At 39.7% G+C, this 576716-nt stretch overlaps 4 protein-coding genes and 1 non-coding gene across 10 annotated transcripts in view; 3 read left to right on the forward strand and 2 right to left on the reverse strand.

Moving 5' to 3' along the window:
* LOC122694165 (hedgehog interacting protein) overlaps positions 1 to 82809 on the forward strand; it is a 105134-nt gene extending 22325 nt beyond the window's left edge. The window contains exons 5-13 of the mRNA XM_043902521.1: positions 43965 to 44116; positions 44495 to 44668; positions 45231 to 45374; positions 50880 to 51001; positions 53721 to 53844; positions 55152 to 55282; positions 58838 to 58919; positions 78280 to 78428; positions 81953 to 82809. Coding sequence (XP_043758456.1) covers positions 43965 to 44116; positions 44495 to 44668; positions 45231 to 45374; positions 50880 to 51001; positions 53721 to 53844; positions 55152 to 55282; positions 58838 to 58919; positions 78280 to 78428; positions 81953 to 82146 — 1272 coding nt within the window. The 3' untranslated portion in view covers positions 82147 to 82809. The remainder of the gene's footprint in view (positions 1 to 43964; positions 44117 to 44494; positions 44669 to 45230; positions 45375 to 50879; positions 51002 to 53720; positions 53845 to 55151; positions 55283 to 58837; positions 58920 to 78279; positions 78429 to 81952) is intronic.
* Positions 82810 to 120627: 37818 nt separating this feature from the next.
* ANAPC10 (anaphase promoting complex subunit 10) lies at positions 120628 to 332602 on the reverse strand. 5 transcript variants are annotated; one of them, XM_043902528.1, is made up of 5 exons: positions 332339 to 332460; positions 330803 to 330929; positions 308369 to 308459; positions 298179 to 298299; positions 120628 to 120758 (listed from the first exon to the last, which is right to left on the reverse strand). In XM_043902528.1, the coding sequence occupies exons 2-5, from the start codon at positions 330915 to 330917 to the stop codon at positions 120642 to 120644; spliced, it is 444 nt and encodes a 147-aa protein (XP_043758463.1). In that variant the 5' UTR covers positions 330918 to 330929; positions 332339 to 332460; the 3' UTR covers positions 120628 to 120641. The 5 variants fall into 5 exon arrangements, with proteins under 5 accessions (XP_043758463.1, XP_043758465.1, XP_043758461.1 ...); XM_043902530.1 differs by lacking the exon at positions 120628 to 120758 and adding an exon at positions 214604 to 214833 and having other exon boundaries at positions 332339 to 332457; XM_043902526.1 differs by lacking the exon at positions 120628 to 120758 and adding an exon at positions 254864 to 255275 and having other exon boundaries at positions 332339 to 332602.
* LOC122695811 lies at positions 329139 to 329245 on the forward strand. The gene has a single exon (XR_006341562.1). It is a non-coding gene; the product is annotated as a U6 spliceosomal RNA (small nuclear RNA).
* On the forward strand, positions 332543 to 362245 carry ABCE1 (ATP binding cassette subfamily E member 1). The gene is made up of 18 exons (XM_043902525.1): positions 332543 to 332683; positions 338657 to 338790; positions 341254 to 341339; positions 343692 to 343789; positions 344807 to 344924; positions 345293 to 345430; positions 345593 to 345662; positions 345873 to 345969; positions 346829 to 346918; positions 351528 to 351649; positions 354303 to 354524; positions 355476 to 355535; positions 355635 to 355693; positions 357120 to 357230; positions 357315 to 357457; positions 357569 to 357691; positions 359193 to 359304; positions 360803 to 362245. Exons 2-18 carry the CDS (start codon positions 338688 to 338690, stop codon positions 360848 to 360850), a joined length of 1800 nt encoding a protein of 599 aa, XP_043758460.1. The 5' UTR covers positions 332543 to 332683; positions 338657 to 338687; the 3' UTR covers positions 360851 to 362245.
* A 5692-nt stretch (positions 362246 to 367937) lies between these two features.
* OTUD4 (OTU deubiquitinase 4) lies at positions 367938 to 407503 on the reverse strand. 2 transcript variants are annotated; one of them, XM_043902522.1, is made up of 21 exons: positions 407219 to 407503; positions 402977 to 403060; positions 400507 to 400557; positions 395618 to 395664; positions 395009 to 395081; positions 393444 to 393525; positions 391475 to 391607; positions 388083 to 388140; positions 387721 to 387838; positions 387557 to 387621; positions 384449 to 384543; positions 383304 to 383404; positions 383014 to 383200; positions 378012 to 378174; positions 375985 to 376108; positions 375632 to 375687; positions 374843 to 374923; positions 373844 to 373982; positions 373032 to 373292; positions 371980 to 372020; positions 367938 to 370610 (listed from the first exon to the last, which is right to left on the reverse strand). In XM_043902522.1, the coding sequence occupies exons 1-21, from the start codon at positions 407375 to 407377 to the stop codon at positions 369399 to 369401; spliced, it is 3330 nt and encodes a 1109-aa protein (XP_043758457.1). In that variant the 5' UTR covers positions 407378 to 407503; the 3' UTR covers positions 367938 to 369398. The 2 variants fall into 2 exon arrangements, with proteins under 2 accessions (XP_043758457.1, XP_043758459.1); XM_043902524.1 differs by lacking the exon at positions 407219 to 407503 and adding an exon at positions 406995 to 407013.
* Between the last annotated feature and the right edge of the window lie 169213 nt (positions 407504 to 576716).

Raw genomic sequence — 576716 nt, forward strand, 5'->3', positions numbered from 1 at the left:
AATTAATCTTATGTCTGAATCCGTAGTCAGAACTTCTGGATATACTAGACCCAGCCTCATCTATTTGAAGTTCTTGGGGATGATAGACCACTGGTTCTTAAGAATGACTGCACAGTAGAGATGACTGGGAACGTTAGAACATTCTACTGCCCAAATTAAATCAGAATATCTGGAGTTGGAACTCAGTTGGTACCCTTGTAGAGATTTAACAGGTGATTTCATCATGGGGCCCATTTGAAAAGCACTGGTCTAGACTGAGCCAAACCCCTGGATCAGTTGAATAAGGAATGAGACACGTTTTCTCTGCCCACCTATGGCCAAGTCATATTTCTGAAGTAACCACTGGGAGCAAATGGTTGGACACTAGTTGGCATTGTTGTATGCACACATGTGCGTGCGCATGCTCAGTCACTTCAATCATGTCCGGCTCTTTGTGCCCCTATGGACTGTAGCCCGCCAGGCTGCTCTGTCCATGGGATTCTTCATGCAAGAATACCAGAGTGGGTTGCCAGGCCCTCCTCCAGGGTATCTTCCCTAACTAGGGATCGAATCCGTGTCTCCTGCTTCTCAGGCGATTCTTTACTGCTGAACCCCTAGGGAAGCCCCCATTGTCCTGTACCTTCTGTCACTTATTTGACCTTCACATATTATTTGTCCACTTTGAGTGAGAAGATTAGTTAACTCTGGCAGCATGTGAGACTCTTGATAGAAAGTCTTAGAAAATGACATTAATTTTTTTCAACAATTCCTTTGAGTTGGACAGTCGCTTAACCTATTACATTTTCCTGTTTTTGTTCCACTGGGAATTTGGTATTCAGCTAGTTGGCAAAAAATGTTCTCATTCCTTTTCATAAAATGTAATTTGCTATTTATATCCGAAAACCCTTGTTAAAATAATGACAGGGACACTGGAAGTTACTCTAGTCTTATCTAATCAAACTTGCCCTGACCACCAAGGATCAGCCTTAGCCTTGTGTGTATGCAGTAGTTAAGACAAGCCTGCACCTGTTACCTACAGGGTGCCCCCCAACCCAGGTAGACTAACACATACCATTCTCTGCACCGCCCCGCCCCCACCCCAGTTCTCAGGGGTGGTCAGAGGACCAAGAGGCTCACCCAAACATCATGCAGTAGACGGAGCTAAAGACTTGTTGATCACTGAAAGAAGTATGCCTGGGCTCCTGTCCTTCCCTATCTACTCAGATCCTCATTTCAAAAGAGCTTTTCAAAGCAGTCCTTTTACCAAGAGAGGAGAGGACATGTGGTTGAAAGCTGCTGATTGTCTGGGTGACTGAACCCATTGACATTGGGTCTCTTGAGAGACAGTGGCCCAGGTGCCTGGGAGCCACAGGGGCATTGTGGAGGAAGAGGTAGGGTGCGCTGGGGCAAGGCCTGGCCAGGCAGCCTCTGATCTCACATGCTTGTAAGTCACACGCATGATCATGAGCAGCGAGGGTTTAGTGAAATCCCTTGCGCATCAGCCCATTGGGATGGATGTCCTACTTCTCCAAAGTTGGTCAGAGACCCTTCCTTTCACCTTTTCCTCTGTCTTTATCTGGCGATCTTATGGGAGCACATGCAATGCTAGGGTTTTTTTTCTGAGTGAAATGAGTCAGAGCATCAATGAGAAGCAGTTTACTGTTCAAAACTGGTATCAGAAACATATTGTGAATACACATGCACACTCATGCACACGCACACATATATGGCGCTGACTGGGTCGCCTGTCGAATGCTTCCTCAGTAAAATTAGAGCTCTGCTTTTAAGCATGTTTTAGGTTGAAAGAAAGTGTCTGTTTAGTTGAAAGAAAGCAGCAAAATATATTTAATATATTTGATAAATATTACAATAGAAGAGTTGCCATTCTGGAATTTTTTGTAGAAGTGATATTTTTAAAGTTTTTGACCTATCAAACTACTGGATTAGGAATTACTGAATTCCATCTAAAAGAGAATTGAGATCGTGGTAGAAATAAATTCATTCTAAAAGTGATAGGAAGTTCACTGAAGAGTCTTCCCTCAGATATAAATTTATAAATACCTTCTTTTGGGGATAATTCTGGTTCCAAACCATTAAAATGTAGATCTTCAAGTAAAAATTTTTACTACCATAATTTTTTTATATCAAGATAGTAATGATATGGTATTAAACCCAACTATCTTTATTTTACTGAGTGTTACTGATCCTGCATCAAAATGCCCTGCACTCTGTGATAAATGTTTTCAATTTTTAAATGTCTAATCTCATTTTAAGTCTATTATGAATGTCCAACAGAGAAGTCTTTTTTTTTTTTATTCCCTGGTCATGTGAAATAATCTCAATGTAATTTCCTGTTTGGTTAAGTTAATTTCATTTCTGGTGTTCTTACTTTTTTATCTTGGCATTCGCAATTCTATTTAAGATATTTGAATAAATATAAATGGTTATAGATATGGTGTGTGCCAGTGTTAACTGGTTTAATCTATAAAGTTCTCTCCAGCATGCATCATATTTTTTTACTGAAGTCGAAACTTAAGGGTCCAGGGTACCTCCAGCTAAGCAGAGAAAGAGGTGCCTTCTCCTACATTTTAGGTCCCATAATTCAGGGCTGAGGTGAGGAAAGCTTTTACATGAATGTCTTTGTATTTATCTAAGATTTGAAGGGCAAAGGAAACAGAGCCCATCAATCTCAAAGGTCCAGTGGTAATCATTTAAAACAAGTGAGAAGCCAAGAAATCTGAACCATCGAGAAGGTCACTGCTATCTTTCAAAAGCATCGCTCTGTATGTGGCAGCCACCAGCTCTCTGTATCTGACTGGAAGATAAAAGAGGACTGTTGGTAGTATCAGTTGGCATGACTTTCCAGTGGCTCTGTCATCTAATGAAAACGAAATCACAAGCATCCCAAAACTTTCCCAGTATTATAGTCTTCAAGCTGGCCATGTTTTTAGCAAGGATGTGTGTGCGTGTGCTAAGTCGCTTCAGTCGTGTCTGACTTTTTGCATACCCTATGAACTGTAGTCTGGCAGGCTCCTCTGTCCATGGGATTCTCCAGGCAAGGATACTAGCCTGGGTTGCCACGCACTCCTCCAGGGGATATTCCTGACCCAGGGATCGAACCCGCATCTCTTACATCTCCTGCGTTGGCAAGCGGGTTCTTTACCACTAATGCCACCTGGGAAGCCCACTTTAGTCTTATGTTTTACTAATCGTAACCGCTATTCTTTTAAGCACTTACTCCGCTAAGCCATTACATAGAGTACCTCTGTAATCCTGGTAACCCCTTGAGGCAGGGATGATTATCCCATTTCAGAGACGAGGATATTGAGGCCCAGAAGTTAAACAAACTGCCCGTGAGAACACTGCTAGCCAGTAGCAGAACCGAATATTCCAGGCAGTTGTTGGCCGCCACGCTCTCAACCATGGTGCTCTGCTCCTCTGTGCTTTTGATCAGCAGCCACTGCATAGAGGGAAAGGCTGGGGAGCACATTTAAGAAGCAGAGGTGGAGGACAGGTGGTGGAGACGTGCGCGGTGCTGCATAACAGCAGGGAGGCTGAGGGCCTGGGTCTGATGGCAAGCGTGCAGACTTGGGTGCTGGTCACTGCGTTCATACCATGTGCTGGCGGTTTGACTCTGGGCATGTTGTTTAACCTCTAGGCTTGGTTTCTTTACCTGTAGAATAGGCATGCTAAAAGGTCGCACCTACCTCTTTACGTGCTCAATCTCACATGACTCTGAAGTATCAGTACTTTGTAAGCATTCACTGTTACCGGCATCTACTAATAGGAAACCATTATACTTTTATATTAACTATTATACTCACATGAAAAGAAGAGTAAGGAAAAGGTGCCTAGCCCTCAGAATGACTCAGAAGCTCCAGTGGCCACAGTTAACTATATTCTGTGGTGTCTTACAGTCCCCCTTAGTGTGGGATTGGATGGCACTTGATGGAAATTCTATGACAGTGTTTGCAGCAAAATTACAGAGCACTCCTATGGAAAGAGTTATATTGTGTGTTTTCTTCCATTCAAAAAGATAAACCCAGAATGTTATTGAAATGTATAACTAGAGGGAAAAAAAGTCTTCATTTTTACATCATCACCTTCTGGCATTAGGTATGAGGCCTTGCTACCTACCTCATTATGCAAAAACTCCCAGGTCTGGGGTTCCTCAGAGCACGTGCCTAATGATGATTAAGCACAAAGCAGCTGAGCCCTGAGTATGGCAGCAAGCTTTCATCAGCATTTCCCTGCTTTCAGAGGAGGTTTTCTCAACCTGGATATTACAGTAATGTAAGTCTTTTTGTGTGTTTACTTTGGAACGTGGTTTGTGTCACTCTGCCATAGAGTTAATAAATTGCAGGATTTGCAAAGGAAATATACTGAGACTGAAAACTAAGAAGGCACATATTTTTGCCCACCAGATTTAGAATCTCAGGATTTGGTAGGGGAGTAGTTGGGCAAAGTTGCTCTGAAATTAACATGTAATGTCATGATACAAAGACTGTATTACTCAACAAAATATTTTTCTAAGAGAGACAGATGGGTAAAATATGAGGTCAGTGAAGAGGAAGTTTTCATAATTGAACAACGCAACAAACATTTGTTAATTTATCACAAAATGTGCTGAAGGTCAGGTGCAAGAATATATAAATGGAATAACCACAGCTACCTCCTTGTCACATCCCAGGCCCATCTCAGGTCACATCTGAGGGAGGCCCTTGTCCTATCTCATCAACTCAATATTTTATAGAAAGCTTCCTAAATCTGTAAGCATGTTTGCTCTTTGATTTGTGTCTTTCTACCTAAGACCAATTTGGGGAGTTTGTTTATGTAGCACTTGGCTTTTAACAGACTTCTTTCATCTTTACATTTATATACTAAATATGTAGAGAGATCTATTTATATAATATGTAACATTTATATACAGTAAATATTTTAATCAATGACTATAATTCATTTTAATGTATTTGTTTATATTAATCACCAATTGAGATTTAGTTTAATGGTTTTTTTAAAAAAATCTGAAAATCTGCAATTATGTTGAATTATCATACTATCAAAGTGGCCAAAACTAAGGACATTTTGAAAACTGGGTCACTGCCTAGAAATTAAAGTCACCTTTGGAGATGCTATTTATTGAGCCCATTGTGTAATGTGTTACAATGAGAGAAACTTGAGAGAATCTTTTTCTAAATCATGTCATTTTCTACCCCAGCTTGACTTTGTGATACTAGATGACAATACATACGGTCACAGTGGATTGTGAGAATTATCATCCGAAAGGAGGTAAAATTTGACTCCTTTTTCTTGTGAATTTTCATTTTACTCTTTCTAGGCATGCTGTATACAACTAATTTTAAATTCTTCCGTTCACTCATTTAAAAATGTTGTGCAATTCCACAGGCCTAAACTGCAAATCGCAGAAAATCTGTAAAAGATTATTATTTGTTTAAGACAAAAAAGAATGTGCTAGCTACCCTATCATACATATATGTGGTAGCACAAGAAGAGAAAAGGAGAACATCAATGAATTTGATCTAATTCCATGATTGCTTGTAGTTGAAATTATATTTAGCCTGCTTATAAAGAACCCAATAAATTGAGGCTAATATAAAAATAAAACATGATGACAAAGGATCTTGAAGGTTTACATATGGCCACAGAATTCGTGAGGAAAAATGTTCCTTACAAATAATTCAAATATTGAATATTCTGTCTTTCTCTTTAAGAGTAACTAAATTCTCTTTTTTTTTTAAGAAAATTCTAATAAGCTGTTCCTAAACCAGTCTCTTATCCTAAAGTACCTTTGATCCAAAAGGATCTCGCGTTTGAATAAAATGACATCTGTCCTCAGGCTATTTCCCTTAGCCAACCCTTTGAAACTGTTCCGAAGAATTCCTTAAGATAAGACTGTGTACGTGGAGTGAAGGGAAGTTGCTTAAGGTTTTAAAAAATGAGAAAAGTGCTAACCCTTAAGAGGATAAAAAGATAGCTGGATTTAATTCCCATTAAATTCTTAGCCTTTCTGTGAAAGATGTGGGAATGAGATTTTCACAGTGCAAACATCTTTGTGGGTAACACACCTGCTCAAGAAAAGGGAAACAAAACTTGAACCGACTCCTTCCACACACAGGTCACCAAACATCTGTCATAAGTTATCAATTACTAGCCAAGACGGGGCTCACGCCTGTGACCTGAGGTTGCAAAAGCTCATTCTGTCTCTTACCCAGTCTGTGGTTTTACCCTGTACCACTCTTAAAGCTTCTGTTTAAATCTCCAGGGGTTTGGACAATCAGGTTGACCCCATGACATTAATAATGTATTTACGCCCAGGGTTTCCACACACACCACCCTGGGGCTGATCTTCGTTAGGATTTTGTGACTTGCAGCAATGTATTAATAGCTAGCTCCAGAAAAGATTTACCCAATAGTTGGCATAGTTCCTTAATTGCTTAAGTTCCTTAATTGCAACCTAAAGACAATGTCTCCTTGTCCAAGGAAGGTTGTGTGTGTGTGTGTGTATTTTACGATTTTGACTTTGATTAAATGTCAGTACATATAAAACTTCTGCATAAAAGGAAAGAAACAGAACAAAGAAAGAAAAACAACCAAAAAAAAAGTCTTATGGGCATGACTAAGTAGGCACACTTCTTCCTTTATAAGTAATTATTAAAACTTTGGGTGACAGCATCAAATTGTTGACGTCTTTGATTCCTGCTTTGTCACTGGGGATTCTCCAGGCAAGAATACTGGAGTGGGTTGCCCTTTCCTTCTCCACGGAATCTTCCCAACCCAGGGATCGAACCTGCATCTCTTCCATCTTCTTCATTGGCAGGCAGATTCTTTACCACTGAGTCACCTACGGAGCCCCAGTGGGTGTATGACTGGGAGCAATCTGCTTAACCTTCTGGCATCTCTCCATTCCCATCTTTGAAATCAGAGGACGAGGCTAAATAATACCATAGATCTTTCTAGCTCTAAAAGTCAGTGAAATAGAAAGCAGTGCAAGTCTCCAACACTTTCCAAGAAAATGACGGTAAAGAAAAGCAGTCAGCATGACTCGGGCATTGGGAAGTCCATCCTTGCCCAGGCTCAGAGAGCATGGGGTTTACTCTTTATTCTGATTTTTGCCTTTGTACTGATACAGAAACACAAGTAGTGTCTCCCAAATTGCAGAGCCTGTTGGACACCCTACCATGTTGATGAATAGTTGCACTCTCCTTCATAAGGTCACCATCATTCCAGTTAAATTTTTAAAAGCTGCATAACTCAGCGTGAAGTGAGACTTTGGGTTTCAGTTAACGAAAGTATAATGTCTTTAATGTGTAGGGATGAGAGGGGCTAAGTTTGCAAACCTGGGTTCCATGGTAAAGATAAACCATGACCTTGAATCGGGCAGTTGGTGTGCTGGGGAGGACAGAGTGGAACTGAGTGATGGAAGAGGAGAGTAATCAGATAAGATTGCACAGCATCCGTGTGGTGTTGGCGGGGTGGAAGATGTGCCTCAGATAATCGAGCGTCTTACATGTTCTCCTAAGGTCTTTGACTTTTACTGTGAATGAAAGGCGGGATCACTGGAGGATTCTGGACAGGAGAGTGACAGAGTCTGACCCAAGCTGTGATAGCAGCCATGTAGAGATGGCCGGCGAGGTGGGGCAGGAGTAGAAGGAGGTCATAGGGAAGACTGACTCCTGGTACCAGTGCTGCTCTGAGCGCTTGGTGCCGGCAAGGTCATTGACCACTTGAGCCTCAAATTTTCCTTTGTAACATGAGAGGATCAATAATCACTGAGGGTCCTTTCATTTCCAACTTTCAGTGCATCAACGCTGGGGAGAATATTTAGAAATTTACCCAATTAAATGTAAGTATTTTTACACATGGTGTTTACTGAATGTATACATTCTTTCTCACAGTTTTAAAGTGTGGATTTTTAAAAACTCAGTACAGTAACAGCATGGGACATTTAATTGGTTCCAGTGAAAAGTTGCAAGTTACAGGAAACTATCAACTGTGGCAATATGAAGAAGAGGGCTCATTCTATATCAGTCGTAAATGATAATTCACAAAAATGGTAACCACAGCTTAGAGACTATTTGTGTTTGCACACACATATTCCTCCTTGGGAAAGATGCATATTTAAATAGAGGAAGGGAGTCAGGTGATTATTTTTTAAAAGGATAATTATAATTGGATTGTAGAATGTAACAGGCCAAATTGAGGTATTTTTAAGTCAGAAAGTGAAAGTTGCTCAGTCGTGTCCAACTCTTTGAGACTGCATGGACTGTACAGTCCTTGGAATTCTCTAGGCCAGAATATTGGAGTGGGTAGCATTTCCCTTCTCCAGGGGATCTTCCCAACCAAGGCATCAAACCCAGGTCTCCCACATTGCAAGCAGATTCTTTACCAGCTGAACCACAAGGGAAGCCCAAGAATACTGGAGTGGGTAGCCGATCCCTACTCCAGCAGATCTTCCCAACCCAGGGATCAAACCTGCATTGCAGGTGGATTCTTTACCAACTGAGCTATCAGGGAAACCCATTCTTAAGTCAGAGAAGATTAAAATAATGATGGAATACAAAAAACTATGGCCTTCTAATAGGGAGTATATGCCAGTGTTGTATGGAATTTCTAACTATTCAAATTGTAAAATAATGACCTAAAGCATAAAATAAAGAAATGATTACCTTACTTCTAAATTACCTGTAATTCACTCTCCAAAGTAGAATATTCACAGACATCTTCAGTGAGTTTCTTCTCTCTTTTTACCAGTGGAACCTCATTTAACTAATCAGTCTTTGTTGCTGTAAATTAAGCTGGCAGAAAAAAAAAAAGAAAGAAAAAACTGTCTCTTTTTCTTTCTGCATGTAAATCTACAAAAGTGAATTTGACAGTGCTTAGAGGGCTTTCCCTGGTGGCTCAGAGTCTAAAGAATCTGCCTGCAAGGCAGGAAACCTGAGTTTGATCCCTGGGGTGGGAAGATCTCCTTGAGAAGGGAATGGCTACCCATTCCAGTATTCTTGCCTGGAGAATCCCATGCACAGAGGAGCCTGGCAGTCCATGGGGTCACACAGAGTCTGAGCAACTAGCACTTACTTACTTCCTTAGAGTAGATTAGATGTGAAAAATTGAAGAGAAGAGAGTAGGCTTGATCATTTTGCTTGCACATGTCAGGATTCAGTGCTCTGTGTTTCCTTGAGGGAAATCCCACTGCGCCAATTAACCTAACATATTCCAAAACAATTCTCTGTTTGGAAAGAATAATTTTCATTGTGGGTGTTCCTTGAAATTGTATGCCTCATCCCCTGTTATTACTGAGATGTGTGCTGGGCGATTCAAAGTACCAGCTTCATTTCCACGCACTGTATAGATTAGAACGGTATCCCACACACAGAGTCAGATAATCTGTTTTAATTTTGTGCAAGGCATACATATTTTACCCTTTCGTAATTTTTTTTTAATGTGGAAAAGCCTTCTCTACCTAATATTAAACCAAATATTTCATGTCAAAATTATCAAAAGCACTCAAAGCAGGAGATTTGTTTTAATCAGGAAATAGCTCTTTCTTGCAAAAATTTTGAAATAAGTCAACTTTCCTGGCTTGGTTTCCACAGCATCTTCATTTTTCTTTGAAACGATATGAATTCGTTTTTCCTCCAGTGTGAGACAAAACTGGACTAGAGGACGTTGAAAAAGAATTAACTGACCTGCTAAATGCATTCTCCATTTTATTAGGCTGTGTTGTCTATTTGGATTTCTGGGGTATTTGTTTTAAACCTCATAAATCAATTAACCATATTCATTCTAAGATTTAATTTGGTGAATAGAATATATGTGCTTTTCATCAGGGCACACATCTTTTTTGAGTCTGAAACCACCACACACAAAGGATTTAATTCTGACAGACATTTGTTCTCAGCATAAATACTTTGGGGCCAATAGTTGTCCCCACTTAATCATGCTTCTTAAAAGTGAATTCCAGAAGACTCGAGGCCCCAAATGACCCCTGGTAAGGTGAGTTGTCAGTAAATTACTTTTATGATGTGCCCTAGGGAAGCAAGTCTGCTAGGAACTTGGTAGGGAGCTGGCCCCCTCTTGCCTGTAGGGGGATGACCTTTAACTTTATCTAACCTTTGCATTTCTAATTCTGAATTTCTGGGAGGCATTTAGTCACGTTGTTGAGTATGATAGTAAAAGGGAGACCTCTCCTGTGCCCATAAGATAGTGTTAACCACACATTTGTTGCTTAACTCCCCAGTGAAGCATGCCACTAAGCTTTTTTATGTCTGTTAATTTACTTTTAAATACCAAACATTTAATGAGTTGAGATATATATGAGTTCAAAATGGATTCATAGTTAAATTATGACTGTCCTGGGTGACACTGGGGGAACACTGTAGAAAAGTTAGTCCCTATGATTTTGCTAATTTGAATATATTATGGCACTTGAAAATTTATACGAGCCATTAAAGATGAATGAACATATTGCATCAGAATACATTTTTTTCACAAAATATTTAGTTATTGAAAACAAATCTTGTCAGTTTCTGTGTTGTCTCCATTATGAGAAAGCTTTTATTGAACTTTGAGGGGATAATTACATCAAAAATTATTGAATGTAGGAATTTAGACTCAGTTTTGGATAATATATATATATATATATATCTCCTTATTTGGCTTTTTTAAACTGAAAATGCTGGAAAGTAATGCTCTTTTACAGGATATAAAATATAAAATGATCATTAATTTCTTGTTAATGATCAGGGCATAAGTTAGGTTGACCCAGATGTCTAAGTTTTAGTTCTATGAATGTCTAATTTTTCTTTTCCCATTAGTTTTAGATGACATTGAAGGGGCCAGTATTTTTAACTCTTTCTTGAAGAAAAGTAATTTTACTGCTCAATTTTATTGTTTATAAGTGTATTATATATACATATAAGTATGTATGTCTATATTAATATATACACCCATATATAATAGAATCCTGTGTGGCTGAATGAAATATTGCTAAAGATAAGCTTTCCCTCCAAAATTACACACCTAATTTTTAATCAGACAATGTTTAGGTATGTAAATTCATAGACTAAATGTAGAATATTTCTATAATCTCTCTGATTTATATGTCGGATTGTAACATAAGCAAAGCCAAGTGGTCTAAGCTTTGCCTGTGGTATCAGCCCTTTGAGGAGTCCAGCAGTATGCAGTTGTAGAAGCAATTAGTGTAACTTCAGTAGTTTTTTAGTGGGGAAGGAAAGAGATCAGCAAATTCTTTCCTGTAAACCAAAGGTTCTGGCTCAAGAGCATATATAAACAAGATGTAAGTTTTAAATATAGTTTAATGCCACCCAGGAGAAAAACTCAGTGGTAAAGAAGTTGTCAACAGACAAAGAGCAATCTTTAAATGCTAAAGAAAATATTAAATTGCTGACAATACGTTAGAAACACGGAGACAATAGCTTCCAAAAACTTCAGCAGCGAAAGTCGTCTTCCTCCCACCCCACCCCACCCCTGTGGTTTCTCTTTATATGTGGGAGGCGTAGCAACAGCAGAGTAACAATCAAGCAGGATGTGGACATAACTTGTTGATAACCCTAAGAGGAGTTTATCAGAGAAAATGGCCATCAAACTTACAAATTGGAAACGAATTTGGAAGCAATAGTTAGAATACAGTAAACGACACTGACTCGCACGATCTTAGACGGTTTGTTTTAATCCTACCAAAGCATTTGTTTGTCATCCTGTATGCTCCTACTGAGCTATGTCCAAGTGGTTTCTTCTTTGTGTGTGTGTGTTCGTTTTTTCCTTCTGTCAAAAATTCTCCATGCAAGTATCTGGATGGTTTCAACCATAACAGCCTGCTCTGCTTTATTATTGCTATTCAATTACCATTGAACCTAGACCAGGAGACACACTCACATGTGTTAGGTACTGAGCAGAGATGCCCATCTTGGGAGTCATTTCTGGACCCCAACCCAAAAGACAGGACCGAGAGTGTGGCAGATAGTTGCCCAAAGGCAAATCAGAGTGCTCTGACCAAACCATCAGAGTGTTCTGGTGGTGGGCAGGAAAAGCAACAGAGATCTGAGAAACTCAGATGCTACATGCTACAACCCGAAGTAGGAAATGACAATCCACTCCAGTATTCTTGCCTGAAAAATTCCATGGACTGAGGAGGCACGCACGTGTATAACCAAAGTCTGGGCCAAGTCTGGGAGATCCCAGGGGAAGGAACAGGGAACTCCATCCCTCTGAGGACTATGGCGCCTCACATGCAGAATGACTCTTAGAGGGAATGGGAAGGAAAGAGGGATGCACCTTTCATACAGGAAGCATCATGAAAGGATTGCGATGGGGCTGGACATGTAAATTGAGGCCAGAGACAATCCCCGGACACAGTTAGGGATTCTGAGTTTCTTCCCAGAGTAGACAGCAAGACAGTTCCAGCCACTCCCCGGTGATAAAGCAGGCTCCCGTATAACCAGCTGCCTTCTTGCTGCTGTGGCTGCCATCTTTCCCCTTGTAGGGCATCTCAGAGCTTCTCATTGTCTAGGGGGCAAGGCAGCTTAAGATCTGAATCTCAGAAGAATTGAAAAATGAATCCAGAGGGAGAAAGAAGACCCTAGGGGAAACAAACTCAGTTCAAAGGGGCTTCATCAAATGGTCTTAATCAAAGCATAGCCACACCCTGACCCCTCACCTCACCCCATCCACCCCTGGCTTCACTTTCCTCCATGCTAGCTTCATTCTTCGCCAGGTTTCTGCGTCAGTTCCAGGCTCCCATCCTACCAGTTTAGCAAATCCAGGGGAACAAGAGCTGCTTGCCCTTAAGAGTTCCAACAGAAGTGCCCTAAATGATGTTCCTGTCTCAGGCCCCCCATCCACCCGGGGCCAGTCACGTGCTACCGTGATTGGCCTGCCTTGGGTCGAGTCCTCTCCCCTGGACCAGGGGCAGAGATCAGCAAAGGCTAGAGCACTACCGTCTAAGTGTGGGAGAGATTTCCCTCCAAAGGGAAATCAGAGCGTTGTTAGCAGGGGAGGCAGGAGTGGATTCTGGGCAGCCGAAAGAACATATGTACACTCCTCTTTGGACGAAGAAGGCTACTCTGAATCAGAGAGTCCAGGCTCTGAATATTCAATCCTGACTGCCTTCCTTCCCGTGCTTCAGATTACCGGGTTTTCCTCTGGGTCATGTGGCAGGGACATTCAAAGGTTGTAAAGCAGCCCAACTGGAGCTTTCCATGGGTACAATATGCCTAATTGGGCAGTATTTTCTTATCGTTCCCATAGTTCTAGTTTCTTACTTTTGCTTACGTTTATTTTTAAGACATGGAAATCAATATACCTTGATTTGATGCTTGTTGTACCAATAAATGATTCATCAGGAAGCATTACTAAATCACTAGAAACAATGGGGTCAGAAAGACTGACTTAATAGCTTAAATTGCAGATAATGTCCTGTCTCCAAAACAAGGTAGCTGAGGCCCAGTAAGAAATAATCTACACAAGCCACAGTCCTGTCCTTATTTTGAAAGGCTTTCAAGAAATTTCTATTTCAGTCTCATCTGTTAATCATATTTATTAGTGAGTCACTATAGAGTTTGCCTCCAAGAATTCCAGGAGTGTGTAGAGAACTGCCTTCAAAATGCTTGAATACAGAATATGAAACATTAGATGATTTTGCATTTTTGCAGTGTGTTATTTTGGAATATTTTTACACCACATGTCTCTAAAGTTCACGTTTTCTTTCTAATGATGTTGAGCTCATTTTGTGCAACTGAATTAATTTTGGTAAACAAGGATGACATATTTTAATTTCTCTTTTTAATCATGATGATATGACTAATGTGCTGTAGACTACTTAATGAGTAATACTGTCATTTTTTCATACTTTTTTGAATATTTTCATGACTGTTAGTATGCCTTTGCTAGATATTTAATAAGCATGTTAAAATCTGTTCTTGTTTACTCACTTAAATGAAAGCAAAAGAAAGTTTGAAAAGCACAAATTCTGACTACCTAAGAATGTGTGTACTTTTATCTCTAACATTAGGAAAACCTGTAGTTATTTGTGTTTTTATTGAAAGCCTTTATCACATTTACACATGTTCTTCAAATTAATGCAAACTACATGCAATAAGCATTCAAAAATTAAAAGTTCATTTCTTTTTAATGAAAAAACTCCAGTTCATGTAGGAATAGTGCAATATTACGTAAGTAAATGACAGACTTTCTTTTTCATTCTCTCTGTCTAAATACATGCCTGTGTGCTCACTATCTCTAACTAAAATAGTTAACTTGTTTTCCTTGGTGTCTATTATACTGTTGCCTGTAGTATCCATTTTTTTCAAAAGCAGTGTTTCACTTGCTCATGGAGAAAGTTGCAGTGACTCAACTCTGCTTTATTTCATCACACTGACCCCTTGTTAGACTTTTTGTTCCGCCACTGGATAATGTCAAATGATAAGAAGGTGTTTTTCTTTGAAACTGACTTTTCATCCATGGAAGCTCAAGTAGGATCCAGCTAGAGGACTCTTAACCAAAGATGATAATAAAGCTACTTACTGTTTGATCCAGAAGGTGACCAGGTTGTGGAATTCCTCTAATCAGCTCAGAGGAATAATCTGTTTTCCGAAGTTCTCTGTGTAGGGACTTCTTGAATGTCTTCCCTGTGTTTTATGGATCTGCAAAAATAACATGTCTCTGCTCCACACAGGGGAGATGGCTGTCTGTGTGCCATCCACCCATTCATTGACCGACTCATTCATCGAGCTAATGTGTATTGGTTTCTATTTGAGCCAGAGGACCTGGGGAAAGTTCAGAAGTTGTGTCTCTGTATGTTGATAGAATACAATGAATTGATTGTAAACATGCAGATAGAGATTTGTAATGTTAGAAGAAAGAGTAAATGACAGCCTTTGGATTTGCATTCCAGGATGACTTTGAAGCAGGTTCAAATATCTCCCCACTTAACTTGTTCACTTATTTCATATGAGAATGTCTCACTATTTCAATATTGACCTGAAAAATACTAAAACGCATAAAATTTTTATCTGTAACCGGAAATGAGGACTTCTTATTAATTGAATATTTTATTGACGTATAGTTAATTTACAGTGTTATGTTAGTTTCTTAACTGAATATTTTGAATAATGATTTAAAAAATATATGTTGAAAATTACCATGTTCAAAGAATATACATAAGCATAGCACAAAAAACATGTAAATAATGCCAAGCACCATTTATTTTTAGATGCAAAATATGAAATATTGTAGATTTCAAGTCATCATTAGAAATATATCAGGCTTATCATCCCTCATCACCCTCTACATGAAACTAGATAAGTTTCACAATTCAGAAATTTCCAGATTTATACTAAGTCAGTATTAGTCAAGTATTACATTTTATCTAACATCCCTGGTGGGATCTGAGATAGCACTGGTAAAAAATACATTAATGTATATGCAGAAAAAATCTGAATGTTCAAAGGAGTGGAATAAAGAGAGAGTATAAACTTCTTCCCAACAGTTCAGATCTAGTTTTTCTGGCAAATAAATTTTACACTAAGCTTATAAAAAAGCTAGGAGAGGAGAAGTCCCAGACCCCTTAGATCACACCACTGTGCTTAGCATCTCATTTGTCTGGTAGTGAGTTCGACAGAGCTGGGAAAGCAAAAATAAGCAGAAATGTCTTCTAAGGTTCCAAAAAAATAGCTGTTACTGAGTGCCATGCGCTGCAGTCATAAAACCATAAAACTTAGCCGTCGAAGGAAGCTTTGGATTCGTTCAGTCCAGCTCTTCCATTCCACGGTTGAGGAACCAAGAGACTGGAGAAACAAAATCATTGCTTTGAGGTTGGTTAGCCTCATGGAGCTACCCTGGCACTGAATTTTACATAAAGTTAATTTTCAGTTGTTAACAGAGCTGATGTTTTGCTGTCAGTTCCCCGAACGTTCACGTTTCTGAGTGACAGGGAACAGTGGATTAGAAATACGGAGGGCGCACAGGGCACCCTAGAGGCTGATTTACCAAGAAGGGGAAATTGAGAGCAGGGCAGGAGAGCAGGACCTTTGCAGGACAGAAAAGACTTTTGTTGCTGTTTAGTTGCTAAGTCACGTCCGGCTGTTGCGACCCCATGGACTAGCCCACCAGGCTTCTCTGTCCATGGGATTTTCCAGGCAAGAATGCTGGAGTGGGTGGCTATTTCCTTCCCTAGAAATGACTTCATATACTCCCTGAAGGCTGGACTTCTTGTCAGGGTGACAATACCTGTATCTTTTTCAGGTGTTCTGTTAGCAGAAACACAGTGTTTCTCTGTGAACACAAAGGGAAGTTCTACGTGGCACTCCTTGTTGTCAACCTATTCACCTTGGATTAGACTTACCTCTTTTGAAACATCCCTCAGTATTAAAGTATAAAAAGAGAACTGTATTCTCTTCTCAATGATATTGGCTTCATCGGTAGTCCTGTGGTTAAGACTCCACGCTTCCACTGCAGGAGGTGCAGGTTCGATCCCTGGTCAGGGAAGTTCTGCATGCGGTGGAATTGTGGGCCAACAAAAGAAAAAAGTCAATGATATTTGAATTAAATGGAATTTTGTGAGGGAAGAGAGATGTGGAAAGGCAGCATTAGTGTTGTTGATAATTAGAGTTATCTTGAGGAAAACAATCTCAATATGCAAAAACAAAACATCATTTTTTTAAACGATAACGCTAAGATAATAAGAAAATATTACAATTGCATTTCTGAAAGGAAGGATGTGTGAAATATTTTTTTAAAGGTTATCAATCAAATTTTTACCAGCTTGATTTTTGTTAAAATTCTGGTATCTCTGAGAAAGCTGACTCTTATCCTTACCATTCTTTTAGATTTAGTGGGAACAAATTTCAGCTCTTTAAATGCACATTTTGGTAGTGAGAAAACTTGAGAATATTTGGGTTCAGAGAAGAAGGAATAGATAGTTTTAGAGAGAGAAAATGAAAGGCAGAACCTGAGAGAGTTTAAGACACTGAAAACAAATCTCTGGTCTTGTAATATGGCCCACATTAGAGTAGTAACTTCCAGAATCAAGTGCCATTGTCAGATTGTAGGATTTTATGTTCCTGTCCAAGAATTTTGAAATACTTGGACTATTGATAGGCAATCCAATATTTCTCACTAACTTTTTAAAATAAAGAACCTTGGATCAAATGGAACAGAGATAAAGTATTTTCTCAATCTTGATCCTCACTGTAAGTGATGAGAACAAGTGCTAGTCACCTTATTCTTCATTTTTGTAGAAGAAATAAAGAATAAATAAGGATGATATATTTACAAGGCATTTAAGTGTAAAAATTGACCCATGGTTCAAAAACTGGAGCTAATTACATCCTTTTCTTCTTGTTTTATTAATGTAAAACAACTAACAAAAGACCACTCTGGTTATAATGATTTGTTTTTGGAAATTGAATTTTAAGATTATGGGGATTTCTCTGGCAACCCAGAGGTTAAGACTCCACCTCCTAGTGCAGAGGGCATAGGTTCAATCCCTGGTGGGGAAGGTCTCACATACCTCTGGGAACAGCCAAAAATTTTTTAAAAAAGAAGTATTATACCTAAATAATTGAATTTAAAGCATGTAAAAAAATTATTCGAACTACTTCTGCATATTTGGATATTATATAGGTGGTGAGCCAGAGTAAAGTATTCTTAAGACACACTATGTGGTAATAACTTAAATTGGAGGTTGGCAAACTACAGAGCAAATCTGGCCCTCTGCCTGTTTTTACAAATAAAGTTTTATGGGACCACAGCCAAACCATTTCTTTACATATTATCCATGGCTACCTTTGTGCTACAACAACAGATGAATAATTGCCATAAAGATATAGCCCTCAAAGGTTTAAATATTTACTATCTGACCATTAAGAAAAAGTTGGCTGACCCCAGATTTAGGAGGTCAATTAATTATTCTCAATATACTCCTCTGTTAGAAGTTCAGTCGCTTTTAATCTTTGAAGACACTAGACTCATTTACACAACGATGTTTTGACAAAACGAGGGATATCTTGAAAAAGTTAGCATGTTTCTCTAAATGCACTGTGTGTGTTGTTTTTTTTAATTTGACCATGCCTGTGGGAGTTCCTCCAGCAGGGATCAAACCTGTGGCCCCTGTATTGGAAGCACAGAGTCTTGACCACTGGGCCACCAAGGAAGTCCCTCCTCTGAATGCACATTTTAGTCTTATCTCAAATTTTAATTTTTGAGATTTTTTTTTTCTGATTTGAATTTAAAATTAATTTATAGTCAAATTTTATGTACGATAACATATGTACAAATTTACGTAACTGGCACCAGAATCATGATACAGAACAGTTCCATCAACCCCCAAAAACCCTCCTCATTCTATCTCCCTGAATGCACATCCTCCCCCGCCCCCGCTACTGCCCCTCGATCCTGTCACTCACTGATCTGTTTCCAACAGTGTGACTTTGCTTTTTTGAAATGTTATAACATCCAATACATAACTTTTGGAAATTTCTTCTTTGATTCATCCAAGTTGTTGCAAAATTTAATACTCATAGAATCCTATTTTTTTTTTTTGTAGTTTATATTTCCAGGGTTTTGAATTTGTTTTTAGACATCATTACAACAAGCTATTTTTGACAGTTCTGTATTTTAGAACTATTGGGGGGAAAAGTAGTCTAGGTGCTTTTAATTGCATTCTGTAGCTTTTCTACTCTAAATGACTTAGGCAGAATTTCCATTAGACTGTGGCACACCCCGGTCTGGTGTATATACCTCAAATCCCAACCTATGGTCTTGACTCCCTGAATATACTGCTTTCTACCATTGACAGTGTAACCCTGCCTATACAGGCACACCTCATTTTATATACTTCACTTTATTGTGCTTCTCAGACACTGCATGTTTTACATATTGAAGGTTTGTGGCACCCCTGCTTGGAACAGGTCTCTCAGCCCCATTTTTCCAACAGATCGGCTCACTTCATCTTCTGTCACATTTGGTAATTCTCAAAATGTTTCCCACCTTTTCATTATGATTATATATGTTATAGAGATCTGTGATCAGTGATCTTTGATGTGACTGCTCTGCTCACTGAAGGTTCAGATGATGGTTAGCATTCTTTAGCAGTAAAATATTTTAACATTAAGGTATGTACCTTATTTTTTTAGACAGAATGCTATTGCATACTTAATAGACTCCAGTGGTTTAGATGGTAATCTGCCTGTAATGTGGGAGACCCAGGTTCAATCCCTGGGTCAGGAAGATCCCCTGGAGAAGGGAATGGCTACCCATTCCAGTATCCGTGTCTGGAGAATTTCATGGACAGAGGAGCCTGGTGGGTTACAGTCCAAGGGGGTTGCAAAGAGTCAGACACAACTGAGTGACTAACACTTTCACTTTTTTCATAGTGTAAACATACCTTTTACATGCACTGGGAAACCAAAAAAATTGTGTAACTGGCTTTCTTGTGATTTTTGCTTTATTGTGGTGGTCTGGAATCAAACCTGCAATTGCCTCAAGGTATGCCTGGATATGACTGCAGCCTTCTGCTCTGTCCAGAATAGACCGAGAACACTGTTCATGCGTTACATCCCTCACTGCAGCGGTAACCACGTTACACTGGCATATTTTCTCCTGAGAGACAGGGACTATACTAACGTCATTTTCCCACATGCCAGACTTTAGCACCATTTGTGGTACAAAGCTGGTATTTTCCTCGAAAAGTATACTTTCAAAATTTCCTCCTCTGTACATGCTCCATATTTGAAGTATGTATTAAATTAAGCATGACCATTTACTGTATCATTCAAGCTGGGATACCTTTGTAAGTGAAAAGAGAGTTTTATTAGAACATAGACCAGAACTATGTCCAGGCTATATGGTTGCCCTAAGTTTTATAAATTTTAAAACTACCAAATCTCCTTAATTATACTATGTCTGATCATTAGCTGACTCATTATCATAAAATAGACATTAAAATGACCTTGATGATGACAACAAAATAACTAAAAAAATATTTGAAAAATTGAGGGAATTTCAGTTAACTTGAACTTGTTATTTTGTGCCTGATATAAGCAACATGACTACCAAGCCTTCTTCCTTTTCACTCCTGCTTTCATAGTAGCTTCTCTTCCTTTCAATCATTAAGAAAAGCAGATAGCTGTCACTGTAGACAATGGCCAACAAAAGAAGAGAAAAAAAGAAGTAATCCATGGAGAAACAGACGTAGAGAATAAACTTATGGACACTGGGAGAGGGGAGGAGAGGGTGAGCTGTATGGAGAGTAACATGAAAACTTACATCACCATGTGTAAAATAGACAGCCAATGGGAATTTGCTGTGTGGCTCAGGAAACTCAAACAGGGGCTCTGTATCAACCTAGAGGGGTGGGATGGGAGGGAGAGGGAAGGGAGCTTCAAAAGGGAGGGGATGTATGTACACCTATGGCTGATTCATGTGGAGGTTTGACAGAAAACAGCAAAATTCTGTAAAGCAATTATCCTTCAATTAAAAAATAAAAACATTAAAAACAAATCCAGGAGTAAGAAGGGGGCTGATCAAGAATTGTGTCCAGGATTTGGAAGCAGTATCTTGCACAAGCCATTTTGATTCACTTTTATTCCTTTTTAATCACTTTTTTTAAAGAGCATAGTGGAGCATGCATTGATTTTACAATAAGCTTCACTTATACAGTAACATTTGAGCGCATGGTAAATTATGCAGTTCACTATATTAAGCCAGGACTTTCCAGTCCACCCATGTTTCCAGTAAAGTTCTGCCTGACCTCTGTATAAAAGACCACCTTTACTAGGTAACTTATTTTTGCTGCCCTCTTGGGTGGTCGAGTGAGGCAGATTTCCCTGGTGAACAGCATACAACCTTCTTTTTTGCCAACTGAACATTACACTGGGATGTGGCTTGGAGGAACAGTTTCTCAATACTATAAACAACGGTTTTCTTGGAACAGCTTGTTGCTGAAGCATAAAGAGAGGTTACTCTTGGTTTCGCCTTCGGTAGCATATGAATTGGTTAAGGAATAAGTGTGGCTAAGCCACCAAATTACAGCAGCTGTAATATAATTAAGTTCGGTATCCTCCCTGGAGGCTCTGAGAAGTGCTATTATGACACTGGGCTTAAAGAAAAGGAATTTTTCTAGAGCCAGGAAATGAGTCTTTGGGGAAATGCTGTGAAGTCGAAAAGAAAAGAACCAGTAGGAACACCATAAAACTTATTCAAGGAAAAGGGCCGACTAAGATACAGTATTTTGTTATCTTGTGAATCTGAGTATATTAAGTCATTATCTTTCAAAAGAGTAGTGTTTGGGGGGATTAAAGAGGCTATCAGAATTAGGATGGGGAAAGAAATGGAGGATTAAAGATGTGCTTGAAATGTTGAAAACAAAGAGAAAATAGAAAATGTTCCTAAAAGTAATTATCAGGGAGACTTTTGCTCCCTGCTTATCCATCTTAAATTGTATTCAGAAATAAATTTTTAATAATAACTTGAACTGTTAAGGTAATGACTTCGTATAGACTATTAAAAGGTTATTAAAGATATGAATGACTTTCTGAGTGGAAAGAAGGGGACAAAGAAATGGGAGTTGAAGCTATTTGGCTATTTACTGGCTCACCCTAAGGCCATGGCACTTCAGCAAAGCAGCATGCATTAGTTGTCGGAACTTCGCAGGAAGACCTTAGTCTGGCCTCAACACAAGGCACCAGGGCAAAAAGTTTCTCAGAAAATGTATGAAAGCATAAATACTGAAGAGAAAGATACTTAGCCTAGATTTCTTTCCAAATCATTCCTGTTCATAGCATCACTCTTTATCTCTTAGGCTCCATGGCTGATTGGCTTAAGAGAAGCGACCACATCTTCAGGACAAGGGTGATTTATTCTTTGGTAATATACCACAGCATTGTCACTCTATGGATTGTTATATCCAGCCAGTCCTCTTATCATTCATTGATTTTGACTGAATAATGTAGCAGGCAATCCTGCTTGGGTCTGTCTTGTCTAGCATCAGCCATCCATGCAGTAAGTCCTTGGATATCCTAATAATATTCTCTTCATGTGTCCTGCCCAGGAAAGCCATGTTGCAGTAAAGATAGCTTTCATCCAAGTAGAGTGCTTTGGAGTGGAGGAGAGGGGCTGCCACTCACCTTAAACTATGACCCCACAAGTCCCCACTTCAGTCATGTCTGACCCTGAAACCCTATGGATGGACTATAGCATGCCAGACTCCTCTGTCCGTGGAATTCTTCAAGAATACTGGAGAAGGCAAGAATCCTGGAGTGGGTTGCCATGCCCTTCTCCAAGGCATCTTTCCAACCCAGGGATTGAACTCGCGTCTCTTACATCTCCTGTATTGGCAGGCGGGTTCTTTACCGCTAGTGCCACCTGGGAAGCCCTGGTCAAACAAATCAAGGGACTGAATGTGTTATCTGGAAAACCTATTTCTTATGCAACCCATTTTTTACCTAGCTTTGGTTTAGAGTGAGCTTCCTCTGTGGCCCAGCTGGTAAAGAATCTGCCTGCAGTGTGGGAGACCTGGGTTTAATCCCTGGGTTGTGAAGATCCCATGAAGAAGGGAAAGGCTACCCACTCCAGTATTCTGGCCATGGGGTCGCAAAGAGTCGGATACGACTGAAAAACTTTCACTTTCACTTGGTTTAGAGTAGACATTAATGCATTGACTATAAACTGGTATAAACTTAATGCTTAATTTCTGCCAACCTCAAGGAGGATATTTCAGTCTCCTACAAGTAGGAAATGTATTAAATATGCTTAAGAATCAGTGAGCTATACATGGGCAAGGGGAAGCCACCATCCTCCAATTCTTTGGTTCCAGATGTGCAATAGTCCTAGATTAAACTGATGCTTTGAGGTCTTCCCTCTTCACACAATGCATTACCGCCCCTCCACAGTACTATAAAAATCATTTGATCTAGTGAGTGCTTTTGGTGTTCCAGAAGTGCCTAATAGCTTTTTGGAGTCTTTTTGCTAATGGCCTATAGTCCACTTCAGCATTATCAAAGTTAAATTTGATACCTTACACTCTATTGACATACACCTTTTAGTTTAACAGAGAAAGGGATGTACCATTTTGAAGTTTCATTCTATTTCAGAGACTTTTTAAGATATACCCACTTTAATTCTGGCATTATTAATAGTCCTACAATTTGGATATTCTTATTCCTATTTTATTGATAAAAAATTATTTTATGGATAAAAAACTCACATTCAGAAAAGTTAAGTAATGTTAAGTAATAACAAACAGTTATTTCTATTAACTGGAAGAACTGAGATTTAAATTCCTGTCTGTCTAACTCTAGTAATTGTACATTGAAAGTGAAAGTGAAGTTGCTCAGTCGTGTCCAACTGTTTGAGACCCCATGGACAGTAGCCTGCCAGGCTCCTCCATCCATGGGATTTTCCAGGCAAGAGTACTGGAGTGGACTGCCATTTCCTTCTCCAGGGGATCTTTTCAACCCAAGGAATTGTACAATAACCATCCAAAAACCAACCAGTGAATATTTGAAGACATTTTGCTCCAGAATCAGCACTGATTTCCAACTCTGCTCTCTCTAATGAGCATTCCATAATAAACTAACCCAAAGCTAAACTCAGATCGTGTTTCTGCTTCCCCCAGCCTCTGTTCCCAAGTATGGGTCAACCCTGGAACAGCTTGTTGAAGCAGAAAAAGGAGCTAAGCTTGATTTGGCCTGGAACAGTATGATTATGAAGGAAGTGAAATGTGGCTTGCTAAAAGAGCCCCAGTTTGATATTGGTTGACAGAATGTCCTTCTGTAGAATTCATTGGAGGGGTGTTATTTTTGTTTGTTTGTTTGTTTGTTTTTTGAAGCCCCATGTAGCCAACAGATGAAAATGCATTATTCTTGCAAATCTTGGGGAAAAGGCACACCTGTGGTGAGATAAGGCTTTCCTTATCTTAGATGAATAGGAAGTTTGATTTTTCTTCCAAAACAAATTGGGAAGTCTAAATACTAGAACCTGTCGAGCAGGGTTATGCCCCTCTGACATATTTCAAGAAACCTGAGGATCCTTTGTTCTTTTGTTTTTCCAAGTCCATTTCACACTGTGAAGGACGCATGTCATGGAGAGTATGTTCAATGTCAAAGAGACTGTGTCAGGCCCAGAGATATGAATTGACTCTGCCAAATGAGAGAAATGAGGAAATGCATTATCTAAGAAGTTATATGCACGCGTGGAAGAATTGAGAACTGTTTCTTGTATATACAAAACTTCTCAATTCTCCTGTGTCTCCTATTTTGTGTAAGTCATCCTGACTTGAAAATTGGATGTGGTTAAAGGCCGTAGATATTTTATGGGTTTAAAGTAAAGGCACCAAAAACTACAAATGTCACTGGCGCACTTATTTCTCCAAGTTTGGTGGGTTACAAATGTCATCTAGGGCCCATGCCATACCGGTAGGCAGATATCATTTGGGAGCTGCTTTTAGATATTTAAACCATTTCAATGACAGATAAATATCTTCCAAAGAGTTAGGGTCACAAAAATTTCTTTTTAAAAGGGTTTGTATAACTTGGACTAGATCATACAGTTGGCTCAGTCCCTAGCATTTAAGCTATTCCTGCACATGTGCAATTCACAAAGATAGTTTGACTTCAAAGGGCTTTTATTAATGTATTTTATTTCATCTAGAAGGTGTTCTTTATAACAAACAGGAAACCTCACTAAATATAACTCAAAGTTTAAGCAATGGAAAGGCACATAGATGATGTCGTACATTATAAATATTTTTTGTACTTGCTAGTTTATTTCTAAGGAAATTATGAGAATGACATCATAATGATGACTGATTTTTATTAGTGTTTTTGCTCTGAAGTTCTAAAGCTCTAGACCAGTAGTTATAAAGAAAAACAAATTGTCTAGTGTTATCCCTTAATACTTTACCTGATGTTTTCTAGTGACATTAATCCTAGGAAGTAATTCTAGGACCACTATATTATCATCAGCTCTCTTTTACACATTCATCATGAAAAACAACTAGATAGGAAAGCACACAATTTCTTAAGCTCTTAATGGCAAATAATTACCTTGTATTTTTGTCTGAACTAGTGCTTTGATTAGTGTACAAGTCAAAGAACAATTTTAGAGTAATATTTTATAGACCATTACTTGTTGCAATCAGAAAAAGCTTTTTCATAACCATCCAATGTAAATTATAGTAATATGCTCCTTTCTTTTACTAATTCCAAGTGGAAGTTGTTAAGTTTCTATTTTTCCTGAAGCTTTACTCTAGTACTTTTTCTACATAGATCCTTTTAAATTTTTGATAAATTGAGCCTTAGAAGCGCATGGGGCAAAGATATATATAATATGTGAAATTGAGCTAAAAGTCTTTTACTCATGCAACCAACTCATTGGACTTTGTGCTGGGATACAGTCAAAAATAATCAGACTTGATTTCTATTCAAGATTCTTCTTGATGGGTAGGGAAGTGGTGAAAAGAGAAAGTGTTAGTCACTCAGTCATGTCTGACTCTTTGTGACTCCATGGACTGTAGCCCACCAGGCTCCTCTGTCCATGGGGTTCTCCAGGCAAGAATACTGGAGTGGATTGCCATTCCCTTCTCCAGGGGATCTTCCCAACCCGGGGATCGAACTTGGGTCTCACATACTGCGGGCAGATTCTTAAACATCTGAGCCAGGTAGAGCCGTAGATGCAATGAATACAACATAATAACAAAGTGATATGGTGTCATAGCAATTTGTAGAAAGTACTAGGAAGAAAAGAGACAGGCATTCTTTGGAATCAGAGAAGACTGCAGAAGAGCTGGAGCTGGGTCTTAAAAGATCAGTAAGTTCTTTCCCAGCAACTAGATGGGGATGGTCTTACAAGCAGAGGAAATAGCCAAGTGCAAAGTCAGCAGGATGTGAAAACATAGGGAGCGTCCAGCTACATGGCAGAAGCTGAAGCTGAAAAAAGAGGCTAGGGCTATCTGTTGAAGGGTCCTGTGTTCGCTGTCAGATCCCTTGAACTTACTTTTCAGGTAATGACAGAAAGTTTTGTTATTGTTTCAAGGAAGCAAAGTTAAATGATCAGATGAGCTTTTGACAAGCTTGTGTATAGGAAGCAGAGTTCTTTAGTTGCTAAGTGGTGTCTAACTCTCTTGCGACCCCATGGACTGTAGCCTGCCAGTCTTCTCTGTCCATGGAATTTCCCAGACAAGATTGGGTTGCCATTTCCTTCTCTAGGGTATCTTCCTGACCCAGGAATCGAACCCAAGTGTCCTGCATTGGCAGATGGGTTCTTTACCACTGAGTCACCCAGGAAGCCCAGGAAGTGGAGGAAGACTCTTCTTATTAGACACAGTCATTAGAAACAAAAATCTCTCATAGCCGAAGAGAAAAAACAAGGTGTCCTTTATCCTGTCCATGGTTTTCTTACCTCTGTTTAGATTTATATCAGGAAATTAATTGATTCAAAGGAAATTTAGCTTGATTTGTGTTTTCACCAGCTCAACAGCAAGGGGTGGATGCCAAAGTCACTCTAGCATCAGTAAGGGCAGTTTTGTCTTAGGCTAGTCCCATCTTCTACACTTCTTCTAGGATCATGTGTGGCATTATACAAAATAATGCTCCTTGTATATTTGAGAGTTCTCCAGACAATCTCACATGTATCTGCGATAGTTTTCTATCACACAATGAAAAGATTACCAGCTTGAAAAAAAGAAATGACGTCCCTTATCATTTTTACAGTGATAAAATGTAGGTTTTGGATACCTGGATTTCTGATAGTCACATCAACATGGCCTTACATCTTGGCTATAAGTGTCAGGGAAAAAACCTTAGAAGTTTTTATATTATGCATATTAATTTTGATTGTTATTTTCGTATTTCCTGATTCCCACCACCTAAACTTATAGGTGTAACATAAAAGGAAGTATGTTTTGTATCTGGAGGTATTTAAGAAAGAGTAGAACAAGGCACGGAGAAGACAATGGCACCCACTCTAGTACTCTTGCCTGGAAAATCCCATGGACGGAGGAGCCTGGTGGGCTGTAGTCCATGGGGTCGCACAGAGTCGGACACGACTGAGTGACTTCACTTTCACTTTTCACTTTCATGCATTGGAGGAGGAAATGGCAACCCACTCCAGTGTTCTTGCCTGGAGAATCCCAGGGACAGGGGGGCCTGCTGGGCTGCCGTCTATGGGGTCACACAGAGTCGGACACGACTGAAGCGACTTAGCAGCAGCAGCAGAACAAGGCAGTTTGTGGATATTGCTGATATTTGTGTCCATAATTCATCTGATAAACTGCTGCTTCTGGAAATTTGGTTTTTTAACATATGATGATTCTTGCAGTATCTGTGTAGTTTTTGCTAATGTGTTCGTGTTTATATTTTTATACTCACACATTATATATAAATACAAAAATAAGTATGTATATTTAGATTTCCCATAAAAAATGACCTTTTAAAATTGATTCTTTTATTTGATTTCACACAATTACAAACATACAGTAAAACAAGCAGATTTGCTGCAAATGCCACACACAAGAAAACCAAATGCCATCAGCATTGCCCTTTCTGGGTCCTCACCCTGAGAGTCACTTTGTCATGCATGCCATCAAATGAGAAATGAACATTTTATACAACTATAGTTTTTCACTTGAAACCATCAAGACAGAAAAGGTATGTCAAAATGAAAAAAAAATTATAAATTTCTTTTAAGATAATTTGAAACATTTCAGAGTGGCATTTTGGTTTGAGGTTATAGTTCTGTCAAAATAATTGATGAATGAATAAATGATTATTCATCCCAGGATATAATCCTGAATGCTCAATCCTTTCTTACACTTAAGTACACATCCTTGTTGTCTACTGTCAGGTACGTGAGCTACTCTACAAGCCCATCCCTCTGCCCTCCACCATGAGGAAGAAAAGAAAGCTGATTAGTGAGCAGCTAATATGGACCAGTTGTGTGTTAGTAACTTAAAATTTTTACTGTGTATTTTTCATTAAAAAAGAAACCTAATGAAGTAAAAGTTATAAGTCATTTTTTTAAAAACCTTAATGTTCAACTGTGTTAAATTACTGCTGCAAAGTCAAATAGCCTGTAAATCCCTAAGCCAGGATTCAAACCCAGCTCTCATATTAACGACCCACATTTTAATTCTCTCTATTCATCTATGCCCTCAAATCCCTCAAATTCTCTGTAATCAGAGAGCAAGAATGGGAGAGTATGTGTACTTCTGTGCTTTTTCCTTACATTTGTCCTTTCCCAAAGAATAATACTCAATATTAAAGTGTCTCTCTGGGAGATGCAATTCTTTCTTTCTTTGGAATTTTCTTCCCCTTCATTGTCTGGCTCCTGGAGTCTCAACTTCAGTGTTTGTCTTCAGGGGCGCCTTCCCTGATCCCCTAGTCTAAATTGGATTCCCCGTGATATGCATTCCCATAACACCCTATTCTTTTCTTTTTAGTCCCTTCTAGTATTTAATTATGCATTTGTTTGTATGCTTACTTGTCTAAGCCTCTTTCCCCAACTAGAATACAATAGCCCAGCCATGGTGCATAGTAACAATGCCTGACTTCCGTTGAACACCAGCCCTGGGTCAGGGTCCACGCTATGCTCTTTTCATTATCTACCTCCCAACAACCTTTGAGATAGGAAAGGTTCCTGTTTGAAAGGTGATTCAACATCAGTTCTAATGAGATGGATGAAACTGGAGCCCATTATACAGAGTGAAGTAAGCCAGAAAGATAAAGAACATTATAGCATACTAACACATATATATGGAATTTAGAAAGATGGTAATGATAACCCTATATGCAAAACAGAAAAAGAGACACAGATGTACAGAACAGACTTTTGGACTCTGTGGGAGAAGGCGAGGGTGGGATGTTTCAAGAGAACAGCATGTATATTATCTAGGGTGAAACAGATCACCAGCCCAGGTGGGATGCATGAGACAAGTGCTCGGGCCTGGTGCACTGGGAAGACCCAGAGGAATCGGGTGGAGAGGGAGGTGGGAGGGGGGATCGGGATGGGGAATACATGTAACTCCATGGCTGATTCATGTCAATGTATGACAAAAACCCACTGCAATGTTGTGAAGTAATTAGCCTCCAACTAATAAAAATAAAGGAAAAAAAATAATAATAATAAAATAAGAAAGAAAAGAAAAAAAAAAAGAAAGGTGATTCAACAAAGACAAGAGATGCTAAGTCACTTTCTCCTGTCAAAAAGCTAACAAGTTGCAAATCTAGACAGTCTAAAGCTCTGAGCCCATCCTCCTGACACCGATGAATAGGAATTTGATGCCTAATGACCTGGGAGCAACTGGCTCACAATATTTGCCCCCGTGATGACTGAATGGAGTGCTGGAATCTGAGAGCAGATCTGTGCAGTGAGTAAGGATAAATGGGGACCGCGTTATAAATGATGAGGAGGTGGGGGCTGGTCGGAAAGTGCAGCCTTTATGAACACTTCCTTTGCCCTATGATGGAGAATCGGGAACTTGTCTCTGCATGGTAATTCTATGAATGAAAATGGGATGGTGACTGCCGTCAGTTCTGTCCCCATTGCTACAAATGTTGAATTATAAACATATTAGAAAACTCTGGTCCTGTCCTTCCCTGCTGGGCTCTTCCCTCAGTTCACTAAGGACACAATCTCAGGCAATATGAATGTCAGAAGTTTCCTCAAATTCTGCCTTTTGGTCCAAAAGGAATAGTTTCTTTTACACTGAAAACTGTCCTACTGGTGAAACTTCACATGGAAAAGGTGAGGCACTGAACACTGTCCTCCTTAAAATAAATTTTCATGTATTTGAAGCAAGTTATGTGTACTCAGATTGTTTTCTTTTTCGAACTTAAGAAATCCAAGCACTCCTTATAGTCTTTCTTCATAAATCCTATTCTGATTTTATCATTACTTGCATATCTTTAATCTGGACTTCATATTTTCAGATACGTATAATGCACAGTCCCCACATTTATTCTGTCTTAATGCCATAGTATCATACTTTCCTAATTATAGAAAACATGGAGTGGCAAATTTTGCGTTTTAAACTGTTATATAATTTAATATTCAAGGTGCATTTTTCCAGAAATAATATATGTTAATTACTATCATTCAGAATTAGTATAGGCATGTATATATTAAATTTCAAAATTGTCGCTTAATTTGGATATCTGAGGCATAGCTTATGTTTGTTTACTAAATGCTGATTTGTAACTAATGTTATTTTGGAGTAAGAATGATTTTTTTAATGTAAAAATGAAGATTTGGATTGATCACTTTTTAGTGTTGCTGTATTGTTAGAATTCTACATTTGATCATTTTGTAAAATAGTGATTAATGAAAATAGAATTTCATTTTGCTATCTTCGTAAACTTCAAGTTTAATTGACATCTAAATCTTGTAAATGCAAACTCTTCTTAGAAAATAATTTCAAAAGTACCATAACTTTTATATGACCTTGAAGTTGAAGCAATCTGTTGCATAACTTTTCAAGAGAAGTCACATAGAGAAAACTTCATATTTTTTAAAATTTATTAGTGTTCCTTGGTGGTCTAAACTGTTGGGGTTTTTTTCAAGATTTGTTTTGAAAGCAGTAATCTTACTTAATTGTTCAATGTTTGTTCTCATATAAGTCAATTAGAGTTCTTCTTTAGAGTAACAGTAGGAAATATATAATGGCAAAGAGCAGTGAAACATGACTAGGAAACTCAAGTATCCTAGTGTTGTATTTCTATATAATGATGTGAAGATAATGCTTTTAGCTGCATGACCACCATATTAGCCACACGTCATAAAAACAAACTTTATAATAGCAAGAGGTCAAATTCACTTAATATTTTGTACCCTTAGCTAGAGTGAAGCATTAATACTTAATATTGTGATTCTTTTCTTTGTTTCATTGAAAAGACCTTGAATCTTCCATTTTCTGACAGGAGGAAAAAGATTTTTCAAATAAAAAGGTATAAAGCCGAGGAAAATATCAAGGAAACTTGCTTTATACCCTTGGATTTAATGTTTAAAATAAAATGGTCAGATTTTATGCCACAAAAATTTTAGCTTTAAAGATGGTAAATGAAATCATATGAGTCTACTTTATTTCTTTAGCTTTCAATATAAAAATTTAATATTTCTAATAATTTCATTAAAATTTTTACTTTTATTATAAAAGTTAATAATCCTGAATTCTGTTAGACCTTTATTAATAAATTATGAAAAATTACTTTTCTTTGTGATAGACCAAGACATTCTAAGAGATTTCCAAGCTGCCAAACAATAAAACAGCATTTCTTACCCATTAAATAAAATACTCTTGTGGTTTGAAAGCGTTAAAGGTATTTTCTAAATCATCTTCCAAAGGAATTAGTTGCTCTTCTAACAAGGTTTGCAGAATATTTATCAATTTAATAATTTTTAGAAAATATTTACACTTTAAGAATGATCCTAAAAAAAGAAAAAGAATGATCATGAAAAGGAAATATTTGAGAGAGTAAGGGAAATAAAAATTGAAACTCCCCATCATAAACAAATATTTCCTTTATTCCATAGCATCATCTAATCTTTGGGGAGATGTATATGTTAATGGATGCACATACTCTCACACACTGAGTAATTTAAAATTCTTTCTTAGTTCATAACTGGATATTCAAATTTGAATCGAAATTTTAGTGTCTTTTAAAGATTTATTTAAATATATGTTATGTTAGTCAATACTGCTCTGAGGTAATTTTCCCAGCTGTTTGCCAATACCAAGAATGCATATTTTTCTATCATAAATCTGGGAAGTACGTTTTTACATAGAGTTTGTTTTTAGGGGGGAGAAAATATTGTTACTTGTCATGTATATTATTAGTAAACACATATGTTGGGGTTAATTTTTTAACCATTTTTTAACCGTTTCTCCCATTCTTCTTTGTTTACTATAGAAATCACTTTAACTTTAGAGAATACTATATATATATATATATAGTGTTTGTATATATATATTTAACTGAGTGTATATATATATTTAACTGAGTGTATATGTGTGTGTGTATATATATATATATATATATATATATTTAACTGAAAAAAAAATCCTGCAATAGCAATAGCCAGGTATGTATGTTTCAATGCTAGGATAAAAATTCAGATTACCTCAAGTTTTGCAAATCATTCATTAATAAGCCACTGGTAACACATGCCATCTACATGTTCTGAAGAAATATAGACGGATCTTTATCAAAACTGTGGTAAGCCTGGTGCTAAATATAAGTATCAGTGTGCCTTTCCATGCCTGCAATTTTTTGAAGTCCAAAAGTTCTTCGGATGGTAGCCGGCAAGATAATACTTCCACTACATAATTTAAATGCATTCCTCATCTGATTCAAATGTAGGGCTACACATTCTCTGCTTCAAAATCACATTCCCTTCCAAAATCTTAGTGTTTTGTGGATTGATTCAGTTTGAGGATGGCTCTTACCTCACTGTCCATTGTAATAGCTATATCTTCCATTCAAATTGCACTTTGGAATTTATAAAAATGATGTTTCATTCATTGTCTTCTTTGATTATCTGAGCAACTTTATGAGAAGGAGGAGAGATCTTTGCCAAGGAGTTTTAATTTGCCTTTCTTGCCCATTAAATAACCAAATAAGTTCCTTAAAAGGATTGTTGAGATTTCTACTCTATTTTTTGGCTGTGGACTAGTTTTTTGTTTTACTTTGTTTTTTGGCTGCACCAGGCCGCGTGTTGATTCTTAGTTCCTCAAGCAAGGATTGGAAGCAAGGAGTCTTAGCCACTGGACCAGAGTAGTTTTTATGTATTGTTTCACCTAAAAATATCATCTTTAATTAATGCTTCACTTAGTATTTTGAACCCCTGTTCAATTTACAAAATGATTTGGGTACTTCTCTTTGAAAGGAACAAGTTTGATAAAACTGTAAAGCAGGGGATGAAAGATAAGAGCAGAGTACTAGTGAAGAGAAAGAATGTTATTAACTGAGTCTTGAAGAAGAATAGAAATGTTCTGCAGTGGTGGTCCTGGGTTTGCCAGAGCTAACTGTGCTCACCTCTTCATACACCAGTCAGAGACATCAAGTTACCAGTTTTAAATGGGCCATGGTGAGAGTATTTACACCACAGAAATATACACAAATTCAGGATTTTTTTCTTCCAGATAGTCAGTTTATCAGTGCATTGCCCTAAAGCCTAAGTTAAACCTTTGTTTTCAAATAACTGATATATAAGCTTCATTTCATTCTCCTGCAGAGCTTTGTAAACTTAAGTAAGACTGTTTCAATACTACCGCAGTCCATGAACAGTGGATGCTAATGAGGGAATACAATCTATTTTGTGTTTGTTTCTGTCTTCATTTAGGGAATATTTGGTGAGGTGGTGGAACATAACAGTTTACATTATTTCTCCTCCAGCCGGGTAATCTCTCTTTTGCCTCTTGTAGTTGTACATTTGGGCCAAGTTACTCAAATCCTCTATGTCTCTGTGTCTCTATCCATAAAGTAAAGACAATAATAAAATAGTATTAAACTTTAGAGTTTTTATAAAGTTTTAATAAGATAATGCTTACAAATTACTTAGCATGGTCTCTGGCGCACAGTGTTCAGTGCATGCTACCGTTCATGACAAGGCTTCCGCTGTAAGACACTTGGTCTTACTTTGTAAGACACTAGAAATACCAAGATGAGGCCCCTGCCTTTAAGAACCTTGCAGTCTAGTGGAGAATTGGTCTAGTTCCTAGTTTACATATCTGATATTTTGCTATGTCCAAAAATGTAGCTGTCCAATGTTTTACTCATTTTCAGTTCAATCTAGAAATGTGTCTTTTTAATTTTTATTTATCTATTTGAAGTGAAGTTGGTTCACAATATTATGTTAGTTTCATGTATACAGAAAGTGATTCAGTTATATATTAATATATATATTATATATTTGAATATCCTATGTTATACATGAAATGTGTACTTTTAAAAATCTAAGGCCCAACAAGTATTAAGCCCATAGGTTATAATAGAAGAGTTTAATGTATTTACAGTCTTTTCTGATGATCATTTTTATTCATTTTGTTTGTTTTTGGTTTTGTTCTGGCCACACCTCTCTGCTTGTGAGATCTTAGTTCTCTACCAGGTATGAACCTGGGGCCCCGGCAGTGAAAAGTGCAGAGTTCTAACCACTGGACAAGTAGGGAATTCCCTATTCATTTTTAATTCCATGAATGTCCTTGTGGTTTTTGTCAAAACTTCTGTCAATTTATTTTTGGGTACCCTAAACATATAACATAGGAACTTTTTCTAAAAGTGTTGCCAATATCTCTATACATTTCCTTCTTCAAAAAAGTGTTTAATGCTAGGATTCTGTTTTTAAAGAGTTTATACTTTTTGTAGCTTTAGTATTTTGTCATTATTTCAAATAGATGTTCCACACAATTTAGTTTTATTGAAGCATTCTTTTTTTCTTTTAGAGAAGACATTTCAGAGAACTGAACTCTGGAGTATGACAGATGTTATTATTAATAGTACTTGACACATTTTGAGCTCAATAGTACTTAGTATCCAAGCCATTCCCTGACACCATATTGGATTCCTTGAGCAGCATATATTAAAGTTTCTGCAGCAACTAACTGCTGCCTGGATAGCATAAAAGGAACAAGTCAATCCACTCTAATGTGCCATCCTGTACCAGATATCACAGTTCAGATGGAAAGTTGGTTCCATTCACAATTTAACATTTAAAATAAACTTAGAAAGCTTAAAATAAAGTATAAAATATATCATGTACCCTCAGATGTAAATTATTGTGATCATGACAGTTTTTACCTCTATAAATGAATATGTGTATACTTTCTTCCCCATAGGCATAAGATGTCAAAAGAATATTAGTACATGGAATAAGAAGCAGCTGGAAAGCTGTAAATTCTAGAAAATAATCACTTCTGGTATCTTGCCTCCATGCAGGTCATCACTTAAACCCAGTGTGGCTGATTTATTTTGTTTATGCTTGAAAAGAGTAGGGAAGAGAATCATGGAAGAGGGTGCTGTGACTTTGAGGTAGCTAGTCTCCATCTCAAACATCTTTTGTCTTCTCATTTGTGCTTTTCTCGTCTGTTTTTGCATTTGCTACCACCAGAAGGTAAAACGTACAACCCTAAACGTACATTTGATGTGGCCTAATTGCTCCATACCAGAAATTATACACCCCATAAAACACTTCCTAAAAGCTCTGACTTACTGGGGTATCTCCTAGCAGTTCTCCAACTTCATATGAAGCAGGACAGACCTCTTTGTCAGAGTGTGGTCTAGGTGAGCATGGGTCCTGCCAGCATTTGAAAACTGTAAATACTTTTTTAAAGCACTGGAACAGAGGGTAAATACAATTAAGCATAGCAGAGGCCTTAAGGAGATAAGACAGTGCCACGAAGAGCATTCATTATCAGGAAACTCGGAGTAAGTTACAGACAAACTTATTTAAAAGAAAAGCCAAATCTGGAAAAATTGAGGAAATTTTAAAGAAAAGGGGAGAATTAGTACTATAAGTGATAGGTCCTCAGTATATTGTGGTTTCATGCTCAGAGAACAGTGAAAGTAAGAAAAGCCAGAAGAGTGAGTAATAAAATGGCACAAGATATTCCAAAAAAAAAAAAAAAAAGGTCCATTTCCAAAATAAAATTTGTTTAACAGGAAGACTACCAAATCATTCCAAGTATAATTTAAACTTCTTCGATAGAGTTGACCATGAACTCCTTCCTAGAAAGAGGATACAAGGTATAGAGCAGCGGTCCCCAACCTTCTGGGTACCAGGGACTGGTTTCGTGGAAGACAGTTTTTCCTTGGACAGGGTGGGTGGATGGTTTCTGGATAATTCAAGTTCATTACATTTATTGTGCACTTTATTTCTATTTCTATTACATCAGCTCCACCTCAGATCATCAGGCATTAGATCCCAGAGCTAAAGAACCTCTCAGGTTTTTTCTGGAATGTTTTCTGAGACCAAATGACAAAGTGGTTTTTTTTGGTCTGGTGGGGGGCGTGGTTTTCTCACATCAACCAGTCCTCCAGCACTCACTGGGTGTTCAACAATTCAGTTCATTTCTGACACTAACTATCCAGAGTTCACCCAGGCCCCGCAGACTAAGGGTTCAATCCTACAAGACTGCCTCCCCTACAGACACCAGCTATAAATGGGTCCCCACACTACCCACATTTCTGCCCAGCTAACTACATATTCAGGGGTTCCCATGAGCAACTCACAGAACTCAGGAAGTTGCCTTACTTACTATAACAGGTTTGTTGGGCTTTCCCAGTGGCTCAGATGGTAAAGAATCTGCCTGCAGTGTGGGAGGCCTGAGTTTGATCCCTGGGTTGGGAAGATCCCCTGGAGCAGGAAATGGCAACCCATTCCAGTATTCTAGCTTGGAGAATTCCATGAACAGAGGAGCCTGGCGGGCTATATATAAGACCATGGAGTCGCAAACAGTCAGACACGACTGAGCAACTAATACTTTCACTTTTCACCACAGGTTTGTTATAAAAGCTATAACTCAGGAGCATTTAGTTACAAGGGAGTGTAGGACAAGGTATAGAAGTTAGGGGGACATAGAGCTCCCATGCCTTCTCCAGGGGCACCACCCTCTAGTGCCTCAAATGTTGACCCACCTGGGAGCTCTCCAGACTCCTCCACTTAAGGTTTTAGGGAGGCTTCACTGATTGATGAAGTCATGACCATTGGTGACTGAACTCAACTTCCAGTCCCTCTCCCCTCCCTGGAGGTTGGTGGGTGGGACTGAAACTTCTAACCCCCCAATTACATCTTTTGGCTCCTCTGGCTACCAGTCTCCATCCTGAAGCTATCTATTGTTGTGATTGTTGTTTAGTTGTTCAGTTGTGTCTGACTCTTTGCAACCCCATGGACTGTAGCCTTCCCGGCTCCTCTGTCCATGAGATTTCCCAGGCAAGAATACTGGAGTGGGTTGCCATTTCCTTCTCCAGAGGATTTTCCTGACCCCAGGGATCAAACCCGCATCTCCTGCATTACAGGTGGATTCTTTACTACTGAGCCACCAGGGAAGCCCTGAACCTATGGGGGATAGGGGAAATACCAAAAGTCACTTTGTTAGCATAAACTCAGGTAAGGCTAATGAAGAACAAAAGACGCTCCTATCACTCAGGAAATTCCAATGGTTTTAAGAGCTCTGTGTCAAGAAACAGGGCCAAAAATCAAGTACATTCTTCATTATATTATACAACAGCCCACATCATTCTGTGCTATAACATCATGCAGCCCCTCCCATAAGCCCTCTGGGTTCTTCAGGAGATTGACTCCTCTTCTGAGACCAAATTAGACTTTTGGAACTGTTGAAGAGCAATGCTTCTCATCTTTTCCAGGAGTTGTGGAGAAATGAATACAGTGCTTTTCAAAACTTATGAACAAGCCAACATAAAGTTTTAATGAGATTGAAGTCCTCTAGTGCTTGGAAATGGTTTTTGCCTACATTAATTTTACCTTCTTAGCATCCTGTGATTAACACAGGAGTTCTGCTCTTGACTGAGTTCATCTGTGCCCACATATAGGTGGTCTCCACTTTCTCCTCCTCCATTCTGAAAAGTGCTTTCACTTCACTTTGAAGGGTGTTGGTTGTTCTTGTGACACTGGCTGGCCGTGACAGTGCTCTCCTGAGGTCACTGCTGTGGTTTCTGTTCAGTCCCTAAGTCACGTCTTTGTGAACCTGTGAACTGCAGCATGCCAGGCTTCCCTGCCTCTCGCTATCTCCCGGAGATTGCCCAAGTTCATGTCCATTGAATTGGTATGCTATCTAGCCATCTCATTCTCTGTCATCCCTTTGTCCTCCTGCCTTCAGTCTTTCCCTCCATCAGGGTCTTTCCCAATGAGTTGGGTCTTCACATCAAGTGGTCCAAGTACTGGAGTTTCAGTTTCAACATCAGTCCTTCCAATGAGTATTCAGGGTTGATTTCTTTTATGATCCACTGGTTTGATCTTATTGTCCAAGGGACTCTCAAGAGTCTTATCCAGCACCAGGCATCTTCTCCTTGGATATTTCCTTGTGAATGTATGGGTGAGTTTCGTTCATCCTCTCCTTCAGAGCACAGCCAAGATGGCTCAAGTCATCAGTGCTTTCGATCCTTTTAAAAAAACAGATTAAAATAGTGTAGTACACAGAAAATGCCCTTCCCCAAAAGATATTAGTGAGTGCAAGTCGCTCAGTTATGTCTGACTCTTTGCAACCCCATGGACTGTAGCCCGCCAGGTTCCTCTGTCCATTGAATTCTCCAGGCAAGAATACTAGATTGGGTAGCCATTCCCTTCTTCAGGAGATCTTCCCAGACCAGGAATCAAACCTGGGGCTCCGGCATTGCAAGCCATTTCTTTATCATCTGAGCCACTGGGGAAGCTCCCCCTGCCAAAACTTCCTCATCCTAATTGGCAAATGGGAATTGAGGTTGCAATGGAATTAAGATTATACTGAATTATCCGCGTGGGTTCAGTGTCATCACAAATCCTTAAAAGTAGAGAGGGCACAGAGAAGGTCAGAGTGGGAGCGATGAGAATTCAACCCTGCTATTATTGACTTTGAAGATGGAAGGAAGGCAGCAGCATCCAAGGAATGCCAGGGGCTTCTAGAAGTTGGAACAAGAAATGACTTCTCCTCTAAGAGCTTCTAGAAAGGACCATGGTTCTGAAAACACAATTCTTTAGCTCAGTGAGATCTGTGTTGGATTCTAACTTACTAATTTTAAGATAATCTAATTGTATTGTTTTGAGCCACTAAGTTTATGCTGATTTTTTACAGCAGTAACAGAAACCTGGTATTGTATTTGAATGAACGATTCTCAAATAAACCTGCTTGTCATTTCTTAATAGCAAAAGGCTCCAATCTAAGAAGCACAGGCTTAAAAAAAAATAAGCAGCAGCAGCACAGGCTTGTACGGGGAGGGGCTCACATTGGTCTCCAAGTTCTCTTGTTCCTTTCCTGATAATGTGCCATTAAAACATAGACATTAAGACAATTAATAAAGGTAATGTGTGACTTGCCTTTTAATAAAAGTATATATTTTATAGAGAATTTTAAGTGCCACCAGTCTGTTCTTATGTTAATTCCTAGAAACTCCTTCATTACTAAGAGAACAAAAGTTCTACCAGAGGTCTTCATTCATACGTGTTTTTCTGGGTAACAGATGTAAGATAAATTTAGAAGATGGTTTTACTATTTGCAGACACTCTGCCTAATCTTCATGTAATTTATCTGTCATAAAACCAAGGTTTTTTTCTTTTTTTTACCACATTTTAGAGTGGAGAAAGCTCATTGAAAATATGCTAATTAAACTTTGTGTCAGAAGTTACCCAGAATAGGTATTTACTCTCTTTAATGCTTGGTTTGCAGCCATGCATATTTATAATAGTGAAGCATTAACTGCCCTGCATCTCAAATTAGCATCATAAAGAAGAAGTTATAGGGGAAATAACAACTGAAAACTTTGTTACCTGCTTCCTTGGATAAGCACCTGGAAGACAGGAATTGGTTCTTATTGATTATCTCACCCCTGGTGCCAAGTATAATGCCTAACACGCAGTAGATATTCAATAAATATTTGCTGAGTGAGTGTTAAATGCGCTTTTTGTTCTACAAGACAGTAACAGGGAGTGCCTTATTTACTTGACACTTCCTTGCTTTCTCTATACCATAGGGCTGTTCTATAGATCACTGAACGTGAAGCCAGTCACTTGCCAGAGGGCCACTAAGCGAACTGCAAAATTGAGAAATGATGCTCCCAGCTCAGCGCAGCCCAGCCCTGTTTCCTAAAACACACAAGTCAGTTGCCAGACAGAAAATATTAAGGCCAGTTTTAAAGCAGGCAGAAATCAGAAAAAATTTAGAAAAAAACTTTAGCCACATTGAAATATGAAAACATTGGAATGTTTTCTTTAAAATACCATAATGAAAGGCCATGCCCCACAATTTCTATTAAAAAAGTAAAACATACTTCCTGTTAGAATCATCTCATGAGTCCCTCTCTTTTTCAACAGCTGCTTCCTCTTCTTCAAAGAGGAATATTTGTAGTCCTTTGGTTAGAACTGTGGTGTGTTCACCAGGGAAGAGTTTATCTCAAAACTGTAGGACTAGATCTCATCTTGTACTTACATGAAAGTCATCAATACCCTTTGTTTATGGGCTTTGTCTCTTTTCTGCTGACCCCGTGAAATTGTTCCTGAGAGCTGGACGATGATTACAATGGTGGTTAACTACTTAACAAAAGTTCCTAAAGAAGGTTTTATGATGCACTCTGAAACATGGGTTGATCTCAAGGTTTCAAAGTGTATTATTTTCAAATCATGGACATTATTTTCAAATCATGCAAGTGCCTGATTTTGGTGCTTGGTGAAAGGCTGTCCAGAAGTTGATGTGGTATTGAGAGGCCTGAGCACGGGGAAGAAAGGGGCTCATGGTAACCTGTAATGATATTCTGTTGAAGCTTCCATCGGTGAACTTGAAAAAAAAAGAAAAAAAGCATTATCCAAATAGAGGAAACTCTTAAGTGTTGTTGTAAACTACTTTTTGCCTGTTTGGTTCAGGCAGTGGAGGTCACTCCCAGCAGCAGATACACAAAGCATTTGGTTTGAGTAATAAAGTACAAAGTATAATGTGAATATTTGGACACATTACTCTTTCTCACATCACTCAGGGTAAACATTTTGGACATTAGGTTAACAGTTTTCACAAGTATGATGTCAGAAGTCAGTGTCATTGGAAAGGTGTGGCTCCCTGCACCGCGGAGCTTCCGCTTGCCATCTAGGACTATGTTTGTCTCCCTTTTAAGACAACTTTGGTTGAACTAATTAATCACTAGAGGTTCATTTGCCCCAGATGCTCAGCAGAAACAGTGCAATAATTTGATATTTCTGAGAGGAGTGCTTGGTTTTTCATCCCATAAAACTACACATAATGAAGGGAAAGAATGGGAAAGAGTAAGAAGATGGTAACATTGACATAAGGGCTTTCTGATGAGCCTGCGAGAGCTGGGCCGTTTTTTCGATCCTGGCGCCAGGGGTCAACACTCAGACTCTCAGGTGGCAATGCGCTGATGAACCTTCTGGCAACCACAGAAGGTCTGGAAGCCTCAAAAATCTCATGGTGGTTCTGGCATTATAGTCTCTGACCCTGGTCCAAAGTTAAAACTTCGTGCCCAGTCGACATACTTCTCCATTCTTATGATTTGTAACATACTTTAAATGGACAGCATACCTCTGCAGGCTAATTCAAGCTAAATGTGAGCCTACCAATACTTTAAAATACCGACAGGAGTCAAATATCCTTCCTTCCCAATGTTTGAATTGTGGTATATGATATAATTTAAAAAGCTAGTTTTGAGAGACACCCTAGGTTGTTTACACAGTATATTAAATTTTTTCATCACTATAATTATGAAAGTGAATATTTCTCTGAAATGACTTGAGTCATTAGTCCTGTTTCTAAACCACCCAGAACACTACTTTTCACCTGGAAATTGACTTTAGAAAAGTGAAATCATGTGTAACTATTGTGTGTGTGCTAAATAGCTTCAGTTGTGTCCAACTCCATGCGACCTATGGACTGTAGCCCGCCAGGCTCCTCTGCCCATGGCATTCTCCAGGCAAGAATACTGGAGTGGGTTGCCATGCCCTCCTCCAGGGATCTTCCTGACCCAGGGATCAAACCTGCATCTCTTATGTTTCCTGCATTGGCAGGAGAGTTCTTTACCACCAGTACCACCTAAACAAATGTAAATCCTATAACCTGAAAAATTCAGGACATTTTTGAAATGACTTTCTTGATTTATTTACTTGTCATTCAGATGTCTCATTCTGTTTTCATATTTGGCCCTTTAATAAAAATCAGTGATGCCCACCCCCCCCCAACTCCAAATTCATTCGTGAGATACGTCAATCTCTAAGGTAAACAACCGTCTTCTATCACTTGTGGATTTATTTAAATCTCTCTTTCCATCTATCTCTCTACCGTGCATGAATTCTACACCTAATTCCCAAAAAGCAACCAGCAGTTTTAAACCATGTTGCTAGCCAGCTCAAATTGTCTTTCAGATGATTTGATTAAAGACTACAAAAGAACTACATTCAACAAAATCTTCTTCTAGTGGAACGCAAACATTTGTGAAGTGGGCATGCAGTACTTAACCTGCATTCACAGCTTTAGAGGGGGATGTATCCGGAAGAGGAATTAATTACAAACTAAATCCCACCCCTAGGCCTCCTTCTACAGCCGTAAGGGAGGTTTAGATGTGCACTGGTTTTTCTATAATCAAATATTAGTTACACATCCCTGTTTTCAATGTCTCATAAGAAAGGCAAGAGCTATCTGTTTAATAAAGATGTAAGAAGAAAGATGAGTCAATATTAAAATCATCATAATAAGATAATCCAAAAAAATTAAAGACTTACCCTTCAGTGAGATAGTTCTCATTGTTAAAATTAATCATATTGTGATATGCAAATGAAGAGGCTGGCCTTTTGAATAATAACTTAGTAGTTCTGGGATATTTGCACCCACTTTATTACTTACACACACTTAAAGTTTGGATGTTTCTGCTTTGGATGGCATACATATGAAAGCAGTTTTTCTCTAATCCAGGAAATAAACAATGTTTCTTAAAAGTAAACTTTTATGCCTAGAACTTAAATTCACAAGTCCATGTAGCATACAAACTGCACACACCATCATACATTTCTAGTAACACAAGCTCTTCTGGGGAACAAAGGCAGGAGAATGATGGAGCATAACCCAGTGAAGAAATTGCAGTATTAGATTTTTTTGCTCCTCTGACACTAGTCTAAGGAGTAGCTTGCAGCTTTTCACCCTAAGAGATGTGCTGTTTAATGAAATAGCATGGATAAGGTGATGTCCTAAGGGCAGTTTTGGTCACATTTTTTGCCATTGTACATAACTCAGCAGACTACAGACGAAGTGCTCACTAGCTTACCAGGATGTGAACTTGAAGTATCTGATCTTGATAATTTTAGATACTTTGATTTCATTATAGAAATTCCTAGACTACTTGTGGGATAAAACAAATGCTAAGACCATATTGAGTTTCATCAAGCTGAATTAGCAGAAAATAAAGATAAAATGCCTTTCTATTTAAGCACACGATGATGTTTTAATTGTTACAGCATTTGGCATGCCTAATGTATACAATTCTTGACATACATATAATAACAAAAGAAAGTTGTTTGGGATTTTTCTTTTATTTCCTAGTGTCCCCTTTCCTCTCTAGGATTTTTCCCACCCCCACCCTAGCCCTGGCTTTTAGCTCTCCTCTCATTTCTCCATCTTTCTATAAAGAAAAAACTCAAGGCAGCAAAAGGATCTATGTAAAAATACCTCATTTCTAGGCCAAGGCTGCTTATTACCTAGCTATGACGAACAGACCACCATGGTTGTGACAACTGATGTAGATGCCTCCAGGGTAAAACAAAGGTTTACATATTACACAAGCAATTTAACTGTTTTCTAAATAGATTGCCAAGACAGTGGGAGTTGGCAGCCCGCACTGTGTTTTAGGTTTGGGAGACTTGGATTAGAAGTGACTGCTGATTATGAACCTTTTTATTTGTCTTCTGTGAACTACAAGCAGCCTAGTAACCCAGCAGAGAATTCTTCACAGCACTTCAACTTGTCTTCCTGGCTTCCCCAGATTACATACACAAATCACTTCACAAAAGTGGTGTAAGTGTCTTGTGCGTAGATAACCACACAAGACAACTGTCTTGTTTCTAACCTTTAAAGAGTTCTGCAAAGTGAAATGTTTTATAATCTTTTTTGTGTGCAGTAGGCAACGAAGGAAAGAAAAGAGTTTGGACAAAGGTTATCCAGGAAGAAGAAAGGGACTCTTTTGGGGGTTCCAGTCGAAACACAATAAAGAACATAATTAACTTCACAATTCTTTGTGTTTTTCATTTGACTGCAGGGAGGAGATGAAAGAGGACTGCTAAGCCTTGCATTCCATCCCAATTACAAGAAAAATGGAAAGCTATATGTGTCTTATACCACCAACCAAGAACGGTGGGCTATGGGGCCTCATGATCATATTCTTAGAGTTGTGGAATACACAGTATCCAGGTATCATTTAAAAAATGGTTGCTGTTATTTTTCTCACTGTGTCTTTGTAATTTTTTGTTTAGAAGTTACAAATAATTTACCATCAGGTGGCAGTAATTAAACCTCAGTCTCCATCTGGCTGAACATCCCGATTGTGTCTTTAAGGAAAATTGTGAAAAATGGTAGCTTTGGCATTTTCCACAATTCTCTTCCCTCTCAAATGCCACTTGGGAAACCTAGAAACTAACGTAATTTTTCAGCAATTTTTATACACATACCTTCAGTATGTTTACTTATTTACATACCACGTGTGTGCTTCCCTATTGGTATCCTATTTGCTTTCTCTGGGTTCACCTGACGAATTTCACAATCATGATTTCTTTCGTCCCCACCACGTAGGAAAAACCCCCATCAAGTTGATCTACGAACGGCCAGAGTATTTCTTGAAGTTGCCGAACTTCATAGAAAGCACCTGGGAGGACAGCTGCTCTTCGGTCCTGACGGCTTTCTATACATCATCCTCGGTGATGGGATGATCACGTTGGATGATATGGAAGAAATGGATGGATTAAGGTAAAAAACAAAACAGAAAAGCAGGTGCCCCTTGATGGTAAAGTGTTTTAAGTGAATTAAAAACTGAATTAGATCACCTTGGTTAAATTATTTAACTGTTATTATCAGCATCTGCTTTTATAACATGAAGGGAATCCAATAAATCTGCTGATGTGGTAGTTTTGGAAGTCGCTCTTCTGAGATGTCCTCACACCAGTTCCTCCCATGGGGGTTCTACAACAGCTACCTTCCACACTATCTAATGGACTGACGTCGTTCAGTGGAACTTCTCAGGGGATGTTAAACACGTGGATTGGGGAAAAAAAAAAAACATTTTAGAGGCTGGATGCCAAACGCAGCACCCCACCGATGCCACAGCCTTCCGTCACCCTCGAGCTGTCTGTGTCTCGGTGCTGGTCTGAAACAAAACAGTCTCTGGTTTCATTTGGAACGTTAATAATTTTTTCTCAAATGAGGGGAGGTGGTTTTTATTTTATTTTTTTAGCCATAGAGTAACCTTCCTGCATTTAGTGTAGGTGAAATGCGTAACAGAAAACCCTTACGCTGTCCTCTGATTCCTCAGCGACTTCACAGGTTCCGTGCTCCGGCTGGACGTGGATACTGACATGTGCCACGTGCCTTATTCCATACCCAGGAGCAACCCGCACTTCAACAGCACCAACCAGCCCCCAGAAGTGTTTGCCCACGGCCTCCATGATCCAGGCAGGTGAGAATCCAAGCCTCTTCTCTCTCCTGCCTTACCGCAGAGCAGGGATTCACAAAGTGGGGAAAGGAGAGTTTCCAGGCACAGAGCAGCCGAGAGTCTCATCCAACACTGTGCCGCTAAAATCACACTGCTTCCTTGTCACCCAGCATTTTGTTCTCTTTCTTCTATTAACGTGTGAAGCAGATTGAGAAGGCAGATTAGACAAGACAAAGGGCAAATTCACAGAGAAAAATCACCTTAACATTTTGGACAGTTCTTATTAGATAAACACTGTGGGCTAGTGTCATGATTAAGACTTCAAACTGAACACTTCAGACAAACAATAAACCTTTGTCTCTGTTGTTGTTCAGTCGCTAAGTTGTATCTGACTCTTTGCAACCCCATAGACTGTAGCCCGCCAGGCTCCTTTGTCCATGGGGCTTCTTCCTGCAAGAATACTGGAGTGGGTTGCCATGCCCTCCTCCAGGGGATCTTCCCAACCCAGGGATTGAACCCAGGTCTTAAACACTTCTAAATGTTAATTTCCTTATACAGTAAGTAAGGATGGTAATATCCACCTTGCAAGGATGCTGTACTGATTAAATACAAATCTGTAAGTGAAGCACTAGCGTATCTGACACAATTGATAGATTTTAAATAAATTATGGTTCTTATTATCATAGCTTCACTTAATATAAGATGACTCAGGCATTTGGAAGGAGTTGAGCTAAATGTTAACCTTTTTACTTGAAAAAAATTATAAATATTAAAGGAATTCAGATTGACTGTTTGCTACAGTGAATCATAAAGAAACGACCACTAACTAGAGGGACCTCCCTGTCAGTCTAGTGGTTAGGACTCCATACTTCCAGTGTGGGGGACGTGGGTTCAATCCCTGATTGGGGAACTAAGATCTCATATGCCATTCAGTGCCACCCCCCACCAAAAAAAGAAGTATGTAGAGTGAGAAATTTGGGATACACTTGAAAAATGCAAGGAAGTATAATTCTGTATAGCAGTTCTATGATGAAGGCTTCATTCAGTCTGTGGTCTGTTACTCATACTAAGGGATATCTGGCCACATTTATTCATTTACTAGTTAAGTTATTATTGCTATTTAATGTTTATTGAGTGTTCATTATGTGCAAGGTGAGTATTTCTCGAACTTTTTCTTTTTATAATCCCTCCTGCCCTTCATCTCCCCTCCATCAAAGCCCAAGTCTACAGTTCATTTCCTTTTTGGCATCTCAGCAGATCTTAAAATCTGGGCGACAGGGAATACTTAAGGTGGGCTCAGGATGTGGAGGAAACCGTCACATTCCATTCCTGGAGCTCAGAAGGCACAGATGCCACCACCGAGCAGCAGTTTGAAGTCGGAGCAGCCTGAGTCACCGCAATCCCACCGGACCCTTCATGCACCCCTCCCGGGGAGTCCCGCCCCTCCGTGTAAAAACACAGGGCGGAGTGCTCCCCAGACCTTACACGTGGCAGAGTGCCTGTGCTGTGGAGTCGTACATCCTCCGGCGGTAGAGGGCTGAACAATCTGCCTCCCTCTGAAAGTATTTCAAGCAGAAGAGGATTTAATAAAGCAGAAAGGAAACTGAAATCCAAAATTATTGGCTACAGAGCAAAGCTGACTTTTATTAAGCACCTTGGTGCAGAGCAGCAGACCAAGACCCTTGTGCTTATCCTCTTACTGGTAACTGTCAGCCAGCACTTTTAGGTAGCTGGCATCAGGTACCTCCTTCCCTCTTTTTAATAGACATTTTAATTTTTAGGTTAGTTTGAAGTTCACAGCAAAATTCAACAGAAAGCAAGGAGATTTCCCATACAACCCCTACATAAGCATTGACTCCCCCACTGTCAACATGCCCCACCCAAGTGGTCATTTGTTACAACTGAGAAATCTACACTGACACATCATTACCACCCAAACACTGTAATTTACATTAAAGAATCTCTCTGCAATGCAGGAGACCCAGATTCAATCCCTGGGTCAGGAAGATCCCCTGGAGAAAGAAATGGCAACCTACTCCAGTGTTCTTGCCTGAAGAATTCCACGGACAGAGGAGCCTGGTGGGCTAGAGTCCATGGGGTCGCAAAGAGACAGGACTAAGCGACTAACACTTTCACTTCACTTAGTGTTGTACATCCTGTGGGTTGGATACATGTTTAATGATGTGAGTATAGTATCATATGGGCTTCTCAGGTGGCTCAGAGGTAAGGAATCCATCTGCAATGCAGGAAACGTGGGTTAAAATCACTGGGTCAAAAAGATCCCCTGGAAAAGGAAATGGCAACCCATTCCAGTATTCTTGCCTGGAGAATTCCATGGACACTGGAGCCTGGCAGGCTACAGTCCATGGAATCACAAAGAACTGAACACAACTTAGCAACTAAACAACAATAATAGTATCATATAGAGAAGTTTCACTGTCAGGGCTTTTTTTATATAAGAAACTAAAAAAGGTTGGAGAAGATTCTTGAGAGTCCGTTGGACTGTAAGGAGATCCAACCAGTCCATCCTAAAGGAAGTCAGTCCTGAATATTTATTGAAAGGACTGATGCTGAAGCTGAAACTCCAATACTTTGGCCACCTGATATGAAGAACTGACTCATTTGAAAAGACCCTGATGCTGGGAAAGATTAAAGGCAGGAGGAGAAGAGGACGACAGAGGATGAGATGGTTGGATGGCATCACCAACGTGATGAACATGAGTTTGAGTAGGCTCCCGGAGTTGGTGATGGACAGGGAAGCCTGGCATGCTGCAGTCCATGGGGTCACAAAGAGTGGGACATGACTGAGTGACTGAACTGAACTGAAAAAAGGTTAAAAGGGCCAAGTGGACCTTATGAATTTGGTACTCAGCCAGAGCTAGACCTCATGGCCTCCAGAGGCTTCACTTTTGGGAGACCTCACCTTTTCCTCCAGATTTCCTCTTTCTTGTTAGAAACAGGTCAAACTTTTTTCTTGGTCAGAGTTTCTCCATCTTCAAAAGAAAAGCAATACAGGAAAAATTTGAAACCCTATATGGACTTGGTTCCACCTTAAGTCACTGCAGGTCTGTGTCATGATCCCTGCCAATCATTGTATTCCAGGAATCATTGAATTAATGAGGACAAGAAAGGGACTCTGGCTACAGAACAGCTACCCACCTTTGGCAGATCAGGCTTATAGTTTCTCTAATATGAATGAGATCATCTGGCCCCAACAGGTTTTATTTCATTGTTGTTGTTTAAATAATTGCTGCTTATGAATCTTATGTCACTCATGTCCCAGACCCTACTCTCAGATTTTTTAAAAATTTAATTTATTTTAAAATTCCCAATGATTTTGTTTTTGTCATGAATGTATTTTGTTAGCCTAAAGCAGTGATTCCCAATGGGATGATTTTGCCATCAGTGGACATTTGGCAGTGTCTAGAAGCATTTTGGTTTCCACAAATTAGAAGGAGTAGGTCATGCTACTGACACATAATGGGTGGAGGCCAGAGATGCTGCTAAATAGCCTACAATGCTCAGAACAGCCCCCTTTTCCTCTCAGAAAAAGAGACATATCTGGTACCAAATGTCAGTAATGCCAAGCTTAAGAAATCTGAAAACAGTGCAGGTCTGTTTTCCAAATTTGTGGAAATTTCAAAAATATTATTCAATTTCATTCTTCCCTCAACCCACACTCCCCATACCTAGTCACTCATTGGCTGAAACATTGAACAAATATTGAGCCCTCCTTATATTCCTGGATTTGAACTAAGGAACAGAAATAACAGTGATAAAGAGATTGAAAATTGTTCCTTTCCTCATAGAGTTTACAGTCAGTGGCTTAAGTCACAGAAATATTCTGGCCATAGATTGGGGGTGAACATGAAGTCAGAGTCCACGTGAAGGACTTTAGTGGTTGTGAAGGCCAGCTTTATTTTATTCCTTAAACTGGAGTGCATGCTCCCCTTTGTGAGGGCAGCCCACACTTTAGAATGTACTTATTCTATGTAAGAAACACAAGGGATTTCTCTTGTGGTCCAATGGTTAAGACTGCCTTTCAATGCAATGGATGCAAGTTCAATCCCTGGTCAGGGAGCTAAGATTCCCAAATGCCTCATAGCTAAAAAGCAAGAAAATAAAACAGAAGCAGTATTATAGAAAATTCAATAAAGACATTTTAAAAATGGTCCACATTTTTAAAAAAATCTTTAAAAAAAAGAAACACAAAATTAATACTGTAACTAATACACACCTTCCTTGTCTTACAATGGGGTTAAGTTACAGTGAAACCATTGCAAGTTGAAAATACTATAAGTGGAAAAGGCACTTAATGGTCCTCATCTACCAAACGTCATAGCTTAGTCTAGTTCACTTTAAACATGCTCACAATACTTACGTTAGTATACAGTTAGACAAAATCTTTTAACATAGAGCCTATTTGATTGAATGTGTGTCTGTGCTAGACTTCCCTGGTGGCTCAGATGGTAAAGCGTCTGCCTACAATGCAGGAGACCTGGGTTCGATCCCTGGGTCGGGAAGATCCCCTGGAGAAGGAAATGGCAACCCACTCCAGTACTCTTGCCTGGAAAATCCCATGGACGGAGGAGCCTGGTAGGCTACAGTCCATGGGGTCGCAAGGAGTCGGACACAACTGAGCGACTTCACTTTCTGTGTTAGTCGCTCAGTAGTATCTGACTCTTTGTGACGCTACGGACTTGTAGCCTGCCAGGCTCCTCTGTCCATGGGATTTCTCAGGCAAGAGTACTGGAATGGGTAGCCATTTCCTTCTCCAGGGGATCTTCCTGACCCAGGGATTGAACCTGGGTCTCCTTCATTGCCAGCCAATTCGTTACCATCTGAGCCACCAGGGAAGCCATTATGTTGAATGCTTATGTTTTCATGAGGTATTTATCAAATATCAAATATTTCAATATTTATCAAATGTTATACTGAAAGTGGAAAGCAGGATGGTTGTAGGGATACAGAGTGGTTGTCTATGCATTGTTGATTCCTCTAGTGATGGCGCGAGTTGCTGGGAACTATAGTTGCCTCTGCCCAGCATCACAAGAGAGTATTGTACCACATGTCATTAGTCTGGGAGAAGATCAAAACTTGAAGTACAGTTTCTCCTCACCATGTAACACTTCCACAGCATCATAATGCTGGATCATCACAACTCAGGGACCACGTATCCTGTAGCATGGATTGCAGGTGTGAGTTGATGGTACCACTGTTCCTACTCTTGTACGTTACCCAGGTATCATATCCGTGCTTTCCCGTAACAACAGACTAGCACATGTTTTAAGTCAGCGTACAGGTTCATAATGGAGGGAGGTACCAAAAGAAATTAAGAAATACACTCCAGAGCTCATTAAACTTCAGCAGAGTAAACAAACAGGATGTTTCCTTCGGCGGTTTCTAGAGATTCCAAATTAAATCCTCCCTAGGATCCTTGCCAGCCCACAAAGGGTTCCCGTGTCAGGCATCTCTGAGTTTGGAAGATACCCTGGTAGGAATTCATGAGTGTCCCCACTTTTGTTGCAGATGCGCTGTGGATCGACACCCCACTGATATAAACATCAATTTAACAATACTTTGTTCAGACTCCAATGGAAAGAACAGATCATCGGCCAGAATCCTACAGATCATAAAGGGGAAAGATTATGGTAAGTAGAGCATAATTTGTTGATTTGGGCTTTCATTTGGGCTTTGTTTTATTTTAGTGTATTAATTGAAGAGAAAAGGATTTCTGCAAAATAAGCATTTAGGAAAGCATCAGAACACTGGCCTAACAGTGGTAACAGAATCAGTTGCTGGCTTCTTAAAGGTCCAGTGATTCTTACAAGCCCTAGGGGCTCCATTTGGGTAATTACCCTCCCCGTGGATTGAATGCTGCTCTGTAGGTCCAAAAAATTTAATGGACCTTCAAAAGTTAGCAGTTTATATTTTGCTCATCTGAGAATCAAGATGAATACCTTCTATTTATTTAATATATAAGAGAGAACTTGTCCTAACATCTTATATACAGTGGAAAAAAATAAGTGTTAAGGGTAAGAAATTTCTCAATACCCAACATGCTAGTCTCAGCAATTAGGAAAATTATGTGTTTCAAATAAGAATGTATTTTTTAAAGGTGTTTATTTTAGAGAAAACAAAGTAATAGACTTATAAAAACATGTTATTTACCCAAGTCATGAAGATGGAATGTTTAGATCTTATTTTTAATGACATGATTACTAGAGTATTTGAGATACATATTAAAATATAAAGTTATTATTTTTCCACACTTTTGTATTTACTTATTTTGGAGGAAACAGTATATCAAATATGATTATGATTCAGGGAACATAGTAGATGAAGATTATTGAATTGATTACTTCTTCTATTCATTCAATACAGATATTTATTTAGTACCAGGAATGAAGCAGCTGTGCTGGTTCATGTAGTATTCAGTTATTTTACTTTATTTTTTTTCAGGTATTCGTGTATGTGTGTGTACATCTTATAAAAGCCAAACCAAAGAATAATGTGGTTAGAAAAAAAAATCTAATGAGTCACTAGCCTGTGGGAATTTTAGCTATATTTGTAGATTAAACTAAATTCTACAATCACATTAATTTGGGTTCAGCTGAAACTGATTACAATATGGATGATCCTACATTTATATATTAAAAACACAGCTGCAGAATTCTTTTACTATTTATATATATCAAATTTTATTTGTCAATTATTCCTCAATAAATCAGAAAAAAAAACCCCACAAATAACCACATCCACAGCATTTACTACATGCCAGGGCCTGTAATAAGTACTTGACAAACTTCACTCATTTCATTTACAGAGAAATCCTGGAAGTCCTCTTACTGTTCACACTGTACAGATGAGAAAGCTGAGACGCAGAAAGGTTACTGGTCACACCACGAAAGTGACAGGATCTGGATTTGAACCTAGGTAGCCTGATTCCAGAGCTCATGACCTTAGACATTCAGCTTTGCTGCCTCTCAGTACCCTGGGAGAGAATTAAATTAAATTCACTTAAAATTTAATTGTTCTACTTTTTATAATATCATGTTCACCATCATCAGGCACCCTCGGTGGCTCAGCGGTCAAGAATCAGCCTGCAGTGCAGGAGATGCAAGAGACTTGGGATCGATCCCTGAGTCAGGAAGATCCCCTAAGAAGGAAATGGCAACCCACTCCAGTATTCTTGCCAGGAAAATCCCATGGACAGAGGAGCCTGGAGGGCTATAGTCTATGGAGTTGCAAAGAGTTGGACATGACTGACTGAGCACACATTCACCTATTCACCATAATCACATGGGAAGCGGAAGGACTTTAGAATTTTTGTCTTTCCACACAAGCTTTTGCCTAAAGACTTCCTGTTGATAGTGACTTATTTAAGGATGTAATAAGTAATTTTCAGATTAATTTCCATCTGGCTTTGTATCTTTTTCATTGTAATTGGCATCTTTATTTTTGAGAACATAATAACATGCATGGAAAGATTGAGATACATGACTATTCACATGTAATTCTGAAGGAATGACTGAAATAGACTTTGTTAACCACATGACCCTGTAAACAAAAACTCTTAAAACATTTTAAATGAAGATATTACTTGACTAAGTGACAGTGTTTTGAAATATGCAACAAATGTGGTTTTGAAGACCTTTTATGTACCATGATTTTCATTAAAGTGTAAACTTAAACATTTTCTAGAATTTGACAGAGGTTTGACTCAGTTTAGGAGGTATACACAGTATTTCTACAAAAAACTCAATATTAAAAAAATTAAGTATTATTTGTTTAAGTATTTTAGTTCTAAAGTCCACAATTTCTAAAATGTTCAGAGATACTGTCATTGAAAATTTGCTATGTATTGGAAGTTATAATAACAATAAGCATTTGCAGAGCATTTTTGTTTCATTCTGCTATGCATGGAAGCCCTGTACATTTTATAATATTAAAGCAAAAGGGTTAATTATTTTCGCTGAAGATCTATAGCAAGAATCCATCTCATGCATCATGGAACACATTTCAGAGTTAAAGTAAATTACTCTAGTAATTGTGGCATGGCCTACATTGTGCGTGCATGCGTGCAAAGTGGCTTCAGTCATGTCCGACCCTTTGTGACCCCATGAACTGTATGTAGCCCGCCAGGCTCCTCTGTCCATGGGATTCTCCAGGCAAGAATACTGGAGTGGGTTGCCATGCCCTCCACCAAGGAATCTTTCTGATGCAGGGATTGAACCTGCATCTCTTATGTCTCCTGTATTGGCAAGGTTGTTACCACTAGCGCCACCTGGGAAGCCCCCTGGCCTACATTAGTTTTCCTTTATAAAAATATGTTTCATTTAATCTAATGTTATGTCTATTTATTTCCAGAAAGTGAGCCATCACTTTTAGAATTCAAGCCATTCAGTAATGGTCCTTTGGTTGGTGGATTTGTTTACCGAGGCTGCCAGTCAGAAAGACTCTATGGAAGCTACGTGTTTGCAGATCGTAATGGGTAGGCTTCATGACACCACTGTTTGATAGATGGAATGACATATCCAAATCATCAAAAAATATTCAAATGCATGTCACCCTTTGGAGGTCGAGCGTGTAAAAACTATTGTTAAAACTATTGTATTAAAAACTATGGTTTATTAATATTTATTTTGTTTCAATCCTCCCAGTTAGTCTTTCTCTTCTTTTTTTCTTTTGGCTGTGTTAGGTCTTCCTTGCTGCACAAGGGCTTTCTCTCCTTGCAGTGAGCTGGGGCTACTCTCTTGTTACCATGCACAGCCTTCTCATTGTGGTAGCTTCTCTTGTTGCAGCTCATGGGCTCTAGAGCCTGGACTTCAATAGTTGCAGCTCACAGACTTTGTTGCTCTGCAGCATGTGGAATATCCCTGGACCAGGGACTGAACCCGTGTCCCCTCCATTGGCAGGTGGATTCTTAACCACTGGACCATGAAGGAAGTCCTGTTATTTACTTTTAGTTCCACCATGTATGGTGGGGGGAATTAAAGAATTTCCTAAAAGATGCTTTTGAAACAGACTTGATCAAATTCATAAAATAGTTTTTAAGAGCAGAGAAGTCTTCAGATGGACATTTCATATTATTTAGGCTCTTTCCTTCATCCTTAACATAAATTTACCATGATCATGAGTAAATTGAAAAAAATGTAGTTTTACATGAGTTAAGTAAATATTTTAAAAATTATTGGAAGGCTAAGAATTTTGTTTGTTTTTTTTTTTTTTTTTGCCAGACTCTCAGGACTTTTGGCAACAGACCTTAATTTCTCTCTATTGATAGGAATACTGCAAAATTAAATTTTAGCCTAAAGCTTAGAGGTCACATTATCAATAATTATAAGAAACTCTGTAATGAAGCCCAAAATAAGGATCTTGTTTCCCAAGTCACTGTCATTCAGGCATATGACAGAGCTGATATGCTTGGTGACTAAAAGGAAATAGAAAAGTGAACTGACCCTGTGTTCTTCCCCTGTCCCTCTCTCTGATTAAGAGCGCAGCATGATGTCTAGTCCTGGACAGGAGGTATCATTCTCCAGATGAAGGGGAGGGTATTTCTCATACTCAGGTACTTTTAGTACCCACCCCCTCCAAACAAAATGTCATCTTTAAGTACTTTTTCCTCACATGGGAATTTCAGAGTATTCACACACATTCTGGGCAATATTATTTTTCCCTTTAGAAGCCAGGTCCGTGGCACAAGAATTATTTATTACAAGCTTTATTTTAAACATGTCATTGTGTCTTTTAGGCAAAAGCACATTTTCATCATAGGTTTCTGGTATGTTTTTCTTGTAGGAATTTCTTAACCCTCCAGCAAAGTCCTGTGAGCAAGCAATGGCAAGAAAAACCACTCTGTCTTGGCAATGGTGGTTCCTGTAGAGGTTACTTTTCAGGTCACATTTTGGGATTTGGAGAAGACGAATTAGGTACTGTACAAACTATTTCTGTTAAGTTCCATTCTCAATCTTTGCCCAAGAGGCTCTGTTCTACTCTGAAAAACAAGCAAAATAATCTCAACCTCCATTTGTTGGAAATGTAACCTCCAGCAAAGATGACCAGTTCAGTATTCTCTTCCAATAAACTTTCTCTGGGGGGTCTTTAAATCTTATTTCTACTCCAGAAACATGAAAGAAACAAAGCAGGAAGATGGGAGTTGGAAACAAAAGAGAATTTTTGAATCTTAGAGAGAGAGAGAGAATTTCAAATGGCTACTGATATTTTTGAAGCAGTTAAGTCATTTGTTTACATTCTCTGTTTGAAAACCTTTCCACTTATCCATGTCTCTTAGAATAAATTTAAGATAGGTTGCAATCTGAATCTCACTTTATTTCCTAATTTTTTATTTTTTTGCCCATCAAGGCATGAAATTTGTTGGAAATAATCTGAGATTATAGATCTGCTTCCCAACAGAATGAAAATTATCTTCTCCTTGATAATCTTCAGGATAACATACAATTTATTTGTTGATATATTATCCAAAATGTATATGCAGTTTAAAAAGCAAAAAGAGGTTGATAATTGGAATGTTACCAAAGAATTAAATGCTACCAGTTTTAAATTTCAGAGATAAATGTAGCTATCATAATGATTCCCTTTAAAGAATGATATCCAAACAAACTATGGCTACCATGCTTCCTTAGCCTTGGACATGAATTTCTAGGTATTAAGAAAGAAGAGTTGTGTTTTCATCTAAATCATAATTATTTACTCTAAATGTTCAGATTTGCTTTTCCTCCACCAAACAGAGAATTCCTCAGAAATACCTCCATGCCATTCACTTTGGTTGCCAAGGAACTCAAACTAGATTCCTGCAGCACAAAGCACCGATTCCAGAGCTGCAGGAATATGGGGATCCAAGAAGAGTAGCCCAGTCTGTCTCTTCCTTGTTTTAGCATTGCAAGCATCTTGCATTTAAGTCTGCCTTGAAATTCTTCTACCCCATTCAAATGAACCAGAAATATAGCCTTTCTCACTTCAGTCTTCTGTAGTGTAATTTAAACGTCATTGGCAAACTCGGATTTTAAAGTATAAATTAGGATCAAATTGTTTGTGACAGAGTTAGAGAAAGTATTTAGAATCATCTTGATGAATTGTTTTGGTTTCCCCAGACCTTACTGCCAATAACTCACCATCATGTATCCTACCACCGTCACCCCACCGTGGTTAAAATGTCCAAATATCTGTCCATACTTAATACAATGTTGGGAGGAGAACCAGAAATGAGGCATACACAGTTCTTACTGTCCAAAACCAAAACTATCTTGTATATTTCATAATTTAGAGTAAATATACTTTCACTCTTCAATGTAAACTCTTTGGTTTTTAATTAAGAGTCCTATAATAAAGTGAGTTAGATTTTTTTTACTGAGTTTTTTCTGGATGTGTGTGTGTGTGTGTGTGTGTGTGTGTGTTTAACCATAAAATCAGAATGGGTTTGTTTTAAGGATTAAATGGTAAACTATATAAAGTAGTTGATGAAACAAATATGAATTTTTTACTTACATTCCTTAATTTTTTAATGCCATTTTTTCTGTTGTGTCATGCCTTTATTATAAGTCCCATAATATCCTTTCCAGAAGTGAGAAAGCAGTAGGGTGTGCTTAATACACAATAACAGAGTAAAATAGAGAAATATAGACTACATCAAAGACTATTTCATGAATGAGAAACAAATATAAATTTTAAAATCTCATAAGGATATAATCATAAAAACAACTTCTAATTCCCTATTCATATGATCAGTTCTATGTATTGAATTATATGGAAGGAATGGTCATAAATGAGAGTGGTTCTCTCCTGAGGAGAGAGTTGGCACAGTGTACTAGGAATTGGGACAAGGGTACTTTTAAATAACACAATAAGGGGGCTTCCCAAGTGGTCCAGTGGTTAAGACTTCGCCTTCCAGTGCAGGGGGTCCCATCCCTGGTCAGGGAGCCAAGACCCCACATGCCTCAAAGCCAAAAAAGCCAAAACAGAAAACAGAAGCAATATGGTAACAAATTTAATAAAGACTTTAAAAATGGTCCAAATCAAAAAGATCTATTAAAATAAATAAATAGTACAGTCAAGAAATATGACATAAGCACAGATGAAAGAGGGAAAATGCACCTGGTGGTGATCTACTGACAGACAGGACCTGGACAGATGCTCAGACAGGAGGAGCCAAGGACAGCGGGGGCCTAGAACAGGATGCTGGGCCAGGACCTTGCCTCTCGTTTCCAAAGTCAGGAGGCCAGTGAGGCTAAAAACTTTGCAGATGGCATCAGAGCAATAGGTGGGGCACATGGTCATAGACCACTGTCAGGACTTAGCCTTGGCTTGGAGAGAGAGTAGCAGCCATTGGAGGGAAATTAGAAGTCATTGGAGGGTGTTGATCCAGAAGAGTGTAATCAAATTTATACATTCTGCTGCTGCTGCTAAGTCACTTCAGTCGTGTCCGACTCTGTGTGATCCCATAGACGACAGCCCACCAGGCTCCCCCGTCCCTGGGATTCTCCAGGCAAGAACACTGGAGTGGATTGCCATTTCCTTCTCCAATGCAGGAAAGTGAAAAGCGAGAGTGAAGTCGCTCAGTTATGTCCGACTCTTAGCGACCCCATGGACTGCAGCCCACCAGGCTCCTCCGTCCATGGGATTTTCCAGGCAGGAACACTGGAGTGGGTGCCATCACCTTCTCTGATTTATACACTCTAGTTTGCCTTTTAAGGAATCTCTGCCTCTGATACACTGAGAGTGAACGTAGAGGAATAAGCGTAAGAGCAGGGCGATCAGTTAGGAGGCTGTGGCCACCATCCGGGTGAGAGACCATCCTCTGCTCATACCAGAGCAATGGGGAGACGTGGGAAGAAGTGACTGGAGTCCGGATGCACTGAGGGTGGACTTAGGAAGCTCTCATAATCTTCAGGCAAGTGATCTGAGGATGTACGAGTATATAATATATATGTACTGTGAGTGCTTAGTTGCTCAGTCATGTCCAACTCTTTTGCCACACCATGGACTGTAGCCCGCCAGGCCCCTCTGTCCATGGGATTCTCCAGGCAAGAATACTGGAGTGGGCTGCCATGCCTCCTCCAGGAAATCTTTCCAACCCAGGGATTGAACCCACATCTCCTGTGTCTCCTGCATTGGCAGGCGGATTCTTTACCATGGGCGCCACCTGGGAAGCCCAATATACACATACACATGGGGCTTCCCAAATGGTAAAGAACCAGTGATTAAAAAAAAATCCACCTGCCAATGCAGTAGACATAGGAGACTTGAATTTGATCCCTGGGTGAGGAAGATCCCCTGGAGGAGGACATCACAACCTGCTCTAGTATTCTTGCTGAGATAATCCCATTGTCAGAGGAGTCTAGTGGGCTACAGTACATGAGGTCGCAAAGAGTCAGACACGACTTAGCAACAGAGCATGCACACGCAGTCAATAGAAGGTGAAGCCTTACAATACTGTGAACTAACTTACTGCATTTCTCTCTCCATAGGTGAAGTTTACATTCTATCAAGTAGTAAAAGTATGACCCAGACTCACAATGGAAAACTCTACAAAATTATCGATCCCAAAAGGTGAGCTTTTTAAAAAATATTCTATTAAGTCAAGTAATATTCTCTAAGTTATTCCAGTGCATTCAAATTAGTGATGGAATTGCAATTAGCACTCAAAGATGAACATTTCTGCCCTGTCCATCTGCTGAGTGCTCTCCTGAGAGACCCTCAACTCGTCTCTAAAACTTAGACTTGAATACCCTGACCTTCAAAAGCATTACTTTGATCTTGTACATAGCCATAGCATCCTTATAGTCAGCAGAGAGCCGCTCTCTACAGAGTCAGCTGGCTACAGTCCATGGGGTTGCAAAGAGTTGGACACAACTGAGCAACTGAGCATTCAAACACCAGGAAAGTTTTTTTGGCAAATTCAACATCGAAGCCTCGTTTCACAGCTATCTGGAAGCTCACAGCTTCTGTGACCAAACAGATGAAAACCACGGAAGCATTCTGTTATTGACTTCAGCAAAAGGAAGATGTGAATGTTTTCATCCTTTAGAGAATCTAATTATCCCTCCCCTGCTACCCGCTACCCACCTAACCCAACTTCAACACACACTCAACTTTCAAATTACCTTGGGTCATCATGAGTCAGTTGTTAAATTCATGGATAAAATCAGAACTCTCAGAAGCCACTAAAATTACATTCTGTGAAATAGGTTTTAGGTTGTAAGTTTAGAAACAATTATTGCAGGACTTCAGTATACTCACATATATGACCACTGTGAAACCAGTTGTGATCGCACTCTAGCTTCACAGTGCTATGAATTTTTAATCCTTTTTTTTTCAAACTTTTTACTGAAGCATGTATTCAGAAAAGGCCCCAAATCATAAGCATACAGTATGACAGTTTTTCATAAGTGACATACGATGTACCCAGCACCCAAAAGAAGGGATGGAAGGGTACAGGCGGCCTGAAGACCCCTCATTTCTATTTCCAGTTACCTCCCCTGCCAAGTGCAATCATCCTGTGACCTCTAACAGCATAGGTTAGCTTCTCCCATTTTTGAACTTCCCAGGTGGCACAATGGTAAAGAATCCACCTGCCAATGCAGGTGACTCAGGTTCGATCTCACATGGGTGGGCATGATCCCCTGGTGGAGGAAATGGCAACCCACTCCAGTAATCTTGCCTAGGAAATCCTATGGACAGAGGAACCTGGTAGGCTACAGTCCACGGCGTCTCACAGAGTTGGATATGACTACGTGACTGAGCACATTTTTGAGCTTTTTATAAGTGGAATCGTATAAAATGTACTCAGTTGTTTCTGGTTTCTTTTGCCCAACATTATCTGTGAGATTTGTCTATATTATTCTCAAGGATGCTTAAAACACCACTCTGTGGGTGAATTTCTAATTCTTTCTATGCTAAGTTAACCTCATGAGCCCATGTGCAAATTGAAATCCCCAAATTTCAAGTCTCTTTTAGGAAAAAAAAATTCCAATAATCCAAAAAGTTTACTAAAAGCATTCATTTAATTCCCCTTTAAAAATATTTGTAGGTTATAAATTGTATATGTTTTTCTGAAAAAAATCACTGACTAACAAATGGAGATTCTTGTCCTTTTTCCATCCCAGAAAGCATTCATTGCCTTTCCTGAGAAAAATATAGGTTGACATTGGTGTTGCAGAACAAAAAAGAATAATCAATGCTAAATGGTCTGTGATAGAGGACATCATATATACCCATCTGTCACACAGCGATGATGATAGTTTTCCTTCTCTATTTAGCAGTGTGCATTTTCTTTCACAATAAGAGAAGTACCCATCTACACGCGGTAAGGGTTCTTTTCCTCCTTGAGTGTCCTTCAAGAGAAGCAAAGTAATGAATAAAAAAAAATCAGAAATCAGACACCTTGGTGATTATTGAAGTTGGCGATATTAAGAACAAAAATCAATCCAATGTTAATTCATAAACTAGCAGCCTTCTAATGGTTCAGAATGCGGTCTAGGGTTTCACTCAGATCTAATGCCATTAGTTTTGAAATAGCCATTGTTATTCCATTATGTTTGTCAAAGTTGATACGCTTTTGCAAGCTTTCTGCTGTATTATTCATTCTTGCTCCTCACAGAAAGGTTTCTCTCTTCCTATGGATTGTTTAGTCTGTTGGTGGTGAGTGGAGGTGAATTTTACACCTTCAGTCCATTATTAGTGTCTAATTACCAGGGGCCGTGAGGGGCCTTGGCTCTGCGATCTTGGGGCCTCCTCTCTAGGGTGGTCTCAGAGTGACATACCTCACAGGCCTGACTTTTCACTATGGTGCCTGTTTCTGGTGAGTCCTGTCACGTGTGGGGCCAGGGTTAAGAGGTGTGTTTGGTTTTGAGGAGGTGGGGGGGATTAACAGAGTCCCAGAGACACCGTCCTTGTACACAGGCCTAGGCATACATTTCAAAATTAAACTGACTGTAAGAAAACAAATGTTTTCATAAACATTTGTTGGGAGCCACATGCTGTTTCGATTTGGATGCCAAGGTTTATTATTATAGTAGTTCTCCCGACACGAGTGGAAGTTCTGTATAAGCAGACACTTTAGTATATGTGAATGGGGCTATTTTGGAAACACGAGCAAATTACTAGCCTCACAGTGTTAATAGGATGTCTGCTTCAGGGCACAACTGCTTTTCTAAAATGCTTAAGGGAGAATTTGAAGAAAGAGCCTCATCAACCCCCCAAAAAACAATAATAATAATAATCCACAGACATTTCTTGTTACAACAAATATCTCATTCCAATTAAAATCTTAGATTAACTGTATTCTTGTGCAGGAACCCCAGACTTGTTCGAATCATGTTTTCAGAATAAATTTCAAATATCAGTTGACTCATGGCTCTAAAAGAGGAGAACTATAAATCATAGAAATCTTATATTCTGTATTGTGTCATAGAAGTTCCATTCTCACACACCATAAGATTTATGTTTTCTCTTTTTTTTCCTGCACACACAAACACACACACCCCCCAAAATGAAGCTTGTAGACATAGAAGGTGGGATGCATTGAGAGAGTAGCACTGACGTATCTACACCACCGTGTGTCAGACAGACAGCTAGTGGGAAGCTGCTCTGGGAGCCTGCCGTGGCCCGGGGAGTCGGCTCATGCTCTGTCGTGCTCTCGAAGGGTGGGAGGGGAGGGAGGCTCCGCTGGGAGGGGTATGTGAATACGTGTAGCTAGTCACGTTTGTTGTACTGCAGAAGCCAAATACAACATTGTAAAGCCATTTTCCTCCAAGTAAAAATAATTTTTAAAGAAGATGAGGGAATTTATAAATCATATGCAATATTCTTGGGTCATCTGGACAAGATCAGATGAGGTCCCAGCATTACCACCTCCATCTGTAAGGACAGTTTGGTCTCAGGCTATATGTTATTTGAGTGCTCAGTCGCTCAGCCATGTCTGACTCTGTGACCCCCTGGACTGTAGCCCACCAGGCTCCTCTGTCCATGGAATTCTCCAGGCAAGAATACTGGAGTGGATTGCCATGTTCTCCTCCAAGGGATCTTCTCGACCCAGGGATCAAACCCGGGTCTTCCACATCTCCTGAATCGCAGGCACATTCTTTACCCACTGAGTGACCTGGGAAGCCCCCAGCCTATATGTTACTTAATTATTGACATAAATGTAAAATCCTTTACAGTGGGCATCCTTCTCAGAAAGGATGGTTTGATAACCTATTATAAAAAATACAAATGCCATTGTAATCAAAGGAAACTTCCATGAGAATACAACCAGCTTTCTCTACAGCTTAACTAGGACACAGGAGATTTTAAGGGAAAAGCAGAAAAGGGATGAACATTGCCTCCATCTTAGCATGGGGATACCTTCAGAGGTGGGAAAGTCAAGTCTCATGGCGGAGTTAGGATTGAATCAATGCCAATCTCCCAGTTTACTGGCCCACCTCACTAGGTCCCCTAAAGCTTTGAGTATTGAGTTCTGCGTGCCCTGGTCTGGGACTCCTTCAGCCAGCATGTCAGTGCATAGAGCACAGGAACTGGGCCATCATTTTAGTTTCATTTAGTAGTGCCACCTGAGGCCGGTTAAGATGAGGAAGTTGATCCTGGCAGGCCCCGTAGTCAGATGGTCTTGTCTCTGAGTCCTGGAATGTGGGTGTTGCATTATGCCACCACACGGTGCTCCTCTGCCTGTCTATCAAGGGCAGGTGAGCATTTTGCTTCTGCCTCATTTCTGCAGAGTGCTGTGAAGACAATAATGGATTTAAAGCCTATGCTATTCTTTTTAGTACCCTTGGTGTTCATTCCATGCACTCAAGAATTATTTTCAGGTGATTGATCTCACAACTTTTGAGGTTGTTTTAGTGCCAAAATTGGGGTCAAGATGTCCACGGAGTTTTAAAGAACTCTGTAGTAGTAGTAATGTCAGTCACTCAGTCATATCTGACTCTTTGCAACTCATGGACTTAGCCCACCAGGATCCTCTGTCCATGGGATTCTCCAGGCAAGCATACTGGAGTGGGTTGCCATTCCCTTCTCCAGGGGATTTTCCTGACAAAGGTATCGAACCCAGGTCTCCTGCATTATAGGCATGTTCTTTACTGTCTGAGTCTCCAGGGAAAGAACTCTGAGTCTAGTTTTCAGTTGTTCAAGTCATGTCTTAGAGGCTTATTCTTTGTTAAATTTTTTCAGAATCACATAAGTGCTCCTGAGGAGTGGAAATGAAAGGATTCTAATGGAGTTGTGAACTTACCAAGCTTCATTTTTATAGGATGCAAATTTTTTCACACTATTGAAAAAGATTCTTTAATTTTTGTTTCAGATAAACTGAAACTAAAGTCCCTTTTTTTGACCTGGAAATATTTCCAGGGTTATTTCTTCAGGAATTTGTAAAAAAAAATCATTCTTAAACATACTGAATTAATTACCATGTACCCAGTCTTTCTCTATTTTAACAGGTTGCTTATCTGTTATACCCACTCAAATCACACAACCCATTCCCTTAAGAGGTCTATAAATTAACAATGCAAATTCCCAGCTTCAGAGGTTATTTTATAGAAACATCCTATCTCCAGACTCCTGTATGACCAATATAAAAAACCGCCCTCATGCCTAAACCAGGGTGTCTATGTATTTATGGTTTTACTGTTCATATACCAGCTGCTAAAAGAAAAACTATGACTTTTAATCTTATCTTGAAATCACTCCTAATTCACCTAAACCCTTTCTGTTTAAGGACTGTTGCTGCTAGTAACAACAGTTTGCAATGTTCTTCTGTTTACGTATGTGTTATTTGGAAGTCTGGAAACTAATAAATATGATGGTATTAATATTAAACAAAAAACAAAATTGCTCTTCTTTCTCCTCCCCACTATGCCCCCCCTCACTTTTCTTTGTTTATTTTTTCCTTAATATCTTCATCCTACTCCTTAGTATGCTGGATGCTGAAGAGTGCTTTTTTTTTTCCACACAGGAAAAAAATCACTTCATGAGAGGAAATTGGTTCTGTTTATCCTTCGCATATGTCTCGGAGCTGGCAGGCAGCTCTGCCATCCTAAAGAAAGCCATGCATAATGGAGAGGGTTTAGCCCAATAAGCCAGTCTAGTCCCAATTCATCAGTCAGAGTTTTATGCAAGTGGCCTCCCTAGGTTGATAAATCCCCACAGTGCCTGTTGACCCAGCTGCCAAGTCCTCTTGCTGCAGGCGGTGTTTTCATGGCCACCCTGACAGTAACACAAACTGTTTAGCAGCTCCATTGACCTTTCAGCTATTAACAGGGACACAGGCTCGACCAGGGACTAGTTTTCAAACATGACAGAATTTCTTAACACTAGAGGTCATGAACAAGTATATGCCTTATAAAAATCCATTCAGCGTGGTGGATTTGAAGTCAAAAAGACAAGGGAAGCATGGTCCACATTTTTGCTATGGTTTTTCTACATTTCCAATCACCAAAAATGGCATACACTTATATGTGCCTGCTTACTTTTTATTCTTAATATGCCATAGCATATGTTGTGGTGCACAATATTTTTAGCTAACACATCCTTCCTAAATTGCCAGAAGTATCTGAAAATTTAAAGATATATTACAAAAGAATGGGATAAGATAAACTTTTAATGAATGGATGAGAATGCATACATAATGTATGGTAATGGTCTAAGGATAACTGGAATTTTATTCATTCTTTACCAAGACTTGTTGTATGTGTATATATGTACACAGACATACTTAAAGACACTCAAATAGTCCATACAAGTCTATGTAATGCCATCACCTATTTCAAGATACATACAAAATATTATATCATAATTTATTAAAAATTTTTATTGAAATGATCCTGTTATTTTTAAAGCCTATACTATAAGATTTCTTATATTTAGATCCTATTTTCTGAAGATGTGACATGTGACCACAGTATTCAAGGGAATTTTCTGCTTTATATTAATTACATAGTCTTCCTTAAACTATCAATTTTTAATGCTGATATATCAGTTCCTAGATTAATTGTACAGATTGCTATGAAAACTTGATTGAATTGCCACTTACAAGTGGCATTTGTTAAAAAGGCAGAAAATGGAGAATATGAATAACTAAAAATATATTCTTCAAAAAGAATTTGTTGAGTCAAAAACTTTTAAAAGCATTTCTTTTTAATTGTTTATTTTTTTAATAATTTATTTTTTATCAAAGGATAATTAAAACCATTTCTTTTCAGTTTCCATGTTTCTTCCCTGCCTGGGACAATGGTGGAGATCTGTTATTATCAGACCTTCTGAATATCATACTTTTATTGTAAGACAGTATATCATCAGATATTGCAGTTCTTGAGATAAAGACAGATTTAATCTTGCATGGAACAGCCACATAAATTTGTAAAAAATGCTTTCTAGAGGAAGATGCACTTTCTAAAGAGACATATTGTACCCTAGCATCACTTTTTTTAACTAATTCACTTTACTTGATTAAAAAAACTGTTGCCTAAATGCCTCATTTTATCAATATTGACAAATGAATTGAAAGGTATAACATTAAAATTTAGAAATTTGTCATCCTGGTAGTCTTCAAAGAGAATTTAAGCTGACATTTTTGTGCTATTTTAAAGGATAGAAACTTGTTTCAAATCTTACTTCCCATTTAAAACATTGGTCACCAATGTTTCTTATTTAGTGTCTAACATTTTTATCATTTATGGCTTGTAAGTTGTTTTTAAGTTAAAAAAATTGATTTTGGACAAATTCTGAACAGAATTTGGTTCCTTCTTTATATTAGGATGCAATTGCATTGACTTTTTATTGAATCCTAATTTTTCAGTTTTTATTTTCTATCCTATCAGAGTAAGTCTAGTTATACGAGATTAAATCATGAGATTTAATCAGTCTGCAGGTATCTTTGGCTTGTCTCCTGTGTGCAAGGTATTGTGAAAGTGAAGTGAAGGTGAAAGTTGCTCAGTCCTGTCCGACTCTTTGTGACCCCATGATCTACACAGTCCATGGGATTCTCCAGGCCAGAATACTGGAGTGGGAAGCCTTTCCCTTCTCCAGGGGATCTTCCCAACCCAGGGATCAAACCTAGGTCTCCCGCATTGCAGGCAGATTCTTTACCAGCTAAGCCACCAGGGAAGCCCAAGAATATACTGGAGTGGGTAGCCTCCATTATGTGTTATGGTGGGAGAATATACATGAGAATTTAGTCCTTTTCTCTAAGGGGCTTATTTTTATCTTAAATCAAGAGATTGCACACATTGTCTAAAACATTAGCAATGTTCTCAGAGATAAATATTGCCACTCTGGAACAACAAAATTATGTCAAAACATGGTATATTATAAATTGCCAAAATTAATGGTCCAGAAGGCAATATGTACCAAGGTGGGTAAAACTCACTGTAATTTGGCTTCCTGGTCCAGTCTGTCCTGCTATGCTGTGATTTTCCTTCAGACTAATTAACTCACCTATAAAAGAAAAGGATGGTTGCATAACATGGAAATTATGTAGCTTTCCAAGCAACTAAAGCCAGAATGACAAGAGGAACAAGGCCTCAGCCTGACTTGTGTAGGCAGAAGGAGCCTTCCCAGTTGAGTTAAAACAAGAAAGAAGTATGGCCCGGAGTTCCCCCAGCCAACCCCAGGAGCCATTGCATGGCCCTTTGCAGGTCTCACTTCCTCCTGAGATCAGAGCGTCAGTTCTGTGGTTTTTGGTTTTATGTGTGTGTGGTTTTTTTAATTAATTTTTTTGGAGTATGCTGCTACTTCAGTCATGTCCAACTCTATGTGACCCTGAGGACTGCAGCCTGCCAAGCTCCTCTGTCCATGGGATTCTCTAGGCAAGAGTACTGGAGTGGGTTGCCATGCCCTCCTCCAGATCTTCCCAACCCAGAGATCAAACCCAGGTCTCCTGCATTGCAGACAAATTCTTTACCACTGAGCCACCAGGGAAGCAGTTGCTTTATAATGTTGTGTTAGCTTCTACCATACATCAAAGTGAGTCAGCCATACATACATATGTATTATCCCTGCCACTTGGACTTCCTTCCCACACAGGTCACCACAGTGCATTAAGTAGGGTTTCTGTGCTACTCACCAGCTTCTTATTAGTTCTCTATTTTCTACTTGCATGCTCAGTCACTCAGTTGTATCTGACTCTCTGTGACCCCCATGGACAGCGGCCCACCAGGCTCCTCTGTCCGTGGGGTTTTTCAGGCAAGAAGACTGAACAGTGTGGGTTGCCATTTCCTCCTCCAGGGGATCTTCCCAACCCAGGGATTGAACCCATGTCTCCCGAGTCTCCTGCGTTGGCAGGTGGATTCTTTACCACTGAGCCACCTGGGAAGCCCCTATCTATTTTATGCATAGTATCAATAGTGTGTGTGTGTGTGTGTGTGTGTGTGTGTGTGTATGTGTGTGAATCCCAGTCTCCCAATTCCTCCCACCCCTCTCCTTTCCCCTTTGGTATCCATATATTTGTTCTCTACATCTGTGTCTCTATTTATGCTTTGCAAATAATATCATGTACACCATTTTCTAGATTCCACATTTATGCATTAATATACGATATTTTGTGTGCTTCTGATCTCCCCCGAGTGACTCTCTCCTCCACCTGCAGGTGATCTCCGATATCCCTAGCATACCCTCTCCAAGGCACCACATTTTACTCTTCTTAGTGCTTTAGATACAGAGTTGCATAGATCTTGAAGAGTCCGCCCCAGCTCTATTTTTTCCTATAAACCTTATTTTTATTACACAATGCAAGATTTTTCAGGAACAAGTCCACTGAGTTAAAGTGAAATGCCTATTTTTCTAATAATTATAGTAGACCAGTTTCTGAATTAAGGACATAACAAAAACAGTACAAGAAACACCTAAGGCAATTTAATAAAATTGGACTTTGTTTCTCTGTAAAAGCAAACAACCTTATCTAGTTTCATTAGTCATTTCTCCTAGGTTTTCCTTTCAAGGAAATATATACCTTTTCATTTCCTAATTTTACCCTGGAAATATATGCATTGCGTTAAGCTGATAAAGTTGAATGAAGGCAATTCACACACCCTTTTAGATACTTGTGTATCTTGGTGGTGGTGTTTGGATAGGGAGGTTAATAAAGGGCCTGAAATACAGTGCCTAGCTCACTTTGTTCCTCAAGAGGACCAGTTGAGTAAAAATCTATGCTAGAAAAGAATTCCAGATCATCTTGAATTAGGCTGTATGAAAATTATTTCATATTTTCATCCATGTTCTAATCTTCTAAACTTGGGAGTAACAAGGTCAGCCCTATCTCATGAGGATAAAGTTGAATATGAAATTACTGGAAGGTGTAAGTGGCTTTGGTATCTACTTTTATTCTGGTAACATCTTTAACCATAGAACAAAACTGAGCAGGTATTTGTGAATGTTCTAATAATCTCATTAACACTACCACACAACTGCACTCTTTTCACATGCTAGCAAAGTAATGCTCAACATCCTTCAAGCTAGGCTTCAACAGTGTGTGAACTGAGAACTTCCAGATGCACAAGCTGGACTTAGAAAAGGCAGAGGAACTAGAGATCAAATTGCCACATCTGTGGGATCATAGAAAAAGCTAGAGAATTCCAGAAAAACATCTACTTCTGCTTCAGTGACTATGCTAAAGCCTTTGACAGTGTAGATCACAACAAACTGTGGAAAATTCTTAAAAAGATGGGAATACCAGACCACCTCACCTGCCTCCTGCAAAACCTGCATGCAGGTCAAGAAGCCACAGTTAGAACTGGAGATGAAACAACAGACTGGTTCAGAATTGGGAAAGGAGTACGCCAAGGCTGTATATTGTCACCCTGCTTATTTAACTTATATTCAGAGTACATCATGTGAAATGCCGGGCTGGATGAAGCACAAGCTGGAATCAAGATTGCTGGGAGAAATATCAATAACCTCAGATATGCAGATGATACTACACTTACAGCAGAAAGTGAAGAAGAACTAAAGAGCCTCTTGATGAAAGTGAAAGAGGAGAGTGAAAAAGTTGGCTTAAAACTCAACATTCAGAAAACTAAGATCATGGACTTCATGGCAAATAGATGGGGAAGCAATGGAAACAGTGAGAGACTTTATTTTGGAGGGCTCCAAAATCACTGCAGCCATGAAATTAAACATGCTTGCTCCTTGGAAGAAAAGCTATGACCAACCTAGACAGCATATTAAAAAGCAGAGACAGTACTTTGTCAACAAAGGTCCATCTAGTCAAAGCTATGATTTTTCCAGTAGTCATGTATGGATGTGAGAGTTGGACTATAAAGAAAACTGAAGAATTGATGCTTTTGAACTGTGGTATTGGAGAAGACTCTTGAGAGTCCCTTGGATTGCAGGGAGATCCAACCAGTCCATCCTAAAGGAAAACAGTCCTGAATATTCATTGGAAGGACTGATGCTGAAGCTAAAACTCCAATACTTTGGCTACCTGATGCAAAGAACTGACTCATTTGAAAAGACCCTGATGCTGGGAAAGATTGAAGGCAAGAGGAGAAGGGGACAACAGAGGATGAGTTAGTTGGATCATATCACCGACTCTATGGACATGAGTTTGAGTAAGCTCTGGGAGTTGGTAATGGACAGGATGGCCTGGCGTGCTACAATCCATGGGGTCGCAAGGAGTTGGAGACACTGAGCGACTGAACTGAGCTGATGTATGGATGTGAGAGCTGGACAATAAAAAAGGCTGAGTGCTGAAGAATTGAGGCCTTCGAACCATGGTGCTGGAGAAGACTCTTGAGAGTCCCTTGGACAGCAAGGAGAGCAAACCAGTTAATCCTAAAGGGAATCAACCCTGAATATTCATTGGAAGGACTGATGCTGAAGCTGAAGCTCCAATCCTTTGGCCACCTGATGCGAAGATCCAACTCATTGGAAAAGACCCTGATGCTGGGAAAGACTGAAGGCAGGAGGCGAAGGGGACAACAGAGGATGAGATGGTTGAATGGCATCACTGATTCAATAGATATGAGTTTAAGCAAAGGTGAAGACAGAGAGCTGGTGAAGGACAGGGAAGACTGGGGTGCTGCAGTCCATGGGGCTGCAAAGAGTCAGACACGACTGAGTAACTGAACAACAATAGCATTAGGCAGTCCAACAAATATTGCTATATTAATGCATATATATGGAATCTAGAAAAATGGTATGGATGATCTTATCTGCAAAGCAGAAATAGCGACACAGACATAGATAACAAATGTGTGGACACTATGGGGGAACAAATGTATGGACACACAATGGACACTCCTTTGTCTGAGCAATCATGCAGTCAGCATTTAAGCCACAGACCTTAAAACAAAGTCAACCTTGGCCCCAGAGAAAAGAGCCCAAACCTAGCCCCACTGTTCAGTGCCTTTCAGAACAGAAAAATGCAGTGGTTTGAGAAATAAGCTAGAGCATTGGTTTTCCCATTCTAAATTTGAATTCTAGAAATATACAGTACAAGTTAATAATGTTTAATATGATCAATAATGTATATAACTTCAGAAGTATTCTTGAATTTGTTTTCTTTTCCTTCTTTCCAATATCAGGGTTACTGAGGACATACATAAAAAGATTTTTCTAAGTGGCCTACATGTGATATAATATCAAAGAAGGCATTCCTTAAGAATGAAAGCAAGTAGCTCTTAAAACATTCAATTTTTTTATAGATCTCAAATGGTACTTGAAAAATATTGTTAGGAAATGTGTGCTGCCATCTACATAGCCATGAAGTCCTGTGAAACCAGTTTTGCATGATTACACAGAAACAGATTCCATAGTCTCTGTTCTCTGACCTGGAATAGGATTATATTATGCACATATAAGATTCCTCACAGCCAAATTGAATTTGTACGGTGTATTATCATTTTAACAGGTGCTACAAAATGGTTATATGTAGCCTGAATCCAAACTTCTACTCCTCACGGGTAAACTGACACTGAAAAGAGAAATGTCCACATGAGCAAGAAAAATTTAGTGACTACCCAAACTAAAAAAAAATCATCCAGACTCAAAATAAACAAAAATTCCTTTGTATGTTGACCTTGGAGAAAGACCCTAAAATGAGTATTTAAAAGATGACAGTACTAATACACTAGTGCTCACTCCTATACCTCAAGCTATACAAATGGGAAAATAGTAAAAATCTCACCAATCATGAGAAATTTTCCATTTTCTTAATTTTTTGAGGCAAAAGTGCTGGGTCATGATTTTAGAACCAATGAGTGTTTATGGGTTATCACCTATGTATCCAAATGCTTCCAGAGTGAGGAGACCCATTAAGCCATCAAATCTGGTGGTGCAGGAAGGCTGCCTCCTTGTGCAGAGGTCTTATTCCATCTAGTCATAAGATTCCAGAATATTCCATCCTGGAAGCTCCTGGCCACATTAATTCATGGCCCCATTAATCACCACTGGCTGGGAATGGCCCTAAATTAGAAAAGCCACTCTGTAACTTGGCTATGCACATGAGTCTCTTGACAGACTTTGTGAAGTGCAGACGCTGATTCTATATGTCTGGGGAGGGGCCTGAGAGTCGACGTTCCTGACAAACTCCCAGGTGGTGCTGGGGCTGCTCTTCTGTGTCACACTGAGTAATGAGGATTCAGACTTAACCGTTTTTCCTACCTCATGAGAACTGGGAAAAAACATGAAAGGAAAATAGTTTTGCCAAAAACAAAACAAAACAAAAAAGGGAGCTGCCATTAACGGAAATAGAGAAGATCTACCCTCCTTGTAGGAGGATCAGGATTGTGTGCATGCCAAGTCACTTCAGTCATGTCTGACTCTTTGCAACCCTATCAATTGTAGCCTTCTAGGCTCCTCTGTCCGTGGGATTCTCCAGGCAAGAATACTGGAGTGGGTTGCCATGCCCTCCTCCAGGGGATCTTCCCGACCCAGGAATCGAACCTGAATCTCTTATGTCACCTGCATTGGCAGGTGGGTTCTTTACCACCAACACCACCTGGGAAGTCTGAGGGTTAAGACTGAGGTGTGGATATCAGAAGCTCAGTTTGGACTATATAAATAATGCTGAAGTCACACATACTACAATTCTCCAATTGCAAATAGTAGAGCAGAAATATTTTCTCTATTCCTTCTTAAAATTTCTGTTAAAATCCTTTTATTATTCCCCATTTTATAATTTTTTGGGTTCAGTGGTAAAGAACCCTCCTACCAATTCAGAAGATACAGGTTTGATCTCTAGATCAGGAAGATCCCTGGAGAAGGAATGGCAACCTACTCCAGTATTCTTGCCTGGGAAATCCCATGGACAGAGGAGTCTGGCGGGCTACAGTCCATGGAGTCACAAAGAGTCAGACACGACTGAGCGACTAAACAACAATTGTATAATTTAATTTTCTACTTTCTATAATAGAGATGACTAATTGTCAAAAAAAAAAAAGGAAAATAGTTTTGCAAAGGTTATAGTTATAAGGGATCACTTTTCCATGTGTCCCAACATGACTATGGATAAAGGAATAAGGGAATTCCCTGGTGGTCTAGTGATTAGGACTCTGCTCTCTCACTGTGTAGGGCCTGAGTTTGATTCACGGTCAGGGAACTAAGATTCCACAAGAAAAAAAAAAAGAGTAAGACAGTTCTTACATCACCTGCTCAATCACCTCAAGCAGAACATTTTCTAAGAGATGCTGAAGAATGAGCACGTCTTCTGAAACTTACAATGATTCAGAATCTTATAAAAAGAATATTACTCATGATCAATGTACTTTGTTTTACAATGACATGAATTTAAAATCTGAACCCCTTACAAAAGTTTCAGAATGAACACTTTACTTTTTATAAAAGACACAATAGATCGGTCTCTGCAGCACTCACTCTGAAGATCAGGCCTGCTAAGACAGAATTTACCCCTGTGCGTCCATACAGATGGATAGAGACTTCCCATTTATCGAGTCAGTCACTTATTAAATTAAAGATCATAAAATTAAAATCATTCTTTAACCCACTACACAGAGACAGTCACCGTTGGCCTTAGCTATTCACAAAAAGTCATCATGGTATGATGTATGTTATAAATTACTCGGGTTTCTCAATTTTCTCCTTTATTTCCTAAAAGTATCTAAAGCTTTGTACTACTACACAAAATGAATCAAAGTAGATTTCTAAGAAAATTTCTTACATTTCTGAAAACAATGCTTTATACATTAGGAAGTGTTGGGTAGTTTTCTGCACTAACCCTCTAGTGTTTCATTATTTGTCATGTGTAAAGGGATTAGGAAATGTGTTTTTCTAATTAGGAAATTAAATTAAATTTCTGAGAATTATGGAGAATAACTGTCAACAAATAGACACCATATATTCTTTATTAAAAACCTAAATATCCTCTTAGGCCGGTTTTCTGTTTTGAAAACTTTATCTCAGACTTCATTCAGTAGACATAAGGTCTAAAAGTTTAAAAAAGAATTGTTTAAAAGGAGAATACTATTTAAGCAATTCTTATTAGGCCTATATTAAAATGCCCAAATTTCTGGTGCAATAAAAATTAAGAATGACAAATGTGATAACAGGTATATACTCTAGATTTGTGTTTGGATCCCTAGGTGTGTATATGTAACAATTTTGAAATACAAGAAGGTCTATCTCAAGGTGACAACAATAATAAAGTTCACATTTACTTCTTCTATTCCCTTTTCTTAATTCTTATTTATTCCATGTAAAGGAAACTTACTTCTTTCAATGGAAAGAAGAAATGTCCCTAGAACAAAAAGTGTGTGTGGAGAAAAGAAATGGTTGAGCCCTCCAACAATCTTTGTCAGGCTTTGCCAAATATGTTTTGATTGTGTTGAATGAATTTTGATGTGTTGACTTAATTCCCAATTGGAGGAGAAAATAATCATATCTCTTTATGTCTTGCTTACTTCTTAGCCTGTTGTTTATTTATTACAATTATAATTAGTGTAAAAATGCTTTATTTAAAATAAATGAATTTAATTGTGCCTTGGAAGAATTTTGTAAGACTTGAGTTAATTTAGGCCACAGAAAGAAATACAGTGTTTTTAGTTTTATGTTTATGATATAAAAGTTTAATCATTTTTAATGATTAATCAATTTTAATTTAATCAATTTTAATCATATCCCTCCCCTAAATTATCTGTTCTCAACAGCATTTTAAAGAACCAAACACTCTTTTAAAATTACACTCATTTCATTCATTCAGAAGATTTTTAATAAGCATCTTGCATGTGCTATGCACTCTTCTGGGTCCTAAAAAGACACAGAGAAGAGAGGAAATTATTTGCCTTCATGGAATTTATATTCTAGATTTGAAAAAGTTTCTACTGTACGCATTTAGTTCAATAAACATATTGAAATTCCATGGTATTTTCCTACCTCCTAGGACTATAGGTAATTGAGGAGATAAAATACTTTGGTAGCTTAAATATCATCTTTCTATAATATCCCTCAATCCTAAATTAATTGCACTCTCGTCTGTATTCCTGATAACTTTATATGCCCCTCTATCATAACAAAGATCCTACTGCCTTATACTTTTGTGTTTGCCTGTCTGTCTTCCCCACAATGGTCTCCATGAGGATCAGGATACTGTTTTATTTTTGTCTTCTCCCCATGAAGAGTATAGTACCTGGCAGTCAATGGCTAGACTTGAAGAGGATTGAATATACAGATTTTGCCCTCAGAAAACTTTTATTTCAATGGGGAAGGGAAAGAAGAAATAGGAATCCTCATTCCTTAAGGAAAGTGAGGTCCAATAAGTGATGGGCTATGTTTCATGTACATTTTCATGTTCAAGGGTTCCCAATAGAATAATAGTTTAAAAGGAGGGTGGGGGCAGATTTTAACATGCTAAGTGAGGAATGTGAGTTGTCAACTTCATAAAAGAATACAGTTATTTTTGTAGGTAATTAAATAGAAATTTAAGGGAATCATGTTTATATATGACAGCCACACAGTCTTATATAAACTAAACAGGCCCAAGCATGAAGCAATCGCATCTACAGATAGATAAGCATTTGCTCTATCTTAGGCAAAATTTAAAAAAAAAATTAGAATTCCCTCCATAATCTGAGTTTACACACATTTGAATGTTTGGTGAAAATCAAACTGTCTAATTGGAGGATCAGCCGGGAAACAAGGATCAGATATCCTGCCCCGAAAAACCATACTTCTGCAGTGAATCCGTTTTCATCAGACTGCCTTATCTGTTCCCAGTGCACATGACTCAGTGATCCTATACTTTGCTTCAAACACGCAACATCTTCTGGTTGTAGTTGTCTGATTGAAGTCACCTACATTCTTGATCACATGGTGTCTTCTCTTTAGATTCATCTGCTCAGGTGTAAACCATATCATCAAGTAGCATGTGAACTATGTGATTGCACATTTTCCATTGCATGTAACATGTAATATATTTCTGATATACTCTACTTCTGCGTCTTTTTTCTTGAATGAATTGGAAAGAGCATGAACAAGTTAGTAATAATTGAAGTGAAAATGAAAGTCGCTCAGTCATGTACAACTCTTTGTGACCCCATGGACTATATAGTCCATGGAATTCTCCAGGCCAGAATAGTGGAGTGGGTAGCCTTTCCCTTCTCCAGGGGATCGTCCCAACCCAGGAATCAAACCCAGGTCTCCCACATTGCAGGTGGATTCTTTACCCGTTGAGTCACAGTGGAAACCCAAGAATACTGGAGTGGGTAGCCTAAATAGAAATGGATAAATAGAATCTCAGTTAGCAGGAAAATGTGAACAATACCTGTTGACTAGTAAATGTGGTGATCTGTAATTCAGAAGAACATCGTGACTTCTGAGAAACTGCTCTTCTGATGGTCAAAAGGCCACCATAGTATCTCAAACAAAATAAGAATTTTATGTGAGGGAAAAATTGAGCAGACTTGGGCTATTCAAAATAAGAAGGCGAAGATAATTCCCTCACTTTCCTTGGCCATTTAAGGTGATATTCCACCATATCACCCTCTGCCCTTACTCCCAGAAAGACTTCCTTGGGGCAGGGGGTGGTGGGGAGAGACAAGGAAAATATTTGATAGTGTGTTCTGAGTGAAAATGTAGAATGTCTCAAGTACCTTCACATAAACTGGACCATTTCTAGATTTAAATAAGAGGTTGAGTCAATTTAAGGGAGTTTTCTGAATTGTCACAATAGTTGCAAAAATCAGTAATTTATTTTTAAAACTTTTATTTTATATTGGAGTATGGTTGATCAACAATGTTGTGTTAGTTTCAGGTGTACGGCAAAGGGATTCAGTTATACATATATACGTATCCTTTTTTGAATTCTTTTCTCATTTAGAATATTGCAGAATATTGAGCAGAATTCCCTATGCTATCCATTAGGTTTGTATTAGTTATCTGTTTTATATATAGCAGTGTGTACATGTTCATCCCAAACAATCCTTTCAACAGAGAGTGGGTTTTAATTGGAGAGAGGAGCTAAAGAAGTCACTGGATATTTTAAATATGGTTTTGAGTCATTGTAGAAACAGTCTCAGATCAGACCTCAAATTATTATCACAGTTCACGTTGCCACAGGGCATAACAAGATAACCTGTCTCAAAAAAACTGAGGCTGCGGGGCCTAATTATTTGCTTCTCTCAGAAAGCTGTATCATTTACCTCTATGGTGGTCCTGACCCATAATTATCACCTTCTTTGTTATGGTACTTAAGGACTCCAACTGACTTGGCCTTCTTCACGGTGGTGATTTGACTGGTGATGAAGCATTTGTTTACATTCCTTCCCTGAAAAGAGCTTTCTCGCCACACTGAGGCGCAGGTAGCAGTGACTGATAGCAAAGGGCCATTGCATATTTTTTCTCAAAGATGAGGTAATGAGCAGTTGGGATCATGCTTCTAGCCTGAACCACCTTGAAAGATAACCTCTCATTCAAAAACATGAAGACGTATGACAATTTTCTGTAGGCAGCTTGGTCCTTCTCTAAATGACTGCAGTTGTCGAGCAGTTAAAACAAGGTCTGTGACTTTTTAAGTGACAGATAAGATACTTTTGTTTGCTACTGTTAGCATTCTTTTTCTTCATAGCAGCATAAAATAAAGTTATAAAAATATGTATGTACATATATACACACACATATATAAAAATCTCTCTACATAGATCATTTATTGCATAGACAGTTTAAACTTTGAGTCCAGAAACACACATGTATTATTTATGTCCTTTCAAAACCAGTCATTCTGGAAAAAAGTATCTCAAAAGAAACATGAAAATGAAATAAAAAGTAATTTCAAAGCTATTTAGGCTACAAGCACTCATTTTAATGACTGCCTTCAGCCCCCTCATATTGCGAAATATACCTATTTTTTCTATTCCTAAAACCTTTTGGAGTCCTGGAAAAAAAAAAAACAACTTTAAAATATCCATACGTCTTCATTGTTAAATTTGTAATTGCTAGGAATTCTTAGATGCCAAAAAATTGTGTGTGTGCTTAGTCGCTTCAGTCATGTCCCACTCTTGGTGACCCCATGCACTGTAGCCCACCAGGCTCCTCTGTCCATGGAATTCTCCAGGCAAGAATGCTGGAGTGGGTTGTCATTTCCTTCTCGAGGGGATCATCCCCACCCAGGGATCAATCCCGCATCTCTCACGTCTCCTGCACTGCAGGCAGATTCTCTACCGCTGAGCCAGCAGGGAAGCCCCACCAAAATATTGGTGTAATGTAATTACATTTTTAATCAATGAATCTTGATCATGATAAAGTTTCTTAACCATGTTTAATGTGCTCCCTTTGGTTCAAAACTGGTTATTTTGTTTCCTCACGGGTATACGTCTTCTTAGAAAGTTGTTGACCTTTCTGTCTGAGTGACTTAAAAGAAAATTTTCCATAGAAAGGAAGAGACATGCTTTGTAAGCTATAAAATTGCTCGATTTTATCCCAGTGCTGATTTTCACCCAAAATGCGCTTTTGATTTTGTCTCTTGATGCAGACCTCTGATGCCTGAGGAATGCAGGGCCGTGGTCCAGCCCTCCCAGACCCTGACATCCGAGTGCTCCCGGCTCTGTCGGAATGGCTACTGCACCCCTACGGGAACGTGCTGCTGCAGTCCCGGCTGGGAAGGGGACTTCTGCAGAGTCGGTTAGTATTTCTGTTGTCCCTGGGAAAGAGAAGGCATGGGACAGCCTCTAGGAACTCAAGACCTTAACATTAGTTATTTCTTCTAGAAGGATCTAATGTTCAAAGCTGTAGCCATTTACTGAAAAATAGAGTGACCATATGATCCAACAAGCCACTTCTAAGTATTTATCCAAAGTAAGTGAAAAAGGGCTTCAAAGAGATATTTATATTTGCATACCCATGTTTATAGCAGCATTATTCACAGTAGCCAAAATATGGAAACAATGTAAGTGACTCAATGGATAAAGATGTGACACACACACATACACACACACACACACACACACACACGTGACTATTATTCAGCAATGTAGGAAATCTTGCCATTTTTGACAACATGGATAGACTTTGAGTACAGTATGTTAAGTGAAAAAGCCAGAGAGTAGATAAATACTACATGATATCACTTATATATGGAATTTGGTTTTTTTTAAGTCAAACTCATAAAAACAGAAAAGTGGTTGCCTGGGGCTAGAGGTGGGGGAAATAGTGAAAGGCTGATAAAAGGGTATGAACTTTCAGCTATAAGATGAAAAGGGGAAATTCCCCAGAGGTCTGGTGGTTAGGACTCCAAGCTTGCTGGGTGCTCACGTTCGATCTCTGCTCAAGGAGCTAAGATCCCACAAACTGAGAGGTACAGTCCCCCTCACAGAAAAAGATGAATAGGATAAAATTGTAGCCATTTACAATAATAGTAATGCTCAGCTTGTTTCTGAATTTATACATGAAGACTTTGCCATTTTCCTAACGTAAACAATTCGTTTATATAGGTTAGTTATAAAGATAATTGAGTTCTTTCACAAAATCAAAAGTGAAAACAGCCCAACTAGGTCATCCTTGTGGGCTTTGAGTCCCAGATTAGAGATTTCAAACCTGCAGACTCATTGGAAAAGACCCTGATGCTGGGAAAGATTGAAGACAGGAGGATAAGCGGGTGACAGGATGAGGTGGTTGGATGGCATCATCGACTCCAGGGACGTGAGTCTGAGCAAACTCCTGGAGGTTAGTGAAGGACCAGGAAGCCTTGTGAGCTACAGTCCGTGGGGTCGCAAAGAGTCGGACACAACCGAGCGACCGAACAACAGCAGCAGTGACCTGGTGTGTGCAAAGGCCCTTTCTGAGTGCCAGAATTTTTCAAACACTCCATATAGGCCCTCCCTTGATTTTGTTGCTTGCTTCCTTGATGCAGTGCCCTAAAATAGGGGTTTTCAGTTGGTGTTTTTATAGGAAAGGGGAAGATACAGTTACCTAGAGTCATCTTATGAGATTTTCTTCATTCTTTTTGCCACTCCCTTGTCGACCGTCAGCTAGGTGTGCAGCTGCTCAGAGAGCAAAGGAGTTTCATTCCAGGGTTATTCTATCCTTTAACTTGTGACTTCCACAAATAGACGCAGTTGTGTTTAAATTCTACCTGTTGTGAAGACAGTTAGATTAATTTAGATACCTAGAGTTTAAGATGGGTATGTTGAAAGAACGTTTTCAATAACCAGCATATTCGTGTTATTTACAAAAGATTTCAAACATTAAAGTCTCTCTTGCTGACAAAATTCTAAGTCCCATGTTAATATTTAAAAGTATCCATCATTCATAAAGGCCATCTCTCTTTATTCTAAACATGTATTTGTTTCAAAATACTATAGCCATACACTGTTTATATATTGTCAAAATAAAGTAGACAATATTTAAAGTCTCATAGACAGTATCCATTTTAAGCTTCAGTTCCTTCAGCACTAATAATATTATGTGACTGATTGATACCATGGTTACATATCTAGGAAAAAGGTATCATAATTGAAACAACAGAAATAAAATAGTTACATTATTTAAAACAAATATTCATATTCTATATTTTTTCGTTAGTTGGCTAAAAAATGAGGATCAGTGTTTAAATGCAATAATATTCTAATTCCTGATGATATCTCTTCCCCCTGCTTCCTCTGATGCTTGATAATATCTTTTCTCTCGACTTGTTTTACCTGGTGTCCATTCTGTCTTATTCCTTACTTATATTTTGCTTATATTTGACTCTTAGGTCACCTCCAGTCATTGGATAAGAAAAATTTTTTGAGTGCCTGCTAGTAACAGAATGTTAAGCTGAGGGTAAACATAATTTTGAATATAGGTGGCTTCATATATACCATAATAGATATATGATAATAATATATGATATAAATGAAAATTTATATTTTCATAAAGTATTTTCTCATCTTTTCCCTAAATCAGTTTAGATACTTTGAATATATGAGATTAAACCAGAAACATTTTATTAAAGTATTTTTTTTTGTTATTTTTGACCCAACCAAGAACTTTATTCATATACTCACATAGTTTGCTCATCTCCCACAAATTTAAAAGACTATTGTTGTTTATTTTCTCCATGTTGTTTCTTTCCCATATACGAGCCACAGACCCCTGGATTGTTATTAATGCATTGGAAAAGGTTAAAAGAACTGTCACTGAGAAGTATAAGGATATGTATTCAAGGAATTTGATTCTATCTACAGTGGCTGCACACCCCAGATTCATCCTATCAGTAAGAGACTAAGTTATAGGCTCAATTTTATGTCTCCACCTCATTTTAACAGTACATCTTTACATTCCCTACCTATATTGTAGTGGTAAACATTCTTTTCTGAGGCAGTCCTGTGCTATAAAGTACCCTGAAACGGATTGCTGAAAAGATCTTTCACTGGTCAACCTCACTGACTCCCCCCAAGAAAGGGCTTCAAGGTGCAATCAGAAATGAGACATATGCTGTGCACCCCCTGGGAACAAGGAAAGGGAAGAATCCAAGGGAATCCACATAATGGATCCTCCCTCCAACCAAAATAAAAAACGAACCATTTCTGGCTGTTAGACTGTTGATATTCCAGCCTCTGGGTCTTCCTCTCTGGCCATGCCCTTCCCACCGTGAGGTCCTAGCCAGGAGGAATGGAAACCAGAGGTACTTGGAAGACTTTCTGTTGGAGATGCCCTAGGGAAACAGAAGTTTTAAAGAACTGAAATTCGACGTTACTGTTCAGTCACTAAGTCATGTCCAACTCTTTGTAACCCCATGGCCTGCAGCGCACCAGGCTTTACTGTCTCCCGGAGCTTGCTCAAACTCATGTCCATTGAGTCGGTGATGCCATCCAACCATCTCGTCCTCTGTTGCTCCCTTCTCCTCCTGCCTTCAATCTTTCCCAGCATCAGGGTCCTCGTTTTACATAAAGTCAATTCTATAATGGATTGAAATTGTTTCCCATGATCTGGGTGATCTGCTTCTCTAGAAATATCTCCCACTGTCTGCTGCATTCTGGCCCCCAAATAACTGGAAGTCCAAAATCTTCTTTCTTTGTATTTATTAGCTTTGGGATCATTTTGGGACTGCTCTTCTCCTCTTTCCCTCCCTTCTTTACTCATCAAGTATTTACTGGCCTCATATTCAGTGCCGTTTCTGACCTACAGAATGGAACGTAATTTTATTGCTCTTCTTCTTCTTCCAGCGAAATGTGAGCCAGCGTGTTGCCACGGTGGTGTCTGTGTTAGACCCAACAAGTGCCTCTGTAAAAAAGGATATCTTGGTCCTCAATGTGAACAAGTGGACAGAAACCTCCGCAGAGTGACCAGGGCAGGTATTCTTGATCAGATCATTGACATGACATCTTATTTGCTGGATCTAACAAGTTACATTGTATAGTTTCTGGGACTGTTTGACTATTCCTTTCCAGTGGGCATTTATTTTTTTATCCTGTCATTAAAAAGAACAACTGTTATCTTGCTACACACTCCTGTGATTTCATTTTCTTTGATTAATTTAAAAGTCATTTCCAGAAATGTGCAGGTCTTGTGTGTATATTGGCATGTTTGTTCACATATGCACATATACACACACACTCAAAAACCTTATGCGTGTGGTTGCATAATAGATGGGTTTTAAAAGTATGTATTTCCTTGTGTGGAGTAATTTCCCTGGAAATTCCATTGTAAATTGGTAACGGCATTTTTATGTCACCGGAAGAGATGATTTGACTTCCCAGGAATTTTCTGTCTGTAATCACTGAAGTCTACTTCAATGGAGTTTTAAAACATTACTGTGCAATCTGATGGATTGAATTTTAAAAGGCCATATTTTTATATTAATATTAAAGGACTATAATATGAGAGAATGTTTCAGCCCTGATTAATTTCTAAGTGGGCAACGGTATAAAATTATAATCTGCATTTTTATCAGTGTATCCGATTATAGAATGTTAACGCACTTACCTTTTTATTGGCAGAGAAATCTGGTTACTCTAGCTTAATTTGAAGATAGTTTTCAAGTGTTTTCTAATTAAATCATAACAGCATATTCTAAAACCAATCTTCCTAAAAGGTCTGCTATTATTGTATAGTTTATTTAACAATAGGCACTGGGTTTGTGTTACATATTTATATTTTTTATTTTATTTTTATAATATAGACATCACCTAGATGAAACACCTTTACCCTGTCCTGTAAAATACTAAAGTTACATTTTTCACCAACTTAATTGGAAAGAAGGGGAGTGAGAAAGCAAACAGTCTTTAATGTGCTGTGGATCTAATCTAGCAATGTATCCTTGTGCCAACATGTAATCATTAACGACGGATGAAAAAGCAAGAAAACAGCCACTCATTATAAAATTCCAGCATTAAACATTCGTAAAATGCTTTTCACCATAGCAAGCCCATCAGAGTATATGTGATTAGAATGTTGTGGGTTTCACACTGAGTCGAACCTCACTGGAAAAAGAGTTCACTCGTTTTGAACAAATCTTGCCTATGTAAGCTGTCACATGTACGAATTTTTAATATGCTCATTCTTGCCAAATATGACTTTTAATGTGTACATTCCTTCAGAACTCAATGAAAATCCTCTCTGGTTCATGTATGAATAAATTTCCTGTAAACATTCTTTTGGGTTTTTCAAGAAAAGACATGTTCTAACTTAAACTGCAGAAACTCAGGTAGACTCTTCTCTTCGTGGTTTTTGAAGTCAGCCTGCCATGTTTGGATTATAAAGAGTTATCAGGGCATTTTGCACCACTGAAGGAACATCGACTCGATGTGTGGGCCCCCACTTTCGGTTGCCCTTCTTTAACATCTGTCCCTCCAGAGTCTAAATTGTAGAGCAGGACAGATTATACAACACAGATAGACTTCCCAAACCTACTCCTTACCTTTAAGAACAGGAGCGTCAATTTAAAAAATAAACAAAATCTTGCAACTCATATTTGTTGATTGTTGGAAAGCGAGAGATTTGCAGTGAAAGCACAGTGAGAAACGACCACGTAGAAAGTTTGGTTAAGTACCCTGTTCTTGTCTGCCATATATGATTGCTTAAGTTTCAAGTGACCTCATGCCCAATGGAAATGGGTTGACAAGTCTTGGTTCAGTGCTTAGTGAACAATAGCCTGCATTAAAAAGTGCATGCATAATTTTGCACAATTTAGGTTTCAATGGACAGTCTATTCAAAGAAGTCTCAGGATTAAATGAGCATGGAGACCAAATTGCCCTCTTACCCCAGAAAAGGGGTGGTCCCTTCTAGTCACACGAACACTTCATTGGCCCAACAGTGTGACAAATCTTGCAGTGAACCCTGCCGTAGCCCGCATCTGTAGGTTAATAGCAGTCTTTTGTCCCTGTGGCTTTCTCTTCATAGCCCTTTTACTGAATTCCATCACAGAAAGTTTTACAATTAAAAAAAAAAATGTCCTGACAACCATTTTTGTAAATGGACCCTACCATCTCCTCATCTCTTATTCAACGTGGGTGACATTCACAAAATGTGAGCTTCTTGTGAGGGAGCCAGCTGTCTAAATCTGTCAAATCGTGCAGTTTTATTACACATTCTCCTGTTCATAGTTTCACTGAAAACAATAAGGATACTGCCGTATATTCAGCCAAATTTAAAAAAAAAAAAACAGCATTTTTTCTGACATCTTGAATCTTTCCATCTTTTCCAAAAGAATCTTTATAAAAGAAAAGATGTTCCATTGTCATTAGTTCTCCTACTTAAAAATACCTAGATTAAATTGACCAGACCCAGCTTTTTTTTAGATAGTTCTTTCCCAAGTGAAAGAGTTTCAAATGACTTAGAAAAACATATGTACCCCAGGTATCATTGCCTTTTCTACAGGGAGTCGTTAGAATAAAAGATCAAAATTTTCTAAAAAGAAAACAGATCCACTGACATTAAACCCCAGCAAAGACAGTCATTGGAATCATTTCTTTCTGTTCTTAGGAAAGAAGTAAATAGCAGAGAGATTAATACCTACATATTTTAAACTAAGTGATCATTTCAAAAAAAACTTTTGACCTTTCCTTTCAAGTACATTTTAAATACATATGTGACTGAGAATGATCTTAAATAATTCATGATGAGAGGAAAGTAGGAATCGGTTAAAAAGTATGAGCTAGGGAAAAAGAATTGTTTCATCACATGAATGGCAATATCTATTCAGTAAAAAAGCACATAATCGAAATGAAAGAAAATGTCCTCTGTACGAATATAGATGTGGGAGATAAAGATACAGTAAACATAGACGTGTAAATTATTATTCCTTTTTTCCATTCTAGAGCTTAAGCTTTGGGGATCAATTTAATGTAAAATGCTATGATGGTAGTTATAAAGAGTTGGGGCAAAATATTTTCTGCCACTGCTTCTAACAAACTCTTGTTCTGGTTGATAGAAATTTGTTTTCTTGCTAGTTATTTGAGGTAATAAGAAGACAACTGAATTGACACATCATTAAAGTACAAAGAAGGGAAGATTTAAGAAACTTGAATAATGATAAAAAGGGCTTCCATCTATACCTTTCTTTTTGGAATTTCCCTTCAATATGACTATTGTAAAATATACCTTTTATTTTATCACAAAGAATACTCAGAAATTTTCTCAGATTAATGGACTATCTCATAAAGAAGAGCAAAGAAACCTACACATACAACCTAAATAGAAAGCTATTCTCCTTTTCATTTATATATTTAAGAGTAAGCACTTCTCTATTTATTTATTTGAAAATAATTACATAATAATGTACTAACAATTTTTAACAATTTTGTAATATTGTTTTTATCTCCAAATCATAAATTAAAAAGAAATCTCCTAGGTTTAGGATCTTAGGTTAGATGCTGCATCTAGGGTCTTTCAAAGTACACATTAATTTAAATTGCATTAGTTTCTTTTAGTTTTGAAACATAAAAACTAAGCCTAAATTTTTAAGAGGAAAAATAAGGTATATTATAGGCATTTATATTTGGCTGCTCAATAAATTAGTTTCTGAGCATCTCTATAGAATGTTACCTGTGATATCTTTCTCTCTCTCTCTTTCTCTATCTTTTTTCTTCCCCCACCCCATACATCCCTTCTCTTATTAACCTCTCTCTTCTCTGCTTCTATTGGTTTTGACTAAACAGAGATGTCCTCAGGACACTAATGAAGATGTCCTAGAGCAGGTTGCTATTGATTTTGCCAGTTATGATCTTTATTTTCCTGAAAAATTCCTCTCCTAGTACATTTGTTCAAACTCTAAATCATAAAGAACAGTAGACAAATTATGAACAGACTAGACTGACCTATTGCAATCATTGAAAGAAGTGACAGAAAGTGTACATGACTCCCAGCCTAGATGTCCCAGCTCAGCTGGGGTTCCATCTTGGATGCTAGAAATAATGTCCCCAGTCCAACAGTGTGAGTTAACAATAAGAAAAGTTAGCAGCTATTTCCTTTTCAAACAACAACCATCTCTATGGATGGTTGAATAATCTTAAGTAGGACTATTCCAAATCTATGAGGGAAAAATTAAATAGTCCCTCAGTGGAGACTTCAGAATCTTTTTACCCCACCCTTGGAATGAAACGTGAACTTGCAGAGAACTCAGACCAAAGTTCCATGCCTTGAAAATGTGCCCATTTCTTTAATACCTCCAAGAAGTTAGTGGGCCTGTTACTGTGACTATAGACAACACCTCTAGAAAGTTTCTCATTAGAATATCCTAAAGAAATATATTCTATCTTACCTTCTTTCTCTTTATCACACAAACACAAATTAGTCATACCTTTTATAATTAATATGATGCAGAGAAGGTGAGAAACCTAATAATAGAAGCATTTGATATTAAAAATATTAAAAACATGACCATAAAACCTGCTGGACATTAATCCTAACCAGTTGCAACACTTCTTCCTCTTAATATGCACTCATAAGTTTTGAAAATGGTCTTAAAATTAACTGTTTTGGGGAGCACAGTGTACTCAGGTGGGCATGAGAAAGTGTTGTGCCATTTTCTTCTCAGTCATAGTGATTATTTCCCTAGTGACTATGAAGAGATTTACTTATCAGATTAGCTCTTTTGATTCATTAAATGTGAACCCAAGATGCACCCAAAAGAAAGATACATTCTTTCTTTTGTATAGGTCATCTACAAGTTGATTGATAGCAATAAAAAATAATGATCCCTTGTGTTAACATAAAGCGTAAGCTTAAAACTTGTCACTGCTTTTAACAACAACAAAAAAATGATGTCAGCTCAACATGAGTTCTAAGGTTCATCTCATGTATATCACAAAGTCAGACATCGCATTTTGGTCAGGATTTTTTTGCATATGTAGATTTTATATTACTTATACACAAGCAAATTAATATAAATGCTTGGTCAGTTCTTTAAATTGACTATAATCTTTCAAGTTAAAAATTTTTAACTTAAAAAAAGTTTTAACACAAGATTAAAAAAAACCAGAACATTAACAGGGATGGGAAATTCATAATGGCTAAATAGAAAATAAGCTTTGTCTTCACAGTTAGAAACTAACTCTTGTACATTGCCCTCTGCACTAAAAAATAACTAGCCAAGAGTTTCCATTCACATGAACAATGTGTGATCAGATTTGGTATAGTCTATGTCCAAAAGTGTGTTGGGTATTCTTCACCTTATATTCTTAAAATCAGAAACATGATTTTCATAAAATAAATTAGGAGTTTATGTATAGTAGAACCTAATACTATTAACACATTAATACATTCTATTCCTAATACTATTATTGGGAAATCAAACTGACAACCTTATATCAGGTATTTCCCACATCTCATTCAATTCATAGGACATTTTTGGACTTGCATTTCACCAAGAACTATGGAGTAAGAAGATAAATGATACTGAGCTTCTATGAGACTTTTGGAGTTCATTCGTTAGGACATGCTAAAGAAGTCTATTTAAAAGAAACCCAGCTAATTAAAATTAAAAAATTTTTCAAATCATTATAATTAATAAGCATAAAAGAAATTGGTAAAGAAACCATGTCTTTCCTGGCTTTATCTGTGGTTAATTTTGTCCAGTTTTAAAGAATGGTTAACTTTATCTTTTAACTTTAGCATGGCTAAAGTGTTCTCAGTTTTGGTTTTCCTAGCAGTTCATTTTCCTTTAGATTTTTGACAATTAGGGCAATTTGTCTATAACCTTAATCACAGAAGATACTTTGCTTGGATTTCTGTTAATAAGAGGCAGAAGACTGTGGGAACAAGTAACAAAAGCAGGTACACATTTAAGAAAGCAAGTTAATATATGTACTAGATGTTTTCTATAAATGTTCTTTGGAAGAATAACACGCAAAGTCATCAGCTTAGATAATCCTTCTATATTTGCATTAATTTGACTTACTTTACCAAGTTATTATAATATTAGTTCTTTTTTATTGATCTTCTGTTATTCAGCCATCCATCCATTCATTAATTTAACAAAGATTTATTGAAGTGCCCAGCACGATTTATGTACTATAGAAAAGGCAAGGATGTTTATAATGGGAGATTGTGAGCCCAATGGGTGCGTTTGAAGCAGAAGACAGTAATCGCACCCAACTGCTCTAATTTAGTTCGACATCAAAATCCAGCAGTAATAGTACAGATGGCCTAAAATACATCTGTGTGTATCTGTATGTGTGCACACACCCATGTATATATATTTATCTATCTGTACAAACACTACATATGTATACACACTATCTATGTAATATATAATATATGTATAATGCATATAAATTCTAACAAGTGTATTTGTGTTATCTTTAAAATAGAACAATTGTATCTTGAAGTGATAAATGCAGAGAATTGGTTTTTATTGTTGATCTGTGGATTTAATGATTTTTAGGTGAAAAGGATGTTTAAGTGTATAATTTCTTTTCTTAATTTAATATATTTATGTAAATGCATGCCTGAAATTTGGTTAGACTGGCTGTGTTTTGTGTCCTTTAACATGATCAAATGTATTAAACTTTATCTTATGATCTAATGTACATGTGCGATTTTAAAATTATTTTTTATTTGAGAATTTTTTAAAGCTTTTCTTAAATATCCATATTAACTATATAAACTAATTTTTAAATATCCTATACTCAAACTACTTGTTCAAACTATTCTTGCCTTTTTTCACTTTTCATGTTCTATTTTCAAAATTTTACTCCCCAAAATATACGGCAATGTTAAGGGTCAATTTCATTGGGTGTAAATATTGACTTAAATTTACAAGTTGTAAATGACTTAGATCCGATTCTTTCAAAGAAGTAAAAAATTAATAAGTGAAGAATGCAAAAGAGCAGTCAAGAGTCCTGAGAGAAAGAAGCACATAGAAGAAGAGAGACATGGAAAAAAGGCAATTGCAGATACCGTAAAACCTCGTTGACCTGCCCATTTGGTTTCCAGTTCATTGTATCAAGAGTATTTGCACAAGGTCAGCTATGCTATTTTGAACATGAATTTTAAATCTGCCAGTATTCTTTAGAAGAGCAAAATGCTTTCATCTCGATCTCCTTTCTTCCTGAACAAATACTTCCCTGACTGGCAGGTAAAGCTGTTTCCCTAGAAGAGAAGATTGTTCTGAGAAGAAAATGTGTCACAGGTGCTTATTCACAGAGTCCTGGAACTCAGGTTACTCTCCAGAAGTGTTAAGTTAGGCAAAGAAACTCCATGAAAAGCATCCCTTAGCTCATTCCTCAGTGGCCCATGCATGCTAAGTCACTTTGATTGTGTCCAACTCTTTGTGACCCCATGGACTGTAGCCCTCCAGGCTCCTCTGTCCATGGGATTTCCCAGGCAAGAATACTGGAGTGGGTTGCCATGCCCTTCTCCAGGGGATCTTCCCAACCCAGAGTTTAAACCTCCATCTCTATGTCTCCTGCATTGGCAGGCGGTTCTTTACCACTAACTCCACCTGGGAAGCCCCCTCAATGGCCCAGGAAGCACAGAAGGTCTCTTTCCCTCACCACTGCCCTTCCAGTTCTGAGACTCTGTCCCTGAGATTTAGCCCTTAATCACAATCTGTTTTCTGCATGTGCCTCGTCTCTCCAATCAGATTATAAATCTCCCAAGAATATATCTTCTACTTAGAATCCCTGACAGACCTAGAGTAGCTCCTGCCTACTTGCCATAAGGAAAATAATAATAATAGGTATATAACAGCCTAAAGATGGAAGTGGTTCTTTTCCTGACGCTAACCATCTCTCTGGGTTTCTTCATATCCCTTGATTGCCTTCTCCTCTGCCATCAACAGTGTCACCAATCCCCTGCATTAAATTCCCTTTGTCATAAATACTAGAAGCAGCTTCTGTTTTCCTTTTTTAGACCCTGATCCAGTGGTGAAGCCTTCATGCTACCAATGCAGGGGACCCAGGTTTGCACTTCCCTGGTCAGGGAACTAAGATCCCACATGTTGTGCAACATGGCCAAAAGATGGAAAATAAATACACAAATGATAACATATGTTAGTAAGAGTGACTTAGACACAGATGAGAAAAGAGATTACAGGAGGCATTACAAAGGAACACGACGAGATCTCCTTTAAGAGAATACCTTAAGAAACCATTGCCTAGAATCCCAACATGATCACAGCAACATATAGTCAGAGGGATCCTACCTTCAAGGTAAGGGATCCTTACTTACTGCCTAAGTAATTGCAGGGTTATATATGGAAATGGAAAAGGCCATTATTCCCCCAGTTGTCACAAAGAGATCTCATAGCTCACCTTTGTACTGTTAAACCTATCAGCTTGCAATTTGTCCAGGAGTTAGACAGCTAATATAAGAGAGTTCTCTGAACTTGCTTCTTTACGTTCATGTTTTTTTTCTTTTTTTGAATTTCATTTTAGACTAATGTATTAATTCCAATGGAAGTACAACTTAAAATAGCAATTACACGATCTCATCAGAAAAAAATACATTTTTTTCCCCTATTTGAAGGTCTGAAGTGTCTCTCTGGAGATTAAATTCTACCAGCATTTAAAGAAATGAAAGGATCAAAGGAAGAAAAATAATTTAGATACGATATTTTCATAATTTGATTTATGCTTGATTTCTCGATGATAGTTTCTATGATTAAAACAAACAATTTAAAAGGGGGAAAGTTGGGGGCTGGGAGAGGGGGAGAGAAGCCTGAGTAGCACTTGACTGTAAAACTCACTCTTCTTGGGATTATGCCCACATCAGAAACTGCTTGAGCTCACTTTTGTAATTTAATAAGACGTCATCAGATCCCTTTGACATATTTATAGCCTTATAATTAAAATTACTTGATGCAAAATCCATGTGCTTCATGTAAAGCAATTTAGATTATCAGAGACACTCTGTTCTGTGATCTACAGCTTCCAAAAGCCAGGTGTGCTGGCAGGAATTCTCTGCTTCGGCTGTGAGATGGGGTTCCCAGGTTTGTATTTCCAACTAATCAGCCCAGTGATACTGGGTCAGTCACTCACTGCCCTGGGACTCAGTTTCCTTATGTGTAAAATGAGAGACAAGTTCCTTCCAGCTCTAACAGGTGTTGTTATTAGACGTTCCTACTCGCAGGATCCATGTGAATTGCAGATTAGAAATTGTGTATCTTAGATAGTTTATTAACTACTCCGTTGCATTTTGTGGCAGCTAAATGGCTAGAAAAGACACTCAGTTTTCTCCCAGTCTTCCAGCCACCTCTCCTACCCTCTATGGTTCTCTGTTGCTTTCGCTGGGTTCTCCAAATCACTTTTCCTGTTCCTCCCATCCTGGTATGATTTATTCTTGAATAATCCTTTCATGTCTCCTGCAGCTCTCTCTTCTCATTTCTAAAGCACTCTCTGATCTGTTTTCCAGGTGGCGCTAGTGATAAAGAACCCTCCTGCCAATGCAGGAGATGCAGGAGACCCAGGTTCAATCCCTGGGTTGGGAAGAGCCCCTGGAGAAGGGAATGGCAAACCACTCCAGTATTGTTGCCTGAAGAATCCCATGGACTGAGAAATCTGGCGGGCTACAGTCCATGGGGTCACAAAGAGTCAGACACGACTGATTGACTAACATACACACTGATCTGTGGCCATCGTTTTCTTCTTACTGAAGAAACCCACTGTCACAAGGAGGCTGCCACTCCTTCCAGGGCCCTTGATAAGTAGTTTTGCTCCTGTTAGAAACGTAATGGTCTGTTCCATGAACTGTGTTCCCGAGAGGACTGCTGTAGGCACCCTACCTGACTGACAGATACCATATTCTGAGCAGATACAACAGTGTAAATGCCTGAGACATCATGTAAAAAGGTGGACAAGTCATGGTACAGAAAAAAGAGGAACCATTTAGTGTCCACTAGGGTTGCCCTTGCAAATTTGTGACTTAATCACCCAAAGTTTTTATTGTCTCTTAAATCTAGAGACTAGAAGTCTGAGATCAATGTACTAGCAGAGTTGGTTCCTCAGAGAGGGCTGGGAGGGAAGGTTCTGTTTCCTCTCCTCGGCTTGTAGACACCATGGGTCTTATACAAATTTCCCCCTATTTTTTTTTATAAGAACACAAGTCCTATTGGATTAGGACTCACCCTAATGACCCCATTTTAACTCGATTACCTCTGTAAAGGCCCTAACTTCAAATAAGAACACATTCTAAAGTATAGGAGCTTAGGACTCCAGCATAGGCATTTTGAAAGGAGACATGATTCAGTCTGTAACACCTTGCCCCAGAAATGGCATCAGATGTACCGATGTCTCATCTTCAGTGTCTAAAGCAGTGTTTCTCAAACTTTAGTGTGCCTCTAGTTTTCTGGGGACTTTGCTAAAACACAGGGCCTGGGGGTGCCTGAGATTCTGTACCGCTAACAACCTCCCAAGTGATGCTGGTTCCTGGACCACATTTTGAAGCACAAGGATCTAGAGGATGGTTTCAAGGACAGAATGTGCTCAGTCGCTCAGTCATCTCCGACTTCTAACTGCCCCATGAGCTGTAGCCCGCCAGGCTCCTCTGTCCATGGGATTCACCAGGCAAGAATACTAGAGCGGGTTACCATTTCCTTCTCCAAGGATAGAATAGTAATAATGCAAAAACTTGGTGGGAAAATGGCTTTCTGTCACCAAAACGGAAAGTCATACGTCTTATACCTTCATTCCAGGCTTGAGCTGAGTTGAGTAGAATATACACAACAACACAGGGTAGACGTTTGTACCTGGCAGTCAGGTATCCCCGTCATGCCAGACGTGTCCTTGTTGCTGTTGTTACTACAGCCAGTGTGATTTTCAGCAATAGTATCATAATGACACAAACAAGCGCAATGTTTTTATGTACTTTGCAATTCATCAATCTGTTCAAAATAAATTGGCTTGTAAAAGCAATAGGCACCATAAATAAAGTATATGCTCGTTTTAAGCTCTGTAAATTGTGCCAAGATGGTATGCAGTCATAACAAAACTGTGGAAGATTTCTGTCAAGAGAAAACATTTAAAAAGGAAAATATCACTGTGAGCAGATAGATTTAAATGAAGATATAACCACTGACAAAATAGAAAACGAATTCTATGTTGTGTTGAATTTTCATAGCTGAAGTTTCATACCTTTATCTTAAAGCCAAGATGTAATCATATTGCTTAGAGTTGCAAACATGTCTAGCATTCTGTCCCAAATACCTTGGATGTAACTTTTAATGCTGTTTGCTAATGAATAATATCGCCTGATTCAGACATTTATGTAATTTGACAGCAAGGCTCCTCAATGGAACTTCCTATGCTAGAAATGTACTATATCTGCACTGTCCAATATGGTAGTCGTGAGCTATATTTGGCCCTCGAGTACTTGCAATGGGGCTGGTGTGAATGTTTAATTTTATTTGTTGCTGTTCAGTCGCTAAGATGTGTCCAACTCTTTGGGATCCCATGAACTGCAGCACGCCAGGCTCCCCTGTCCTTCACTATCTCCCAGAGTTTGCTCAAACTCATGTCCATTGAGTTGGTGATGCTATCAAACCATCTCATCCTCTGCCACCCCCTTTTGCCTTCAATCTTGCCCAGCATCAGGGTCTTCATTTTAATTAAATTTAAATTTCAGTTGCCAGTGTAAAAGTAAGGTGTCCTTTTATATTGGCTACTTTAAAAACCAGAGCTAAAGGCAATTCAGAGAGTTCAGTTAAAACATTTCACTGATGTGTTTGTGTGATTATCCTTTATACATAATTCACACTGAAATGTTTCACATTCTGTTTAGCTTTGTTCTGTTTTGACCCTGTAGCTTATTCCAAATAGTACACTGTATATACTCTTTGCTCTGAAATTTTTTACATTGGCCTTTGACCAAAACCAATAAAGCTCTTAACTCTAGGTATAGTTTTATAGTACAGTCAAAATCAATCTCATGCATATGTGTAAACTACCCTCTGTGATTGTGTGTATGCACATGTCTGAGTGTAAACAAGTGAAGCAGTGAGATTTCCCTGGTGATCAAGTGGTTAAAACTCTGTGCTTTCATGGCAGGGGCCACAGGTTCGATCCCTAGTCTGGGAACTAAGATCCTGCATGCTGCGTGGTACAGCCCAAAAAAATTTTTTAATGAAAAAAAGTGAAGAAGTAGCACTAGACAGATAGAATTTTTGGTGGAGAGAGGTGCTGGCTGACACTTGTCATGCGCCAAACTGTCCTCTGTATGAGAGGAGGTACAATCAGAGGAACTGGGGGGCATACAGGACCACCGTGTGCCTTAATGTTTAATTCTAGAAAATTCTCCTGGAAGAGAATAAGAAACAATATTTGGAGAGAGAAAATCAAATCCATCAAGCTAATCTATAAGATTCAGCTCTGACAATTTGACCGCATGCAACAAGATATCACCAGGAAGGATAAGCCACAAGGTACAACCAATGGGAATGCCAGAGGTCCGAAGAGAGAGGGACCCTCTCTTCTCTACTTCTCCCTAAGTAGAAGGGGACACAAAAGGCAGAAATTAGCAGTGATTCAGCTGTATTAAGTGGATGTAGGAGGAGGGGCAGGTAAGATAATAATGTCTAACACAACACAGTGCTGTGTTCCAGGTGCCTATTTCAAAGTATTGTCCCAAACTCTGAAGAGTCCAAGATTTCTCTTTTTTTTTAATTTCGGTTTCATATTGGAGTGTAGTTGATGAACAATGTGTGTTCGTTTCACTCTACTTAGTGAAGTAGACAAGTCAGCCTGCCACAACGTCTCAGAAACCAGCAGAAGACAGGAGACCCCTGAGTCAGAGACAAAGAGCAGTTTATTACTCATAGAAATAGCCATGATCATAACTAGTTCTTCAAGCCCCAGTGCTCACACAGGGTTACACAGAATGATTCTTGCTCATGTAGAAGAAGGTTGAGTTTCAGAAGAGGAACTTTGCACTTAGGGCAACCAAATCTTTCAAAATAGCAGACAAACACACCTGATCTTTGTATGAGAGGGAGAAGCTACATCTATTTCCCAAAGGCTGTTTACTATACAAGCATCTTTGATAAGATAGTTTAGAACATTCTGCTAGGACAGCAGAGATCAAACCAGTCAATCCTAAAGGAAATCAACCCTGAATATTCATTGGAAGGACTGATACTAAAGCTCCAATACTTCAGCCATTTGATGCGAAGCGGTGACTCATTGGAAAAGACCCTGATGCTGGGAAAGACTGAGGGCAGGAGGAAAAGGGGGTGAAAGACGATGAGATGGTTGGATGGCCTCATCGACTCAAAACTCTGGGAGATAGTGAAGGACAGGGAAGCTTGGCATGCCGCCGTCCATGCGGTCACAAAGAGTCTGACACAACTTAGTGACTGAACTACAACAAAACAACAAAATTCTGCTTATCAGAGGTGCAGAAACACACAAAGCCCATGGAGAATTGTCACCCAGTGAGCACTTAACATATATTGACTCATTAACCTTCTCAACCATGTGAGGTAGGTACTGTTATACCATATTACAAAAGAAATGGAAACCTACAGAGTTCTCACAGCTTTGCATGGTAGAGTAAGGATTTGAACCCAACAACAGCTCTGGAGCAGCAGGGTCCAACAGAAAGGTTATGTGAGCCACATGCATCATTGAAAATGTTCTAGTGGCCACATTAAAAAAGTGAAAAGAAACAGGTGAAATAATTTTAGCAATGTATTTTATGTAATTCCATATACCCAGAATATGATCATTTCAACATGTAACTGGTACATGAATTGTTGTTGTTGTTTATTAATGAAATGTTAATAAATGCATTCCTTTTTTTATATAGAGCCCTTGAAAACCAGTGTGTGTGCTACACTTTTGGCACATCTTCATTCAGACACAGAATTTTTTAATCTTTTTTCTATTTTTACTGGAAGAATAGTTAATTTACAACATTGTGTTAGCTTAATGTGTACAGTAAAATCATTTAGTTTGTGGCTCAGACAGTAAAGAATCTGCCTGACATGCAGGAGAACCAAATTCAATCCCTGGGTTGGGAAGATTCCCTGGAGAAGGGAATGGCAACCCACTCCAGTATTTTTGCCTGGGAAATCCCATGGACAGAGGAGTCTTGTGGTTTACAGTCATGGGGTCGCAAAGAGTCAGGCTAAGTGACTAATACTCATATAGACATTTTATATATATATAGACCCAAAATTTTTAATGAAAAACTTGACAATTGAAAAAGTAGAGTCACACCCCCAAGCTGTTCCAAACATACTTTAAAGCTTCCCAAAAATCAACTATCAGAGTTTAAAGGTCAACTAGCTAGAATTAAACATATTAAACACTCATTTTTTCCATCACAACAGCCACATTTCAAGGGCTCTTAATCATCTCTAGCCTGTGGCTTCTGTTTTGGACAGAATAACTTTAAAGCCTGTGCAATAACCTTTGGGCTCTCCTGCCTCACAAAAAAGTGCATTAAAAACGTACAGAATTTTTCTTAACTCCTTGCTCTTCTATTTTAATGGTTTAAAGGGCTCACCACTGGTTACCGTGATGCCTGACCTGAAGGGCTGTTGAGAAGAGTGAGGAGAAGGCAGTGCAGGGCGTGGGGTCAGAGCTCAGGCTCATGGTCAGAAGGACCTTTTTTGCCTGATGCCTGCTCCATCACTTCGTGTCACTTCCCAGTGGTGTGAGCATAAATGTATTTCCCCACTTCCCGAACCCCAGTTTCTTCATCTTTAATTTTTTTTCTTTGGCTGCATGGCATGTGGGATCTTAATTCCCTGATCAGGAATTGAACCCATGCTGCTTGTATTGCAACACAGAATGTTAACCACTGGACCACCAGGGTAGTCCTCCAATTTCTTTATCTTTAAAGTACTTCAATAATAATACCTCTAAGGATTCAAAGACGCCCTTCATGTAAATGCCCTGGCACGATGCTTGGCACATAGCTCATGCTAAATAAGTGTCGGTTACTGTTTGGTAACTGGACTAAATTTCATACAAGAGATAAAAAAGAAAAAAAAAGGTTTAATTGTGCATCATGTCAAGATGCCCATTTGCTTCCTGGAGAGAGGCCCTGCTCACTTAGCCATGCAGCCCAATGTCCCCCTCTAGTGCCCAAAACCTTGAACAGCAGGCATCACCAACCGGAACCACCAGAACCTCCAAAAGAACGCGCTCAATTGTCCAACCTCAGATGCTGTGTCTAATGAGTAACCTGTCTTTCAGGCCAGTGCTTCTCAAACCTTAATGTCCTTTCTTACCAGGTGTCTGGGGAATCTTGGGAAAATCAATTTATGATTCACTAAGTATGCAGTGGAACCCGATAGTGCATTGCTAATCAGCGCCCAGGTCATTCCAATGTTGCCTCCTCTCAGAACCCTCTCCAAGTAGCAAACTTTTAGGAAATTTTATTTATCTTTCCAACTCCTTCCAAAAGGGACCTCAAATCATTAGACTAAGGAATTACAGGATTAAGTTAAATGTTGCCTTCTTTTCCTAGTGGACATGAGTAAGAGGGAAAGCCCTAAGTGGATATTGAAGTTGAAACACACATAAATTTGAAGGATGGCCTCAAAGAGAGCAACAGCATTCTTTCAGGAAGAACCTCGGCCACAGACTATGGGGCAGATGGGCCAAGACAGTCATTCTTATATCCCTTTGACCTCAGAATGTAACTCAAGGTCATGTGCTAGTCTAACTGGACATCTATGAATCAACGATGACTATGTAAATTAATCAGGCTTTCCAGGTGGCACTCATGCTAAAGAAATCACCAGCCAATGCAGGAGATGCAAGAGACATGGGTTCAGTCCCTGAGTTGGGGAGATCCTCTGGAGGAGGGCATAAAATCCCACTCCAGTACTCATGCCTGGAGAATCCCATGGACAGAGGAGCCTGGTCCTAGGGTTGCAAAGAATTGGACATGATTTAGTGACTCAGCATGTAAATTAATCGGCATTCATAGTTCAAGGACCAAGATAATTTGGACTGGATAATGACACAGTGGTGGGGTTGCAGGACCAGCGGTGAAAACTGAGTCCGAATCTCAGAAGTCACTGACCAGTGTTCTTTCCAGTGCCACCTTCAACAGACACTAGAAGGCTCATTTGCAAGAAATCATCATCTCTATGTAGATCATATTTGATAAAATGGACATAAGGATAACAATAACTACCACAGTTTTGCAAACATCAAATGAGATAACACAGTGAAGGTGCTATGTTTGAAAATGGTGCTTCAAGGATGCAAAATCAATTTAATGGCAGTCTGACAGACCAAACTGACCAGTTATCTCTTTGGCATAACAGACCATGTCATTGTTTCAGTAGTAAACAAAAGGCGGAAAGAGGACTTGGAGTTTATTGCAATTTGCCTACCCAGATTTCTTTTCTTTTTTTTTTTTTCTAATGTAAACCATTTTAAAGTCAACTGAACTTGTTACAATATTGCTTCTGTTTTAGGTTTTGGTTTTTTGGCTGCCAGGTCAGGGATCTCAACTCGCCAACCAGGGATCAAACCTCATCCCCTACATCGGAAGGCAAAGTCTTAACCACCGTAGTGCCAGAAAAGTCTTGTCTATCCTTTAAAAAAAAAAAAACTGATTAAGATTACAATGATCTAATCACTCCAGATTTCTAGGGTTGCCTCCCACAACGTGACTACCAAGTTAATAATAATATTTATTTTCATCTTATTTTCAAACATTTATTTCTGATGATGAGTTTAATACACTACAATGAAAGCATGCTTTGTTGGTAAGTTTGCTCATTATCTAGCTGGACTCACTACGTTACCAACTTTGGTAAAAAGAAAGTCCACAGGGTTTTTCAAAGGCATGCTGAATATCCAACACAACAATTGTGGAGGGTCTATGCATTTCCCTCTTAATGCAAATGTAACATCATTCTGGACATGAACTCGTATTTTTTACCTACTTTCCACCCCTACCTCAGCATGGATGCATGTGAAGACTGGCCTCTACACTCCTTTGTTTCTTTTTCTTTTCTTTTTTTTAAATTAATTGTTATTGGAGAATAGTTGCTTTACAATGTTGTGTTGGTTTCTGTTATACAGCAAAGTGAATCAGTTGTACATATAACCCCTCATTTTTGGATTTCCTTCTCATCTAGGTCACCACACAGCAGTGAGTAGAGTTCCCTGAGCTATACAGTAGGTGCTCATTAGTGATCTATTTTATCCATTGTAGTGTATACATGTCATTAGTTATCTGTTTTATCCATTGTTGTGTATACAGGTCAATCCCAATCTCCCAATCCATGCGTTTGTTCTCTATGTCTATGTCTCTAGTTCTGCTTTGCAAATAAGATCATCTATACCATCTCTCTAGATTCAACATGTATGCCTCAATATATATTTGCTTTTCTCTTTATGACTTACTTCATATATTCCCTTGTTCCATTGTGAGAAATGATTATCTCTTAGAATTTTGTTTTAAAGTAGTGTTTCACCTCTGCTTGTTTTCACTTAGGAACTCATAGTGATTTATTTTCCCTAATGAATTCTCTCTACAAAATTAGATTTCAAAAAAGATTCATATCAATGTGCCATACTGACTACAAGTATAGAGGGAGAAAGGGAAGTTTGATTACCAAGTTTGAGAAAAAACAAAACAAACCCACCTCTACATTTCTCTAATGAGAGAAAAGTCAAAGAATGAAAATGGAGGGAAGGAGGAGGGACAAACTCTTTAGGACCAGAAGACACTATATATCCAGGCTAGTGTTGTAAGTGATCGAGGATAACTTATAACAATCCACCAGTCTACTGATAAATAATTACTGAAGGCTAGCCCACAACCTGTTGGGAACACAGGAAACATTAGAATGTCCGTGTCTTTCCATTGAGAACCAAATAGCACTGGAGAAATGTCAGTTTAAGAGGAAAAGGGGGTAGGGGAGATGTCTTACTACCACTGTGTAGTCATTACTACATCCTTTAGAAAGTGGGTGAGTCAAAGGGGAAAGACCCTTTCACAAAGGTTATGTTTTAGTTTTGTGAAAGAATTGAGTTGACCCATCCATTTATCCTGACATTTGGGCATTCATTCAACATTCAGCTAAACAATGAATGCACACCCACTTTGGGCCAGTGGTCCGAGAATAACCAAACCCCATAGAAAAGAGGGTGCCAATCTCTGAGATCAAGGGGACATGGACCATCGCAGGAAGCGTGGAAACTGGTGATTGGGGTTGTGGATGTACTGTCTCTTGATAACACTAGATTTTGGGTTCCACTGGATGCAGAAGCCTATTATTTTGATTGATATCATACACAAAGGGAATGGTGGCCTGTGGAGAGGAGGCCTTGGAACCAAGGCAACTGGAGTAATGAGCATGAACTGGGGTTAGCTAGTGGCTTTAAGTCACCCCAGGGTTCTCCAATGAAAACCAAATTCTTTAGGAGTCCCTCCAGGACCTTGCATAACTGTCTCTTGCCTGCATCTCCAACCTTATTTTTCATTTGGCTTCCATAACAAAGATCAGTCCTTTCCCCCCTTAATATTTTGGTGTTTTCTTCTGCCTGAGATGCCCTTTTCCAAACTCTTCACCTCTCCCTCCTGAGATGGGATTTCTATTCCTCCTCCACCTCATTTAAAGTAGCTCCCATTCCCAGTTACTCTGTATGCCCTCAACCTGTTCATTTCCTTCTTTAACTGGTCTGTGTATCAATGCGTGTGTGCATGCTAAGTCACTTTAGTCATATCTGACTGTTTGCAACCCTATAGACTGTAGCCCCGCAGCCTCCTCTGTCCATGGGATTCTCTAGGCAAGAATACTAGAGTAGATTGCCATGCCCTCCTCCGGGGGGGTCTTCCTGACCCAGGGATTGAACCCGCATCTCTTTCATCTCCTGCATTGGCAGGCAGGTTCTTTACCACGAGTGCCATCTGGGAAGCCCGTGTATCAATGACTATGCAACAAATCCCTCCAAACTTAGTGGTTTAAAGCAAAAGCAATCATTCTCTGATATCTCGAAGTTTCTTTAGGACAGGAATCGGGGAGAGGCTTGGTTGGGTATCTTCTGCTTGGACGTTCTCACGACCTTGCCCTCGGGGGTGACTGGAGCTGCTCCCACAGGCATAGCTGGATAACACTCTCCTCGCTGCGCTCTTGAGGCCTCTCTGTGGAGGTCAGTCTTAGCTTTTTCACAGCGTGTTGGCCCAGGGTAGTCAAACTGCTTACATGAGGGCTGGAAATTTGGTTTCCATTGGAAATAAAAGCGGAGTGACCTCAAGAGACAAGTACATCCAAACTCCAGTCACCAGTTTCTGCTCATACTGCTGTGGCCCCCATCTCCTTCATCTCAGAGACTGGTACCCTAAAATTCTCTCCCACCCACCTGGAGATTCTCTGCAGGGATTCCTGAACACTCTCAACCTCGCATTCTGCTTTTATTATCTTCACACCCATTCCCCCTACAAGGTGTTTCATTTCATATTTCCTGTAGACCCTACCACTGGGTATATATACTTGTTGAATGAATGACTTGCCAGAACAAACGCATGAAAGATGCACCAATTATTTGAGAAGACAGATCTGCCCATTTAGTAAACTGTAATCTGCTCACTGTCTCCTTCACTGGATAGCTTGGTGGGTTCTTGTGGGTAAAATCCTTTGTGGCCAGGACCATCAATTCATCTGCCCTGATTTCTGAGGTTTGTAGGATCTGTTTTTTCCAAACAGTATTTGAAATTCTAAAGACAACTCCTGGCCTTTCAGCTCTTGTGAGCAGAGAAGAGAGGTGGGTGGGATGAGTTGGGGGCAGGGTGGACCGGGTGGTCGACTGGTTCTTATCATAACTGTTTAGTTTCATTTACATTTTTCTCTGGGTTGCTCAGGTCCGGGGCAGTGTTATTTGATGTTGAACACCTGCCTTCACACAGGGAGAGCTATGGCTGGCCCTACTGAGAGAGCCGTTGACATTTCTGCTCTATAGAATTGTACGAGGGAGCTGAAAGGTGAACACCCAAGAGCTCCCGTCTGTTCAGGGGGCTCTTACTCACAAGAAGTCACCCCACAGGTGATTTCAGAAGTATAGACTCTCTCCTGGGATTTTGGTTCCTGTGACAAAAGCAAGCTTGTCTGTGTAGTAAAGTCATTTGAATTTGTTCATTGGCCATTTTTATAGGTCCCAATTCATTCTTTGATGAGATGTGAGTGAGAGATGAGTTTTCTTTTTATTGTGCTAAGCTGATTCTCCTGCAGTCCTTGGTTATAGTCAATCAGAGCTGTATTCAAATGGAAAGTTATTTCACTCAGAGAGCTTTCCACCTGAGAATTAAGAACAATTTATAGGTTACTGGATAGTCACGTACAGGGAGCTTGAGAGTGGTGCTTCTCAAACTTTCACTTCCATATTAATTACCTGAAAGGGAAAGTGTTAGTCACTCAGTCGTGTCTGACTCTGTGACTCTGTGGACCATGGCCCACCAGGCTCCTCTGCCCATGGCATTCTCCAGGCAAGAATACTGGAATGGGTTGCCATTCCCTGCTCCAGGGGATCTTCCCAATACAGAGATTGAACCCTTGTCTCCTGCATTGCAGGCAGATTCTTTACTGTCTGAGCCATCGGGGGAATACCATTAATTACCAATTCATTATCTGCATTATGAAATGCAGATTTAAATACAAAAGGTCTGGAGTGGGGCCTGAGACTCTGCATTTCTAACAAGCTTCCGAGTGATGTCAACGTCCTGGTTCAGGACCACACACGGTACAGTCTAGTTTAGACTTCCGCTTCTACAAGCCTGTACCCTTAGCTTAGTGGTTCCCAAAGCATGACCCCAGACCAACAGCAGCCAGAATCACCTGGGAACTTGTGAAAAAGGCAAATTCTCAGCTCCCACCTCAGACCTACCAGATCAGACATTTCCCTGGTGGTGCTCAGCACTAAATGTCTTCATTTCCTCCAGGAAATTCATCCCGAAGTCTGAGAAGGAAGACAGTCTCAAGATTCACTCAGGTGAACTAAGGAATTTTAGCCACTGTCTCCAAATCTAGATCTCAGAATCCACAAGTCTCGAGTTCATACGTCTGATGTATTTAACACAAATTAGAGTTTAGAGTTTAAACTCATTTCCAAATTGAGATGATGAGTTGAATTGAAATGATGATGAGGAGTTTCTCTCTCATCATCAAATTTCAACTACCATATAAAAATCATCAGCTTTTTTTTTTTCACATTTAAAAAGATGAATCCCCTCAACCTTCATTTAAAGATCTTCTGGTTCAATAATATGATCTTTGGACAAGTTCAGAATCCTGAATGTTAAGCTCTTAATACCCTGGTGTGGACCCCAGGCCAAGGAGCACTGGAGTTCCTAAAGTCTAGGCACATCTTTGGCCTTCCCTGGTGGCTCAGATGGTAAAGAATTGCCTGCAATGCAGGAGACCCAGGTTCAGTCCCTGGGTCGGGAAGATCCCCTGGAGGAGGGCATGGCAACCAACACCAGTAGTCCTCCCTGGAGAATCCCCATGGCCCGAGGAGCCTGGCGGGCTACAGTCCATGGGGCTTCAGAGAGTCGGACATGACTGAGCGACTAAGCACAGCATAGCATAGGCATGTCTTTGAACATTTCTAATGGCCTTGGGGTTATCCCCGAAGGGAGATGGATGGATAACTCAGTGATACCTCAGGCTGAAAAAGGGTGGACTTGAGTTGTTTCCTCTATTTGGATGGAGTCAGTCAAGTGGAGAACCTCCTTCCTAAAATGATTGGCAACAGCAACTGGCTGGTAGGAATTAGACTACCTTCCCAGCATAGGCTAGAAAAATCTCTCTGACCTCAGACCTCGAGGTAATATTTCCAGAGCTGCCAGGACTCTGTTAACTGTCTATCACCTCTGACAGGGCACAAGGGCAACTTGCCCCCCAGGTCACCAGAGAAGGTAGAACCTGGAGCCTGTCCAGGCCACAAAGCCCCATCCAGGACGCCTGGGAATCAGGCCTACAGCCTTCGTTACCTACCCTGGTTTCAACTTTCACAACTGGGACCACTTTGCAATTTCAGTTTTAAGAGTAATCTTGGGGAGAAATACATAAACCCCTGACTAATACCTTCTCGACTATAACTACACTGGTATAAGAATGTACGGCAATTGAATAAAGCTGACTAATGATATGTTGGCCTCCTCCAGCCCTTTTCATCTGAAGACCTCAAAGCACTACCCACATGACCTCACTAATCCTTAAAATAACTTCTGAAAAATATATGAGAAATATTATTATCTCCGTGTCTCAGGAGGGAAAAAGAGACCGTCGGTGAATTACCCAGGTCTAGAGCTCGTAACTAGGCTCAAGGCTAAGAGCTGGTAGAGAGATTTGGGGCAAGGAAGGGCCCAGGAAGAAAGGGGGTGGAATATGGCCCTCCAGAGAGAAAACGACATCGGTTGTAACGGAAGCAACGTGAGTCACAGAACCAATGGAATTACTGGGAAACAGAAAGGGGAGTTGACTTGGGGAATTTTTGTTCTCATTGGTTTGTTTCAGAATACATATTTTTTCTATCTGCATGCTTTGCTTGCGTCTTTTCTCGGGTCAGTGTAGGTTTGGTGGGGAGGGGGTCGAAGGGAGGTCATCGTTTTATCTCTCTGTCCACGTTACTTAAGTTCATCTTCTGAAGTTCTGCCCAGAGGTCAGTGGCTAAGCTTCCACTTTAGACACTGATCCTTGGTTTCCTGATGGTTCCCTTGACTCCAAATTCTTTTTCCCAATACTGTTTTTGTAATCCACATTCTATTTATGCAACAATTGAAAAATTTTCCCGAAGGGGTCATTGAGAATATTATCAAAAGTACCTTAGATTTCCTGAACTGATAAGCAAATGTTTAAAATTTTTTAGAATGGTGCGACTACCTTTCTTTTTCTTTCTTTCTTTCTTTCTTTCTTCCTCTCTCTCTCCCTCACTGCCCTGCCGCCACCTCTCTCTTTCTTTTTTCCTATTTTAAAATGTCAAAGGCTTCCTGACATGTTTTGGCCATGGAAATGGAACATATTTTCTCATTAGGTTAATTAATGGCTCTGCTTGGGTGGCATAATTTGGTGTAAGTTTCCTTTTAGAATTCTGTCATAACTAAAAAGGATCTTATTTTTGTTATGTTTTGTGGTGTCTTTAAATTTTTATGACTTCTACTTTGTTTAGTCTGTGTGTAATCCTTCTTTTGAAACCTAATGTCCTAGAAAATTTACAGTTTTCTCTCAAAACTGGCACTTTTTACATTTTACGGTGAGTCCCGTTTCTTTGGTGCTCACTAGGACTTCATTTAAGTCCTTAAGGTGTAATTCGCAGCTCAGGGAATTTATGATTACATCGTCAAAGTAAACTCCCCGAGTGCAATATATTAAAGCTGACAAGACGCTGTTCATTAATCTTTGAAATATAGCCAGGTGTGATGTAGTGAGGGGAGCCTTCCAACTCAGAACAGCTGAAGAACTCGGAGCTGGCCCCCACGGGAGAGGAGGATTCCTTCCTTCTCGCTGCCAAGGCCGCCCGGGTGGGGACCGAGAGGGCCAAACGCCCTTCCTTCGCCGGCTGTGGTGTTCCCTGTCTCTGCTGGTGCTCCTCCAGCTCCACGGCTTCTCACCTCCTCATGCGTTTGTTCATTCAGCAAATATTTATGGAGAGCCTCCTTTGGGTCAGGCACCAGTGGGGCCTGGAAAGCCTGTAGTAACCAAGACAGAAACAATCCCTCACTTCATGGGGCCTATAGTTTGAGGGTCTAGCCATAAGCAAAGGTCTCAAGACGCCTTTCCTCAATGCCACCAAAGCCAGCTGAAGTGAACTACATTGCCTGAATGGCCAACACGTCTTCTCAGCCCCCGATACGGCCTTAATGCTGAGCAGCTCTCGGTGTGTGTGAGAGAGATTGCAGTCCAGCCCGATGAGTGTTGTGACAGAGGTTTGCAAACTGACACTATCGTGGAAGAATAGCCAAAGCCACCCTGGGGAATCAGTGACTGGTCAGGAAAGCAGCCTCTACACAGACATAGAAGGCAGACTTGTGGTTGCCAAAGGGGAGGCGGACAGAGAGAAGTGGAGGGGGAGTTTGGGGTCGGCGGAGGCAAGCTGTTATATATGGGATAACAACAGGGTCCTACCGTGGAGTGCAGGGAATTATGTTCAATATCCTGTGATAAGCCATAATGGAAAAAGGATGCGTGTATATGTATATATATACACATATATATACTGCTGCTGCTGCTGCTAAGTCGCTTCAGTCGTGTCCGTCCGACTCTGTGCGACCCCATAGATGGCAGCCCACCAGGCTCCCCCGTCCCTGGGATTCTCCAGACAAGAACACGGGAGTGGGTTGCCATTTCCTTCTCCAATGCTAAGTTACGTGCTAAGTTACTTCCGTCGTGTCTGACTCTATGCGACCCTATGGACAGCAGCCCACCAGGCTCCTCTGTCCACAGGATTCTCTAGGCAAGAATACTGGAGTGAGTTGCCATTTCCTTCTCCCATATATATATATATATATATATATAACTGAATCATTTTGCTGTAGAGCAGAAATTAGTACATTACTTCAACAACACAACTATACATCAATAAAATAATTTTTTTTTTAAAAAAGCAGAGTCTAACTAATTACTGTGCAATACCACCTCTAGAACAAGAGGGAAAATCCAGATCAAAGGCAATACCTCTAAAAGGCACTCTGGGGTCTTCCCCAGACCCTTCTGTTCACCTCTGTAAAACATGGTGGTGCCATGTGGGACTCTGGATTGGATTCTGAAACAGAAAAAGAACACAAGTGGATTTCCAGGCTTAGAATTACATTCAAGAAGTGTTGGCTTTAAAAAAGAGAGTCAGAGAGAGAGAAAGAGAGGAGTTGGCTTAAAGGGAAAAGAGTGGGGGAGGGATAAATTAGGAATTTGGTTAACATATACACACTGCTATATATAAAATAGATCAACAACAAGGACTATACTGTGTATAGCACAGTAAACTTTACTCCATATTTTGTAATAACCTCTAAGGGAAAAGAATCTGTAGAAGGGTAGATATCTGTATCAGTATAACTGAATCACTTTGCTGTACCCCTGCAACTAACAAACTGTTATAACTCAACTATACTTGAATAAAAATTAAACCAAAAAAGTATTAATACTCTTTTTTTAAAAAAAGAGTTGGCTTATGGCATCCAATAATGGATTCCAGACTTGTGACATTGTCCGATAGTTACACAATAAGTGCAGGACACACTCCCATTTAAATCTTTTCAGGGAGAATTTTTCATTTCAGAATAGAAGCAGGGTGATGAAAGCTCTAATTTTTTTAGCTAGTTGCATGCTTGAAAAGATAATGGTTTAGTAAACCAAGTGTAAACCTTCAGAAAGACTGTTGGCTGCAAGAAGGGACTTCTTCAAAGAGCAGAGTGAGTCTTGCGACAATCAAAGGGTGCCTTGTTTAAGATGAAAAATTTCTCCGCATCCGGAGAAATTGATCACAGAATTAGAATATTAGTGCTGGGAGGATTCCTAGAGATCTTTAATATAATTTTATCACATTAAAAATGAGGAAAACAGGCCTAGGAGCTTGTGCCTTGTCCAAGCCTTTAATGAGTGAGCCGAGCCCAAACCATTCACCAGATGCCAGGTCCGCTGTCTGCTCGTCTATTCCACACTAGAGCATCATCCTGGGGCCCAAGCTCTGGGGCTTTTACTGTGAATCCTCAAAAAGTTTGCTCTGTGTTCCTTTGTTTAAATGAAATAATGTGTGCCAAAAGCCACTGATAAGCTGGGATGTACCACACACATGTCATTTGTAACTGATGCTTTTGTTAGTGTCATTATTAGCTACAATAGACTTCTTGTTCAATCGCTAAGACACGTCCAACTCTGCAACTCCATGGACTGCAGCATGCCAAGTTCCCCTGTCCTTTACTCTCTCCCGGAGTTTGCTCAAATTCATGTCCATTGAGTCTGTGATGCTATGCTACCTAACCACCTAATGCTCTGTTGCCTCCTTCTTTTGCCTTCAATCTTTTCCAGCATCAGGTCTTTTCCAATGAGTCAGATCTTCACACCAGGTGACTACAGGTTTGGAGCTTCAGCATCAGTCCTTCCAATATTCCAATGAATATTCAGGGTTGATTTCCTTTAGGATTGACTGGTTTGATCCCCTTGCAGTCAAAGGGAGACTGCACACGTGCAAATTCTACAAATTCTGTGCTAGAAAGAAAAGTAGTTTTTGAACGCTGACAATCATCTCCTGCTCCATCCCTTCTGATGCCCCTGCTTTCCCATGGGGTCCTCTGGTTCTCTTTAACAATCTGCTTTTAAAAATTCCATTCCACCTTTTGCATTTTCATTTTCTCTTTCTAAAATATATATAAGCTGACAAGGAGGACTCACCGGAGAACAGAACCCAGGTTTCTAGAAAGGCTCTGCAAATAGGAAGTAAAACCACATCACACCATTCATCTGCCAAAAGTAATAAAGCCAGCCAGCCTCAGCGCCCTCTCAACTTCATCAGCAACTAACGCTCATTTCTCCCTTTCCTTGCAAAGGAAAAGGGGGAAAAAAATGCCAGGCAAAGAATGCCAGGCAAATCAAACCATGGGAAAAATAACACCTTCAAACTCAGGGCAAAATTCTCCTTTCCAGTTCTTGCTGCCGATGCGCCATCCGGTATGCTTGGCCGGCTGTGCTGCTCTTGGAACAAGATGCGGAACACAGGTTAGGGAGCAGATTTTGGCCAGAGACTGGTTGTTAATTTTTAATTCATAGTTGTAAAGCCTGAGAAATCTCACTATGATTTCGTTTCATATAGCAATCAAAACAAGTCCATATAAGAGATTGTTCCTCACACAGCTTTAAGAAATACTCCTTCTGATTTTCCCCAAATTATATGAACTTTTTGCTCCTTAAAATCAGTGAGTGTGCTGATCATTAATGAGTAGAATAAGTGAGAAACTCAAGGTATGATGTTCCAATATTTGCCCCAAACAGAAACTGTTGTGGGGATTCCAGTCTGGGAAGGCCATTCTTTTTCCAACTCGAATTCACCTGACTCTGCTCTTTCAAATCACTTAGAAGACCTCTTGAAGTATAGTAAAAGAGCCCAGCTTCTTAATATTGGCTTCCATCTTTCCAGTTCACCAAGAGCAGCAACTGAGAGAAAAACAAACGTTTATAATCAAACACCCTTTCTGAAATGAAGGGCTTTGGGATAAAAGTCTAATATTCTGGATTTTAATCCTTTCTCTGCCATGAACTCACCATGTGACCTCTCTAGGTTCCCAATCCCTTCTGGGCCCATCACTGTCCTGCTTTACTAACAGGGATACTTTCTTCCAGCTCTAATATTCTTGCTTTATTATCCCTGAAATTAGGTTTCTATCACACAGGCATCAATATCATCACAAATGTCTGACACATGGGTAGAGAAAAGCCGTGCTTATATCCCTAGAGATGGGTTTAATGAGGGAAAACCAAAGTTCCAAGAACAGGGAGAAAAACTCTTCCTGATAAGGATACTTCTCATGTTTCGATCCATTTCCCAGTCACCAAATAACTGTTGCTTTCTGTATTCAGTGTCTCTTCCAGGAGAGAGTGAAAATCAGCAGAAAACTCTGCATCCAGGGAAATTTTTTCTACAGTGATTAAACAGCAACCAAGAAGGTAACATTTTGGAGTCACTGCATCATGGATAATCCTTTTTTTATTATTTTTTTCTTTTTTTAAATTAATTGTTATTGGATTATAATTGCCTTCGAACATTGTATCGTTACTGCCGTATAGCAGACTGATTCAGCCACACATGTCCACACATCCCCTCTCTTTTGGACTTCTGCCCATCCAGGTCACCGCAGAGCGCTGAGTCAAGTTCCTGGCGCGATACAGCAGGTTCTCATTCGTTGTCTATGTTATACATGGTGCCAAGAGTGTACGCGTCAATCCCAATCTCCCAATTCATCCCATCTTCTCTTCCCCCTTGGTGTAATCCTTGTTTTAAAAGAGGGTCTATCACGAATCGTTGAAGGAAGGCGCTGACGTGCACCGAGGCACCCTCTGCATCAGAATGAGTGCTCCCTAGGTAGAGTCGGTGGACTCACTCATCACAGCACGAAGAGAAACGGCACTACCCCATCTCACAGAGGTGGGACACTAAGGCACAGAGTATAACCACTTGTCCAAGGTCATTTATATGTAATAGAGGCTGGAACAGAAATTTAAATCAGACGTATGTAATTATAAAGCCTTTTCTCTACAACAGAGGAGCTTGTTTGCCCAGTACTATGCCACTTAAAAAGACTAGCTTACAAGGACCTCATGTACAGCACAGGGAACTATATTTAATATCTTGTTACAACCTATAATAGAAAAGAATCTGAAAAAAATACATTTATATCCAAATATATAATTGTTTTGTTGTAAACCTGAAACACTGTAAATCAACTATACTTCAATTTTTTTTTTTTAATTAAAATTTAGGGACTTCCCTGGTAGTCCAGCGGTTAAGAATTTCACTTCCAATGCAAGGGATGCAGGTTCAATCCCTGGTCGGGGATGTAAGATTCTACATGCCTCATGGCCAAAAAAAAAAACAACCATAAAATAGAAGCAGCATTGTAACAAACTCAATAAAGACTTTAAAGAAGTGGGTCATATCAAAAACTATTTCAAAAACTTTTTTTTAATTTAAAAATTTTTAATTTTTAAAAAAGAAAAATAAAAAAGATTAACTTAATAATGGTATCTAAGTTAAGCTTCCTTTTTTAGGAGACAAACTGCATACAGAGTCATGTTATTATAATGGTTTATTTAAACCATTAGGCACTAATTCTTAGATTTGATGAGTACTCACATAAATTCAAAATAAAAAAGAGTATTTTATATTTCACAAGCATGAAAACCAATGTGTGATCGATCACCCTTGTGAAAGATCCAACCAGTGTTTCAAAAGCCGCTCAATGGTTCTTTTCAGGTTATCTCCCCACCTCACCCTGGTTTCAACCCTGAGTCTCAAGGGGCAAAGGAGCAGAAAGGAGAAGTTAGGCTGGCAGGGTAGTAGGTTGAAGGCATGCCCTGTAGCATGGGGCATCACCTGAGTGAACAATCAAAGAACCACCCCTGAGAGCTCTGTTTTCAGCCGTGAGAGGCATTTTGAAGTTCACTGGTTGGAGTAAATTCCCCAAACATCCTTCATCCCATTCCCCTTCCAAGTGCGTGTGTGCTGAGTTGCTTCAGCCGTGTCCGATTCGTTGTGACCCTACGGATTGTAGCCCACCAGGCTCCTCTGTCCACAGGATTCTCCAGGCAAGAACACTGGAGTGGGTTGCCATGCCCTCCTCCAGGGAATCTTCCCAATCCAGGGATCGAATCTACCTCTCTTAGGTCTCCTGCACAGGCAGGCAAGTTCTTTATCACTAGCACCACCTGGGAAGCCCTCCCCTCCCATACACATATTCTATTTATTTACTTCTCACCACGGGCCATATCTGACAAAACCTGTTAGGGTGACCTGGCAGGACGAGCTCCAGGTGTCCTGCCCCGAGGGACTGGGAGAGTTCAGGTTTTAACTCAGGACAGCCTCACTATTTACTCCTCTGTACTCCTCTGCACCCATCATTCACCCTGACAGGCACAGCTCACACCTCTGGCTGTCTTCACGGGAGGAGTTTATAAATAAGGGCACCTGTCTGTGAAAGCCAGACATTCATAGGTGCACCAAGGAGACAACAGATTACATGTTTGCAGAGTTTTTGTGCCTAAACTCTCCCAACAGCTGGATCTGCACTATGGAGGCTTTTGTGAGGTGTTGTGTTGCAAGAGAAAGAGAGAAACAGGTTCCTTATCTTTGCATTAGAAACACATCTGCAAACCTGTCACATTCTCCAGCAAGCAAACCAAAGGTAAACATTGAATAGTACTTGGAACTCTACCCCTTTTCTGTTAAGTGAGGTTAAAACATGTTGGTAAAATGAAAATTTGGGCTGTAACTAGATTCTTCCCCAAACACAAAAGGAGGCTGTAATTTCAAGAATTTTTCAGCTTGGATTTAATCATGAATATTAAGTATTGGTACCCAAGTGCCGGAGTAACAAGCTAAAGACCACCCATCAGCTTAATTCCGAAGGCTTATTTCATGTAACTCAAGCTCCAGTTATCTGAGAATGAGTGATGTTATTTGCAACTGCCCATAACAAAAGCCAAAGGGTTTATAGCAACTTGACCTTTTCATTTTTTGCTGGTTTATTTTTCAGATAGCTGGGAAAATATTTTCTACTTGTATTTGATGACATGATTTCTAAAGCATGTTGACTAATTTCTTAATTAGCCAGGATCGCCCCAAATGCCACTTACATTGAACCGTGGACTCAAAAGGCCCTTATTCAGTGATAAAAATTAAAACAAAATATAATTTGAACCCAATATTCCATAAGATCTTAATTCATAGAAACAATGGACTTTCCCTCACAATCATAGTGTTTGCCACATCCCAATATTATTCCTTGTATTTCTTTTCATGCATTTTTGTTCGATTCAGGCTCAATCACTCCAACCTTCTTCCATCAGCCCCAGCACTGCATCCTCCTCCCTTGCATGTTAGATGGAATTGAAAGACTCTATCCTCTGTCATTTCCAAGTCCATTTCCATCCCCCTTTCTTCCCCAAATCGAGAAACCCCAGGTGGTTCAGCCGATGATCTGTGACCAAATCACTTCTGCAATTGAGACATGATGTCAAAACCAAAAACATGTTCTTTTTTAAAATTTCATATTTATTTATTCTTCGCTGTGCTGGGTCTTTACTGCTGCACCAGTTTTTCCCTAGTTGCGGTGAGCAAGGACTGCTCTCCAGTGTGCGGGCTTTTCACTGTGATGGATTGTCTCGTTACAGAGCATGGGTTCTAGGGTGGTGGGCTCAGGAGTGGTGGTTCCCGGGGTCTAGAGCACAGGCTCAATAGTTAGGATGCACAGGCTTAGCTGGTCTGCAGCATGTGGGACCTTCTCCAATAAGGGATTGGACCCATGTCTCCTGCATTGGCAGGTGAATTCTTTACCACAGAGCCACCACGGAGGCCCCCCAAACACATTCTTAATGCATTGTCTGCCTGGAAAAATAAACTCCATCACAGGGAGAAGTGTAGAGTAAGGTGGTCACAGAAACCCAGAGGCATAATCCAGTTAAACTCCTTGACCTGCCTCAAATACTGTCAATTCTAATTTCTCTGTTTCAAGAGAACTTTCTGGGACATGTCTGCAACATTGCTTTAAAGTCCTTCCACTTAGTGGAGGAAGTAAATAAACTAGACCTCAAGTAACCTGCTAGATGGAGCAATCTTGGGAAAAAGTAACTCCTCTATCAATAAGACTTCCTTTGGGGGAAAAAAAAAATCATACTGGGTTAGCCTTAGACCTGATTTTAATAAAGTGCCAAGATGCACCAAAATGGGTCATTTTACTCCTTCCTGTTCAAATGCATGACATTCAAGACAAGAAAGACTTGAGTTCAAGCCCTCAGAATTTGGATGAAATCCACAAAATAGCTTATGGTAATCGCTCTGTTAATCTGCTTTGGCTGACAGTTTTCAAAATGGATTCCACAGAGCTAAGAAATAAACCAAATCCATTCCAGCTTTCCCTGGTAGAGGGCACTCATCTAGGCACTTAATCCTGCGAAAGCTCAGCAGGACAGCTCTTTATAAAAGGGATTTCTTTAGTTGGCTAAGGGAAAATATCCTGTCTGAACAGGAAGGTAGATCATTAGTGGCTGGACCTCCCAGATAGCCCCTAAATTTCTGAGAAAATTTCCTGATGAGTCATGCTGAGAAGAAACTCTCCAGAAAGGCTTTGAGCAAAGTACCATTCTCAAGTAAGATCTACAATGCGTGCTTGGCTCCAACGATAGCAGCTGATGTGTTATGACAGCAATCAATTCCTCAGTGACTTGAAGGAGTGAACTTGGTCCTTTGCCTACCTGATTGAGGAAACATGAGCGTCTGCAATGAATAAGATTAGAGATAGTGTGTGAACAGTGATAAGAGAACAGACTCTGTATGATTTCAAAACCTTTAGACCATGAAATTTTGCACCATGTTTTGTGTCCCTAGATATATTTCAGTGCTTCCTAGTTTATAGTCTATGGGAACTGGAATAGAATTTGTATCCTACTGTTGTGTAAAAATTATATAAATCTTAATACAATTGGTTGAATTGGTTCATGGTGTTTTTCAGGTCTACTCTATCCTTCTACTTTTCTATTCATTCTGTTAATTACTGAGAGTTTGATAGTGGAATTCCAACTAAAAACCTTAATTTGTCTCCTTAAAAAATAATTGAAATATATAGTGAAACTTTATTCTATATTTTCCAAGTGTCCTGTAAATGCATTATCACACTTGCATGATTTAAAAAATTAAAATAAATAAAAGAATCAGAGAGAACTAGAATCCTAGAATACCACTATCATCCCAAAAAATAAAATAAAAAAGAAATCGTGTATGAATACTGCACACTACAAATGGACGTGTTTCTATGATGTAAGGCCACTGAATACCCTCTTCACATGCCAAGGCCTACTTTGGATTCTACTTTGTCCATGATTAAATGCAAATGCTATTAGGAAAATGTCCACTATTCTTTCTAAAAGTCCAGAACTATTCAGAGGGAAAAAAACATTTGCTTCTGGTAAGAAAATTGTGACCCCAGACTCCATTACTTTGTATCTTCAATTCCATCTCCTAACTCTAGGATAAATAATTTCCAGGCCAGCACTTGTGGATAAATGATCTACCAGCGAAAAATTGTGAGGTTTAAATTAATATGTATAAAACACTTTGAAAGGAATTATGAAAGTCAATCCTACCACTCAATATTCAAGAATTATGTTCTGTGCCTTTATCCAAGCTTTCCATTATTTGTTCAGTTTTTTAAGCAAATACCATTGTTTACAGATCCAGATTTGATTTCACAAAGAATTTATTTCATAATTTAAACTGAAGTGCTTTTCATAGTTTAATTATTAGTATTGCTACATTCAGGAAAGGCTTTTTCGTCATTCTTATAGAAGATTTTTTTTTTCAGTTTTAAAAATGAGAGCTTTTAAAACTGGTTTAAAATAAAATAACTACAGTGTTTCCAAAGAACATGAAATATTTTTGTAATAAAGAGTTATTATTGTTTTATCATTTTATCAGTCATTTCTAATGATTTTATAGCCACTCAAATGGTTACACAGTCTTCTTCCTGAAAGAAATAAATGAGAAACCATAAGCAAACGTAAGACCTGCCCTACAAGAAATACTAAAGAGAATTCACTAAAGTGAAATTAAAGGACACTAGACAGTGACTAAAATCTATATGAGAAAAAATAGGTGCCAGTAAAGGTAACAACATTCTTCAGTTGCTAAGTCCTGTCCAACTGTTTACTACCCCAGGAACTGCAGTATGCCAGACTTCCCTGTCCTTCACCATCTCCCGAAGTTTGTTCAAACTCATGTCCATTGAATTGATGATGTCATCCAACCATCTCATCCTTTGCCACCCTCTTCTCCTCCTGCCCTCAGTCTTTCCCAGCATCAGGGTCTTTTTCAATGAGTAGGTTTTTTGCTTCATGTGAACAAAGTAATGGAGCTTCAGTATCAGTCCTTCCAAAGAAATTTAGGGTTGATTTCCTTTAGGATTGACTGGTTTGATCTCCTAACTGTCCAAGGGACTCTCAAGAGTCTTCTCCAGCTCCACAGCTCGAAAGTATCAACTCTTTGGTGCTCAGCCTTCTTTATGGTCCAACTTTCACATCCATGCAAAATTACTAGAAAAATCATAGCTTTGACTATATGGACCTTTGTTGGTAAAGTGATGGCTCTGCTTTTTAATATGCTGTCTAGCTTTGTCATGGGCTTCCCTGGTGGCTCAGAAGTTAAAGAATCTGCCTGCAATGCAGGAGACCTGGGTTCAGTCCCTGGGATGGGAAGATCCTCTGGAGGAGGGCATGGCAACCCACTCCAGTATTCTGGCCTGGAGAATCCCATGGACAAAGGAGCCTGGTGGGCTGCAGTCCATGGGGTTGCAAAGAGTTGGGCATGACCAGGTGACTAAACACAGCACAGCTTTGTCATAACTTTCCTTCCAAGGATCAGGCGTCTTCTAATTCCATGGCTGCAGTCACTGTCCACAGTGATTTTGGAGACCAAGAAAATAAAAGTCTGTCACTATTTCCATTGTTTCCCTAACTATTTGTCATGAAGTGATGGGAGTGGATGCCATAATCTTAGTTTTTTGAATGTTGAGTGTTAAGCCAATTTTTTCACTCTCCTCTTTCATCCTCATCAAGAAGAGGCAGTGGCCAAAGGTAACAACATAGGTAAAAATAAAAGATGGATTAAATAAAATTCTGTTTATAACTTGCTTTTTTCCTCCTATCTGATTCAAAAGACAACTGCACCTAATAATAGCACACAAAAATACATGTTTTGGTGCCCTGGAAATACTGAAGGGAGACAGACAATTCAACAATGGTTGGGGACTCCAATACTTAACTTACAATAAAAGATGGAACAACTAAATAAAAGGTCAACAACTAAGTCAAAGACCAATATAGCATTATAAACCAATCACACCTAGCAGAGATCTATAGAACACTCCACCCAACAACAAAATAATGCACATTTTCCTCAGTCATACATGAAGCATTCTCCAAGTGAGATCACATGTTAGGACATAAAATAAGTATTAATAAATTTAAAAGACTTTAATTCATATGAAGTATATTCTCTGATCACAACAGAATGAAAGAGGAAATCAATAACAGCAGAAAATTGGAAAAATTCCCAAGTATGTGAAAATTAAACAACACATTATTTAAAAAACAAAGTTTCAAGGAAGAAATCATGGGGAAATTAGAAAATACTTTGAGATGAATGCATCTAAAACACAACCTACCAAAACTTATGGAAGTACTTAAAGCAGTTGTTAGAGGAAAGTTTATAGCTATAAATGCCTATGTAAGAAAAAAGAAAGATCTCAAATCAATAACCTATCCTTGCACATTTAGAGGAAAAAACTAAATGAGAAGGAAGTTTCCCGTTTGATGAAATTAACAAGCTGATCCTAAAGTTCATATGGAAATCTGAGAAACTCAAAATAGCCAAAATAATCTTACAAAAAAACAAAGCTGAAAGATTTATGCTTCCCAATTTCAAATTTATTTTAAAGCCACAGTAATTAAGACTTTGTAGTGCTTGCATAAAGACAGACATGTAGATCAACCATATGGAATTGAAAATCCAAAAATAAACCTATACATCTATGATCAGTTGATTTAGAAAAGGGTACCAAGACCATTCAATAAGGAAAAGAATAGTCTTTCAACAAATGGTACCCAGATTATAATTCTTACAATTAAACAATAAAAGATAAATAACCTCATTAGAAATTTAACAAAGGATTTGAATAGATACTTCTCCAAAGAAAACAGCACATGAAAAGATGCTCAATAATCATTACTCATCAGAGAAATGCAAATAAAAACCACAAGATATCACTTTATAACCACTAGGATGACTATAACAAAAGAGGGATAATAGCAAATATTGATGAGGATGTGGAGAATTCAAACCCTCAAACATTGCTAGTGGGTGTTTAAATTGATGCAGCTTCTGTGAATTTTAGTTTGGCACTTCCTCAAAATGTTCAACAAAGAGCTAACGGGACCCAGCAATTTTACTCTTAGATATATGGGTTTAAGAGCAATACCTCTGAGGTCTGTTCTGTACCCTATCCCAGGACTCTCCTGTGGGAATGAGCCCCAGGTGCCTACAATGGTAGCCTGCTTCCTAACCCAAGTTTTCTGTTTCACTTCTATGTGCTGTGCTATGCTTAGTTGCTCTGTCATGTCCAACTCTTTGTGACCCCATGAACTGTAGCCCACCAGGCTCCTCTGTCCATGGGGATTCTCCAGGCCAGAATATTGGAGGAGTGCCCTCCTCCAGGGGATCTTCCCAACCCAGGGATTGAACCCAGGTCTCCTGCATTGCAGACAGATTCTTTACTGACTGAGCTACCAGGGAAGCCCTTCACTTCTATACTCCCCTATAGTTTATCCAGAAAAATACATCAAGCTGTCATGGGTGTATTAGTTTGCTAGGGCTGTCATAATGAACTACCTACCAACTGGATTGCTTAAACAATGAAAATGTATTCTCTCCCCAGTCCTGAAGGCTGGCAGTCTACGATCAAGGTGTTGGCAGCATTGGTTTTTTCTGAGGTCCTGCTCCTTGGCTTGCAGCCAGCCATCTCTCTGTATATCTTCACATGATTGTCCCTCTGTGTTCCAATCTCCTCTTCTTATAAGGACACCAGTCATGTTGTATTGTTTAGTCACCTCAGTCGTGTCCAACTTTTTGCTACCCCATGGACTGTAGCCCACCAGGCTCCTCCGTCCATGGGGATTCTCTAGGCAAGAATACTGGAGTGGGTTACCATTTCCTTCTCCAGGGGATCTTCCTGACCCAGGGATCAAACCACATTTCCTGCATTGCAGGCAGATTCTTTACTACTGAGCCACCTGCAAGCCCCATATTGTATTAGGGCCCACCTTTCATGGCCTCATTTGAACTTAATTACTTCTTTAAATGTCTTATTCCAAATAAATCACATGGTACTGGGAGTTACAAATTTGGGGTGGATGAAGTCAATCCATAACAATGGTTGGTTGTGTATTGTGTCATTCTTGTCTTCGGAGGCAAAAATGCCTTCCAAATAGACTTTCCTGCCTTTCTCCTCTCCAAAGATTAGTAAATATAACAGGGACTACAAAAGGCATCTGTCTGAAATTCAAGGCTCAGAGTTACAGAGTGGGCCAAACTTCCTCTCCCAAAAGAACTAAGCGAAAGGGCTTGCTAACAAAGAATGAAAACACTGCAGCAGGAAGAAATCTGTGAGCTTCCTGAGAAACATGGCCAGGTTCTTGACAAACAAGCCTACGGCAATCCTAACAGAGAAGGGTGTTTTGTCCTACTTTCAAGTCTCCACAAGCAATACCAGCCAGCAACTCTGGTGGTCTTCACCTCATCGTCCCTGGAGACTTGATATGACATTCACTGTGTAACTGAAGATTGCACTACCCAGTCATCCCTCCGTGACTCCAATGAGGAGACCGAGGTCCACTGGAAAATGCTAGGCTCTCTTCATTCTTCAGATGGACAGGGAGAACTGTGAACTTGCGTGATCAGAGACTGTGATGATAGCATGATTTATGACCAGTGCGGCTGAAGTGGTTATTATGCACTGTTGTGCTATAAAAACACACAGAGAAATACACATAGGCCACTTCACAAGCCAGTGTCATCTGAGCCATTGGGTGATACTGTGATCTAGGACTCAAGGAGATATTCCATCGAGGAGATGAGTGGAATGCAGTGTTCAAAGAGGCAATGAAATTTGCTTATTTCTGCCTGACAGATGACCTGTTAGCTCCAGAGACAGCCTCCATTCAGCTCTGCGCCTTTTGTGTCCTGCCACAGTAGTACCATCTTTCCTTATCACAGGAATTTACTGCTCTTCTGGCTTCCTTCCTATGCAGATTTCACAACAGAAAGCGTGTGGAGATACAGAGAGAGATTTCTGGGTCAGGAAGCCAAGCCAACTTTGTTCGCTTCCTGGTCATAGCCACAGGGACTTTTTTTTTTTTTTAATAGAACTTTCTCTAGTCTCCAGATCCTTCCAGATTCATGGCAATCTGGGTCTTGTTTTCTCTTCACCAGATGAACTTTTAGTTGTTGCCTTTTTTCAATCAATTTCCAGATGTTGTTGCATATTCTTTTTATTTTCAGCACAGTTTATCCTTTCCTGAACTTCTGCACAATTCCCTTCCATACTACATTCCCCCCCAGCTCCTCCAGCCCCTTCAGAAGAATTCCAGAAAGCTGCTGCCAATTACACCAAAATTTAGTTGGCTCTTCCATGCCCCAGTTAAGGATGCCTCTGCCCTGAAGATGAAAGAGATGATGGGTCTGCAGGAGAAGCCCCTTCTCCTGAATGAGCTCCCAGCTGATAGGGAGATGCTGCTGAGGTCCATGTCCATGATTATATAAAAGTCTCTATAGACAGGAAGAATGTTCACTGGGGCCCTGATGTCCAAACCGCAGTTTGTTTTAGAACTTTTTTTTTAATACTCTCTTTGTGCAAATATCAAACCAGCAAGCCAGAAATGTTTTTTAAATTATCACTGAACAACATAAAAATTGTAAAGAGGTCTTGCCTTTCTGTCATACTTCTTGCATTTGGCATGATTTGGAAATGAGATCTTCCACATAAATTAATTTTTTTAGACAATTGAAGCAGATCTTTAAGCCCCAAATCATTGCAAATCTTAACCATTTTTACAGAAATTTTTCTAGACTGAATTACATTTTGGAGTATGCTGATCATAAACTAATGTTTCCCAAATGATTCAAGGTCAAGGTTATACATATTAGCAGCCATGCCCTAAGTTTTATGAGCTGTTGGTCTGCTTGCCTTTACCAGGGTTCTCAAATCAGCGTTGTTGACACTGTGACTGGATGATCCTTTGTTGTGGGCGTATGGCTCGTGCACGTAGGATGTTTAGCAGCATCTCTGGCCTCTCCCTCCCAGATGCCAGTACCACTCCGTTAAGGACAAAAATGTGCACCATTATCAAATATTTTCAGCATTGTTCTGGAGGCCCTACTCAAGTGCAATTGGAAAGAAAGGGAAGGAAAATGTATGAGGATTGGAAAAGAAGAAAAATGTTCTACCTTTATTTACAGAAAACACGACTATATACATGGAAATCAAAAAGGAATCTGCAAACTATGAGAATTAATAATCGAATTTAAAGTACCACTAAAAACAAAATTGATATACAAAAATTAATTGTGTTTTTTGGGACCTAACCTTGGTAAGTGAAATTTTTAAAAACACATTTTTGTACAAATTTTATTCAAAAATCAAATAACTAGAAATGAATCTATCAAAAGATGTATATGACCACTATGCTAAGAACTGCAAAATATTAAAGAGAAATTAGAATCTAAATAAATTAAGAGACACACCATGTCAGTAGATTGGCAGAATTCAAGATCATTAATATTTTAATTCTTTCCAAATTTATCTAAAGATTCAATAAAAGCCAAAACCAAACCCAAGCAAGGATCTTTCTTTTTCTTTTCTCTCTTTCTCTTTTTTTTTTTTGGAAATTAACAAATGAATCTAAAATTTACATGGAAATTTAAAGGACTTGGGGGACTTCCCTGGTGGCCCAGTGGCTAAGATTCTGAATGTAAGGAGAGGGGTCCCACTTCATTATTCTTCAAGGCAAGCAAATTTAAACGATGATGAGAGACATCAAATCTCCAGCAAAATGGCAAAATTGAAAAGACTAATAAACCAAGAGTTAACAAGAATGTGGAAAAACTGCATTGGTGGTGGAAGTATAAATTGGTGAAACTTCTTTAAAAAACTGTTTGGCAGTATCTCCTAAAAATTTACCCAATGCATGACCCAGAGATCATACTTCCAAGTGTATACCCAAAATAAATAAAAACATATGTTATTTAAAAGATATGAATAAGAATGCTCAAAGCAGCTTTATTCATAACAGGCAAAACTAGAAATAACAAAAATGTCCATCAACAAGACAGTGAATAAGTAACATAGTATAGCCATATAATGGAATACTACACAACAATACAAAGAAAAAAAAACTACTGCAGTGATATGCTCAAAAACATTTAACAACTGGCTCCTTAAGAAGGAAAAAAGTCCTGATTGGTAGTGTTTTCTAACTTTTATGGAATAAATACTTCCAATATAGCCAGTTTCATGTTATCAGCATGAAGTCATAAAATACAAAATTGGAAAGTCAGGCACACAATTGCAAGCTGAAATGAGTCAGCTTCAGCACAACACTCTTTTTTTTTTTTCATTTATTTTTATTAGTTGGAGGCTAATTACTTCACAACATTTCAGTGGGTTTTGTCATACATTGACATGAATCAGCCATGGAGTTACACGTGTTCCCCATCCCGATCCCCCCTCCCACCTCCCTCTCCACCCGATTCCTCTGGGTCTTCCCAGTGCACCAGGCCCGAGCACTTGTCTCATGCATCCCACCTGGGCTGGTGATCTGTTTCCCTATAGATAACATACATGCTGTTCTCTCGAAACATCCCACCCTCGCCTTCTCCCACAGAGTCCAAAAGTCTGTTCTGTACATCTGTGTCTTACGCAAAACAGAAAAAGAGCACAACACTCTTTACTGACACATGTAACAACAATGACAAATCCCTCAGAGGCTATGTTGAGTGAAATAAGCCAAAAACAAAAGACTGCATAATAATTACCTTCTTATTAATCAAAAGAACAAGCAAAATTATTTGATGGTGATAAAAGTCAGAAGAGATCACAAGAGGGAATTGGTATTGACATGGAAGGAACATGAAACTTCTTTTTGGGATGCTAGAAATAATCTATCTCTTAATTTATCTAATGATTAAGATAGATGTACAGACAGATAACTAAGGTAGGTAGGTAGGTTGATAGATGTAAAAATCCATCAAGTTGTAAACTTAAAATCAGTGAGTTTTGCTCACTTTATATATTTCATACATCCATTAAAACAAAATGCTGTGAATTCCCTGGTGGTCCAGTGGTTAGGATTCCATGCCTCTGCTGCAGGGGGTACAGGTTCGATCCCTGGTCAGGGAACCAGGATCCTGCAAGTCGCGTGGTGGGGCAAGAAAAAAACAAAACAGGATACCCATGGCTGCTGTGCTGTGCTTAGTCGCTTAGTCCGTGTTCAAATCTTTGGGACCCCATTATCTGTAGCCCACCAGGCTCCTCTGTCCATGGGGATGCTCCAGGCAAGAATCCTGGAGTGGGTTGCCATGCCCTCCTCCAGGGCAATCTTCCCAACCCAGGGTCTCTTGAATTGTAGGCAGATTCTTTACCAGCTGAGCTACCAGGGAAGCCCTACCCAGGGGTAAACATGGCCATTTGAGCACACATATTTTTTTTTTTTTTGGTTCATTTTGAAATATGGTTAAAGCTTGATATATGGCAACAATCCACAAGAATGGCGAGAATAGGAAAGGACACTATAACATATCTGAAGCTAGAAAGCCACTGGACACGAATAAGTGTCTCAAGAAGACTAACTCCTAAGCTACCTGTAGAGAAAAGCCAATCCCAATCTAGTGTTCACCACAGAATCTCCAAGAAGTCTGTGAGTTACTGCAGAAGTTACCACTGAAAACAGAAGCAGGGGGATGGTCCTAATCTAAGGAAGGTTTGTTGATACATTCCAAGGAGTAAAAACAGATAAAATATACAAATTCAGGAATCAGAATGTCCTCCAAGTTTTTATAAGCAACACTGGAATCTAGTGGACAATTGAGAAATGTTTTATTTTTAATTATCGAGGAAAGGATTTAAAACCTAGGCATATGTATCCAAAGAAACTATCAATAAAGTGTGAAGGCAGAAGAAGAGAACATTTTAGACATGCAAGGTCTCATAAATCTATCTCCCACAGATCCTTTCTCAGGAAGTTATTAGAGGCTATATTCCACCAAACTGAAGGAGTGCATGAAGAAAGAGTAATACATAGGATTCTGAAAACAGGAAATTCAGGCCAAACGGAATTTTAAACTGATGGTGCTGGGGATCCTAGAATGACCTTTCTTCAGTAACAGAGGACAACGTGTCCACATTAGAAGATATAAAAGGATTGAAATTCCTTCAAAAATGTGAAATTTTACCATAAGTACCTGTTATGTCTGAGCATCAGCAGATCTCAGTTGGCAGGGTTTGAAGCTGGACATATACCTAGAAAACTAAGCAAATAATCCTCCATGCCCCCAAAAAGAAAGTTGTTAACTCCAGGAACATAAGACACAAGTAGTTGTCTGTCATAGGTTATTTTGTAGCTTTTATCAATTCATAAAGACAATAGCAATAAATACTGCTCTCAACAAAATAAATATACAACTATTCTGAGAAGTATGCTGAGGATACAAAGTATGCATATATGTTTAACACAGGGAAAAGATAGTCAAAGCCTCATTTTCCCTTAAGGAAGATGAATAGTCAGGCCTACAACTGAGGATTAAGAGGTAGCAGAGGTAGACTAAACTCAGCTGTGTCTGACTCTTGGGACCCCTGGACTGTAGCCCACCAGGCTCCTCTGTCCATGGGATTGCCCAGGCAAGAATACTGGAGTGGGTTGCCGTTTCCTTCTCCAGGCGATCTTCCAGACCCCGGGATCAATCCCAGGTCTCCGGCATTGCAGGCAGACACTTTAACCTCTGAGCCACCTGATCAGTTGGCTAAGAATTCGCCTGTACTGCAGGAGACCTGGGTTCGATCCCTGGGTTGGGAAGATCCTCTGGAGAAGGGATAGGCTACCCACTCCAGTATTCTTGGACTTCCCTTGTGGCTCAGCTGGTAAAGAATCTGCCTGCAATGCGGGAGACCTGGGTTCAGTCCCTGAGTTCGGAAGATCCCCTGGAGAAGGGACAGGCTACCCACTCCAGTACTCTGGCCTAGAGAACTCCACAGACTGTATAGTCCATGGGTCGCAAAGAGTTGGACACGACTGAGCAACTTTCACTTGGGCTTCCCTGATAGCTCAGTTGGTAAAGAATATACACAATGGAACACCACTAAACCGTAAAAAAGAATGAAATTTTGTCATTTGTAGCAACATGGATGGACTTGAAGGGCATTATGCTAAGTGAAATAAGTCAGACAGAGAATGATATTGTATGATATTGCTTATCTGTGGGACCTGATAAATACAATAAAGTTAGTGAATATAACAAAAAAGAAGGAGACTCACAGATACAGAAACTAAACTACTGGCTATCAGTGGGGACGGGGGTGGGTGGGAGCAATATAGGGGTAGGGGAGTGGGAGGCATGAACTGTTGGGTGTAAGATATGCTCAGGGATGTATTACACAATGCAAGGAATATAGCTAATATTCTGTAGTAACTATAAATGGATTATAACCTTTAAAAATTGCATTAAAATATATTAAAAAAAAACACTAAAGTGAGAGGTAGCAGATCCATGGTTGCCAGGTCACAGGAGGTGAAGGAAGGCAAGGGAGTAGGATTCCAATGGCACACAAGGACATTCTGGAATTCAGTAACGATGGATGGGTTCATTATTTTGATTGTGGTGATAGTTTCATAGGTGTATACATATGCAAAAATATAAAATTATCCATTTTAAATCTGTGCAACTTACAGTATTAATTATACCTCAACAAAGCTGTTTTTAAAAGCACCAAGTTCATGAAAGACAGTGAAAGACTAAAGAACTGTCACAGTTTGGAAGAGAATAGGAACATGTGACAACCAAATACATTGTGAGATCTTGTGTTGGATCCTGAAACACAACACAAAAAAGAACATCAATGGAAAACACTGGTAATATTCACGTAATATATTTATGTGAATTTTTTTATTTGATTTAATTTTTATTATTTTATTATTTATTTTATTATTTAATTTAATTTAATTTAATTTTTTAATTTAATATTTAATTAACACTGCTCTACCAATGTTAGTGTATTAGTTTTGATAATTGTACTATGACTGTATATGTTAACATTAAGGGAAGCTGGGTGAAAGTATATGGGAACTCTAACTTTACAACACATTTTTAAACCTAAGATTATTTAAAAATAAAAATATTTTTTTAAAATCGAATATATGGAGTAATTACCAATTAAAGTAATTCTTTTACTACAAAATTAAAGAACTACTGAACTGGAAAATGTGGCTGAAGAATCATAGCCCACAGTAAAAAAATAAAAGTTTTTTTTAATGAAAAAAATTTGAATGACAAGAATAGATACAAAAGTACCAACATTTGTTTAGACATAAGAGGTGTGGGTTTAATCCCTGGGTCAGGAAGATCCCCTGGAGGAGGGCATGGCAACCCAATCCAGTATTCTTGCCTGGAGAATCCCATGGACAGAGGAGCCTGCGGGCTACAGTCCATTGGGTCCCAGTGTCAGACCCGACTGAAGCAACCAAGCATGAATGCACTTTCAGATAGACTAGAAAGATTATTGTTGTTGTCGTTGTAATTATTGTTTAGTTGCTAGGTTGTGTCCAACTCTCTTGCAACCCCATGACTGTAACCAGCCAGGCTCCTCTGTCCATGGAATTCTCCAAGCAAGAATACTGAAGTAGGTTGTCACACCTTTCTCCAGGGAATCTTCCCAACCCAGGGATCAAACCCGTGTATCCTGCATTTGCAAGCGGATTCTTTACCACTGAGCCACCAGGGAAGCCCCAGAAACATTATAGGACAAGCAATAAATAAAGTAATAATAACAAAATTTTCTCAGAACTTAAGAACATCATGCTTCCTCAAAAAAAAAAAAAAGAAAGAAAGAAAAAAAAAAAAACCAGACTGCCAAGCAGAAAAAAAAAAAAAAAAACATTTTAAAATCTATACTTTGAGTACAGGCACTGAAAAGCTAGAATATCAAGGATAAAGAGAAAATCCTAAAAGCTACCAGAAACATGGATCATCTAAAATGCAAGGAGAATCAGATTTATATCCAAAATCTTGAGAGTAACATAGAGACTACTTTTTATTTATTTATTTATTTATTTTTAACTTCATCAGTATCTTTTAATGAGAATGAAATAACAGTTTGAGAGTAAATAAATGGCCCTTTTTGGTTGCTATTGAAAAGTTATAGGACAAATGGATTGTGGGACTCAACCTAGGTGACTGCTTTTTAATGAAGTGTTATTTTTATATATCTAAAGAGAAATAATTTTGAACATAAAATACTATATCCATACAAACTATTATTCAATAGTAATGAAAAAAATAAAAATATGATCGAATATATATAGATCGTAATGTATACCAGCTGCAATGTTGCACAAGTACATGTAAGTGACTTTCCTCAGAGTCATTAAGTACACAGCCTGTGCAGTGTGTATGGTAACTCTGATCCAATATCCTCGTTGGAAGAGACCTAAATTCAAGGGTGACCACTAGAAGAATAGGACATTTTCTAGACTTAAAAGTAAAATTATGAAACAAAAAAAATTCAACTCCTTCAAAAGAATGAAATTCTCCTGATAATCAGTGAGTGGGGGCTCCAAAGAAATGCTCAGAGTTCTAATGTAAAGAAAGACAACACGTTTTCTCTGTACGTCTGAATTTTAGTGGAATTAAAGTTTTTGACTCTGCAAAAAAAAAAATATATATATATGGTTAATAAAAAGCAAAAATATCATGGAAGGGCTAACAGAATTACCCTCCCACTGAAAATAATAAGGAAACTGGACAAAATACATAAAGTAACTCTGTTCAGACATTGGGCAGTGGGCAGCATTAGCCTGTGATCTTTGGAAAGAGGGAAGCAAGCAAGATAAGTCCTAGGATCTTCTTGGCTTTCTGCTAGGTGACAGTGTCTAGGGAGTTCAAGGAAGTGATTACACACACCCCAGGATCTTCAGTATCTTCACAGGGTTAAGGGGAACAGAGATTACAGTTCATGGAAGTCCAGGTGACTAGAATTTATGGAACAAAATACCAGAGCTGAGGAAACTGAAGAGATCATTTTAAAGATCTGCAAAGGAGTTCTCTGGAGTGTTTGGCAGAGTACCAATCTCCATATCCATGGAATAAAACTCCTTGAGGCTGAAAGTAGGAAAGAAGTGGGCTGAAGCATTCCCAGGATGCGGCTAGGAACAGCTCAATACTCAGAGCAAAAAAACTTCATAATATGAAGAGCATTTAGTAGAGACCTCAGAAAGACCAGACTTTATACTAGGGCTAAATTAGCACTAGAGTGAAGACCATTCTAAACTTACCCTAGCAAAGCTCAAAGAATCAAGAGGAATGAAGTGCACTGCATAGTTTCACCACTTGCTAGAACAATGCACAATACTCGCTAAAGGAAGACAGCAAAATTAGGAGCTCAACAGTGTAGGATTTAGTGTCCAGAATCCATTAAGGAAATAATCAGACATACACAGCGGCATGAAAATGTCACTGTATGTCCAGGAGAAAAATCCATAGACAAAAATAGAAAAAGAACTGATGAACATGACACAATTGTCAGACACTTGACTTTATTTAATAATAATAATTAGTATTATTATTACTATCATTTTGGTTTGTGGGATCTTAGTTCCCATTTTTAAGAAATATTTTTAAAAACCTGAAAAAGATCCATTCCAAATTGAAAGTGTTGATCAGAGGATCTTAGTTTTCTTCATAATGTCTTAAGTTTTTTAAAAGGAGACTGTACTCATGTAATACTTATGTAATCAAAATATTTTTAAAATGTAAGTAGGACACACACATAGAAGGAAAAGGTTATATATCAGTAGAACAAAAGAAAAAGATTAGTATCCATAATAAAATCTTAACTTGGTAGTAGCTGCACCTACCAAGGGGACGATCTATTTTAAGTACACATAATCACATGTGTGATTGGCTTCCCAGGTGGTGCTAGTGGTAAAGAACCTGCCTACCAATGCAGGTTAGAAGAAAGAGACACGGGTTCGATCCCTGAGTCGTGAAGATCCCCTGGAGGAGGGCATAGCAACCCACTCCAGGATTCTTGCCTGGAGAATCCCATGGACAGAGGAGCCTGGCAGGCTATAGTCCATGGGGTCGCACAGAATCAGACACAACTGAAGCAACTTAGCATGCACACACAATCTGTGCTATAAAAGATGAGGTTACGTGAAAGCACAACATTATAAAAATTATTTTTTGAAATGGCAGAGATTTCTGTAGCTGTATTGAGTACGTAGAGGGGAACAACTGTCTTCAGGAGACCAGACACCTGTAAACAATAGGGATCTACAGCAGTTTTTGTTATCTTTCTGTCTTTTGTTGCTCAGAAGAAAATGACTGAGAGGAACACTGCCTACATGAAGTACTTACTATAGGCCAGGAACTATGCAAAAATAAGACTATGCGTGGAGATCTGGAACAGATAATTTGTTCCCAAATAAAAAGCAGACAGAGAAGACACAGTGGAAGCAGAGAGAAACCAGTAAAGCTGGAAAAAGAGAGAAGTCACAAGGGGGCCCATTTAACCCTAATTTCTGTGGTTTTCCTGATGAAGATGTGGTGCTAATGGTTTCAGAGTTAATCAGAGAACCATGTGTCTTAAATCTTGGCTCTAAGCCAGATGAAAAAAGACATCCCACTTAAGTGGTGTTTTAGGGGCACAAAGGCTGAAAAAAAAAAAAAAAGATTTGCATAGTAATGATTCTATCTTCGCTTTAAAGCTCCATGGCATTTTTAGAGCCCCTAACAACCGCCAAATCAGGAATTCAAACCACACCCTGGGAAGGCTGGGCTTCCTTTTGTTAAAAAGAAAAACTGTGAATCTCTGAGGTCAGTTACCCAGGCAGCGAAAATCAAAAAAGTCCTGACTCCTTTCTAACCACTGGATTATCTGCCCTGTGGACCCACACCCACCTACAACACTGCTGAAAGTACCATGACTAAGATCCATGTCTTTCTCTGGGTACTGTTTCTACAGAAAGCTTCTGATGTCTTTTGCCTCATATTTCACAAAACAGAGAAAAAGCCAAGTGTGAAGAAGAATTTGATTTTTGGCATCCCATTTAGAAGGTTGTACTTAGATCCTCAACCCACGTAAGGCTTATTGTTGAACCAACACCATAAAGAGAATATAGCTTCAGCTTCTATGAAAGACTGTATTATAACCAAAGCACTGATTTGATGAATAAATAATTATAATAGCTAATTATTATTAAACTCCTACTATGCACCAAGCACATTACTAAAAATTTTACATGTAAAACTCATAAGGTCTTGACAATAATTTTATAAAGTTGGTACTTTTTTACCGCCATTTTACAGATGGGAAAGTTGAGGAACAAACTGGTTATATAAATTCTCCAAAGTCAACATGATAAGAAAGCAGAAAGCCATGATTCAGTCTCAGCAGTCTGATTTCCAGGCCCATAAGCTTAAGCACTGTGTATACTGACTCGTGGGCTTCCCTGAAAGCTCAGTTGGTAAACAATCTGCCTGCAATGCAGGAGACCCCACTTCTATTCCTGGGTCAGGAAGATCCCCTGGAAAAGGGATAGACTACCCACTCCAGTATTCTTGGGCTTGTGGCTCAGCTGGTAAAGAATCCGCCTGCAATGCAGGAGACCTGGGTTCGATCCCTGGGTTGGGAAGATCCCCTGGAGAAGGGAAAGGCTACCCACTCCAGTATTCTGGCCTGGAGAACTCCATGGACTATACAGTCCGTGGGGTTGCAAAGAGTCAGACATGACTGAGTGACTCACTTTCACTTTCATACTGACTCTAGGGCTTTGCAGATGCTGCTAGTGGTAAAGAACTTGCCTGCCAATGCAAGAGACATAAGAGATGGGAGTTCAATCCCTGGGTCGGTAAGATCCCCTGTAGGAGGGCATGGCAACCCACTCCAGTATTCTTGCCTGGGAAATTCCATGGACAGAGGAGACTGGCCGGCTACAGTCCATGGGGTGGCAAAGAGTTGGGCACTTTGCCAACACGCTAACTGAAGCGACTTAGCATGCATACATACTGACTTTTAGAGAAGAAATTAGAAATAATACAACTCTCACATTTCATTTTTCCATACATATAAAATTGATAAACAACAAAGTCCTACTATATAACACAGTATCCTATGATAAATCATAATGGAAAAGAATATGAAAAAGAATATAACTGAATCAATTCACTGTTCAGCAGAAATGAACACATCATTGTAAATCAACTATACATTCATAAAATACACTAAAAACAAACTTTTCCAGAGACTACAGAAAGAACATTTTTCATCTCATTTTATGAGGTCAGAATAACCATTACTATAACAAAGGAAAATTATAAGCGAATCTCTCTTGGGAAGATAGAAGCAAAATGTAGTATAAAATATTAGATAGATAAGGAAAAGGTAATCTGATGGAAAAAAAAGGATTTCACAAAAGATACCTAAATATGAAATAAACGTACTATTTAAGTGTTCAGTGTCATTAGTCATTTGGGAAAGGCAAATTAAAGCCCAAACAGGACTTCCCTGGTGATCCAGTGGTTAAGACTCCATACTACCAATGCAAAGGGCATGAGCTCGATCCCTGGTTGGTGAAGATCCTGCATGCCACGTGGCATGGCCAAAAAAAAAAGTTATGCATAAATTAAAGCCAAAGTACATCTACCAGAATCACTAAAATTAAAAAGACTGAAAATATTAGGAGTTGGTGAGGATGCAAAATAAGTACTCTCACACACCATTGATGGGGACACAAATTCGTACAATTGCCTTGAAGAAGAGTCTAGAAGTAACTGCCAAAAGTGAACGTATACATACTCTGTGGCCCCAAAATTCCACTCTTAGGTTTATACTCAATAAAAATTCATATATGCACAGCAAAAGACACAGATTAAAAATATTTGTAATACCTTTATTCATAAGAGTCAAGAACTGGAACCAATCTAAATATCTATTGATGGTGGAATGCATAAATAAAATGTGTTACATGTATGCCACGAAGTGCTATACAGCCGTGAAATGAACTGCTGCTGTTCACAACAACTTGAATGAATCTTAGCAAACTATAATGTTGAGCAAAAGAAGCCAGACACAAAAATGCACCTGTGATTCCATTCATGTATTGTTTTAAAATAGGCAAAACAAATCTATGGTGTTAGAAGTCAGAACAGTGCTTTTCTCTGCCAAAATGTTGTAGTGACCAGTAAGAGAAGAAGGAGGGAGCTAGAAATGCTGTATTTCTTGACCTAGTCATTGGGTACATGAGAGTATTCATTCGAGGATTCAAGCATAGTTCGAGAAGTAGCATCTTGGTGAGAACCACTTACATCCAGTGTTACATTCAGTGTAAGTGGTTCAACTGGATGATAGAGACATTATGCAGATTAAATTTCCAAACCAACTAAGCATGTATTGAAATTGCTTCATTTATTGTTAAGTCCTGAGAGTAAAAATACAAAGAGAGAAACTTTGTTTCAGCAAATTGTTCACAATCTAACTGAAACAGAGATTAAAAAAAAAAAAAAGTAATCTATTTCAAAACAAAATGTCCTCTCATGGAATTGCACAAATTGTTTTCAGAGCTTAGAGAAGCCAGGGGAGAAGCTCAGATGTGGCAACACTGAAAACTTATCAGGATTTTGCAGGTGAATGTTCTGGATTGACAGTGGGGATCAGACAGACATACTGGACTCAGAATTAACAGCATTTGCAAAAGGGAACATAGACAAATATAATTCAAATATGTGAATCATAGGAACATAAGGGTATGAGGTATGGCTAGAGTGTAAAAAGCAAGACAGAAAAAAGTTGGAGGGCAGGCTGAGCAGGTAAGTCTTTTATTCCATCTTCATTTTTTATCCTGAGGGACATAAGAGCTACTGAAGAATTTTTATTGAATCCAACGTGAAGGATAGACAGAGGAAGGTATGACTGGAGAATGGAAGATTAGGAAGGAGGTTTTGAAAAATTCAGATATATCTGTCAGGTTTTACCACCGTAATAAACAATCCAAAATCTCAGTGGTTTATAACAACAAATATTCATTTCCAAAACCTTGGTGTCTTACAACCACAAACATTTATTTTTTATTCATGCATCTGCAGGTCAACTGAGGGCTGGATTTAACTCAGCTGGGCTTGGCTGATTGGCATGTGTTCCCTGGGTCTTTCATTTCAGGACCCAGGATGGACGAGTGATGGCTTCTCTGTGCCATGCGCTCCTATGGGTGGATGGCAGGAGTGCAGGACAGAAATGGGCAAGGTTTCCTGGAGCCTCTGCTCAGAGCTAGCACAGTGTCCCTTCTGTCCACACCATGCTAGCCAAAGCTTCATGGCCAAGCTCAGAGTCTGTAGGGCACAGTGGGATTCTCCACCCAGAGGGTGAGGAGGGGGAGAGTAAATATTGGCTGAACTTATTAACTCAACCTGGGCTTCCATGGTGGCTCCGATGGTAAAGAATCTGCCTGCAATGCAGAAGATCCAGGTTTGATCCCTGACTGGGGAAGATCCTCTGGAGAAGGACATGGAAACCCACTCCAGTATTCTTGCCTGGAGAATCCCATGGACAGAGGAACCTGGAGGGCTACAGTCCATGGGGTCACAGAAGAGTCAAATACCGCTGAGCAACTAACACACACATGCGTTAACTTAATCTACCAAGCTAAAGATTTTGAAAATCCAAACCAGGGCAGGCAGAGCAGGACTGGATAAGAGGGCATCAGGAAAGCTGGGACCGTAACCAGAGATTGTGTCTGAGCTGCTTGGCCTGGGCAGAGGTGGACTGCCGTGTGGGACACTTGGAAACTAAGTCAGAAGCTTTATTACCTCAAGAAAGGTCTTGGGAGAATTGGGTAGTCAATCTGGATCCATTCACAGATCTGACAATATTCCTGCCAAGGTTAGAAATTCAAGAACACATCTCTCAAAAGGAATAATGAATAAGGAGAATTGAAATGAGGGGGCGGGTAGGAGATCATGACTACAGAGAGCTGATGTCAGATCTGTGGCAGCAACCTTCCTGGGAGCTCTCAAAAGACAGCCCCAGGGCAGAGAGAGGACAGAAGAGAAGAGAAAGAAGGGGATGGGGAGAGTCTAGCATCCCTCCCCGCTTTCTAGTCTAAGAAACTGGGTGCGCCCTAGTGTCCCCTGCTGGGACACAGAAGGAGAGAGAGTTTCAGAGAGAAGAGGGTAAGTTCACTTTGGGTTGATTTTTAGGTTAGAGTCATCTAGGTGGACAAGCCTAGTGGAGAAATGAGTATCAAGCTATGGTGCGCCTCCCTTTAGTCTCTTACATGGTCTTCACATCCCCAATCTCTCCTCTCCTACCTAGCCTACGTCTGAAATTTTAGTCATGATCCTTTAAATGTTCACCTTGTCCTTCTTCTCTGAGCTGCTTGCGTTTAGAATCAGTGTGCCTCTGGGAATTTTGGATTGAGAGATACTCACTGCTTTTAAAATAGATAACCAAAGACTTCCCCGGTGGCCCAGTGGTCAGGACTCTGTGCTCTCACTGCCAAGGGCCTGGGCTCAATCCCTGGTTGGGGAAGTAAGATCCCAGAGCAGTGTGGTGCAGCCCGGAAAAAAAAAAAAGAAGCCTACGGGGCCTCCACTTTGTTGCCACAGCAACATTCTATAAAGCCCCCAAATAAGAAGGACAATTTAATACCATCTGAACAATTAGAGATACCCTTGGCTACTCACAGCTTCCTTTTACATACCCAATTTCTCTCAGCTGGAAACTATTTATGTTTCATGATTATTTTTGTATCTAGAGACTTAGTAGGTCTTCGACAAATGCTGTATAAATATTTATTTAAAAATAATACAATAAAATAGATAACTAACAAGGACCTACTGTATAGCCCAGGGAACTCAGCTCAATATCCTATAATAACCTAAATTTAAAAAGAATTTGAAAAAAGAAAAGATGCATGCACATATATAACTGAATCACTTAGCTGTACACCAAAAACCAACACAGCACTGTTAATCAATGTACTACAATATAAAATTTAAACATTTTTTTAAAAAGCATTGGCATGCCTCATTTAACACTGATCATTTGTGTTATACCCCCCACTACACACACACACTTTGATCTAAACTATAAATTGTACGAGCATAAGATCTAAGATCTGATATGTCTTTATGATCTCCTATGGAACTCAACATAGTTATAGGCAAAACTTAAATTTAAAAAATTTAAAATGATTTTTAAAAAAGCCAAAACTGCATTGGATGATTAACCACCTCAGTTAAAAATAATAATTGACAACTATTACCCCAAGTTATGAAGTGGCATCACTGTAAAGATCATTTTAAAAGATATCTCTATTTATTTGGAGAAAGCCTGTTATAAATTTTCTTTAAAAATAGCACATTTTTAAACTGTTTCAATACTTATTTTTAAGCACTTATCTCCTGGTGTATATCACCATGACTATATCTTTGTTCAATAAACAGTGTTAAAATTTTAAGCTAGATGTCTTCAATATGTTGAGTGGCAGATGAAAATCAACCTGGTTTAAAGATTCAGTTCAGTTCAGTTCTGTCGCTCAGCCGTGTCCGACTCTTTGCGACCCCATGAACCACAGCATGCCAGGTCTCCCTGTCCATCACCAACTCCTGGAGTCCACCCAAACCCATGTCCATCGAGTCAATGATGCCATCCAACCATCTCATCCTCTGTCGTCCCCTTCTCCTCCTGCCCCCAATTCTTCCCAGCATCAGGGTCTTTTCCAATGAGTCAGCTCTTCGCATGAGGTGGCCAAAGTATTGGAGTTTCAGCTTCAACATCAGTCCTTTCAATGAACACCCAGGATTGATTTCCTTTAGGATGGACTGGTTGGATCTCCTTGCAGTCCAAGGGACTCTCAAGAGTCTTCTCCAACACCACACTTCAAAAGCATCAATACTTCGGCGCTCAGCCATCCTTATAGTCCAACTCTCACATCCATACATGACTACTGGAAAAACCATTGCCTTGACCAGACAGACCTTTGTCGGCAAAGTAATGTCTCTGCTTTTTAATATGCTGTCTAGGTTGGTCATAACTTTCCTTCCAAGGAGTAAGCATCTTTTAATTTCATGGCTGCAATCACCATCTGCAGTGATTTTGAAGCCCAGAAAAATAAAGTTAGCCACTGTTTCCACTGTTTCCCCATCTATCTGCCATGAAGTGATGGGACCGGATGCCATGATCTTAGTTTTCTGAATGTTGAGCTTTAAGCCAACTTTTTCACTCTCCTCTTTCATTTTCATCAGGAGGCTCTTTTGTTCTTTACTTTCTGCCATAAGGGTGGTGTCATCTGCATATCTGAGGTTATTGATATTTCTCCCAGAAATCTTGATGCCAGCTTGTGCTTCCTCCAGCCCAGCATTTCTCATGATGTCCTCTGCATATAAGTTAATCAGCAGGGTGACAATATACAGCCTTGACGTACTCCTTTTCCTATTTGGAACCCGTCTGTTGTTCCATGTCCAGTTCTAACTGTTGTTTCTTGACCTGCATACAGGTTTCTCAGGAGGTAGGTCAGGGGGTCTGGTATGCCCATCTCTTTCAGAATTTTCCACAGTTTATTGTGATCCACACAGTAGAAGGCTTTAGCATAGTCAATAAAACAGAAATAGATGTTTTTCTGGAACTCTCTTGCTTTTTCAATGATCCAGCAGATGTTGGCAATTTGATCTCTGGTTCCTCTGCCTTTTCTAAAACCAGCTTGAACATCTGGAAGTTCACGGTTCACATATTGCTGAAGCCTGGCTTGGAGAATTTTAAGCATTACTTGACTAGCATGTGAGATGAGTGCAGTTGTGCAGTAGTTTGAGCATTCTTTGGGATTGCCTTTCTTTGGGACTGGAATGAAAACTGACCTTTTCCAGTCCTGTGGCCACTGCTGATTTTCCATATTTGCTGACATATTAAGTGCAGCACTTTCACAGCATCATCTTTCAGGATTTGAAGTGGTTCAACTTGAATTCCATCACATCCACTAGCTTTGTTCGTTATGATGCTTCCTAAGACCCACTTGACTTCACATTCCAGGATATCTGGCTCTAAGTGAGTGATCACATCATTGTGATTATCTGGGTCTTGAAGATTTTTTTTTTGTACAGTTCTTCTGTGTATTCTTGCCACCTCTTCTTAATATCTTCTGCTTCTGTTAGGTCCCTACCATTTCTGTCCTTTATTGAGCCCATCTTTGCATGAAATGTTCCCTTGCTATCTCTGATTTTCTTGAAGAGATCTCTAGTCTTTCCCGTTCTATTGTTTTCCTCTATTTCTTTGCATTGATCGATGAGGAAGGCTTTCTTATCTCTCCTTGCTATTCTTTGGAACTGCATTCAAATGACTTAAAGATTCGGCCATAACAATCAAGAGTGTAAAGAGTTCACAGTTAAAACAGTCAATTACTTCATGGTTTGCTTCCAAGAAGACAAGAATTTTAAAAAGTAGAAGAACATGTTACAAATGTAAAAAAATACTAAGAAATGACATGATTATGATTCTTCACATACTTTCATCAAGTCACAGTCCAGTTTCTAAAAAGACAAGCAAAGGTGCAGTTTGATGACGTCAAACTAACACTATTTTTGTTGTTGTTGTTTTGGAGGAGAGAATAGAAAGCAGGTCTCTGACTTATAGACCAGGGCTCTAAGATCCAGTTGCTGGATCTCAGTAGGGCAAGATTAAAAGATAGAGCTAGGGCAGCTAAAATTAAAGGGAATGTTTTTCAGTCTTTTAGCTTCTTTTTTAAAGGTAGGATTTGAAACTTCATTTCATGAGGTATTCAACAGGGACCTGGAAAACTGCTCTTAGCATTTTAACATAAATTAAGAATCATTTAAGCAGACCTCTATTCAGCTCTTGCCAACTGCACATTTATTTTTCTGGTCAAGGAGGCTTTGCTGTTGCAAATGAAGGGGAAATGAAGGCATTAGAGCTTGGGTATATCAGTTAAAAAAAAAAAAAAGAAAAGTGAATGTGAATGTTGGATTAACTTCCCTCGTAGTCCTTATTCCATTTATCTGGGCAAGGAATTTGCCCCCCACCTTCCACCCCTGATTCCCCCCTCCCCCGACCACAGCACTCTTGAAAACATTCTCTGAAAACTTAGGTGGCTGTGTAGAACCGGGACTTGCTGCAGGTGTTTCTTAAAAGCTCGTTAGCCCTCTGGAGAGCTATGAAAATAAGAGCTCCAGACCTAATGAGAGCCCAGTAAGCAAGGTGGTCCTTTGGAAGACCTAAGTTGTGGGGAGCTCTTTCCACTGCACCTGTAAAGAGGAATGAGTGACCTCCAGGAGCCATGGAAGCTTAGTTCCATTTTGGACAAGCCACCTCCAGAGTGGGAGATGGGCAATGGGGAAATGAAGGATACACCGTTACTTGCTAATTCTAAACATATGTAGCCTGCACATTTGGTGAGTTGGGATTGGCAGTGGATAAAACCAAAAATCTCCCTGAACTGCTTTCCTCAGTGACAGCTAGACTTGTTGATTTTTCCACTGGCACCCATTTTCCAAGTTCAGGAACAACAGAGGACAGTCATTGCTCATGTCTGCATATGACACTTGACATCCATGTTTTCATAGAGAGATCATCTTCTGTGAGGCTGCAAAACATCCGTCTCACTCAGGCAGAGAGTGGAGAAATTTATATACCCACAGTCTGGTGGATTCAAAGTCACCACAGACTGTACCTCTCCGTTTCCTTCTTGGCCTCCTCCATTTCCCGAAGCACAATCAGCAGCTGGATAGAATGTGGCACAAGAAGTTTCTTCTCCACCCATTTTCCCTCCCTAATCGAATATGGCAGAAGAAAAACCCCGTGACTCGACAAGTCAACAGCTAATTCAATTGAAGATGGCCCAAGTGGAGTCAAACCCAATCCGGAGTCTCTTCCATCAGAAGGAAAAAGGGGAGCTGGGTGGGCAGGGGAGGGGGTGTCACCAGTTACTTGTCTTAGAACTTGAGAATAACACACACTGTGAAGTTGCATGTATTGCAGGAACTGAGAAGACAGCATATATCCTATCATAACTAATATGGCCCCAAAGCTGCTTTTTCACAGTGTTTCAGCTAGGACTGGCTACTGCTTGATGTGGTCAGTCGTATCCGACTCTTTGTGACCCCATGGACTGTGTGTAGCTCACCAGGCTCCTCTGTCCATGGGATTCTCCAGGCAAGAATACCGGAGTGGGCTGCCATTTCCTGCTCCAGGGAATCTTCCTGACCTAGGGATAGAACCTGTATCTCTGTTGGCTCCTGTGTTGACAGGGAGATTCTTTACCACTAACGCCACCTGGGAAGCTCTGGCTAGAAAGTAAAACAAATTTCAGTCAGTCAGTTCAGTCACTCAGTCGTGTCCGACTCTTCGCAATACTCTGGACTGCAGCATGCCAGGCCTCCCTGTCCATCTCCAGCTTCCAGAGTTTACTCAAACTCATGTCTTTTGAGTTGGTGATGCCATCCAACCATCTCATCCTCTGTCGTCCACTTCTCCTCCCACCTTCAATTTTTCCCAGCATCAGGGTCTTTTCCAATGAGTCAGTTCTTCACATCAGGTGGCCAAAGTATTGGAGTTTCAGCTTCAACATCAGTCCTTCCAGTGAGCACCCAGGACTGATCTCCTTTAGGACGGACTGGTTGGATCTCCTTGCAGTCCAACGGACTCTCAAGAGTCTTCTCCAACACCACAGTTCAAAAGCGTCAATTCTTTGGCACTCAGCTTTCTTTATAGTCCAACTCTCACATCTATACATGACTACTGGAAAAACCATAGCTTTGACTAGATGGACTTTGTTGGCAAAGTAATGTCTCTGCTTTTTAACATGCTGTCCAGGTTGGTCATAACTTTTCTTCCAAGGAGCAAGCGTCTTTTAATTTCATGGCTGCAATCACCATCTGCAGTGATTTTGGAGCCCCCCCAAAATAAAGTCTGTCACTGTTTCCACTGTTTCCCCATCTATTTGCCATGAAGTGATGGGACCAATGCCATGATCTTAGTTTTCTGAATGTTGAGCTTTAAGCCAACTTTTTCACTCTCCTCTTTCACTTTCATCAGGAGGCTCTTTAGTTCTTCTTCACTTTCTGCCATAAGGATGGTGTCACCTGCATATCTGAGGTTCTTGATATTTCTCCCAGAAATCTTGATTCCAGCTTGTGCTTCATCCAGTCCAGCATTTCTCATGATGTGCCCCCCATGAACAGTATGAAGAGGCAAAAAGATAGGACACTGAAAGATGAACTCCCCAGGTCAGTAAGTGCCCAATATCCTACTGGAAATCAGTGGAGAAATAACTCCAGAAAGAATGAAGAGACAGAACCAAAGCAACAACAACACTCAGTTGTGGATGTGACTGGTGATGGAAGTAAAGTCTGATACTGTAAAGAGCAATATTGCATAGGAGCCTGGAATGTTAGGTCCACGAATCAAGGCAAATTGGAAGTGGTCAAACAGGAGATGGCAAGAGTGAACATCGACATTTTAGGAATCAGCGAACTAAAATGAACTGGAATGGGTGAATTTAACTCACTGTATCTACCACTGTGTCCCCTAGAAGAAATGGAGTAGACATCATAGTCAACAAACGAGTCCGAAATGCAGTACTTAGATGCAAAAAAACACAAATTTGTGATTCTTTTTTAACTCTTTCCTATGGCTCAAGTACTTCCTGTGGTAAAGCTTTATTTATGAAAAAATGAGCTCTAGGGAAATAAGTTCCCTTATCTGCACACTTCTATTAATCTTGACCTAGTAGGTTACAAAGAACACAACCCACTCATTTTAGCGCCACTTGAAATATTATAAACTTTGTCCTCTTTGAAGATGCAAAACTGAGATATCCTTCAATATCAGCAGTCTACAGACTTTTTGAAGGGTACCATCTATATTCATCTTGATATTTAGCACAATATCTACTAGAGGGTTAGTGGATATTTTTCAACTGGTCAGCAAATATTTATTAGACATACACATTTAAAATACTTTGTTAGTATTACATGGGACATAAAAGTGACTAAGAAATGATCCCAAAATCTTTGTGCTTTGGAGAAGGTGATTAGTGATTTGCAAATATTACAATAATGCCAGATGAAGCAATTTGAAAGGAGAGAGGAAGCATTTCCTCCTGGAGGTATGCATAAAGCCTAACTAGAGGAAATGGTGTTTGAGACAGCACTGTCAGATCATCAAGATTCCAACAGGGAGAACCATAAGCTGTGTAGCTAGTTCTTCACTTTTTCTCAAAGGAAAGACAGAGATAGGTATGGATTCTTTGGGGCTCCCAGGTGATCCTCGTGGTAAAGAACCCACCTGCCAGTGCAGGAGACAAAATAGATGCGAGTTTGATCCCCTAGGTCAGGAAGATCCCCTGGAGAAGGGCACGGCAACCCACTCCAGTATTCTTGCCTGGAGAATCCCATGGGCAGAGGAGCCTGGCAGGCTAAATCCATAGAGTCGCAGAGAGTCGGACACGAATGAAGATACTTAGCATGTACGCATGGAATCTTCAGTCATTCATAGGCAATAGAATATGGTTTGGTCAGATGGTCATGGATGCTAAAGGAACAAAATTAGAGAACTGATTGTGAGAAAGTCTGCAGAAAAGGCCTGTGGAGGGATTCCCGAAAATTGCAAAGAATGAAAGAATATCTGTGGTCCACTGAAAATTCACCAAAGGGGAACCTACCTAGGTGAGGCCTACCTAGTCAGGAGGACAAAGCGTATTCTGTGAATTTCAGTCAGCCTGTTTCCCTGGCTACCCTAGAACTTGACTGGCCCTGAAAGCAGAGACTTTCTTTCACTTGGGGAGATGCAGAAAACATTACCGCTGAATGCTGCTTGCTTCAGGGAAATATCAGAAAAGATTTTTTTTAATACATATATATGTATTTCTTTTACTTTGTACTTTACAAAATTTATTAAATAATGAGCGTTACTAACTTCCATTATCTTAAATACAGTATTTAAACTATGGTTTCCTAGATGCATGTGTTTCTTTTCTTTTTTTTTTTTTTTGCATAAAGAACAGAGTAGGTGAAAAGTGAACTTATAAAAACAATCGAATCTTCAGTACAGAGACCTAGCAAGAACTTGACATACATTTAAGGGCAGATAACCCTTTCCCCGCAATTATATACATCCCTATCCCACACAACAGACTGGTTCCAAATAGGAAAAGGAGTACGTCAAGGCTGTATATTGTCACCCTGCTTATTTAACTTATATGCAGGGTACATCATGAGAAACACTGGACTGGAAGAAGCACAAGCTGGAATCAAGACTGCCGGGAGAAATATCAATAACCTCAGATATGCAGATGACACCACCCTTATGGCAGGAAGTGAAGAGGAACTAAACAGCCTCTTGATCAAAGTGAAGGAGGGGAGTGAAAAAGTTGGCTTAAAGCTCAACATTCAGAAAACTAAGATCATGGCATCCGGTCCATCACTTCATAGCAGATAGATGGGGAAACAGTGGAAACAGTGGCGGACTTTTTTTTTTGGGCTCCAAAATCACTGCAGATGGTGATTGCAGCCATGAAATTAAAAGATGCTTACTCCTTGGAAGGAAAGTTATGACCAACCTGGATAGCATATTAAAAAGCAGAGACATTACTTTGCCGACAAAGGTCCATCTAGTCAAGGCTATGGTTTTTCTAGTAGTCATGTATGGATGTGAAAGTTGGACTATAAAGAAAGCTGAGTGCCAAAGAATTGATGCTTTTGAAGTGTGGTGTTGGAGAAGACTCTTGAGAGTCCCTTGGACTGCAAGAAGATCCAACCAGTCCATCATAAAAGAGATCAGTCCTGGGTGTTCATTTAAAGGACTGATGTTGAAGCTGAAGCTCCAATACTTTGGCCACCTGATGCGAAGAGTTGACTCATTGGAAAAGACCCTGATGCTGGGAAGGATCGGGGGCAGGAGGAGAAGGGGACGACAGAGGATGAGATGGTTGGATGGCATCACCAACTCGATGGACAAGGGTTTTGGTAGACTTCGGGAGTTGGTGATGGACAGGGAGGCCTGGCGTGCTTCGGTTCATGGGGTTGCAGAGTCGGACATGACTAAGTGACTGAACTGAACTGATCCCACCTGTCAAAGAAACTATTTGGGCCTCTATATGGTACACATATAAACTATATGGTACACATACACTGGGCTTCCCTGGTAGCTCAGATGGTAAAAAATCTGCCTGCAATGCAAGAGTCCCAGGTTTGATCCCTGGATTGGGAAGATCCTCTGGAGAAGGGAATGATAACCCACTCCAATATTCTTGCCTGGAGAATTCCATGGACAGAGGAGCTACCATCCATGAGGTCACAAAGTGCTGGATGGACTGAGTGACTAACACAGACATACACATACACATATATCAGAGTCTATATATTCTCGGAGAGATTTAAATATATTGAATTCATAAAATAAAACATCTATGTATAAAAAATAATATGAAATTATTTTAGAAAGACTTGGAAATTTAAGATATAATTATTGATTTAAATAATTCAATACATAGACTGAATAGGAGTATGGGCAGAGAGGAACATCAAATATTTTAGCTGGAAAACTGAAATGAAAGATTATCCCAAAACACAGTACTACAGCACAGTACTATACGCAAGTAGAAAAAATGGAGACATGAAAAATAGATATAGGAGTTCTAACACATGCCAAATAGAAACTCCAGAAGAAAGACGATGGAAATAATGAGATTATTAAAAAAAATTATCCAAAGTAATGAATACAAAGATTTTTAAGTTTTAGAAGTAATGAAGAAAAAAAAATGGCTTAAATACATTCTGGTGAAATTTCAGAACTCCAAGCATAAAGAACAAATCTTAAAAATGTCAAGAGTAGAGTAAGGAGTTTCTCCCAAAAAAATAAGAATTGGATTGGTATCCATTTTCTCATGTCCAAAACTCGATGCTGGAAGACAGTGACAGGAAATCAGAAAGAAAAAGAAAAAATGCATAGTAAATACAATGGAAACAATAAATCCAAGCATATTATTGATCATAATAAAAATACAGCTAAGTTCAGAGCGAAGAGACAGAAGGCAGGAGCCAGCTATATGATGATTATAATAGGTATAGGTAAAATAAAATGACACAGAAAAAATCTACTGCAAAGAATTAAAAAGACAAGTACTAGACAAATAATTCTGGAATATTAATATCAGAAAAAAATAGGAATAAAAGTAATTAAGAACATTTAGAACTTCCCTGGTGGTCAGTGGTTAAGAATCCTCCTGCCAGTGCAAGGGACATGGATTCAGTCCCTGGTCTGGGACGATTCCACATGCCGAGGAGCGACTAAACCAGTCTGCACAGCTACTGAGCCCATGAGCCCTGGAGCCTGGGCTCGACAACAAGAGAAGCCCCCCAGTGAGAAGCCCACACCACAACTAGAGAGTAGCCCCACTCGCTGCAACTAGAGAAAGCCCATGTGCAGCAACAAAGACTCAGCACAGTCAAATACATTAAAAAAAAATTATTAGAACATTTATATTGATATTGCATAAATTACATCAATACATTTGCAGAATCTACAAATGGTGCAAATACAATCAATATCTACATTTTGGAGTATGAGGAAGATCCTGTGACTAAATGAACTAAGAACCAATTCAAGCCAAAGAGAGAGAAAGACAGAGGAGGAACAAATAATTGAATAAGCTAAAAAATAAGTTAATAAACATGAAAGTTGTAAACAAAAATAAGTAGGTCACTAATCAAATGAAAAGCTAATTCTTCCTGTAAAAGTTCTTTTAAAAGGGCAATTAAATAAGCAGACTTTGTCAAATGTGATCATGGTGAAGAAGGAAGACATAATAATCTTAGGATTGAGAAAGAAAAGATATGGAAAAATATTATAAGCAAGTAAAATACAAATTTATAACAAATAAATTTGAAAATTAGTTGAAATTGATTATCCTTTAGGAAAAACTGAGTAATCAAAATTGACTCAGAAAGGAACTGAAATCCTGAAAAGACCAATAACCACAAAAAAAATTTAAGAGGTAACAGAAACCCTAAAAAGGGCACAATGCCCAGATGATCTTCTGGGCACACTGTACTAAACCTGCAAAGAACAGATAACTCCTGTATTATTTACACTGTTTAAGAACATAAAAAGAGATGGAAAGTTTTCAGTTCATTCTACAAATATAGCATAACACTGAATCATAACCAGATAAAAATAGAGGGGGGAAAAACCACCCACAAACAAAACAAGAAACCCAAAGACAAATAGAGGCAAAAATGCCAAATAAAATACTAGGAAATTTAACTCGACACTACATTAAGAGAATTACATCATGGACTAGTAGTCTTTTTCACAGAAATGCTGGGATAGTTTAACATTAGCCTGTCCTTTACTGTAATTCACTATACTAACAGCTTAAAAGGGAAAAATTATATCATTCTCTCAGTACATACGAAAAGACTTTTGCTAAAATTACTGATTGTCCTGATAAGAAAAGTTGTGTTAAGCAACTTGATAGAAGATACTGCCAGAAACCTACACGATGCCTTCAATGAATCATAAAGGTCATTCTCACTAAAGTGAAAGGTTCCGCCACTCTTGTAATGCTTCAGCAGAAAGTATTCTACCGCAAGGAAGACATATGATCCAGGAAACAGGTGATTCAACACAGGAAAAAGGCAACGGAAAGCCCCAAAAATCTGCTGGAAAAAAAATCCAGGCTGACAGATGTGCATCAGGTCTAGAGAGTACTGGTAGGGGGTTTAACAGCTACAGGAAGGATAATTCCAAGAAAAAGGAAGAGACGAAACTGATAGAACAGTATTAGCATGTATTATGAATAGATGGAGACTTCTTCAGTAGAGTTTTCATGTGAAAACAGCAATAGGAATCTAGAAAAGTAAGCAAAGAGAAAAAAGTAGTTAACTATTAACTTGGGGGAGAGTTATTTAAGAAAATTAGCTGAATTAGAGTACACTGTATGACTCAGTGGCAAATAATATATATCGTCACAATAATGTTAAAGGTAAAGTCTGAATATTGATTTAACCAAAATGGTGCTAGAACCTGTTTGGGAAAGTGGGATGAGAAGCAGAGTTGTTTATATATGAAAGCTAATTCCTTAGCTTCCATAGTAGGAACTCAGTAGATAATATCTAAAACTTAAAAAAAAAAAGTAGCATGTTATTTAGAAATGTTTATATTTAGAAATATAAATGTGAAAGCCAGACAAAGCTGTAAGAATTAAGAATTGATAGTGGTGCTACTGATGTACAGTAGCAGTGAAGAGGGACGTTTCTAGGACTGCAGGGTTTTATTGTTGTAAGTCTCCTAAAACTCGTTCACTTATTTAAGTATTTGCATGTATTACTTTGATAAAAAAAATTAACACTAAATTCAGATTTTAAAAAAGAAAGAATAACAATACCCAGTAAGGATGTGGAAAAATGTATATTGGGTACTTTCTGTCAGAGTATCCTCTGACACTATAGGGAGAGAATAAATTATTATGAGCTTTCCAGAGAGCATGTTGACAGAAAGTACCAAAATTTCAAATCCAACAATTCCTCCTCTGGTAAATTATTTCAAGGAAAACAACATGGCAGATATGCAATGATTTATGGAAAAGGATGCCACAGCATCGTTCTTTAAAATATCTGGACACTCTCACTATTCATGTACATGAATAAGGGAATGATTAAGTAGATTATGCTCTTCCATACAATGGAATATTTGTTGGTTTTTTAACATAATAGTATAATGCAGTAGGGGGCTTCCCAGTTGGCTAGTAGTACAGCATCTGCCTGCCAATGCAGGAGATGTGGGTTCCATCCCTGGATTGGGAAGATCCCCTGGAAGAAGAAACAGCAACCCACTCCAGTGTTCTTGCCTGCAGAATCCCATGGACGGGGAGCCTGGCCGGCTACAGTCCACAGGGTCGCTAAGAATCAGACACAGCTGAGCACACACGCGTGCATAATGCAGTGGTTTTTAAATCAGGCCTTGGGGAGTGTGCATTAGCTTCCCAGGGCTGCCACAGCAAAGTACCAAAAACTAGCTGGCTTAGAACAACAGAACTGTACTGTCTCACAGTTCTATATGCTAGAACGAGTCTTAGATCAAGGTGCCTTAGTCCCTTCTGAGGGTTGGGAGGGAGAACCACTTCCACGTTTCTCTCCTAGCTTTTTGTGTTGCTGGTAATCTTTGGGGTTCCCTGGCTTGTAGCTACCTCACCCTTATCTCTGCCTTCCTCTCCACATGCTGTTCTCTGTGTATGTGTCTGTCCCCATTTTCTGTGTCCAATTTCTCCTTTTTTTATAAGGACACCTGTCATGTTGGATTGGGGCCCACCCTAATGACCTCATCTTAACTCGATCATTTGTAAAGTCTATTTCCAAATCAAGTTACAGGCACTGGGGTTGCACTTCACCATCTTTGGGAGGAGGGATACAGTTTAACCCACAATAGAGTCTTAGGGTTTCTGAAGAGTTCCTCAAAATCCACTGGAACTATTGGTCCTGAGATGGAAAATTCTGGAATTTATTGCCCACTTCAACTAGAAACTTTCCATTTTTTCTGAATTAGTATTCTGAGTGTTCCTGTGAAGGAAAAGTCTTCTATCTTCCTTCACTTCAAAATACCTACCTTCCTACTACTTTAAAATATTTAAAGCTACCAAAATACAGCTATATTTTTGTTCCCAATATATTGCTAATTGAGGAAGGTAGTTTTCAGGCAGGTGAACATGTTCCCAGTTCTGCAAAACTACAAAAATCCCTCTTTATATTTATATCTACAGTTCTTATGTTTAGATTTATATCATTTTTTATATCACCAACCCCCAAAATACTCACAGTATTAACAGGTTATAATTTTCAAGTGTCCTTTATATTTGTCTTCAGATTTTTCTGTATGTCTGTTTTTTTTACAGAGACATATCTGTGTAACAATAAATGACTATAACTATTTTTTAAAGAGAGAGGTCACTCATGACATTTGGTAAATACAATTTGGTAAACTGATATAGTTTTGACCACCTGGCTTGGCTAATAAGAATTTCAAACTAAGATAATATGGATGACTATTCAGTTCTCTCCAAAAGATTGGCCTTGCCATTCAAACTTAGTTGAAAAAAACTGAGTCTATAAATCCAAGTGTCTATTGGTGGATAAATAAATAAACAAAACATGGCCTTTATAGACAATGAAGTAACACATGTTACAACATGGCTGAGCCTTGCAGACATTATACTAAGTGAAATAAGCCAGTGGCAAATGGACAAATATTATACGATTCCACTCCTCCGAGGTACTTAGACTAGTCAAATTCAACAGAGAGAAGAGTGGTGTTTGCCAGGGGCTGAGAGGAGGGGTGAATGATGAGTTATTTTTTAATGGATACAGGGCTGCAGTTTTGTAAGATGAAAAATAGCCCTGGAGGTGGATGGTTGCATGACCATGTGAATGTACTGAATCCCACTGAATAGTGCCCTTAAAAATGATAAAATGGAAAATTTTATGCCATGTATATTCTACTACAATCTTAAAAATAAACTAAAGAAACTAAATATAAAAGAAATTGAATCTCTAAACACTTCAAGGTAGTGTATACCTAGCTGACATTCATTTTAAATTTCTTAAGCTCACTTATTTGTTATTTTTCATCAATGAATCATTATGATCATAATCATCATTTTCATCTAGACTGTCATCATCAGACGGTCTAGGAAAACAGTTGCATGCTTTACTCCAAAGATTGCTTTTCATTTCTTTTTTTTTTTTCATTTATTTTTATTAGTTGGAGGCTAATTACTTTACAATATTGTAGTGGTTTTTGTCATACATTATATTTTTTTGGTGAAAAACACAAGACGAGCTCTGAGAAAGACCTTCTTGGAAATTCTTCAATGGATTCACCAAACCTCAACATTCCCTTCCTTGTCCCCCAGGGAAACCTCTCCCCAGCCCAGCACCTTCCACCTACCAACCACAAGAAGGCTAAATGAGATAATCAGAAAAGCCACTCAAGAAAAGAAGAAGGAAGAATCAGCTACATATTCAACAAGGCAAGGAACAAGAAAACACAAATCTGTTCCAGTTCTCCAGTTTCACCTTAAAGGCACAAGACTGTAGATGCTTATGAACAGCTTTTCAAAGCCTAAATTCACAGCCTCTCCACGCGGGAGGTTACCAGCATCTGAAGAAAAACAACCACTACCAGAAAAGCTCCTCTTTGTTTTCATTCTTTGCAGTCCTTCAGGAAACTCTTGATAATGTGAAATGTTATTACTGCAAATGTTGGCCCAGGCAAGTTTACTCTAGAGTCTGACTATCACTGACTGTTCACAAAATAAAATCATTTTTAAAGCCTGCGAGGAGAGCCAAGTGCAAACCACAAATCAGAAAACCACCAAGGCGGGCTGGTCTTGCTGCCAGAGTTTAATGTGATCTAATGGGAGGACAAGAAGATGTGAGAATTTGATTTTACAATGCTCCATGTAACATTTGGCTATACAAAGGGGTTGGGCCCAACTTCCCCATCCTTAAGCAAACATTTGAAGTAATGTTTTACTTTCTCATCAGTTTTAATTCTGTCAACCAGGGTGTAGAGATTCAGCCTGCCCTGCTCATTTTAAAAGTGCCGTCTACTTTGGGTGGTTATAGATTTGTTTAATATTGATTCATATAAAATGAAGATGGGCAGGTGGGGAAGGGGCCAGGAAAATAGGATGAAGCTATTTAGTGGCAGTGTCTCAACTGGATTGCAGCTCTCTTCTGCATTTGTGATTTTTTCCACGGGTGGGAGGACAGGGGACGGAGCTCTCTGAAGAGCATTCTTTCACAAGCAAAAACTAACTCCAGTGAGAGAGAGTCAGATCTGGGCTGGATCACACTGCCCAGTCTCCCACCAAATGGGAATGGAACTCAAATGGAACTCTATTTCCCATCATTCACTTAAAAAATAAATAAATAAATGGTAGCAACATTGAAACTCTCTGCCCATGGCAAATTAACAACTGATGGATCTATGGAGTAAGGAAGGTCCATCAGGAAATGCCATGTAAGGCATATATACAATGAAAACAACTGTAAGTCACAGTTCACGCTGTTCTTATTTCTATTGCCAGGAGAATGAGGATCAGATCTCTTTCCCTCTTCTTACAGAATAATGCATCTTAACAATGCCAAACTCCTACTTACATTGTCATCTTAAAGCAATTACAAGATTGACCCAGTGAAGAAATGTGAAATCCATAGACTGTAGTTTCTTAATGTAATAGTTGATAAGTTAAGTGCAACATATCCCGGGACGCAGGAAGAAATATTAGAACCTTTAGTTCTATTGATTTTTTATCTGAAAAATAAGAAAGTAAGCCTTGCTAACATTTAAAATGAAAATGACACCAGGTATCGTCAATTTGGTACAGATATAGACAGAGGATCCCGTAGCACCTGGAGCTTGTGAGTCTTGCTGAAGGAAGCTGAGGGTTCCACAGTGCTGAGGGTGTGACACAGGTTGCCTCAGGTCAGGGAGGCTGGGCTGCAGCAATTATGGACCAAACATGCCATGGCTTGGCACAAAAGAAGTTTATTTTTAGCTCAGGGAGTCATTCTGGTGATCAGATCAGCAGAGTAGCTCAAGTCACTCAGGCACTCAGGTTAATGAAACTCTGCCAACTTCTACCCAGGGTCAGCATGGCCATCTGCATCTCTCCCAGCCCGAAGAAGGACAGGACATGGAGAATCAGCCCTACGAATGTTTTTTATGGTCCCAGACTAGAAGAGGTATGTATTGTTTCAGCCCCCCTTTCTTTGGCTAGAACTTGGTCTCATAGCCATGCCTAACCACAAAGGGGAGGAGTTGGGTGGGGAATGTACCTGGTTATCAGCCCAGGAAGAGGAAAAAGGATCCTGGTGAACAGCCCACAGCCTCCACCACTGAAGTCCTCATGCACTCGGGTATTACAATGTATCTCTGTCTATGTGTTCCCTTCCCATAGATTTAACCATTGTCATGAAACTTAATCTCATAAACTGAACAGGTGGCTTAAAAGGATTCCTACCAAAATGTCACAAATTGAAAAATAATACTAATAATCCAAGCACAAGCCAGTAAGAAGACCAGAGTTGCAGCGTCTCATATTTTTAACTCTATCAGTCATAGTCTGAGGCTTAAAAAAAAGACTATTAAATTACTTCTGATAAGAAGCAGATTAAAAATTCTCAAAGAAAGTACATTTATTTAAAATGCATATTTATATCCACTTATAATAAGGAACTTCACTATATATATATACACATTATACATATATAACATTGCTAGTAAGAATGTGAACATAATATAATTAACAAAATACTTAAGTAACTGTAAAATAAGCTGGAGATAAGCTTCTATATTAGATTATATTAATTTAATCTAGGTTATTTAAATTTAGCAGCTTAAACTCATGCTATACCCAATCTCTTATTTTGAAAAAAACTTATTAACCTTGCTGATAGATGTTTAGAAGCCTCTTTTGAGATTTCTGATTCAATAACAAAATACAAAAAGCCACATACAAATGGATTCCCTCATTTTTTCTTTCCCTTGTATTAAAATGGCAAAATAATATATGTATAACAATATGGCAACAAACAAATATATATTCCTTTGTCACATAGAAAAATGTTAAAGTTTTAAGAAATAATTTAAGTGTATTATGCAGCATTGGAGTTTGATTTATAGATGAATGAAAACACAGGTGTTTCTACATGTCTCAGGTTATGGTAATTGCTAGATCATTTTCAATAATTAAACAAACAATGATTCTTGTGTATGAATGTGTGCATCTGTGCATAAGCACCTCTCTCTCTCTCTCTCTCTCTATATATATATATATATATATATACACACTAGAGAATGTGTATTCTCAGCAGTCATTCAACCAATATTTATTATTGAGTACTGATTCATACACTCATGGAATCTTCATTAGTGTCAATAGTAAATTTAACAAAAACATATTTTAAGAGAAAATTGTTTAAGTGTATCCATTGATGGAGCAACTGCTTTGCCTGTAATGTTTGAAAAGTTTTCTGGGATGAGTTTACTGAGGTAGCACAACATATTTGCTCCACCATTCACAGGCATTCATAGACAAGTCACTGCAACAAAATGCTCATTCATAGGCAAGCCACTGCAACAAAATGTCAACATTTAGAGAAATTTAGGGAGACTAGAGCTCTCAAAAATGGTGAGGACTTGGGATTTAGGGACTATAACTTCTGAGGAATTTGAAGAGTTTATGGGAGAAGGGCAGTATATAAGAGAAAACTGAGGGTTATACATATGTTCTAACCATGAAATGTTGAAGTCATCTTAGAAATTCATACCTTGGTCAAAAGTTGCTTAAAGAATCACCAGTCTTTTCCCAGTACTTGGAGCAAAAGTGGTGTCCTTGGCAGCCAAGTCCTATGAGCCAAAGCTGGGGGTTGAGGATAATACTCTGTTGCAGGGACTGCAAATGCAGGTGGGTCTCCATTCCATGCTGTTGACATCCTGCACATGCTTCTTGCAGACCAGCTCCACACAGAACAGTGCCACTTCATTTCAGTTATTGGATTCTTCAACTCTGTTTGGTAGCTGTTTATATTTTCTAACTCTGTGTTTAAAACTCCTTGTAACTGCTTACTTTGTGCATTCATTCTTTTCCTGAGTTTGTGGATCATTTTTACAGTCATTACTCAGAACCCTCTCTCAGGTAGGCTGCCTATCGTCACCTCACTTAGTTGTTCTTCCAGGGTTTTGTCTTGTTCCTTTGTCTGGAACATGTTCCTTTGCCATCTCATTTTGCTTAAATTTCTATGTGTATTTTTACATATGTAGTATGTTAGTCACATTTCTCATGAAGAAGTGGCCCTCTGTAGGGGATGTCCTTATGTGCCTCAGCAGTACACTCCCTTCTCATCACCCAAAGGCCAGGATCCAGCTCGTCCCGGGGTAGGTTCTGGCCTGTTTGTGGACTCAGTTTCACAGGCTGCAGGAGCATACTTTTCTTGCTTCTGGGGCCTGCCCCCTGGTGGGTGAGGCTGGCCGAGGCACTTGTGAAAGCTATATGGTGGGAGGGTTGGTGCCTGCCCGTGGGTAGATGGAGCTGGGTCTTGTCTCTCTAATGGACAGGGCCTCATATGTCTACAGGTGGCTATAGGCTCAGAAAGTCTTTAGGCATCCTGTCTGCAGATGGGTGGAGCTCTGTTCCCATTGTTCTTTGGCATGAGGTGTTCCAGCACTGGAGCCTATAGGTTGTTGGGTGGGGCTAAGTCTTGGCGCTAATAACACTAGCAAAATGTCTGCCTCCAGCAAGAATTCATGAAGATGAACACTCCCTGATATGTCTACCAACAGTTTTTATGACACCAGAGAGAGCCACAGCTGCCCCCTACTGTTCTCCCCATAGACGCTCAAAGACCAGCAGGTAGGTCTGGCCCAGGCTCCTATGAAGTCATTGCTTTTGCTCTGAGTCCCACTGCATGCAAGACCTTGTGTGCACCCTCCAAGAATGGAGTCTCTGCTTCCCCCAGTCCTGTGGAGCTTCTGCAATCAAGACCCACTGACCTTCAGAGTCAAATGATTTGGGGGCTCCTACTCCTAATGCAGAAAACGTTGGTGTATTATATTTTCTTGGGCTCCAAAATCACTGTGGATGGCGACTGCCGCCATAAAATTAAGAGACACTTGCTGCTCAGAAGGAAAGCCATGACAAACCTAGCAGCATATTAGAAAGCAGAGACATCACTTTGCTGACAAAGGTCAAAATAGTCAAAGCTATGGTTTTTCCAGTAGTCATGTACAGATGTGACAGTTGGACCATAAAGAAGGTTGAGCGCCAAAGAATTGATGCTTTCGAATTGTGGTGCTGGAGAAGACTCTCGAGAGTCCCTTGGATGGCAAGGAGATTAAACCAGCCAACTCTAAAGGAAATCAACTCTGAATATTCATTGAAAGGACTGATGCCTAAGCTGAAGTTCCAATACTTTGGCCACCGGATGTCAAAAGCCAACTCATTGGAAAAGACCCTGATGCTGGGAAAGACTGAGGGCAGGAGAAGGGGGCGACAGAGAAGGTTGAATGGCATCACTGACTCAATGGACATGAGTTTGAGCAAACTCTGGAGATAGTGAAGGACAGGGAAGTCTGGAGTGCTGCAGTCCAAGGGATCACAAAGAGTCAGACATGACTTAGCAACTGAACAAAAACAACTACAACAGGCTGGGGAGCCTAAGGTGGGGCTCCGAATTCTCACTCCTAAAAGAGAACTTCTGGGATATACTTATTCTCCAGTTTGTGGGTCACCCACCCACCTGGGGAATATGGGGTTTGATTTTATCACAAGTGCGCCCCTCCTACCATCTCATTGAGGTTTCTTCTTTGTATTTAGAACATCTGTTTTGGTAGGTTCTGGTCTTTACTGATGGTTGTTCTGCAGTTAGTTGTGATTTGGGTGTGCTTATGAGAGGAGGTGAACTCAAGGTCCTTCCTCTCCGCCATTTTGTCTTCCTTCAGATCAATGCTTCTTGAATCAACACCTTGTCCAAGCAAGAAGAAAAACAGTGGAGAGCCTAAGAAGTATCCTTAAAAGCTACCCAAGCAGGATCATCTAGCAAAAGGCTATCAAGACATATCTAATTTGTAAGCTATAGGCATATAAGCTATAACTTATAATAAGATCAAACCTGAAGACAGGGAGAAAAGCAGAAGTCACAAATAGTAGCCTGTTTTTGGCCAAGCCAATACATGAATTTTGTTTGCCTTGGACAATGTTTTTTTAAAACGGTGTTACCTGACTACCCTTGATCAAACTCAAACTGCCCCCAAATTGGGCAATTTCATCCAACAAAATCAATTTCCAGCTTCTCTTGAAAAATTAGAAGTTATTACAACGCTGGGCTCATGTTTCCACTTGGCGATAATTAGAGGGAGCTGAGAAGTCATGGCCACCTTAACAATGACTGCATGTCTCTCGGTTAGCCACCGCTCGCACTGACTTCAGTAGTTTGATTTACCTGCTTGTTCCCTGTAGGCAACTGAATTTATGACCTTCTGGTTAAAATTTGAGAAGAGGTCTGAGAGATAGAAGAATTTGCCTCCTGCTATAGCTTTATATAAGCCAGTATCTTTGCCCCCTGTCTAAAGCTTTATTCATCTTTTTATTCTCATAGGACCCTGCTATTCCCTGGGTCTGCACATAATGGAGATTCCCTAAGTATTTTCTGAAGTTTTTTTTTGGTGGATGGGGAGGGGTTGGCTGTTTTGGTTTGTGGGGTTTTTTTTTTTTAGCTTCAGGTAAGTCAGTGTTTATACCTAATTGCACTTTTTTAAAACCTGAATTTGATGTTAATTTATTCAATGGCATGTTCATAGTTCATTCCTCCTGTTCACTGTCATCACCTTGAACATCTGCTCTGATCAGAGTAATATTAATAAAACAGTAATGGCCCATTACCTGTCCAATTTTCTTTAAAATTAGAAGATCTTACAGAATCTTTATTACCTCCTGCTATGAGTAGTAAGAATTTGCACACACAGAGTTGGGTAATATAGGGAGTTCTGTGTAATGCAAACAATATAACAAGGCCTCAAAAAATATGAAATGAAATTTCCTTTTCAGTTGATTGGGCTTTTCCATAGTTTTCCCTACCTTCCTTCACTTGGAAAGATAATAGAAAAGAACTGAGATCATATGTCTTGATAAATGAAGTAACAAGGGAGAAACAGGAGAAATTTCCATTCTCAAAAAGAAGGAAAACTGCTACCTCACAGAATCTACTGTATCAGAATCTGACCAAGTTTCACTGGCTTTGGCAATAAGTTCTTCCTGCAATTTGGAAATACAAAGGAACTGTACAATCAACATCATAGAAATGCCAGAGTCATTTATCTGCACACCCTCAATCACTGTATTTTAATTTTCTCACTTTTCTTCTGCCAACTGAAGAAAGCAAGAAATGAGCTGATATCAGAAATAAGATACAGCAAGTCTGAAATGGCAGTTAGGAGATCAATAATAAAACTTATGGTCGAAAGTTTCCTCTCACTTTCAATAGTTCCCTCAAACCAAAAATAATAAAGATAGATTTTATTTAATCACATTAGCTCATTAATCACATAAAGGCCCGGCTGTTGACCCTTCACCTTTCCCAGTGGGGCTGAGAAAGTCAACAAACTAATAAAATAAAATGAAGTCTCTAACCAGAAATTTGAAAAAAAAAAAAAATCCCTTCATTAATGATTAAGAATAATGTACCCTTGAGATTCAAGTTAATTTCTCCAAAATTTTGTTTTAAAAAATCAGGAATATTAGCTAAACCAAACAAATGGGATTTTCTGCACCCTCTTTTTTAAAAATAAGAGATATTTTAACGAGTTTCCCTGTTCACTTTGATTAAATCAGAATTTTAGGAAAAACTAACCTAGCAGAACTTCAGAAATGTGAAGTTCAAGTTCAACTAATGAAGGGACAAAGACTTTAATTTTAGCTGAATGATCCTCCCATTTCTGTGTCAGCTTCGCACTCTATTAGATCGTCCAGAACAAAAGACTCAGACCCTCCCACTGGGAATCTTTAGCTGGAGCCCTGGGCACTATTGTTGATTTTATCCTAAAGGGCTTGGGAACACATTTTACAAACATGAAAATAAAGAGCAAATAAGTGTGAGAAACGTTCAGTGAAAGAAGGTCAATGGGAATAGCTCACATGCTGTCAAAGACCCATTGGATTTCTTTTAAAATGATGTAGGTAGATGCATTTTTGGTCAGTGTGGTTAATCAGATAGAGGTTTCAAAATGATATTCATTTGTCTCTTTCCTTACGTGGAAAATAGTAACAGTTTTTCAGGGAAGAATCTTCTGGTGGGTTACCAACTGCTAGGCTCATCCTCTCACACAACCAAATACCTTATTTTCAGCCTGAGACTCAAGGATGCTTTCTTTCAACAAATCAACATTGGCTTCACGTACAGAAATTCCCCTTTCTAAGGTTGCCCAGTACAAATGAAGCATAGGAGTCCCATGGCACCTGCAAACATTTCTCCTCTTCTGACTGAATTTGACCAGGCCTGAAATCAAAACCAGGAAGTCAGGGACCTACCCACTAGATGAATGCTACTTCACATTGTTTTTGATGTTACTTTCCTCTTAACTGAAAATGAAATAATGAATCACATGATAACTTCATGATGAATTTTGCACATGCTAAAATATAAAAGAGAAGACATTGTTTCTTGACTTTCCAGTATATGTGAAGCACATTTTGTACTGGAACAAACAACTTGAAAATGTATTACATTCACAAATGGCATCTGAAGAGAACAGTTGCTTATGTGACTGTAAAAGAGAGAAACTCCAACCATTGATAGAGGGCTGCCAGAAATACTAGGAAAAAAAAAAAAAACAACCAAAAGCTTTCTCGGTTTAAGTTAAGGAATAAAATTAGTCTCCTACAAATCCTACCCTTAAATCAAAAGATGAAAATCATCCAGCTTTATTATACAGACCTTTCCAACTAACCATATGAATAATTCAGCCTAAGAAAGCCACTATTATCCAGCATGGAATCTCTAATACGCAACTGAAAGTTTTCTTAGGATCTCAGAGGAGTTCCAAGATTGCATTTTTTATGACGGATGGTGGTTATGACTAACTAAAATTCTACCACAAAATATAAAGTGGGCTGTAGACTAGAAGTCTATTGAGTCGTCAAGCATTTGGTCACTAGGAGCTACCCAGAAAAGACACACCCAGTACAAACCTATATCCGTTCCATCACTGACTAAGTACATATTTATTGAGGGCCCACCACACACTGAGTCTCATGATGGAAGCTGGGGTGTGAACAAGATAGATATGGCTTCTTCTCGCGGAGAAGGAAAAGGTTCTAACTCTCTCAAGCTACTCATGGTAGCGATATCTCAGAATGATGAAGGTGCTATTATCATTGGTGTCAGAATGAGAGAACTCTTAGTTTCATTACTCACAAGGCCAAATGATTGATGGGGAACAGAGGAAAAAATTGTTCAAATCACTTTTATCAGTGAAAAAAAATTACTTGGAGTTTGCAATAGACTGAATGTTTGTGTTGCCCTGCCACATGTATATGTTAAAACCACAACTCCCATAAAGAAGATGTGGTACATATAACAATGGATTAGGGACCATAAAAAAACTAAATAATGTCCTTTGCAGCAGCATGGATGGAACTAGAGATTATCATGCTAAGTGAAGAAAATCAGACAGAAAAACAATACTACATGATATCGCTTATATGTGGAATCTTTAAAAAGGACGCACGTTAACTTCTTTACAAAATAGACTCACAGATGTAGAAAACAAATGTATGGTTACTACAAGGGAAAGGAAGGGGGAGGGAAAATTACGAGTTTAGGATTAACATATATACACTACTATATATAAAACAGATAAATAGCAAGGACCTACTGTATAGCACAGGGAACTATATTCATTGTCTTGTAATAACCTAACATGGAAAAGTCTCAAAAAGAATAGATACACATATATATAGTGAACTAAGTCACTTTGCTATACACCTGAAGCTAACACAACATTGTAAATCAGCTATACCTCCATTTTAAAAAAGCATAGCGATGCGTGTCTTCAACTAGTGTATCATATGGGTTCTTCCATAACTTTGATTTTTGTACAATATTGTGTTTGAAAATTTTCATTCACATTTATTCGTGATGTTATAGTCTGTTGTCACTATAGTGTTCCACTATATGAATAAACCACAATGGGTGGATATTTAAAAACAAGCCCCCAAAAACCCCTACCTCTCAATGTAATGGTATTAGGAGGTGGGGCCTTTTGAGAGATAATTAGAATTACATGAGTCCATGAAGGTGAATTCTTTGTGAATGAGATGAGTGCCCTTAAAAGAGTCTCAGGAGAGCTTTCTTCCTCTCTCTGCCATTCACCATGTGAGGGTACAAGGAGAAGTCAGCTGTCTGTAACCCGAGGAAGGCTCTCCCTGGAACCCACCCATTCTGGCACCTCCATCTTGGACTTTTGGCCTCCAGAACTGTCTTGAGAACAATCTGGACTCCAGAACCCTCCAAAAGAGAGATAAATGTCTGCTGTTTATAAGCCACCCTGTCTGTGATATTTTTGTTATAGATGCCTGAACTAAGGCAAAGTTGATGTGAACCGTTTTTGTTTTATTATTGTTTTCCTTGTCTTGTTTCCTTGAAGATCAGATGATGAATGGATGGGAATAACATGAATGTTATCAACCACACAACACTAATTCTCATTTAAAGTTTTGTTGGCTCTGAGCTGACCCAGACAGACATCTCTGTCATCATCGCCATAATCATCAAGAGGCTGCAGTCCTCCCTTATCAATTTTATTTATTATATCCATGAAACGTGTCAGTATCACCCAAACAGCACCAAGGACCTGGTCAGAGTATGTATCTCAATATATATCTGCAAGTATTGAATAGCTAATGGATTAGGTAGTTTAGAAATTGCACCCAGGCTGGCAAATGCAGATGGGCTGGAGCCGTATGAATGTGTAATAAAAATCTAATAAAACATTTGAGCAAACTCACACATCTGTGGGCAGATGGGAGGCATTATGTAATATAGGTCATTGCTACAGCAACTTCTAACCCCCTGGCTACTGCGCTGGGCCAAGGTTGAGTGTACAGGGCCTCTTTGAGTTTTCTTTCTCTGTCAACATTCAGAGAAATCACTTTTTAATCTCTCTAAAATGAACTATTACAAATAGGAAGGCTTTGGCTCACACTCATAAAAACGATGCACAAAATACCCCAAATCTTTGACCCAGGACCCTAGGTCTCACTGCTCATATTTGTTTGTTTTTTAAAACATAATATTTCCATGAATACACTTTGCTTCTCACCAGATGTCTGTCTCCCTGATAAATGCACTAGATGGGAATGTTTGAGGTGGTTCCTCCATGTAGCTTTGGAGAGTAATTTTAGACGTGGTCAAACAATTGGTTATACAAACCACAAAAGCAGAGTGAGAGATAGGTTTGGAATTTTTAAAAAGGCTATATTCACCAGACTAAGTAAATAACATGAAACCAATATTCAGAAATCCTCACTGTAAAGATGTGTGGGTTTCATGTATAGAAATTTTACTGGATTCCAGAGTAACATTAGAATTTCCTCTGTCTACTGACTAATCTTCAATATGATATTCTAGAGTGACTTTCTCGCCTGGATGAAAGCTATATCTCCTAAGGTATTAAACATTTAAGGTACATAAAGCTGGAAAGTGGGGGTTAAGGGAAAGTGGGGAATCTATTTCTACTGCATCTTAGTTGAAAAACTATCTAAGAGAATTTAGGAAAATGTGTTTTAAAGATAGAACATTTACAAAAGCTTTGAATTTATGAATTAAAGTTGCTCAGTCGTGTCCGACTCTTTGTGACCCCATGGACTGTAGCCCACCAGGCTCCTCTGTCCATGGGATTTTCCAAGCAAGAATACTGGAGTGGGTTGCCATTTCCTTCTCCAGGAGATCTTCCCTACCCAGGGACTGAACCCGGGTCTCCCGCATTGTAGGCAGACGCTTTACAGTCTGAGCCACCAGGGAAGTCCTAAAAGCTTTAGGGTCAGCTATACTTGGATTCAGGCTTCCCAGGTGACTCAGTGGTAAAGAATCTGCCTGCCAATGCAGAAACACAGGTTCAATCTCTGGGTTGGGAAAATCCCCAGGATAAGGAAATGGCAACCCACTCCAGTATTCTTGCCTGGGAAATCCCATGGATGGAAGAGCCTGGCAGGCTACAGTCCATGGGGTTGCAAAAGAGTTGGACAAGATTTAGTGACTAAAACAACAAGATACTTGGATTCAGCCCCATCACATTTTTGGTCTTGTGACCTAGGACAAGTTCTTTAACCTTTATTACTCAATGTTCTCATCTGTAAAATGAAGATAATAAAAGCACTTACCTCCTAAAATTGTTGTGAGATTTAAATGAATTACTGTATATAAAGCACTTACAACAGAGCCTAGTACATCATTAAGTACTCAATAAATGTTAGTAATAATTATAATTGTTGTATTGAAGACAAAGGAAAAAAAATTCAACTAGAAAAATTATTGTTCAACTATCAGAATCCTGAGTCCAAGCAGTAAGGCCAGTGAAAATTAATGACCTCAAAATGCCATGAGTCAGTTCTTAAAAATTTTCATTAAAAGTTAGGATCATTTATCACACACTTAGGCTTTGCTCTCTTAGCTTCTTTTGGTCAATCAAAGCCAAAGAACTGCTAAAATGAGGCCTCTTACTGAAAAAAGGTATGTCTCATCATTCAACATAAAATTCTAGGAACAAGAGCTGTGAAGCGGAACGTGGCTATCAAATTTATCAATCTGAAAGATGCTGTTTCTCAGATTGGCCTATATAGAATTTCAAAGGTGAAATCAGAACTTTGTATTGTGATCCATAGAGTATTTTATTATAAAAACTTTCTTATCTATACAAATTTGTAGAAAATATTGTAATGAACAATGGTATATTCATCTCATCCAGCTTTTTTTAAAAAAAGCCTACCGAGCACCCTTGCCAGCAGAGAATACAGAGCATGGGGCTGCCATGTGGAGCAATTGCAGAAGGCAGTCTTCTTAGAATGGAATGTGAATGACCCCCGTGGGTGCTAACACATTGTATTCTATGTAAAGGGTGTGCCCTGGGATTGAGCAATGCAGAAGCAAACGTGCATGCAATCAAGAACTCCAGTAACCACTTCCTTGGGTCACTCAGGAACTCTGTCCAGAATCTGCTGTTGATTAGTCTCAAGCCCATTTTTATACCTTTATTTTATATGTATCTCTTAGTATTGATTTCCTCTCTTTGTACTTAGTATGAAATTATCATTCTTTATGAATCCTCCTGCAACTTGCGTTTTATGAAAAAACATTATCCTTCTAAGATATATTCCTATTCATCCATCTAGTTCCAGTTCATTCAGTTTAACAGTTGAATAGGATGATTATATGAATAAACCAGTTTACTTAATTAGACATATGCCTTTCAGCGCATGCTCAGGGGTTTCCTTCTTTCTGCTTTTTTTAAATGAGTTTTCAATAAATGTAAGCTATTATGGCACCTCCTTGTTTTGCATTCACTACCTTGGTGAACAATATCTATTCTACACTCCTTCTGTGTGCCTCCTTTAATTCAGTTATCTTAAAAGGCTTAAAACTATGTTATCCAGGCTTGGGAACTTCCCTTGTGGTCCTGTGGTTAAGAATCCACCTTCCAGTGCAGGGGATGTGGGTTTGATCGCTGGTCAGGGAACTAAGATCTCACGTGCCAAGAGCAACTAAGCCTGCAAGGCACAACTAGGGAGCCCATGTGCTCTTCAGCCTGGGTGCCACAACTAGAGAAAGCCTGTGTGCCGTAATGAAGACCGAGCACAGTCAAAATAAATAAGTAATAATTTAAAAGAATTTACCGGGCTGCCTCATAGCAAGAGATCCACGTATGATTAGGTCTGGTCAGTCAAAGGCAGTCATGAAAGGTGCTCAACATGATAGTAAGATAGGCTCTGTATGCCTGCCATTTCTGCTGCTGCTGCTAACTGTGGTCATGGAGGTACTGGGTTTCTTCACACAGTGATGGAAGGGGTCCTCATGTTGAGTTACTCGTGAGGTTTGAGAGGCAGGGTATCATGTATCTGTTCTGTCATTGTGCATCATGGCAGTTCTGCTGTGGATCTGGAACTGGGGGGCAGCAACTGCTTCCTGCTGACATGATCGTCTTCTGACTGTGGTCGTTTCTTGCTCAGCGGGCTGGGTGGTTTGTGTTTATGACTCAGTCATCTGTTCTCTACTGTAGCTTTGGATGTCATACCTGAAAGTTCAACCAAGGGTCTATTTCTTCATCCTACTGATGATTTTACTCAATACTCTATCATTAGAGATGGATCTATGTGTTTTTTATAAAAACTGCAGAAGTAAAATATTTTAACTACTGTACATTAAGGCTACCGTCTCTTTCCATTCAAACTTCCCCTCAGTTACATTTGCTTCCAGTGTTGATGGAGTGGCCTTAGGCATTTTGGGGTCTGGTTAAGAGAAAACTGAGTTAGGTATACATTTAGATTAACAGGCATAGTTTTGTGTTTACAATGTTTCCTAATGCCCAGTGTGTGATCTCATCTGGCTTTGTGATATGAGAAGACAGATCCAAAGATCATACTGTAATCTGAACATGGCTGTATGTTCCGCTGAGTGGTAGAAGAGCAGCAAAGTTTAAAACTGACAGATCCAGAGGACAATCTGTAGAAAACTTCCAAATCTTACAGTTCATATTAAAAAAAAATGAGATATTTGACAGTGGTTTTCTCATTTTTCTAAACAATTTGGCAATAGTTCTAAAACTTTACATGGCATTATCAATAATGAGTGGTAAAGATGAAAGGAATTTTCTAAACTATCAATAAAACAAAACTCCAGTTACAACAAAAAGACTAAAATACCTTATTCTCTTTATAAAAGTGATACTACAAAATTACTATCAAATAGAGCACTATTTACAATAACCAAGACAGTTATCTTATAAAGCTTAAAACTATGTTACCCAGGCATAACCAAGACACAGAAAATAACCCAAAGGCCTATCAACAGATGATTGGCTTAAGAAGATGTATTATACATATACAGTGGAATATTATTCAGCCTTAAAAAAGAATGAAATATTGCCATTTGGAGCAACATGGATGGACCTGAGAATATCACAATTAGTAAAGTAAGTCAGATAGAAAAAGACAAATATATATCATTCATATGTGGAATCTAAAAATAATACAAATGAATCTATATACAAAATAGAAACAGACTCACAGACATGGAAAACAAACTACGGTTGTCAAAGTGAAAGTGTTAGTCACTCAGTCATGTCTAGCTCTTTGCAACTCCATGGACTGTAGCCCACCAGGCTCTTCTGTCCATGGAACTGTCCAGGAGAGAATACAGGAGTGGGTACCCATTCTCTTCTCCAGAGGAGAAAGGGAAAGGATAAGTTAGGAGTATGAGATTAACAGATACAAACTACTGTACATAAAATATATAAACAATAGCACTATAAAGGGAACTATATTCAATTATCTTATAATAATCTATAATGGAAAATCATCTGAAAAAACATACACATAACTGAATCACTTTGCTATACATCTGAAACTAACACAGAATTGTATGTCAACTATACTCCAATAAAAACAAACTCATTACATTTCAAAAAGTGAAACAAACAAATAAATACCTAGAGAATTATGAGGATGGATTCTGAGAGTGATAGTTGAGGCTGAATATACATGCATTTACCTGAGACTCTGGATTCAGTGCTCTAGTTCACAGAGCTATAAGTAGTCTTAAGTGCTCACTTACCTAGTTAACTGGACCTGAACTCAACAGTGGCCTACACCAAATAAAGCTAGTTACTAGAAATTCCTTGATATAAGGTAGAGGAAAGTTTTCAGAGACTTTGGGAGGTAGGGAAGTCAGAGAAAGTTTAACATGCCTACATGACTTATTCATAGCTGTGAGCCTTGAAAGAGCCCAGAGGACCTCTCTTTACCAAAACATTGGAAATCATCAGAGCCTCAGTTTTTGCAGGTTGGGGATCAAGGCAGTGATATTTCTTCAGAAATAGAATCCAGAGTTAAATAAGGACAAAGCCAACCCAGAGTAGCAAAGACTGTGTAGCACAGCAGGTAACAACTAGAGATAAAGGAATAGACTCATTACATAGAAAGCAAGGGTTTGATGATAGAAGAGTTTGCTCTGTTCTCCACACCACTCAACCAAGTCCCAAAGCCTCTTTGACTGATAAATGGAGGCCTGGCTTGAATCAAAAGGATAGAGAACCAAGGGTGCTGGTCCAGTTCCAAGATCTGAGAACCAGAGTCCCATGAATGAGGGAGCCAGGATCATCTGAAGAAGAAAGCTGAGAGCTGAGACATGGCCATAAGCAATACTATAAATGCCAGCTAGGCTGCCCCAAAAGACCTGTGATATTTACTATCATAACTGTGCCCTGGGAAAAAGGAACTCTCTAGATCTTTATCTAAAGAATTATTGGGCTCTGACTCTAAGTAAATGCTAATCCCTAAGGTCCAGTATTGCTCCTGTGGTCATCTATTAAGAAGGGTGACTTACTGTGGTCAAGTGATACATGGAATTTTGATCCAAGTTGATCTCACACTGAGACCAGTGTGTTCTTGAACACATCTTGTGGTTATATCTCCATACCTGTATGCAGACTTGAAAAAACAAAAACAAAACAACTAGAAGAATCTTCACATAGTTTCCTGACTTCTGGAGTTATGGCTATTATATATGGAGGAAAAAGTGAAAGTGTTAGTCGCTAAGTCATATCTGACTCTTTGCGACCCCATGGACTGCAGCCTGTCAGACTCTTCTGTCCATGGAATTTTCCAGGCAAAAATACTGGAGTGGGTATCCATTCCCTTCTCCAGGAGATCTTCCTGGCCCGGGGACTGAACCCAGGCCTCCTGCATTGCAGGTAGATTTTTTAACAATCTGAGCCACCAGGGAAGCCCATTATATATGGCAGAAAAGCCAAATGGAAACTTCCAGAACTATCAGTCCTTTCCACAATAGCAAAGCAAAGGTAATAACAAATCTCTAAGAAGAATCACAGAAATTAGTGATTATGTATGATTAATTCACATTCTGCCAATCAGATGAACTCAAGATTTGGGACACCAAAGGGAAGCAGACTCTGCCTTTCTGTGCTCTCTATTCTCTGCTGGCAAGCATGATCATGCCATGTGTGCAGGCCGCATCCCAGGGGCCAGTCATGAGCTTTGCAGGTGTTGAGAGCCAGGGCAAGGTATCTGTTCTGTTGGGTGGATCACAGCAGACACGGCATTGATCTGGATCCAGCAGCAATAGCAGTAACTTTCTGACTGTGATGATTTCCTGAGTATGACAGTTCCTGCGACAACTTACTGACTCTGACAGCAGTGACGAGATTCTGGAGCCGAGGTGTCCTGACCATAGATGAGGAGGCAGCTCTTTTGCTGGTCCAATTCCATGATTTGGGGGAGTCATTTCTGAAAGCCCAGCCTAGAGTTTTTAGCCTTCTTGAAAAATTCTAAAGCCATTAAGGGACTTCTAATAAACACCTATCTGCTTTATAGTTAGAATAGATCCCGTTCCTTGAAAATTAACCCTGATTGATACAGAGCTCATACATGTCAGTTTCTCCACAGTATAGACCCAGGAGTGTACTAACTGGGTCATGGTATACACAGTCAGCCCTCCATATCCGTGGGTTCCACATCTGTGGATTCAAAGAACTGTGGATTGAAAATATCACCCCTCCATTCCAGAAAGTTCCAAAAAGAAAAAGTTGAATTTGTCACACACCAGCCACCACTTACGTAGCTCTAGCTCTGTATTAACAACTGTTTACACTGCACTGGGTATTACACATAATCTAGAGGTGATTTAAAGTACACAGGAGGATGTGCAAAGGTTTGGTGAAAATGCTGTGTCATTTTATATAAGGGACTTGAGTGTTCACAGATTTTGGTATCTGCTGGGTCCTGGAACTAGTCTCCCCCATAAGTGAGGGACAACTGTATACATTTTAAACTGTACTAGATATTACCAGTTTAAATCCTATAAGGTTGTCCCTCAGTTCTGGAGAAAGATATTACTGGGCTTCCCGGGTGGTGCTAGTTAAAGAACTTGCCCATGCAGGAGACACAGAAGATCCCTGGGTCAAGCAGATCCCTTGGAAGAGGGCATGGCAACCCACTCCAGTATTCTTGCCTGGAGAATCCCAAGGATGGAGGAGTCTGGCGGGCTACAGTCCACAGAGCACAAACTCAGTGAATCTGCCCATTTTTGTGTTGAATTGCTTATTTACTTATTGATTTATATGAGTTCTTTATATAGTAAGGCTACTAAATCTTGGCTATGGCAAATACCTTCTATCTAGTGGCATGACTTTTCATTTTACTGAAGTTATTTTTGCTAGACAACAAAGTGTCACATTAAATGTATTAAGCTTTTCCTTCATTGTTCATGCTTCTTTGTCTTATCTAAGAAATCTTTTTTTTACATGTCATAAAGATATTTTTCTATGTGTTCTTTTAAGGTCTTGAACTTTTTCATTCTTACCTCTGTAACTGGTCTGGAATTTACTTTTGTAGGTCTATGAGACAGAAATGTGATTTTATGTTTTGCATGTGGATAACTGATTATTCTGGAACTGTCTGTTAAGTGGTTCATTCTTACCGCACTAATTGTTATGCTCCTTCTGTCCTATTCCAGGATTCTATATACTCATAGGACTCTTTCTGGGTCCTCTAGCTTTTAATTGCTTACTTTTCTGTATTTGCAGCAGTAATACATTGTCTTAATTTCTATAAGCCTTGATCTGGTAGGGTAAGTTTCATAGGGTGCTCTCAAAAATTGTTTTGGCTATTCTAATACACAAGAAGCTATAGTTGTTGACTACAGAAATGAGAGAAGTTATAAAGTACTGCATAACTGACTATTTAACAAATAAAATGCTGTCTTTTAGATTCTGTCAATATGTTTTCCCCTGACTAAATTTATTATATTAACTTGTTGACCTTCAACTTAAATAACTTTCATTCATACTGGTTAACAAGCAATAATTACACATCATTCATCAAGTAGATCAGAGGATACTGAAACTCATTTTTTTAAACTTAGTTTTTCACAACCATACCATTCTACCTCCAATTAAAAGCCATATTACAAAGTGACACTTTCAATCTGTTTATCTCTGAGCATACTAATTTCCTTCAGTCCTGAAAGATGTATGTGCACTTGTATATATCATTTATCTTTTGATTTGCTTTACCTTCAAGGACACTATTGTAAGAGTAAGTCTGTTTCTCATTTAAATTGAAGAACGATCCCTCTTCATACAAAGCCCGCCATAGAAGAACTTCCCCACCAGTCCAGGGCTTGAGACTCAATGCTTCTCCTGTGGGGGCTTGGGTTCAATTCCTGGTCGGGAAACTAAAATCCCATATGCCAAGTGGTCAAAAAGTTTCAAAACATTAAAAATAAAAATAAGTAAATAAATTGGCCTAGATATTAAAAAAAAAAAAAAAAAACCAAAGCACTCCATAGAACTGACTCAATTAACGCTCATAACATCCATATGAAGAAGGATCACATCTGAGTTTATGTTACACGGCTTCACAGTGGGGTTGGTTACCAGAAAGACTAAGAGAAAAGGGTCAGCCCCAATCACCAACCTTTTTCAGAAGTAGTGGGTGGAGCAGGGCTGGGAATTAAGGCCCTGTAAAAACTCTCGAATGAAGAGATTTGATGAGCTTCCAGGTTGGCAAAATTCAACTCCACAGGCACAGACGCTTCTGAACTCAGGACCCTTTTAGACTTCACCAATGGACCTCTGCATCTGGTCATTCCTCTGTTTCTTTTGTAATAAATGGTGCATGCGTGTGTGCTAAGCTGCCTCAGTCATTTCCAACCCTTTGCAACCCTGTGGACTGTAGCCCGCCAGGCTAATTCTGTCCATGGGATTCTCCAGGAAAGCATACTGGAGTGGATTGTCATTTCCTTCTCCAGGGGATCTTCCTGACCCAGGGATCAAACCGGTGTCTCTTAAGCCTCCTGAACTGGCAGACTGGTTCTTTTCCACCAGCACTGCCCGGAAAACCCAACTGTATGTTTACTGGAGTTCTGTGAACCACTGCAGCATGTCATTAAGCCTGAGGAGGGGATTATGGAAACCCCAGATTCGTAGCCAACTCAGGCAAAAGTTGTAGGTACCCTGGGGACCCACCAACTGTGACTGGTGTCTGAAATAGAGACGGTCTAGCTGGACTGAGCCCTTAACCTGTGAAGTTTGTGCAAACTCTGGGCAGAGTCATAACTGAGTTAAGTTGTGGGACATCCAGTAGATTTCACCTGAAAATTGAGTTGCACTGCTTTTTGTTTTAATTTTTTTACTTATTTTTATTATTTATTTGGCTCTGCCAGATCTCAGTTGTGTCATGTGAGAGCTTTAGTTGCAGCATGAGAACTCTTAGCTGTGTCATGTGGGATCTAGTTCCCTGACCGGGGATTGAACCCTGGGCCCCCGCATTGGGAGCATGGAGTCTTTGCCGCTCAACCACTAGCAAAGTCCCTGAGTTATACTGTTATGGGGAGAAAACTCCCACACATCAAAAGTGATCTCTTTTGACATAAGAGAACAGACTTATAGACACAGGGTGAGCAGGGTGGGGTTGGTGGAGGAAGGAGAGGGTGAGATGTATGGAGAGAGTGACATGGAAACTTACATCACCATGTGTAAAATAGACAGCCAGTGGGAATTTGCTATATGACTCATAGAACTCAAACAGGGGGTCTGTAACAACCTAGAGGGGTGAGATGGGGAGGGAGGTGGGAGGGAGGCTCAAGAGAGGGGGGACATATGTATCCCTATGGCTGACTCATGCTGATAATTGGCAGAAAACAACACAATTCTGTAAAGCAATTATCCTTCAATTAAGATAAATAAATAAAATCAGATCAAAAAGTGATCTGTTTGAGATGGGAGAGGAACAGTGATTTCCCAGAAGTAGGTACTATTATTTCATGTCCATTATACAGAAGAGGAAAAGAAGACACAGATCTTACACAACAGGGCCAGGCCCTCCCTGCTAATAAGCCCCACAACCGAGGCTTGAATCTAGGCGATGCGGCCTCGTCACTTTCTCTTGTAAACAGGATAACCCTACTGCCTCTCATTAAGCTAATGATCTCAGGGATTTATATTGATAGTGACAACCAAAGACAAGTACTTATAAAGGAGAAGGGCAAGAGCTATAAAGGAGAAGGAAATGGCAACCCACTCCAGTTCTAGGCACTTCTTGCCTGGAAAATTCCATGGACAGAGGAGCCTGGCGGGCTACGGTCCTTGGGGTTGCAAAAAAATGGACACAACTTAGTGACTAAACCACCACCACAAAGAGCTATAAGAATGCTTAACAAAAGGACATGACCTAATCTGGAGGTAATGGACAGGTAGTTAGAAAAGGTTACATTGCAAATAAATATTTAAACTGAAACCTGAAAGATGAGTAGGGTTTAGTTCCATGAAAGTCTTTTTTTTTTTCCTTCTTTTTTGAGAAGAGTGTGGGAATAGTGGAAAGAGCCTTCTAGGAAAAGGGTAAATGCAAGTGTACAGTGGTGCCTTTGAGGAAGCCACTGCAGCTGGAACTCAGACAGAGGCAGAGTGTGGTGTGAGCTGAGCGGGGGGCCTGGTAGCCCGGGTCAGCCTGGACGTGGGGGCCCCACGAAGGGATTTGGACTTGATCCTTCACCTCCACCGGGTTTTAAGCCAGGAGTGACATGAACAATTTGTGGTTTTTAAAAGGTGTGCTGAATACAGCCAAGCAGGCACAATACTAAAATTTCATTAAGAAAGAAAAATTTTTAGTAAAACTTGCCCTAAATAATTACCTATATTAAAATTTTCCTGAGAAGTTACAAATGCATCGTCAAAATTTACATTTCACATGGAATCAGAATAACAGAATAAAGAGCACAGCCTTTAAAGAATTCATATCAGACTTTCATCCCATCGATTCAAATCTCTCACTTCATGATTCAAGGCAAGTTATGCCACTGCCATGGGTCTCAGTTTCCTCATCGGTAAAATGGGAATAGTATGTACTTGTAGGCTTTGGTTAACACCATTTCTCTACCAAAAGCAGCCCTCTAAGACTTAAGAAATTTAGTCAAATTTGGTTCAACTCTTCAGCCTATGAACATTAAAATCCCTTTCTATAACTTCCTATAATGTCCCAAGGCCATAATTATCTCTACTTTGATATTTCTACACCCATCAGGCAACTTCAGCATATCACTCTGGAGGGAAGCCCCAGTCCCTTTGCAGGCTCACCAAGTTTTCTGACCCAGACATTGCATTAGTGTCACAAATGTATTTGAGATTTAGAGGGAAGGGCTAACAGACCACATTGAGCCCCAGGGTTTCCCACCTCACTGGTTCCACCTCCTGTCTGCCTCTTTTCCTTGTCTCCTTTTTTCTCTGGTTCAACAATGACCTAAAAAACCATCCCTCTACTTGTTCAGAGGAGTTCTGTCCCACCTACATCCTCCCATTGTCTCACCTTGCCAGTCACTTGAATATTATTCTAGAAAGACAGATTCTTAAGAGAATTTTTGGTAAATGACATGAACTACATGTTCATGTAGTTCTTCATGAACTACATGAAATTTTAAAATGACTAAGTATAGATGGTGGGCTTCCCTGGTGGGTCAGATGGTAAAAAAAAATCTTCCTGCAATGCAGGAGACCTGGGTTGGGAAGATCCTCTGGAGAAGGGAATAGCTACCCGCTCCAGTATTCTTGCCTGGAATATTCCATTGACAGAGGGTCACAAAGAGTCGGACAGGACTGAGCGCCTTCAAACAAGCTTACTTTACATAGATGGTAGCTGCTGTTATCAATGTCTTTATTATGATTATTCATTGGTGCAGATATTCTGTTTTTTAATATATAAAAAAAAAACATGCCTTTAACTCTTTATTTAGGCTTTGGAACCATCAGAGTCTCTCTGATCTAGGATGACTGCATTAGTTAGCTTCTTTGCTTAAACAAGAAACCTTAGGAATTCCCTGGTGGCCCAGTGGTTAGGACTCTGCCTCCACTGCAGGAGGCATGGGTTCAATCCCTGGTTGGGGAACTAAGACCCCACAAGCTGTGCAACTCTACCAAAAAAGAAAGAAAGAAAGAAACTCAACTGATAATGGCTTTCAAAACAAAGGTTTATTGTTTCATTGGCATTTCACGGGGACTCCAGGTCCACTGCAGCTGTGTTTTTGGCAGAGGGTAGGCGATGGCCCTGCTCCATGTGTCTTCACATGCTGGAACCCAGATTAAAGAAGCAGCCCCTTACATCAGAAATGCCAGTCTCATAGCAGAAGGGAAAGAAGTTCAGAATAAAACACACAATGGCTCTCAAGCTTTCTGCTCAAACATGACGTATAGGATGCCCACTCACGTCCTATTGGCTGAAGAATTCCCGTTGCTAAGCTCAATGTCAATGAGATAAAGTGGAGACTGAACACACAAGTGGATAATGGCCAGACCTACGCAATAAAACCCTGACCTCCAACCTCGGCAGCAACCAGCCCAGGAAGCCAAACCACAACATCTGTAGCAATCAGCTCCACATGGTCAGCACTTGGTCAATGACTGCCAGATTTTTTTGCCCCTGCTTCCAACTCAGGATTGACCAGAGAAGCCAAATATCCTCCCAAACCAATCACACAACATTCCCCATTTCCAGCGAGCCTGCCTCCAGGGTCTTGGTGCCAACAACCTCAATCGGCATACCTGAAGCCTTCCTTTTCTTTCACTGTAAAATAGCTCTCCTGCTCCCCTGCCTGCCTTTGACTCTCTGCCAAAGGCAAGTGATGGAGGCTGACTGCCTTGCTATGTAGCAGCCTCTGAATAAATAGCCTCTGTTTGTTCTCCTTTGGGTGGTCTTTGCTTGTTTCCACAAAATACACCCCTCCTATGGCGGCAGGGAGGATGGGGAGGGTTCCTGCAAATCACATGGCAATGAGTGGGGATGCATGAATTATCTTTAAGGAAAAGGGAGAGTAATTAGAGAGGGGACAATGGCACAGTCTACCTTAGTCCACCCTCTGGATCATGGAGAGTTGCTCTCCTCCTCCGCACATGCGCAATTCCATCCAATCACACTCAAAAGTCCAGGCTCTCCTAATTGTCTCTATTCCATATCTGGGTAGGTCTAGTCTCTTCTTCAGAGATATGGACTAAACCACAAGTTACAAACACAAGGCATAGTAGTATCTCAGAAATATGATAACAGTAAGAAACACCCTTCAGAAAGAAAGGGAGATAAGTATTGGTCACTTACCAATAACAATGCTAACCTCCGGGGTAAAAAGTTGCAAAGGCGTCCTTCTCAGTGGGGAGTAAGTGCTCCTGGATCCAGCACTAGTTCTACTTCCTGCAAGTCATGGCTTTCTCCATGGCTCTTGCCTCTGCCCTCCAAGAGGACTTTCTTTTGTTATTATCCTCCCTGACCTCATCTGCAGAGGCCACTGGACAATATGCCCTCCTTTGTGGCTGAGCACTGCTAAGGACATTTGCTAAAATGGTGAAGAAGACTTTATTCAGGACTACTTCGATAGTTGTCGAGACCCCTGTTGTCGAGACTCCTGAAATTGGGGAGATAAATTGGGCTCAGCTTGAAGATAGCAAGCACAAAGTTGGGATTTATGGTCCATAAGCAGAATGAGGGGGTCAGCGGGTGGAAAATTACCAAGAGGAAGACATCAAGGTGAGAGGTACTTGCTAAAACAAGGTAACATGGTTCTTGCTGAAGGCAAGCCAGGGTGATCAGATATCAAGGGTGGGAGATGAGGGATTGTTTGATCCAGAAATTGAGGGTGATTCTTCCCTGGTGGCTCAGACAGGAAGGTGTCTGTCTACAACGCGGGAGACCTGGGTTTGATCCCTGGGTTGGGAAGATCCCCTGGAGAAGGAAATGGCAACCCACTCCAGTACTCTTGCCTGGAAAATCCCATGGACAGAGGAGCCTAGTAGACCATGCAGACCATGGGGTCTCGAACAGTCGGACACGACTGAGCGACTTCACTCACCCACTCACTCACTCCTCCCCAAAATGGGAGGAATTCTCGCTAAAGTGGGGGAACTAGTTAAAAAGAGGGCTCCTGGGGGTCTTTGTCAGCATCCTTCTCAGCCTGCTTTCTGCCTGTAGATATTCAGGGACCAAAGGTTTGCTTTTATGTCTTCAACAGTCTTTTCTTTTTTTCTTCTAATTCAAGCTGGTAGCTCTTTCGACAATCTCTTTATCTCTATCTCTCCCCCCCACCCCCCACACACGCACATACACAAAATACTGTTGGCTCTATATCTATTTGATTCCAGTTAGATCCCTGTGCCACATCTACAGTTTTTTTTTTTTTTCAGGACACTCCTCCCCACCTCCCCTTATAAGTAGTTCAAGATTGTTGGCCTTTTATCAGATAGGCATGCCCTTCTCTCTTTTCTCTGATCCACTCTGTCCAGTTGAGACAATTTCTTTACAGGAGGGGGATGCCATAATATATTTAGAGATTTTAACAAGAGATGTGGCCATCAAGACCTTTGACCAAGATTAAGTTTTAATTAACTGCTGTTACTCCTAGAACTCAAAGCATTTCTAAATTTTATATTTTACTGGTTGATGGAAGAAATGGTTATATATTTCAACCCTACAAATCTCAACACTTCTAAATTTACTTTTTCCTCTCATCCCAGCTTACATAATTCTTTTCTGAGTTCCCTTCTTTACAGTTACTTGTCTAATCTAATCTATCTAATAGTAATCAGTGCACTTCAGGGACATTCTGTTTTACCACATCTTAACCAAAAGTCATAGGTACATTCAGTGTATTTCTGCCTTCAAATTGTTGTGAATGGACACTACACCAAATAGTCACCACTCCATATCATATTGGGTAGGCCAATAAGTTCATTCTGGTTTTTCCATATGATGTAACAGAAAAGCCCCAAAGAACATTTTGGCCAATGTAGATTACCATTCTCTCTCATCTTTAATTAAAGTTTTCTTGCCATACACTGACCAAAAGCCAATGCCACTTCTTGTAAGATTTTCGTTAGGCAGCATTTTATGCTTTGTACCTGGACAGCTTTGCTATAATAACAAATGATCCATCAAATCTATGTGACGTATCAAATAAAGGATTTTTTTGGCACTAGTGTTACCTGTAGGCTGCAGGTAGGTTGCGAGTCTGCTCCACAGGATTTCTCATTCTCAGATCCAGGCTAGGGAAGCAGCCCTTCTAAAGGATATGTCATCCTCAGTGGCACAGGGAAGTAAATCCGTGGCATAGGTAAGCTGCTGCTGCTGCTAAGTCGCTTTAGTCGTGTCCGACTCTGTGCGACCCCATAGACAGCAGCCCACCGGCTCCCCCTTCCCTGGGATTCTCCAGGCAAGAACACTGGAGTGGGCTGCCATTTCCTTCTCCAATCTGTGAAAGTGAAGTCACTCAGTCCCGTCCGACTCTTAGCGACCCCGTGGACTGCAGCCTACTAGGCTCCTCCGTCCATGGGATTTTCCAGGCAAGAGTACTGGAGAGGGGCGCCATTGCCTTCTCTGGCATAGGTAAGACTGAGTTGTAAATATAAATGCCAACTACTTATATCTGAGAACATCTGCTCAGATATGATTGGCCAAAGGAAGTCACATAGCCAAACCCAATACCAATGGGACAAGGAAGACTACTTCTTTTTTTTAATTAATTAATATTTTCTGGCTGCACGGGGTCTTTGTTGCTTCGTGTGGGCTTTCTCTGGCTGCAGTGACGGGGGCCACTCTTTGTTGTGGTGCTCCAGCTTCTCATTGCTGTGGCTTCTCTCGTTGTGGAGCATGGGTTGCTCCTCCACATGTGGAATTTTCTGGGACCAGGGATTGAATCCATATCCCCTGTATTGGCAGGTGGATTCTTACTCACTGCGACACCAGGGAAGCCTGGAAGAATACTTCTTAATCAGTGGGAACTGCAGGGTAAAAATATACAATCTTCTCATAAGGAAAGGAGACTAAGTAATTGGAGAAATATTAAATAATAAAATTGACCACATTGGTAAAGAACAGAATTTTTGAGAAATGTGCTTTTTCTCAAAGCAAAAGAATTAATAAAAGTGTTTAAAAAAATCATCACCAAAATTGTGGTAAGGAGAAGAATGCTTATGTATTTACTTATTTGGCTACACCAGCTCTTAGTCGCGGCATATGTGATCTAGTTCCCTAACCAGAGATTGAACGTGGGCCCTCTGCAGCAGGAGGACAGAACCTCAGCCACTGGACTACCAGGGAAGTCCCTCCTTTTTCTCTTGATTGCTTTGCTTTCGCTCCTTCTCTAGTCATCCATAAAGTGTAATATGTTGTATGGAATAAAAGAAAAACTGTTCCCCATCAACTCTGCCTATTTTGCATTCCTAAGATAAGCAGACCAGGGGACACTCAGTGGCAACGGAAAGCTAAGATTCTAGAGTCCCCATTTCAGAGACATAAGCCTATTCCCTCTTCCTGCAACTGATGAACTTTCATCAGCAGACGAGGCCAATTCCTGGAATGGCATGCACATAGCAAGCCTATGGCTACCCTTCCAAAATAAGAGTTCTTGAGGTATAAATGTAACCTCCACGCATCAGCAGTCACATGCCCATCGTTCTCTGCGTTAGTCTTTTCCTAGGGTCCAATCTGGGGGGCAGACTCCACTTTCTTGAACAGGGCAGCTATTCGTTTATATGTGCCTTTGTGCCAAAGAGGGAAGAAAGGTGTCTTCTCAAGGTGGACAAATTAGAAAAAGCGTCATTTAAAAAAAAACAAAAACAGTCCCACATTCCCATCTGGCGAATTAGTAAAAGATGCCCCTGTGGGAGAGCCCATGGCTTAACTGAAGAAAGTACCTTTGTGGGACGAAAAAAAATGCACCCCTGGCTCCCGGCAAACGCAGCGCTCAGCCAGGGTTCCGGCTTGGCAAGTGCAACGTGGCTTTGACGGCAGCCCCCACTCACCTCCTGGACCAGGCGCCTTTGTTCAAGCGCACAAGAACACAATTATGAGTGACAGCCCTGCATTTGACATTAAGCATGGGATGCAAAACCCTCATGTAAAACTTGTCCAAATGAATATTTTCCCCCAATAAATTTCATTCTCAGCTGCTGCAGACCAGCGTTGAGTGGTTTAATTAAACTCCCCACTGACATGAGCTGGTCACTTGCATCCATTCTCTATTGAGAAAGGAGCCTTAGGTAACTTAGTGGTGTGGGCACAATAAGACCTTTCTCTTCCATGGAGGTAATATGTCATGTTTAGAGCCCTCTAATGGAGTTATTTATACGCTTCCTTAATGCAGAAACAAGCTGGTGAGCTGGGGATTTTAGGTTTTCTTTTTTTCCCTCTCTTTCATTATCGTTTTGCATTTTCTTCCCCTTTCTGGTTCGATCCTCCACATTCAGCCCTTCCCCTTTTCTTGCCAATTGCCAGTAACAGTATACTTGAAAATGTTCACAGGATTTTCTCCAGACACCTGCTGTCAAGGACCACGTGTAGGCTTGTCCAGTAAACTGCCTCTCATTAGAGAGATTTGCCATATGCTATTATAAAGAAGTCATTCTTCAGCCACTTTGCTTCACACAGCATCATTCTCAGTGCTGCAAATGTACAGATTATTTCATGTTTCACAACACTCACAAATGGAGTTTTAACAACAAATGATCAGCAAACTCAGACTATTTACTTTTGGGAGAAGCCAGTGTCAAAGCATTGCAGCAGCCTGAACTGTAACGTGAGTTCTAATTTTTCACATTTTAACAGTATCCACTCTAGCGATGTGTGTGTTCAAAGTGCAGAAAGAGTGGCTGGTGACTTGTTTTTCTTAAAATATACCTCCGCACAGTAGAAGCAGTCATGAATAATCTAGGGCCACTCATCAGGAGCCACACAAAGTACGTAAAATGGAAAATAAAAGTAAATAAATCAATGTTTTAAAAAGCTGCTTGGTTCTCAGATTTATCAGTGCAATGTGAAAATTTATTTTTTAAACAATATCTTTTGGGGGAAAACTTTGTTAACATTCAAGAAATTCATCTATTCATCAAGCAGATGAGAATCACTGTGCATGGTTATTTCAGTGTCACCAAACTGAGTTTCTATAGCTTTAATAAGACTGTCATGTATTCGAACTGCACTGTGATCTTCTTGAGGATTCAAAGAGCAAGTTATGTAGAGATGTGTGCTCCCCAGGCCTTGCCCTTCTCAACTTTATTTGGTGTGAAGATAAAAAAAAGGAGGATGTTTTCAATTATTAGTAACAGAGATCTCAAACCAGACTAGGCAGAATACTACAAAATAGAAATTAGTTCACATATTAAAAGGCCCAGAATTCAGGAGGGTTGTAAGATTGGTTAAGTTACTGGCTAATGATATTATCAGTTCTCTCCATCTCTCCACTGTTGCTGACTTTATTCTCAAGCTGGTTGCAAGATGATTTCAGCAGTTTCAGAGTTTGCATCCTCATAAAATACAGATGACAGACTTTTCTCTCCTGTGGATCTCTCTTAGGAGTAAGAAAATGTGTCTGAGAGGCTCCCCCAGGAGCTTCTATATCTCATTTCTGAGTCATCACCAGCCAAAGGAATGGGATTGCCCTTCCTTGACCAGACCCACTGTTGGAGCTGGGGAGGCATCAATTACCCCCAAGCATGTAACTCCATGGTATCAGGGGGAATACTTTCACAAAATTGCACTCTGATAGAAAAGAAGGAAGAACATGGATGCTGAATAAGGAACCAATACAATCCTCTCTGATAGCTAAATCTGCAAATAGCTTAATTAATCTTAGTAAAAGTGTCTCCAACACTACAACTGAAATCCTGATTATAAAAACAAAAAGCTCTATCTTCTCAAGAGATTGTCTAGTTTCTTCATGAGGTTTAATATTAAGAAGAAAAGAAAAGGAAAATCCTATACGTTCTTGGGGATGTACTTTTGGAGTCCATCAACCTCAAAACTAAGAAATTTCTCACTCACTATCTTTAGAGTAGATATTTTGGCTTCTTTTAATTGCTGGATACTCACCACAGAGAAAACTAAGTGGATTTATGGTCAATATGAAGACACTGAGAGTCTAAAAAATTGTGAATCTTCTCAAAAGTTAAGGAAAATGTTTCCAGCTTATTATTATACATGATTTTTTCGGACCCTATATTTACAGATCCACAAACTTTTGGATCAACGTGCAAGTATTCTACACATTTTTAAAATAGTCTGGGGACTTTCCCGGTGGTCCAGTGGTTAAGACTCTGTGCTCCCAATGCAGGGGGTCCAGGTTCAATCCCTGGTCAGGGAATTAGATCCCACATGCTGCAACTAAAGATCCCACATACTGTAACAAAGATCAAAGACCCTGAGTGCTGCAACTAAGACCCAGCACAGCCAAGTAAATAAATAAATATTTTTAAAAAATAGTCTAACATCTTGCTTCTCAAAATATATCCCTTGGACCAGTAGCATCAGTCATCTGGGAGCCTGTTTGAAATGCAAAATCTCAGGCCCATCCCCAAACGTACAGAATCCACATTTCACAAGATTCCCGGGAGATTCATAAGCACATTAAAGTTTGAGAAGCACTAACCCCAGGCTGGGCCTGGAGTGGAAGCTACAGTGTGTCACTCTACTAGTGTAAAAGGGGTTTTGTTGAGCGAATTTCCTTTAAGGATCTTTTATTCCTAAAGGAGATTAAAGTACTATACGTAGATTGGGGCTCAGATTTGAAGGCTTGAGACAAACCCTCCCTTAGAGGGGAAAAATGCTAGAGAGTCCAAAAAGTAGATAGAGGTGTTGAAAAGGGCAGAAGGAAAACAAGAATATTTACGGATATTAAGGGAAGAGAATGCTTCAAAACAGACTGTATTGAAAATTATAGAGAAGTCAAGAAAGGGACATTCAGAACTGATGATTAGATGATTATTTGTGACTGTAAGAATGCAATACTGTAGAGTGGTGGGATAGGAATTGGACGTTATGGAGACAAACTAGGCAAAGAATAGCAATGAAGAGGTAGTTGTTTAGCTCCAGAATCAGATTGTCCAGGTTTGAATATGGATTTCAACCTTTAAAAACACTGCAACTTTGGGCATATTGTTTAATCCTCTGTCCCAATAAAATAAGGATGATAGGGATGTCTCTGGTGGGTCAGAGGTAAAGAACCCACCTTCCACTGCAGAGGGTTCCAGTTCGATTCCTGCTCAGGGAACTAAAATCCCACATGCTGTCAAGGGGCAACTAAGTCTGTGCCACAACTAAGGAACCCAGGCTCTGGAGACCTTATGCCACAGTTAGGAGCCTGTGCACTGCAACCAAGATCCTGCATGCTCAACTAACACCCAGTGAAGCCAAAAATAAAAAATAGAGCAAAACTTTTAAAAATACTTGTGTGTGAAAGTCGCTCTGTCATGTCTGATTCTTTGCGACCCCGTGGACTGCAGCATGTGAGGCTTCCCTGTCCTTCACCATCTCCCGCAGCTTGCTTAGACTCATGGCCATTGAGTCGGTGATGCCATCCAACCATCTCGTCCTCTGTCGTCCCCTTCTCCTTCTGCCTTCAATCTTTCCCAGCATCAGGGTGCTTGCCAGGCTCCTCCGTCCATGGAATTCTCCAGGCAAGAATACTAGAGTGGGTAGCCATTCCCTACTCCAGGGGATCTTCCCAACCCAGGGATCGAACCCAGGTCTCCCACACTGCAGGTGGATTCTTTACCAGCTGAGTCACCAGAGAAGCCCAAGAATACTGCGCTACCAGGGAAGCCTGTTTAAAAAAGTAAGGATAATATAAAACTGTCTACATCTTAAGTTGCTATAAAGACAGAGTAAAGACCTTGTCACAGAGTAAGTGTTCAGTAAATATTAGCTATTACTAAAATTATGGAAAAAAATAAAGTTTGAGAAGTCCTACTATAAGGTATATACAGTCACTCTCTTGGCTCCTGGTGCCTAGAGGACACAAACACAGAATATGAAATCTAGCAACTACAATGCACTGTAATCCACATCATTTCAGCTTCGAACTTGAGGAAACAAGAAATGAATATCATGGACTCAAACAACAAACTCTTGTTCATTTCTAATCTCTGTTCCATTAATCCAAGTATCAAGATTCCATTTAAACTCATGGACTTATAAACAGGCCAGAAAAAATGTCTGATCCTTTCTTCTGATCATATGAAAGTCTAGACATTTGGACATGGGTTTAATGGCATACTGTGGGAAGACTCAAGATCAGAACTTGCTTGGAGTCGTTTATATAAACGCTGGCACTATTTCCACCAAAATATGGACTCACGGCAATATGGAGGCCAACACACGGCTGGTGCCCAGTAAATAGCCCCCTGTTAATTTTTTAAAATGATAATAAGGCTAAAGTTACAGACTGAAGTTTGTTCCTATGGTTTGATCATTTGGACAAGTACAGTATGTTCAGTTCAGAGGCTTATCTACCCCACAGTTAGCACACTCCCCTTCTTGGCATTTCTCTCATTTCCTCGAAAAGCCTTTTCTAGAGAAACTTTAGATCAGAAGCCAAAGAAAATGCAGCTCAATTTGCCCTGCTCCCCATGGAGCTCCCAATGACTGAAGGCTTTCATTCCCTTCTCTCCCACGTTAATCCTGGCTGTGCCTTAGCCACCCGGTGTTGCCCTAGGTTTCACGGTGAGAAAGCGGTGGATTTGCTGGGCTGGTCTAGACGAAGTTAGCAAGCTGCTGCTTCATTTTCATGGGCATTTGTTTTGCTTTTCCTTTATAAAATTTTTAAAAAATAATTTTATTTGTTTATTTATTTGGGGGCTGTGCTGGGTCTTCACTGCTGCGTGGATTCTCCTCTAATTGTGGAGAGTGGGGGTTACCCGTTGGTTGTGGTGTGCAGGCTTCCCACTGCCATTGCTTCTCTTATGGAGCACGGGCTCTAGGGCACGGAGGCTCAGTAGTTGTGACTCGTGAGCTCTAGAGCTCAGGCTCAGTAGTTGTGGCACATGGGCTTAGCTGCTCCGCAGCACATAGAATCTTTCCCCATCAGGGATTGAACCTGTGTCTCCTGCATTGGCAGGTGGATTCTTTACCACTGAGCTACTAGAAAGCCCTGCTTTTCTTTTTTTGATGCTCTAGTTGTTTTGTTTTACTGCACTCTCTTGATGAAAAATATAACAAAATGTGAAAAAGATATGGTCAAGTCTACAAGTGTAAAATCCACGAATATATAATCCCCCACATCTTTCCCTCTTCCGCCCCTTTGCCCTTCATCTGTTCTTTGTCAACTTTTCCTCCCACATCATGACCTTTTAGAATATTTCACTTTTCTCCTATCCTCAGGCCTATCCCTACTGCTGGTCCTCTGAACATAAGACAAAAGACCTTGTCTGCTGCTTCACAGAGACATTTGAGGCTTCTAGGTGAGAGTTCTTTGGGTTCTTATCATCCACTCCAATTCCCTCATTTCACTTCCTTGCTCCAGTCTCTTTGTGTCCTATTTTCAGACTCTTCCTTCTACCTCTATTCTTGGCCCCTTCTGTAGTAGGCTGTATGACAGTCACCTAAAAATAAATTTCATGTCCTACCCTGTGCAAGTGTAAACGTTATCTTATTAAAAAAAACAAACCAGTCTTTAAAGATCTAATTAAATTAAGGTCTTGAGACAAGAAGATCATTCTGGATAATCCAAGGTGCCCCCAAATTCAATAACAAGTGTCCTTGTAAGATGTGTAACAAACAGAAGAGGAGAAGACACAAACGCATAGAGGAGATAGTGATGGGTAGATGCTGGTAAAGACTAAAGGGATGAGGCCACAGTCAAGGAGTGCCAAGGAAAGCCAGCCATCTCCAGAAGCTACAAGAGACAAGGTAGGGGGACTGCTCTGGTGGTATAGTGGATAAGAATCCACCTGTCAGTGCAGGGGACATGGGCTTGATCCCTGGTTCAGGGAGATCCTTCAATGCTGTAGAGCAACTAAGCCCATGTGCCACAACTACTGAGCCTGCTCTCCAGAGCTCACAGCCACAACTATGGAGCCCATGCACCTACAGCCTGTGCTCCGCAACCAGAAAAAGCCACCAAAATGAGAAGCCCACCCAGGGCACATCCAAAAGGAAGAGACAGGAAGTATAAAAAGGGTAAAGTCAAGAGGGATTGTGATGGTGATTCCTCAGGGGTTGGCCTGCTCCTCTATCTTGGGAGTGTCTGTTTAATAAAAAATTCGTCTACTTGAGCTGTAACTTGTCTGCTGCTTTAAACCCTTTTAGCCCATTGCTCCAAATTTTTGTCGCACTGAGACAAGAACCAAGGGAGAGAAATAAACTGACCTGACACCTAACCAGGAAAATAAAGATAATTTCCCCCTCATGGACCAAGATTGGGCAGCTTTGCTGGCAGTGCCTTTAAGATTGGAGGGTTTTTTCATGCCGAGTTCCTCATCTCTGAAAGACTAAGACAGGCCTGAGATCTGGCTGGGACCCTTTGCTGTGGTACTGCAAAGCTTGCACCTAGACACACCTCTCCTTGAGATACAAAATTCAAAGAAGCCGTATGGGACTAAAAATAAACGTGTGTATGCACTGGGGCAGTCCTGTACCAAAAGACACAAAATGACAAAAAATAAAATAAAATAAAAAACCATTTCTGCCATTTCTGAAGAGCTAGGGGCAAAAAACTGGGTGTCAGGAGCAAAAGTAGGGTACTGCACATGCCCCCCTGAACTGAACACCACAAAAGAGGTGGGCAAACCACCTAAGCCACCTCTCCAGACCAACCTCTGGTCACACCCCTACTCTCACCCCATATAAGGAATGAGCTCGCTCCCCCTACCCCGTTGGAGAGCCAGCAAGGGAACATGTTACTTATTTTCACTCTCCTGCAGCTGGCACAGGGGCCCAGTAAAGCCTTGCTTGACTCATTCGTCTGGCCTCTAGTGAATTTCTATGGATTGGGGATGGCCAAGGACCCTAGCCGGTATTAAGACCACTGAATACTTGGTGCTCACTGGGCTGTTCCATATGGTCCCTAAGACTTGGGGAAAACAAGGAGGACGCAAACATGAAGCTCATTCTCCTGCTGAGCCATGAGTAAAAGCAACTGTCTCGGTTTGGTTCACAGTTTCCTTCTCAGCCGCATTTACGGGAGTGCAGCCAGACAGCCTAGCAGTGGCATTAGTCGCTGTCACTTTAGAGATTGCTTGGCCACATGATAATTATTTGCCTAGACAGGGAGGGAAATGGCCATGATACTGAATAAAAAAAAGTTTGGCATAGGGTTAGCAGAGGCTGGAATTGGAAATGTTTGGGCAGAGTACCCATCTGAGGGCCTCAACGGGAGGCTGGCCAGGAGCAGAGGTAGCAGAACTTAGAGATCACCGGGTACTTCATTGAGGAAGACGCCCATTCTTTGTCTCAAAATGCACAGCAGAAATCCGTCTGCAGGGTGTGAACCGCAGAGGCCAGACTCACATCCACCAGACACACTTCCTGCTGCCCCAGGGGAGGCTCTCGTGATGGAACAAGGTGTACCATTTGTGTTGGCAAAGGCAAACACCCAGGATCAACCAACAGATAAACAAAAATGATCTTCCTCTTGCATTAAGTTAAGGCACTATTTACCACCCCCCACCAAAACCCCAGAATCATTCTAAACTCTTATTTTCTCCCCTCACCTCCCACATCACATTGATGACCCAGTTCTGTCAATTCTAGCTCTGTAACATGTCCCACATATGGCCCTTTCTCTTTTTATTTTTGCCACCTGGCATGTGAAATCTTCCCCTACCAGGGATCGAACCAGTCCCCCCTGTAGTGGAAGCATGGAGCCCTAACCACTGGACCGCCAGGGAAGTTTGATATCTTTACCCTCCATTTTATGGCTTTAGTTGAAGCTGTCGTCACTTTGTACCAGACTCTTATAAGAGTCACTTAACCCATTTCTCTCCTCAAGTCTTGCTTTCTTCCACTGATTATCCAGTTTGCTATGAAACTGATTACATCAGCCCCACACCTAAAACTCTTTGGGGATTCCTATCTATGAGACAAACTCTGTGCTGAAATATCGCATATGAAGCCCAATACAATCTAGCTTCTACCTATCTCTCATCTTATGTCTCTCCCCTCCTACTGTACCACCAAGGACTCCAAGATTGAAACATCTCCAAACTCCCAATTGTGTAAACTGTACACAGTTCAAACATAGCCTTGATAGACTTTATTATATTTATGAGTTTCCATGTTTATTCCCCCAGCACTAGATTATTAAATCATTAAAGAAAGAATCTCTCTTCTTTCAGTAGCTTGCACAGTGTTGAACACAGAGGAGGCACTCAAAAAAAAAAAAAGGAAACCACTCGCTAAATACGTCAATGAATGCTGCTGCTGCTGCTAAGTCGCTTCAGTCATGTCCAACTCTGTGCGACCCATACATGGCAGCCCACCAGGCTCCCCCGTCCCTGGGATTCTCCAGGCAAGAACACTGGAGTGGGTTACCATTTCCTTCTCCAATGCATGAAAGTGAAAAGTGAAAGTGAAGTCGCTCAGTCGTGTCCGACTCTTAGCAACCCCATGGACTGCAGCCTACCAGGCTCCTCCATTCATGGGAGTTTCCAGGCAAGAGTACTGGAGTGGAGTGCCATTGCCTTCTCTGGTCAATGAATGAGTGGATAAAAATGTGAATCTTGTTTACTGTCTTAGAGCCATGTGGGGCATGCTGGAATGAACCCGACACCTCTTCCTAATGCACCAAATTTACACAATGGGAAGTCATTTAAAACATTTTACATTAAAGTAAGCAAGGACTTGCTATGAATCATAGTATAAATGTTGCATTAATATTGGAGGTAAAGTATTCAAAGAAAATTTGAATATGATTTGGATCAGTTTGGGCTGGACTTCCTCAGGGCAGACAAATTCAGAGTTCATGGTCATGTACCACTGAGGGAACTTTAGTGTAAAATTTCAGAAGTCATGTTAGAGGATTGTATGTACTGGAAGTAATAAAATGGGACTCATGATACAGATAATACTAGCTGTGAGGCTGGGAATCTGCAAAAGAGAAGGGCATCACCTCAGCCAGAAAAACAGGAAGGTCTGGATCTTTATCCAAAATAGATTCCAATAGATTCCAGGACAGTTCTTTACACCAGGCTTTCCTGGTAGCTCAGATGGTAAAGAATCTGCCTGCAATGCAGGTGACTTGGGTTTGATCCCTGGGTCAGGAAGATCCCCTGGAGAAGGGAATGGCTACCAACTTCAGTATTCTTGCCTGGAGAATTTCATGGACAGAGGAGCCTGGCAGGCTACAGTCCATGGGGGTCTTAAAGAGTCTGACACGACTGAGTGACTAACACTTTCACTTTTCACTTTTTTCATGTATATATATACATACATATATACATATTCACCATAGAATTCTTTTACCTATAAAATTCTATGGCATTTAATGTATAGCTCAAATTACAACCATATGATCCCCTAACTTTTCCTAAATACTAACATTTTTATATACCTGATTTCAGACCAAGTTCAGAAAGTCAGTGATGACAATTCAGAGAACCAAGTTTGTTTTGGGGACTCCAGTGTTGCCTGCATTCTTTCTTCTAAAGCTGTAGATAATCATCATATAAACTAAGGAAAAAGTTGAGCCCTAAAGTTTCTGAAAAGCGCAAGTTGAAACAGATTATGTAAAATTTTTAAATAGTTGAGCATGTCTGTATGACACAAAATACTTTTAAGAAAAAAACTTTTAAGGTTCATCTATTGCAGAATCTTTTTTAAAAGTTCTTTTTGCTATAAGAAAAAAATTATCCAAACAAGTTTAGCGCCATGAGATCAACTGTATATTCTCTCCCTGCTAGCTTAGAATCCATTCAGAGATCAATTTATGCATGAGTGGATGTGTGTTTATATTTTCTGTGTGTGTGTCAGTATTTATGAATATCTAGCAAGTAACATTGCTGCTTTATGACACTTCTTCAACCATTAGTAAATAACTAAGTGGCCACAAGAGTTCAAAAACAAAACCAATCCAAAAATACAGGGTGGAGGTAGCCGAAAAATTGTAAGTTGCTCAGAAGACTATCTTGGGTTGATGCAAGAGGAAAATCTGAGAACATTTTCTTAAAAAGAAAAAAATGAAAGGAAACAGAGCATGCAGCTTCAGAGCTCAACTTGTGCCTAATCTCTTTGTGTGGGATTTTTTCATTCCAACATGTACCTCCCAGGACAAGCACAACAGCAGTCCCTAAATCATGTTCATCTTCTGAAGTTGATATGTAATAAATACAGCCTTCCTTAAGGAGACATGCGGGTCAGGGCAAAACACAGTGTGTATCTCCCATCTTGCAGATCTGAAATGTTTATACAGATAATATCTAGTGGAAATTGACACTGACGGCCACCTTGCTGAAGAAAAGAAAGGATGCAGATGGAACCGAAGAACACGTGACTCAGGGAATGTGGAAGGAATAAAGGGACCCTCTATAACTGCTTGCATGCTGTATAGACTTTATGTGTGGTTTATTCCTTTTATCACTGGGTAGCGGGCACCGACTTTGCCCACTGAGAAAATTCTGCTGCCAGGCCCTCACGGCATCAACATATGAACCCACCAAATGTCAAGTTCCTGTCAGAGCAACGTACAAAACACATTGTGTGACAAATATGGCATGTGAAGGACCCCTCAGATTTTTCAATGTGCTTGGGTGACACAATCTCGTCGAATCAGGGTACTTTCCTGGCGATCCAGTGGTTAAGACTCCACACTGCCAATGCAGGGGGCATGGGTTTCATTCCTGGTCAAGGAACTAAGATCCCACATGCCACACAGCGTGGCCAAAAATAAAAATAATTTAAAAAGTGCTGTTGTTGAGACCGCATGGACTGTAGCCTGCCAGTCTCCTTTGTCCATGGGGTTCTCCAGGCAAGAATCCTGGAGAGGGTTGCCATGCCCTTCTCCAGGCAAGAATCCTGGAGAGGGTTGCCATGCCCTTCTCCAGGGGATCTTCCCAACCCAGGGGTCAAACCCTAGTCTCCTGCATTGCAGGCAGCTTCTTTACCATTTGAGCCACCAGGGAAGCCTTCTTTTTATCTTTTTCAGTGCTTTTCCAAGTATTTCAGAGCCAAAGAGAAGGGAACAAAACTTTGACTATTGTGCTTTCCCTTAGAGGAGAGCAAAGTACTGATAGAAGCCTCCATTTCCAGCCACTAGGTGTTTAGAGCAGCCCTTCTGTAGTCACTGGGAATCCTCTCTATGTGGTCTGAATGTGAAGCTTTAAGGTGTAAGTGCTGGAGAAAACGCAGCTCTTTTCTCAATAAAATGACCTGTTATTCTGTGGAAAGAAAGGAGGTGTTTCTCCGAGCCCACCGTTACACCTGCTATGCTTTACTGAAATACAAGCCATCCCACCCGCCCCTCCCCCACCTCTCCACTACTCACACCTGGGAGCTGCTAGTGAAAACACACTGGCTTGGGTGTGGGGGAAGGGTTAAAATAAAACCATCTTGGTTCCTGAATAAATAATTCTTGCCAACATCTATGGTTTACTGTGGATAATTGAATTTGGGTCTAATTCTATGCTCAAAGTATCCAAACACTTGCACTTTAATTGACACACACCAAAAAAAAAAAATTTTTTTTAAGATATTTGGCAAGGCATTTTGTTTTTAACATTAGTGCAATGCAGCCTAACAGTGTTCTTACTGTAGTCCTGCCCGAAAGTGATCACTTTTCTGTACTTTTCCTATGACAAATTTATTTTCCCTATATGCTTTTGTTGGCTAGCAGCTCTGGCATGACTTGACTGACAATGAGCCAGAAGATCTGAGTTTGAGGAAAATGCACGGCTCTCAAGGTTTGGCACATGGTAGATAAGTGCAGAGCAAATGCTCCGCGTTCAAGCAGAGCCTGTGTGTTGGCCTCATCAGCCCACCAAGGACAACACAGACATCAGTTAGAAAATAATATAATACTCCTCAACCTTCAGGACAGGAATCCAGTAAAACTTTTTAAAAAATTAGTTTTTCAATGTTAAAACAATTGGACAATTGCTAAAGCTTCCATCAGCTTTATTAACTAAGCAACAGGTCATTACGTTACCAGTTTTATTGACTTCACATGATTGCTGTCCTATCCGAGAGTTGACAAAGGTCCCCTCTGATGATTTGCCTTTTCTCAGTGAAGTAGGAGGGGATCAGCTCAGAATGAGGATCCAAGTGGCTAGGGATGAAAGAGCATCCTACACCATCAATTATGAAGGTATTTTAATAGCAAATTCATCAAACAATTTATGTAACAAATTTAATCTGCAGTGGCAATCTGATTAAGCAGAAAATTAGCATTTGAAATTCATCTTTTAATTATATATCTCTAGTGTTTAATTATAAGCAATGCACAAAAGACTTCAGTACTATACAATCAGCGATATCAAAGATCTATTAAACATATACCTAGAGAAAAGATCCAGAGATTTCCAGTTCAACTGACAGAAGTGTGCATGGGCATGCACACCTATACTCATGAAATGTTTCTTTTTGTTTTTTGTTTGTTTGTTGTTTTTATTCCCATTCTAATGAAACGTTGTCTTCATCAGAATTCAAATAGTTTCATGTAATAGGTGAATGTGATTAAGTCTATCACTAAATCAATAAGGAAGGCAATGATTTATAAAACATTTCTGGACCACAGCTGTCTGAGAAAGTGCTAAATGCTAAAAGTTCTTCCTATAAAAACAAAAATACACACCAAATTTTACACAAAATTTCAGAGCATTCATAGGCTCTGATCCATGTTGCATCAGTAAGCTATTATTGACTGCATAACACACCAACCTAAAAGTAATAGCTTAAGACCACACAATTTACCTGAAAATTCTTTGATGACAGTTTAGGCTGGATTCAGCTGAGTGATTTCTCTAGTCTTACATGGGTTCCCCTCTACCCACTCTGGTGAGCCATAGGTTAATGATGGGTGTCACTTATGCTTCTGGGTGCTGGCTCTTAGAGGCAAGGACACCTTGGCCCCATTTCATACAGTTTATCATCCTCAAGCAAGCTGCTTGGACTTATGCTCATAGTGGAGACAGGTGTCCAAGAGAGAGTTGAAATAATGAAGGCCTAATCTCATAACTGTTGCTACTGCTTCATTCTTTTGATCAACAAGTCACAAAGCCATCCCAGACTCAGGGGACAGAAGTAAGATGTTATAAAATCATATTGCAAAGGGTATCATTACAAAAAGGGATAGAGAATTGGGACCAATTTTTTCATCAGTTTATCGCACCAATCATGAATATAGGTTAATAATTTTCTTCAACGAAAATGAAATAATAGGGGTTAAAAGAAAAAAGCAAGAGAATATTTTTACTGTGACAAACGAGTGCACAAACTAACAACTGACATTGCAAAAAATGAAGTCCAGAGCCAACAGAATACCATTTTCCCAGGGACAAGCAAGAAACCATCAATGCTTTACTTTTGGAAAACAAATATACTCCACATAGCTTTAAGTCCTCATTTTGGCATAAAAATAGGATACCATGGATTTTGCATATATCTAGTAGGGTAAAGTTAGCAATATTGATGGACTAGAGGAGGAAAGTGATAGAGTTCAGTTCAGTCGCTTCTGTCATCCCCTTCTCCTCCTGCCTTCAGTCCTTCCCAGCATCAGGGTCTCTTCCAATGACTCAGTTCCTTGCATCAGGTGGCCAAAGTATTGGAGTTTCAGATTCAGCATCAGTCCTTCCAATGAATATTCAGGACTGATTTCCTTCAGGATGGACTGGTTGGATCTCCTTGCAGTCCAGGAACTCTGAAGAGTATTCTCCAACACCACAGTTCAAAAGCATCAATTCTTCAGCACTCAGCTTTCTTTATAGTCCAACTCTCACATCCATACATGACTGCTGGAAAAACCATAACTTTGACTAGACAGACCTTTGTTGGCAAAATAATGTCTCTGCTTTTTAATATGCTGCCTAGGTTGGTCATAACTTTCCTTCCAAGGAGCAAGTATCTTTTAAATTCATGGCTATAGTCACCATCTGCAGTGATTTTGGAACCCCAAAATAATAATCTGTCACTATTTCCATTGTTTCCCCATCTATTTGCCATGAAGTTATGGGACGAGATGCCATGATCTTAGTTTTCTGAATGTTGAGTTTTAAGCCAACTTTTTCACTCTGCTCTTCCACTATTATCAAGAGGCTCTTTAGTTCTTCACTTTCTGCCATAAGGGTGGTGTCATCTCCATATCTGAGGTGATTGATATTTCTCCTGGCAATCTTGATTCCAGCTTGTGCTTCATCCAACCCAGTGTTCCTCATGATGTACTCTGCATATAAGTTAAATAAGCAGGGTGACAATACACAGCCTTGATGTACTCCTTTTCCTATTTAGAACCAGTCTGTTATTCCATGTCCAGTTCTAAATGTTGCTTCTTGACCTGCATACAGATTTCTCAGGAGGCAGGTCAGGTGGTCTGGTATTCCATCTCTTTCAGAATTTTCCACAGTTTATTGTGATCCAGACAGGCAAAGGCTTTGGCATAGTCAATAAAGCAGAAGTAGATGTTTTTCTGGAACTCTCTCGCTTTTTCGATGATCCAACAGACGTTGGCAATGTGATCTCTGGTTCCTCTGCCTTTTCTAAATCCAGCTTGAACATCTGGAAGTTCACAGTTCACCTACTGTTGAAGCCTGGTTTGGAGAATTTTGAGCATTACTTTGCTAGCATGTGAGATGAGTGCAATCGTGTGGTAGTTTGAGCATTCTTTGGCATTGCCTTTCTTTGGGATTGGAATGAAAACTGACCTTTTCCAGTTCTGTGACCACTGCTGAGTTTTCCAAATTTGCTGGCATATTGAGTGCAGCATCACCTTTTAGGATTTGAAATAGCTCAACTAGAATTCCATCACCTCCACTAGCTTTGTTCATACTGATGCTTCCTAAGGCCCACTTGACTTCACATTCCAGGATGTTTGGCTCTAGATGAGTGATCACACCATCGTGATTATCTAGGTCATGAAGATCTTGTTTGTATAGTTCTTCTGTGTATTCTGGCCACCTCTTCTTAATATCTTCTGCTTCTGTTAGGTCCCTACCATTTCTGTCCTTTATTGAGCCCATCTTTGCATGAAATGTTCCCTTGGTATCTCTAATTTTCTTGAAGAGATCTCTAGTCTTTCCCATTATATTGTTTTCCTCTATTTCTTTGCATTGATCACTGAGGAAGGCTTTCTTATCTCTCCTTGCTATTCTTTGGAACTCTGCATTCAAATGGGTATATCTTTCCTTTCCCCCTTTGCATTTCACTTCTCTTCTTTTGACAGCTATTTGTAAGGCCTCCTCAGACAACCATTTTGCCTTTTTGCATTTCTTTTTCTTGGGGATGGTCTTGATTCCTGCCTCCTGTACAATGTCATAAACCTCTGTCCATAGTTCTTCAGGCACTCTGTCTATCAGATCTAATCCTTTGAATCTATTTAAATAGTCACTTCCCCTGTATAATTGTAAGGGATTTGATTTAGGTCATACCTGAATGGTCTAGTGGTTTTCCCTAGACCTGATTTTCTTCAATTTAAGTCTGAATTTGGCAATAAGGAGCTCATGATCTGAACCACAGTCAACTCCTGGTCTTGTTTTTGCTGATTAAGTATAGAGCTTCCCCATCTTTGTCTGCAAAGAATATAATCAATCTGATTTCGGTATTGACCATCTGGTGATGTCCATGTATAGAGTCTTCTCTTGTGTTGTTGGAAGAGAGTGTTTGATATGACTAGTGCGTTCTCCTGACAAAACTCTATTAGCCTTTGCCCTGCTTCATTCTGTACTCCAAGGCCAAATTTGCCTGTTACTCTGGGTATTTCTTGACTTCCTACTTTTGCATTCCGGTCCCCTCTAACAAAGAGGACATCTTTTTTGGGTGTTAGTTCTAGATGGTGTTGTAGGTCTTCATAGAACCATTCAACTTCAGCTTCTTCAGCATTCTGGTCAGAGCATAGGCTTGGATTATTGTGATATTGAATGGTTTGCTTTGGAAACGAACAGAGATCATTCTGTCATCTTTGAGATTACATCCAAGTACTGCATTTTGGACTCTTTTGTTGACTATGATGGCTACTCCACTTCTTTTAAGGGATTCCTGCCCACAGTGGTAGATATAATGGTCTTCTAAATTAAATTCACCCATTCCTGTCCATTTTCGTTCACTGATTCCTAAAATGTCAATGTTCACTCTTCCCATCTCCTGCTTGACCACTTCCAATTTGCCTTGATTCATGGACCTAACATTCCAGTTTCCTATGCAATATTGCTCTTTACAGCATCGGACTTTACTGTTATTATAAATGTTTGTGTCAGTTTTTACGCCCAACTCTATGAAAGTTGTACAGGAATTTACATTTTTCCATGGATGTCATTTCTCAGGGATCCTATAGTAAATAACAAAAACATTTCCTACTAAACCAGAATCCTAGAAAGCAATGTTTCCATAAAGCACAGGAAAACCCTAGGACAACAAAAATTCCAAACAGGAAATATTGAACTCATAACATACTCTGAGTCTGTGACAATTGACCCAGTGATTGCTATAGCATCATCAAAAAGTCAGTTGTTGGGGCTTCCCTGGTGGCTCTGTGGTAAAGAATCTGCCTGCCAATGCACGGACTTGGGTTTGATCCCTCATCCAGGAAGATCCTGCATGCCGCAGAGCAACTAAGCCATGTGCCACAACTACTGAGCCTGCGTTCTAGAATCCAGGTGCTGCAACTACTGAAGTCCATGAGCCCAGAGCCTGTGCTCCACAGCAAGCCAACGGAATGAGGAACCTGCACACTGCAACTAGAGAGTAGCCCCCTCTCTCCACAACTAGAGACAAGTCCATGCAGCAACGAAGATCCGGGACAGCCATAAATAAACAACTGTTTTAGAAAATTGGCTGTCAGTATGCTGAGTGTAATCTTATTCTTACCCCCTAGAAAGAATAGCCAAAAAAGAACTGATGACGGGAAATTCAGTATATAATTGAGAATAATTGATTGGATTTAGCGAAATGTGAGTTCTTTATTCAGATGCATTTAGTTTACATCAGACTTTGCCATTACCAAAGGCTATTTATGTCTAATTAGGAGAGATCTTGTTTGATATTCCAATGCTCTAATTCTTCTCATATAATTTTTTCTTCTAAATCACAAGAAAAGTGGTATTGTGGTAGACTCCACTTGGATGAATCCTCCATCCAATCTCTACTCCCTCTCTGTAACTCTGTATCAGCTTTCTGTTGGTATGGTAATCATTAACCACAAACTCAGTGGTCTAAAACAACACAAATTTATTATCTTACAGTTCTGGAGGTCAGATGTCTGACATGAGTCTCACTGAGTTAAAATAAGGGTGTCAATAGACTGCATCCCTTTCTGGAGGCTCCAAGCAAGACTCTTTCCTTGCGTTTTTGAGCTTCTCCAGGCTGCCTACATCCCTTGGCTTCTGGCCCCCTCCCACCTTCTGGCCTCCTCCCACCTTCAGATCCAGCAAGGGATTGAGTCTTTTTCACATCTCTCTACTCTGACTTCTCCTACCTCCCACTTGCACTCTTAAAAGCCCGTGGGATTACATCAAACTCACCTATTTCAAAATCAGCTCAGTAGGAATCTTCAGTCTGTCTTCTACCTTAATTCCTCTTTGCCCTGTAACATAGTACATTAACAGGTTCTAGAGATTATGGCACGGACATCTTTGAGGGCCATAACTGTGCCTTCTACAAAACCAAGGCTATCCCACTTCTTTTTTCCAGCTACCTTAGATATTGATGCCTAACAGTGTGAGCCAAGCCTTCTCAAGAGAGGCTGTGGAGGACATGCTTATGATATCAAGGAGAGTTTATGACAGCAAATTATATCTTCCCAATGTAAATTCTAGAAATATCAAGTATCATTGAAATAGCAATCATTGCTGAAATGTACAAGAATATATCATGGTTTTTCAACTATGAGAATGGTCATTTGAGAGCACGTAATTGGAATATTTTATATATTATTGAGGGCTTTCCAGGTGGTGCTAGTGGTAAAGAAACCACCTGCCAATGCAGGACAAAAGAGTGTGGGTTCAGTCTCTGGGTCAGGAAGATCCCCTGGAGGAGGGCATGGCAACCCACTTCAGTATACTTGCCTGGAAAATTCCATGGACAGGGGAGCCTGGTGGTCTATAGTCCAGAGGGTCACAAAGAATGAGACATGACTGAAGCAACTTAGCATGCACTCACCAGCAGTGATGACAGTAAATAGGAAAATAGAGTAAAACAACACGAACTTTAATAAAGGGAATCAAATTGGGGAGAAATGAACATCCATTGTAATTGAATGTATTATAACCAATTATTTTAAAAAATTAAGAGAAAATCAATTAACAGTTGGATTAAAAATCATCCAATAACCTCAATTATTCTGTATATTATTGATAAATTACACACAGAGTCAATTCAAAGCATCATGCTTGATTATTGATAGATTCTTTGATTTACTACAAACTCTCTCCAGGACCACTGCTTATTTTACATCTTCCCTTATCTGCAAAGTGTAGGATAGTAATTTTGAGGTAGTTATCCATGTCTTGGTTTAATTTTTTGAATTACTAAATAAAGATGAGCAAGATTAGTCTCTGCTCTCAATTTATAATAAACTGGTACAAAAATGATTCTGCCCATCTACAAGCAAATATGAGGATTATTTATTATCTATGATCTAATTCTTTATCCCCTCAAAGAACAGCCAGCATAGTCTAGTCTTGTATATAACAAGATATGGTAGGGTGAAGGCAAGAGTTCTAAAGCCAGAGATAAAGAAAGAATGAATTAGAAAATAAGGAATGAGAAAAGAAAAAAGACATAAGAAGAAAAGAGGGCATCACCATTGTGAATAAATGAAAGAGAATGTTTATTTCCTTGGGATTTAAACAGTGGTTGTATAGTGTCTACCTTCTTTTTTCACTAGGCATGATGATTAAAAATACTGGCATAAAATAGTGTAATGTGGTATTATGGTATTATTCTCATAGAGAAATAAAATAAATTAATGCCAACTCGAAAGTCAGCATCATGTCAAGGAACAGTGTTTTAGCTGATATTCCATTAGAAAAAGCCATCTATGTCTCCATAAAGAAATATCCACTCAAAAATGATGTGGCAATTTTTAGATATTCCCATTGCCAGTAGACACTTGGGAGGAAAAAACAAATAGTCATGAGCTGTGGGCACTAACTATATTTATATAAATCATGGGTGGTCTATATTCAGTGTCTCCTCCTCAATTCATTTCTGATGAAAGAGAACTTTCCATCAAGACTGAAAGATTTGTATTTCCCCAACCGTGCCTTCTTTCATCCCCCTCCTATAACCTGGAATATCTTTCCCACTTTTTCTCCAGAACAATTCCTACTCCATCTTTAATTCTGAATTTAGACATCACTCTATCTAAGAAGCACTCCCTGGGACCACCTCTCCTGCACGTTCCTACAATGGAATATAAGCATATATCACCACATACAGTACATTGCAACACAGATAACTGTTCACGTGTCTCCTTCACATGTTATTGTGTCTGTGTGCTTAGTCGTGTCCGACTCTTTGTAACCCCATGGGCTGCAGCCCGCCAGTCTCCTCTGTGCATGGAATTTTCCAGGCAAGAATACTGGAGCGGGTTGCCATGTCTTTCCCCAGGGGACCCTCCTGACCTAGGGATCAAACCCATGTCTCTTGCATCTCCTGCACTGGCAGATGGATTCTTTTACCACTAGCACCTCTCTCCGTCACCCCACTCCTTGAACCAGTCTCTCTGCTACGTGAAGCCAAGGTCCCTACTGTTTTTCTCATTGTACTCTTAAGGCCTGGCACACAGTGTGTAATCAGTATTTGTTAGTTGACTAAATAGGTCAATGGACAATAAACAAGTGAAGGAAGAATGGGAGAAATGGAAGAAGTCTGGGAGAAAAGATGATTGACAATGCTTGAAAAAGTGAAAGTGTTAGTGCTCAGTCGTGTCTGATTCTGCGATCCCATGGACTGTAGCCTGCCAGGCTCCTCTGTCAATGGAATTCTCCAGGCAAGATTACTGGAGTGGGTTGCCATTCCCTTCTCCAGGGGATCTTCCCGACCCAGGGATTGAACCTGTGTCTCTTATGTCTCCTGCATTGACAGCCGATTCTTTACCACTGCACCACCTACCAAACAGGTTTTCTTGTCTATAAGTGAAGTGCCCACTCCTCACCATCTGTGATTTATAAAAATGTGTTTATCGACAGATGTTGGCTATCCTCAGTATACCGCATTTTCAAAGACTAGCACAGACTATACAGTGCCCTCCTCTGTAATTCAAGAAAAATTCCACTCACTCACTAGCAAGCAACCAATGTGACTGTGTGAAAAAGAAACTCTGAGAGACAATTAAATGGAGTAACTACAGATGTAATCTTTCCTGATTTTGATAGGGCATTCTGATTGTTTCACAAAACAACGTTAAAGACATTTAGAAAAGTAGGCTTGGGGCCATGTTATATTAAAGAAATGAATGACTGATTTGGGGGTCACATTCAAAGCGCAATTACTAGTGATACATTATCAATTTGGAGAACACTTCTAAGTTGTGCTTCACAGGGATAATCCCTACATTTCTTATCTTTACTAATGTTTGAAATTTTTAAACATTGAATATATAAAGTTGCTTGTATTCTGGTAAAGATAAATTTCAAATGACTTTGATGAGATGGGTAAATTTCTTATACAATGAGGTGAAAATGAAGACAAAATGTGCATGTTTAGAAACCAAAATAAATCAGTCATATGCAGAATAAAGCATAGTTGACAGGTAAACCTTAAGGACAAAACACCTGGGAGTGAGTCAAGACTAGATTTGATCACGAGCAGAATGAGTCAGCAATACAGTGCCCTAAGCCAGTTGTTTTTAATGAGAGATGGTTTTATCACACAAGATGCATGTGGCAGTTTGTCTGGAGACATTTTTGACTGTCGTGATTGAGGAGGGTGCTACTGGCATCTAATGGACAGAAACCAGGGGAACTACTATACATCCTACACACAACAAAAGCTGTCCGCAAGAGAATTGTCTGGTCCAGATTTCCAGTGGAACTGAAACTGAGAAGCAAGTAAGTAAAAACATTATGTGATACAAGGATGTGTTAGAATGAATGACACTAGGAATTTAAAATTCCCCTCAACAATATTCTGTACCAGATCCTTATCAGAATATTGGGTTCTATCTAGGATGTTACCATTTAGAAAGTATAGCCTGTGAAGGATTGGAAATAGTATCATGATTGCCCAAGTCTTGCACTTCTGCTGGTGCAAGGCACATTAGGCTGTTACTCTGTCTCTCACCTATTAGAATATCTGGAAATAATTCATGTCTGTTTTGAAGCTCAGTTCTATGTCTTGGGTTAGAATCAAGAAAATCTAAGATACAAAAATGCCTATCAATACACTGTCTGATAAACAGACTGAAAAAGAAAACTGAATAAAATTTAAGTTAAATGTTTTAGAGAATTAAGCCAGTTCTCAACTATGCACTAAAAGAAAATCTCTAAAAGTTAAAACACATAGAAAAAATATCAAATATACCAAAAATATAAATACCACAAAATTCTAAGTGAATGAGCCAAAAGTCTTACATTACCAACATCAAACTATCCCAAAAGCTTAACATGTTTTAATAATATGCATTTTATAGTTAGAAATGTGGTTTAAAAAAAATGAAGAATGAGGGATTCCAGAGCAAAAGAAACAAATCACTGTAGAGTAGACAACGGTTAGAAAAGGGATAAGGTGCTGGAAATGGAGTTAAAAGTGATCATTTTAAAAAGTGGGAAACGACAAGCAAGTTTTTGTGGTGAGAAAAGTTTATTTTCTTGAAGCCACATTGAACAAAATGACACAGTGGAACCGTTTTGTGTGGTCCTGTTCATATTTCCATTGGATAGGCACTGTGCTGATTCTACTATGTGCTTTGCAGCCAAATATGACAAAATGTGACTTTAAGCAAAAATATGTATAAAATATTGTTTATTGTTTAAATTTAAAAACAAGAATTACATTCAGAATAAGAACTACATACTAGTTAACATTATAATCCACACCCTAAGAATGTATGATCATAGCTTCAGTCTAAACATTTTCTAAGTTTTCTTTAAGGGAAAAGTTGAACTTAATATATTATTTAATTCATTAACTTGCTCAATATCACAAATGCACTAAATTCTAGTTTGATGCTATATCATTCAAAAACTAAAAGGGCATAATTTTTATCATTGTCATTAATATGAGTTGGAAATGAAGAAAAATGTAGGAAGGCTTCAGATAAGTCTTTTTTTACCTCATAGCCAGTGGCTGCAACCTCTTCCACAACAAAATCTTTTACCAAAGATATCAACACAAAATTAATAATCTTCCTTTGCGTTTTCTTACTTAGGCAGTGGGGCAAGTGTCAACTCTTGAATAATTAGGAATTAACCACCACTGGCATTTTCTAAATTAATGCCTTTCTCAATTCTGAAAAAGTCCCTGCTTTATCTCTTCATATATGGGGATTTCTAGTTCTCTCTATTCCTCCCATATTTTCTGGAGCTCCTCATGAAGCAAAAGTCTGAGCTCCTCATTTTAACTTTTAAGTTAAAATTATATTATTTTTAAATTAAAATTCATCTTTCAACCCCTCTTTCTTACTCTTTTCTTCTTAACCTTTTCTCCCGTTTTCCCCCTCTGTGCTGCATTATTGTTACCTTCTCAGACCAGTCTTTCAGTTCACGAACTCTTTCTTCAGTTGGGTCTAACATACAGTTTAATGTATCCATTGAATTTTGTATTTTGAATATCTATATTTTTCATTGCTAAAAGCTCTGTTATTTTTCAGGTCTACCTTTTCTTATTGATAGTATCTTTTTTTTTTTTTAATTTTATGTTCCTTCTTTTATGCCCTTAATTATTTAATTTTCTTTAAAATATTAGTTGATGATTCTTTTTTAATTTTCTTACCATTTAAATCATGGAAAAACAAAATTCCAGTCAATTTGTGGATTTTATTGATATGGGACATTGCCCCCTCACTTCAAATACAAACATATGCTGAACAAAATAGTACAAACAAAATTAAATAACTGAATTATAAATTTTTAAAAGAAAATATGCAGGAGCTAAAAATGAAGAAGGACCTTGAAGAGTGGTGTTATGGGTTGAACTGTGCCTTCCCCAAAACTCATACATTGAAGTCCTAACCCACAGTACCTCAGAATATGATCTGATTTGGTATTAGTTTCACTGAAAATGCAATTATCTGAGTTAGGATAAGGTCATAATAGGAGTAGGGCAAGCCCCTAATCCAATATGACTGATATCTTTATAAAACAAAGAAGTTTAGACACAGACACACACATGTAAAAAACATCACATGAAGATGAAGGCAGAGGTTAGGGCGATGTTCTTACACACTGCTGCTGCTGCTGCTAAGTCACTTCAGTCGTGTCCAACTCTGTGTGACCCCATAGACGGCAGCCCACCAGGCTCCACCATCCCTAGGATTCTCCAGGCCAGAACACTGGAGTGGGTTGCCATTTCCTTCTCCAATGCATGAAAGTGAAAAGTGAAAGTGAAGTCACTCAGTCATGTCTGACTCTCTGCGACCCCATGGACTGCAGCCCACCAGGCTCCTCCGTCCATGGGATTTTCCAGGCAAGAATACTAGAGTGGGTTGCTATTGCCTTCTCCAATTCTTACACACTAAAGAACATCAAAGATAGCTAACAAAGCACCAGAAGCTGGGTGAGAAGCTTGAAACAGATTTTTCTTTCCGGGCCCTTAGAAAGAACTAAGCCTGCTGACACCATGATCTCAGACTTCTAACCTCTAGAACTACAAGACAATATATTTTCATTGTTTAAGTCACTCAATCTGGAGTACTATGTTACAGTAGCCCTATCAAACTAATGAAAGTGGTAAGCTGAAGCCAAAAAAAAGAGAGGTTCACTAAGTAATGAGGACCAGTGATAAGCCTTACTATCCAAGAGCTAGAGTGTCAAACCTGGGAAAGAAAAGGAATTCAAGGCTAGACCTTTATCCCGGGAGGTAAATCAGAACTGCATACATAAGGTCAGAGATCCAAGAGTGCTTCTAGTAACTAAAAAAAAAAAAAGACTAGACAAAATCTACTAACTGAGCAGTGGAAATAAAGTGTATCTACCTAGAGCTCTGGGCAGAAAAAGAGTCTACATATAAAGATCTTATCACCTACGAATGGAGATAATCTTACTTGCTTCTTTCAAATGGATGTCTTTTATTTCTTTGTCTTGCCTAATTGCTCTTGTAGGACTTTCAGTACTATATTGAATTGTTTTTGCTCAGTTGCTAAGTCATGTCCAACTCTTTGGGACCCAATGCTTCCCTGTCCTTCACCATTTCCCAGAGCTTGCTCAAACTCATGTCCATTGAGGCAATGATGCCATCCAACCTTCTCATCCTCTATCACCCTCTCCTCCTCCTGCCCTCAATCTTTCCTAATATCATGGTCTTTTCCAATCAGTCAGCTCTACGCATCAGGTGGCCAAAGTACTGGAGCATCAGTTTCAGAATCAATCCTTCCAATGAATATTCAGTGTCAGTTTCATTTAGGATTGACTGGTTGGATCTCCTTGCAGTCCAACGGACTCTCAAGAATCTTCTCCAGCACTACAGGTCAAAAGCATCAATTCTTCACTGCTCAGCCTTCTTTATGGGCCAACTCTCATATCCATACGTGACTACTGGAAAAACCATAGCTTTGACTTTTGACTATATGGATCTTTGTCAGCAAAGTGATGTCTCTACTTTTCAGACATTGAACAGACATAGCAAAAGCAGGAATGCTTACTTTTTTCCTGATCTTAGAGGAAAAGTATTCAGCCTTTCATGATTGAGAATGATGTTTGCTGTGGATTTTTTCATATATTTATATTATTTTTATTATGTTTTTCAGGTAGTCTCCTTTTGTTCCTAGTTTGTTGAATGGTTTCCTCATGAAAGGGTCTTGAATTTTCAGTTGCTTTCTCTGCATCAATTAAGAGGATCATATGGATTTTTTCCCCTTCATTCTGTTAATGTGGTATATTACATTGATTTTCATATGTTAAATTATTCTTGTACTCCAGAAATAATCCCACTTGGTGACAATGTATAATCCTTTGAATATGCTATTGAATTCAGTTTCTTAGTATTTTGTTGACAATTTTTGCATCAGCATTCATAGGATATTGGTCTACTTTCTTTTTTTGTTGTTTCTTTTTCTGGCTTTGTTATAGGGTAATGGTAGCTTTGTAGAATGAATTATGAAGTATTTCCTTCTCATCAGTTTTTGGAAAAGTTTGAGGATTGATATTAATTCTTGTTGAAATGTTTGGTAGAATTCACCTGTGTAGTCACCAAGTCCAGGGATTCCCTTGTTAGGAAATTTTTGATTAATGATTCAATTTCATTACTAGTTACAGGTCTATTCAGATTTTCTAATCCTTCATGATTCAGTCTTGGTACATTTTGTGTTTCTAAGAATTTGTTCATTTCATTTAAATTATCTAATTTGTTGGCATACAATCACTTATAGTACTCTCTTATAATCCTTTTAATTCTAATAAAGTCATTAGCAATGTTTCCACTTTCAGTTCTGATTTTAGTAATTTGACTCTTCTCTCTTATTCTTTTAGTCTAACAGTTTGCTGTTTATTAGCTAACTTAGCTAACAGTTTGTACATTTTGTTGATCATTTCGAAGAACCAACTTTTTGTTTGTTTTTTTTTTTTGCTTTAATTAGAACATTTATTGAAACATTTTATTTGAATGTATCACACCCATTTTCATATTTTCATACCCATTTCCATACTACAGATAACTTTTTGTTTTATTGATTTTATTGCTTTTCTATTCTCAATTTCATTTATCTCTGCTCTACATTTTATTATTTCCTTCTTCTAACTTTGGGTTTAGTTTATTCTTCTTTTTCTAGTTTCATAAGTTGTAAAATTAAGTTTATTTGATTTATCATTTTTTTGGTTTTTTAATGTAAGTGTTTATAACCATAAATTTCCCCCTTAGCACTGTTTTCACAGCATCCCATAAATGCTTTCTTTTTGTGCTTTCATTTTGATTTGTCTCTGTCTTAGTGAGCTTGGGATGTTGTAACAGAAAATCATTGATTGGGTGGCTTAAGCATAAAAAATTTATTTTCTTACAGTTTTGGGGAGTGATCAGTGCCTACAGAGTTGGTGTCTGGTAAGAACTTTCCCTTTGGGTTTTATCCTTACTATGTGCTAACATCACTCTTCTTATGCATGTGGAGAGAGAGAGGGAGAGAGAGACATAGAGACAGAGACAGGAAGAACTCTCTGATATCTCTTTTTATAAGGCACTAATCCTATTGGATCAGGACACTGCCTTCTTGCCTCATTTAACCTTAGTTCTTCCCTAGAGGCCCCATCTCCAAATACAGTCACACCAGGGTTAGGGCTTCAACATATGAATTTTGAGAGGACATAAACCTTAAGTCCATAACATTATGCCCTCAAAATTCATGTCCTTCTCACACGCAAAATACATTTATTCCATTTCAACAGCCCAAAAGTCTTAACACCAAATTCTAAAGCTTAAAGTCCAAAGCCTTATCTGAAAATTATCTAAATCATATATGGGTGAAACTCCAGGTACAATTTGTACTGAGGCAAAATTCCTGTCCAGCTGTAAACCAGACTGGTCATGTTTCTCCAAAATAACACTGGTGGGACAGGCATAGAATAGACATTCTCATTCCAAAAGAGAAAAACTAGAAGAAAGAAAGGGGTGATGGCTCCCAAGCAAGTTCAAAATCTAGCAAGGCAAATTACAGTAGATCTTAAGGCCCAGTTATAACACTATTTTGTTTGATGCTCTGCCTTCTGGACCCACTGTTAGGGTTGACCCACCTTCTGGACTCATTAGGGCAGAGGCCCCAACTCCACAGCTCTACTGGGAAGAGTCATGCCCCTGCTGTTCTTCCAGGCAGGAACTTGTCCCCACAGCTCTGCTGGGAAGAGGCTGTCTGGCCCATTGAAATTGAGGCCATGACCCTGACGATCTCTGAATTACCTTCTGAACCATTCTTCCCTTTTCCTGAAGAATAGCACAGTTCACAGCCAAAGAGCCCTACTGTCCTTTCCTATAAAATCCAAGAATCCCAAAAGCCTTCCTTCATTTAGTTCACCCCTGTCCCCTGCCATTCAAACTGGTAGTGTTTCTGCTCTTATAATCCCATAATATTTTCATTGAGTTACAGTCTAACCACACTCTTGGTGTTCTCTTTACAACATGCTTTCTTGTTTTCTGCAATACGAAAAGGCCAAATCTTTTAAGTTCTGGTTCTTTTTTATTTAACAATCCCTTCTTTAATTCATAGCTCTCCTCTTGCATTTTACTATAAGCAGTCAAGAGGCCCCGGTCTCACTTTCAACATTATGCTTAGAAATCTCCTCAGCTAAATATCCAATTTCATTGTTCACAACTTCCATGTTCCACAAAATACTAGAACACAAGTCAGTCAACTTCTTTGCCATTTTATAACAAGGATCGCCTTTCTTCCAATTTCCAGTAAACTGTTTCTCATTTCCATCTAAGATCTCCCTAGAATGGCCTTTAACATCTATATTTCTATCAACATTCTCTTTATGATTATTTATGTAATCCCTAAGAAGGTGGAGGCTCTCCTCTTTGCTTTAAGATTCCTCAGCAGAACACCTTTAACATCAATATTTCTACCAACAGTCCCCTCATGGCAATTGAGGCTTATTTCTTTTTAGCATGTATCCCCAAATCTTCCAGCCTCTACCCTTTACCCAGTTCCAAAGCCACTTCTATATTTTCAGGAATTTTTTTTTTACAGCAGCAACCTACTTCGTGGTTCCAAAATCTGTCTGCTAGGGCAGCTATAACAAAATATCACAGACTCTGTTGCTCAAGTAACAATAATTTACTCTCTCACAATTCTGGAAGCTGGGAGGATCAAAGTGAGAGCTCCCTTCCTAGCTTACAGATGGTCACCTTCTTAGCGTGTCCTCACATGGCCTTTCTCTGGTGAGTGAAGAAAGAGGAAGATAGAACTCTCTGGTGTTTCTTCTTATAAGGATACTAACTCTACCAGATCAAGGCCCCACACTTACTACATCAGTTCAGTTGAGTTCAGTTCAGTCACTCAGTCATGTCCAACTCTTTGCGACCCCATGAATCGCAGCACGCCAGGCTTCCCTGTCCATCACCAACTATTGGAGTTTACCCAAACTCATGTCCATCGAGTCAGTGACATCATCCAGCCATCTCATCCTCTGTTGTCCCCTTCTCCTCCTGCCCCCAATCCCTCCCTTACTACATCATTTAACCATAATTACTTCCTAAGAGTCTCATCTGCAAATACAGACCGTCAGTTGAATTTTCAATATATGGATTTGAGGGGGACACAAACCTTCAGTCTTTAATAGTCTCTAAAACACAAACAGACACACACAAAATGTGATTCACTCAGTCTTATCCAACTCTTTGTAACTCCATGGACTGAAGCCCACCAGGGTCCTCTGTTCATGAAATTCTCCAGGCAAGAATACTGGAGTGGGGGAGGGGAGTTCAGACTGGGGGACACATGTACACCTGAGGCTGATTCATGTCAATGTATGGCAAAAACCACCACGATATTGTAAAGTATTATCCTCCAATTAAAATAATTAATTTAAAATAAAAAAGAAATAAAGATATTATAATATTGCATAATATATTATTATCAATACAAATTGTACCAAAATTTATCATCATTAAGAAAAAAAGAAGAATACTGGAGGGGGTTGTCATTCGCTTCTCCAGGGGATCTTCTTGTCCCAGGGATCGAACCCAAGTCTCCTGCATTGCAGACAGATTCTTTACCATCTGAGCTACCAGGGAAACACATAATAATAGTCTCTAAACACTTTCTAATTTCCCTTGTGATTATTTTCTTTAATCCATTAGTTGTTTTACTTCCACAAATTTGTGAATTTTTCAGTTTTTTTCTTTTGATTTTTAACTTCATTATACTGTGGTCAGAGAAGATACTTTGCATTGTTGTTGTTGTTGCTCAGTTACCCAGTCATGTTCAACTCTTGGCGACTCCATGGATTGTAGCACACCAAACCTCCCTGTCCTTCACCATCTCCTGGAGTTTGCTCAAACTCATGTCCATTGAGTCAGTGACGCCATCCAACCATCTCATCCTCTGTCATGCTCTTTTCCTCCTGTGTTCAATCTTTCCCAGCATCAGGGTCTTTTCTAATGAGTCAGCTCTTCACATCAAATGGCCAAAGTATTGGAGCTTCAGCTTCAGCACCAGTCCTTCCAATGAATATTGAGGGTTAATTTCCTTAAGGATTGACTGGTTTGATCTCTTGCAGTCCAAGGGACTCCCAAGAGTCTTCTCCAGCACCACAGTTCGAAAGCATCTGTTCTTCAGTGTTCAGCCTTTTTTATGGTCCAGCTCTCACGTCCGTACATGACTACTGGAAAAACCATAGCTTTGACTATGTGGACCTTTGTAGGCAAAATAATGTCTCTGCTTTTTAATATGTTGTCTAGGTTTGCCATTGCTTTTCTTCCAAGGGAGCAAGTGTTTTTTAATTTCATGGCTGCATTCACTGTCCACAGTGATTTTGGAGCCCAAGAAAATAAAGTTTGTCACTGTTTCCATTGTTTCCCCATCTATTTGCCATGAAGCGACAGGACCAGATCCCATGATCTTCGTCTTTTGAATGTTGAGCTTTAAGCCAGCTTTTTCACTCTCCTCTTTCACTTTCATCAGGAGGCTCTTTAATTCCTCTTCGCACCATAAGGGTGGTGTCATCTGCATATCTGAGGTTATTGATATTTCTCCCTTCAACCTTCATTCCAGCTTGTGCTTCATCCAGCCTGGCATTTTGTGTGATGTACTCTGCAAGGTGACAATATACAGCCTTGTTGTATTCCTTTTCCAGTTTTGAACTAACGCATTGTTCCATGTTCGGTTCTAATTGTTGCTTCTTGATCTGCATACAGGTTTCTCAGAAAGCAGGTAAAGTGGTCTTATATTCCCATTTCTTTAAGAATTCTCCCCAGTTTGTTATGATCCACCCAAAGGCTTTAGCGTAGTCAATAACACAGAAGTAAAGGTTTTTCTGGAATTCTCTTGCTTTTTTTTTTTTTTAATCCAATGGATGTTGGCAATTTGATCTCTGGTTTCTCTGCCTTTTCTAAATCCAGCTTGTACATCTGGAAGTTTTTGGTTCACATACTATTGAAGCCTAGCCTGAAGAATTTTGAGCATTACTTTGCTAGCATGTCAAATGAGTGCAAGATAATTGTACGGTACCTTTATCTTTAGATCTATTGAAATTTCATTTGTGATGTAACATATGTCTATCCTGGAGAATACTCATCTCAAATTCACTTGACAAAAATGTGCATTTCATTGTTATTAAACAGAGTGTCCTGTTTATTATGGTTTACTGTATTGTTCAAGTCCTCTGTTTCCTTAGCATCTGGTTGTTCTATGCGTTATTGAGAGTTAAATATCTTTGGCCACCTGATGGCAATGAGCCAGCTCATTGGAAAAGACCCTGATGATGGGCAAGATTGAAGGCAAAAGAAGAGGGAGGCAGAGAATAAGATGGTTAGATGGTATCACTGACTCAGTGGACATGAATTTGAGCAAAATCCAGGAGATAGCGGAGGGCAGAATAATAGCCTGGCATGCTGCAGTCCATGAGGTTGCAAAGAGTCAGACATGACTTAGCAACTGAAAAGCAACATTGTTGTCTCTATTATTGTAGAAAATGTCTCTTCAATTCTGTCAATTTTTGCCTCATATATTTTGATGGTCCATTATTAGGTGCATAAGTATTTATAATGGTGATATCTTATTGATGTACTGAATCTTTTATTAATAAACAATGTCTTCATTTGTCTTTTGTACCTTTTTGATTTAAAGTCAAATTTGTCTAATATTAATATAGCCACCCCTGCTAACTTTTGATTAGTATTTTCATGGAATAACTTTTTCCATTCTTTCATTTTCAACCTATTTGTGTCTTTGGGTCTAAAACGAGTCTCTTGTAGACAGCAGTTAGTTGGCTCTGTTTATTAACACATTCTTCCAATCTCTGTCTTTTGATTGGAGAGTTTAATCAGTTTACATTTAAAGTCTTTGTTGATAAGAGGGACTCACTTCTGTCACTTTGCTATTTGTTTTCTATTTGCTCTATAGCTTTCTTGTCCCTCATTTCCTGCATTAAATCTCTTTTGTAAAAATTTAGCTAATTTTTCTACAGTGAAATGCTTTCATTCTTTTATAATTTCCTTGTATGCATATTCTATAGCTATTTTCTTTGTGGTTATCATGATAATTACATTTGACATCCTAAAGTTATAATACTCTAATTTGAATTCATACTGACTTAACCCCAAAAACATTTTAAAAAACTGCTCATTTATAGGTATGTCCCCACTTCTTTCAGCTATTGGTGTCACAAAATTTTATCTTTGTATATTGTGTGTCCAAAACTTAAACTAATAATTTGTTTTGTGAATGCATTAGCCTCTTGAAATTATGTAGAAAACAAAATGTGACGTTACAGACAAAATTTACAATACTTTTACACCAAGAAATTTAAAAAATGTATTAGTCTCTTAAATCATGAGGAAAACAAAAAAATAAAAGGAATCATAGACTATTGTTCAGTTCAGTTCAGTTCAGTCGTTCAGTCATGTCTGACTCGTTGCAACCCCATGAACTGCAGCACGCCAGGCCTCCCTGTCCATCACCAACTCCCGAAGTTTAACCAAACTCATGTCCATTGAGTCAGTGATTCCATCCAACCATCTCATACTCTGTCATCCCCTTCTCCTCTTGTCTTCAATCTTTCCCAACATCAAGGTCTTTTCAAATGAGTCAGCTCTTTGCATCAGGTGGCCAAAATATTGGAGTTTCAGCTTCAACATCAGTCCTTCCAATGAACACCCAGGACTGATTTCCTTTAGGATAGACTGGTTGGATCTCCTTGCAGACTATTGTTACAGTAATACTAACTTAATAAATATCCATATGCTTACCTTTACTAAGATCTCTATTTCTTCATAAAGTTTCAAGCTATTGTCTAGTATCTTTTTGTTTCAATAGGCAGGACTCCCTTTAGGATTTCTTGCAAGGCAGGTCTCATGGAAAAGAAATAGTTCAGATTTTGGAAATGTCTTAATTTCTCCTTCACATTTCAAGGACAGTTTTGCTGGATATAAGATTCTTGGTTGATAGATTCTTTCTTTTAACACTTGAAAATATACACACATTGCCTTCCTGCCTCCAAATTTTCTGATAATAAAACTACTGATAATCTTATTGAGGACACTTTGTGTGTTACGATTTGCTTGTCTCTTGTTGCATTTAAGATTCTCTTTGTCTTTTACTTTTGACCTTTTCTTAAAATGTATATATCAGTGTGAACCTCTTTCAATCCATGCTACTTGAATTTCATCGACCTTAGATGTTTATCTTCTGTCTTTCACCAAATTTTGGAGATTTCTGGCCTTTATTTCTTCAAATAATCTCTGCTTCCTTTTCACTCTTCTCCTTGCTGTACTCCCACAATGTGTAAGTTGTCCCACATGATGATGTCCCACAGGTCCCTTAGGATCTGTTCACTTTTCTTGAACTTTCTTAATTTTTTTCTGTTCCTCAGACTTGATAATTCCCATTTTCCTGTTTTCAAGTTTGCTGACTCTTCCTTCTGCCTGTTCAAATATGACTTTGAATTCCTCCAGTGAATTTTTCATTTCAGTTACTGTACTTTTCAACTCTAGAATTTCTTTTGGGCATCTTTTTAAATTTTCTCTTTATTGGCACTTCCGTTTTGTTCATACATTGTTCTTATGATTTTGCCCACAGCTTTCTTTAGTTCTTTGAGTATTTTTACAGCAGTTGTTTTAAAATCTTTTTTCAGTATGTCTTTCTTGTCTATCTCAATGATAGTTTCTATTTATTTCTTTCCTATGATTGGCCAATATGTCCCTGTTTCTTTATATTTCTTGAGATTTTATTTTGTTGAAAATGGATTTGAATCTAATAATGTAGTATCTCTCAAAATTAGATTCCTTCTAATTCTCCTCCTTTCTAAAGGGTCTGCTTGTTTTAGTTTTTGTCTTATTTTGATTGTTTTAAGCTTGCCCTGAAGTGTAAACTTATGGTCTTTGCAGGGCTTTTCTGAGCCTGTGCCTTTTCCTAGGCATGTGTAATGACTTTCTAATTTCCCCTGGATATGCAGTTCTACTTTTGAATGTCCTTTTCTTCTATGTCTGACTTCAAAAGAGGAAAAAGAGAAAAATGAAGGAGGGTAAAAAAAGGAAGGTGCCAACTCATTACCTTCCCTGGAATTCACTTGAACCAGAGGCAGAAAGACTTTCAACACTGGAGGGGAGTGGTACAAATAATAGTTGGTCACCTCTGTGTCTGCACTTCCATGATGAGGCAATCAGAAGAAGCAATCAGAACACATCTTCAATATTTAGAGTACAGAGTCCTCAATGCCTACATTTGCTCTTGCAAATTGCATTCAAGCTGCTCCAAGATCAAGTACACAGCTGTCTACCTTGGCTGGGACTTTGGAGAGGGAGGAGCTGCTACAGTGCTAACAGTTGAAATCAATTAAAATTAACTGCAATTTACTGTCCAAGCCTTTCCCTGGAAGCTGCAAGCTTTCTATAGACTCCAGATTACAAAATAATTGCATCTTCTAGTGCAGTTGTTTTCTAGGTGAGAGGACAGATTTCTGGTGCTTTCTACTCTGCCATCTTCCCAGAATCCCCCTCCTCAGTTAAATATTTTTTAAAAATACAGAGTCTGCAATTATCAACATTGCTGTAACTGAGGTGTTTTCTTTCTTTTAAAGTAAAAAAGAAAAAAGAAAAAGTTAACATGACCACCTGTTTTTACTTGGAAGAAATTCTAGAGTGCAAATGTATTTATATGGAATAGTGCTTCATGACATCATCAAAAAACCATGATCTGACTTCACGTGGTTCCTATAAACATACAAATATTATTCCTAATGATGCCAAGATTCTGTGATTCAAAATGTGGAGTGAAAGGGGAGAGAAATGAGATCTTTATGAGAAACTTACATGCATATGAAATCTGGACTCTGAGAGAGCTGACATTCATGCTATACCTTGGAAAATGAACAGAACGTGATTTATTCATTCACTCCTTTACCCATTCATTCATTCACTCAGGGAATATTTATTGCATGCCATTATGTCCCAAGCACTGTCCTAGACAATAAAAATACACAATAGTGAACAAAAAGACAAAGTCCGTTTCTCTCTTACATTCTGACAGACACAAAATAGTAAACACAACAAATGTTATACACTATTTTCAAAGGCAGGGATCATAAAGCGGGGAAAGGGAATAAGGAGTGTCAAAGTGGGGAAAAGTGCTGTTATTTCTTCTGCAGTGTCGGAAGCCCTCACAGTAGTAAATAATCTAATACAGTTGAATTATAGTTAATTCAGTCAGTAGTCAAGCCTTCCTTTCAATCAGTTAATATGCAACACCCAAATTAGCCTAACTTTCTCCACCTGGAGATTCTTTTGATCTTTTTTTCCTTATTAAATTAAAGTGTACCAAAATGCTGTGCTTGTTGCTTAGTGGATCAGGCAGTGTGATGTACACAAACCTGAATAAATACCCCTCCACCCCCACCCAGAGGTGCATGCAATTATTAGAGTGATTCTTTAAAGAACTTGTTAAAATGCCAAAATAGTGCCACAGAAAACACGTCAAATAAAGATTGAAGTTTTCTTTATGGAAAAAAAAAGTGTTTAACGAGGGTTTATGGGGTTTTATAAAAACACCTTAACACCTTACAGACCTAAAGGGGAAAAAGCTCTATTTAAGTATCATGCACCAATAGCAGACCACCCAATGTTGATGACTAGAAGCCTCAAACAGACCCATCCCTGGGAGCCTGTGTGGAGACCCTAATTTTATGGTCATTTTAATTGTATTTGGGTTATTACCTCATGCCCCAGAAAACACCTACAGTATTTAATAAAAATGAGCATAGAACACTGTTCTAGTTAAAGTATGTATTAACCAAAATCATAAACTAAGTATGCTTCGCCATAAATTAACTGGGTGTTTAGTGTTTCTTTGCCTTTAAGTTAAATTTGTTTTTTATAACATGGTAGGCTTCACTATGTACCAAATCAATGTTAATTGACTTAGCATTTGACACAATCTCCTATCTCTAGCTCATACAATCACAAACACACCTGTCCCACATACTATAAAGTGATAAGTACAGTTAATCAACCCTCCATATATTAAAAAGAATGACTATAAAAATCACTGGGAAAAAAATTTTAATTCAAAAAAAGTTTTAATGTAAAAAGTAAAAAAATTAATCATTGAGACTGAAAAATCAAACAAATCTTTTTTTTAAGAACAGGGTGGGGGAAAACTTCATTTTTCATTTGTCTGGAGTCTAGTTGTAGTGGTACTACTTACATCAAAGTTGATTGTCATTCAGAAAGTTGTGGTCTTCCTCTGCAGAACAAAAGGAAGTATCTTGAAAAACTGAATGCCTTCATTTTACATTTGTCTCGAGTCTAGAAAGTGGATTCTTACTAATTTTTTGCTTCAGTGTTCTACAGAAAGTAAATTATCAGATGAAGACAGCATATAGAATACAGAACTGATGTTCCCTACCACCACCACTGACTAAATAGTCCGGCAAAACTCGATCAAATACTAATTTGTAGTTTCTTCTATTTCCTTGCCTGGTCATCCCATAATCCATTAAATTTAGATCTGTGCATTCCTTCCCCTGAACCATCACACCAAAGGAGTTCTTCAGTTCAGTTCAGTTCATTCTCTCAGTTGTGTCCGACTTTTTGTGACCCCATGAATCGCAGCAAGCCAGACCTCCCTGTCCATCACCAACTCCCAGAGTTTACCCAAACTCATGTCCATTGAGTTGATGATGCCATCCAACCATCTCATCCTCTGTCACCCCCTTCTCCTCCTGCCCTCAATCTTTCCCAGCATCAGGGTCTTTTCCAGTGAGTCAGCTCTTCACATGAGGTGGCCAAAGTATTGGAGTTTCAGCTTCAACATCAGTCCTTCCAGTGAACACCCAGGACTGATCTCCTTTAGGATGGACTGGTTGGATCTCCTTGCAGTCCAAGGGACTCTCAAGAGTCTTCTCCAACACCACAGTTCAAAAGCATCAATTCTTCTGCGCTCAGCCTTCTTTATAGTCCAACTCTCACATCCATACATGACCACTGGAAAAACCATAGCCTTGACTAGACAGAACTTTGTTGACAAAGTAATGTCTCTGCTTTTTAATATGCTGTCTAGGTTGGTCATAACTTTCCTTCCGAGGAGTAAGCGTCTTTTAATTTCATGGCTGCAGTCACCATCTCAGTGATTTTGGAGCCCCAAAAAACAAAGTCAGTCACTTTTTCCACTGTTTCCCTATCTATTTGCCATGAAGTGATGGGACCGGATGTAGTTCTTAAGTATTCCCAAATCTCCTAATTGCCAAAACTGCTTGTGTCTTTTTCATTCAAAAGTGGTTTGACTTCTCTGTAACTTCTACCTTATAAGGTGGATCACTTCTTCCTACATGAAACCCTTTCCAACGTGGGTTTCCACACAATCACCATCCTGGATCTCATCCTCCAGTGTTCTAGATCCTTCTCAGTCTCCTTTGCAGGCTTCTTTTTCTCTGATCATCTTTTAATTACCGCTGCTGCTGCTGCTAAGTCGCTTCAGTCATATCCGATGAGCCTATAACATCCTGGACATTCTTCTCTTTTCATTCTGCAAACGCTCCTTCAGTGATTCTGTAAATCTTATTAGTCTACTGACTATTCAGTTACTTTCAAATTGAATGTGTGATGTCTTCCTCCTCCATGAAAAATCCGTTCCTCCCCCAGTGTTCCTAGTCTCAGTAAGAACAGATATCACCTATCAGGTGCTGGTGCCAGAAATCAAAATGTCAGAATTCTCTCTTTCCTTTACCTTCCATGTAGAGTTACCCGATTTAGCAATTAAAAATACAGGACACGCAACTGAATTTTAATTTCAATAGGCAATGAAGGGACTTCCCTGGTGGTCCAAAGGTTAAGATTTTGCCTTGTCTTGCAGGGGGCGAGGGTCCTATCCATGGTTGGAGAGCTAAGATCCCACATGCCTCATGGACAAAACAAACAAAATATAAAACAGAAGCAATACTGTAACAAATTCAATAGTGACTTTAAAAATGGTCCACATCAAAAAATATTTTTAAAAAATGAATAATTTTGTTTTGTTGTTGATGTTCAGTCACTCAGTCGTGTCCGACTCTGCAACCCCATGGGCTGCAGCATGAGAGGCTTCCCTGTCCTTCAACAACTCCTAAAGTTAAATTTTTGTATTAATACTTCCCAAATAATTAAATGTAACTGTATTTGGCAATCCTATCTCTACATCTGGGTTTCCCAGGTGACACTAGTGGCAAAGAATCCACCTACCAAAGCAGGAGATGTAAGATACGAAGGTTTGATTCCTGGGTTGGGAAGATCTCCTGGAGAAGGCAATGGCTACCCACTCCAGGATACTTGCCTGGAGAATCCCATGCACAGAGGAGCCTGGTGGGCCATAGTCTATGGGGTCACACAGAGTCAGACACGACTGAGCATAGCACAGCACCTCTAAATCTAATCAAACATTTTGCTCCTAAATATTTCTCAAATCTTCTCATGTCCCTTTATTTCCCACAGCTTTCATCCTAGATTTAGCCACCATTGTATCCTGCTTAGATCTCTAACATAACCTCTCAAACAGACTCCCTGAATGCTCCATGACCCCGTAAAATCTACTCTCTACACAGCAGAGAAAATTTCTAAACGACATGAATTATATCATGACGATATATCCTTATTTCCTCTCCACAAATTCCTTATTATTAACACATCAATATTGACCTCTGTCTACCCCCTCCAGCCTACTTTTTAGTTCTTCTATTGAGTTTATTACATTTTGGCCACAATTATCTTATTTCAATGCTTCAAACTCTTTTAGAGTCTTCCTGCCCTCACACAGACAACTTTCACTGCCCCAGCTTTATATACCACTGATAACATAATTTTTAAAGAAATTTATTGAGGTGAAATTCACACAGGACAAAATTAACCATTTTAACACGAATAATTCAGTGGCATTTAGTACATTCACAGTGTTGCACAAGCGCTACCTCTATATTGTTCTAGATATTTCCATCACGCCACTGTAAATCCTTTAGGGAAATCCCTGGTAGTCCAGGGGTTAGGGCTCCATACTTCCACTCTGTGCTTTCAATCTTTGGTTGGGAAACCAAGATCTGCAAGCCACGTGGCGTGCCTCACCCCTGGAAAAAAAGTCAAAGTAAAGGCCTTTACTCAGTAAGCAGTTTCTCTCTCTTCCCTGCTCGCCTCATCTCCCAGCATCCATCACACTGCTCGCTCTCTCTGTGTATTTGCATATTTCAGACATTTCATGCAAATACAACAGAACCATACAATATGTGGCCTTTAGGTCTGGTTTCTTTCATTTAACATAATGCTGTAGAGGTTCATTCATTCTGTGGCAAGTAATCGGTTCTTCATTCCTTTTTGTTGCTGAATAATATTCCATTGTACATATATACTACAACTTGTTTATTCACCTGTCAATGAACATCTGGGCTATTTCCATCTTTTGGATATTGTGAATAATGCAGCTTGAATGTGCTTGTACATGCACTTGTTCGAACACCTGTTTTTTGCTACTTTGGGGTATATATCTAAGCATGAAATTTCAAGTCATATGGTAACTCTGTAGCTTAACTCCTAAATTTTTGGAGAACCACTAAATGGTTTTCCACAGCAGCTGAACTATTTTACATTCCTACCAGCAATGAATGAGGGTTCTAATTTCTTCATATCCGCATCAACTCTTTTAAAAATTTTTTTTTATTGAAGGGTAACTGCTTTACAGAAGTTTGTGGTTTTCTGTCAAACCTCACCATGACTCAGCCATAGGTGTACATACATCCCCTCCCTTTTGAACCTCCTTCCCGTCTCCCTCCCATCCCACCCCTCTAGGTTGATACAGAGCCCCTGTTTGAGTTTCCTGAGACACACAGCAAGTTCCCGTTGGCCATCTATTTTACATATGGTAATGTAAGTTTCCATGTTACTCTCCCCATACATCTCTCCCTCTCCTCCCCTGTCCCCATGCCCATAAGTCTATTCTCTATGTCTGTTTCTCCATTGCTGCCCTGTAAGTAAATTCTTCAGTACCATTTTTCTAGATTCTGTATATATGCACTAGAATACAGTATTTCTCTTTCTCTTTCTGATTTACTTCACTCTGTATAATAGGTTCTAGGTTCATCCATATCATTAGAACTGATTCAGGGGTGTTCGTTTTTATGGCTGAGTAATATTCCATTGTGTGTATGTACCACAACTTCATTATCCATTCACCTGTTGATGGACATCTAGGTTGCTTTCATGTTCTAGCTATTGTAAATAGTGCTGCAATGAACAATAGGATACATGTGTCTTTTTCAATTTTGATTTCCTCAGGGTATATGCCTAGGAGTGGGATTGCTGGATCATATGGTGTTTTTATTCCTAGCTTTTTAAGGAATCTCCATACCATCTTCCATAGTGGCTGTATCAATTTACATTCCCACCAAAAGTGCAATAGTGTTCCCTTTTCTCCACACCCTCTCCAGCATTTATTGTTTGTAGACTTTTTGTTCATCAACTCTTGTTATTATCTAATCTCTTGATTGTATCCTTTGCATATGTTAGTTGGCCATTTGTATATCTGTTTTACAGATATTTTTTAAACTGGGCTGTTTGTCTTTCTGTTGTTGAGCTGTAAGACTTTTTTATATATTCTGGATACTAAACCCTTATGGGATAAATATTTTGCAAATACTTTCTCTCATTCTGTAGGTTGTCTTTTCACTTTCTTGATAATGCTCTTTGATGTACAAAAGTTTTTAATTTTCATGAAGTCTGCTTAGTTTTTTTCTTTTGTTGCTTGTGCTTTTGGTGTCATATCTAAGAATCAATTGTCAAATCCCTGGCCATGAAGATTTATTCCTATATTTTCTTCAAAGAAAGAAACATTTTCTTCACCTAGAACCAGACATCCTGGAATGTGAAGTAAAGTGGGCCTTAATGAAGCATCACTACGAACAAGGCTAGTGGAGGTGATGGAATTCCAGTTGAGCTATTTCAAATCCTAAAAGACGATGCTGTGAAAGTGCTGCACTCAATATGCCAGCAAATATGAAAAACTCAGCAGTGGCCACAGGACTGGAAAAGGTCAGTTTTCATTCCAATCCCAAAGAAAGGCAATGGCAAAGAATGTTCAAACTACCTCACAATTGCACTCATCTCACACACTAGCAAAGTAATGCTCAAAATTCTCCAAACCAGGCTTCAACGGTATGTGAACTGTGAACTTCCAGATGTTCAAGCTGGATTTAGAAAAGGCAGAAGAACCAGAGATCAAATTGCCAACATCCATTGGATTAATGAAAAAGCAAGAAAGTTCCAGAAAAACTCCAGAAAAAACTTCTACTTTATTGATTATGCCAAAGCCTTTGACTGTGTGGGTCACAACAGACTGTGGAAAATTCTTCAAGAGATGGGAACACAAGACCACCTGACCTGTCTCCTGAGAAATCTGCATGCAGGTCAAGAAGCAACAGTTAGAACTGGACATGGAACAACAGACTGGTTCCAAATCAGGAAAGGAGTACGTCAAGGCTGTATATCGTCACCCTGCTTCTTTAACTTATATGCAGGGTACATCACGCAAAATGCTGGACTGGATGAAGCATAAGCTGGAATCAAGATTGCCGGGAGAAATATCAATAACCTTAAATACGCAGATGACACCACCCTTATGGCAGAAAGCAAAGAACTAGAGAGCCTCTTGATGAAAGTGAAAGAGGAGAGTGAAAAAGCTGGCTTAAAGCTCAACATTCAGAAAACTAAGATCATGGCATCCTGTCCCATCACTTCATGGCAAATAGATGGGGAAATAATGGAAACAGTGACAGACTTTATTTTGTTGGGCTCCTAAATCACTGCAGATGGTGACTGCAGCCATGAAATTAAAAGACGCTTGCTCCTTGGAAGAAAAGTTATGACCAACCTAGACAGCATATTAAAAAGCAGATACATTATTTTGTCGACAAAGGTCCATCTTGTCAAGGCTATGGTTTTTCCAGTAGTCATGTATGGATGTGAGAGTTGGACTGTGAAGAAAGCTGAGTGCTGAAGAATTGATGCTTTTGAACTGTGGTGTTGGAGAAGACTCTTGAGTCCCTTGGACTGCAAGGAGATCCAACCACTCCATCCTAAAGGAAATCAGTCCTGAATATTCATTGGAAGAACAGATGCTGAAGCTGAAACTCCAATATTTTGGCCACCTGATGTGAAGAAGTGACTCACTGGAAAAGACCCTGATGCTGGGAAAGGTTGAAGGCAGGAGAACAGGACAACAGAGGATGAGATGGTTGGATGGCATCACCGACTTGATGGACGTGAATTTGAGCAAGTTCCAGGAGCTGGTGATGGACAGGGAATCCCGGCATGCTGCAGTCCACGGGGTCACAAAGAGTCAGACACGACTGAGCGACTGAACTGAACTGAATTTTCTTCAAAGAGTTTTACAGCATTTAACTCTTACATTCACGTCATTGGTCCATTTTGAGTTGATTTTTATATACGGTGTGAGGTAAAAGTCCAGTTTGATTCTTTGGCATGTGAATATTCAGTTGTCCCAGCACTGTAACAGAATTTTTTTCTCTTTTCCCCCATCTTTCTTACCTCTCCTGTCCAGCCCCTATATGTATATCTTTTAAGGCTCAGCTTACCTTCCTTGGATACCTGCTCCCTCCCTCTCAGAATAAGTAAGGTCCTGTATTAAATGCACACATTGCACTGTGTACTTAACTTCTGTCCTCTCTGCTACATTGTAAGTTTCAGAAGATAAGGCTTATGTCAGTCTGATTTACCAAATGTCAAATGTCACCCCTTCCATAAAGACTTACATGATTTCTGTGGCTACTTATCCACTCCTTGATAACATCCTGTAGCTAGCTCCATAAAAGGACTCAGCATAGTGCATTACAGTTCATTGTTACAGGTCTGGTCCTACACTAGGCTATAAACTCATCAATGACAGGGAACAGCCATCTTCTTTTTTCTTTAGTGCCTTAGACAGCGCCAGATACAGAGTAGAAACCCAAAAAGTATTTGTTAAATAAATCAATGAATGAATATGTAGGCAGTGAAAAAAACATGAATCAAATTAATAATTCTTTTTTTGTATTCCCATAAGTGCAAGGACCTGAAAGTTGCCTGAGAAGGATGCAGTAGCTGTTCAGATCTCCACCATATTCACCAGGCCACTTGTGGATCTGCCCTTCACATTTCTGTTTAAGTACATAGAAATTAAATTCCTAGGTCAATGAGCCTGTGAGACAAGCCAATAACAGACTTCTTTTTAAATTTTCTAGATGCAAGGCACTGTGCTGGGTATTACATGACAAAGAAAAGAAACATAGGGTACGATCTTTGTCCTCACAATCCAGATTAGTGGATAAGAAACTAAAATGAAATAATGAATTACATAACAATTAGTGGATAATATAAAAATAGTCTATAATTAAGTACTAATTACCTAACACTTTAAAGCTATACATGGAATGGAATTCAGAAATAAATAAGATTTATTTATCTAAGAAACCTTTATTGCATACCTATTATTGTAATACAGTCTGTTGTAGATACTGGGAATCTAGACATGAAGAAGACTTCCCTGTCTTAGTCAAAAACTCTTTTGAGTATCTGAATAAAATTATGCTCCTCTCTCTAGGAAAGTGCTCACATATTAAACATACAACCATACACATTCACGATGATACTGTGAACAACATCATGAGACCAGGAGTCAAGAATGTCTCACCTGGAGGATCTCTCTAGGAAACAGAAAATGACTGAAACCTAAAATAAATTATGCTTATCAGTTTTTCTTTTTTTTTTTACGTACTTCGTTATATCCATGTGCTTAAAAGTAAAAGTTTAGAAAACAAGCCTCTTAGTGTGTATCTCAGAAAAAAATTTAATGAACTCTGATTCCTACATCTTCCCATACACGGAAAAGCAGTAAAATCATTAACTAGAGATGTTTGTTCCTTCTGAGTAGCAGTGATCTCTTACTGAGATAATATGCCTGAATGCATTGCAATGTGGGAAACCTGGGTTCAATCCCTGGGTCAGGAAGGCCCCCTGGAAAAGGGAATAAATAGCTGCCCACTCCAGTATTCTTGCCTGGAGAATCCCATGGACGAGGAACCTGGCAGGCTACACTCCATGGGGTCACAAAGAGTCCAACACGACTGAGCAATTAACACTCTCACTTACTTATGCCTGACGGCATGTATTCCCTAGCTGAAAATCATCTAAGCTGGTTTTCTCTCTAAATCTTAGGTGGTTAGTCTAAAACTAAGTGGTATCCTCAGAGCTATTGAGAGACTCTTCTTTGGCTACTGTCCACTAAAAGACCCTAAATAAAACTTAAGCACCTAACTCTCACGTTGTGCATTTTTCTTTAAGCTGACATAGCCATTCAGTCGGGAGCACCGTCTAACAGCTGGACTTGGGATTGGCATCTGAAGCAAGGGGCAGTGTTGTACGCCAGAGCACTTGATCTGTGGGGTCTACGCTAACATCAGGTAGTTAGCGTTACAACTGAATTATAGAACACTAAGTTGGTTATCCAGACAGAGAATTGCTTGGTGTGGAAACCCACAGATTTGGTGTCAGAGCGTCTGTGTGAATAGAGAAAACAGTTTTTCCTTTAATAGGTTAACAGTTATACTAACATATTATTCTTTATGACAACACCATGCTATTCATTTCTTTTTTTTAAGGAATGAACTATTTTTTAGAATTTTTATTTATTTATTTGTCTGTGCCTGGTCTCAGTTGTGGCATGTGGGATTTTTTTTTTTTTTTTCAGTTGCAGCATGCAGAACTTTTAGTTGCAGTGTGCAAACTCTTAGTTGCAGAATGTGGGATCTAGTTCCCTTACCAGGGATCGAACCTGGGCCCCCTAAATTGGGAGTGTGGAGTCTTAGCCACTGGACCACCAGACAAGATCCTCATTTGTAATAGGGCTGGCTACTCGATTGTATGTCAATTAAATAGATTAACAGATTTAATAGATTAACATCTATTAAATGTTTCATAGAACATTTCTAGAAAAATTGTTTTTCCAAATAACTTTTAAGTACATCCCTGACAATGGGGATCTTTGAGTGACTAATGGTATCTTGTGGCAATGACCTTAGACCTATATATAAAATGCCCTGAAATAATATTAAATATTTTCTGAAGTAGGCCATAGATGATACAAGTAAAGTCTAAGACAAATCTACTGGTGAGACAGAAAGATTGGAAAGGAGGAGGGTCATGGTTAGGTAATGAGAAAGGATAAAGATTTGCATTCTGGTTGGCAGCAAGGATGCAAGGGAGATATTAAAGAAATTCACATTTTAAAGTTCAGGATTTGGCATTTGAAAATTAAGGAAGGAGGCACAGATGCTAGTTATCATGGAAAACAGTCACATCTTGATAAAAATAAAGAAATTGGGAAGGACATATGATGAACTCAGTTTTGGCCCTGTTGAACTTTAAGTAGTGACAGAACATTTGGAGATAGGAGGCTGGAACTCAGAAAAGAGATTCAAGCTGGAGGCACATTTGGGTGTCATCAGCAAAATGTTAATTGCTAAAATCAGTAGAATGTATGCTCTCATTGATGGAGAAATTGAAACAATGAAAGTCAGAGGAACTGGGGCTATAGAGGTAGAAAGACTAGAAATAGGCTTTTCTTATACTTTTATGCCCAATTATTTGTGGAAAATGTGACCACTTTGGTTTAAAAATTACAGCAGGCAACTTTTGTAATGATACCCATCTCTGAACCATCTCCCATCTCTGGGGATGTATTACAGCTATAACAATGAGGTCCAGTGGCCATGCTGCAACATGACCCTGAGCCTTGGTCATTGATCAAGAGAACAGAAAACCTAACCTAAACAAAAATATTCTTTCTCTCCATCTCTCTCTTTCCCTCATCGCCCCCTTACTCTCACACACGCACATTGAAAACTTACATAGTAAGTGCTAGTCGCTCAGTTGTGTCTGATTCTTTGTGACCTCATAGCCCACCAGACTCCTCTGTCCATGGAATTCTCCAGGCAAGAAAACTGTTGTGGGTATCCTTTCGCTTCTCCAGGGGATCTTCCCAACCCAGGGATCGAACCCAGGTCTCCTGCACTGCAGGCGGATTCTTTACCATCTGAGCCACCAGGAAAGCCCAAAACTTAGGTAAAGAGACCGCAGCTGGGCATCATGCCTACGGGAGAGCTCCCCAGACAGGGCCAACCAAGTCCCACTTCTAATGTCCTTTAGAAGCTTAATCTCTAAGGTTCGGTTTTCAGTACACCTGTCTCTTTCTAACAAATACTATCACTCCTGTTTCCACTTTAAGGTATCTGGAGTCAGTTGCCATTACTATTAACAAAAGACTCAAGTAATACCACTGTCTTAATCTGTTCAGGATGCTATGACAAAATACCAGATATCAACAACAGAAGTCTATCTCTCACCAATCTGGAAGCTGGGTAGTCTAAGATCAAGGTGCAAGGAGATTTGGTGTTTGGCGAAGACCCACTTCCTGATTCACAGATGGAGGGCTCAACCCTGGTGACTTAATCATCTCCCAAAGACCCTCCTCCAAACCCCATAACACTGGGGTTTAGGTCTCAATGTATGAAGTTGGTGGGGTCACAGACACCATAGCAACCACAGATATTTAATGATCATTCCTCCAGGGCTACTCAAGATTTAGTGTGGATATGAATCACCCAGGCATCTGGTTAGAGGTAGATTCTGATTCATAAGGCCTGGGGTGGAGCCCGGGAATCTGCATTTCCAACCAGCTCCCAGATGATGCCATTAAGGCTGGCAGACACACTTGAAGTAGCAAGGCATCACATAACACCAACTCTGGCAAAGCAGACAAGCCATACACACATGAAATAAATAATTCAGGGTATCACTATACAGCAGAAAGTACCCTGGAGTGTCTTTAGCCTTCTTTCTGTTTAAACCTGCTGTGTTTAAACTTGCAAATCACTCAATCAAACTGGATCTCAGTTTCTGCATGTGTGGGAGAGTGACAGGATGACTATCACATCCCTCTCAACTCTTAAATTCTCTCCATGATTAGGGTTAAAATTAATTATACAAACGGGGAGAAAATTGATTTAGACAAGAGTCCATTATATTTGTGTAATAAGAAAAGTTATTTCCAATAAAAAATAGACATTCAATCATTTCAAAAATGTGTATAAAATATTGGATGGAAAAACAATTTAATAATACTACATACAATATTAACTTTATTTGTTATATATGTGTGTATGCACACATATGTAGAAAAGCCTGGAAGTGTTTGAATTCATTGTTCATTCTAAATTTTCCTCTTTATTTTTTTTCTGCACTTTCTCCTATCAATAGGTATATTTTTTATATAAGAAACCCCAAGTCTATGACAGATAATGCTCATCCTTGCCAATCCCTGAGTGTCCTGACAGTACCCAGCTGCTCCCCGTCTCAGCTGGGAATGGCTCAGTTGGTCCACATGTCAGAAGCTTCCATCTCATGAGTGAGCAGAATCTGGAAGCAGTTTGTCCAGTGCTCCTGGAGGTGAATTGAGACTCCTGGGAATGAGCTACCATTTGATCTCACTGGCCTTCTGCCCAGCTTCTGGTTTTCACCCTAGCTCCCTGCTGGGATAGGAGCCCAGCCTTGAACTTCAGCCAGAAAAGCTGTAGCCCTCACTCTGCCTAATTCTTGCCAGCCCAGGAGGCAGACACTGCCGAGGGGTACCACCACCACGACCATCCCAACCTCCCCAGACACTTGATTGTCCGCATTAGCCCAGGGAGACCTCCCAAGACTGCAGCTCAGATAACAGCTCAGATAACAGTAAATTCTCCCGCAGGCCTGAGACATTAGCCTGCCAAAAGCCTTTTACAAATGACTCCTTTACATTCAGAAGTAGGCTGGAAACACAGCAACCCACTTTGCAGGTTAATTCACTCTATGGAAGAAATAGCAGCTCTAGTTTAAGGTTGAAATGTACATGCTATTCAATCATCTTGCGATCACCCACTATAACTTTTATTTATGCTTACATTATGGATGAACTGTGATCCTATAACATTTGGGGGACTTGGTTACCTCATCTGTAAAGTGACTGGACAATCCTTCAATTAAAATTGTAGATAAATTTTTTGACCAAGCAATCATATTCACTTTTTGGACCCATTTTGTTTCTCCCATGGCTTTCATACTGCTAAGTATTTTACGGTTAGCTGTGCACGTGTGTTTTTCTCCTGCGAGCTCCTTGAACACAGAGATTGTTTTACTGGTCTTGGATGCTGAGCTTCTTGAAGAGTTATTAGCTCACAGTGGGCCTCAGTAAGCATTGATTGGACTACAATTATTACTGTATAATAATAACTAAGTCACAATACCCCAAATACTCTGATTTTGAGCAAAATAAGTTTTCCTTATAGTTCTTAACAGTTCCTTACACTGGGAAAATGTCATCTTAAGATATGATTTGTCATTTTCAACTTCATCAGGGAAACTTTCAACTCTTTTGGCTTTTTAATAGTTGGGAAATGGAGGTGGGGAGGGGAAGCCATTATTTATGGATTAATATAATCCACCTTCTTCAAAAATGCTTTAGGGCAGTTTGCAACATACCCAAAGAGGCAGGAACTGGCAAACTTTGCCTTATGGATGCTTAGAAGCTCTGATGCTACTTCTCCATGGAGAGAACAAGCCTACAAGAGTCTGGGTGATCAGGAAAGGACATAGGTACCAGGGAAAGCACCTGAATGTCTAGATAAACAATAAAAATGTCAGGCTAGTGGTAGGACTTGAGCTACGCTGGAGTACGAATTTGCTTCAGAGATTCCTTGGGTCACTTGAAAATTTTATAAAATATGTAACTATCAGTGTCCCTTCATACCCCTAGTCGAGAAACAGGGGTAAGAGTCTAGCTTTGAGAGTCTAGCAGAAGAGACGAAATGATAATTTTCAGAAAAAGGTAAAATCAAGACTCCCATAGAGCTATAAAAATAAATGTGTTAAAAGATTTTTTTTTTAACAAATTATATGATATGAGAGAACCAGACAGATGTTATAACCATTCAGGGTAAAAATCTAAACACAAATGTATAAGGAGTAATCTAGCCTTGAGTTTATAGGGCCAAAACTAGCTTTTCCATGTGGGAGAGGAAATAAAATCACTAGTAGAATAGACAAAACACACATCTATCAGTTACCTAAAACTTACAGGGAGTCTTAAAATAGCTCCATGACAACAAACCAGGCTAGAAACAGATTATCTGGAAAGGTAGGCTACAGGTGAGACACAATTTTCCATTAAAACAGACTTTTTTTCTACAGTGTTTACTTGATCTTTCTAACCTAACTGATATTTCAGCCATGTGTTGGCGATCGAATTGCTGTCATTTCAAAACTGAATTCTCTCCTGGTATCTGAGACACTGCTAATCCATGGTGCTCACTAAAAAAGAGCCCCATTTTTGACATCAGAGATCCCTGTGTGATAGAACTGACCTTATGTTTTCAAAACTCTTAACAACCTGATATTCCATATTAGACATTTTGCATTCTGGTGCAGATATGGGACATGGGTTTTCCTTATAAACAAGACCAAATTATTTTCTCAAAAAAGTATGATGGGGACTTCCCTGGCAGTCCAGTGGCTGAGACTCTGCCTTCCAGGGCAGGAGATGTGGGTTCAATCCCTGGTCAGAGAATAAGGATCCCTCATGCTGGGGGGTGGTGGGGGGCGGCGGGGGGGTGGTGGGGGAGGGTGGTTAGCCCATGCGCTGCAACTAAGACCCGAGGCAGCGAAATAAACAAATATTTTTTTTTTAGAAAGTATTGTTGACTCTGCTCATATCCCCAGATGAGTATTCAGTCAAGACCCTAGAGTTCTGTGCCATAAACATGAAAGATTATTTGGGCCTTAGCCAAAATCACTGCAGATGGTGATTGCAGCCATGAAATTAAAAGATGCTTACTCCTTGGAAGGAAAGTTATGACCAACCTAGATAGCATATTAAAAAGCAGAGACATTACTTTGCCAACAAAGGTCCATCTAGTCAAGGCTATGGTTTTTCCAGTGGTCATGTATGGATGTGAGAGCTGGACTGTGAAGAAAGCTGAGTGCAGAAGAATTGATGCTTTTGAACTGTGGTGTTGGAGAAGACTCTTGAGAGTCCCTTGGACTGCAAGGAGATCCAACTGGTCCATCCTAGAGGAGATCAGTCCTGGGTGTTCTTTGGAAGGACTGATGCTGAAACTCCAGTACTTTGGCCACCTCATGCGAAGAGCTGACTCATTGGAAAAGACCCTGATGCTGGGAGGGACTGGGGGTAGGAGGAGAAGGGGATGACAGAGGATGAGATGGCTGGATGGCATCACTGATTCGATGGGCATGGGTTTGGGTGGGCTCCAGGAGTTGGTGATGGACAGGGAGGCCTGGCGTGCTGCAATTCTTGGGGTCGCAAAGAGTCAGACATGACTGAGCGACTGAACTGAACTGAGACATCCTAAAGCCTGGTGTTACCAGGCGCCAGGCTTCACGCTTGGCAATAACTCCTTCAGAAGCAGCCTCGTCTCTGGCTGCTCAGAGTGTTTCCACAGGTTGAGACCCAGTCTTGGCGGTGTCTGCGCTCTTCTATGTCAGTCACCCAATCAGCAGAGCCTTCTCCAGCACCACAGTTCAAAAGCATCAACTTTTTGTTGCTCAGACTTTTTTTTAAAATTTCTAATTACTTTACAATGTTGTAGTGGTTTTTGCCATATATTGACATGAATCCGCCATGGGTGTACACGTGTTCCCCATCCTGAACCCCCCTCCCACCTCCCTCCCCATCCCATCCCTCTGGGTCATCCCAGTGCACCAGCCCTGAGCACTTGTCTCATGCATCCAACCCGGACTGGCGATCTATTTCACATGTGGTAATATACATGTTTCAGTGCTGTTCTCTCAAATCATCCCACACTCTCTCTCACAGAGTCCAAAAGTCTGTTCTTTACATCTGTGTCTCTTTTGCTGTCTCACATATAGGGTCATCGTTACCATCTTTCTAAATTCCATATATATGCGTTAATATATTGCATTGCTGTTTTTCTTTCTGGCTTTCTTCACTCTGTATAATAGGCTCCAGTTTCATCCACCTCATTAGAACTGATTCAAATGTATTCTTTTTATACCTGAGTAATATTCCACAGTGTATATGTACCACAGCTTTCTTATCCATTCATCTGCTGATGGGCATCTAGGTTGCTTCCATGTCCTGGCTATTATAAACAGTGCTGTGATGAACATTGGGGTACATGTGTCTCTTTCAATTCTTGTTTCCTCGGTGTGTATGCCCAGAAGTGGGATTGCTGGGTCATATGGCAGTTCTATTTTCAGTTTTTTAGGAATCTCCACACTGTTCTCCATAGTGGCTATACTAGTTTGCATTCCCACCAACAGTGTAAGAGGGTTCCCTTTTCTCCACACCCTCTCCAGCATTTATTGCTTGTAGACTTTTGGATAGCAGCCATCCTGACTGGCGTGTAATGGTACCTCATTGTGGTTTTGATTTGCATTTCTCTGATAATGAGTGATGTTGAGCATCTTTTCATGTGTTTGTTAGCCATCTGTATGTCTTCTTTGGAGAAATGTCTGTTTAGTTCTTTGGCCCACTTTTTGATTCGGTCATTTATTTTTCTGGAATTGAGCTGCAGGAGTTGCTTGTATATTTTTGAGATTAATTCTTTGTCAGTTGCTTCATTTGCTATTATTTTCTCCCATTCTGAAGGCTGTCTTTTCACCTTGCTTATAATTTCCTTCTTTATGGTATACTTCTCACATCCATACGACTACTGGAAAAACCATAGCTTTGATTATATGGACCTTTGTTAGTAAAGTGATGTCTCTACCTCTTAATATGCTCTTGAGAATTCCTTGTTCTGCAAGGAGATAAAACCAGTGAATCATAAAGGAAATCAACCCTGAATATTCATTAGAAGGACTGAAGCTGAAGCTCCCAGACTTTAGCCACCTGACTCGTAGAGCCAACTGATTGGAAAAGACCCTGATGCTAGGAAAGATAGATGGCAAAAGTAGGAGAAGGCAAAGGATGAGACAGTTGGATGGCATCACTGACTCAATGGACATGAATTTGAGCAAACTCCGGGAGATAGGGGAGAACAGAAGAAGCCTGGTGTGCTGCAATCCATGAGGTCACAAAGAGTCGGACTTAACTCAGTGACCGAACAACAACAACAAATTAGTACCACAACGGTTTCTCCCTGCGAGTTAGACCCTAGATGCAAAGGCAGAAACGGGGTGGGCAGCTGAGCTCTTCCCTCCTAAGGCACTCTCCCATGACACATGTGTGCAGTGTGTTACCCCTTGGCCGTCCTTCTGCATCACCCTGGTGGTCTCTCCTCGTTATCCTATCCTGACCCAGGCGCTGAGCTGCCTTTGTTCGCTTCTCTGAACTTGTTCTGGGGGTGTGTTTCTTCTTTTGGTTTTATCCCCTCAGCTCCCTCCCAGAACCCTACTCCATTCCCTGCTACCCCAGGCCACTCCCTCTTCTCAGGAATGCTTCTCTTATCTCTATTCCTGTCAAGACAGCTGGCAGTTTTATTCAGAATCTCGAGACTCCTGTAATCTTGAGCAAGGAGCAGGCTGGGAGGAGGAATTAGGATCCCCTTGGCTAAACTGGGAGGAGGGGAGTTTCCTATCAAGCAGGCACTCTTAAAAACTACCAGTTGGCTGCCTTGACCATAAAAGCAGTTCAGCCTAGCCTTTGGTGAATGTCTGCTTTTTTTTTTTTTAATAGAATTGTGTCTGCCTGGACCCACCCGGGTAGGTTGGCTGCAAAATATACATTCCAATAGCTGAATGAGTTGACCTGTTGTATGGGGTTACTTAGTATTGTTCATTTAAATACTGGAGAATGTCTGTCAAATACAATGGTTTTCCTTGTAGCACAGCTGATGTTAAACTGTTCTGACAGTAAATAGGCAACAACAGGTTCTGCAGCTTCTAAAGGAAAATCCTGGTTGTGTTAATAAAACCATGTCATCAGCCTGGATAGGGACGCATACTTCACTGTTTCTTATGTTTTGCAGCATCCACTCTGTTTATTTAACAGCAGTATCAAGTTATACAGAAGTGAACTATGATGCCAAATTAGGAGACTACCCTGTTTTATACATTTAGAATTGGAACTTTATGCTACTCAGAGGAAACTCAGAAGGGACACCAGGATTATAGAACTTAATTCAAAGATTTATCCAAAAGATATTCTTTGAGTGCATTACTGTTCTATAAACTGGACACAGAAGGATGAGTAAGACATGGTCTCTGTCCTGGGACAACTTAAGATACAGTGGAGAAGACAGTGCAAATGAATATTACATAGTTTTACAAGGTTGATACGGCTATCGGTCACTGTTGTATTCCTGATGCCTAGGATCCCTCGAAATGTGTGCACTTGAATAGAAATGAAATTCAGTGGTGGTATTATGACATGGTATTATGGGAGCACTAACAAGGGATCTGATCAGAAAATAAAATCACCATAAAATGTCACTTCTTGGTTTTTATTTCTGATATTCTAAAAATTGAAATAATAAAAAGTAACAAAATGTAAAAAGATCATTCAAAATCCCATGACTTCATTATTCTTAACTATTATATTTCTGAATAATAAATACCTGAAACCTTCTCATTTTTCAGATAAAATATATCCTGAGAGCTAATTAGGGAAAAAAGGGTTTGCTTAAGAGCAATGGCTTTTGTTTGGTTTGGTTGTTTCAACTCTAAGTGACAATAAGAATTACTAGATCAAAAAAAAAAAAAAAAGAATTACTAGATCCTAACTTGGGGCTTCCCTAGTGGCTCAGATGCTAAAGAACATGCCTGCAATGCACGAGACTTGGGTTCAATCCTTGGGTCGGGAAGAGCCCCTTGAAAAGGCAATGGCAATCCACTCCAGTATTCTTGCCTGGAGAATCCCACGGACAGAGGAGCCTGGAGGGCTGCAGTCCATGGGGTTGCAAAGAGTCGGACGTGAATTAGTGACTGAACAACAACAATAACTTAGTGAATGAGTTGAATCTGGAGAATACATAGAGATCATTATATGATGAGGCAGATAGCTTCTTACATGATTGGGTATTAGTGCCACAAGAGTTCCTTTCAAGAGGCTTTCCACGGACACTTTTCCTACATTCACATCCATTATTGGTTCTGTCAATTTAGCCTAAAGTCATTCACTGAAGTCAGTCATAACCACCCCTTTCTCTCAACAAAGATAAGAGAGTTATAAAATTATCTGCAGTTAACAAGTCTATCTGTCTTTCCAGGTGAGCCATTTGAAAGACTGTTCTACAAAATTTGCAGGATGTATCTGACTCTCAGAAGTCTTCCTTGAACCACAGAAAATATTAAAGATCAACGTGAAAATGCAGATTTTTAAATTTTCTTTAAGTATCAAAAGGAACGAGTATAAATCTTTTTTAAAAAAGAGTCTCTCCTCAGGGCTAGCACTCCAAAATTCAACACCAAATTTTTCTCTGTTTTACCGCAATCTCTGACTTTGCCAAGTCATCTCTTTGTTTCTAAGTTTTCACACCTAATACATTATATCAATCACTAGAAGGTGATGAAAACCAAATCATGACTAAGGATTAGAGAGGATAAATAAGTTCATAGTTTTAAGAAAAGAATAAGCTACCAAATTCCTTTAAGACAAAAAGGCAACACGAAAACTGTGCCTTCACATTTTTGACCTATGATTTCTTCGCCTCTAAAATGAAGAGTTGAGTTAAATATCTCTTGGGTCCAATGTGGTTTAAAATTCTATCATCATGTTATTCTATTATTGTAAGAATTATGTCAAGAAAAGAAATAAAATAGCAGAGAACAAAATAGTACATCCAGGGACTTCCCTGGTGGTCCAGTGGTTAAGACTTTCCCTTCCAGCGCTGGGGGTGTGGGTTCAATTCCTGGTCAGAGAGCTAAGATCCCACAGACCTTGTAGCCAAAAATCCAAAAAAGCATAATAGACAGATGCAATACTGTAACAAATTCAATAAAGACTTTTAAAATGGTCCACATTAAAAAAAAAAAAACTAAAAAAAAAAAAGTACATTCACAGTAAACATCTCTAAAATGCTTCTAATTTAGCTTCTTCAATAAGAAAGTGAAATGTCAAAAAGACTTTGTGGTGAAAAGTCTAAAACCTTTAGCCTGACTCAGGCCCTAGGTCAAGGAATTAATGTAGTCAGAACCACAACAAAGTAGACATTTAGAGTAGTTTGGAAAGGAATTTGCTATTGTATCCACTCTGGTTTTATTCAAAGCCATAGAAAAATTACTTCAGAGCAATTTTTAAACTGTGTTTAATAATGAAATATCAACATAGATACAGCATTAGGCATTCCTCTAGGCTATTCATATGCTTGCTTCTTGGGTGGTTGAAGGCCCTCAGCTTCCAGTGTCTTTGAGGTGTGTATTAATGGCTTAGCACAATGAAGTATCTTAATGGCACATTTACTGAAGCACTTAATCTACTCCTTGAGGGTGAAGAGATCAAGTGCATCCCTGTTAAAGCAAGAGGCTTGCTAGAGGTGGCAGAATGGCTGCTGCAGCCTGGGATCCATAGACGCACCCTGTGGCTTGTTGATAACCTCAACTTGTCAAAGTTATAGCCTGTCACTCCCGCATTTTGAGTTAGAACCAAGATGTTTCATCAATACCTGTCAATCCACACCCAGCAAAGAAAGCAATACAGTGTCAAGCGAAGGATTTAATTTAACGAGCTGGCCATAAAGCTGTCATGGGTTGTTTTTCCTTAGCCTCCCTTCTTTCACCACTTCTCAGGCCAAATCCAACCAAATACACAAGGTTCAACAGAATCGTTCTGAGTTGAAAGAAATCCCTACAGACTTCTACCCATCTGTACAACCTACTAGAGAACCGGCTGGCCGATAGCGTTCCAGCTTCTTTGACTGTTAAGAGATTAAACTAAATGGTGTCTAGAACTAACATTCCATAATTCTATCTCATTTTTTTTTCCCCTTTGGGTAACTAGTAGTTTGAAGAACCCTGAGTAAAGCCAAATTTTCAACTTTTGCCTCAAGGAAATTTGATTTCACTGTTCCTGAAATAAAATCTCGACGGTACAAAAAAGTTGAAGGTACCTATTTTAGCTTTATTTCTTAAGGTGGTATTTAAGGAAGGAAACTAGAAATGGTTGCTATTTAAAGAAGTGGTCATAAAGAAAAAAAGAATAAAAGTTATAACTGAAAATGAAAACTATTCTCAATGAAATAAGGCCACATATGAGTGCATCTTCTTTTTAATGTAGGTATAAATACAATGCCTGTGTCCCTATGTTAGAAGTGGGCTTACAAAGAAGGGGCCCCTGTAAAGGAACTGCTTTCTTTCTCTCTTTTCTTTCTTTCCTTTCTCATATATATATATATTTTAGTACAGTTGATCAACAATGTTGTATTAGCTTTAGGTGTATAGAAAAATTATTCTATTATACATATGTATGTATCTGTTCTTTTTCAAATTCTTTTCCCATTCAGGTTATTACAGAATATTGAGCAGAGTTCTTTGAGTTATATGGTAGGTCTTTGTTGGCTACCTAGTTTAAATGTAACAGTGTATACCTGTCAGTTCCAAACTCCCAATCTATCCCAATCCATCTAGAGGGGTAGTATACAAGAAACTTGGTTTTATAACAAGGGTCTAATGTGGAGATGGAATGGGTTTAAAGAGTGGATTCTGTAACCAAGTTGAGTAACTTTAATCTGCAAAGGACAGTGAAGTTAAGCTAAATCGTACAGAAGCAATTGAATGCCTTCTCCATGAAATGGTCTACTCTTCGGTTGCAGTAGGATTAAACTAGTTATTTCAAAGTTTCTTCAACTCTCCTTTTTCAGTGATTCCTGGAACTTTCAAAGACTTACCCAAATGAAACACATGCCCAGTTTGAAGGCAAATCTACCACAGAAAAAGCCTCTTTTCACACCCAGGTTTATCTCACCTCAGCCAGTTTATCCAAGATTCTGGCCTTTCAGATTTCTGAGCTCAAATTTTCATTTCAACTACTCCTCCTTCTAGAAATACCTAATGGACTATTAAAGAATTGGCAATGAGTAAAAGAAATATTTCATAACTCATATTTGTATTTTGGTTAGAAAAATTCACAGGTTATTTTAATTCCCAGCTATAGAGTAGTTGGGACTAGAATTTTTTTTTATCTAGCTTTTCCCTAAACTTCCTGCAAATCATTAAAAATGTATCCCCAGTTGGGACTACAGCTAATTAACAGTTCTTTGCAAAATCCATCTGTAAAGATTCAGTATAAAATACATTTTATTTCCCATTTTGCTTGGTGGTGGTGGTTTGGTCGCTAAGTCGTATCCGACTCTTGCGACCCCATGGACTGCAGCCCGCCAGGCTCCTCTGTCCATGGGATTCTCCGGGCAAGAACACTCGAGTGGGTTGCCATTTCCCTCTCCAGGGGATCTTCCAAACCCAGGAACCAAACCATTGCAGGCAGATTCTTCACCAACTGAGCTATGAGGTAAGCCCTCCCATTTTGCTTGTGATCCTAAATTATTTGGTGTCTTTGCTTAGGCTAATCCTGACCTAATTCTCATAAAAGTAAACACAGTGGCATTAGAGTTCACAACCTTTGGGCATCACTGGAGCTAACACTGCTCTTGTGTAATGACACAGGAATATCAAGAATACCAAAGTTCTAGAAAGAAGTGACCAGAAGTGAGTTCAGCCCCACGTAACTCCCATTAATGAAGCTGTTGACATCTTATAATTTTGAATTAAGAATCTCCCTCTGTATCATGTTGAAATATTCTTTGAAGCTGTCATTTATTATATACTTACCATTCAGCAGGAATCAGTTAAATGCTTGTTTAGTGACAAAGGGTCCCCTTACCCCATTCATACTTGGGTCTTGTACTTCTGAGACCCAGAACATACACAGAAAAAGAAAGCAAAGTCAGTTAACAGAGGTAGACTGTTATCAACTACTGATTGTCCCTCCAACAACCCTTATAGTTCTAATGATTCCATAAAGTTTCAAAAAATCAATATTAGAGATGGGCTTCCCAGGTGGTGTTAATGATAAAGAACCCACCTGCCAATGCAGTGTAAGAGATGAAGTTTCGATCCCTGGGTCGGGAAGATCCCCTGGAGGAAGGCATGGCAATGCCTTCCAGTATTCTTGCCTGGAGAATCCCATGGACAGAGGAGCCTGGTGGACAGAGGACCCTATACGGTCTACAGGATAGGGTCTAAAGAGTCGAACGCGACTAAACACGCACACACACATGCATGAAAACCCAAGAAGCTATATTTCAATGGAAGTCTTTCATTGGCAGTTGGTCAAGGCATAAGCTGAAATAAGGAAAGAGTGCTGAATGAACAGTCAGAAGACCTGAGTCATTTACTACCTGCGGTTTCAGCTTCTTCTTTATTATGGGGTGACCTACCTTATCTACCTGACAAATTTGCTTTAAACATCTACATGAGGCAATGGGCATAAATATTCTTTGTAAACAATACAGGACCTTATAAAATATTTGAATAATTCACTTCCTGTGTACAGAAAATGGAATAAATTTTTAAAAGAAATTTTTATTAAAGATTTTCAAAAGAACTGCAAAAGATTCCTAATAAAATTTTGTACCCTTCTTATAGGAAACATAAGGAAAGGGGGTTGTGAAGGAGTAGCTGCCCAAGAAATCAAATAGAGCTCAAAATGTGGCTTCAGGGAGCACCCTGAAAATACTTGAATCTTTCTAAGAAAGTTTGGAGAAAAGAGATTTACAATTTTCCACAAGACCTAATTTTAATGTAATTATGGATTTTTAAAGCTACAAAACAGTAAAATGTTCATGCAAGCAGAACTATTTATTGGTCACCCCAGGGCACTTGTCCTTAGACTGGCCCCTTCTTGCATTTACAATGTTGTTGGACACCTGTGAAACTCTGAAGGCAAAAGAAAACATCTGCTCACACCCCTAAATCACGCTTCTGGGTCCTATGAGCCAATGTTATTACTAACTTGTTAATAATTATTATAATATTGTCACAGAAGGATTTAGCTTAGATCACATATAGATGCCAGTGGTAAACTGGATAGAGGAAGCATTATTGTAATTGAGATTATACTTACTCATTTATGATTTATTGCTAATCTAATGAAGGGCCCCTAAATGTCTAAGTGCCCCCAAGCCCAGAATTATGGAAACAGGCCAACATAATTAAACACAAGCCCCAGTCAGAAATAGAAATAAAATTTCAAGATGAAATTTGGAGATATGTGAATTTCTCTAAGAAAACTTGAGGGAAAGCAATCCCTTGCTCTTTACAAGGCTCCATTAAAATGAAATCACTTGATTTCAAAGTTGTAAGATCACAAAATAGTCACACAAGCATCTTCTCTAAGTCACAAAGATCACAAAATAGTCACACAAGCATCTTCCCTAAGTCACAGAGAGAAATAGAAGTGAATAATTTTCTCTGTATTGGGTCAATTTTTCCTCCTGTCTATCTTTCTGTCCCTCCATTCTCCCTTCTTTCTTTTTCCTTTTCTGAAAAGCAATGAGTTTAATCTGCAAAGAAACAGGATGCTTCCATAGCCTAGGCAATTCATTATATTCTTTATCTTTGTGTCCCAATCCTGCACCCACCCCTCTCTCCTAACATTAGTGATGTGGGGACGGTTTTATTTGGTTAGGTCAAAGGTGAGAATCCCAGGACAATATTGTCCTTTTAATAGTCTTTGGTATGACAGAAAACATAAAACCTGAGGCTACATATCTGTCTTATCCACACATACCATCAGCAGCAATAGGTATTCTACCATGGTCAGAGGCAGCTTATTTTTATAAGTATTCTGCCCTCCAGCCACTTGTATCCTGATGAACCGGCCTGCTTTTCACTGCTCATCCATCCTGTCTTTTCCTGTTTCACCTTTTACTGTTTGTAAATAGAAATCAGTTAAATCCTACATTTTATAACAGCTACATCAATCTTTCTGATGCTCTAGTAATATTAAGTTACTGCTATGTGGTATTCAGAGACCCTGATGCTAGGAAGGATTGAAGACAAAAGGAGAAGAGGGTGGCAGAGGACGAGATGATTAGATAGCATCACAGACTCAATGGACATGAATCTGAGCAACTTCCGGGATATAGTGAAGGACAGGGAAGCCTGGTGTGCTACAGTCCTTGGGATCTCAAAGTGTTGGACATGACTTAGCGACTGAACAACAACAAATCCAAACTAGAGGATATAATATAGAACAGTGGAATCTCCCCCCACCCCTGTTTCTAACATACACACACACACACACACACACACACACACACATGCATGCTAAGTCACTTCAGTCATGTCTGACTCTTTGCAACCCTGGAGACTACAGCCCGCCAGGCTCTCTGTCCATGGGATTCTATAGGCAAGAATACCAGAGTGGGTTGCCATTTCCTCCTCCAGGGAATCTTCCTGACCCAGGGGTCGAACCCACATCTCTTAAGTCTCCTGCGTTGGTAGGCAGGGTCTTTACCACTAGCGCCACCTGGGAAGTTTCACCTGTTATATATGTATATATACACATATACATACAAATATATGTGACAGAGAGAAGACAGCTCCTTCATAATTACTTAGAATATTCAACTTAGTTCCAGTAACTGTGAAATCTTGTCAAACTAATCAATCTGTTTCCCTCATTCTAAAAAGGGGATAATGATAATTATAGGATATAGTGGGGATTAACTACAATACTATAGCAAGAATGTTTTATTATAACCACTAGCACAAAGAAAGTGCTCAGTGATTATTAACTTTTTTTTTGCCATGCTGAACAGCTTGTAGGATCTTAGTTCCCTGACCAGGGATTGAACTGGTGCCTGCTGCAGTGGAAGCACAGAGCCTTAACCACTAGACCACCAGGGGAGCCCCAAATGTTAACTATTTTTAACATTGTGAGGACAAAAAGGAGTCTGTATAACGAGTCAAGTCGAGTACCCAGCCTAAGTAAACATGTGAAAGAATCTGGGCCCCTCTATATGCCAACCCTTCCTTCCTCTTTGCCTATTCCAGGATTAAGAGATATGCGTGAACAAGATCACTAAACAGTAATGCTTGTAATCAGCATGAACAAAGAACATCCGCAGAATATTTGGTTGCAAAAACATTTAAGAAGGACTTTTTAGCACAGAAGAGGATTCAGATATATTCTGCTGCTATTCTGGATAATCTAGAATTATTCCCCACATTGGAAATAGCATGATCACTGGGTAGGTTAAAATTTATGGTCAGTCATGCAACATTTTTAACAGGCATGAGGAAACAGAGTCTAATATGGAAATAACTAAATCTTAGCAGTAGTTGAAGTAACTTACTCCTTTATCTCCTTAGGATGGAAAACTATCTTTTCACTTGACAAACACACATGACAATGACAAATCCCTGTGTATCTTCCATTAAATGAAATTAAATATACAGTGCAATTTCATTATGGTGATAATCTCTTGTATAATCATTTTTATGATGAAGTGTCTCAGATATATACTTTCAAAAATATAAAGAATATAATAAGTCCCTGGGTATACATTACTCAGCTTAAGTAATAAAACATTACAAATGTAATTGAAGCCCTAATGATCTCATTTCTCAGTTCCTCTTTCCCCTGGACCCAAACGTACTTACCATACTGAATTTGGCATTATTTATTCACATGGGATGTATTCTCAGAGTTACTTTCTCAGACCAAGATAAAAGGTCTGTGCTTTTATCAGCCTTCAGAGTTAGTTATTCTCCTTGTGCCTCTGAGTCGAATTTACGATGTGGCAAAGGTCTAGTAGAATCAGAATTAGGTACTATTTTTTAAAATAAATCAAAAGAGGTAAAATATGCCATTTTAAGGCCACTCCAACTGTGATAAGTCAATGATATTTATAAAAAACTTTGTAGACGTGGAAAGAATTCAAGATTTGAGTTTCAGCAATATGGCAGACTATACATTAAAAACCCTCATGCTAGATCAACTGGAAATGCTGGGAAATTTTGCACAAACTTAAAAAAATGCAGAGTTAAGCTCATATATTATAAAAGAAAAATATCCAGGTGCCAGGAATAATGAAGCTACTGCAGACTGGACTGGCAAGGAAAGGTTACCCTGTGCTTGCCTCAGAGGGGGTTGGTGAGGAGTAGTTGCAATCCAGGACTTCAGTTTTTAAGGGAAAGCAAAGGATAGATGATAACTTGGCTCCTGAAAATGAAGAACTGAAACTAAGATCCCCACATAAAATTGGAAGGTCTAAACACTCAGTTGAGGGGAAGAATTCTGCGCACACAGCAAACGAAGGCAATAGACAATAGGGAAACCCACTTACCTGTGCTTGGGCTCTGAGTGGTTCAAATAAAGCTCTTGAGAATTCAGAATATGGGCCTGCGCAGCAAAGGACTGAATTTATATCACATGCCATCCAGGAAGCCAGAAGCCATATACATACGTTGTTGTAGTTTAGTCACTCAATCATGTCCGACTCTTTGCGACCTTATGAACTGTAGTCCACCAGGCTCCTCTGTCCACGGGATTCTCCAGGCAAGAATACTGGAGTGGGTTGCCATGCCCTTCTCCAGGGGATCTTCCCGACCCAGGGACTGAACCTGCCTCTCCTGTGTATCCTGCATGGCAGGCATATTCTTTACAACTGAGCCATGATGGAAGCAATATATATAACAGGCACATTCAGTAGCCAAATAACAGATTAAAACCAAAGAAATTAACGCAATAGAAACAGCTGATAGAGACTACTACTAAAGAACTATGACTAAAATAATTGTCATATAACTAATTAGTCTAAGTGAAAAAGTGAAACTGTTAGTTGCTCAGTTGTGTCCAACTCTTTGTGACCCCATGGACTATAGCCCACCAGGCTCCTCTGTCCATGGAATTCACCACAAGAATACTGGAGTGGGTTGGCATTACGTTGTCCAGAGATCTTCCTGACCCAGGGTCCGCATTGCAGGCAGATTCTTTACAGTCTGAGACACCAGGGAAGCCCAATTAGTCTAAATCTCCAAATCCTGATAACTACTATAAATTCTGCATTCCTTAACATATAATGAAAAGTGGATGAGCAGCTGTTAAGGGAAAGATTAATAAGTGCATTTTGAGAAAAGGTCAGAGCAAAACCAGAAATTCAGTTCAGTTCAGTTGCTCAGTTGTGTCTAACTCTTTAAGATTCCATGGACTGTAGCACACCAGGCTTCCCTGTCGATCACCAACTCCTGGAGCTTACTCAAACTCATGTCCATTGAGTCAGTGATGTCATCCAACCATCTCATCCTCTGTCGTCTCGTTCTCCTCCTGCCTTCAATTTTTCCCAGCATCAGGGTCTTTTCCAATGAATCAGCTCTTCATATCAGGTGGCCAAATTATAGGAGCTTCAGGATCAACATCAGTCCTTCCAATGAATATTCAGGACTGATTTCCCTTAGGATTGAAAGGTTTGATCTCTTTGCAGTCCAAGGGACTCTTAAGAGTCTTCTCCAACACCACAGTTGAAAATCATCAATTCTTCGGCGCTCAGCTTTTCTTACGGTCCAAACCTAACATCCATACATGACTACTGGAAAAACCATAACTTTGACTAGACAGACCTTTGTCAGCAAAGTAATGTCTCTGCTTTTTAATATGCTGTCTAGGTTGGTCATAGTTTTTCTTCCAAGGAGCAAGCGTCTTTTAATTTCATGGCTGCACTTACCATCTGCGATGATTTTGGAGCCCCCCAAAATAAAGTCTCTCACTGTTTCCACTGTTTCCACATCTCAGTTCAGCTCAGTTCAGTCGCTCAGTTGTGTCTGACTCTTTGCAAACCCATGAATCGCAGCACGCCAGGCCTCCCTGTCTATCACCAACTCCCGGAGCCTATTCAAACTCATGTCAATTGCACCGGTGATACCATCCAACCATCTCATCCACTGTTGTCCCGTTCTCCTCCTGCCTTCAATCTTTCCCAGCATCAGGGTCTTTACCAACGAGTAGATTCTTCACATCAGGTGGCCCAAGTATTGGAACTTCAGCTTCAGCATCAGTCCTTTCAATGAATATTCAGGACTAATCTCCTTTAGGATGGACTGGTTGGATCTCCTTGCAGTCCCAGGGACTCTAAAGAGTCTTCTCCAACACCACAGTTCAAAAGCATCAACTCCAGTGCTCAGCTTTCTTTATAGTCCACCTCTCACATCCATACATGACTACTGGAAAAACCATAGCTTTGACTAGACGGACATCTGTTGGTGAAGCAGTGTCTCTGCTTTTTAATAGCTTTTCTTCCAAGAAGCAAGTGTCTTTTAATTTCATGGCTGCAGTCACCATCTGCAGTGATTCTGGAGCCCCCCAAACTAAAGTCTCTCACTGTTTCCATTGTTTCACCGTCTATTTGCCATGAAGGGATGGGACCGGATGCCATGATCTTAGTTTTCTGAATGTTGAGTTTTAAGCCAGTATTTTCACTCTCCTCTTTCACTTTCATCAGGAGGCTCTTCAGTTCCTCTTCACTTTCTGCCTTAAGGGTGGTGTCATCTGCATATTTGAGGTTATTGATATTTCTCCCAGCAATCTTGATTCCAGCTTGTGCTTCATCCAGCCCAGCATTTTGCATGATATAGTCTGCATAGAAGTTAAATAAGTAGGGTGACAGTATACCGCCTTGACTTACTCCTTTCCCAATTTGGAATCAGTCCATTGTTCCATGTCCAGTTCTGACAGTTGCTTCTTGACCTGCATACAGGCTTCTAAGGAGGCAGGTAAAGTGGTCTGGTATATAAAGAACTAAATTTTTACCACTGAGTTATTTTGAAACTATGTAATAATATACAGTTGTGAAAGCACTTAAGAGTTAACTACTGCAGGGAAAATAGCCTCCTCTTGGAAATGTGTAAATTGAGGCTCTTTCTTCAAAAGTACCTGAAAAACACAGATCAAGCAACTGCCTATACAGGATCTGGAGAATATAATCTATAAATCAGATCAAACATGGTAGTTTGAAAGTTGGGAGAGGTGGTGATGAAGGCAAGTGTTATATTCTTCTTTAAAATTTTCCCTGTATATAACATTTGCACTGCTTATAAATTAATGATCAATATATTCACCATTTTCTCCTTACCTAATTTATTCTTCTGAGGCCCCCATATAATATACACCTATATAAATATCTCAGCATGATATCAATATGTTTAAATCAATGTCTACACTTAAAAATTTCTGCCTAGCCACACTTAAAACAGACAATGAATCTTGTCTGTTTTATATTTCCAGTCCTTTTCTGCCACTTCCTATTTTGGCCTCTCATCACACAGCACATCTGGGTTTCTCATTTGGTCATCAAATATTTGTTTGTAAGCTCATCATTTATTAAGTGCCATTGTTCTAGACACTATATTATTTTAAAGCATTCAGAACCTAACTTTATTGCATCCAGTGCTTCCTGCTCTAGTTGAATCTTACTGATTTAATCCTCGTAAAACATGTTACCACTCACCTATCCAAAATTCATCAGTTGTTTCCCTGAAGGAAGTTAAAGGTCAAACTTCTTACTTGCATTGGTTGGGAAAGCACTATCTTCCAAATAAGCCAAATAGATTTCTTCCTACCAGAGAGTCAAAGTGTGTGAAAAAAGATTATATTTACAAAAAGCATGTAAGAAATATAAGGATATGAAATGATAGAAAGAAAAATGGAAAAAGATATAACATTTAAATAGTAATCAAAGGAAGACAAGCATAGCTTTATTAAATTAGACAAAGCAGACTTTATGGCAAAAAAAAATTACTAGAGACAAAGAAGTACACTTCATACTACATGGTTTGATTGTTCAGAGAGAAATAATAATTCTAAGTGTGTATGTACTTAGTAACAGAGCCTCAAAATATATAAAGATAAAATTGACAGGATTACTAGAAAGAGTAGGCAAATCCACAATCATGTGGAAGATTTTCATACAACTTTCTTATTAAAGGATAGAATTAGCAGACAAAATAATCAGAATATATAATATTGGACAACACAATTAACAAACCTGACCTTATATATATATATATATAAAATATATGTACATATATTTTATATAAATTTATAAATGTATATAAATTTATAAACTTATATAAATTTATGTATATATTATATTATACATTATATATATTACTCTACTGAGTAGAGTACTCTACTGTCAGCCTCTACTGAGGCTGACAAGAAAATTGAGATATCACAAAGTCAGGAATGATAAGGGATCTACCACCACAGATCCTTTAGACATTCTAAATACCATAAAATGACACTATGAATAACTTATGCCAATAAATTTGAAAATATAAATGGATAAATTCCCAATAAAATACAAAAATTACCAAAACTTAACACAGAAAGAAGTGCAAAAATCTGAATAGTTCTCCATCTATTCAAAATTAACAGTCAAACTTATCATTATGTCTTCACAGTGAATTTTATAAATCACTTAAGAAATTATTAGTCTTACACAAACTCTTCCAAAAAACAGAAAAATTTAAGAACTTTCCCATTCATTTTATGAAACCAAAAACATGATAAGGACAGTACAAAAAAAGGAATATCACAGGTCAACTCACTAATGATGAAAAAGTCTTAAACTAATTTTTAGCCAAGTCCAGTGATTCACATGTAGGATTTATTCCAGGAAAGATGATTAATTTAACATTCAAAAATCATCCAATATAATTCAACATACTATAAAATAGAGAAAAAAAATCTTATGGTTATTTCAACAGGTTCAAGAAAAGCATCTTATACATTCAATATTCACTCATGATTTTAATAAATAAAAGAATTAGTAAACTAGAAATACAAGGGACTAGCATTGATTTTATCAATATTAAGTATTTCTCAAAAAACAAAACAAAAAAAAAACCCTAAGCAAACATACACAACAGTGAAATCTTGAAAGCTGGGACCGGAAATAAGATACGAATGACTGCTCTCAATGGTTTTCAATTTATATGTCAGACTTCAATACACCACAGGAGGATGTAGCTAGTATAAAAAGGAAATAAAATAAGTAAAAGTATAAGAAAAAGAAAAGAAATAAAATAGCCATCATTTAGAAATGTAAAGAGAATCTACAGAAAATTCTAATTAGAGGTAAGTAACAAATTTACTAGATATAAAGTGAAAATAAAAAATTAATTTTACTTCTATTTACCGAAATAAAAAATTTTTAATTGACTTGAATCCACCATGGGTGTACATGTGTTCCCCATCCTGAACCCCCCTCCCATCTCCCTCCCCATCCCATCCCTCTGGGTCATCCCAATGCACCAGCCCCGAGCATCCTGTATCATGCATCGAACCTGGACTGGCGATTTGTTTCACATATGATAATTTACATGTTTCAATGCCATGCTCCCATATCATCCCGCTCTCGCCCTCTCCCACAGAGTCCAAAAGACTGTTCAATACATTTGTGTCTCTTCTGCTGTCTCGCATATAGGGTTATCGTTACCATCTTTCTAGATTCCATATATACGCGTTAGTATACTGTATTGGTGTTTTTCTTTTTGGCTTACTTCAATCTGTGTGATAGGCTCCAGTTTCATCCTCCTCATTAGAACTGATTCAAATGTATTCTCTTTAATGGCTGAGTAATATTCCATGGTGTATATGTACCACAGCTTCCTTATCCATTCATCTGCTGATGGGCATCTAGGTTGCTTCCATGTCCTGACTATTATAACCAGTGCTGCGATGAACATTGGGGTGCACATGTCTCTTTCAGATCTGGTTTCCTCGGTGTGTATGCCCAGAAGTGGGATTGCTGGGTCATACGGCAGTTCTATTTCCAGTTTTTAAAGAAATCTCCACACTGTTCTCCATAGCGGCTATACTAGTTTGCATTCTCACCAACAGTGTAAGAGGGTTCCCTTTTCTCTGCACCTGCTCCAGCATTTATTGCTTGTAGACTTTTGGATAGCAGCCATCCTGACTGGCGTGTAATGGTACCTCATTGTGGTTTTGATTTGCATTTCTCTGATAATGAGTGATGTTGAGCATCTTTTCATGTGTTTGTTAGCCATCTGTATGTCTTCTTTGGAGAAATGTCTGTTTAGTTCTTTGGCCCACTTTTTGATTGGGTCTTTTATTTTTCCGGAATTGAGCTGCAGGAGTTGCTTGTATATTTTTGAGATTAATTCTTTGTCCATTGCTTTGTTTGCTACTATTTTCTCCCATTCTGAAGGCTGTCTTTTCACCTTGCTTATAGTTTCCTTTGTTGTGCAGAAGCTCTTAATTTTAATTAGGTCCCATTTGTTTATTTTTGCTTTTATTTCCAATATTCTGGGAGGTGGGTCATAGAGGATCCTGCTGTGGTTTATGTCGGAGAGTGTTTTGCCTATGTTTTCCTCTAGGAGTTTAATAGTTGCTGGTCCTATGTTTAGATCTTTAATCCATTTTGAGTTTATTTTTGTGTATGGTGTTAGAAAGTGTTCTAGTTTCATCCTTTTACAAGTGGTTGACCAGTTTTCCCAGCACCACTAGTATCATCCATAATATCATCAAACATATCAAATTCTTAGAAGTAAATCTACAAAACATGTACAAGATGTCTCCCTAAAAATGTATAAAACACCACTGAAATACATGGGAGTTTTTAGTAACTCAGAAGACAATATTGTAAAAGCGTGTTGCTGTTGTTGTTCAGTCACTAAGTCATGTCGGACTCTTTGTGACCCCATGAAGTGCAGCATAAATTATCAAATTGATTTATAGATTCATAGCAATCGCAAGAAAAATTCTATCCAGTTTGTGTGTGTTTGTGTCCACACATGCATGCATGTACCCTGATAAGCTGAATTCAAAATGTATATACTACTACTAATGAAGAATGTCAAGAATACTTGAGAGTGTTAAGAAGGAACACACTGCACTTGATATAACTATACCTGATATCAAAATGTGTTACAAACCAACAGTAATAAGACAGTATGTTTTTGGTACAAGAGACAAATTGGATTGTGTAGGGAACTCAAATACATACCACACACATATAGACACTTGATTTGAAATAAAGGTGACACTGTAGAGCAACGGGAAATTATGGTCTTCAATGAATGGTGCTGGGTCAATGTATATGGAAGAAAAAACTGAAATTTAATTTCTTATCATCTAAGATGGATTGCACACTTAAATCTGCACAACAAAGCAAATAAAGCTTTTAGAAGATAATATAAGAGACTATCTGTACAATTTGCAGGTTGGAAAAGACTTTTTACTGCATAAAAATCACTAAACTTCATGGAAAAGATTAATAAATTGGTTTATATTAAAAGTGAGAATTTCTGTTCATTAAGAGATCCCATCTTTAGGAGAATGAAAAAGGCAAATCATAGAGTAGAAGACAGTTACAACACTGATAACTGTCAAAGCATTTATAACCAGAATATGTGAAGCACTTTTATAAATCAACAAGGAAAACAAGATAAAATTTTTAAATGAACAAAAGATTAGAATGCTTCACAAAAGACGTTATCCAAATTGACAACAAACATATGAAACGTGGCTTGACCTCATTAACTACTACGAACAGAAAATTAAAACAATAAGACAACACTACATTCATCAAAGTGGCTAAAATTTAAAAGACCAACAATACTAAATTGGTGAGTGTACGGAGCAGCAGGGACTCACACCCTGCTGTTGACATGTGAATGATTATATGCACTTCGGAAAATGATGAAGCATTATCTACAAACAATGAGCATACATATACCCTTTGTGTGAGGTATATGGCTCTCATATACATACGTAACAGAAATACACATGTGATATGAGTCAAAAGACAGGTAGTAGAATTTCTTAACAGCATTATTTGTAATAGCCTCAAATGGGAAAACACAATAACAAACATCAGTAGAATGAGTAAACAAATTATTATATATTCCTACAATAGGGGCTTCCCTGGTAGCTCAGCAGTAAAGAATCTGCCAATGCAGGAGACGTGGGCTCAATCCCTGGGTCGGGAAGATCCCCTGGAAAAGGAAACGCCAACCCATTCCAGCATTCTTGCCTGGGAAATCCTATGGAAAGAGGGGCCTAGAGGCTACAGTCCATGGGGGTCACAAAACAGTTGGATACAACTTAGAGACTAAACAAAAACAATATTCCTACAATAGAATACTAGATAAACAGTGGTAAAAATGAACAGACTACAGCTATAAGATACAGTAATATGAATATATATTACAAAAATCATGCTGAGTAAAAGGAAACCAACACAAAAGAAAATATACTGCACATTGTATATATTCATACACATGGATATTACTTTAGGGGTAGAGGTCAATCTTGGAGGGAAGGAAGGAAACAGTGGTTGAGATGGCACACGAAAAGGGCTTCCAAGGAGGTATTTTAGCCTTTGGCATGCACTTGGGCGTCCACTTTGACCTAATTCATTGAGCTAGTGTTTGGTGCATTTCACTGTATATACATTACGCTACACACACACACACACACACCTAAAAAGGAAAAAGCTGATAAAATCTTTAGCCAAAGATTACACAGATAGGGTTTAGGTGCTCATATGATTCCTACATCACTGAGTTACTTCCTTTTAGCTTGCAAATAATAGAAAATTTCACACACATTAAAAATTTCTTGTATTCACTAGCTATACAAAGAGCATGTGCAAAATTGTTTCTATTATTTAAATCAAGGAACTGTGCTTGTCATTCTTCATATCACTATGACATACACTATGTCATTCTTCATTATCACTAGTATATTTCATATCTTTAAAGGAATTTAAGTATGAATGGGTTTCCCTGGTAGCTCAGGCAGTAAAGAATCTGCCTGTAATGCAGGAGATCCAGGTTTGATCCCTGGGTTGGGAAGATCCCCTGGAGAAGGGAATAGCAACTCACTCTAGTATTCCTGCCTGGAGATTTCCATGGACAGAGGAGCCTGGTGGGCTACATACAGTCCATGGGGTTGCAAAGAGTCAGACAGGACTAAGTGACTAACACACACACATAGTATGAATAATACTGTTTCAAAGACTTCATTTCTAAAAGAAGTCTTTATTTTTGAATCTAAAAGTAATTAGATGTAAGACAAGCACAAATTGGACCCAAAGGACTCAAGTTGTATTTCTACTAAATGATGACTTTGTTTAAACACATAACACATCCAAAAACTCAAATATTTTTATAATGGCCACTTGAGAGCCTTATTTGGAGCTGTGTATGATTTCTGATAGTTTTGCTTTCAAGTGGATTTTTCTAAGAATTCCCTTTATTATCTAAATCTCTGGAATGAAAGGAGAGAACCTGGAACAATGAATCCAAATTGAGTGGACACTTCGTGGTTCCACAGGCCTCATCCACTGAGCAATTCCCTTTGGAAAAGTACAGATTTCCACCCAACTGTTTATCCCAGGCAAACTTTTGATAGTCTTCTTCAAGGTCCAATCTTAATTAAGACAAATGTTAAATAAATCTTTCGATTTACATAAAATTAGTTTAAAAAATAGTTTAGTTCCATTTAAAAAATAGTTTAGTTCCATAGTCTCCTTCACAACTTACAATGGTGATAGGTGTTAGGCTACCATATTGCATCTTTTCTCTTCCAAAGTTTTAATAAAAATACAGCATTTGGAAATGACGTGGAGGAAAGGGAACCCTCTTGCTCTGTGGGAATGTAAATTGAAATAGCTATTACAAAGAAGAGTATGGTGATTCCTTAAAAAACTAGGAATAAAACTACCAGATGACCAAACATTGCCAGTACTTGGCATATACCCTGAGAAAAACGTAATTGAAAGAGATGTGTGTACCTCAATGTTCACTGCAGCACTTTTTACAATAGCTAGGACATGGAAGATGATTCACCCATCGACAGATGAACAGATTCAGAAACTGTGGTACATATATACAATGGAGTATTACTCAGCTATAAAATAGAATGCATTTGAGTCAGTCCTAATGAGGTGGATGAACCTAGAGCTACTGTAGAGTGAGAAAGATAAATATTGTATATTAAAGCATGTGTATGGAATCTAGAAAGACAGCACTGATGAACCTACTGTTGCAGGGCAGCAGTGGAGATGCAGACATAGAGAACAGACCTGCGGACACAGTGGGGAAGGAGAGGGTGGGATGAATTGAGAGCAGCATGGAAACGTGTATATTACCATATGTAGAACAGATAGCCAGTAGGAATTGGCTGTGTGACATAGGGAGCTCAACCCAGTGCTCTGTGGGATGCGGTGAAAGATAGGAGGCAAATTCAAGAGGGAGGAGACACATGCATACCTGTGACTGATTCATGTTGATGTATGGCAGAAACCAGCACATTTTTAAAGCAATTATCCACCAATAAAAAATTTTTTAAAAAATGTAGCATTCAATATAAGAGGAATATAAGGGTATGAGTATAAAACTAGTTATCCATACTTAACAGGGTAAGATTAAACTTTCACCCCATCCTGCCCTACCTTTCTTTCATCCTAAATTAACATGTTACTAAAACCCTGCTTACTGTAATCTGAATATAATCTCCTCATTCCTCCACAAATGCGTAGTTTTCCATGCCTAAAATGCCTTCTCATTTATCTCTACTTAAAATTGCATGCTGTTCTGGAACCAGAATGTAAATTTAGAAACACTTCCTCCCCACTCCTGATGACTCCCAACTAAAAGGAAACTCGGTTCCTTTACTCTGAGCCACTCTCCACCCCAATACTCCATCCCTGAGGAGGTAAACTTTTGATTTGTAAACATAGGAAAAACAAAATTCCATCCTCCTTCTAGGGAGCTTCCTGACTCCTTCAGGGCAGCCAGTTATGACCTGAATCTTAAGGATTCATTATTAGAAAAGCCCAAATTAGCTAAGACTTAAAAACACATCCATCAATCTGTAGTCTGTCAAGAAAGAAGGTGATACTCTGACCTTTACCTTCACTATTTCTCGACTTGTACATAAGCTGGGAAGAAGGCCTCCTTAGATACCCTATGTGCATGAATTTCTCTTTCATAAGAACCTTACTGACTACCCTGGGCATTGGTGATATTTATCCTTATTAAAATGATACTTATCTGTTTAGCTCAATACTATCTTCCATTAAGTATGCATGAATGTCTGTGTTCATAGCTATCATCAGCTAGATTATAAATTCTAAATAGGAAATACATTTTCTACTTATTTATATTCTACACAGGATATAAGGAATATAATCGTATATGTTGTTTGAAAAAAGACAATTTTTCTCTTGGAAACTATATGCAGTACAATTGACCACAGCATTGTAGAGTCAACATCTTTTTAATTTAATAGGGATAAGTAATCAAGTATCCTTAATAACAAAAAAATGACAGTCGACTATTTCCATCTAAATAAATCTTCATAAAATGTGTTGCATGCTTTCCAACCTTAGTAAATGTATATGCCAAACTGTATTTATCTTTCTTCATTGGCACAGTGTTACTAAAATGATCAGCTTTGTTATTAGTCTAAGATAGTGACTATTATTCAATTGACTAAAATAGAGAAAATGTACCCAAAATGACCTAAGAATACAACATTTCTTTTAGAAAATTAATCCTTATCGTGAAATTCCAAAGGGCCAAGAACAAACAGACAGAAGAAGTGGCTAAAAGCAGCTAAGGAATTCAGAACTAGAATCAGCAGTAAGAGTGGGTCTAGGAGACTGGCTTAGAACTAGTCAGACAGGGTAAGAGAACACTGGAGCTTCCTGTTTAGTGTGACACTCATTTCCTACCAATGGGAATGCACACGTGTATTAAAGGACAGCATTGTTAGCATCTATTCCAGTTTGCAAGATTAGAAAGTTTTATCTGATACCTTTTATTTTTTGGTAAGACTGAACTGACCCAGAAAGATGTGAATGAGGTAAAACTAAAAGTGGTAATTAATGTGGAGAAAGAATCTTCAGGGTTTACAGTTACTGAGTATAGAAAGATGAAGGAGAAGAGTCAAAATTACAACCAAATACCAGCCTAACAGTTGAAGATTTCAAGAAAGAAATGATGAATTTTGTTCCAAATAGCCCAGATGATGGGAAAAAAAGTGAAAGAAGACTTCTGAAGAATAAGTTCCTTGCATCTCTTATCAGTTACTGAATGTTACCTTAAGAAATAAAGTTTTAAAAGAGTAAAATCCCTTTCCTTTGTCTTGATACACACATGAGTGTGTTCTAACGTAACAGCTGGATGGCTTGTAATCATCCTTCTTTTTACTAAGCCTACTGTCTATTTCGTTTTGTCTTCGCATCCATTTAACCTGTGATTTTCATGAATTTTAACAGTTGAAAAACAATCAGCTGGTTGAACTCTCTACTTCAGCCTTTGAATACTTTGCTTCTTGGTAAGCGATCAGTGTTTTGATACTGCTGTAGTAATAACAGGAAATGATCTGTTAAAATCTGGATCTCTAGCTATAGATGAATGCCAGGGTAAAGAGGAGAGCCAGTCTCAGAATAAAGTCTATAAAAACAGTTGGAGGAGTTACTTCTAGGACCACAGGGAGAGAATCGTAATTTGCTCTCAACATTGGAAAAGTAAATGCACAGTGGAAAAACATCTTACGATGATCACTGAACTCCATCAGTGGAAAGTTTACAGCCACAAGTGCAATAATTAAAACAACTGAGATGGTAAATACTAGAGCTTCAATGATACATGATGTGAAATATCACTTCCTGAAATACTAATTCACTCAGAAAAAGATTTCATAAGCAGGTAGACTACCTTTAAGTTGCTATAATTTTGCTTATGTTGGCAAAATAGTAAATTGGTTCTTTTAACCAGAAAGTACAAGAGAAAATAAACAATCATCGTAGGATTAGCCATAGAAAAAAGGGAGGGTACTTACACATAAAACTATAATATAGACTGGTTACTAAAAAATAATAAATAAATAACTGGCTACTAAAAATAATTTTAACTTTTCATATAATATTGTCATGGATTATAGACATTTATAGTGGGGGGAGTCTTAATTAATTAGCCTTTAGATATGTCCTGTTAATAGAATAAGTCATTATTATGGATAATTAATAAAGTAATCCCTGAAGCTTTTGTTGTTGTCTTCTCTCTAATGCTTTCTAGACACCACTGCACAGAAGCAGGCTCAACTAAATGGCAGATCATGAAGCACAGAGAGCCTCCTTGTAGATGGCTGGTAAACAGCCTTGTACAGTGAACACTTCCAAACACCATACCCCAGGGAGTCATAGCAGAAGTGGGGAAAGCCAAAACAACGTGGGCAAAACAAGGTAATCTTGGTTTAAAAGATCCACAAAGCAAAAGTGTCTCCAAATAACCACAACTGCAAAGTATTATTTTCCCTAATGCTTTAACATATTCTGCAACTCATCGTTTTAAAACGTAATTGACGAAACAAGCTAATAACCAAGAAGTCAATTAAAAATGACATATAAGACATTAAGAATTTAAAGCAAAATTTTCTAACACTAGAAACACATCAAATATCTGTATTTGAGTCAAAACTTTATACTCATAAAAATTTGTACTGTAACTAGTAGTCATAATAACAAAAAGGACAGAGGCATGGTGTCAAAAATTACTTTTCAAGATTGGTCTGTGTTTTAATCATTGGAAGCCTTCAAATGTACAAAACATCACTGGATTCCTTACAAACAAATCATCTGTTTCCAATTAATCACTGTTATTCATGTAAAAACAATGATAGTTTGGGTTCAAAGCTTGAAAAGTGAGTAACTGATATTGCAAATAGTCTTTATTTCCAAAATTCCACTTCCTCCACAGTGTCTTCTTTAGCTTTACCTCTAACTTCCTGAACAGGAAGTCAACTCTCTTTTCAACAGAGTGATCTTACCGTTCTAAATTCTGACCTGGTTATCAGAGACCTATTATTTCCTCAGTAGACTAAAAGCAACTGGAAAGCAAAGTCTGCATCGGATTTACTTTGGTTTTATTATTACATCTAATTCAACATTCAATATATGTTAGTGTTTTCATAAGTTGGGTATTTACTATTCTTCAATGAACTGTTCTATTTTATAATTCCACAGTTTTATAGTTTCTTGTGACAATATTTCTTCAGGTAATAAACTGATTTTTAAAGTGTCCAATACTTTGATTACTTTGATTACATGTGAAATGAAAATATTTAAATCTTACAACTGCACAGTTTTATCAATACTCAAAAATGTATACTGATTACAGATGAACCCATGAATTTGCTGTCATTGTTTTATTAACTGTTAAAATGGATTTTCAATGCTAGTTTTATATTTTCAGATTCTATACAATAAGAAATACAACTACATTGAGTTTAGCATTTTGGGTGATTCCTATGTGAAACAGGTAGAATAAGCTTTTTTTTTTTAAATCAGCTTCTAAGGCATTTTAAATGTGTAACTTGGCAAATTTTGGTGTATGTATATATAGCTGTGAAACCAGTACCACAGTCAAGACAATGAACATTTCTGTCATCCGTTCAAGTAATTCATCCCTTCTGACTTCTCTCTACACCCCATCCGATGCAACCACTGATAGGCTTTCTATCACTTGATGAGTATGTTCTAGAATTTTTAGAAAATGAAATCATACAGACTACAGTCATTTTAGTGGCTTCTTTCAGCATAATTATTTTGGAAATTTATCCACATTGTTGCATTATTAATTAACTTCATTTATTTGTATTATTGAGTAGTATTCTATTACATGGATTTACCTCTTCTCCTGCTGAACAACACCTGCTTTGCTTCCAATTTTTAGGTACTACAAATAAAGCTGCTATGAACACTCACGTGCAAGTCTTTGTAAGGACATACACTCTCTTTTCTCTTTGGTAAATTACCTGTAAGTGGAATGACTGGTCACATAATATGTATCTGTTAAAGTTTTAAAAAAATTACCAAATTCCTTATCAATGTGTTTATATATCAATTACATCCTTATCAGCAGTCTGACATGAAGTCCAATTCCTCCATACCTTTGCTAACACTTGCAATTGTCTTTTTAATCACAGTCATTCTAGTGGCTGTGAAATGGTATCTCATTAAGATTTTAGTTTGCATTTCCCTAACATCCAATGAAGTTGAGCATTGGTGAAATGTTGGCTTAAATCTTTTGTTCACTTTAATTGGATTTTTTTCTTCCTATTCAGTTATAAGAGTTCTTTATATATGCTAGATACAAATCTTTTACTGGATATATAATTTACACTTTCAAAGGAGAAATAAAATTGCTTCAGGTAATTATGTATTATTTTTGTACTTCAGATAATCCTTAAAATAAGGGGAACCATTTCCTCTATAATCCTCCACTACCAAGTTTTCCTATGCCTAATGAGGTAGTCAGCCAGCTGGCTTTTGGAAAACAGGGAAAGGGAATAGAAGCAGAAAACGTTCTGATTTTCCCAACAATCTTCTTAATCCCTACTAATTTTAGGAGTTTCTTCACAACCTATTAGTAACAGGCTGCATCTGATAAATGACAATTATTACTAATAAAACCTCCTGTACTTTTTATTAGATTTCTCTGTATCTTAGATGAAGACCTTTTGTTTACATCAATGTTTTCCTTATCAGACTAACACAGAACATCTAATACAGTGCCAACTATATATTACTCTTCTTACTTCCTTGATTTGCTCCTGTTTTTAAAATTCCTATCCATGTTTTTCTTCAGCTCTCTCTTCTTCCCCTCCCAGTACCCCACATGTGTATTCGGGATTAATTTGCTGATTTCAAATGAGTTTTGGTGACAGACTTCTTGCTGACCATATAGTCACCTACCAGGCTTCTTACTCCAAGGAGAAAATGAAAATAACAAACTCTTTGTGGAACTCATAGAAAAAGAGCTGAGATTCTGCTGAGTGAAAAAAATGAAACCTTCATTTTTTATAGCAGCCACATAAATCAGTGGCCACAATAAATCAAATCTGCCACAATAAAATAAAACACATAATTATTTTTTAAACATTGCTAATTTAAGACTTCAGTCTACCCAGTAATGCAAGAACCTCTGAGGAATCTTTCCCAAACAAGGGCCAATGAGGGCTGGGAATTCCCTGGTGGTCCGGTGGCTAGGACTCCATGCTTTCACTGCCAAGGGCCCGGGTTTGAGCCCTGGTTGGGGAACTAAGAGCTCACAAGCATGTAGCACAACCACAAAAAGAAAAAAATCAGCCGATACAGGGAAGTTCTGTCTCCCCCGAAGTAAGAGATATGGGGGCAGCAAGTAGCACTGGGGAAGACATACAGAATCAAATGGATTCACGTTTAACCATGGAAAGAAAATTCATTTAAGCACCTTTAAAATACTTTTATATGTAAAGAATAATTTCACGGATTTTTAAAAATTTTGTGAGCTACATTATCCCTCAGGGAATGGGGCTTCAGTGTCAGACACAAATTTGAAACTAACTATCCTATAAGCAGCATTAGAATTAGGATAAACAGTAGATTATAATAGCAATCTGACACAATATTAGGATATAGACAACTCGGGTTAAAAATATTTCATGAAAGTACAAGAATTATGATACAATTAATAACATTCCCCAAATCAGAGTGGTTCTCATAAGACACTGGATGCTAAGCTTATTTTGACAGTTTTTTAAAAGGCCTAATATTGGGACTTCTCTGGTGATCCAGTGGTTAAGAATCTGCCGTGCAATGCAGGGGTCCACAGGTCCGATCTCTGGTTGGGGAACTAAGATCCCACATGCTGTGCAACAACTAAACCCATGCCACAACTAAAGTCCATGTGCCACAGAGGAAGATCCTGTGTGCTGCAACTAAGACTCGAACCAACCAAATAAACAAATTAAAAAAAATTTTTTTAAAGGCCTAGCATTAATATAAGACATTCCTCTGGATAGAAAAAACTAATAATAATTTTGACTTAGTAAAGATAATATCTATTGATAAAACATAGTTTTGTTCCCAAACATGAAATCCATCATTACTCTAATGCATGATCACTATATGAAATAATTACCTAGTTAGTAAAAATACTTGTGTATATCTTAAAATTTTGCAGTTCAATTGGTTTTCTTTTGGTATAAGGAAAATTAGATAATTAGTTCAAGTTCATTTTTAATAATTATAAAATATGTGAGCCTTATTATATGTTAAAGAAAATAAAGATATTATGACCCAAAATGTATTTATTAAAGTTACAATAAAATACTTTTCAATGCATACCAAATTGCAAAATAATTAATTTATTTTTCAATAAAGATACCAGATTTAATATGTACTGCTGTTTAATGGCTTTTGCTCTAAGGTCACCTTATTGAGCGGTACATCATGAAATCAATAGTTGTACATCTAGGAAACTTGCCAATGGAGCTCTCCTCCACTGGTGTGTATATTTTAATCTGCCTCATGTGGGTGTCTCTTCCATTTTGGTGATTGGCCAGAACAGCAATCTGTATCATGAATGTGCGAGTTGGCTTCTTATGATTATCAGTTAAGGGAACGTGAATCCAGCCACTTGGTTCCACCAATTCAAGTTGCTGCCAAGAAAAGAAGAGTCAGATTATGTTTTCACCCAACAAACATAATTTATTATAATGAATGCATTCTAAAGTTGACTTATAATTAACATTTTTCTCACCAAGAACATGACAATATAATAAACATTATCAGTTATTTGGCACTTTTGGCATGGTCCACGTTTTTACAGTTGTTAAGCACCTACATGTACCATCTTAGTTGACAAAATAAAAATAGAACTATTTGCAATTTAGTATTTAATGAAACTCATATAACATACAAGTTTAGATTTAGACATGTATAGATGTATAGGGCCAATGCAAAACCATGCTGATACAAGTAAGAAAAGACTCTAAATGCTTAGAACATAATGCTTCTGGTATATTTTATTTCAAGAACCATGTCTAATACATCCAAACTCACCTAACAATAAATCAGATTCTATATAAACTACAAGAATATCAAAAGAAAATCAGTCATTGCATAAGCATCAGACAAAGCTTTTTTTCTTGGAAAACAGTAAGCCATTTATCTAGTCTGAACGACAATCTAAACCTAAAATCGAGATTTTTAAAATGTTTTTCCAAATAAACTTTAAAAATTTTTCATTTTATTTTAACCAAGAGTCTAAACTATCCTTCCTTAACAAGAGAAGAAATATCGTAATTCAAAAAATAAACCTAAATTTTTAAAAATTTTCCTAAAGTTATGAAATAGCTTTTAAAAGATAAACACTGATTTTTAAATTATCTTAGTTATTGAATGGGCTTCCCTTGTGGCTCAGCTGGTAAAGAATCTGCCTGCAATGTGGGAGAGCTGGGTTCGATCCCTGGGTTGAATACATATGAAAGATATGCATTACAGATAATACATGATATTATTACAGATAATACTTATTAATCCAGCCCAATAGCAATGAATATCAAAGAAACTCAATCCAGATTCCATGAGTTACTCTAGAAAAACTATTAAGTGAACACCACTGTATCTTCTTTTCCTTCTCTCCCTTCTTTTCTTTCTTCTCTTTGTTTCTTTCTTTCGTCTTTCATTTTTTATGAAGGAGGGTGAGTAGACAAAAGGAGAGTTGGGCAAGAAACAGAGAATTGGCATCTTAAAAAAGGTAGTTATTTTTAAGATGGAATAATTTCTTTCTTTTAATTTTAAAATATAAGAATAAATGAATCCCTACCCTTCATGGTATTTTCAGTCAGTTGCTTTCGATAAACTTCCATTAGCACTAACTCAAAATAGCCGAGTTACAGATAAGATATACCTGGTTTCTATGACTAACCTTTTAATTATTCAGGCAGTAAATATTGTATACTTACAATAAAAGTACAGTTAAACACAAAAAAACATAACTAAGGCCTTATTTCAAATCTTTTAATACAGCCTTAGAGGCAGACAAAGACAGACAGGCTTTCTGGTTTCATCCAGTTTTTTCATGTGTAAAGTAAAGGGATTGGACAAGTTTTCATCCAATGTCCCTTTCAGCTCTGACATCCAATGATTCTAAACAAAAGGAGAAAGATGTGGTAGGAAGAATAATGGGCCCCTAGGGATGTCCATGTCCTTTCCCAAGTTCCCTGAATATGTTAACTAATATGGCAAAATGATTTTGCAGATGTGATTAAGTTAAAGACCTGGGGATGGAAAGATTATCCTGGGTAGGTGCAATGTAATCACAGGGTCATTGTAAGAGGAAAGCCAAGAGAGACTGAAAAGGAGATGTGATGCTGGAAGCAAAGACTGAGTGATGCAACCACAAGCCAAGGAATGTTGGAAGCCTCTAAAAGATGGAACAAGCAATGAACAGTTCTCCCTTACAATCTCCAGAAAAGAGCCCACCTTGCTGACACCTGGTTTTAATCCATTAGGTCCATTCTGGACTTCTGACCTTCAGAACTGTAAGATAATAACTGCGTGTTGCTTTAAGTGTGTGGTTATATGCTACAGCAACAATAGGGAACTACGATAATGGACACCCACAGGAGTTCAGAGGAGGGGGAAAGCACTTGTGGCTAGAATAATCTACTTTCCAGGTAAGTATGCAATAATGAATCTCAATAATGACCAAAAGGTAAAACTAAGATTCTGTTCAACTCCTCACTGTTGTTGTTTAGTTACTAAGTTGGGTCCAACACTGTGACCCCAGGGACTTAGCTCGCCAGGCTTCCCTATCTTTCACCATCTCCCAGAGTCTGCTCAAACTCACATCCATTGAGTTGGTGATGCCAACTAACCACCTCATCCTCTGTCACTTCCTTCTCCTCCTGCCCTCAATCTTTCCCACCATCAGGGTCTTGTCCAAGAAGTCAGCTATTCACATCAGGTGGTCAAATTATGGGAGCTTCAGCATCAGTCCTTCCAATGAATATTCAGGGTTGATTTCCTTTAAGGTAGACTTGTTTGATCTCATTGCTGTCCAAGGGCTCTCAAGAGTCTTCTCTATCACCACAATTCAAAAGCATCAATTCTTTGGCTCTCAGCCATCTATATGACCCAACTCTCACATCTATACATGACTACTGGAAACGCCACAGCTTTGACCATATGAACCTTTGTTGGCAAAGTGATGTCTCTGCTTTTTAATACCCTGTCTAGGTTTGTCATAGCTTTTCTTCCAAGGAGCAAGTGTTTTTTGATTTCATGGCTGCAGTCACCATCCACAGTGATTTTCGAGCCCAAGAAAATAAAATCTGTCATTGCTTCCACTTTTCCCCCTTCTATTTGCCATGAAGTTATGGGACCAGACACTATGATCTTAGTTTTTTAAATGTTGGATTTTAAGTCAGCTTTTTCACTCTCCTCTTTCACCTTCATCAAGAGGCTCTTTAGCGCCTCTTCACGTACTGCCATAAGGGTGGTATCATTTGCATATCTGAGGTTACTGATATTTCTCCCATCAACCTTGATTCCAGCTTGTTATTCATCGAGCCTGGCATTTCACATGATGTACTCTGCATATAAGCTAAATAAGCAGGAGGACGATATACAGCCTTGACGTTCTCCTTTCCCAATTTTACCAATCTGTTGTTCTATGTCTGGTTCTAACTGTTGCTTCTTGACCTGCATACAAGTCTCTAGGGGGACAGGGAAGGTGGTCTGATATTCTCATCTCTTTAAGAATTTTCCACAGTTTGTTGTGATCCAAACAGTCAAAGACTTTAGCATAGTCAATGAAGCAGATGTTTTTCTGAAATTTCCTTGCTTTCTCTATGAGCCAACAAATGTTAGCAATTTGATCTCTGGTTCCTCTGCCTTTTCTAAACCCAGCTTGTACATTTGGAAGTTCTTGGTTCACATACTGTTACAGCCTAGCTTGAAGGATTTTTAGCATTACTTGCTAGCATGTGAAATGAACACAATGGTACACAAAAGTCTGAACATTCTTTGGCATTGCCCTTCTTTGGGATTGGAATGATTAACTGACCTTTTCCAGTCCTGTGGCCACTGCTGAGTTTTCCAAATTTGCTGATATGTTGAGACATACTGAGAGCAGCACTTTAACAGCATCATGTTTTGAATAAATTTAACCAAATTAATTATCTATCTACTTCTACTTCTGACAGACTATCTACTTCTGATAGACTCAATGCTACTATTAGAGTATTTTTTAAATGCTTCACTGTAATGGAAGTTATACTAAGATTCTGTAGTGTATAATTTGGGGGCATTGTAAACATAGCAAACTATTCAATAAATATTAATATATTATTTCTTCAGAACATAAGAAAATTACTGATCTCAGTCACTAAAAGTATATTACAAAGTATATATAGCTATTAATATCTCTCAAATAGCTTCACAATCAACTACATTGCCTGAAAGCCATAAAAACAACTCATGTATCTACTTCAGTTCTACTGTACCTTGTTTAAACTTCTCAGTCATCTCCAAAGAGTTATTATTCTGATCCTGCCACATTTTAACTTATTTCATGGATTAAACAAAAACTCAAATATGTGTAGTAGGTATAATTCTAATGCCTTTTTTTATAACAATGATTAAAAGGCTAATATATTTTAAGTGAAAAATATTTACACTATTTTTTGTTATTTTTAAACAGAAAATTAATAAAAGATAAAATTTTGCCAATTTAACTTCCTTCTTTTCCCCACTTCTAATTTGGACCTCAATAAATAAAATTTATATCACCATTAAAATGTAAATTTTTCTATATTCCTCTTCATTCTTTCTTCTTACCATCTCCCCTTTTGGCTCTTTTTCCATATATACCCTCACTTAACATTTTTTATCGGCTAGATACCCCCAATTCTGCTAACTACAGATGTAGGGCAGGGGTTGGCAAACTTCTCTTATGAAGAGTTTCTCTCAAGGGATCTCTCAGCCTGACTCCAAGATCTTCTGCTTCCTATCAGCAACCTCTAAGTCACTAGCTCTACGCTGGCTCTGATTTATTTCAGGATATCCTCTAAGGATATGTTGATGTAAAGGATTAACTCCACCATAAACAAAGCTTACCTTAAAAAGGACAAAAAAAAAAAAAGAAATCATTTGTTAATGAAAATCACATCAAATATCAAATACAAAGCTGCTCATATGTCGTTTCCTATTGCTAATCACAGATCCCTGGAAAATAAATGAGAGAGGGGACAATGACTTGAAAGTTGCTTCAGGAAAGCTGCCCTCTGCTCTCCTCTCTCCTCACCTCTCCTTCATTAACCATAGCTGTGAGTTGATAAAACTCTACAGACTCTCAACATGAGAACTGTTATACAGGAAGCAGCAGATTCTGGCATTTTAACCATCCTTTCACTTCGGAAGGAACACAACCAGTTAACTGCAGTGATGACCTACTTGTACAGAAAGAAAATCTAGTAGGATCCAAAAGAAACTTCAGAAGTTCCAAATTTGTTGAAAGTAAGGATACCACAAAGGCAGCTTAACAAGAAAGACAGAATCCAACTAAAAGAGCTCACTATGGAAAGCAAGCTCTTTGACCCTAGTGAAGAAGGTGACCCCACCTAAGAAAGTCACCCTGAGGTCAAAATCAGTCACTCTGCTACAGAGGATCAAGACATTAATTCTGGACTTGTAAGTCGGAAAGACTTTTTATATAGAGACATTTCCTCCAGAAAGAGTTCCTGGAGAGTTAAACTTATACAGTTTTTGACAATATAAATCTTAAAGTTACCTGTTTGGGAAACAACAAAAAAAAAGAGGCCTAACAGAAAGATAAGAACTAGATAGACTGTTCTACTAATCTACAGGAACAATTCTGAACTAAATTTGAAGTGAATGTCAAAAACAATAATTTCATCAAAAGCCCAAAATGGTGAAGAAATGTTAAGAAATTGCAGAAAATCTCTGGAGGACAAGAACAAGTAAGCCAGACTTAAGTATCACTGAAAAGAAAAACAGATAAGGTAAGTACTAGGGAGGCAATGTACACCATGATGACTATAGCTAACACTGCTATACGATACCTTGGAAAATTGTTAAGAGAGTAGGTCCTAAGAGTTCTTATCACAAGGAGAATTTTTTTTCTTCTTTTCATTATCTGATGATGGATGTTAACTAAACCTATTGTGGTAAACATTTCACAAAATAAGTAAATCAAACCATCATGTTGTACACCTTAAACTTACACAGTGATGTATCTCAATTATTTCTTGATAAAATTAGAAAAAATAAAAATGTTCTCTCAAAGAAAAGAAAAACAGCAAATATATAACAACTACATACACACACATAGTCAATTTATTGGAAAAGACCCTGATGCTGGGAAAGATTGAAGGCAAAAGGAGAAGAGGGTAGCAGAGGAGGAAATGGTTGGACAGCATCACTGACTCAATGGACAAGAACTTGGGTGAATTCCGGGAGATGGGGAAGGACAGGGTGACCCAGCGTGCTGTAGTCCAATGCGTTGCAAAGAGTCGCACATGACTTAGTGACTGAACAACAACATACACGCAGAATAAAATTATGACTGAGCTTTGTAAAAAGAGAAAAGTCTTTTCCATGTAATGAATAATCAAGAAATGATAGCAATAGATAAAAATATGTAGTGCTGTGAAAAGGACATCAGACCAGGTGTCAAAAGAAAACCAAGATTTGAATTTCACGTCTACTCTTGACTGTAAGCAAATTACCTCTCCTTGGGAAACCTTTACTTCTCCATCTATCAGGATGAATGATATAAAATCATCATTTTTGTAAATCATCAATAAAATTCCCATAAAATTTTATGCTTTCCTCATAGGCATGTTTTATTGCTAAATCCACATAATTCTTTTCACTTGAAACTTTCTTTTCCTTTCTACATAATTTGATGCACCCCTTAATTGAAGTGTTCTCTTCTCTTCTTCCTCCTGCCTTTCTCATCTCCTTTCTCTCTCTGGGCACTCCTCTTTCTGTTCTTTAAACACTGCACTCCTCATAGTTCTGTCCTAAAACTGGTCTCATAATACAGAGTTTAATCTACACAACTATCCTAGACGACTGCATCCAGACCCATGATTTCTGGTGCTTTAAATGGCAATATGCTGATGATTCAAAATTTTATATCTCTTTTTTAAAAGGCAACCTCTGAAGGTGCTAGCAAAGGACAGGGTTATCTATGGAAGGCAAGGCAAGGAAAGGCAGAAAGATTCCATGATAGAGGACACAGCCAGAGCAGTTCTGAATGCAAACACATCTCTAAATATATCTCTTTTAAATTTAAGAGACTGGAGTAGTTTGAGGAAGAGTGTTCCTACTGACAATAACTACAGGCAAATCTCTTTAAATCATCATTTTAGAGTTGTCAGAGAACCGCTAAAACAAAGAGGACTACAGCAGGCCACAGTCTGGGAAGGGGAGAACTGCAGGGAGGTAACTTGTCTTTCTGTACTCACTTGAACCAAGGGGGTGTTTATTGATTCTAGGACAAGATGAGATGTTACAAATCATGGTTTTGCCCAGATAGAGAGGTGCTTCTTGAAACACATGGAACTATGACTAGTGTGGTCTTTCAGAAGAGACATACTTAGAAACCTCAAGATCTTTAAGCACACAGCCTATTTTCCCCTCAAAATATCTGCCACATTGTGAAGTTACTTGGAACAGGAAAGTGAATGGGTAAGTAAGGGGTCTCTCTAAAGAAGAGCAGAGTGTCTGGCAATCTCTGAGGGCTGAGAACTACATTTTAAACAGCACAAAGAAACAGGTCAAATTAATTTCATTTTAGTATATCCAGAATATCATTTCAACATGTGATCTATGTAAAAAGTTACTGAGCTATTTCACATACTTTTTTTTGGTACCAAATTGCTAAAATCTGATATTTTACACTTATACCATACATATCGCAATTAAGACTAGCCAAAAGCCACATGTGGCTGAACTGCACAGATCTAGAGTCTAGCCTAGCAATCAATCAAAAAAATCATTACTATTATTAACCAAGCTAAGAAGAGGGAACGATGAATAAATGAAATGATCATTTCATCTGAGAATTAGAATATACTTTTAAAATAGAAATGGTAGAGCTGAAAATAAAATATCTGAAATTAAGAATTTATCAGATTGACTCAACAGATTATATATATATATATATAAAAATATATATACACACACACACATATATCAGAAGACAAAGTTGACAGGCTCCTTCAAAAATACAACTTATCAAAAATAACAAAAAGAAGACATGGAAAATCTGAATAGAACTATATCTATTAAAAAAAAAAAACTGCCTTGTAATTTAAAATTCATCACAAAACTCCAGGTCCAGATGGCATTACCATTCAACTCTTCCAAATATTTAATGAAGAAATGGTATCAACTCTGCACAAATGCTTAGAGAATAGAAAAGGGAGGGATATTTTTTAAAAAAATTTATGAGGCCAGAACTTTGGTTCCAACAAGTTGTTCTTGCCTCATAAAAACATTTAAAAAATATCCCTCCCTTAAGAAAAAAAAAATTACAGACCACTTTTTCTTCTGAAATGTAAGAAAATCTAGAACAAAAGAGTAGCAAGTCCAACTAAGTGGAGTTTAGTACAGGTAGGCAAAGTTGGATTACCACCTAAAAATTAATCAATGTAATTGACTTTTATTAATAGAAAAAGAGAGAAACTCACTATAATCATTGTCAGACACAAAAAAGGTATTTGAAAAATTCAATATCCATTTATGAAACTTTAACTTTTAGCAAATAGGAACAGAATTCAGTCTCTTTAATATGAAAGGGCATCTTTCAAGCAAATAACCTACCCTACTCATCATATAGAATGGAGAAATATTAAAAACTTTTCTAAAGAGATTATAAAAAGACGATCATCCACTATGACCCCTTCTATTTAACATTGTACTGGAGGTCATAAACAGTACAATAATGCAAGGAAAATGGAAGGGAACAGAGGAGAGAGGGACAGAAGGATAGGGAAAAGATGAACAGGATTGGAAGGGAAGAAAAAATACTATTACTTGTAAATCATATGACTGCACATCTAGAAAATTAAGAAAGAATCTATAAACTATTAGAATTAATAAAATTAGAATTAATAAAGCAAGGCCACTAGACATAAGGTCAACATAAGTTATAACTGCAACAGTGCAGAATTCGTGCAAAGACAAACAAACCAACAGAGCGGAGTTCAGGAACAAACCCACAAATTTACAAGACATCTGATTTTTGTCAAAGATGACACTCACTGGTGCAGTAGGGAAAAGATAAACAAAAAGAAGAAATAGAAGGTTTAAAATCCATGACAAAACTATGTATATTTTTGTTATACATAAGTTTGTTATTTATGTAAGTTTCTTCAAGCAATGATGCTAGATGAACTGGATTTCCATTTTGGGGGAAAAATAATAATCTTGATTTCTTCACTTCTCACCATAAACAAAAATGAATTTCAGATGAATTTGAATTTAAACGTCAAAGTCGTTTAAAAACTAAAGCTTCCAAAAGAAAATAAAATATCTTTATAACTCTGGATTAGGTAAAATTTTCTTAAACAGGACACAAAAAGCATCAATCAACAAATAGTGGTCAACTATTTCAGAATTAAGAACTTCTGTTCATCAAAAGATATAATTAAGAGTGTGGAAAAAACAAGTCACAGATTGGGAAATATGCCTATGCCTATGTGTAGAAAAGGAATCCTATCTTAACTATTTAAAGAACTACTACAAATCAAAGAGCTATACACCCAACAGAAATGCATATATATATTCAACAGTGTGTATACGAAATATTCACAGGAGCTCCAGCTAGCCAAACCACACAAATGCATACCAACAGCCAAATGAATAAGTTGGAGTATATTCACAAAACACAATGTTCTACAGGAAAGAAAATGAACGATCTATAGCTATCCAAATATACAGATGACTCTTACAAACATGCTGAATAAAACAAACAAACAAAGTTAGTCACTCAGTCGCGTCTGGCTCCTCTGTCCATGGGATTCTCCAGGCAAAAATACTGGAATGGGTAGCCATTCCCTTCTCCAGGGGCTCTTTCCAACCCAGGGATCGAACCCGGGTCTCCTGCACTACAGGCACATTCTTAACCATCTGAGCCACCACGGAAACCCAAGCAAAAACAAGCCAGACCCAAAAGAGTATATACAAAATACGATGCCATCTCCTAATGCAAAACACTGAAAGATGAAAACAGAAACAAAACAGATTTTTTTAAAATCCAGGTCAAAGTAATCCATATTGTCAGAATTATGATTGACCTTGAGAGCGCATAAGAAAGCATAAGAAGGGTTTCTGGGTTTTTATTGGTTGCTGATTATATAGATTTCTTTTAATTCATGAAAATTCAGTGAGCCTTTCACACAATATGTGGACTTTTTGTATCCATGTAAAGATAAAAAGTTAAAAAAAAAAAAAGGCCCAGACCTTTCTGCTCTGTCATACATACTCGGTTGTCAATGATCTCTGCAGCAGCTGCAAGCATCATGTTCTCACACACCAAATGTCCAAAAAGGCTTTCTCCTGTTTTAATTATAGAGGAAAATGTTTTCCTGAAGCTATCAGATTTCCCATTGGCCATTTCTGGATCACATGCCTCTCTCCACTAACTGCAAGGGAAGCTGGAAATGGAGTATCAGGCATTTTCTGTCTTTACTGTGGGAAGTGGTCTCTCTGGGCAAGGAAAGGAGATGGAGGCAAGTGGCGTAGGTAATCAGCAATACCTGCTGCCCAGGACTGTTACTAGACCTGTCAACCAGTTTTACCAGAGCTGCTTCTGGCCTCCTCCAGTCTAAGCTCAGATTAGCAGCAGATTCATCAGACAAAAATGTAAACCTGAAAAACCTTTCACTAGTTTCTCATTATAGTTAAGAATAAATCCATGATCCTTAACACTGTTGACAAAGCCCTGCATGATCTAGTCTCTGCTTATCTCCTCTGCCTCGTGTTGTATGGCCCTTGACCCACATTTTAGCCATATAACCTGCAGTAGGGCAAAAGCAAATTTACACTGTGCGGGAAACCGACTCTGAAAATATTGCAACGATCACGAGAGGGCAAAGGGACATTGACTATATGTCATCTGAAATGGGTCAAGTCTTGGATATGCTCTAGTGAATTATTTTTATATTTTTAAATATAAGAATAATACAAGAACTTTGGTCTGTCACATGAGAACCTGGTCCCCCTAACTCTAACTTTTCTTTAAGTCTGAAGTTCAGTAGCTACACAACCTTTCACCAAGATTTTGTTCCATTTTCAAAACCCTAGCACTCACGATTAATGTGAACAACTATTCTCAACTTATGGCCCTCTACTTTTCAATCCCCACACTCTATTCCTTAAATGCTAACTGTAGAGTCCAATTAGGTTTATATCTTTTTTCACATTTCTCCTGATACGAGAAAACACACAAGTATACAAACACATACACAAAGTACTTTTAAACTTTCCAAAGAGGATATTTGAGTGCCATCATACTACCACTAGAATCTAGTAGACTCTGTTCATCAGTCAACAAAGTGTGGACTTAACTGTGTCCTGGATTACTGGAAACTGATTGGTGTAGTAAAAGGAAATTATCAATTTATTGGAAATTTATTTATGTTCAGGAGTTATATCTAATCATCCATTATTTCTTATGCATATACCATTTTGATGAATATAATTTATAAATGCCTTACAAAATAGTTTAGGAAATAATAGAGTCCCAGACACCAACAAAAATGACAGTTAAAGAATTTGAAAAATGTATAAATCCACAAAAGCAGGCAGAACGGGAGAGGTCACGAAGAAGCACGGTGCACTGTACCCTAATATCTCTGAAAGTGAAAGCACCAGGTCGTTCTGAAGGTAGGAGGGTCAGGTTTGGTTAAAAATAAACAAGTATGCAAACATGAAAACAAGTTATCCAATTAGGAAACAGTTTGATGTCAATATTCTCACCAGTCCCTAGCTTAAGTAGGCAGGTGACCTTCCCTTTCTATTCCCACAGAAAACTAAAGTTCATATTATCTGTACAGGTTAAAGAAGGGAGGATCTAGAATGAAGTAAAACAAGACAAGATGGCAGCATATTATTACTATTTTTTTAATGGAGTGAACGTCTAGACATTTAACAGTGAACCTCAGCTCTCTTCATCTTGCTCAGCTACAGGGCTGCTGACTCCCAGGCAGACCATCTTGGAGCCCCTTCCACATCCCACCTCCTATCCTCCACCCTATGCCTCTAGGCCAGAGAAAGAATGACTATTTTCTGGAAAAAAAATAAGACCATAAGAAAAAGAGAAAAGCAAAAAAAGAACAAATACTTAAGATGAGAGGTACACACAGTGATGTGAGTGTCCCCAATTTAATAAATATTTATTGAATGCCTATTTTGTGCTAGGCACTATTTCAGGTGGTTGGAAGATATCAGTGAAAATAAAAATAATAACAAAATCTCTGCTCTTATGGAGCCAATACTCTACTGAGGGAAGACAGAAAATGAATAACAAATATAATAAATAAGGTATTATATAATATATTAGGTAATAAAAGTGCTCTGAGGGGAAAAAAGCTTTGTGGAAAATACAGAGCAGGAAAAGAAGGATCAGAAGCACCAGAGGGCAGGTGTGTGCAGTTTTAAATAAGATGGTCACAATAGGTCTCATTGAGAAGGTGGCCTGTGTGCAAAGAGGTGAGGGTACCAGCCTGACCACACTGCTGTAAGGTTTGGTAAGCATCAAATTCAATCATGAGCAGAAAACTGCTCCCCAACTGCTAATTTGTGCCTCACTCCTAGGCTATGAGAAAACAGCCAAGATGCTCCATGAGTGTAAAAAAAAAAAAAAAAATGAAAAAGAAAATAAAAACAAAAAGCAGAAATTAAAAAAAAGCAAAAACAAAAAAGGAAATCTGAAGAGAAGCAATAAAGGGAGGACAAGAAATTTAAAAACAAAGCAAAGCTTTATTAATATCTTCAGCTTCATAAAGGAAAGCATCCTTAAAACAAGAATAGAATGCTATTTTATACAAAAGACCAAGAAGCAAAAATAGGTCTTAGAAATATACATATACATTGTTGTTTGGTCGCTCAGTCGTGAGAGTCGCTCAGACTCTCTGCGACCCCATGAACTGCAGCATGCCAGGCTTCCCCATCCTTTACCATCTCCCTGAGTTTGCTCAAACTGGTGTCCACTGAGTCAGTAATGCCATCTCCAACCATCTCATCTTCTGTCACCCCCTTCTCTCTTGGCGTCAATCTTCCCAGCATCAGGATCTTTTTCAATGAATCAGTTCTTTGCATGCATGCACCTGTGTGTGTGTGCATATATACATATGTATATATGTATGTGTATATGTATGTGTGTGTGTATATATATATACACATACAGGGTTTCCATGGTGGCTCAGACAGTAAAGAAGCTGCTTGCAATGTAGGAGACCCAGGTTTGATCCCTGGTTCTGGAGGATCCCCTGGAGAAGAATAAATGGCAATCCATTCCAGTACTCTTGCCTCGGAAATCCCACGAACAGAGGAGCCTGGAGGGCTATAGTCCATGGAGTCGCAAAGAGTCGGACACAACTGAGCAACTAACACACACGCGTGCATTTAATTACAAACTTAAATGAACTGCTTGGAATTTGAGAAAACAAAAGAGAAAGAAAATAAGAAAATCAGTGGCTCAATGCAGGAAGAATCACTGCTAACAAATGTGAATTCAGAAAGAGAGAACATAGAGGAAAAATATGAAGGAACATAAGGGCACTTCTCAGAACTAAAGGACAGGTGTTTCCACATTGATGCAAACCACAAACACTCAGTAAGATGAAGAACACACACACACACACCCCATGGCAGAACCATCATAAAATTTCTGAACATCAAAGGTATGGCAATTTTAAAAGCCTCTACAGAGAAAAACAGGTCACAGGGAAAGCATCAGAAATCAAAAGTGGCATTGTATTTCTCAACATTTATACAGAAAACTATGAGGCAATGGAGAATGTGCTTAAAATTCTGACGAAAAATTATTTCCAAACAAGAATTCCATACCCAGCCAAATCATCCCTCGAGGGTGAGATTAAAATAAAGTTTTCAAAAAAAATAAATAAATAAATAAAGTTTTCAGTCATGCAAGGTTTCAACAGTTTTACCTCCCATATGGAGGATACATTTCACCAAAAGAGGAAGAAAGTCAAGAAAAGTGAAGACCTGGGACCCAAAGAACAAGGAATCTACCAAAAAAGAAGATGAAGGAAATTCCCAAGATGATGTTGAAGGGATGTCTTAAGAAGAGAGTTGTTTGTCCAAGTCCTCTGAACAGAGACCAAGACAGAAACAGATATACAAGAAATTTATTAAAGGAAACATCTGTGAGAGAAAGTGGGGAGGGAGCCAGGGAAGGCTGGAAGAGCTGTTAGACAGCAGTGCAGGTCTGAGCCCAGGAGAAGGAGATGGGGAAGGAGGAGGGTGGGGTGGACGTGTGCTACTGCAGTGCAGTTCTAGTGAACATCTGGCACGGCTGTCAAGGAGCCCTGAAGCCATGGCTGCCTGTCAGAGGGCTCCAGAATACCCAGAAATGAGCCTCAGTTAGTACCCCTGCTGCGCTCACTCCGGGTGGGGAACTGACGGGGCGCTGGATGCCAAAAAGCAGCAGCTGGGGCCATCAGCCAGAGATCTAGGAGAAACGGTCTCAAGGCCGCCACGGTGGCTCTCTAGCAGGCCAGCTGTGCTAACCTAAACTGCATTTTCTGGAACTCCCTTCCTGGCATGTTTCTGGTTAGGTGAGACATGAGAGAGATTTTTGTTGAAGGTTTCGACAGCAGGACTGAAGCAGCAGCCATTCTGCACTTGGAGGTAGGTGAGTCTACAGGTTTTGTAGCTCATCAAACTAGGGACCCACGTAAGTTGTCACTACATGCTGACACACCCCGCTGTCATGGGTCAGCAGCCAGGCCTACAACTGCTGCATCTTCCCCAAGTCCTCCTGTGGATTCTCTGCCTCCCAAGATGAGTGTGTGTCTGCTCCATGACAAAGGGCATCACTCCTTCCACTGATGTGGATCGCAGTTCCTCGAGTTGGAGTATGGGTTCCAGCTTGCCCTTGCCCTTCACCACTTTACCATCTTCACTTCTGACTTCCTGCCCTGGGGACGTCAAGCTCTAGCACTCAGATGTGAAAGCAACAGCCTTGTAGAATTTATTTAACCAACTCTTACTTGTGTAAGACAAAATCCTTCAAACAAAACTATTCTATACAACACCAGCCCTCAGACACACACACACACACACACACACAAATAAGCATACACCAGTGCTCTGCTTCTCTGAATGAACGTCCACTGATTGACACATGGACACAGTAGCCAGGCTGAAGGTACAGCAGGGATGCTTACATGAAAAAAAAAAAAAATGTGAAACTGAGAGAGGATGTATGACTGTTTCCAGAAGTTTTTGAAAGATCTGTCAGAGAACTTAGGGATATAGCAATATTGCTGATAACATTCTTAAAATTCAGGGAAAAAAATGAGGCAATCATTAATTCTACAAAAATAATGATTTATTTTGACTAATGTGGTCATGACAATGAAAAGGTGTATAATGATTTAGTAAATAGCAAGAAAAGCTACACTAGGAAAATAAAGAGAAGTTTTTGAGAGAAGAAATAGGATTACAGGGCTAAATCCTAATACTGCATAGTAGGAACCTGCCTGCCAATGCAGGAGACACAAGAGATGCAAGTTCGATTCCTGGGTCAGGAAGATCCCCTGGAGGAGGAAATGGCAACCCACTCCAGTATTCTTGCCTGAAAATTTCCGTGGACAGAGGAAGCTGGTGGGCGGCAGTCCATGGGCTTGCAAAGTCAGACATGACTCAGCAGCTGAACACGGCACAAGACATCATCAGTTCATGTCTTCACAGACATGTACACACACATCTACACACAGGACTGCACATACGTCATTTAGAAATATGAAAGCAAATACCAAAAAGAACTCCCCCAAACGGCTAAAATAACTCAGAGTAAGAGAAGTATTCCTGAGGAGTAGGATGAAGGTGTGGGGTAGAGAGGGAAGTGCTGTTCTTCTAAGTGCTGTTGTGGTCCTTTCAGACTTTTAACTTGTAAACATATTTTACTGTAGCAACAATTAACTTAAAACTTAAAAAATAAAACTTAAGATCATTTGTAGCATAACTGAAAATTAAAGAATAAGACTGATCCAGCTGGCCAAAAAAAAAAAAAAAAAAAAAGGGATGGGGAAGGGAGAAATCTGAGAATACCAAATAAACCAGTTAAGAGATCAAAAATAGACCCTAATCTATTGCTTAGGGATGCAGGCAAAGGTGGTAAAACTATTTTTTAAAAAAACTAAAGAAATTATCATAAAAGGTTATGACAGTGATTACCTCTAAAAGATATGAAAAGGATTATGACAGGGATGGGAAGAGGTATACTTCAGCTCTGGATGCTCATGAAGTTCTCTCTCTTACATTAAATAAGTTACACGTGCACATACACTGTCTGTGGTGCTTCACTGCCGTGGGGGGGGAGTGCTAAGCACGCCACAGAGACAACTGCAGCAACGCCTGCACGCAGCTGCGGGACTCCTCCCGCCGCGCAAGGCTCAGCTTTTTCCCAGTCTTTGAGCTCCCAAGTAAATTATGAGTTGCTATTAAATGAGCTCTAAAATAAACAAATGCACATTTCATTTACATTTTACATTAGTTTATCTTTTATCCTAGAACAAAACTGAGAAACAGAATTTGTATGCATGGTAGACACGTTAAAACCTTGTGTTTGTACATCTAGCATACAAATTTAGACTTCACATATGTGAGTAATTTTTAAGGTATATCAAATTTAAAACATATATTGTCATTCTAGCACCATCAGTCTTAATAGTAAACAAATACTCAAAACAAGGGAAGGTTAAAGATAGCCTTTAAGTATACATGGCAGAATTATATCTAAGGAGACAGGCAGTTTGATGGCTTACGGCTGGATTACAAACCACTGGAAAAGAGATGGGAGAATCAGTAATTTAAGATACCAAAGAATCACTATAAAATACTTTTCATATAAATCACTTAACCACTAAGTGAATAACTGCTTATTTAAGAAAATCCAATTGAAGTAGAAGGATACACGGAGACCCAACTACCTTTTAAAAAATAGTTCAGAGAAATACAAATACGGTATGTTCTCATGTGGAATGTAAAAATGCCAAACCCATTAAAATAGGGAATACAATGGTGGCTGCCAGGGGCTGGAGCTGAAGGAACTGGGGAGATATTGGCTAATAGGAACAAACTTCGAGCTGTCAAAACAACTTCTGGGAACCTAATGTCCAGCATGGTGACTATAATTAACCATACTAATACATAGTTCAAAGTTGTTAACAGAGTAGATTTTAAATGTTCTTGTCCACACAGAAAATGGCAATTATGTGAGGACATGGAGGTGTTAACTGACTTTACTGGGGTAATCATTTCACAATAATACATGTGTATCAAATCATCACATAATTGACATACAATTCTATCTCAATAAAGCAGTAAATAAATACATAACTAAATAGAAAAAAGATGTTTAGAATCTCCATGAAGCCTTTAAAAGGTCTTTTCACAATCAAGTTGTCTTTAAAAGGACTGTTAAAAAACTAACACAAGACCTGTAAGTAGAAGGTGATAAACTCAACAAATAATTTCTGATCAAGAGACATGTAAACATTTTTCCTGAAAGTATGTCACAATTCTATGGAGTTAATAACTAAAAAGTAGAATTCCGATTGCATTATAATCCTATAGATGCTTTCAGGAGATGTGGAGCTCTGAAGGGGACTGGAAAGCTAAGTAATGGGGATTATCTGGGAGTGGATGAAAGAGACATCACTAATTAAGGCTGACTCCATTCAAGTTTTCTGACTCTGTGATTCTTCCTATTCTATGAGATAATGTAACAGTTAACAGCAACTAACATGTTTGGACCACTTCAGTTCAGTTCAGTTCAGTCACTCAGTTGTGTCCGACTCTTTGCGACCCCATGAACCGCAGCACGCCAGGCCTCCCTGTCCATCACCAACTCCCGGAATCCACCCAAAGCCATGTCCATTGAGTCGGTGATGCCATCCAGCCATCTCATCCTCTGTCACCCCCTTCTCCTCCTGCCCCCAATCCCTCCCAGCATCAGGGTCTTTTCCAATGAGTCAACTCTTCACATGAGGTGGCCAAAGTATTGGAGTTTCAGCTTCAGCATCAGTCTTTCCAATGAACACCCAGGACTGATCTTTTAGGATAGACTGGTTGGATCTCCTTGCAGTCCAAGGGACTCTCAAGAGTCTTCTCCAACACCACAGTTCAAAAGCATCAATTCTTCAGCACTCAGCTTTCTTCACAGTCCAACTCTCACATCCATACATGACCACTGGAAAAACCATAGCCTTGACCAGACGGACCTTTGTTGGCAAAGTAATGTCTCTACTTTTTAACATGCTGTCTAGGTTGGTCATAACTTTCCCTCCAAGGAGTAAGCGTCTTTTAATTTCACGGCTGCAATCACCATCTGCAGTGATTTTGGAGCCCCAAAAAATAAAGTGCCACTGTTTCCCCATCTATTTGCCATGAAGTGATGGGACCAGATGCCATGATCTTAGTTTTCTGAATGTTGAGCTTTAAGCCAACTTTTTCACTCTCCTCTTTCACTTTCATCAAGAGGCTTTTTAGTTCCTCCTTACTTTCTGCTATAAGGGTGGTGTCATCTGCATATCTGAGGTTATTGATATTTCTCCTGGCAATCTTGATTCCAGCTTGTGCTTCTTCCAGCCCAGTGTTTCTCATGATGTACTCTGCATATAAGTTAAATAAGTAGGGTGACAGTATACAGCCTTGACGTACTCCTCTTCCTATTTGGAACCAGTCTGTTGTTCCATGTCCAGTTCAACGGTTGCTTCCTGACCTGCATATAGATTTTTCAAGCACTTACTCTTTGCCAAATATTGTTTTAAGAGTTTTACAGGTACTGAGTCATTCCAGCTTTGCACCAGCCATATGAGATATACTAATTTCACCTTCATTTTATACACAAGAAATTTGAGGCCCAGAGAAACTAACTTTCCAAGTTTCCGAGTTAAGCGGCAAAACAGGAAGGAACTCAAACCCAAGCAGACACCTCCAAAGCCCATGCTCTTGGTATGTTTATCAACTCAAATATACAAATGCATATCCAATAGCTATGTGTAACTGCAGCTCTTAGTTTCATGAGATTTTACAGAAAGGCACAGAAGCGCACACTTTCACAGCCTAGGAGAACACAACTTGTTTCCAAGGCTTTGCTCCCCACAGCTACCATTTAGTGACCTCTACCATGTGTCAGGAAGATCTTTGCTTTAATCATCCCAACGTCACAGCCCTGATTTATAGCTGAAGATCTTGAAGTTCATAGAGAGGTTATATAATTTGCTGAGGGTCACCTAGTTGATGAAGGATGAAGCCAGGACGTGAAAGTGATTTCCCTGCCCAAATTCTGAACATCACAGAAGGAATAATGTAGTCTTGAAGTATGTCTCTCTGGAATAAAAAATGAGGCTATGATATATTCTGAGATGAGTACAAGGGAATAAATTATTTGCAGTTCAAATATAACCCTACATGTGCTTTAAAGAGATGTGGAACTCTGAAGTGGATAGGGAAGAAAAGAAAGTAACTCAAGTGTGTGCAGGTCCCACAACACTCCTTGTTTCCTATTGGTTATGGTACCTAGAAGTAGAGCATGATGTTGGGAACAAATGAAGTTCTTCTTAGAGGTCCAGGCAGAGGTGAAAACCCAATATACACCTCCAGGTACACTGAAAATTACAATGCAAACATCACTAATATTCTCAATAAAGGATTTTTAAAATAACTGAAGTAGTCCCTCATATACTTTGCAAGATTGGTGATTTCCATAGGGCCGATAACTCATCTATGTAACAGATACTGTTAAGAAAAGTACAAAAAAGAACCACTCTTTACTTTCAAAACTCTCTACCTAAAAAAAAAAAAAAAAAAAAAAAAAAACTCTCTACCTAAATCTAGAACATCTGTCTAGAATAGTTAAGGTGGAGTCTACAAGATTAATATTATAGGGTAAGAAGTAATGAATTTTATTTTGTTACTTTTAAAAGCACTGAGCTAATTCTACTGCTTAGTGCTTAGATATATAAAGTTTGACTTCACCTTGGCGTGAATGACTATCATTTTAAGAAAAATGTTAACTTGTTTCCTAAAACTGCCATCAGCGACATCTGAGTAGAAAAAGCAAAGACATTTCTGTTCTATTCACAAACACCAACAAACAGCCCAGTGGGGGAATGGCAGTGTGCCAGGCTGCTCTGTGAGCAATTAGGCTTTGTGGCAGTCAGCAGACTCAGGAGTCTCAGGCCCTTAGGAAACTAGCATGTTAAGAACTTGGTGCTCTTACCCCCCTTTCTTGGAGGCATGTTGAGATACACCTGGTTTAAATGACAATCTCTTCCCTCTACAAGACTGAAAAAAAGATTAAGACAACTATTAAGTAGCAAATTGAGGAGAACATGTGAGAGATTTGAATGCAAGCATCACTGCTTACTGGACTAAATATGATGACTGATTTCAGACAGTAATCTCATTTCAGTAGTCAGAAGAATCAATAATTAGAAGGCTCATACAATTACTATAAAATGTAAAAGTGCATTTTAATTGGTGAAGAAACTCAGAGTGAAATTCAAAGGCAAACAACCTGAAATTTTCTCTTGATGAAAAATAGTTGAAATGGATAAAAATTCAGTTTTAGCAAAAACATGTGTATCATTACTCCTTTACTAACTTATACATGGAAAGTTTCTAAGAAAGAAAAAAAAAACCTTATGGGAGACTGTGGGCATCAACTTCCATTTCACCAAATTTAAACCTGAAGCTCCCTATTATTTCATAAAAGCTTTCTCTTTTTGATATTTTATGAGTCTGAAAGAAAGGTTGAGGCTGTCAACACTGGACTATATTCTGTAAATCTGCTATCTATGTCTTATAAGAAACCAGCAGCATAATAAGAATAAAAAAAAATGAAGTATGTAAGATTAAAAGTGAAAAAATTAATCTAAGGGCCCATAAATATATTTTCTAATATATTTCTTGACTAGAGAAATTAGGCAGGGTCAGTTTAAAGATTTTACTAAATCAATATTGTCAAGAAGCCACCATATTTAAGTATTCAAATATTAAACATCTGAATTTGTCCTGAAGTACAGGACAAGTTTATGATATTTTTATATTCATCTCGCCAAGATACACTTTACTTTATAAATAAAATAGATTTTGAAGGGCAAAAGTCAATATTTAAATCAATCCTTCATATATCTCTTCAACAAAAGCTCATTATTTCTCACCTTTAATGCTTTATAATTTCATTTAAAGCTTTTCATTATTTTATAGTCCATAAACATACATGCCTTTTCTCTACTTCCTGATGTGCCAGAAACAATCGTGTAATATACATCTATGACAACTTAGCCCATAAACAGAATTCCTCACAAATTTAAAATATAAGGACCAACAAATGTTTCACTACACTCAGAAAACACAGAGTCTTTATTCTGAGAGGAATTTTCAGTAAAAAAATGATGTGTGAACAGCAGACACTGATGTTCACACAAGCATACTGCAGACAACCCAGCAGGCGGCTTTCTGTTTTTTTTGGATTATGCTCTGGAGGTGCTGGCACAATGGAATTTCAATACCATAATTGCTTATTTCTCTATGTATCTTTAAAATAGCAGGTAAAGAAGAAAAAAAAAATCAACTATGAAAATAACAAAACAAAATTGTTTTTCATTCTTCCTTTCAAAGGATGTAATTTATAACCATTACACAAATAGAGAAGAAGCACAAAGAGGGGGGGGAATAAAGTAATGTTCCAAAGGTTCAGTTTACAAGGACCTCACACTAAGCTTTTTTTTTCTCTCTGCAACTCTTACTAGAAACAGTATTATTTGCTAAAAATGCACTAGCTGCCAAGAGCCATGGTCCATCTAAAGCAAAATGCTTAAGATGGAAATAGAGTGTTAAGACAGAAAAAAAGGGCAAGATTCAGTATACAAATTTCTGTAAAAATCTAATTTAAAAAAAAAGAATAAGATAAAGTTTTGATTTGCTATTTTCTTCCTGAAAAATAATTGCAATACTAGATAAAATACTAAAATATATATAGCACTGTATTAAAACAATAAGATGTAATCAAATTCCAAACTTTCTAATTAAAACTCTTTTTTTTTTTTTTTAAGTTATTGGGAATTCAACACTAGTCTTGGTTCACATGATAGAACAATGGGAAAATTTTCCGAGTGGCTGAACACTAACCCTGACAAGTGTGGAGAGCCAACTACAATACATTATATGGTAGCATAACCTGCCACCCACGTTGCTGAGAGAACAGCTTTCAAACACATGCACTGAGCTGTAAAACCACAAAATCCCTTATTACACATTGTCTTTTTTACTCTAGGTGAAATATACCATCAACTCTTTCCATTATAAATCTTTTTTTTATTACTATTTTTGAAGTCCATTTAACAATTTGTCTTTTTCTTATAATGAAAAAGATGTCTTTTTAAAAAAGGAAAATGCGACAGGAATGTTATCACTTTCCTACAGTATTACAATGAAGGCTGATATTGGCTGCACAGTTTCTCAGGGCTGATTTTGTAAATCCCTATTACTCCAAATGAGTTTTAAGCTAAGTTCTTCCCCCCGCCCCCCCTCTTTAAAGACCAAGGCCTGATACTGGTTCACTAAGTTTCTTAAAGCATTTGAGAACACTTGCATTATTTAAGACAGATGAATATTTGCTTTGGTTCTTTGATAAAATACATGGTCTTCATCATTACTCTCCTCCATCCCCATCCCCAAAAGAGAGAGAGAGAAAACAAAAACATCAAAATCTGTCATAAAATGAGTGTTCTCTCTTATTCTGCACCTCTTCCCCACATTGCTTCCTTCCCCCCCACTCTGGCACAAATCCAAACCTGTACCAAAAAACAAACAAACAAAAACAAAGTTATTTTAGAATCAAGGATATAGTAGTGCCCCAGGTAATATCCTTCTTACGCTGCTGGTAAAACAAGTAAATAAAGCAAGACAGTAGGAGGGCAAACATGTTTCATCCTTGTATTACAGTGCTGTGCTTCATCAAAGATATGTTCTTACTGCTCAGAACTCACCACAAATAATGACTATCAGACCTGTAAAAAAGAGCCAGACATACAGAAGAAGGGTGTTAAAAAAAAAAAAAAAAGACACTAATTTACAGAAATTCAAAGACACCAGTTTTAGAGATTCAAGATGGTTAAAATCATTCTGAAACTGTGTTTCTCTCTAATGTTTTGCCTGATTAGGTTCCCTCCAAAATTCTCCCTCCTATCCCTTATGCCCCTCACCTCCCCAACTTCCACACTCCATGACCCACCTGCATCCACAGTCTGCTAACTGAATCACAGCAGTCCAGGACAGTTATAGGACATAACAGTTTCTTCTGGGGTTTTCATTTGCAATGTTGTTAGCAAAGAGAATTTTACCTGTAAGTGTTTCTATTATACTGACAAGGTCAATTAGTTCTGTGAACTATTGGTCTTTCTGCCTGATAGCTCAGTGGATTATTCAAGTGGGACCATTCATAACCTATAACCGAATGCAGCCAATTAACCTCTACAAACATGACAATACTGGTATCTAATGGGATTTTAAGCCTATCTTAAGAGAATGCCACAGTGACGTCATTTTCCCCAAAGCTGGCTGTTTATTATACGATAGAAACTCAGCATTTGTCTAAAATTGAATTAATTTGTAAATTATGATATTATAAACTATATAGAGCAACTTCTATTTTATAGATATTTACCATAAAAATGTTAAAGCTTTTGAAAAACAATAATCAGCTATGTCTACATTTGCTTATATGGTTTATACGACTAAGTCAAGAATAGGAGAATCCTTTAAAATGCAATATCCAGTACTTTTATCAAGATTTCTAACAAGGTGCAGAAAGCACTACTACTACCCCCATGGAAGATACTGTGGAAATTAATTTATATTTTACCCTTTAAAAACACAAAAGAGAATTTGCATTAATTGAGTGTTTGCTACATGACAAACAACATAAATAAGCACTCTGCAAACTTTATCTTGTCTCAGAAGCCCACTGAAAAACACTGCTATCCTTCTTCTATGCATTAGGAATCTAGTAAGTGGCAAAATTGATGTATGAAGCCAGATCTATCCAGTCTGCCAAAGTGCGGTATTTCAACATCACTTGGGCAGAAAAATATGAGATAATCCCCCATCATCTCACAGTATTATCTTGTAGTATCTGGACCACAGAGTATTGCCAGCTTCAAAACTATCCTGTAAAATAATGATGCCCAGTTATAACTGAGCAACAACTAGAAAAAGATGAATGAATATGGGTAGCTGATACCCATATAATTATATCAACACTAAAGTTATATTAACGGTAAGTCAATACTCCAGTTTTTTTCACTTCACTTCCAACCCAAACATACTCTCACATATATGAACGTATATGTGATCCACACACAGGCCTGGGCCCATGTATTACCTGCTCATACACACAAAATCATCTAAACTGTCACACTCAATACTCCCAGTTTCTAAGCCAAAGGTATTGTCTATTATACTGGGCCAGAAAGAAGGAAAAAGCTATCTTAATACCATGCATCAAGGCATCAATTTCTTTCCAAAGGATTTTTAAAATAAGTTTTAAGTTTTAAATAACTTTTTCACAGAGTAATTTTTAAATCATTTGACCTAGCGAGTCAACTTAACGTATGTTCTAGCAAAAATTGTATTGTGATTACCTCCATTTTTGCTTTATGAATTTCAAACAGAAGCAATCTGTTCGATTGTTTGGCCAAACTGCCCTAAAAGCAAAAGCCTACCGGGAGGAGCACACTGTGCATTTCCAAAAGTCAAATACTGCTCTCAAATTCTCTGTTGTAGGAGCCTTCAGATTGGCGAGAGGGACTTTCAGGGCTTCATTCACTGCTCAGTGGAAATGTTTGCAAAAATATTTATGCAATCAGGACAGACAGAGCTTTTTTGAAAATACTGGCTTGGCTAAAAGTCATGGCAGTTAAGATGTACATAAATACATTTTTTAAATGGCATTTATACCCTCCTACTCTATAAATGTATTACTACAAATACTGTATTAATTCAAAAAAATACGTTCTCCAAAGAAAGGATTTATAAGGACCAAGAAGCAGAATGCAGAGCCAACAATATTAAGTCAGCTTTGCTTATTTTTTAAATAAATCTAAATACATGTCATAAGCACAAAAAGTTTCAAGAACAAAATACAAAATCAAAGGAAGTATCCAGGTTAGTGAGCTGTTACTTTAGTTTCTTTAGTAAAGAAAGCTCCAATATTCTGACACAATGGCTCAACGTGTGCGCCAACAGATTTTACGCTACTAACCAGATCATATCCCGAAAGATTAAAATTGCTAAACTATTCCTTCACAAAAAAGCACAAAATAACGCTGTAGTTTCAAAGAATTATTCTGTATGTTTAATGCAATGCCAATGAAAATTTTATTAAGGTTTAAACAAAAACAAAACAAAACTAGAAAGCATCATGGAATATATGCTCTAACTTTGGACAACTGATACACAAATGCCAAATATCAACATGAAATTTTTAAAAAGCAACATGTCATGTTTAGGTCTGACAGTGAGGAACTGAACTGATCCAAGACAACCTGTCTACTCTCCATTACTAGCATGTGTGTGTGTGAAAGTCGCTCAGTCATGTCCGACTCTTTGCCACCCCATGGACTATATAGTCCACGGAATTCTCCAGGCCAGAATACTGGAGTGGGTAGCCTTTCCCTTCTCCAGGGGATCTTCCCAACCCAGGGATCAAACCCAGGTCTCCCACATTGCAGGTGGATTCTTTATCAGCTGAGCCACAAGGGAAGCCTTATTTAAGCCTTATATAAGACACACTTATCTAGCACGTTCCAACCTTGTGCAATCTTGGAAAGGAGTATCCTTACTATGAGTAAGGATAAAGCAAGCAGCCATTACAAAACTTGAGAAAAAAGGAGAATGGAAGGACATAAACTTATGTTGAGAAACTTACTAAGTATCTGATACACTGCAGATGTTTTTACACAGCTTATCTTATTTAATCTTCACGATCACCCAAACAAGAGAAGTATTGTGATTCTCATTGTTTAAAGTAAACAAATAAAGGCTCCAAGAGGACAGAAGGAAATGCGCTGTATCACAAAATGAAGAAGGAACAGTACCACGATTTCAACTCTGATCTGACAGACTCCAAAACCTACGCTTAAAGCAGCATGTGGCAAAGACAATCCAGAAACATGTTCCTTCCTCTGGCTTAAGTCTCATCCTTCTGTCCCACTTTAAATACAATATTTAAAAACCCAGGCTGCAGATTATGAAACAGGCTGGGTTTTTGCCCCCATAAGCCAAGGTTAGAGAACTCTGTGTTCAATGGCAAGTACAATATGACTCTGGGGGAATAACAAGTTTCAAATGACTATGACTTCAGGTTAAATGGAGTTCAGTGAGTCATGGTAATTTCATGCTACTGATAATCCTGATCCTAGTCAACAGAAATTTTAAATTTGAATTCCATATTTGCCTTTGATAATTCTCTCTCAACATAAGGCAACTCTTCATTCAAAATAAGTATTTTACAGCCAGGAACATCTCTCAATGCCTTTCATCATTCTTCCACAGAGAAATGACAAAACTTTAAATGCATAAAGCTAACGTTTAACAACCATATTTTACAAACTAGCTAAGAATAATTTTGACTTGATTTTTATCCTGTCATTATCTTAAATGTGACACAACTTCCCAAATACTACAGTTGAAGAGTGAAGGCAGGCAGAGATTTCTTTTCATTCATCAGTCTGTTCTTACTCCCTAAGTAACTTTCTTATCCTACTTAACCTGAGCTTATCACCATTGGACCAGGAATAAGAGGTAAGTTACAAGTCTCCTAGATTGTCCCAAGGTAAATTACATGCCCTGTAGTCATCATCTTCTCTAGGATCATACGCTTACACCAGAAAGTGGGGCTGCCAGGGTGGAATGAGTTTAAGAACTAATCTACCTAGAATTCTTTTCTTTAGTAAAGCTAAAACAGATGCCCCTCCACTATCTTTAAAATAAATACTAGGGCCACTGCAGAAAAAAAAAATTGCACAAATATTAACTGAGCCCCTGTGTGCCACATACTTAGGCATGAGGGTGATTAAGACAGATACTGTCCCTGTGCTAGTGGAAGCTACCAAAGATTTGTGGCAGCTGGTAAGAAATATAGCACAAAATTATTAAATGGCAGAAAGGAAAGATTAGGGCACAGAAATACACACAGAATTCTTATTAAGTAGGTCACAAATTTGGCTCCACAGTTCCTGGCAGTCAAAGAAAAGTGGGTGTCATTATTGGTTCTGACAGTACAGAGGTTCTTCTACTTAATTATATTCCAAAGAGCTATCATTAAGTCCATTTAGTCATATGTGTGAATTTTTAACTATAAAAATCAACTGCTAATACCACATATTGGTAACTAACAGAGCTGACGAACTTCTCCCCCTACCCACTGCTCTATTACAACAGTCAGATTTTCACGTCTACTAAAGTCCTTAAGTTGAAAAGTTCTTCAGTAGAGGAACTTGTGTGTGTGCACGCATGCATAATAAGAACCAAAACGCTTTTCCTGAATTCAGATCTGGAGGAAATTCTTACTCTGGATCTGTATAAAAAGGCCACTTTGTGATATAGTAGACTACATCCTCAAAAAAATTTCTAACAGAATTGCAACAAATTTCATAATTTCTTATGTATCTCAAAGTAGGTATATTGGTTAATACTAAAGAGAAATTCTATAAAAGCCATTTTATAAAATAATGCAGCCAAAGTATAATGGTTTTAATAGCTAGAGAATATGCATGTCTTCAAGAAATTCCCAATTTTAAAAAATGAGGAAACTCAACTCTTGGAAAATTAGTCTGAAGATCTAAAAATAAACTTTTGAGACTACTAGCAACCCAGTCATTTTTTACATAAGTTTTATGTGTAATATCTCTTTATTGTATTTCCCGAAACATAGGAAAAGAAAGCTTTTATATTAAGTTTTAAGGGGTTAGCAATATCTAAAATGAGTATAATACTTAGTGAACAATGAAACCAAATGCAATCTTTTTTTTTTAAAGGACTATTCTTTTAAAGGGCACTTCATGGCAAATAGAAGGGGGAAAAGTGGAAGCAGTGACAGATTTTACTTTCTTGGGCTCCAAAATCACTGCAGACAGTGACTGCCATGAAATTAAAAGATGCTTGCTCCTTGTAAGAAAAGCTGGGACAAACCTAGACACCATACTAAAAAGCAGAGGCATCACTTTGCTGACAAAGGTTCATATAGTCAAAGCTATGGTTTTTGCCAGTAGTCATGTACAGAGGTGAGAGTTGGACCATAAAGAAGGCTGAGCACCAAAGAACTGATGCTTTCAAACTGTGCTGCTGGAGACGACTTGACTCTTGAGAGCCCTCTGGACTTCAAGAAGATCAAACCAGTCCATCCTAAAGGAAATCAATTCTGAAAATTCACTGGAAGGACTGATGTTGAGGCTGAAGCTCCAATACTTTGGTCACCTGATGCAAAGAGCTGACTCACTGGAAAAGACCCTGATGCTGGGTAAAATTGAAGGCGGGAGGACAAGGGGACGACAGAGGATGAGATGGTTAGATAGCATCACCAACTCAATGGACATGAATTTGAGCAAGTTCTGAGAGAAAGTGGAGGACAGCGTGCTGCAGTCCATGGGGCTGCAAATGGTTGGACACAACTTAAGTGACTGAACAACAATATTCAATTTTCTCACAAATCTCAAAGAAAGTACAATTAAGGGAATAAGTCAAAGGCCACAGTTATTATCGTATAAGGTTAGTGTAAAAGAAACACTATGTAAAAAATGCATATTGATTGGCAAGATTCACTACAATTAAGTGAAATGGGAGAAAAAGCAAAAACAGAATCTTGAAGGATGATATACTCTGCCTGAAAAACTTAATTTACTCTGTATCTACCATTAAACAATCACAGAGTACCTTTCCCTCAACTTCAGAGGAGTCTACCAAATCTGAATACTTAGATAAACTCATACAAAACTGAAATTCAATAAGTTAAAAAATACAAGATTATTTGAACAGGGATTCTTTAAAAATTAGATCCTAAACACACTATTTAGTCTAAATATTTTAGGGTCAGAATCTATGTATTTTCAAAGTTGCTTTCTAAATAAGAATAAATGTATATACTAAAATAGCATTTTTAGTAATTACTGGCTGTAAGTCTTTTAATAATTATTTTATTGATTTCTATTATAAAATTGGAGATGTTGTCTACAGAAAAAAATATCAGGGTACTTATTACTATGAAGTCTCATGTGTTTACTTAGCGAGCGTGTTCTTCAGGGAAGAAGTAGGGAAAACACTAGCTGTCAGTCTGTTATAATTACTATTTTATATGAGCTCAGTGTGCCAAGTAAACCCTAAGAAAACTGCTTCCTCTCAGCGGTAGGGAGATAAAGAAAATACTATCTTTTATAACAAAGATTACTTTTTAAAGCAGTTTTTTTATTCACAGCAAAAGAGAGACAAATGTATAGATTTCCCATATGCCCCTGCCCCACACAAGCATGGCCTCCCGCATTATCAACAATCCAACACCAGATTGGTACATACGTTACAAAGGGTGAACCTCTACTGACACATTCATAATCACCTGAGGTCCAAAGTTTACATTCAGGAGTTCTACTCCTATGTTATACGTTCTATGGAATAGGACACATGTGTTAGGTTGGCGCAGAACTAACTATGGTTTTGCACTGTTGAACTTTGCATTTGATACTGGAATACATTCTTGTGGTATTTGCTCAGCATTCAAATGATCTTTCACTGAATGTGTGGGGGAGAAAGTGGTCTCCCCGTCCTATTCCTCCACCATCTTAGGACCGCCCCCCTGGAATACATTCTTAAATAAATGTGGTTATGTTATATATCATTTTAATACACATTTCTCACTTTATTTATTTATTTATTTATTTGCTAGTGACATTACTTGTTGTTTCTATTTATTTTAGAATGACATAAATTTGAGTAAACTCCGGGAATTGGTGATGAACAGGCAAGCCTGGCGTGCTGTGATTGATGGGGTCACAAAGAGTCGGACACGACTGAGCGACTGAACTGAACTGATATTCATTTCAGACTAGGGAAATGATGTTAGACAAAAAGCAAATTCAAGCGATTTTCTTATTTGAGTTCAAAATGGGTCGTAAAGCAGCACTGACAACTTGCAACATCAACAGTGCGTTTGGCCCAGGAACTCCTAATGAACATACAGTGCAGTGGAGGTCCAAGAAGTTTTGCAAAGAAAACAAGGGCCTTGAAGATGAGGAGTATAGTACTAGGCCATCAGAAGTTGACAATGATCAGTCGAGAAGATCATCAACTGATGATCCTCTTCCAACTACACAAGTGAAAGTGAAAGTGAAGTCGCTCAGTCGGGTCCGACTCTTGCGACCCCGTGGACGGTAGCCTACCAGACTTCTCTGTCCATAGGATTTTCCAGGCAAGAATATTGGAACAAGAAGTTGCCAAAGAACTCAATGTAAACTATTCTATGGTCATACAGCATTTGAAGCAAATTGGAAAGATGAAAAAGCTCAATAAGTGGGTGCCTCATGAGCTAACCAAAATTTTTAAAAAATCATCATTTTGAAGTGTCATCTCCTATTCTATGCAACAATAATGAACCATTTCTCGATTGGATTGTGACATGCGATGAAAAGTGGATTTTACATGACAACCAGCGAAGACCAGCTCAGTGGCTGGACAAAGAAGAAGCTCTAAAGTACTTCCCAAAGCCAAGTGAAAGTTGCTCAGTCGTGTCCAACTCTTTGTGACCCCATGGACTACACAGTCCATGAAATTCTCCAGGCCAGAACACTGGAGTGGGTAGTCATTCCCTTCTTCAGGGGATCTTCCCAACTCAGGGATCGAACCCACGTCTCCTGCACTGCAGCCAATTCTTTACCAGCTGAGCCATCAGGGAAGCCCCTCAAAGCCAAACTTGCACCAAAAAAGGTCATGGCCACTGTTTGGTGTGTTCTGCTGCCAGTCTGACCCACTACAACTTTCTGAATCCCAGCGAAACCACTACATCTGAGAAGTATGCTCAGCAAATCGATGAGATGCACTAAAAACTGCAATGCCTGCAGCCGGCATTGGTCATCAGAAAGAGCCCAATTCCTTTGCATGACAACGCCCGATCATACGTCACACAACCAACACTTCAACTTTTGAATCAACACTCAAAAGCTGAATGAATTGGGCTATGAAGTTTTGCCTCATCTGACCTCTCGCCAACCACCATTTCTTTAAGCATCTTGACAACTTTTTGCAGGGAAAATGTTTCCAGAAATAGCAGGTGGCAGAAAGTGCTTTCTAAGAGTTCATTGAACCCTGAAGTATAGATTTTTATGCCATACAAATAAACAAACTTATTTCTCGTTGGCAAGAATGGGTTGATTGTAATGATTCCTATCTTGATTAATAAAGAAGTGTTTGAGCCTAGATATAATGACAAAAATTCACCATTCAAAACCACAATTATGCTTGCACCAACTTGATACCATGACATGTATCCATCTTTATAGTATCACAAAGAGTATCTTTACAGCTCTAAAAATCTCAGTCCCAGCTATTCATCTTCCCATCACACTCAACTCCTGGCAATCTGTAATCTTCTTATTCCCTCCCCCGCCCAAGTTTTGCCTCTTCTAGAATGTCACACAGTTAAAATTATACAATATGTAGCCTTTCAAGATTGGCTTCTTTCCACTGGGAATATACATTTAAGATTCCTCCATGTCTTTACACAGGTTGAGAGTCCGTTTCTTTTTAACACTGAATAACATTCCACTGTCAGTTTATTTATCCATTTACCTACTGAGGGATGCCTTGGTTGCTTCCAAGTTTTAGCAATTGTGAATAAAACTGCTATAAACATCTGGGTGCAGGATTTTGTGTGGATGTAAGTTTTCAACTTCTTTGAGTAAATATCAAAGTGCAAGACTGCTGGATCATACGGTAAGAGTACATTTAGTTTTTTAAGAAACTGCCAAACTGTCTTCCAAAGTGAAAGCGAAAGTGGCTCAGTCACGTCTGACTCTTTGTAACACCAGGCTCCTCTGTCCATGGAATTTCTCCAGGCAGGAATGCTGGAGAGAGTAGCCATTCCCTTCTCCAGTGGCTCTTTCCAACCCAGGAACTGAACCCGGGTCTTCTGCATTGCAGGTGGATTCTTCACAGTGTGAGCCAGGGAAGTGGCTGCACTATCTTGCCTTCCAACCAGCCGTGAGAGAGAGCCTTTTGCTCCATATCCTTGTGAGGACTGGGTACACTAAGGGCTCAGGATTCTTGTCATTCTAATAAAATGTGTACTATTATCTCCTTTCAGTTTGCGTTTCCCTGATTACATACGATGCAGAGCACGTTTTCATATGCTTATGTGCCGTTCGTGTATCTTCTTTGGTGAGATGTTTGGTAAGATCTTTGGCCTATTTTTAAAATCAGGTTGTTTGTTTTCTTATTGAGTTTTTAAAGTTTTTTGTATATTTTGGGTAACAGTGCTTTATGAGAGGTATCTTTTGCAAATATTTTCTCCCAGTCTGTGGCTTGTCTTCTCATTCTCTTAGCATTATGTATTTCAATCTGAGGTATCTGTAACTATATGATAATTTTGTTCATTTGGTGGCAAAGAATGAGAACCTACAGATTACATAAGATCCAGAATAAGAACTTGTAATCTTCATTATCAAAAATAAGGCAGTAGCACATTTACACGACTATTTAAAAAACACCATATTAATTCAGAACAAGATAAGGCTTCAGAAAATAAAAATTGTTACACAGCTAACATCTAAATAATTTCCCTACTACTGTCTCAAAGTTACAGTATCACTCAGTCTGATTCTAGATCCAGAAGTACTTTGAAGGTCACCTCTGCCCTACTTAATTAAGCACCAGAGATCAAGATTAGCTATGGATCATTTTAGCTAATCACCATTTTTAAGCTAATTGCAAAGTCGACAATTTGTTCTGAAAACAGTACTGAGGTAGTTGAACTACTGTTTTCTACCACTAGCTGTAACTGTAAATATAAGAGGAAAGATATCCTATGCCCCCAAACCTACGAATGCTCGTAGCCACAGAAGAAAGTATCAGTTGGCTTATATTCCCAGAGTTCCTACTCCAATATTCTCACTCTTTTTTTCTGAAACTTGGAGATTTTTTCTTTTCTCCTTAGAAATTTTATTCTCCAAATTACCCTGCTTAAAGGCCTTTATAAAATCATTAAGCAAAAGCAACCAGCAAAAAGAAAAGCAAATATTTATAAACATGTATGCCAACAACAGGCTTCCCAGGTGATGCCAGCGGTAAAGAACCTGCCTGCCAATGCAGGAGACCTAAGAGTCACAGGTTCAATCCCTGGGTCAGGAAGATGCCCTGGAGAACATGGCAACCCACTCCAACATTCCTACATGGAGAATCCCATGGAGAGAGGGGCCTGGTGGGCTACAGTTCAGAGGGTCACAAAGAGTAGGATACAACTGAAGTGACCTAACATGCATGCACACATGCCAACAACTTTAGCATTACAAGTATCAATAATTTTCAAGAGGATACACCAAGGGAGTAAATAATTTTTAAATACACTTCAAAAATCAATAAACAATCTATCCCCCCACTTCTAACTAGCTCACTTCCTCAGCTACAGATTTCAATTTTTCTGAAAAACTTGATGAAATGTCTTGGTAACTTGTAATCTAATGTGATTTTTTTTTAAGGAAAAAAATGAAAGAAATACATAATGTTCGTTGGTTCCCAGCTAAAAATCTGCTTCGTTGTGTGACACTGGGCAGCTTACTTCACCTCATGGTATATTGCTTGTAAATAAAAGCATTGTACTTGGTAAGAAGCTGCTAATTTGTGGCCACATCCAGCAGCAAATATACCTTGTTTGCCCAGCATGTTTTAAAAATTGGGAAATTTCATATTCAAATCCAGATTTATGATTTCTCTTTAAAAACTGTAAGACTGGCAACACTGCACCTATATCCCCCGAGGTACGAAGGCTGGAACTGAGTACCAGCCGGCCCCCTCTGGATAAGGCAGGGATCAGCGGTGGTGCGTTACCTGCCCGTTTGTTCGGCACCTGAGTTTCTGATGAACTCGATTTGCCTCTGAAGTTCCTTTCAGTTCTAACAGTCTCACGTTGAGCGTGAGCCCTATAGCACGGGATCTACTTCACCTCCCTAAGTCTCAGCTTGATTTGAATATGGGGATGATACCTGACTACCACGTGAGCTTCAGAGAGACAAAATGAAACTGTGAGTGCTGACTGCTTAGCACAGCGACGTGTGTAGGAAGTGCTCAATAAACCACAGAGCTAACAATAAACACAAACAACAGTGAGCACAACAACTCAGAAACAATTCTATGACGGTCAATCCAATCTAAATCAAAACTGAGGGACTTCTCTGGTGGTCCAGAGGCTAAGACTCGGCGCTCCCAACGCAGGGTGCCCGGGATCGATCCCTGGTCAGGGAACTAGATCCCATATGCTGCAACTAAGAGTTTGCATTCCTCAACTAAGACCAGAGCAGCAAATAAATAAATATTTTTTAAAAAATCAAAATTGACATGCCAATTCTTCTCTTCCAAATGCAACATTGGTCCTATAAAAAAAATCAACTATTTGCCTCTAATATTTGGAGATTACTAATTCTTCATTTAACACATGTGAAATAAGAGGCTGACACACAAAAAAAGTCTTTGAGTAGGCTCACCTCAATTCAATATATATTTAAATTATGAAAAATATTTTCAGCAGGTATTTCTCAGCAAGAAACACTGCAGCTCCTTCTGCTGCTACTACTGTTCTAATCAGGGTCATTTTAGTAGTCAGGGATAAAACTCACTCAAAAGTCTACAGGAGGTGGGAGATGATGGGGAAGTTTATATATATGTGGGAAACCAGGAGAAAATAAACAACCAGGTATCAGAAAGGTCAGGAAATGAAAAATGCTGGGGCACCAGGCACTTGCTCTACCCTATCTGTCTTTCTCCTGGTGTCTCTGTCCTTATATCCACTCCATTCATATGCCATCCTGCCCACTCCTGTACCTCACAGCTTATAATCTTCTAACTTTAAAGTTTCAATGGTGCACAGCCCTTCACCTTACCCCTCCTTCTTCTAATTGCTATGTTTTTGCATCAAGTCTTACTGCTAACTTGCCTGTTTCTTATAAGCCATACTTCTGAGAGAGGCAAACAATTAAAAAATATAACTACCATATGATTCTGCGATTCCACTTCTGGATTTATACTCCAAAGAAAGCAGGGTTTCAGAGAAATATTTGCTCACCCGTGTTCAAAGCAGCATTATTCACAATAATCTCGAGGTAGAAGCAACTGAGTGTCCATTGTCAGGTAGATGGACAAACATAATGTGGTCTATATATACAATGGAATATGACAGTCTTAGAAAGGAAAGGAATCCTATCACATGCTATAACTTGGAAGAACCTCAAAGACATCGTGCTAGCTGAAATGTGCTAGTCACGAAAAGACATATACTATATGACTTCACTTGTATGAGGTATCTAAAGTAGTCAGATTCAGAGACAGAAAGCAGACTGGTGGTTCCTGGGGTCTGAGGGGAGGGAAATGACAAGGACTTGTTTAATGGACACAGATTTTCAGTATGGCAAGATAAAAACATTCTGGAGATCTGTTATACAACAATGTGAATATACTTAACACTGCTGGACTATATACTTAAAAATGTTAAGATGACGAACTCTATGGGGTTATTTTTTTATCACATTAAAACAATTTTTTTTTTCTGAGAAGGAATCGATTGGATTTATTTAGATAATCTTTTTGAAGTGAAGTATACAAACATAGGTCAGTGGCAAGTCTGTGGACTGACTGCTGGTATATTTATTTGACTTTTTTAATTAAAGTCTACTGTTTCCGACACCTGCTAGGTTTTCAGTCAGGTACTTAGTCCTGGCTCATTCAGCTGGTCACACTCAGTAAGCTTTCTTTACATAACAGGGGTTGATAATCCATATCTCATTTTCATATTTGTAAGTAAAGCACATAATAAGTACACTTTACTGTATTATTGTATTACATCCTGCCATGATGTGTGTGTTTCTGAAGTCGCTTCAGTTGTGTCTCTTATGTCTCCTGCATTGGCAAGCAGGTTCTTTACCACTAGCACCACCTGGGAAACCCACATCCTGCCATATGATTAAATAAAGTGAAAGTGTTAGTTGCTCGGTTGTGTCCAACTCTTTGCGACCCCATGGACGGTATAGCCCTCCAGGCTCCATGGAATTCTCCAGGCAAGAATACTGGAGTAGGTTGCCATTCTCTTCTCCCGGGAACCTTCCTGACCCAGGGATCAAACTCAGGTCTCCTGCATTGCAAGCAGATTCTTTACCGAGCCATCAGGGAAGCCCAGGGTTAAATAAAGCGCTTTCTAATGCTGTTTTTTGTTTTCTTTGCCCTTGACTGTTACTACTGTCACTCTGCCTTTAAAAAAAAAAAAATGCAATTTTTCCACAACTGTTGTGAAAACGCTCTTGAGAAAAGCAACTGTACAGCACAATGCTCTTGAAAGAAACCCGATCGACTTCATAGTTTCCTTTAAGTATGCATCAGCAGGACAAAACCTTCCAATTTAAAGACTTACGAAACAAGAACGCCCATCAGAATCTTCTTACTTAGCACAAATACTATGATAGGAAAACTTAGAATTATTGTTACAAAAGCAAATTAATTTCATTAGTCTCCAATCTATTAATATAAATTTAGAAACTATCCCTCCAAAGAGTGACTGAACTACTTGCAAGAACTGCCTTAGTTCAGAGCTGCATTTAAATACATTGCCTATTACAACATGTCACAGAGGCTTAGGAAGGAAACTCTCACTTAGTCTGTATCTAACTGAGTTCTTGACCATTATCAGTTCTGTGACATTATATTTTCTTGATTTTTATTCTCATCTCTGGCAGTTCCTCTCAGTGTTTTTCATTGGATGACCTTTGACTACCCAATCCTTGAATATTGGCATTTCCCACAGTTTCAGCTCCGGTATTCTTTTCAACCATACGCACTCCTTGAATGAAATCGAAACTCACACCTAAGCTGCTACTTCCCATGGATGATTCCCAAACGCACACCTCTAACCTAGACTTTTTTCCTCAAGTTCAGCTTCATGGACCTGACTACCCAGTGAAAAGTCTTTCATCAATGCAAGAAACCAGGGGCAAAATTAATCTCATTAGCTTAAACTTTCTCTCCATCCCCACCTCTACGGTCCTTACTCTATATTCTGTTTCCCATTAAATCGCAATATTCAACCAGATGCCAGACATGAGAAGAATTCTAGATGTCCCGTCCTACCTACTTGAATCACCTGCTGATACTTCCAGGTGGCAATCATTCACAAGTCCTTTGGATTCTACTTCCTCTTGAACCCAACCGCTCTCACCTTAGTTAAATCCTCGTAATTTGTACCCTGATCCCCTGGAGGAGGAAATGGAGACCCACTCCAGTTTTCTTGCCTGAAATATCCCATGGACAGAGGAGTCTGATGGGTTACAGTTCAAAGGGTGGCAGAAGAGTCGGACACGACTGAGCAAGTAAGCCCGCACTCACGACTCCAAGCCTGGTTTTCACACTGCTCCAGTCCTACCAGGTCCAGGATCTCACTTTATCAATGTTTCCTCATTCCAAGTCCGAGCTTCCTAGAAGTCTGACAGCAGGCACAACCTGACTCTCACCTGTATCATTTTCAGTGGAACACTTATGTATTTACTCTACAAAAAGAGGTAACTCCTTACATACACAGGCCAGTACCATCACAGTAAGTATGCTGAAAGAATAAACCCTTTCCCAGTCTTTCCTGAGATGCCTCACACCTGCCCAGCTGTCAGGCATGCTAAGCTCCTGGCAGTTCTGCCATCACGCCAGGCCTGCGTGCTTCCACACCTTTGTATGGAACCTTGATGGTGAAACAGTTCCACTTTATTCTCCACCCAAGTAGGCTTTACATCCATCCTTCAGATTCAGTCGAACCATCACCTCTTTTAGAAAAAATTTTCAAACTATTACTATCATTAAATTAAAAAAATTTTAAACTATTGTGTTCTCATACACCCTGTGTGTATTTACTAAATTGTAATTGTTTATTTATTTGCCTGTCTCTTCCACCAGACTGCAAAGTGCTTGAAGGCAGAAATAGTGACTATGTCTGCTGTATCCCTTGTACCTAATACAGTGTCTGGTACTTAACAGCCTCTAAATAAATATTTACTGAACAAAGCATGAATCTGTCTTACATGAGGATGTCAGGCTATGCAAAAAATCTGTAGTTTAAGTTTGTGGTCAAACAAAACACAAGAGATATAAGAATGTTCCTCTCCTAAAAATATATATACTATTCTATTCTGTAATATATTTCAAGTTTCAAGAAGAAACATATGCCAAATGCATAGTTATCTCAACTCCATTTGAGAAATAAGTAATGTATGCACTGATAATTATGAATATTTTTCATTATGTTTAGAAAGGGATAAAAGACACTATGTCTAGCCAAAAAAGTGTGTGTACCACACCAAAATATTCCACACTCATTTCAAAATGTCCTAAAATTAGTTATAAAAACTGATTCTAAAAAATATTTTCTTTCCAATTAGCTAAATTCAATAAAAACTATTTTTTCCAAAGGCTCAGTAAATTAAACACTGTCTTATCACACCAATTTATGTCTGTAGATACTGCTTAAATCATTCTACTTTATATCAAGTTGTTTAAAATAGGCCTCTCATAAGAAAGTAAATAAAAGTAGATTTTAAGATCAATGGAGAGAGGCAGAGCCTTTGTCTGCATCTCCGCACTCTACCACACACATTAATGGAACGCAAATTATAATAGTAAATGTTATTTTAACAGAAGAGCTGACTTATTAACCACTTCTGTCAAAGTACCATATATGGACTCTCATAACCATGCTACTTATTTAAGACACAAGGTAGACAGCCAAAATGCTCGCCCACATGGAAGAAAAGGAAAATATCATTATGGCTCTCTTAACATTAAAGACTTGTTTCAAGCCTCCTCTTAAAAAAAAAAAAAAAAACACTTGGTAAGAGCTTTATTATCTGAAGACAAAAGCAAGGCTCAAAATTCACTTAAGTGCTCAACTTGGGGCTCCATCAGTACTTTATCCTCTTGTGGCTACAAATTTTAGAAGTAAAATACTAACAATGAACCAAAGGACAACTTTCACATATGCTGAAAACATCTGCTTAACCTTAAATTAGCAAGTAGTTTTTCATAAACTGTGTAGAAATAATTTTGAGAGCTGCCACTATATGTCTAATAAACAACTTTAGTTTTATATTGGAGAACAAAAATTTCTACAATAGTTTTTTTTTTATGGGAATGAGAATACACACAGAGATAAAAAGAGAACTGTCTTTAGTAATTTCTTTAAAAACCTTTTATTTTGTATTGGAGTATAGCCGATTAACAACGTTGTCATAGTTTCAGGTGGACAGCAAAGGGACTCAGCCATACATACACATGTATCTATTCGCCCAGTTAGAAAACTGAAAAGGACTTTAAATTTTCTTAGATTTTTAGCTGGGGATGTATTCTAAAATGATCATAATACATAGTAGTATTCTGGTTCCTCACGATAAACAACAAAAAATTTCCTTCACAAATATTCTCCCTTCTGAGAGCAAAGGAAAAGAACAACATTAAACCAAAACATAATGCTAAAATACAAGGGATTTAAATAGTTAAAGAGAAACTATATCTTTATTTGAAAACATCTCTAGAATAACTTCCTGGACAACATGAACATGATTTCTTGCATAAAAGTAACAGCACTGAGATTAAATATATTGAAAAGATGATGACACAGACTCTGAAATGCTAAATTCTTACTTCCATATAGAAATAGTCTCTTCTGCAGAAGCAATAAATTATAAACATACAATGTTCTTAGGCTGTTGGGTTTCCGATTTGTGTAAGATAGATAATTTTGAAAACAGGGGAGCAGAATGAGCAGCATAAATAAATTCAACTGTGGTACGAAAAATGTTTTAATTGGCCAAACCCAGTGTCAGTATCTTGCATCCATTAGACAGAAAGTCTGAACTTAATTTCTGTTTTAAGTTCCTCTTCAGGAATACAGGTTAAAATATGCATTCTAGAATAGTAAAGGAAGGGCCTGATCTTTTTGCAGAGATTTTTCAACAGAGGAAACAAAGATCTACATATAATGTCATACTTTATAACTGAAATGGAAGAAAATGTATGCTAGAAAACTAGTACTAGTTGGATAAACAGGATGGCTGATAAGTTTTTCTCACCCTGAACTATAATTTTTTTCAAAGTTGCTATTTCAAATCAATAACAAAGTTACAGAAAACAGGCTTTAGAGTGCTTCAAGTAAACAAATCCATAATTTCTAGTAAAAAAGGAAAACCTATTAAAACACTCCAATACACACTACATACACCCTCCGGTGGGCAGGCATCCATGGAAAAATATAAAAAGATTTAGTTGGATTTTCCACTCAGTTAAATCAGTCCTATAACTAATAAAATGATGGTTCTAAAAACCTCACAAAAGTTCACACTATTTTAATCACTTGTCTTAGTAACTGAGTTAGAAAAAGCAAAGATTTTTTAAAAGTAACAATTTAGATGTTATAGAGGAGTAACGTTAAGAAAATAAAATCATGCTCTGCTTATCTTTCCTTGAAAAACAAAGTGCTGTCAAATTCTTAACTTCTTTAACTTACAAAAGAAAAAAGGTAAACAGAATAAATCACATATAAAGATGTATAATTAAAGATAAAAGTATTCTTTATACTATGAGCTGCAAAGGCAGCACTAATATTTTAAAGCAAAATCCAAAAATTATGGTTCCTTAGTGAGAACTGTGGCAGAGAAACAGTATGTTCATTAAGTTTTTCAGGAAAACAACTTACATTATCACCTGGTAATATTTATTATTATTGGTCTCATGAGGCTATGTGGTCACTACACAGAAATATAAACACACTTAGAGACTATTTAAAAGAGCCCTTATTCTATATGGCTAATGTTTCATGACTTAAATGATATAATAAAAGCAAAGACAAGATTTAAAATATTCTACAATAGTCCAAATATTCTTTAATGTTTCTATAATTTACAAATACAAACATATATTTAACACATATCAAGAAATCAGACATGAAGACCACAGTTCCCAAAATGCATTAAAGAATTTTTTAATACACTCTTGAAAAAACTAGTGCAACTAGGACTCCTTGAGGTATTCAACTTAATCTCTACATTTAGGAGAACAGCAATTAAAGGACAACAGTGACATCTAGTGGACATTATAAATATATACCATACGTATCTTGGACCAAACCCTTCTTTCTAACGTTTCCCTGTCTGACAACCTTTATGACAAATCTTTAGTTCTAAATCAAAACAAGCTGACTCTGCTCCCAAATGCTTCTCAATATGAGTGACCCAATCATGTGATAAATATAAAATGTTTAATAATTGAAATATAAGAAGTAAATATCTCAAGGCTTTAAGCATTAACTAAATGTATCAAATACATGACTAATTGACTAATAAGTCTAGCAAATGGTCCAATATGACTATGATAATAAAATTTTTAATGATTCTGAATGAAAAAAGTAAAAGTTGAAAAAAATGTAAATGAAGAAAATTCAGAGCTGATCTCTTTATGAATTTATTCAAGCACAGGAAATACAAATTAACCAGCATGGTCTGTCAGGAGAAAATAAGAGATGTTTTTAAACTAGAATAAGACTCTCTCTTTTATGGCAATCTTTCAAAACCAAATTAGTCCTTGAGGAAATTTACAAAAATACTCTTTAAAAATAAAGGAAGATAACTCTGGAAGAAGACCAAGTATTCGTCTCAAAAAGCAATGAATTTATTTCAAAGAAGATCAAACAACAATTATACCTGTGGACAATATACTTACTTCTTATTTGTTAATGTATAAGCAAATTTCACAACAGGGAAACATTGCACTTAATGAGAAAACAATGAAAGTACATACGATTTTTATTAAGTATTCTACTACTAACTCAGGGAAGAAATATAAACATAGATAGATCTAAATTATAAACACCAAGTCAGAGTCCAGGCCACAATTTAACTCAAAGTCTTTCAAAAATTATAGGTCCTAGATTTCTCAGAACCACCTAATTTAAAAGATTTTAATGACTATTTGAGCTCAAAGATTTTCTGAAAAGAAAAAACGCAAATAAGGGTCACGATTTTCCCCCATTTCAAAATCATTGAAAATATCTCTGGAATGTAAATATTTGGGGATTAATAAAATTCAGGTCACAAAAGCATGGTCCTATTTGCTTCAGAAAGTTGTCAGAAGATAAATAAATTGTAGTTTATTCAAACAATGGATTACAACTCAGGAATCCAAAAAATGAAGTACCAATACATGCGACAACATGGATGAATCTCAAAAAAATTAGGCTGAGTGGAAGAATCTTTATATAAATGTATACTCTGTATGATTCCCTTTATATGACATTCTAGAACAGGCAAAACTGATCTGTGGTATGAATGAATGAATGAACGAACAAAATCACAACAGTTACCACTGAGGGTAAGACAGATATGGGGACTGACTAGAAAGAAATATGAGGTAATTTTCTGGGTAATGTAAAGTCCTGTATCTTAACAGGAGTTGAGGCTATACAGATGTATTATACATTTGTCAAAACTCACCAAATAATATAATTAAGAGCTGTACAAAACTTACATAAATTTTACCTTAAAAAATGAACCTTTAGAAATATTAACAACTCTAGTTATCATATGCCATGCTAAAGTATTTGGGGTGAAATGTAGAAATATCTATAACCTATTTTGAAATGCACATAAAAATGAGATAATGAACAGATTATAATAAAGCAAATACAGCAAAACACTAACAACTGTATAGTCTAGAATATGAGTATGAGTATGTTGGGGTTCACTGTTTAGTTCTTTCAGCTTTTCTGTATATCTGAAATTTTCCATAATAAAATACTGGAGAAAAAATACAGATAACAATCAGAATTCAGAAGAAAATTAAAAATATAAAAAATATAAAGTGTTTTCTAAAATATTAACACGTTCCCTTTTATAAATTAACGTTTTAATCTGTTTAATGTCGAAAGTGACCATCTTTTAAAACAGCAAATGTTACTGGACAAAATATTTTTAAAAATTTTAAAGACATACCCGAATTTCTTGAAGGTTGTGAAAATTATTTCCTACTCTGACTGAGATCTTGCTTGGAGTGTAGCTTTCATCAGATTTGTAATCCGCATAAATACATAATGTCTTCACTGTTGTTTTTCTTCTAAAAGCAATAAAGTAAAAACAACATGCTTTTATCATGTGGAAAGATTATATCCCAAACATCTTATCTTCTGACTTTAAAAGTCATATTTTGCTAAAATTAGTATTTAGATCAATGATTTCCATGTTCTTTAACAATAATAAAAATGAAGAACATGTGAAAAAACATATACACGTTACTTTTACATACATCTCTCACCTAGAACAAGGTCAAGAGCAAGATGCTAAAGAAGGACCAGTTAAGCAAAGTAGGTACCTTAGAGTGCAAATAAGCACTGAGAGTTTCAGTTCTCCTCACTTGTGTTTTAGACAAAGAAAATTATGCTAACAAGCTTGGTTTTCTTTTCTAGTCAGTAATTACTTAATTTCCTACGTTAATACTTGAAAATAACTAGCTAAGGGAGAAACTAAGTCTAGCAAAGACTAGTTTAAAAACTAGAAAGTATAATCTTATTACTTAGTGCAAGAAATAAAACTCTACTTTTTTAAAATATACATCTTAGAAAAATAAGCAAAGACTATGTAATAAAAATTAATCTCAGAAAACTGCTAGTGGCCAAAAAAAAAAAAATTTAAAATATGTTCAATCTCTAATAATCAAAGAAACAGGAAATTAAAACATAGACATTGGCTTTTTAATCATATTGGGAAATATGAAAATAACTGATAATACCCAAATATGACTAGGAAAACATACATTCATGGCCATTTAGTAGATGTAAAGTCTTTGACTCACAAAGAACTTCTAAGAATGCATTAAAAGACAACAATAACAAAACTACTATAAAATAGATAAAGAGAAATGTTTATTGTCCTGCAGTTAAGTCACTGAAAAATTATAAATAACCTAAATGTCCATCTCAATAGAGAATTAGCTAAACAAATTATAATACACCAATTCAATGAAATATTACACAACTATTTAAAATATACATAGATAGTTAAAGAAGGGGAAAAAGCAGATTATAAAACAGACTGGAAAAAAGGATGTCATTTTGGGAAAAACAAAAAATTTTTAAAATCATATAAACCTACATACATACAGAAAAAGGCCTATATAGAACCATACAAAAATAGTAAAAGTATTTTGATGGTGTAGAGCTTATTTCTTTTTTATGATTTCTATTTTCTGATTAATGTTTTAAAATAAGCATGTATTATTTTGGTCATTGGGGGAAAAAACAGACAATTTAAACATCAACCAAAATAACCATTAAGAAGTCTATTTCATCGTGATTTAAAAGTTAAGATCTGGTATAAACTGGCACTCACTTAACAACAATGAGCTACTTGAACAGAAGCAGTCTGTGTCAAAAGTCGGTCTATAAAAACAGCAGGGGATCTGTAGCTTAGTGAGGGGACCAAACTTCTATAGCCTAAGCTTTTCATCAGAAAGGAATGGGGAAAGTTAAGGGCTGTTCCTCAAGTAATAAAGACAGATCAAGATGTAAAACACTAAATACTCAGGAATTGCTGACAGGATAAATGCCATTACCAGATTTTCAAAAGAGGCCAGCGGAGCGGTATCAAACAGACATCATTCTCTGTCTGCTGGGCCAGGAAGGAGACAGGAGGGGAAACACAGGAAGAAGGGGAAATTTTGAAGGGCGTACAAAAGATCTTTTCCCTGATACACCAGCCATAAACAGGCAGTGAAAGGTCTTTCTTGTCGTGGAAAGATCAAAGATCATGAAGATGACTCGTAAGGATTCCTTTTTCTTTCTTAACAAAAGCAGATCTAAAGGACCAAACTTTCTGCTCAGAATAATTTCATCTCTGTTATTAAATTCAGGATAATTTAGTCACTGAACCTAAAGATAATCAGAGTTAGGTTAGAAAGGCAAAGGATAATAACAACACTAATGATTATAAACACAACAGCAACAGCAGAAACATCGAGTGAATAAGTGAATATACTGTGTGTCTGGCCCAGAATCAATGTTTTATATATATATTATCTCATTGACTCCTCAACCCGGTGATATAGGAACTATTATCACCTCAATTTTACTGATTAAAGGGAGAGAAAAAAAAAAAAGTAACACTCAGGTTAGTAACTGGCTTAAGGTCACAAAGCTAGTAAGTGGGCAGAGTCGGAGTTCACACGTGTCTCCCTGCCTCACAGGATCTTAACTACCATCACCTTTCTATTAATTGTATTTTAGCTAATTCAGCAGTGCTGTTGACACCATTTAACAGTAGCGTGGAGATGTTTATAATTCTTTAAATTTGATCCACATCATGGGTTCTTACCCTCGGGACTATGCTTTAATGGCTCAGTCATGTCCCACTCTTTGCAACCCCATGGACTGTAGCCTGCCAGGCTCCTCTGTCCATGGGGTTTCCCAGGCAAGAATACTGGAGTGGGTTGTCATTTCCTTTTCCAGGGGATCTTCCCCACCCAGGGATGGAACCTGGGTCTCCTGCACTGCAGGCAGATTCTTTACCAACTGAGCTACCAGTAAGCCAGGTCTATGTAGCCCCAGAAATCACAGGTATAACATACTATATGTGTAGTTCCATTAGATTTGCGAAGCAAACTGTGCCTCACCAAAAATTTAAAACTATTACTCCATAAAGCCTTTTAAAGTTATTTACAAATTTTATCTCATGGTAAATTTAAAAAATAATACTGCATAGAAAATCATGCTGTTTGTCCAATGGCAACGCATGTGGGAAGGGTAAATACACAGATTATGAGACAGTGGCAGCTACTCAAATTGCTCAAATCATCATAATAATCACCATAACTGAATGCTTACTATATGCTAGGCATCTTAGGATAAAGTACTGTAACAAGGGAGAAGAAAGAGCGTAATACTTTCATTCTGATGACATAAGTAATCTTCCCAGCCTTTCTCTATCCCCTCACCCACTACTCTCCCCTTTCTCTGAGAAAGAGCTTGGCAGGAAGCAAACATGCGCTTAGATCCTTCACATCACACATTTAATAGGGGCTGGCTCCACCTGTCTAGCACTTTCATGACTGGATGGGTAAGTCTGTTTAATTTCAGGGTTCAATATTATTGAACCCTAAATATAGTTTGCCAGGCCTAAAATATTTACTGTCTACCCCATTACAAAGAGTTTGCTGACTTCCACCCTAGAGTAAAAGGTAGTATAGGTTCCCGGTAAAGAGGTTTAAAGTCAAGCCTAAAAAAGATCAAGTTGATTCTTTTTTTTAAATAAAGAAACTCGGGTGTTTTTTTTTTTTTTTTTTTTGCTGAGCTGGGTCTTTATTGCTGCTTGGGGTTTTCTCTAATTGCAGTGGCTTCTCTTTTGCAGAGTACAGGCTCTAGCGTGCACAGGCTTCAGGAGCTGGGGCACGTGGGCTGAGCAGCTGTGGGGCCCAGGCTCTAGAGATGAGGTTCAGTAATCGTGGTGCACAGCAGGTAGTACCTTTTCGGACCCGGCATCAAACCCATGTCTCCTGCATTGGCAGGTGGGTTTTTTACCACTGAGCCACCAGGGAAACCCCATCAACTTTATTCCTGAGTAACTTAGCTGACTGCCAGAGCAAAGTCTAATTCCCTTTAAAAAGAAAAATCTAACACTCAACTTGGTAAAGTTTACTATATCCAGCACCTAATCAAAAATTACTATGAAGAATCAGAAAAACATGACCCATAATGACGAAAAAGCAGTCAATTAAGGCAGCTAAAGAAAAGACAGAAATGATGGAATTAAAAAATAGCAACTTAAAAAGAGAAAACATAAATATGTACCTATAGGTATATAACAAACCACCTCAAAACTTAATGACTTAAAAAAATAATTTTTTGGTTTGTTTACTAGTCTGGAATTTGGACGGGCCCAGAAGGGAAGGCTCCACACAGCATCGGGTGTGACTACCTGACTTGACAGCTGAAGGATGTGCTTCTAGATGGCTCACCAATACAGCCAGCAAGCTGTGCTGCTTGTCAGCTGGGAGCTTAGCTGAGGCTTGGGTTTTGATTAATTTTTTTATGGGTTTCTCTATTTCATATAGGTTTTCTCAAGCATGGTAAACGAGTACCAAGGGAAAGAATCCATTAAAGAGACAGAGAACAAGGAAGAAACAGACTTTTATGACCAGGTCTTAGAAATAACAGTATTATAACATCCATATTCTATTAGACAAGAAATCCACAAAGGCCTGACTAGTTTCAAGAGAGGAGACATAGATGCCATCTCTTGATTAGGAAGCAGCAAAGCTAAAGAAGAGCATATGCAACTGGAAATAATAATGTGAAGTGTCAGTCGCTCGGTCGTGTCCAGTTCTTTGCGAGCCCATGGACTGTAGCCCGCCAGGTTCCTCTGTCCATGGGATTCTCCAGGCAAGAATATTGGAGTGGGTTGCCATTTCCTTCTCCAGAATAATGTGAACATACTGGAAAATATTGTCTCCCTTTCCTGGAAATCACGGGGTGGGACTGCAAGTTCCAACCTTCTGATCATATGGCTGACTCTCTCCAAAACTAGCTCCCACTCTTGAGCAGAACCCAAAAGTCCCATTCCCTTAAGTGTTTTCAAGAACCTGAGAGCAAGAAGTCAAATATCATCCCAATGCTCTTATCATTCAGGAAATTCCAAGGGTTTAGGGAGCTGTAGGTAAGAAGTATGAATGAAGACCAAGTATATATGAGACATCTGAATAACCAAGTATGTATTTTCAAATCACACTATTGCGATAATGGAATATTGGTAACAACTTTGGGCCAATAAATTAGATGAATTTTGAAAACAACTTATCAAAACTGATTCAATAAAACAGATCAACAAGAACCTACTATTTAGCACAATAAAAAACCTCTACTCAATATTCTGTAATAACCCATATAGGAAAAGAATCTGATAAACAATGAATATATACATATATATATAATTTAATCACCTAGCTGTACACAACATTGTAAATCAACTATACCCATATATAAAATAAAAATTACACTAAAAAGTAATTTTAAAACCTGCTGACAACTGAGGCATAAAAACTGTATTTTTCTGGAGGGAGAAATGTATCAATGAAATGGGAGAGAAACTGGTAATCAAAATCTGTGCTATGGCAAAAAAGAAAGCTGATTCAGGCATAGAAAATAAATTAAATAATAAATAGTATGTTTAGAAAAAACAACTTCACATGAAGTTCACTGGGAACAGATCGCTTCGGTGGTTAATTTTATCAAATATCTAAGCAAGTGCTGTGCTGTACTTAGTTGTTCAGTCATATCCGACTCTGTGCAACCCCATGGACTGAGCCCACGAAGCACCTCTGTCCACGGGGATTCTCCAAGCAAGAATATGGGGAGTGGGTTGCCATGCCCTCCTCCAGGGATCTTCCCATCCCAGGAATCAAACCCAGGTCTCCTGCACTGCAGGCAGATTCTTTACCATCTGAGCCACCAAGGAAGCCGATCTAATTAAGAAATAATAGCAATTCTACATGAATCCTAGTGAACCTGCCTGTCAATGCTGAAGACATAAGAGATGCAGGTTTGATCCCTGGGTCAGAGGAGATCCCTGGAGAAGGGCATGGCAACCCACTCCAGCATTCTTGCCTGAAAATTCCATGGACAGAGGAGCCTGGTGGGCTACAGTCCATGGGGTCGCACAGAGTTAGACATGACTGAAGAAACTTAGCGTGCACGTAGACTAAAAAGCAACAGAAAAGAACAATGAAACTAAAAGCTGTTTATTTGAAAAGATAAACAAAATTGATAAATCCTTAGCCAAACTCATCAAGAAAAAAAGCGGAAGGGACCAAATCAATAAAATCAGAAATGAAAAAGGAAAAGTTATAACCAACAGCACAAAATACAAAGAATTGAAAGAGACCACTATGAGCAACTAATAAAAGGGACAACCTAGAAGAAATGGACAAATTCTTAGAAAGATACAACCTCCCAAGACTGAACCAAGAAGAAATAGAAAATATGAGCAGATGAATTCCCGGTACTGAAACTGAATCAGTAATTTAAAAACTCCCAACAAGTAGAAGTCTAGGACCAGATGGCTGCAGAGGTGAGCCAGGAACTATGAACTTCATTTGGAGAAGAGTTAACACATCTTTCTTAAACTATTCCAAAAAACTGCAGAGGGAGAAATACTTCTAAACTCATTCTATGAAGACACCATCACTCTGATACCAAAACTGGACAAAGATACCACAAAAAAAGGAAAATAACAGGCCAATAGCACTGATGAACATAGGTGCAAAAATTTTCAATAAAATATTAGCAATCCGAAACCAACAATACAGTAAAAGGATCATACATCACAATCAAGTGGGATTTATCCCAAAGATGCAAGGATATTTCAACATCCTTAAATTAATCAAAGAAATACACATTAACATAATGAAGACTAAAACAATATCATCATCTTAAGAGACGTAGGAAAAGTTTTTGATAAAATTCAACATCCAGTTATGATAAAAAAAAAAAAAACTCTTCAGAAAGTGGGCATAGAGGGAACATACCTTAACAGAATAAAGGGCATATAAAACAAACCCACAGCTAACATCATAGTCAATGGCAAAAAACTGAAAGCATTTCCTCTAAGATCAGGAGCAAGACAAGGATGCCCACTCTCACCACTTTTATTCAACATAGTTTTGGAAGTCCTAGCCACAGCAGTAAGAGAAGAAAAAGAAATAAAAAGAATTCAGATTGGAAAAGAAATAAAACTGTTACTGTCTGCAAATTACATGATGCTATACCTAGAAAATCCCAAAGACACTACTGAAAAACCACTACAGCTCATCAGCGAATTCAGTAAAGTTGCTGGATACTAAGTTAATAGACAGAAATCTGTTGCATTTCTATATACTGCAATGAAATATCAGAAGAGAAATTAAGGAAATAATCTCATTTACCATCACATCAAACAAGAATAAATTACCTAAGAATAAACCTACCTAAGGAGGCAAAAGACCTGTACTCCAAAAGCTGATCATCATAAGATGGTGATGAAAAAAATTAAAGACAACACACACAGATGGAAAGATATACTGTGTTCCTGGATTGGAAGAATCATTATTGTTAAAATTACCATAACACCCAAGGCAATCTACAGATTCAATGCTATCCCTATCAAATTACCAATGGCATTTTTCAAAGAATTAGAACAAAATATTTTTAAAACTTGTATGGAAACACAAAGATGCCAAATAGTCAAAACAATCTTGAGAAAAAACGGAGCTGGAGGAATGACGCTCCTTGACTTTAGACTGCTACAAAGCTACAGTCATCAAAACAGTACAGTACCAGCACAGAAACAGACACATAGATCAACAAAACAGGACAGAAAGCCCAGAAACAAATCAGCGTGTGACTGTGTGCTGTGCTAAGTCACGTCAGTCATGTCCAACTCTGCAACCCTATGGACTGTAGCCCGCCAGGCTCCTCTGGCACGGGATTCTCCAGACAAGAATACTGGAGTGGGCTGCCATGCCCTCCTCCAGGGGATCTTTCTGACCCAGGGATCAAACCTGCATCTCTTGCATCTTCTGCATTGGCAGATGGGTTTTTTACCACTAGCACTACCTAGGAAGCTCTAAATCCATGCCCTTACGGTCAATTAATCTGCAGCAAAGGAGGCAAGAATATACAATGGAGAAAAGATGGCCTCTTCAATACAAGGTGTTGGGAAAACTGGACACCTATATGTTAAAGGATGAGATTAGAACATTCTCTAACACAACACACAAAAATAAATTCAAAATGGATTAAAGACCTAAATGTAAGACCAGATACTGTAAAACTCCTGGAGGAAAACATAGAACACTCTATGACATATGTTGCCACAATGTATTTTTGGATCTGTCTCCTAAAAGAAATTAAAAAAATAAATAAATAAACAAAAGGAACCTAATAAAAGCTTTTGCATAGAAAAGGAAACTATATACAAAATGAAAAGACAACCTACAGATGGAGAAAATATCTGCAAATGATGCTACCAACAAGTGATTAATTTCCAAAATACACAAACAATTCATAAGGCTTAATAAAAAAAAATTCAATCAAAAACTGAGCAGAGTACCTAAACAGATATTTCTCCAAAGAAGACATACAGATGGCCAATAGGCACATGAAAAGATTCTCAATAGCACTAATTATTAGAGAAATCAAATCTACAGTGAGGTATCACCTCATACCAGTTGGAATGGCTATCATTAAAAAGTCTACAAATAATAAACGCTGGAGAGGGTGTGGAGAAAAAGGAACCCTCCTACATGGCTGGTGGGAATGTAAATTGGTGCAGCCACTATGAAGAATAATACAAGGAAGGAAGTGAAAGTTGCTCAGTCGTGTCTGACTCTTTGCAACCCCATCGGCTATACAGTCCATAGAATTCTCCACTCCAGAAGGGATGTTCCCAACCCAGGGATTGAACCCAGGTCTCCCGCATTGCAGATGGATTCTTTACCAGCTGAGCCACCAGACAAGTCCAAGAATACTGGAGTGGGTAGTCTATCCCTTCTCCAGGGGATCTTCCCGACCTAGGAATCGAACTGGGGTCCCCTGCATTGCAGGCAGACTCTCTACCAACTGAGCTATCAGGGAAGACCTAGAGAACAGTATAAAGGTTCCTTAAAAAAGCTAAAACTTCAGTTACCATATGATCCAGGAACCCCAATCATGGGCATATATCTGGAGACAACTATAATTCAAAAATATTGAGGCACCCCAATGTTCACTGCAGCACAATTTATAATAGTCAAAAGATGGAAGAAACTTAAATGTCCAAAGACAAATGGATAAAGAAGACGTGGTATATACGCACAATGGGATATTACTCAGTCATAAAGAAGCACGAAATAATGCCATTTGCAGCAACACGGATGAACCTAGAGCTTGTTATATTAAGTGAAGTAAGTCAGACAAAGACAAATATCAAATATCACTCACAAGTAGAATCTAACAAAATGATATAAATGAACTCACTTACAAAACAAATCCATGTATTAACAGAAAACAAATGTATGGCTGCCAGAGAAAACAGCAGGGCGGTGGGGGAGGGGAGGGTAGACAGAGAAATTAGGAGTCTGGGATTAACATACATACACTATTGTGTATAAAATAAACAAACAAGGACCTTTACAATTACTAATTAGAACAGCTAAATTCAGTGATCATGCACTGCCTACAGCTGCTTTCATGCTATAATGGCATTAATGAGTAGTTGCAACAGAGACCAGACAGCACAAAAGGCCTAAAATATTTACTATTGGGTTTTTTCATAAGAAATGCGTTGATCTGTATTCTAGGACAATAAAAACAAACTAAAAATACTATGCTACAGAATGTTAAAATAGATGGTGCATATGGAGCAAGATAAGCAAGTTAACTGGTTTCTATCCATCAATAAATTCAAAGCAACTGACAAACATATGACTGTGTTTCATTTACACCAAAATTAAGCATTTAAAAACTGAAAGTGTCCTTAGAGGTAATAAGTTAGAATAAAGTTTTCTTCCAAATGGAAGTACAAGTATGAGAAGCTACATGAGTGGTTTATACCTAACAAACTTACCATCATCACTTCTGGTATACTTCAAGCAATTCATTTAAGGCATTGCATTGAGTCATAAGCAAAGCATATTTTTCTGATATAAATCATATTGCAAAGTATATCTGACAAATTACCTACATAAAAGGAACTGTGTAAATACCATGAAGAATACATAAAGAAAACAACAAGGTCCTACTATATATAGCACAGAGACCTATTAATATATTCAATATCATATGATAAAATCATAATGGAAAAGAATATTCTAAAAAAAGAATGTATATATATAAGTGAATCACTTTGCTGTATGGCAGAAATTAACACAATGTTGCAAATCAACTATACTTCAACAAAAAGTATTGATTAAATGGGAAAAAGAAGAATTCATAAAGGATAAGACAGAGTAAACTTAAAACACAATATAATTGAGTAGAAAAGTAATCTCTGAGGCTTATAAAGAGCAGAGTTAAGTGTACTTCACAATAATTCCTATATTTCTTTAAATTTTATGTCAATAAAATCAACTTCTTTGTCCACTTATAACCTATACAAATTGAAAAATTAAAAAAATGTATTACCTGAATTGTATGTTCACTAAATGAGGCTGGGAGCCATCTGATTGCCAGTAAGTTTCTAGATTGTCATCTCGTAACTGATCCACTCCAAATCCTAAAATCACAAGTGACAATGAATTCTCATGAAAAAGGAAGAGCCATATATTCAAAACATAAAACTACTATATATATTTGTCCAGCAAGTTTGATAAAGAGGATGGTGAGTACTGTGAGATTTAAATTAACCAAAGTTCTCCCATCCCCTTAACCAGCCCTCAATTCTTAGAAGCATAAAAAATTAATAAACAGAAATCTCAATTAGACAGAGTTGGGAGACCAGACGGGGAGTTCTGATACCCTGTGACCATGACAGAACCAAAACGAAGAAGACAGACTCCTCTCCTTTCCTGGCAAGGACTCAGTCAGTGAAAAGCCATGGGCTTTTTGTTTATTAAAGCTCTCCCACTTCTTTTTCCTCCCTACAGAAGGGTGCTACTTCCCTTCATTGTGGGAACTGCACATGGTTTACTGTGGTTGCAGACCCTGAATTGCAATCCTCTGCTGGTCCTAAGTAAACCCATCTTTGCTGGAAAAATACGTGGCAGAATATTTATGTCAGAACAAATATTCTGAGAAGTGGCCCAAAGGTTCAGGACTGGTGAGCACACAGGTGCAATACCCACAGTGAACCCACTCACTGTTTTCTCAATGACCCTGGAGTATGAAAGTAAGTCTTTCTCTTGGATTCTGAGTACATGCCCTCTTTGCATTTGAAGCTCTCCAGGCTTTATTCGGGATCTGTCTTAAGGTTTCATCTCTTTAGTTAAGGCTTTGTTTTGTATACAAGTATCCATTTGGCAGGTCACTCTAATTTTGAGATCAGAATGTTTCAACCAAAGCTGGCTGAAAATACCTTTGACCCATTCATTTGGGAACAGGGGCTGTTTCCCTGAAACTGTTCCAGTTTTCTTCATCCTACTCCTTTGGAAGGGGCTCTCCTCTGGAAACTGGCTAAAAAAAAAACGTCTTTGGCCTGCCTCCTCCAAACCAAGTTGTCTCCTTCAAACTGGCTGGAATTAGCCTGCAAGTTGTTTGAATTGAGCTGTCTGTGCTGTAAGCTGTTTGGAAATTGTTCTTTTACTCCAGAGAAAATCTTCAGAGAAATGAGATCCTAGTTATCTAAACATTTTGAGTGTGCCCGCCCCCTAGGACGACTCCAGATGATTTTATGTTTAAAAGCCGAAGTCCTTCCTCAGGCACATTTCTAACTAAATGGACTAACCTGACCAAAGGCAATTTAGAATATCAACGGCCATTACAGACGAACTTTTGAAATTCCTAATTTCTTTAGAGCTGAATTGGACTACAATAGCTCAAAAATTTCCAGAACTGAGTGTAATGCTTATTTTGATTGGTATTTTGAGGCTCCGCAACATTATCAAATTTTAAGATGAACCGAGGCAAACAAATGATTAAAGAAAGATAAAATGGCTCCTGAAGCCTCAGGCTCTTCTTCCTTGGCTGGTCGGAGGTGCTACCTCAGGCACCATCTTGTCACCCTCCCGCAGCTTCTGTGGCCAGACTCCACCTCTGGTCCATCTTCCTCTTTCTCTTCTGTGCTGATGACACCTTCTCTGTTCCTTTAATTCCCCCACGCTAATTCTCTTGCCAACCTTCCCCTTGTCTTTTAAACTCTGCCAACTCCCTTTTCTTTAGAATTTGACAGAATGTTCCTCTTTAAGCCTCCTAAGGATCTAGAGGCTAAACCCTTAATTTCTTTTTTGGGGGGGAAAGAAGTATGTCTTCTCTTTATTTTGTTAAAATTTATTTTAATTGGAGGCTAATTACTTTACAATATTGTGGTGGTTTTTGCCATACATTGACATGAATCAGCCATGGGTGTACATGTGTCCCCCATCCTGAACTCCCCCTCCCACCTCCCTCCCCATCCCATCCCTCAGCGTCAACCCAGTGCTCGGCCCTGAGCACCCTGCCTCATGCATCAAACCTGGACTGGCGATCTATTTCACATACGGTAATATACATTAAACCCTTAATTTCTTACATTCCCCGGACCAAAACTGAACTGCAAGCGATATTAAAAAATGATCCCAAAGTAATTGAAGATTCTTACATATTCGCTAAGGAATTTAATACAGTCATTAAAACTTACCAGCCTGGTTTCTCTGAGTCCTATCAACTAGCTCATAGATAACTGGTGAAGGCCAGGGCCAGCACTGAATCAAAACCACTAATTGGGAAAATCCTGAAAGGTCTCTAGAATTCCAAATGGGAGACCATCCTGCCAATTTATTATGGGACCAGCCTCAAGCAACTGACAGACAGCTTCACTGAGCAATCCCTGGGGCTTTTCCAAAGCCCGTTGACTGGAACAAAACTCAGACTTGCATACAAAAATCTGATGAACCTGCTTATGATTATTATAACCAACTTCTAATTGTTTCTGAAGAAAATCCCGGCCTTCCATCTGAATGCTGATCCCACTCAGGCCACCTCTACTTGTTTATTAATGGGCTGATTCTTTCCCCCTTAGAATGGGGAACTGTGTTCACTCCAGATACAGTTAATCTGGTGAGCTAGTTCTCTTACATTTTACATGAGTCATCTCAAAGGAAGACTGCCTGAATTCTTAATTTTCAATTCCAGCAAATGAAGGCTCCTAAACAGAACCAAAATCCTCCTAGTTTCTGCTACTATTACAAAGAGTTACGACACTGGAAAAAAAGACTATTCCAAATTTAAGCGCTTTAGGTGCTTTCCGCCCTCTAATCAGCCTTTCCAGTGTCCTCCGAATTTTCAGTGATAGAGGTCTGAGGAGCTACAGGGACTCTTCTCAATCCTCTCAGTTAGTCCGGAGAAACATTTCTCCAGAATGGGAAGGAATCTCTTCCAGTCCTGACCGTGGAGCCACTCTCTATACCCCACTACTGTAAAACAGCCCCTGTCTCTGAGAAATAATAAAACAGTGCAAGTAGTGGGGATCTCTGGTCACCCTCAGGAGGTTCCTATCTCTGAACTTCTCCCTTCTGTCTAGGCCCTTTGAAGAGTTAAGACTTCTTTTCCCTCAGTTCCTCCACCACTATTCATTCATTAGGGGCCGAGACTTCTTAGAGAGTTATCGTGCCAGAATTTCTTTCTTCCAAAAGGGAAAAATCATTAGAAACTGAAAGCAGTCATCGAAATAACAAACTAGATGAATTAAATGACCCTTTGACATCTTTTGTTTGCTCCATCTCTGATGGTACTAGAGCAGATTTCAGAAACACCGATCATTTTGTCCCTATTAAATCAACTACTACCCTGACCAGTTCCAAATAGGAAAAGGAGTACGTCAAGGCTGTATGTTGTCACCCTGCTTATTTAACTTCTATGCAGAGTACATCATGAGAAATGCTGCGCTGGAGGAAGCACAAGGTGCAATCAAGATTGCCAGGAGAAATATCAATAACCTCAGACATGCAGATGACACCACCCCAAGGCAGAAAGTAAAGAGGAACTAAACAGCCTCTTGATGAAAGTGAAAGAGGAGAGAAAAAGTTGGCTTAAAGCTCAACATTCAGAAAACTAAGATCATGGCATCCGGTCCCATCACTTCATGGCAAATAGATGGGGAAACAGTGGCTGACTTTATTTTTCTGGGCTCCAAAATCACTGCAGATGGTGACTGCAGCCATGAAATTAGACGCTTACTCCTTAGAAGGAAAGTTATGACCTACCTAGACAGCATATTAAAAAGCAGAGACATTACTTTGCCAACAAAGGTCAAGGCTATAGTTTTTCCAGTGGTCATGTATGGATGTGAGAGTTGGACCATAAGGAAAGCTGAGCACAGAGGAATTGATGCTTTTGAACTGTGGTGTTGGAGAAGACTCTTGAGAGTCCCTTGGACTGCAAGGAGATCCAACCAGTCCATCCTAAAGGAGATCAGTCCTGGGTGTTCATGGGAAGGACTGATTTTGAAGCTGAAGCTCCAATACTTTGGTCACCTGATTCGAAAAGCTGACTCACTGGAAAGGACCCTGATGCTGGGAAAGATTGAGGGCAGAAGAAGGGGAAGACAGAGGATGAGATGGATGGCATCACCGACTCGATGGACATGGGTTTGGGTAGACTCCAGGAGTTGGTAGACAGGGAGGCCTGGCGTGCTGCAGTTTCATGGGATCGCAAAGAGTCGGACACGACTGAGCTGAACTGAACTGAACCCTCCTTACAGGCAAAATCTTCAAGTGATACTGACAAAATTCGTAGCACATCTCCCATCAAGATTCAAACAACTCCTCAAAACCTCTTCCTAGAATTAATCAATACCTTATAAGTAAAAACCTTCTTCAAGGCATAAAGCCAATAATACAAGATTACAAGGTTCAAGACCTCATTATCCCTGTACTACTCCCATTTTACTGGTAGAGGTTTGTCCAGGACCTACTAGCAATAAACAACACTGTTATTTATCCCTGGACACCTTGCTGTTTCTAATCTTCGTATGTTACTAACATCCATTCCTCAGGAATAAATTCTTTAACTGTAACTGATTTATTCAGTGCATTCTTTAGTACTCCAGTTGATGAAGTGAGCCAATACCTTTTTGCCTTCAGTTGGGAAGAAATACAAGTCAACTAGATAATAAAGCCTCAAGGTTTTACTGAAGGTTCGTCTTTTTTTCTCACAAATCCCAAAGGCTGGTCTGGATGACATAAAATTCCCTGAGGGTTCTGTCTGCTTTGTTACAACATGTGACATGTCTGCTTCTTTGCTCTCCTTCTCAAGATTTCTCACAGGAAAACAGCCACCACTTAAAGCTCTCAGCCTTAAACCCTGTGGCAGAGGGATACTCCCCACTTGCCTTAGAGCCATTACAGCCACTGCCCTTTTGGTTAATGTCACCAAAAAAATCATTGTGGAAGCCCCTTTCATACCTGATGCAGTAGAAGCTCTCCTGAATTCTCATATTCAACATTTCTCAATCAGCTGCCTCACTCCTAAAAAGTCCCTTGTACACTGTTCCTCACACAACTCTCTTACACTGTAAAAGCCTGAACCCAGCACTCTGCGCTCCTCAGTCACCTATGAAGCCCTTCACAACAGCTTAATGCTGACAGACCACATCCTGACTCCTTATGATGACCTACAGGAGATTCCTCTGGGTAACTCTGACTTCTCATGGTTCACTGATGGTTATTTAAAAGGTGACAATGGCAAATACTGTGCTGGGTAAGCAATTACAATTCCTCTTGATGCTGTTGAGGCAGCATCTTTACTATGGCTACTTCAGCCCAAAAAGCTGAATTATATACTCTTACATGATCCTGTACTTTAACCAAGGACAAAGCTGCCGTTATTTAGTGACAGCAGATACACTTTCAGAGTAGCTCATGATTATGAAATGTTGTGAAACCAACATGATTTACTTAATTACAGCAGAAATAAAATTTTAAATGGCCCCTATGTTCAGAAATTATTGAATGCAATACTTTACCTCTGCTTCAGCTATTAAGATTTGGGGGAATTCTAAACATGAGTCTCTGGAAACTAAGGGAAATCACCTTGCTGATATTTCTGCAGGAATGCTGCCATTAAAGGGACCAACAGCAGTCAAACCTCTGTCATGGTCTACAAGGATATTTCTCCAAATGGTAATTCAGAAAAACTATCTAGAAAAGCCCAACAGTTGGCCTCAGAAAAGAAAAAAAAAAAAAAATTGGAAATTCAGTAACTGTTTGATAAAAAGAGAAAGCTCTGCTTTGAATCAAATAATAATCCAGTTTTACTAGAGACTTAAATTCCCACTCCCCACCACTGTACATGAAGTAAACCACTGATCTGACACAATGATAGTCTTCATGACTCAATACTGGCGAGAAAACATTAACAAGGCTACAAAGAGTGCCTACCTCACTGGTTCCACTTGTCTGAGGTACAATCCAGGGAAGCTTGTTTGAACTGCTCCTATACATATTAAACTGCTTAATGGACCATTTGAGGTCTAGCAAATGGATTACATACAACTTTTCCTGTCTCACTGATATAAATGTTTTAGTCATGGTCTGTATGTTTTTTCACAAGACTGAAGCCTTGCATATAGGCTACTCCTTTTCTGTGGCTTAAGCCCTTTAGCAAATGATTATTCCTACCTAAGAGGTTCTTCTTGAATTTTACAGTGATTGAAGAACCCAATATACTGGCCAGGTATTTCAACAAGTCTACATGGTTTGCCCAGTTTTACAGCACTTTTATTATGCTTACCACCCTCAATCATCTAGTTTAGTTGAATGCACAAAAGGCATTAAGACTCAACTGGCAAAATTTGTATAGCCCCTCCAAATACTGTGGCCAAAAGCACTGTGATTGGTCCTTCTAAATCTCAGACCCACTCATAAACTCTCACCCTTTGACACAGTCACGAGATGCCCAGTGCACTTGGCTCCTGCATCTTCTGACCCACAACCAAGATAAAGAGAGGTACTCCAGTATTGCAAAGGCCTAATTGCCCCTATTAAAATTAACTATGCTTTGGTACAGCAATCTTTCCCCAGTGTGCTCCTGGGAGATGAAGACCTTAAGCATCATACCTTACAACCTAAAGATTTCATCTATTGCAAAACACACCTCCCGAAGAACTCTCTTCAACATTGCTGGAAAGGACACTGTCAGGTACTGCTAACCAATCTTTGTGCCAACAAACTCTAGAAACAGACTCTTGGATTCACGTGACTCACCTTGTACCACGTGGTGGCAATGCAAAAAGGGGAATGTAAAACATTAAACAGAAACCTCATTAAGCAGAGCTGGGAGACCAGCAGGGAGAGCTGACATGCCCTGGGACCACAGCAGAGCCAAAGAGGAAGAAGAAAGGTTCCTATTCTTCCCTGGCAGGGACTCAGCCAATGAAAAGCCGTGGATTCTTTGTTTACTAGAGACTCCCCCCAACTTCCTTTTCTTTATAAAAGTATGCTCCTTCCCCGTCACATGGGAATTTGCATGTGGCTTGCCATGGCTGCAGACCCCAAACCGCAATTTTCCGCTAACGCTGAATAAATCCCTTTGTTGGAGAAATGTCTAACAGTCCATTCATTTCAGGTCAAAAGAAAAAATATTTGCACACAAAAGTTATTAGGACCATGTTTTCTTGGTTGTTGGCTTTAATTTTTTAAGAAGAACTTCTAAATATATTCTGAAGTATATATTCAAACCCAGTTTCTTGAACTTTTTACAAGCTGATAATAAGAATGACCCACATGTCCTACAAAATCTTCAGAAATATAACAGGCTTTATTAAGTCCACTATGTCAAGAAGCAACAGATAGAACCAGACATGGAACAACAGGCATGGAACAAAATTGGGAAAGGAGTACTTCAAGGCTATATATTCTCACCCTGCTTATTTAACTTCTATGCAGAATACATCATGCAAAATGCTGGGATGAATGAAGCACAAGCTGGAATCAAGATTGCCAGGAGAAATATAATAACCTCAGATACAAAGATGACACTCCCCTCATGGCAGAAAGCGATAGAAAACTAAAGAGCCTCTCGATGAAGGTGAAAGAGAACAGTGAAAAAGCTGGCTTAAAACTCAACATTAAAAAAACTAAGATCATGGCAAGAGCTCCCGTCACTTCATGGCAAACAGATGGGGAAACAATGCAAACAATGACAGGCTATTTTCTGGGCTCCAAAATCACTGTGGATGGTGACTGCAGTCATGAAATTAAAAGACGCTTGCTCCTTGGCAGAAAAGCTATGACAAAACTAGACAGCCTATTAAAAAGCAGAGACATCACTTTGCAGACAAAGGTCTGTATGGTAAAAGCTATCGTTTTTTCAGTAGTCATGTATGGATGTGAGAGTTGGACCATAAACAAGGCTGAGAGCCCACGGACTGATGCTTTTGAATTATGGTGTTGGAAAAGACTCTTGAGAGTCCCCTGGACTGCAAAGAGATCAAACCAGTCAATGTTAAAGGAAATCAACTCTGAATATTCATTGGAAGGACTGATGCTGAAGCTAAAACTTCAATACTTCAGCCACCTGATGCGAAGAGCCGACTCATTAGAAAAGACCCTGATGCTGGGAAAGACTAAAGGCAGGAGGAGAAGGGGATGACAGAAGACAAGATAATTGGATGGCATCACTGACTCAATGGATGACATGAGTTTGAGCAAGCTCTGGGAGATGGTGAAGGACAGGGAAGCCTGGCAGGCTGTAGTCCACGGGGTCGCAAAAAGTCGGACATGACTGAACGACTGAACAATGCCATACTTAATGTGACAAGAAAAAAAGACAACTTAAAAATATTTTCAAAAGTCATATACAATTTGAAACCAAGTGTTTCTTATTAACATCTGATTAATCAAAAATTAAATTTACCCAGAATTCTAAATTATCCAGTCATTCCCAATAATGGAAAACTATCCTATATAGTTCTTTCTGATTAAAACCACAATAATTTACAGTAATTAAAACATAATTTTCTCGTGGCTGATTCATGTTAATGTATGGCAAAAACCACCACAATACTGTAATTACCCTCCAATTAAAATAAATAAATTTTTTAAAAAACATAATTTTCTGATATGTATTAAGCTGAATCTACTAAATCCATTTCAACTATCACCTGAGTGAAATACTGAGTATTTCCAAAGAAGAAAATGACAATTTTGCAAAGCCATCTACCACCAACCATGCTATAGCAGTGAGGTAAATCTGTATCTCCCAAAGACTGATACTAACATTTTGGAAGTTTATTAAAATTCTCCCTTATATCAGTGCTCTCCTGAATTACTGCATGTCTCTTAACTCAGTTCTTTACCTCAAATCTTGCCTCACTTCAGGCCATCCTCCGCAATTCTCAAATGTGAAAACTGCTATTGTGCTAAAACTGTTCAGTGGCACATACTATATATACAATATGTTTTAAAGTCCCCTATGATCACGTCTCCTCCTAACTAGTTCCACCTATGCTACTTTGCTCTGTTCTAGTCTCACTGACTATTCACAATTCTTTGAAAGCTCCATGTTTTCATAGTAGCTAGGCTGTATATCTTTGCACAGACTGTTCCTCTTGCCTTTAGGTCCTTCCTCAGTGACATTCTACCTCACCCCTCACACCAGATATGAATCACCTCCATAAACACGTCCCTGATTCTCCAAGGCGGTCCTCCTGGCCTCTCCTCTGGCCACCACTGCACTGAGCCCATCCTTAGTGGAGAGCATTGTGACCTAGTACAGACCAACTGCCTTGAATCCCAGCATCCCCACTTACCAGGTGATATTCGCCAGGTTACTTAACTTTTCTGGGCTCTAGTTTCCTGATTTAGAAAACGATTAAAAAAATAACAGTAAGCAATATTTCATATGACTTTTGGAGACTTTACTGAGATAGTTGTTTATTTTATACACGCAAAGTACTCAGAACAGAACCTCACTCTAACAATTATACATGACTACATTGTATAATAATGACTAATTATTACTTTCTCCACTAGACTGTGAACTCCTTGACAACAAGGTCTTTTGTATTTTTTAATCTCTAACAGTGTTAGAGATTTTGGCAACTGTCTATTGACTTAAACTGAAAAATATCTTACTATAAAGAACCAAAGTAAGAGTTAAACAACTTTCTCAAGCTGTTTCTCATTAATAAAGAGTATTCAGTCATTCATAACATGTGAAACAATAATCACAATTATATTTCACTGACGAACCCAGAGCTAAAAACCACAGCAATAAAACACATGATAGTGCACTGATGAATTTCCTGACTCTCCCACCCAACACGTTCTTAAGTGACCCCACCATTCTCCCGGCAGCGTCAGCTACTGTTCTGCCCTGCAGCCCCAAGATGCCAGACAGCGGGGCATCTTCAGGGAACCAATGACTTCTACGTGTTGCCCTCGGCCAAGCCCCACAGCAGAAAACAATGTGAACTGGCACTGACTCCTACCCTGTTACTGAGATTAGCATGGCACCAGTTGAATTACGCTACTAAGTAAAGCAACAGGAGATACTCAATCTGAGCAAAATTCACAGAAACATTTGGTGTTATAAAGAATATTAGAAACTTCTGAAGCAGTCTAGAAGCTGGCAAAAGCCACCACCCTTAAACAACAAAAAATGGCTAGATAAACCAAAATCTCATAATTTTTATTGCAGACATGAGCCCTTAAAACTATGCAGCAACCAAATACCCTGAAACCCAAGAAGGATCAGTTTGCAGGTAGGGAGAGAAAGGATGGACAGCCAGTCCCAACTGTGGTAGAGCATGGGAGGAAGAAACAGCGACCCAATACACACATAAAAAGGAATCAGGTAGAACTTTAACAAACTGCTAAAGGCTAAGTGTGGGCTATCATAAAAGAATAGCAGCCCTGGGAGTCTCAAACACAAGGTGAATTCACACTGACTCTTAGATTCTTTTCTAAGAGCCCTCACTGTGCACATAAGAGGACACTTTGTGGGGAGAACAGGAAATTGGAAAGTCAGTGGTACAAGCATGCAAGAGGGGACTGACTGCCACTGCAGGAAAAGCAAAAACCCATCCTCCCCTCAAAGCCTTCTCTCCTACAGAAAAAGAACTTAAGCTGCTAAGGGAACAGAATCAAACCTGCTGACTCCAGCACACAGACACAGATCCATGCTTGCTGGGAGAGAACTATAAGGAAAAAACCCTCTACACTGGAAAAGGAGCAGGAAACACTCCTTCCTCTGGGACAGGACAGAAAACTCTCCCCTAGGAAACATCAGAGTTTCGCTATCATAGATCAAAGTGAAGTGAAAGTCACTCAGTCGTGTCCGACTCTTTGCGACCCCATGGACTATACAGCCCATGGAATTCTCCAGGCCAGAATACTGGAGTTGGGTAGCCTTTCCCTTCTCCAGGGCATCTTCCCAACCCAGGGATCGAACCCAGGTGTCCCACGTTGCAGGCAGATTCTTTACCAGCTGTGCCACAAAGACCAGAGTTTCGCTATCATAGGTAGGAGAGACCAAAACACTGAGAAGGTCCCACCCTGGAGACCAGGCACATACAAGCTATCTAGGATTGAAGCTGGATGAGAAAACAGAGAAGTCCTGCCTCTGAGCCTCTGCAATGAGTAACAACCATCACATTTTACTGCTGGAGGCAGGGCAAGAGCATGCAGAGAGACACCCTTGCAGCCCAGGGACAGAAAGATAACTGAAAATGATTATGGAGGAGGAACACTAAGAAAAATCGTCTGGCACAGCTGCCCCTGCCACTAACACTGGAATCTTTAGAGGAATCTGAAGCCTATGATACTGAAGGTAACCATAACAAAACAAACCAAAAATAAAAACAATCTAAAAACCAGGTCAATTCCTTACTCAACTTCCACTATAAAAGTCTGACAGTAAAAAAGAGATAATCATTTCAGAGTGTAAATACCATTTTTTTCAATATCTACTAATGTTTCAGTCCAGTTCAGTCACTCAGTTGTGTCTGACTCTTTATGACCCCATGAACTGCAGCACGCCAGGCCTCCCTGTCCATCACCAACTCCCAGAGTCTATCCAAACTCATGTCCATTGAGTCGGTGATGCCATCCAACCATCTCATCCTCTGTCATCCCCTTCTCCTTCTGCCCTCAATCTTACCCAGCATCAGGGCCTTTTCAAATGAGTCAGCTTTTCACATCAGGTAGCCAAAGTACTGGAGTTTCAGCTTTAGCATGAGTCCTTCCAATGAATACTCAGGATTGATCTCCTATAGGGTGGACTGGTTTGATCTCCTTGCAGTCCAAGTAACTCTCGAGAGTCTTCTCCAATACCACACTTCAAAAGCATCAATTCTTTGGTGCTCAGCTTTCTTTACAGTCCAACTCTCACATCCATACATGACTACTGGAAAAACCATAGCCTTGACTAGATCGACCTTTGATGACAAAGTGATGTCTCTGCTTTTTAATATGCTGTCTAGGTAGGTCATAACTTTCCTTCCAAGGAGTAAGCGTCTTTTAATTTCATGGCTGCGGTCACCATCTGCAGTGATTTTGGAGCCCAAAAAAAAAAGTCCGCCACTGTTTCCACTGTCTCCCCATCTATTTGCCATGAAGTGATGGGACCAGTAGCCATGATCTTAGTTTTGTGAATGTTGAGCTTTAAGCCAACTTTTTCACTCTGCTCTTTCACTTTCATCAAGAGGCTCTTTAGCTCTTCACTTTCTGCCATAAGGGTGGTGTCATCTGCATATCTGAGGTTATTGACATTTCTCCCCACAATCCTGATTCCAGACTGTGCTTCATCCAGCCCAGTGCTTCTCATGATGTACTCTGCACATAAGTTAAACAAGCAGGGTGACAATATACAGCCTTGACGTACTCCTTTTCCTATTTGGAACCAGTCTGTCGTTCCATGTCCAGTTCTAACTGTTACTTCCTGACCTGCATACAGATTTCTCAAGAAGCAGGTCAGATGGTCTGGTATTCCCATCTCTTTCAGAATTTTCCACAGTTTAGCATTCAGTAAGCATTTACGACAGACTTCCCAGGTGGTGCTAGCGGTAAAGAACCCGCCTGCCAATATAGGACACTTAAGAGATGAGCGTTCAATCCCTGGGTCAGGAAGATACCTTGGAGAAGGGCACAGCAACCCACTCCGGTATTCTTGCCTGGAGAATCCCATGGAGAGAGGAGCCTGGCGGGCTACAGTCCATGGGGTCACAGAGTCAGACACGACTGAAGCTGGACATGACTTGGCACAGCACATTTGAGAGAAAGACACAAACAAACAAGAGACACAAGTATTATCCAAAGATGAAGCAATCACCAGGGATAGACTCAGACGAACCAGATGTTTAAATTAACAAACAGGGACTTTAAATAGCTATGATTAATATGTTAACGAATTTAGAGGAAAAGGTAGATGAAACAAAGAAACAGGGAATTTCAACAAAGGAAAGACTCCTTTAAGAGTCAAATGAAAAAGCTATAAATAAAAAACATAGCAGAGATGAACGATTCCTTAGAATCACTAGTAGATTCAATAAAATCAAAGAAAGAAGTAGTAGACTTGAAGCTAGACCAATTAAAAAACGCAAAGCAAAACACTAAGAAGACAAAAAAAGGGGGGGAATAGAGCACCTAAAGCAAAGGGACAAATACCAAATAGTTTACCAAAATTAAACACTCTGCTGCTTTAGAACTCAACATTCAAAAAAACTAAGATCATGGCATCTAGTCCCATCAGATGGGGAAACAATGGAATCAGTAATAGACTTTATTTTCTTGGCTCCAAAATCACTGTGGACGGTGACTGCAGCCATGAAATTAAAAGATGATTGCTCCTTGTAAGGAAAGCTATGATAAACCTAGACAGCGTCTTAAAAAGTAGAGACATCACTTTGCCGACAAAAGTACTGTCTAATCAAAGCTATGGTTTTTCCAGAAGTCATGTATGGATGTGAGAGTTGGACCATAAAGAAGGCTGAGCACCAAAAAGTTGATGTTTTCAAACTGTTGGGCTGGAGAAGACTCTTGAGAGTCCCTTGGACAGTAAGGAGATCAAACTAGTCAATCCTAAAGGAAGTCAACTCTGAATATTTATTGGAAGGACTGTTGGTGAGGCTCCAACACTTTGGCCACCTGATGCAAAAAGTCAACTCACTGAAAAAGACCCTGATGCTGGGAAAGATTTGAGGGCAGAAGAAGAAGGGGGTGATAGAAGATAAGATGGTTGGATGGCATCATCGACTCAATGGACATGAGTCTGAGCTAACTGCGGGAGATAGTGAAGGACAGTGAAGCCTGGTGAGCTGCAATCCATGGGGTTGTAAACAGCTGTATACAACTGAGTAACTGAACAACAACAAAAGCATATGTATAATTAGATTCCCAGAAAGATGAGGATGGGGCAAAAGAAAAACTACAAGAAATAATGGCAGTGAATTTTCAAAATAATGCAGGACATCAAACCAGAAGATCCAAGAATCTCAATGAATGTCAAGCAGGATTAAACACACACACACACCCACCCACACACACTCACACACTTCATATCTTTACTGTTAAATATTAAAGATAAAATCTTAAAAGAAGGTGGGGGAAAAAAGCCACATTGACTAGAGCAGACTTTTCTTTAGAAACTACATAATCCAGAGACAGAATATCTCTAAGACATAGAGATGCTAACCTAGAATTTCATGCAAGGAAAATATACCACAGTAATAAAAAGCAAAATGAAAATGTTTTCAACCAAACACTGCTAGCAGACCTGCAATATAAAAACTGTAAAGAGAGTTCTTCAGGCAGGAAGAATATGATATCAGACAGAAACCTGGATCTATTCAAAGAAAGAAAAAGTTCCCAAAATTGAAAAAGTTAAACGTAAAAGGTTTTGTTTTTAAATCACTCCAAAACATAATTGATCTTTTAAAAGAAAAATAGCATCAAGGTATCCTGAAGGTTTTAAATATGCAAAAAATAAAATGTATGTCAAAATAGCATAAAGGATAGGAGAGAGAAATTGGAAGTACATTGTTAAAGGATTTGTATGCCTTATCTATAGCAGTAGTATATTACTTGAAGGTAAACTGTGACAAAGATATACAGTGAAATCCTAGGGCAGTCCCTCAAAAAATTTCAAAAAGGAGGTACAACTTATGGGTCAGTTGAAAGATAAGAGAGTCACAAAAAATACTGAATTTATCCAAAATCAGGTTAAAAAGGAGGGGAAAAAATGGACAAATCCCCCAATTTCAAGACAGTAGTTTTAAATCTAATTTCACCAATAGGTATATTAGGTGTAAATGATCTAAACACTCAGTTATAAGACAAAGAATGTCAGGCTGGATTTTAAAAAAAACCGTCTATATTAAATCCACTTCAAATAAAAAGAGACACAGAATTTAAAAGGAAAAGGAAAAAGAGCCTGATTTGTTTTTTTTCTTTTTTTTTTTCATTTATTTTTATTAGTTGGAGGCTAATTACTTTACAATATTGTAGTGGTTTTTGCCATACATTGACATGAATCAGCCATGGATTTACATGTGTTCCCCATCCCCATCACCCCTCCCACCGCCCTCTCCATCCCATCCCTCTGGGTCTTCCCAGTGCACCAGCCCTGAGCACTTGTCTCATGCATCCAACCTGGGCTGCTGATCTGTTTCACCCTTGATAGTATACTTGTTTCAGTGCTATATTCTCTCAGAACATCCCACCCTCGCCTTCTCCCACAGAGTCTAAAAGTCTGTTCTGTTCATCTGTGTCTCTTTTTCTGTTTTGCATATAGGGTTATCGTTACCATCTTTCTAAATTCCATATATATGTGTTAGTATACTGTACTGGTCTTTATCTTTCTGGCTCACTTCACTCTGTATAATGGGCTCCAGTTTCATCCATCTCATTAGAACTGATTCAAATGAATTCTTTTTAATGGCTGAGTAATATTCCATGGTGTATATGTACCACAGCTTCCTTATCCATTCGTCTGCTGATGGGCATCTAGGTTGCTTCCATGTCCTGGCTATTATAAACAGTGCTGAGATGAACATTGGGGTACACGTGTCTCTTTCAGATCTGGTTTCCTCGGTGTGTATGCCCAGGAGTGGGATTGCTGGGTCATATGGCAGTTCTATTTCCAGTTTTTTAAGGAATCTCCACACTGTTCTCCAAAGTGGCTGTACTAGTTTGCATTCCCACCAACAGTGTAAGAGGGTTCCCTTTTCTCCACACCCTCTCCAGCATTTATTGAAGAGCCTGACTTGTAAAGAGCACGGACAATGTTATTCTCACTCACAACAACAAAAATAAAAAAGCTGGATTAACTGAACATTCAAAAAATTCAACATTCAAAAAGCTAAGATCACGGCAAATGGTTGGATCACTTCATGGCAAATAGATGGGGGAACAATGGAAACAGAAAGAAATTATTTAGGGGGGAGGGCCTCCAAAATCACTGCAGATAGTGACTGCAGCCATGAAATTAAAAGATGCTTGCTCCTTGGAAGAAAAGCTATGACCAACCTAGACAGCATACTAAAAAGCAGAGACACTATTTTGCCGACAGAGGTCCGTCTAGTCAAAGCTATGGTTTTTCCAGTAGTCATGTATGGATGTGAGAGTTGGACTGTGAAGAAAGCTGAGCACTGAAGAATTGATGCTTTTGAACTATGGTGTTGGAGAAGACTCTTGAGAGTCCCTTGGACTGCAAGGAGATCAAACTAGTCTATCCCAAAGGAAAACAGTCCTGAATATTCATTGGAAGGACTGATGCTGAAGCTGAAACTCCAATACTTTGGCCACCTAATGCAAAGAGCTGACTCATTTGAAAAGACCCTGATGCTGGGAAAGATTGAAGGCAGGAGGAGAAGGGGACAACAGAGGATGAGATAGTTGGATGGCATCACAGACTCAATGGACATGGGTTTAGGTGGACTCCGGGAGTTGGCGATGTACAGGAGGCCTGGCGTGCTGCAGTCCATGGGGTCGCAAAGAGTCAGACACAACTGAGCGACTGGACTGAACTGAACTGAAAACCAATAATTATTTAGGTCCAACAGAGGCCACAAGGCAAACCACCACTCAGAAAACTGAAGAAACAGAAAACAGAGACTCACATCTTACCAGGAGCAGAAACTACCACTGGAGTTAGCAACTGGTAGGAAACTCAACAACAGGGAAAACTTAAGAGTAATTACCAATTGGCTAACTGCTGGAGACTGAGTACAGACTAGCTGGAGAGCGTAAGAACACCTGGATGCCCAGCCTTAGAGAGCACTCCACATCTTCAGGAATTTTACCTCTAGGAGCCCCATCAGTTTCTCTTTATGGTAAAGATCAGAGAAAATTCTCCGGTGACTCCTGCAGATAGAGGAGGAAGGTGATCATTGTGAATCACACCAAAAGCATTCTCCTTCCCATAACAAAGGCCTGAATTAAAGGAAAACTGTTTTAACAGAGCCTAACCGGTATGTTTTTTTTGTTGCTGTTCTTTTTTCACCACAGCCTGACACAGGGGGCTTCCCTGGCAGCTCAGACAGTGAAGAATTCGCCTGCAACGCAGGAAACCTGGGTTTGATCCCTGGGTTGGGAAGATCCCCTGGAAGACGGCATGGCACCCTACTCCAGTATTCTTGCCTGGAGAATCCCATGGACAGAGGAGCCTGGAGAGCTGCAGTCCATGGGGTCGCAAAGAGTCAGACACAACTGAGCAACTAAACACAGTACAGCACAGCTGACACAGGGAAAGGAAAACACCTGACTACACCCTGCTCTAGCCTTGTCTCACCTAAGTGGGGTAAGAAAAGGGGAGAAGCACCTGTGAAGATCACAGGCATGGACACAGGCCCACTAAAAGACTGAGATCTAATGCATAGGATTACAGAACACTTCCATTCTCCCCATAACAACACCATATCAACAGGACTCCAATACAGTATCAGTAGGCTAAATTCAAAGACCTGCAAGCTTAGATGCCATTTAAGGAGTCTCTAGAGAGGGCAATGGCACCCCACTCCAGTACTCTTGCCTGGAAAATCCCATGGACGGAGGAGCCTGGTAGGCTGCAGTCCATGGGGTCACCAAGAGTCAGACACAACTGAGCAACTTCACTTTCATTTTTCACTTTCATGCATTGGAGAAGGAAATGGCAACCCACTCCAGTGTTCTTACCTGGAGAATCCCAGGGACGGGGGAGCCTGGTGGGCTGCCATCTATGGGATCACGCAGAGTTGGACACGACTGAAGTGACTTAGCAGTAGTAGCAGCAGAGAAATTGAAAGATAACAAGGGAGACAAAAACAAGGACCTTAAAGGAATTTTAGCCTCTCAATCTTAAGCCTTTATCCATCAGGCAGAAAAATCAGTCAATGTATGATTGAACTGAACCAGCACCATTAATCAGCTATATTAATTTGATATTTAGAGATTATTTCATCCAATGACAGCAGAATACATGGTTATTCTCAAGTTTATGTGTAACATTAACCAAAATGGACGACATTTTGGGCTATAAAACACACATAGAAAGATTCAAACAAACAAAAATCATACAAATTGTACTCCCAGACCACAACAAAATTAAATTAAAAATCAATAACAGAAAGCAGTGCTTTCTGAAGTTTACTGCGTTTATAGCATGAAATATATATATATTAGAACAGAAGAAAGCTCTAAGATCAATAATTTAAGTGTTCACCTTAGAAAACTAGAAAAAGAGGAGCAAATTAAATTCAAAATAAGCAGGAGAAAGAAATAAAAACAGGAAATTAAGAGAGAAAAATCACCAATACTGCAAAGTTGGTTCTTTGAAAAGCTCAATAAAATCAATAAACCTCTAACCAGGCTAAACAAGAAAAAAAGAAAGAAGACATAAATTACTAATACAAGAAACAAAAGAGGGGCCATCACTGTTGATCCCATGGATAAAAGGGTAATAAAAGAGTATTATAAGGAGCTCCAACCACAAACTTGATAAATAAAATGGACCAATTCCTTGAAAGACACAATCCAGCAAAACTCACACAAGGAACAGGTAATTTGAATAAGCCGTTATCTATTATAAAAATTGAATCAAAAATTAATAACCTTCCAAAGAAATCACTAGGCCTAAATGGTTTCACTGGTGACTTCTGTCAAACATTTAAGGAAGAAATAATACCGAGTGTCCAAAATTTCTTTCAGAAAAGAGAAGCAGGGGGAATACTTTCTGACTGATTCCGTAAGGGTAGCATTACTGTAATAATAAAACCAGACAAAGACACTACAAGAAAGGAAAATTAAAGAATAATATCTCTCATGAACACAGATGCAAAAATTCTCAAGAAAATATTAGCAAATCGAATGTATGTATAAAAAATTATTCACCATAATCAATTAGAATTTAATCCAGGTATGCAAAGTTGGTTCAATGTTCTAAAATTAATATAATCCATCAAAACAACAGGCTAAATGAGAAAAAACATATTATCATACTAATAGATGTTGAGAAAGCATCTGACAAATTCAACACTCATTCAAAACAAAACTCTATCAGCACATCTACAGAAATTAGGTAGACTTCCTCAGCTTTATATATCCACAAGAAACAACAGCTAACACCATATTTGGGGCTTCCCTGGTGGCTCAGCAGTAGAAGGTCCACCTCTAAATGCAGAAGACACAGGTTCAATCCCCGGGTCAGGTAGATCCCTTGGAGAAAGAAATGGCAACTCCAGTATTCTTGCCTGGAAAATCCCATGGACAGAGAAGCCTAGGGGGCTACAGTCCATTGGACTACAAAAAAAGAGTCGGACACGACTTGCAACTAAACAACAACAATCCTTTTTGCCACTTCTATGTGACATCATATTCAAAGTCTTAGCTAATGCAATAAGACAAGAGAAGGAAATAAAAGGTATAGACTGGAAAGAAGAAATAAAAATAAATGAACCCAGCTATTCTACTCCTAAGTATCTACTCAAGAAAAATAAAAATATATGTCTACACAAAAACCTGGACATAAATGCTTATGGTAGCTTCCTCCATAATCACTAAATATTGGAAACAACCTTATCTTAGTTAACTTAGCACCTTCAAACACCAAACATGCATTATTTCACAATTTCTATGAGACAGGAATTTGGGACCAGTTTGATTATCCAGTGGCTGGAGGATCCATTCTAAGGTGGCTTAATCATATGACTGTTGCCAAGAGGCCCCAGCTCGCCACTGGCTGTTGTCAGAGGGCCATGTTTCTCGCCATCTCAACCTCTCCACGGATCCCCTTGTTTCCTCACAAAATGGGAGCTAGTCTCCCCTAGACTATGTGATCCAAACAAGAGTGTGGCAGAGCCCTGATGTCTTTTATGATCTAGTCTCAGAAATCACATACCATCATGTCTGCCATGTTCTCCGGGTCCCAGAGACTCACCCTGACACAATGTGGGAGAGGTCATCAAAAGGGCATGAAAACCAGCAAACAGGAATCACTGGTACCACTTGGGAAGCTGACTACCACAAACCTAAAGGTCCATTAACTGGTGAATAGGTAACAAACTGGGATACATCCATACGGTGGAATAGTAATCAGCAATAAAAAGGAACCAACTCCAAAAGGAAAAATCACAAATGTACTATACTAAGTGAAAGAAGTTAAGACCTCAAAAGCTACATAAAATATGGTTACATTTATATAGCATTCTGAGAAAGGTAAAAACCAAAGAGACACAAAACAGATCAAGCTGTCAGTGGTAGGGGACGGGGCAAAAGACTGACCACAAAGAGACAAGGAAATTTCTTTACACGATGAAAATGACCTGTATTTAATTGTGATGGTGCTTTGATTTGTGACATGCTGGTTAAAATTCATATAACTATACATACAAAAAGGGTGAGCTTTTCTTAAGTAAATTATACCTCAAATTACTCATAAAAAGAGAGAGAAAAGAATCCTAAGGGGAAACAGAAGGGGCTGGGTTGGGAAGATGGTTTCAGGAGTCTTAATGTGTAAATAGTAGAGCTTTCTGAGAGAAAAATGACTACTGAATCAATAACATTATCGTTTAAATTTCTTAAGCTAAAAAACTTTCTCTGAGCTTGAGTTTACAGATTGAAAATGCCTATCATATTACAGGCTATATGGATGAGAAAAGATACACATGTATCCTGGCAAAAGTCTTGAACTCTAAGAATCAATAGAAAGAAAGAAAGAACGAACAAGTTACTTAGCAAGTAAGACAGACAGATATACACCTTCTTACTTGTGACATGATAAAAGGAAATGATAAACTAGCATGCACAACTTTTTGAGAAAAGGATTGCCACTCAAGAATTCTATCCCAGTGCTTGCTTTGACAGCACATATACTAAAATTGGAATGATAGCCAGAAGATTAGCATGGCCCCTGTATAAGGATGACACGCAAATTTGTGAAGCACTACATATTTATCTTGCTTTAGGTCCAGGAAAAGGATGCAGTGTTAAGTCCATAAAGAAATTTTCAGTCCCTGGTGATGTGAGTTCTAGCTTGAATACTACACATTAAATGGGAAGAATTAATCCAACTTCATCCTAGTGAAAGTCTGAAGTGACCTTTCTCAAAATAGAAAAAAAAAATGTACTTTATCACATTGGGGAAAAAAAAAAGAGAGTTCTATCCCAACCAAGAGTACAATAAATTTATTTGGGGATATATAATCACTCAAAAAATGTATCATTCATTTATCCCATCCAGAGAAATGGTCAAAAAAATGCTAACCAAATAACTGAATCATAGCAAAAAGAGGGGAGGATAAAGAGACCTTATAACATGTGCAGTTAAACTGAAGTGGATACTAGTAAAGCAATTACAAAGAGATATATAACAAATGAAAATCCAATTAGATTTTAAAATTCCTGCAATGCAGGAGATGCAGGAAATGCTGGTTCAATCCTGGGTCAGGAAGATCCCCTGGAGGAGGAAATGGCACCCCACTCCCAGTATTCTTGCTGGGAAAATGCCATGGACAGAGAAGCTTGGCAGGCTATGGGCCATGGGGTCACAAAGATTCGGACATGACTGAAGCAACCGAGCATGCTGTCTTATTATGTACTATGAGTGTAAGTAACTGCTATTTTTCTCTAATCATGGTTGGAGAACATAGCAAGTAATATTTCAATCTTGAAACGTATGTCCTAGCAAATAGTGTATTTTGGTGGAAGTCCTACATGCACCAGGAATGAACATGCCTTCTGCAGATGTTGCACGTAGTATTCTGACAGTGTTAGGTCAAGGTGTTGTTCCCATCTTTATCTGTCCCAAATTTAACAAGTATTCTATCAACTACTGAGAAAAGAAAATCTCTAATGATAATTGCTGATATTTCCATTTCTCTATTTCATGTATTTTGAAATTATTGAATATGTACACATTTATGATTGTTTTATATTCTTAATGAACTAATCTTTTTATCAAGTGTTCCTCTTTATCTGTTAATTTGTTTGCTTGATGTCTACTTTATTCGATATTAAAAATCTGTACCACCTATCTTACACTTCTGTTTGTAGGAAATGACTTTTCCTTTTAGTTTTATCTATTGGTTTCCTTACATTAAACTGTATCTCCTGTAATCAACATATAGTTGAAATGATTTTTATCCATTCTGACAATCTCTGAATTTTAATTAAAGTGTTTAGCTCATGTAAAAAAATACATAAATAAAGCCTCTGAACAAAGGGCTTCCCTGGTGGCTAAGATGGTAAAGAATCTACATTTAATGCGGTTGACTTGGGTTCAATTCCTGGATTAGGAAGATGCTCTGGAGAAGGGGATAGCAATCCACTCCAGTATTCTTGCCTGGAGAATTCCATGGACAGAGAAGTCTGGCGAGCTAAGGGTCGCCAAGAGTCAAACACAACTGAGTGACTCACATACACACACACACCTGAACAAAACGAATATTAAAGTCAGTCCAGTGTACAAGGAAACTTTCAGTAGTTAACACAGTTTCTTTTTGTTTTGTTTTACCTGGTTTGCAAGATGAGAGTGACCAAACAGCTTGTGACCCAATTTCCCGTACTGTTCCAGTCCTTTCCAACTGCTTAGGGTCAGCACCAGGAGGTGTCTTGTTTGGTGTGGTCATTTTTAAAATATTCTATGTAGAAAAAAAGAATATTCACATTACACCAGGACCTGAGCATCTTTCTACAGATGTTAAAAGTTTAACAGCCAGGGTATCACTAATGTAACCTGGATAGTAACCATCTATTTTCAACAGCAGTTGACATAACCACTGCAATTTAAAACACTTGAGAATTCAGTTTGGTTTCCACAGTGTAACATATTATGACTTACAAGTTGTGCAAAGCAGCAGAATATAGTAGTCAAAAGGCCATAGGATCAGGATGTCAACTCAAGGTTCGCCTTCAACTAGTCTATACTTTTGAGGGGTCTGGGCTTTCCCCTTTCCTGCCAAAGGGGTTGATATATAACTGTATAATGCTATGCAGTTCTATACCTCTATGAGCAAAAATTCCAATTCAAATGAAGTTTTTTACCTAAAAAAGTCAGACTGAAATATTAATCCAGGAATATGTAAATATTGGTCTGTATCTTAAATAATCCATTAAGTGATGCAGAGAAAAATCACATCTCTTCATTAATTGTCAAAAATTCCAATTACATGTGCTGTTACTATAGAACATAAAGTCAGAAGAATGCCTTTAATGTCTAGAAGTGAGTAACCGGCCTATTCTAAACCAGACGTCTACTTCATCTTTCACATCTTTTGTTAGTTAATCTTGCTAAGTGTGTCCAAGTGTGATTAAAAAAAAAAACACCTCTTGGATAGTGAACAACATGTAAAATTGCTTCAGCAATGCAGTTACAACTACTAAACATCGTTATGCATACATGCTATTATGAACCTGGCCCAGAAGGTCTGTATACTGTCTCCTTGATATCCACCTCCTGTCAGATCTGTTGTTCTCTAACTCTTCACACTCGACACTCTTTAAATAATACCAGACACTGAACTACAGACTGGAAAGGACTGAGGCTTAAATGATCCATTAGCAGTTTTCTGAATGAGTACATGGATGAATGGATAGGTTCAATAATAAACTAAAGTACTGCCACCTGCAAGTTAAGTAAGATCTAAGATGAGGCAATTAAACCTACGGTCACATCTTCAAATGTCCAAAAATGTCAAACTGTGCCCCCCAAAGGCCCATCTCTATTTTGGAGCAGAATTCAACTGCCGAACTTGGTACTGAACGCCACAAGTGGAAAAAACACGAAGCTCGAAGGAGAATGGGTTCCTGGTCATTCCGTTCAGGAGCTAAGGACAAGGAGAGAATGCCACCGCGAGCAGTGTCTGGTGCAGACTCTGTCGGTTCTGCTGGACACCTCTGCCAGAAGTACTAGAATGGGCAACCTCTAAGGATCCATTTCTGACCCACCGGCCTTGAGGAAATGGCGTAAAAGAAGGCTGACAATGGAGAAGAGAAGGTGTTCGCTTAAGCTAGAACCACTCTCTCCGTCCGGGAAAGCCCACGCACTTACAGCTCGCGAACTCTGCTTACCGCCACTCAGCTTTTCGGGATCCGCCGCAGCTCCGCGCCACTCCCACTCGGCTTCCCAGGCCCGCCTAGCTTCCCCAGAGACGTCACTGAGGTCGCAGTACAATGACGTCAGTCCCAGCCGCCTCTCCCTACCTCTTTCCACAGCTCCGCCTAGCGCGCCCTGGCGCGCACGCGCATTACGTCCTTGTGGCATGCGTGAGGCGGCGGCTGGGCACCGCCATTTTGGCCGGTGGCCGCAAGGAACACGCTGTGTGGCTGAGAAGTGAAAACCAAGCGCTGACTTGATCTCTGCGTTCCCCTCCGCAAGGGGAATCTGTTTCTCCAGGTACGTGAATAGCCTGGAGGGGTTTGGCCTTTAGCTGCAGTTTGCCACGGTCTAAACACCGTGGGGACATTCTCCGCGAGCCTTTGGTTAGGCCTCAGGTGGCGGCGGCAGCGGCGCGTGGCAGCCGGTTTGGACGAGACAGCTGGAACCGCCGGAGCGCGGGTGCCGCCGAGCGCTGGGGGCGCCTAACGCTTTGCCTCTGGCTGACCCGACTCTCGGCCGCTGTGGCCCGCCACCCCCGTCAGGGGACACGGAAATGGATATAGGTGCCATTCTCTCGGTGGTCCAGTCCCCGCCGCCTCCACTCCCCGCCTTGACCCCGCGCCTCCCCTAACACTGAATCTATGAAACCCGCCTTTATAACTTAGAGCGTCCCCTACTGCCCCGGCTCTTCTGGCACAGGTGGAAGCCTTTTCTTCGCTGTTTGGGGATTGTGGAATGAGTCACGGCATCTTACCGCCAAGAAGTCGGATCCTCCTCGTCCACTCCCAGTCTTTATAGAAACGATGGCCAGATGTCACTGGATTTACCTCACAGCAGTTTGTACTCTGCTGTCACCATGGTGATCTCAAATAATCTCCCAGTTGAACGCGTTTTGCATTTCGCGAGAGTTTTTATGACACTTGGTGATTGCTCCGATTTCCCTCTTATTATATCTTAAAACCCTGGAGATCAGGTTCTGTGTCTTCACTGAAAGTACCTTTATTTCCCCTTCAGTGGTTCGTGCATCGTGGGCGCGACGGCTAAAGTCAATTCCCACATCCCATAAACTACTTAAGCGCGTTTTCTCATTTTTTACGGTAAAATCGGTAAGAGAGAGAAATAACTATCAAAACACTGTTTTTGGTTTTATTGGGGGGAGAGGTGCTTTCTCTTCCACAGAACTGCTAACTGCATTTATGACAGTAGCATCTGTTTTGTAGTCCTCAGTACTTCTGTCCCTGGTTCAGAGAATATTCATTCTATGTCAACTACTTGACGATAATGCTTCGTTTTTGTCAGTATTAACCAAGGGCTCTTGTCTTTGGCTACCCACTCCAGTATCATTGCCTGGAAAATCTCATGGACAGAGGAGACTGGTGAGCTGCAGTCCAGCACGACTGAGCGACTAACACACACTTGTCCTATCTGAACCAAAAAGTGTTGTTTGTTTTTGTTTTAGTTAAAAGCCTTTTCTCCCCTATAAAAGAACTTTTTTAGGAAGAATATTTAATATAATTGCTGGTATGGGGCAAGGAGAAAGTGGTATTAATTTAGTGTCCCTTCTGATTGTCTTCAGTTTAAGACTCTGAAATCAGGGTTGTGCACCACTCCCAACTTACACGTTTTATAAATGTAACAACCTGCGATAGCATAGAATTTTAGAATATTTCACATGACATAAGCATAATTCATTTTCAAATGCTTTCACAGGGTGTTAAAATAATTTTGGCTTTAGACTACAAAGTGAAAAGTCGCTCGGTCCTGTCCGACTCTTTGCGACCCCATGGACTGCTTCTTGAGGCCAGATTACTGGAGTGGGTAGCTTTTTCCTTTCTCCAGAGGATCTTCCCAACCCAGGAATCAAACCACGGTTTCCTGCATTGCAGGCGGATCCTTTACCAACTGAATTCCTTGGTGGTCCAGTGGTTAAGACTGCTTCCCTGGTGGCTCAGACGGTAAAGCAGCTGATTCAATCCCAGGGTCGGGAAGATCCCCTGAAGAAGGAAATGGCAACCCACTCCAGTATTCTTTTCTGGGAAATCCCGTGGACAGAGGAGCCTAGTAGGCTACAGTCCATGGGGTCGCAAAGAGTGGGACGGGACTGACTGTTTCTTTCATTAGACTACAAATGCTTTCTATAAATGTCTCACTTCCTTTTTTCCTCTCAGCTGGAAGGATGATAGAGGTCATAAGTACCTGTTTTCACCAGTTTTCAGATTTGAGATAGCTTCAGATCCCTGTTTCAGGGCGTCTGTAACTACAGTCTTCCCCTCCAAGCTTTCCTGTACTGTATCTTTCTCACTGAAAAAGAAAGGAGGGGATCCTTCTTCCCAATTCTTGAAACTTACATAGAAATTTAATTAACAATAGTGTCTACAGTTTGCTCTCTTAATTAACAGTTCTACAAAGAATCTGTATTCATTTTTCTTAACTGCATCATAATTTATCATTTTAAAATATAAATCAGCTTATTAACCATCTCTGCTGCCGCTGCTGCTGCTAATTCACTTCAGTCATGTACGACTCTGCGAGACCCCATAGACGGCAGCCCACCAGGCTCCTCCATCCATGGGATTTTCCAGGCAAGAGTACTGGAGTGGGTTGCCATTGCCTTCTCTGTAACCATCTCTAGTATGTTTTATTTGATAAAAATCATCTCTACAGTCATTTGGTTTTTTAAATGGTTTGAAACAGCAGTTGAAACAATTTAGTAGTTTGGCAGAAATAAACCTTATTGTAAACAGTTTCATTGATAAATCAATGGAGATTTATCCTCTGCAGGGGAATTAATCATGCTCATTCACCATAATTTGTATGATCTCTAGTTTTATTATTTTTAATAGCTGAAGAATCTTCAGTCTCTTGGGAATTGTCTCTTCTAGAGTGATAGCTTTTTTGGTAGCAATTCGTAAATCACTTATTTTCTTATGCTGATCTTTAGATGAGTTTCTAAAGGTTATAAAGAGGTAGAGTGAACCTATCCATTAGTGTAACTCTGTTACATACAATGTTTGTCTCATTTTGGGTGATTTTTAAAAATAATATACTTTACTGTTTAACTGTCACTATAATGGTAACTTGCAAAGACTCCTGAAGTTGTAATAACCTGTAGGAAAATTTTTTACTATATTTAAATTCATTTTCTCATTTCATTCAATAGAAATGTTTGCATTCCTACTATGTGGTAGACACTGGTCCAGCCACTGGAATGAACAAACAAAAATTCCTACACTCATGATGGAGTACTTTGTAGTTGGAGAGGGAAAAATATTGCCTGTATGTAGAGAGAGAGAATACATAAATGCATATACACACACAGTAGATTGTTGTGTCAGACTCTTTGCGACCCCATGGTCTATACAAGGGGAATTCTCTAGGCCAGAATACTGGGGTGGGTAGCCTTTCCCTTTTCCAGGGGATGGATCTAACCCAGGTCTCCTGCATTGCAGGGATTCTTTACCAGCCAAGCCACAAGGGAAGCCCAAGAATACCGGAGAGGGTAGCCTATCCCTTCTCCAGCGAATCTTCCCGATTCAGGAATCAATCCGAGGTCTCCTGCATTGTAGGCAGTTTCTTTGCCAACTGAGCTATGAGGGAAACCCTATATATACCGTATACATACATGTGTATGAAATATATACTATGTAATGTGGTAGAAAGAGCTAAGAAGAATAAAACAAGGCAGTTTTATAGCTAGAGAAGACTCACTGAGAATAAACATTAAAGACTTGAAGGAGTGGGCCGTGTGACTCACTAGTGGGAGCAGCATTGCCGCAAAGGGAGCAGAAAATGCTAAGACCCTGAAGCAAATCCTGGCAACCATTTGCTTTAGCCATGTAAAAAACAGATGACCTGACAAGCTGTTTTCATGGAATGATGGACCCTAATGTCTGCAATGGATTCCAGAGAAAATACCTAGAGAAATGTGAAACACTGACTGTAGGCAACTCTTACGTCTGAGGTTATTGATATTTCTCCTGGCAGTCTTGATTCCAGCTCGTGCTTTTACACAGCCCCTGCCTGAAAAAGTGGGGAAATGAAGCAGTGGAGGAGGTTGGGGCAGACAATGAAGGGTTCGGATTCTGGGGATAAGCTGGTGGGAAGACTGAATAATTGACGATGTTAAAGACAGGAAAAAGAATTATTGTAACCTTCTTCTTGGTGGGTGGATATCTTTTAGTTTGCAAAGGGACTTAGCTATGGAAATACATATAGTGTGGTGGCTAATTGGCATAAAGGTTCACTTGAGATGATACTAGTCAGCATGGCTTTGTTTTTTCTCTTGCCATCTGTGTGCAGGTGAGGAGTTGAATTTAACCAGAATTACAGATAAGGGTGTAAGTGACTGACAATTTTAGGTGGGTACAGAAGACATCAAAGATACAAGGGGATGAAGGACAGTGGAAATTTGATAGAATCTAGAGACAGTTACAGGTCTGAGGAATGAAGGGAGTTCAAAGGGTTGTTGGATTGTTGTGTGTGAGTGGTGAAGTGAAAAAATAGAAATGGTGGTTGGAGAATGGGGTATTTGAAAGGTCGGTTATAGAAAAATGCAGTTATGCAAAATGACAAGGTAAAGGATTTGGCCAAGGGAAGAAGGGCTAGGGTAGGGTAAAAGACAAGCTCACTAGAGAAAAGTGGTTAATAAACTGAGATGACAGGCTATTAATAGAAGGATCATCTATGAACATATTGAAATCACCAAGTATTATGACAAGAGTTGTTAAAGAGTGAACATTAGCTAAGGGCTGGAGTCTTCAAAGGATGGGAGGGACTGAAATGGTTGGAAATAACTAAAGCAGATGGATGACCTAAAAAGCAAAAGCTTGATGTTTTTAATGAGAAGGGAGAGATAATAATTGTCTGGAAGCAGCAGTAAGAGCAACATCTCTTCGTTCCCTCCAAGCCTAATGATATTGAAGGGATGTGAGAAAGACTGGAGAGTAATACAAGAGGAAGCTTTCGGTCAAGAAATATCTGGATGGTGGTTCATAGTCATGATAGAAAAAGCCAAGAGAATGTCTTTGTTGATCGGTAATCTTTTGGCTTGAGATTCTTTCATTACATTTTGGAATAAACTGGAGTAGTAAGGCACTTGTTGGAATTACTTTGATCACAGTCTAAGAACATTAATGTCTATCACTAAGCCCAGTATATAGAAGATTAAGTTAACTTTGACCTCACCTCTGTAATTTATGGTGCTTTAAAAGCACCAAATACTATATACGTAAAGCTCCAAAATTATATACGTATAGTTGGTTACTTGGTCTCTCTTTTGTGTGTGTGGATCATTTTTAAAGTCTTTATTGAATTTGTTACAGTATTGCTTCTGTCTTATGTTTTGGTTTTTTGGCTGCAAGGCATGTGGAATCTTACCTCTCCAACCAAGGATCAACCCTCACCCCCTTACATTGGAAGGCAAAATCCTAACCTCTGGACCTCCAGGGAAGTCCCTGGTCTCCTTTTCATATCAGTGCAGTTAACATAAAATTCATCTTCACTATATTTTCAGTTCCCAGGGAAAGCAGTTTTTACTTTTTTTTCCAGTTGACCAACATAATGGTTAAACCCTTAATAATTGCCATTTCCATCAGTAGTGTCATAGTCAAATAGATAAGATATGAAGTGATGATTAGTTTGAGGGAGAAGTAAACATCGTTATCATATGTATGTTTCATGTCAAGTCTTTCTGTTCTATTTTATTGGTTTGTATTCATCCACAGGTATCAGCATTAATTACTTAGGCCTTATATCATTTTTTTTCCATATGTCAAGTATAGGTTTCCCTGACCCCTTACTCTTTTCCCATTTTCTTCGCTATTACTACTTTTTGCATAAGAGCTTTAGATTTGATTTGTCTGATTCAGTTTTTTCCCTTTGAGATTGAATTAAATATATAAATTCAGGGAAGATTGAAAACTATGATATTGACTTCTCTTTTGTGAAAACTGAGACAGCATACCATTCTATTTGTTCAGGTCTTTTGTGTCTTTCAGTGGTAATTTTGAGTTTCATCACATGTTGAAAGTACTATTTTTTTTCCTTCTTCATATAAATTTTCTGATTAATGGTATATAAGTAAAATTTTATTTTTCCAGCCATGACAAGTTATTTTATTGCTTTCACTAGTTTTTTTTTTTAAATTAGTTCCAGGTATTAATGTCTGAAATAGTGATATCTCCTCCTCTCGAACTATTTATGCCTGTGACTTACTTCTCTTAATAAACTGCATTGACTATGCCATAATTTTATTAATCTTTTCTTTAACAGAGGAACTGGATATTCTTACTTCCTTAGAATCATGGCAGATAAATTAACAAGAATTGCTATTGTCAACCATGACAAATGTAAGCCTAAGAAATGTCGGCAGGAGTGCAAGAAGAGTTGCCCTGTGGTTCGGATGGGTAAGCTGTTCTGTGGATCATTTAAGGAAAAGAGAAAGTTTTAAAATTAAGAATTATCTTTTAAATATCTTTTAACATTATCTTCACTGTTCTCTAGACTTTGGTGTACACTTTTCACCCCTGTTGGTTTTTTTAAAATGTAATAAGAAGACCAGATTTTATTCTAAATTTCTTTTAATACTTTGTGACTAAATGATCCTGTTTAAGTTCAGTTCAGTCACTCAGTCGTGTCCAACTCTTTGCGACCCCATGAACTGCACACAGCACACCAGGCCTCCCTGTCCATCACCAGCTCCCGGAGTTTACCCAAGTTCATGTCCATTGAGTTGGTGATGCCATCCAACCATCTCATCCTCTGTCATCCTCTTCTCCTCCTGCCCTCCATCTTCCAGCATCAAGGTCTTTTCAGATGAGTCAGCCCTTTGCATCAGGTGGCCAAAGTATTGGAGTTCAGCTTCAACATCAGTCCTTCCAGTGAACATCCAGGACTGATCTCTTTTAGGATGGACTGGTTTGATCTCCTTGCAGTCCAAGGGACTCTCAAGAATCTTCTCCAACACCACACTTCAGAAGCATCAATTTTTCAGCACTTAGCTTTCTTTATAGTCCAACTCTCACATTTGTACGTGACTACTGGATAAACCATAGTCTTGACTAGACAGACCTTTGTTGACAAAGGAATGTCTCTGCTTTTTAATATGCTGTCTAGGTTGTCATAACTTTCATTCCAAGGAGTAAGCATCTATTAATTTCATGGCTGCAATCACCATCTTCAGTGACTTTGGAGGCCAAAAAAATAAAGTCTGCCACTGTTTTCCACTGTTTCCCCATCTGTTTGCCATGAAGTGATGGGACCTCTTGCCATGATCTTAGTTTTCTGAATGTTGAGCTTTAAGTCAACCTTTTCACTCTCCTCTTTCGCTTTCCTCAAGAGGCTCTTGAGTTCTCCTTCACTTTCTGCCGTAAGGGTGGTGTCATCTGCGTATCTGTCCTGGCAATCTCGATTCCAGCTTGTGCTTCATCCAGCCCAGCGTTTCTCATGATGTACTCTGCATATGAGTTAAATGAGCAGGGTGACAGTATACAGCCTTCACGTACTCCTTTTCCTGTTTGGAACCAGTCTTGTTCCATGTCCAGTTCTAACTGTTGCTTCCTGACCTGCATACAGGTTCCTCAAGAGGCAGGTCAGGTGGTCTGGTGTTCCCATCTCTTTCAGAATTTTCCACAATTTATTGTGATCCATACAGTCAAAGGCTTTGGCATAGTCAATAAAGCAGAAATAGGTGTTTTTCTAGAACTCTTGCTTTCTCAATGATCCAATGGATGTTGGCAATTTGATCTCTGGTTCCTCTGCCTTTTCTAAAACCAATTTGAACATCTGGAAGTTCACGGTTCATGTATTGTTTAAGTTCATTGACTGTAAAATCAAACCAGTGTTCAAATTAGTGAGAGTCTTACAGTTCTACAAAATCCTATAGTTACTTTAAGTCATGAAGAAAGAACTACCACGATGTTTGTGTTTGATAATCTTTTTGAAAACAGCTTAATGTGAATGACTGTTGATGAGCTTTTGCTACATTTTCAAGGTTAAATAAACTCTCAAAAATTCAGAAATGGTAGTCTTTAAAGGCTATGCTAAGTAATTGTTACTTTAAATATACTAGTGAGAAATAAACTCACTAAATCTTAAAAGAAACTTTAGATGTCATGTCTTACAGTCTACTGTGCTATTCAGAAATGTGACTATTGGTATTCTTAATGCTAAATTTAATTTAGTCTGTGGGTTAGATGCATGTCTTTGGGCAGCTTTCCTGATCTAGCTAATGTATTTCAGTCTCCTGTCGGGTGTACATTACCATTGTGAAGGCATATTTTGTGGATTAACTATTCAGGTTAGTCAACTTTTAGGATCAGAAATAGCAACCCCTGGGACTTCCCTGGTGGTCCAGTGTATGCTCTCAATGCAGGGAGCCATGGTTTGAACCCTGGTCAAGGAACTAGATCCTACATGTCACAGCTAAGATCCAATGCAGCCAAATAAAAAATAAGTAAATATTAAAAAAAACAAAAACAAATGGCAATCCACTCTAGTATTCTTGCCTGGAAAATTCCATGGATGGAGCCTGGAGGGCTACAGTCCATGGGGTCACAAAGAGTTGGACATGACTTAGTGACCCAATCAATGACAACAAATACTTTAACCAGCATCTTCTTGTAGTAAATTAAAATAAGCATATTAGTTACTTCTGTCTTGCCTGACGAATATTCATATAAGTAAATAAGTTCAGCAGTCTGTCCATATAAAGCACTGATTTAAGATGTTATCTCAAATGTATGTCTTTTTGTGATCGTTGAAAATTTGATTCTGTATGGAAATTTGGAACCAGAATTGCTGAAATAATAGTGTTGTCAGAAAACTAGACTATCAGAAGAAATGACTTAATTCTGTCTTTTCCTTTGCAGGAAAATTATGCATAGAGGTTACCCCCCAGAGCAAAATAGCCTGGATTTCTGAAACTCTTTGTATTGGCTGTGGTATTTGTATTAAAGTAAGTGGTATTTTATTTATTGTATTAAATTGTAACCTAAAAATGAAGTCTAAAAATTCTGAATACATTATAACTGTTTTAAAGAGCCAAGTATGAAACAGTGAAAAAAGAATACAAATTTAGAAAAATGATTTTCTTATATCAGTAATAGTATTGCAGTTTCAATTAATTAAGCCACCCTATTTAAATGTTATCCTTTAAAAAAAATAATAATAAAAGTTATCATTGCTGTATGTAATTTTGTAAAGCCATTTCCAACCAAAATTAATTTCTCTTTTTCACCCTCCTATGAGAAGAACATTCTCCAAATCTTTACCAGAACTTTTTGGGAATATAAATACAAAAAATGAGTCATATTATATATTATTTTTTTCAAGTCTGTTCAATTTTCAATTCACACTTTTAAATAAAAATGAACACAGCCAAAAACTTTTCTTAGTTTAACCTAATCCTGAAGTGCTGCTTTTGCTGTATTCTTTTATTGTTGAATTTACCCCAACAGTGTAATTTTTCAAAATGCTTCAGTTTTTATTATATTGAATAGTTTGATTAGGACTTTTTTCTAAGAGTGATGGATTTCCAACTTTGGTTCTTAAAAGATATTTAGGAGCCAGAGTATAAAGTTCTTAAATTCGTTATTTTTTATTTGCACGTAATATATTTTAGAAAGGACCTTTCCTGGAATATGGCTACCACCTATTATTTTTTCTGATTAGGCTCAAGTATATTTTAAATTGGTTTCTGAATTTTCAGTTAAGTATCCAAAAGTACCAAGCTTGATATCTGAAAGCGTTTTTTCTTCTTTTGATAGTATAAGCAGGAGACATTTCTTCCAGCAAGTATTTTTTGCCTACCAATGTTGTGGGTGCTGGAAATCTTATTTTGAACACTATATTTGATTTTATTTTCTTTCTTGGGCTACTATAGAATATTGAGATTCCAGAATTTGGGTATGTACTCCATGGCAGAAAAGATACTGATGTAATTAATCTCTTTGGGGAGCAGGGTAGTGTATACTCCCTGAACACTTAGAATATTTGTAATGCAGCATGTATGTGAACAACATAGATTTTTTTTCTTTGAAGATTAAGAGAAGTTTAAATTACTTGCAGCCTATAAGCATTTTATGTACATTGATGGAATAATAGAGAATTCTGTAAATGGCAGTGACTCCATTTGTAAAAAAAAAAAAAAAATCTTGTGTAAGGAATTATACTTTTTGTTAGAGGTTGATTATTTTGCTTGAAAGTAAGAGTTTTGTTTTTTAAACTTCTGTGTTCTTATAACTTAGAAAATGGGAATTCACTAAAATCTTTGTATATAGACTTTTGAATTAGTTCCCTAAGCTCATTGAACAGTTCTATCAAACAGATTTCTAATCTGCATTTATACATTTTGCTTGTACCCTTTTGGTTTTATCTGTACTTCTGAGGAATTTTTCTAGCCACATTGCCACTCTTAAATCACCTTCCAGTTTTTACCATTCTTGTTCCTTGGGCATTTATCTGATTGACAGTCACCATTTGAATAAGTTTTTCTATGAATAAATGTTTTTCTTTTTATGTGAATTTACTCACTTGGAGTATGAACATCTTTTTCATGTAGGATGGTTAAAAATCACAGTGTTCTTGCTCTGTGCAGATACTACGCTAGCTGTTGTTGAGACATACATAAATAGACCAAAAAATGTACAAATCATGACCTTATAGGACTTTACAAAGTTGAAAAGGAAGCATACAGAAGGCAGGAAGAAGGAAATAAAGGGAAGACATTTCTCATTGACTGTATATGAAATTGTACATTCAGTAGAAAGAAAGACAGCACCAAGTGTGTCCGACTCTTGCGATCCCATGAGCTGTAGCCTACCTGGCTCCTCTGTCCATGGGATTCTCCAGGCAAGAATACCAGAGTGGGTTGCCATTTCCTTCTCCAGGGGAACTTTCCAACCCAGGAATTGAACCCAGGTCTCCAGCATTGCAGACAGAAGCATTACTGGCTGAGCTATGCCAGATAATCAAGTTTTATCTTGCTCTTAACCTTCTTTTATCTAATAATATTTTTTTTTAATGCAAAAATCTGTCTCCAGGTCTGTAAGGTTTTTCACTAAGTGTTAAACAGATTAAATCTCCAGCATTTTGCCAGTTACTAAGGGGAATACAGATTTATTAGATACAATTCTTGCCTTCAAGTAACAACTTTTTTTTAAGGAAAGGAAGTGAAACAGTACTTAACATCTGTGTGAAACTCCCACATTTGGAAAATTAATTATAAAAACTTCTTAATCTATTCATTTTAGTCATGCATATATTTCTAAAAACTAACGGAAACTTAATTCTTTATTTTAAATAACAGAAATGCCCCTTTGGCGCCTTATCAATTGTCAACTTACCAAGCAACTTGGAAAAAGAAACAACACACCGATATTGTGCCAATGCCTTCAAACTTCACAGGTATATTTCCCAAGTCAACATTCTTCTTTACTTCAGTCAAGAGTAAAATACATTTGAAATTTTCAGAGAAATACAAAAATGGGAAAAAAAAGTGGTAATAACTTTTGCATCCACTAAAGCAAAATATAATATTATAATAACATCATGCAGAATAGCATTGTATATGTCAGTGGTTCATTCAGGCTGACATTAAAATTTCCTGAGGGTCTTTTTAAAAGTACTCATGCCCAGGTAATTTCAACCCTGTTGAATTACATCTTACTCTGGATGTATAGTCTGGACGTTAGTTGAAAAGGCTCCCAGGTGATTCTAATATACAACTGGGGTGAGAATCGTTGTTGTTATAAAATCCTTCTCCCCAAAATAATTTTGGGACCTTGTGTTGATTTTATTTATCTATTAATCTCATGATCTACAGAGAATATTTCCCTGAGCTTCAACATGTACTATTACTGACAGGCATTCTTTGAGGTTTTTAATCTGTTGAACACTAGTATTTTGAATCTGGGAGTCTAGATTTAACTAATAAAAAGGTATTTCTCAACCTGCCAGCTTTAAGGGGCCCTACTGCAGCAGGGAGTATGAAGTGGAATATTTCTGGTTGATGTGGCACTTCTCTCCTTGTAAGTAAATGGCAGGCCAAAAAAAAGAAAGAAGGAAAAAGACTGTGAGGTTGCACCTGCTCTGCAGTTTTGTACCAAAGCATTTTATTGTACATTAAAACTGAGCCTTATATGTAAAGAAAAATGGTTACTTTAGACTTTGAGTGAAAGTTGAATAAATAAAATTTGGAGTAATATTGGTCATGGATGCATTTCTAACAATTAACAGTTGAAGTTAATCTTGGCTGCTGTTTTTGGCTTTTCCTAATAGCCAATAATATCTGGCATATTTCTCTTTTGGCTTATTAATGAATGTGTGTGGCGTGCAAGTGCATCAGAAGACATCGTTCTGGTATTATGTAGCTTTTTCTACCTAAGTCTGAGTTGTTTCATTTTTTTTGTACACTTGTGACAGGTTGCCTATTCCTCGTCCGGGTGAAGTTTTGGGATTAGTTGGAACTAATGGTATTGGAAAGTCAACTGCTTTAAAAATTTTAGCAGGAAAGCAAAAGCCAAACCTTGGGAAATATGATGTATGTATTACCACCTTTTAAAAAGGAGTATCTTGGGTCAGTTTTATGAGGCTATGAAGAAGAGAGTATGTGTGATTTTATTTTTTAATGTTCTTATTTTCAAGATTATTTGTGTAATTAATGCTGAGAAACTATAAATGAAACTCCTTTTTAGTTAAAAATGTGTTAATGCTACTTAATTGATAATTCTAAGATTTTGTAAACTGTTATGAAGTGGTATTCCTTGATTTGAAAAAAAAATCCACCTCTGGTGTTATTAGTATGTTAGAAGCAAAAGTATTCTATTTGTATATATGTTCTATTTTGTATAACATTTATCCTCTTTCTATTATATTACTAAATTCAGATAACTGTACATACATTTCTAGGATCCACCTGATTGGCAAGAAATTCTGACTTACTTCCGTGGATCTGAATTGCAAAATTACTTTACCAAGATTCTTGAAGATGACCTAAAAGCCATTATCAAACCTCAGTACGTAGACCAGATTCCCAAGGCTGCAAAGGTCAGTTGCTTTTTAGGAGATGTGTAGTGGGTATTACAAATATTGGTGGACATAAGAAAGATAAATCAAAGTAAACTTGTTTTACTTTGTGACTCTTCTTAATATTGAAGGGATTAGTATTGAAGGAAAATAATAGTAACTGTTACTGATATATTGTGACAGGGGACAGTGGGGTCTATTTTGGACCGAAAAGATGAAACAAAGACACAAGCAATTGTATGTCAGCAGCTTGGTAAGTGTTTATTTTGTGTATGTGTTTTAATAGGCCATGAACTTAACTCATAAAGATTGATATCTTTATATGGATTACTGAAATAAATGGGAACATCTCTAGTAATTGTCATACTTTCAGCTGAAATATTCAAATGCTGGATGATTTGCAATGCACATTTTACCCTGAAGAGGTAAAATAGAATAACATTAAAGACGATTCCTCTTACAGATTTAACCCATCTGAAAGAACGCAATGTTGAAGATCTTTCAGGAGGAGAGTTGCAGAGATTTGCCTGTGCTGTCGTTTGCATACAGAAAGCTGATATGTATGTTACTTTATATTCTTGTAAATCTTATCCTTACTTTAGAGTTTTTATTTATAATGCTACTAAAAGAGCAGTGGTTTGGATAAATTGTTAATGATAGAAGGAGTAGTGAATGTTTTAACTTTTGAGTTCAGATGTTGAAGCAGCTGTGCATCCATTGCGCGTTCCCCTGTTACTCCATCAGTGTTAAAAACTTAACAACGTATGAATTCTAGAGCTTTTTAATATAAAGTCAGGTATTTTGTAAACTCTCTTTATACATAGGAAGATTATTTTTTTAAGATGTAAGCTCTCTAACCAGGCCGGCAAGGTTTTTAATAGTTGAAGTGGAACATGAGGTCTTTTAGGTTATCCTGAATCGGGGTGGCATGCCATGTGAGAGACAAATGTAAAGGCGAGTTTCCTTCCTACCTTTTAATGCCTCTCTTTTCCCAAATATTTTTTACTCTCATCTTTTTCTACAGTTCTACGCTGGCATCCATTGCAGGCTAGTTTTTCTCCGTAAAGTATTCTGTAATTCTGTGCAGGGCCCTCCTTTCCAAAAACTGTTTGCTTAGTGCAATTGACTTCAGCCAATTATAAGAGAAGCACTCTGAATTACTTTGGAATATATCAGAATAGTTTTCGTGAGGAGATAACAGTTTGTAAGTTAGCCTAATCTGCAAGTCTCTCCCCAGTCTTGATATGCCATCCTGCTCTTCATAATTTCTTCCTTCTACTTCTGAACAGAATACAGAAATTTTTACCGTTGTGGGATTTTTGTTGTTGTTAAATCAGAAATATTTCAGTGCTTTAACATGCAAGATAGAATTATTATCATACTTGCCTTTCATATTATGTTTGCTTTTCTTTTTCATAGTTTCATGTTTGATGAACCTTCTAGTTACCTAGATGTCAAGCAGCGTTTAAAGGCTGCTATTACTATACGATCTCTAATAAATCCAGACAGGTAAGTAAGATTTGGCATATGCCTATGCTGTTATGTTTGAAAAGTTTTACAGATTTCTAAAGATTCAACACCAGGACCATCAATGTCGTATACATGTGCATATAGTCCATCTTGGTTTTTGAAGCTATCACTTGAACTTAACCTCTGTCTAGAACAGAAATTCTTAATGCAAGATGCATTTACTACCATACCTGTTTCCAGGGAGCCTAAGAATACTCTGTAGTGATATGCAAATTTTTGACATTTTTATGGATTTCCAGGAAGCAGATCCTTAACTTTTGTCAGATCCTCAAATGGATATGTCACTTATACACATCGTTTAGAACAGAGAGATTCTAGTTGTCCCAGGTCTCTACTGAGCATAAAAGTTCTTAAAAACTTCTTAAGTAGTCACAACATCATGTATTCGTAGGATGCTGTTGTAGTTTGCAGAGTTTTAATACCCGTTATCTCATCTGTGTCTTGTTAATCTTATAAGTTAGAATCTTTAGGTGGTATTCCCATATTGCAAATGAAGAAGTTTAAGTTCAAAAAAATTAATTATTTCTAGGTTTTGAATTTATGATATGGCAAGACTATGACCAGAACACAGGGCGTTTTTCCTGCCTAGCATTTTCTGTTCCTCTCTTTAGTAGTTGATTTCATAACTTCTTTCATAAGAGAGATCCCTGGGGCTCAAAAAGCAAACAGAACTATCCCCTATAATTACAGGGGAGAGACAGGATGGCTTTCCTGGAGGGCTGTGCTTCTCTCTGTAGTAAGTCTCGAGCTTTAACCACCATTTGTGGGCAGGTGGTAGGGCCTTCTTTTGAATTATCACACAAAATGCCAGGACTCTCAAACAACTGCTTTCTCAGCAAAAGAGTAAAAAAGGATGTCAAGGAAACATACTCCTGTCACTCCGTGAGAGCCTTGGGAATTAGAGGGATGGTTCCCCTTCAGATCTGTTTATGGACTGCAGCTCACATGGATATGGAATTGAAATTTATGTAATCAGGGATGTCTAAAAACCCTCCATGCTAAGAAAGTAACACAGAGAGTCCTGGAATCTTCAGTTCTATGGTACGTAGACGACGCAAATATAAAAACACTCTAGAGGCATATGCTCTCAACCCTGGTCACACAGGATTTCTACAGGTAAAGACCAAGAGCTTTAAACCCAGGGTTATAAATAATAGAAGGAAACTGTACAAGTGAGTCAGTAAACACAACAAACAGCAGGATTTAGATCTTCAAGAACTAAAAGTGACATTCTCAAAGAGACTATAAAGTAATATTTAAGATAATTCAAAACATAAAGATTTAAAGCTCTAAGAATATAATACTACAAAAAAGGTAATAGGTAAATGTTTAAAAAACCCAAACAAATCTAGAAATTAAAAATATAGTCATGACATTGAAAACTCACTGGGCAGATTAGACAGGTTAGGGACAACAGAAGAGCATCAGAAACTTGAAAAGTTGACCTGAGCAAGCTACCAGAGTACAACAGAGAATGAGATGGAAAATCAGGAGGGAGATTCAAGGACATGGAGAATAGAATGAGATAGAGAACAGAATGAGAAGATGATTACATATGTCTTTATAGGCATCTGAAAAATAAAACTGTGAAAAGATAATGGCTGGCTATTTCCCAGAATTGAAAAACTTGACTCCTTAGATTCAAGGAACAAATGATTCCTGTACATATTTTGAAGTAAAACTTGGAATATCAGTAATAAAGAGACAATCTTAGTTGAGGTAAATGGTGACCATAATTTTCACTCCATGCATAGGTCAGGGCATTATGATAGGCTCTTTGGGAAATTGTTGCTGCTGTTTAGTCACCAAGTCATGTCTAACTCTTTGCGACCCCATGGACTGTACCCTACCAGACTCCTCTGTCTGTTGGATTTCCCAGGTGAGAATACTGGGGTAGGGTACCATTTCCTTCTCCAGGAGATATTCCTGACCCAGGGATTGAATCCACAGCTTCCTGCATTGGCAGTTAGGTTCTTTACCACTGTGCCACCTGGGCAGAAGCCCCTTTGGGAAATATAAGAGTATAAAATGCAGTCCCAATATTCAGGGATCTTAGGATCTGTAAATTAAAGAATACATAAGCAGAGAAATAAAAGGATAATAATTTAAAGCCAGGTGACGTGTATTCAGTCAAGTCACTACTTTCTTCGTTATGAGAGGGCAGTACATAGTGGTAAAAGGGATAACATGCCAAAAGAGATTAGATTGACAAAGTGAAGAAAATGATGGTTAGATGTTTTCTCAGTTGTGCTGGGTCTTGATTTTATAGGCATAGGGTCAAAATAATCTCTTTGTAGTGATAGACTTGATAATAAAAAGTTTCAGGAAGTATGTCTGCATTCTGAAATTCTATGATGTGTCAAGGCACCCATTCAGTCTTTAATGCTGTAAAAAGATTTTGAAGATCATATCCTCCAGGAAACAAGAAATAGAGGATGAATTAGAGGAACAGTAATGCAAGAGGAAGATTAAAATCAACAGATAACCCAAAATTAAGTGTAGGGTATAAATTTTCACAGCATAGATTTCTCATTATGCTGTAGATTATTGTTCCAAACCCTCTGAAAATAGAATGAGTCTTCTAAATACTTTCTAATAACATTTTGGACTTCTGCATAAGATTCATATGAAAGTAGGGAAAGCAGAAGGTGTGACATTTTTTTTCTTTTCAAAAGTACATTAAAAACCACTAGATAAAACTATGCTGCCATATACTGGGCCTTGAAGATTTCAGTGGTAAAAAAGCAGAGAATTATTCCAAGTAATGGAACATTGCCAGTAAAGATACCAAGGCGGGATAAGTATTGGCTCACTTGGGTGATCTGCCATTTTTATTGATGCCTACCACTGTTCAACAGTGGGGGAAAGTTTATTTGCACATTAAGAAGGGTGATTCTGCTGGAGGTAGAATTTGAGGTGAACCTTGAAAGAGTTACGTAGGACTTCAGCAGATGAGGATATTAGTCAGACCCTTTCGATCATAGACTAGCCCTTAGACACAGAGATAGAAGAGTAGATTATTCAGGAAACAAAGATCCATTTTTCAGTATATCCTATATACAAATGTAATAAAAGAATTTACAGATACTGTTGTTCAACTCAAGATTTTTTGACTTTACAGTGTTGTGAAAGCAATACATGTTCAGTAGAACGATACTTCAGAATTTGCTATTTTCTTGGTCTTGTGATGCTGAGCGACAGTAGCAAGCCGCAGCTTTCAGTCAGCCACGTGTTTAGAGGACAGACAGCTGGTACCCTTACAACCATTCTGTTTCTCACTTTCAGTATAGTATTCAACACATTACATAAGATAGTCAACACTATTTTGAAATAGGCATTATATGAGTGTTCTGAACACATTTCATGTAGGCTAGGCTAAGTATGGTGTTTGTTAGATTAGGTTAAGTATGATGGATTTATCAGAGTGTAACTTTATAAATTGAATATCTGTAGTAGCTATAGTTTTGGAAGGTCTTAACGTCTAAGGATGTTACATTTGTTTCATCTGGAACTAAGAGCCTTATCTGGGGCCCTGAAGAAAAAAATGAGATTTGTTAAAAGCATATAGCAATATTAAATGGAAATATGACACCCTGAATTAGAATCTCGATAGAGAAAGAAAACAATGAATTAGACATGCTTGGCAATTTAAACAGTATATCATTGTGAATCAAATTGAGTCAGTTTTTATGGGAGTAATGATTTCGTTAAATGAGTAAATGATTTCATTAAAATAAAAATATGGCTGGTTTTTGTACAGAAAGCTGATAAATTAAGTTGGAATTTGGATTTGCAGGTCATTGCTTTTTGAAAATCTTAAACTGAGTTGAATAGGAATGAAATACTGCATAAAAGCTTTCTGACTATTATTTATTTGCCTGACAGTTTCTACTAGAAGTACTTTTTTCTTACTAATTAAAAAGTCATGTCCTATTCTATCCCATTTATTAAGTGCTCCAGTACCCACACTAACCTGTTTCCTTCCTGACTTTCATAGGTTTTTATCACCTGTAAAACATTTTGCTACGTAGTCTTTTTGGTATTGTTTCATATCAATTCCTAGTCTCCGCAGCTAATATCAAAGTTCTCAGGTTGAGGATTATGTCATATTCTCTATGCATCCCCTACTACAACTAGATTGCAACTAGTTTGGGATAGGACAAATAGAAGGGTTTAATACATAAATTGAATAGCATAGTAAACAGTTTAGGTCTATTATAATTATATAATTATTTCTGCTTTGTAAAGTTTAAAAATGCTGTTAAACGTTTTTAGTTAAACATTTAGTAAAAAATTTTTTTTATTAGCAAAACATTTATTTTATATATTCATAAACTTTCATGTTAACTTTTTTCTTTTAGTTTAGGAAAACAGTTTGAAATATGAACATTGATTAGAGTCTTATTCCAAGAAAACATTTTATAACTTGCTTAATGTGGTCTTTACAGTTAATTTTTTTTAATGTATTTATCTTCCTAAAATTTCCACTATAGTTTTTTTAAAGCTATGTAAATGTTTTGATTATAATTAAATATTTTAATTATATGTTATATTACATTTTTAAATAAAAATCTATATTGATTTTCAGATATATCATTGTGGTGGAGCATGATCTAAGTGTATTAGACTATCTCTCTGACTTCATCTGCTGTTTATATGGCGTACCAAGTGCTTATGGTGTTGTCACTATGCCTTTTAGTGTAAGAGAAGGTAACTTGAAAAACTTTTCACAATGCTCTTTCACATTAATGCTTAGAAAATGTATTGTTGATACTAAGTAAAGTGTTGCTGTCATATTACTTACCCAAAACTCTGGCCTTATGAAATTTAATCTCACCATAGAATATACATATATAAGGTTATATATGCCAGTTGTTAAACATAACCTATTTCTTTTTGGAGAAGTTTTTGTTTTGGCTAAAAATATTCTATCAGTTTCACTATTTATTTGCTATACTAAAATGTTCATTTATAGTTTGGCCTCTGTAGCATCCCTATATTATTAGTCATCCTCAGCTTTATCTTTGACAGGCCAGTACCAGTAGGAAAACTCTTAAAATTCGTTTAGTGCTCATCTTGTTTTCATGTTGCAAATTTATCTGTAATCTGTATCCTAAGTTTGTGGAACTAAGGTTATCCAAAAGTCTAATAAAATAGTTAAATATATTATAGTCTGGTGAGTGACTAAAATTCTAATACAACAGCTCAGTATATGTATTTTCACTTATCCCTACTACTTGCAGGAAAGAGGGACTGTCTCTCTTTTCCATGTGTTTTCCCTACCTAAGCAAGTTAGGCAAAAGTAAAAACTAGCCTACCACTAAGTGGCTCCTGAAGCAAAATCAGTGCACTCTCCACCTGGTATGCCTTCTTCCTTTTAATTTCTTTCCTGTTTTCCTTCACAGCTTCCTCACTCCTGTTTTTAGTTTTTATGTTTCTTCTCTCCAGCTATGCCTTAAATTGATAATCTAGACATGAAAGGTCTCCTTAGTCCATATCTTGAAAGCCCGCCATATTCTATAAGAATAATTATTCATGTAGCCTTATAGTTCCCTCAGTTGGACATACTTTTCTTTTTTTAAAGCTGTAAAAAGGGTATAAATAGTTTAAGATGTGGGGAAGGACTTAATATCCCTTATCTACCTTCCATCTATTGAGATAATATATTTTAAGAAAAAACTTGTGAGATTGCCCAGTTTTCTTACCAGTAGTCTGAAGAGATGATAGCAGAAGCAATTACTGTTTTATTCTCCTCAGTTAGCAACTAATATCAGAGTATCTACTTTGTGCCTAAAGTATGAAGTTCTAGAATCATATTGATAATAACAACATAGATACCTGGCAGTCACTTTTCATAATTCTAGTTAGAGAAAAGTGAAAGTCACTCAGTCATGTCCGCCTCTTTGCAACCCCATGAACTATTCATATACAGTCCATGGAATCCTACAGGCCAGAATGCTGGAGTCAAACCCCGGTCTCCCGCATTGCAGGTGGATTCTTTACCAGCTGAGCCACAAGGGAAGCCCTGAAAGTGAAAGTCTCTCAGTCGTGTCTGACTCTTTGTGACCCATGGTTGCTAATTCTATATAAATATATAATTCTAGTCATAGATGCCATATCTAAATCATGTGCTAGGAAATAGTTCCTGTTGAAGTGTTAATGTACCCTATCCGTAAAAACTACTGAACTAACAAACTGCACTTAATCTTTCTGCTGTCCTTTAATATGCTCAAATTAACACCTTATATGTAAAAGCTCTTTATGAACTATAAAGGAATTTTAGCTTGAACTCATTTTTAAATTAAAAAGAGAAACATTGCAGTTGGAGTGTATAAAGTTGATTTGTTAATTTTTTTTTGCACAAAGTCACTTCTCTGAGCTTTTGTTTTCTTACCTAATGGATTGGTCAATTGTACTAAATGGTCACTTAGGTTCCTTTGAGTTTATATTTTTATTTAATGTTTGGCTTTAAGTTTTTAACCTCACGTTATTCTTAACATGAATTCTTAATTCTTAAATGGCTTAAGATTAAAAATGCTAATTTGGGCAGAATAAATGGATCTGTTGATTTGTTCTGTCAGTATATATTTATTAAGCACCTGTATTCTAGGCTGAGAAGGCCTAGATTTGGTTCTTACTTGCAAATGAAATGAATAACATCCTAGACTTTCTTTCAAGACCTTCTGAAACTTTAACTACTGTTCTTCTGGTACACATAGTAAACACAAAAACAGATCTTTTGTTTCCCAGATAACCCGCTTTTCCATTTCTGTGCATCTGCCATTGTGGTTCTTAACAACTTTAGTATGGAGGGATTGTCATGTACCAGTATGTTACTTTTTGTTTGGTTATTAAAATCTGTTTAGATTATGTTGTTTGCACAATGAAGCCAAGAAATGAAGTTCTTAAAAATCTGCAAAGCTAATCTGAAAACAAATGCAATAAATCATAAATTCAGCATATGGTTATGCCTCACATGAAAATGAATACTTATAAGTGAAAATACTCCATTTTACTTGTCCTTTTTTAAAGAAAAATTACAATTTTTTATTTTAAAATACAGAATAAATGGCATCAGAGCCTTTCACATAAAATCTGATGGAAAAAGTCTTATAAAAATCACATAATAATGAAAAGATGTGCTTTGTGTATGTGTTTGTATATATAGGCATGTATGTATGCATGAATTAAGCTTGGTATTAGGTACGTGAAACACCATGTCGCACTGCTTGCTATGTAAATCTATGTATAGATTACTCACAAGAAAGCCTAGGATTTGGTTTTTATATGATAATTTATTGCTGTGGGAAAAGTTTAGTCTTTAATTGATCTTTGCTAATCTATTTCAATAACTTTCCAATAGGCATAAACATTTTTTTGGATGGCTACGTTCCAACAGAAAACTTGAGATTCAGAGATGCATCACTTGTTTTTAAAGTGGCTGAGACAGCAAATGAAGAAGAAGTTAAAAAGATGTGTATGTATAAATACCCTGGAATGAAGAAAAAGATGGGAGAGTTTGAGTTAGCGATTGTAGCTGGAGAGTTTACAGATTCTGAAATCATGGTGATGTTGGGGGAAAATGGTAAGTTTCCCTTATTCTGTGATATTTGAAAGTTGATTCTGTTTATACAGTAACTGAGTTTTAATTACTTTGAAAAATTTTGACTCAGTTATTTTATAGGTCTGGGAACTAGGTTGAATTCCTATATTTCTCAGTGTGGTTCACATTTTGTGGCACTGTATGGTTTAATTTGTCATTTAATCAAGTTTATACTTCTTATTTTGTTAACCTTCAGTGAGAACTAGATCTTTTTCTAAGCTGGTTTTTCTATGTATATATTGATACAGATGACATTTATTCATCCTAGAAACTGACCAGAAAGGAAAGAATTGGTAATTCTAAAGCAGTCTAGTTTAAAATGTTTTCCTTGCAACTTTTAAATAGTTATATTACTGACATTTTTAAACAATAGGTTATTGTCATAGTTATGAGATGATTTTGAGTGCTGCTGATTTTGAGATGATTATGAGCTGATTTTGAGATGATTTTGGAATTTTATGCTTACAACTTACAAAACTGTGGATGAAGAAACTTTCTGAAGATTGTTGCAATATATCAGTCTATAGTTAGTGTATTAGTCTTTAGCTTGGTTGCAATTAAATATTCCATGTTAAATGGCCTTTGTGATGACAGTGTCAATCATAACAGTTATTGTCCTGTTTTAACAATAAATTGTGTTCATCGATACTTTAGCTAAAAAAGTCTTTCAAGAACTAACCCAAGACTTTATAAGATCCTTTTATTAAAATGGCAGTTATAAACTTTAAATAGTATGTATTCCTCCTAAGGAATTTAGAATGATACTTGAGAGGTGGATCATGAAAGTTCAAGTAATTTTCTATGTAGCCTTCAGAATTCTGTAGTGTCAGTATATTTTTTTCAAAACTAGTTTTCCAGTTACAACCCAGTAATGCATAGTGATTTACTCTAAATGTGAAACATTTTTCAAATCAATTTGTTTTGTGTTGCCAGGTACTGGTAAAACGACATTTATCAGAATGCTTGCTGGAAGGCTTAAACCTGATGAAGGAGGTACTGTTGTAGTGTTGTTTTTTTTTACTCTTTTCCATGTAGTAGACTCTAAAGATCTGAGCAGTTTTCAGTGTCTTATTTATTTGCATTATTTTGCAGGGGAAGTTCCAGTTCTAAATGTCAGTTATAAGCCACAGAAAATCAGTCCCAAATCAACCGTGAGTTATACTGGTATTTTTTTTTATTATTATTATTAAAGAAGAGTTTATGTGTATATATACCTAGAGCATTACTCTTAAACTGTATCAGAATGTTTCTCCAAATCACTTTCTGTCCAGGGCCCCCCAAGTTGCTCAGTGGTAAAGAATCCACCTGCCAATGCAGGAAACAAGGGTTTGATCCCTGGATGGGGAAGATTCCTGGAGAAGGAAATGGCAACCCACTCCAGTATTCTTGCTTGGCAAATCCCATGGACAGAGGAGCCTAGTGGGCTACAGTCCGTGTGGTCACAGAGTTGGGCATGACTGAGCGACTGAGCAACTGAGCGCACACACACAGGTGTAATAAGGTGGCTAAGGAAGATACTAAGACTACTATAGTCCTTAATTTCATTTCCACTACTGGGAAAACTATTTTAAGTCTGTTTGGCATCTTTTTCCAAAATAAATCTTCAAAAACCTAATGTGTTTGGCGGTGCAAATGACATCAGGAAAGTGAAAGGCTACCCACAAGACTGGAGAAACTGTCTGCAAATTATATATCTAATAAGGTACTCATATCCAGAATATATAAAGAACTCCTAAAACTCGATTTTTAAATGCACAAAGGATTTGAATAGACATTTTTCCAAAGAAAGGAAACAAATGGCCAATAAGCACATGAAAAGATGCTCAGCATTGTTAGTCATAAGGGAAATGCACATTAAAGCCACACTGAGACACCACATCACACCCACTAAAATGACTTCAATCAGACAAGAACAGGTATTGCTGAGGATATAGAGAAATTTGAACCTCGTAGATTGCTGGTAGGAACGAAAAACAGTAGAGCCACTGTTATTCAGCCATAAAAAGAAGACACTGATATATATTACGATATGGATGAGACTTAAAACATTGTGAAATTAACTTCCTTTGATTTCTGCAGGTGTGGTAATGAACTTATTTATTAACTTCAGTACCTCAGTACTCATATTGAAAATATTTATGATGACTTGGCTTACATTAAAAATTTCATCATTGATGTTCTCTATAAACTTAGCTGTTTAATTGCTCAAGACATCTTATGTTCATCCCTGTCATACTGTTGCACATTTTGTGTTACCTCCCAGATTGCCTAAGATTACTTGATACACATATTGACCTTTAGAAGTAGTCCTAGTCTAATGAATTCTCCATTGAAGCAGTCATTTATTTCTTTCAGATTTTAAGATTATTGCTTTATTTTTTTTACTTGGATGTGATGGGTTTTTAATTTTTTAAATCTCAAAACGTGCCCTAGCTGATAGATAAGTGTCAAAATACTATGGATATCTGTTGGCAACAAATTGTTACACTTTTGCTGTGTGGCTTAACTTTGTCAAGGTGCATAATCAGAGTAGTTTTGTACTGAAATAAAATTTGAATACTTTTCCCTTAAAAACAGGGAAGTGTTCGCCAGCTACTGCATGAAAAGATCAGAGATGCTTACACTCATCCACAGTTTGTGACTGATGTAATGAAGCCTCTGCAAATTGAAAACATCATCGATCAAGAGGTACTCTTAAAATAATTTTTGTTGTTTTATCATTTTAAATGGTGGGTATCTCTACATGGTTTACTGAACTTCTTCTGCAAATAGGTGCAGACATTATCTGGTGGTGAACTGCAGCGAGTAGCATTAGCTCTTTGTTTGGGCAAACCTGCTGATGTCTATTTAATTGATGAACCATCTGCATATTTGGATTCCGAGCAAAGATTGATGGCTGCTCGAGTTGTCAAACGGTAATATCCCGCTCATAAAACTATTACATGTGATCATGTGTACTAGGTGCTTAATATACCATTTGACTATTTGATGATACAAAACTAAGATTTCAAAATCATGTGTTTTAGTTTCATACTCCATGCTAAGAAGACAGCCTTTGTTGTGGAACATGACTTCATCATGGCCACCTATCTAGCAGATCGAGTCATTGTTTTTGATGGTGTTCCATCCAAGAACACAGTTGCAAACAGGTAAACTATTTTCTAAACCATTCAACCTGATTATAAGTTCCAACACTTTTCCAATCAGCATATAAACATTAGTCATACTATTTTAATTTTTAATAAGGAAAACTCTTGAAGTGATTTTGTAACTCCCAAGATTATTCATATACCATCTTGGATGACACTGATTAGAACAGTGGGTTTTAGACTGGTATAGCACTGACCCAGGGGAATAAGGATGCAGAGCTTTGGGCCCCTCACCTTCTCTTTCTGGTTATGTTTTGTCTGCTTCATTATTTGGGTACGTGATTTGCCCAATTTACAATGTTAGTGGTAAAGCTTACTATCTCCTGAATATCTGGTATAAATGTACAGCCAAGTATAAAATGAATGATTTTACCTCTCTTTTTTCTTTCATTTCTCCTTATTGGCTTGATAGAGAGCACTTGAAATATAAAGCCTAACTTTCACAGTTTATGAGAAAGTTTTTTTTAATGAGAAACTTATTATGCTTTTAGTGCTTAAATCTTATTAGGTTGAACTGTATGAAATTACAGACATTCAACCATTTGACCTATAAAAACAGTAAGTTCATGTGATTATAACGCAATGTTTCCTGGTTTAGGGAGGAATGGATTTGCTGTTTGAATAATTCATCCAAGAAATAAAAGTACTTAAGTAAACTTCTTAAAATTCTTTTTTTTTTTTAATATAAAATTGTCAATTATTGAAAATAATGTACTTTGTTAGGGAAATTTCTTAGACTATGTGAAAAGAAAAGTGAAAGTGTTAGTTGTTCAGCTATGTCCAAGTCTGCAGTCCCATGAACTGTAGCTTGCCGGTCTCCTTTGTCCATGGGATTCTCCAGACAGAATACTGGAGTGGGTAGCTATTCCTTTCTCCAGGGGATCTTCCCAACCCAGGGATCAAACCCAGGTCTTCCCCATTGCAGGTGGATTCTTTACCATCTGAGCCACCAGGGAAGCCTTCAAATAATGATCCTCTCTTTGTATTTAAAAAATACTTGAAATGTTCCACAAGTATGATATGATTTAGGATGATTTTAGTAGTAGTTTAGGTGAGAAAAAATGATTAGTATAGAAATAGTATGGAAATTTTGAAAGGAATTATTACTAAAAATCATTATGTTGTACATAGTCTTTTTAGTGCCAAATTTCTAACATAATTGTACCTTCTCTGTTAAGTTTTCTTCTCCCCTAAAAGTCTTAGATTTGAAATTCTGCAATCACCTAATTTTTCTAAAGTAGTACTTTTGGCTAAATGTTTTTTTCCATACCAGAAACATTTTAAACTGTGTTTGTTTTGCACAAAAATACAGCCAAATTATTGAAGCAAAGACATTTTTGAATATAGATTTATAATATACTGTGATTATACTATTATTGAGATGATCTATGATTGAGGAATTAGAGGAAACAGTTCTTAATATTCTTCTTCCTAAAAAGCAATTAAATTGGGGGAAGGGTAAAAATCAGTTGTAATTGATAGATTCTGTTTTTCACCCTAGTCCTCAAACCCTTTTGGCTGGCATGAATAAATTTTTGTCTCAGCTTGAAATTACATTCAGAAGAGACCCAAACAACTATAGGCCAAGAATAAACAAACTCAATTCAATTAAGGTATGTAAAAAAGTTATCTCAAATCATGGATAATTTCTCAGTGTAAATAGTTGAAAAGTATGTTTTGAATTGAAGACTGTGTCATTAAAATTCTGTCATTTCCTCAGTTCTGAGATTCATGTTTTTCGCGTTTAGTCTCTGATGGCATACGTCAGTCTGGAAGGCAGCACCTGTGACAGAGCTGCCACTGCTGCATTAGCTCTTTGAGTCACACCCATCGTACCACTTGTGTTGAGGGCACTTGCCACTTAAAGTGTTTTCAGGGAAATTACACTTGAAATAGAGAAGTTTTTACAGCTTTTTACGCATTTTTTGTGCTTACATAAGAACATGATTAAAATGTATATTTTAAGAGTCTAAATAGTCGTCTTCAGTGAACATTACATTCTAAACAATGAAACAAAAAATTTGGTTAAATCTGCAGTCTTTTAATCAGCAGTTTTATTTCCTTTGTGGTATATAAAGTAATTATGCACCCTATACTTGATTTAAATATGGTTTTTAGAAAGCAGTCATTTCTTCATCACCCAAAGAAAAATGAAAACTAAAAAAGCGTTTCTGTGTTTCTAGTATGCCTGCAATGAATGCATCCTTAGAGCACGGCTTCTGTTTCATGGCACTCTAGCCGTCGCCCTTTCATATTTTATTCCCCTCGCTTTGCTCCTCAAGTGTGAGCCCTTGGAAAGCAAGAGGCACAGTGCATATCACTTACTCTTAAGCACCTAACACAGTGTCTGGATGCCTTTAGCCTTCACTATAATATTTTATTTATAAATGTTTATTCTCTAGCCAGGATAATGAAATTTAAAACTGAATAGTTCCTTAGTTTTAAAAAGTTAATTAAGCAGAAGAAAGGAACTAAATTTTAGAGCACTTTCATAAGAATCTCTTCTGAAGCCTTACCCTTTGTGTTGCCATTTTCTTGGGTAGAGACTCAGTTCAGTCCCCAGGTACACTTATTCAGGATAGTCTCTGTATCAATTCATCCTAGACAACCACACCTGAGTTCTAATAAGGGAGCTGCTAGGCAGATAGGTGGATGGATCATTACTGGCCAGTCTGCAAATGGTACTGGGAAAAATTTTTATATGCATTTTGTATACTAGGCAGTTCCCAAACTGACACGGTTACATTTTTATCAGGAGCTTAAAGTTAAAAGGATGAAAATGGAATTTAATAGCTTTTTTGCAAACAGAATTTTGTATAGCAAAATTTTGAATGTGTAAAGTATTTTATGTAAAGGAATTTTGTGTGAGGTATGCACCAAGGAAGGTGTCTTTGGTAGGTAGTGGAGGTGGATAGCAGAGTAGTAACCTTGTCTTTGAGCAGTGGGATGAGAAATTTCCAGAAGCAGCTGGTGAGTGCAGAGGAGATTGTGTGATGCTGCTGGAAGCACTGGTAGTACTGTGGGAACCCAACCGTGGCATACCGGAGAATGGTGTTGATTTCTGTTGCATCTGTGTTTGTTGATTTCTGTTTGCTTCTCTTTGTTTTTTAGGATGTAGAACAAAAGAAGAGTGGAAACTACTTTTTCTTGGATGATTAAAGTGAATCTGAGAATATTGATAAGCCATTTATAAAGAGAAACATTTATTGGAATTTTTGTCATATAAAATTTAAATCAGGTTTTATACACCACATGCTCTAGAGCTTGAAGTATAATTTACTTACTGTAACATCAAAAGCCAGTTGTGTTGTAAATGGTAGTCTGAATACAGAAAATGTCACTTTTCTGATTTTGATGGTAGAACCCTTTTTGTGCATAACATTGTAAAATGAAGACATTTCAAGCATACAAATTACCTCCAGGTTTCCATAATGTATAGAAAGATTTTCAGTAGGTTTACTATATATTCATGTACTAAATGCTGAGCAGTGTTGCCCCTTTTAAAAATCTTGAAAAAGGTTTCTGCACTTACATGGTTTGCCAAATATGCCATTATAATGATACTGCCCTTATTTTAAAATCCAGTTGATGACTTCACTGATTAAATTTGATAAATAAACATCAGGATTATATTTATTTGTTTTCAGTCTTTGCATTAAATTGTCAGTATGTTTAGACTTTCAAAGGAAGATTACTGCAGAACACCACTGCTGGAAACAAACTATTACCAACTTTAGCATTGTTTACAATGTTTTTGGTGCTTATAAATATCTTGAGCAAAAAAAAAATCATTTCAACACACCTTCCTCTTCCCCACCCAAAAAAAAAAAAACCTAACTTGATTCTGAATTAGATGTACCATTCCATAAGATTCTATATTCTGTAATTATTCTCAAGGTAATGTCATTCTTTAAACATACCTTTGTGTAATCACCGATGAAGATTTAGGAAAAAGTATTTTAAAGAATGTCTGTTTCCCTTAAAAGTACAGTACAGGCTCAAAATCTTTATAGAGTTGGTCCCTAAGCATCTATGTGTTTTTAAACTTCCACAGATTTCTGATGGGCAACCAAGGACTGTGAGCCACTCTCCTAAAGGCAACAATACCACCAAGGAGTCCCCAGTCCCCAGTTAGCAATACAAAATATCCCTTGGTACCAAATATATTTATTTCTGGGTTTTGAATATAGAAGATACTATCTAAATCTGTTTGACTTTTTTTTTTTCTAAATAGTGTGTAGCGGGAGTTCTAAAAACTGATCTAGATTTCTTGAACAGTGGCATACCTGTAGTGTGAAACCACTTTCAAGTATACTTCTGCCTAGTGCCCTGAACTGGGACTAACTTATACTACAAGTGGGAAAGGAGTTTAGGACATAGAAAAGCTTTTAGAGCTCCCTGTAAACTACAGAAGCTTTAATTAATATGCAAACAGTTGGTGGAAAGTGGTTTAACTAAGACCCATTAGGCCTTTTAAAAAATTAATTTATGTGAGTAATCTATAATGTTTGTTGTGAAAATTTCAAATATACAGAAATAAATGGAATAAAGAATTATGATTTCCCTTCATTTTACCCTCCCAGAGGTTATCAGTGTTTGTTTAATAATATATATCCTTTCATGCTTTTTAACTAAGTGTGAATATGTAAAGGGTTTGCTTTGTACATAAATGGGATTATATTAAAATTAGTAGTGCCTATTTTTAAGGATAGGTTAAACTTGTGAATGATTATTCAAATACATTGAATAAAATAAGACAAAAGCTATTTTTATTTACTTATTCTGTACTATGTCCTTAAAAATATTTTTGATATAAGAGCCCAGTTCTTTCTACTTTTTACTGATATAGAATATATATCAGTTTATTATTTTTCATGTAAATGAAAATTTTAAAAAGGAATTCAATGTTACTTAAAATTTTGTACAGCAATAGAAAAGGACTTAAAATATTAACACAAGTGTTTTATAAAATCTATTACCAACTCAAATACCTCAGTGCAGATGTTAGCTCTCCTAAAAAGAATGAGACTGCTCAATTATATCATTATATCCTGATTAGAAAAAATTTCTAAGCAAAAAAGCATGGTGCAACCTAAGTTTATTATAAGACACCACTATTTATGAAAATACACAAAGTACTAAAATACAAAAAGAGATACTCAAAAACAATGTTTTTGAGAAGGATAACTTGATGGTTAGGAACAGAGAACAAAGGAAACATATACACACACCTATTGCCTTTTGAATTTTATATTTTGTGCATATCAACTGTTTATAGTTAACGAAGCATGTAGCATTCTATAAAAGTAGTGTATATGCAACTTAACCTAATTTTACACCATAGCATCTTGAAGTCCAGTACCTTCTCTTGCCTACAAATTCAGTGTAGTTTGGTGTCTGACATGTAGTTTTGCCTACTGTATTGAAGGAATCAATCTACTCATCAGAGAAACTCTGTGTTTCTATAGGAAGACTAGGTAACTACTTACTTGGTTAAGTGATTTCACTCCCTCGTTAGTATTTCATGTACATATATGTCAAGCCCTCAACCCCACTGTCTGGTGAGATATGAGTACCACATGGTTCTGAAGAGCGTTCTGGGTTGGAGGGTCAGAAAGGGCTACAATAGAGGCAGCTGCCAAGGAAATAGAACCTATAAAGATGCTAAAATAATCCACGTGAACCAGAAGACAATGTCAGATGTCAGGTATCAGCATGGGCACCCAAGAGCTTAGTGAGAGGAAAAGATAATGCAGGCAAGAGTGTAGTGAACTTTCAGTGCCTTCAAGATTTAAGGTAGAAGTTTTTACATGGTCTGAGTAGGAATAAATGAGAAAAGCAGTTGGAGAAACAGAATTATCAATCAGTTCAGCAGCTTATAATTCTTTAATTTTCATTTTATTATTGCTCACCAGTACCTCCTTCCTTGCCTAATTGGTAGGATAAGCAGTGTGCCCAGCTGCAGCCAGTGGATCGTAATTGGGCTAAGGCCATCATGACAGTTCTCTTCGTATATCCTAGTTGCTTGCAGCTCAGCATGCCATGTTGACCACTTCTAGCCAATAAGCTGAAAGAGAAGCCTCTTGGAGTTTCTGGAAGTCCTTTTGCTTTTCTAATAAGAGAGATGTATCTGGTACACCTTTTTGTGGCTGTGTTGTGCCCACAAGGTGACGAAAGGGAACTGCTGAGAAAGTCACAAGGATCCTAGCCCTGCCATCAAACACCACACAGTGCCAGCAGCCACATTCCTTCCAGATTTCTTAGAACAAATCCCTGAGTAAGCTGATAAAACTCAAGGATTTCTCTTGAGGTCAGAACCTTGGCTCTGAGGTCTCTTCAAAGGCTTCCCATTTACTTGTGCCAGGGGACTGAATGACCAGCTCAGAACCACTTTTCATCTTAGCTTGCAGATTCCCGGACATCAAACCTAACTAAACAAGTATGACTACATTGTCAAGTGGGTTTTTGTTTTTTCCTTAAGAATCTGGAAACCAGGCAAGGAGAGGCTTGTCTATAGGAAATGTTTAGTTACCACTATTGCCCCTTTGACTGGGGTGCTCCTGGTGGTGGTGTAGCCAGTTGTGTCTGACTCCTGTGACCCCATGGATTGTAGTAACTGGCCAGGCTCTTCTGTCCATGGGATTCTCCAGGCAGGAATACTGGAGTGGGTTGCCATTTCCTTCTCCAGGGGTGCTCCTGATGTGAATGCAAATGTAGGAGTTCCAGCTCCCAACTGCACATGCCTTGAGTCTGCCTCCTGTATCTATACATCTTCACCTAATGAGACTGGCAACCATGTACATCTGTCCCCTCTTGGAGCAGAGCCTTGTGTCATTTCATGTCTGTACCTCTGGTTTCTAGTCTCCATTTTTGGCCCCCGACTTATGAACATATGAAAGTATAAAGGACTAAGTTACACTACTAGTAAGAGGTATATCCTAGGTAGGTACTAAAAACAGCATTACTTTCTTAGTCTAGCTGAAGGCATTTAATCCAAAGCCAAAGTTTTTCTTTTTAAAAAACTAGCTTACTACAAAGATTTTTTACTGGAATCCGTTAATAATTTCCTAGTTCAGTATTTATGTAACATTTGAAGAGATATGAGGCCCTAAGAACCACACTGTTTTCTGTACTTAATATCCCTAAGATTTTTTCTAAATGTGGAAAATAAATGTGATCATAGTAATGACATGTATTTTAGAAAGCTGATTTTTAAGCCTCAGTTTCATTAATGAACTCAAAGGATCAATCTAAAAAACTGACACTCATACCAACATCTGTAGCTTGACGATTCTGAGGAGTGCATGATTCACTTTTGGTAGAGCTTATCAATTAGTTAGGGTCTGTGAACAGAATTTGTACTTACTTCCTCTTTTGCAGTTTATTCACATTCTTGTATCATTCCCTAGAACTGCACTTAATTCAGTTAGGAGAAAAGTAGAAACTTGGGCTTCAAAGTAAGTATACTGGCTACATTTTCAAATAGAACTTTCAAACAATGCTTTATCTAACTTAAAAATTCATTTAACCTACAAATTATTCACAGATATTCTATACATTCCCATTTCATTTAATGACTGCTGAGAAAGAATAGGACTAGCTCTCAAACCAGTTGGTGCTAGGTTCAAACCTAAATTCTACCACTCCCTAGTCACATGACCCTAGCTTTATTATACATGTAATGTAAGGAAAAGAACAGTACTTACCCCAAAGATTATAAATCCCACGTGGTGTTTAATTGCACATACTATTTTCTGACTGGATTAAAAGTCATGTAAACTCTTAACTTCAGAATTTCACTTATTCCTCCTAAGATTTATATGCTATATTATATATTACTGCTTAAAACCCTAGAGCCAAAGAATCACAAGCAGAATCGAGAGACAAAATTTAATATATGCACACAGTTTTATATATAATGCAGCATCACACCATGTAGGGCATTTACTCTTATTTTATACATTCAGATATGTTTGAAACACTTCTTAAGGCTACAAAACAGAACATAGAAAAATAAACAGGAATATATTCAACACTTACAAAAAGTGATATGATAAAGAATATAAAGTACTATTTTCCTTTCAACACTTCAAAAGATGTATATATACTTTTTTTTTTTACAAGTAACATCACAAATAATCACATCTTCACATGCTTTAAGTATTATTTGTACTCAGTGTAAGGCTATTATCATTTTTCATACATAAATTTTTTTCTAGCTCTGTAACAATGCAATTTTTTATCCATTCAAGTAAATTCAACCCCAAAGTTGCTGTTTCCCAGCATTAAGACATGCACCCACCCCTCTTGTAGGATTTTCTAAAATTTGTATTTCAGGGGAGAAAAAAACCTAAATTAGTGGGAATTCCCAGTTAGTGGGAGAGTAAGTGGCTTACACTAACAGCAAAACCTTAGTTCTTTGAAACTGACATACTGGAACTGAGCCATTATTAAGATCTGAAACAACACAATAGCATTTAGACATTAAATAGGAAGCAAAATACAGTAAACAGAAATAGTGTAGCCAAATATGCATTCTTTTCAGCTACACTAAAATGGACCTTGCTTAGTACCCATAAGTGAAAGACTAAGGTAAAATAAATGAGGCATAAATAAATATTGCTAGTTCTAGGATGGCTGAATGTTTTCTAAACCAGAAATGGTTAGAAAGGAACTTTATTGCACCAAGTCAATCATAAGCAAGTTTGCAGTTCACAGGCATTATTCAACCTTGAGTCACAAAGGAAACGCACTGCAAGAATATAGAGTTGGCAGCAAATATGATGACATATCAGTAGGGAAAACCTACTCCGGCCAGGCCCCAGCAGGGTCTGAGCTTAGGTCAGCCGTGAAAACGCACACACAGGTTAACAGGGAACAACAGGATGAGAACTACCCAGATGCCAGCATCCTGCCGCCAAGGGGTATGTGGAACAAGAACTGAAGATCTATCTGAGAGGAGATGAAGAGAAGAAACACACACAATACTAAAAGGAAAGGGGCTGGAATCAAGTTTAGCAAAAGCCAACAAAAATGAGAAGTGAGCTTTGGTCATGCTAAACATTTGTTCTTCAAAATGTGTATGATCGTTAAGAGAGTAAGTTCCATAATTTCCAACTTGAAGTACAAATGATTCTCACTTCTAAGCTTTTGCTTTTCTCTGAAACATTTTTATCTTATGTCAACATACCATATAACTCAGTTAAAATGGAGGAGGACAAAGCTTGCTTGGCCCTAGTTTGACCTCAGCATAAGGCAAAACCCCTGGACTGATCCACCAAAATCAAACCCAAAGGAAAAACAGACCTTCCTGCAAAGACTGAGAATTTTAAAACCTAATAATCAAAAGTCAGAGTTCTTTCTTCTTATTCCAGAGGTCACTGACTAAAGTAGCAACTGCTCGAGTTCTCCCTCAGCACTGTTTCCACCACATCCTGGAGGTAAGGATGGCAAACAGGAAGCAACTCGGCATTTCCTTCAGGAACTACAGAGTATTCCATTACTCAACTGAGGTAAGACAGAATGACAGTGAAGAAACCAAACAGTATTCTTTCCTATCCAATTTTAAAACATTTCCAGAAGAAACTGAGATCAAATCCCAGTCAAGAAAACAAAGGACACAGGAACAGAATGAATTTTTTTTTGGGGGGGGGACTCCTGAGATCAAACCTACACTGCCGAACTTTTAAATCTCGTCACTATAGCTAATGTAATTTTCATTAAAATGATCAGGTAAGCTAATCTTACATGTAAAAGCATGAGCTGAAAGTGGAGGACCCTCTCATCTTCTCATTCCATAACAAATGTTGATGGTGACCAAGAAAAAAAATTCTTAAGCAGTACCTTCCAGAGTTTTCTGGCTTAGAAGGTGACAACAGAAATTCCTTTCAACAGGTTCTCTCAAGAATCTTTTTCTTTTCCACACAACAATCCCAGTCTACAAATTTCTACCAAGCACCATCACAATAAAATGTTATCTTTCAAAGTGCTCTCTAAAATCCTATGTTACAAAATATCTACACACGAATCACTACTCAAATCAGCAGTTACACAGACATCAGGTAATTAAAACAAAGAGGTAAATAACCATTATTACAGTACAGCGGAGATTGACTGAGCCGAGCTGGCATCCAAACATTCCCGTAGGTTAGCAGAGAACCCAGAAAACTCATCTGCTTCAGCTTGTCAAATTCAAGTGAATTGTATCTGCTTTTAAAGTAATTTGCTTTTTAAAAAAAAAAAATAATAAAGTAATTTGCTTTTAAAAAAAAAACAAAACTACTTTTGGCTAGGTGTACTACACATGGCATGCAAAGAGAAATTAACTACATTATTTGCATAGCACTCAAACTTCCTGATCAAAGGAGAACATAAAAAAGGGTAGAATTTCACATTGATATGTACAAATAAGAAATACAAGCTACAGCAATTTTTTTACACAGTAACATAGATGAATGAATACTGTGTTAATTCAGAGACTCGAATCTCCCAATGGGAGCAGAGTGCACCATGCAGAGGGAACTTCTAAATGAATACTGCAGAGACAGGAAGGAAGTGGGATCAAGGACATATTACCAAGGGGCAACAAGCTACACGATGCAAAGCAAATCCACAGTCTAGCAGCATCCTCTAGAAAAAGAACTCAAAGTCACAATCATCCTTTTTTGTACAATAGTTCCAGCCGAGACAAATTGAACATGCAAGTGTCAAGTGGTACGCATAAACTGATGGTGCAAAAGAGAAAAACGAAACACAGTAACTCTATAGAAACCTGTCAGGCTAAAAATTTTTTTAACATTTCTTCTCACAAAATATTTAAATCTGTCAGTGCATTAGTGTTAAAGTGGCATTAAAAAACTTCTGCAGTTTTAACAGATGCAGATTATTTTCAAAATGCATAGCATCTACATTTCTTTCGAGTAGGCACCATGATATTTACACCAGTGCTAAGAATTCTTGGTGGGAACAGCCATTTCATTAGATTTCCTATGATTTCTTAAACATCTATTCTTGTATGCAATCTCAAGTTCAACAAATACTCACCAAAATTCAAAAATATACCCTATGAATATTAAAAGAACTATATACAACATTTCTAAGACACAGGTTAATAGGCTGCCTTATGTGTAATATTAAAGAGAAGACATCATTCAAGTTTGACAGATATTGAGATGAAAGGCCTTTGGGTTGGAAGCGTTTCAAAAGACAACAGTGTTTTAGGCTAAGACCTGTTTGAGCCCAGTTTATGACTAAGGCATTGCATAATAAAATATACGTTTCTATTTGGTGCGATGTTATGTTTTGGAATCTATAGTGTGTCGAATGGTGTATTTTGTCACTTTAGTAAACACTACAAAGCACACGTTTCCAACATCTGAAATTAAACTTATATAAGGAAAAACAAAAATCAAACACTAAATCTATAATGGTTCATATTAAGCTGTTTATAAAAAATACTTTTACTTTTTATAGGGGCAGTCACCTGATAAATAGACAGGTTTTGAACACAGAAAAATGGCAACACCAGGAATTCACCTGCCCCCTGAACACATATCCAAAATCTCCTGTCCAGAATGAGAGTGAAGGTAAGGGGGGAGGGGAGGAGAGCGTTCCAATTTGGGTTTTTATTGGTTTTTTTTGTTTTTTTAAAGCCTTCAGACATTCCACCTAAGCAATGGCTTCCACTCTAAAGTACGGCAGCAACACATCAGGTGTGCTGTCCCCGATGGCCGTCCCCCATCCCCGACCTCCTCCTGTCCCCCCGGTAGGGCCGGCCGCGGACGTTCCGGTGGTACTGGTAGCCCTCGTCACGGCTCCTGCTCGGCTGCCCCTTCCAGGACTCCTCGCCTCGGGCGTGCGGGTACCCTCCGCGGCCCGAATAGCCCCAGTCGCTCTTGTACTTCCTCCCCCCGAAAGTCTGGTTATAGAACTGCTTGGATCGCCCGCTCCTCAGAATGTGCGACACCTCGTTTTCGTCCTCTGAGCTCTCTTCTTTTGGTCTCTGCACCCTGCTATCCACAGAGTTGGCCCCGCTGACCGCATCAGCAGCAGTCTTCGGCTCTTTCCCTTTTTCTGGTTTTTCTTTCAGACTTGGAATGGTCCTTTTGGGCTCCAGGCCCGCGGGCGCAGCTTCCCTCTCTCTGTTTAGAAGCTGAGCGGGGCCATGCGCCTCGCCCTCAGCGACAGGAGGCCCGGGAGCCGAGCCCGGCTCCGCCTTCGGTGTCTGCGAGGAGCGCTCGGCGCGGCCGGCAGGCTTGCTGGCGCCGGCTTCAGCGGGAGCATGGGGGTCCTCGCGCCCGGCCTCGGGAAACTCCTCTGCTGCTGGTACGGAAGCACACTCTTTAGAGAGATCGAGGTTTTCCAGGGGCAGATCCAATTCTCCTTTCTCATCAGAGGGCAGAACGATATTCTGCCTCATGACTGGATTCTCGATGAATCCCTGAAAAGGGTAGCCATACCAAACGTGAGGAAAGAAAGGCGGTGCGATGGGGACCGGGCCCAAGAACGGGTTCGGGCCAAAGGACGGCTGCGGGAACATGTTCTTGCCACTCAGCGACTCCTCATAGTCGGCGTGAAGGAGCTGCCCTGTGTTCTCCGATTGTAGGTCCGCCTGGTAGGACAACTGTCCGTGACTGTCAGACACCTGAGACGGAGGGATGACCAGGGGTGAGGAAAACGCGGGCGGGCCCATCTCTGCCTGTGGCATCTGGCCGTTCACGCTGCCCTCGGGCTCCATGGGGAAGTGTGCATCTGGACACGTACAATCACTCTCGTTCTGAGCAGAAGGAGCTTCTTGGAACCACGGGTTCTGAGGATACATAGGGACAGGGACCTTTGGGTACATCCTGCAGGCTGCCAGGTAGGCCTGATGCAGAGGGTACAGGTAAGAGTGTGGGGCCCACATAGGACAACTATATGCCTAGAAGAGACAAAAAAACACAAAAAACAGTAAGGTAAACTACATTGGGGGGTTGCGGGGGAAGAAGTTTGAGCGGGCTCAAGCGAAGTTTCTTGCGTCTGAAAAGACCATAAACTGCAGCCCAAAGACAAGACCCCTCTAACACACAACATGGAGAGGAATCATAAAATTAAGTCACTGCCAAGACTCCATTCCTTGTTCCTAGCCTGAAACCAACTCACAGCCCTGTTACAGAGGCTTGACAGGAGACAGTAATGAGCCTCCCTACAGACCATTGTGATCAATATTCCATCCTGTAGATCTAAATGCACAGAAGGAATCTGGGGTGACAGAGATCTCAAAAACCACCAGCAGCAATCAAGCCTCTAACTTCCAACATCTCAATCGCTGGCTGTTTGGAATGACCTCTGCTCATGTTCTGGCTCTACCACTAACTCAGTATACGACCCCGTTAGCCCACTAGCTACCTAGACTAGACAGGTTCTGTCATTAAAAATGCTGGCACAGAAGTAGGTGATCCCCAACATTTGGACACCATGGTTACAGAAGCCCCCAGAGCAATCCAATTGCAAGGATTAAATTTAGACCTCTAGTCAGGTAAGGCTAAATAATGAAATGAAATACTCCAAATTGTTGCCCCGCAAAAGGTTCAGCCTAAACAACAAAACAAAGAAAAATTTACCAGATTACTGGCTAATTAATCAGTTGTACAACCAACATTAACTAGAGAAATATAAACTAGGCAATGAATTAGTAGATGGAGAAATTAAATCAAGCCTGTTTTTATGAACTGGTCTGTAGGCCATGGTAACACTTGGTGTTTTAACAGAGCAGAACCCACAGAAACGAATCCGGACAGGAGACAACGCAACACTGACAAGAACAGAGCTCTCCAGCTCTTTCTAAGACAAGCCATCTCCAGGCTGACCACCTCCCGCAGGAAGCTCTGCTCTGCCAGGGAGCCCTGCCTTCCAAGGCTGGCCTCCTCTCAGCCTTTCAACAACGGAGGCAGGGAGAAGATCACCGCCCCGTTCCATGACCGGAAACAGGCAGTTTCCGACACACTCCGGAACTCGCCCAGGGCCCACAGTACAGACCTTTCACCCGACTCAAGGAGCACTTTACCAGGCTGTTCCCCTAAATAAAGTCACAGGGTTAAATCACTGTCAATTAACAGGAAAAGCAGGCAAATGGTGGAGCCTCAATCACCACCAAAAACAAACTGTAAGGCACTGAAAATGCTAGTTCTTAAAATAAGATTAGCCTTAGGTTACTGACCAATAGGTTAGAATTAGTAATTTAAAACAGTATTAAAAAAAAAAAAACAGTATTAACTTAAAATAACTTTAAAATGATAAAATGTAAATACCTTTACACCAAGATTGAAGAAGAATCGAAGAATGTTCTTATCTGAAAATAAGTAACATCAACACTAAAATTATACATTCACAAAAAGCTTTTTCTCATTACCCTCAAATGATACACAGTTCTAAGGACAATTTGGCCTACTTGAACTGTTTTCTCTAGCCTGTAATACAAAACATGGATTAAAAATTATAACATAACCAAAACCAGGTTCCATTACTGTAGGGTGATTCCGGGTTCAACACACTTTTTCTACTCTAACATCCAACTCCCAAAATGGCTTAAACTGAGATTTTTATGACTAAAAGCAAATCTGTACGAAGAAAACCCACATGTTCACTGCATTTTTTTTTTCAACTTCTCTGTGGGGTTTAAAACATTATAAAATGAAAAATTGGGGGGATAAGAGTAAAAATCAACATAAAACTCAGGAATGAGATTAGCAGGACAATACTAGCTCAGGTATTCATTTAACATTAGCCAGTTACCCACAGACTCAAACATCAAACCGCTAATAAAATTATCTACAAATATCCAGGTAAAGAGCAGTCACTGCATTACTCTTTCAGTTTTACAGATAGGAAAGTTCACAAACATAAACTAAAATCTCTTCAGGACAAATTTAAAAGGAGCTCCTTTAAAATATATATACATATATGTATATACACGACAGCTATCACGTGTTATACTCATTTCTTTATAATCTTTTCACGGACATGAAAAGAGTAGTTCCAAACACCAAACCACTGGTATGAAAAACTCAGCAATGTTTAGTTGTGTGGTTAGTAACACTAGTAAAGCTTAATTCAAAATGGATTCAGGCTTTTTGCAGACATGACGGGGGATGCTACAGCTACTAAATGTATAAAAACATATCCCATCATAGAGAAGCTGAAACAAGAATGAGAGACGGACAGACAGCCGCACCTCTGTTGTCCTCCCCAAGCAAGTCCTCCAACTTACTCGGCAACCTGACCTCTGCCCTCTACTTACAATTCTCACTCAACTCCCAGCAGGACCTGATAAAATTAACCTGAACTTGGAGGAGGAGCTCACCTTTAGGCAGGTCCTCCCCCGTGTGACACAGTGAGTAAGGTGGTGCAATGGCTCGATCTCCCTTTTCGTTACAAGGAAACCCAGGATACAGTGGGTCCTGGTAAAGGCTCAGTGTCTGAGGCAAAGGCATCAAGGGCTGGTTCACGGCCTGTATTGACACAGGAACTGGAGAGGGTGTCAAATGAGCTTGGGACACAGCAGAATCAGGTCCGGTAGTCAGAGTCTGTGTCACTGACAAGACAGGAATTTGGGCAGGGACACCTACAAAAGAAAGGGAAAGGAATCAGAAGCTCTGAAGAGGTAAAGATAATTCTCCTCCACAAATAAAAGGTAACATTAGGCTAAACAGTAAGGAATGCTATACATTACACAGCTGGGAAAACAGCGTGCGCTTAAGCAATCTAAAGTACTTATGTCAACCACGCACCCTCCTGGCCATGCAGGAGGAAACAAGGCCAAAAAACAGGCTCTAAGCCAGTGACAGCTCTTACAGACGCACGTAAGACACAGAGCCCGCGTCTCATGGGGCCGTAAAGAGCTGAGGGGGTTGCAGGGGACTGAAAACTGCACTGCCAGAGCCGGGCAACCAGAGCTCACACATCTTGCTCCCGAGACTGTGAGGGCGGATCTCAAATGAGCACCACGTGAACCTGGCCCTCCACCATGGGAAGCAGAGCAGTACAGAGGATCACAGAAGCTCTGAAGCTCCATGCACCTGACCCCGCTCTGAGGTCAAGCTCATACTCAAGAATGTCAAGACTTGGAGGACTTCTGCTGGTTGGTTCAATGAACTTTAAAAAATTTTATCTAACCTGTTGGTCCAAACGTTGTAGGTTCGCTCGGCCAGGCGGGCACAGTGGCTGGTAAGGAAGGCACCGCGGGAGTTAGATGTACCTCTGGAGAAACTAGAAGGGGAGCTGGATTTGACAGAGACACATGTTCTGCTGGCTTCTTCAAGAAGAAGGGGTGCAAAAAAGACAAGAGTTCATTGTGCTTAACACTAATTCAACCACCGAATGCATCATGAGTTACCTGCCTCTTACACAACTGCAGTTTCTACATAAATGGTCTGTCTTCTGGTCTTCGAAATGAAAGAAGAAACACAAGAGCTAAAAATCCCATACTAACAAATTCGATCCAGTGATTGCCCACCAAAAGTCACAGAAGTCACCAGTGGGGTTAGAAACAAACTATAAAGCAATTTGAACCATATGCTTTAAGGCAAAGAACCAAAGTCACTGAAATCACCCTGAAATTCACAAGTCTAGAACAGCTCCTCACACAAAGAGCTAACATAAAATCATACACTTTCTACCTGACATGAAGGATGTTAACTAAAAGACAAAGGATAAGAACTTTCTCTACTCCTGTATTAGACCAAGAAGCAAAACAATCTGCTAGAACTCAGGTTCTTTCATCATTACATCTGGAAGCTGGCAGTACTGCTCTTTAGACATACATCCTTTCTAATCTCTTCAATCATTACATTCCTTCTCTTCTATGAAACAATTGATAAGCATGCAGAGTTGTTCTGAAAGAAAACAAATTTCCTTTCAAAAATCTTATTTTCAAGTCAACTCATCACAAAGGCAACATAAAGTACCAGATAAAAACTTATTCAACTTCAATTCAGAAGAATGGTTTCTATGTCCAGAAAACATTCCATTGAGACCATTCCAGATTAACCAAGAACAGAATTAGAGAAAAATTGTAATTGCATTCCAAATTATGATCTATTAATAAATTCTCCCATTTCCTATTATTTTCTGTTTTTAAGTAGCATTCAATGTCAAATGCGACAATGTACTTACTTGCTCTGTAGGAGGTGGGCACTCTAATTTCTTTGATTTTGATGGTGATGAAATTCTTACACACTTATCATTGCTAATATTCTTTGGAAGCAAAAAGAAAAGGGGGGGGTCATTTTCTATTTCAAAGACCCACATTCTGGGATAACCGTGCTACTTTTATAGCTCACCTATCTGTATCTGACTGAATCCTCTAACAACTGAGTATTTTTTTCAATTATATCTGGCCTTTAACAGGTAGGTAATTTTGCCTGCATGTCTTAATCACATCAAACTATAGGGCAGTTTTTACTAGGGGCATGGTTCCAAAACAGCATTTTTCCCTTAAAAATCTCAATCTGTAACACTATGGAGTAATGGAAAGTAAAGGTCACCATAGCAGTTGAAGTACTGCACCCTAGAAGAAATGGTTATAATTTGTGAGTGCATCAATTTTCCTCAATTGTAACTTTCTCCCAATTTTCTTCTGCTTTTCTATTTCCATAACACTTTGTTACAGCTTCCCTGATGGCTCAGTAGTAGAGAATCTGCTTGTTGATATGGGTTCAACCCCTGGGTTTGGAAGATCCCCCAGAGAAGGAAACGGGAACCCACTCCAGTATTCTTGCCTGGAAAATCCCATGGACAGAGGAGCCTGGCAGGCTACAGTCCGTGGGGTCACAAAAGAGCTGGACACAACTTAGTGACTAAACACCACTTGTTATAAAATGCTGAAGTCATCTCCATCTTTTTCTGCACTACCACAGTGTTAAGGAAAAAGAAAAAGACGCGATTAGTATTCAAAACATTTACCTCCAATGTGCCTGGCTCAGGTTTTTTATCCAAGGGAGTATGTCCATGGACAGAGTCTATAACAGATCAAGATAAAAAAGCCAGCATCAGCCACTAGTCAGGTGTGAAGACAGAACAACAAAACATGAAGACAGAAAGCTGGAAGTACCATGTTAACCCTGCTCAGTCAGTGAGTAACAGTTTTCACAATTACACACCACGCTTTATTTAGCTTGAGTCAAGGCTTCTCTGCAACAGTGAAATGTGACAGTACATTGCTCAATCATTAAAAAGTAAGAGTTCTTCTCCCCATGGCTGACTTTAGGCCAGAAACAGATCTCTAGCATCTGCTTTCAAATGATTAAATAACATACCTTTATCTTTCCGTTCTTCAGTGTCCATTCTCCGCCTGCTTCCTTTTCGATCGCTTCCATGGGATGATTTTCTCTGGATGCCTGGGTTGCTACTCTGAGAAGCTGACTGGCTGACTGATGAACTCTTAAACAAAACCCAACACTTGGTGTTAAAAAATTTACTCACAAGTATATGAACAGAAGTCTTTTAATTAATCTTACTGTTCACACATCTGACTAAAAATCTCAAAATTCATCACCTTGTATCTGTAAACTTCCCAGCCTACAAAAAAAAATACAACCTAGGGTTCACATTAAATACTCTACAGTAACTGGCTTATTAATAAGCCAAAGGATGAGGCAATCAGACACTTAGCCTAGTAGTTAAGACTTCTTCATATGCCAACATTTCAAGAAGCCACTGTGACCGAACCTCTACTATGCAACTTACATTTCCATTCTTTGCACAGAGAATAGCACCCTTCATACCAACCTTCAAAAGCAGCCTCTGCAGAGCCACAGTCCTCTGGGGAAGTGGGAAGGTGGCCCCAAGGACAAGGGGCAGATACAGTCACTAGGACTCTTCCCACTAAAATACCACTGACTGTCAGCAAAGCCCCCCCAAGTTCTGCATGAGCTCCAGCTTCTAACTGGTGAAGCACGGGGACTGGAGTAAGTCTGGCTTTTCAGCTAAATGACCACTGAAGGCCTCTGCTCTCCTAGGATCTGTGAGGAAACGCTGCACACAGCTGAGAAGAGATCTCAGCCCTCAGTGGCAGGCCTTTTCTAGAAGACAAACCTGAGTCACTATCAAGTCCAAGACAGGCTCAAAAGCCTGTTTAAACACAATGAGTATGAAAACCTCATTTTAACAATCAAAACATTTCACTGTCTATTCCCACATTACAGTAGTAGTTTCTCACCATTCAATAACTGAAAAAAAGATAAAAAACTGTGAGTAGAAGCTTAAAAGATCAGTAGTTTTTTATTATCTAAATATTATGGAAAAATAACATATCACAGAGATAAACTACACTCAGAATAGAGACTATGCCTAATTCACACATGAATTTGGGCATGTCTTCCAACAATTCCTGAACTCCAATCCCTGGGCCAGCCTGAACTATACTACTCCAGGTGAGCTGGTCTCAGCTCAGCCTCTCCACCTCTTAAGAATTCCACAGAGGCCAGAAAACAATGTGTGGAGCTTTAATGTTTTATATTGATATACATACACATATACACATACATATATGTATTATAAGGTAGCTTCTGTAACATTGCATCCTGCCTATTCACTCCACTGTTAAGAAAGTGTTCCGACCACCGCTCACGCCTCACAGGTGCTCACAGCTGCGTCACAAGCCATTTAGTGCCACTCACCGCAGGCTCAGGGAGCCCAGTGACCGCACTCGAGCGGCTACCCTGTCCCTGTGTGCCAATGACCCTCCTCACACAGCATTTACTGCTTCCCCGTCTGCCTCCCTCAAAAGAATTAAGACACTCAAAGGCAGAGAACGTTTGTCTCGTCCCATCAAGGCACACCCGTCACTGCTCAGCATCTGACACAGGGCAAGGGCAAAGCCCAGCCTGCACCCACCGCCGTCTCCAGCAGTGACTGCTCTGAACCACAGCTCCCGCTTGTATGTACCAGGTTTCTCTTAATAGGTCCTGGGTATGTTTGACAAGGAACACTGAAAAGAATGTCCCAATTTCACAGAAGTATCTTTTAACTAAATTGTACACCTCCACTGCTTAGGGTAAGTCACTGGCTCTGGCTAGCAAAAACAAGCTTCAGTTCAAAACAAAATACTCAACTTGAAGTTAGATAAACAATCAGCTCGCCTCAACTCTGCCACCAACTAGAAATATCTTTAGACCTCATTTGCCTCATGAACATGAAAAGGAGGGGCAGCTGCGTCATCCCCAAGGTAACCTTCGGTGTAAAAATGATTCGTCTGCCACTAGAATCAATGGTTGAGTACAAAAACCATATAAAGGGGAGACTTCTGAAGGGTAACTTTTCCAATTCCTTTTTATATACATACAGAAAGGGCTGGGAAAGCCTGTTCATCTCTGTTCTGAATCTCATAGAGCAAACGAGACTCTTCTATAGCTTGCTTCTCTCTGCGCTCTTCTGGAGAGAGGCCGAAATAGTTAGGTTCTCGGGTCGTGGCATCAAAATCCTCAGCTCTTTCACGATCAGGTTTTCTGTCAAATAAGACATTCTTGGATGAAAAAAAGACAATGTACTGCGTACCTAAACTAATCTAAAATAACACTTTCAGCAATACAAGTATTTGCTATCTTAGCTACACTGTGACATTATAGAACTTTTAGCTGCCCGATTAACAAACGTTTAGCAAGAGGAAGCACCTGAATTATTGGGATTTCAGAGTCAAGACGACAAATTTACAATACAGGAAAAGAAAAATATAACTCACTTCCAAATGATACACATTATCACAGATTTTTCTTCTCATTGGAGCACAAATATAAGCATTCTATCTTTTCTTTATGCCATATTCCAATATTTTCATAAGACTTCTCTTTCAAAGGAAAGGGAAAGTTACTAGTTTAGGCCTCAAAAGCATTCTCATTGTCTATTCTAAGTAAAGGACAATGTTAGAAGAAACACCAGGACTACCTGCCTGCTTTTTAACAACACTATCAAGGGAACAAGAAAGCTGGGGGGGCGGAGGGTGGGGAAATGCACAAGGTGAGATACTAACTGTACTGCTGTCATCTCAACATAATTTTGGTCAAAGGAGGAGACAACAAAATTCATGAATAGAGTCAAGTAGCCCATAACATAACCCTAACATTTTATGTAACTATTACAGGCAATATGAGTACTATTTCTTCCATACCTAACAGTTTTACAACAGTGGGAAATGAAAATCCAAAGCCTGCAAGAAAAATATGTGAAGAGACACCATCTCCCTAAAAAGAGCGGGAAGGACACAACTGATATCATCTGATTCTTTTCCCTCTGAAAGAAAGAATGGCCGTTTCATGTCCTCAGTCCCACTTAAAACCACATCCTAACTCCAACGGGGTGGATGTCAACCCCGGAGTCTTAGGGGAAAGAAGACCCTCCATCTTAGACCGGTCCTTCTCAAACCCCTGTGGTGAAAGACTCTGAAGATAGCTCAGCAGCAGCCACGAGTCTCTGCACAATCAACACTTGCTAACCACTCATCACCTGAAGGCGCCAGCCTACCCCGCCCACCAGCCACAGAGCACCAAACCCTTCCTGTCTGGGCTGAGCTGGAGGGGAGCGTCCAGCCCAGCAGGTCGGTCGCTCTCCGCATCTGCGAACTGAAGGACACCGGGCAATCCCGCTGGTTCTTGTTATTCTCCGTTATTTTCTCAGAAGGAAGAGACAATGTCCATGAGAAAGAGATTTCAGAAGAGTGAGAGGTCACAAGGTCTCACGCCCAACACCACTGATCTTTTATTCTATAACGAGAATCCCAAATTAATGTGCTAAATATTAGAAATAAAGCCAAGATGAATTCTATGAACATTAAATCAATTGAGTCTTTAGCTAAAAAATTCTAAATTTTGACTATAATTTTTTAAAGTCTTACTTTATTCAATCATCTGCAGTCTCTAAATTTAATACATTAGCAGAATTTATTCTCACACCTACATCCCTGAAGCCTTACTCACTGCAAATACAAGTGGGTTCCTACGTCATCAATCACAATGTCAAAAATTCTCTGAAATTTCTTATCTATGCACTATCCACTGCCTTCTGCCATCAAGTGTTTTTATATACCAAGTAATATATGCCTAACACAAACAAGAAAACAACATCTATATGATCATTCAAATTCCTGTCAGACTGGAAAAACCACTAGAAGACACACTGGATAAAAATGTAGTTTGTGGGAAACAAAAGTGCATGTAAGTCAGCCATTTGGTCCTCTTAGGTATTCTGCCTATAGTGAGTAAGACTTCAGATGCTAGTGGAGTCTGGCCAGTGTCCGCATGTCAGACTTAAGCCACAACTAGGCGATTAAGGGCATCAGTTCCATCTTTTGGGGGAGGTAACCAACCCACCACGGGCCCCCATCGCCCCTGCCCACCATCACTGGATGTGCCAGGAACACAAGGCCCTGATTACTCTGTAATTAGGCCATTTCTCAGGGCTGTGTATGTACTGACCACCCTTGAGACACGAGGTAATTCTTTCTTATGATTGATTTTTAATCATTTATCATTAAAATTTCTGGACAATTAGATTATGAATACATACATACTTTTTACACATGTTAAAATATCCCTGCCCTTAGGATACACAAGAATCTGTTAACATTGCCTCTGCAGAAAGAGAAGGAGAAGACTCTTAAGAGTCCCTAGGACTGCAAGAAGACCAAACCAGTCAATCCTAAAGGAGATCAACCCTGAATATTCATTGGAAGGACTGACGTTGAAGCTGAAACTCCAATACTCTGGCCACGCGATTCAAAGAACTGACTCACTGAAAAAGATCCTGATGCTGGCACAGAGTGAGGACAGGAGGAGCAGGGGACGACAGAAGATAAGATGGTTAGATGGCATCACCGACTCAACTGACATGAGTCTGAGCAAACTCCAGGAGATGGTGAAGGACACGGAAGCCTTGTGTGCCCAGTCCATGAGGTCACAAAGAGTTGGACACAACCTAGTGACTGAACAACAACTGCAGAAGGAAGCTAGACCATTTGGATTAATGGGGATGGCAAGGAGAATTATCAAACAAATTTTTGAGTGTTTTGGATTTTGAACGATGTCAATTTTCTATCCTAAATAGTTTGTTCAAGTAAAAAGAAGAATGTAATGGGTGTGAGGTGTCGGTGTGAGTTATGAATTGGAGCTGTGTCTCCCAAAAAGGCATGTTCAGGTCCCGCCCCTTGGGGCCTGTGCATGCGACTTTATAAACAGGGTCTCTGCAGCAAGAGTGATCACACCAAAATGAAGTCACTGTGGGGCAGGGTAGGCCCGAAACCCACTATAACCGGTTCCTTACCAGAAGAGAGACATCCAGGGAGAACACGTGATGATGGCGGCAGAGACTTACATCCACAAGCCAAGGACTGCCAAGGACTGTGGACACCACCAAAAGTAGGCGACACCTGGAACAGATTCTCCCCAGAACCTTCAGAGGGCAGGCCCTACCACACCGTGACTTCAGACTTCCAGCCTCCAGAACTGTAACTCATTCTGTGGTTTTAAGCCTGTCTGGGGTACCAGGCTACCAGAGTCTCAGAAAATGACACAGTATTGGCATCATGTCAGCCTAAGAACCTACAACTCTGTCTTAAAGATGGTACATGAACTATCTTCAGTGACAAAGTGTTAAGGACGCTCCCAAGAAACGGGAATGCCCGAAAGCCAAAAATAAAGAAACTGAAGACCAGAGCCTGGCAAGAGCATAGCCAGCCCTACAGACGCTCAGGTAACTGGGGAGGTCGACCTCGGATGGGGAAGGTATCAGCCACAAGCACCCACAGGGGACACGGCCAAGGCTGCAGAAGAGGGCGGCCTCCACCTAAGACACACTTTCTCAAATGACGCTCCTCCGAAGAACATAAACTAACCTACTGCTCCATAAGCTACTCGGAGGAAAAGCAGGTTAGGGAAAATTTAAGATCAACACCACAGGAAACCATGACCCGGAAGCATATTCAGAAGCACGTGCCTCTGCACATTCAGTCAGAATGCTGGTATCTCATGGTCACAACAACCTGTTCAGTATTAGACACATGACCGCAAATAGTCGTAACCTACCAGAACAAAGCAAGCTGACTGTTTTGGCTGATTTAAGTTCATATGTAAAAGAAACTAACCTCAGCCTGCAGGGAACTAGGAGTGCAAGCTAGAATTCAATGTTTAACACATTACAGACTACCAGAAAACTATGCAGCGCCAGGAAAAGATCTGTCTAGGATAAGATCTAAATCACTGAAAAAAAGTTATTCAAAAATAAAGATGTCTAATTTCTAATCCAATCCTGAGAATATAAAGAAATACTATATTGTTAAAAAAAAATTTAACATGATACAGTATTATTAACTATAGTACAGATTTTGTTCAAATTTCAGAAAATTTATGTTAGTGTCCATTATTTGTTTTCATACTTTATTCAAGATTCCACATTGTATATAGCTGCACTGAGCAGCTTCAGCTGCATGCAACCAATTCTGATAAATTCTTTCCATTTTTATTCTGCTACAAATATTTTCTAATTTTCCTTCTTTTAGCTTCTTAGCTACACCCATCATTTGAAAGTGGACATTTAGTTTCCAAATACATGGGGCTTTAAAAGTGTCATTGAAATTGAGTTCTCATTCTGATATTAATTTTTCATTTAAATGCTTTCTTCTCTGCAATCACCCTCTGTGTTTTTCAGTCTTTTAACTCTACTGAGGCCTTCAATGGCTAAGTCAAAGATCTCTCATAGTAAATGTCACACTGCACTTGAAGTATGTGATGCCGTCAGTCACTAAGTTGTGTCCAACTTTGCAACCCCATGAACTGCAGCACACCAGGCTTCCCTGTTCTTCACGGTCTCCCAGAGCTTGCTCAAATTCACGCCCATTGTGTCAAGGATGCCATCCAACCATCCCATTCTCTGAAAATACGTGGGTTATTTTCAAACATCTTTTGATGTTGATTTCCAATAGAATTCCACCATGATAAGAGAACAGACTATGATTTCAATACCTTTAGACCATGACATTTCTGCACCTCACTGTATGTCCCCAGATATGTTCCCGTGACTCCTGGTTTACAATCTATGGTAACTCGAATACAATTTGTATCCTGCTGTCGTGTGAAAAATAAATCAAAATGTCTTAAACTACAAAATTACTTTGATTTGTGTGATGACAGTAATAAAGAACTGAAATTCTCACATTATTTTATCAACAATACTCTTACTATTAAGGCTTTAGACAAGTATATGAACAAAAAATTGTAATTTTCTAAGTGCATGTAACACAGCAAATAAGAAATGCTGGCTCACTTAACTTCCAGCTCTCTTGTATTCAGGAAGGTTACCTTATGATCTGTGAGGGTGTTCTGCTAAGATTTTTGTGCTCGCTGGAGGTTTTCTGAGACTGTGACGCAGCAGAATGACTGGAGAATGCATGCTGTCTCACTCCCGAAGGGTGCTGGAGGCGAGGAGGTAGAGCTGACGGGGCTTTTATTGGCTTGTTTGAGTTCTTTGGCCCTCTGTAATCCATGTCTATGACACGAAGCCAAAAATACTTCGTAACTCTCCTCCTATTGTCAACAACTCCAAGTACCATCCCCTCCCCCAAAGGAAGACTAACTTGATGAGCTCCTACCAGAATGGAAATTCTGTCCCGAAGGAGGTTTTTTCATCTTCTTCCCTGACACTGTGTTCCAGCTTTCTGAGGGAGGCGGTTTGAGGTTCTTCGGTGAGTATCTTTAAAGAGAAGAAAAAGACTTGAAGTAACCCGAAGTACTCTACTGAGACTGGGCATTAAGTAGTATACATAAATCTTTTATGTTCAATTTACCTAAGAATCTCCAGTCTTAGTTCGTATAGTAAAAACACACTATAAAGTACAAAGCATTCAGCAATCCACATGTAATTACAATCAAATGACAAAGGTCAAAAACATATTTTCTAACCTAAAAGAACAGAAGATTGAGGGGTCTTAATCACAATCTAAGCAAAAGATTAGAGAAGGAAGGAAAGAAAACCATTCTGTGAGGTGTGATGACAGCACTGTAGCTAAGGATGGGGAATGCAGAAGCCTTTACTGTGTTAGAGACGCACACAGACACACAAGCATCTATGAGCAATGGTGTGACGTCTGGGATTGACTCCCGAATATTCAGATTCTGCTCCTTTCTTCTGCTTTAAGGGGTTAGGGAGAAGAGATCAGAAAAGATGCCCAACCTGCTGTTAGCTATGAAACTAGGGTGACAGTTATCTTGGGGTTCACTTGACTACCCTCCTCAGTTGTGTATGTTTGAAATTCTCCATGGTAAAGTTTAGATGGAGCTTACTACCTTTCCATCAAATAAAGGCTGCAGCAGCTGAAACAGAAGTTGTTTTAAAGTAACACTGTATCATAGCAAGTGTTTCACTCCACCAGCTAATCATTTACTGAAAACTACGCAAGGGAGCAATGAATGAAATCAGAAATGAATACTGTCCCTGTCCTCCAAAGCTTCAGTTACAATAGACTGAGTTTTCCAAACTGCCTTAGTGAAAAATGGCACATTTTAAACAGTAAGCAATGAAATAAATATCTTTTATTTTAAATACCTTAACACACAAACACTTAATTTGAACACAAACTATTTTTCTAAGAGATCTAAAAAACCCTATTTCTGTATACACCCGCAACACATTTAACTGAATTCGCAAATACACAGGGACATTTAGAAATGCTCATGATTACATCAGGCTAAGTGGAAGAGAAAGTGAATTAACACCTTAGCTGCGAACAGTACATACTTCTTTCCAAGTTCTTCGACCGAAACTGGCCCATTCTCAGAGTGAACCCCTTGAAAGTCTGCATGAGAAAATTTTCCATTGTGATCCAACCTAACCTGTTGAACAAATTTGCAAAGAAAAATCAATCACCTGATGCTTTAGCATCAATGATTCATTTTTAAACTGCCATTTCATTTTCAACTGAAGCATCGAGGAACACACATAGTTAAAAACAAAACTAGGTTCAAAAGAGTACACCATAATGCCTCTGATCTCCCAGACCTGTGCATCTCTTTCCAAAATACTTTCCTTTGCTTACTTTTCCGTTTTTTCTACACTGTCAAGGTTCTAAAGGCAGGGCTGTGGCACCACACACAAACCAGGATTCCAGGTCCCACTTTTCTACTCAGCAGCAACATGACCTCGGGCAAGTAACTTATCTTGTGCTTCACTGCGCTCATATGCAAGACGGGGCTAATTATAGTCTGGACATCACAGGCACCACGGAGGTGCAATGAGGTACACATGATACATATAAAGGACACCAGTCTGCACACAGCAACCGCTCAACAAAGGGGAGCACCTGTTATGAAAATTACATTATCTTCTCACTTTTCCAATATTTGAAACATTGTAATATGTAAATGTGACCTTTTTGCTCCCTAAAAATAGATGCATCGTCTCTTCTCTAACACACAGCTGGTTATTACACAACAGCACAACTCAACAGGAGTCAGCCTCTTGCTTTCCTTCTGTCAGAGGGCACCCCCAACCCTGCTCTAGCAGCCGGATGGACACAGCCCTGCTCACAGCCACCCCCTCCCGTGATCAGCACCACTGGCCCTCAGCATCCGCAGGGGGACGGGTCCAGAACTCGAGAACACCAGAACCCCTGAATGGGTACTAAAATGGCGCCCAACAGTCACCCTCCCCAGCCAGAGGCGGAGGGACAGCAGCCGCCCGTTCCCGTTCGTTCAGGCCTCAAGCTGAGGCTTCATTCTTTGGTCACAGCAGGATACTGCTTCCCTCTCTCCTCAAGAGTTTAACAATAAAAAAGATTTTCTGAAGCTAATTTTTATTTCAAATTGAAACTACATTTACATGTTTACTTGAGTAAATGAAAGTCATCTTTGAGTCAGAGACCCTCGTGGCTCAGACGGTAAAGAGTCCACCTGCCAATGCAGGAGACCTGGGTTTGATCCCTGGGTCGGGAAGATCCCCTGGAGGAGGAAATGGCGACCCACTCCAGTATTCCTGCCTGGAGAATCCCATGGACAGAGGAGCCTGGCAGGCTACAGTCAGTCCATGGGGTTGCAAAGAGTCAGACATAACTGAATGACTAACACTTTCACTTTCACACTTTCCATAAAATTTGACGGAATAAAATTTTAATTAAATTTTATTCTGCAAAATTTTATGGAATAAAATTTTATGGAACAAAATTTTAATTAAATTTTATCCAAGTGAAGTAAGTCAAGTAGTAGAAAAAGAAAATACTCTAAAAAGGAAAAAATTATAACAAGTACCTGCTTTTACCTTCTGCTTTATCAAGAGCATCTACTTTACGAAAGAAACCAAAATCTCAAATGAAATATGCTCGGTTTAAAATAATGACTAGAACAATTTTAGCGATAAGAGTACAAAATAAATACTTTCTCTTCGCTACTAAGAAGGATGAGGAGGGAGGGCCCTTGTCTCTTTTGTTCTCTGCCAAGTTCCCCAAATCACTATAGTAAGAGACTCCCAGACTCGGCTCTGTGCTTGGAGCACGTTTCTGACAACCCTCAAAGAGTCACATCCTCTTCCTCGACTTTAAAACACCCTCAAATCAGCACACTACTGAAAGTCCTTCAGGTGAAGTCTGTCACTGACACCCAGAAACAATCCTGGTCCCCCAGACAGCTTTCACAAACCACTTTATCACGAAGGAATGACTATTTCCTCCACAAGTCAAGAAGAAATGTCTGTCAATGGCTATTTCAAAATAGTTTTAATTTAAAAGGTAACACTTTTTGATGAGAATCATTCTTGATGACAATTATCTTCCAAATAACAGTATTTTTGGTGTATGGGGGCTGTTTTTGTTTTAGAGTCACATTTTTCCACAGAAGTGTCTCCAGCCTTGGCATTAGTAACACTGTGGACAAATGAGTCCTTGCTGTGTGTGTGCTGGGGGGCGGGGGGTGTCCTGTGTATTCTAGGACGTCTGGCACCATGCCTGGCCTCACTGCCCTCATACCTACCCACTAGGTATCAGTAGTACCTTCCCAGGTGTAATGACCAAAAGTGTCTGCAGACACTGCGAGAGGGGAGGCAGGGGTGCAGTATCACTCCATGTAAGAAACGCTGACATAACTCAACTTTCCCCTTTAACAGTCAGCTGCAGTTAAGCCCAGAGCAGTAGCTTATTCAAAGTAAAAGGCAAAACTTCTCTAACTGTTCCCTTTCTTTTCTCAATCCAACAAAAGAACTATGTGTTGTATCAAAATTTCTCAGGATGACTTTCATAAACCAAACTGACCTGTAGTGTCAAGTCTGAATCAATTTCAGTACATTATCTGCCAACTCTAACAAAAATATCTAAAATCTAAAATGTTACTGTTATGGCTTTGAAGTATGCTGCTAAGTTGCTTCAGTTGTGTCCAACTCTTTGCAACTCCATGGACTGTGGCTCGCCAGGCCCCTCTGCCCATGGGACTCTCCAGGCAAGAACACTGGAGTGGGTTGCCAAGCCCTTGTCCAGGGGATCTTCCCAACCCAAGGATCGAACCCAGATCTCTTAGGTCCCCTGTACTGGCAGGCGGGTTCTACCACCAGCGCCACCCAGGAAGCCCAGCTATAATGAAAATATCTAAAAATCTAAAATGTTACTGCTACATCTTTGCAGCAAGTACTATCAGAGACTGAACTGCTTTAAAGATCATGTGCAGGGTCGCACAGTTTTAGATATACATGACTTTGGTAATGTATTCAAAAGCTAAATATGTTTAACTATTAAAATGTAAACATGATAAAATATATTCTGAAATCTCAAATTAACAACACATCCAAAGTTAGCTGTTTTTTAGTTCCTATTAGAATAAATAAGATTTCAAGTAAAATCTTTTCTTCCTCTACATAATCACTTACCTGGCATTTATCTCCAACTTCATACTGTAAGCCAGCAGCAATGGAATAATCATGCTTTTGTTGAGCTGTAAAGAATATCAGCATAATATCAAGTTGATGCAATTATTTTCAAGGGCCTGAAAGCAAATTTTTGGAAAATATAGATTTTTTTTTTTTAAACTCACCTTGTTTAGACTTTAGCCAAATTTCATATTCCACATTTCTATAGACTGCTGGACTGAGTGACTTAAGAACCTTTCTAGACAAAGGAAGGCTAGGAGAGTTTCCATTGCTTTTCGGGTGCTAAGTAAACAAAGCCAAGAAGCCCAATCAACACAGAAATGCTTTTAAAATGTGTCTGAGATATGTATAAGAGAAAAATCAAAAGACGAAAGCTTTAAAAATTAGGAAGTCACCAAAAAAATGTCTTATGAGATGATCCTGACTCTACTGAAAATGTACCAGAAAAGACAAAAAAAATCAAGGCTATAAACTTGTAGGTTTTCTTATATTGAAGAAATAGTTAAAAAGCATTAAATAAAAATACCTGATCACCGGACAAAGTTTTAAATCCATTCACATCATGAACAGTGGTAGGTTTACTCCTACAAAGGAAGAAATACAGATATCATCAGGAGCACAAAAACGTTCACACACAATCACTTACTCTAACCTCACAGAAAAATCTCAGCTATAGTCCACACAGTCAAAACTATATTCCAAGGAGCTCAAACAAACTGAAGTATGCATATGTATATGTAAACACATATGCAATATACATGCGTCTGTGCATATAAGTCAAAGATTTTTTTTTTTAAGTTTACCAGTTTATTGCTACCAACCCATCTCCTCCACCCTCCTCATGCATGCATGCTCAGTCATATAACCCCAAGGACTGCAGCCTACCAGACTCCTCTGTCCATGGACTTTTCCAGGCAAGAATACTGGAGTGGGTTGCCATTTCCTTCTCCAGTCAAAGATTTTTATCAGTAATTCGTACTGACTTAATCAACAAGAGAAAAACAGAAATAAACTGTGAAATGTGGCATGATAGTGTAACTGAGTTTATAAGAATATTTAATGTAAGTGTAAATCTATGGCTGATTCATATCAATGTATGACAAAACCCACTGAAATGTTGTGAAGTAATTAGCCTCCAACTAATAAAAAAATTAAAAAAAAATAAAAAAATTAAAAAAAAAAAAAAAGAATATTTAATGTAAAAACCTCCTTTCAAAAATATATCAATAGATATGTGTGTATGTAAGTGTGTGCACTCAGTCATGTCCAACTCTTTGTGATCCCATGGACTTGTGACAGTGTTCTTGGGGACTCTCTGGAGTTCCATCAAGGAAGTCAAGGCTCCTTTCGTGTTTGATGTGGAACACGGAATTGCTCTGCATGCAGCTTGCTAGACTATTCTCTGTCCATGGGATTTCCAGGCAAGAATACAGGGCTGGGTTGCCAGTTCCTTCTCCAGAGGACCTTTCAGACCCAGGGATCGAACCTGTGTCTCTTGTGTCTCCTGCACTGGCAGGTGGGTTCTTTACCTGTTGAGCCACCAGGAAAGTCCATCAACAGATGAGGCTCCATTAAACAAAATACTCCACTACAAGATATACAGTCTGGTGAAAGTAGATACAAGCTAAATAAGTAATTAGTAATCAGTAATGCTGGTAAGTGCTTTGGGGGAAAAAAAGGTAGAAAAACTACAGTGTTGAGGCCTAGCTCAAATAATAAAAAATGGGATAAAAAAAATATCTTTTTGAATAAAGAATTAAAGGTGATGAGAGAGCAAACGGTATGGCTGTTCAGTACTGCAGGCGGATGGGAAGCAAGTGCAAAGACCCTGGGGCAGCCAAGAGGCTGGTGAGGCTGGACAGAGTGAGGGCAGCTGACTGGGTGGTAAGGTGAGAAGCTACCTGTATTCTTCTGTCATACAATTCCTCCTCCTTAAGGAATCAATCTCTAGTCCTTAGGAGTCACAACCCTAAATGCAGCAATATTTAAGAGACTCCAACTATCTAGAGCCTGGATTAAAAAGCACCCTAATTTCTAATACTTCCAGATTCATCAATACGAATGTGAAAAGAATCCAGGCACAGAAATACAGTGACATCCGTGCTCTCTCCTCATTACCATACCATGCCTATCTATCTTGCCATGATTACGGAGCAGTCTCCCCTAAATGAACCTTTGTCTTCCCTAAGCCAGACATGACACTAGTAAAGGAAACCTTAATAACGCAACAAAAAATTAATCAGAAAGGTTTCCATGGTCCCAGGGCTACAGTAATGCAGTATAAAAAGGAAAACTGATCATGACAATGTATACACACCATCCCTGGTGAACTTCTACAAGCTTACTAGCCTCTATCCACACTTCACCTGCCAGGTGCCATCCCAGACCCAGTTCTGCTAAAGCCAGCAGCAGCACCAACCACAGGGCATGTGCTGAAGTCCCCCCACATCAACTCATGGTGAGAAGTGAAACAAGCGAGTCATTCATTCTCCAGCCCAACTTCCCGTATGTTCCATAACATGCCTTCATCATACTGGGCACCTGCAGAAAACCATGGAGCACAATTTCCATCTGTGCAAAGTCAATCAATTCTAGGATTAATTTACAATGGTAGACCCAGATTTTAATCTGACTCATTTCTTTCTTAAGTAGAAATAGTAGTCAATCAAACTTTCAATCAGGATCAACCATTTAATTTAAGAAATGCCTGGAATCACAGATACAAGGAGATATATTTTCTAAGTCTTTAATAAAGAATTAGATATCCTGAGGCTTAATTTCATCTTCCTCTAGTTTCACAGTATGTAACATCACAGGATACTTTCATACTCTCATACAAAAAGAATAATACAACTTTCAGCTTCACTGAGGATGAAATCAGTTGGTTCTTAGAACATACAAAGTACATTCCTTAATATCACTGATAAAAACTCATACACATTGGACACTATACCTAGGAACTGGGCTGTGCATTGTACATGTACATCTCATTTAATTCTTATACATTATCTACTTTAAAGAAATACTGACATATCCTCATTTATATCTAAGGGATTGAGGCTTTAAGCAACTTGTCCTAAGTTCAGTTAGTTGGCAGGAACCCAGGAGTGAAACCAGGTCAGAATGTCCACAACCCAAGCTCTTAGCCATTACCCTGTATGTCTTAAGTGGAAAAGAAAAATAAGTTTCAGACTCTAAGTTAAAAGGTGTTTATTCACACCATAAACAAAGATAAATAAATAACACTACTATCCAGAGCTGTTCACATATACTTATATTCCAACTTGGGATTTGTATTATATAAAAAGAAGAGGAGGCATTATCTAAGAAAGAAAACAATAAAAGAAAGTCAAGGAAATCCAAATGGCCATTTTTCATCACTGGTTACTTAAGCAATTGACAGCCTAACCTGAAAACTTTAGAATATTCATACATAAGAAGTGAAAGTCGCTTAGTTGTGTCCAACTCTTGGCGACCCTGCAATTCTCTAGGCCAGAATACTGGAGTGGGTAGCCTTTCCCTTTTCCAGGGGATCTTCCCGACCCACGGATCAAACCCAGGTCTCCCACATTGCAGGCGGATTCTTTACCAACTGAGCTATGAGGGAAGCCCCCCCTCCCCACACACATAGGTAGAACCAAATCTACTTCAGAGATATACGCATCATGATTACACAGAAACAGATGCTTAGCAAAAACAAAGTTAAACAAACAAAAAATCAAATTCCGAAAGAAACAGTCCCATAATAGAAATGAGGTAATAGTAGTGGCAGGAAAAAAGAAACTTCTACTGCAGATTGCTGGACTTTAGAAATACCATTAATACCTCACTAAGTGAGGCAACTCCATACAAAAACATTTACCGCGCTGTTTCCTCGTATGGCACTACAAAGGTACTTTAGGACAAAGTCACTCTTACTTGCAACTGTCATCCTCGGAATCTGATATTTCACTGTTCTCTTCATCCGCTACTTCAGAGCTCTCCAGGCCCATCAAGATCTTACTGACGTCAGTTTTAAACACCTTCTCATATAGCAATTCATAAAGCAGAGCTGCAGTTAACGAGAAAGAGATGTTACACAGCGTTAATTTTACGTTCTAACATAAAACCAAGACACCCAGGCTTCTAAAACCTTAACTAAATACCTTGTAACACCTTATGACCAATAACACAATTTAATCAGAAAATTACCTAGAGAGCAGCTAGACTTGTCTTTGCAGTTAGTTAGTTCAAAATTATCGCTGCCTGTTGTCTGGATGATACTGAGGGAGATACAGATGGTGAGAAAGGGGGTCTCTTAGGGGCTCATTTGAGGGGTAGACACCACTGTGATGAATTCTTAGTGCACTTGTTTTGGTAAGGTTTCCTAATTAAAACAAATGGGAGTCCTGAACTTCATGCAGAGGTTCTGAGCATTTGGCAACATATTTCTACGTTTTCTGGAGTGTGGGTCTGTTTTTGTTTTCCTCTTTCTGTAAAGCAGAAACGTTGTCTCAATATGCTTCCGTGGTTGCTGAGAATACATTTTACAAAGGTTTCTTTTTAGTCCATTATGAAAAGGCATCTTCTTTCTAGCAAACTTAGTGTTCCCTAAGTTTTCCATGCAAGCCTCTTCAGCCTGGGTAGGTTGTGTGACCGCTCCAGTTGTTTCCTCCTGTGTGCGGCTGGAATGAGGGCTGGAATGAGGGCACTTCGCTGTGCCAGGATGAAATATGAAAGCAGTATGCAGAGGCTGAGCACAGCGTGCGCCATAGCTGGTCACTGCTCGCTGTGTGTGTTTAATTTTATCAGCCTTGGCTCACAGCTGTGATACCTTTTTGTATTACTGTTAGCTTTAAATATGTCAATACATTAAATGCAAGTAATATAAAATTGTAAATTGATCTGTTTTGAGACGTGAAGTTTGGCTGTCTGCATCCTGGGCTATGTTCTCTGCCTCTCCCAGTCAATCAAAAGCTGGACATTCCAGCTTTGAAAAGGCAGGCATCATGTGCTGTCTTCACTGGGCCCCCTTAGCTAGAGAACAGGGGGAAAAGGCTGTCATATGCCCAGCACAGTGCTTCGTATGAGTCACATGCACTTTGTCAGAACAGATGATAAAGCAGATAAAGAAGGGAGGAAGGCGCTGCCACGGCAGTAATTCTCAACTGGGAGAGATGGAGAGGTTTTATCCTCCCAGGGAACACCTGGCGAAGTCTGGAGACATCTGTGGTTGTCACACGGGAGAGAGAGAGCTCTACTGGCACGGCAGAAGGTCAGGCACTTAGTTGTGTCCAGCTCTGCGACTTCACAGACGCCCCTTCCATGGAATTCTCTAGGCAAGAATACTGCAGTGTGTTGCTATTCCCTTCTCTAAGGGATCTTCCTGATCCAGGAATCAAACCCAGGTCTCCAGCATTGCAGGCAGATTCTTTACCATCTGAGCCACCAGGGAAGCCCCACTATTGGCATAATAGATGCTAAACTTTCTACAATGCGCACAACCACCCCCCAAAACAATGAAGTATGTGCCCTAAGTATTAATAGTGCCAAGGTCAAGAAACCCTGGTCAAGTGACAAATACAATCAAATACTGATTTCCTAAATCATTTGGATTTTCAAGCTATGCACTAAAAGCTTTAAAAACATACAAATCTTTATTAACGATATTACCACAGGAAAATATAACTTAGTATTTACAAGCCAAACTCTAATCTACTAGCACCTTTTTTCTATTGAAACAAGTTTTTACTAGAGTATTAAGATTTTTGGTAACCTAAATATATTTTTAGGTTGTCAGAAATGTATTTTTACGCAACAAAACAGGGTATATCTGCCCTGAGTTGTTTGCTCAAGACCACAAAGCTTAGGAAGAAAATGTCTAAACCAACACGAGGGTGATACTCACACTGACACACAGCAGAGCTCTCTTTATACTTTATGGGGTAGACAATGTCATAATGATTTCCATTTGAAAAACACAGCAACACCTGAAAGGGGAAGACAGAATTCATCTTCCAGCCCTTCACATACAACATTTACACAGCTACTTACACCTTTAATATCTCTGAGTTACCAGTAAATAAATTTCCCAGTAGAATGTTTTAGAAGTAACCTAAAGCTGTAATGTGGTCATGATACATCCATATGTTGAAATGTTACAAAGCCAATGAATCAGAAATTCCTAATGACTTGGGGAAACGCTTACTGCATCACAAAAATCACACACAATCTGTAAGAACAAATGATTTCAACTATTGAAACAGAAGGGTTAGAAGACCGTAAGAAGAAGAAGAAAAAAAAAAAAGAAGACTGTAAGAAAATATTCTAAAACTTTAATAATACTTACCTCTAAGGAGCAGAATCAAAAGTACATTTTTTTTTTTCTGCTTTACAGCTTTATGTACCTTCTAAATAATCGATCACTTATGCAAAGAGCAACACACATTGACTTTGCTTAGACTACATCATATTCCAAAAATTACACTGTAAAGGCCAGATCCAGAGCCAGGCACCTCGGACACCCACAAGTCCTTACAAAGGCATATTTACCCCAGTTCCTTCCCCCTGACACCATAAACGTGGTGACGAGACACTTCAACTTGACCTGGATAACCCAATGCAGATCATGAAAACAAAACTCTCTAGTAATGAATCATGGTGCTTTTTTTCCCCGCTTTCTAGGCTTTACATCATTTTTCAGTTGTTTCTGCTTTGTGACTTAGCCAGTAAACTACCTCTGTAATGTAATGGGAAATATATCACAGTTAAGTATTTCTGGATGCAACAGTGGAACCTATTTTCACAAGTTATTTTTCTATCTAATATATATATTGATGTAAAACAGTATTAGTAGAGTTCATTGGAAGGACTGACGCTGAAGCTGAAACTCCAATCTTTGGCCACCTCATTCGAAGAGTTGATTCATTGGAAAAGACCCTGATGCTGGGAGGGACTGGGGGCAGGAGGAGAAGGGGACAATACAGGATGAGATGGCTGGATGGCCATGACCGACTCGATGGACATGAATTTGAGTAAACTCCGGGAGTTGGTGATGGACAGGGAGGCCTGGCGTGCTGCAATTCATGGGGTCACAAAGAGTCAGACATGACTGAGCGACTGAACTGAACTGAACTGAATGGGAAATATATCACAGTTAAGTGTTTCTGGATGCAACAGTAGAACCTATTTTCACAAGTCATTTTTCTATCTAATGTATATATTGATGTAAAACAGTAATAGTCGAGTTAATCACATATACTGGCATATCAATTATTTTTCTCTAATAAAATGTCACAATAGAGTTCAACATTTGTGCAGAAAAACAAATACAAAATAATAAAACTTGTGAATGATTAATAAGAACTTTAAAAACTCCAAAAGTCACTTAAAAATTATAGCTCAGGCAGTCAAGATGGCAAGCGAGTGGTTCCTTTAATTAAATCCTTTAGAAAAACTTAGAACAATTCTTACCTTTTCAGGAAAATTATTTTCAGTTACTTGTGAAGGAGAAACATTTGGTTTCTGGTAAATTATAAAATCTTTCCTGAAAATAACATTTAGAAATTATTTCTGATGAAACACACTTCAGAAATTGAGATTTAACCATCCATTCATTCATTCACTCAAGAGTCAGGCACACCAAGCAACGTTCCAGGCACTGGAGAAAGAGCAGCGGACAAAAGGCAGTAAGGGATAACTAGGCTGTAACACACTTATGCAAAAAGTATCCTTTTAAAAAGCAAAATTTTAAATGCAATTTTACATATAACTTCAGATAGAATTCTAAAAGTAGACCTCAAAACCACAGAAGTCGTGGAGATGAAATCTATAAAGACATTTTGAAAAGAAAAAATAAAGTAGTCACCTGATCTGCTAACAGACAAGAAGTTGCAGAATTGACAATATGGTGCTTTGCCTTTCTTCTACTAGCCATTCAATGCTACCAGCCTTGAGAAAGTAGGAAATCGTTTCTCTAGAAGGTTTGTAAGTGATTTTGCTATTTTTAACAACTTCGTTACTATGGAACATGTTAATTTCCCACTGGCTTTATTTTTGTTTACCTGTTATTATAGGGCTTACCTGTACATAAGAGAAAGGGCACTTATTTCCACTTGTCCAACCCATTCCTGTATTGAAGAAAACAAGTTGGCCCGTAAGTGTCTACTTTTTACAATACCTTAATACACACCTTTATATAATATATCTAATTAGCTAGAGGAGCTCATTAATATTTTTTTAATTTATTTAATTTCAGGATAATTGCTTTACAATATTGTGTTGCTTTCTGCCATATGTCAACATGAATCAATCACAGGTATATTTATGTCCCCTCCCTCTTGAAACTCCCTCCCACCTCCCACCCCAGCCCACCCTTCTAAGTGGTGACAGAGCACCAGTCTGAGCTCCCTGCATCACACAGTAAATTCCCACTGGCTATCTACTTTACATACAGTAATAAAAATATGCTTCCACTCTACTCTCTCAATTCGTCCCACCCTCTCCTTTCCCCACTGTGTCCACAAATCTTTCGTCTCTGTCTGCATCTCCACTGCTGCCCTGCAAACAGGTTCCATCAGTACCATCTTTCTAGGTTGCATATGTATGTATTAATATATGGTATTTGTTTCTCTCTTTCTGACTCACTTGGCTCTAGGTTCATCCTGGAACTGACTCAAATGCATTTTCTCTAATGGCCCGAAAAGCTCATTATTAGTACTACTGAGAATACTATAAAAATATTTTTATAAAACGAGCTATAATGTACACTAAAAAGCAGCCCAAGTCTTGGTAACAAATATCCTTAGTAATACGGCTGGAATAAGAATTCCTATTGGTGTGGCAGGACGACATAGTATCTCTAAGTTGAGAACTTATAGGAGGCAGAGATTCCAGCTGAGCACTCAGGACTGAGCCCACACACAGTATGTGCCCAGAAAGCAGGACCCTGACTAGAGGCAGCTCGAGGATCAGAAAGGGTGAGAAAGCGCAGGTCTGGTCTCTTCAGAATAATCGAAGGCACAAAAGAAAGCAGTGTACCAGGAGTCATTTTAACATGTGGGAGAAGTTCTCGTACTAAAGGAGTCACTTTAAGTCCTTAAGCTTTTCAGAAGCAAATGGCCAGTATATATCAAAAATTTAAATACTCTTTAAGCTAGCAATTCAACTTTCTATAAAACTATCCTAAAGAAATATTTCATATGGCCACAAGACTGTATATAAACAAGGATAGCCACTACAGCTATCTGTAATAATTTAAAAAAATTTTTTTAAGATAGCCCAAAGATTCCACTAATAGATAAGGAACAATTAAATAATTTATCATTCACCCAAACTATGTATGGAAATATCATGCAATCACCAAAAAGAATGAGCTATACTCCTATGAAATGGCCAAGATCACTCAGACTGTTAAGTGGAAAAAGTCAGTCAGTAAAATAACCCTACTGTGCAAAACAAAATATATATCGACACATACACATAGAAAGAGAACAAAGACACATCCTAAATTGACAGTGGAAACAGGAATTTAAAGATGAGGGGAAAGTAAGGATTTTCACTCTTCATTCTGTAATAAATCTTTGACCATGAGAATGTATTCCTAAACTATCTGTGAAATTAGTAATGACTTAATATCAAGAGGTACTAAAAATAAGAACTATAGTAAATGAATGCTGCCACTTTCACCTTCAAAGAAGAGAGATTTGAGATAAGGATTTTGGATGATGGTTTGAAATCCTCTAAGAGAAGGATCATCTTTCCCCACAGACTTTGCACCTCAATAAATCTTAAAAGTTGGCTGTTTTTCAAAATGAAATAGGTGCCATACATTAAAATAGATTTATTAAAATAGGCCTCTGCCTAACAATCACAGCCTCTCATAAACTCCACAAGCAATACCTTCTGGTATAGAGGAAATCCTTCCCTGAAACCATCTGCTGAGATCATAAACCCAAAGCCTATTCCATTTTGTGCAGAATGATGGCATCACTTCTTGTGTCAACAAGACACTACATCTCAAATAAGGTACCATTTTGTAAGTATTTAATCTTCAGAATAAATTCTGTTGTAGTCTGGCTAAGTAGACAATGGCCATTATATTTTGCCTTCTCTAACAATTTTGATTTTTTTTTAAACTTATGTTCTATCATTGTCTTCTACCTGAAAGCTATGTATTTTACTTACTCAACACTCTGTATGTTTAGTCTACTTTCTCATTGTGGGTAAGAGCCCAGCATTTCTACAAAATCTATTTTAACTGAAGAACTATACTGTATCAAAAACACTAATTTAAATGTTCTTAGATAGTCATCAAAACCAAACTTTTGTTCCTCAAAAGACACTACTAAAAACACTAAAAGATAAGATACAAACAGGAAGAAAGTACTGGAAAATATATGCCCAGTACAGAATTTATTATACTTGGTATAAAATACTCTTATAATTGAACAAAAGCAAAATAATAAAGGACAGAATCTATGAGCAAGACATTTCACCAACAAAGAGATACGGACGGCAAATAAGCACATGGAAAGACTCTCAACATGACTAGAGAAATGCAAGTTAAGATCACAGCGAGACACCACCACACAGCCACTAACACAGGCCAACAATACTGAGCGTTGATGAAGATGCAGAGGGGCTGGAATTCTCACTCGCTGCTAATGACAAAGCAAAGCGGCCCAGCCACCTTGGGAAACAGATTAGCAATTTCTCACTAAGTGAAACGTGCATTGACCATATGACCCAGGAATTCCACTCTCAATAATATTAACAATATTAATTAAGAGAAAAGAAAACATACGTCCACAGAAAGACTTGCAACCAAATACTCTTAGCAGCTTTAATAACAGCAGCAAACTGGGAAGAAATCGTATATCCATCAACTTGTAAATTGCTAAAACAAGCTGCAGTACATCCATACAATGAATGGCCACTCCGCAATAAAAATGAACTATCACACAAAGGACAACATAGATGAATCTCAAAATGCTTCCATTATGCTAAGTGAAAGCAGCCAGACACATAAGACTACAAACCATATCATTCTATTTGTTCGAGTCTCGAAAAGGCAAAACTTCGCACATGGGTGGGTGCAGGGGGAGAGTCAAGACCAACTGCCAAAAGGTATGAGAGACTCTCTGGAGAGACGGAAATGCCCTGTGTGGTTTGCGGTGGGGATCACACAGCTGTATGATTCTGTCAGATTTCATCAAATTACAAACTTAAAACATCTATCATATGTCAACTTTACCTCTGTAAAGCTGACAAAAATATATTCTTCTTGAGGCATTTTTCAAAATGCTCCACTGATATTTTTAAGAAAAAAGGAGAAAGCTCTCTTTCTCTGAGAACTGGGTGACGCACTGGAGCTTATCAATTGACGACATTTCTCTTCATTTCATACATTCCATGTATCAGGGAGGAGGAGAACCAAGGCAGAAGCATTTACTGCTAGTAAGAACAAGCACCTGTTCTGTCAGCAGGTACCGACAACATCTGGAGGAGGTCTGCCCAGACTGCGGAGGGGAGTGTCCTGGGAATAACACACCTGGCGGGCCCGCACCCTGGGAAGGAGACACCTGTTCCCAGGTGCTCAAAACTGCAGCAACCCGCCCGCCCCTCCCCTGCAGATCCCCAAACCAATCTCCAGTCCGTTCACACAGCTTCACTCCCCTCCCTGTCCCCTTCTCTCTCAGGAAGTCTCTTCTATCCTTTCTCAGACCCTCACAGCCCAAGAGCCTGAACTGTTCACAAAGATTACCATAAAGTCATATTGTGGGGTTTTTCTCTGACTAAAAATTAATAAATGCCCTTTGTTGTTCCCTTCATCTTCTACAAAGGAAATAAAAATCACCAGGAATAGCTGGAGAGAACTGTTAACGTTCTGGTGTTTAATCTTTCCTATCTGTGACGGAGGCCAATGCGGGAGACTCAGGTTCAATCCCTGGGTCAAGAAGACCCCCTGGAGAGAATGGCACCCCACTCCAGCGTTCCTGACTGGGAAATCCCACGGACAGAGAGGACTAGCGGGCTCACAGTCCGCAGGGTCACAAGAAGTCAGACTGTGACTGGAGTGACGGAACGGCAGCAGCACTGCAGCATCACACCTGTACCTCTCAGGACGCATGCGCCTTCCCACTGGCACCGCACACCCCTCCCTGCTGCAGGGGCATTCCCGAGAAGGGCATCCAGAGCCCAGGGCCTCTGCGTCCCCGGGGCCCGGCCGTTCGCAGCCCACAACAAGCACTCAAATTAGGGTCAGGGAATCGAAGAGAACCCGCACGTTGGCAAAACACCTTCCTCCGGTTAGTATATACCGTCTCCTCCCCAAGTGACTCCTCTTGGCGGCGTCTTTGTTGTCGTTTTAAATCTAACAGTGATCATCTCTGGGGATGAGGGAACATTCTACAGGCCATTCCGTTAACATTTGGATTTTTACACAAAGAGCATTAGGTTTCTCAGCAGGAGAAGAGAAAATAACAAACAGAAAACTTCTTTTAATTTCCAAGTGACTGAGAAAGTGCTGGCAGTGGGAGTCGGTGGGGAAGGGCTGTCCTTCAACCCTCAGCAGTCTCTTCCCACTTCTCTCGCTGACCATGTTAAGGGGAATGGACCCTGTCTTGTCAGCTGCCTAAGGAAGCAATCGAATACTGCCCTGTCCACCAAGCCCCACGAACACACCAACACCACACTCTGGAAATCCTCGGCGGTGCTATTTCAGGTCTTTATACTACATTCACCAGTCGTCATGACAGATCAAGAAGGCATGACTCCGCCCCGAGTGAGGCAACGCTCATGGCACATACGCAGCGCCAGCTGTCTTCCAATTAAACGTGCACCGAAGACAGGAACTGTACCTAAGGAAACCCCTCCAGACACTGTAATACTCACCTCACACTGTAATGAATTTGGAATACATTATTTAACATACAAAAAAAAAAGAAGTATATTACAAGATTACTACATACCTGTGGATTTTCCAAACGTTTTAAATATTCTTCAAATGACCCTTCTATAAACTGCAAAAAGGGAAAAAGGCCTATTAGAAATCCATCAAAAGTTACTTTCTTCACTGTGAAGTACTGAATTCTTACACAAACCTTGGATACAACAGTAAGATATATATACATACACACACAAACACACAGAAAAAAATCTAATTACGAAAATATGTACAAATTATTAAGAAAACATCATAAAGGTCCAACAGAATTTTAAGAAGGAAACACGGCAGGCACCACTTCCTGGACAGGATCTGGGGGGGCGCTGGGGCAGCACCCGTGAGGCGGCGGCAGTGGGGGGATCACCTGCACAGCAAGAGGGGGGCCGCTTCGCGGGGTGAGCACAGTGAGAGGGGAGCTCGCCTGCTCACCTGCCTGTGCCAGGAGCAGGGGCAGGACTGTCAGACCGAGGGAGGAGGCAGGGCAAGGGACATCGACAGGGAATTCACGTGACTAAAGCAGCACTTAAAGACTAACTGGGTAATGGCCAATGCTTGGAAGAGCGCTAAAGACAGATGCAAGAGCTAAGAAATATTAGTTCCCTAACAGACAGGAACAGTCATTGTCTCTTAGATCAGTTACACTAAAAACAAACAAGAACTAATAATGCTAAAGATATTTTGAAGAATCAACATTTTTCTAATCCAGCTTGTCTGTTATTTAAAAAAGAAAATCTGATTTGATTCAAGCTATATGATTACATTTTTTGCTTTTCTCATAGCAATTGCACTAATTTAATTGAGAAAACTCTAAAAGACACTCATCTGAAACACCAAATTCAATTTTATTTCAATTAAAGTCTCAGTTAATTTAGCAAAGTGATATACTTAAAAACATTAAAATATATTGCTTGGTCTATAAAAAACTTTTAAATGCCCTTTTTTTAAGACAGAGATTAATTCTTTTATTGATGAAATACTCTAATTTCCAAAAGTATCCTAAGTTTAAATACATACTTGCGCTGAAACAGCCAAATATTTGAAATATTCCACCAATCAGAGGCTACTTTTCTCTATTAGTTTATTATTCATAGAATTTAAAGAAATAAAACAACCCCACAGAACCATTCAAAGTTGCAAGAGACTTAAGCTGTGGTCTGACACAGCCTGCATCCAACTGATTCTTCTTAATAATCAGGAAGTACTTACCTAGGCCCTGACTTAACATTTTCAATAAAAAAGCACATCCCTCTACCCTAGACAGTCTTTCCCAATTCTGGTAAATAGAAACTGGTAGAGGTATTCACTGTAAAGAAAGTGAAACTTTCCCCCTCAGAATTTTCAGCCTCAGATCATACCCCCCAAGACTGTAAGAGCTGAGTGAATATATGCAAAGTGCTTAAAACAATGCCTGCTGACACAAACGCTCAACAAACGCCAGCAATTTCCATGACTGTCAACAGAACTTACCCTCTGGAGCCAATATTAACTAAATCACTTGTAGTTTCTTCAAATAGTTAAAGACCACCTCTCTACCCTACCTTCCTCTCCGCCATAACACCCTCTGATCTAGCCTCCACATAACCAGCTTTTTAAAATAAGACAAGTTTTCAAATCTTCTAATCAAGCACCTTCCTGGAATATATTACTGTTCATCTTAAAACATGGCATCCAGAAAAATGTCACCAGGAATAAAATTTTGCTTAAAAATAGCAATTCCAACCCAAGAGCACCTTTAAACACTATTTACCTATTAAGTCTTAGAATTGGGTTACATGCAAAGTGTCAATGTTCTTTTGGCAGTCAACGGGGAGAAAATACCACTAAAGGTTGTCAGATGATAATTCTACATCATAAAACCAATAACCAGTAAATCTTACAAGGCTTTCAATGTAAAATGAAAATAGGTCACCGTGGCATCTACTACAGCCTACTACTAAGAAAATTACAGTCAGTTGATAAGACATTCTGTTAAGTACTAATTAAACTATACTACATTCTATCATTATTTATATAATTACAATGTTCTGATATGTGGTTCATAATGATGAACCCTGTAAATTAAAAACCTATAAATACCTCCCGATAAAATCAGAGGCTCAACATTAGCTGTGCTCAGTGTATTTCTTATACACCAAGGTCTGCGATTTTTTACAGTTCACAGGGGGTCACCAATCCCTGATCATGTCAGACACGGCTCACTAGTAATATGCTCAGGTCCCGCCCAAGTCACCCTTCCAGCCTCCACAGATGTGATCCATCTGTCACAGCAGCTTTCTCAATGTCTGAATAAATGAACACCACAAGATGGCCTTTAAAACAAACAAAAAAAATCACAGCTGACTGTGGATTTGAATTCAAAAAAGCAGTTTGTCTTTATAAGGTTTATCTTCATAACCTACAATCAGATCCAACCTGTGAAATTCCCACTGGGCCACTCGAAAGGCTACCATGTACCTATAACAAGGCACCGTTACACGTTTAAAATGATCAGTCACCTCTTCAAACTTCTCTCGGTTCTCCCGAAGGTAATGGATGCAGGCCATCCTGACTTCGACGTGGCGAGACTGGGAGTGTAGCACCTGTGGAGGAAAGAGCAGCAGTCTCAAGCCCTGCTAGAGGCCGCCGTGAAGCTGTGACCGAGTGCCTTCCTTCTCACCCAGCGCACCCTCACCGCCACAGGCGTCCGTCTCCATTTCCCTGTCATTTCTAACTCTGCGTTCACTCTCACCTCTTCCAGGAACCTGGGAGCTGACGTACCACATACCGTTGACAGCAGTACTTCTTAAGCCAGATGTCACTCGATGGACAGCCTGGTAGCATTTCTCCTGTAGGGCACTGAGACCATCCCTTTGGGGAAATTTTTGTAAACTTACACTTTCCTCTCCTGGCCACCCCTCTACTATTACTTTGCTCCTCACAAAGCAGAGCTGACAGAATCCCTGCTACGTAGTGCTCAGCTTCATCCTCAGCTTGTTGGAAAAGAGAATGAAGGGGTGACTTCAACAAAAAAATAAGTCTTTGAGGCTTTCTGCCCGTAATAGAGAAATTGCTTTTTCCCAGTAACTTTGAATTACTTGCCTTATGTATAAATGTTAGTCCACCGTGGTTTGAGAAAAATTAAGGCACTCATTCTTAAATCCTCAGCTGTCAGGCTTACAGGATTCTGGAAAGAGCATCCAGGGAGCAGCACACAGGATGCAATCGTGTCTCTGTGTGTTATCATCCCAATGGCTTTCAGACGTGCTCTTCTGCCCCAAACCTTAAAGCACCACCTGAAATGAGCCATACTACGGAGATGATCCACACCCTCTCACCCTGCAGCCTCTTCTGTTTAACAACTAGTTCAACAAAAGAATAACTGACTGGCATTTCGTCTCTTAATAAAAGTCTAAACCCTTTGGCCAGTCCCTAATACTTTACCATGCTAAAAAAAGGAGATTAAAATTGTTTTGTACTACTAGGTGTCTCAAACAAAGGTGTTCCTGCTACCCTACAAGGTCAAGGTAGGAGGGGAAAAAACCAACATTTAAAATAACATCTCAAAACTACTATCAGGGGCTCTTGAGAATTTCTATTATTATAAAGTAGCTTTAAGAGTTACAGTTTCAACTGAGTGAGTCTCCCTTATGTTCAGGGTGAGCAGAGAATTCAGGAAAAGGGAGGCTCCAGTTGCACCTGTTACAGGTCTCTCTGGCTAACAGCCAAGGCTCACTTATACCCATGGAACCAAGAGGCACAACCGCCTGGAGGGCTAGCAGGTCCCTTTTACATTCAGATACTCTGACGCTGCGCTAACTGAGGTTAGCAATGCGATGGTCTTCAGCATACTAGCTGCTTTTCAGCTTAACAAGTATGCGAACACTGCTGTCTTTAGGAACTACAGAAAAGCATCCATCCTTACATACTCTAAGCCTCCAGTACTGGAAGGACTATCCAAATGCAAAAATAACCACCACACAATTTTTTTGCCCATTCAACAAATGACATTTAGTAACGCTTCCTTCACAGAAGCTACGCTAGACGCTATTATGAATCAACATGTTAGTCTGAATAAACCAGTGTCATCCGATAGGGCATTTCTGCCATTAGCAGAGTGAAGCTAGTCTTATAGCCATTTACCTAGCAACAGGCGGCAGACATAAGTGAATAAAGCTTATGATTTTACATCAAACACAATGACAGGCATTTTTTTTCTCCTTTAACAAACATTTCATTAGCACATGAAATCTGAACCTGTTACTCAGAAGCAAAATTCTCAGTGCGAGGTGCCCAGGGTGCTGGGGCTTTACAGAGCAAAGGAATGTTAAGAGAAAGGAGGCTAAATCACAACTGTTGAAAAGCAAGTTCAAGGGCACTCAGGAAGAATTCAAATGGTATGACAAATATCTTTGCAAATCATTATATACATGAAAATAACCTAGAAATAGAAGGCTTTCCAACCTTAGGGCAGACAGAGATAAACACAGAGAAAGGCTGAGACACTCTGCTTTCACCAAGCCCTCTAAGAGGGCCCTATTTTTAGCTCCAGGGCCACAGAGCTGATTCAGGTCAGGCCTCCTGCAGGCCCCAGGCCAGAAGCGTAAAAAGGGAAGGGGTTATTTAAATCAGGTAATTTGGAGAGGAAGGCTCTGGCTAAATCAAGTCTCTCTCCCTGCATTTCCCCTGCCAAAGGCTGCCACTGAGATCACTTACTGTGACTCCCTGGTAGAAATGGTAGTTACTTTAATATTACTGGAGAAATTGTTGGCAAAAAGTAAGTCCTTTGTGCACATTATTAAAAGGCAGCCTGAGGATGCCGTTACTCCCCTCCCCACCACCAACACACACGCCACCTTTGGCCATGAAGACACCACCTGTGGTCCATGTCTACCAAGAACAGAGTTTGCCCCAAGAGTCACCATAGCAAACTTTCTACAAGCTCAGGATACTAAAAGGCAGCGTCCCATAAATGGAAGGGACATTCCCTCATGCCTAATTTAAATCCCATCACAGTGAGATATAATAAAATGCATTAGCTACTGCTAGCAATGAGCTAGCTATTGTTCCTTTCTACTAAAAAGGAGTCTATACAATGAAGTCTGCCAATTATCTACAGCATGTAGTTCTGAAACCAGCCACACCTTTCTACTTCAATATAAATTAAGATGTGGATAATCCAACTCCAAACAAGCACCATACTTCTCGTATTTCTATTTGCTTCCACCTCTTTCCTTACCAAACTCTTGCTAGAGCCAATTAATATGTTTCAACAGGGATTGAATTCACTTCCACATCTTCCCTCTGCTTCTGGAGGTGATGAGGAGACTCAGGAGGCTGAGACGGACGAAGCAGGACAGATGGTGATCCGGAAAACTCACGAATGGGACAGAGTGTTTACCTACTAATAGTTAAGACTGGGATCTGTTTGTGTGAACATCTCCCAAGGCAACATTAGAACATCTTAAAATTCTAAAAATAAGAGAAATCAATTGAACTGAAAAAGACACAGCTCAGTTTGGGGAGCTTTGTGAAAATGTGTGAATGACAATGCCAGCCACAAAATGCAAAGGTTTGGACCAGCTACATCAATTTCTTGTTTCCAAAAAAAAAAAAAAAAAGGATCTTATGCTACTGATGTGAAAACAAGGGCCTTTGGAAAATAAGTGGCTGGCCTTTGGACTTCGGAAAAAAATAAGAATAGACTGGTCTATAGATATTTAGGAAAACATTTACTCACAAAAAGAAATTCCGAAAGCTACTTAGCATTAAAAAAGGTGAGAGAAAGACAAACAGAAAAACTCCAAAGGCAGGCAGGAGAGGGAAGGGGTAGATCTAAGACCAAAGGAAAGCAAACTGAACGGTAGGATATACACACCAGGACAGTAATGTGAAACTTATGTCCAACTAATTCAGCAGCTATTTTTCAATACAGGATGGGTCTGGGTGACTGCACACCTACCAACTACAGTGTTACATAATAGGGAAGAAGCTCTCTTACCAGAAAAATAAATCAGAAACATCCTCCCAAGAACTGTATTACAAAGTGATTTTAACCAGTAAGGGGGAAGAATTATGCCAAGAACCTAAAGGACCCCAGATACAGTCTTCCTTCCTACTACCAACTTTAAAACACTTTTTCTCAGTCAATTATTTTTTAGTTCACCTACACTGCCTTGCAGAGCATTAAAAGACGGTGGAATCCACTCAAAGACAATTCTGTGCAAACATTCTACATTTTCTGAAGTCTGGTTTTCCCAAACTGCATATTTCCCCCACTCCTGACTCAGGTGGACATCCGCGGGCTTGGCTACCCCACGTTCCAAAGTCCAGTAACTGGGGCGGGGAGGGAATCATGATCCCACGAGTCGAGTCTGGTGCACCACCTCCTCTAGAAAACATTCTGCTTACTGGTGTGAACGCTGAGCTTGTAAAGCCAAAAGGGGAGGCGAAAAACTGCATTTCGCCAAGTTCCCACCCCTCCAGCAAGGGTGCAGACTCTCCGGCAGGCCTCACGGGCTAGCTTCAACTCATTACCTCTTCGCCAGGAGGGACGACACCCAGATAATTTACAGGTTTTTAAGTTTCGATTCGGAGCTCCCAGTCCCAGGGCAGCGTCCGGTTCCGGGGCGACAATGGGCCGCTGTGACGCCTGCGGGGCCACGCGCAGCCCGGGTTGGGGGGGGGGGGGCAGCCCTGCCCGCCCGCCGTTTCCCACCCGGCCCCCCGCCGATCGCCCCCTCCGGCCCCCGCCCCGTTACCTGCTCCGCCACGGCTCGGAACAAGCACGACCCGTCCTTGGCGACCAGTTTCCGATACAAGCCCAGGGTCCGCAGATAGGCGTCCATGGGCGTCGCGTCCTCGCGGGGCGCCGCGCCGCCGCGGTCGCCGCCGTCGGGGGCGCCGACGGCCGCCTCCATGTTGCCGGTCGCGCAGCAGGCCCGGCGGGGCGCGGGCTAGCCCCACATGGCCGCGCCGCCGGCTCCTGGACGCCCCGGCCGGGGGCGGGCAGCGGCTGGGGCTCGGGCTCGGGCTCGGGCTCCGGCTCGCGCTGGGCGGGCGGCGGCAGGCGGCGGCGGCGGCCCGAGGCGGCGGTCCGCGCGCATAGGGAGCCCTGCCTAGTGCATGGCCGGGCGCACGCGGCCGCCTCCCGCGGGGCCACGCGCTCGGGGGGAACGAGGCGGGGAATTCACCAAAACCCGCAAGCGAGCAGTCACTTGACGCGGGCCTCGCCGCCCGGCTCAGCCACTGGGGCCCTGGGGTCCCGCCCCCCACACACAAGTTTCCTCGCCAGACCCGGCGGAGGCGAGGAAACCCCCGCAACCCGAGCGCGCCGGCCCGGACGCTTGGTGAAAGCGAGGCCTGCGGGCCCCCACACCGGGAGCCGAGGAAGCCGAGAGAGAAAGGCGCGGCCTTAACGTCTCCCCACCTCGCAGGAGGGCGCCGGAGGGGCGGGGAGCGGGCGGGGGCGCCCGGCGGGAGGGCAGCACCCTCGCAGCCCAGAATGTGTTTTCGCTTTCGGCCCCGACCGCGGAGAGGACGGCGGGAGGTGTAGTTTGGGCAGCGGCAGGAAGTCGGCCTGCGGCGGGCGGGGACGCGCGGCCGGCCTACCCGGTGGGGGGAGGCGCGCGGACTACAAGTCCCTACAGCGCGGCCGCCGCCGCCTCCACCCAGAGCCGGCTTCACGCTTCCCGGGCACCGCGCGTCCTCGAGCAGGCCGAGGGTCTCCGCCTGCAGACGCGCGGAGACCTGCGCGCGCCGCCCCGCCCGGCCGGCCGCCCGCCCTCCCTCTGCGCCGCGGGCCTGCGGGATGTGCGCGCGCCCTGCGTGCGTGGAGTTGCCAGGGACACGGAGGCCGCTGGGTCGGCCCTTTGTGTATTTCCAAACAGAGGGCGCACCTGTCTGCTCCCCTCCCCCCCGGCCCTTCCCCTGACGTTTCCATGGAGGTGGCTTTAACGGCTTAAGCAGAAAATAGACCTAATTGGCGAAGGCTCCTGGAACACTCATCGTGCGGGGCGATACTGGCTGTCCATAAATCAGCCGTGGACTGCTAATTCCTATTAGAGATTAGAAATACAGCTCTGGCGGTATATAGCAAGATGATGCCTTTGCCACAGACATTTTGGTTCACCCTGCCACTGTAGCTGCCCACCCCAGGACAAAGGGATGTCGCTGGTCGGAAAAACTTAAGATTTTTTTCTTTTTTTCCTTTTTAAAAAACCATCTTGTAATTGTCTGATAGCGTGCTGGACGTGCCCTGGTTTCCAGCGGTGCTTGCTGGAGAATTCCTGTTCTCCTTCCCACCCTGCGAAGTTGAATGACAGTGTATACCTTTAGAACCTAGAATTTATCCAGCCTGTTTTTGTGACACCAGAATTTTATTTTTATTCAAGTACAACAGCATCTGGTATCCCAATCTTTTAAATACACGGTTAATCATAAAATCTACTCTCCAAGCCATGGTGCGGCAGGGCGGGGCTGGGGAGACTGAAGAGTTACTGTAGGTTTAGACATGTGGTCAAACAGACTCTTTGGAATGGGGGGCAAGGCAGGCCAGATGGTGAGAGTCCAGTGCAAATTACTGAAAATTCTATTTGAGAAATCTGTTCTCAGTACTTGGTGCAAACAATGACTCGTGTGTTCACTCTCCTTGGAACGTTTAGATTTGATTTCTTAAGGTTTAAAGATTCAAATATCCAATAGTGCTGTTTTTAGAGAAGGCAAAAAAAGGATTCTGACCTAAATGAATTTTCTTGTCCCACTATCGAATTTTGTACATTTTGTAGAGAAATACACTTCACAATCCCTTCTAGAAAAATCTAGTTTCAAGTCAAACCTGTTGCTTTTCATTCTTTAAAAATACATAATTTAAAATATGTGATTGCACTCTCATTCCACTCAAAAAGAACTGCCCAGTTTTGCCACTACTTACAATATGGCATTTTCTTTTTATAAATATGACTTGCCTTTTAAACCCACAGAGGAATTGAAAGTAAAGTAATATCTAAACAATAGATTAAATATTGAATTCTTAAAATGAGTAGATTCTGTAGTATTAATAAGCAACAGACTTTCTTATATGCCAAAAGAAAAACATGCCTTTCCTAACATTTATGTAATTTAGAAATAAGAGTTCTGAAGCTAATCTCCAAATCAATAGGTATTTATGGAAAATCTACTGTGTCTAGCATGCTAGACAACTGCATTGCTAATTATCTTGAGAACATATTAGAAACATTTCCAGGGGCCTCACGTTTGAAAATTTATCAAAACTTATTTTGTAATTGAAATGTTCAAGACTACATTGTTTGTGATTACATTAATTTTTAGAAGTCATTAAAAAGCTTTGCTCACTTTTTATATGTGCAATAATTTCATTTTGAGTGGCTAATAGTGTTTCAAGCATATTTTTTATTTTAGGCCTTTATTTCAATCTTATTTGAATGTGCTTACATACATACATTTTTTAAAATGGAATATCACTATTTTTTAAAGCCCCCAGATTCCTTTGAAACACTTTGAAAAGGAAACCAAATACATCATTAACACTACCATGTCTTTATTTTCCATTACAAAAAATGTAATTCACTCACAAATGTACAAATAAATGAATACGATCATCTAAATAAGTAGTTGACACTACAGTTGACTTAATATTTTTTAAATGAATCATTAAATACTAAGAAAACAGAGGCTCTAATCCGAATTCATCACCATTCTATGTAATCTTATAAAAATGTGATTTGTTGTCAGAGTACTAGAAGAATAACGCATTTCTACACTTGATGTAGACATTTCTATACTTGATGTCCTGACAAAATTACTTCCTATCCTCATTCCTGCTAAATGGGTGTAGATCAGCCTCACTCTAAACTGCCTGTTTCTGCTTCCAAAATTAGAAGTAAAACACCTGTTGTATCTGACCAGGGGCCTGTTTAAGGAAATCCTTTAGGTATTTTGAGACCTGATCCAAGACAGACCCTCTGTATGCCAAATCCCCAAATATAGCTCCCTGTTTAGGCAACATTAAAGGATCCTATGACTTTAAACTGAACCAATGCTTATAGAAATTCACTTGCTAACATTAACCTCTGAAAGTTTTCAAGAAACTACATCTGACTGATCATGTTCACTCTGAGGAAGCCATTTCTGATTAGCAAAAGTGAAGAGCAGACATTTTAATCAAATATAATCTGAAGGATTCAGTGCTCCTGAGAAGTTAATGAAATTAGTCATCCCAGGCAAATGTGTCAACTGTTTTTCTTGTGCACAGTTAAATACCTCAAATCTGTTTGCCCTGGCAAACTTTGGAGCTAATAATTGTATCTGGTGGAATTTTGTTGTTTTAAAAATGATAGATTTTCTGCAGCTTTTTTCCCAATAAAAAGTTAGGTGTTATGGTGGTGGTGTTCAGTCACTCAGTTGTGTCCAACTCTGCAACCCATAGACTGTAGCCCACCAGGCTCCTTTGTCCATGAATGTATTTCCCAGGTAAGAATGCTTCAGTGGGTTGACATTTCCTTCTCCAAGTAGGCATTCTCCAGTATTCATTTACGGTAGGCATTCTCAAAGATGGCCCCCAATGATTCCTGCCTCCTGGTATTTACTCTCCTGTATAATCGTCTCCACTTTATAGCAGGATTGGTCTCTGTGATCAATAGACTAGAGCAAAAGTGATGACATTAATATATTGCTGCTGAGATCAGGTTGTAAGAGATGTTTTTGGTTGTTCTCTTATATTTCCTGACTGTGGGTGACTCACTCTCGCAAAAGCTGGCTGCTATGGGGAAAACTTAGACAGAAGTTCTGCTGGTGGGGAACTGGAGCCTCAGCCAACAGCCATGTAAGTCAGCTTTGAAGTGAGTTCTCCAACCCAGTCAAGCTTTCAGATGACTGCAACTCCATGAGAAATCCCTCATCCAGCCAAGGTCTGAGATTATTTTTTTCTTTGAATTCAACCCCCTCCCCACAACCAAGGAGCCAACCCAAGCCCTGCCAGTGAAAGCACAGAGTCCTAACCACTGGACCACCGGGGAATTCCCCAGGTCTGAGCTTCTTAATTCTAAGATTCTTGATCTCACAACCTATGTGAGTTAATACATTTTTCTTGTGTTAAACTCCTAAATGTTGGAATATCATTCCAAAAGTAAATAAGACAAACATAACACTCCATTCCACTGAAGTGTGTGTGTCACTTCAGTTGTGTCCAACTCTTTGTGACCCCATGGACTGTAACTCACCAGGCTCCTCTGTTCATGGGATTTCCCAGCAAGAATCCTGGGATGGGTTGCCATTCCCTTCTCCAGGAGATCTTCCCAACCCAGGAGTCAAACACATTGCAGGTAGATTCTTTACCCACTGAGCCACCTGGGAAGCCCCTTTTCTAGGTAGACATAGAATATATGTCAATAATTCATGAAAATAATCACTAACTTAATATCCTTTGTGCTAAGCAAAGTTGCCAGTAGTGGATTTTTTTTTTAATTCATAAAATCCTTTAAAAAAATACAAAATCATAAGAATGTCTGGGCTTTATTGCCACATAACATTTCGATTTGTTTTCTATAAAAATTCAAGTAATTAAATCCTACAAAAAAACCTGTTTTCAAAGAAAGAACTATTTCTCTCAGACCCTATGTGCTAGACTAATAACTGTCCTCCAGTTTACATTTTTTTTCCTCCTGAATATTACCTGCATGCACACATTTCCTACCTTGGAACTAAATGTGACCATGTCACTACTGTAGGCCAATGAGATGCGAACAGAATTGATGAGTTTACCTTTCAGTCTATTTGTGTTAGTTGCTCAGTCATGTCTGAGCATGTTTGTGACCCCATGTATTTGTAGCCCACCAGACTCCTCTATCCATGAGACTCTCCAGGCAAGAATACTGGAGTGGGTAGCCATTCCCTTCTCCAGGGGATCTTCCTGACCCAGGGACTGAACCCTGGTCTTCTGCATTGCAGGCAGATTCTTTACCAGCTGAGCCACCAGGGAAGCCCTTAACTTCTAGTTCATTTCCTTAAAGATGAAGCCTCCTGACCTCCACAGACTTTCCTGCTTTCCTTCTGCTCATTTGAAAACATGGTTGAAGCAAAGCCAGCACTAACTACAAAGACAATACTCTAAGAGAACAGATGAAGGAGCTGAAAGAAAAGAGAGTCCCTCAATGCTGCAAGGCCGGAAGGCGGGGACTGTTTTATGAGAGAAAAATAAACTTACTTAATCAAGCATTTTTTGTTGTTGTTCTTGTTACAACTACTTAGCCTATGTATCCTGGCGTATTTTTCTTTCAATATTAAATAATGGTGAGTGAAAGTCACTCAGTCTTGTCTAACTCTTTGTGACCCCATGGACTATACAGTCCATGGAATTCTCCAGGCCAGAATACTGGAGTGGGTAGCCTTTCTCTTCTTCAGGGGATCTTCCCAACCCAGGGATCAAACCCAGGTCTCCCATATTACAGGCAATTCTTTGCCAGCTGAACCACCAGGGAAGCCCACGAATACTGGAGTGGGTAGCCTATCCCTTCTCCAGGGGATCTTCCTGACCCAGCAATTGAACCCAGGGTCTCCTGCTTTGCAAATTCTTTACCAGCTGAGCTATTTGGGGCCAAATAGAATTTATTTACAAGAGTTACTCCCTTAGTTGCACAGAACATTTTTTTTTTTAGCAAGTTTGGAAATTTTTCTTTTTCTGAATATTTGGGAATCCCAAATGTTAAAGGACTTCCAAAAAGGTTTTCTGATGTTATTTCTTCATCACCAATCCATATTCTCCTTCAGACGCCACGTTGCCATTGTTGGCTACCTCCTCATTGTGAAACGGAATGAACTGAGTCAATTCCAAACCCCAGAGCTCAGACTGTAGTCCTGACACCCTATTTCCAGTGCGATTGGAGGAGTCAAAGTATGGTTTAGTTTCTCTAAGCAGCTGTCACTTCCTTATGAGGTCAGCACATTGCTATGCTCAAGTTGGGAAGACAAAAATCTCACAATAGACTGAGGCTCTTATACAAACAGCTAGTCTGAGTCCACCGCCTCTGTAAATAAACCCCACCTATTTTCAGACTTTTACCTCTCCTTTAACTCATCTCACAGCATGCGTGCTCAGTCGTGTCTGACTCTTTGTGACTCCATGGACAGTAGCTGCCAGGCTCCTCTGTCCATGGGATTCTCTAGGCAAGGATACTGGAGTGGGTCAATCTTCCCCACCCAGGGGTCATACCTGTGTCTCTTGTGTCTCCTGAATTGGCAGGTCACCACTGTACCACCTGGGAAGGCCCTCCTTTCACTCCTGCTTCTCAATTCTCACTCTTACCCAAGCAAATGTACATAGTCACCTTACAAGGAATTTACTATAGCTCCCCAGAGTGGGATTGTAAATTCTTGGTAGGCTTGCAGAATTTATGATTCTTTTGTATTTCCCACATGTCTAAGAGTATATTTGCTTTTATATATTCAGATCAGCAGTTTAATAAATATTCATTAAATATTTTCCTGTGTTTCCAATAAATCTCTCAATGAGAAAAACATTTTAAATGAAAGTGTAGGGATTTCTCTGGTGGTCCAGTGGTTCCATGCTCCCAATGCAGAGGGTCTGGGTTCAATCCCCAGTCAGGGAACCAGATCCCACATGCCACAACTAAAAATCACACATGCTGCAATGAAGATCAAAGATCCCGAGTGCCTCAATTAAGGTGGGTACAGACAAATAAATAAATAAATATTTTTTTTAAAGAAAAGAAAATGTATAATTCTGGAATCTGTAGTTGAGACCTAAGTATTTTGCCAAGACTGTGTGTTGTACATATTTTTCTTTATAAACAAAGAATTGAAGATAATCTAAATGTTAGACAATAGAAAATTGATTACATTTTAATATGCACAACTAGAATACTATTGAGCCTCTCAACTATGTGTGCAGGTCTATGTGTTGATCACAATCACCCAGAGAAATTCTGAAAAACAACAGATCAATGGTACTAAAGGGAGAAGGTGGGGATAAAGACTGGGTCATGGAGATAATTATTGTTGAAATTAAGTGACATGTGTATGGGTGTTCGTTATAGTATTCCTTCCACTCTGTACGTGTTTGAAATGTTCTATAATAAAAAGTGGCTAGGGACTTCCCTAGTGGTCCAGTGGCTAAGACTCCCACTCCCAATGCAGGGGGCCTGGGTTCAATCCCTGGTCAGGAAAGTAGATCCCACATGCTACAATGAAGAGCGAAGATCCTGCATGCCACAACTAAGAAGTAGCCCAGCCAAATAAATAAATAAATACATTTTTTAAAGGTTAATTTTGTGAATCCTACTCCAGGTTTCTTGAATCAGAATAGCAACACATAGGACAGAGGAATCTATGTTTTATGAATTTCCCCAGGTGATTCTGAAGATCATCCAGCATTTCGGGAACATCTGAAAATTCAGATGGCAGCAGAGAGGCAGTGACTACTACACTTGAAAAAGGAAATTATGGATCTTTAAATTAACAAGAGAGGAGGAAATAGACAGCTGACCTGTATTCAAGCCCACAATCCCTGTTCTAAATCACCACAAAACATTCTTAAAGATTCCAATCTTTAGGTTGTACTGCCTACTTATGTAGATAAATGGACCTCAGAGATATTGCGGGTTTGCTTCCAGACCTTCACCATAAAGTAAGTCACATGAATTTTTTGGCCTCCTAGTGCATATAAGTTATGCTTATACAATACAGTAGTTTATCAAGTGTGCAATAACATTATGTCTAAAAAAAATCAATGTATGTACCTTAGTTTAAAAGTACTTTATTGCTAAAAACTGTTAACCATCATCTGTGCCTTTGGTCAGTGGTAATCTTTTTTGCTGGAGGGCCATGTCTCAAAAATGTTTGCAATATTGTGAGAACTGTGAAAATGTGACACAGAGACATGAAGTGAGCCACCGTTCTTGGAAAAATGATGCCAAAAGACTTGTTCAACATAGGGCTGCCATGAGTTTTTGATTTGTAAGAAACACAGTATCTGTAAAATGCAGTAAAGGAAAATACAATAAAATGAGGTATGCCTATCACACTATTAGACAAAGACATAGAAAAATAAAATTGTATTGCTTAAGATTATTGCAACATAAAAATACCAAGATGTTAAAATTAAAGTTATAATAAGGAATTATTCATAAAAATATAAAAGTGTACCATCATAATTAAAACTAGCAAAGATATGGAACATACTACTGCAAAAAGCAGTGTGAAAGTTAACTAAAATCATTTTAATAGCTTTCTTGAGAATGTAAATCACACAATAAAAAATATATATTTAAAGTATACAATTCAAGAAGCCTTGATATATGTCTATATCTGTGAAGCCATCACCAAAATCCAGATAATGAACATACCCATGACCCCACTGAGTATCCTAGCCCCCTGTGTAATCTGTTAACCCCAGCCTTTCCCAGTCCTCAACTCTCCATACTACTCTGTTTTCTGTCGCTGCCTTAGTTTGCTGAAAGTGAAAAGTTTAAGTGTTAGTTGCTCAGTCCTTTCGGACTCTTGGCGACCCCATGGACTGTAGCCCACCAAGCTTCTCTGTCCATGGCAAGAATACCGGAGTAGCCATTCCCTTCTCCAAGGGATCTTTCCAACCCAGGGATTGAACCCCAGTTTCCTGCTTTGCAGGCAGATTTTCTAGGACTGCTATAATAAAATACCACAGACTGGGTGACTTAAGACAGGGTTTCCCAGGTGGTGCTAGTGGTAAGGAATCTACCTGCCAATACAGGTTAGACATAAGAGATGCAGGTTTGATCCCTGGGTGAGAAAGATTCCCTGGAGCAGGGCATGGCAACCCACTCCAGTATTCTCCCTCAGAGAATCCCGTGCACAGAGGAGCCTGGCAGGCTGCACTCCGCAGGGTCTCAGAGTCAGACGTGACTGAAGCAGCTTAACACACACAGCTGACTTAGAAATTTATTTTAGCACAATTCTGAAGGGGAGAAGTTTGAGATCCAAGTATTCTCAGAGTTGATTTGAGTACTGTTTCCTCAGCTTGTAGATGGACATTTTTTCCACGTGACTTCGCATGATTTTTTTCCTCTGCATCCATCCGGCTAAAAATGTCCTCTTAAAAGGATGCCAGTTAGATTGGATTAGAGCTAATTCAAATGGTCTCATTTTAAATGGGGTCGAAAAGAGTTGACTCGACTGAGACACTGAACAACAACAAGCCCTTTAAAGTACTGAAAACGTTAGTCTCTGTCACGTCTGACTTCTTGCAACCGCACGGACTGTAGTGACCCCACGGACTGCAGCCCACCAGGCTCCCCTGTCCCTGGGATTCTCCAGGCAAGAATACTGGAGTGGGTTACCATTGTCTTCTCCAGGGGATCTTCCCAACCCAGGGATCAAACCCGGGTCTCCTGCATTGCAGGCAGACCATCTGAGCCACCAGGGAAGCCCAAAATACTATCTCCTTAAATAGTTATATCCTGAGGTACTGAGTGTTAGAACTTCAACAGGTAAGTTTTTGGGTCCAGTTCCATTTATAACAGAAACTGTAGATTAGTTTGCAGTTTCTACAGTTTTATATGAATTAAACTCTTTCAAAATGAACCCTCTTTTTGCCTGACTTCATTTGCTAGGCAAATTCATCTTGAGATTGATCCATTCATGTATCAGTAGTTCATTTCTTTTCATTATTGAGTAATATTCCATTCTCTGAACACACTACACATTGTTTATCCATTCACCTGTTGATGGGCATTTGGGTTATTTCCAGTTTGAAGCTATTAAAAATAAAGCTGCTGTGAACTCTTTATTTCTCTTGGGCAAATTACCTAAGAATGTAGTGGCTAGGTCATTTGGTAGGCATGTATATAACCTCATAAGAAACTGCCAGTGAAATTGAGACTTATAATAAGAAATATATATATGGTCTTTGTTCCTCTCAGCTGCTGGAACAGAGCTCCTAAACTCGGAATTTCCTAAATGAAGAGATTGATAGAGGTGTCTTTGTTAACAGGCAGCTTTTATGGAAAAACCCTAGGTAACCTAAGGATGGGCTGGTTGCCTGGGGAACCAGTTATGAATAAAGGGTTGGGACTTTTAGTCCTACCCCAACTTCCTGGGAGGAGAGAAGAGCTGCAGGTTGAGTTCAATCACAGATGGCCAGTGATTTAATCAACTGTGCCTATGTACTCTAGCCTCCATAAAATCCCACAAGGACAAGATCTGGAGAGCCTCTGGGTTGATTAACACTTGAAGATTCAGGGAGAATGGAGCTCTCAGTGGAGGTCGGAACTCCACGCTCCACTTCCCATACCTTGTCTTTTGCAAGACTTTGCCTGGGTTCTCTCTGTGCGTGCAAGCGTACTCAGTCACGTCTGACTCCTGGCGACCCCATGGACTGTATCCCACCTGGCTCCTCTGTCCATGGCATTTCCCAAGCAAGAATACGGGAGCAGGTTGCCATGTCTTCCTCCAGGGGATCTTCCGGACCCAGGGATCAAACCCGACACTCCTGTGTTGGCAGGCGAATTCTTTACCAGTGAGCCACCTGGGAAGCAACCATGGCCTAAAACCTCTCTCCAGACATGAAGCTGGGGTGATCGCAGAACTCACAACATCTGTTTCTCATCTCTCAGCCATCACTGTCCTTTGTTTTCTAACATCCATTGTCTTGAAAGCCATTGTTTCATATATTTCGCCTGCACTTTTGGTTATTTCAGGAAAGAAGGTAAATAAACTCCCTGTTATTCCCTCTTGAGTGGAATAACAGAAGTCTGAAGTAATGCTTTAAAAATAAATACAGAACAACATAATGATTGTTTTCACAGGTTTTTTTCAATTAGGGTCACAAAATAAGTCTAAATTTCTCTGATTTTGACTCCAGGGCTGCTGTACTATCTTGACTCCTGCTGGAGAGTCTTTGATCCAGTCAACTATGTATCTTTATCTCTCCTGTCTTACTGAGATGTTGTTCCTCAGCCACTAAGTCATGTCCGACTCTTTGTAACCCCATGGACTGCAGCACACCAAGCTTCCCTGTCCTTCACCATCTCCCGGAATTTGCTCAAATTCATGTCTATTGAGTCAGTGATGTCATCCAACTATCTCATCCTCTGCTGCCCCCTTCTCCTCCTGCCCTCAATCCTTCCCAGCATCAGGGTCTTTTCCAATGAATCGGCTCTTCGCATCAGATGGCCAAAGTAATGGAGCTTCAGCTTCAGCATCAGTCCTTCCAATGAATATTGATGATTAATTTCCTTTAGGATGGACTGGTTTGATCTCCTTGCTGTCCAAGGGACTCTCAAGAGTTTTCTCCAGCACCACAATTTGAAATTATCAATTATATGGTGCTCAGCCTTCTTCATGGACCAATCTCACATCCATATATGACTATTGGAAAAATCATATCTTTGACTAGATGGATTTTTGTCAACAAAGTAATGTCTCTGCTTTTTAATACTCTGTCTAGGTTTTTCATAGCTTTTCTTCCAAGGATCAAGCATCTTTTAATTTCATGGCTGCAGTCACCATCCAGAGTGATTTTGGAGCCCAAGAAAATAAAGTCTCTCACTGTTTCCACATTTTCCCCTTCTATTTGCCATGAAGTGATAGGACTGAATGGCACAATCTTGGTTTTTTGAATGTTGAGTTTTAAGCTTTTTCACTCTCCTCTTTCACTCTCATCAAGACATTCTTCAGTTCCTCTTTGCTTTCTGTCATCAGAGTGGTATCATCTGCATATCTGAGGTTGTTGATGCTTCTTCTGGCAATCTTGATTCCAGCTTGTGATTCATCTAGTCCAGCATTTCACATGAAGTGTTGTGCATGTAAGTTAAAGAAGCAGGGTGACAATATATAGCCTTGACATACTCCTTTCCCAATTTTGAACAAGTCTGCTGTTCCATGCCTCCTTCTAATTGTGATCTAGCTTTCAGAAGATGCCCTGTGCCTTCTTCCCACCATGTGGCAAGGGACAACCACAAACTGTTATACACAAAGATCATTCTTCATAAACAGCATAACTCTGAGAAATTGTTTATCTCATTACTTTTATATACTGATCTATGTTTGTGAATCTGCTTGTGTGGATATACTTTTATTTGAAAATGTGTTCAGCAAATCTTTGCAGTGGCTGAATTTACAAGCTACACAAATACAGCAGTACTATCAGAGGAGCAAGAGCTTAAACAAATTTGACAGTAGAATTATAAGTGAAGAGAAAGTTTTTCTAAAAGTAAAGGCAGTATATATATGTGACACATACCAGAGATATATTTTTACTCTGAAAAAATACAACAGAATTCACCAGAAAACTTTAAGAATTAAGAAACAATTCAGCAAGTTTGCAGGATACAAGATCAATAAAAAAAAATCAATTGTATTTCTGCACATTAGCAATGGACAATCTAAAAATGACATTAAGTAAACAACTCTATTTACAATGACATCAAAAAATAAAATCTTAGTAATAAATTAACAAAAGAAGCTCAAGAACTTGTGCAAAACTATATTGTTTGTTGAAAGAAATTAAAGACATAAATACACAGGAAAACATCACATATTTATCGATCAGAAAACTTAATATTGTTAAGAAGGCAATTCTCCTCAAATTGATCTACAGATTCAATACACCCTACTTGTTTCTCCAAAAAGATATACAAATGGCCAATAGGCACATGAAAAAAATGTTCTTTATTAATCATGGGTATGTAAATCATACCTATGCAATCATGTCCTGACTCAATGGACGTGAACTTGAGCAAACTCCTGAAGACAGTGGAAAACAGGGAAGCCTGGCATGCTACAATCCACTGGGTCACAAAGAGTTGGACACAACTTAGTGATTGAACAACAACACAAATCAAAAGAACAATGAGATGCTCAGTACAAACCCACTAGGATGGTTACAATTAAAGAGACAGACAACAAATTTTGGTGAGGATGTAAAGAAAGTGAGACCCTCACACACTGATGAAGGGACTGTAAAATAGTGCAGCCACTTTGGGAAAACAGTTTGCCAGTTTCTCAAAATGTTAAGCTTGGAGTTACCATATTATCTAGCAATTCCACTCTACTCTAAAGGTATATGCTCAAGAAAATCAAAAACACATGTCCACACAAAATCTTGTAGAACTAATGTTCAAAAACAAGCCAAAAGGTGGAAATAACTCAAATGATGGATGGGTAAATAAAATATGGTAGAGCCCTTTAATGGAATATCATTCAGCAATAAAAATGAAAAAAATACTGATATATACTACAAAATAAATGAACCTTGAAAACATGCTAAATGAAAAAAGCCTGTCACAAAAGTGCACGTGTGTAATTCCATTCATATGAAATGTTCAGAATAAGCAAATCCATAGAGACAGAGAGCAGATTTATGGGTGCCACAGGCTGCAGTGGGGGAAAAAATGGGAGTAAAAAAAGTACAGTTCTTGAGAGATGGAGGTGTCTAAAATTAGATCATGGTAATGGTTTCAGAGATTTCTGACTATACTAAAAATCATGAAATTGTGCACTTTAAAAGGGTGAATTACACTTCAATGCAACTGAACCTTGTAGTTGATTTGAAGGCAAAGAGTAAAATGCATTTGTTTGGGGGTTTTTAAGTTTATTTTAGATACTTGCACTTCATTTTATTTAAATAAAAACAAATGCAGTTTACTCTTTGCCTTCAAATCAACCACAAGGTTCAGTTCTATAAAGTGAGGAACATTTTCTTGGGCCAAAATCTACTATGTGTTCAGTCAATTCAATTAGTGTCGGTTTCCTTTTCCTCAATTAGCAAAAGCAGTTGAAATACTTAGACTGAAAAGTTTGGTAATATAATAAGCTTATTGGGTATTATTTCTCTCAGAAAAATATCTGTAACTTTACTAATAACACGTTCAGTCTTCTAATTAGCCATTTTAAAGAAAATCTTATCCACAGTTAATCTAAGATGCAGAACAGGAATATAGAGTGCCAAGAAAAATTAAAACGTAATGCCAATAGAATGAGAAAAATGTAACAGGGTATGAACTTCCTACTTGTTTTAATATGTTTTCTTTCTTTGCAACAAACACATTCCAGGAAGAAGGTACTTTCACTGCCACTGCTGGGAACAAATAGAACACGGTATTTCCCTAATCTGTGAAAAAACTCATCAGAGGCCCACGGGCTATGGATCTAAGCATGGGGCTTTTTGTTGTTGTTGTTAAATATTTGATTTATTTATATGGCTGTGCGGGTCCATCTTGCGGCAGGCAGAATCTTAGTTGTGGCAGGTGGGATCTAATCTAGTTCCTTAACCAGGGATTGAACCCTGGCACCCTGCCTTGGCAGTATGGAATCCTAGCTGCTGGACCACCAGAGAAGTCCTCAAGCATGGGTTTTAACAGGTCATCAAGGTCTGCTGTGAAAGAAATTTAGGAAAAGGACATTTGATTTGTGTGACTATAGAAGTAAATATATGTGGGTTTCCCGGATGGCTCAGCGGGTAAAGACCCCCCCACTTACCAATGCAGGAGACACAGGAGATGTGGGTTCAATCCCTAGGTCAGGAAGATCCCCTGGAGTAGGAAATGACAACCCACTCCAGTATTCTCACCTGGAGAATCCCATGGACAGAGGAGCCTGGTGGGCTACAGTCTATAGCAACCCTATATCAGACACAACTGCGCATCTAAGCACATGGAAATAAATATATAGAGAAAGCTGAAAACATGTAGGGAGAGGTGAGATAGGGGCTGATTCTTGGGATACAAACATAGAAAAAAAAGTCATAGAAAGTCGGATTCTTCTGCCCAAAAATGCCAGATGAATGGACTAAGGATTCCTGGGAGGCCTTATGGCCAGCCAGCTCCCCAAGCCTTCAAAGAGGTAAACTTCAGGCCCCTACACACACAGATTCCCTTGGCAGGCATGCTGGCAGTACCCCAGCTTGACAGCTGACTACTAACTGCATGCAGAGGTTTCACTCCATGCGTAAGTTTTGTCAAGGTCCCAGTAGGGCCTTTGGCCACCACCCAGAGTAATGAGGGTGCTAGCTTAAGACAAAGCCACATTCCGTGCTCTACTCTGACATGTAGTGATGGCTACACTTTCCTTTCCCAAAACCTGAAAAGACAAAACAAAAAAGAAGAAAAAAAAATCTTAAATGATGCATTTTAGCTACCTTACTGGATTGACTACTTACCCATAGTCTCTCAATCCCAACCTGGCCCTTTCATAGCTTCTGTAACAACGCCAGGACTAGAACTTTGTGAATTCCATTTCCCAGACTCCTTTGCCAGCCGGCTGCTAAATTCTGCCAATAGGAGGCGCTAGAACGAGACTAGAAGGTGGGAGAAAGAAAAAGAGACTGCTTTCCTGACTTTTTTTCCCCTGTTCTTGGCTGTGTTGACCTAGCTTCTTTCAGCACCCTCAGCTTTACCATCCCCTCAAAGGTGGCCAGGCTTCCCAAGTGGCTCCGTGGTAAAGAAGCTGCCTGCCAATGCAGGAGACACAAGAGACGCGGGTTCAATCCCTGAGTTGGGAAGAGAAGGAAATGGCAACCTACTCCAGCATTCTTGCCTGGAGAACCCCATGGACAGAGGAGCTTGGCGGGCTGCAGTCTGTAGGGTCACAAAGAGCTGGACACGTGAGAGATTGCGTGTGCACACACACACACATTTACAGAGGTAGCCAGGTAGCATGCACTTCTCAGATGCTGGGTCCCCAGTCCTAGAGGGACCCTTTCTCCCGGGAGGTGAATGGTAACCCCAATAACCTCCCTTCTGTTTCCCCTGACCTATAGGCAGCTGCTGCTTCTACTGTCAGCTCTGGGTATCGCCCTCTGTTAAATTTCCTAGTGTTTTTCTTTCATCTTTCTTTCCCTGACTGGACTCTGACTGATACAATACCAGGCTCTGCTAGCTGGAACATGAAGAGCCACCCAAAGATATGGGAAGACTGAACTGAAAAAGAAAAGGAAAACTGGCGAGTTTCGTCCCTTCACTAGCTCAACCCACATCATCCTCCTCATTAAATGTTGAATTCATCTCAGTTTGAATGTGCCCTATTTGTTCTTTCAACATGTATACCACCTAAACAGCTTCCACTGCTAGTGAATGAATTCCCACATAAACATTTGAGCTTCTTTCCTTAGAGTACGTCACACATTCTTATAAAAAATAAAATGTACTTTAGCTGTACGTCATTTCCATTGCATCTGTAGAGCTAAAGGTCACTTAGTAATACATTTCCATGCGATTCCCCAGATCAAAGCAAGAGACTACCAAACTCTTATCATCAGTCATCTGTTCTAAACCAAAACAGCTCTTTTCATGGCAAGACTTTCAACCCTTCCTCTTACACTTTAGAGTAGTCTCCTTTCACCTGGAGACTTGGTAGAATTTCCTTGGGACATTATCTGCCCTCCTCCTTCTCTGGCTAAGGTGTACTGGAGAAGAGCAGAATAAAGCTGACGGAGAGTATTTCTTCCAAATTGGGGACCTAAGAAAATGCCGTAGATAGTTTGTGCCAGTCACAGATTCACTGCCTCTCAGCTCCAAATTCACACTTCACTGCTTGTGATCAGTCCTGTCCGACTCTTGGTAACCCCATGGACTGCAGCCCACCAGGCTCCTCTGTTCATGTGATTAACAGAGGCAAGGATGCTGGAGTGGGTTGTCATAGGCTCCTCTGTGATAAGGAAGCTGGACTTCCTCCTTTGTCAGCAGGGGGGGCTGGAAGAACACTGGCGCAGAAAAGAGTTTCTCTTGCTGGTTGCAGCACACTCACTCTTGTCCTCGGCCTCCCAAAGTGGTCATCAGCATCCAGGACCATTAGCATTTGGCACCTCCCGAGGAGCGGCTTCTCACGGTACCTCTTGGGTGACCTTGCAGCAGAGTACTGAAGGCAAGGAATTTCCCCATGAACAAGTTCTCCTGGAAATTCCAGGGGTAGGTTTCTAACAAGTTTCACCACTGTGGCACTCTTGTTAACTTTGCCATCTGATGAGCAAAGGCCATGCCATTTCCCAAGAAGTCTGGATGTCAGTGGCTTCCGTGGTGGCTCAGCAGTGGAAAAGCACCTGCCAATACAGGAGACGTCGGTTCCATCTCTGCATCAGGAAGATCCCCTGGAGAAGGAAACGGCAAACCACTCTAGTATTCTTGCCTGGGGAGTCCCATGGGCAGTGGAGCCTGGTGGGCTACAGTCCATGCAAAGAGACAGACACAACTGAAGTGGCTGAGTATGCACACATATATATTAGAGGGGGGAGTGAAATGTTTAAAAGACTTGATTCATGTTAGTGTAGATTTTTAGCCATTGTCCTATCCCATTCCTGCTTCAACCTGACACAGACTTAGCTAGTTTTTTTGTTTTTTTTTTTTTAATTTTTAAAAATCCCTAACCAGGGACCAAACCCACATCCCCTGCATTGGAAGGTAGATTCTTAATCACTGGACCGCTAGGGAGGTCCCTTTAGCTAGCATTTAAACACCAGCTTTTGTGCTGCACACTGCAGTTTTCTGTCTGTCCTGCCCTGCTGCTCTCTGCTATTGGAAAATTAAGTTATTTCTTTGGTGAGTCTGCTCCCTCCCATTTCTATCCACTGTTCTAAATGTATGATTCTAAGGAGGCAGGCAGTATCCACCCTGTTAGAGGACTGGGTACAGAACACAAACCAGAGACTTTGCTTAGTATTTTCCTGAATTAGAAGTTAAGGAAGAGGGACTTCCCTAGTGGTCCAGTGGTTAAGAGTCTGCCTGCCAATGCAGCAGACGCAGGATCGATCCCTAGTTGGGGAACTAAGATTCCCACATGCTGTGGGGCAACCAAGCCCGTTTATCACAACTATTGAGCATGTATGTCACCACTACTGAGCCCAAATTCTGCAACTAGCGAAGCCCATGTGCTGCAGTGAAGACTCGAAGCAGCCAAATAAATATTTAGGAAAGAAGCAGCAGCAGTTAGAGAAGAGAGTCACTTTCTCTTCGGCCAAGGTGGGAAGATGTAAACCGGTAGCTAGCGGTAACTGTGGGGCCAGCCTTATGGAAAAAGTCAGTCTGAGAAAATGAAGTTGATATACAGAAAAAAAAAAAAAAACAACAATAGACAGAGAAAAAAATGTATTGGATTTTGAGTGCTTGGTTTTTGTATTATCAGAGGCACAAATGTGCCCATGTCCTTCCCGCCGTTCAGTTAGTTTTCCCTAAGCTATTTTGAGTTAGGTTTTTATCACTTATAATTGAGTTCTAAAGTACGATCTTTTCTTAAGACCTCTGATCACATTCTTACTTCCGTTCCTTAATTCCTCAGTGCACTTTATCTGTACTATTTACTGTACTACTTATATGGTGCTTTCCCCCTCACTACCCATATGGTACAACTTAATATTTAGCTCATAGTACATTAGACCCTATTTGTGTGTATATGTTCTACTCTGACCAGTTAGATGGTAATCTTCATGTGTTTTACAGTGCCATGCACACTGGTTTTCTAATTAGTTGATGGATGGGAATTCCCTGGAGCTATACATGCAGTTATCTGTTTCCCTTTGGGGATCTTGTTTAACTGCATATGTAACTGTATATGTACCATATGTAAATGGTCCCTGGTGGCTCAGATAGTAAGGAATCTGCCATTAGTGCAGGAGACTTGGGTTCGATCCCCAGGTCAGGAAGATTCCCTGGAGAAGGGAATGGCAACCCACTCCAGTATTCCTGCCTGGAGAATTCCATGGGCAGAGGAGTCTGGTGGGCTACAATCAATAGGGTTGCAAAGAGTCAGATATGACTGAACGACTAACACTTCCACTTTTCATGGTAAATGGTGCCTAGGATATATTCAGATAGCACACTGTGATAACAGTAATCTCTCGTTTATTTATTTTTTAAATTTACATATTTATTTATATATTTTTTTGAGATATAATTTATTTATGATATTAGCTTCAGGTGTACAATATATTGATTCAAAATTTTTATAGATTCTATTCCATTTACAGTTACAATAAAATATTGGCTATATTCCTTGTGTTGTACAATATATGCTTTTAGGTTATTTATTTTATACTAGTAGTTTTTACCTCTTAATCCTCTAGTGAGTTCATGCATGCATGCTAAGTCGCTTCGGTCATTCCCAACTCTTTACGACCCTATGAACTCTGGTCCACCAGGCTCCTCTGTCCATGGGATTCTCCAGGCAAAAATATTGCAGTGGGTTGCCATGCCCTCCTCCAAGGAATTTTCCCAACCCAGAGATCGAATCCGTGTCTCTTATGTCTCCTACACTGGCAGGCAGGTTCTTTATCACTAGTGCCATCTGGGAAGCCCTAATCCCTTCTCTACGGCATCTTCTAAAAGATGATCCTTAAAGATGATGCTGTGAAAGTCCTGCACTCAATATGCCAGCAAATTTGGAAAACTCAGCAGTAGCCACAGGACTGGAAAAGGTCAGTTTTCATTCCAATCCCTAAGAAAGGCAATCCCAAAGAATGCTCAAACTACTGCACAATTGCACTCATCTCACATGCTAGTAAAGTAATGCTCAAAATTCTCCAAGCCAGGCTTCAACAATATGTGAACCGTGAACTTCCAGTTGTTCAAACTGGTGTTAGAAAAGGCAGAGGAACCAGAGATCAAATTGCCAACATCCGTTGGATCATTGAAAAAACAAGAGAGTTCTAGAAAAAACATCTATTTCTGCTTTATTGACTATGCCAAAGCCTTTGACTGTCTGGATCACAATAAACTGTGGAAAATTCTGAAAGAGACGGTAATTCCAGACCACCTGACCTGCCTCTTGAGAAATCTGTATGCAGATTAGGAAGCAACGGTTAGAACTGGACATGGAAAAACAGACTGCTTCCAAATAGGAAAAGGAGTATGTCAAGGCTGTATATTGTCACCCTGCTTATTTAACTTCTATGCAGAGTACATCATGAGAAATGCTAGGCTGGAGGAAGCACAAGCTGGAATCAAGATTGCCAGGAGAAATATCAATCACCTCAGATATGCAGATGACGCCACCCTCATGGCAGAAAGTGAAGAACTAAAGAGCCTCTCGATGAAAGTGAAAGAGGAGAGTGAAAAAGTTGGCTTAAAGCTCAACATTCAGAAAACTAAGATCATGGCATCCGGTCCCATCACTTCATGGCAAATAGATGGGGAAATAGTGGAAACAGTGGCAGACCTTATTTGGGGGGCTCCAAAATCACTGCAGATGCTGACTGCAGCCATGAAATTAAAAGACGCTTATTCCTTGGAAGGAAAGTTATGACCAATCTAGATAGCATATTAAAAAGCAGAGACATTACTTTGCCAACAAAGTTCCGTCTAGTCAAGGCTACCGTTTTTTCAGTAGTCATATATGGCTGTGAGAGTTGGACTATGAAGAAAGCTGAGCGCTGACGAACTGATGCTTTTGAACTGTGGTGTTGGAGAAGACTCGTGAGAGTCCCTTGGACTGCACGGAGATCCAAGCAGTCCATCCTAAAGGAGATCAGTCCTGGGTGTTCATTGGAAGGACTGATGTTGAAGCTGAAACTCCAATACTTTGGCCACCTGATGCGGAGAGGTGACTCAATGGAAAAGACCCTGATGCTGGGAAAGATTGAGGGCAGGAGGAGAAGGGGGCAACAGAGGATGAGATGGTTGGATGGCATCACCAACTTGATGGACATGAGTTTGGGTAAACTCCGGGAGTTGGTGATGGACAGGGAGGCCTGGCGTGCCGCAGCCCATGGGGTTGCAAAGAATCAGACACGACTGAGCAACTGAACTGAACTGAGGGGATCTTCCCGACCCAGGGATCAAACCCTGGTCCCCACGTTGCAGATGGAACCTTCACTGTCTGAGCCACCAGGGAAGCCAACCCCCTAGTATTTGTTATCAAATGAAATTTTGCCATTTGCAGCAACACAGATGGATCTGGAGAGTATCATGCATAGTGAAGTAAGTGAGACAGAGAAAGACAAGTGCATTATGTTAGCCTTTATTAAAGCTTTGTTATAGTATACAACTGGTTTGTAATGTGATCTCATTTAGTTGTAACAAGTTGAAGTATTATTTTTTCCATTTTAACTCTGAGAATGTTGAAGGTAAATTAACTTGACAGAATTTGAACCAAGGCTTAACTGACTCCAAATTTCATCCATTCTGCTATGCTGCTTCACCTGTAATATACACAATATTTTATTTTATGTATTGATACCATATTTTATTTTTTTTCAAAAAGTTCACTTTAATATGTGTATCATTTGGCCTGGCACCATGATGAATTGTCGACATAGCATGTTAGAGAACAGAGTCAGCAGCACCACATACCATGTGTTTCTTACTTTAAAAGAATCTTTTTTGGATATAGTTGATTTACAGTAGTGTGTTCGTTTCAGCGTACAGCAAAATGAGTCAGTTACACATAGACACATATCCACTGTTTTTAGATTCGATTCCCATAGAGGTCATTGCAGAGTATTGAATAGAGCTCCCTGCACCATTCAGTACATTATTATGTCTTTATTTTATGTATAGTAGGGGGTATATGTCTATTCCAGTCTCCCAATTTATGCCCCTCCCTTTCCCCCTGGTAACTTCAAGTCTGTCTTCTACGTCTGTGACTCAGCTTCTATTTTGTAAATAGGTTCATTTGTACCATTTCTTTTTTTTTTTATTTATGCATTTATTACTATAGTATAATGACATATAACATCATGTTAGTTTCAGGTGTGTATGTGTGTGTGTGCTCAGTTGCTCAGTTGTGTCCGAGTCTTTGTGACCCCATGGACGGTAGCCTGCCAGGTTCCTTGGTCCATGGGATTATCCTGGCAAGACTACTGGAGTGGGTTGCCATTTCCTTCTCCAGGAAACCTTCCCGATCCAGGGATTGAACCTGTGTCTCCTGCGCCTCCTGCATTGGAAGGCGAATTCTTTACCACTTGAGCCATCTAGGAAGCCCTAGTTTCAAGTATGTAACACAATTATTTAGTATTTGATATATGTTGTGATTTTGTGATATCATATGGCATTTGTTTTTCTCGATCTGACTTACTTCACTCAGTATAACAATCTTTAGGTCCATCCATGTCACTGAAAATGACTTTACTTCACTCTTTTTTATGGCTGAGTTATATTCCATGGTATATATGTACCACATCTTCTTTATGCGTTTCTCTTGATGGACATGTAGGTTGCTTCCATGCCCTGGCTATTGTAAATAGTGCTGCAACGAACACTAGGGCGCATGTATCCTTTCAAATTATGGTTTTCTCTGGATATAAGCCCAGGAGTGGGATTGCTGGATCATATGGTAACTCAAACTCTAGTTTTGTACGAATCTCCATACTGTTCTCCATAGCAGCTGCACCAACTTACGTTCCCACCAACAGTGTAGGAGGGTTCTCTTTCTCCATACCCTCTCCAGCATTTATTGTTTATAGATTTTTTTTTAACAATGGCCATTCTAACTAGTGTGAGGTGGTACCTCACTGCAATTTTGATTTGCATTTCTCTAATTATTAGTGATGTTGAGGACCTTTCCATGGGCCTCTTGCCTACCCGTATGTCTTCTTCAGAGAAATATCTCTTTAGATTTTCCATCTGCATTTTAATTGGGTTGTTTTTGAGCTACATGAGTTACTTGCATATTTTAGAGATTAATCCTTCATCCATTGCTTCATATGCAAATATTTTCTCCCATTCTGGGGGTTTTCTTTTTGTTTTTTTGATGGTTTCCCTTGCTATGCAAAAGCTTTTAAGTTTAATTAGGTCCTCGATTTGTTTGTTTTTGTTTTTATTTTTATTACTCTCGGAAGTGCATCAAAAGATCTTGCTGTGATTTATATCAGAGAGTGTTCTGCCTATGTTTTTGGGTTTTTGTTTTTTTTTTAATTTTATTTATTCATTTCTTCTCTGTTTGCTGTGGTAGGACTTCCAAACCTATGTTGATTAAAAGTGGAGAGAGTGGAATGATCTTAGAAGAAACGCTTTCTGTGTTACACTATATTTTAAAAGAAAGATCTTTAAAGGCATATTGAATATATTTTTACCTTTAGTTTTAGGAAATGGTTTAGGAAGAATAATGGTTTAGGTGGAGTTCAATGTACCAAATACTCATTAGTAAACATTGGACAACATAAAGACAACTTTTATTTTTCCTTTAAAAGTTCCAAATCTACTCAAGACAGAGATTCTCTTTACTGGCCTATTTAATGACATATACATAATGAGATGGGGGCATTGTTAGGAATGTGGTCTTATCAGCCTGATTTGCCCTGAATGTTGCTGTTTTGCAGTAAAGAGAAGCCCTGATTACAGTCTTCAAATAATACTAGTGACCATTTAAAGCTAATTTTATTCTTCTGAGAAATATAAAACGGATACACACAAATAGACCTGTAGTTGGCCTAGTCTTAATATCCACTGATCAAATTGCCTTCTTTTATTTTTGTTTAAATTTTTCTTCATATATAGAAGGAGATCACTTCAAGTATAGAAAATGTATATACCTCAAATTTTATATCAAATTAAGTTTATACATTGACTAAGATAAACAGAGCAGCATTTTCTCATGTAATTAGCACATTTTTGGGGTGTGGGGTTATTAGAGTTTAAGTCATAAGTCAAAATTGCTTTCAATTTCAAGAATTTTTTTTTTTGGTGAGTTGACCCAGCTAATTCCCTTTTTTCCTAAGCTACTTTGAGTGATTATTCACAATAATGTATTAATACTTGCTGGAGTTTTTATTGCTAGTATTTTTTTTAAAGGACTATTGTTGATATAAATAAAGTAATTGCAATTCATTTGCTGTAGTTCACATTTCAGCTCTACATCTGTTGCCTGGGAGAAGCCTGAAAAGATTGGTGGAGCGGTATTGACTACTTGCAGTCAGAACATGTTTCAGTAGCTCTATTTACAATGTCAAAACAGAAGGAAAGCAAGACATTTGTTATATCAGTCACGTTTTTGTTCTCAAGTGTGGCTGGCAAATAACAACTTTGTGTTATTATCACACAATAGACTACGTTTTGCTTTTATTTTTCTCTTTTTTAACTGAAACTACAAGTCATCCAGAGTTCAGAGGCTAATTTTGTACCAATTAAGAAGCAGCAAGGATAAAAGTTTCCCTCTGAAAGGCATCATAAAGCTGGGTGGGTTAAATCAGGCCTCACTTAATACTGAATCTGACTTTAGAAACAACACGGTTAAAGGCAATTCTAGTGAAAGCGTAAAGTCTTAGAAGACTTTTGTTTCAGATACAATCCTATGGTTTGGCCTGTATGCAGAAGACGGTTCGTCTACAGACAGGCACACATTCGTGAATGGACTGCTCAGGGTTGCAAACACACACATTCAATCAAAACCTTTCTGCAAATGGGTAGATTTTCACATGTGAACTCCAAGTGACAGGAACACACACTTAACATGCCTCTCTGATGCTTCTGAAAGGACATTTTAAGGGACTTTTCCCCCGTGACTAATAACACTCAGGAATTGTACATGGGTTTCCTTCTGCCCTGTGAGATTTTCCAATGGCTCAGTTGAATTCTTTTTTTTCCCGATCATTGCTGAAATTAAAAAGAAATTCAGATAAGCAGACAGACTTTTGTCCTTGAAAAACACTCTTTATTACAATCTTAACTCTTAAAAAGAAAAGTATTTAAGTCATGAGGGCCACACCAGAAAACAGAGAACTTTTCTGCTCAGAGGGCCTGAAAATTAAGGTCAAATCTCTAAGTTCCCCACTCCCACCTTCCATGTTCTGCCAATAAAGAAAACAAATCAGTCTCTTTCTCAAAAGCTGGAGGGCAGCACTGAAGAGAGCCTCAGAGAGCAGAAAAACACCTGCCAACAGACACTTAATGTCCAAAGTGAACAAATCCCCAGGCCTATGGAGCAGTGTGTGTTCTGCTGTTTCCTTACGTGGATGTTTCTTATCTCTTTCCTATTTAAAACATGGAGTGGGAAGACTGTTTTAATCGAGTTTTTACTGTTGTAACCTAGGAACAATAATTTGAGGTTTCTAAGTCTGTAAGTGTCACCATGGAGACAAAAGGAAACCTCTCTGAGATACACTCTGCCTGGAGCTTATCTCTTTAAAAAAAAAAAAGAAAGAAAGGACATCAAACTTGTGGACTGTTGAGCTAGGTGAACCTTTGATCTTTTACTAGTCCTGACGATGGATTTTTAGATTTTTATTTATTGAAGTAACACTGGTTTATGGGTTTCCCAGATGGCGCTAGTGGTAAAGAAGCTGCCTGCCAATGCAGGAGATGTAAGAGACACGGGTTCAGTCCCTGGGTGGGGAAGATCCCCTGAAGGAGGGCACTGAAACCCACTGCAGAATCCCATGGACAGAGGAACCCAGTGGTCCACAGGGCTGCAAGGAGTTGGACGTGACTAGAGTGACTTAGCACACACACAGCACACAACACTAGTTTATAATGAAAACAGATTTTTAAAAAATGTCCAGATACATTGTTAGTTGGTTACAAAGTGCTATAACCTCTATTGGGAACAATTTACAAATGATCCTCAAAATTACAATTACACATACTCTTCGACCCAGCAGGTCTTCTTCTAGGAATTTATCCTACAGATATATTATAGTATATACACATATGCTAAAAATGCATACATGAGGTTATTTATAGTGACATTATTTGTAATAGCAAAAGCCTGGAAACAGATGACATTCCTATTAATAGAGCACTGGTTAAAATAAAGTATGGAATACTATGCAGACATACTGATATGGAATCATATATAAGCTATACTGTGAAAGATTGAAAGCAAAAGGAGAAGGGGACAGCAGAGGATGAGATGATTAGATAGCATCACCAACTCAGTGGACATGAATTTGAGCAAACTCCGGGAGATGGTGAGGGACAAGGAAGCCTAGTGTGCCGTCGTCCACAGCATTGCAAGGAGCTGGACATGACTTAGCGACTGAACAACTATAACAACACACTGTGAAGCAAAACTAGCAGGTACAGGGGATTTCCCTGGCGGCTAAGACTATGCTCCCAACATAGGCGGAGGCTTGGCTTAGATCCCTGGTCAGGGAATTGAAACCCACATGCTGCAACTAAGTTCACAAGCTGCAGCTGAATTCGAATGCCACAATTAAGACCCAGCACAGTCAAATAAACAAATATTTGAAAATAAACAAAAATAGCAAGTACAGTGTACAGTACATTACTGTTTATGTGTAGGGGAGGGATAACTTTGTTATTCGTTTGTACATGTATAACACATGTTTGTACAGATTCCCCAGAGAGTGCTAATATTGGTTTCCTCATGATGCATGGAGCTTAGCAACTGGGGGTGCAGGTACTGGGAGGGAGTCCCTCCACTTTATACCTTTTAGTACCTTTGAAATTTGAACCATGAAAAATGTACTATTTGAAAAAAAAGTAAATGTAAACTGGTGTGTGTGTGTTTGTAATTTTTACTTTATATAAAACAATAAATTTAAACAATGTGTATGTCGCTTCAGTCATGTCTGACTCTTTGAAGCCCTATGGACTGTAGCCCACCAGGCTCCTCTGTCCATGGGATTCTCCAGGCAATAACACCGGAGTGAACTGCTATGCCCTCCTCCAGGATCTCCCGACCCAGGGATCGAACCTGAGTCAGGTGAAACAAAACTGTTCGCTGACCTACAGAAGTTTCATTGGTTCTACCCACATTCAGAAATGTCTTAACATTTCTGTTTTTCATCTTGTATAAAAAGATTTTCTCTCGTGGAAAAAGTGTGTCTGGAAAATGTATTAAAATAGTCATAGCTAATTGAACATATGCTATGTGCCAGGCAGAGTACTCATCCCCTCACATATGTGTTCTCAATTTTCTCAACTCCATGAGACGGCCACCCTTCTTCCCTTCACATTACAGAAAAGGACATTGATACATCACAGCTGCAATTCACACCCAGTTCTTACTCACTCAAAAGCTTGTGTTTAGTCATTCTGCCATGCTATTGATGTTAACTTCTTTCAATATACTTAAATTCGTCAAGGAACTTTGGCTGTATATCAACTCACTAAAACTGGATAAGTAGAAAAAAATGTCTAGGTATTATCTGGCAACTGGTTATCTCATTTGATCAGTAAAAAAAAGAAAAAAATTGTTCCAGAATAAGGCCAAATATGTTGGCTTCATTCTTGCATGCCGATGTGGTGTAATCTTGAGGCCATCTGGTCAAAATCTTAAGTCATTAAATATAATTTGTGATTAAATAGGAACTTTCAACAAGGATAGAACAAACCATTAAAAAAAAGAAACCACCCTTCTTTGGTGGCTTGGTATCAAGAGCCAGATGTGAAAACATCAGTTAGCTTTGGGTTGGTGCAGATTTAAAATTTCTTAGATTCACTGGACTTTAGTCTTGTGTGGTTCAAGTTTCACTTAGCATTGGAAGTATGCAATTTCCATCTTCAAAGGATAAAGATACTTGAAAAGCATCACAGGATTTCAAAAGTTTTATACTAAACAATGCTGATTACTTAAATATAAACTAGTCAGTACCATCTGGATTATCTGCAACTTCACATACAATTTTAAAGGGAAAAAATTAAACACCTGGAAGAATACACCGAGGGCTTGGTCAAATGTAAAATTTGGGAGATAGATTTCTCTGGGTAGCTTTGTGGACTCTCCTCCACTCAAACAATTATCTATATTCATTGTGTAAATCAGAAGACTAAAATTTAAAAGGTCATTTCTTTGCCATATAACAACAAAAAAAATTCAACAATATTCAAATGTTCATGTAAAAAAATAACACCACCTACCTTTAAGAGCTTTTTTGTTTACAAAAGGACAAAGCTTTTTTCTTTTACATGGATAACTGTGACTTTTGAAAGAGATCATTGTGATACATTTTCAAGTACTTAGATGGCACAATATCTTTTTTTAAACTCTTATTTACATCCCTAAAAGCTTGAGATAGTTTCTAATGAAATATATATATTGTTTCTATCAGAGTACAGGCAAGAAAACAGAAACCATTCAAAGTCTTTCACAGAGGGAATTTTAATTCAGCGAAAGACATGGTCACAAAAAAGTGATGGAAAAGCTGAGAAGGTAAGCATACAACACTGAGGCAACCCAGGTATGAGCACCACAGGACCCTATAACCACCCTAGATCAGGCAACCAGAGGAGGCAGATTGATCAAATCTAGAAAACAGGCTAGAGTGGGCAGCCCGTCCCCACTGAACTGTCATTAGCCAGTGTCTGCCAGCCAGGAGGTGCTGCCTGGCAGAAACTGAAACCAAAAATGTGATACAGCCACTCCTGCAGGAGCTGCCGGAGGCAGAGTTGCAAATAACTTGCCTTCTCCTCTACTCCAGTCTTCTGCCAGTGCCTCTCATCAACTGAACCTACTTGGAAGCCAGGGAAAGAAGGAACTGGGAGAATAATTCCCTTTGATGTAGAGAAGCGCATAGGAAGGGCAGAGAACGGATCCCAGAGTTTAGCCTTTTTGCTATTCAGCATCCATTAGACCAACTCAAGAGCGACTTCCTGATTCTACCTAATGTGAGGGCACTTCCATCACGCAAGCAAGGATACTGACATCTTCAGGAGACCCAAAGTCCTAGCAGCCATTGTGTCCATCTCAAGGTTCTCGGGGTGATACATAATCCTCCCTGGGTGTTCTCGGGGTGATACGTAATCCTCCCTGGGTGTGGCTCCTTCTGGTCCTGGTGACCTATGAGCTCAATTGCAAAATTAAGCACTACCAACTCTCATTTGGGCTTCCCAGGTGGTGCCCGTAGTAAAAAACCTGCTGGCCAATGCAGGAGACGTGAGAGACTGGAGCTTGATCCCTGGGTCAGGAAGATCCCCTGGAGGAGGGCATGGCAACCCACTCCAGGGTTCTCGCCCGGAGAATCCCATGGACAGAGGAGCTTGGCGGGCTACAGTCCATGGGGTCAAAAAAACTGAAGCAACTTAGCACAAAACTCTCAATGTAATGGGGAAGAGAAAGGGGAAAAAATCTGAAAGATAGAGAAAATAGATGGTGTATGTATATACGAATTTTATATACATAAATATAACTTAGGCGTGTGTGTGTGTATTTTTTAAAGGCATAGCTGCTACAGTCACTGTTTCTGTTAACTATTACAAGGTCAAGGGTGGTATTTATTGCTTCCTTCACCACCCATTTTATAATCCTCTTGTTCGCATCCCTCACTTTGACTGGTTGGGATTCTTGATTGGGGGACTAAAACCTTTATTCCGCGATAGTCCAGCCTTTATTGGGTTGTTTTGGCTTAGAGCTGTCTCCTCCTGGATCACACCTTGCTATTTCCTCCCTTGGGCATGATGACATCTGCTTCCAGTTATGGACCAGGAAGCAAAGCTAGATGAACGACAGGAAAAGACTGGTAATTAAGCCATGTAGCATGGCTGTTCCTTCTCCAGCTAACAGTTCCTCTCTTTGTTGCTGGAAGACTTGAGAGCAAGGTCTTAGGTCTTGTTTGGCTGTTTCCTCTACCCCTCAACTATAGCCACAACTGCTGGCCTTATTTTATATTCCACACCAGGCAATCCTAAAGGAAATCAACCCTCAATATTCATTGGAAGGACTGATACTGAAGCTAATGCTTCAATACTTTGGGCACTTGATGTGAAGAGCCGACTCATTGGAAAAGCCCCTGATGCTGGGAAAGATTGAGGGCAGGAGGAGAAGGGGATGACAGAGGATGAGATGGTTGGATGGCATCATCGACTCAATGGACATGAGTTTGAGCAAACGCCAGGAGATAGTGAAGGACAGAGAAGCCTGGTGTGCTGCAGTCCATGGGGTTGCAAAGAGTCGGAGATGACTCAGCAACTGGAAAACAACAACTGAACAACTAACTGGATCTGGTATGCCTCTCAGGCTATTCTCACAAACGACCTCCTCTTTCTACTTTGAGAACATATCACCTGTACACTGAGGTTCACACTAGGACATTCTAGTTACCTCAAGTGTCTCCTACAAAGTCAATGACCAGCCTTACTACCTCTGTGGCTGAGACAGAGTGTTGACAAAATGAAGCACAGAAGTCAAATTCGGGAAGCATAATTGTTGGCGGTAGGCACAAAGAGGCAAGGGTTAACCTGTAGAAGACAGATCCCCTTGCAGAACGGTCTTCCAGAAAGAGTTGGCTTTCTGCAAAGTTCCACTGAAACTGATTACAGTTTTTTCATAAAGACACTGGCTATTGACAAGTGTTGGACCCAGACTCCCTCATCCTGATCATACCACGGAATGGAATGGTGCTTCTTCAACAGTAAATGCAAAGGAGCTGAGTCATGCAACCAACTCACCACATTCAAGGCTTGAACTTTACTCCCCATTTCACGGCAGGAGATAAGGGAACTATGCTGAACTAGCAGGATAGAGCTAGAACTAAGTTTCATTTTGCTGTGTTATCCCAGGCTCTGATCACGCCCAGTGATTGAGTAAGAAGGTTGATGCATTTCTAATAATGCAGCTTGAAAGTTTCATAACCCAAGATGGGAGTCCATCTCCCACAGGCTAATTCAACTGGAAGTCTCTGTGCTGCCCGAGAACAGATGGGCTAAGAGAGGATCTGTAGTCCTAAGACTTCTGGTTTCTCAGCTCTTCCCTTGTAAATGTAACTATTTGTGTGTGCTGTGTGGTCAATTTCCTTGTTTGCTCCACACCCATCTGGAGGCCTCTGTTCTGATTTGCATATTGCTTCATTAGGGTTATTTCTCAAGTATTTTTCTCAGATTCAATACAGGAGTGATATACTCCTGGAATTTTTTATTATAACTTTCTTTCTCAGTTGGCTGATTTTTTTTTAATCTATGTAAAGTATTGCAGAATTTTAGTTCTTTTTATAATAATGGGTAGATGTTATTCTACTAATTTCTAGCTTTTGATATTTCAGATTTGAAGTCAGATAGCAGTTTGTCTTTCTTTGTAAGTAAAATCTTTCTTCTGGGCTTCCCTGGTGGCTCAGCAGTAAAGAATCTGCCTGCAATGCAGAAGAGGCAGGAGACATGGATTCGATCCCCGGGTAGGGAAGATGCCCTGGAGGAGGCCATAGCAACCTAATCCAATATTCTTGCTTGGTGAATCCCATGGACAGAGGAGCCTGGTGGGCTATAGTCCGCAGTGTCGCAAAAAGTCAGACACGACTGAACATGCAGGCACATAAAATCTTTCTTCTACCTGGCAGCTTTTATGATTTTCTTAAAATCTTTGGAGTTTCATGTTTACCAAAATATGCCTAGGAGTGTATCTTTTCTTATTAAAACCATCTGGAATTCAACAAGCCAGTTCAGTTTGCAAGTTTTCGGCTCAAGGAAATTGTTCTCGTTAGGTTTAATTATTCCCTTTTTTCTCTTTACCCTGTTTTTTCTTTTTATTCCACTATGGAATGCCTATTTTTCATAAACTGGGTCTTCTGGACCTAACTTTCAAATCTCTTATCATTTCCCTAATGATTTTCATCTCTTTTATTTTTGTTCTATGTTTTGAAATCTTTTCCTTGAACTTTAGACTAGTAGTTACTGTCGTCATTTGCACAGTTGTGTCTGACTCTTTGTGACGCCATGAACTGCAGCACACCAGGTTTCCCTGTCCTTCACCATCTCTCCGAGTTTGCCCAAGTTTCTTTCCATTGAATCAGTGATGCCTTCCAACCACTGCATCCTCTGTTGCCCTCTTCTTCTTCCTTCAATCTTTCCCAGTATCAGGGTCTTTTCCAATGAGTTGGCTGTAGACCAGTAATTTGGGTCTTAACTGCAAACACTTTCTCTTTGTATTAGTGTGTTGATTCCCAGTTACTTTGTGCAGTTCATGAAACTCTTTTGAAGAGTTTTCATTATACTTTTAATTCTCTCCTGGTTCTCTTTGAATAAGGAATTATTCTGAGTATCCTGTTTATTCATCTTCTCTTTGGCTGCTGGACCTAGTTATATTGACCTTCTCCCCTTTAAGAATTGGAACTACAGATTTCAGACGCTAGCATCAGTATTCTCTAGTGCTGGGCTTTAACCTCTCATCTGGCTCAGAAAGGAGAAGGGCCTGAAGCCACACCCTCCCAACCAGAGGTTATGTTCATTATTGGCTCCATTCCTCCACTCCCCCCTATGTGACCTTGTCACATGGAGGTCGGAGAAGGAAATGGCCACTCACTCCAGTATTCTTGCCTAGAGAATCCTGTGAACAGAGGAGCCCGGTGGGCTGCCATCTATGGGGTTGCCCAGAGTCGGAAGCGACTGAAGCGACCTAGCAGCAGCAGCAGCAGCAACATGGCGGTACCGCTCCATCCTGGATGGGATTTTCTGCCTAAGTCATGTGACTTGATGTGACCAATGGGATGTTTGTAAGCAGAGGCTTGAAAAAGTACGAGCACATTTCCATTCGCTGTGTGTTTGCTTTGCCTTCACCGCAGGAATGCCTCTGGGCTAACCTGTAGAAGGATGAGACACACTAACAGAGTTATATCATCCAGTTGACCCTCCAAACACTGCCTCATCTCATTCTGGTCTGCTTATAAAACCCGAATAGGCTCATAAAGATAATGCTATCAAGGATATCTTTAAATTGTAAAAAATAAAATAATATAATAGTTATTTATGTTTCCAGGCTTCACAGGCTTTTTTGTCCATTAGAAGTCAAAGTTCTTATAATGATATCCAAGGAGGCCTTAGACGAGTGTCTACTTTCTCCACCTCCCTGATCTGTGAAAATCTCTGATTTCCCTTCTTGTTCCTTCTGCTCCAGGCACACTGGCCTCCTTGCTTTTCTTCCTTGGGTGAGGGTGGGGGGTGGGGGTGCTCTCTTGCCTCAGGGCCTTTGCATGTGTCTGGAATGCCCTCCACCTTTTTACCCAAATAGCCAAATGCATGGCTTACTCTCTGACCTTCCTATCTCCTCTGAGGTCACCTTCCCTCATTGCCCATTGGTTCCCCCCACCCACCCCCCGCTCTCTATTTTTTTTCTGTTTATTTTTCTCCATAGCACTTGTCATAATCTAACATACACTATGTTTTACTTATTTTGCTGGTTTGCTCCCTTCCTCGCTAGATTGAGGGCAAGGATTTTTGTTTTGTTTTGTTCTCTGCCACATCTAATATCTAGGGAATGCTTAGTAAATACTCATTGAATTGAATAAAGCAATCAGTACTTTAAAACATTATCTTTGGGAACTTCCCTGGTGGTCCAGTGGCTAAGACCCCATGCTCCCAATACAGGGACTCTTGTCAAGGAACTAGATTCACATGCCACAACCAAAGATCCCACATGCTGCAACAATGAAGATTTAAGATTCTGTGTGTCACAACTAAAACCTGGTACATCCAAATAAAAATGAATACAAACCATTTCTTTTTAAAGAAAAGAAAAAGCAGTGGGTAAAATTAACAAAAATAAATAAATAAAACATTATCTTTGGCCTAGAGTCAAATGCTTATTTTTATTGTAACAGAACAAGCATTCTGTTAATCGAAAAGTGGCATCAAGTCATTTAAGTTCAAGCAAAATCTAATGGTGGCTGAAGAGAGATGGTCATTTTAGATACAATTTATTTAATCTATTAAGGGCCTATCACTGTTATCATTGTGGTAGATATGATATGAATTTTTAATAAATTTGAATGTCCAGATAATTTTTTTCTCTGAAATAAAGGACTAATTATGTTTCTACAAAAGCCTTAAAAATTCTTAAACACTCTCAACAGATTTCTCATCAAGTTAAAACAGAATATAGTTTGGTCATTAGTGAAATGTGACACGAGTTATGCAGAAGCTTGGCTTAGATAAGTGAAAGTCTCTCAGTCATGTCCAATTCTTTGCAACCCCATGGACTATACAGTCCCTGGAATTCTCCAGGCCAGAATACTGGAATGGGTAGCTGTTCCCTTCTCCAGGGGATCTTCCCAATCCAGGGATCAAATCCAGGTCTCCCGCTTTGCAGGCAGATTCTTTACCAGCTGAACCACCAGGGAAGCTTAGATAAAATAACCTCATAATGTATTTCAAATAGAGAATTAATTCAGCTTTTCCATCTTCACAAACTGTTGACACACAGGCTTTTTCTCCAATTAATAGTGAAAAATGCTTGTAATAGAATACTTATAAAATACACAAAAATAAACAAGAATCTCCCTTTTTCCATTTAATTCTGCATGTTATTATGTATTTTTCATAAATGTAGTTATAATTGCAACACCCCAATCTATATGCTGCTGCTGCTGCTGCTAAGTCGCTTCAGTCGTGTCCGACTCTGTGCAACCCCATAGACGGCAGCCCACCAGGTTCCCCTGCCCCTGGGATTCTCCAGGCAAAAACACTGGAGTGGGTTGCCATTTCCTTCTCCAATGCATGAAAGTGAGAAGTGAAAGTGAAGTCGCTCAGTCGTGTCTGACTCTTCACGATCCCATAGACTGCAGCCTACCAGGCTCCTCCATCCATGGGATTTTCCAGGCAAGAGTACTGGAGTGGGTTGCCATTGCCTTCTCCGAAATCTATACGGGTCCTCCATAATTTATCTATTACTCTGTTATAGAATTTGTAAGCTGTTTCCTATTTTTCTTTATTATAAATAAAGCCTTGATGATCATCCTTGTACATAATTCTTTGAATGTATCTGTTACATGTATTTTGGATAAAGTCACAGATATAGAACTAATAAATCAACATTTAAAAATTTGTTGCTACATATTGTCTCATTATTTTCCAGAAATACTACATCACTTTTTACTTCCATCAGCAGTGTGTTAATGCATCTCATCCCTCTCCCACCAGCACTGAGTATTTTTCTATTGTGGTAAAATATATATAACATAAAATTGACCATTTCAACCATTTTTAAAGTGTACAGTTCTGTGGCAATCAATATTCTTACATTGCTATGCAAACATTACCACATTCCTTTTCAAAATTTTCATCTTCCCAAAATGAAATTCTGTACCAAATAAACAATAATTTCCTCTCTCCCCTCTGCTCAGCCCCTAGCCACCTCCATTCTATTTTCTATATCTCTGAATTTAACTACTCTAGGTACATCATATAAGTAAAATCACAGAATATTGTCCTAATGTGACTGGCTTATTTTGCTTAACATAATGTCCTCAAAGGTCATTCATGTTGTAGCATGCATCAGAATTTCCTTCATTTTTAAAGCTGAATAATATCCCATCGCAAAGCTCAGTTCAGTTCAGTTCAGTCGCTCAGTCGTGTCCGACTCTTTGCGACCCCATGAGTCACAGCACGACAGGCCTCCCTGTCTATCACCAACTCCCGGAGTTTACTCAAACTCATGCCCATCGAGTTGGTGATGCCATCCAGCCATCTCATCTTCTGTTGTCCCCTTCTCTTCCTGCCCCCAATCCCTCCCAGCATCAGGGTCTTTTTCAATGAGTCAACTCTTCGCATGAGGTGGCCAAAGTATTGGAGTTTCAGCTTCAGCATCAGTCCTTTCAATGAACACCCAGGACGGATCTCCTTCAGGATGGACTGGTTGGATCTCCTTGCAGTCCAAGGGACTCTCAAGAGTCTTCTCCAACACCACAGTTCAAAAGCATCAATTTTTCAGTGCTCAGCTTTCTTTATAGTCCAACTCTCATATCCATACATGACCACTGGAAAAACCATAGCCTTGACCAGACGGACCTTTGTTGGCAAAGTAATGTCTCTGTTTTTAATATGTTATCTAGGTTGGTCATAACTTTCCTTCCAAGGAGTAATCGCAAAGCTAACCATGGATAAACGTTATCCATTCATGTCAATGGATAGTTGGGTTCCTTCCATCTTTTGTCTATACAGCATTATATTTTAAAGACTTCTCCCTATGTAGTTTTAATTATATTTATTTACTTTATTGTGATGCTAAATGTCATACTCTGTGTGCAATTTGGAAAAGAATTTCCAGACATGAGGCAGAATAGAGTTTACTAGAGTGGGAGATGCTGTTAGCACTGCAGGCCAGGTAGTAGCCAATTTTGAGGAAGGTAAAACAGGAGAGTGAAAAAGCTGGCTTAAAACTCAACATTCAAAAAACTAAGACCATGGCTGGAGAAGGCAATGGCACCCCACTCCTGTACTCTTGCCTGGAAAATCCCATGGGTGGAGGAGCCTGGTGGGCTGCAGTCCATGGGGTTGCAAAGAGTCAGACACGACTGAGCTACTTCACTTTCACTTTTCACGAATTGGAGAAGGAAATGGCAGCCCACTCCAGCGTTCTTGCCTGGAGAATCCCAGGGACAGGGGAGCCTGATGGGCTGCCATCTATTGGGTCTCACAGAGTCGGACACGACTGAAGAGACTTAGCAGCAACAGCAGCAAGACCATGGCATCTGGTCCCATCACTTCAAGGCAAATAGATGGGAAAACAATGGAAACAGTGACAGACTTTATTTTCTTGGGCTACAAAAGAAATTTCGTGGTTGTCCATGAAATTAAAAGATGCTTGCTTCTTGGAAGGAAAGCTATGACAAACATAGACAGCGCATTAAAAAGCAGAGACATCATTTTGCCAACAAAGATCTATGTAGTAAAAGCTGTGGTTTTCCCAGTAGTCATGTATGGATGTGACAATTGGACCAAAAAGAAGGCTAAGCACCAAAAAATTGATGCTTTCGAATTGTGGTACTGGAGAAGACTCTTTAGAGTTTCTTGGACAGCAAGGAGATCAAACCAATCAATCCTAAAGGAAATCAACCCTGAATATTCTTTGGAAGGACTGATGCTGAAGCTCCATTATTTTGTCCACATGATGCAAAAAGCCTACTCGTTGAAAAAGACCCTGATGCTGGGAAAGACTGAGGGCAGGAGGAGAAGAGGGTGGCAAAGGATGAGATGGTTGGATGGCATCATCAACTCAATACACAAGAGTTTTGAGCAAACTCTGGGAGACAGTGAAGGACAGGGAAGCCTGTATGCTGCAGTCCATGGGGTCACACAGAGTCAGATATGACTTAGTGACAGAACAACAACAGCAGCCAATTTTTATAACCTCAAGAGAGAGAAAATTCCTTCTGGAAGGGTGGCATTAGGTGATTGATTAGGATGCTATAGAGTGGGTAACAGGGTGGGTATTTTACCCAGAGTCAGGGCACTGGCCAGTTTAGATTCAGAGGCTCACAGCAACAGTTGCTATAGGGCTTGATTTGTTCCAGAGATTTTTGTCCTGTGACCTTGGTACGGGAGTCTGCTCTGAACACACAGACATTTTTTTTCCCCTCTTGATTAGTTTCCTGGATTTTAATTTTGCTTATGCTGGATTTTGGGGGAAGAGCTTCACGCACTTTAATAAGTATTACAAAAAATCAACACAGGAATATATTAAGTTAAGAACATCTCATGTATGTTTGTATCCAGAGTGAAAAGTTCTAATATTTAATCATGTGGGGTTTTTTTGTTTTTGTTTTGTTTTGTTTTGTTTTTTCTTTTTTTTGCAATTTGCCATAGCTGCCTTTAGATGGCATTAGATCCTTGGGGATGTGTTGTGGAGGTTTTTGGATACTGTACGGAAATGGGTATGTTTTGACAAGCATGATGGATTTTAAATCTGGCCCAAATGTTATTTGGGGCCTAGAATGCAGGAGAAATCAACAGAAGTTGGACATCCTGAGGCCATATTCTTGCTATATTCTAACCAAGTCCTGGCTTTTTGCTTTTTCCTAACAGCAGATTTGTCCAGGTCTTCGCCTTGGATTAGTTTTAGAACAAACATCTTAAAAATGTTTTAAATTTTTATTTTTTTCAATGTGAGTTCCCAAACAAAGCGGAGACTATCCTCTCTCCCACACATGGTACAAGTTTGGGCAGAAAGGGTTTTTTTTTTTTATACATGTAAGTGTTAGGGGAAGCACACTGACTGAAACCACACTGGCCAGGGACCATAGTAACCATTTGCATGAATTGTTTGAGGACAGGAGATCCCGGTAAGGAACCAGGAACTAATAAGCCACCACCAACTGGAAGAGTTTGGGAAAGGTCAAAAGGAGACATCATGTGTCCGACCATCTCCCAGAATCCAGTTCACTGGCATCCATCTTGGCTGAGTGATGCATGCATCACCAGGAGGGACTCTGAGTCAGAATGACCAGTTAAAGACAACCCAGAAACTAATCCCATCACCATAAAACCCGAGAATGTGAGCCATGTGACAGAGCAGTTCTCCTGGGTTCCCTCACCCTCCTGCCCTCCACCTGGGTGCTTTGTCAGCACATGAGTCTCTTCAGACAATTCATTTCCAAATTCTGTTAGAATTCAGATTCAATTCTGTTACACAAGAGCCTGCTTTTGGGCCCTGGAAGGGGTCCCCCTTCTTGCAACAAAAGGAATCACTAACATTCATTTTTCTGAATCAGCACTTCAGACTATCAGAGGTTCTCCTTGGTAGAATAGGATCTTAAACCAAATACCTTGCAATGAAGGATGAAGGGAGCTGCCATGTCCATGATTCTGATTTTTTAGATTTGATATGATTAGATTAGATTTTGATATGAAATAATGATGTTTGTATTCCTACTTTCTGCTACTACTTTCAGAGCATGTTTTGCTGAAAGAGACTTTTTATTTTAATTTTCAAGTTGCTGTAGTTTCCTGAAAAGATGCTTTACTCTCAGCAAAAGGGAACCTGGCTGTAACATATTTCCCTTTTTTGGCATGGATTTGAAGAGCCAGTGGTAAAGAACCCACCTGCCAATGCAGGAGACTAAGAGATGTGGGTTTGATCCCTGGGTCTGGAAGATCCCCTGGAGGAGGGCCTGGCAATTCACTCCAGTATTCTTGTCTGGAGAAAGAACCCCAAGAACAGAGGAGCCTGGCGGGCTATAGTTCATGGTGCCTCAGAGTTGGACACGACTGAGCGACTGAGCGTGCATGCATGCACACATGCACGAGATCAAGGGACTCATCCAGGGCCTCAGGTTGGTGGCTCTGTGGCAAGCCCTTCCTCCAGTGTGGAAACTGGCTGTCTCCAAGATCTTGGTTAGTAGAGCCCCTAAACCATATTATCTTCCAAATGAAACCAAAGTGCTGCTGAAAGCCGGAAGGAAACCTTTCAAACACACTAGATTGTTTGCACAAAGACTTATTTTAAGGCAAGGGGGTGAGTGGAGACAATAAGAACACGCAACAATATGCTGCTTTTTCGTAAGCAAGCACCATGGTTCATCTCTACCTCTTGAACCATTAGCTGATTCTTTAGTAAATTATCACTAATGACACAGGGCCTGTTTGTGTTATTAGCAACAACCTACATCATATATGTGATAGTACTTTGAACCCTTTTAAAGAAAAAGGGTATTTCCATTATAAATATGGTGGAAAGCTAACAAATTTTGAAAACCTATTATGTACCAAGTGCCTCATATTTCTTAGCTAAAATAATATGTACAATAACCCACAATAACTTCACAATAAGTATGATTGTCTCCATTTTATTAAAAAAGAACTGAAAGTCGGAGAGCTTAAAGAAAAAAATATGCTCACAGCCACTATGGAAAACACCACAGAGGTTCCTCAAAAAACTGAAAATAGAGTTGACATGTGATCCAGAAATTTCATTGTTGGGTATACACTCAGACAAGACTATAAAGCAAAAAGAGACATGCACCCTGATGTTCATAGCAGCACTGTTTACAATAACCAGGGCATGAAAGTGAATTAAATGTTCAATGAATGGATAAAGAAGATGTAGTACATATATACAATGGAATATTACTGAGCTATAAAAAGAATGGAATAATGCTATTTGCAGCAACATAGATAGACTAGAGATTATCATATTAAGTGAAGTAAGTCAGAAGGAGAAAGACAAATATCATTTGATATCACTTATATGTGAAATCTAAAATATGACACAAATGAAATTATCTATGGAACCATAAACAGACTCACAGTCAAAGAGAACAGATAAATGGTTGCTAAACAGAAGGAGAGGTAAGGAAGAGAAGGATTTGGGATTCAGTTCAGTCCAGTTCAGTCACTCAGTCGTGTCTGACTCTTTGCAACCCCATGGACTGCAGCACGCCAGGCTTCCCTATGCATCACCAACTCCTGGAGCTTACTTAAACTCATGTCCATTGAGTCAGTGATGCCATCCAACCATCTCATTCTCTGTGGTTCCCTTCTCCCACCTTCAATCTTTCCCCGCATCAGGGTCTTTTCAAATGAGTCAGTTCTTCACATCAGATGGCCAAATTATTGGAGTTTCAGCTTCAGCATCAGTCCTTCCAATGAATATTCAGGACTGATTTCCTTTAGGATGGACTGGTTGGATCTCCTTGCAGTCCAAGGGACTCTCAAGAGTCTTCTCCAACAGCACAGTTCAAAAGCATCAATTCTTTGGCGCTCAGCTTTCTTTATAGTCCAACTCTCACATCCATACATGACTACTAGAAAAACCATAGCTTTGACTAGACGGACCTTTGTTGGCAAAGTAATGTCTCTGCTTTTTAATATGCTGTCTAGGTTGGTCATAGCTTTTCTTCCAAAGAGCAAGCATCTTTTAATTTCATGGCTGCAATCATCATCTGCAGTGATTTTGGAGCCCAAGAAAATAAAGTCTCTCACTGTTTCCATTGTTTCCCCATCTATTTGCCAGGAAGGGATGGGACCAGATGCCATGATCTCAGTGTTTTGAATGTTGAGTTTTAAGCCAACTTATTCACTCTCCTCTTTCACTTTCATCAAGAGGCTCAACTATACGTCAATAAAATTACAAAAAAAAACTTGCTCAAGTTCACATAACTATCAATGACAAAACCAAGATCATGGTTCACTCAGACTGAATATATGGTGGATACAGAAACAATTTATTTAAACTTGAAACATAATTGGCTGTGTCGACTGAAAAAAAATGCACAGCCTAAAAGTTGGGAATTATGTTTTATTCAGCAGACTTCCTGAGGACTATAGCCCAGGATGGCAGCCTCTCAGATATCTCTGAGGGACTGTTTCAGAGAGGTAAGGTAGGAGTCACGACATATAGAAGTTTTTGCAACAAAGACCAGACAGTTGGAACTTCAAAGAGTACTGTTAATTAAAGAGAACTAGACATCTCAAGTTAAGTAATTTAGTGCTTTTCTATCCATTGGAAGGTGCAAGAGTCTGGGCTCACTGACAGTATCCCTTTGATAAGCATCTTAACTATCTAGGGCCAGTATCCTGTTTTTTTTTTCCATCCTGAATTCCCCTCAGGGTGTACCGACAGGGGCCAGTACAGTGGCTGATGGCTTTATGGTCACAATATCCTTTGTTTACTGAAGCAGCAGTTGACATTTTTTGTCCACACCTGCTTAGCCCGAATTGACACCTTTTGAATCTTTGCAAAATTTTCATACCTTTTCTCTCTTTAATAATCTCTGATTATGATAAACTTTAGATGTATTTCACAATTCTTCTTTCTGTAGTTATATCTTAACCATAATTGACAGCATTTTACCTTTTATTCATTGAGTTTGTAGTTAGTCTGGTCGAGGTTTGAAAGATGTGGGGGCTGATCAAGGGAAAGGATGACCAAGACAGACAGCAACACACACGTTTTCCTGGATAGTGTTTGAATGAGGATCCAAGATAGGGGACATTTATTGAAGCACGTGACCATCCAGAGGCTGACCACAAGGGGCCATCAGCTGGAAGAGGAAGGGTAGTTAGGAAAGGGGACTCCCAGGGAAGGGAGGGATGAAGGAAGGAGCTTACATGGAGCCTCTGGTGAGACAGCTTCAAGGGCAGCATCAGCTTTGGGTCTTTTTATTGCAAGGCTCCGACTTATCAATAGGTAACAAGAGTTGGGTGATGTTTTAGAGGTATATGTAAAGCAAGTAGGCACTGAGTTGCTAACATTTGAATTGTTTAGGCTATTTTAAAAATAACTGGGGACTTGCCTACTAGTACAGTGGGTAAGAATCCACCTGCTAATGTAGGAGACATGGGTTTGATCCCTGGTCTGCAAGATTCAACATGCCGCAGAGAAGCTAAGTCCATGTGCCACAACTACTGAAGTCTGTGCTCTGCAACAAGATAAGTCACAATGAGAAACCCACTCACCACAACAAAGAGCAGCCCCCGCTTGCTGCAACTAGAGAAAGCGCATGCACAGCAAACGAAGACCCAGCGCAACTAAGAATAAATAAAGAAAACAATTTTTTAAATAATTGGAAGTGTAAGAATTTGAGTTTGGTGCCAAAGGGCTTTTTTTTTTTTTTTTTTTTTTTAAAGAAGTTTAATTAATTAATTTATTTGACTGGGCCAGGTCTTAGTTGTGGCATGCAGGATCTTTAGTTGCAGCATGCAAACTCCTAGTTGCCGCCTGCGGGATCTAGTTCCCTAACCAGGGATGGAACCCAGGTCCCCTGCATTGGGAGCCCAGAGTCCTGCCAATGGGCTTTTGAGCTAATGGAGCTCAGCGGGCAGGGAAGAAATAAAGAACTTGGGGGCCAGTTTGCAGAGGCCATCTTTGCTTTGTTTATGTAACAATCTATCCCAAGGCACCAGAAGCTCTTATTGTTCTGGAAACAGAGAATAGCTTCTTTTGATCATAGAAAGTATCTGATCCAACTAAACTAACAGTTTATGAGTTCAATGATATTACCTATGGCTTTATTTACCTATACTTGTATAGAGAAAAAACATTATTTGTGCTAAGTAAAGATAGGTGACTCTACCTTCAAATATGGTTGTACTTTGAATTTGAATTTCTTAAGATTACAAAGGACTTCCCTGGTGGCTCAAATGGTAAAGAATCTGCCTGCAGTGCAGGAGACCCAGGTTCGATCCCTGGGGGAAGATCCTCTGGAGAAGCAAATGGCTACCCACTCCAGTATTCTTGCCTGGAAAATTCCATGGACAGAGGAGCCTGGTGGGCTACAATCCATAGGATTGCAAAAAGTTGGGCACTACTGAGCTTTCTTTCACTTTCTTTCACAATTACAAACTTTGGTATCACTTTGTAACATATTCAAACATTTCTGCCTCCAGCTAGAACCGCCTAAGGATTTATTTATGCTTAATTGCTTCTTATCCATATATATAAACTACATACACATGGATGAGCAGTCCAATGAAACCCTAAACTCCCCTTCCATCTTGTAGATGCATGTGTATTTATCTTTAGTTTGTAAGGCAGTTCTTATTCTGATATGTTACTAGCTTTACTGTATCTCAAAATATTTACAACTGGAGTATACATTGACTGCAGGTTTTCTCCTGTCTTACCTCTTGGCCTTGGCATTGCTGGCAGCTCCAGCCAGCCTCCTCTGCTCAAGTTCATTAAAAAGTATACACCTTAAAATATTCAATTTATCATAGGTCAATTATATCTATGATTGACCAGCACCAGCACCATTCTTTGCCCTCAACTCCAGGGGACACATGACGAGCCTTCCTAAGAATTCTTAGTCTCTATATGTTGTATCGAAGCCCTGGGTCTACGCAACTGCAGCACTATCTGCTCTCAAGATTTCCATGAAGGGAAATCTCAACAGAATCCCTAGGCTCTTAGTTGATGCTGGATGTTGGATGAGCTTAGTGATGTTGAACTAGACAGTTCCTTATTAGTGGCGAGCACCTTGTTTAGGACAACAGATCTTAATTGCGCCCTTTTCTGGGCTTCCCTGGTGGCTCAGTGGTAAAGAATCCAGTTGCCAATGCAGGAGATATGAATTTAATCCCTGACCAGGGCAGAGCCCACATGCCTCGGAGCAACTAAGCCTGTATCACACAACTACTGAGCCTGTACTCTGGAGCCCACATGCCGCAACTACTGAAGCCCAAGCTCCTAGAGCCTGTGCTCCACAACAAGAGAAGTCACCGCAACGAGAAGCCTGCACAACTCGAGAGGAGCTGCTCACCACTGCAACGAGAGGAAAGCCCACCCAGCAACAAAGACTCAGCACAGCCAAAAGACAAACACAAATAAACTACAAAAAATGGTGACTCCACTTCCTGTATATCCATACACATATGTTCAGTGAAAGCCATCAACCGCAAAGTTGTATGTCTTGCATTGTCTACATTTTTAAGCTGCTTTATTCAGATATAATTGACCTATGGTAAAATGCATATTTTAAGGTGCATACTTTGGTAAGTTTTAAAAATTTTTTTATTTTATATTGGAGTACAGTGGATTTACAATCTTGTATTAGTTTCAGACGTACAGCAAAGTGATTCAGTTATCCATATACATGAATCTCTTCTTTTTCAAATTCTTTTCCCATTTAGGTTTTACAGAATATTGAGCTGAGTTCCCTGTGCTATACAGTAGGTCCTTGTTGGTCATACTCTTTGATAAATTTTATACCTATGAACTCATCGCCACAATCAAGACAATGAAAATATCCATCACCTTCAAACGTTTCCCTGTATTCCATGATAATATTTCTCTTGCCTCTCTCTCCCACTCAATCACCGATCGGCTTTATGTCACTAGAGATTAGTTTATATTTTCTAGGGCTTTAAGAAAATCAAAACTTTTAATATATTCTCTTTTTGTCTGGCTTCTTTTACTCAGCATTTTATTCATCTCTGTTGTTGACTGTATCAGTAAATCATTCCTTTCTATTATTGAGTAGTATTGTTGTAGAGATACAGTACATTTTGTTTATCCATTCACTTCTTGATGGACATTTGGATTGCTTCCAGTTTTAGGTTATTAAAATAATCTTCTATGAACATCTGTCTTTGTTTGAACATGTGTTTTCATTTCTTTTGGGTAAACACTCAAGGGTGGAATGATTGGATCACAGGGCAGGTGTATGTTTAACTTTATAAGGAACTGTCAAATTGTTTTCCAAAGTGACTGTACCATTTTACATTCCATCAGAAGTCTATGAGAGTTTCAATTTTTTTATCATTTTTGGCCCACACTTTGCATGGTCAGCATTTTAATTTTAATCATTCTAGTAGGTATGTGGTAGTATCTCCTTAGTAGTTTTAATTTCCTTTTCCCTAATGACTAATGCTATTGAGCATCTTTTCATATGCTTGTTTGCCATCCATATCTGTTCAAATCTTTTGCTCATTAAAAAAAAATGTAGTACTTGTTTTTCAAAAATAAAAAGAAATAAAATAATATTGGTTAGAAGACTATTCCCTGAAGCAAAAAAGTAGATATCTGTGGATATCAGAATCAAAGGAAAATTTTAAAGTTATGCATTTCTGAAATTTTTTTTGTGGTGAACATGTATTACTTATTAGCAAAAATGATTTATCTTTCTTTCTTTTGCAAATGTACATTTAAGACAATCTTTATAGATTTGATCATTTGGTGAAGAGGATCCAGAGAATCACCTTGGAATAATGAGAACTGAGTTATATACAGCTGCTGTTACCTCCTCTCAGATAGCATTATAATGAACAGAGCATCTGGAAACAGCTGGTGGAAGAAGGGTATCACTAGAGACAGTGCTAGAAAGGAAGTGCTTTGATTAGTCTTTGTTTTGTTCTGCAAGCATGGGGGGATTGGGAAAGAGGCTGAGCTAAGCCTCTAGAAAGACAGGTGAGTTCTGGAGAAAGATGTGTGCTCAGATGTTCCGTCGCATCTGACTCTTTGGGAGGGTGAGCAGTCTGCCCCCAGGGAAGAACTTTGGGAAGAGATGTCAAAGGAGGAGTATTTAGGTGAAATTGTCCTGTGCAAGGGTGATATAACCTTCTTCTTCATCTGTCCAGGAAAACATCTTGCAAACCAACATTATTCATTAATGCTTTCTGGAGCTCAACTTATATTTTCTGGGGAGTCTCCAGGTTGATACAGAAAGAGAGCCGGGGTGGACTAAGGAGTGACGTTATGACATTCAGCTCACAAAACAGACTGAGAAGAGGAAGTGGTCCAAGAAAATAGAAATGGTGAACAAGTACAAATTAAGTCTTTTCTTTTTTAAGATTTATTTATTTTATTTTTGGCTGCACTGGATCTTCATTGTTGCACACGGGCTTTCTCTAGTTGCAGCAGGTGGGGCCTACTCTTCGTGGTGGGGCACAGGCTTCTCATTGTAGGCGGCTTCTCTTGTTGTGGAGCATGGGCTCTAGGGCCCAAGGGCTTCAGTAGTTACTGAAGCTCTGGAGTAACTATTGAGCACAGGCTCAATAGATGTGGTGCACAGGCTGAGTTGCTCTGAGGCAGGTGGGATCTTCCCAGACCAGGGATCAAAATGCTGTCACCTGAATTGGCACGTGGACTCTCAACCACTAGACCACCAGGAAAGCCCCACACGTTTAGTCTTAAATCACTTAGAATAACTTTTAAAAATTGTAAAGATAATTTTTAAGAGCAATCTTTGGTTGCTCTCAACAAAATTGAGAGGGAGGTACAGAGGTTTTCTACACACCCTTCTTGTCACCCATGCATGGCTTTCCCCTTTATCCACAGCGGTCACCAGAACGGTATAGATTTTTACCAAAGATGAACCTACACTGACACATCATTGTCACCCAAAGGTTATCATTTACTTTAGGGTTCACTCTTGGTATTGTCCTTTCTAAGCTGCTGCTGCTGCAAAGTCGCTTCAGTCGTGTCCGACTCTGTGCGACCCCATAGGCGGCAGCCCACCAGGCTCCTCCGTCCCTGGGATTCTCCAGGCAAGAACACTGGAGTGGGTTGCCATTTCCTTCTCCAATGCATGAAAGTGAAAAAGGAAAGTGAAGTCGCTCAGTCGTGTCCGACTCTTCGTGACCCCATGGACTGCAGCCCACCAGGCTCCTCCGTCCGTGGGATTTTCCAGGCAAGAGTCCTGGAGTGGGGCGCCATCGCCTTCTCCCGTCCTTTCTATGAGTTTGGACAAATGCATAATGAAACGTATCTATCATTATAACACCATACACAGACTTTCACTGCCTTAGAACTTCTCTGCTCTGCTTATTCATCTCTTCCCTCTGCCCGCCCTGGCAACCACTAATAACTTCCGTTGCCTCCATAGCTTTGCCTTTTCCAGAGTGTCCTGTACTCGCAGTCATGCAGTATGTAGTCTTTTAGGACTGGCTTCTTTCCCTTAGGAATATGCATTTAAGGTCCTCATGTTACTTCATGGCTTGATAGCTACTTTTCTTTTTAGCACAGAAAAATATTCCATTTCCTGGATGTACCACAGTTTGTTTATCCATTCACCTGTTGAAGGACATCTTGGTTGTTTTCAAGTTTTGGCAATTATAAATAAAGCTGCTATAAACATCCATATACAAGTGTTTTATAGACATAAGATTTCAGCTCCTTTGAGTAAATACCGGGGAACATGATTGCTGGATCTTAAGAGTATGTTTAGTTTTGTATGAAGCTGCCAAGCTGTGTTCCTAAATAACTCTACCATTTTACTTTCCTACCAGCATTGTATGAATGTCTCAATTGGTCCACATTCTTGCCAGCATTTGGTGTTGTCAATGTTCTGAATTTTGGCCATTCTAATGAGCTTGTAGTGGTATTTCATTGTTGTTTTAAATTGCAATTCCCTGGTGACATATAATGTAGAGCATCTTTTCATATGCTTATTTACCATCTGTTTATCTTCTTTGGTGAAGTGTCTGTGAAAATCTTTGGGTCATTTTTAAATTGGTTCTCTTGCTGCTACTGAGTTTTAAGAATTCTTCGTATGTTTTAGTGGTCCAGTGATTAAGACTCCAGCACTCCTAATGCAGGGAGAACAGGTTTAATCCCTGGTCGGGGAACTAAGATCCTGCATGCTGCCTGGTGCAGCCAAAAAAACCCACAAATCTTTGTGTATTTTGGATGTGTGTGTGTTAGTCAGTCGTGTCTGACTCTTTACGACCCCATGGACTATAGCCCACCAGGCTCCTCTGTCCATGCAATTCTTCAGGCAAGAATATTGGACTGGGTAGCCATTCCCTTCTCCAGGGGATCTTCCCAACCCAGGGATTGAACTTGGGTTTTCCACACTGCACGTGGATTCTCTACCATCTGAGCCACAATGGAAGCCCATATTTTGGATTACAGTCCTTTATCAGATGCCTTGCAAATATTGTCTTCCAGTCTTCCATTCTGTGACTTGTCTTCTCGTTTTCTTGACATTGTCTTCTGCAGAGCAAAAGTTTTAAATTTTAATGAAGTTCAATTTATTAATTATTTCCTTCATGAATTAGGTCTTTAGTGGTGAATCTCACTTAAAAAAAAAAAACACCCCATTTAGAAACTCATGCTCCCAATACAGGGAACCAGTGTTTGATCCCTGGTCAGGGAACTAGATTCCACACACAGAAACTAAGATCAGGCACAGCCAAATAAACAAATAATTTAAAGAAATAAACAAAGTCCTCTTGATTAGGTAAAGTGAAAGAAGAGAGGCAGCATGCATCCATCAGCGTTCTAACAGAAAACACAGTCATGAAGTCACTGAAAAGATTACAATGAAGACACTGCTTCCTGAGATGTGGTCAGGGTTACCGGAAATATGAGATGATGACTGAGTTTCCGGGAGCAGTTGCCAGTCATAGACCCAAAGGGGCTGCGGCAAGGGGCAGCTCCTAGATGCTGAAGGACAGGGGCTGCTGGACAGGAGTGTGGCCTTAAGTAGAGGAACCATCACGGAGCCAGAAAGCAGGGTAGCCGTGATGTATTCCGCACAGGTCAGGGGCCAGAGGTTCAAAGAAGAGCTGGGATGGACAGTGAAACTGGACGTGCACATCCTCACACAGAGTCCCAGTGAAATCCCACTCTGTCCATCCATTCACTCCTTAACCCAGTCACTCCCAGCTAGAAAGTAAGAAAGAACAGTTTCAACCTAGAGACTGATGATTCCTAGTTCCTTTTGGTTCACAGACTCCAAAAAGCATATAAAAGCACATTCATAAATTTATATATTATACAATAGTTTTCCTCCTTACAGACAGGGAGCCTTTATTAAACAAGTAGATTTTTCTTGTTTACTGATATTCTTGCATGAAAAAAAATTGTGGCCAATATCTGACAACTTTTTTGAAATAAATCCAGATTGAATATTTAAAATTAGAATTCAATAGGAAATTTTTGCTCAAAAGGAAATTTCAAAAGTATGTGGCTTTTTTTTTTCTTTGCTTCAACAAGAATAATTTCCTTTGGAATGGTCACTGACATGCCGAAATGTCACATTTGACATGTTCACATGTCAATTCTGACAGCAGTAAGTTATGAAATCCCTGATAAGAAAGGTAAGTATTGCAGATGGAATGAAAATTCCCATTTCTTGCTTTGAAAGAGAAAAAAGTCAGAATTCTCAAACAAGCTGTGAGTTGGATTCCTTTTGTACCATTTCTTTGTCCTCCAATCTCAGAGATCATCTTTGCTTTTGTTTTTTTGGTCATGCAGCACAGCATTTGGGATCTTAGTTCCCTGACCAGAGAATGAATCCGTGCCCCCTGCAGTGGAAGCGCTGAGTCTTACCACTGGACCGCCAGGGAAATCCCCAGGTCATCTTTTTCAAGATCTGCTCCACTGATACTACCTGGTATTTTGAACAGAGGTAACATGCAGAGCTCTGCAGTGCTTCTCCATTCTAGAGGTTTCTTCCTGAGGAGGACTTGACACCCTGTGTTCCAGCTGGCAGAAAAACAGTTTCCCAGATCTTTAAAGTTTCCTTAGCTGTCTACCTCCAGTCTTTACTTCCAGAGAGTAGTCTCATCCAGAGAGTAGGTAGTTTTCCAGAAACTTCCCTCATAATAAGGGGCTTTGATTAAGTGTGTGTGTCCCAAATTTAGACTGTTTGAAGCTTGGAACCACCCTTTGAAACCTTGGGGACTTAGGCAAGTGACTTGTTTCTGTATGCCTCAATTTCCCCATCAGTGGATAATAACAGTACCTATTTGATAAGACTGTTGTGAGGATTAGATTAACTTAGAAAAAGCTTTATAATAGGGGCAGCCACCATTTTGGTATTATTCTAATAGCCACATACCTTTGGAAAGTGAGTGTTAGTCACTTAGTCATGTCTGACTCTTTACGACCCTATGGACTGTAGCCCTCCAGGCTTCTCTGTTCATGAAATTCTCCAGGCCAAGAATATTGGAGTGAGTTGCCATGCTCTCCTCCAGGGGATTTTCCTAACCCGGATCAAACCCAGTCTCCTGCATCGCAGGCAGATTCTTTACCATCTGAGCCATACCTCTGGAAGGCTGTGGAAAAACTCTTCCCTGTACTCATTCTTCTGTTCATTCATTCATGTGTTTCTGAATATTTATTGAGATCAGCACTGTGCTCTGTGCTAGAGATATGATGATCAACTAAAACAGAATTAATCCCTGACCTCCTTGAACCCATAGTCTAGTAGGGAATGACCTATATGAATCAAAGAATCGTAACTGCAAATATAAAATTACTATAGAAGAAAGGTACATAGTTTTATGAGAACCAATAATAGAGAGATATGACTCTAAAGAAGTGTGATTTAATCTGAGATCGTAAGGCTAAGAAGGAGTTCTCTACCTTGAATTTAGTTAAGTGCTGCTAGATTTGCTTTTCAGACAGCTGAGATTTTCTGTACAGCAGAGGAGAACTTCATTCTGGTTTCCTAGCAAAACTTCAGAAAAGACAGAAATTCAAGGTTCTGACATTGGATAGGTCGATGACTTTTGGGGTAGTAAACAGTTTTAACCAGAGTTTGTCATTGACATGAATGCAAAACAGTCTACAATGGAATGAGTCTCGGTGATGTGTGGAATTTCTTTCTTCACCAAGCCAGAAAGCTCTATTCACAATAGACATGACATTGAAATATCCATTGACAGAGGAATAGATAAAGAAGGTACGATAAATACATATATGCATACATGTATAAAGAAAGCTGAGCACCGAAGAATTGATGCTTTTGAACTGTGGTATTGGAGAAGCCTCTTGAGGGTCCCAAGGAGACCCAACCAGTCCATCCTAAAGGAAATCAGTCCTGAATATTCATTGGAAGGACTGATGCTGTAGCTGAAACTCCAATACTTTAGCCACTTGATGCGAGGAACTGACTTATTGGAAAAGAACCTGATGCTGGGAAAGGTTGAAGGCAGGAGGAGAAGGGATGACAGAGGATGAGATGGTTGGATGGCATCACCAACTCAATGGACAGGAGTTTGAGTAAGCTCCGGGAGTTGGAGATGGACAGGGAAGCCTGGTGTGCTGCAGTCCATGGGGTTGCAAAGAGTCAGACACGACTGAGCGACTGAACTGAACTGAAACACATATACACATACACCCATACATATATATATATTAATCAGAGAAGGCAATGGCACCCCACTCCAGTACTCTTGCCTGGAAAATCCCATGGACAGAGGAGCCTGGTAGGCTGCAGTCCATTGGGTCGTGAAGAGTCGGACACGACTGAGCAACTTCACTTTCACTTTTCACTTTCATGCACTGGAGAAGGAAATGGCAACCCACTCCAGCGTTCTTGCCTGGAGAATCCCAGGGATGGGGGAGCCTGGTGGGCTGCCGTCTATGGGGTCGCACAGAGCCGGACACGACTGAAGCGACTTAGCAGCAGCAGCGTATATACTCATACATACGTACAATGGAATACTACTCAGCCACAAAAAGACTGAAATAATGTCATTTGCAGTAACAGGAATGGATCTAGAGATTATCATACTAAGTGAACTAAGTCAGAGAGAGAAAGATAACTAATATATGCTATCACTTATATGTGAAATCTTAAAAATGATGCAAATGAACTTACTTACAAAACAGAAACAGACTCACAGATACAGAAAAGAAACTTAGAGTTATTGAAGGGGTAAGATGGGGGGTATAAGTTAGTAGGAGTATGGGATTAACAGATACACACTACTATGTAAAAAATTGATAAACAACAAGGACCTACTGTCTAGCACAGGGAACTATATTCAATATCTTTTAGTAACCTTTAATGGAAAAGAGTCTGAAAAAATGTGGATAATACATATATATATATTTATGTGATATATAAAAAGAGAGGGAGAGAGAAAGGCAATTTCTCAATGATCTGCTCAAAATACTGAAATAGGTTTTAGTGATTCTGTAATGGATGAGAATATTTGACAGAGCATTGCCTGAGTTTAAATTTTCCTCCAAGGCGTAAATAAGCTTAACCATTTCCAAGACATATGCTTCATCAAAGTCCTTTGTCTGGTAACAGATAAAACTACAGTAAGCAGTTTTCTAGGATGGCTGAAGACAACATTCTTTGTGTTGCAGCAAATCCAATTTTGGTGAAATTTTAATGTTTTTCAATTGAGCCTGTCCCTTAGGCAAAAAAGCAGACTGGGTGATAAACTGTCAGGATGGAGTGGCCCACTTCGGCTCCGTGTTTCCCTCCTTCCATAGGCAAGCATCTCGCCACACAAGACATCTTCTGACTTCTATGTGCACGTTCAGTTACTTCAGTTGTGTCTGACTCTTTGCAACCCTGGACTGTAGCCTGCCAGTCTCTTCTGTCCATGGGATTCTCCAGGCAAGAATACTGGAGTGGGTTGCCATGCCCTCCTTCAGGGGATCTTCCCGTCCCAGGGATTGAATCAGCATTTTTTGCATTGCAGGAGGATTCTTTACCACTGAGCCACTCGGAGAGCCCCAACTTTCATGTTCCACTGATATAAACAAACTGAACTATATATATGGTGATATTTCCTAGCCTAAGTTGGTATCAAGGTATATATAGACAGATAATAGATATTCGTAGTCATAATGACATGAAACATTTGCAGTTCATATTAAAGGAAGGCCTGATATATATTATCACTGGTCAATGATGACAGTTATAAATGACCAAACAGTACTTTGCTGTAAACAGGTTTTCTTTTTACTTCAGTATGAAACAAATGTTTTAGTTAAAAAAAAAAAAAAAAAGCTATGCAAAAAATTTTGCTCCCATAACTATAACTTTAAGTATTAGAGAAGACATAAAAGAAAAATATATTTTCCTACAGGTTGAATCTTCGGTCAGAAAGCTCAGACTAACCTGAACTTTAAACCCCACCCGGGTGGTGTTTAATCTTACAGGACTAACCTCTCTCTGGTTTCTTTTCCTCTCTCTTTAATTTCAATTTCACCTTCACAGTATTTTATGTATCAGATGTAACTGTCTGAAGTGAGATACAGAATCATTTTAATAATTCAGAGCAGAGATTTACAAACTATGGCACAAATGTCACGGAAGCCCAGTGAGACACCTCCTCACTTCCCCCACCCTTGCCCAGTCTTCGCACTGTGAGAGTCCTTTTGCACCCCCTCCCCTCTCCTCAGACTTCTTTTAATCCCCATAAGTTTCTCAAGAGTTGTGGTTTTTTGTTTTTTTTGTTTTTTTTTGTTTGTATAGCAGGACTGATTATGTGTGTGCATGTCTCAGAGAATAGTCTCTTCTCCTGGCAAGGTTTTTCGATCTATGTAGGATCTGAGAAGCCTTAGGGGATTCAGAGATGTCCTTTAAAGGGGTCTGGAACCAAAACCTCCACATTCATTACCCTATTTGGAGTTGCATGTATCACAATTCTTTTCTTCCTATGACTATTTTTTCTTAACTTCACTCTTAATTTTCTAGAAGACTCATTACTTTGGACCATCCATTCATCATCACTTTTTCTTGTATTTTTTTTCTTTCCTCATTCTATATCCTTATCCACTTAAGTTTCTGAATTTGCAACCTCCCAGTTACCCTAAATGTGGCCTTGTAGGGAGCACCCTTCACTTCATGTCCCCAGCAGGGGTCAGCCTAGTTCCTTCCCAGAGAGCCAGATAGTTCAATTACCCATTATCAAGTTCAAAAACACACTTTCCAGTCTTGGTAGAGTTCCAGTTTCCACATAACATTATATATGCCTAAGAGTCAACGTTCACATTGTACTCATCTCTATTCTTGAGAGTCCCTTGGACTGCAAGGAGATCCAAGCAGTCCATCCTAAAGGAGATCAGTCCTGGGTGTTCATTGGAAGGACTGATGTTGAAGCTGAAACTCCAATACTTTGGCCACCTCATGCGAAGAGTTGACTCATTGAAAAAGACCCTGATACTGGGAGAGATTGGGAGCAGGAGGAGAAGGGGACGACAGAGGATGAGATGGTTGGATGGCATCATCGACTCGATGGACATGAGTTTGGGTGGACTCCGGGAGTTGGTGATGGACAGGGAGGCCTGGCGTGCTGCGGTTCATGGGGTTGCAAAGAGTTGGACACGACTGAGCAACTAAACTGAACTATTCTTATTTAATACTGGCTGGTGCTTTAAGCCTGTTTTGAAGCTAGTACTTTTATTTTAGAATTGTATTTACTTATTTTTGCTATAATTCCTACAGGAAAGGCCAAATCATGCCTTAAGTATATTACAGAGTAAAATTATTGCACTTTTCTCTTTTTTCTTCAATTCATGCTTTATCCTAATAAACTGGGAATTTTTTTTTTATATGAATGAATGAATGAATTAGGCTGAGTCTTAGGTGCAGCACACGAGATCTTCAATTTTGTTGTGGCATGCAAACTCTTAGTTACAGCATGTGGGATATAGTTCCCTGACCAGAGATTGAACCATTGGGAGCTTGGAGTCTTAGCCACTGGACCACAAGTGAAGTCCCACTGGAGAGTTTTGTATGTATGTATTTGAAGCACTAAGCATCTAAACAATATAACAGAAATACAATTGAATTAGGATATATTTTTTTAATCAAGCATTCTCTTTAAAATTATTTTCTGTAATTATTTATGCCATTAAAAATGCATTGAGTTTATTATCTAAATAAAAAAGAATCAGGAAAAATTAGCAACATAATAGCTAGTTATGAAAACATAATAAAGTACCAATTAAAGTAATTATTAGAGTTGAGCTCAGGGAACAACTTGATTTAAACAGAAATATCACACCAGTGATTCTATCAATACCTTTTCATTCTTGCTTCATTAAATTAGATCATTCCCACAAGCATCAAACACGTTGTTGTTTTTCTCCTCTTAAAGCAAACATAAGCTTTTTTGAGCTTTCTTCTCTAGCCATTATCCCAATTTTCTGCTCTTAGAAACAAAACTACTTCGGAGTTGGTTGTATTTTCCGTCTTTCTCTCCTTTCATTCTGCCTTAAGTCCATTCAAGTTAGGCTTTCCCCAACACTCCTCTGAACTTGTCTTGTCCAGGTCACCAGTGACCTCGATGCTGCTAACTTTAATGGTCAAGTCCTGTTTCTCATCCTACTTGACCTAGGAGCAGCATTTAACAATCATGCTTCTTACTTCACTTGCTCCCTGGACACCACAAAACCTGATTTTCCTGCTACCTTGCTGATCCTTCATCGCCAATCTCCTTTCCTAGATTCCCCGCCTCTTTCTATGGATACTGCAGTTCTATAGCTCTGGTCTGTTGCATACTCTTCTGGTCCATAACTTCATTCATTTCCTAGATTATCTCTTCCAGATTTATGGCTTTAAATTCCATCTGTTCCCTAACGAATCATGTTCCCCTGCTGATGATTGAGATTAATGACGATAGCTTACACCCAGAAGAGTTCACTCTCTCACCTACCAGGAGTCAGAAGGAGCCAAAAGGACCCAGTCCACAGCTGATGTGGCAGATCCACGAGGTCATCAGAGACTCAGGCTACTTCTAATTTTCTGCTCCATCATCCTAGCATGGGGCTTATGTTCTCAGGTCCACCTCATGATTTGAGATGGCTAAGTTAGCTCTAGGCAACATCTACACATACCAGGAGGAAGGAAAAGAGAAAGAGGAGGCACCCAGAAGACCAGCTCTTCTAAAGAAGACTTTTTTTGGAAGCCCCAACCCCTAACACATATATACATTTGCAAGTTCAATGGCTAGGTTCAGTCATGTGCTTACCTCTCGCTACAAGGGAGACTGGTAGTTGTGGCCCTTATCCCACGTAGCAATATGCTCAGCTATAGTTGAAGTTCTGTACTAGGAGGAAGAGAAGAAAAAAGATTTGATAAGCACCTAGTAATCTCTGCTGGGCTTCCCAGGTGGCTCAGTGGTGAAGAATCTGCCAACAATTCAGGAGACACAGGAGATGCAGTTTCGATCCCTGGGTCAGGAAGATCCCCTGGAGGAGGAAATGGCAACACTCCAGTGTTCTTGCCTGGAGAATCCCATGGACAGAGGAGCCTAGGGGTCTACAGTCCATGAGGCCACAAAGAGTTGGACATGATTGAGCATGCAACAACAATCTCTGCTATGATATCAATATGTTGAAGGGTCCCATGTAAATATCTCCAGCCCTGTACTGTTCTCTGAGCCTCAAGACTTCCTTGTTAGCTCTGCTTAGACTTCTGTGCAGCAACTCAACTTGAGCAAAGTATTCCCTCCACAATGCAGTCTCAGGCATGAATGCCTGGTTGGGATGGGTTGAGGAAAGGAGGAATGGGAAAGAAAAGAGCATGAATATGGAGAATCCTTTCATGGAATTTTGATGTTAAAAGGAGCAGAGGGGAAATAATTGCAGTAGTGAAGTCCTAAGAAGATAAGAGTGGGAATTCTCTGATGGCACTGTGATTAGCACCCTGAACTCTCACTGCTGAGGGCTCGCGTTTGACCCCTGATGGGAGAATTGCCACGTAGTACGGTCGAAAAAATAAATAAATAAAATAAAGAAGGCAGGGCGGATGAAATGCAGAGTGTAAGTGAGGAGACTGGCTTTTGATGGAAACAAGAGTTTACAGGCACAGCTTTTAGTCAAGACAGTTCACTAAACTGAAGCTTTGATAACCTACTCTGCACCAAATAAATGGCAATACTATGTCAAACCTAAAGAGAGAAAACAATCAATATAAATCCTGGTTAAAAAAAAATAAGACAAACATCCCCTAGGTGGAAATAGAGCAAAAATGTCAAAGCAAGGAGGCTGAAGCCACAAACTTCACAGGAAATCCAGAAAGCACAGAGCCCTGGCCGGAGGCATAGCGGACACTAAAACTGCTCCATGAGAAATCAGATTCAACTTTACAGCTTAAAAACTCCCTTCTCAGGAGTGAGAAAATATAAAAATTTTTTAATATATTTATATTAAGTAAAAATACTGAAAAAGATCAAAACTCTAGATAGCTTCCACTTGGAAAGGTGGCTTTCATAAAGCTACAGAACTAGGGAGATGGGGGTACCCAGATACAATAAAAAATTGAGCCAAGCTGCCTAATTGCCCTGTGACCAGATCTGCAGAATCTACAATATTACCTTGGGTCAGGAATTCCAAGTTACTACTATAAGACTTGGCTTTTGATCAAGGGTCTGCTGACAGAGATGGGTGAACTCATGGTTGAAGGCATGGGGAGGGATAGAAAAATGTTAAAAGCTTTCAAATGCTTCAACATGAGCCCGTAACCTCAAATTCCAAAACATGTGGATGGGTTTAATGCTGAGAAAGAAGGCCAACAAAACCAAATTAGAATGTGAGTTGACTATAGATAAAATCAGTTTCATCTCTGGAGTAGTTTGATAAGATTTTAATATAAATATGATTGAAACAATCAAAGAATTAAAGGCATAACTTTTACCGAAAAGAATAAGAGATTATGGAATAAAAACGAAAAAAGATGAAACATGAAAGAGATGATCAAAAATTTGTACATAAAAAATACAGTTGTTGACTCCAAAAGGGAGGGGATATATGTATATGTATGGCTGATTCATTTTGCTGTACTATACAAGCTAACGCAACATTGTAAAGCAACTATACTTCAATTAACATTAATTAATAAAAAATACAGTCATTGGAGTACAAATGTATTAGATTTGAATTCCAATACAGTCAAAGGGAAAATTAGTGACTCGCAAGACTGTCAAAAGGAATAGCCCAGAACTCAGAAAAGAGAGCAAATAGAGAGGACAAGGTTATGGACAGGGGTAAGATGGTGTATTTGGTGGTGGGAGACCAGGCCGGTCTTTTTGTATTGCTTTTATTTTCTCAGTAAAATTAGAGGTGAGGTATTCAGCCCTGGAGAAGGAAATGGCAATCCACTCCAGTACTCTTGTCTGGAAAATCCCATGGACAGAGGAGCCTGGCAGGCTACAGTCCATGGGGTTGCAAAGAGTCGGACAAGACTGAGCGACTTCACTTTCACTTTCACTTTCATTCAGCTGAGGTGGAGGAGGATGTGCTGAATGTCAGAAGAGAAAGCATAACAAGTGACCGTCCTTGTAGAGATTGGGGAGTAAATTAAGGAAATACGGATGGATTGCCAGGAAGTACTGGTGGTCCTCTCCAGCCTGTGAGGAGTTTTAGGAGACCCCCTAAAAAAGATCTGTTGCCAATGGGACAAATTCTGGGCAAAGGGCAAGAAGTAAATTGAGTGGAAAGACAAATGTTAGGAATACATTGAATTCATTGTGATTATTTACCTTTCACACTTTTCATTGAGTGAAAAGGTGGATTCTGTCTATAAAAAGCCAGATTTTCAAATGAAAGTATAGAGAAAAGTGGAAATAGGTGACCTATGAGGAGAGAAGAGCAAAGGGAGAGAAAAAAGATAAGTCACAGTCACGTGTAGTATAAGCAGGTATAGTGACACACTATTACATATGAGATAACCAACAGCACCAGGAACTAGCCTCAATATTTTCTAACCATTTCTAAGGGAAAAGAATCTGAAAAAGAGTGTATGTGTGTAGTGTATATATATTCATATATATATGAATTGGGCTTTGCTGGTGGCTCAGACAGTAAAAAATCTGCCTGCAATGTGTGAGACCTGGGTTTGATCCCTGGGTCAGGAAGATCCACTGGAGAAGGGAATCACTACCCATCCCAGTATCCTTGCCTGGAGAATTCCATGGACAGAGGAGCCTGGCAGGCTACAGTCCACGGGGTCGCAAAGAGTTGGACATGACTGAGTGGCTAGCACTTTCATCCCATGGTATGGATAGATGCACCACTACATAAACAAGTCTCTGCGCTATACACCTGAAATTACAACACTGTGTATCAATTATACGTCATTTGTTACCCATGGTTGTTAATAAGCATCATAGAAATTGAAAGAAGAAATTAATGGACTTGTTGGTTATCTTAATAACTACACTAATCATTTCCTTGTTTTGATATAGACATCATTTCCTTTTACTTGTTGGTTATTAATATATCTAGGGATAACCACAAAGTACAAAGTAACTTCATTAGTTCATATTTGTATGAAGCATAGCTTTTCTTACACATTGAAAACAGAAGCTATTTCATTTTTTAATAGAACATTTCTTTTGGTCAGGAGTTTAAAATTCAGTTTCTAGCAGTCCCTTTCCAGTGAAAATGTAAATACTGTTCTTGCTTCATATCATTTTAGTCATTATCTTCCTCTTATCCTTTCTCTCTTCTGTTTCACACTGAAGATCTGTGAAATTTGTGATGTTTATTCTTTTGCCATGGTGTCATATGAAAATAAATTCTCAATATATTTTTTCTCAAATACTTATATTGTTATATGTTAAAGGTGGGAAGTTGCTGGCACTTTCTATGAAGTTATATTAAGCACTTGCCTAGAGCCTGGCGTTGTTATGGTTTGGCCGTTGTCAGCCTCCCTACACATTTGTTTATGAAGGCAGATCTGGAACTTCCCTGGTGGTCCAATGGATAGGACTCCAAGCTCCCAAAGCAGGGAGCCCAGGTTTGATCCCTGGTCAGGGAACTAGATCCCACAAGCTGCAACTAAGTGTTCTCATGCTGCAACTTAAAGACCCCACATTTCACAGCCAAGACCCTCTGTAGCCAAATAAGGAAAATAACTATTAAAAAAAGAAGGAAGGTCCTTGTCTGCTCAGGAAGATGGATGGGACCTTTGAAGTACTGGTGGAGACATGTGTCAAACTTCAGACCTATAGGAGCCTGGAAAGGAGGTGAATGAATCTACATAAGTACACAAGATGTCTCTCCTGAATAGGCAGGAGAGGGGGAAGAAAATTGTGGGGATAGCAGATGCCATGTGATGTGGGGCTGAGGAAACCCCGAGGTGTGTTATGTACAGTAAATTCTCTTAGCTGCTCCTTGAGAACACCTGTGAAGATCTACATTTCTCTTCAAGGCTCTTAGAGTTGAATTTGTACATATTTCAGATCTGTCACTGTGGATCCTAGGAGCACAGCAATATGATATTTGTTCTATACAACCATACAAAATTTAATTAAACACACATATATATGGCCCTGTTCTAGGTGCTTATGTAAGAAAAAAAGTGTGTTTTGATGACAACGCAGAAACGTTCAGAACCTGGACACTAAGGAGTTCCTTTTAAAGACCGACTGAACAGAATATGGACCAATTTTTAAAGATTATCTAGAAACTACTAAAACTTTGTTAGTAGTCTTGAAAACTAGACGAATGAGCTTCTCTGGAAAGATAATCAGTATTAGTGCTGGTATATGTCACAGACTACGGACTTTAGTTTAGAAATTTATTCACAAATATTCTTAGTCTTTCTGGAAATGAGATAGTAGCATTGTTTCAGAAGTTTTCCTGAATTGTCTATGTGGTTGGCTTTACTACCCTGTTTGCTAGGAAAAGTTGGTTTGTAGTTCTTCCAAGCTAGCAGAATCAGTGAAATTTGGTATAAAGTGTCATTTTTTCCAGTTAACCAATTTTACTGTCAAATGAGTGATTCTTTGCTGATTGACTCCACCACAGATTTATGATTTCCAGCCTCAACTGGGTCTTCAGTGCTGTTAGGCAATCATTCCTGTGGCAGAAATCATGGATGAGTTCTCCAAAATAATTCCCAATCCTGGACTCCCTTATCTTCATCTATAACTGGAGCTAGAAAACAAGAGTCCTCTATTTCCCAGACTCCTTTGCTGCTAAGAGGTGGCCACATAGCAAAGTTTTGGCCAATGAAGTAAAGGGTTTCCCTCTGCAAATAGGAAATGCTCTCGAGGACAACTGTTTTTTCCTTTAGACCATCTTTTCCTCCTTTCTTTTTTCTGCATTGAACTTGTATCAGATGCCTGGAAGTGCAGCAGCCATCTTTTGACCATGAGGTAATAATCATGAGAAGAGAAATCAAGTTCCAAAGAAAATCAGTAAGCCACCACACCAACAGTTGATGGACTCATTGTGTTTCATTGAATGAAATAAATACCACCGCCTCCCCTCCCTCCAACTGCTGTCCATTTGGTCCATGTTAGGCTTTTGTTGATTAATTACAGTTTGGACTAAAACATTCTTTAGACCCAGTTGGCACCTCTCTTTTTTCACAGTGGCAGTTCTTAGTGGTCCCTCCAAACATCCCACAAAATTCTAATTTTTTTTCCAGAATCTATGTGGTTTATGGGAAGCCATTCCCTTCCTGTATTTAGGGATGAAGCACTTAACCTAAGCTAAGCCAGTTGATACATTCCACATTCCAGCCATAATGTTTGGCTCAATTGATTATATGACCTAAGATAGTCCAATCAGAACGAGTTTCAGGACTTTTACTGGAAATTCTGAAACACAGGCCCTCTGTTTCTCCAGCAAACGTGGTGTGCAGAGGCAATGCCAGGAACTGCTGCAGTGATTCTGCTGCCACGTGGCAAGGCAGCCTGAGTACACAAGCGTCACACTGAGAAGGTCAGATCTTACACCCTCACAGATAGCCAGCCTCCTGATTGAGCCTGTCGCCTGTCCAGTAATTCCTCTTTATTGTTTCATCATCTCAGGTGAGCTGACGTCTCACCGATACACAGTTCTAGTGTGGCCTCTAACTCTTAGCAGGAAACTTCATGTACAGGCTATCTTCCATTTACTCCTCCAGATTCACTCTACCCCTTTGCTCCTCATTCTGTGCCTCATGAGGCCGAACTGTTTTGACCACATCAGTCGGTATCCTTACCTCTGACTTCCAGTTGGATTTGGCCAACAGGAAGTACCAGCAGGTGATCAGAGGTAAGCAGCGGGTGGATTAAAATCAAGGTATATAATTTCCTGGACCCCTCCTTGTGCGGTCACTGCAGGCTGGCTGAGCCCCTTGGCTGAAGGCCAGAGCTCTGGTCAACTGGTCTCTCTGCACAGCGTATTCTCTCTTCCTGTTTAATAACCACATCCTCCTCTTGCCTTTCAGTCTTATGTGGGTATGGGTCCTCAGTGATGCAAACTAGAGAACTGTCCCTTGTCTGCGGTTTCCCTGCACCCTGAGCAATTCAACCATGTCATCTGCTTCCTGCTGAGGCCCTGACTGGCACATCTTATTCTCTACTCTACCAACAAAAAAGAGGTCACACCTCCCCACATCTTCAGTCAGCACCTGGAGTACCCACACATACTTCAGCTCTGGGCTTCCGAGATGGCTAGGGACGATGCAACAGGTTCATGCCTCTTTTATTTCTCAGGGGCATAGCAATAATCATGCTTTTCCTGCATGTCTTACCAGGAATGTTCTAAGAATCAGATGGATGTAAATGTACTTAGAAGAGCTGAGTACTGTACATACATGAAGCATTGTTATCGTTACTGGTGCTGCTACAGAGATAGGTCAACCCAAGTTCTAACTGTAGTTCTAATGAAAGATGTTTGAATGCTCTCTCTCTCTCTCTTTCTCTTTCCCTCCGTTTAAGTGCTACTATCTAAGCACATATAGGCTTCCCTGGTGACTCTGCAGTAAAGAATCCACCTGCAAAGTAGGAGATGCAAGAGATAATGGGTTCGATCCCTGGGTCAGGAGGAGGGCATGGCAACACATTCTGGTATTCTTGCCTGGAGAACCTCATGGACAGAGACGCCTAGTGGGCTACAGTCCATGGAGTCACAAAAAGAGTCAGACACAACTGAGTGACTAAACATCAACAAATACATACATGTGTTTTAGCAACAGCTGCAGATATCTCTCATTCCTGGCCACATACTCCAATCAACCATCATTTTCGTACAAATCATACTTGTCCTTCATGTCCTTCCTTCCATGGCTGGTTATGTGATGGGATGAGCATGAACTTTGGAGCCTTCCATATTTAGCTTCAGGTTCTGTTCTATCACTTACTCATTCTTGGTTAGCAGGGGAATCACCTAGTCTCTCTGGACCTTAGTTTTTTGTCAATGAAATGATGATGATGGAAAGCCTGGATTATTAAAATAATGTCTACGGAGGGCCTGCACTGATGTTCTTCCCTCTTCCTTACCTGGTTCCAGGAAAAGATGTTGCGCAATGGTGCAGCTCATCTTTCTTGGACCTGAACCAGCAGGCCGTGGCTTATCTTATGTATGAGGGACAGGAAACTAGAATGCCAAGAGATGGACTTTGCGCTGATTGTGGCGAAAGGCCTGGGAGATGACAGCATGTTCAGGTCAGGGAGGGGACACTCCCTTTGATTGAGGCTTACTGGAAATCACACACTGTGGGTGGGACTAACTGCCCATGGGAACCCTTCCCAGAAGTAATCCATGTGATCTGAGGACATTTTACTGATGAGATTAAGATGCCATCATGAAGCAGCCAACCTAAAGCACAATTAATGTCTAACCAGCTATAAACTTGGAAACTGTAATATTCTGTGGATGCCGATGGAAGTGATAGTATTGAGATGATGGAAATACTAGTATTTTTGGAACATCTACATTGGGCCTGGCCCCTTATATATGTTGTCACATACATTATCACACTGATAATGTGTCTCATATTAAGTCTCATATTAATGAGACTTCATTCATACTGAACTCTCATATTAAGCTCATACAATGGGCATTAAGATGTTTATTCCATTCGACTGATGGGAAACTTGACATTCCAATAGCACATAGCATGTAAGTAGCTCTGGATCAACTTCTCAAACTCACAGGAGGCTGAAGTATACAATATGTTGGTGGGTGTGACTCTTGTTGTTGTTCAGTCACCAAGTGCTGGGCTGGAGCACTCCACGCCTCCCTGGCCCTCACCGTCTCCCAGAGTTTGCCCAAGTTCATGTCCATTGAATCAGTGATACCATCCAACTGTCTCATCCTCTGTTGCCCTCTACTACTTCTGCCTTCAGTCTTTCCCAGCATCAGGGTCTTTTCCAATGGAAAAAAAGAGTATGGCGCTAAGGCCAAAAATTTAGGTGCACAAAACACGTACCAACTTTATTCTTAAGTAACTTAGTTAAATTTCTATTCTGAGTCACCATTCCGTAAGGATGGCAGACTCTTAATCTCTGCTAGTTTGGACTCTTACCTCCTCCCTTACATGGCGTTTTACCTGAGTACTGACTTGATCTGGCCTATGTAATTTTATTGGTTATATCGATTATATGGTTCCAAAGCATTGGTGGCAGCCATTATGGTTGAAAGAAATCCAGTCTCCACTGATGGGGGTCAGAGAGGAGTCTCTTCCCTAAATGGTCCATGCAGGTTGTCATGGAGACAACTTTTGTTTTCATCTCTTCAACCCATCAAATCTAGTGAGTTCCTCTCAACTAATCCTTTGCTTCCTTTGGATGCATGAGACTCAGTCTGTAGCTGCCCCATCACGATAGCTTAGACACTGAGGCTATCTGCCTGCATAGATCACAGAACTACTTAACCTCTGATATTATGGTACCTCCCCAGGATTCTGCCAGTTTCTTGGCCTCAGGTCTCTTCTGATTTTGGATTCCATAATCCCACCTGAGGGTTTGGCCCTGGCTCACATCCCAGGGCCCAACCTAGAGAACCAGGGAACAGACAACCACCTATCTTGGGTCACACTGCTGTCAAAGTCATCATTTCCCCTTTAGTTCTGTTCTTTCACCAGATGTAGTGAATCCTTTTTTTTTGGGGGGGGGGGGGGCGGGCAGGCGGGATTCCCAGGAGGCGCTAGTGGTAAAGAACCCACCTGCCAACAGCAGGAGATGTAAGAGACACAGGTTTCCTGGGTCGGGAAGATCCCCTGGAAGAGGAACTGGCAACCCACTCCAGTATTCTTGCTAGAGAATCCCATGGACAGAGGAGCCTGGCAGGCTACAGTCCATAGGGTTGCAAAGTCAGACACGACTGAAGTGATTGAGTACACACCCACGGTGAATCCTTTTTCAGTTGGTAAGAAAGGTGGTCAGAGAAGGCCTGTTCTTCACTGCTCTCAAACCTTGCCTTTGTCATTTTTTTTTTTTTATTCTAAGGAACTAGCTTTTGAAACACAAACCTAAAAGAGTTGCCATCTTTTTCCTGTTTCCTGCTATCACATATCTTCCCTGAGCTGATGAATTTCTAATGGTTCAGCTGCTTTCTGTGTTTTGTTTTGTTTTGTTTTTTCTGTCTGTGCTGCTATGCTTTGTGGGATCCCCGCCCGGGGATTGAACCTGGGCCTCCAGCAGTGAAAGACCTGGGTCTTAACAATTGAACCACCAGAGAATTCTCTAGCTGTCTTAATAGAAGGAAATGCTAGGAAACAAATGAAAACTCTTTCAAAACTATTATCTTGTCTCTGTACAAATGACTTCATATTTTAATGTGTTTAAATACAAGAAGAAATAGAACTGCAGCGTGGATCAGAATCACACCTTAGGCAATTTTCCCTCTGCTGACTGGGACCTGTTTTCTCTGTGGGCAAGACACATGGCAAGCCAAATGATCAGTAGATTGGCTGTCACAGTAATTAAGAGACAAGTGGAGAATGGGCTGAAATGCCTCCTTGAGAAAGACCTGAATGGGACAGAGACTTAAACACTGACCTTGGGAGCTGGCCCTCAGGTGGGGCTAAATTCTTGATTTCCAAGCCACCACACCCATCTCTCTTTCAGTTTTCCCATCACTCTTTCCTTGCCCCTCATTCTGGCCCTCAGGTCTCTCTAGGCAGGGCATAGTAGAGCTCTGTAGACCTTAATTTTCTGAAAGTTGTACATCTATTTCCTGCCTGCTAAAGAGAGACTGCATACAAGATAGCCTAGTTGAGCTTGAGTGTGCCCCAGACACCTGAGTCTTGCAATTCTGGGCAACCTTGTGTATTCTTGGTGTGTTTTGAAATGAAAATATGTGCACGTGGTTAGCGCGCGTGCACACACACACACACACACACACACACACACACACACACACACACGGAGAAAGAGAAGAGAGTATAGCAGAAAAGTCTATTCTTCACCTTTGATCTCCCCACTGAACAACTTAGTACTTCCCATTTCTCAGAAGCAATCATTCTTGTTTGTTTTGGTTTGGGGTTTTGTTTGCTTGTTTAATTTTTTAAACTGAAGTATAGTTGATTTAAACATTGTCCTAGTCTCTGCTGTACGGCAAAGTGACTCCGTTAGACACATACATTCTTTTTTTTTTAGCATTCTTTTCTATTATAGGTTATCATAGGATATTCAAGATAGTTCCCTGTGCTATATCTTAGGACACTGCTGTTTATCCATTCTAAATGTAATACGTTGGCGTCTACAAACTCCAAACTCCCCCTCCAGCCCTTTCCCCTTCCCCTTCCCTCAGCAGCCACAGGTCTGCTCTCTCTTTTTCTGTTTCACAGATAGGTTCATTTGTGCCATGTTTTATTTTTATTTTTTTTGTGCCATATTTTAGATTCCACATATAAGTGATATTATATGATATATATATATATTTTTCTCTTTCTGACTTACTTCACTTACTATGATCATCTTTAGTTGCATCCATGTTGCTGCAAATGGCATTATTTCATTCTTTTTATGGCTGAATAGTATTCCGTTGTGTATAAGACTCCTTAAGAAAGAACTGAATCCCATATAAAATGGAACACTCAGTTTGTAAAGAACCTGCCTGCAATGCAGGAGACTTGGATTCGATCCCTGGCTCAGGAAGATTTCCCTGGAGAATGGAATGGCAACCTACTCCAGTATTCTTGCCTGGGAAACCCCACGGTCAGAGGAGCCTGGCGGGCTACAGTTCATATGGTCGCAAAGAGTCGGACATGACTGAGTGATTAACACTTTCATATACATACCACATCTCCTTTATCCATTCATCTGCTGATGGACATCTAGGTTGTTTTCACATTCAGACTATTGGGAATAGTACTCTATGAACATAGGGGTGCATGTACTTTTTTGAATTAGAGTTTTGACCAGGTATAATCCCAGGAATGGGTTTGCTGAATCATATAGTCATTCTGTTTTCAGTTTTCTGAGGAACCTCCATACTGTTCTCCATAGTGGCTGGAGCAACTTATATTCCCATCAACATGTAGAAGGGTTCTCTTTTCTCCTCATCCTCTCCAGTGTTTATTTGTAGATGATATTTGTTATTTCAATAATGGCCATTCTGACTGGTTTTAAGTAGTACCTCATTATAGCTTTGATATACATTTAATAATTAGTGATGTTGAGCATCATTTTATGTGTCTACTGGCCATTTGCATGTTTTATTTGGAGAAATGTCTATGAAGGTCTTCTGCTCAATTTTGAATTATAGTATTTTGGTTTTTTGTTGAGTGGTATGTATATTTTGGACATGGAGCCCTTGTCTATTGCATCATTTGCAAGTATTTTCTCCCATTTCATAGGCTGTTTTTTCAATTTTTGTTGGTTTTCTTTGCTGTGCAGAACTTGTAAGTTTGTGTAGATCCCATTTGTTTATTTTTGTTTTTATTTCTATTGCCTTGGGAGACTGGCTGAAGAAAACATTGCTATGACTTGTATCAGAGAATGTTTTTCTTATACACAGAGGCAATCATTCTAACTGGTTTCTCGTGAGTCTTTCTAGAGACATTTATATCACACATGAGCTTCCCAAGTGGCACTAGGGGTAAAGAACTTGCCTGCCAATGCAGAAGACGTAAGAGTTGTGGGTTTGACCCCTGGGTTAGGAAGATCCCTTGGAGAAGGACATGGCAAACCCTTTCAGTATTCTTGCTTGGAGAGTCCTGTGGACAGAGAAGCCTGGAGGGTTACAGGTCATAGGGTCACAAAGAGTCGGACATGACTGAAGCGACTTAACAGCAGCAGCAAATCTTACACACGCGCCACAAATTGTAATATATTCTGTTCATTGCTCTGTCCCCTGCCTTTTTCACTTCACAGCATATCTACCCATTATGTTTTGAGTGTCTCACTCTCAGTCCTACTGTTTGAAACTACTCCACAATCACTACATATCTAATTGTCGCTCCTAACCTTCTCTTTACTCTCCATTCATCATTACATCCATCTTCAGAGGAAGTTATCTTCCTTCCTATTTGAAGTCACCATTGTTTAAGGACAAACCACTTGATAAATACCATTAACAAATCACTTGAAAAAGCTCCCAGAAACTTAACAGTAGCACAAACATGTGACTATTTACAAAGTATTTTCTTAATGATGAGCAGAGCATAAAGGCACTCATATCTCTTGAAAAGATGAGAGACCTATCTTTGTCTCATGTTTTTATTCCTGTGAAAAGTGAAAGTAAAAGTTTCTCAGTTGTGTCTGACTCTTTGCAACCCCATGGACTATACAGTCCATGGAATTCTCCAGGCCAGAATACTGGAGTGGGCAGCCTTTCCCTTCTCTAGGGGATCTTCCCAACCCAGGGATCGAACCCAGGTCTCCTGCATTGTAGGCAGATTCTTTGCCAGCTGGGCCACCAAGGAAGGCCAAGAATACTGGAGTGGATAGCCTATCCCTTCTCCAGCAGATCTTCCTGACCCAGGAATCGAACTGAGGTCTCCTGCATTGCAGGTGGATTCTTTACCCACTGAGCTACCAGGGAAGCCCTTTGATTCCTGTACCTATAATCTTTGACCATGTCTAAGACCAAAATAATGTTCTTTAATGTGCTATGACTACAAATTTGATAGTCCCAAGTTCTGAAAATGGATGCTGAAGTGGCTTACCCTTTATATTTGAACTGTTTCTACTCTAATAATATGAATTATTTGTAAACCTACACATCAAGATGGAAAACTTTGTTTAAAAAGAGACATTTCTTTTTAAGAAATATCATGGACTGTGCTTTATGGCATAGAAGGAAAGAGATCTGATTGTCTGGAAAGAAACTTTGAATTCCTGATTTCTCATGCTAGAGACACTGTGGGACGGGGTAGTCCTTGGGGGCAGGTTGTCTGGAATAGTTGCCATATCTCCTTGCCGAACAAGAGAACCCACTGCTCTGTGAGAACTTGGTACCTCGGTACCTCCTTAGCTATTGGTGAAAAAGCCAGGCTTTAAAGATTCTGCTCTGCTTCCGCAAATCTATGCACACTTTACATGAGAAAACCGTGTTCTTGAGAGCTTTCTGTGAAGATTGATTACTTCTTCCTTCATGTCCTGCTCTATTTCACTCTAAACCTGGCCTTTGGAGTCAGACAGACTTGGATTGGGATATCAGTTTTGCCACTGATAACTGTATAACTGCATAAACTCAGACATGTTACTCCACCTTTCCTAAGCTTGGTCAGAACATCCACGATAATGGGATTGATGGTATTGACCTCACAGGAAGTTTGTGAACACTGAATGAGATACTATACATACAATTATTGACAGACAGCATCAATACCTCCTCAGTGTTCAGGAGTTCTTCATTCAACACAAATTCGTTGAGAGGACAGTATGTGTCAGAAACATATTTCAGGAGGAAGCTGAACTTTGCATTATAAATAAAGGCTAGACACTGAAGGTGGATAACCAGGCCCCGGGAGCAGGGTGAGAAGTGTTCTTCCAAACAGCGGGAACGGTGAGTGCCGATTACAGAGCATGAGTGAGGGCTGCATTCTAGCAGTGGAAAGGGGACTAGGATGACTGGACCAAGAAATGCAAGACAGGAGATGGCCAGGGGTGAAGCTGGAGATCCTCACAGAGGATTTATAGGTCAGGCTAAGATAGCTCTATTTTATGTATGTAGTACATAATATTTATAATATATTTGACATACTGTCTTTGGCTGGCTGGGTCTTCACTGCAGTGCACGGGGTCTTTGTGGCCGTGTGTAGGCCCCTCTCATTGTGGCACATGGGCTGAGTCTCCCTGTGGCACGTGGCATCTTATTTCCCCGACACCAAGGATCAAATACATGGCCCCTGCACTGGAAAAAGAGATTCTTTTTTTTGTTGTTGTTCAGAAAGGCCACTTGATTGATGGAGATAAAACTGAAAGGTGTTCTCCACAGCCCTCCCTCACTCGGGTCAGCGCTTCACTGGGCATCAGACCAGCGTGGGCAGGCCCATCACCAGCCAGCCCGACGCTGCCTGCTCCACGTCAGGTGGCCACATAAAAGCACATCACAGCGCGAAAAAGAGATTCTTAACCATTGGACTGGCAGGGAAGGCCCTGTGTTGTCTACTAAAAGCTGTAGCTAACCTTTATTAAGCCTATCCTTCAAGTGGAGAAAGAGATCCAAAGAAGGAAAATATTTGCCTACAACAAAATAACAAGCACATGGAACAGCACTGAAGTGTTTTCAGTAAAAAGTGTCATGATCAGATTCTGCGTTAGAAGTAACGTGAAGGCAGCAGAGTGGAGTCTGCGTGTGTGGAGGGCAGGGGTGGTGGGTAGGAAGGCTGAGAGGCAGGGAGGCTCTGGAAGTAACGTGCATGAAACACGATGAGATGAGACACTAGGATCAGAGAATGGGGGGCAGTCTGAAGCGTGCCTTCCTCCCCATGGGGCATGGCGATCCTGGACCCCGCGATGGTGACACATTCGTCAGCGTCCCAGGCTTCAGGGACTTGGGCGTGGACTGATGGGTTCAAAGCAAGGGCAGGGCATGGGAGTGACGAGGTGAGGAGCGGGAAAGATGAAGCCAGATACCCCCTGAGGCAGGTCAAGCAGGAGATGGGAAAGAAGGGAAGGAACACATCAGATCCCAAACATGCGACCGTCTCCCTCAGGGGATGGGAAGCTGTTCTCAGGGGCCTGCGTACTTGTTTCACATACAGCCACGGAAAAGGAAGGTCAACTCTACCTGTCCGTACAGAGGCTAAGGAGAGGCCATTTAGTCTAGCTGCCTTGAGTTAGGGACTTGGGAGGTTGTATTTTTGTTTGTATTTGACCTTGGCCAGTCCCCTTATTTCACAGCTCTCAATTTTCTTATCTCCTCAATAAGTCTATTGAGTGCCTGTGTGTGCCAGATATTTCACAAGTGTCTATTCATTCACACAAAACACTGTAAGGAAGATATCATCTCCATTTTACAGAAAAAGGAAACTGTAAAATGTTTGTGGAGAGATTAGATGATTTTGATATGTATAATTATACCAGAAGAAGTTCTATTACTGTATTGCATTTGAGAAGACTTTCCTAAGCAAAATTAAAACCCACAAGCTTACAGATAACCAACAAGGACCTACTGTATAGCACAGCAAACTCTGCTCAATATTTATGTAACAATCTAAATGGAAAATGTATCCATTACAGCAAAATGAATCACTTTGCTATATACCTGAAACTATCACAACTTTGTTAATCAACTCCAATGCAAAGTAAAAAGTTAAAACCCCACACACTTTTAAGAAAATAATTATAAATTACTCCCTATAAAAATTTTAATTGCTGATATTTGAAAGACACTAAGACAAGTTAAGTGTCAAGTGACAGGCTGAGAGAAATCATCTGCTCACATATATCAAGCAAAGTGCCAGTATACAAACAGTACTCACAAATCAATAAGAAAAATCACAAATGACTCAAGAGGAAAACATGAGCAAAAAATATAAACAGGTAGTTCAAAGAAAGGGAGTTATAAATAGTCAAAAAAAAAAAACCATGAAAAGATGTTCAACATAACTAGCAGTCAAGGGAAAAATCTTATTTTTAATGTTAAAAATAGCTGTAATACTTTAAATTTAGATAATCACATTTTTAATTTCCAAGAACAGTAACTGATCTTTTTTCACAGCCACCTATTCTAATAGGTACAATACCTAGAACATTTCTCTGCTTCTAAATTAAATCAAGCTTCAAACTTAGGCCCACCTTTGAAAATGTTATCTCTAGGGAAGGCTTTTCCCTAAACCCTCTGGATTACATTAGATTTCTTCAGTATATAACTTTGTATTATGATTCAGTGGTTTGCTAAGTTTGCGTTCATAGTGGAGAATTATTTTAAGGTTTATTTTATATTTTATATTTATTTATTTGCTTATTTATTTAGCTGCATGAGGTCTTAGTTGCAGCATGTGGGGATCTAGTTCCCCAGAGATGGAACCCAGGACCCCTGCATTGGGAGCGCAGAGTCTTAGCCACTGGACCACCAGGGAAGCAGCAAGAATTTTTTTAAATGAGGTAATAGTGGAAGAAAATAATAAATTCCTTTTCAAAACAAGGAGACTCAAAACTCTGAAACTGCAATGGGCTGAGCTCAGCATTTTAGCTGGCACCTCCGTCATCACCTCATCGGCCTTGCTCACTTAGGCCTAAATGAGCTTCTCAAAGAGGCAGCAGTCTTACTGGAGACTGGAGGGCCTATCATGGGGTTGCCTTCTTATGGAAAAGGAAAGCTCACTTCTTGCCTCAGCAATTACTATTTCCTTTACTTAACTCTTCTATTTCATGGGGGGTGGGGGTGGGGGTGGGCAGGTAGGAAAAGCCTTTAGAGAAATGGTTAATACAAAATACAGAAAAATACCGAAAAAATTACAAAAAACTAAACTGATCTTTCCCTACAGAATTTTGAGTAACTAAAATTGATGTTGCCTTTTTAATTATTTTTTAACTTTTTACACTTGAAGTATAATTTATTTACAATGTTGTGTTCATTTCTGCTGTACAATGATGTGAGTCAGCTGTGTGTATACATACATCCCGCCCTCTTGAGCCTTCCTCCCACCCCTACCCCATCCCACCCCACAGGGCATCACAGAGGACTGAGCTGAGATCCCTGTGCTGGATAGCAGTTTCCCACTAGCCATCTATTTTACACATGGTAGTTTGCGCCTTTTTAATTATAATTGGTAATTATTTTACTATCATGATCATACCTTGAACATCAGCATTAGGATTGAAGCTATTATTACTCATATAACATTGCTATTAGGATAAACCAATATCTATGTTACAGTGGGACCAAAGAAAGGATGCTTTCTCTCACATCAGTTAGGTTTGAGCTTTAGAAACTTGACCTTGGAAGACTTTCTCTGGCATGTAGAAACTTGAACAAATTATCTGAGTCACTAAGTTAAGAGTGCTGAGAGTCATTTAATGATACCTCACTTACCTTATGAAGAATCTCCAAGTATGAGCATAAAATGTCAGAAAATTTACTTGAAATGCATTGAAAGCATAGGTTTTGTGGTCCTCTGGATCAAATTGTACTTCCTGAGGTGGGGGGAGGGTTAAATTAGGAGTTTGGGATTAACAGATACACACAGCTATGAATAAGCATGAAGACCTACTATACAGCACAGGGACCTATACTCAATATTTTGTAATAACCTATAAGGAAAAATAATCTGGAAAAGTGTGTGTGTATGTGTGTGTATATATATATCGCAGATTTAGATTATATAAAGTGAATCATTTTGCAGTATGCCTAAAACTAACACAACACTGCATATCAACTATATTTCAATAAAAATTCTACCTCCTGTGTACATAGCAATATTGACCAAAATACTAAAATTATAGCCATTTCATATGACCAGTCATGAGCTAACTGCTATTTAGCTTTTACCAACACTTCAGTTGAAAAGCTTGTTATCTGAGAGTAACAATCAAAGGGGGGATGTATTAGCTTCTAATTCTCTTGTTCTCCAAGCTCTATCCCTGAGGAAAATTATATTCCCCAGGAAGCAATATAACTAGACTATATAATCTTAGCTTCCCACAGAAATAGCTTTCTGAGATACAATAATTTTACTCTCTCAACTTTTATAGAAGTTTGCTATACAAAGAACTTTTTTTTTATAAGACCCTAATGGTAAAACATAGTCTAGATTGTACCCTAATGTCCTTTATGAAAACATTTCTTTTTATATTTAGTGAAAAGAAATTTCTCTCTTTAATATACTTTTTTTGGTATATGAAAGTTTATTACTACCATGCTTGCATCATCAAAACTTTTCATCTTAGTCTTTTCTTTTTGCTTTTGCATAAGGCCAAGAGAGACACTGGCTACTTTGACAGCTTTAAAGTGGACCCCAGGAATGTCACCAAGAGCCTGCTGCTTTGCAATCAAATCCAGCAATGGAAACTTCACTGTTTTCTGCAGTAAAGGTCAAGCAATCATCACTGGATAAGGAACTGTTGAGTTTCTTCCTCTTCTTGATCAGTTGGCCCCCGAAATACTTCCCAAAGCCAGAATTTACCTGTTTGGCTCCAACTCTGACATTTTCTAGCAAAATTCCCTTGCATGTGAAGTGCCTCCAAAGGGGCTGATCTCTAGGGCTGGCCCAAATGGGCTTTCTTGTACATTTATCATGCCACTTCTGGTCCTGATGGTGGCTGCAGAGTTTCCTGACAATATGAAGATCTTGACCTTTGTGCATCCCATTGATGCTGCAGGCCCAAGGGAAAGATCTAATATACATTTTTTTCCCCCAATTGTAAAAGATATATAACATAAAATTTACCATCTTAACCATCTTAAAGTTTATTTATTTATTTTTTCCATCTTAAAGTTTAAAGTTCAGTAGTGGCAAGTGTATTCACATTGGTATGCAATCAATCTCCAGAATCTTTCATGCTACAAAACCAGAACTCTATACACACTGTGCCAGTATAGTATAGTATTTTATGTGTCAGCTTTTATGTGACGGTATTTTATGTGTCAACCTGACCAAGCACAGAGCCTGACTATGTGATCAAACATTATTCTGGATGTTTCTTTCAGGGTGTTTTTGGATGAGATTTACATTTAAATTGGTAGACTTTGCCCAAGCAGCCTGCTCTCCATAATGTGGGTGGGCCTCATCTAAACAGCTGAAGGGCTACATAGAACAAGATTGACCTCCCTCAAGAAAGAAGGAATACCTTCAGAAGACAGCATTCAGGTTTAAACTGCAATACTGGCTTCTCCCTTGGTCTCCAGCCTGATGGCCTACCCTGCAGATTTTGGACTTGCCAGCCTCCATAATCTCATGAGCCAATTCCTTCAAATAGATCTCTGTTATAAACATCATATTGGTTCTATTTCTCTGGAGAACCTAATATACCCATTTAACAACAACTACCCTGTTCTGCCTCCTCCTAGCTCCTGGCAACACCATTCTACTTTCTGTTACTATGAATTTGACTACTCCAGATACCTTATGTAAGTGGAATCATACAGTATTTTCCTTTTTGCAACTGGCTTATTTCACTTAGCATTATGCCCCCAAAGTTCATGTTTTTGCCATGTGCCAGAATTCCCTTCCTTTTTGATGCTGAATATTATTCCACTGTGTGTATATACCTCATTTTATCCATCTGTCAATGGACACTTTCACTACTTCCATCTTTTGGCTACTGTGAATAACACTACTATGAACATGGCTGTATAAATATCTCCTGGAGACTCTGCTTTCAATTCTTCTGGGTATATATATATATTCAGAAGTGGAATTGCTGGATCATATGATACTTCTATTTTTAATTTTTTGAGGAATCATCATACTGTTTGCATAGCGGCTGCATCATTTTACATTCCCACCAACAGTGTTCGAGGATTCCAATTTCTCCACATCCTTGCCAACCACTTGTTATTTCCAGCAATAATAATCCTCCAGGAACCCAAAATAACCCTCACTAGGGGTCATTTTTGTTACGGGATGGTATTTTGTATGTGTGTGTGGGAGGAATACTGATATAGATTTGATCTTAGAAACTATGATGTTAAGACTTGATTCCTACATAATTTAGGCAGAATCTGCATGATATGAAAACAAGTAGTTAGACGTGAAAAATTGTGTCAACAAGTTACTTTGCCCTTTGGTACTAAATGATCAAAATGGCAGGTTTTGTTGGTTGGGATTTGCGTTCAAGCAGCCTTACTCAAGGTTTTTCTTCAGAAAATGTACATAGATAATTATAAATGTCACCGAATCATTCTGAGTGGTAAGCATTTTTTAATTCAGAGAGAGTTTCTAATGTAAAGCAAGAAGGTGAGCCAAATCAGGCATGCAGACTTATTTGACTTGGCCTGCACATTTGTTGGCCCACACATTGTTTTCAAAAATTTTGAATTAGTTGACAACTTTTTAAATGGAGCGAGTTCAGGCAAGAAATCTTGATTCCTAGCTTCTTGGGAAAAAATGAGCTGAGCTGGCAAGATGGGGCCCTTCGTTCCCACACGGCAACAGTTGGCTGAGGTTGAGCAGCAGCTGCCCTTCCGCCTGGGCCTCTGCTCTCCAGTTCCGCACGGCCCCCACCCACCCAAGACAGGAGTGCGTGGACACCCAGGCAGCAGATGGTCTGTTTTGTCAGGAAGCGCTCATAACTTCCTGTAACGTCTAGTGGGACATGAGACCCCTGGTGGGTGCTCAGTAGTTGCTGGCTTATTCACTGAATCTGGTTCTTCATGTGCTAAAATTATTTAGGACCTTTTGCTTTCTCTCTTGGTGGAGAAAGAGACAGTAAGATGATGGCTTAAATAAATGGAATACAAAAGGAAAAGGACTTAGACAATGAGAGACAGAGAAACATGTGAAAAGAAAATAATCACGCAAATGTAATTTTTCTACTAAGGAATTCGTCCCTGAATTCTCTTTCCCATGAAGAAAACGGCACCCAGGAAATGTTTCAGGCGAAGCCCTCTGTTTAATACAAGACAGAAACACGGGCAAAAGTTTACTCAGCTGCCTTACAGTGGCAGAATTCTGGAGTTAACATAAATAGAAAGAGATACAGAAAATGAGGACCATATGGCTGGCTAGATCAGCTTTTCCCAAGGCCACCCACTGAGAAAAATATCCAACTTATTGTGTCTTAGCACATTAACTCCTCCTTTTTAATTACTGAGACGCTTGTAGAAGTTCTTTTACACTTTAAGGTGATAGCAAATGAAAAACGTGTTAAGAAAAATGCAAGCAGCACTTCTCTCTCTTTGATGATTGTGTTGACTGGGAGAAAATGAAAGTCTCATGGAAGATGGGCCTTAATCTCCAACTCAAAACATCGACCCAAGAAAACAGTTATTTAGGGCCTTTCCTGGCGGTTCAGTGGGTAAGACTTCATCTTCCAATGCAGGGGGTGAGTTTGATGCCTGGTCGGGGAGCTGAGATCCCACATGTTGCTGCTGTTGATTAGTCGTTAAATCATGTCTGACTCTTTTGTGACCCCAAGGACTGTAGCCCACCAGGCTCCTCTGTCCATGGTATTTCCCAGGCAAGAATACTGGAGTGGGCTGCCATTTCCTCCTTCAAGGGATCTTCCTGACCAGGGGATCGAACTGCGTCTCCTGCATTGGCAGGTGGATACTTTACCACGGAGCCACCAGGGAAGTCCAGATCCCATACGCCTTGTGGCTAAAACCCCAAACATAAAATAGAAGCAATATTGTACGAATTCAACAAAGACTTTAAAAAATGATCCACATAAAAAAATCTTAAAAAAAAAAGAAAATAATTATTTAAATTTCTACTTGCTATTATTCCACGGGCCAGCGTTAAGTCATACAGCCAACTCAGAGTTAGCCTGGAAAGGGACTATCGCAGGGTGTGGATTTAGCAGGGTGTGCATTCAAGACCAAGGACCTGTTCTAGAATGGATAAATAGAAGCTGGGTCAGCACCCAGTCTGAAAAAACATAGTAGTTGATCCTTATTAAAATTGAGTTTTCACATTTTTATCCTTTCTATTAAAGATCATGTTCACTTAAAACATGCAAGAAATATAGAAATTACCAAGAGGAAAGATAAAAATCACCCAAAGCCCACAGTCTAATTAAAATTATTCTTAAAATGTGGTGTCCATGACTCCAGTAACCTCTCTGCATATCTACCTCTCTATCTAGAAGTGGTTCTGACCCACTTACAAGCACCTCCAGAGACAGTAGAGAATAGTAGCCTGGACTGAACTTGAATCATCTTCTACTCTCCTAGAATAGTTTTTTTCTTTTTTTAAAATTTTATTTATCTATTTATTAGATAATAACTAAACACCATTGAGCATTCTTTGGCATTGCCTTTCTTTGGGATTGGAATGAAAACTGACCTTTTCCAGTCCTGTGGCCACTGCTGAGTTTTCCAAATTTGCTGGCATATTGAGTGCAGCACTTTCACAGCATCATCTTTCAGGATTTGAAATAGCTCAACTAGAATTCCATCACCTCCACTAGCTTTGTTCGTAGTGATACTTCCTAAGGCCCACTTGACTTCACATTCCAGGTTGTCTGGCTCTAGGTGAGTGATCACACCATTGTGATTATCTGGGTCATGAATATCTTTTTTGTACAGTTCTTCTGTGTGTTCTTGCCATCTCTTCTTAATATCTTCTGCTTCTGTTAGGTCCATACCATTTCTGTCCTTTATTGAGCCCATCTTTGCATGAAATGTTCCCTTGGTATCTCTAATTTTCTTGAAGAGATCTCCAGTCTTTCCTATTCTATTGTTTTCCTCTATTTCTTTGCAATGATCACTGAGGAAGGCTTTCTTATCTCTCCTTGCTATTCTTTGGAACTCTGCATTCAAATGGGTATATCTTTCCTTTTCTCCTTTGCTTTTCACCTGTCTTCTTTTCACAGCTATTTGTAAGGTCTCCTCAACCATTTTGCTTTTTTGCATTTCTTTTCCATGGGGATGACCTTGATCCCTGTCTCCTGTACAATGTCACAGACCTCTGTCCATAGTTCATCAGGCATTCTGTCTATAAGATCTAGTCCCTTAAATCTATTTCTCACTTCCACTGTATAATCATAAAGGATTTGATTTAGGTCATACCTGAATGATCTAGTGGTTTTCCCCACTTTCTTCAATTTAAGTCTGAATCTGGCAATAAGGAGTTCATGATCTGAGCCACAGTCAGCTCCCAATCTTGTTTATGCTGATTGTATAGAGCTTCTCCATCTTTGGCTGCAAAGAATATAATCAATCTGATTTTGGTATTGACCATCTGGTGATGTCCATGTGTAGAGTCTTCTCTTGTGTTGTTGGAAGAGGGTGGTTGCTACAGCCAGTGCGTTCTCTTGGCAAAACTCTATTTAGCCTTTGCCCTGCTTCATTCTGTACTCCAAGGCCAAATTTGCCTGTTACTCCAGGTGTTTCTTGACTTCCTACTTTTGCATTCCAGTCCCCTTTCATGAAAAGGACATCCTTTTTGGGTGTTAGTTCTAAAAGGTCTTGTAGGTCTTCATAGAACCATTCAAATTCAGCTTCTTCAGCGTTACTGGTCGGGGCATAGGCTTAGATTACCATGATATTGAATGCTTTGTCTTGGAAATGAACAGAGATCATTGTGTTGTTTTTGAGATTGCATCCAAGTACTGCATTTTGGACTCTTCTGTTAACTATGATGGCTACTCCATTTCTTCTAAGGGATTCCTGCCCACAGTAGTAGATATAATGGTCATCTGAGTTAAATTTACCCATTCCAAAATGCTCAAACTACCACATAATTGCCCTCATCTCACACACTAGTAAAGTAATGCTCAAAAGTCTACAAGCCAGGCTTCAGCAGTACATGAACTGTGAACTTCCAGATGTTCAAGCTGCTTTTAGAAAAGGCAGAGGAACCATAGAGAAAATTGCCAACATTTGCTGGATCATCGAAAAAGCAAGAGAGTTCCAGAAAAACATCTGTTTCTGCTTTATGGACTATGCCAAAGCCTTTGACTGTCTGGATCACAATAAACTGTGGAAAATTCTGAAAGAGATGGGAATTACAGACCACCTGACTTGCCTCTTGAGAAACCTGCAGGTCAGGAAGCAACAGTTAGAACTGGACATGGAACAACAGACTGGTTCCAAATAGGAAAAGGAGTATGTCAAGGCTATATATTGTCACCCTGCTTAATTAACTTATATGCAGAATATGTCCTGAGAAATGCTGGACTGGAGGAAGCATAAGCTGGAATCAAGATTGCTGGGAGAAATATCAATAACCTCAGATATGCAGATGACACCACCCTTATGGCAGAAAGTGAAGAAGAACTAAAGAGCTTCTTGATGAGGGTGAAAGAGGAGAGTGAATAAGTTGGCTTAAAGCTCAACATTCAGAAAACTAAGATCATGGCATCTGGTCCCATCACTTCATGGCAAATAGATGGGGAAACAGTGGAAATAGTGGCTGCCTTTGTTTTTTGGGGCTCCAAAATCACTGCAGATGGTGAATGCAGCCATGAAATTAAAAGACACTTACTCCTCGGAAGGAAAGTTATGACCAACCTAGACAGCATATTAAAAAGCAGAGACATTACTTTGTCAACAAAGGTCCGTCTAGTCAAGGCTATGGTTTTTCCAGTGGTCATGTATGGATGTGAGAGTTGGACTATAAAGAAAGCTGAGCGCCGAAGAATTGATGCCTTTGAACTGTGGTGTTAGAGAAGACCCTTGAGAGTCCCTTGGACTGCAAGGAGATCCAAGCAGTCCATCCTAAAGGAGATCAGTCCTGGGTGTTCATTGGAAGGACTGATGCTGAAGCTGAAACTCCAATACTTTGGCCACCTGATGCAAGGAGCTGACTTGTTTGAAAAGACCCTGATGCTGGGAAGGATTGGGGGCAGGAGGAGAAGGGGACGACAGAGGATGAGATGGTTGGATGGCATCACCGACTTGATGGACATGGGTTTGGGTAAACTCCAATAGTTGGGATGGACAGGGGGGCCTGGCATGCTGGGTTTCATGGGGTCACAAAGCGTTGGACACGACTGAGCAATTGAACTGAACTGAAACATTATTGGGCTTCCCTGGAGGCTCAGACGGTAAAGAATCTGCCTACAATGCAGGAGACCCAGGTTCGATCCCTGGGTCCAAAAGATCCCCTGGAGAAGGGACTAGCTACCCACCTCCAGAATCCATGGACAGAGTTTGGTGGGCTACAGTCCATGGGGCTGCAAAGAATCAGACACGTTGAGCGACTCAGCACACACACAAACTTTATTGGTTCCTTCCTATAAGCCAGGAACTGGGCTAACAGCTTTCTGTATAGCAGCAGTTCACTAAACACTGACAATAATCATACTAGTCCATGTTTCTGTTAAGGGAATTGGAACTTAGGTTAAGAAGGTTGCCAGAGGTCGCACAGCTAGAGAGGGGCAGTCAGGATTTGCTGAACTCAAACAGCCGGACTCTAGATGTTGCACTATGTTGTACTGCCAGAGAGGAAACCAAAATTTTAATTTTAATTTTCAAAGAAATCCCTCCCTCCATCCTCTCTGGGTTTCAGCCACAGAGGCGTTCCTTTAAAACAGATTTTTCTTTTTTAATAAAAAAATTTTAATTGTCATACAGCTGATTTATATTATATTAATTTAATGTGTATAGCATAATGATTCAGTATTTCTACAGACTATACTCCATTAATAGTTATTACAAGAATGGCTATAATTCCCTGCTCTGTACAATACATCATTGTTGCTTGTCTACTGAGTTCTTTGAACTCTGTCGGCTTGTATTCCTTGGCTCGCCAGAGTTGGTGAACCTATGGAGAGAAGGGAAAGAGACAACCTATATCCGTTGAAAATGTCAGCAGTAAAGAAAAAGAGAAAAGAAAGGAACAACAAAAGCAGTCAAGGATGGAGAATCTGATACATCAGTGGAGATTCTGCGATGTAAGCAGGGCTAACTTAGCAAACAGGCACAGGTACTGAGGGTTCTACGATACTTTTAGAGCCCATGAAAATCTTTTCATTCCTTTAATGTCAGAAGAAAAATAAACTCTTAGGTCAAGGAAAATAGTTCAACTTAAAATGTTAATATATTTATCATTGTATCAATGCAATCATAAAATATATCTTATAAATGTCTTTTTATAAAGGAAAGGGCCACGAAGGCAAATGTGCCTAGGGTCCAGACAAAAGCCACACACAACCCTGGATCCAGTGGCATGTCCCAACCTATTCAAATTTACTCAACATGTGTATGCCATGCATTCTAGGATTTTTTTTTTTTTTTGCCACTAATGATATTATTATTCCAATTATAGAAATGAAGATTTCAAAACCTGGGAAGAGGTCACGACACAGAAAGTGTGGAGTTGGGAACTGCTCCAGAAACCCTGATTTTCAGTTCAGGTCTCTTGTACAAATGTGCCATAGGAAGGAACAGATGTGGGGTAGAGATCAATATAGGAAAGAATGCAATAAAAGTTAAAAATACAAGAGGTTTTATCATTGGCCAAGTATTTCCCTAGGCATCAAACTTCCTTTCTGATGTGACATTTAGGTGCCAAAAAGATTAGGCAGCTCAAGAGGGCATGAGGGAAAGTGAGCAGACACTGCTGGGTGCCCAACTAAAAATGGTTTCATTGACAACCTATTAAAATGAGAGGAAATATTTGCAAATCATATATATGACAATATCCAAAATATATAAGACCTCATTAAACTCAATAGCAAAACAAACAATCCTAATAAAAATGGGCAGAGGATCTGGACAGACATTTTTCCAAAGAAGACATACAGATGGTCAGTAAGAATGTGAAAAGATGCTTAGCATCACTAATCATCAGGGAAATGCAAATCAAAACCACAGTGCAATATCACTTCACACCTGTAAGAACGGCTTTTATCCAAATGAAAAGAGACAACAGATGCTGACAAGGATGTAGAGAAAAGGGAACTTTTGTGTGCTGTGGAGGGGAATGTAAATTGGTATAGCCACTATGGAAAACAGTATGGAGGTTTCTCAAAATATTAAAAGTAGAACTGCCACCACATGATCCAGCAATTCCACTACCAGATATTTATCAGGGAAAATGAAAACACTAACTCAAAAAAATACATGCACCCCCCATATTCATAGTAGCCTTATTCACAAGAGCAAATGTGGAAAGGACCTGAGTGTCTGTTGACAGGTGAATGGATACAGAAGCCATGGTATGTACACACACACACACACACACACACACACACACACAATGGAGCATGATTTAGCCACAAAGAGAATGAAATCGTGCCATTTGTGATAATATAGATATATCTTGAGGGCACAATGCTAAAGACATAAGTCAGACAGAGAAAGACAAATACCATATGATCTTACTGACACATGGAATTTAAAAACAACAATAACAACAAAACATCAAGTTCATAGATACAGAGAACAGATTGAGGGTTGCCAGAAGTGTGGTGGGGATAAGTGAAATGGGTGAAAGGAGTCAGGTACAAACTTCCAGTTATAAAATAAACAAGTCCTAGGGATGTAATGTACAGCATGGTGGCTATAGGTAACAGCACTGTATTGATTGCACATATGAAAGTTGAGAACAGATCTTAAAAGTTCTCATCTTAAGAAAAGGAATTCTATAACTATGCATGATGACAGGTTAATTAGACTTACTGTCTAACATGTATCACAAGATAATGATTTGATACTTGTATATATTGTAAAATGATTTGCAATATATACAGATATATACCTGAAACTGATATAATGATGTATGTCAATTATACTTCAATAAAAAAATAATTTAAAAAAAGGGAAAGAAAGCTTCACCAAGTGGTTTACTATTAGATGTTTCACTTTCCTTTGTAATCATGTTCTCTAAAGATAAATAAGACACTAGAAAAACAGGATTGGTTTAGGCCCTTTGCAGAAGCTAAAGCTTTCTCATGAAATTTAGTAATATTGCTTGCTGCTGTTACCGTATTTAAAGAAAGGCTACAATAAAATTTAGTAATGGGTGAAGGTTCTTCACTGATAAATGTGTGCTTTCTAAAAATAGCTTCTACATAAAGATTGCTTTTGTTTTTTATAAAACATATATATACAAATATGTGTATGTGTGCTATATATGTATATATGTGTGTATACATATACACTCTTTTGCTGTTTATCTATAAATTAATTTTACCCTGAACCTGGACTTGTGTAGATAGGTAGCACCACATGAGTCAAGCAAACAAAAAAAGACATGATCTCATAAGGCTTATTTTAAAAATTTACCCTATTATTCAAAAGTCTTCATCATTCTAGAAGCAGCAGTCTCTGCCTCCCAAATGGCCAACTAAGGGAAATGAGATAACTACCCTTGCAAAAGTGTAAGGAGAGGATAGTACCCCCGGGAGTCAAGATCTAATAATCACACCCTCAAAGTCATGATGGTCGAATCTGAGACAAAGCCCATACCCAAATCTAGCCCTCCAATGTCAATGATCAGGTCCATATTAATTTGGACTAGTGCTTGCCTGAGATTCACTTTATGTAGATCTGAGAAAGCAGTAACAGGACTCAGCTTACAACCGACACAGAAGCATATTTTCCTTGTTAGCTGCAGGGGAGAATAATGTACAGGAAACAGTGACGCAGTGATTGTCTCACTCATTCTCTCCCAAATGAATAGCCTTCCACACCAAGGATGAGCTCACTCACTATTAGTGGAATAACATCTGGTGAGCAAGAGACCCCAGCTGAACATGCTGTTGGTTTGGGACTATATTTAACCGACAGAAACCTAACTATTGTTGCATGTATCACATATGCAGTCCAATTATACTGTGAAAAAAATGTCAAGCGGTAAGGAAACACTCCTGAAAGTATTTTAACATACAAGATTTTTCCTTATGAAGCAAGGCATTAACCTGTTCCAAAAGAGATCCTAGGCTATTATTAGAGGAGAATATCTTAGACATGTGACAGGGGCCTTCTCCCCTTTGGCTGAGGCATGGATGCCTGCCATAGCTATCTAAGTTTAAATTTCAAATCATGGATAGGAATCTCTCTCCTTCAATTTCCCTTCCCATTCTTAATTTCCAGGCAGGCCTGCCACACTGACGATGGTGAATTTTGCAGTGTAATTTATCTAATAGATTTACTGTAAATGATGAATCACCCGAGTATTTAAATCTAATGAGTAATGCTGTAAGTCAATTTTGGTTTTTTAAAAATGCAACATAGCTAAGGCCATCAGTTAAATGTGCTAATACAGAGTAATGTGGATGTTCGGAACACGCACAGTTGGTCCTAACAGTCATGAGGCTGGAATACGCTGGAATCTGCTGTATGCCCAAGGCTTTAGGGGAGATTGCTCACTTAAAATTATGACATTTGGAACAAGAGATAAGAATTTTATCTCATCAGGACTTGGGAAACTCCCTCAAGTTTAGGCATCTCTCATAGTTTTACCCTGTAAGATGTAATAACACTTTGCTGTGAAGAGGCTAACAAGCTATTATTATTTGTATATAAAAGACTGATTATAAAAATAAGGTCTATTTACTGAAGAAAATGTGAGAAATTCACAAAAGCACAAAGAAAATACAATTCATTCTGATTCCAATCCCCCAGTCCTTTTTGTGTACATCAGTCTTTTTCATTTGAGTACATGTAAGCATTTTCTTATGTTATTACCTATTTTTCTACAATCTCATTCTAAATGGCCATGTAACATTACATCATATGGCTATACCATAATTTATGAAATCAATTCCCTATTGGACACTTAGCACACTTCTAATTCCTGTTATTATACTAGAATGGGTTGCCATGTCCTTCTGCAGGGGATCTTCCCAACCCAGGGATTGAACCCAAGTTTCCCACATTGCAGGCAGATTCTTTACCCACTGAACCACCAGGGAAGCCCAAAAATGCTATTATAAAGAAGACTGTGGTAAAGATCTATGTCACTAAATCTGTGTACACAAAAGGGACCATTTCCTTAGGATAAATCTGCAGAAATAAAACTGCTGAGTCAAAGTGAATGTTTTTAAGGGTTTTGATTCCTGTTGAGAAAGGCTTTATGAGGGAATAAGAGATTTGTTTCCTTCTTTGCACAGGGTATCCCCAAGACCAGATGCCCAGATCTTCTTCTGCAGTCTACCTCTGGTTCCTCAACTACAAAACAAAAAGGAAAACAATGATGCTTATCCCACTTAAGCATTTACATTTAGTTCCTTATTTCTTCTGTATAAGCATCCTGTGAGATGGGTCCAGTGACTTGGTGAAGTTCAGGCAGCCTGTAAACAGAGAAGCTAGAACTTGAACCTGAATTTCCTGTCTCAAATGTCCATGCTCTAAAACCACTAAGCTACAGAGTTTCTTCCATGTCTATCACTTATCCATTCGTATTTTCTTTAATTCAACAGACTGCACAAGACCTACTGTTCTGGTATAGGAGATACAGTGGTGAACTGTGAAGTCTTTGACCTCAGGGACTTTCTAAGTGAGGAGACAGATGTTATAATATCGGGTAAATTCTATAAAGAAGGATAAGGCAGGCAAGAGGGGTAAAGCATGACAGGAAAGCTGTTTTAGATAAGGTGATCAGAGAAAGCCTTTCTGAGTGGATGAAATGATGAAGGGAGGTCACGGGGGAATAAGAAGGACAAGCTCTCCAGACAGAGAAGCAGCGGTATCAAGACTCATGCCGTGGGTGTGGGGGAACCACAGAGAGACTGCTGGGGCTGGAGCGCAGTAAGGTGCTGGGGGACTGTTTATGCTGAGTCTGTGAGCTCAGTCTCAGCAGATTCGGGGGCGGGAGGCGTTAGAAATCAGAGACACAGCTGAGAGACACAGTTGGGCTCCCAAGGCTAGGGGAGTTGATTGACATTGCCTCCACGGTTCTGAGGAAAAAATGGCCAACTACACGTTATTCTTCTATTCTTGAATTGCTTTAGGTAGCTGGGTGTTTAGGACACAGTATTAAAACTCTAGCCTTCTAGGCCTAGGAGCAACCCATGTGATCATATTTCTAGACTCAAAGGAAGAATTTAAACCCATAGATCATTCTGCCATATTCACTACCCATCCTCTCCAGGCAAGGGGTGATGCCTGCTCCCTATACCACCGCCTATAGAAAAGAAACAATTATTTTGACCTGAATGACCTTGCAGAATTAGGAAAACAGCCATTCTGACATTTCAAATGATGTGGTTATTAATCACTTTAGAGGACAAACACATCTATCTGGAGACCAGCTGTTTCCTGATGTCATTTAGATTCTTCAGTCCCCCAAGTTCTGCCGCAGGAAGGAATCTAACTTCCTTTCCATTCTCGGGAATCTGTCTTTTGAAAATTAATTTGGGATTCAATTAATGTATCATGCATTATCAAAAATCCAAGTGTTCTTACAGACGAATTTCTAAGAGTGTAGTAACAATATTATTGTTTAGCGGGACTTACCTGCAGCAAAGGAACTGGGTAACACAAGGCTCTCAGACACAAGAGACGGGGAGTAAGTTGAGAGCTTTCATGGTTCCAATATAAAAACCCATGAAACTTAGTGCATGAAAGAGCGAGAGTCCCTTAGAATCATCCAGCTTCAAAATTTAATTCATTCTGTTTATTCTATATGGAAAAACCTTAACAGTGGGGTGAGAATCTGCTTTAGGGAAATATTCCATAAGTTACTTGGGTGGCAGGTGCATTCTGAGAGCCTGGGTACCTGGAGACAAAGAAAGAACAGTCCTAGCTATAGCTCTCTACAATAAACACCTACAGGTGGAGAAAACGGAACAGATAGGGAACATGGGAGAGCGACGGGTGGAGAAATACAGGGATGTATCTTCAATCTTTTAAGACGTAGACTATGCAGTGTTCTGTTTTATGATGCTTTTATTTCTGTGATGTAGATCCTACCTTTACCATCCCAAATCTTTAGTGAATTCTGCTCTATACATGAATGCCTTGTGAGGAGGCAGTGTATGTGTGAGCCTGTGTCTGTGGGAATAGACAGACTGAGCTCCCCATTTGGGTTTATGTGGCGCAGAATAGGGAAAGTGTGTGCCACATGGCAAGATAGTCTGTCAATTACACTAATCAGCAGAAGCAGGATTCAGAGTTAGAAACAACAATGAGAGTGACAGTCCCCCAGGAATGTTCAGAAATTTGGGGTTGGGCACTGGGCTTTGGAAAAAATATGAAATGGGAGTTTGAATCGTCTTAAGAAGCAAAAAGACTCATCTAACATCTGGGTTACATGGTAAGAAGTCATTCTGCTTTTGAAGCCTATGGCTGTAGTTAAGATATAAAATTTAGACACTGAAGTTTCTCATTTTTTAAAATAACAACTTGGGTCTTGGGCTGAGTCTCTAGAAGTTACACAGCTCTGTTTTCAGTTCATTTCAGTTCAGTTGCTCCGTCGTGTCTGACTCTTTGCAACCCCATGGACTGCAGCACGCCACCAACTCCCAGAGCTTACTCACACTCTTATTCATCGAGTTGGTGACGCCATCCAACCATCTCATCCTCTGTCGTCCCCTTCTCCTCCACTTTCAATCTTTCCCAGCATCAGGGTCTTTTCCAATGAGTCAGGTGGCCAAAGTATTAGAGTTTCAGCTTCAGCATCAGTCCTTCCAATGAATATTCAGGACTGATTTCCTTTAGGATGGACTGCTTGGATCTTCTTGCAGCCCAAGGGACTCTCAAGAGTCTTCTCCAACACCACAGTTCCAAAGCATCAATTCTTCAGCACTCAGCTTTCTTTACAGTCCAACTCTCACATCCATAATGACTACTGGAAAAACCATAGCTTTGACTAGACGGACCTTTGTTGGCAAAGTAATGTCTCTGCTTTTTAATATGCTGTCTAGGTTGATCATAACTTTTCTTCCAAGGAGCAAGCCTCTTTTAATTTTATGGCTACAGTCACCATCTGCAGTGATTTGGCGCCCAAGAAAATAAAGTCTGTCACTGTTTCCATTGTTTCCCCATCTATTTGCCATGAAGTGATGGGACCAGATGCCATGATCTTAGTTTTCTGAATGTTGAGCTTTAAGCCAACTTTTTCACTCTCCTCTTTCACCCTCATCAAGAGGATCTTTAGTTCTTCTTCACTTTCTGCCATAAGGGTGGTGTCATCTGCATATCTGAGGTTATTGATATTCCTCCCAGCAATCTTGATTCCAGCTTGTGCTCTGCTTTCGCTATTGGTAAAAGCTGCACCAAATTCTACATTTCCCAGTATTTCCTGATTCCTGTAACTTTGAAGTAGTTCCTCACAGGGTCAGAGACTTTGTCAATTGACACATGAACCTTACAGAAGTTATATGCTGTTGTGATATCCCTCCTCCCCACCCCCCCAAAAAAACCACCTACAGAAAGCCTCAGAAGTATCAGGCTGGGAGATATTTGTTGAATCTGGTTCCTTGAATCTCCCCGGTTCTTCATAGGAGACAGGCCTGGGGTAGTGGCAATGGCATGCTACATGAGCATGGCTGTCCTCTCAGATAAGAGGAAGCCCCAGTTAGAGACCTACAAAACTTCTCATCAAGCACCCGACTCTGAAACTTGATCCTAGGGTCTTTCTGGGTGGTCCAAGGCTCTGTGCTTCCCCCTGCTGGGGACATGGGTGTGATCCTTGGTTGCAGGACTAACATCCCACATGCTGTGCGATGCAGCCAAAGTAACAAACAGAAAAACCCTCTATCCTACTTTTTATACAGTTATAAGAAGACCTTTCTGGTGGTGATGATCTCCCAACAAGAACATGCCTCTCACAAAGGTTCTTCTTCATCCCTCTCCAGAGGAGAAGAGGAGACACAAGAAGAAGTGCCTGGCACAGAGCCCCAGTTCCTATTTCATGAGTGTGAAATGCCCAGGATAATACACAATCACCATCACATCTTCAGCCACACACAAACAGTGGTTTTGTATATTGGCTACTCTACTGTCCTCTGCCAGCCTACGAGAGGAAAAGCAAGGCTTACAGAAGGATGCTCCTTCAGAGCGGAAGCAGCATTAAAAGTATCCTGTATCAAGATGAGTGGGAAACCATCCCTGTAAACACAGTTTGGACACCCAAGAACAGTTATAAAAAGAGAAAAAGCCTTCAGCAAGCTTTATCACTTGGCTAAAATAATTCCAAGCACAGCTCTCAGTATGCCACATCACCTTTGCCCCTTTGAGGGAAGGTTGCTGAATAATTACTAGACACCACATGTGTGGTTGTTTTGCAGTTATATCCTCAAGACAAGCACAAATTATATTGCTTCCGTACTTGGGAGGGGATGAGCCCAGCAGCACTGGCCAGGGCCTCCGATAGAGCTCTATTTAACAACCAGTTGATTAGGATATATAGGACCTGTGATATTATGCTAGCATGGTCAGAAATCCTTTACCAAAGGATTGCATTGGGCTCTCTGTAGAATAATGCTATGAGCCAGAGAAGGACTTTCTGATTTCATATGTAGGATTTTCTCATGTTCACTGGAAGAGTAACTTTTCCTATCTTAACTCCTACCTTTAGAGATTTGATTTGGTCTGGACAGGGTACAATCTCAGGAACATTTTGCTTGCAATTTGAGCTCAATTCAACCCAATTTAAGTAAAATGTGAACAAAACTGAAAGAACACTGAACATGCTTTTTAAAAAAAGAATACTGCAATAACTCAGAGAGTTGAGGCATGATTCTTAGGATCTATAGCGGTTCTGAAGACCTCAGGGACTGGAACCAGGCGCTCAAACATTCAACACTGTCAGGTCCTTCTGGATCTCATTCTGCTGCCCTGAGCATATTGATTTTATTCTGTTTCACTGTAGAAAGTAGACTCTTTCTCTGTGATGGGAAACAAAGTTTCAGCCAGTCCTGGGCTTTCATCATGCCTGAAGGGAAAGGGGCTTCTCTTATCCAACACTAGGTTAAAAAAAATCCTGGGGCAGGACTCTGATTGACTGGGTTTAAATCATGTTTCCAATCCTTGGATGAATTCTTGTGGCTGAAAATAAGAACCATGATTGGCTCAGACTGGTTGCAGGTCCACTCCTGAGATTAAGGGGGTAGATTCTGTTACCCTAAAGAAGGGTGTGGGGTCCCTCCAGGCAGCTATAGTCCAGTGTATGCTGAGTCCTGTCTGACTCTTTGTGACCCTATGGATTGTAGCCTGCCAGGTTTCTTTGTCCATGGGATTCTCCAGGCAAGAATACTGGAGTGGGTTGCCATGCCCTCCTCCAGGGGGTCTTCCCTACTCAGGGACCAAACCCACATGTCTTATGTTTCCTGCGTTGGCAGGCAGGCTCTTTGCCACTAGTGCTGTGTGGGAAGCCCGGGCACCTGTACCAGTTTGCACCATTTGCCACCACCCCACTGTCTCCTTGACTCTAACAGAGCTCCTTTAGAGGGAAAGGACTACCCATGAAGTCAGTCCGGCCCAAACAAAGAACCCTGAAAACTTCCTCTTCATCTTGCTGTAGCTAATGTTGGCCATCAGGATGGATGATCTTGTTGCTTGGTGAAGTACTATGGTAGGTTTTATTTCTGAAGCACAGGTATGCTTCTGGAAATTACCTGAAGGTAAGAAAAAGAAATAAAAACTTCTTGGAAAACTGCAAAGTGCTATTTCCATTGTGATCAGGGGAATACATATAGGCAGATAGCCTCACATTTAGAAAAAGTTTGTCTTCTTTAACATAAATTTAGAGGGCACTATTTTTGAAAAGTATTGTTTCTACTAGAAAAGGAACATGGGACATGTTTAGTCCCACAGTTATCCCCTGGGAAACTGCAAGAATGATGAGGGTGCAGAGGTTCACATTAGCCTGGCATGGAGACTTCAAATGAGTGATTGGACCTGTAGTGCAAAGCTCATCTTGGCTGCCCTTGAAGTCTCCCAACTAAAAGAGTGGATTGCTATGGCTATTGTGTCCTTGAGTTATCCAAGTGGGGTTCAAGGACAAAGGATGGGGTGAGGTAGCAGTAAGGATTTGACTTTGGAAGACTAAAGAACTAAGTCATTCTTAGAAGCGGCAAGAGGAGACTGAAGTTCAAGCAATGGGGCAAAGTTAGGAACTAAGATATTTTCACAAGAGGAAACTTACAGAGGACTTACAATTTTTCCCCTTGGTCTGTGAGAATATGATAATTTGTCTTCCCATTTTTTCTGCCCTCCTGTATTATAAACCTCCCTAGTTTTCACTGGATGCTTCCCAGGTGGCACAGTGGTAAAGAATCTGCTTGCCAATGCAGGAGATGCAAGAGACATGGGTTCAATCCCTGGGTGGGGAAGATCCCCTGGAGAAGGAAATGGCAACCCACTCCAGGACTCTTGCCTGGAGAATCCCATGGACAAAGGAGCCTGGCGGGCTGCAGTCCATGGGGTTGCAAAGAGTCAGACACGACTTTGCAACTGAGCATGCTAGTTTTCACCAACCACTTAATTAAGTCTATGAGATATGCACAAGTTCTACATTGGTGTTATGGGGAATTAAAAAGAAGAGCCACAAAAGGAAGTGTGATCTTATATCCTTCCATGGAAACCATCGTCATCTCATGGGAAAAGGAATCCTAGATCATTCAGGTGGGAACCAGGATGAGAATCAAAGCAGAGCTGGGGGCCATGGGAAGCAGCAAGTGACTCACAGAAGCAGCTGCAGAGGGTGACTCAGGAGCAAATGTGAGGCAAACATCCTTTCTCTGAAAGAGTCTAGGGAAAGGTGACTCTGAGGTTGAGAAATGGGAATGGCGGGGGAAGGGAAATACTGATTTTTTTCTCTGCTATTATATTAATAGATCCTTTCCTCCTCTTCCACACCTCCCACTCTCTTCCTCAACAGTTATTGAATCAATTCCTCCTCCCAAGATGGCCCAAATGCACTTTGTTTATACAAGTATTATAGAATTTATTTTATTATACCATGGATTTTTATTACTTATATCTGTGTTCCCATGAGATTGCAATGGCAAAGACAATGATCTGTTCATGAAGGAGGAAAGTACCTGAGACAGTGCTCTGCATTCTGTAGGTGCTTAATAAATGCTTCTAACTTGATTTGAAAGTGGTTTGCTGAGTTGATTTCCTTTTCTGCAAGAACCAATCAAGTTCAGATCTCATCCTATCTGCACCCTTAAGTTTCCATTTTATCTATAATATTTTAACAAGGTTTACTATTTTGAAATAATATTAACTTGAATGAATCTCTTGGTTAGCTTCTCAAGGAAGCAAAATCACAAATTTTTCAGGTGTCAGAAAATCAGAGGTACACATTGTTCTTCCATGAAGGGAAAAATAACACCAGGGTGTTTGCACTTCAGCAAAATTCCTGATGGTTTTAAAATGATCTCAACTTCCCCTTAGGAAGTTAGGCTGCTTTAGGAAAAGAGTAATTGTTAGGTCAAAGGGGAGCCAGGTTTTCTAGTGATCCAAGCAGAAGGGTCAAATACTGAGTAATTGATACTTTAAAAATTTGTACTCGACAAACAATCTGCAACTCCAGCCTTTTGTTTATGAAATTTTTTCAGTTTATTAAGATATACCTGACATATAACATCATGGACTTTAAGCTATAAAATGTGATGATTTGATATGTGTATATATTGAAAATGGACCACAATAAGTTTAATTAACACATCTATCATCTCATGTAGTTATGATATTTGTATGTGTTGAGAATTTCTATGATCTACTGTCTCAGCAACTTTCATACGCATGGTACAGTGTTATCAAATATACATAAAATACATTACATCCCCAGAAGCTATTTATCTTATAACTGGAAATTTATGTATCCATTATTCACTTTTAACTGGGGTATAGGTAGCTCAGCTGGTAAAGAATCTGCCTGCCTGCAATGCAAGAGACCCCAGTTTGATCCCTGGGTAGGAAGATCTGCTGGAGAAGGAATAGGCTACCCACTCCAGTATTCTTGGGCTTCCCTAGTGGCTCAGATGGTAAAGAATCTGCCCACAGTGCAGGAGACCTGGGTTCAGTCCCTGGGTTAGGAAGATCCCCTGGAGAAGGGAATGGCTACCCACTCTGGTATTCCGGCTTGGAAAATTCTATGGACAGAGGAACCTAGCAGGCTACGGTCCATGGGGTCTCAAAGAGTCAGACACAGCTCAGTGGCTTTCACTTTTTCATAATTGACATAACACTGTATGAATTTCAAGTGTACAATATAATGATCTTATATTTGTATCTATTGAAAAGTGATCACAAGTTTAGTTAGCATCTGTTGCCTAAACGGTTACAACATTTTTTTTCTTCTGATGAGAAGTTTTAAGATTTACTCTCTTAGTAATGTTTAAGTATGCAAGGTAGTATGATCAACGACAGCCACCATGCTAAACGTTATATCCCCATGACTTATAACCGGACGTTTGTACCTTTTGATTCCCTTCACCTACCCCCTACCCACCTCCACCTCTAGCAACCACCAATCTGCTCTCTGTATCTATGAGCTGGTTTTTTTGTTTTTCTTTAGATGCTACATGTAACTGAGATAGTACAGTATTTATCTTTGTCTCAGTTACTTCACTTAGCATAATGTCCTCAAGGTCCATCTATGTTGTTGCAAACGGCACAATTTCATTCTTTTTATAGCTGAGTAATATTCTATAGTGTGTTTGTATATACACAGACGCACAATGAAATATGTAAGCCACATTTTCTTTATCCATCCATCCATCAACATACACTTGTTTCCATACCTTGGCTACTGTAAATAATGTTGAAATGAACATGGGGATGCATGTATCTTTTTGAGTTAGTGTTTTCATTTTCTTTGGGTAGATACCCAGAACTGGAATTGCTGGATCATATGGTAGGTCTATTTTTAATAGTTTGAGGAACCTCCATAATGTTCTCCATAGTGGCTGTACCAATTTACATTCCCCCAACCGTGTACAAGCATTCCCTTTTTTCCACATCCTCAACAACAAATGTTATCTCTTGTCATTTGGATAACAGTCATTCTAACAGGTATGAGGTGATATCTCATTGTGGTTTTAATTTGAATTTCCCTGATAATTAGTAATGTCAAACATCTTTTCATGTACCTGCTGGCCACCTGTATGTATTCTTCGGAAAAATACCTGGTCAAATCATCTGTCCATTTTTTAATGTATTGAATTGTGAGTCCTTTATGTATTTTGGATATTAATCCTTTATCAGATATATGATTCACAAATATTTCCTCCCATCCAGTAGGCTTTTCATTTTGTTGATTACTTCTTTTTTGTGCAGAAGCTTTTACTTTGATATAGTTCTACCTATTTAATTTTGTTTTTGTTGCCAGTACTTTTGATGTTATATGCAAAAAAAACAAGCCAAAACTAGTGTGAAGGAGCTTTTCTTCTAGAAGTTTTATGGTTTCAGATCTTACATTTAATTCTTTAATACATTTTGAGTTAATTTTTATGAATGATGTAAGGTGGAGCCCAGTTTTATTCTTTCGTGTGTAATATCCAATTTTCCCAGCACCATTTACTGAAGAGACTATCTTTTACCTATTGAGTATTTTGGCTCTCTTGTCAAATATTGGGCTTCCTTGGTGGCTCAACTGATAAAGAATCTGCCTGCAATGCAGGAGACCTGGGTTCAATCCCTGGTTTGGGAAGATTCCTTGCAGAAGGGAAAGGCTACCCACTCCAGTATTCTGGCCTGGAGAATTCCATGGACTGTATAGTCATGGATCACAAAGAGTCAGACATGACTGAGTGACTTTCGCTTTCACTTTGGGGCTTCCCTGGTAGCTCAGCTGGTAAAGAATTCACCTGCAAGGTAGGAGACCTCAGTTTGAGTATTTTTGGCTCCCCTGTCAAATATTAGCTGACCATAGATGTATGGTTTTTTGGTGGTGGGGAAGGCAGCCAGATAGCCACATTTGAAGGAATGAGACTAAAGAAAGAATTGAAGGATCATGGTATATGAGCCTTTTGATGTGTTGTTGAATTCAATTTGCTAGGGTTTTGTTGAGAATTTTCGCATCTGCAGTCATTAGAGTTATTGGCCTGTAGTTCTCTTTTCTTGCTGTGTCCTTATCTGGCTTTGGCATCAGGGTAATGCTGGCCTTGTAAATAAGTTTGGGAGTGTTCCCTTCCTCTTCAGTTTTTGGGAACAGTTTAAGGCGGCCTGAATTTAAATCTTCTTCTTTAAATGTTTGGTAGAATTCACCTGTGAAGCCATTTGGTCCTGTGCTTTTCTTCACTTGGGGGTGTTCAATTACTGATTCAATCTCCTTACTTGCTACGGGCCTGTTAAAATTTTTGTATTTCTTTACCACTCACACTTGGTAGGTTACTTCTGTTATTTTGTTACTTGTTTTCTGTATATAACATATAGCATTTTTTCTCATTTACTGCATTACTGTCTTTTTTGTTCAGCGGATTTTTTTAAAATAGTGAAATGTTTAAATTGCTACAGCAGGGCTATAGGCAGGCTCTGTAGCTCAGTTTTTTTACTGATTTTTTTACAAATTTACCAATTGATTTTTTACCAATTTACCACTCAGTGGTAGTGTGGATCGCCCGGGGTCTCTGTGGAGCCCCCCAGGTTATGGGGAGTCAGACGCATGCTCAGTAACGTCGCCAGTGTGCTGGCCAGGCCCCCTGCTCTCATGGGGCTGTAGGCTGGGCTCCGTGACTGCCCAGGTTCTCTGACCAGGCTCCCTGGAAGGCGGGGACTGGAGGCTCTGCTCAGCATTTGAGCAGGACTGCACCTTTGCTTCTCTGCCTGGGCTGGGCGGCATGACAGGCTCCAAGGCCAGTACAGCCCCTTGACCGGAAACCCTAATCAAATGAGCTCCCTGACCAGACACGGCTCCCAGCTCAGCCCTGCAGATGGGCAGATCCATTGGCTGGAGTTTCTGTTCAGCAGCCACTGCAAGCAGGAAGGAGGTTTGTCAAGAGCTGAGCAGTGGCTGCTCTAAGCTCCACCGCTTCTATATCTCTATTTGATCCTCAAGGGGTCAAGCCTGTAGATTCTGTCAGTGATCTCTGCGATCCGAGGCTTGAGTCGGCTTCCTGGGAAGCATCCTGCAATTGCTGGGGAGGCTGGATCTTCCCTCTGGGCTCTCTTTACCGACTGGAGAAACGAGAGGCCCGAGGGGACCGTCTCCATGCATCACTGGGCTGACCTGGGAGATGGTCGTCGCAGTTGGTATAGCCACTCCTCTTACTCGATAAGTGGCCCTTCCCTGACTCTGGTCTGGGGTGCTTCAGCCTTGCCCCTGGGCTCTGGGATTTTCACAGTGGTGTCCTGTCTATGGATAGTTGCTAGGTTGGTCTTCTTGTGAGGGGAATAAAGTTGGGAGTGACCTATGTCACTATCATGACAACGTCAGTACCTTCAATCTTCTGTAATCACTATATACTGTGGATACAACAGTCACATAAAAAGTGAATCTAAAAAAAAAAAACAACTTTTTTTTTTGCCTTGTACATCCTGAGTGATTTTATTTTCTGTTTTAAAATAACCATGGTTGTGATATGGGAAATGAAAATAACAGAGTGCAAAATAATACCTTCACTGTGATGGCAGCTATCAAAAATATTGATACCCATGGAAGATAATATTACAGAAATGAAAGAGTTGTGTTGGGAAAGAACAAGAAAAAGAAAGAAGCTGTATTATCTGGGACAGACAGACCTGCTGTAGGAGAGACACCTGGTAACACAGTGGTTTAGTTTTCTTCACATCAGTCCAGGGCAGGAAGGCAGACACCTATGTGTGGCCTTGTGGGGACCCAGGCCCCTTTGCCTTATTCCCATACCATTCCCTAGGGTAGGGCCGTCATTGGCTGGGTTGCAGTCATGCCCCTGTTCAGCTCAAAGAAAAGAGGCAGTGTGGAGGCATTTCTGCAGTGTCATAGGGTCCAGGCTTAGAAACAGCCCTCATTATTGCTGCTCTTGTTCCTGTGGTGAATATTGTTATGTGGCTAGACCTAACTGCAAAGAAGGTTGGGAAATGCAAACATGGAGGGCAGCCTTGTACCCTGAACAAGGTAGAGAATGGATTTTGGTTGATAATCTCTTGCTGTTGTAGTTATCAGTCGATGAGAACTGTGCTTGATGATTTACAAATACTGCCTCATTTTATCCACACAAGCCTCAGGAGCCCCCACTTGTAACAGTCATCAACCATGTTTTCTCACATTGCACCTACTGTCATTAACATGATGGCATTCTGAGCTTTTATTACCTCAAAATATTTTAATGTTGTTATACAACAATTCCAACCTAAAGAATCCATATTTCATTATCTCTGAAGCTCCTTTTGGCTCCAAAATATCACTTTTTCATTTCCTACAGAAAAGAAATATCACAATACCTTATATTAGTCATATGACGATTATATGGATCATTCACTGCAGTTGAATTAAGAAAGAGAAATAAAGACTCTCAAGGAAATTTTGAGATGAAAATAACTGAGAGTGACTGATTTATGCCTTACAAATTTTATACTCTACATATTTTTATTTCATCCCCATCAATATCTAATGTCTACAGTAAATTTTCTTTTCACATATAAAAAATTCAGTAAGTTCCTATGACAGAAATGTGATTAGGGTCAGAATTCATATTTATTAAATAAGAGTATGGATTTGAATATGGATTTGGAACATCAGAGAATTCACAATTTTTATCATGTTTCCTAGTGTTTAACCTATAAGAACACCTTCTCACATCACACACCAGCTAACCAAAGCGTAAATTTTAGAGTCATCCTTGGGTGACTGCTAAATCTGCTCATTCACCGGGTGCTGTCGATTTGACTCCTAAGTGTGTCTTTTCGTTCCTTTTTCTCTACTTTTCCCTCCCATAGTGTACCACAATAGACTTCTACTGCTTTCTTCATGTCTGGTCCTGCTTTGTTCTAATGCATTCTGCCACAGTGATATTTGCTTTTTAAAAAAATATATACATCGCTGTGCTGGGTCTTAGTTGCAGCACGTAAGATCGTCAATCTTCACTGCGGCATGCAGAGTCTTTAGTGTCACTGTGAAAATTCTTATTAATAGTTGCAGCATGTGGGATTCAGTTCTCTGACCACAGGTTGAACCTGGGCCCCTGGCACAGGGAGCTGACAGAGTCTTAGCTACTAGACCACCAGGGAAGTCTCTAGAAAGATAGTTTCTAAAACACAAACCTGATCCAGTAACTGCCCGGTGGTTCCAGTGGCTCCCCAATGTCTTCAGAGTGTAGACCACATTTTGTTTGTCTGTATTGACCTTTCTCCGCCTCACACTCCCCCTTTACAAACTCTGTGCAGCTCTCAAAACGCGTTGTGCATTCTTCTGCTTTGGGGCCTTAGTATACGCTGTTCTGTTTCACCTGGCTAACTCCCAGAGTACCCTCAGGTCTAACTTCTGATAGCCAGTTTAATCAGAACTTTACCTTGACTGCCCAAAAAGAATCTCCTGCCTTTTCTGCTTCCCTGGCATTCTGTGCTTAAACCTCTCAGCATTTATCAGTATTTTGGGTATCTTGTGGTTACCAGCTGACCTGTCAATCTTTCTACCTAAACTGTGCATGCCTGCTAAGTTGCTCCAATTGTGTGTCTGACTCTTTGTGACTGTTGTGGGCTGTAGCCCACCAGGCTCCTCTGTCCATGGGCTTCTCCAGGCAAGAATACTGGAGTGGGTTGCCATGCCTTCCTCCAGGGGATCTTCCCAACCCAGGGATCAAAGCTGAGTCTCTAACATCTCCTGCATTGATAGGCAGGTTTTTTACCAACTGGGCACCACATGGGAAGCCCGACTAAACTGTAGGCTCCTTGAAAGTAGGGGCTATATCTAATCTGTTTAATCTTTAGTGCCTGGCATCAGTCTGGCACCGGATACACACTCAATCAATATTTCTTGGAGAAAGGATGGAAGGATGAGAAGTCCTGACATGAACTTTGCCCTTCTAGAAGTGATGAGGAGTATGTGTTTACTCTGACATCAGCCTTTACTAGGCCTGCTGAGTAGTAAAGTGAACAATTCAAGGCTCTCTGACTAACAGAGATGATGGGAGTAATTGCTTGTCCCCACTGCAGGAGCCCATAAATAAATTGAATGAATCATAGTTAGGTTCTGGGTATGGATGCCACAAAAATGGCCTGAGAACTTGTGGCAACACTCTCGAAACGAAGACAAATTTCAGAGTTGGCTGCTCAAAGTTCTTTCTGGCGTCTGTGTTTCTGAGCACCACATCTGGCAGAAACACAGTCCCATAAAAGTGAACCTGATTGTGTTGGACAAGTAAACTGTGCTTCTGGTAATTTAAGCATAGAAGCTGCCTTTATAGGCTCCTTCGTTGAGGTATGTAGTGGTGACTAATGAAGACATATCTGACATGAGTGTGAGTCGAGGGTAAGGTTAGGGCCTAAATTTGGCTGCTGAATACATGGCTATTGACCTTTTCAATATCTGGCATACTCTGTTTTGAAAACAGATTCAATCTTTAAATTATGACTAGAAAAATCTTAGCCAGGCACAGGTTCCCACCCATTGCTCCACTCCCAAATAAGAGACAATAATGGTCTCTGTCTTTAAAAAACTTACAAAAAGCTTTTTGTAACTGTGCTCTAAAAAGGTAGGCTCCACAAGACAGATAATTTTTTAATTGCCAGAGCCCTCACTTAGAAATAAGTGTGTAAGTTAGGGAATGAGTTTTGTTGTGAATACAAAAATCTCTGAATACATAGAGGCTTAGACACCTCGGGACTTTATTTTCCTCATATCATGAGTTCAGAGGGAGAAAATTCCGAGCTGGTAAAACAGCTCCAGAATGCCACTGGGACTGGTGTGGGTTGAATTATGGTCTCCCTAAAGATGCTGAAGTCCTCATTTGTGACTGTGACCTTATTTAGATTCTTTGCAGATGTTGTCAGGTTGAGGTCATTAAGATGGACTCTATCCAGTGTGGCTGGTACTCTTACAAGGATAGGAATACATAGGTAGAGGCACAGAGGAAGATGGGCATATGAAGATGAAGGCCCAGAGGGAACTGATGCTGTTATAAGCTAAGGAACACCTGGGGCCACCGGAAGGTAAAAGAGGCAAGGAAGGATCCTCCCCTAGGGGCGCTGAGGGAGCATGGCCCTGGTGAAATCTTGATTTCAGACTTCTAACTTTCAGAGCAGTGAGAGAATAATTTTCCATTGTTTTAAGCCACTTAGTCTGAGGTTCTCTGTTACGGGAGCCCTAGGAAAGGAACAGAGGGGCCCAGGCTTCGTACACTTTTCTGCTCAGCTGTGCCTGTTGCCTTGTTTTCACATGATGGCTGCCCCACACCTAATATCATGCTCAAGTTGCAGGCAAGCAGGAAAGAAAGGCCAACAAATGAAAGACAGCTGCTGGGGAAGTCTACCCATTTTGAAAGAGCTTTGCTGGAAGCCTCGCCGAGCAACTCCTGCTTCCATTTTGTCCTCTCCCCATCAAGAACGGCATCTGAAAACCCAGTATTTTAGCTGGATGCAATGTTGTCATACATTAAATCCGACTTCTTTTGGTGAGGAAGAGGGAAAATGGACATCCACTGGACAGTTGTGTTGCAAACTGTCCTTTACTAAACTAGAGTTTTATAAATAAACTGAGATGGCTGGATGGCATCACTGACTTGATGGACATGAGTTCGAGTAAACTTCGGGAGTTGGTGATGGACAGGGAGGCCTGGCGTGCTGTGATTCATGGGGTCACAAAGAGTCAGACACGACTGAGCAACTGAACTGAACTGAGATAAATTGAAGATGGGGTAAAACTAAGAGATCCTAAATTAATAGACTATCCTGTGCTTCTCTTTAAAAAATTAAAAATTACAGACTCTAAAAGCTAGAAGTGCATTTAAAGGCTGTCCGATCAAACCCCCTCATTTTATACACGAAGAAGTATCTGAGATGTGTAAGCAGCATAGCCGGAGTTTACAAAGATAGTGGGAGCAGAGTCCTTGATCTTCATATGGGCTTTGGCCATTACACTTGCTTTAATAATTAACACGGTCACGCAGTTAGTTCAACTTTAGGAAGTAAGACCCTAATAATCTCTTCACCAGGCTAAATGCTAATATTCTACCAGGCACACACACACACACACACACTCTGACCCTAATAGCGAAGTATGGCATCAACTCACTTTGCTTTTTAGGTCTTATTTCCTTGAAGCAGAAAATAACAGGTTTTCAGCTCTAAAACCACAGGGACAGCAACCTTGATGCTGACCAATGTTTGCGTAAAAAGTCCAAAAACCAACAATAGTTTTCATGTGAATCAGTCTACTCAACTTTGTCTAATCCATGATTTGATTTCTAGACCAAGAAATGTAAGCTGTAAAGGTTCAGCTGATTTTAGACCCTGAAAAAGGGTGTGGAGAGTGATTTAGTTGTATCTTTCCAGGAAAACTATTTGTTAAAATTCAGAGAAGGCCTTTTGGATTGATGTACTTGGTGGCTCAGATGGTAAAGAATCTGCCTGCAATGTGGGAGGCCTGGGTTCAGTCCCTGAGTTGGCAAGATTGCCTGGAAAAGGAGATAGCTACCCACTCCAGTATTCTTGCCTGGAGAATTCCATGGACAGCACAGTCCATGGGGTCACAAAGAGTCAGACAAGATCGAGCAACTAACACTCTGAGTGTTAGAAGTTCAGACGACTTTCTGATTACTGTATAGGAAGTGTGCTGCAAAGTTACTGGAGCTAGACTGAAATGACATGAAATTTTAAACAAAATAAAATGTTTGTCATTCGGGTAAGATAAGATATGCTCATTTCATTAATAAAAGTTACTCCCACAATACGCATGGTAGTCACATATGAAATCTAACCTGCTCACTCAGTACCAGCATAAAAACCTATCAGTTAGGTTAGGAAAATAGGCCACCATCCTAAATCAGAGGTTAATAGCAGTTTGCAGATTCAGTGAAACTCGCATGGAAAAACTTGCTTCAGAATGATACATGCACTAATGCTCAGGGGTACTATTCTCTGAGTCATTCTAATATTGGCTTATATTTTGCTGAATTAAGCATTGCCTCAGAATGACAGTCATGAGACAATCTGAGGCCCGCAGGAGATCAGAACGGGGAGACTCCAGGAGAAAATAATCAGTAGCTTGTCTTCTGTACAAGTCGCTTCCTCTGCATATCTGCCAAGGCAGTTTAATAACTTTTCTTCCAGTTATGAATAGACAACACATTTTTTTGAAATGTACTCTCTATTAATAACATGTATCTTTCTTGATACTGAAAGATACAAAAGAGGAAGAAGCAGGGCAGAATCCCTGATATTCCTGATCTCAACCACCCTCTTTCTTAAGACAACTAATATCATCAATTTTAATGTATTGTCATTAGATTGTATTGATATATTTGTGTATTTATTTATGTATGTGTTTATTCTTTATTATGCAAAACTCCTAACATATTAGAGTCAAGAGAACAGTAAAATGAATAGTCATCCTCCATTTATGATCACTTCTTATTCCTCCACTGGATTACAATGAAGTGAATCTCAGACATATTTTATCAATAAATATTTTGCTATATATCCATCAAAATAAGAACTCTTTCTTAAAAAGCTAACTGTAATGCCAATTTTGTATCCCACCAATTCACAATAATTCCTTAATAATTCCTCACAATAATTATCAAATGACTACTCATCAAAGACGCTTACTCCTTGGAAGGAAAGTTATGACCAACCTAGACAGCATATTAAAAAGCAGAGACATTACTTTGTCAACAAAGGTCCGTCTAGTCAAGGCTATGGTTTTTCCAGTAGTCATGTATGGATGTGAGAGTTGGACTATAAAGAAAGCTGAGCACAGAAGAATTGATGCTTTTGAACTGTGGTGTTGGAGAAGACCCTTGAGAGTCCCTTGGACTGCAAGGAGATCCAACCAGTCCATCCTAAAGGAGACCAGTCCTGGGTGTTCATTGGAAGGACTGATGCTGAAGCTGAAACTCCAATACTTTGGCCACCTCATGTGAAGAGCTGACTCATTGGAAGAGACCCTGATGGTGGGAAAGATTGAGGACAGGAGGAGAAGGGGACGACAGAGGATGAGATGGTTGGATGGTATCACTGACTCAATGGACATGGGTTTGGGTGGACTCCAGGAGCTGGTGATGAACAGGGAGGCCTGGTGTGCTGCAGTTCATGGGGTCACAAAGAGTCTGATACGATTGAGCGACTGAACTCAACTGAACTCATCAAAGAAAGCAACGTTTCCATTTCTCTGACTGTCTCAAATATTTTTTTCTGTTTTACAGTTGGATCCAAACAGGGTCTACATATTGCATATGATTGATATGTCTCTTAAGTATCTTTTAATCTGTGGGTTCACCAGCCCTGTTTGTTCTTCTCTATTATTTATTTATTGAAGAACTTGGATTTTTCATCCTGTGGTATTGCTCACATTTTGGACTTAGCTGATTGCATCTTTCTAGAGAATCTTTTATATTTTAAAATGAAAGCAACTTATTACCTGGCTTTTTCACTTCTGGATTTAGGTATTCACTACTTTTTGTCTTGTCTAGATAAAAATAATTAACTGGTAACAATGAAAGGTCAAGAGAATTTGTCATTTAACACAAGACAAAATTTGGGGGTTATCACTTCTTTCCTTGTTTGAAAATATATTCAGAATCCAGATATTTCTCATGATCTCCACTTCTACCACTCTGGCCCCAGACACCAACATCTCTCACTTGGACTATCTGCAATGACCTCCAAGGGCTTCTCCCTGAGTTTCTCTTTGCTCCTTCACCTTTAGAACCAGAATGATGCTAATAAAACCCAAGTCAGCTCACACTGGCTTCCCAGGTGGCTCACTGGTACAGAATCTGTCTGCCAGTGCAGGAGAAGCAGGAGACTCGGGTTTGATCCCTGGGTTGGGAAGATCCCCTGGAGGAGGAAATTACAGCCTGCTCCAGTATTCTTGCCTGGAATATTCCATGGACAGAGGAGCCTTGTAGGCTACAGTCCATGGGGTCTCGAAGAGTCAGACATTATTGAGTGACTGAGTGTGCATGCACACAGATCACATTAGTCCTCTGCTCAGGACCTTCCACGACTTCTTTCTTTACTTAGGGAAAAGCTGAAGTCCTTACAAGACCTACAAATCTTTTTATGATTGACTGACTATGTCTCTTTTATCTTATTCACCAACTCTACTTTCATTGTCTCTTATTCTGCAGCCACACTGGCCTCTGTTTTCCCTAAATGCAACAGCCACACTCCTACCCCACTAGTTCTTTCCTTTGCCTGCAACCCTCCTTCACCAGATACCCATATGTCGTGCCCCCTTCTGGCCTTCAACTCCTTCCTTATTTAACTGTTACTTTCTAAGTGCAGCCTCCCTGATCACCCCATTAAAAATCTCAGCCCCTGCTCCAACCCCATTCCCCATTCCTCTTACCCTGTTTTGTTTGTCTTCATAATGCTTGACATCTACTAAAGCACTATATGACTTGTCTATTTCAAATTTTTCCTGTCTGCCTCCAATAGAATAGACTCTTTATGAGTTCAGAGATTTGTGTCCATCTTGTTCAGTTTGGCTCTATCCTCAGTGCTCAAAACCAAAACATTTGTTAAATGGATAAATTTCAGACACTCAAGGAAACTGTCCCACTTTCTTCTGCATACAATATTTCTCCTAAATTAACCCTGTTCAGAACATGTTCAGACCAAAGCTTTTAGTTCTTGAGAGCTGGCTTACATTTATAATCACTCTGTCCATTCTTACTGTCATTCTTTAGACAGAAGTTGCTGAAATGTCCCTTGACAGATAGATGGATAAAAATGATGTGGTACATATACACAATGAAATATTACTGAGCCATAAAAAAGAATAAAATAATGTCATTTGCAGCATGGATGGACCTAGAAAGTATCATACTAAGTGAAGTAAGTCAGATAGAGAAAGACAAATATCATATGATACCACTAACATGTGGAATCTAAAACATGATATAAATGAGCATATTTATAAAACAGAAATAGACTCAAGACATAGAAAACAAATTTATGGTTTCCAACAGGAATGACTGGGGATAAATGAGGAGTTTGGGATTAATGTATTACACACCATTATATATGAAGTAGATAACAAACAAGGACCTACTGTGTATCACAAGGAGCTATGTTCAATATCCTGTAATAATCTATAATGGAAAAGAATCTGAAAAGGAAGACATTCATATGTATGTCTATATATGAAGACAAATGCATAACAGAATCACTTTGCTACTCACCTGAAACAAACACAGTACTTTAAATTAACTGTGTATATTAAAAATGATTTAAAGATAAAAATAAAATTAAAAAAATAAGTACAGTTGTTCTATTTGTTGGGCAAAGTGAACTGCTCTAGAAATACGACCACTAAGGACCTGTTGTAGATTGAACTGTGCTTCCTCAAAATTCACACACTGAAGTTCTAACCTGCAGCACCTTAGAATGTAACCTTATGTGGAAATAGGATTGTTGTAGAGGCAATTATAGATAGTCAAGACCAGGCCAAACAGAAGTAGGGTGCATCCCTAATTCTATATGACTCCTGTCTTTATGATAAAGGGAAGTGTGGACACAGACACACATCCAGGGAACATGCCGTGTTAAGACAAAGGCCGAGATCTACAAGCCAATGACAGTCAAAGATGGTCAGTGAACCAGGAGAAGTTAGGAGAGAGGCATGGAGCAGATCCCTTGGAAGGAACTGACCTTGCCAACACTTTGATTGGAAAATTCTGGCCTCCATAGCTGCAAGACATTACATTTCTGTTGAAGTCACTCAGCTTGTGGTGCGTTGTTATGGGAACCCTGGGAGACTAACACAGGACACATGGAACCATAGCATCTCTGTTTGGATTTGCAAGTGGTTCACATAACTGGTGCAGATTAAGCACTCGACACATATATTTGAATGAGAAATGGGACAGTGATGCCATGAGACTGCTTCAAGGAGGGCAAGGAAGATGAAAGATAGACAATCATCACCAGATGGTAATTCCCACCAAGGCAGCATCATATCATCTAATTACTCACTTCCTAGCATAAAACCTGCTTCTCGATACACATTTGTTGAACCAGATTGAAAAGTGGGCAGAACAGGTAGATCACTCATGCCGCCAAATGATCTTAGGTGGGAGAGATTTGTGTGGGCTGATGTGTTCATGAACCTTAACCAACCACCCTGATTTCACACTGTCAGGAGTCTCGGTGCTGATAGATTAGCATGGTTCTGATTGTTACTTTATTTCACTGTATTTAGGTGTATAGTATGTGATCTTTAAGATATATCTCTAGGACTATTGGTAGACACATTTATTTTATCTTAGATCAGGTGGTTCAAGCATTTCTTCAGACTTAGATGGGTTTTTCTGTTGACAAATCACTATGATGTGCTTCATGAGTTTTTTAATGCCCCCAAATTTCAAATTCTCCATTATTCACCTGTGGTTGACTAAAAAGGGCCACAAATCCCTTGATACTCTGCTCTTTGAGAGATGTGATCTGGTTTCCCTCTCTTGACCTTGGGCTGAGCAGAGATGCTGAGCCAGTCTAGGCATTAGGAGTCTAGAAGCTTTGGTCTGGTCCTCTTGGACTCTCAGTTTTCATGGAAGAAGTCTGACAGACCTGAGGCTAACACTCAGTAACCTCATGGAGAGGCTGTGGGGACAGGTTGAGAGAGAGAGAAAGAAATCAGGGGAAAGAGAGAGAGATGCCTAGGCTGCCCCCTACCCATCCCTTCCAGCTGCAGCCTTTTGAGTCATCTCAGCTGACTCTCCGGACACTGCAGAGCAGAGACAAGCTGTCCCCACTGTGTCCTGGCTAAATTCTTGACCCACAGAAGAGTGAGACCTACTAGTAATAAATTGTTGTTTTAAAACACTGAAGTTTGGAATAGTTTGTTATGTGTAAGTCAGTAATTGAAGCATCACCTTTCATGCATGTATAGACAGTTTCAGGTATATCTTATAACTTTTTAGGTGTTCTTGCCATGGCATCTAATAATACCTTCAAATCTTCAAAATTCCTTCTTTAGTCATATTACAGTATGTACCAGTAATCATCTGCTCAAACCATTATCACTCAGCAGCCATCTGTTTAAACCAGAGTGCCATTTACTTGGGGCAAAAGGTGCCAAAGCACTCTTGTGTGCCCTTTATTTCTTGGCATAGCATGTACAATTAGGCTCACTAAATTATTTAGAAGAGAGAACTTGTGTCTCTGCTCATGGAGATTTTCTTTAATTGATATCAGGAAAAAGCAGACTTCTTGTTAGCACCAACAAAATATTAAAAACATTGATGCTGGCTTCCAAGAAGTACAAAATAATATGTATTTTGATAACCGATTAATGACTGGACTCATTACCCTCTTTTGTGTGGCTACTGGAAACTATATAATGTGCCTCGAAATTGTTTGGCGTACTAAATTTTCAGTGAATACTATTTATCACGACTCCTCCTTTAAAAAATATTTTTGCTGCTAGGTCATATTAATACCTTTGGAAACCTAATGCCAATTAAAACTATAGTCTATTATACACATATATTTTAATACTGACAATGTGACCTTAACAAAACAGTTGCTTTAGTGGCTAGCAATTAAGGAGAAACTGGAACTGGAAGCACAGCAAATTATTGGTAAGGGATTTGCAAGGTTCCTCCAGCAATTTGCATTTAAATGCTTTGTATTAGAAGCTTCCATTGAAGGCAATTCATTTTCCTTTTAAGAGAGATGTATTTAGCACATGAAATTGAATTTACTTTTAAAATTCACTCTCTATCCGCAGAATTATGTCAGACATATGGTCACAGTTGTTTAATGTGCCAACAAACTAGGGTGTTTGTATTTAGTATAAACAAACTATAAACATCCATCCATGAATATATGAAAAAATTCTCTTTGGATGAAGTCAATCATGCTTTATATGTTAAGGGTCCCTTTTATTAAATGAATCTCTGATGCTTTGACAAAACAAAGGGTGAGGAAATTCCACACAAGGAAAATTGCTGTCTTTTAATGTGAATATAAATTGTGTGGTAAAAGAATACCAAATGATTCCATGTCTCTTAAAATGGTATGATAAAGAGCCTATACATACTTCATGTCTTGAGCAAAAAGAAGTTCATAGCTATAATTTCAGTTGCATTTATTTTCAATCACAAAACCACTACAGCCTTCAGCACAACTTATAATACTGGATAGCCAAGAGGAAGCTCCAATACTTTGGCTACCTGATGCAAAGAGCCAACTCATTGTAAAAGACCCTGATGCTGGGAAAGACTGAAGGCAGGAGGAGAAGGGGACGACAGAGGATGAGATGGTTGGGTGGCATCACCGACTCAATGGACATGAGTTTGAGTAAACTCCAGGAGACAATGACAAACTGGGAAGCCTGGCTGCAGTCCACGGGGTCACAAAGAGTCAGACACGACTGAGCGACGAAACTGGACTGAAGAGGAAGTTCAGGACTGGCATCCTGAACTAGGCTAGGAGGCATTCTAGCTAGGCTAAGAGGCAGGTGTAGTTACTGGAAGCCTTCACGGGGCTTTGCATCATATGTGACTCAAATGATGCTCAGTCAGTCAGTCAGTTCAGTCGCTCAGTCGTGTCCAACTCTTTGCGACCCCATGAATCGCAGCACGCCAGGCCTCCCTGTCCATCACCAACTCCTGAAGTTTACTCAAACCCATGCCCATCGAGTCGGTGATGCCATCCAGCCATCTCATCCTCTGTCGTCCCCTTCCCCTCCTGCTCCCAAGCCCTCCCAGCATCAGGGTCTTTTCCAATAAGTCAACTCCTCGCATGAGGTGGCCAAAGTACTGGAGTTTCAGCTTCAGCATCAGTCCTTCCAATGAACACCCAGGACTGATCTCCTTTAGGATGGACTGGTTGGATCTCCTTGCAGTCCAAGGGACTCTCAAGGGTCTTTTCCAACACCATAGTTCAAAAGCATCAATTTTTTGGCACTCAGCTTTCTTTATAGTCCAACTCTCACATCCATACATGACCACTGGAAAAACCATAGCCTTGACCAGATGGACCTTTGTTGGCAAAGTCATCTCTCTGCTTTTGCTACAAGTCACAAAATTTATACTCACAAATGACAGTGGGACTTTGAGTAGCAACAGAAAGGGTTTCATGGGAATTGACTGTAGTTCTCTAAGCTTGCTCAAACTTTGATTCTGTTTACCATATAAACTAAGTCAAGACCCCAAGGAAACATGGCTGTGGAGAGTATGTCAGGCTTTCGGTACAAAGGTAACAGGCTCACTCACTTCGTCACTGGCAAGCTCAAAGGACATTTATGGAGACATTTCTTCCATTCTTTGTCTTCTATTCCTGAGACAGAACAACTGGCCTAAGTTCTTCTAAATACTCTAACCTGGAGAGACACAACTTTTAACTATCTAGAGATGCGATTGGAATCACACTCATTTGACAGATTTTATATCATGCTATTTACATGGGTGCTCAAGGCAGTGTATATAACTGCAAAGCCATCTAGAAAGGAAATTTGATTCACAGTGGGGGCAGCTGATCTAAATCACTTTTTGTTTCTCATCTTAAAGGCTGCCTCATAAAATCTACATACTTTGGCCAAGCTCTTCAAATAGACTTTTAGCCACCACATGAGTTTAGTTCCTGCCTCTATGACTTGACTCAGGGCTCAGCCACGGCTACGTGGGTGGCTTCAGAGTTGCACTGAGCGCTTTTATGTGGTTTTCTCTGGCTGTTTCAACTGCCTTGCCCTTCCGGGTAGCATCTGCAATTTGACTGGCTCTGATGAACACATCTTTTAGTCATTCAAAAGAAACTTAGGGAAAATTCTTTGTGATAGAAATACAAATTTGTCTCCCTTTCCCAGCATGGAAAATTTTCTGCCTCAGAAAACTGCAAAACACTTGGAAGAATTTTGATTGTCTCATTTTAACAAGTAAGAAGCCAACAAAAACATCATCATCCTTGCTGCATTCAAGGCCCTAAAAGTTTGATGAACGGGAAGATAAAAGTTAAAAAAGAAAACAAGAAATTCTGTTTGCATCTGCTATGTCACCTGACCATGACTAAGCACATGGTTTATCCAAGGCCACAGTAGACAGTTCAGTCTTATTTGCCAAGTATTTATTGGGCATCTCTTCTGTTCCAGGAGCTATACGAGGTAATCCAGTTACAAAAATGAATAAAACATGGGTTGCAAGTGGGCTTCTCTGGAGAGCAGTGACTGAAATGGAGTGAGGAATGCAAAAAAAGAGGGGATATATGTATATGTCCAGCTGATTCATTTTGCCATATAGTAGAAAATAACAACATTGGAAAGGAATTATATTCCAATAAAAATTAATTAAAAAAAATAGTACAGACCTTTTTTGTAGGAAAGTCAGCCCTGGAAGGGAAAGTGGAAGAGGCAGAACTGAGAGGAGAGGTTATCAGACACAGTGACGATCTGACAATGTCTCGGCCAGCCCAACAGCAAGTTCCAGAGCAGATCCCTGTCGGAGGAGTGTCAGCAAAGGGCTAGACCTCTGTTGTTGGCTGGGGGCCACTTCATGGGCGCTCTGACCTCTTGTACCACTGCCTTGCGCAGTCATTCACTGGGGTCTTCTCAGAGAAGAGAGCATGAATGCCACTTAAATGCGGAGGGAAATCCCAAAGAAGCCAACAGTTCGGAACCTGTCAGGAAAATCACCTTCCTCCTCCTGGTCATCAAGTCCCTTCTTAAAGGAGAGCTGAGCCCCACATCTCCATGCCCGCCATCATCCACCCCTTGTGCCACACAGTTCTATGTCTCCATGATATATGGAGACAGCTCCTCATGGGCTCTGATGGACCTCACTTCCTGGAGGGAAACATGGGTAGAGGGAGGTTTGTGTAACAAAATAGAGCTCCCATCTCTGCAGTGAACTCAGGGTCACAACTGGTACCCATTATCTCCCTCCTCCTTGTTCCATTCTAAATTCCCTTCACCCTCAGCTACCACCAAGATTGATCTTGCTAGTTTTCCCAAAGAACCTGGCTCCGTATGAAATACAAGCTTCTCCTCCCAGGCTTCTTGCATGTTTCCATTCTTGTGGGTGAAGAGTACCAAGAGGTGCTCCCACTGGGTCACCTAAACCCACACATTCTTCCCTGTCTCCACTGGGTATCAGAAGGCTTCCTCCTCATGGTGTTCAGGGTCAGTTACTTTTGACAAGATGATAATTCCTCTTTTTGTTTGCTGGTCCCTGAACATGAGAATCCCAAAGAGCTCAGGGGGAAGCTGTAGCCTGAACTTCACTGAGACCCTCGCTGTGTCCCCTGGTGACAGCCTGCCCCCTTTGAAGCAAGGGGTAAGAAGCAAGGGCTTCTTATCCTGCAGAGCTCAGAGTTGTGGAGACAGGAATCCACAGGATACTGAGTAGATCACTGGGGGTAATAGGAAGCGGAGCCAATTCTACTTCTATCCCTTGGTTCCAGATCCATGGATTCTTCCTGATGGGAGCACAGCATCACTGAGAGATTTCTGATCCAATAAATGTATTGCTTCCTGATGGATGGGTGATATCATTATAAGGCATTGCCTCTGAACTAGTGCTTCATCTGCCCCTTCAGCAGGCTGCTTATTACTCTAACAGCCTGGCAACTTCTGGGTGATGTGGGTAAAAATCACACACGATATGACTAGTCAATCCTATGGTCCTGTTGTTGTTCAGTCACTAAGTCATGTCTGACTCTTTGTGACCCCATGGACTGCAGCACACCACGCCTCTCTGTCCCTCATCATCTTCCGGAGTTTGCCCAAGTTCATGTCCATTGAATCAGTGATGCCATCCAACCATCTCATCCTCTGCTGCTCTCTTTTCCTTTTGCCTTCAATCTGTCCCAGCATCAGGGTCTTTTCCAATGAGTCAGCTGTTCGAATCAGGTGGCCAAGGTATTAGTCGAACGCCCACTGTTTTGCTCCACTATTCATGATAAAATTAGTTCCCTGGTTGGATATCACGTTAAGTGGAATTCCATATCTGTAGATCAATCATTCCATAAATTCCCAGGTAGTGGTGCTTCTCTGTGAGCAAGAAATCAAATCCTACCAGGAATAAGTGTGTATTCCTGTGAGAGGGACCAGGTGGAACTTCCAAGATGGGAGAACCCCAGTGAAGTCAGCTTGCTACCAAGTGACCAGTTAGTCTGCTTAGAGAACACGCCATATCCAGGGGCCAGCATTAGTCTCTGTTGTTGGTAGGTTGGACAGTGGAGATTGAATGTGGTTGGACAGAGTCAGCTAGATTAGCCTTGGTTAGTGGTGTCTATGCTATTGGGTACAAGCATGATTCTTATTTCAGCTGGCAGCTGTGGTTACTTTGTGTATGCACTTTGCAGCAACATAGTAGACACTGATAAAGGCTAGCTAGCATAAACAGGCCAACTCATTTTATCTACTTGGTATTTACATACCTTCCATGCAATTCCATATACTTATTCCATTCCTCTATCCAAGAATTTCCTGCTTTGAAGATTGAACTCCAAGCTTTCAATCTTTTTCCTTCTTGATCTCTAACTAACCAGACAAGCCATTTTCCACCTCCCATACTTCATCTATATTCCATCTCAGGCTATTTTTCCTTTCATACAAAGTGAATATGTCCAGGTACACCACGTAATACCCATGGAGAAGACTTTCCCTTCGTAACTGTCTCTGAGGGCCATTCTGAAGTGGAAATGTAATACGGTTGCCACACCATTTTTTATTTGCACATGCTGAACCAATCCATCTGTAAACTAAACTTGGGCATTTTCCTCCTCTTTCATACAGGACTCCCTCTCTTTCCCCTGGTACAATCAGAGGTATACGCTGGGGGCAGGATGCTAGTGAAACAGGTAACATGGGGATCTGGGCTCCCTGCTCATGTAGCTTGCTCTGCCCTCTGGGCCTGCTGATGCTCAAGCTTGGATGTACATTCCCATTTTGTAATAAATTGCTGCTGGATCCTCAGACTTTCCAATTTGGCAGGTTCAATAGGCTCCAGTTCATGTTGTACGGTTTGAGAGGCATAATCACTTTGGTGTTCCATGCTCAAACATTCCAGTTATCTACCTTGGCTCAGTAGCACTCTAAGACCCACTTTTCAAAAGGTGTATATGTATGGACAGAGGAGTCTGGCAGGCTACAATCTGTGGGGTTGCAAAGAGTTGGGCATGACTGATGTAACTGCACAGATCCCTGGAGTCTGCACTGAGATTCTCCCTCTTGGGCTTGTCATAAATTATACCCTGTATCTCTTTCTCATCAGTGATAACTCCATCATATGACGTCTGCTGGGTCAAATGGCCCCCCTGCAGAGCCCTGTCCTTCTCCTGATCCTACTAAAATTGGCAACATTCTGCGTCACCTAGTTAATAGACTAAAGTACACCGAGGTGTGGAATATGGTGCCCTGGAACCCAAAGGAGCCTAGTAAGTGCTATGACTCCTTCTTTGCAGTAGGAGATATTAGATACAGCAGTTTAGTTTAGAGGGATAACACAGAATATCCCTGACCACTGGATCTCCTAAAGATTCTCCCCAAACGGCAGGCCTCTCCATCTTCATGGGGTTTATTTCCATCCTCCAGAGCATACGGGTCATAGCAAAGCCTCCAGTGTGCTAGTCATGTCTTGTTCATTTTGCTCCATCAGCATGATGTCACTGACATAATGGATTGATATGATGCTCTGTAAAGAGGTCCAAACGGTCCAGATCACACCAGATTATATGATGACTAAGGATGGGAGAGTTCACATAGTCTTGGGGGCAAAACTCTATATTGTTCTCCTTTCCGGTTTAATGTAATGTGTTTCTGATTCTCTTTCCTGAATGCGATAGATAAAAACAACTTTTCCAAGCAAATAACTGCATAACATGTTCCTGCGGCCATATTGATGTGACTTAGTGGGGCATGGAGCAGTCTACAGTCACTTCCCAGAATCCTTCCAGTTTCTGCAGGGGTGACAGTGGTGACTTAAACTGAGATATGGCAGGAATCACCATCCTGGAATCCTTTAGATCTTTAATGGTATCACTAACCCTCAGTGCCCCCCACCCCACCCCAGAATGCAGCATTGGTTCTCATCCGCTCTCTTGGCTGCAGGGAGGTTCGTGGGGCATTGCAGAGATTTCCACTTGGGCTTCCCCACTAGTTTTACCCCCCAGGCCAGAGACCCAGTAGAGCCTGGGCTTCTGACTGCCAGGTGCGTCAGTCACAATAACACATCCAGGGAAAGGAGAATTAATTTAGACTTCATTTATTAACTACCAGATCTTCATTTATGAACTACCCCCATTTGCCCCCACACTAACAGTGTGATGATGCTTCAGGTTTCTGGGCATCAATGTCAACTCAGACTCTATGTCCTGCAGATCTTAAAAAGTCTGAATATATTTCATTTCCACAGTGTATAGCCCCTCAGGTATTGGGTTGGCCAAAAACTTCATTTGGGATTTTCTGTAAGATGTTACAGAAAACATGTTAGTTACAGATGTTACAGTTCTGTAACATCTTACAGAAAAACCTGAACAAACGTTTTAACCAATCAAATACACGGTTGAAGGCTGCTTTGAGGGTGGACCCAGGGAATCTATATGGGACAGGCTTGCCATGGTGTAGCAGGGTATTTCTTCCTAAAGATCTAGACACCCTTTCAAAGGGTTGCAGGTCTGAAAACTGGCTCAGGTAGGAGACTGAGCAAAGGATTGTGAATTTTTATCTGCAAGACTATCCGCATCTTCTCGCTTCTCCATTCTGCTTTCTTTTTACTACAGATATTAAGCAACCCTTTTGTTGGGTACCTATTTTGCCCCTTGGGACACCATCTTCAATTAGCCATCTCTGCAACTCTGAGAGTCAAACGCTCTTGGCTGCCTCTCTTACCTAGCTTCCAGTGACTGAATGCCATCACCTGGCCTCTACTCTTATGAAGGAATCCTGCTCGGTGACCGCCTATTGGCCTACTGAACAGAGCCATCACTGAACCTCCTAGCGATGCTGCTGTTCCTCCCTCGCCAGCACATTCTGGATTGCCTAGGTGAATGGTGTGTTCTCTGGTGTTCTTTTGGTCTCACTAAGTATATCCATTCCAGCATATTCACCTCTCACGGCCTTTTCATCCCTCCCTCTATTGTTTCTCCTAGAAGCTCAGGCATTTCAACTTTGCTCAGGGTGGGCAACTAGGCTTCAGGCCACTAGAGGCCACAGTTGCAGTGAGTTTGCCCCCTAGGTATATAGTATATGCAGGTTTGATCCCTGGGTCAGGAAGCTCCCTGGAGGAGGAAATGGCAATCCGCTCCAGTACTCCTGCCTGGAAAAGCCCATGGACAGAGGAGTCTGGAGGGCTACAGTCCATGGAATTGCAGAGTCAGACACAAGTGAGCATACACACATGAGCATCATTATCATTGCCCCTAGGGTCCTTTCGAAGGTGTCAAATTCTTCCATATCCAGAGAAAGTGCCCCAAGTCTCTGAATTGTTCCTAATACACTCTTCAGATCAATAAAAACAGTACTCAAGGATCTGCTTTCAGGGAACTACCCCTGAGAATCTTAAGTGCACCTGGTTCTGATTTAGATGGGCTCTGAGCCTGATTCCTAAAGGCATGAGACTTTGGGAAGGCCTTGGGAGAGTGTCGAGTGTATTTTGTATGTCAGAAAAATGGGAATAACTGTAAATAATAATACTGAGGCCAAAGGGAAGACTTTGATAGTTTCGAAATATGGCTGAAAATGTTCTGACAGTCTTCCCATCAAATGGGGGGATCAATGTCCTCTACTCTTGTCCTGGGTGGGCCTCGGGGCTGCCTTGGCTTATAGAATATGGTGGAAATGATGCAATGGGACCTCCAAGACTTAGTGGTCATAAAAAGCCTGACCACTACCTTCTTGGCTTCTGAAGATCTCAGACACCATATTGTGAGGAAGCCCAAACTAGCCCATAGGGAGAGACCAAATAGAGTGGCCCCCTGTGGGTCTTCTGAATGAAAGATCAGCTGAGGTTTCAGTCAATGCTGGTAGCAAGTGCTAGAATGCAGGTCCAGATAATTCCAGCCTCAGCTGTCTGTCTGGAGAAGGCAATGGCAACCCACTCCAGTGTTCTTGCCTGGAGAATCCCAGGGATGGCAGAGCCTGGTGGGCTGCCATCTGTGGGGTCGCACAGAGTCAGACACTTAGCAGCAGCAGCTGTCCATCAAGTCACCAGCAGCCATGAAGTCTTCTCAGCTGAGGTTCCAGATTTTGCGAGGCAGAGATAAACCATACCAACTGTTCTCTGTCAAAATTCTCGACCCACACAATCCACGAGCAGAATAAAGTAGTTGTCTTATGCCACCAAGTTTCGAGTGGCTTATTTTCCAGCAATAGTAAATACAGCAAAGATCAAAGGGGCAGATATCAAGTACGCTTCTTTCTTTCAAGAGCAACTAACTAGAAAATATAATGTAAAATAAAGCATCCAGAATAGCAAGAAAGAAACTAGGAAAGAACCTGACAATGACTGCAAAAGACTGTTATAGAAAAAAAAAGTTAACTCTAATAGGGGACATAGAAATTAGATCCAAATCAACCCGATTTAAAAGCAAAAATTAAGCAGCAAAAGGCCACTGGATTTGACAATGTAAAATTAAAGATTTCTGTTCAGAGAACTACATTGGACAAAGTGAACAGGCAGATAATAGACTGGGATAAACATTTGTGAAGTCTAAAACTGACAAAGGTTTAATATTTACATTCTACAGCAAACTTCTGTAAGTCAGCAGTTAAAACATAGAGAATACAACTGAAAAAAGTAAGTAAAGGAGATATACTGGCAAGAACATGAAGTCTGCATGAGTGATAAATTTATGAAGAAAACTATAATGCTCCAAGAATCAAGGGAAAAGCAATTTTTTTTCATTTTTAATTACTTAATTAATTAATTTTACTTTACAACATTGTATTGGTTTTGCCATACATTGACTTGAATCCATCATGGTTTCCATGTGTTCCCCATCCTGAACCCCCCCCCCCACTTCCCACCCCATCCCATCCCTCTGGGTCATCCCAGTGCACCAGCCCCAAGCATCCTGTCTCATGCATCGAACCTGGACTGGCGATTTGTATCACATATGATAATTTACATGTTTCAATGTTATTCTCCCATATCATCCCACCCTCGCCCTCTCCCACAGAGTCCAAAAGACTGTTCAATACATCTGTGTCTCTTTTGCTGTCTCGCATACAGGGTTATCGTTACCATCTTTCTAAATTCCATATATATGCATTAGTATACTGTATTGGTGTTTTTCTTTCTGGCTTACTTCACTCTGTATAATAGGCTCCAGTTTCATCCATCTCATTAGAACTGATTCAAATGAATTCTTTTTAATGGCTGAGTAATATTCCATTGTGTATATGTACCACAACTTGCTTATCCATTCGTCTGCTGATGGGCATCTAGGTTGCTTCCATGTCCTGGCTATTATAAACAGTGCTGTGATGAACATTGGGGTGCATGTGTCTCTTTCAATTCTGGTTTCCTCGGTGTGTATGCCCAGCAGCGGGACTGCTGGGTCGTATGGCAGTTCTATTTCCAGTTTTTTAAGGACTCTCCACACTGTTCTCCATAGCGGCTGTACTAGTTTGCATTCCCACCAACAGTGGAAGAGGGTTCCCTTTTCTCCACACCCTCTCCAGCATTTATTGTTTGTAGACTTTTGGACAGCAGCCATTCTGACTGGCATGTAATGGTACCTCAATGTGGTTTTGATTTGCATTTCTCTGATAATGAGTGATGTTGAGCATCTTTTCATGTGTTTGTTAGTCATCTGTATGTCTTCTTTGGAGAAATGTCTGTTTAGTTCTTTGGTCCACTTTTTGATTGGGTCGTTTATTTTTCTGGAATTGAGCTGCAGGAGTTGCTTGTATATTTTTGAGATTAATCCTTTGTCTGTTTCTTCATTTGCTATTATTTTCTCCCATTCTGAAGGCTGTCTTTTCACCTTGCTTATAGTTTCCTTTGTTGTGCAGAAGCTTTTAATTTTAATAGGTCCCATTTATTTATTTTTGCTTTTATTTCCAATATTCTGGGAGGTGGGTCATAGAGGATCCTGCTGTGGTTTATGTCAGAGAGTGTTTTGCCTATGTTTTCCTCTAGGAGTTTTATAGTTTCTGGTCTTACGTTTAGATCTTTAATCCATTTTGAGTTTATTTTTGTGTATGGTGTTAGAAAGTGTTCTAGTTTCATTCTTTTACAAGTGGTTAACCAGTTTTCCCAGCACCACTTGTTAAAGAGATTGTCTGGGAAAAGCAAATTAAAACCAAGATGACAGACTTGCCTGGCGGTTCAGTGGGTAAGACTTCACCTTTCAATGCAGGTCTGATCCCTGGTCAGGGAGCAAAGATTCCACATACTTTGCCACCCAAAAACCAAAACATAAAACAGAAGCAATACTGTAACAAATTGAATAAAGACTTTAAAAATGGTTCACATCAAAAAAAAATCTTAAAAAAAAGATGAAATAACATATTATGCCCCCCAAATTAGGAGAGTGGATAGTATCAAATATTGAAAAGACTGCAACAGGCTGGGGCCTCTCATGCACTGAGAGAGTAAAAGTATGAAAGCCATGATGGTAAAAACTGAAGAAGTAGTTTTGAAGAATTAGGGCAGCAGAGGATGAGATGCTTAAATAGCATCACTGACTCAGTGGACATAAATTTCACCAAACTCCAGGAGATAGTAAAGGACAGGGAAGCCTGGTGTGCTGCAGTCCATGGGATCACAAAGAGTTGGAAACGACTTAGTGATCTAACAACAACAACATCCTATAAATCAAAGATCCCACCCCTCTCTCTATAAGGACTGCACAAGGAGGTAGATAATGAATCCATCAGAATCCAAACAAGAAAATAAAAATTCTGCTAGCATTGCAAGTGGGATATTTAATACAGGGAGTTGATTAAACAGGTGTAGGAAGGATAAAAGAGGTCAGAAGACGCTGGGGTAACTCAGAGATTGGTAACTGGGAGGTAGCAGCTGCTATTTCTAGAACTAGGGGGACAAAAGGAAAAAGTGGTAGGTCATCAACACAGGGGCTTTGAGGAAGGGCTCTGGGGTTGGTACTGAGACCTCCGAGAGCAAGGTGCCATAGACAGGTGCGTGGACCACTTAAGAGGTAGCCAGCTCCTACTCAGAGCAGTCCCAGGACGTGTGATGCTTCTGCTGCTTAAACCTCCAAGAAGAGCACTGGGCTGGGGCCCCAGCTGCCGGCTGTTGGTGGAAGAATGCCAGGAGGAGCTGTAAGTGAGCAGAGGGGGCCCCTTTTCCCTCCTCACGCTTTGTGTGATCTTCTGCCAATACCTTCCATTGGAAGAACAAAACCAGAAGGCAGCTGGCAAGGGAGTCTGGGAAATGCAGCTTATAGAACCCAAGCTTCAGGACGGTTGGCTAGAGTGAAAGGCAATAAGCGAAAGATTTACACCCCAGTGGTTCCCCAAAGGCTCCGTGGGAAAGAATCTGCCTGCAATGCAGGAGCTGCAGAGATTTGAGTTCTATCCCTGGGCAGAGACAATCTCCTAGAGGAGGGCATGGTAACCTAGTCCTCTATTCTTGCCTGGAGAATCTCATGGGCATAGGGGTCTGACGGCTACAGTCCACAGGGTCACAAAGAGTCAGACACAACGAAAGTGACTGGGCATGCACGCACGTCACTGTGGTAGCAGGAGGCTGCAGCCAAAGTAAGTGGCCATGGCTAGAGGGGTATTAAATCAAATGTCACGGGTGCATACAAATGGAACAGGTAGCTGTGAGGAGCAGACAAGTACACGTGAGTAAGCAATATGGATATATCCCAAGAACACTGCCGAGAGGAAAAAAGGCAGGAAAAAGCATTAGATTTAAAGCATTCCACTGAATACGTAGGGCTTCTCTAGTAGCTCAGGAGGTAAAGAATCTGCTTGCAATGCAGGAGACCTGGGTTCGATACCTGGGTTGGGAAGATTCCCTGGAGAAGAAAATGGCAAGCCACTCCAATATTTTTGCCTGGGAAAATCCCATGGACAGAAGAGCCTGGCTGGCTACAGTCCATGGGGTTGCAATGTGTTGGACACAACTGAGCGAGTAACACTCACTTTCCGTGTGCATTTAAATTCGTAACAGAAGCTTCTAGGCTGCGGGACACAGGAAGGTGCTGTGAGGGTGGGATGCCTGCAGGAGGCATGGAACTCGTAGCGCCCTGCCCTGAACTGTGCCCTGTGCATCCCTTCCATCTGGCTGTTCCTGAGTTACATCCTTTTATAATAAAGTAGGAATCTGGGAAACAATTTTTAAAACATAACGAAACAATATTATATATTTAAGAGGTTGAATACATATTTGAAGATAAAGGAGTGGCAGGATAGGACAGAAGGAGAGATGCTGAGATGGAAATTATAGAGTCAAGCTGCCAGTAGGGGAGCAGTAGTTAGTCGGTCAGTCGTGTCCAACTCTTCGCGACTTCATAGATTGTAACCTGCCAGGCTCCTCTGTCCATGGAATTTTCCAGGCAAAATACAGAAGTGGATAGCTATTCCCTTCTCCAGGGGATCTTCCTGACCCAGGGATCGAACCCAGGTTTTCAACATCACAGGCAGATTTTTTACTGCCTGAGCCACCAGGGAAGACCCCTTTGAAGATACAGATATTACATATCAAATGGGTGCCAAAGCTGCTGCATAAAGTCCAATTCTTAGGATTATGCAATACAGTTGCTCTGGTGGTGGCCTATGCTATGGAGTGAAGCATAAGTGGCAGTTAGAAAGAAGGGCAAGAAAATAAGCAAAATCAGAGAGGTTCATTAATAGAGGGGGGAAAATAACGTGCTATGAGTCAAGGGACATAACAAATCTCTATCCTTGAAGATTTTAAAGAGAGCTTTATTAATCATATTTATTGCAGATTTTTTTTTCTAACTTTGCCCTTTATTTTATCGTTTTACAAGGCATCTGACATTCAGAGGTTTTTTCCTGTCATTTTAGTAATTGATCTTTTCCTTCCTTATTTCTGCTAGTGATGGATTAGAGAGGCCACTCCTACCACTGAGAGATGGTATCTCCTCTTTCTGCTTCCCTTGAGTCTGGGCTGGCCTTGTGATCTACTCTGACAGGCAGCATACAGAATACAGGGAATGATACTGTATGACTTTCAACATTGGGCCGTAAGAGATTTGCAATTCCCACATAAAATAAATAAGCTACAAGGATATATTGTACCACACAGGGAGAATAGCCAATATTTTATAATAACAACAAATGTAATATAACCTTTAAAAAATGTGAATACTACATGGTACCCCTGAAACTTATATAACATTGTACAGCAATGATATCCCAATAAAAATAAAAAATTAAAGTAAGATCTGCCATGCTCATCTTCACTGGCTCCTGGGAAGCCAGCTGCAATGCTGGGGGCTGCCCCAGCCACATGGAAAAGCCCCACTGGGGAGAATGGAGTCATTCCAGTTCACAGCCTCAGCTGACCTCCCGGCCAGCAGCCATCACCAACTGCAAGCCATAGGAAAGAGACACTCGGGAAATGCTGGCACTGTGGAGCCTCCAGATTTCCGCAGGCTTAGTCAACTCCACTTGGAGTGTTAGCATTCCTCAGCTGATCCCAATCAACTCGGAGACTCTCGGGCAGATTGTTGTAAGGCCTGTTTGTTAAGGAGCAATAGATAACTGAAACACTTTATCACTTTGATGCTGAGAAAATCCAAATATCAATGAAACGTCTTATCTATATTCTATTTTTCAAGAGTCACACAGGGTTTTAGCTCAGACAGTATGTTTTCAGTCAGCCCACTGACTCAGCTCCATTTGTTAGATAATCCATTTGATAGTTTATCCACTCATTTTTAATGCATTTTTCTAAGATATTGAAAGAAGTGTTAGTTTAGTCTCTTTTTTAAATACAACTTAGATATGTTTGAGCTAACAGGTGCCTGTTCTATGAAATGGAGGGGAGGCAGAGCTGGTCTGCTGCAAAGACGACCCCTATTCCCACTATTCCTTGATGCATTTTGCACACATTTTTCTCTATATTTTTATATAAGTGCCATCACCCAATATACCTCACATTATAGCTCAAGAATACCACATACATGGTAGAGTTTATTCACTGTGCACAAGTACCCCACTGAGAAAGTAAACGGGTACTAAAGCAGGGCTGCCCCACCCCAGGGGAAGAGGTGGCTTTTGCTAACAGAGATCCTACCACTTTATCAAGCCCTGTGTTCTTTTTGTTGGTTGGTTGTACTGAAATAAGCAAAGTGTTTATTAAGAGGAAAAAGGGTAGGTGTGGTTCAGAGAAAGAGGGGCTTCAAGCCCTGTGTGTTTGGGCCTGTTTTCACTCAACGGGGGAGCCGTTTTCAGCTCTGACTCTGCTAAGGACCTGCCTGGACTGTTCATTTTGAATTTTATTTAGTTAGTTAGGCTGCACTGGGTCTTCACCGCCGCACAAGGGCTTCTCTTGGGGCAAGTGGGTGCTTCTCTTGGCTGCCGCGTGGGGCTTCTCACTGCAGGGGCTCCTTCTGTCGCAGAGTCCAGGCTCTCGGTTGAGCAGCCTTCGTTAGCTGTGTTGCACAGGTTTAGTTGCCCTGCGGCAACTGGGATCTTCCCGGACCGGAGACTGAACCCGTGTCCCCAGCCTTGGCGGGTGGATTCTTAACCTCTGGGCCACCAAGGAAATCCCGCTGGCTCCCGTTGTGCTTAACACAAGCCCCTGTTACAGACATCTGAGAAACATTTTCAAGAAGGCAACCACTAGCTTTGGGCACAAATGGATACAGTCGTCCCCCCTCCTCTGCAGTTGCCGTGGTTTCAGTCACCTGCAGTCCACCTCAGTCCAAAAACATTAGGTGGAAAATTCCAGAAACAAACAACTCGTAAATTTTAAATGGTGGGCCACTTTGAGCATTGTGATGACACCTTGCCCCTTCCCTTCCGCTCTGTCCCGTGGGGACGTGAATCATCGCTTTGTCCAGATGATCCTTCCCATTCATCACTTAGCAGCCGCCTCAGTTATCAGGTCAACCGTCAGGGCGCCGCAGTGCTTGTGTGCAACTCACCCTTATTTTACTGAATAATGGCCTCAAAGTGGAAAAGTAGTGATGCAAGCAAATTTGAATATGCCAAAGAGAAGCCTAAAAGTGCTTCCTGTAAGTGAAGAGGTGACGGAAAGAAAATCAAATGCAGAGGTTGCTGAGATTTATAAGTCAGAATGAATCTTCTGTGAAAATGTGAAGGAAGAAAAAATTTGCACTAGTTTTGCTTCCACACCTCAAACTGCCAATGTTGTTGTTACAGTGCATGATAAGTGCTTAGTTAAGATGGAAAAGACATTAAATTTGCACAATATTTTGAGAGGAGAGAGACCATATTCACATACCTCTTATCACCATATATTTTTATAACCACAGTTCTATGTTATTATTAGTTATTGTTGTTAATCTCTTACTGTGCTTAATAAACTTTATCATAGATATGTGTGTGTGTAGTATTTGGTAATATCTGTGGTTTCAGACAACCACTGGGGGCCTTGGTATGTATTCCCACAGATAAGGGGGAATAACTGTATAACAAATATGGGAGAGTGAAGAGACAAAAATGTTACCAGTATCACCAAAAGGGAGGAAGGAGGAACTCTGTGCTGGGGCAGATTAGGGTTCCTCTGCAAATTTCTGTTCACCCAGAATGTGACCTGACTTGGGAAAAATGTCTTGAGATGAGGTGGGGCCCTAAATCCAAAGACAGGTGTCCTTTTGAGAAGAGGGGAAGACACACACAACAGCACGTGGAGATGAGCACACAGGCTGGGGCGTCTACAAGCTGAGGAGCGGCACGGACGGCAGGCAGTCCTCAGAAGCCAGGACAGACAGATGAACAGTCTCCCTCAGATCCTCCAGAAAGAACCATCCCTGACAGTACCTTGATTTCAGATGTCTGAACTCCAGAGCTGTGAGAGGATAAATGTATATTGTTTCAAGCAACTGAGCTTGGAGTCCTTTCCTATGGCAGTCCTAGAAATTTATATGGGTAGCTATAACCTATTGTGTAGTTACAGCTTACTGTGACTTGGTGGTCAAGAATCCGCCTGCCTGTGCAGGAGACCTAAGAGACACAGGTTTGATCCCTGGGTGAGGATGATCCCCTGGAGAAGAGAATGGCAACCCCCTCCAGTATTCTTGACTGGAGAACCCCATGGACAGAGAAGCCTGGTGGGCTACAGTCCATCGGGTTGCAAAAGAGTCAGACACAACTTACCGACTAAACAACAACAAAAATCCATGTAGTCTAATTCAGTGCTTCTCAAATGTCAATGTATAGAAAAACTACCTAAGGTTGTATTACCTAAAAATGTATTGATCATGATTCAGTAGGTCTGGGGTGGGGGCGGGGCCTGAAATTCTGCTTTTGGAGGAAGCTCCCTAACAATATGTCAGCTCTGCTCACAATTGGATCACAGTAAATATGGAGAACAAGCATCCTGCCTTCCTTGACACTAGATACTTGATGATATGATTTCTTTTGGAGCAATTACTATGAATTCCTGTCATACCCAGGTGGAGTTATAATACAGATGGTTGAAAATATGGGGCTGGACTATCTTGGAGCAATGAGCATTGAAGGCATAGCTTTCAAGTCATCTGCAAAGCTCGATAGTGGAAAACATGTGACTGGAGGAGCTGAAAGGCTGTTCTGTTTAAATTTTTTTCCACAGGTCACACTTTTTTGAAGGAACTGATAGAAAGGGAACATCTAGGTATTCTCTGCATAATAATTTAAGAATATTTTCTATTCATAATATATATTCTCAAAGTAGCACTTTAAAATGTCTTAACGGGATAAATTTAAGTGCTATAGACTAATATTGCCTCTTTCAGGACTTCCTAGGTGGCACTTGTGGTAAAGAATCCACATGCCAATGCAGGGGACACAAGAGACAGGGGTTCGAGCCCTGTGTCAGGAAGATACTGTGGAGGAAGAAACGGTAACCTGCTCCAGTATTCTCACCTGGCAAATCCCATGGACTGGCGGGCTACAGTCCATGGGGTTGCAAAGAGTCAGACATGACTGAGCACACGCACACAAGATGAATCCATAGTGACCCACAGGCCTAATGAATGAAATTCTTAGGACCAGAAGTTTAAGTGAATGCTTAACTTCTTTCACAGCAGAGTTTTGGTTTAGTGGAGCAGCTGAAGGAACTGGGGAAAGGCTAAGGGTTCTCACATTTTCTACGGCCATGAAGGACTCTCAGCTCAAAAGTGTCCAGATACCTGAGATGTCTCTGATATGCAGCAGCCACCTCACAGACCAAGAAATAAGAAAGCGGAGGGGGAAATAGCTTTAAATTTTTTAAGAATTTTTTTTCTTGAACACTTGCAGAAAATTCTGGGATTAGCCTGTCTTTGTGAGTCAGTAATGAAATTCATATTAGACTCAGATCTGCTATAAAGGATTTACTTCATTTGCAATATTTTAAGGGCTAATTTGTAACATCTGCCTAAGTAAACAGAACTTACTTGGAAAGTAGAGAAGCAAAACCATGTGTCTGAAAAACTGAATACAAGTACTTGATAGATTAACTAAATCAATCCCAGATGGACATGTGGCCTGGCAGAATCTCAGGAGTTTTCTTGCACACTATTTGACAAAGGTCACACTATTAAAGTCAAGTAGAATCTTTAAGGACAAGGAATCCTTAGCATTGAATATATGAATAAGAAAATAATAGATGGTTTCCATTGCATTGCTGGCTGAAGATCTGTTGAGATATTTTCTCTGAGTCCTGTGGCTAAGAGGTTCCTTGGAAGAAACTAGCCATAGTACCCCAGCTTTTGGCTGATTTAGAATATTATTACTATAAATTATCATTTGTGAGTAGTTTTTTCCTAGTGATCTCATACAAGTGTCAAATATTTGAGATCTTTCTCAGATCCTGAAATCCATAACCACCCATTATGACTTGATAGAATTATTTACCTTTAAGTAATGTATATCTGCAACCATAGTTATTGCTTTATAGAATACATATGTATATTCTGTTCATTAAATTAGAAGGGGAAACAAATCTGGGGGAACCAAAATGAGAATGATTTCTTCATAACATATTCTAGGGGAAATCCTTCAAGGTGATTTAATAGTTCAATTGAAAGGGATCTTGACAGTGGCTAATTAAGACTGCTCAAAGAGTGAAATTAATTTATCTCTATCTTAGTGTGCTGTGTTATAATATTAATAATAAACTATTGTAGAGAACCATGATCTATTCAGTAAGTAGATTTGAATGCTTAAGTCAGTGATTCTTCTACACATGTAAGGTAAAACAAGATGCCCAAATTGAAATGAAGATAATCAGAAAAGTGTGTATGAAGTCACAAAACTGATATTCTTCCTCTAAAGGAGAGATGATAGGTTACTATTTCTGTAATAGGGAAGAGCAAGTCAGGCTCCATATTGGATCTGTTTCTTTTAACTTCTGTATTCTATTGCTTTTGCTGCAAGTTAATCACTAAAAGAAGACTGCCCACAGACTGAAATAAACAGTATTGCCTACTCTGATGGGCTATATAAAGGCTCTGACACTTTCCCATTCATATAGAGATTAAAAGTTGCAGAACAGAGAATAATATTTGTCTTGTCAGCATTGGAAGGACTGATGTTGAAGCTGAAACTCCAATACTTTGGCTACGTGATGAGAAGAGCTGACTCATTTGAAAAGACCCTGATGCTGGGAAAGATTGAGGGCAGGAGGAGAAGGGGACGACGGAGGATGAGATGGTTGGATGGCATCACCAACTCAATGGACCTGGGTTTGGGTAAACTCTGGGAGGTTGGTGATGGACGGGGAGGCCTGGTGTGCTGCAGTCCATGTGGTCGCAGAGAGTCAGACACGACTGAGCAACTGAACTGAACTGTTGGAGGTTTATAGGAACATGGTAACCAGACTTGCATGGACAGTGGTGCAACCAAAGGATTGTGCCAAGAAGTTTGCAAAAACCAACCACACTCTTTCCCCTTTCAGTACAAAAGAAACCTGAATTCTAACTCCAGTTAAGTTGGTTCTTTAGGACACACTAGTCCACCATCTTCTTGGTTTGCTGACTTTCCAAAGAAAGTCACTATTCCTTGCCCCAACAGTTCATCTCTCAATTTACTAGCCTGTTGTGTGGCCAGTTGCATGAGCTTGAACTCAGTAACATTTCTATATTATCATCTCTTTTTTTCCTTTAACTAAAATATGGTCTTCTTCTGTAATTTAAAAATTCCAACAAAAGAAAAAAGTTCAAGTAAGTTTATAATGACTCTAGCAGTTGCAATTTGTAGGACTAGATCAAGAGTTTTACTACATGATGGTTTATCTAGAAGTTACAATGATTTATTGACTATTCCAAACTCATAACACATTCCACAATAAAGTTTCTTTTTGTTATAAGGACCACGCTAAGCATACGCACAGTCTCTTGATAAAAACCTTCTGATGATTGTTTTAAAATCTATTATACCCTTAAAATTGAGTAAGCATAAAGTATTCTGCACTAAGACATTTTCTTGGCTTTAAGAAAGCCAAGAAAATGTCTTAGTGTAGAATGAAAAATCAAATTAGTTTCCACTTTGGCTAAATACTTCACCATTTGTGGTTGGAAGATGCCAAACATCATTTTAGTTCTTTTCATTTAGGGATTAAAAGATAAATTGACCCTCTGTGAATGCACTTATTGTACACAGTATGGTCTTATTTCAATCTTTCAAGTTGACATGCTAACTAGGGGCACAAGATGATGACCAAGACCCTGAGAAATGGTCTTGATTAGAGTCTTCACTCCCACTTTATCCCCCCAACTCACTCCTCCACTCAGCTATGCTGAGTTGGCCCTGTGCGTTGTGCATACCATGCTGAATAAAAATCACACGCCAGATGCTGTGTGTCACACCAGAACACAAGCTGGGATAACTGCACAGTGGCGGAGACAGAGATGGATGGTTCAAACGCTTCAAGAAAGGACTCACTGCAGTCAGCTCTCTCCGGATCTGATCTCAGCATTTAGGTCAAGGTCACCTTTTACTTCAGGCAGCTTCCAGTTACTGACTGAGCAAAACAGAGAGACTGAGCTCTCTCCTTGGGCAACCCCTACCTTATGACCATCCTAGGAGGTGCTAAAAGGGGGTGTCGCCATTCTCAGGACCCCTCTCAGAGGTAATTTTGCTCTGGAGTTCAGACCTCCCATCGGGCTGGCAGATTTGTCACATCTGTATTGTGGTTTGCTATTCACCCTGCCTGATCCTGTTTACATCGCTTATCTCACCATTGTTGCATCTCATAGATTTTTGCACTCCCCAGTCCAGCCCACATTTGTTTTCTGAAGAATCCAATCTGTGACCCTTGGTGTCAGAAGTGGTCCCAGAAAGCAGGTAGTGGGGTGTGGGAGCCAGATCAGTCACTCCTTTGCTGATAATGAGGAATCAAGTCTTGCCTGGAACAAGGTGGCATGCTAACTGTTAAGACTTTCCAAGGCAGAGCTAGGCTGTGCCTGGGGAGGGGAATGCAATAGTCTCAGAGATGATTCAGGCATTTGAACTGTATGTGGGAGAAGAGAAATACACTGACAGTGGGATTGGGTGCTTGTTTTTAAATTGAATTGAAACTCTACACGTTGATACTGAAAATCTGAGAGCAATTAACAAATTGAAAGCTACGTTTAAAGGCCACAGGGTCTCCTTGGTAGCTTTCGAGGAGGTCCTCATCTCATGCAGTGGGCTCACAGAAAAACAAGATACTATACAGGATTTGGTTTTCAGATTGGCTAAGCTTCAAAGATGGCTGAAACTCAACCAAGGTAGTCATGACTCTGGCTGGGGAAACCTGAGTCCCTGACATGTGAGATGAGGATGCCTAGTTGTATGCCTTGATAGATTTCACCCCCCAGGCTACTCTGAGCCTTATAAACATGCAGAAGTGGCTTCCCCTACTTGAGGGCTAACTGACCGTGGGAATGGTCTGCTGAAGGGGCAGCTGAAGTGCCAGCTCCTCCACTTCTTCTCCCGCACCCTCACTCTATCATTATAAGGACATCAGTTTCTTTGGCTAAAATAACAACTTTTTGCTTTACATGTTTTGACTGTCAATACTGTTTTCCAGAGAGCCAAGTAATGCAGTATGATTACAGATTTTCTTTCACAATCTATTGTTTTTTCTGGAGTTACTACCTAGCTCTTTATACACAAACACATACACATCACCATGGAGAGTATGTACGGTAAAGCTTACCCCAATCTTTCCTCAGAGACCTACAACCATTTACTTGAGTAACAGTATATTGGGGAAATGGGAATAATGAGACATTGTGAGGTCCTGTTGGACACTGTATCCAAGTCAACCCTGGTCCCCAGAGGCACAGAGCATCATCATACCACCTCCACCCCGCCACTCACATTAGAGAGGGCTCAAGTATGAAGTTCCGGCCAAAGTCTGGCTTACAGTGAGGGTCCACAGACCCACCAGCTGGTCATTTCTTTGGTCCCCAAGGGACATGCTGGGCAACTGGAGTAACCTCCACCTGTTTCCCTGGCCTTGTTCACCTTTGAGCAGAAGGGAGAGCCAAGAGCCAGTGGTCTGTCTGCATAGTATTCCCACTGCACCATTTTCAAACCTTCAACCTATACCTCTGTTTTTACCGTTCTTTGTCCTCTGTGATACCAAATACTTCCAAGTCCTTTTGAGCCTCTCAGAGGTGTGTCTTGTTTTTAATCAGATGCTCTTCTGTAGGCACTTTATAGCTAAATCAGAAACATTTTTAATTTATGACTTCCAAAAATTTTCTTAACTTTCTCTTCTGCAACATCTTCCCTTGAAATCTGTTTTATTTACATTTACTTTTGAATTTCTGCAACTTAAAAACCCACATTTTATCATTTTAGCAGTCTTGGAGAGAAAAGAAATGTCCAACCTTCGGCATTTAAATAAGCATCCAACATTTTCACACGTAGAACAATTACCTTTCTCAGCTACATTAATTTAAACTCGCATTCTTAGGCTTCATTCTACTGGATTGCTCTTGGAATCTATGCCACATAGAAGGATAAGATATTTGTAATTAAGAAAAAGTGTTTAAAAAGAAGGAACAGTAAAATACTGTTGCGTGTGTTCTATATGCATGTTCATTTTAATTTATATTTCATTTTTTCAATTTTTGAAATTAACAAAAAACGAAGTTTGAGAATTAAAATGTAGCTGGAATATAGAGGTCTTCACAGTTGAACAGGACCATGGAAGACAAGTAATAATAGCTAATAACAAGTAATAATATTTATCAAGAGCTTACTATGTGCTAATCACTGTACTAAGGGTTTTATAGCCACTAAAAGAAGAACTAATATTCAGTTCAGTCAGTTCAGTTCAGTTGCTCAGTTGTGTCCAACTTTTTGTGACCCCATGAACTGCAGCACACCAGGCTTCCCTGTCCATCACCAACTCCCGGAGTTTACTCAAACTCATGTCCATTGAGTCGGTGATGCCATCCAACCATCTCATCCTCTGTCGTCCCCTTCTCCTCCCGCCTTCAATCTTTCCCAGCATCAGCGTCTTTTCCAATGAATCAGCTCTTCACATCAGGTGGCCAAAGTATTGGAGTTTCAGCTTCAGCATCAGTCCTTCCAATGAACACCCAGGACTGATCTCCTTTAGGATGGACTGCTTGGATCTCCTTGCAGTCCAAGGGACTCTCAAGAGTCTTCTCCAACACCACAGTTCAAAAGCATCAATTCTTCGGTGCTCAGCTTTCTTTATAGTCCAACTCTCACATCCCTATGTGACTACTGGAAAAACCATAGCCTTGACTAGACGAACCTTTGTTGGCAAAGTAATGTCTCTGCTTTTGAATATGGTCATAACTTTCCTTCCAAAGAGCAAGTGTCTTTTAATTTCATGGCTGCAATCACCATCTGCAATGATTTTGGAGCCCCCCAAAATAAAGTCTGACACTGTTTCCACTGTTTCCCCATCTATGTGCCATGAAGTGATGGGACCAGATGCCACGATCTTAGTTTTCTGAATGCTGAGCCAGCTTTTTTACTCTCCCCTTTCACTTTCAAAAGAGCCTCTTTAGTTCTTCTTCACTTTCTGCCATAAGGGTGGTGTCATCTGCATATCTGAGGTGATTGATATTTCTCCCGGCAATCTTGATTCCAGCTTGTGCTTCCTCCAGCCCAGCATTTCTCATGATGCCCTCTGCATAGAAGTTAAATAAGCAGGGTGACAATATACAGCCTTGATGTACTCTTTTTCCTATTTGGAACCAGTCTGTTGTTCCATGTTCAGTTCTAACTGTTGCTTCTTGACCTGCATACAGATTTCTCAGGAGGCAGGTCAGGTGGTCTGGTATTCCCATCTCTTTAAGAATTATCCCCAGTTTGTTGTGATTCACACAAAGACTTTGCCGTAGTCAATAAAGCAGAAACAGATGTTTTTCTGGAACTCTCTCGCTTTTTTGATGATTCAGCAGATGTTGGCAATTTGATCTCTGGTTCCTCTGCCTTTTGTAAATCCAGTTTGAACATCTGGAAGTTCACAGTTCACATGCTACTGAAGCCTTGCTTGGAGAATTTTGAGCATTACTTTGTTAGCGTGTGAGATGAGTGCAATTGTGCAGTAGTTCAAGCTTTCTTTGGCATTGCCTTTCTTTGGGATTGGAAAGAAAACTGACCTTTTCCAGTCCTGTGGCCACTGCTGAGTTTTCCAAATTTGCTGGCATACTGAGTGCAGCACTTCAATAGCATCATCTTTTAGGATTTGAAAGAGCTCAACTGGAATTCCCTCATCTCCACTAGCTTTGCTCATAGTGATGCCTCCTAAGGCCCACTTGACTTCACATTCCAGGATGTCTGGCTCTAGCCAAGTGATCACACAATTGTGGTTATCTGGGTCATGAAGATCTTTTTTTGTACAGTTCTTCTGCATATTCTTGCCACCTCTTCTTAATATCTTCTGCTTCTGTTATGTCTATACCATTTCTGTCCTTTATTGTGCCCATCTTTGCACCAAATGTTCCCTTGGTATCTCTAGAGAGACCTCTAGTCTTTCCTATTCTATTGTTTTCCTCTATTTCTTTGCACTGATCACTGAGGAAGGCTTTCTTGTCTCTCCTTGCTGATCTTTGGAACTCTGCATTCAAATGGGTATATCTTTCCTTTTCTTCTTTGCCTTTTGCTTCTCTTTTTTTCTCAGCTATTTGTAAGGCCTCCTCAGACAACCATTTTGCCTTTTTGCATTTCTTTTTCTTAGGGATATTCTTGATCACTGCCTCGTGTTGAATGTCACGAACTTCCATCCATAGTTCTTCAGGCTCTCTGTCTGTCAGATCTAATCCATTCAACCTATTTGTCACTTCCACTGTATTTAGGTCATACCTGAATGGTCTAGTGGTTTTCCCTACTTTCTTCAGTTTAAGTCTGAATTTGGCAATAAGGAGTTCATGATCTAAGCCACAGTCAGCTCCCAGTCTTGTTTATGCTGACTGTATAGAGCTTCTCCATCTTTAGGGGCAAAAAGTATAATCAATCTGATTTTGGTACTGACCATCTGGTGATGTCCATGTGTAGAGTCTTCTCTTGTGTTGTTGGAAGAGGGTGGTTGCTACAACCAGTGCATTCTGTTGACAAAATTCTATTAGCCTTTGCCCTGCTTCATTCTGTACTCCAAGGCCAAATTTGCCTGTTACTCCAGGTGTTTCTTGACTTCCTACTTTTGCATTCCAGTCCCCTTTCATGAAAAGGACATCTTTTTTGGGTGTTAGTTCTAGAAGGTCTTATAGGTCTTCATAGAACTGTTAAGCTTCTTCAGCATTACTGGTCAGGGCATAGACTTGGATTACTGTGATATTGAATGGTTTTCCTTGGAAACGAACAGAGATCATTCTGTTGTTTTTGAGATTGCATCCAAGTACTGCATTTTAGACTCTTTTAGCAGACTCTTTTAGAGTCTTTTAACGGACTCTTTTAATGGACTGTTTTAGAACTAATATTAGTGGCATTTAATTTAATATTTTCTTTGTATTTTTCTAAGTTACTTTTAATAAAAAATTCACTTCAAGTAAATTTATATAGAGAGTATAAAAAAAATAACTACATTTTACAGATGATTTTTACAGAGACTGAGGTGCAGGGTGATTATGTGATTTGCCTAAGACTATACAGCTAATAGATGATGGGGATGGATTTGAAGGAAACGGTCTGGCTCCAATGCCAGTGATCTTGATTATCACACTATGCTACATTCTAGTGGGGAACCTAGATGTCCCAGAGTTTAGGAAGCTCTATTGTATTCCACCATAAATCACTCATCACATGTGTCATCACTCATCACTCAGTTCAGTCAGTTCAGTCACTCAGTCGTGTCTGACTCTTTGCGACCCCATGAATTGCAGCATGCCAGGCCCCCCTGTCCATCACCAACTCTTGGAGTTTACCCAAACCCATGTCCATCAAGTCGGTGATGCCATCCAGCCATCTGCAGTGATTTTGGAGCCCCAAAAAATAAAGTCTGACACTGTTTCTATTGTTTCCCCATCTACTTCCCATGAGGTGATGGGACCAGACGCCATGATCTTAGTTTTCTTAATGTTGAGCTTTAAGTCAACTTTTTCACTCTCCTCTTTCACTTTCATCAAGAGGCTTTTTAGTTCCTCTTCAATTTCTGCTATAAGGGTGGTGTCATCTGCATATCTGAGGTGATTGATATTTCTCCCGGCAATCTTGATTCCAGCTTGTGCTTCTTCCAGCCAAGTGTTTCTCATGATGTCCTCTGCATAGAAGTTAAATAAGCAGGGTGACAATATACAGCCTTGACGTACTCCTTTTCCTATTTGGAACCAGTCTGCTGTTCCATGTCCAGTTCTAACTGTTGCTTCCTGACCTGCATATAGGTTTCTCAAGAGACAGGTCAGATGGTCTGGTATTCCCATCTCTTTCAGAATTTTCCACAGCTTATTATGTTCCACACAGTCAAAGGTTTTGGCATAGTCAATAAAGCAGAAATAGATGTTTTTCTGGAACTCTCTTGCTTTTTCAATGATCCAGCAGATGTTGGCAATTTGATCTCTGGTCCCTGTGCCTTTTTTAAAACCAGCTTGAACATCTGTAAGTTCACGGTTCACATATTGCTGAAGAATGGCTTGGAGAATTTTGAGCATTACTTTACTAGTGTGTGAGATGACTGCAATTGTGAGGTTGTTCCAGCATTCTTTGGCATTGCCTTTCTTTGGGATTGGAATGAAAACTGACCTTTTCCAGTCCTGTGGCCACTGCTGAGTTTTCCAAATTCGCTGGCATGTTGGGTGCAGCACTTTCACAGCATCATCTTTTAGGATTTGAAATAGCTCAACTGGAATTCCATCACCTCCACTAGCTTTGTTTGTAGTGATGCTTCCTAAGGCCCACTTGACTTCACATTCCAGGATGTCTGGTTCTAGGTGAGTGATCACACCATCGTGATTATCTGGGTCATGAGGATCTTTTTTGTCACTAGGTGGTAATTATCTCTATACTAGTCCTCCTCCGCTAGACTTGTGAGTCCCTTTGAGGCTACACACATATATGTCTCAATCTTTTTTTGTTCACTTTAGTGCAGTACCCACCAAACTATAAATGTTCAGAAAGATGCATGTTAAATGAATAGTGGCTCCTGATTTCAAATATTAGGAAAAAGAGCTATTTGAAACAGAATAGTTTTGTGGAGATGAAAAATAAAGGGACTTCTGACTTTGTTTTAGTACTATGGGAAAGGGAACAGGAGAATTTTACCCTGAGCTTGTGGAGAAATTTATTGCTAACTTAGAGTATTCTTAACTGTACCTTTAAAAAAAAATCATCAAAGTCTGGCTATGTATCAAGAGAGTCTTGCTATAACTAGTCATGAAGTATGACCAAAAAGGACAGCTCTATTTAAAAACTGTGGTGGTTGTGGGATGGAGGATGGGAAAGGAGGAGAAAATGGAGGAAGTGAAATTTACAGTTTTGTAAATTACAACCTGTGGCAGGACCAAGATGCCTTACTAATGTTGGCCAGAGGGCGAGTCAAAGGATGGTTACTCACACTTGTATAATTAAGGCTGCATTTTGATGTGATAAAAAGGCTTATTTGGTTTTTTTTCTTAAATGTAAGTTATTTAACCTATAACCTATGTAGCCCTTATTTTCAAATACTTTAAGTGCTCTAAAAATGTCTTTGGAAGTTCCTTTTTTACCTCTGAAATTATTTAGAAAATTAAACTATAGTTGATTTACAATTGCTAATTTCTGGTATATGGCAAAGTAATTCAGTTATATACTAATATGTGTGTGTGTGTCTTGTTATTGTTACTGTTCAGTCACTAAGTCGTGTCTGACTGTTTATGACCCCATGGACTGTAGCCCACCAGGGTCCTCTGTCCATGGGATTCTCCAGGCAAGAATACTGGAGTGGGTTGCCATGCCCTCCTCCTGGAGATCTTCCCAACCCAGGGATTGAACCCAGGTTTCCCACATTGCAGGCAGATTCTTTACTGTCTGAGCCACCAGGGAAGCCCAAGAATAATGGAGTGGGTATGTACATATATGTGTGTGTGTGTGTGTACATATATATACACACACACATACATAAATATACCCACATTTTAAAAAAATCTTCTTATAAAAAATACATAATTTTTCAGATTCTTTTCCATTATAGGTTATTTCAAAATACTGAATATAGTTCCCTGTTCTATATAGTAGGTCCTTGTTGTTTGTCTATTCTATATACAGTAAAATGTATCTGCTAATCCCAAATTCCTAATTTGTGTGTGTGTGAACGTCACTTAGTCATGTCCAACTCTTATCTGCTAATCCAAAATTCCTAATTTATACCTCCCCTAGAAAGGCTTACAGTTTGGTTAGTATTTCCTTTATTAACAGTTATGCTAACAAGCAATGTATCCCTAAGGTCAATTGCCAAGACAGCCCTGATAATGGGACTACAATGACCCAGCTCTAAAGATGGACGGAAAAGTGAGCAAAAAAATACAACTGATGATCTAAATCTTCTGAGGAGAGAGAAGCCCAGAGTTAAACACTGAGATACAAGACCTTCTACCTCTACATTTGCCGTTCAGAATTATTTACCTGTCAATAGCAAAGTTTAAGGGAGACATCAAGAAATCCTCTCTGATACTTTGAACATTGAGTACCAAATAAACTATAAGATTGCCTGCTCCAGGACCTCTTAAAGAGGATGATTTACTGCACGGGGCTGGTGCACTGGGAAGACCCAGAGGGATGCGGTGGGGAAGGAGGTGGGAGGGGGGATCGGGATGGGGAATACATGTAAATCCATGGCTGATTCATGTCAATGTATGGCAAAAACCACTACAATATTGTAAAGTAATTAGCCTCCAACCAATAAAAATAAATGGAAAAAAAAAAAAAAGAGGATGATTTAGTTGTCTCTTAGGAAAGTTGGAAACACATGGATTTTTCTAAGATGTATATTTCTTGGTAATATGCTTGTGTGTGTGCTAAGTCACTTGGATCATGTCCAAGTCTGTGTGGCCCTAAGGACTGTAGCCTACCAGGCTCCTCTGTCTATGAGATTCTCCAGGCAAGAATACTGGAGTGGGTTGATATTCCATCCTCCAAGGGATCTTCCTGACCCAGGCATTGAACCTGCATCTCTTGTCTCCTGCAATGGCAGGCAAGTTCTTAACCCCTAGAGACACCAGGGAAGCCCAAAAGATCTTCATGAGATTATTGACTACAGTATGCTAAGTAAGCAAATACATATATGTGTGTGTGTGTGTATGTGTGTATCCTTAGGGATCCAACACTGAACACTACCTCTAAGGTAAAGGCTAAGTCTTCATTTGCATCTTATATCCTGTTCATGTAAGAGTGAGGAAGTCGCCAACATTTGTAACCAATCCATGCATCGTGGAGACTTTTAATCTCATCAGTGATGTTCAATATCTAACAATGAACACCCATCATGCCAATCAACACAAAAACCAGAGGTTTGTTTCTGACATTTAGTATGCTGATTAGCAGGGTACAGGTTGTTGATCTCAAGATACACAAAACTGAAGGAACTGCCATGGCCCCCTCTGGAATGTAGGCTGAATATCCCTTCACTGATACATTATTAAGATACTACAGCTTAACCTAATATTTTAAAGTATACTACATCCATGCATGCTCATTAGTGTTTGACTTTTTGTGACCCCATGGACTGTAGCCCACCAGGCTTCTCTGTCCATGGGATTTCCCAGCCAAGAATATTGGAGTGGGTTGCCATTTCCTCCTCCAGGGTAGGAGGAAATCTTCCTGACCCAGGGATCAAACCCATGTCTCCTGTATTTTCAGGCAGATTCTTTACCACTGAGCCACCTGAGAAGCCCAAAGTAACTACAGACCATTTTAATACTGTATTGGCCTAGAGGAACCACTCAAAGTTTGGAGAATTGAATAGGATATTTTGAAGAGCTTGTAAGTTGGGTATGTCAACTCAGTTACTTTTTCATAAGCAGTTAGGGTGTTCAGATTATGGCAACTCACCAGATTTAGTTTTATCTTCTGGTTCTCTTGGGGCACTCTGGAGAAAACCCTTGGTTTGATTCAGGCTCCTGATGGGAACTTGATAAAATTTTATCATGATTCCAATGGGAAGGCCTCAGAAGGCCATTTATTAGTTGACTCTATGAACAATTACTTTGAAGTGATGGGTTAAAATTGTCTATTTTAATAATTGCTCATATATTTGTAGGTAACATGTTTAATTGTTTATCAAAGAGCGAAACTTTTGGGGAGGGGCAGTATCCATTCACCCCTGAGAAATGGGCCAAACCATCCATACTTCACTATCTTCCCCTGAGCTGCTTTGGGAATCCAAAGTGCATGTTGTAGAGCTAACAATGGTCCGAGAGCACTGTGGACCACTGTGTAAGCCCGTCTCTGAACAGACTAGGTGGAAGGGCTCAGGAAGAGGCATCTCAAACCTGCCACCACAACCTTAAATTGATCCACAGAAGTTACACAGAGAATTCTCTCAGCCATGGCAGAGTGAAGCCCTCAAGGTGTAGTTCAGAGTGAATAAAGCCATTTAGGTACTCCTGTAGAACTATATTCATTTAAAATTACTTTCAAGGGACTTCCCTGGTGGTCAGGACTTTGCCTTCCAACTCAGGGGGTGCAGGTTCAATCTCTGGTTGGGGAGCTCAGATCCCGCGTGCCTCAGCGTCAAAAAATCAAAACATAAAACAAAAATAATATCATTAACAAGTTCAAAAGGACTTTAAAAATGGCCCACATCAAAAAATCTTTAAAAGAAAATAAAATCACTTTCAAGAAATTCACACAGTCATAAGCTGTTTGCAGTCATCTCTTGCTTCTGAACGTACTTTAGGTTGAAAACCTCACTCTCAGGCTGACTGGCAATGTCTCTTTAATTAAACAGGCTTTTCTGATAACATCAATTCCATTTGCCTCCTCCTCACCCTGCAACACATAGTTTTCTCCCCACACCCCTGTCCCTGGAGAAAAATCTGTGACTGTACCTGTACTGATATGTATCAGGCGTTTCCAACTAACGAACGTTTGGTTTACCGGCTTGGAAAGTCCCCTTGCTTTCTGCCCCTTCGCTGAAGAGAAAACAAGCATCTCTGCACTGTGCTTTCATTGCTTGCCATCTGTGGCTTACTGGAATACCATATGTGCTTGCTCAATGTCATTATTTTGCCAACAAAACACCCACAGTCTCAATGATATTTTCAACCCCTTGTATCATACCCTGATGTCTATTTATATTGACATCCAGACACTTTCATTTCACCACTGGCGCAGAAACGACATTTTTGCGCCTAATTATTACTGTGATAATGTAATGCAATCTCCCTCCAGACAAACCCCCTTACTGCCAGCCACAGCTCAAAATTTTCTGATGATTGTCTTTGGCTTCTAAGAAACCATCCACTTAATATTGTGTGATTTCAGGAGTTTCTGAAGAGCAAGGGGCCAACCGTTCCTCTTTAAAGCTCAATGCCTGTACCAGCCATCAGAAGACATGAGTTATTAATGATGAGACAAAGACACTTGACATATATTCCTGGCCCTGGTGTTCATGGTTTATCGTGGAGTCATATATATTGTTACAGAATGTGGAATAAAAGCAACTCTGCAATGATTTCTGAAATATTTATTTGCCTCTGCTCTTAGAAAGTTTAGGAGATGTGTCGGGGAGATGAAAGCACACAGGGGTTTAGGAGAATAGCACCCCGTGATGCACAGAATAATGCAAATTTGCATGTTATCCAGTTAGCTCCAGTTCTCTGTCCAGTGACAATTTCCAAGTTTAAGTGGGTTCCTCTTCTACATTCTGGGCAGTAGGCTGAGACTGTGCAGGAGGAAGTGGGGGGATGAAGTCTGATGGGGGAGACAGCAGGTAATCCCTACTAGGAAGCAGGAAACTAGAGTGTAGGTCTACAGTATCCCATTGGTTCAGTCTTTCAGATGGAAGATGGTTGGGTTGACAGAACACCTTTCAGCAGAGCAGCCGATTCCTGGAGTCTCTCTCACCGACCTAGAAGTCCCAGCCTACGTAAGACCCAGAATCATCCCCTTTGATCTTTGGCTGGCGAGGGGACGGGGGCAGGGAGAACTCCCACCAAGTGGCTCCAAAATGCAGCAAGGATCTGGCTGGGTTTAGATGACACTAAGAATTCCCTAGTCTAACTACTGCCTGGCGGGCTGGATAACCTTATTGACCACACACTAATATGACTCCATATGTTACACAGTCTATAGGAAGTCTTTTTGGACCCCACTTATCATATTATTGTGGATTCTCCCATAATTCCCTACTTTCTATTAAAATGTGTTTGAGGTTTCCTGAACACTGATAAACTTAGATATGTGTATTATGACATTAGCACTTCAGCTCATATACCTTCTCCCTACTCCTGAAATATATTCATCATATTAGGTGAAGACCATGCCTTTTGGTCAGCTTTGCAAAACAAAGGCCAACCGTATTTCAGACTCTGGCACCGGGATATATATCAGTAACGTGTGCCTGCATGGGTGTGTGTGTATTCATATATTTAAACATGCTGTCGTTTTTACTGATTGAAGGCAAAGGCATAGGTGCATTCAGTTTTGTACTTAACATGCAGAGCTGAGAAGCTAACACGCAGGGTGCAAGTAAACCAACAAAGCGTGAGGGCATCTGTTATGGGTACCATATTGAACAGATGCCCCACTTGCAATTAAATTTGAGCATTTTAATTTTTTCTTCCATTTTCAAAAGCAGAACTTGGCAGATGTTTCAGTGTACAATGATTGGAGGGGAGAAAATACAATGAAGCAGATCATTATTGTTTGGGGGAAGAATCCCATAAGTGGTCTCCTCACTTACATAAGGATGGTGTGAATAGGCTCCATTGTCCTGGTGGGCCATGTCATTTTGAAAAGATATTCCTTGTTCTGGGAAGAGTCACTTAAGTGGCCTTGCTGAGTCACTTAAGTGTAGGGTGAGCTGGATGTTATTCTGGGAGAGGAATATAGCCAGAACTTTGATGTTTGAAGTGTCCTTAAAAACTTGTGAGGTCATCACTGCAGGAAAAAAGGTGGGAATTTCCCTGGCCAAGCTCTCTTGGGGCCATGCTGGGTTCTGAGAAATGACTCTGAGGATGAATGGAAAGAGTTTGACCACTAAGAGATCTTTGGAACCAGGAATCAAAGGGCACAAGGCTCCTATAATAGGACAAGGTGCTGGGGGTGGCCTTTTTCCATAAAGAATTTCTGTGGAAGGCCTTGACTTTGAACCAGCAGTTCTAGTAGGAACAGAGCACAGCAATAGTACCTCCTCTGGTGAGCTCTAGCACTGACCTGGAGATGGCTTCTAGGCTGTGGGCCTCTCTTCATGGTCTTCTGTTGTCCCAGAGGACTCAACACAAGTGCTCTGAGACATGTCTCACCCTGGATCTCTTAGCCTTCAGTGCTCTGCTTCTCTGGAGCCAGAATTTGTGAAGCCTCCGCTTTGTGAAGTGATAGAGCAGCAAGAGAGCTTTGAGCAGGCAGGTCCTGGCTAGTTGGATGGGAAGCCCCCACCCTGTACACAGCACTGACCCATGGGTTCCTTGGCTATTGCAGGAATCAAGGACTGCCCCCAGCTCCGCCTTCTGGCCATGACTCCCCAAGAGGAACTTCCACTCAGCAGTCAAGACCCCCGTGCCCCAGGCCTTGGTGTCACTTCAACTTGGCCCTTCTCCTCAAGTCACTTCTGTGCACTGTGAGGCCTCTGAGGGCCTAATGAAGAGGTGTATGGGAAGAGAAAGGGTGGATCTCTGCACCTGCGATCATGAGGAAGCTCAGGGATTACACTCAGAGAATGAACTAGGATGAGCTCATGGTAGTGGGCCAAGGGTCACCCCAACTCCACATAAGGTACAGAAGTCACATGCAGAGAAAGGCCATGAATGGAAAAAAGAAAGAGACTGAAACATGCCAAGGTACACACACACACACACACACGCACACTCACGTGTCAATTTATGTACACACGCTACTTTGTTACTGTTGCGGGGTTGTGCCTGTGCATTCAGTCCTGTCTGACTCTCTGCAACCCCATGGACTGTAGCCCCCAGGCTCCCCTGTCCATGGGATTCTCCAGGCAGGAATTCTGCAGTGGGTCGCTATTTCCTTTTCCAGGAGATCTTCCCAACCCTGGGATCGAACTTGCATCTCCTGCATTGCAGGCGGATTCTATATCGCTGAGACACCTGGGAATTCTAGTTATATAAATCTTAGGAAAGTAAGCAGTAAATACTCAAATGAAATTAAGAGTGGAATAAAGAAAAGGCCAAAGAATAATTTCTTTTAGGAAGCAAATCCGGAGCAGAGTCAAGTAGCTAAACATGTAAGCCCATACGAGAGATCTATGTCCGTAACAGAAAGAGACACTTTCTTCTCACTGGCCAAGCTGGCAGGGTTTCCCTGAGTGATACTTGGCTTTGTCATTAGAAGAGGTCAGTTTAAGTTAAGGTAATGGGAAGTCTATGACCTTATTTTAACATTAGAGACTCAACCTCTAGGCAGAAAATGGTGATTCCTTTCTCCGTGATTCATTACTACAAGCCTTCAGTTTCCTGAAATTCTTTAAAAATTCCAATATTTTTCAGAAATATCTTATAGACCACAACTTTGGATAACACATTTCTCTTGCAGAGGAAGGAATGAATCCTCTCAGCATTGAAATAAAGCTATTTGTCTTTTGTGTCCCCTGCCCCAAGTAGCAGTGATACAGATTATTTCTGAATTGCATAAAAATATAATAATTATTTTATTTTACATGTTACTAGCTTTCTTTCTGCAATGTTGTGCCATTCTTATTATTGTTGTTATGGCTACCATTCATTCGTAAGCATTAATTAAACAATTACTATGTGCTGGGCAATATTCCAGGAGCGACCCGATTGTCACAAACAAGGTGCCTTATAGATATGTCTAACCCTCACAACGATATGGAAAAGTGGGGACAAGTCTTCACAAAGGAGAAAACACAGAAGATCAGAGAGCTCAGGTAACTTGCTGAAAGCCAGACAGCTAATAAAAGGCCAGGTACTTTCTGCTTATCTGATTATAAAGTACTTTCTGCTAAACTAGAACAAATCTTGAGAACTTTTTCTCATTTTTTCTATTAATCTATCAAAACTTCTTGTTGTTACTCTATATTGCTCATCACTGATGGTATCAGCTGTTTAACCAGTTAATATCTAATTTTCTTCTATTTATTTCATGAGCAGGAAACTCTGATACCCAAGTACTCCACCATCTCTCTTACTTTAGGAAAGTTCCAGAAAAAGCAAACTTAACCTTCAGTGGGGAAAGATTCTTGGGAAAGGTTGATCAAAGGACTTTGGGGGAAACTAGGAAGTTTTGGAATCAGATCTTCCTAGTAAATATTCACTACTATCTTTAAAATAAATTCAAATAGAATTATTATAGATAGTAATAAATAAGAGAGTATCAGCTAGTTCTATTGCTGGATGCCATTCCAGAATGTATTTTGAAATCAAATATAAATAATTTTAAACTTGTTGTTTAAGGTTACCCATACATCTACTTCATTTATGACTTGGTTGTAATTAGGTCAATATGCATGGCTCCTTGTAACTCATTGGTTTGCTGGAAAGATAGGCAAGAAGTTATTTTTATTTTGCTTTGGTTTTGACCATTGTGAAACAGGAAAGAAGAGGACAGGGCACAACGTTTAAAAGAATGACATAGCCCGAGGACATGATATAAACTGCTGCTACTGCTAAGTCGCGTCAGTCGTGTCTGACTCTGTGCGACCCCACAGACAGCAGCCCACCAGGCTCCCCCGTCCCTGGGATTCTCCAGGCAAGAACACTGGAGTGGATTGCCATTTCCTTCTTCAGTGCATGAAAGTGAAAAGTGAAAGTGAAGTCGCTCAGTTGTGTCCGACTCCTCGCAATCCCATGGACTGTAGGCCACCAGGCTCCTTCGTCCATGGGATTTTCCAGGCAAGAGTACTGGAGTGGGTTGTCATTGCCTTCTCAGATATAAACTGGTTAGACCCAAATAGGTCCAAGATGGTGAATAAGACCTTGAGCCTCAGTATACACTCTCTAACACATCAGAGTTGGAGTATAAAGAAAGCTGAGCGCCAAAGAACTGATGCTTTTGAACTGTAGTATTCAAAAAAAACCTTGAGAGTCCCTTGGACTGCAAGGAGATCCAACCAGTCCATCCTAAAGGAAATCAGTCCTGAATATTCATTGGAAGGGCTGATGCTGAAGCTGAAACTCCAATACTTTGGCCACCTGATGTGAAGAACCAACTCACTTGAAAAGATCCTGATGCTGGGAGGGATTGGGGGCAGGAAAAGAAGGGGACGACAGAGGATGAGATGGTTGGATGGCATCATGGACTCAATGGACATGAGTTTATAATCTCCAGGAGTTTGTGATGGACAGGGAGGCCTGGTGTGCTGCAGTCCAAGAGTCAGACATGACTGAGTGACTGAACTGAACACATCAGCAAGCTAAGAGACACTCACGGTTCTAAAACTGACCATAAAGGTCAAACAATGGGCAGTGACCCAATCCCTGGAAATCCCCACCTGTTTCACCAAACAGCTGGAATACTCCTCCCACTGATTAGACTACGAAATTACCCAGCCCTATGAGAACTGACCACCTCTTACCCTGGGATGGCTGTTGCTTCCTAAGATAGCCTACATTCTGTCTGTGGAGGGTGTTTCTCTCTAAAAAATCTACTTCTTATTACTTTGTCTCTCACTGAATTCTCTCTGCCACGAGACGTCAAGAAATGGAGCTTCATAAAGTCCTGAGACCAGGTGCGATCTCAGTTAAAAGACAGTGGGTTCAAGTCTCGATCTGAGGTGCACGGTTTCAACTGGAGACTCTAAACTCAGCAAATACATCTAAAATGGGTTAAATTTCTTATGGAGACAGGAAAAACACTGGTTGACCACAGAGGCATACCTGTAGGAAAGTATCATATGAAGGATAGGAGAGTAAGCCATCCCCAAATATGCCACTTTGGCCCAAGGATTACTGTGAGCTGAAGGTAATTGAGAAGTAGATACAAGAAAAGTTCTCCATCCTCCCTTCTACTTGCCTAAAAACAGGACTTAAATTTATAAAGAGGTCTCCCCTTTCCTCTCTATCAGGAAAGACAGAAGTTAATCGCCAGAGATAACTCAAGACCCTTATCAGCCCAGCACCAGAGGAATCTACATAACAACCTTTACTCCCTAGCTTTTATCTTGTTTCAGTTCCCCTACGTTGGCCATCTGATGTGAAGAGCTGACTCATTAGAAAAGACCCCGATGCTGGGAAAGATTGAAGGCAGAAGGGGACAACAGAGGATGAGACGGTTGGCTGGCATCACCAATTCAATGGACATGAGTTTGAGCAAACTCTGGGAGATGGTAAAGGACAGGGAAGCCTGGCGTGCTGCAGTCCATGGGTCGCAAAGAGTCAGACATGACTGAGCGACTGAACAAGTTCCCCTATATATTTGCTGTTGTTGTTTAGTCACTTTGTGACCTCCATGGACTACAGCTGCCCAGGCACCGCTCTCCATGGAATTCTCCTGGCAAGAATACTGGAGTGGGTTCCCATTTCCTTCTCCAGGTGATCTTCCTGGCCCAGGGACTGTACCCAGGTCACTTGCGTTGGCTGGTGGATCCTTTACCACTGAATAACCAGGGAAGCCCCCTCTACATATTTATCTCCCTATAATTTACCACCCTAAATACAAAGTCTTTTTCCTGTCTTGCCAGTTTTTAAAAATTTATTGTTCTTTTTTGAGATGGTATATAAGCCCAAATTCTGGCCACTCAGGGCTTAGTACTCCTGTGTATGTGAGATGCACATGTTAATAAACCTATGTTGTTTTTCTCTTGTTAATCTGCCTTTGTCTCTTTAATTTACAGGGCCCCAGGCAGAGAACCTAGGAGGCAATAGAGAAAATGTTTTTTTGCTTTCCAAAGCCCATGAATGTCACCTGAATAGTGAAAGTGTTAGTCGCTCAGTTGGGTACGACTCTTTGTGACTCCATGGACTGTAGCCAGCCAGGTTTCTCCATTCAAGGAATTCTCTAGGTGCGAATACTGGAGTGGGTAGCCATTCCATTCTCCAGGGAATCTTTTCAATCCAGGGATCGAACCCAGGTCTCCTGAACTGCAGGCAGATTCTTTATCATCTGAGCCACCAGGGAATGTCACCTGGCCTGTGTGCAAAAGCAGAAAAAAGCTTTTGACCTCCTTTGGCTGTGTTTTCACTATAAGACTTGAAATCTGACTCTTGTTGAGAAATAGGTGCTTAAAAACAAAAGAAATTTGAATAAATTGATAGTTTGGGGGCCCAGAAGGATATTCCTTCTAAAGCACATAGTTATCAGCCCCTTCCAGATTCAAAGTGGATAACTTGTCAGCTTGCTCACACAGTAACTTAAAATATTCATCAAAAGATTCATGCTTCCTCATGAAGCTTTAAGTTCTATGAAGACTGGGACTGCTTCTGCATATTCTGTATTGTGTTTCCACTGCCTACAATCGCTAACATCTAATATTATCCTAAGTGCACAGTAATAAAGATTGAGAAAAAGGAAAAAAAAAATTCATGTTTATGGGAATACGCTGACAGTCCAGTGGTTAGTACGCTGTGCTTCCACTGCAGGGGACATGGGTTCTATCCCTGGTTGGGAAACAAAGAATGCTGCACTGAAAGCTTCACTGCATGGCCCTCCAAAAAAGATACTCATGTTTATGCCAAGCAAAGATAGGGTTTCCTTGCCCTGTGTTATTTATGAAATAAACAGACCTTTGGGATGTAAGATTCCACTTATTCTGGCTTCCATCTTCCAGTCAAGTTATGTTTGGGTAGTATTTTATATATATATATATGTGACCCTGACATTATACTAATTATTATATTATTATCCTAATTCACAACTATATAGATCTAAGAGGACTAAACCAAAGAGTAGCTAGTGACATTCACTGTAGTTTAGCTGGGAACCATATAAACTCTCGATGGGTGAGCTCATCCAAGCCTGACAAGAACTGTCTGTGTGTTATGTAGGTTTGCATTTCTAGCATTTATCACAGTGAGACTGGAAGGGGGCAGGGCACAGCCTTTAAAAGAATGACACAGCCGTTGAGGATACAGCACAAACTGGTTGGAGTCAACTCAGTCCAAGATGGCAGGCAAGTGGATATCCACTAGACCTTCAACCTCAATACACACTCATTGTAATACATTAGCATATGCTAAATGACACACCCACAGGCGCCAAGAGAGTTTCAAGGCTGACCATAAGAGGCCAAAAAGTGGGCAGTAGCCCAATTCCTAGAAATCTCCACCACTTTCCCAAAATAGTTGGAATAATCTCCCCACTCATTAGCTTATGAAATTACTCAGCCCATAAAAGTCAACCACACCATATTTCGGGGCAACTCACTTTCTGAGATGGACCACATTCTGTCCATGGATCCTGTATCTCTCTAAATGAAACTGCTTTCACTTTACTATGGTTCACTCTTGAGTTCTTTCCTGCACGAAGCCAAAGATCTACACTTGGTGGCCTGTCCCAGGGACTCGCCTGAGACCTAGGATATGACCCTCCTCCAGGGTCCTACATTTTCCTGCAACAGGATCTAGAATATAGCAGTCATTCACCAACGTTGTTAAATATTAACATACTGAGAGCATCAGTGGTGTAGATGCCTTCCATCTCTTGGAGGGGCTCCCTTGCTAATATCTGCAAAACTAGGCAGTTGAGGACCTCATTTGTGGAATTATCCTGACAGTTTCCCCTGGATATATGTAGGTCTGCTCAGCAAACCTACATTCACCTCTGCAGATTCCGCTCAAGTTCTCTGTCTTTCTTTTTCTTCGGTTGGTTAAAATTTTGAGAACTTGTTTAGACACTTGTGCATGGGGCCAAATAAGACTATTTCCTCTGTGAAGGAGATTAACTTTACCCTTGAGTTTTGTCTGGGCACTGTGTGAGGGAGAGGGCCATCAGGCTTTGGGCCCATGACCACAGGGGTCATCTCACCTCACTCTCTGGGAAATTCTCTTTTGCTAGACAGTCAGAGCATGCAGTCTTCACCTTTGTCTTTGAGGATGAGGTTGGGGGAAGAGGCAAATATTTAGATGTCAACTTTTTGTCTTTCTGCCAAAGACAAGCCACTGGATACTTCTTGATGCATAATCAACTCACTGGTCACCACAGAACCGAGGAAAGATGGTCTGCCATGTATTCCCATGGGCCATTCACTTTTGACTTTTGACACAAGGATGCTGCCTTGGAGACTGTTGCTCCCTCACCTTCTTCAGTTCTTTGCTTAAATGTTTTGTACTCAGTGAGGCCCTCCCAGAACGCACTATTTAATGTTAACCATATATGTGTGTGTCCTTACATATTTATTTCTTCATGGAAAGGTTTAGGAACATGATAGATATTTATCCAAAGAGCTTTATTTACTAGAACATGATGTTGATGAGGTCATGACTGCAGGTTCAATCCTCAGATAGACCAGTCATACTGATCTTTTCTAACTGCTTGTACCTCTACGTCTAGCCACTGCTTCAAAAATTAATTGTTTAGCACAATGGTGATGGGGCAAATGTATGAGTGTGGGACCACAGACAGATGGCTGCAAATCCATTACTGATCCTGGAGAAGCAGCTCAAATTTCCTGACACGCTGATCTTGGGTCAAAAGACCAGTAGCTCTTTACTCCCAAAGACCTACACGCAATTTCCAACTTTCTTTCCAGATTCAGAAATACAACTTGCTTTTCAAAACAGCTTGTTGATTCTCAGAAGTCAATTCAAAGAAAAAAGAAATGACAAACTCCTTTCACATACGGACAAAACTTCCAATTATCAGATTCTTCTCTTCTAACATGCAGCAGCAGATAGGCAAACTTATACCTTGGTGGGCACAGTTCCTGCCTCATGTACTGTCAGCTAAAAACTACAACCTTGAGATACCCGAGGTTTATTTTTTTCTATTAATATTATTCCCTTAGTTCATAACTTTTGGGATAATTTACTACTTGTAAGGTATGGCACTTGTCTTGCAAGACACCAAAAATGGGTCCGACACAGACACTGCCTTTAAAGAATTTATGGACTAATAGGAGAGAGAAGACAATAAAGTCTTGTCGACATCCTGGTGTTTGGCACATTTACTATGTGATCCAAAGCAGTAAGAGTAATTCTGTCTTTGCTTTCTCACGCAGCATGCACAAATATGCTGCTGGTTCTTTGAACAAAGGAAAACTGGGAGCATGCCAGGCAAACTCTTTTCAGTTTCCCCAGTCAAGTTCATATACCTCTGTGCTCCACACTCAAAAATCTAAAATCCCGCAGGAGCTGTGCTGCGGTCAAAGCAGTGAGGCTCGCAAAAATCGCCCAAGAAGCCAGAACAAGGCATTGCAAGGAGCAGTCCCAGCACTTAATCTGAGTTTTCTGAATCTAAGATAAACTCTAGCCTGCCTGATGTCAGGTCCAGAGGAAAGCTCTGCTGGACTGAACTGATCTCCTGCAGAATTCTGATCAGCTTATCAGCTGGGAGAAGCAAGGATAGAAGACATAAAAGGTAAGATTGACTTCATTTTCCAGAAGTCTCAGAAGGGGACATGGCTACACAGGTAAAAACAGATCTCCCCATTGGGGTTCTCCTGGGGGTTTTTGCAAGCACAGTGGAGATTTCTATTTCCCTTACTTTAAAATTTTAAATGTTCTATTCAATTTTTAAAAATATTTTTTACAATAATTCCATTTACAATCACTAACAAATATCAACTATATTCCCCATGTTGTACAATTCATCCCTGAGTCTATCCTATACCCAACAGTTTGTACCTCCCAACCTCCCTCTGTATTGTCCCTCCCCCACACTGGTACTACTAATTTGTTCTCTGTATCTCTGAGTCTACTTCCTTTTTATTATATTCACTAACTGTTATAATTTTTTAAGATTCCATATTTAAGTGATGGAAACCAGTCAATCCTAAAGGAAACCAACCCTGAATACTCATTGGAAGGACTGATGCTGAAGTGGAAGCTCCAACACTTTGGCCACCTGACATGAAGAGCCAATTCATTGGAAAAGACCCTGATGCTGGGAAAGATCGAAGGCAGGAGGAGAAGAGGGTTGCAGAGGATGAGATGGTTAGATAGCATTGCTATTTCAATGGACATGAACTTGAGCAAACTCCAGAAGATGGTGAAGGACAGAGGAGCCTGACATACTGCAGTCTGTGAGGTCTCAAAGAGTCAGACACGACTGAGCGACTGAACAGGACATAAGGGAACATACGGTATTTATCTTTCTCTGTCTGACTTATGTCACTTAGTATACTGTCTTCCAAGTCCAACCACATTGTTGCAAATGGCAGGATTTCCTTCCTCCTTGGGGCTAAATAATATTCCAGATGTGATATACATACTGCACCTTCTTTATCCATTCATCTGCTGATGGACACATTAAGTTGCTCCATACCCTGACAACTGTAAATAATGCTGCTATGAATATTGTATCCCTCCTCTTTTAGACCATGGCTTCCTCCTGAAATGTAGAATTGGCTGTTACAACAGCTTCCAAATACTTACTGGTGATTTGAGAAGTGGCAAGTGGCAAAAAGAAGCTGGGAATCAGGAGAGTATCCACTCCGCTAGCTCTGGCACTAACACACGCACGCATGCACGCACAGTGTGAAGGGGGGGTCTCAGTTTCCATCCTTGGGAAGCATCAGCAGGGTTGGCAGCAGGTGCAGAAACTGGTCCCAGTGGGAAGGTAGCGGTCTCCTGGTCTCCTTTACAGCTTTTCCTCCAGCTTTCACTTTCAGCACTCTTGGCCTTTTCTTGCATTGTGTTCTGGGTCCAAATAATCAGGGCATGAAGATAATTCTTTTGCTCAGCTCCTCTGGAAAGAAAGTTCCCTTGCCATCATAACCCCAAATGTTTGCTCTAGATGTTCCTGCAGTAAGCTGAATTTTGTAGGAGCTTTCTGGTTTTGTTGTGGTTTCTTCTGTTTAATTGAAATGTGTACTGTTTGGCCTTTCAAATGACCTGAAATTCCTATAAGAAAAATTTATATTGGTGTCTCGAAAGAAACAGATAAAGTGACCATCGATACAACTGAGAAAAATAATTACTGACAGACCTCTTGCCAGATGAGGCAGCTTGGCAGACTACAGTGTTCAGATTTTTCTGAAGATAAAATCCTTTTTCTGTATGTGTATATATGTGCATAAGTATATGTGTGCATGCTAGGTCATTCAGTCGTGTCTGACTCTGTGCAACCCTGTGGACTATAGCCCACCAGGCTCCTCTGTCCATGGGATTCTCCAGGCAAGAATACTGGAGTGGCGGCCATCCCTCCTCCAGGGCATCTTCCTGACCCAAGGATGGAGCCCCCACCTCTTATGTCTCCCACATTGGCAGGCACGTTTTTTACCACTAGTGCCACTTGGTAGGTGTACCAGTCAGCCAGTTCGGTTGCTCAGTTGTGTCTGACTCTTTGCGACCCCATGAACCGCCAGGCCTCCCTGCCCATCACCAACTCCCGGAGTCCACCCAAACCCATGTCCATCGAGTCAATGATGCCATCCAACCATCTCATCCTCTGTCATCCCCTTCTCCTCCTGCCCCCAATCCCTCCCAGCATCAGGGTCTTTTCCAACGAGTCAACTCTTCACACCAGGTGGCCAGAGTATTGGAGTTTCAGCTTCAGCATCAGTCCTTCCAATGAACACCCAGGACTGATTTCCTTTAGGATGGACTGGTTGGATCTCCTTGCAGTCCAAGGGACTCTCAAGAGTCTTCTCCAACACCACAGTTCAAAAGCATCAATTCTTCGGCGCTCAGCTTTCTTTATAGTCCAACTCTCACATCCATACATGACCACTGGAAAAACCATAGCCTTGACTAGACGGACCTTTGTTGACAAAGTAATGTCTCTGCTTTTTAATATGCTGTCTAGGTTGGTCATAACTTTCCTTCCAAGGAGTGTCTTTTAATTTCATGGCTGCATTCACCATCTGCAGTGATTTTGTAGCCCAGAAAAATAAGTCAGCCACTGTTTCCCCATCTATCTGCCATGAAGTGATGTATGTATACGTAAACTCTCCCAAGTCTTTCCTCTTCAACCTAAGGCGAGCTCATCAAGTTTTTAAAACTAGTTCCATTTAACAGGATTTTTTTTTTCAAGAATGGGAGATCAGGAAGACTAAGGCATATTCATCCCTGCCCCTCATGCCTTGAGATTCATGCCTCAACCTCCTGCTTCACTCGACACCACCCAGTGTTTCACAGTCCACACGGCCTGTCCTGTGGTTTCCCTCTGCAAGAATACTTTTCCTGCCTCATGCGCCAGCTGAACCATACCCCTGTTTTGAAGGGTTCTGCAGATAGGAAACAGCCCACCTCCCCTTCCTGGGTGGTGGGCCCTCTCAGCTTTCTACAGGCCGCAAGACTGGTTCATGATCATTGCCATCTTGTACACTTGGGAGAGCCCACTGTGAAAACTACACAACACAGAGGCACATCACCACCCAGCCCCTCCATCCCTCTAGAGCTTTAATCTTCTTGGCCAAATCTACTTTCCCTGCTCCAAGGAAAAGAAGGGGAAGTACTCATAATTCCCCACTAAGCATAGTCCAGCTACATAAAAACCATTCAATAAAAATATGTATGTAGTGCCAGAAGGTCACCATCAATCATTAACTTAGCTCCTCTTGAGTGTTGATATCTTATCTTATGCCTGTCCTGATCAAGACACTAGCTAGCAGGAATGGAGGGCCAAGTCCATTTGGGTGTAAAGCTGGGTAATTAAAGATATGATCTGCACTAAGATTTGACATTCCTTAGGAAATAAAAAAACACATAATATGCAGATATGTGAAGCACAAATATTATTTTTTACTTCAGTAAAATAACACGATGGAATATTTGTCATCTTAACCAATTCAACGCATAGAGTTCAGGGGTATTAAGTATATTCACACACGTGTCTGCAACCAACCTCCAGAACTTTTTCATCTTGCAAAACTGAAACTCTTACGCATTAAATGACAACTTCCATTTTCCCCACCCCATCGGCAGTCACCATTCTACCTTCTGTTTGTTAATTGACTGCTCCAGAAACCTGGCATAGTAGAGTCATATAATAACACTTGTCTTTTGTTACTGGCTTATTTCACTTAGCATAATGTCACCAACACTCATCCTTGATCTAGTGTGTGTCAGAGTTTCCATCCTTTTTAAGGCTGAATAATATTCTGTTGTATGTTTACACCACGTTTTGTTCATTCATTCAGCTGCCAATGACCATTTGGGTTGATTCACCTCCTAACTATTGTGGATAGTGCTGCTATGAACACGGGTGTACAAACATCCCTCTGAGGTTCAGAAGTGGAATTGCTGACCATACAATAATTCTATTTTTAATTTTTTGAGGCAACATCATGCTGTTTGCCATAGTAGTTGCCTCATTTCATGTTCCCACCAATAGTGCAAAGAGTTCCAGTTTCTCTATATCTTTGCCAACAGTAAATATGTTCTGTTTTTTTGATAGTAACTACTCTACTGGGTTCATGGGGTTCTCAAGGCAAGAATACTGAAGTGGTCATGCTGAAGCTGAAACTCCAAATTTTGGCCACCTCATGCGAAGAGTTGACTCACTGGAAAAGACCCTGATGCTAGGAGGGATTGGGGGCAGGAGGAGAAGGGGATGACAGAGGATGAGATGTCTGGATGGCGTCACCGACTTGATGGACATGAGTTTGAAGAGACTCTGGGAGTTGGTGATGGACAGTGGGGGCCTGGTGTGCTGCAAGTCATGGGGTCGCAAAGAGTTGGACACAACTCAGCAACTGAACTGAACTGAACTGAACTCTACTGGGTATAAGGTAATATATCATTGTGGTTTTGATTTGCGTTTCCCTAATGATTTACGATGTTGAGAATCTTCTTATATATTTGTGGTTTGTAGATCATCTTTGGAGAAATGTAACCCATTTTTAAATTGGGTTACTTTTTTTAGTTGTCATTGGGTTTTAGAAGTTGTTTTAATTTTTTTTAATATATTCTGAATATTAATCCCTTATCAGGTATTTGATTTGCAAACATTTTTTCCTATTCCATAGCTTGCCTTTTCACTCTGTTTGTTGTGTATATTCAGTTTGAATACAGTCAAAATAAGTCTCAAGGGCCAGGATTTTAAATTTCATGAAGATTATAAAAAACAGACTCATTCCTCATACAAACAAAACTGTTTCTGAATTTCCTAAAATCTCTGGAACATTGAGATTAGAAGATCAGAGGGCAGGGTTTGGAAATTTTCAACGTATGTAAATCGTGGTGCATTTTTCCCCAGAAGGAGCATGGTTTGTCTGATAAAAGAGAAGTGGTATGTAAAAGATGTCAGATAAACAAGCAGGTGCACACCCTCAGGCAGGAGTAAGGCAGGGAATGCAGAACCAACCCAACCGTCCAAATGATGACGTACAAAAATCAGGATTCTCGCCTGCAACCCTAAAGTAAAAGAGAGGATCCTAACCAACCTACACGAGATCATGAAGGACAGAAGTCAAGCAGCAACATAATTTCATTCAAGATTTAGATTTGTTCAAGGGATCACGCTTTCAGCTCACAATGAAGTTAATCAGCAAGGTGTAGAGAACGGTCCCATTAAGTTAGAACACAGTATGCTTTTGGATGACTGCCTTGTGCCTCTAAAGAACTGATGACGGCAAATACCATGGAGAAAAGCAATAACAAAACTTATTCCATACTTTTAAATTTTAGCCCACAGAACAAAGCTTTACTTGAAAATTCAGAACCTGAGGTTTGGGAACTGGACTCCTCTTGACTCTTGAGTGCCAAGTCCAGCACATGCCCACTGGCAGAGCGTGCTGCCCAATGTCCTCCATGCTTCCAGCTGGAGGGCTCCTCTGGAGCCTCGGGTGACCCTGGTCGTGTAGCGACAAGATGGAAAGCTCAGAAGAGTCTCACCCTGTTGCCACAGTGGAGGCCCACCCGAGGCAACAGGCAGGTGCCAGAGCAAATAGAGACATCAGATATTGATTTTGGAAACTTATCCCAGAACACTGACCTGGGCCAAAGGGAGCTTAGTGTTCTGGATATAAATGAGGAAGGCAGCGGGCTGTCAGAGGAACGCGGACATCCACCCACCCAGCAGCTCGGCTCAGGGAGGCCTGTAAAGAGAGACTTCCAAACCAGCAGAGTCAGGCCCAGCATGCCTGGTGGACAAGGAACATGATGATTAACAAGCAGATCCTAAAGCACAAGCAGACACTGAGTTAAATTTCTGTTAGGTGAGGTGAAAATCATTCAGTCATGTCCAACTCATTGTGACCCCATGGACCGCCAGGCTCCTCTGTCTGTGGAATTCTCCAGGCAAGAATACTGGAGGGCCTTGCCATTCCCTTCTCCAAATTTCTATTAGTCTTCTAAAAAATCCAGCTGAAGCAAACAAAATTGAGCAAATACTTTAGACTGTGTTGTGTAGGAGAATCAAGGAAGTACAGGTCACCTAATTTTCCACTGCAAAGCATTCCTAGAAACTCATGCAAAAAAAACTAATAGATCATTACACAGTGGACTGTTCTTTCCTGTAGGGATGAGAGTGTTATTTAGTATTGACTTCCTAATCCAGCAGTAAATTAGAAGGCAAGTCTCCATGTATAAATGTCTATACTTTTAAAATAAGAAAAGTGTGTTCCATGTTTATATAAAATGAACGTTACATATTGATTATATACAAGCCCTGTGAACTATAAACTATCAAGTACACAAAAATATAACTCAGTCACTTTGGATTTATTATGTGCTGCTATAATATAGGTAACAGCAATTGCCTGCATTTATTGAGCACCTACTGGATGCCACCACATGCTAAGAGCTTTACTCACATTATATTATTTACTATCCTCTCAACAAAGTTATGAGGAAACTGAGGCTTCCAATGGTAACACTGCTTCTCCAAAGATAACTCTTAAATAAGTGATTTAACTGGGATTTCAATCCAAGGCATCTACTTTGAGAACAGGTGTTCTTAAAGCTGTGCTATACAACCTAAAACAATAACATTTAAGCATTTCACATGTCCATGGAATTTGAGAGCTGGAAAAGGCATTGGATAGGTCGGTTCCTTTATGTTAGAAATAATGAATGGCAAGATCAAGAGAAGTGAAATTATTAGTATTTATAATGGTCTCTTAGTGACAGAGCCATGGCCAGAATTTTATTGATTTCTAGATCCAAATTCTTTCCATTTCACTCAACTGACTCAAGATAGTCTCTTTTCCCTTTACTCAAACAATTTTAAGACCTCGTGTGAGTTCCATATACAAAACGAACCCTCAAGTTGCATACACAAAATGAATACTCAGGTTTCCTGAAGAATACCAGTAATGATTGGTTACCTGGCCTGTGAATTTACCTATTACCTTAAAACTTTGTGGTTTTTAAAAAACCAAATTTTGGAGGGAAGGAGTTCAAGAGTTGGGTCTGGGTTGTCCTGGCTCAGGATCTCTCGTTTATTTGCAGTCAGGCTGTGGGTGGGGGCTGCAGGCACCTGAAGGCTTGACTGGGGCTGCAGTTCAGTGCAGTTCAGTCGCTCAGTCGTGTCTGACTCTTTGCAGCCCCATGAACCACAGCACGCCAGGCCTCCCTGTCCATCACCAACTCCCAGAGTTTACTCAAACTCATGTCCATCGAGTCGGGGATGCCATTCAGCCATCTCATCCTCTGTAGTCCCCTTCTCCTCCTGCCCTCAATCTTTCCCAGCATCAGGGTCTTTTCAAAAAACACCCTGCAGTATCCACCATCAGGATGGCTCGCTCACATGGTTGTCGGCAGGAGGCCTCAGTTCTTCACCGTGTCAGCCTCTCCACCGGCTACTTGGTGGCATGGGACTCGAGTGGAGGGGAACTGGGTTCAGATCTTGAAAGGTGGGGAGAATCAAATAATCTGTGGACAGATTTTAAACCATATCCACCTAGCAGAACTCCTCCTCTTCCTTTTCTTTCTCTCTGTTTTTCTTCTTTCTTTGTTTTTCTTTGGCTAACAGTTGCCTTTGTTTTGTCTGGTGTCCTTCCCTCCTCCAGGATGACTCAGAGATAAATCCTGATTAGTCTGAGTCAACCAAACAGCAATCACATTCTTCCTAACAGTGACTTTTTAAAAAGGAATGACCCATACACATCAGGGGAGGTGTGTTGGAGGCTCCAGGAGAAAGATTTCCTTCCTTTTTAAAAGAAGCACAGAGAAGGAGATGTCATTTGCTGCTGTGGGACCTTTTCCTGTGTTGATGGGATACCTGGAGCTGCAGCAGCCATCCCGTAAGCATCCAGACAGCTAGTCTGAGGACACAGGCTACGCATTCAGGGGACGACAGAGAGGAACAGTAAAGAGAACCTGGGTCTTGATGATGTTGCCAAGTGGCTGCATTTAACAACCCTGGAGGATATTCCCAACCTCTGCAGTTCTTGTTACATGAGATAATACATGTTCTTTATTGCTTAAGCTATTCTGAGTTGTGTTTTCTGTTATTGCCAACCAAAGGCCACACATACTAACCTAATATCTTGTATAGGATTAATTCTCGTTCCAAAAGGTAGAGGTCATGCTTTTCTTGACATAGTGCCAGGCCAGAGCCACAAAGCACTTGTTAATTCAGAATCTACAATGAGTAACACAGACTCATAGAGACTTTGCAGAATATAAAGACAAAAACTGCTTTCCCCATCCAGTCAGGACAATATATCCCCTCAACATTTTCTAACTATGTTCCATTATTTTCTGATTATCTTTGGAAGTTTGTGCTGTGGTTAATTGCTCAGTTTGGCAAAAAGGGAAGGAAGGAAAAGCAAGATAAAAGCTTGACCTCCTTGTATTTCCTTACTCACTCTGGACTTATCACCTAAAATCATCCTCTCTCTTCTATCTCCTCTACCTAGCTAGATCTTACATCCTTTTCAGGGTCTTTCAAGTCACATCTTAACTTGAGAGAACTGCAGTATTTCGCTTTCCTCTGTAATTCCTCTGGAGTCATAGTAACACATTTGCCAACCACCTGGAGACATCTCTTGGGTTATATATTCCATATTGCTTTGTCTCTGGTTTCTTTCTAGCCTTCCCTAGTATATTCTAAACTTCCCTGAGTTTAGGGACCCTATTTCATTCTTTAAAGATTCATATGGAGGGGCTTCCTGGAAGGCCAATGGTTAAGACTCCACGTTTCTACTCCGGAGTTCTCCCTGGTCGGAGAACAAAGATCCCGTGTGCCATGTGGTGCGGCAAAAATCAAACAAACAAAAAAAGATTCATATGGTGCTTATCTGCCCACAGATGTTTATAACTAGGACTTGATATACTGATTTAAAAGATAAGCAAATATATGAGGGTAGGAAGAAGAGACAAAGAGGAAAAACCGAGGAATGTGTGTAATTCTGATTTGGCTTATCTTAGAATTTACAAAGCAATGGTCTGGGTGCAGTGTGATGTGGATGGCTCAGGATGCCTAACATAATCATGTTATTTTCTCCGTCATTCCTGCACTTGGGTATCAGGTGGGGAGAATGGAGAAACTGAATGTGTTCACGGATGTAGGTTTGCGGGGCTTCCAGACTCAGTCCATGTTCTCCAGATTTCTGTAGTCCCTGGTGCTTTTAGTCACGGCTTGCTTGTCTCAAATGTATTTTCAGTCTGGTCCTTTAAGCACTTGTATTTCCAATGACTGCTCCTCAGGGGACAAAATAACAGTAAAAGCAGTTGATACCACTGTCATTTTTGTCAAGAAATTTTTAAGCAAGTTCGAAATGGACCTGATGAATTCCCATAATACAACACAAGGTAATTTCCAATGACAGAAATCTCTACTGGCACTTCCTTCAGCCCTAAAAAAAAAAAGTGCCATTTATTCTATAGGCCCCTGCCAAATGCTGCATTGCTCCCGAGAGTAAGGTAAGTTTACCTTCAACATTGTAGCCAGAGCTGTAAATTCTGTCTGCGGTTGCTGTCATCTATTTTCAGAAGTTCTAGAAAGAGAATGTCTCAGTAGAAAAATATCTAGAATTTTTTTTAGGGGGACTCTTTCCTAAAATTTTTCCTTCAATTTAAACCATCAGATATACAGGATGCAGAAAGACAATTCAATCAGATATCTTAGAATTGTTTCCTTATATGAAAAAAGTGGATGGAAAATTACTTAACAGAGTCATACTTCTTTCTGGACAACTGCTGGTGATGATTTATTTAAAAAACAAAAATCTCCAAGCAACCAGGTTTCTTTCTTTGTTCTTTTATTTTCCTAGTCTTTGTCCCCCTTTGTTTTTCTCACTTTGTACTTTTGTCTCAACTTCTTTAAAAAATATACTCTTGAGAGTCCCTGGGGCAGCAAGGAGATCAAACCAGTCAATCCTAAAGGAAATCAACCCTGAATATTCATTGGAAGGACTGAAGCTGAAACTCCAATACTTTGGCCCCCTGATGTGAAGAGCCCACTCATGGAGAAGACCCTCATTCTGGGAAGGACTGAGGGCAGGAGAGAAGGCGACGACAGAGGATGAAACGGTTGGATGGCATCACCAACTCCATGAGTTTGAGCAAACTCCGAGAGACAGTGAAGGACAGGGAAGCCTGGCGTGCTGCAGTCCACGGGGTCGCAAAGAGTCAGACACAACTTAGCAACTGAACAAAATGGCCCAAAATGAAGAGGTGTGTGAACAAGTAATATGCTCCTTGTTTCAGCTTTTCTACACCAGCCAGGCACTTGAACTCCCTTTAGAAGCCATGATTGTAAGAGCACACACCATTTTTTGAGAAAAATTTTTTAGGGCTTCCCTGGTAGTTCAGTGGTAAAGAATCCATCTGCCAATGCAGGAGACGCAGGTTCGAACCCTGATCCAGGAAGACCCCACATGCCCATAGGAAGTAAGCCCAGGAACCACAACTATCGTGCCTGTGCTCTAGAGCCCGGGAACCACAACTAACGAAGCCCGTGTGCCCTAGAGCCCATGCTCTGCAATAAGAGAAGCCACCCCAATGAGAAGCCTGCACATCGCAACTAAAGAGTAGCCCCTACTCCCTGCAACTAGAGAGAAGCCTGAGAGCAGCAGCAAAGACCCAGAACAGCCAAAAATAAATAAATAAATAAAATTTAAAAGTCCTTTTGAATTTGATGTTTTATATGGGCACCCCAAAGCAATTATAAAGTAACATCAAAGATCACCATAACAAATACAATAATAATGAAAAAATTTGAAATATCACAGAATTACCAAAATTTGACACAGAGACACAAAATAGGCAAATACTGTTGGGCAAATGGCTTCTGTAGACTTGCTTAATACAGGGTTTTTACAATTTGCAAAAAACACAGACGCGAACAGACACTTTTGATGTTTTCATTGTGTGAAGACGTGAAGATTTCATTATATTTCTTCATGAACCCTCATATTCTCCCAAATGACTTCCGCAGAGAACAAGTGTTTGGGCCTCACTGTCTCCTATAGCCAGCCATGTTCATTTATGATGTTCGTTCTGGCTGGGAGGTGACCTGCAGCTCACAATCAGGAAGAGACTGAACAGTTCTTGCCCCACACCTTTGGTTTAATTAATGCACAAACACAGACAACAGACAAAATGGGCCCAGCTGCTGTGTCCAGGGTCGTTTCCCTAAGCCCACCTCTCTGATCCCCCGAGAAACGGGATCCCATCACTACTAACATCTACTGCAGCCTGATCATGATCCCCATTGGTCCTCATTGCAGGCTAAAAGAATGTCACTTCTTTTGCATGGTGTGAATGTAAACCCATGTATAACCAAACTCTAAATGTGATGCCAAGAACAGCCACCATTTGAAAAGTAACAATTACTGCTTCTTAACTCTCAGCTTTGACTCTCAGATTTTAGCGTGTTTGGGAATCATCTGAGGATGCTTGGTACAATGCAAACTCCCGTGCTCCACCTCAGACAACTGAAACAGACTGGGAAAGTCATTTCCAAGAATCTATATTCTCAGTAAGCACTCCTAGGTACTCACAATGAAGGAAATGTAATAGACTAGGCTAAGAAACAGTGTCTTAGAGAATATATTTCTGGTTCTAATGATAGGAAAAACATGTTCATTTTAATAACTGTTCATTGGGAGAGATTATTCACACAATAAACTATATGCCTGCATTGTGTTCTGTACTTAATACCATATATCATGTGTGTGTATATATATATATATATATATAAATCCTTACTTTTTAATTTTCATTCATTTTATCTCACATGCATTAGAACTTCAGTAAAAGGACATTTGTGGGTATATGTACATACTTATGTATCAACTTACCGCAATAGTATAGAAATTCATCATCCTAGAAAAAATTAGAAGCTTCTCTCTGTAAAATATTTGCATCCACTAACAAGGTAAAGACATTAATATACAAAAAGCATTTAGAATAATGCCACTGAAAGTCGTTCAGTCGTGTCTGACTCTTTATGACTGCACAGACTATACAGTCCATGGAATTCTCTAGGCCAGAATACTGGAGTGGATAGCCTTTCCCTTCTCCAGGGGATCTTCCCAACCCAGGGATTGAGCCCAGGTCTCCTGCATAGCAGGCGGATCCTTTACCAGCAGAGCCACAGTAAATGCTTCATCATCATTATTAGCATTATAGTAAGTTGTTCACAATTTAATGGGGCTTCCCACACAGCTGCAGTAAATAACCCACCTGCCAGTGCAGGAGAGGCAGGTTCGAGCTCTGGGTCAGGAAGAACCCCTAGAAGAAGAAATGGCAACGCACTCCAGTATTCTTGCCTGGAGAATCCGATGGAGAGAGGAGCCTGGAGGGCTACAGTCCACAGGGTCGCGAAGAGTCGGACACAACTGAAGCAACTTAGCACACACACTAATGATCATTACCTCAATTTTGTATAGGTTCTTCACACCTCAACAATCCATCCTAAATTCTGTCATCCTTTGATGACATATTCCATAATTAACGCTGAAACGAGGATTTTAAACATGTCTGTGATCACTTCGGCTAAAGGGATTTTAAAATAGTCAATGTAAATTGGAAATTTTTCATGCAAATTGGTCATATCTAATTTGAATGTCTTTAATATTTTCAGGAGATAGGACCAATTATAATCTGTTTAACACATCCTCTTAAATACAACATATATTAGAGTCTAGGTCTACTGAGATGTGGACACCAAGACAGTACCAAACGTGCAAGAATTATTATCTTCTCTTTAGGGAAATAGGGAGAGGCATCAGAATGCAATGCAAGACACCCCTGAGTGAAGGTGAGAGGAGGATGGCGAGTGGTAGGGTCTTAGCCTCAGGGTCTGGGGAGCCCCTGAGTTGAGGTCAGATGTCAGAGGAGCCCCGGGTCATCCAGGGCAGGGTTGCTTTTGTCTATGGTTGGCTGGGAGTGGCCCTGGTAGCTTTCAAAGAATGCTCTTCTGCAGATAGTTTCATGGATTCTCTGCAAAGCATTTGGGAGAGTTTTCTCGTGGCCATATTCCAGAAAGTTCCCAAGAAGGGTTTGCTATGTGTGGAGCTCATGGAAACAAGTGGGGAAGTTCCAGGGATGGCTCCTGGCTGAGTAGATGCATGATAACACACAGCCCTTTAATCTTCCCTTTCTCATATTTCTCTCTTTTTCCATCAAGCTAATCACTGCTCTCCCACAAAATAAAGTGTGAGGATCCTGCCTTTGTTTTGTTGGAACCCAAGAAGAGTTAGGCTCACCTGCTCACTCTGGCCGCGGCCCTGCACCCACCCTGTCAGGACTGGGTCAGGTACCACTTCCTCCTCCATCTTCTGAGCTCTGGCTTCAGCATCAGCCATGCACACAAATCACATATATATATATACACCTAGAAACTGAAGTCGCTCAGTTGTACGTGACTCTTTGCGACCCCATGGACTGTAGCCTACCAGGCTCCTCCATCCATGGGATTTTCCAGGCAAGAATACTGGAGTGGGTTGCCATTTCTTTCTCCAGGGGATCTTCCTGACCCAGGGATCGAATCCAGGTCTTCTGCATTGCAGCAGACGCTTTACTGTCTGAGTCACCAGGGAAGCCCAACACATATATAAACACACATAATACACACATATGTGTATAAAACTGCTGGAACTAAAGAAGAAAGCTCCTTTTCCCTGGCAGACCTGGGACCATCATGCAATTCATCTGCCACTTCCCAGCCCTTGACCTCCTGACCCCTCTGGGTGTTGACTGACAACCACCCTCAAACCCTAGGACATCCCTTCTGCTCCCCTCTCTCCTCCAGGTCCCCTCCCATGTGGATTGGAGAAGAGTGTAGAGAGATGGGGGTCATTGAGACAGGGAACAAACAAAATCTCGGTGACAACTTCCAGGTGTCCTGACAGGACTGGAGGGACAGAAGGGACTCAATAGAAGAGTGAGCAACTGGGTCCCTGTGTGCCAAAGACAAACTGCTCCAACTTCCCAACTGAGCTGAGGCCAGCTTGCACACTGAGGAGTTATTCTGCTGAAGGACATTGAGGCAGAGGGCTGGCCAGAACAGGGAGCAAGGCTTCAAGCCTTCAAATTCAACATTTCTGCACTGAGGTCCATCCCTCGAAAGAAAAGTTGCCTTATAAAACCTCATTGTCTCAAAATTTTTTATGTAAAGACAGAAATATTTTTCTATTATCTTTTTTTTCCCCCCAGTCCTCATTGCAGCACACGGACTTCTCTAGTTGAGGCTCCACAACTCACAGGCGTAGTTGTTCCATCACACGTGCAATCTTAAATTTCCCATCCAGGGAGTGAACCCACATCCCCTGCACTGGGAGGAGGATTCTTAACCACTGGACCACCAGGGCCATCCCTTTACTATTACCTTGAAAGCAACATTTGATTTGCCTGCTTCTAAAGAACTGAAAACTAGTCTTGCAGAGCATATAGCTGTCTTCAGCAAGGGTAAGTTGAGGAGCAGCCTTGTAAAGAGCAGAGATTTCACAACATTTCATGCTTCTGTAAAGCAGGGTGGACACTGCTGAATATTGCATAAGAAAACCAATTTCCATCCTTCTCCACCACCTCATACGCATCAGGATTGCGAGCATGGGGATGGAAGTGGAGGGCCAGGGACAGGGCCGTGGTGAGGGAGAACCAAAGAACCAGGAGATCTGAGGCTGTTAATATTCAGGCCACCACCGAGGTCAAGCCAACGCCGGGAGAGCCTCAGAATTCCAGGTGGAAGGGCAGACCTCAGAATGCCTGGGGTTTCTGTTCAGACATGCTCATTTCCTCCCCTCCCCTCCGTCCTGGCCAGCAAGGAGATCCTTCACGCCATTTGCACTTAGGAAAGCTCAAGAAATCCTGCTGGTTCTTGGTGTGGACCAGGTTATCAGTTAACAGAAAATAAAGAAAAAGAAGAGTCTTCTAGAACCCAGAGCTCAAGAGCTGTCAAACAAGACTGAGAAGTGTGGAGGGATGACAAGCTTTTACACAGAATTTTGCTTCCTCCAAGGACAGGATAAAGTGGACTAAGTTTCACAGCAGTGCTGTCAAGAAGACAGGTCCATCTCCTCACCTTCTTTGTATGGCCGGAGGAACCAAGAATGAGAAAAAGACGCCACTCTACAGAGGCCGCAAAGAAGACTTGGAAGACAGCTCTCACGGGCTTCACTGGGCCTCACTGCTCTGGCCGTGCCTCCCGCGTCTCCCTGGGTCACCTGGACGTCAGCGTTAGCGAGCATTCTCAGGCACCTGCAGGGCCACAGCCCTGGTGGCTCAGGAGTATATCCGCTCCTCACACAGGAGGCAGCTCTTTGCAGCAGACGAGGACACAGGCTAGAGAGGGAGGCAGGCCTGGCTTAGAAGCCCAGCTCTCTTACCTGCTCTATGATCACGGCTCAGGCTCCATTCCTCCCCTGTGACACAATCAGCCACCGCAGCTTCCTCTTCCTTTAGCCAGCAGAACTGAAAACAGCTCTGCCATATTTTAGCTGCTCTCCAGATTCCTCAAAACACAGCCTCCTCTGTCCCCCTTCTTTGCTCACCCCAGATCCATTCGTTCCCAGTGGGGATGAGAAATGAGGGGCACTAATTTGGAAAGGCTGATCTCTGGTTGAAAGGGAAGCAGCAAGCATGACAGTGAAAAGGTGGTTGTATTCTAGGACACTGGAGCGGAGGGAAAGAAAGTGAAAGTGAAGTCGCTCAGCCATGTCCAACTCTTTGTGACCCTATGGACTATAGCCTGCTGGGCTCCTCTGTCCATAGTATTCTCCAGGCAAGAATACTGGAGTGGGTAGCCATTTTCTTCTCCAGGGGATCTTCCCAACCCAGGAATCGAACCCGGGTCTCCTGCATTGCAGGCAGATTCTTTGCCAACTGAGCTACTAGGGAAGCACTTCTGAGCCACCAGGGCTGTGGCCCTGCAGGTGCCTGAGAATGCTGGCTGACACTGACGTCCAGGTGACCCAGGGAGACGCGGGAGGCATGGCCAGGCCAGCCGCGCCCAGTGAACCCGTGAGAGCTGTCTTCCAAGTCTTCTTTGCGGCCTCTGTAGAGTGGCTTCTTTTCCTCATTCTTGGTTCCTCCGGCCATACAAAGAAGGTGAGGAGATGGACCTGTCTTCTTGACAGCACTGCTGTGAAACTTAGTCCACTTTATCCTGTCCTTGGAGGAAGCAAAATTCTGTGAAAGAGCTTGTCATCCCTCCACATTTCTCAGTCTTGTTTGACAGCTCTTGAGTTTGGGTTCTAGAAGACTCTTCTTTTTCTTTATTTTCTGTTAACTGATAACTTGGTCCACACCAAGAACCAGCAGTATTTCTTGAGCTTTCCTAAGTGCAAATGGCGTGAAGGATCTCCTTGCTGGCCAGGACGGAGGGGAGGGGAGGAAATGAGCATGTCTGAACAGAAACCCCAGGCATTCTGAGGTCTGCCCTTCCACCTGGAATTCTGAGGCTCTCCCAGCGTTGGTTTGACCTCAGCGGTGGCCCCGAATATTTACAGCCTCAGACCTCCTGGTTCTTCAGCTCTCCGTCACCACGGCCCTGTCCTTTCCCCTCCACTTCCATCCCCATGCTCATAATCCTGATGCGTATGAGGTGGTGGAGTGAGTTGTCATGCCCTTCTCCAAGGATCTTCCTGACCTAGGGATTGAACCTGGGTCTCCTGCCTTGTAGGCAGGTTCTTTCTGCTCTGAGCCACCAGGGAAGCCCCTGTAGTGGGAAGCAGAGTGATAACAATGATTGTGAGGGGAACAAGAAGGGGCAGAGAACAGGGTTGACGCTTTAGCAAGAAGGAGGAGGCTCCTGTGTCCTGTGCAAAGGACTCAAGTATCCTCAAAAATCAAGCTTGACTTCTCTATTTGTACCTATCACTGAATTCTTTTTCACTTAGCAAATAACTGGTGAACATGTGTTATACTCTGGGCACCATAACAAGCACCAGGGAAACAAGAATAAATGAGATGAAGAATGAATGAATGAGCCCCCTGTCCTTGGGGGCTCCAAGCCTAGGGGAGCCACAGGCTGAAACATGATCTAAAAGAAGTGTGTGTGTGATTTTTAAAAAGGGTACAAACAAACTTGTCTACAAAACAGAACTAGAGTTACAGATGTAAAAACAAACTTATGTTACCAGGCAGTGACGGGGACAAACTGGGAGACTGGGACGGACATGTACACATGCTGCTGCTGTTGTTGAGTGGCTGAGTCACGTCTGACTCTTTGCAACCCCACGGACTGCTTATACACAAAATGGGTAACTAATAAGGACCCACTACAGCACTTGGAAGTCTCCTCGGTGCTCTGTGATGACCCATATGGGAAAAGAACCTTCAAAACATCGGACACATGTACATGTGTAACTCATGCGCTTTGCCGTACACCTGAAACTCACATGACCTTGTAAATCAACTTCTTCTTGTTCAGTGACTAAGTCACGTCTGATGCTGCAATCCCATGGACCGCAGCACGCCAGGCTTCCCTGTCCTTCACTACCTCCCCGAGTTTGTGCAAACTATGCCCATTGAGTAGATCAAGTACACTCCAATAAGCCTTTTTTAAAAGGTGTATGCATCAGGAACGCAGAGCAAGCAGCAATCCCAGAAAGAGAACAGAGAAGTGATGGTGGATAAGATGTCACTCGGGTCCAGGACTTGAAAGTTAAATTCAGTGGTGATAGGGCAGCATGTGCAGCAGAGGAAAAGCCTGAGCAAAGCTCCTGAGGCCTGAAAATGCAGAGATCTCAGCATCCATCCCACAACGTTAGCCTCGCCAAGAGCGGCTGAGTCCCTGCTACTTGTGGGGAAGATTCCCGGTCATGTGAGTACAGGCATGTTGAACTAACATCTTTTTTTCATGTTTTCAAAATTATTTTCAGCATCACATTGAAATTTCAGATAAACTATTTAGTACTTCTGTTTAGGATTCTGCTTTAGTAACAGTTATTATGTGATTAAGTAACTGAGTCATTAATAATTTGCTATAACTTCATTTTATAAGAAGTATTTTGCTGGTTTTTGGGGTGGCTAGTCTCTTTTTTTGGTTGGCTCTTCTTTACACTCTTCTTAGTACTATCGTTGGCTTTTTTTCTTTTTTTATAGGTGAGGCAACAGGCATGAAAAGTTCTGGAGACTTAAATTTACAAACAAGTATTATATAAGAATCAAATTAGAATTATTTATTGATATATGCCATTTCAGTACACAAAGGAAGTAGTAAATTAAGAGTTAGAAAGTTGAATTTAGCTTTATCACTTCTATAATCTCACTAAAGAAAACCTTTTAAACGTCTTCAACCTTATTTTTATCATTTGTAAGATGAGGTTAATGTGTCCTTAATCCTCCTCTCATAAATCTTGAAAAGGTAAATGAGATAACATCAATGTGATGTCCTGCATGTAGAAGTAAAGCACAAAATAAATGCAAGATACTTTTTATCACAAACAATGTATTGTTACAACTAAGCCAGAACATCAAAAGAACATCATGGCCAATTTAAGAAAAATAGAAGATATGGCTTCAAATGTAAATAACAAGAGGTAAGAAACTTCATTTTAAAAGGAAAAATGACTTTACCTATTTAAAAAGGAGAAATCAAACAAATTAAATATAGAATTATCATATGATCCAGCAATTCTACTTCTGGGTATCTACCCAAAAGAAATGAAAGCAAGTACATGAACAAATATTTATAGTCTAATATTTATAGCATCATTATTCACAATAGCCAAAAGGTGGAAACAATTCAAGTGTCCACTGACAGATGAATGGATTAAAAAATGTAGTGTACACACACAGTGGGATATTATTCAGCATTACTGTCACATGGTATAAGAGGGTGCAGCTCAAAGATGCTAACCCAAGTGAAATAAGCCAGTCACAAAAGGACAAATATGATCAAAACCACAATGAGGTACCATTACACGCCAGTCAGGATGGCTGCTATCCAAAAGTCTACAAGCAATAAATGCTGGAGAGGGTGTGGAGAAAAGGGAACCCTCTTCCACTGTTGGTGGGAATGCAAACTAGTACAGCCACTATGGAGAACAGTGTGGAGATTCCTTAAAAAACTGGAAACAGAACTGCCATATGACCCAGCAATCCCACTCCTGGGCATACACACTGAGGAAACCAGATCTGAAAGAGACACGTGCACCCCAATGTTCATCTCAGCACTGTTTATAATAGCCAGGACATGGAAGCAACCTAGATGCCCATCAGCAGAAGAATGGATAAGAAAGCTGTGGTACATATACACCATGGAATATTACTCAGCCATTAAAAAGAATTCATTTGAATCAGTTCTAATGAGATGGATGAAACTGGAGCCCATTATACAGAGTGAAGTGAGCCAGAAAGATAAAGACCAATACAGTATACTATATGGAATATAGTATATATATGGAATTTAGAAAGATGGTAATGATAATCCTATATGCAAAACAGAAAAAGAGACACAGATGTACAGAACAGACTTTTGGACTCTGTGGGAGAAGGCGAGGGTGGGATGTTTTGAGAGAACAGCATCGAAACATATATATTATCTAGGGTGAAACAGATCACCAGCCCAGGCTGGATGCATGAGACAAGTGCTTGGGCCTGGTGCACTGGGAAGACCCAGAGGGATTGGGTAAAGAGGGAGGTGGGAGGGGGGATCGGGATGGGGAATACATGTAAATCCATGGCTGATTCATGTCAATGTATGACAAAAACCACTACAATATTGTAAAGTAATTAGCCTCCAACTAATAAAAATAAATGGAAAAAAAAAAAAAG

This window comes from Cervus elaphus, chromosome 5 (genome assembly GCF_910594005.1).
Source record: "Cervus elaphus chromosome 5, mCerEla1.1, whole genome shotgun sequence".
Classification (NCBI taxonomy): Eukaryota; Metazoa; Chordata; class Mammalia; order Artiodactyla; family Cervidae; genus Cervus; species Cervus elaphus.

What these genes read in the sequence shown, in the direction of transcription:
- ANAPC10 (XM_043902526.1), bottom strand. Translation starts at nt 332,551, where the DNA reads ATGCCACAAGGACGTAATGCGCGTGCGCGCCAGGGCGCGCTAGGCGGA. An exon ending in ACTCTCATCTTGCAAACCAG is followed by an intron (nt 308,460 to 330,802) that starts GTAAAACAAAAC and finishes TTGTGATTTTAG; the next exon opens with GATTTGGAGTGGATCAGTTA. An exon ending in ACAACCTTCAAGAAATTCGG is followed by an intron (nt 255,276 to 298,178) that starts GTATGTCTTTAA and finishes TTTTCTTGGCAG; the next exon opens with CAACTTGAATTGGTGGAACC.
- OTUD4 (XM_043902522.1), bottom strand. Translation starts at nt 407,377, where the DNA reads ATGGAGGCGGCCGTCGGCGCCCCCGACGGCGGCGACCGCGGCGGCGCG. An exon ending in GTCGAAGAACTTGGAAAGAA is followed by an intron (nt 383,405 to 384,448) that starts GTATGTACTGTT and finishes TTCTCTTTAAAG; the next exon opens with ATACTCACCGAAGAACCTCA. An exon ending in CTGAGCCAGGCACATTGGAG is followed by an intron (nt 374,924 to 375,631) that starts GTAAATGTTTTG and finishes TTGCTTCCAAAG; the next exon opens with AATATTAGCAATGATAAGTG.
- ABCE1 (XM_043902525.1), top strand. Translation starts at nt 338,688, where the DNA reads ATGGCAGATAAATTAACAAGAATTGCTATTGTCAACCATGACAAATGT. An exon ending in TTGCCCTGTGGTTCGGATGG is followed by an intron (nt 338,791 to 341,253) that starts GTAAGCTGTTCT and finishes TTTCCTTTGCAG; the next exon opens with GAAAATTATGCATAGAGGTT. An exon ending in GCTTAAACCTGATGAAGGAG is followed by an intron (nt 355,536 to 355,634) that starts GTACTGTTGTAG and finishes ATTATTTTGCAG; the next exon opens with GGGAAGTTCCAGTTCTAAAT.